Here is a 491513-nt window from a genome sequence, read left to right on the forward strand (position 1 = left end):
GGATTTAGCCAACGGGTTCAAGGTTGCTTTTACTTGGAGGGGTGAAAGGTTTTTTAGGATAAAAAAACGTCAGTTCAAGATAGGTTCAGAAATGGATGAATCGACTAATTCTAAGCAACTCTCGTTCTTTAGAGTTTTTTTTTTCACTAAATCAACGCCTTTTGAGTCATTTGAGAGTAAAAATGCTCATTTTTCAACACAAAATCCACGTTTGTCGACGGTTTTTCGCAGATAACTCAAAAAGTAAGTATTTTATCGAAAAGATACTTATTCTTAATATTAGCAAAAATGTAGCATATAATAAAATGAAAAAAAAAATGGGTGTAGGTATGCACGAAGTCTGAAGACCCATTAGTAGAAGATCTGTAGCTCATGAAGACCAGCTACTTCTTCGTCAAATTCAAAATCGAATATTTCAACGTGAAATATCCAAAAAATGAAGCACTTTTGGGAAAAAACTCATTACCTACAACTTTTTAAAAGTGTTTGACAAAAATCTTTATTTTTGTTTTTTATAAAAGTTTGTAGCATCAAAACTAGGCAAGTTACGCTCAAAATAACTTTGGTCACTTTTTTGGCAAAGAAAGTCGTGAAAATCACCCCAAATGAAATTAATCGTTATCGCTTTACAGTTTACTTTATAGATGTATGTTTTATAAATATGATCTGTAAGTTTAACAAGTTCGTAGTGCTTATTTTTGAAAACATTTGATGTCACAAAAAAAATATTTTGTAATTTTGAAAAAATGTGGTTTTTTCGAAATAACTTAAAAAGTATTAGTGATTCGAAAAATCTCGAAGAGTAAGCAAATGTAGCTTTTACTTTTTTCAATATTTTTTGATGTTTTTGTTTTTCTATAAAGCAAAAATTGGTTAAGATATGGTGTGTTCAAAGTTTGCATACAATTGTAATTAATGATTTTCACGTAATTCAAGCGGTTTCAACTACAAGCCTGCCAAAAATAAGCGTTTTTTTTATTTAGCTTAGCGTCTCGACAACTAATGGTCAATGTTGTTCTGAAGCTATTTCCTTGTGGCATTTTTATGATTAATTATTTAAATGAAATATATATAAATAAGAATGCAGTAGGATGTGGTTACCCATACTGAAAGAGGAAGTCAATAGAAAGAAAATACCAAGATTAGTAAGTCAATAATATCGAGCTAGTACATATTTTATATTTTAGTATTACTTATATATCTAGTATTATTAATATTATTTATAATTTAAACATGTTACAAGTCAGAATTTGGTATTATTTTTTGAGAGTAAATTAATGTAAGACCAAATACTTACGATGTCGGGATAGTATCACAGGGTTTTTCCTGGTTTTCCCTTGTGATTTACTATGAAGTCTCTAACGCAAGAATTTTACTGTCGTTGCATTTGGTTGTCTTTTTAAAGACATATCACATGCTATAATTTTTTATGACGGATATTCTTGAGTTGGGGTTAATTTCATGTAATCGAATGAACTATCTTTCAGTAAGTCGTCCCAGGAACGCAACTCATAAATATTGGCAATATCATTTTAAAGTCTTCTACTTTAAAATGTATAATATATGTCTGAATTGCCAATATAAATGAGTGAGATTAAATAAATTATTAGAAGAATTTTTTTGCTTAGCAACAACACTTTAGTTTATTTTAGTAATATTTTGTATTTTGACAACGGCACCCGATTTGGGCGTCGAAACGTTAATAAAATTATTTTTTTCATTTTAATTGTGGCTTATTTCCCATTTAAATAATTAACTAATGGTCATTGGCATGGTACAGTGTATTTTGCAATCAGATACCTAGAATCTGTAGTGTGTGCGTTCAGTAAATGTCTTGTTACTTAGTAAAGTCGACTTTTGTCTTTACAAAGAAACGCTAATTGTATCCGTATCCGAACGTCTTTGGTCACTCAGGTGAGTATCAATCCCAAAAGGATAGATATTCGGACAGTTGAGATTCGGACTCGCGACCCATGGATCCAAAGGTAGGCTTTTTTAAGCATGTTATAGCTTAAAAACTAACCTGAATTATATTAGGTTAGATTTGAATAAAAAAATCCAAACATATTTTAGTAGATACATATCAGAACTTGAGCAGTGCAAGAAATGCACTAAATATATTTCTGCAAGAAATGTGCTATAGAACCTATTTTTCATGAGCTGCAACTCTGCTTCTACTGCGGATCTACAGATTTGATACATACACAGTTTTTTATCTTCTTATAAGCTACATGTTTGCTAAAAAATTTTTTTCGATAAAATACTTACTTTTTGAGTTATTTGCGAAAAACCGTCTGAAAGTATGGCTTTTTTGTTGAAGCATTTTCACTCGCACATAACTCTAAAAGTATTGAATTAGTGAAAAAACTCTACAGAACAAAAGTGGCTTAGAATTAGTCGATTTATCCATTTTCGAACTTATCTTGAACGTATGCTTTTTCACCACCAAAAAGGGGTAGCTTTCACCCCACAAGTAAAAGCAACCCTGAGCGGCTCAAGTCCAATAATGAAGTACATGGTAATAGGAATCTTATCCAAATTTTCAAGGATATCCGTCATGACGAGGAAAATTACACTTAAACGGTCACTTACTGGGCTATATTGCATTGAGTCGAACGTGTGGTCAGATAAAAGTGTCCTATGGTGTTCTCGTATTTGTACACTTTATTAAATGGTCCGTCTTTTCTTTGATTAAATGTTTCTCTTTTAAATTGTTTCATTGTCGGTGAATTATCATACAATTATTTAAGTAATAGTCATTACGAGACGTGGAATATGTAAAGACGATGACAGTCCTCTCAATATACAAGGGTAAGGTGAAATTGACTTGTCTAGACCATAATTGGTATTGATATCATAGGTTTATCGTTCGTATTGGGAGATTATGTCACACGTCGGCAGGGTCGCACCCCTGAAGTAGATCTATCTTCTCTTTTAGGTACATTCCCGGGAGAAGATCTACTTCAGGAATGCGACCCTGCCCTCGTGAACCATAATTATCTCCCAATATTTTGGTACCTGAAAGGAATTATCTCCTAGATCCATTCTCACACCTAATTACTAAAGTTTCCCTTCCCAGATCCTACTCTGATCCTGATGTCGGGAAGCAGCAACATCACCATAAAGGTAGAGCGTAAGGGAAATGATCCTGGCGTATCCTTTAGGGCGTATCTTTTACTGAAGGTCTGGATTCGATTTTGGATTGTAGGGGTGTTGGCTACTTGGTGTATTTGTGGTGAAGGATAGGATAGTCTCAACGTTTATCCAAAATCCTCCTGGGGATTGGTCTCCATGTTGTAATTAGATTGTTTATGACAATGTATCGTTTGTTTACTGTAGGAGAGTCTCTCTCTATTCACGACGATAGTCCTAGTGAAGAGGAGTATAAATAGAGGTAGGTATATAGAAGAGTATGGAGGTAGTAAAATCAGTAACCTATGATGCGCAAATGATATATTTATCATCCTCCTAAGTGCCTTCCCTATTTTGGTTGGCGATCAATATGGCAAATATTCTCTCTGTTCTGGGCTTGATGAATTAAGTCATTTCCTGTTGTGTGGGTCAAATCTCTGATGTTTCGTAGCTAAGATTTTTTCTTTCTTCCCATACCCCTTTTACCTTCGATCATGCCTTCTAATATCACCTGGAGCTGCTCAAATTTCCTATGGCGCATTATGTGTCCTAGATGTAACGTCTTTCTAATTTTGTTAGTATTGACCAGATGCGGACGTGTGTTCATTCTCTTCAGTTCTTCTTCATTCGTAGTTCTGCTTGTCCACCTAGTCCCCCTCCAACTGAACTAACGATGAGAGGAAACATCATCCAATCTACCCCATCAGTGAAGTATCTAGGCGTCCACCTGGACAGTAGACTCAACTTCAACCTGCATACAAGGAAAAACAAAAAAAAAGCCACTACGGTAAAAAGACTAATCCTACCTTATATTTTCAGGTCCTCTCCATTGTCAAAGAAGAAGAAGATACAACTATACCAAGCATACGTGAGGTCCATGATGTTATATGCAGTGCCAGTTTGGAGTTCCACAGCCAACACCAACTGGAGAAGATTAGAAGGCACCGAAACGTCATGCTACAGAATCATCGAAGGCTCAGCATGGCAGGACCGGCTGACAAATGCAACCATCCAGGAAAGGCTCCAGAACACACCACTGAGGGAGGTGGCTGAGAAAAGGACACATTACTTCTTCCACCAGGCCACAAGAAGACTCCTAAAGACCAGGAACATCCTCGAGAATAACAGGATCCAGAGGATGTTACGAGAAAAACACCGTCTGATCGACCACATGATCAGACGATAGCCAGGTGGTTGCAAACTGGTCAGGAAAGTAGGTACGTAGCCAGAAAAAGTACCTACAGAAGAAGACGTCCAGGAAACAATCAACGAGTGAAGAATCAAGTCCCAAGGATGCAGTTCAAAGGAGGTGGTGCACATAGCGGAACACTTAGATGAAGAAATGAAATATCTTAAGTTTTTAGAATGCAATGTAAATTTTATTAGGCAATAAACGTTTTTATTTTTATTTTTATTTTTATTTTTATTTTTATTTTTATTTTTATTTTTATTTTTATTTTTATTTTTATTTTTATTTTTATTTTTATTTTTATTTTTATTTTTATTTTTATTTTTATTTTTATTTTTATTTTTATTTTTATTTTTATTTTTATTTTTATTTTTATTTTTATTTTTATTTTTATTTTTATTTTTATTTTTATTTTTATTTTTATTTTTATTTTTATTTTTATTTTTATTTTTATTTTTATTTTTATTTTTATTTTTATTTTTATTTTTATTTTTATTTTTATTTTTATTTTTATTTTTATTTTTATTTTTATTTTTATTTTTATTTTTATTTTTATTTTTATTTTTATTTTTATTTATTATTGTATAGCTTATTCTTAGTGAATAATAATGATAATGATATTAACATAGTGAGACAAACACACACAAAAACAAACACAAATGATATTAACATATTGAGAATATTTAAGGGAACCAACAGGCTGTTGTAAGCATTAGATGGAAATAGCACGGATTCGCAACAGATAAGTAGAGGATTGATACAGGGCTCTGTACTTTCACCATTACTATTTACTGTATACTCCGAAGAGTTATTTAAATAAACACTTGAAAACAGCACAGAAGGAATTAAGATAAATGGTGAAAATATACATAAATTAAATTTGTTATGCCGACGATACAGTCATTATCGCTGAAAGTGAAAAAGGCCTTCAGACGCTTCTAAACACAATTTGTGATACTGGGGAACAGTTTGGTTTAATAATAAACAAAAAGAAAAAAAACCATGGTGATCAGCAAGAGGGTAAAGTCATCACAAGGATCCGCAGATAAAAAATGAAGATATCGAACAAGTGGATAAAATGAAATACTTAGGGAGTCTGGATCACGAAAGATCTAAATCCGAAATCAGCAATTCGATCAAGAATATAGCAATCAAGTGCAACCTTTTTGAAACTGAGGAAATTTCTGAGTAACCAAGAACTCGATCTGCAAATCCGATATCGGATGGTATATCACTATATTCTTCTTTTTTATGGTAACGAAGCTTGAACTGTTAATGTTGATTTAATGAGAAAGCTGTAAGCTTTTGAGATTTTTAGGAGAATTTTAAAAATACCGTGGACCGATCATATTACGAACTAAATGGTGTTGCACAGAACGGTTAGGGCCGGTATTTCCAACCTCACTTAAGCCAAAGCTTACTTTAAGCGCTTGCTTAAGCTTAGATGCCTGTATTTCCACTTCAATTTGAGGCTGAAGCCTAGGCTTAAACCAAATAATTTTAAGCTCGCGCGGGAGTTGGTTTAAGCCTTTGCTTAAAATTTGTTTTCTGTTTTTTGAGGTTATTTCTATAGATTATTAATTATAGAGTTGTTTTGAAAACCAACTTTTAAGTAATAACGTTATTATTGGATTATTAAATAATAATATATTAATTTATTAATCGTAATAACGATTATTAAAATTCTTACTACTTTTGGCACTTAGCTAAGGTGTAGGCACATGAAAATTGTTTATTTCTACAATGCTTGGTAGCTATATTTATTTTACAAAAATAAACTTACATTCCAATTTGACATTTTAAGGAATATATCCAATAAACAAAATTACAAAGACGGATCTATTGCTTATGCAAAATAACAATAAAAATATAACCAGAGAAAATATAGACAATAAACTAAAAACACATGTACATACACAAAATTAAGTGAAGTAAAAATCACGATTATTAGACTTTATTACGGTTGTCTTGTCCGACGGTGGTGGGGAGACTTATATTTTTGACTTTACGTCACAAGAGTTTACATTCCCATATTTTTAAATTATTTTCGATCATTGAATGTGTGTTATTGTATATATATGTGTATTATTTGTGTTATTATGAAATAATAAGACAAATAGTACACATTTTATCTTATACCGGGTGGTGAATCGTAAAAAGGGCCATAGGAAACTCAATGTAAAATTCTGAATTGTTGAATTCCTGCTTCCCTAATTATTCTACATCAAAAGTCATGAGAGATTACTTAGAGAGAATTAAAATCTGTATTAAAATCAAAAGTTAAAATTGTTCTACGATTTAAATGCATTCCAAAATTTTGAAAAATATGATACATTTGCCACAATTGGTATGCGTGTAAAAGTAAGGCCACACGTTACTATTTAACTGACAGTGCTCACACCATTGACTGAATAAAAAAATCTTTATTATTAATCCTTTCTCCGCAACTGAGGGTATCTTATCAACTGTATTGTTTTTAAACAATAGATGATAAAATAAAAATATTGACAGTTCAAAAATGTGAACATTATTGCATTGTGTGTGGCCTAAGTTTGGGCTGAAAACTAAAATGTATTACATTTTTACAAAATTTTGGAATAGGTTTAATTCATAGAACAATTTTAACAGTTGTGTTCAATGCAGATTTCAATCCTCTTCAAATAGTTTCTAATGTTTTTTGATGTAAAATAATTATTAGGGAAGCTGGAATTCAACAGTTCAGAATTTTACATTGAGTTAATGCAAAACTTTGACGCATGTCAAAATTCTCAATGTGTTTTAATTGTATTCATTTTTTTCGAATACTGAGAAAACTAATAAATATTTTTGAAAATTTTTAACTCAGAATGAAAGACTACATTATTACCGAGGGCTAAAAGTCCCTGAAAACTTCTATAATGTTTATTTTAATAAGTTACAGGGCTGAAAATAACAGAGAAGTGTGATATTTAATTTCAAATATTTCATTCAATAGAATCTTCTTGTTTATTCTAAGGGGCTTTCCGCCCTCGGTAATAATGTAATCTTGCATCCTGCGTTTAAATTTTTCTAAAATACTTGGTTTTATCAGGATTCGAAAAAAATCATATTACGATTCAAATGACAGTAAACTCTCGTGACGTAATCTCACCCTTAATGTTCATTGGTTAGTCGATTTAGGCAACCGTAGTAATGTCTAAGAACCGTGAGTAAAAATAACATTGATACAGATGACAAGATAAAATTAAATGTCAACAGTAGTGTTTTTTACCTCAGAACAGTTAGCTCTGGCACTTTGACGTATTCAGAGGTATACTACATTCGCTCTCGCGAGATTTTTTTTGAGACATTCGGAATAGGAAACGTACAACACAAAAATTCCTACCTCACACTATTAACTGCTAAAATCAACTCAATCAACTTAATCTTTCATTAAAAAAAGAAGAATTATTAGAAACAGTGGGAGTGTCTACTAATCTCATAAAATTTTGTGAAGTTTATTTCTACAAAATATTTTTATTTTGTACAATAAATAATTTTCTCATTTGCTATCAATACATTATAATGGTTTAAATAAATAAATATTGATTGGCGTAAGGTTTATGTTATTTTTATGTCTGTTTACTATTAATAATATTGGATATTAGCAGGTGCGTTGGTTTTGTAGTAATTTCCAGTCACTTCTGACAACTGAATTTTTCAAAAAAGAAATTACTAACGTCAGTGTCAAAAAAATCTCGCGAGAGCGAATGTAGTATACCAAACCAATTAACTTTATAGCTGAGCATCAGTTTAGTTAAGAGAACGATGGAAATACGGCACCCAGCTTAAGCTTATCCTTAACTTTTGACACAGGCTTAGCTAAGCAAAAGCTTAAGTAGCTTTTGAAATACCGGCCCTAAGAGACAGAAAACTTTTGACCACGACTAAAAAGAGAAAATCTTTGGTCTGTCACTAAACATAAAGAAAACAAAATTCATGGTTATATCAAAGAAAAATATTAGAAACATCAACAGTGGCGTAACAAACTCCGTCGCCCCCCCCCCCCGCAGAATTGGAAATGGGCCCCCCTTTAAAAAATTACTAAATGCGACATGTGTAACAAATACCTATTTGTGTTACAGCCAACTAAATCAGCGTAAAATATGGCGATACCGTGTAATTTTCAGTGTCATCACCGAATTGCTCAACTCAAGATTTTCGAGTTATTTATGAATAAAATTCTTTATTGTTCAACAAAAAAAAAACACGTTTTTAGGCGAGTTTTTGCAAATATGTAGTTCAAAGAGTAAGTATTCGATCGAAAGGAATATTCTTAGCAAAAAGGCAAAAACGTATCTAGCTGATAAAAAATGAAACAAAAATGAAGTCTGTCGACTCAGTAAAAGGAAAGTTGTAGCTCATGAAAAGTTTTTCTTATTCGTCAAATTCCAAATCGAATATTTCAACGTGAAATAACCAAAAAATGAAATACTTTTCGGGGAAACTCATTAGAACTTTTTTATAGTGTTTAAAAGACGCTTTATTTTTTACAAAAGTTTCTAGCATCAAAACTAAGCCAGTTACGCTCAAAATACAGTTAATCTCATTTTTTGGTAAAAAAAATTATGAAAATCCCCCCCTATTTAGCACCCCAAATGAAACTAATCATTATCGCCTTACAAATTTTTTATATGACGTGTAAGTTTCACCGGTTCAAAGTGCTTATTTTTAAAAGGGTTCTAGTTGAAAGGGCTTGAATGAGTCACTAATCACGTGTATAATCAAATTTTAAACAGCCATATCTTAACCAATTTTTAACATAACCATATCTTAACAAAAGCAAGACCTACATTTCTTTACTCTTTGAGATTTTTCGTATCACTAATACTTTTTAAGTTATTTTAAAAAAAGGCATTTTTCCAAAATAAAAAAACTTTTTTTACTATGAAACCAAATTTTTTCAAAAATAAGAAATTCGAACCGGTCAACCTTACAGATCATTGTATAAACAATAAATATTTAAACAATATATATAACAAGTAAATGGTAAAGCGCTAATGATAAATTTTATTTGGGGTGCGAAGTAAGGGAAGATTCTCACGATTTTTTTACCAAAAAAAAAGTGTAAACTTTATTTTAAGCGTAACTCGTATAGGGTACATTCTATGTCAAATCACTCAGGCAAAAAATTTTGGATCTCCGATTTGTCTGAAAATTGGTAGGTATATAGCTTCTGCGGGACGTAAAAATAAGATATTTAAGGTCAAAAAATCTTCTTCTTCTTTTTTTCTCAAAATGTTATTTTATGCGATTTTACAGTGATTTGGTGTTTATTTAAACAAATTTGCATTGATCAAATTTTATAGTGTAAAAAACGTTAAAATACCGTTTTTTACATTTTCCTCCATCCCCAAAATACATTATCATCGATTTGGCTGAAAACTTGCCCACAGATAGCCAAAAGATAGGACTTTAAGTGGTTAGAAGGATTTAAATTATATTACAATACCAAAAAAGTTACATGCAGTGATATCAGACTCAAAAGTATATATTAGTCCAGTCGGGATAGCATTTGACCTTGAATGCCGAGCTGCCCAAAATTTTATTTCTCTGATCTTTAGGGGAGTCAATAGTAGCTTAAATTTAAAATCACGAATGAATTCCTCCGTTACGTTAGCAGCCATCTTGATTTTAAAGGGGAACCTGTTTTGCTCAATATCTCCGCCATTTTTAAATTTTCGACAAAAATGGTAGGAACTGAAATTGTTCCAAATAAATCGTATTTAAAATTATTACAATTTCTTTTTAACAATTTTTGTCGTGAGGTCGATATTTTCGAGTTAATTGTACTTACAGAAGACGCCTATATTTTTGACTATAATATTGCATGTAACTTTTTTGGTATTGTAATATAATTCAAATCCTTCTCACCACTGAAAGTCCTATGTTTTGTCTATCTGTGGGCAAATTTTCAGCCAAATCGATTATGATGTATTTTGGGAATGGAGAAAAATGTAAAAAACGGTATTTTAACGTTTTCTACACTATAAAATTTGATCAAAAGCTTGTTTTGAATCAAAGTAACTTGTTATAATGCCATATAATGACATTTTGAGTCCCTTCTATTAAAATATTATGTTTTCCATTGATACTTTACGATAGAAAATGCAAATTTGTATAAATAAACACCAAATCACTGTAAAATCGCATAAAATAACATTTTGAGAAAAAAAAGAAGAAGAAAATTTTTTGACCTTAAATATCTTATTTTTACGTCCCGTAGAAGCTATATACCAATTTTCAGACAAATCGGAGGTCCACAATTTTTTTTGCTCCAAAATTGAGTGATTTGAAATGGAACGGCCCATAGTTTTGGGGCTAGAAACTTATAAAACTTATAAAAAAAATAAAAATAAAGCTTTTATTTGAAACATTTGACAAAAGTTTTAATGAGTTTTTCTTGAAAATTGTTTCATTTCTTGTTTATTTCAGGTTGAAATATTCGATTTGGAATTGGACAAATAAGAATAATTTTTCATGAGCTTTAACTGTGCTTTTACTATGTCGATAGACTTCATGAATAAGTACACAATTTTTTTGTATCTTATAAGCTACATTTTTGCTACAAATATTTTTTCGATATCTAATGTTTAATTCGATAAATACTTATTTTTGAGCTATTTGCGAAAACCCCGTCTGAAAATGTTGTTTTTTTGTTGAAAAATAAACATTTTCTCTCAAACTCTATAAAACAAAAGTTGCTTATAATTAGTCGATTTATACATTTCCTGACTTATTCTAAACGCATGTTTTTCACCGAAGTAAAACGAATCAACGGCATAAATCCAACTTTGAAGTGGAATGTAACTAGAACCTAAATCCAAATTGTCAAGCAAATACATCCGTCGTGACGCTGATAATTTCATTCCAAAACTGTCATTTACTGAGCTATTGGTGTATTCATGCATTGTTTATGACGACTTACATTTTTTATCGTTCTTGGTATAGAATAAAATACAACAAAATTACTAAATTATTACATTAGTATTATTCTATGAGATGAACAACTTTCTTCGTGCACTATCTACTATCAGCGAATATATCTACAATTTTATTAATTCGGATGGACAACTTTATTTTCAATACTAAAAAAAGTATGTATGCAAATAATATAACAACACATTTTTACATACTTATATTAGACAACAAGATGGGACCCTTGACATATTGGGGCTCCCCGTAAGCTTCACGCTGCGGAGGCCTCTGTTACGCCTCTGGATAATTGTATCGAAATATTAAACGTAGGTAAAGATTAAAAAGAAAACCCATTTCTAGATTTAGAAATATTGTTCTAAAATTCGGCAAATCACAATTCTCAAATCTTTCAATAGTCACGTACAAAGCATTATAGTTTATTGTCGTCACCCATAAAAGTTCATGAGACCGGAAAGGATTAAGTTTCTAGATATGAGATAATTCATTTGCCGAATACGCCTATTTAGAAATTTACGTTTTTAAATTTAAACACACAAAGTAAAATCATATAATACCTATAACAGATTTTTACATAATATCAGACAAGATGGGACCCTTGCTCAACTGGGGCCCCCCGCAAGCTTCACGCTGCGGGGGCCTCTGTTCCGCCCCTGAACATCAATCTACACGTAAATAATAAGACGATAGAAAGAGTTCAGAATTATAACTATTTAGGGACAAACATTATATTAGTGAAACACACGATTATACTAAAGAAATCAGAATTAGAATAGAAAAGGCTAGAAGTGCATTCACTAATATGAAACAAATATTATATAGTAAAGCCTAAATCTTAGAAAGCGAGGACTAAAATGTTATGTATTTTCTGTTCTTTTATATGGTGTGGAGACATGGACTCTTAATAAACAATGTCTCAATAGATTGGAAGCATTTGAAATGTCGACATATCGAAGAATGCTGCGAATCTCCTGGACAGACAGAATAACCAATGAGGAAGTACTAAGAGGAATACAGAACAGCAGGGAGATACTGGATTCCATCAAAATAAGGAAACTTATTTGGGTCATATGGTGACAGATATGAACTCCTAAAATTAATTATGCAGGGAAAGATTCAAGGAAGGCGCAGCATAGCTAGGAGAAAAATATACTGGCTGAGAAATCTCAAAGAATGGTTTGGATGCAGCTCAACTGAACTCTTTCGGGCTGTAGTGTCAAATGTTAGAATAGCAATGATGATTGCCAACCTTCGCCGCGGAGATAGCACGTAAATAAGAAGAAAAAGAAAAAAACAGCATATTTGTGGCACATACTTAGAAATGATAAGTATGAGTTATTAAAGCTGATCATAAAGGGTAAAATCGAAGGATAAGAGGTCCTAATAGACGGCAAATATCATGGCTGAAAATCATTCGAGACTGGACCGGGTTGAACTTCGCTTTTAAGAAAAGCAGAAGATAGAGACAAAGCAATGGTCATAGCCAACCTTCATTAGTGGAGTCGGCACTATAGTCCAGGGTAATAAGGTTTTTTCCATGACCCTCGAGCAGCCAGGGTACTGAAGCGTTTTTTCGACAGGTAATACCTATAAGAGCAAATTGTAACTATTTCCTGCGTAGGATCTGGCGGCCATTTTTATTTATAAACAATTAACTGTCAAAAAATGGCATTTTTCCCTATTTTTTCAAATCAATGGAAAACGGTGAAACTTATGGTTTTTTTAGTACAAATATCTTTGAGATTATGGAAAAAGCTTTAAAATGACGTATTACAAAGTTTGATATACTCATTTATTGTTAATATAATTGAGAAAAAAGGTCGGAATTGCAAAAAAAATTAATTTCGCAATATCTATTATAAAAATTAGTGTACAGCTTTGAAACTTTTGTCATATAAGGGCTCTTTGGTGCTTAATATGTGATAAAAATTTCAAAGCGATTCATTCAATTGTTTAAATTTTATTCAAATTGTTTATCCCAGAGAGCATTTGTTTTGCAATAACATAAGTCAGAAAAAAATGAAGTTAGAACCATTCCACAGGTGTCAAATGAAAGAGCATGAGCTATATTTTCAACTTGGTTTAAAAAAGTGAATAAAAAATGCATTTATTAGTAATAAATAATTATGCAAAAGTATCGTAAATCTTTCCTTATAAACTTTTTATTTTGTTATGTAAGAAATTATATATATTTATTACAATTTTTAATCAAGTATGATATAAATAACATTACTTGGTAGTTGTGCACTTAAAACAGGGTAAAAAAAGTTATTTTTTTTGGAAAAAGTTATTCAAAAAGTTTATAAGGGAAGATTTACATACTTTTGCATAATAATTTATTACTAATAAATGCATTTTTTATTTGCTTTCTCTAGACCAAGTTGAAAATATAGCTCATGCTCTTCCATTTGACACCTGTGGAATGGTTCTAAGTTCATTTTTTTCTGACTTATATTATTGCAAAAAAAAATGCTCTCTGAGATAAAAAATTCGAATAAAATTTAAACAATTGAATGAATCGCTTTGAAATTTTTATCACATATTAAGCACCATAGAACCCTCATTTGACAAAAATTTCAAACCTGTACACTAATTTTTACAGCAGTCATTGCGAAAATAATTTTTTTTGCAATTCCGACCTTTTTTCTCAATTATATTAACAATAAATGAGTATATCAAACTTTGTAATATGTCATTTTAAAGCTTTTTCCATAATCTCAAAGATATTTGTACTAAAGAAATCATAAGTTTCATTGTTTTCAATTGATTTGAAAAAAAAGGGAAAAATGCCATTTTTTGACAGTTAATTGTTTATAAATAAAAATGGCCGCCAGATCCTACGCAGGAAATACACACACCGGCAAAATTAGCCGAACACGTTAAAAATGGGACATGTTTGATGTCTCGTATTTCATAAACCAGTGGTCCGATTTGAGTGATTCTTTTAGTATGTTATAGCCTTATTATTTAAGAATATCGTTGTAATAATATTGTTGCTAGACAGGTAAATGTCATTTTATACAGGGTGTAACAAGCATACTGTGTTTTTTTTTCTTAAAGTTCGGAACACCCTGTGGAATATTCCAGCATATAAAAAATATTAAAATTAAAACTCGATTGTAGAATTATGCTTTCTTAACATTTTCTTTTTTGATTCATTTGGTTTTGTTGGAAAATAAAAAAGTTATGTGCTTTAACAACTAACCATGTTTTTTATCAATAAATCCTCATAGTAGGGGAGAAAAGTATGCTAAATTTGCAATTACTCGAGCGTTCTTGGGACCTGGAGTGGATTGTGAAGAGTGGGTGTTACAACCAAAAAAAGTTAAGTTAAGTTTTCCATAAAGTGTGGGACTCTCCATTTTTCAATTTAATTTTCCATTTCTACCAATCGTTTTTCCGATTATAGCGCCATTTATCCATAATAGGAAAAAATGTTGCGAATAAAATTTGCTTATTTTTACGTCAAGGATCCAAATCTGCAATAAAAGTTGGGGGCTCCTATTTAATATTTTAATGTAACCCCCCACCCCACCTTCGTGGGAGTCGTGTTTGGTGCCATTCGGTAGATTTTTGAAAAATATTGAATAGGTGTATTTTGCAGTTTTACGATCTGATGTTCATTTCGCAAAATATCGCAGGGTTCGTATTTATAATTTTTAATTTACCCCCCACCTCTCTCCGTGGGGTGTCACGAGCCCCCACGGAGGTGGGGTGGGGGATTTAATTTAAAATCTTAAATAGGAGCCCCCAATTTTTATTGCAGATTTGGATTCTTTACGTAAAAATAAGCAACTTAAATTCGACATATTTTTTCGAATTATGGATAGATAGCGCTAGAATCGGAGAAAAATGATTGTTTCAAATGGAAAATTAAATTAAAAAATGAAAAGTCCCCCACTTTATGAAAAACTTAACTTAACCTTTTTCTGATTTTAGCACATACTCTTCACAATCCAATAGGTCCCCATACCGCTCGAGTAACTGAAATTTAGTATACTTTCCTCCCCTACTATGAGGATTTATTGACGAAAAACATGGATAGCTGTTAACGCACATAACTTTTTTATTAACTCACATAAGTAAATGAATCGAAAAGAAAAATGTTAAGCAAACCTAAGTCTACAATCGAGTATTAATTCCAATATTTTACATATGCTAGAATATTCCACAGGGTGTTCCAAACTAAGGTACTAGTACACTTTAGAAGACCAAAAATAAGCAATATTTCAAGATTTTTTTTCTCAGAACTTTTCTTAAAAATGAACATAAAACTTTTTACATGTTAATATCTAACTCTTAAAGAATATAAAAAATATATATTTTTTCATTTATGCACGTACACTAATCGAGGCCTCGAAAAAAAGTAGTTCCGATGGCGGACAGTTAATCTCAGGATTGGGATCTCTGAAGCAAAAAAATCGTACGACATTTGAAAAAGGAAGGTTTCTTACGTGACAATTTACCACCTTTAGTGAAAAATTCCGAAAAAAAAAGATCTTAAGGAAATTTGAAAAAATTTTGTGAAAAAATCGCTCGTTTTTCTTCAGTTTTTCATGGTTAAAAAATATTTATTTTTTATTTTTTGGTCAAATTGTGGTAAATTATCACGTAAGACACCTTTCTCTTTCAAATGCAGTACGATTTTTTTGTTTCAGATATCCCAATCCTGAGATTAACTGTCCGCCATCATTTTTCGAGGCCTCGACTTTTGCGCCCTCTACAATATTAGCGTACATGCATAAATGAAAAAATATATATTTTTTGTACTCTTTAAGAGTTAGATATTAATATGTAAAAAGTTTTATGTTCATTTTTAATAAAGGTTCTGAGAAAAAAATTCTTGAAAACAATAATTATTTTTGGTCTTCTAAAGTGTACTAGTACCTTAAGAAAAAAACACAGTATGATTGGTACACCCGGTATAAAATGGTATTTACCTGTCTAGCAACAATATTATTACAACGATATTCTTAAATAATAAGGCTATAACATACTAAAAGAATCACTCAAATCGGACCACTGGTTTATGAAATACGAGACATCAAACATGTCCCATTTTTAACGTGTTCGGCTAATTTTGCCGGTGTGTGTAGTTACAATTTGTTCCTATAGGTATTACTTGTCGAAAAATCGCTTCAATACCCTGGCTGCTGAAGTGTCACGAACAGGGTATATTTTTGTCTTATTACCCTGGTCTACTAGAAGAAGAATAATAATAATATATCACGGCAATATATTTCTAACACACTTTCTCATCAAATTCCTTCCGCTTGTTACTATTCTATTATAATATAAAACAAATCGTGCAGATAAATTACCGGTATATACAATATTCTTGAAGTATATGGATACTGTAATATATTAACGGAGTTTTCTCCAAGAATCTAAGAAGCGTGTATTTTTTTATACCTCGAGGTGTTCTAAAATTACTAGGTAAGTGGTTTTGAAAGTTTTCGACTATTTAAATTATAGGTACATATATTTAAAATAAATTTCTTTTGCTTTTAGATTTCGAGATGAGATAATAGTTTGAGATTATAGTTAATGGGTCACATGTATCGTATTATTGTAGTGACAATCAACTCGTATGTAGAAAGTAGAAATAATTTATTTACTTTGATTTTTGCGAATGTAAATTATTTTTCTTATCGAGGTTTTTAATTTTGCACTTTATCATAAACTGAGCCATAAATTATCTACGGAATGGAAATATAAATAGAACATAAATGTCTGTAAAGTTTCTTATAAGAAAAAGAATCGGCTTTTTTGATTGTCCAAGTTTCTCAAGCATATAGTCCATTCTTTCACGGTTTTTACTCTAAATTTTAAAGAACCGCTTGGATTGACATGAAATTTAGCATACGTATAGCTTACATGTCAAAGAAAAAAGTGATATTGTGCCGATGTGTGCTTTTGCCCTGGGGGTGACTTTCACCCCCTCTTGGGAGTGAAAAAATATATGTCCAAAATAAGTCCGGAAATGGGTAAACTGACTAATTCTAAGTAGCTTTTGTTCTATAGAGAGTTTTCGCCAAGTCAACACTTTTCGAGTTATTTGCGAGTGAATATGTTCATTTTTCAACAAAATAACCACATTTTTAGACGGTTTTTCGCAAATAACTCAAAAAGTAAGTATTCTGTCGAAAGAAACGTTCTTAACAAAAATATAGGTTATAAAAAAGTAAAAAAAATGGTGTACGCGTTAGGTCTCTGGATCTCGTAGACCCAGAGTTATAGCCAATGAAAAATAGATTCATATTCAACAAGTTTCAAATAGAATATTTCGACGTGAAATATCCAAAAAATTAAGCACTTTTTGGGGAAAACCCATTATAGCGTTTTTAAAGTGTTTAAAAAAAGCTTTATTTCTGTTTTTACAAAAAGTTTCTAGCATTAAATTTAAGCAAGTTACGCTCGAAATAAAGTTGGTCCCTTTTGTTTTTGCAAAAAAAAAATCGGGAAGACCACCCCCTAATTAACAACTTAAATGAAATTAATCGTTACCGCTCCACAAATTATTTTACTTATGTTGTCTTTATATGATCTGTAAGTTTTATCGATTCAAAGGGCTTATTTTTGAAAAAATTTGGTTTCAAAATAAAATTTTTAAAAATTTAATTTTTGAAAAATATGCTTTTTTTCAAAATAACTTAAAAATTGTTAGAGATACCAATAATCTCGAAAAACAAAAAAAAGTCAGATTTGCTTTTCTGAATATCACGTATTTTTTGTTTTTCTGTTAGACAAAAATTGATTAAGATTTGGTGTTTCTAAATTTGCATACATTCGTGATCAGTGACTCGTCCAACCCCTTTTAACTACAGCCCTTTCAATAATAAGGACTTTGAACCGATGAAACTTACAGATCATATAAACAATATATACACGAGTCAAGAAACTTGTGAAGTCGTAACGATTAAGTTCATTTAAGATACTAATTAGGGGGTGATTTTCTCGATTTTTTTACCAAAACCAAAAGGGACTAACTTTATTTTGAGCGTAACTTGTTTAATTTTGATGCAAGAAATTTTTTTATAAAACAAAAATGAAGCTTTTTTTAAACACTTTAAATAAGTTGTAATGAGTTTTCCCCGAAATGTGCGTCATTTTTGGTATTTCACGTTAAAATATTCCATTTGGAATTTGACGAATATGAACCTATTTTTCATTAGCTATAACTCTGCTTCTACTAGGTGTAGAGACGTAATATATACACCACTTTTTAAAATTTTTTACAAGCTATATTTTTGCTAAGAATGTTTTTTCGACAAAATACTTACTATTTGAGTTATTTGCGAAAAACCGTCTAAAAGCGTGGTTATTTTGTTGAAAAAGTGAACATATTCACTGCCAAATAACTCGAAACGTATTAACTTAGTGAAAAAACTCTATAGAACAAAAGTTACTTATAATTAGCCAGTTTATCCATTTCCTGACTTTTTTTGGACGAATATTTTTTCACCCCCAAGAGGGGCTGTAAACCACCCCCAGGACAAAAGCACATATCGGCACAATATCACTTTTTTTCTTTGACTTGTTAGCTATGTGTATGCCAAATTTCATGTCAATCCAAGCGGTTCTTTAAAATTTAGAGATTTTGCAATATTTTACCGTTAAAGAACGGACTAATAGGTGGCGATAGGAAATATCATAGGTCTGGATCCTGCGTACCAAAAAAAAGTTAATTAATAGCAAGCTGAAAATTTGTTAATCTTAACAGTGTCTAGTCGGACACACTTTGATGTATGGGAACAGTGGAACAGGGCAAGTTTTAATTGTGGAACAGGTTAAAAATTTGGAACGTTAGATTACGAAAACGTCCCATGTATTTTGTCGGACAGAATTTCCAATTGATTTGTTCCCTTTTCATTAAACTATGATGCAAAAAAGCAGACTAGTATTTATCACCAACCGGGCGTTTTAAAAAGTCCGGCACGTGGAACATGTCAAATGACAGGAATTATATTGGTGGTAAACAGCAGTCTCATTTTACAAGAGAGTTTAATAAAGTATTCCACACTGTGTGTACACTATTCCACAATTAAAACTTTCCCTGTTCCAGTGTTCCCGTACATCAAAGTTTGTCCGACTAAACACCGTTAAGCTATTAACAAATTTTCAGCTTGCTATTAATCAACTTTTTTTAGTACGCGGAATCCAGTTCTATCAATGCTCGAACAAGGCATAATTTTGTGTTTTTTGTGATGTCAATGTTCTTCCATAAATATTTTTGTGAGTTTGGCTGTTGCCGATCTGGCCATTGTGTTGTGTCGACGCATATCGTTTTTGCATCCTCCACTGTTAATAATAACGGAGCCTCATATAAGTAAATAAATTGTCTGACCAGTTCCTAACCTTCTATGTTTCAGATCTCTACTTGGTGGTTTCTGATTCTATCGATGATCATTACTTTGGTTTTCTGTATATTTACTGCGCGTAGCCTATTCATAATTTATTGCAGTTCTTCTGGTGAAGACGCCAATATAACAGTGTCATCAGCCTAACGTAAGTTTCTTATTTTTCTATCACCTATCGTTACTCCACCTTGCCATTCCTCAAAAACGATTACTTGTATTAGGTACCTGTAATTTCTTAGTTATATGAAAAGTTATTGCTAAAAAGGATAAAACCTCTCATAAAAGCTGAAGTTCTAATTCCATCCCAGCAATTTGGAATTAACTTAGCAGAAAATCACTTAACTATAGACCAAGTCCATAGAATAACGTATATAATAGAGTTTACTATTTTTCTAAGCTTTTTAATTATTTCTCACATATTTTCCAAGCCTAGAGAACATCATCAAACATTATCAAAAAAAGACTGGAGGCTAAGTTAGACCTCTATCAGCCTAGAGAACAAGCTGGATTTAGATCTTACTGGTAATAAAAAACCTGATAGAGAAGTCTGCAGAATACAACTACACACCATTAGTACTGATATTCGTGGACTAGGAGAAAGCATTCGATACTATAAGCCAGCAGAAAATGTTAGAAGTATTGACAGAACGCCGAATAGACCATCGCTACACTAACATGATCAAATATATCTACCAAGAGGCAACGGCTCGCGTCAGACTTTCTGAACAACAAACAAATATATTCTGTATACAGCGAGGAGCACAACAAGGAGACACCATCTCACCAAAGCTATTCACAACCATTTTAGAAGACACTTTTAAGAAGGCAGATCTGAACGAATATGGTATCAACATAAATGGAGAGAAGCTCAGTCATTTGAGATTCGCAGAACAAGTTCGCTGAACAAATTATATCACGCTTCCTTAAAGGTCGGACTATAGATTAACATCAAAAAGACACAAATAATGACTAATCTAGTGCTAAATCGTGATATTGTTGTTGATGGACTGGATTTTGAGCAGACTGCATCTTATAAGTACTTGGGACATGAAATTCGGTTAGGACGAGATAACCAGACGGTGAGCTCCCACGTCGCATAGGATTAGCCTGGGCAGCGTTTGGTAAACTGAACTATGTATTTAAATCGGACTTACCCATATGCCTCAAAAGGAAAATCTTTGACCAGTGTGTGTTGCCTGTACTCACTTATGGAGCCGAAACATTACCACTCACAAAAAAGGTAGTGAACAAGATTCGCCTAACTCCGAGGGCTATCGAGTGGCAGATGTTGGGTGTCTCCCTGAGAGACCGAATCCTAAACGAAGAAATCCGTCGTAGAACCAAAACAACAGATGCTGTCGAAAAAAATAGCGTCGTTAAAGTGAAATTGGGCAGGACACGTCGCCAGATTGTCAGACAACCGATGGACAAAACGTATTGTCGAGTGGAGGCCACGAGAAGAAGCACTACGGAGCAGAGGACGCCCACTATCTGAAGCATGTTATCGGTAACTGGATGCAAGCCGCACAAAACAGAGGCAGATGGAAAGAGCTGAGGGAGACCTATGTCCAGCAGTGGACGCATACGGGTTGATGATGAGAGAATATCATTGCCTACATTTTTTCTAAATACCGTTTTTGGATATGTTGTAGCATAATCAAAGCAATGAAAAGTGGTCGATATGAAATTAATTAAAAATCTATCATTTGCAATTAATGGTAGGGGAGCCCAAGGATAGTGAACTGAATGTAAAAAGCAATAGTTTTAAGTACCTGGGAGAGTAATGGAGAAATAGATGGAAATGCATGCAGTAGAATTAGGGCTGGATGGATGAAGTGGAAGGAAGCGAGTGGTGTGTTGTGTGACAGAAAAGTTCCAATGAAGCTGAAAGGAAAATTCTATAAAACAGCTATAAGACCGGCTAGGATTGTACGGAACTAAATGTTGGACAGTGAAAAAGAAAGAGGAACAACGAATGCATGTGGCGGAGATTAGAATGCTTAGATGGATGAGTGGAGTGACAAGAAAGGATAAAATTAAAAATGAGTATATTAGGGGAAGTCTAGGTGTGGCACCAATTGATGCCAAAATGAGAGAGCATAGGTTGAGATGGTTTGGTCATGTTCAACGTCGAGACGTTAATCATCCAATACGAAGAGTAGCTGAAGTGCAGATTCCTGGAAGGAGTAGGAGAGGAAGACCAAAGAAGACGTGGGGGGAGACGATTAGGCAGGACATGCTGGTAAAGGGGATTAATATTGATATGACCCAGGATAGAATTATGTGGAGAAATGCAATTAGGGAAGCCGACCCCGCATAGGGATAAGGCAAAGAGAACGATGATGATGATGGTAGGGGAGCCCAAACGATGGATTTTTGCAGTAACTCGAGCGCGTCAGATTATCATATTGGGAAAAACCTGGTACCCTGTAGATGTACCTCGACCATATATTGGCTCTAAACACAGGGGAGTTCGTTAAGGGGGGGTCCGAAAAAGAAATCTATCCTTAGAAAAACTAGAAATCGTCAGATTAAGATAAGGTAAGTTAAGTACATGCAAAAGAGTGTATATTTCAAAAATCTGACGATTTGGGCGGCGTAAAGAAATGGCTGAGTCACAAAGTTTCACAAGAAAAAAGCGAATATTTCGTGAAATAAACGATAGATCTAAAAACTAAAAAATACGTGCTCAATTATTTGTCAAAAATCTATCGAATGATACTAAACACGACTCCCACGGAGAAGGGTGGGGGGCAAATTTAAAATTTTAAATACGAATGGCACCAAACACGACACCCCACGGAGGTGGGCGGGGGTTACTTTAAAATTTTAAATAGGAGCCCCATTTTTTATTGCAGATTCAGATTCCTTACGTAAAAATAAGTAATTTTTATTTGAAGCATTTTTTCGAATTTATTGGATAAATGGCGCTATAATCTGAAAAAACGATTGTTGGAAATGGAAAATTAAATTAAAAATGGAAAGTCCCCACTAAAATGGAAAACTTTACTTTACTTTTTTTGGTTTTAGAACCTACTCTTCACAACTAAATAGGTCCCCAAAGCGCTCGAGTGACTGCACATTTAGCATAATTTCCTCCCCTACTATAAATACAATACATCCTTTATCAAAATGATTCCTGTACGAATTTTGAGCCATTTGGATGGCAGTAACGTATGCCGTTTCCATCTATATAAATAAAAATGAATGTTTGTATGTATGTATGTTCCGTATAGACTCGCAAGCTATGCATTTGATCGTATGATGACCTTAATCAAAGTTGTTGTGCATGAACCCGGGATGGTTTCTGAAGTGGAACGGTCTACCTAAGTGAAAAGGGGGCTTGCCCCCCCAAAATTATTTTAAATTTTTTTGGCCAATTTTTTTTTTCTTAATTTTATACGATGTAGAACCAAAATATACATACAATCCTAAATTTTCACTTTTTTATCTCCAACCGTTAATTTTTAATAGCCATCTAAATATTACCTCTTCTATATAAATAAAAATGAATGTTTGTATGTATGTATGTTCCGTATAGACTCGCAAACTATGCATTTGATCGTATGATGACCTTAATCAAAGTTGTTGTGCATGAACCCGGGATGGTTTCTGAAGTGGAACGTTCTACCTAAGTGAAAAGGGGGCTTGCCCCCCCAAAATTATTTTAAATTTTTTTGGCCAAATTTTTTTTTTCTTAATTTTATACGATGTAGAACCAAAATATACACACAATCCTAAATTTTCACTTTTTTATCTTCAACCGTTAATTTTGAATAGCCATCTAAATATTACCTCTTCTATATAAATAAAAATGAATGTTTGTATGTATGTATGTTCCGTATAGACTCGCAAACTATGCATTTGATCGTATGATGACCTGAATCAAAGTTGTTGTGCATGAACCCGGGATGGTTTCTGAAGTGGAACGTTCTACCTAAGTGAAAAGGGGGCTTGCCCCCCCAAAATTATTTTAAATTTTTTTGGCCAAATTTTTTTTTTCTTAATTTTATACGATGTAGAACCAAAATATACACACAATCCTAAATTTTCACTTTTTTATCTTCAACCGTTAATTTTGAATAGCCATCTAAATATTACCTCTTCTATATAAATAAAAATGAATGTTTGTATGTATGTATGTTCCGTATAGACTCGCAAACTATGCATTTGATCGTATGATGACCTGAATCAAAGTTGTTGTGCATGAACCCGGGATGGTTTCTGAAGTGGAACGTTCTACCTAAGTGAAAAGGGGGCTTGCCCCCCCAAAATTATTTTAAATTTTTTTGGCCAATTTTTTTTTTCTTAATTTTATACGATGTAGAACCAAAATATACATACAATCCTAAATTTTCACTTTTTTATCTCCAACCGTTAATTTTTAATAGCCATCTAAATATTACCTCTTCTATATAAATAAAAATGAATGTTTGTATGTATGTATGTTCCGTATAGACTCGCAAACTATGCATTTGATCGTATGATGACCTTAATCAAAGTTGTTGTGCATGAACCCGGGATGGTTTCTGAAGTGGAACGTTCTACCTAAGTGAAAAGGGGGCTTGCCCCCCCAAAATTATTTTAAATTTTTTTGGCCAAATTTTTTTTTTCTTAATTTTATACGATGTAGAACCAAAATATACACACAATCCTAAATTTTCACTTTTTTATCTTCAACCGTTAATTTTGAATAGCCATCTAAATATTACCTCTTCTATATAAATAAAAATGAATGTTTGTATGTATGTATGTTCCGTATAGACTCGCAAACTATGCATTTGATCGTATGATGACCTGAATCAAAGTTGTTGTGCATGAACCCGGGATGGTTTCTGAAGTGGAACGTTCTACCTAAGTGAAAAGGGGGCTTGCCCCCCCAAAATTATTTTAAATTTTTTTGGCCAAATTTTTTTTTTCTTAATTTTATACGATGTAGAACCAAAATATACACACAATCCTAAATTTTCACTTTTTTATCTTCAACCGTTATTTTTTAATAGCCATTTAAATATTTAATATCTATATATATAAAAAATTCTCTTTCTCAGTATTTGTTGCCATACTCCTCCGAAACTACTAGACCGATTTTTATGAAATTTGGCAGTTAGACGCCCTGATGAGTTCGCTATCCAACGGTATATAAATCGTCTCTCTAGCTCAATTAGCTTCCGAGATAACAAAACGAGCCCGTAGGACAACACGAGAGCACGAGAGACGACATTAAGCACACGAGAAGAACGGGTGAAAATTGTACTAACATCCGTGAAATTATGAAGTTTTTAATTTATCGATTACTATTTTTAATGTACCAAAAATATTTCAAAATTTTGCCGAAGGACCATGTCTCTGGTATAATAATCAAAATTTTGGCAGATGCTTTTATAGAGGCGCATCTCTTGTATAATAATCAAAATTTTGGCGAAGGCGTGTATCTCTACTACAATAATAATTTTTCCCCAAAAAACTAGCGCAAGAACACTTCGCTCTCTGTCTCAATAGGTCCGTCCGTCAGTTTACTCTTTTTAATGCTTTTAAAATTTTACCAAAATACAGAAGCATAAAATCAAACTCTATTGTTGATCAAAAAATTTTTCTATAAAATATTTTGTAGAACACCTACGTTTTTTAGAGTTTATACAATTATTACAGAGAAAAGCAACTGCCGAAAGGTCACATTTACTCAAAGTTAATTGCTCGAATGAAAAAGAAAATTGTATATCTAAAATATTTATTCACAATAGTACAAAATATAGACATAAAAAAGATAGTATAATAGAACAAATTATATGATATTCCACATATATAATCGTATATTAATTTATGCTGAAAACATCTTTATTATAAATCTTAAATATGTTTGAGCTTTGGAAATATAAGAAAAATAACGGCAGAAATTTATTTCCGCTCTAGAACAAGAACAAAGTTTAAATGAACTAAAAATTGAACAGTGTGGTCCTTCTCAGAGGCATTTTTCAGTATGTCACAAGTAACCGCAAAAAAGGTAAGTCCGTGGTAATACACATTTATAACATTTATTATAATCTGACATTTAAGTTAATTGTGACAGTTGTCAGAATCGTAATCAGCCAAATATGAAAAGGGTATTGCAGTTTAACCCTTTAATTTGCAATTTGGTATAAAAACAAATAAATTGTGTTTATTGCATTTATAAAATGTTATTTTCTTTGATTTGTATAGTCTTATAAATTGTACAGATTATAGTCGTATATATAATTCCTAAATCATTTTTTGTTCGATTATAGCGCCATCTATCAACAACTAGAATAAATGTTATAACAAACTGTGATCACGGACGTACCATTTTTTCTGTCACTTCCAACTTAATGCGTTAGAAAGAAATCGAAAACCTGTGATGCACTGAAAGATGCCTCTGAGAACGAGTATCCAGAAGTGGCAAACAACCTCAAAATGATCATAGAAGATATAGAGATAGTGTTGATAGGTTATTGCGTTTAATAAACAATTACATATTATGAACCACAAATTAATATCTGTGATTATATACGTAGAATATTAAATAATTTGTCCTATTAAATGTACCTCTCTTATATACCTGCAAATTTTGCATTATTGTGAATAAATATTTGGACATATAATTTTCTTTTTTATTCGAGCAATTTTTATTTCGATCAATTTTTATATCGAGCAATTCATTTTCGAGCAGTTGATTTTGAGTTATTGATCTCTAGCAATTGCGTTCGACCAATTGATCTAGAATTAAAATTATGACACATTATCTAATTATGACACATTATCTAAGGTGCAACGAAGTTCACCGGGTCAGCTAGTTTATAAATAATACTAGAGACTTGATGTCATAGTGATAAATTCACATATGACATACCCGCTGCCCTTTCGATCAGTCATGTCGCTGGAATTTTTGAAAGACGAAAGACTAATGCGATACCGGTTATCGAAAAAACCAAACTTATACCTATATGAGATATGCCTCAATGGAACGTTATTAGTCTTATGACTCAAATTGAATATAGGTACGATTGGCAGTACGAACAAGTACCAGTTTCCGTCAATAAAAGCAATTTACAAGCCAATAACTTGTAATCTACTACAAACTTGGCATTGCAACAATCTGGCGAGATTGCGAGAAATCGAAGGTACGGCCACAGAGACAGCTACACCAGATCGGCTGAAAAAATTTTACAATTTCTAGGTGGCCACAGTCACTAAATTATTAGTATACGGAGAGGATAATAGAGTTAATAGTTTTCTCTTATTAAAAGCAATTCTTGTTTTCTCTATCTCAAGCAACAAAATTATAAAAGCATTAATAAATAAAAAAATATGAAAAAAAAAGAATGTGTGTGTACTTTGTACGCACGTAAGAAGTTATACTTCTATTATATGATTTAAACGAAATTAATATACTTTTTATTTATATTTTATTTAAATATTAAATTAATTTATACTTACTACTTCTCAAACATTTTTATTAAAACAGTGCCAAAAAACTCATTCAAAATGCCACAAATGATTTCTGAACCATTAATTGTCGGAAAATTTTTTAACTAAATACGTATTTTCTGAAAATAAAATTATATAATAAATATACTTACAATCATAAAATGTATAAAAAAAAATAAAAAAATAAAAGTTTCTATTGGGATTCGAACCAACTTACCACGCGGCTGGTATTTGCGTTGTATTGGGATTCACCCGCATTAAAACTTCGCCACAGAGACAGCTTGTCATTATGTGCGAAGATCGTCTAACTAAACAGATTAACCTTTTGACATTTTTAACTTATGTAAATCAAATTATTTTGATTTCGAATTGAAATGATTTAGAATTGAAAAAATACAACAAAACATAGAGTAAGAAGACAATATATTAGGTGAATATTGATATAAATTTTGATGGTAATCAAATTATGCAAATAAAAGTATTACATACTACTTATGTATTTTGGTAGGTTCAAGGTAGGTATCGGAGCCCGTATAACGACTAATAAATTTCGCAATCACTTGCGTCGTGCAAAGTGGCTATGTTCAAATATCATAACAAAATTTGATCAACTATTTATAAAACACTTACCAGTGAAAGATTCTTTAGCTTTGAATAAGCGAGATCTGCGGCACTCATACTAGGCACAGTTTGATGAGCTTTCACATTGGCATGCAACAATCATCTCTTCTATGTAAATAAGTCCAAAAATATAATATGAAAACTATTTAAAAAGGCAGTATAACCATTAACTAACTTTTTGTTTGTTGTTTCTCTTCCTACAAATTTTAAAACGCAACAAGCATACATTATAACCAAACCATGCACAGTCCCACAGCTGTGCCACAGCTGCCATATTGGATAATTTTTGTCATGTCATTTGAACATCCAATCAGAACAAAGTTATAATGCGCATGCGCCCGGTCGCTAGGTTTTCCCATATAAAATTTCACCGTCATTACGCCCGTAAAGAAGTATAACTTCAAAAAATTTTTTAAGAACCGTTTTTTTTTTAGATTTGAGTGAGTAAAATTAAAAATATTATAAAAAAATCAACTAAAAAGCAAAAAATAAAAAAATTGAAAAAATCTAACACATTCGTTAAAGAAAAGCGTGGGGCGAAAACCGTTTATTCGATGAAGACGCGCCACGCTTTTCTTTGACGAATGTGTTAGATTTTTTCAATTTTTTTTATTTTTTGCTTTTTGGTTGATTATTTTATAATATTTTTAATTTTAGTCACTCGTAAACTCGTAACCAAAGAAAAGCGTGTCTTAAAAATTTTTTGAAGTTATACTTCTTTATATTATTTCTGAAATTTTATAATAATTCTGGGCGCATGCGCAGACAGACAGTATGTAGTTCGTTGCTAATCTTTCAAGTTATGTATTGATGTGATCTTGATTATTGATATGAGATAATATTCTTATATGTCATTTAATTTAATCAATGCATTAATCATAATCTAATTAATTTACCAGATCACATATCAATATGTTTTCAATCTCAGGGCGAATTATAAAATTAATTACTTACTCTCGTGGCTTCTAAGTATTTCTCAATGGTTCCTAATTGGGATAGGAAAGAAAAGAGTAAAATAATACACACATATGGGTTACAATTATAATCAAAATATTGTTTATTTTATTTAAATGGCAATCACTGCTTAATATTTGCTAGATCTTATTATTCTTAAACATAACATTTACAAATGGGAATCTTATTTCCTTTTGGTTTCCAATTGAAAGTTTTTATTAACATTTAACTATTAGGATTTATTAGTAACAATTCTATTTAAGTTTGATGAAGCTTTTCTGATATTTTTTATTATGTTCTTTAATTTATAATGTGGTATTTAATACGAAAAACCCATACTTTCATGTCCAAACAAATGAGACTGACCTTTTTCTGGTGAAACTGAGAATGTCTTCACACAAGACCCGTTTCCTGCTATCCTTGGCTGCGATCACAACCTCGTCCTGGCTTTCAGTAATGTTCTCCTTTGAAGATTAGCTCGTATAGCTCTCGTACCTGCTTCTGTCGTGATGCTGTATTCTACCTTTTTCGAAACTGCAATCAGCTACCGGGACACTCTTGGCTCAAGGAGGTTCTTTTACTCTCAACCTGGCCTACCTCTCGTTCCACGATAGATACTCCACACTCACGGAACTACACCGGCTTTCTCACTCTCCGTACACTACCGTCTACTACTGGACTTCACTTCTCGACAGCTCAAAACATTCTGATCTATCTTTTTCATTCATTCCCCTACTTTCTAAATATCCCTTCCAGATTCACAAATCAACCTTCCACCACCAACTCTCATTCGCAGTATTCCTCAAAACCAATTTTTAATCTTTCTAAATATGCTTAATGGATTTCCAAAAAAAATAGTTAGTTCCCATTCTAAAATTACTTTCTACTATTTACAAAATTTAATGACCTATTATCTACTTCAAATGAGTCTTATTTAGCATAGGCTAATGATCGAACCTTCCACGAACAACGATAATGACCTATTATCGATTTCACTTGAGTTTTATTTAGCATAGGCTAATGATCGAACCTTCCGCGAACAACGATAATGGTACGCGCCATTCACTTTGTTTATTCTAAGCGCATTGTCCCGAGTTTCGTTTAATCACTTCTTAAAATTAAACATAACAATTTGTTGTATACAGGTTGTTCTAAATTTATATGCCCGTGGTTGAGAAAATTGAAAATATTTTATATTAAATTGAATTCTGTTCATAATTATCAAAATTTAATTTTCATATCAAATAGAAATATAACAGTATGTATCAGCGCAAATAAGTCATTAAAAGAATATATTAGTGTTTTTAGTAAAAAATGTATTATTTATTATAATTTTTGTGTCTTTGGATTTGTCTTCCTCGGGAATAATATAATACGTATTATTCAAACATTATTTTGTATACCTACTACTTCACTTCATCTATTCGTTACCGTGATTTGTCATAATGTCCGAGAAAACGTCAAAACAATGTATCCGTGGCTCATTGGTAGAGCGTTCGACTCGGGATCGAGAGGTCCCGGGTTCAAATGCGGCCAACTCCTGTCTTTTTTTTTATTTTATTTTTTTTAACTTTTGGATTTTTGAAAAGTGATAAGTATTAAAATTAGTTTAATATTTAAATAAACTAAAAATAAATTGTTTAAAGTATTTTATTTCGTTGAAATCATATAATAGAAGTATAACTTCTTACGTGCGTCAAAGTACGCACACATTCTTTTTTTTTCATATTTTTTTATTTTTTACTTTTTAGTCTTACACCTTTCAAACATTAAAATATATCTTCATGTTTATTAAAATATGTATAAAACATGTGATGTACAAACATGAAAAGTAGTCGGAATCGTCAAAAAATTTAATCAACAGAAAAAGTGAAATTATGTATAGTTCATATAATTAGCTACAATCTGTAAAAATTTCAGGTTTCTTCATTGTAAAAAACAAGAGAATGTAAGCATTTTTCGTTAAAATCGTTTTTTTATTTAAACAATTAATAAACATAAAACAATTTTTTTATTGACTAGTCGTGTATTGTTCCAGCGAATGCATATGTCTGCAAATTTTTAGCCATTTGCATTGAAGAAAAGGCAGTCAAATTAACGTCCAAAGATTTGACCCAAACGATTGAACTAAAGAAAAGCGTTTAACTAATTAATACACCAAAACGAATTCTAATGTTAATTGTAGCACAAAACGTCTCTATCGGTAGTTTTTCTAAGACTACGATAAAACACGAATTTCTTGAATTCGAGTTTTGGTTGAAGTTTTGATTCGTATCGTATTGAAATTTGACACGAATAAGCGCCGATTTTTATATAAACAAATATATCAGCGTTCAAAATTTGAAACTTTATTGTTTATTTATGAAGCATAAGCAGAGTTCATATCATTAGCTACAATCCGTAAAAGTTTCAAGTTTCTACATTGTAAAAACCAAGAGAATTTAAGCATTTTCCATTAAAATCGTTTTTTCTTTATTTAAACAATTAATAAACATACTTTGGTGCATCTTTCAGTTCCTAGCCGGCTGCAGACGGGGGATTTGAATTGCAAGGTTTAGAATTCCTTCCCTATCGTCTTTACTGCAGCATCCATATGACTTGCAAATTGTAGAAGTCTTGGAGGCGTATACATGGGGATATACCAGTAAGTTTTCAATTTAAAAATCTTTTAGTAATTTTTGATATTTTTCAATATTAATTATTTGCTATTAGGATTGAAAACTTGCTTCGTATTTTTACGGCCAGATGGCGCTAGCCACCCATTACCATCATTTTGGCTGCAATATTTGGGAAAACATTTCGATGCGATTTGATTGGATTAAGGAGAACAGTGCCTACGTTCCTTCTGATGACGCTCCAATAAGAGCAGAAAACTGCAGTTAAAGGGACTGGCTGCACTCCTTATTCTAATTAAAAAGTAAGATTGTTTTTCGTTCGTATTGCAGCCGAATATATAAAAATGGTACACACATTTTTAAATTAATAAACACAAAAAAAATTTATTTACTATTCGTGTATTGTTCCTGCGAATGTATGTCTAAAAATGTTCATTCATTTGCATTGAAGGAAAGGCAGTCAAATTAACGTCTAAAGATTTGACGCAAACTATTGAACTAAAGAAAAGCGTTTAAAAATCAGTAATACGTGTAGGTATATAGCAAGAAACAAAAGGAAAAAAGAAGAAATGTATGAACTAATAGAACGAATACAAAAAATAAACAAACTAATACAAAGACAAGGACTGATACAGAAAAGACAAAAAGAATGCTAAAAACAGCAGAGATGAAAACCCTTCGAAAATCGGTGGCAAGACACTATCGGATACAGCTAGAAGTGCAGATATACGTCGGAGATGCAAGGTAGACAACATTCATAACTGGGCCAAAAAAAGAAGAGTAGAATGAAACTACCACATAAGCCGAATGACAGCAAATAGAGTAGTAAGAACGACGGTCCTGCAGAAGGAAGACGATCAGTGAGAAGACCACGAAAACTATGGAACGCCAACTTACTGGAGGTACATTGCAAAAACAGACAGAGTCATGTCTATGTTATAGTCAAAACCCGAATTTCAGGCATTCCTAGGTTTAACTAGGCAATCCTCAGGTCTGACTGACGGTCTTAGTTAAAGCCCGAAATAAATTACAGTTTCGACCTTTGACTAGCCAATCCTAGGAGAGATTAAGTTGGTCAGGCAAAGGTCGAAATTTAATTTTATGAGATCTGGGTTTGACTAGTCAAACCCCGATCAGCTATTAAAATACCGTAATTTGTTATATTAGGTTTGGGAGCGTTCAAGTATTACGTAACGCAGGTTGGGGGGTTAAAAATCTTCAAAAATTGCGTTACGCAATAGTTAAACTCCCATTACAGTGCGTTACGGAGGGGGGAGGGGGGGTCAAAAATCTTCAAAAATCGCGTTACGTAATACTTTAACGCTCCCTTTAATAAAACGCCATTTTTTAATTTTAATGTTTATTATTTCTATATTGTAATTAAAATTAAAAAATAAGTCAAAAATGAATAACCATTTTCAATTTCGTTGCAGCACGAAACTACAGCCGCATCATTATTTCAGTTCAATCAGAGAGTGCAGCAAGCACCTCTACCAGTTTCGAAACATAGCTGCTCTCTCTGACCCAACCAGGACAAACCCCGGCGTGCAGTCATAAAATAGTGCATAAAACAACATCAATAAATGTTACTCTACTCTACATCCTACCAGATTGAAAACAATGGGAATCTTCTCTGGTAACACCTCCGAGACTTCTACAATTTGCAAGCCATAACGGATAAAAAATAAGTGTTTATTCTCACATGTTGAAGCATTATGGCATTTAGAGTTGCTCAATACGTTAGACCTTTTACACTTACATAATTTTGAAGAGCATTGCTTATTTCTCCAAAACAATAAATATTTAAAAATATTATTAAATTTTTTACACAGAATAAAAATATTTTGAGGAAATTGATTCCATAGAATTGTATGAGTTTAGTATCATCATCATCATTGGCTCGACAGCCCTTTCTGGGTCTTGGCCTGTTCCAGGATTCTTCTCCACTCTGATCTGTTTCGTGCTTTTTTTCTCCAGTTTTTTATTTTTAAGGTTTTTATATCATTTTCTATTTGTTCTAAATATCTCAGCTTCGGTCTTCCTCTTGTTCTTTTTCCTACTGGCATCTGTTTGAATATTTTGTTTGGTATTTCGCCTTCTTCCATTCTTTCTACATGTCCCATCCAACGCAGCCGTCCTATTTTAATGAATGTTATGATATCTGGATCCTGGTATATTTCGTATAGTTCAAAGTTGTACCTCCTTCGCTAAATTCCATTTTCTTTTGTGCCCTTATATATGTGTCGCAAGATTTTTCTTTCAAAGGTGGCTAGCAATGTTTCCTCTCTTTTAGTGAGTGTCCAGGTTTCTGAGCCGTATGTGAGTACCGGTCTTATTAGGGTTTTGTATATTTGGCATTTTGTTTTCCTTGCGACGTTGTCTGATCTTAGTTGCCGAATTAAGGCATGATAACTTTTATTGGCAATAAATATTCGCCTCTTCACTTCCTCTGCTACGTTATTATCAGATGTGACTAGGGATCCCAAGTATGTAAAGTTTTTTACCCCCTCAATGTTGTATTCTCCTATTGTTATATTTTGTGGCTGCCTTATTTCTGTGTTTTTACTTACCTGCATATATTTTGTTTTGTTCTGGTTGATTTTCAGGCCACTATTTTGTGCAGCTCGTTCTATTTGATTGAATGCCTCTATCATTTCTCTTCTTGATCTTGCGATTATGTCAACATCATCTGCAAATGCTAGTATTTGCACGCTTTTATTAATTATTGTTCCTCGAATATTGACTGTTGTGTCCCTCATTATTTTCTCGAGTACAATGTTGAACAAGATGCATGATAGAGCGTCTCCCTGGCGTAGTCCCTTTTTCACATCTATTGTTTCCGTTAGTTCGTTTTGTATCCGGATTTTACTTTCTACTTTTAGAGATTCTATCAGTTCTATTAGTTGTGTTGGTATATTAAATTCTTTCATTGCTTTTATTAAGAATTCTCGGTTTATATTGTCATATGCGCTTTCGAAGTCTATGAAGAGATGATGTGTGTCGATGTTATGTTCACTTGTTTTTTCAAGGATCTGCCGCAGAACAAATATCTGGTCTATTGTTGACTTCTGTCTACAGAAGCCACTTTGGTACCTGCCAACTATTTTTTCAGCGTGTGGTCTAAGTCTTTCATAAATGACGTTGGACATTATTTTGTATGCTGCATTCAGCAGCGTGATTCCACGGTAGTTTCCACATTCTAACTGATTCCCTTTTTTATGTAATGGTACAATAATACCATTATTCCACTCCGCTGGTAGCTGTTTATTTGACCATATCTTTGTTATCAATACATGTATTGTTTTCTGTAGTGCGTCTCCTCCTTCCTTCAGTAATTCCGATGCTACTTGATCCGATCCCGGTGATTTATTGTTCTTTAATTTGTCTACTGCTGTTCTAATCTCGGCTATTGTTGGTGGACTCTTTTCTCTGTTGTCTGCTTGGTCTAATGGTATATCAGGGTTCGTCTCACTCCCATCTCCTTCAAGCTTTTCCGTAAAATGTTCTGTCCATCTTCTTAGTATCTCTTGCTGTTCTGTCAATATATTACCTTCCTTATCTCGACACATCGTCGTTCTCGGTTTGAAGTCTTTTCTGCTTTTGTTCAGTTTCTGATAAAATTTTCTTGTCTCTGTCGATCTACTTAGTTCTTGCAGTTCCTGAAGTTCTTTGTTCATATATTCTCTCTTTTTTCTTCGGTGAGTTTTCTTTTCTTCTCTGCGTAGTTGTTTATATTCTTCCTCTGCTTGTCGGGTTCTGTGCCCCTGTTGCATCAGTAAATATGCTCTGTTTTTTCTGTCTGTTATAATCTGACATTCTTCGTCAAACCAGTCATTCGTTCTTGTTCTTCTTTCTTTACCTTCTATGCCTAACACTTCTTTAGCTGTCTCTTTTATGATTTCCCTGCACTCTTCCCACTCCTTATTTGGGATTTCATGTTTTGGTCTGTTTTCTAGTTTGATGCTTATCTTTTCTTTATACTCTTTATTTTTGTTTGTTTCTTTGAGTCCTTCTACCTTGTATCGTTCATGTTTAGAGCCTCTTTCCTTTTTGATGTATGAAATTCTAGCCCTTACTCTACTTTCGACCAGGTAGTGATCAGAGTGATGAGTTTAGTATACACTCCCAATATTTCCAATAATTCTTCTTTTTTAATGAAACTTTATTTGAGCTGTTAATATTGTAAGGTAGGAAATTTTGTGTTTGTGTACGTTTCCTACTCTGAATCTGTCAAAATTCTTTCTTTCTTCTAATTCTTTCTTAAAATTCTTTCAAAATTCTTTTATCTTTCCTACTCTGTTTGGCTAAAAGTATATGAATTTTATTTTAGTGCAAACAGATGGAATGGGAGTGTCAATGGGAGAGCCCCTGGACCGTCGTCACTAGGAGAGGAAGAAAATTGTGAAACAATTCAGATTAGTTCTTTAGATGTAGTTTGTTGTATTTGTCAAAAAGAGAGCTCTGACGCACATACGTGCATAATTTGTAATCAGGTGGTACATGTTGTGTGCGCTGACAGCACACTTTGTGCATACTATGAAGATTTTGAAAGAAAAGTTACATGCATGCGTTGTTCACAGACAAAAAGATTAAAATAAATAAAGGAAAGGCGATTGAAGGTCTTCATGCCCAGGCTAATGCTATCAAACAATTAAGTGAAAAAAACTTCCTTCAATTTCCCCAGCTTTGATAGACTATAGACTCAAAGAAGGTGCTCGAAATATTTTGGGCATCATACAAGATAAAACAATTGACGGTTTATATAGAGTTGGTACGAAATACGGAACAATAAACACACTTTTTTCTAGAAATCAAATAAAATAATGCAAAGACAATTTTCTTAATTTCGAAGATGTTCCAGAAGTTAAGCTGTTTCTAAGAGAAATTAGTACAAAAGATTCTAAATTTGGGGGACAAGGTTTTATAAAATGCTACTGCAATAAGAAATGCTCATCAAAATTATGTAAGTGTAGAAGGTCTAACGCATTGTAGCCACAACGAGTTCCTGCACTATCTCTCTTTCTCTTGCCATTCCTAGATCGTCAACTATTATGACTACATAATATATCATTGGCCATTAAACGTAACTTGTTTACATATTCTCCATCTATTTTTATTCTCTTTGTAATCCAATTCAAATTTTTAAAAGCATGTTCTAGTACCGTATTAAAAAGTTTAGGTGGCATTTGGTCCCCTTGTCTAACCCCTGCTCTATTTTTATGCGATTATTTTATTCCGTATTTATTAACATACTAATATGGAACTTTCCTCAAAGTAGAGTAAAACAAATCCTGCTGAATTTGTGACCGTAGCGAACAAGACCGCACTGATAGATCTAGATATATATTCATAAAGTGAATTGTCACCTGCGAAAGGTGTGTCTGTGCGTCCGTACACAATCCATACATTGTCAACCCACTCTTGTCTACTTTGACCGTACGGCCAAACGCGTTCGCTAACTCGCTCACTCCAACTCCAGCGAGTACAGTCTCGGTCATCAGCGCTGTAATAATAGTAATGATGTATGGTAATGGTGATACATAGCATGCCGGACTATTAGACAGAACAGAACTGATACAGAACCGGAATAAAACGATTAATTTCAATTTTTTTAAAGCGGAGGTCTCGAAAATTGGAAGGATCGCAAATCTTCTGGGGAAGATCAAGTACCAAATAAACTGTAAAAAATGAGTTAAAACGGCAACAGGTGTATGTTTTCAAAAACTGATCGTGTGTTAAGTATTTATTAAAATCAGTTAAGTACTTTCGGTATAGCAAATGCCATCATCAGAGCTTCGTCTTATACGTATAAAAACCTCATGGAAGAGCAATTGTTGACAAATTTGTTAAAAATTTTTGTATTTGTTAAAAAATGGACATAAATTAACGATACAACAACAATCGTTTGCTATGAAGATAAACGCCGTTTAACTTTAGTATCTACAAGTGTTGCAAGAAGACCTGAAACAGTCATATTTGGCCAAAATGTCGAACATGAAAATTACCGTTGGTCACTCCTAGCTGGAGAGTACTGTCGGTCTCTTTGGAATCCATAACAAATTAAAATAATGCTGACGCAATATGCGACAATTAAAAATTCAGTTAATCACAGTACCCAAACCGCCATAAAGAAAAAAGATTGAAAAGAAGACCTTGTTTAACGAGTAATGTTCGAAATTCTCACAAAAATAGTCACTAAATATTTATTTATTCAACAGATTATATCTATCCTGGTGCGGTGGTTTAAATATATAGTCTCCCGTTTTATACTGCTAACGCGGCTTTGGGATTATAGCAGAATAATCTCTAGGGCCTACGATATACAAGGAAAGCAACAGGGTCAGTACTACACTTCAACCGCATATTATTACCCCTGGTTTTACCCAAGGTACTCATTTTATTCAGGCTGAGTCGAACTGGAGCCTATAGACATTTTTAAAAATGTCTAGATGTTCTCGTCGGCGCTGGGGTTCGGTCCCCCTGCCTACCTGTGTGGAAGTCATCCATCCTACAGCCAGAGCTATCCGGCCCCCTGATGTTTTAGCCGGGGATATATCCAGCCATCAATTTCAGGGAAGTACACCACCACTTTTATTGTGAATAGCTTAGTACGGTACGGTAGCGGTACAATATACGAGAGAATCCAGCATCTTCGGACGTCAGGCGGTAGCCTCTTTTCTCTTTATCCAAGTCACGTAAAAACACATCAAAATGGTCATCGTAGGAGAAAGTCGATAAACCTTTTTTGAAGAAGGTAAAAAGTCTTCACAAGGTTATTAAACGAATAATTTGACAGAAAACCGGTTGAGTTAACGGAGACAGTAACAACAATAATCACCAACACATCAATCGAGGAAGTTGTTGTTGTTGAAGCACTTCAAATGATAAAGAAATGTAAAGCAGTTGCCCCAGATATGTGGACAGCTTTAGGAGAGACAGTATCAAGATAACCATTATTGGTTTATTTAATAGAATTATAGAAGTGAAACAAATTTCAGACGAATGTAGAAGTAGTAGTGTTGCCCAAATGCAAGACCAGGACGAGACTTAGAGAGTCTTGGTCTTGGTCTTGGTCTTGCACCAATACACCTGGTCTTGATCTTGGTCTTGGTATTGCACTCCCGGTCGTGGTCTTGGTCTTGCAGCAAGAGTCTTGCAAGTCTCGCAGTTACCCACTAGCATATTGCTATTTATTAAACGTTACTTTAGATCTTAGAACAACGTAACAGTATAGGTACATTTTCAGCTTGACTTAACATACAGGGTGAGGCAGATAACTTTCCTATTAGATATATCTCGAAAACTAAAGACAACAGAATCATGAAAATTGGAATAAAGGGGTTTTGAAGAGTGATCTATTTAATAAAAATATTTTTATATATTTCCTACTTCAAGTTATACCGGATGTTGCTTATAACTTCGTTTTTTAAAATGGGACACCCTGTATATTTCTACATCTCTGAATTCTCTTCCATGTCTTGTTTCTAAAAGTATAAGGTTTTGTAATGTTATATAGGGTAGTTTAAAAGATAATTACGTTTTCTTATTAATTTCGTAGCAACTTTCACACCCTGTAGAATTGTAGTTACTTGACATCAAAAACTTTATTTATGTTCAAATAATTTTTAATATAGTCTACTACTGTTAAAAATTATTAGTATGTATATATAAATGTTGCATTTGATATACAGGGTTGGTCGAAACTCGGAATGAGTATTTTCTGAGTTTCCTTTAATGGAACACCCTGTATTTTAATATTGTAATGAAATGATATTTTATGGTACTTTTTTATTTCTTAAGCCATTCCCTGTACCTAACTGCTTTAATTTGTGCTTAACACGTTGACAAACAACACTATAGACGTCTAATTTAAATTAATGTAGCTTATACATTTGACGCAGTGTCCGTCAACGTGTTAATTGTTAATCGCGCCAACAATGTTAACTACGTAGGTATTTTGATAGCTCAACCATTATTGGTAATTTTTAGAATCAGTCTAGATTAATATGTATCTATTTCCGAAAAATAATTTGCGATTGAGTAGTTATGTTCACGACCAACCTAATAAAACTTCACTTATTTTTTGTTTCAATTAATATTTGGCTTGTATCACCAATAACTCACATACAGGGTGTTCCATTTAAGAAAATCCAGAAAATACTCATTCCGACTTTCGACCAACCCTTTATTCTAAAATTAAAAATTTAGCTATACTAACAATTCTTAACAAGAGTAGACTGTATTAAAAATCATATGAACGTAAGTAGAGTTTTTGATGTCAAACTACTACAATTCTACAGGGTGTGAATATTGCTACAAAATTAAAAAAATGTAATTCTCTTTTAAACTACCCTATATAACATTGTATTAAAGAAAATTTTCTGTCTAGAAAGGAATTTTGTTTGACCCATTGATATAAAATTGCACACTCTGCAGAAAGTTTACAAGTACGATGTTTAACCTTTATACGATGTGGTATTTAGAATCCTACTAACTGATATGGAAAAACAATTGAGTGTGTTGTAACAAAAACTGAGAAAACTTCTGTTGGAGTGAAAGTAAAAAGAAAGATATACTCCAACAGAAGTAAGGAAAAAAAAGAAGAAAAGAAAAGACTAAGGTAACTAGTTGGGGCCTCTTATGAAAAAAAGCCAGTGTAACAAAAAGAAGAAAACTTCTGTTGGAGTGAAAGTAAAAAGAAAGATATACTCCAACAGAAGTAAGGAAAAAAAAGAAAGAAAAGAACTGGTATAAAAATGAAGACAGAGTGGGGTGTGTACAGAAGAAAAGGATGAAGTGACTTCTACGTTGAGAAGCCGCAATAGGAAAAAATAAAAAAAAATACTACTAAAGTGCAGTAGTACTGAAGAAAGGGGAATTAGAAGGGATAGAAGTAGAAGTGGGAAGAGACAGAGGCAAACTGAATAGAGTTGGCTAGCTATAGATGCAAGAGAGCAACTTGACACTCAAGGATGGATACGGCTCGTTTGCATGCCTGTCGAAGAACAGTAGCTCTATATAGATAGTAATGATGACTAAAAGATGAAATAATAAAATAAGAATAATGTACTGAAACTGAATGAAGATGGATAATTGCTAAAGACGAACAAAATAAATAAAACTAACAAATCATGGGCGCCATGAAAATGATCTTCGATCATTTTCCCAGGTATCTTACACTGCTTTCAAATATTAAATATATTAAACCTGTAATAATGAACATAAAGGAATAATAAAATAATTGATATACAAAATAAATACATATTTATTAAAAATAACTACTAGATTTTTGACAATCTCTGAGTTACACAAAGTGTATATCATGTGACTCTAAAATGACATAAGTTATACAAAAAGTCATCTCTAAGATAACAACAATAATGTTATCTGTTACAAAATTACAGGTATTAGTACCTCTTACTTACATATAGGGTACAAAATTACATAAGTCTTCTACCAAATGGTTATAGTACGCCTGCTACGTACAACTAAAGGAAACCGACGAAGATGAAAATAATACAAATAAATAGGCCCAAGCCTCACTAAGAGAAAATACAATACTGAATAAAGCAAAATTAAATATACAAATGAATAAACGTTATAGAAGTGAAGTTAAGGAAAATACCGACAAAATGACCTAAATTAACCGAGCAAATGCAATGAAATAAAGTAACGACGAAGTAACCGAACAAACGAAATAAAGCGAATAAATACAATATTTGGGAAACAAGCAAGTAATGTTACAAAATAAATTTACCCGAATTACATAAACCAATATCAAAGCAATAATAAAGTATTAAAAACCTAATTTTCTCTAGGCTTATTCCTGTGCACAAGAAGTTACCGTAGATACAAAGTTTGGGAACCAAATAATCTAATATACAAATACATATGTCAAAAAAAACAGAGGTAACCTAAATCTGGAAAAAAAAACATAGTGTATTTAACAGATAGTCTGAAATATAAAAAAAACCAATAGTTACTAAAACTCCTCACTAAATGTTCCCAAACGAGGTTGCGGTTGCATCCTAGAAAATGAGCATCACTATGATGCACCTCCATGCCCCCCCGTAGGTCCAGGTGGCAGGACGAAAAGGAGCTGGAATGTCCCCCAAAAAGCTTGTTCCCAAATCATACTCCCAGTTTGACTTGGCGGTAGCTGCAATAAGGTCAAGGTGGCTTCCCTAGGTAGTCAAGGTGGGTACGACATCACATGAGGGTTAGTTTTCTTCCAAACGGCTAAAAACATATACTTCGTTTGATTTCTCATATAAACCGGTAAACAAAAGTAAAGAGAAGAAGAAATAATCGAGGAAAACTTTTTAGAAGCAATAACATAAAAAAACAACCATTAAAAATTGAACAAAAACTAATCTCAGGTAACCTTGAACTATTTTGAGTTTGAAAACATGAACAAATAATGGCATTGCATTTGAAATAGGAATATAAAATATGACTTATCTGAAATAACATGAGATTAAGATAGTAATAGCCATCTACATACATTTTATATACCTTAATGAAATGGTATTGAACCAGACAAAGATAGTTACATGACAATTTATAGATATATTGGACATGAAAATTTATAGATATATTGGATGTTCAATCGGTTTAAAACGTACAGAGAAATGGTAATTATTTCCAATATTAATTTGAGGACTTCAAAAATGTTTGGTTATGTAAAACCAAAAACCCCATTAATATAAAGATCGATATAAAGATAATATAAAGATCGAAATAATCTACATCCTTCACCTAAGGGACTGGCTAAGAACATTTAACAATGAACCAACTATTTCATATATTCAAGGTTAACTAAAAAACATTAGTAGAAAAAACGATTTACCGGTTAATTTTTTATTCCTCTTCCACTGATGGTACTCCCATCCTTACTCCAGGAAACCCGTACTCCAGGAAACAAGTGGTGGTAACTTTTTACTATACTTCCAAACTTAGTTGAAATAAAAATTAATTTCGAAGAAATTAACCGCCATTTACGGTACTAACCACCAACACCAACCTGTCAACCTCGCAGCCACCGGCCAAGTGCCTCTCATTCCTCCCACAGTCAGCGAGGAAAACGTCAAACTCTCACGGAACACGAATTAAACGACAAGGAACGGTTCAACAACTATGTTCCGTACAGTGTGACGTCACATGAGAAGTCCTTTACGATAAATTAAAGAATTTAAATGGGAGGTCAAGAGAAAATAATTATTTTTTTAAAAATAATTACAGCGCTAAAAATGATAATATAACGGGTGGACCGTTACAATCCCCTCCTACTCGGGAAAAAAAAATTTTTTAACCAAAAAAAATTTTTTTTTTTAAACTTCAAAATATTAACAACTAAATTTACAATAGTCTAACAATCCACGTTGATTCGCAAGATTACTTCTAAATATAAACTAATGGTCAAGGAAAAATAAATCAATACATGACTCAAACTCATACTAAAATGTTACTATGTTACTCTCTGCTACCAAATATTAACATATATTGCTCAAAAGTCAAAACAAAACTAAATATTGTACTTAAGTTCATAATAATAACTGAGTGTCGAATTGGGCACTAAAACCAAAATTGAACTATCCATGGACATCAGATTTATAAAGGGTATATCCAAGAACGGAACAACCAGGAAAAGGTGTGAGCCAATTCGAACCATATCAAAAGTAAATGTACCAAAGTGAATAAAAAAAATCAGTAACTAAAATAGGTAAAGAATTGAACACTTTATCCAAAACTGAACTAACAATGGACACCAGATTCATAATAGTATATCCAGAGAAGAACAATCAGGAAGATTTATGGAACAATTCTCACTAATGTCAAATAATACCAATAATAAACATACCAAAGGAATCCAAAATCAATAACCAAAATAAATGTGGAATCGGACACTTAATCCAAAGTCGAACTATCAGTGGACACCAGATTCATAAAAGGCATATCCAAAGAAGAACGACCAGGCAAATTTATGGACCAATTCACACCAATACTAAACCACATAACAGATCAGGTCTACGTACACCCACATCCGGTAATACGAACCTATCCAACTAAATACACAAAATAAATGAAGAATCGGACACTTATCCAGAATCGGACTATCAATGGACACCAGATTTATATAGGAGTATATCCAAAGAAGAACGATCAGGCAAATTTATGGACCAATCCTTACTAATACTACATAAATCTGGTGCCCACGTTGGGCGCCAGTGTAACAAAAACTGAGAAAACTTCTGTTGGAGTGAAAGTAAAAAGAAAGATATACTCCAACAGAAGTAAGGAAAAAAAAGAAGAAAAGAAAAGACTAAGGTAACTAGTTGGGGCCTCTTATGAAAAAAAGCCAGTGTAACAAAAAGAAGAAAACTTCTGTTGGAGTGAAAGTAAAAAGAAAGATATACTCCAACAGAAGTAAGGAAAAAAAAGAAAGAAAAGAACTGGTATAAAAATGAAGACAGAGTGGGGTGTGTACAGAAGAAAAGGATGAAGTGACTTCTACGTTGAGAAGCCGCAATAGGAAAAAATAAAAAAAAATACTACTAAAGTGCAGTAGTACTGAAGAAAGGGGAATTAGAAGGGATAGAAGTAGAAGTGGGAAGAGACAGAGGCAAACTGAATAGAGTTGGCTAGCTATAGATGCAAGAGAGCAACTTGACACTCAAGGATGGATACGGCTCGTTTGCATGCCTGTCGAAGAACAGTAGCTCTATATAGATAGTAATGATGACTAAAAGATGAAATAATAAAATAAGAATAATGTACTGAAACTGAATGAAGATGGATAATTGCTAAAGACGAACAAAATAAATAAAACTAACAAATCATGGGCGCCATGAAAATGATCTTCGATCATTTTCCCAGGTATCTTACACTGCTTTCAAATATTAAATATATTAAACCTGTAATAATGAACATAAAGGAATAATAAAATAATTGATATACAAAATAAATACATATTTATTAAAAATAACTACTAGATTTTTGACAATCTCTGAGTTACACAAAGTGTATATCATGTGACTCTAAAATGACATAAGTTATACAAAAAGTCATCTCTAAGATAACAACAATAATGTTATCTGTTACAAAATTACAGGTATTAGTACCTCTTACTTACATATAGGGTACAAAATTACATAAGTCTTCTACCAAATGGTTATAGTACGCCTGCTACGTACAACTAAAGGAAACCGACGAAGATGAAAATAATACAAATAAATAGGCCCAAGCCTCACTAAGAGAAAATACAATACTGAATAAAGCAAAATTAAATATACAAATGAATAAACGTTATAGAAGTGAAGTTAAGGAAAATACCGACAAAATGACCTAAATTAACCGAGCAAATGCAATGAAATAAAGTAACGACGAAGTAACCGAACAAACGAAATAAAGCGAATAAATACAATATTTGGGAAACAAGCAAGTAATGTTACAAAATAAATTTACCCGAATTACATAAACCAATATCAAAGCAATAATAAAGTATTAAAAACCTAATTTTCTCTAGGCTTATTCCTGTGCACAAGAAGTTACCGTAGATACAAAGTTTGGGAACCAAATAATCTAATATACAAATACATATGTCAAAAAAAACAGAGGTAACCTAAATCTGGAAAAAAAAACATAGTGTATTTAACAGATAGTCTGAAATATAAAAAAAACCAATAGTTACTAAAACTCCTCACTAAATGTTCCCAAACGAGGTTGCGGTTGCATCCTAGAAAATGAGCATCACTATGATGCACCTCCATGCCCCCCCGTAGGTCCAGGTGGCAGGACGAAAAGGAGCTGGAATGTCCCCCAAAAAGCTTGTTCCCAAATCATACTCCCAGTTTGACTTGGCGGTAGCTGCAATAAGGTCAAGGTGGCTTCCCTAGGTAGTCAAGGTGGGTACGACATCACATGAGGGTTAGTTTTCTTCCAAACGGCTAAAAACATATACTTCGTTTGATTTCTCATATAAACCGGTAAACAAAAGTAAAGAGAAGAAGAAATAATCGAGGAAAACTTTTTAGAAGCAATAACATAAAAAAACAACCATTAAAAATTGAACAAAAACTAATCTCAGGTAACCTTGAACTATTTTGAGTTTGAAAACATGAACAAATAATGGCATTGCATTTGAAATAGGAATATAAAATATGACTTATCTGAAATAACATGAGATTAAGATAGTAATAGCCATCTACATACATTTTATATACCTTAATGAAATGGTATTGAACCAGACAAAGATAGTTACATGACAATTTATAGATATATTGGACATGAAAATTTATAGATATATTGGATGTTCAATCGGTTTAAAACGTACAGAGAAATGGTAATTATTTCCAATATTAATTTGAGGACTTCAAAAATGTTTGGTTATGTAAAACCAAAAACCCCATTAATATAAAGATCGATATAAAGATAATATAAAGATCGAAATAATCTACATCCTTCACCTAAGGGACTGGCTAAGAACATTTAACAATGAACCAACTATTTCATATATTCAAGGTTAACTAAAAAACATTAGTAGAAAAAACGATTTACCGGTTAATTTTTTATTCCTCTTCCACTGATGGTACTCCCATCCTTACTCCAGGAAACCCGTACTCCAGGAAACAAGTGGTGGTAACTTTTTACTATACTTCCAAACTTAGTTGAAATAAAAATTAATTTCGAAGAAATTAACCGCCATTTACGGTACTAACCACCAACACCAACCTGTCAACCTCGCAGCCACCGGCCAAGTGCCTCTCATTCCTCCCACAGTCAGCGAGGAAAACGTCAAACTCTCACGGAACACGAATTAAACGACAAGGAACGGTTCAACAACTATGTTCCGTACAGTGTGACGTCACATGAGAAGTCCTTTACGATAAATTAAAGAATTTAAATGGGAGGTCAAGAGAAAATAATTATTTTTTTAAAAATAATTACAGCGCTAAAAATGATAATATAACGGGTGGACCGTTACAGTGTGTCGTATTATATTCTTTATCAACTTAGGCGACATATCTTTAAAAAGTTTCAATAGAATAGGATATTACTGTCAACGTCACAATACATATTATTATTTTATGAAAGGACAGCTATTCTCAAAATCTAGACAATTAATATACAATTAATTTCAGAGCGAAGGCGTCCGTCGCCGTCGTTTGCTAGGAAATAATGTATGTATTACAAAATATTTTATTTTTACATTGTAATAATTTATTATGACCTCTGAGTACCTGTCAAATAAATATGTCAAGTGTTCTTTTAATGAATATTTTGATTCGCTATATATATGTTTATTGTATTGTTCATAATCCGCACAAGTACAATTTTCCAAATTTTTGTTACCTACATATCTTTTTGCGTCTCATAGTCTCTAAGCATATACCCGAACTACTATATTCCCTAAAATGACACTCAATCCTAACTGCAAGACGAAAGAGTCTCGCGGACTTAGTCTTGTTCTTGCTCAGGCCTTGCACGGTCAGTCTTGGTCTTGGTCTTTCTAAAATAAAGCGGTCTTGGTCTTGGTCTTGCTAAAATAAAGCGGTCTTGTTCTTAGTCTTGGTCTTGCGAAAACGCAAGAACAAGACCAAGACCAAGACCGATTTTGAGCAACACTAAGAAGTAACATATTAGTCCCTGTATTGTTCTTCTTCTTTTTAGCCTTCTATCGTCAATTTTTGGACATGGGCCCCTTCCAACTCTTTTTATCGATCTTTATCCTGAGCAAGATATTTTTTTACTAATTTTTTACTAATTTGTTCCGGCTAATTTTTTTGATGTCATCTACTCATTCATCTGTGGTCTTCAACTTTGTAGTCTACTTTTATCTCTTTTGTCTTTTTGCCCAGCAGTGTGGCCTACGAAGCTCCATTTTAGTTTTACAACTTTTGTTGTGATATCCTCGAGTTTTGTGCTGAAGGAGTGTATAAAACAACTGAAGTGTAATTAAATAAAATTTATAAGCCTAAAATAAAATGTAATAACAAATGTAAACATATTAGCCCTAGGCTTACAAGGCCAGTTGAGCGAAATATTAAATATCCTCGAATTTTATTTTTGATCCTGCCTCGTGCCTCTCTCTATCTGACAGTCGTATACCTAACAGTATCCTTTCCATTGCTTTTCCTTTGTAGTTAGTTTGTTCATATTTGCCATGGTTGAGGTCCAGGTATGACATCCATATGGCTTGATAGGAAGGATGCACTGGTTGAAGACTTTGCTCCTCAAGTGTCGAGGTATTTTACAGTTATTAAGTATCCAACTTTGTTTTCCAAATTTTGTCCATGTCAGTCTTGATCTTCAAAGGATTTCCGCACTTTGGTTCTATTTGTCAAGTTTCAGAGTTTGTCCTAGATAGATTATATTCTTGAACTTTTCTATAAGGATGGAATTTTTATTTTCGCCTAGATGTACTATCATAGTTACGTTTTCACAGATATTATGAATTAGTTGCCTATATCTAGAATCTATTATTTTAGCTTATTATTTTTTAGCTCCTTAAAAACTATTTTTATATTGAATCCTATATTTGTTTTTTTTTCTTTTGTCGTTGTCTTTTGTTAGTTAATTAGACTGGCTGTTCGAGCTGTTCAAGGTTTTGTATAAGTCTTCAACTATGTTGATGTCTTTAATTTTGATAATTTTCTGAACACTCAGTGTTGGTCTTTGAACAGTTGAACTCTCTGTTGTTTTCTATGCCTTGCTCTATTAAGTTCTTGTTCTGTTTTTATGACACATTTTAGTTCCGTTTTAATTGTTTTATTTAGTGTACGTACTCGTATTCTTAAGAATTTCGTTTGTTTTCCGCTAGTAGTTGACTTCGTTGCTTATTTGGTCTTCAAGAAGGTTTTTATTTATATTTTTGTTAACGTCGGTAATTTGGTCCAGGACCAAATTAAGTACATACATGTATACAAAAACTAATAAATATGTTGAACAATGTACAAATCACACAGCCATAAAGCTGCTTAGTCAGACCATTAAAATGTACTGTTCTTATTTTAAACGCATTTAACTCTCCATAACTCTCCATGCTTGTATCTAAGAGGCCTCCAAAATTCCAAGACTCTATTCTCCTACTTATGTATGACCATTTCTGTTCAATATTATGTGATCTTCCAATCTTGTCCTGAATTCAGCAGCTTCGTGTAATATTATAGTATACATTCTGTTTAATTCAATTAGTCATTCAACCTCTTAACCTTCAATAATTGTTGCAAAATTTTTACAGACGCACACTCCGGCATTCGGCTAGTGGCTGGAGCCGCTCCTTAAGAGCAAAAGTGATAAACACCATCGAAAGAAAATATCTCAAGTGTGTTTATTTTGTTTTGCCATAATTACACGGTTGGAGGACCTTCGAGAGTTTGTCTTCGCCTATGGTCGCACCATTCTTCGAGCTGATGGATTTTCAAAATATTTGCTTTCTACGTTTTCCTGGTTTTACGAAGGTGTTACACACAGGCAAAGTGTTTGATTGCACTTATTTGTAGGTGACGAAGATTTTTGAGAACAAACACGGTGTTCTAAGCCGATTCAGGAATCGACTGTATTATCAAAAATCCACGAGGAAAATAAATTCCTGTAGCCTGGCTGTATACCCTGAAGCACAAACAATTGTTAAATTTATCGTAAGAAGTATATTTATAAAATCCCTAAAAAGGCTACATTAAAACAAACGTTTTCGGAATTACAATTCCATCATCAAATAAATTTCAGGTTAGCATGCCTGAGCCATCAAGATATTAGGGTAAAAACCCAAAAGTTTTTAAAAATAATGTACATAATGTTGTTAAATTGATAGGATGTTTGAAATTTTACTAGATTTAACTTCAGGCAATAACTAACTTTCCCTATGTGGGTTACAATGTCGAGAGGATGGAACCACTCTTGACGGGCTTCAAGTGGCAACTCAGTTGCCTGAAGTTAAATCCAGGAAAATTTCAAACAGCCTATTAGTATGATAGAATTGATTCAAAAAATGACATAACCCAGACATCCAAAGTGAAAGTTATCCTCCAACACCAAATTGTTCTATATGGTCCGTATAATGTTCAGAGAAAAAAGTCACACCTTTTTGAGCGTCGGGTTTGGGGGGAAAGGAGGGAGAAGTCGGTAAATTCGTAATTTCTTACGTTTTTCGTCAATATTTCTAAAACTATGAGGTTTAGCATGAACAATCTTCTATACAAAAATGTTCTACATTAAATTTTAAATAAAAAAGGTTCTATACATAATCCTTCTAAAATGAACGGTTCCAAAGTTACGGAGGTAGTATAGTATAGTTGGTCCAAAAAACGCCTAACCCAGACATCCAAAGTAAAAGTTTTCCTCCTACAACACAAATTGTTCTATATGGTCCACATATTGTTCAGTAAAAAGTTACACCATTTTGAGCGTTCGGTTTGGGGGGGGGGGGGAGATGGGGAGAAGTCGGTAAATTAGTAGTTTCTTTACGTTTTTCGTCAATACTTCTAAAACTATGTTTAAGCGTAAACAATGTTCTATACAAAAACGTTCTACATAAAATTTAAAACAAAAATGGTCCTATCCATAATTGTTATAAAGCCAACGGTTCCAGAGTTACGGAGGGTGAAATGTGGAGGTTTTCGATACTTTTTATATTTTTTTAGCAATTGATGATGATTTTGGGTGGTGAGTTTGACGTTTCTTCAAGGGCTTATCACTAACATACCATCGGCCACTGAAATAGCAAATCCTGTTGAAAATTTCTTTCAATCAGTAAAAATATTATAAATTGCCCAAAAAATATAAAAAGTATCGAAAACCTCCACTTTTCACCATCCGTAACTCTGGAATCGTTGATTTTATAACAATTATGTATAGGACCTTTTTTGTTTTAAATTTTATGTAGAACATTTTTGTATAGAACATTGTTTACGCTAAAGCATATTTTTATAAATATTGACGAAAAACATAAAAAAACTACTAATTTAGCGATTTCTCCCCCATCTCCCCCCCCCCCCATCAAACCGGACGCTCAAAATGGTGTAACTTTTTACTGAACAATATCTGGACCATATAGAACAATTTGGTGTTGGAGGAAAACGTTTACTTTTAATATCTGGGTTAGGCCTTTTTTGGACCAATTATACTATACTAGGTACCTCCGTAACTTTGGAACCGTTCATTTTAGAAGGATTATGCATAGGGCCTTTTTTGTTTCAAATTTAATGTAGAACATTTTTGTATAGAAGGTTGTCCATGCTAAACCGCATAGTTTTAGAAATATTGACGAAAAACTTAAAAAAACTACGAATTTACCGATTTCTCCCCCCTCTCCCCCCCCCCAAACCCGACGCTCAAAATGGTGTGACTTTTTTCTGAACATTATGTGGACCATATAGAATAATTTGGTGTTGGAGGATAACTTTCACTTTGGATGTCTGGGTTTGGATCTAGTTATACCATACTATATCAATTTAACAACATTATGTACATTTTTTAAAAACTTTAAAACAATTATAGGGTTTTTACTCTAATACCTTGGTGGCTCAGACATGCTAACCTGAAATAAAACCTGATGATGGAATTGTAATTCCGAAAACGTTTGTTTTGATGTAGCCCTGTTTAGGGATTTTTCAGATTCGTTTATTCATGTCAATAACACAAGTGTTTAACACATGTCAAATAAAATTACACAAAGATTTGGACGCAATACAAATTAAAAAGATGCACAATACGACTAAGAGTATTAATAACATTAAATACTAACATTAAAATCACATTAAATTTGATTACATTAACAATGGACATTGCTTAAAGTCATAAAATCCTAAAATTTAAATGCAAGAAATTCCTCATTACTATAAAAAACATTTTCTAACAAAATATCTTTAATTGTACTCTTAAATTGATTTAATGGAAGACACTTTAAACTATCTGGAAGTTTGTTGAAAAATTTAATAGCCCAGTATCCTGGCCCAGTTTGACACCTCCTCAATCTCCAGTAGGCTGGCACGAGATGGTGTTTATATCGGGTGTCATGTTGGTGTATGTTCTCATGGGTTTCAAAGTGCGCCCCTCCCCTCTTGATAAACATTAGGTTCTCAAGTATATATAGAGATGGAACAGTGAGAATTCTTAGGGACCTATATGCTTGCCTACAATCATCCCTATACCAAAGACCAGCAAGAACTCTAACTGCCTTACGCTGCCAACCAAAGACTGTCAACATTTCTGCTGAATGACCCCAGACTAAAATGGCATAGGCTAGATGAGACTGAAAAATTGCATGGTACGCTGTTATTAAGACTTTATGTGAAACATTAGATGCCAGATTCTTGAGTACAAACAGATTTTTTGCTAGCTTTTTACTTAGACTGTTGATATGTTCACCCCATTGAAGCTTGGGATCTAATAATACACCCAGAAATCTGACACTGCTCATACCATCATTTACATTCTGTGTGTCTCTGAGAGAAAAAACAACTCTGTTGGTTTTTGCTGCATTGAGCAGTAATCGGTTTACGCAAAACCATTCATTGGTCACTGACTGTGCAGACATAGAACCCTCAAGCGACTCCCCAAGTGTATCAGTTGTAAAAGACACTGTGGTGTCATCGGCAAAGAGTGTGTACTTTGCATTTGTGTTAACTCGTAAGCTCATTAATATAAATTAGAAAGAGAATGGGTCCCAGAACAGAGCCCTGGGGAACCCCAATATTAACAACACTCTTTCCCGATAACACCCCAGAGACCCTCACAACCTGTGTTCTGTTTTCTAAGTAAGATTGAACTAGTTTTACACTGTAAGGACATAAGTTGTATTTTTTGAGTTTTTGCAAGAGCATTCCATGATCTACACAGTCAAATGCCTTGCTCAAGTCACAAAACAGAACAGTATTGAACTGCAACCTATGAAAGGAGTCTACAATATGTGAGACAAAGTCCAGTATGCCAAGTACTGTGGATTTGTCCTTTCTAAAACCGAACTGAGAGTCTGAGAAATAGTTATTATTTTCAAAAAATGTAAATTTTATAAATACATATACCTTTTACAAAAAATTTAACTATTTTTACTTCTCACCAACTTGTATTTTATATAATTTAATATCAATAGAGTTGGTTTAACTTTTTAAAAGTTTAATTATTCGGGTATTATACTAGCTTTGAAAATGTATGATAGCACAGCTTTTGAGATAGAGGTCTACAATGGTCTTTATACCAAAGGCGTCGTATAATAAGTACTACATTACTAGGTAGGTACATAATAATATACTCCGAATTAGTGAAGTATTCGTGTATAAGAGCGTCACAATAGAGTGAATAGAGTCTTCAAAATTGGCATTTTTATTGTACGTATTCACGTATCATTGCATCATTGCTTTTTATCGCAATTGGCACAAAACTAATAATTCTGCAGGTTATACTTAAAGAGAAAGATGAACGAGATTTACAGTGGCGGATCCAGCAGCATCTAGCATCGACAAGAGGTGGGGCCGATTTACTAAATTTCTATAAAAAATAAATAAATAAATGAATGTTTTTATAATCTTTATATAAGTATAACTTGGTTTGAGAGGAGGGCCGATCGCCCCCATCGCCCTCCCCTGGATCCCCCACTGCGAGAATAAAAGTTTACAAGAGAATAAGAAGTGAAACGATGCACTTCTTGTAAGAAAAATTAAAAACGAGCACTGGGAGCAGAATATTTAAAAATCCTTTGGGTAGGTATACCAAGTTATACTTTGGGTATAATATATAATATTTAAATGAGACGTCAGAAAACAAAATTCTTAAAATCGTAACTCATTTGCCCCTTAATTATTTATATAAAATCGAGTATTGAAGAAATAAAAATATAAAACGAAATAAAAAAACAAAAAAAGTTTCCGGTACCGGGAATCGAACCCGAGCCTCCTGGGTGAAAGCCAGGTATCCTAGCCACTAGACCATACCGGAGATAACGAATGATATTCAAATTTGGGTTTTATTCACAATAAATTAGACAGGTTTTATAATAATGGTAAAAATAATAATTTATTGTTGTAGGACTAGGAATTATACCTAATAAGTACTTTTGTACTTTTTATATTTAAAAATATGTATAGGTAGTAAAATTTATTGATATAAAACCAAAATTTACCATTATTTGTTATATCCGGTATGGTTTATGATTAACTTTACCTATATTAAAATAATTCAATTATGATATAGATGTTCAAAACTATGTTATAAATTATTGGAATAAAATTAATATTTTAATAATGGTAGATACAATATAGATCAGCGGTTCTCAACCTTTTTGAGTGATGTACCACCTACAGTTATTTTTATTATTTTTGGTACCACCTATATTTTTAAATTGTATTACCAATACTTACTAACTACCACTATTTTAAATTTTTCTGTGTTTTGTGTACCACTGCCAATAATGATATGTACCACCAGTGGTACATGTACCACAGATTGAGAACCTATGATATAGATGATTCAGTGTCGATCTAAGGGGGGGAAAGGAAATATTTCCCCTAACAAGGGCGGATCCAGGACCGATTTTCGGGAGGGGCCCTAAACTTTTTTTGGGGAGGAGTACCGGAGGTACGGGGGGTAATTTTTAAAAATTAGGGTTACAATGGTGAGTTTTAAGGAACTTTTCACACACTTTTACCGTGTGTGAAAAGTGCCTTAAAACTCACAATTCCTGCCATAGTCTCGATTCCTACACATTTCTTCGGATTCAAGTGCAGTTCTTTCAACAAGTTTAATACTATTTTTCCCAATGCTGCTCCTGTCAGGCCTTGTTCTTTCCCTCTTTCTTGATTTTCACTGATTATTTTTAGGTTCTCATAAGCGTCAATGAATTTGACAAAGTCTTCACGATTGTTGTTATGGTGTATGTATCTCAAATTTATAGAAAGCTGTTCCACGTAGGATACGTCGGTCGTTTCTTCAAATATTATTTGTTTAATTATTTCTTCACCACAACATGTTATTAATTGATTTTGACTGATGCTACTAATGTATGTTGCTCAGGAAGATGCTGTGGATAGGTGTTATTTAAGAGTCTTATCTCCTGATGCGATTTTAAATCTTAACAATTCCTCTCATTGCTAGGTCCAGCATCTTCGTCCAGAAGCAGAAGGCCATCATCACGATGGTCTCTTAGAGGAATATTTTGTCGACCTAAGAACACTAAGGAACCTACTATTGGTCGTAGTCTTTCTTTATTTTTTTGTATCTGTTTAGACCTCTGAGAGTATATCTGTTAACGACTGACTTTGGAGGGTTGCGATAACTTTGTAGAAAATCCAGCTCAACTTGAACGCACTCCTTGTGGTATGATGTTTTTTCATGGGTTTATATGGCTCCGTCTTTGCTCATGAGTTTCGTGACAAGGCTCTGGTATATCGTCCCCTAATTGTGACCTTATTTTTCATTAGAAAAATAAAACGCAATACTTGTAAAACAATTCCTTTTGACTGTGAGAAAATACCAACCAACTCCTTTGTTCTAAGTGCTAGTGACCCAAGTAACGCTTCATTTCTTTTTTATTCTTTGTATGTATAGAATATGGAAATCTGTACGATTTTGATGGCTGTCAAGGTCGTTCTAACAATTGGCTCTTTGTAAAATTATCAACATTTTAATTTATAAAAAACCCAAGTCATTCTTGAAGCTTCCGTTACCTACTTCCTTTTTTCTAGTCTAGAAATCATATTTTTATCTCCCGTTTTATACATGTATATGTGTTTGAAATTAAAAACATGTGAAATGCAAATATTTAAATTTATATTTTTTTAAATTCTCGGAGGGGGCCATGGCCCCCTCTCTGGATCCGCCCTTGTCCCCTAAGAAGGTCAAAAATTCATGAAACTTACACCATAGAATAGAGCAGGGGTCACCAATTAGTTTCCCTGAGGGTCCGTTTCGAAAACCTATGACACTTCCGGGGTCCGGATTTATGCTGCCTGTGTCTGACTGTTCTGATTCGGTTTCTTTGTGGATTCTTGTTAAAAAATATCCCCTATAAACAAATAATCAGAATGGTACCGAGCGTAATTTTTGGGCAGAAAGTGTTTAATATATTTTTTAACAAATTCAAAACATCACCTTTTTTGCCCGCGAAAATATTTTTTTAGTATTTTTGGGTCATCTTAAATAAAAAAGATCTTTCATTTTATTAAAGCTTGAGAGTTATCAAGCATCGCAAATGCATATTTTCGCATTTTTCAGATTTTAAATCGCTTATGACTCGAAAACTATCAACTTTTCAGAAATATGACAAGAGAGAGAAATATGACAAGAATTACCCAAGAAACCTTAAAATGCATTTTTCGAGGCAAAAAAGTAATTTTGAATTTGTCTAAAAAATTGTTTAACCCGGCACCCTTCTGATTTGTTTAAATGGGACATTTTTTAACAGGAATCCGCAAAGAAATCGAGTCAGAAACATTTTTCCTACGAAAGTAGCCTCACACATGGGCTAATATGGAAAGGAAAACTAATAATATCTGATTATTTTTTTGGTTAATGTATACTTTTCTGCAGGGCCTATTTTACCACTAGGCCCGTGAGGCGCCTGCCTCGGGCCCGCATTTTAATGGGGCCCGGAAAGATCACAAAAAAAATTTTATTGCAATAAAAAAATAAATTTTCAAAATTCTTTCATTTTACGAACAGAAAAGGTAACAATAAAAGTAGATTGCCTTGTCGGCATCAATAACAATAAACAAAATTGTTTAGACACCACTCCAAAGGATTAACAGGGGGTAGAATTAACAAAATGTATCTTCACTATTATCTTTTTTTAAGTATAAATATACTACGCATAATATTTATTCCAAATACACTAAATTTATGCCGATTTCTGCAAAGATAAAGCCTTGCTTATATTAGTTTTTAGTCCTGTGCTTCTTAAGTTCAGCTGATCTATTCATTATTCATTAGTCGTTTTATTAAATTTATTTATAAACATTTATTTTTCTTATCTAATCGTTTCGTTATCATCATGAGCTACAAACATGTAAATGGCAGTGAATAGTGAAAAACGAAAAAAGTAAAAATTAAGAGAACAGGAACGACAGGCACAAAAATGCAATATTATCATTTGTTATTACCTCACATTAGTGCGCAAAAAAAAGTTCGTCTTCCCATCCTGTTTATGATCAATCTGTGGTGACTAGTGATTCTGATAGTGAAAATAAATTATGTGATGAAGGGCGAATTGCAATCAAAGAAAATGATGACTTCACTGTTGATTTTCAAGCGACTCCACCTGGCACAAATGCATGTCCCTCATCTCCTATAGAAAACGACAATGTCAGTAACTCTTTTCCTAGCGATGTAGAGATAGGGGATTAGCCAAAACAATTAAATCTGGAATTTCAACAATAGTTTATAAATAATCGACCAAATAAAAATATTGATAAAATTAGTTAGTGTGCTACACAATTGGATAATAATAAAACCAGACATTTGCAAAGTGCGAGTTTAAACGGTTTTCCACGAAAATTGTTCTTCCAACTTGTGCTGGGGCCACAGTAACGTCTAATGCCGTTAATTAACGCATTATTTGCATTACAGAGATGGCAAATTAGATGGTTAATTAACGGCATTAGACGTTACTGTGGCCCCAGCATTACGATGGGTGTAATGACTAGAAAAATATCAATAGAACAGTTATTTAACATGAGTGATCTCCTGAACATATTTCATCAATTGGCACGTTAGTCAAGCCCAATTGGCCCGATTTGAAGTAAAGTAGGCTCCGCTTTTCTGTAAGCTTTCCTGCTACAATAAAAATAAAATATAAATTAATTGTGTATTGTTTTGATGTAATTATCAGTATATTTTGAAAACAGCAGTATTGTAAATTGTTACTGAGAATATTTTAAAAATTAGGAATTTATATTTTGAATGCTAATGAAGTTTTTAGACAGCTTCAATTTTGTAGAAAGGTAACTGAGGAATTTAAAATAATTAATCATAGTACAAAATGCTAATAATTAACATGTTATCTTATCTACATTAGTTTCAATGCAAGGTGTTTGTTGCAAACTTATTAAATCTGAAAATTATTTTAATTAAATGCGCATCTGAAAAGTCCTCCTACTTAACATATAGTAAAGAGGAAATGAATATAAAAAATGCACATGACAATTTTATATTACAGCTTACTTAATTTCAAAATTAATGATTAGTTAGTATGTATAACAAAAAGATGGAAAACTCTTTACAAAATTAAATTATCAGAGAGAAAAATGACATTTTTTTTATGTACAACCTGTCTGAAGTTTGGAGTGAGTTTAGTGCAACTGGATCTCATTAGGGATTTGAGATATTCATCTGTTAAGTGAGATCTCTACAGATTTTTAATAAAGTTCATTCTTGATAAAGCGGCTTCGCACACATAAGTTGAGCTAAAATAGTACACAATTTCATGGCCAAACATTTTCAAAATTGCCAAATACTAAGTTTATTCTGAATTTATTGACGGTCCGCACAAAACTAGCTCACGGTCCGGACGCGGACCGCGGTCCGCTAATTGGTAACCCCTGGAATAGAGTATAGGTACAGTATACACACCATAGACAGACAAATAATTCGACCCAATAAACCTTGCCACAGAAAATTCTCAAGAACCACAGGAGTACAGGAGAAATAGAAATAATTCACACCTTCCCAGAAGAAGAGGTTGATGCTTGTTCTGGGCTGGGAAGGCTCAGACTAAGATTTCCTAAGAAATGGAAAGAAGCATAAATGATAATGCTTCGGAAAGCAGGAAAAAATGGAATATTCCTTGAAAATCACAGAACAATCAGCCTGTTATCATCAATGAGCAAGGTTGTAGATAGGGTAATACTAGCTAGGTTAAAAGAAGAGTCTGAAACAATAGGCACGATACCGGCAGCACAATTGGTTTCGGAACTCAACACTCCAGCGAACTACAAATCTTAAAGTTGACCGAATATATCACAGAGGGATTCAGCCAGAAGAAATACACTGCTACTGCATTCCTAGATGTCAGTAGAGGTATTTGACAAACTCTGGCAAGAAAGAGCTTATTCCCAAAATGAGCTAACTTGGATACAGCAAGGCAATGACATGCATTATTTCATCGTACTTGGCAATTAGAAAGGTCAGGCTTCAGATACGACACGCTGACACGCACTGTCTGCAATCGGAATGATCGAGACTGGAGTGCCACAGACAGGGAAGAGTATTGTATACTGTAGGTATACACGCTTCCTGTATACCATTATATACACCCTCCTGTATACCATTATATACACCGCGGACATACTATCCAATCCGCAAACCATGCTCAGCCTATATGCCGATGACACAGCTGTAAAGGATCCAAACCTAGCAAGAAGATGTCTACAAGATTCCCTAAGTCAGTTGGAAGATTGGTACATTCAATGGAAGATCGTAGTAAACCCAGAAAAATCACAGGCAATCATGTTTTTAAAAAGATTCTGAAGTCCGGACCGCCAAGTGACAATGTTCAATACACAGATAGAAGATAGAATGACCCAACCAAGCAAAATATTTAGGAGCACTAATGGACAAACGTACAAACGGGACTCTATGACTATGGGTTGGCATTGCAAGTGAAGTAGTTAGAGTAGGTTAGTTAATAAAATGGATCGTTATTTTTATGAATAAAAAAAAAATACAAAAACGTATACCTGAGAAGGCATGATTCACCCCCTAAATTAAACACTCAGTGGCGCAACCGGGGGTTTGGGAGTTGAAACCCCACCCAGAGCATATGAAAAATATATAAAGAATGGTAGGACAATGTAATTTGTCTTTCTCAACCAATACAAAAAAAATTCGGTGCCCAACCGTCTCCCCCTCTCCCTCAGGTAGGGTACATGCTCGACACAAGCCTCTTTTCTGTTCTTTAAAAATATGTTCAATCTTTAGCTACTCTAATACAAATTAAAAATTTGAAGAAACTGATTCTAAACTTCTACATCATCATAACACACAGAGGTGTAACCAGGGTGATCCTAAGTGGGAATTACAACTACATGATGGTCCCTGGGGGGTATGGAATAGTAATAATGGTGTTAAGCGTATAGAGCTCAAAGTACATCCAAATGGAGGAGGGGTGTTATAACCCCCAAACCCCCCTGGTTACATCTATGATAACACATAGCCTACACCGTTGGGGATAAAACACAAGTAGTACTATATAACACACAAGGATAGACAATAGACACGTTGATTGTAATTATTTTAATGTTATATTAAGTATTGTAACCAACGGTTCTCCACTTGATTTATGCTATTCTTTTGGCAGTGTCTTTTTCAAACGTTTTAAACATAAATTCTGTGTGGTTTTCTACATAATTTTTATTAACATTGTCAGAAATTTCTACAAAAAACATCCAATTTGCCGCTCGACAGCAAGTTACACCTTTAATGCAGATTATACATCGTCAAAACAAGTTCTATGTATAAGATATCAATGAGTTAGTTGTTGGGTTCATTTCAGATGCAAAACTATGCTGAATATTAAAAATACAAGAGGGTTCGGACGTTGGTTGTTACTTACCGTTATTGAACTACGGTAAGTTTAAAACTACTCGGCTTATGTTAAATATACGGAATACCTGTTTTGACGGGCCCTGAATTATTATGTGAGAATTTTTGGTAAGTATATCAAGTATCGGACGATTAACATATTCCAAAAAAACGGGCTAATGTGTATGCAGAAGTTTACACAAATGTGGTTGACGCTTATATTTGCAATTCTATAAGTCAATAAGGGGTTGAGAACGATATAGGGTTCGTAGCGAATATTTTTTTTGTATAATTGATTGTATATAACTATTATTGATCCTATATGGGACATGGGAGTATATACAGTTACTTGTTACTAAAGGTTTGTATGTTTTAATATTCGGTGGGAAATTGTAGATATTCATTTATATTCAAAATAACTGCATTTCTAAGAGCGATGTACAAACTTTTTGAAAGGGCTATGTAATAGAATTAGCTAAAGAATTATTGTTTACTCCAACATATACCTGCGGAACAAGCAGGATTTCGACCAAACCGCAGCTGCACAGACCAAGTCCTAGCACTGACTTACTATGTAGAAAAAGGTTTTCAAAAATAACCAAAAATATCTACTCTGTCTTCATTGATTTATCAGCAGCGTACGATACCGTGTGGAGACAATGGGTTTAATTTAATTAATAAATTAATGTAGCGTAATAGAATTTTCCAAATCATCATGGGCTATAAGATTAGTGCTCAAATGAAACTGAACAATAAGGCTTTTCATTCACAGTCATTTGTTTCGAGCTTTTGTCATATCTCGTATAATCCGTGTAGATTAATATTATACACAGATTATACAACATATGACAGAAGCTCGAAACAAATGACAATCGATGAAAAGCCCTATGGCCTTCCAAAGGATTATTGCTTGCTGCCTAGTTTTTAGTCTTTATTTATATCACACATGCCAAAACCCACATCAAAGAAGTTCAGATATGCAGAGGACTGGAAGCTTGCTACGGACCATAAAGAATCGGAGACTACTGAACAAATATTACCAAACGACCTGGTTACCTTCGAAAGATAAGTACGCTACTGAAGATTGCTGCCCAATCAAGACGGAACATAACGGAATCGTACTTCATTTAAACAGTAGACTGGCCAACTACCAAATAAAAATGCTATTTGAGATAGACTTCTCAGCAACACTAAACACCCAAAATATCTAATATTCTGCAAAATTTATGCGGTATGCGGTATCACGCCACATGGGGTTCCGTAACACTACACTTAGATGAGCAACACTGACACTCGTGTATCCCTCCTCCACTCCAGGGAATACTGTCCTCCTCTCCCACGTTGCTATCACCGGAAGAAACATAAGTAGCCTTCGTTCAAGAAACAACCCTCTAGACTCGGCAAGAATTGAAATTGAAAAGTTGGCGAGAAAAATAAGAGAAGAATGCAACACCTGCCCCGGAATATATGTATTACAAGCAAGCCAGAGGGTTTCGACCAACCAAGAGGAATCTGGGCCACACTGAACAGAATAAGATCAAACTTTGGCAAGTGATCCGACTCACTTTTCAGGTAGGCCAAATTACCGTCTCCAAATTTCACCAATTACAAACAAGATGGGGAAAAATCGACTAAGATGGAACCTGAATCCTACTTGTTCAATCATCATCATCATCATTCAGCCTTCTGCGCTGCGCCCAAAACATAAGCCTCCCCTAATTTGTTCCAGTTCTGTCAATAATAAGCCTTTTCAAGCTATTTCAAGAAATAGCATTTCTTGAAATGGCTTGGAACAAATTCTGTTAAGGATCAGTCTTTATAGAATCTTGTAAGCTTAGCTAAGGTACTTTTCCAATACATAATTAGTCTGTTATATAAGTTCTTTATAATTTCTCGAAGTAGTCTTAGATCTATCTGTTATTTCAGTTCACTTGTTAGTGATTTATTGTAAATATCAGTAAGAAGTGGTCCAAAAAGACTCCATTTATAAGACTCACGTCTTGAACACTGTTTTTTATATTCTCATTAGCCATATGTAATACACGTACGAGAGTTGAAAGTAAAAAGTATTACATATTAATAAATTTATGTATTTAGATACTTAAATTTATTTTTAAATTTACTTAAATTTTTAGATTAAAATTTATCTTTTGTAAATACTATTTTTTTTATTTATCCTTCAGCGAATAGCTATCATAGGGTAATTAAAATAATCAACTAATTTATTTCGCTTGAAATTTCATATTTCCTGTCTATTATACATATTCGCATTTCTGCGTTTTATCTCTCAAATTAAATTTTATCTCAAGCAAGCAAGTGACAAAAACAATATTAAAATATTTGTGAAATAAGATCTGTCCGTTAAATTTAGCAAGATTATAATTTTCTGAATACCATTTCAATGATTAGGATTGTGTCGACTTGATTATTACAGAAATTCGATATTAAATAAGTTTTGCATTATCAGCGTCTTTGTAAAATGATAAAACTGTTTTGTTGGATTTTATTGAGACATTACTGTTGTATTTTGCTGATAAAAATAAAGATTTATTACACTTATATTATATCATTTTGTTAAAAACAGCACAACGAATAAGATAAGTCGTGGGAATAATGTTAACAGAAAAAACAAAGAACAAGATGATAATATTTTGAACCTACAACCTCAAGAACAATTCTGTGGCTTGGTTCTAAAAGGGCCAATGTCAATGTTTTACTTTTTTGTACAGCTATATTTAAAATTAATATTGACAAAACAAGACGAAAAAAATTGACATTGGCCATTTTAAGACAAAATGAGATACTGTGGCTTGGTGTTAAAATGGCCAATGTCAATTTTTTGCGTTTTGTTTGGCCAATATTAAATTTTAAATAAAGCTGTACAAAAAAGTAAAATATTGACATTGGCCCTTTTAGAACCAAGCCACAGAATTAATGGGATATTGGCGTAGAAAAATAGGGAAAAAACCAATCAGAAGCCTGGACAGTAAAATACCGATAAATCAAAAAAATCTCATTATATGAAATGGAAAAATACTATAATTTTATATTAACCACGTTATACATCTATGTACAGTTGTAAGAATTTTATGATCGCATTGATCACCATTGACGCACATAAGGGTCATATTACCCGTCTGCACGCCAATGGTGAATATTAAATTCCTAATTGTATATCAAAAATGCGCAATTACTACCTCTTAAAGCCCACCAAATTTCATTTTTAGAGTAATAAATCAATCGTCACTTTGTAAGAAAAATTATTTCAACAATCCCTCTCTCGGAAACGAAGCATTTGCGGACATACGTTTATAAAGCAAACTGTCATTATTTTTTCATGAAGAATTATCCATTACAGTTTGCCATACTTATGTAAAAACACCCTGTATTGAAGAAAAATAAGGCTAGTTGTTAAAGTACTTAACTTTTTTATTATCCAGCATAAGCGAATGAATAAAAAACAAAATGTTAAGAAAACATGAGGTTGGGTTTTAAGTTCAGTATAGTTAAATTAGAGTATATTAATATAAAGTATAGTATATAGTTAAATTAAAGTATATTAAAACTATAGTTGGGTTTTAAGTTCAGTATTTTATAAATGCTAGAATATTCCACATTGTCACGAGAACTTTGAGAAAAAATCACAGTTTGATTGGTACACCTGGTATACACTGACAATTTACCTGTCTAGCAACAATATTATTATAGCGATATTGCTAAAGAATAAGGCTATAACATATTAAAAAAATCACTTAAATTGGACAATAAGTTTAGGATAATCAAGTATATTCAAATGGGAAATAAGCCACAATTTTACCTAAAAATGATTTTATTAACGTTTCGACGCCCAAGTCGGGTGTTGTTGTCAAAATACAAAATAATACTAAATAAACAAAAATGTTGTTGCTTAGTAAAAAATTCTTCTAATAATTTATTTAATCTGACTCATTTATATCGGCAATTCAGACACGTATTATACATTTTAAAGTAGACGACTTTAAAATGATATTGCCAATATTGATGAGTTGCGTTCCTGGGACGACTTTACTAAAAGATAGTTCATTCGATTACATGAAATCAATCCCAACTCAAGAATATCCGCCACAAAAAATCATAGCATGTGATCTGTCTTTAAAAAGACAACCAAATGCAACGGTGGCACTGAAATTCTCGCGTTAGAGATTCCATAGTAAATCACGAGGGAAAACCAGGAAAAACCTCGTGATACTATCCCGACATCGTAAGTATAATATTTGTGTGCTTACTTACTTTTGTTTCGATTAATTGGGTAATTATAGGATGAAATAAAATTAATAAAACACATGGTTCAAATTGACATCTGAGAGGGGTGCTCCCTCCTCTTCTCTTTTTTTCACTTTATTGAATAGGCAATTTCTAGCGAATGCCAGCCATCTAAATGATGTCATCATGACATCTCCCTTCCTAAGATAATAATTCAACATTCGCTGGAAAAGAACATGTCAAGAACTTAGAAGCTATTACAATAATAAACATGTAGACCCATACACATATATACACACATATACAGATAAACAGCTTATACACTATGATTAAAGTTTAGCAGAAAGTTAATTACCAAATTATAAAATCATAAAATACATTGCTTACACATTATAAATTAGGTCGAACAGGAGGTCTAACAATTCGCCCAGATCTTGTTCTACAAGATGTATGCTCAGAGATTACAGTTGAATTATTTATTTCATGATCTGATAAATCTGTATCACATCTGGAAGAGTGATTAGAACTTACACTTGAATTTAATGAATTTTCAACAGTGTCGCGTATGTGTGTGCTATTTGCAGAAGGTGCATTATCATATTGAAACTGATTGTAACTACATGAAGCTTCACCTGAATTTACATTTTTCAACTCTACTTTTATTAGGTGAGCTCTATTTCTTACTACAACATTATTAGTTCCACATAATCTTATTTTATATGATCTCGGATTAGACAGTTTTTCAACTACTATACCATCTAGCCATTTTTCTTTGTTAGATTCATTAAAATTTTTTACTTTAACTTGATCATTAATTTTTAATACAGGCAATTCTTTAGTATTTTTATCATAGTACTTTTTATATTGATTTTGCCTTTGTGTTAATTCCTTCCGTACATTGTTTTTTACCACTTGTGGTCTCAAATTTGATTTTAATACAGAAAAAGTTGTTCTAACTTTGCGACTATATAGCAATTCAGCAGGACTTGGAACTTTATCTGATATTGGTGTATTCATTAAATCTAATATACACAAATAAGGATCTTTATTAGATTTGAATGCCTTTTTTAACATTGACTTTGCAGTTTGTACAAATCTTTCTACCTGACCATTGGATTGAGGAAAATGGGGACTAGATGTTTTATGAGAAAACCCCCATTCTGCAGCAAAACGACTGAACTCCATAGAAGAAAAGCAAGGCCCGTTATCAGAAAACACAACTGTAGGGATTCCATGTCTGCAAAAAATTTGTTTTAAGAACTGTATTACTCTATTACTAGTTTGTGACGTTAAAGCAGACATTTCCACGAATTTTGAATAATAGTCAACCACTAAAATATAATTTTGTGAATTAAAAACAAATAAATCAATTCCGACTTTATCCCAAGGGAGGTCAGGAATGGTGTGAGGCAGTAAAGGTTCTCTCTGATTACATTTTCTCTCTGATAGGCAAATATTGCAACATTTCACAACATTTTCTATATCTCTTGACATTCCTGGCCAAAAAAAATATTGCCTAGCTAATAATTTTGTTTTCTATATTCCTTGGTGTGACATATGTAATTTATCCAGGGTTTCTTCCCTTAGATGTTTAGGTACAAGCAATTTATTATTTTTTACAATTATACCTTGAACTATACTTAGTTCATCTTTAAATGGCAAATATTTTTGAAATTCTTGATTTATGTATTTATTATCAGGGAATCCTTCTGTAATTAATTTCATGAGTTGTATTAAATGAGGGTCTTCTGCAGTTTGTTTTTGAAACTCTCTAATTTTACAATTTGAAATTGGGAAACTCTCTGTAATGCTTAGAAGCTGTGATTCAATTTCACTGAATTTATTTTCAAATGTTTCATCATATGATTTTGGAAAAGCCCTACTTAAGGCATCAGCAAAAAACATATCCTTACCTTTCTTATAAACAATAGTAAAACTATATGGTTGTAACATGACAAGCATTCTTTGAAGTCTAGCTGGAGCATCCACTAGAGGTTTGTTAAAAACTCCAACAAGAGGCTTGTGATCCGTCTCGATTGTCACATCAACACGACCAAAAATATACTGGTGAAACTTCAAACAAGCATTAACAATAGACAACATCTCTTTTTCAATTACTGCATAATTTTTCTGAGTTGGTGTAAAAGCCTTCGAGGCATATGCCACAGGTTTATTATTTTGTAGTAAAACAGAACCACATCCAAACTGACTGGCATCTGTTGAAATCACTACAGGACATTTTACTGAATAAAACTGTAGGATAGGTGCTTCAACTAACAGCTTTTTTAATTTCTGAAAAGCAGTTTCCTGTTGGTTTTCCCAATGAAAAGAAATATTTTTTCTTGTCAGAAGTCTTAATGGCTCTGTAAGCTCAGAAAAGTTAGGTATGAAACGACATAAATAATTTACAACACCTAAGAATCGTTGTACATCTTTTGCAGATCTTGGTCTTTGCATCTTAGTAACAGCTTCAATTTTTTTCTCATCAGGTTCCAGACCCTTTTTAGAAATATTATATCCCATATAATTTACAGAAGCTAACCCGAACTTGCATTTATCTCTATTAAATTTTATATTATTTTTTCTAGCAATATCTAAAACCTGTTTTAATTTTTTATTGTGACCCTCAAGAGTATCAGAATATATTAATAAATCATCAAAATATAACCCTATTTCTACATTTTCAAATAATTGCTGCATTTTCTTTTGAAAAACCTCAGGAGCTGAAGCTATGCCATTTGGCATTCTTAAAAAACGATATCGACCAAATGGGGTATTAAATGTACATAGTTTACTGCTGTTATCATCTAACAATCTAACTGGATATGCCAAAATCCATTGCTAAGATCCAAGACAGAAAAATGACAAGAACCTTTTAGTCGACTAGAAATATCATCAAGTGTAGGGATATAAAAATGCTCACGCTTAATAGCATTGTTAAGATCTTTAGGATCCATACAAATTCTTATATCATTATTAGCTTTTTTATTAACTATTACAAGAGAATTTACCCAATCCGTTGGTTCTGTCACTTTTCTAATTATCTCAAGTCTTTCCAGCTCCTTCAGTTTCTCCATCAGTTTGTCATGCATTGCAAATGGTACCTTTCTAGGTGGATGGACTCTGGGGGCTACTTTCTCATCAATTTTTATGGTATGTTTACCTTTCAAACATCCTACACCCCTAAAAGCATCATCATATTCATGAATTATTTGACTAATACTCTCAATATCATTGTGTAAATTATCATTTATTACATTAATATTATTTTTCTGAATTAAATTTAACATTATACAGGCATCAAGGCCAAGTATTGCATCATTATGTGTTTTAACAATATAAAATTTCAATTTAGCTATATTTTCTTTATTTTTGCATTGCCTGACTTTTAAATATACACTTCCTACTGTATTTATTATTTTTCCATTATAATCAGTAATTTTATTGGTGCTACTAGTAAGTTCAGAAGTTTGAATATTTAATTTTTTAAAATAAGTGTATGGCAAAACACAACAGTCTGCTCCTGAGTCTAATCTAAAAGATACAATTATTTTATTATTTATAAAACAGTCTTCATACCACTTTTCTGAAGACTTTTCATTTATATTATTTAGAAAAAACTGATCTGGCGAAAAATCAGAATCTGAATCGGTATCACTTTGATGGACATTTACATTATGGACTCTGTTTCTATAACTATTAGCATTACAAACTTTTGCAAAATGGTTAAACTTATTACAAATTTTACACCGTAATCCATAAGCCGGACACTTGTTTAAACTATGATTAGAACCACACTTATAACAGTTTTTTATAAAATTGTTACTTATCTTTTGATTTCCTGACGTCTGGGGATGATTTCGGTAAGACTGACCAGGATCAGCTGTATACTGAGGAGCAGATTTCGGCTGCTGGTTTCTATTTGATTGATGTTTTTTCTGTTTTTGTATTTCTAGAACTTCTAATGATTGACTACTATTGGCCCCACTAATAACGCTCAACTGTCTTGCTGCCACCTCAGCAGCTCTGCATATTTCTAATCCTCGGCTCAGTGTTAAACCTTGTTCTCGTAACAATCTATCCTTTAACGAAACATCCGAGATTCCAAGGATTAGACGATCACGTATTAAACTGTCAGTTAGAGTGTCGAATTCACAGGTACTTGCAAGCTGTCTCAGTTCTGTTACATATGAGTCATATGTCTCTAACCCTATCTTGTCTCGAGTAAAAAATAAGTATCGCTCATATGTGACATTTTTTGAGGGTGTAAAGTACTCTTTAAACTTTTTTAGAATAGCTTTACAAGACGTTTTCTTTTCATCTGAAGACCACTCGAAATTGTTATAAATACGAAGAGCCCGATCTCCAACTCGATTCAACAGTACGCTGCCTTGCAAACTATCGGTCTCTTCATTAAGCTTGCTGGCTTCCAAAAATATATTAAATTTTTGTTCGAAAAAACTCCAATTATCTCCCATATTACCATCAAAACACAGTTCTGTTACTGGAACAATGTGGTCGTTCATTTTGGAGGTTAAGTCAAATTTACAAAGTATTATTATTTATCAATTCTCCTTAGGGTGCGAAGACAACGAAATATGACTGCGCCATATAATATTTGTGTGCTTACTTACTTTTGTTTCGATTAATTGGGTAATTATAGGATGAAATAAAATTAATAAAACACATGGTTCAAATTGACATCTGAGAGGGGTGCTCCCTCCTCTTCTCTTTTTTTCACTTTATTGAATAGGCAATTTCTAGCGAATGCCAGCCATCTAAATGATGTCATCATGACAATAAGTATTTGGGTTTACATTTAGTTTACTCTCAAAACTAATACCGAATTCTGACTTGATATTTTAAATTTTAAATAATACTAAAATACAAATGATTATAAAAATGCCACAAGAAAATAGCTTCAGAACAACATTAAGTTTAGGATATTCGAGACATCAAAAATGACCTATTTTTTAAGTTGGTGCGTTAATTTCTTGGAGAAGTGTGTTTAGTTTTCAGATCGCCACCCAGTAATTCTTGAGTTTTTTAATTTGTTTTTCCAGCATTCTTCTATAGTACGACTATGGATGGCAACGATGTATCGATATCGATACATTAAATATATCGATATATTTTAAAATTTTGAGAATTGGTGCAAGTAGGTACCTATTATTGAATTTGTTTGTAGTTAATAATAATAAATCGAGAAAAATAATGGCTCCACCCAAAAGCAATGTTTGGTTGCATTTTAATAAAATTAATAAAGAACAATCTCGCTGCAATTTTTGCTCCAAAGTTTTAAAAACGGTGGAGCTTAGTGGAGGTTTTTAATCAAGTAAACCAAAGAAAAGACAGCGAGAAGAAGAAAATATCGACATATTGCATATCGATATATTATCGATATATTATATCGATATAATATCGATATATTATATCGATATAATATCGATATAAACTGCGCGTCATAGAAAACGGGCACCCTAAAAAGTGGGTCATTTTTGATCTCGCGTATCTCCTTAACCTGTTGTCCGATTTAAGTGATTTTTTGAATATGTTATAGCCTTATTCTTTGTGAATATCCTTGTAATAATATTTTTGCCAAACAGGTAAATTTTCATTGTATACCGGGTGTACGAATCAAACTGTGTTTTTTTCTCAAAGTTCGCAACACCCTGTGGAATATTCTAGCCTTTATAAAATACTGAAATGAAATCCCGACTATAGCTTCAGGTTTTCTGAATATTCTGTTTTTTGATTTATTCTCTTATGTTGGATAATACAAAAGTTACGTACTTTAACAACTAGTCATGTTCTTCATCAGTATAGGTTGTTTGTAAATAAGTGCGACAAACGTTAAGGGGTAATTCTGCATGAAAAAATAATGACCGTTTGCTTTATAAACTTATGTCCGCAAATGCTTCGTTTACGAGATACGGGATGTTAAGATTTTTTTACAAACTGACGATTTATTTTATTGCCCTAAAACCGGTTGAGATATGCAAATGAAATTTGGTAAGTTTTAAGAGATAGTTATTGCGAATTGTTTGACTTGCAATCAAGAATTTTATATTCACTATTGGCGTGCATATGGTTAATATGACCAATCCTATTACCCGTATGCACGCCAATGGTAAATATGAAATTCTTAATTGTATGTTACAAAATGTGCAATAACTACGTCTTAAAACTCACCAAATTTCATTTGCATATCTCAACCGGTTTTAAAGCAATAAATAATTCGTCAGTTTGTAAGAAAAAATTCTACATCCCGTATCTCACAAACGAAGCATTTGCGGACATACGATTATAAAGCAAACTGTCATTATTTTTTAATGCAGAATTACCCCTTAAAGTTTGTCGCACTTGTTTAGAAACACCCTGTACTGAAAAAGAGCATGGCTAATTGTTAAAGTACCTAACTTTTGTATTATCCAACATAAGCGAAAGAATCAAAAGCAGAATGTTGAGAAAACCTGAGGCTATAGTTTAGTTTTAATTTCAGTATTTTATAAATGCTAGGATATTCCACAGGGTGTTGCGAACTTTGAGAAAAAAACACAGTTTGATTCGTACACCCGGTATACAATGAAAATTTACGTGTTTAGCAAAAATATTATTACAGAGATATTGACAAAGAACAAAGCTATAACATATCCAAAAAATCACTTAAATCGGACAACAGGGCCCGGATTACGTACACTCGATACGCATCGTATCCACCATGTTTTCCCATAGCCTCTTACGGGAAAACATGGCGGATACGATGCGTATCGAGTGTACGTAATCCCTATGCAGGTTTAGGAGATACTCAACCTCAAATATTACCCATTTTTTAGGGTGCCCGTTTTCTATGACGCGCAGTGTATTATATCGATATATTTTCTCCGATAAATATCGTATATCGATATCTTCATTCGATGTATCATAATATGATACGATACATCGATGTGTAATTTGTTTCTGCCATCCCTAAGTACGACTACCATTAAAATGTAAATCTCCCTGTATATTCCACGTTGTCTCTAGTAAACCCATTAGGTGTAAGTACTATGGTACACGTCAGAAAGAAAAAACGGTCACGTAGTACCGCAGCACGTGTATCAAGTGTGCGTTGCTTGTGATGGAATGCCCAGTAGTCGTTCTTTGCTTTTCTGAAACCGAAACATGTTACTATGACTAGTGAATATTATACATTGCATAGAAACGAACATTACTAGAATTCTCATTATTTAAAAGCGGTCAACATCGGTCAATCAAACGTACACGACAAATGAAGAAAACAGAAAAAACAGTAGGGAACACAAAAACGATTTTATAAACGTTTCAATCCTAAAAGATAGGAAATATGTTTCTATTTCTTATTTTATTTTAATTATTGAGCTACCATTACCACATACTTAGGCTTCCTGATCACCAAGAAGAACGTCATGAAAGAAAAAAATCAAGCGAAGGATAATCCTAGCAAATAAATGCTATTTTGGACTGAGTAGACATATGAGAAGCAAAAACTTCAGCCAAAAAACAAAAATAACCATATACAAAACCCTTATACAACCAGTGTTGACATATTTATGGATCGGAGCGGAGACATGGACCATTTCCAAGGTACCTAGATGAAAACCTTCTGCTTATATTTGAACGAAGGATCCTGAGAGGAATATTCGGTGGTATCTGTGAAAATGGTATTTGGAGGAGCAGGTACAACTACGAGGTATACCACAGACATAAACAAAAATTCGGTGGTAAAGACGTAGTATCTCTTATAAGAATAGGAAGACTAAGATGGGCAGGACATCTAGCAAGATCACAGCATAACAACCTTCCTAGAAGAATCCCTATGTCACAACCTGTGGGAAGTAGAAAAAGGGATAGGCCAAAACTCAGATGGAAGGATGGTGTAGATGAGAATGGTAGAAAATACCATTTTGGTAGAATTTACCTCTATAAAACCGAGTGATGGAATACTTTTCCCCATTTATAAAAAAAGAGATAGATCTTCATGGGGATCTGAGACCCAAAGAAGCCAAAGAAGCATAAGACAAATGGTAGGAATATTGGCCAATTGTGTTTATTGCTCCTTACTGACTCAGAAGAATCCCCCTAGTGTAGGCAGAGCTCCAACTCTCCAACCACAGCTGTACGTACCTACCTGGTCCTACAACATATATGTACCCTGGTATTGGATCTGGAGTTTTTGAGTAAAGATGTAACTTTAATAAATCTTACAGCCCAGGTCAATATACAACTGTGTTCCAGGCTGAAGTTTTGGCTTTGGTGGCCTGCATTGATGAAATCATTGATGAAGACCATAAAGCTAAGAGAATCAACATTTGCACAGATAGCCATTCGGCTATTCTGTCTGTAAAGAGCCCACACACCAAATCAAAACTGGTGGAAAACTGCAAAGATCTCAACAATCTGGTAAAAGACAATAAAGTGTCTTTAATATGGGTGCCGGGTCATGAAGGGGTGCATGGGAACCAATGAGCAGATAATATGTAGGCGAAACAAAGCTCGAGAGAAACTTTTGAAGGCCCAGAACATTTATATGGCATCACTAAAGATGCTACGAAACATAAGGTTCAGAAATAACTGAAAGAGGATCATCAAAAGAAATAGAGAGCCACTCAAGGGCAAATCCAGACTAAAAAAATAATATAATCAAAAATATTGATAAAAAAACTCTCGAACAGTTTGATGAACCTCAACAAACGAGTGATCAAAACGGTCACTGAAATGGTGAGTGGACAATGCCGTTTAAGAAATCACCTATACAAACTAGGTAAGGTGAATGAACCATGGTGCAGAAAGAGAAAGTGTGAAATGGAAGAAGAGACTGCCATATAAATACTATTCCATTGAAGTGTGCTAAGTGATGCCTAAGGCAGGAATTCACTGGTCAACTGAGGTTTGAACCAGAAGAGATCCTAAAACTACCGATTAGAAAACTATTGGCATTCGTTGAGGCCACAGACCACAGCACTTATTAGAGTTTAAGGAGAAAAACCAGGTATGGTACAAATGTCTATGACCAAGTGCCAGAGACTAACGAGTCTCGCCTGAGTTAACAAGGAGAAGAAGAAGATCATATGTACATACACTGAATGACCATCATTAAATGCTCGTTGCTCTATTCCAGATGCTTGTAGTACTATTAAAGTTTTCGGTGCAAAAATTCGACTCCAATGCTTTTCATTTTTGTCGAATCCTGAGAAAACGAATAAGTATTTTTGAAAAATTTAAACGCAGTATGAAGGATTACATTATTACGGATGGCCGAAAGAACCTTAGAATAAACAAAAAGTTTCTTTTGAATGAGATATTTGGAATTAAAGATCACACTATAATTTCTACTTTTTTTGCCTGTAACTTATTAAAATAAAAATTATAAAAGTTTTCAGGGACTTTAGGCCCTCGGTAATAATGTAATATTTTATTCTGCGTTTAAATTTTTCAAAAATACTTTTTAGTTTTCTCAGGATTCGAAAAAAATTAATGCATTTGCATTTTAAAATCATTGGAGCCGAAATTTTGCGCATATCCCTTTAACAATTTTTGAATTCTTTACAGCTAAAATTTGTGCTTCGTTAATAATAATTTCATATTTCCTGTATCTGCGAAATAATCATATTTAATTATTTAATCAATTTTCAACGAAAATCAATAAATAACTTTAACAAAAATATTAGGCCTAGATTACCCATAACGGTGTCTAGTCGGACAAACTTTGATGTACGGGAACACTGGAACAGGGGAAGTTTTAATTGTGGAACAGTTTAAAAATTTGGAACGTCAGATTACGAAAACGCCCCATGTATTTTGTCGGACAGAACATCCAACTGATTTGTTACCGTTTCATTAAACTCTCATGCAAAAATCAGACTGCTATTAATCACCACTATAATTCCTGTCTTTTGCATGTTCTTCCTGTTCCACTCATTAAAATGCCCAGTTGGTGATAAACACCAGTCTGATTTTTGCATCAGATTTTAATGAAATGTAACAAATCCATTGGAAATTCTGTCCGACAAAATACATGGGGCGTTTTCGTAGACTGACGTTCCAAATTTTTAACCTGTTCCATAATTAAAACTTCCCCTGTTCCGGTGTTCCCATACATCAAAATTTGTCCGACTAGACACCGTTAAGCTATTAAGAAATTTTCAGTTGGCTATTAATTAACTTTTTTGGTACGCGGGATCCAGGTCTATATTGCATTCAACGTTCATGAAATTCTGAAGATCTGGTAGCAAAACAAGAAAATTACTAAGAGGATCTAATACGAAATCTTAAATCTAAACAGTGAATGGTCATCTACATGGGTGAACCCATATATAGTCATATCTATTGTCTACCCACAACGCAAAAAAAAACAACTAAAAAATACCAATCACACAATACGCAAAGGAACAAATAATAATCTTCAAAAGGAATCAGATAAAAAGTGTTACAGTGACGTAGTGGTTTAAATTTATCTGTGATTATTAATAATTAACATATTAAGTATGTATTATTATTCTTAATATATTCAAAAATTTACTTATTGAACAAATATCTATAGCCTGACATATTTTGAATTGTTAGAAGGTTCGTAGCTGGTATAACTTCTTCTATCTTCGAAAAAAAAGCCTGCTCTTGCGAGTTTAACCGCTTTGCGTTGCCGCTTTAACTGCTGCAATTACATTAAAAAAAACGTGGATATTGAGGTAGTTTTTGCAATTTCCATATTATATTCGTTCAGAGGTTGGAGTCCTGGACATTGCAATCCTGATCTTATTTGTAGCTGCTCGAATCTTTTTGGGCCAACACAGTGATCTTTTTTCTTTGCCTTTTTGTACATAATTTCCTATTTTATTTTAAAACTTCAACGCACCTGTTACAATAAGTAAATTGCTTGTAGTTATAAGAAAAAGGGTACCTAATTGACTTGAAGAAGACGAAGATAACAACGAAATGACACTAATGGTAAAAATATATTTAAATTAGGTAGATAAATATTTAATAAAGAATGCTAAAGTCATAGGTAATTTGAAATCTGCCACATGGAACTCTGTAACTAAACTGTTGTCTCTTAAGTTGATTTTTTCTTTTTTACAGTGTCTCTTCCTCAGGTTTTGAAGACAAGGTATTGTCCTTCTACCTGGTCTGTTCTTTCCAAATACCTTTCACCAAAGAATCAGTTGCAACAAGCCATATCTGTTCATTTCTCATAACTCAGGTAAGATATTCTAATTTGCGCTCTTTGATTGTGTTAATAATCTCGTATTCCCTGCCCATTCTTCATAGAACCTCCACATTAACCACACACTTCATCAAAGAAATTCTTAAAATACGTCTGTAACATCACTTAAAGGCTTCGAGCTTTCCTAAAGAATCTTTAGAAAGTGTCCAAACCTCTAAGCCGTATAATAACGTACAAAACACATACATTCAGACGATCAGTTGATATCTTGTCTTCTTACCTACAGGTTGTCTATTATACCTATACCTAGGGATCTGTATCTAGGAGACATCAAGTCTCTCCCTAGCAACAGTTAGATCTAGTAAAGCTGCTGTGCTGAAGGTTCGCCTGTAGGACCCTGCATGTGATCATTCCTCCTGAGTCGTCTCTCTCTCTTCGTTCCTCCTCTATTTTTAATTGCTAATTCCATTTCTGCGTCCTCTTCTGGGCCAATTATTTCTGTCCCATCTCCATTTCTCCCCACGAGTTGGGAGGAAATGCTGCTAGACACAGTCGTATACCCATACTAAGCTAATTCCATAAGCATCCAGTGTTCGCCAGCTCTCAGTTGTTTAAATTCAAGCACTTGTTGTTCAAACGCGTTGTTCAAGCACTCAAAAAATAAAGAAAGGTAAAGCAGTTGGAGTACGATATTCCTAGGGAAATGAAGGTAGGTATAGGGGAGATAGAAATAAGTTAGATAACAGGTTTATTCAGTAGAGTTATGGGAGTGTTAGAAATACCAGATGCATGTAAGCAGGATATTAGAACTTTTTTGCAAAAGAATTAAAGGGATATATACAACAATGCACAAACGACAGGGCCACAAAACTACTTAGTCTCACCATGATACCAGATACACAGATGACGGGTACATAAAAATCAGAGAATCAGTCTCATTTTACGCAGATCACCACAGCCGCAATTTTCATTATAAAGCAGCTACATATACGAGGAAGTAACAACTAGACTAAGGACATCTGTGGGGGAGAATGATGAATTTCCTGTGAAACTAGGATTGCACAAAAGGTTGATGCTTAGTCCTTATTAATTGTCATTAGTGTTGGATCAGATAACAGCAAAAATACAGGATAAAATCACCTGGTGTATGCTGATAATTTAATGTCAAGAAAAATATTTAAAACTATTTAGAACAAAAACACAGTATTTGTAATGCCCATTTAAAGATGTAGTTACTTCAAATAAAATGGTAATTTTGGATAGTAAAATATTTGGATAGTTGTATGTTATGTGACAGAAAGATTCCAATTGTTAGTATATTAGGAGCCGGTAGGTACCGATTGATGCCAAAATGAGAGAGCATTGGTGAAGATGGTTCGGCAAAGAAAATCTGATAAAAGGCTGTTAGGTGGACAAGTCAATGAAGGAGATTGATTTGGTATGATCCAGGATAGAAACTTTAGACCCAGTATTAGGACCCCTCCATATCGGAAACCAAGTTGTTGTGTAACCTTCATTTTAGCTCAGGATATGGTGTTAATGATTACTTAAGTAGCTGGGGGCTGGGACTGACGGCTTCACCTGCCCTCCGAAGCACGGTGGTAGTCCAGTTAAATCAGAAATTGAAAAATGTTTGGTGTGTGTGCCAGTGTCGAATTAGCGCCGTCTGACTTAGTAAGCCAGTCCCTAGTCACTGATCTATAGTATCAGAGCCGTGCGGTACATCTTTTCAATATGATGCAAATCTTCGAAATGCCGCCCCTTAAGTATAATTGAAACTTAACTTTTATTTTTATTAAATGAACCTACACAAAATGAAGGACAACTTTTATTTTAAAGACAAAACCTACTTTATATTAAATGAAATATGTATTAACATTAAATAACATTTATAAAAATTACAATTTTGTCCTTCTTTACTGACTTTAATTTTGGCAAACTCGTCAATCACATTGGTTAAAGTAGCAGCTAGTGAGGACTCTATTGAAATGAGTGCTATATTTTTTAGTTTTGTTTGTCTTACGGACTTTAGTAAATAGTTTTTAATAATTTTTAAGTTTGAAAAACTTCTTTACCCACTAGCTACCGAGACAGGGAGTGTTAATAAAATTCTTAGTGGTACAACTATATTTGGGTATAAAGAAATTAGGTTATTTTGGCACAAACAGTTCAAAATCTCCAAACCTTAAAAAGTTTTCATGGAGTACGGTATCATTAGAGATATATCATGCAATTTTTCTAGAATATCATTTGACTCTATATATGATTCTTATTCTTTTTCTATTGAAAGTATCGAATGAAGATTCATACAATATGTTTCTAGTGTTTTATCATCTATTTTCCTCCATTAAAAATATCATAAAAAAATTTAAAATTTTTCTTATGAGTTTCTAGAAGCGAAAATCGGCCATTCAAAGAATTAATGGCAATGTCTAAAATATAGATGAACCATTATTTATTTTAAATTTATCTTCCTCCGCTAAGAACTCATCCACAGATTTTTCGTAATCAAATTTGCGATTTTTTCTCTTGGCTCGAATTTTATTTTCAGCTGGAAATTCGGAACTTATATCAAGATTTTCTGCAATTCCATTAACAATAATTTTCATTTGGTCTTAGCCAGATTGTCTGTAACGTTTCATTTTTTCTGACGACATTTTACACAATAATGATAAATTTATAGTTACATGTTACAACATCTTCGAGACTGAATTTATATGAAATAGCCAAATGCCAAAGAACAACACCGCATATAAATTTATAATTTTTAATAAGTAGGTTTTGCTAATCCTCGGACTTTAGTTTCTGGATCTTTGTTGATATCTTCTATTGTTTCGAATAAGGCGTCATATTATATTTTACAAAATTTAAATCTTAAAGATTTCAATGCATCTATTCGACTTGACCATCTAACGGTTTTAGAGTTAGTTTGAAATATGTTTTTTCAGAACTTTCCAACGCTTTGTAGAACCAGAAAAAAAGTGCACCTACAGTTCTTGTATAATACAAAAAAGGTTGTTGTTTCTATAGAAGAAGACGCTGCGTCAATTATGACCAATTTTAAAGAGTGGCAAGCGCAGGGCACCTAAAGCGCCTCGGATATTTTTCAAGTGGGTATTCTATTTTGCACACCCTTTCTTATTTCTTTCATATCGGTCCCGTTATCATAGCCTTGTCCTCTAAGCCATTCTAACTCAAGACCTAACTTTTCCCAATTTGTCAAAATAAGTTCCATTAAACCTTCACTGGTTGAATCCCTAGCTTCAAAAAAACCAATAAAAAATCCTTTGATATTATAGGTATTTGTTCTGACAAGAATTAAAAGCGACAACTCTTATCGTCAATGCGAGCTGTTCAATATGACGTACGTCTGGGGTACAATCGGCGATTATCGAAAAATATTTGGCGATTTTTGTTATTTGGACAATTTTGTTTAAGATAATATTACCTATTAAACTTATCAATTCATCTTGCCTACTGTTGCTTAAATAAGTCACAAACCATGTATCAGACTCTCTTTGAACTATCCTGATATGTTCTTTCATTACTGGATAAAACTACAGAGAGCAATTTTCTACTAACTTAAAGATTTTTCCATTATTAGGTAGAAACAAATGATCAGTTGTTCCACGAAAAGCTAAACATTGTGAGGCCAAAAGTCTAATTCTTTTCAAAACTTCTCTCCAATAATGTTGAATTATCTATTATTAAATTAGATTTTACTGAATATGCCGCCCCCCTTGTGATGCCGCCTGATGCGGCTGCCTCACCGCATCATAGCACGGCACGGCCCTGATCTATAGCTATAGCTACAACGTTCTTCTCCTCTAATGGTTTCTGTAATATTTTTAATCCATTGTTTTTCTATCCATAATAATTTTGGAAAAAAATTTATATACATATTGCATTCGATAGATATTACTCCATAAATACCCTCATATCCTTTGAGTTACGTCCATGACCAAGCGTTTCTTCTACTTCATATTTCTTTTAATATAGAACCATTGGCATTGATATAAATCTGATGGTTAAAACCAGATTTCGAACATACTCTTTTAGTCTTTTATTCTATGCCCTGACGTGACGGCTGGTTCGAAATCATTTTTAAAAAATAAGTATGAAAAGATCTTTTACCTGCGTTAAGAAATAACACCCAGTCATATCGAAGGATTCGGTTGAAATTATGAAAAGAAAACAGCCATACGTTTGGGCCGATAGATTTTTGTATAAATTTCTATTTAATAAAAAAACAGCAAAAGGATTTTTGTGAAAAATCTTAACACTTTATACAAACAAGGATAGCTCTAAGGGAAAGGTTTGTTTTGTGATTGTATGGAAGGGATTTTAGATGTACGGCAGGATTGAACGCGCTCAATTGGAAAACACTGTTTTGTTTTCTCTTTCAACTAAACTAAGCAAAGAACTAGAGTACTAGAGGAAAAAAGGGATAATTACGCTTGTTCAATTGAAACAGAAAAAAATTATTGGCAAATATATCTACAAATAATTATCAGTAGTAATTGCACAAGAGCTCTAAAATTATTGAATTTTTCCCGAATGACACTTGACAGTTTTAATTTCACGAGCAGAAGGCGAGTGAAATTATGTCAAAGTGTCACGAGGGCAAGAATTCTATATTAATTTTAGAGATCGAGTGCAATTTGTTGCGATTATTTCATGAATAAAACTGTTCAAAACCAAAATTGGACTTCATTAAGTTGGAGGGTCCGAGAAGTTAGCCACATTAGATTTTCATAGAACGTTGAATTGAAGGCAACAGTGTTGCCATGTGATTATAATGTATATAATGTATAATATATTGCAGGCTTCAAATATAGAAAGAAAGCTTCAAAAACTATCTTTTTACATTATTCTATGGATTTTGATATTTTTTAATTCATGTAAAACACGAACAAATAAATATTTGTTGTTTGTTTTGATATTCATTGCAGTTAATTACTAGAAATTTTTTTGTGGCAATTGCCCTGATAGATTCCTGAAGAGATTTGGCAATAGAGTCAGAACGTTTAAATTTGCGTTTGCCAGATTGCACAGATGTTCCGCAGATATACATTTTATGACTTTCTTTTTATTATATTATAAATATTTCTTTTTATTATTTTATTATTTGGAATGAATGTACCTGAATACTGAAATGCCCTTAGTTACTGAAAAGTGTTCACTTGGTCAGTACGCTATTTTTGTGTTTATTTTGTATTTTTTTAAATATTAAAATGCCTACAACTATTGTAGCACGTGAAATATTTATAGTCCTTTTACCCATATAAATAGCTATAACTTCCATTTTAGAGAAATTATTTTTCCTAATAGTACTGTGGACTTGTATATGTGCATTTTCAGTTGCATATATTCTGGAGTCTGTTATTATTTACATTATGGGCCGGTTGTTCGAAAGCTAATCAACAATGATCATTATCAAATATTTAATTACTGTCACCAACTGTCAATGTCAACTTTGATTGGGTTGCTGAAATCATAATTATTGATTACAATTATGAAATTACTTAGGGCCGGTTGTTCGAACGCTAATCAACAATGATCACTATCAAATATTTAATTACTCTCACAACTGTCAATGTCAACTTCGGTTGGGTTGCTGAAAACGTAATTGATTATAATTATGAGATTAGTTAGTCAACAAAACAATTATTAACATAATTGATTAACTAATTTCATAATTGTAATCAATAATTATGTTTTCAGCAACCCAATAAAAGTTGACATTGACAGTTGTGACAGTAATTAAATATTTGATAATGATCATTTTTGATTAGCGTTCGAACAACCAGCCCTTAATCAATTATGTTAATAATTGTTATGTTAGTTGATTAACTAATCTCATAATTATAATCAATTATGTTTTCAGCAACCCAATAAAAGTTGACATTGACAGTTGGTGACAGTAATTAAATATTTGATAGTGATCATTGTTGATTAGCGTTCGAACAACCGGCAACAACCGGCCCTTAATTTAATATTTGTCTTTAATCAATGTTAAGTAAAATCTTAAAGCAGCAGAATTTTACTTATTTTACACTTTTTAACTTTATTCTTGATACTAAAATCTTGTTATGTCGACATAATTAGAGAAATTTAAAATTGTTTCTCGTTATTTTATCTACATAGTTAATGTTTTCCATGTTAATAAATAAATTAATAAAAATATATCACATGCTCTTTTCCGATTTATTTTAACAACACATGGCAACACTGTCACGCCTTCATTTCCTTATATCTGTAGCTAACTTCTCGGACCCTCCAATTTAATGTTGCCCCCAAAATTTTATTGTAATTTATGTAAGTAAGTACACATTAGTACAATTAAACACACAGTTGTTATAAATATTTTGCGGTTGAAAGTCATCATTTTATAATTTTTAAAACATTAATTGTCATTAATGTCACTGAATGTATTTTTTCATAGCAACGAAGGGCATCTGACGTAATATACTTGACGACGGGAAATTATCAAAAATTATCAGTCTAATTTAGATTTCTGTAGCTTTCTATTGGTCAGAATCTCCTATGAATTAAATAATCAGTAGTAATTGCACAAGAGCTCTAAAATTATTGAATTTTCCCAAGTGACACTTTGACAGTTTTAATTTCACGAGCCGAAGGCGAGTGAAATTATGTCAAAGTGTCACGACCGCAAAAATTCTATATTAATTTTAGAGATCGAGTGCAATTTGTTGCGATTATTTCATGAATAAAACTGTTCAAAACCAAAATTTTATTTTAATATATTTAAGTAAGTACAAATTAGTACAATTAAACACACAGTTGTTATAAATATTTTGCGGTTGAAAGTCATCACTTTTATAAATTTTAAAACATTAATTGTCATTAATGTGACTGAATGTATTTTTTCGTAGCAACGAAGGGGATCTGACGTAATATACTTGACGACGGGAAATTATCAAAAATTATCAATTTAATTTAGATTTATGTAGCTATTGGCCAGAATCTCCTATGAATGAAATAATCGGGTATAATATCACAAGAGAGTGAGAATAAATTGAAAATAATGCGACAGTTTTTCGAAAATTTGTTGTCTGGCAATAGACACGAGTGCCCGCAGGGCTCGAGTGGCTATTGCCCAATGACAACAAATTTGAGTAAAAATGAAGCATTATTTTCTTATTTATTCTTACGTGTGATATTCGTAAGAATCACTAAAATAATAATTAAAGGGTAATTATCGTTCGACTGAAAACGATTATCTTTTAACGCGTTTTCCGTAGCCCAAAGATGTGAAAATCACAAGGCAATAAATCAGGACTATAGAGTGGACGCTTTAATAACCACCATTTATTTTTTGTTGTGAAAATTTATTCTTCAGTTCAGAATATTCAAGAACAACGCAATATTAAAACATTTTAAGATAATGGCCACATCTACTGTTATGCTGATTTGAAAACACGGTAAAGATTTGGTTCAACACTGTGATGTTAATGTTGTTTCAATATAAATGTTGTTTCGAGCGTGTTTGTAGCGAGCACATTCGAGGAACTATAAATTATGGTGGAGGAACTCGTAAAGAGCTCCCAAATAGGTCGGCCTAAAAATAAATATGAAAAAAACAAAAACAATGACAAACACAAACAACCCCAGGCGTATGATATAAATTGCAATGCAATAGAACAAGTCCACGAAGACTGGCAGTTGGATTTGGAAAACTTAGTTGGATACTTAAGACCCTCAATACTTAAGCAAATTGTTCAAACAGCGCATCCTTCTTATCGTAACATAAAGATGTCAAACCTAGATACTATCCAAGGCAAATGTGAACAAATTATCTACAACAAAAAGGATAATGGAAAGGGCTATGCTAGGTATATGACTGTCAGATAGAACGATTGCAACGCCACAATACAACACTGGAGACCTTACAAAGGTAGACCACAGAAAACATGGGTAGATATGTAATATAAAAATAATAGCCAGAACAAATTGGAAGTATATTTATGTTACTCAGGGTAGAGGTTGACGGAAGGAGTTGGGAGAGGCATATGTCCAAAAATTGACGGTAGTAGGCTAACAAGAAAACAAAAAAACTTTTCTCAATATTTATTGCTCACTTTATGTCAACATCTATATCCAATCATTGCATTTGACTATTCCAACTTCTAGCTTTTTCTTCTTACTATTTCGCTGGTTCAAAAATACGAAACGGATTAGAAATATGGGTGATAGGATGTACTGGGTAAGTACAATAAACAGGAATCTGTACAAGGTTACAGAATTCTAATATGATGTATGACGCAGTAGTGGATCTACAGGGGGGTGGGGGGAATTCCCCCTAACAAGGTCCAAAAATAAAGAAAAAATTGTTGAAACATATAAATATATTCGCTGACATGAAACTTAAACCACAGACAGACAAATTCAACCCAATAAACACGCTAGTTAGGAAAATTAATAGACCAGTAAGGATATGCGAAAAAACGTCTATTTTTGGATGTGAGAGGTGGCATTCGGATTTTTGCAGATAAAGTTAGGTGACACCTTCAGTAATAATAATTGACTTATGCTCCTTCTCAAATATGCCCGGAACATTAATAAAAAAATTAAAATATTTAAAAATTTCGAAAAACATCGATTTTTTTGTGCTTTCTTTGCTTATAACTTTAAAACGATTCATTTTGGAACAAAGTCGTATAGGAATAAAATAAAGATAATTTAATTTTGTATGATATACGACTAGTAAAAAATGTCTTAAGGTATTACCTTTTCTGCAATATAGCAATAAATACAAAATAAGGGGGCAAAATAAGTCTGTTGTTATTCAATATTTTTTAACCGCTTTGGTGGCACTTAGAACCTTAGTAATTCACTCAGGAAATTCTTTGTAACATACTTAAATCGTGTACCAAATTTCATTAAAATCGACCTAATAAATTTTGCATAATAAATTTGCAATCTAAATGTTTTTAAAAAAGATCAATTTTTTTAAAATCTTTCTGAACAAAAAGTAGACCATTTAGAAGTTGGCTAATTTTTTTACATATAAAGAGGTGCTCTACCTATCTAATACACTTTATAGAATTAAAATCGGATTATTTAAGGGGCCCCAGCAATGTTTTAAATTTATAAACAATTTTTTGGCTTATAAACAAATAGCTTTGTTTAATAATAAAAAAATTTATTTTTAGCAATGCAAATAATTAAAACCGGTATAATTTGACTTAAACTTTCAAATGCTGTCAGCAGAATTGCTATTTTATTTTTTAATCAAACTTTATTCGCGTTCAAAAATTGCAATTTCTCGATTTTTTGAAAGTTCCACCGCGATTATCTCGAAAACTATGCATCCTACGAAAAAACTTGTAAGAACATTTTTTGCTTAGAATTACAAAATTAATACAAAAAATGTTTTATTTTGCGAAAAATCGATTTTATGTAATTCCTCAAGTTCTTTGTTATAACAATCTTATCGACATCCGGATCAACTGTTACCCAAAAAATTCGTGTTCTACGGGTCAAAATACATAAAAAAAACTTGGGTTAGTCCATCTAAATAAAGGAGCCCGTAGCACCCCCTCCTGGCCACAGCACTAATTTGTTTATAAGCCAAAAAATTGTTTATAACTTTAAAACATTGCTGAGGCTGCTTAAATAATCCAATGTCAATTCTGTAAAGTGCATTAGATAGGTGGAGTTATTTTTATATGTAAAAAAATTGACAAATCTTTGTATGTTCTAGTTTTTGTTGTGCAAGATTTTAAAAAATTTAAATTTTTTAAAAAAAGTTTAGATTGCAAAATTGTTATGCAAAATCTAGTCAGTCAATTTTAATGAAATTTGGTGTACGGTTTTAGCACATTACAAAAATTTTCTAAGCGAATTAGGAAGGTTCCAAGTGTAACCTAAGTAATGGAAAATCATTGAATAAGGACAGGCTTGTTTTGCCCCCTTATGTTATATTTATTCCTATTTTGAAGCAAGGGTCATAAATTAAGACATTTTTAGCCAATCGCATCTAATGCAAAATTTAATTATCTTTGTTTTATTCTTGTAGGACTTTGTTCTAAAATGAATAGTTTTAAAGTTATAAGCAAAAAAAGTAGAAAAAAAAACGAAATTTTTTGAAATTTTTAAATATTTTATTTTTTTTTTATTAATGTTCCGGGCATATTTGAGAAGGAGCATAAATCAATTATTATTAACGAAGTTATCACCTAACTTTATCCGCAAAAATCTAAATGCCACCTCTCACATCCACCTAAAAACAGATCCTTACTGGTCTATAAGGGAACTGATGTTTTATGTCTTTTATGTAGTTTGGGCTTATCTTCTTTATGTCTTTTGGTTGGCGTTTCATTAGAAGTCCCCCCCTCTAAGGCAAATTTCCCCTCCCAAGGCAAATATCTAGATCCGCCACTGGTATGACGGCTTCCAGGGGAAAAACGAATATACAATTATTGATACTTTCTATATCATTATGAAAGATCAGCGTTTCTTACTATTTTGTTTGCCTCTTTCCACGTATGTTATTTTTTATTTCTTCTATTGTTATTGTTGATACTTACGTGTTTAAATATATTATATAGACCGGTCCCTCTAGTAGAGTATAGGTCGCTGAGGTTCATGAGCTCTTTTAATCCATTTCATGCGGTGGATTGGTCCGCACAAGCCCTCTTCATTATCCGTTATAGATTTTCGTGTTTTTTTGCTTTCTCTGTGATCTGTTTCCATCATTTCCTATTCTATATTTTTTCTCTCCAGCCTGTAATTTCCATATTCGATATATCCTCTCGCAGTTGATCTTCTCATCTTATTTTCGGTCTTCCTCTAGGTTTGTTTATTACTGGCGTCCAATTTGTTATCTGCCTAATTTGTTCATCCACTCCTCTTCTTTGGATGTGGCCAAACCATTTTAGTCTTTGTGCTTTAATGAATCTCACTATGTCTTCTCCTTCCATTAGAATTCTTATTTCGCGATTCATCAGAATTCGTATTGACAATGACAATGAAACAACAGCAAAGGTTAAAACAGTGGATGGTGAAACAAAGAATATCAACATAGAACATGGGGTAAGACAAGGTGACAGCCTATCGACAATTATCTTTAATATAGCCTTGGAGGGAGTAATTAGAAACACAGGGCTAACAAAAAAGACAATAATACAAAGCTCTACACAAATAATAGGGTATGCAGATGACCTAGGATTGATAGCCCGCGACAAGAGAATCTAGAAGATGCATTGCTAACATTGACAAGAGAGGCAAAAATCAGGGGGTTAATAATTAATCAGAAAAAAAAAACAAAATACTTAATAAGTACAAGAAATCAAGAGCGAATAAATAGAATAAAATAAATAAGAATAAGTGATAATGTATTCCAAAGGGTTGACTGCTTTAAATACTTTGGAGTGATATTAGATGGTCAAAACAGAAGAAGCATTGAGATAAATGAAAGAATTAAAGCAGGGAATAGGGCATTCTGGAAATACCACAAGCTACTTAAAGATAAAAACCTGAGCAAGAAAACAAAGACAAAGATATAGAGCGGCTATTAGACCAGTCATCACCTATGGAGCAGAAGCAATGTGCCTTACAAAAAAAGATGACGAAAAACTGAGAATAATAGAAAGAAAAATTATGAGGAGAATACATGGTCCAATTAAAACAGATCAAGGAGAAATACGAATTCTGACGTGTTTAAATACGTACACAAATAGTTGAAGTTGCTTTTTTATAGGTTAATTTGTAGAAATAAATATTCGAATAATACATCGTTGCAAAGTCGATTAGAATACCTTCCAAATGAGGTGTCACGTGAACTCGGTTTGTATTTAAAAAATCGTCGATTACGTCATTACTCCAATACTGATGACGTAATCTTCTTCTCAATGTGCCTATCCGTGACGAATGTTGGCGATTATCATGGCAATCTCCACTTTATCTGCAGCAACGCGGAAAAACTGCACAGATGTTGTGTTGAACCAGGTTCTGAGGTTCTTTAACCAGGATGTTCTTCTTCTTCCTGGACCTCGCTTTCCAAATATTTTTGAAGTTATACTTCTTTACGGGCGTAATGACGGTGAAATGTTATATGGTAAAACCTAGCGACCGGGCGCATGCGCATTATAACTTTGTTCTGATTGGATGCTCAAATGACATGACAAAAATTATCCAATATGGCAGCTGTGGCACAGCTGTGGGACTGTGGTTTGGTTATAATGTATGCTTGTTGCGTTTTAAAATTTGTAGGAAGAGAAACAACAAACAAAAAGTTAGTTAATGGTTATACTGCCTTTTTAAATAGTTTTCATATTATATTTTTGGACTTATTTACATAGAAGAGATGATTGTTGCATGCCAATGTGAAAGCTCATCAAACTGTGACTAGTATGAGTGCCGCAGATCTCGCTTATTCAAAGCTAAAGAATCTTTCACTGGTAAGTGTTTTATAAATAGTTGATCAAATTTTGTTATGATATTTGAACATAGCCACTTTGCACGACGCAAGTGATTGCGAAATTTATTAGTCGTTATACGGGCTCCGATACCTACCTTGAACCTACCAAAATACATAAGTAGTATGTAATACTTTTATTTACATAATTTGATTACCATCAAAATTTCTATCAATATTCACCTAATATATTGTTTTCTTACTCTATGTTTTGTTGTATTTTTTCAATTCTAAATCATTTCAATTCAAAATCAAAATAATTTGATTTACATAAGTTAAAAATGTCAAAAGGTTAATCTGTTTAGTTAGACGATCTTCGCGCATAATGACAAGCTGTCTCTGTGGCGAAGTTTTAATGCGAGTGAATCCCAATACAACGCAAATACCAGCCGCGTGGTAAGTTGGTTCGAATCCCAATAGAAACTTTTATTTTTTTATTTTTTTTTATACATTTTATGATTGTAAGTATATTTATTATTTAATTTTATTTTCAGAAAATACGTATTTAGTTAAAAAAATTTCCGACAATTAATGTTCAGAAATCATTTGTGGCATTTTTAATGTGTTTGTGTGTGTTTTATTTTTTTATTATTTTAATTTTTGGCACTGTTTTAATAAAAATGTTTGAGAAGTAGTAAGTATAAATTAATTTAATATTTAAATAAAATATAAATAAATAGTACATTGTTTACCGGGTAGGAAAAGCTTAACATTCCTGGACGACTGTGAACTTAGCAACACAGAGTCCAGGAATGTGGCTTTTCCTACGAGGTAAACATACTATTTTTCCGCAAATCGTTTAAAATTCGACAGATATTGATTGATTTAAAAAAAACGCGATAATTTTATTCCCAAATAAATGGTGCTTTGAAATTCCTAATAAAATTACTTGGGTTACTATGGAAACGTATTGAGGTTGAATTGTCAAACTTGACGCTTATAAATTTAACACTAACAACTGTACGGAAATATCATTTCCTTACAGTAAGGAAATGACATTTCCTTACAGTAAGGAAGTCCTGACTTTTTCTTCAAGAAATTTTGACAGGAATGTCAAAATTTCCTGGCGATTTGCGGAAAAAGTATATTAATTTCGTTTATAATCATATAATCCTATAATAGAAGTATAACTTCTTACGTGCGTACAAAGTACACACACATTCTTTTTTCCTTGCAGGATGGCTTGTAGGAGGGCATATCTGGATTCATTTCGCATAATGTGTCCAAAGTATTCCAACTTTCGAGATTTGATGGTAGTTAGTACTTCTAGGTTCTTCCTCATTCTTCTAAGGACCTTCTCATTTGTGACCCGATCAGTCCATGAGGTTTTAAGAATTCTCCAATATAGCCACATCTCAAATGCTTCCAATTTTCGGCACATATCTTCGTTCAATCAAGGTCCATGATTCAACACCATACAAAAGGACAGAGAGGACGTAGCATCTCAGCATTCTTACTTTCATATCAAGAGAAACGTTGTGGCTCTTGAAAAAGGCTCCCATACGGTTGAAGATTGACCTAGCTAAGATGACGTAATGTCAAGTACATATTATAGCAATTGATGGCCAATTAAAAATTAAAATTGTCGTGTTTTAAGTTTTTTTTTTAATTCGTCTGATTCTGATAAGCATCATACTGTCATCATCATATATCAATTTAATTTTTAGCCTTAAATGCAGATCCGTCTCTGCAAAAATCTCACGTGTTGCTCTAACGTGTGTTTTGCGATTCTTAAAAAAGGATTTCGGGTCCGCAAAGACTTTGTTCTTTTTGTCCTTTTTATCCTTCGAAATGGTCCCTGCGAAATCCTTTAGGTACGGCTTTTAATGACCTCTAGGGGGGTGGACAAAGAATTTTGTTTGTCATCTTGATCAAAAAAGTGATGAAAAAGTGTAGATCCTGTTAAAATCCAATTTTGTGAGGTAACAGATGTCCCGGGGAGTTTTGGCAATGTTATACAAGATTAGGACTAAATCACATTAAGATTTTGGTATAAGAATGTACGAGGTTCATTGATATGACCATCAACAACTTGCATTTTCGTATATTTGTATTGCTGTCAAATTTATGGTGAAATCTTTAAAATAACGACAAATTTTATAATATAAATCTATGATAACAAATTTAGATGGGTAGATGTCCGTTTCAAAAACAAAACTTTACTAGGACCAATTTTCTGGTAACACGTTGCAAACCAACGAATTGCCGGAGCAGAGAAGGCTGAGGGAAATCTAAGAGTTGTATCTCACTTCTCGCCTGTCCAGCGCGGTAAAATTCACACAGACCAACTGAAGTTGATCAGTGCCCATTGTACTGGCAAGCACCTAGCATTTTTGAGCAGGGAACCATGTTGCCCTTTGAGCATGTGTTCTATTATATCTAATAACATCGACTTGTAGTAACCATGTTTTGTTAAAATAACATATTTAAACCATATATTATGGGGTTACCACTTGAATGGTGTGCTAGTTTCAAACTACTCTGCAGAATGCACTGAAGATGTTCTGAATTAGAACGAAAACGTTTTGCAATCCATTTGGATGACTTTTTAGATAGTTTTTAAATAAACGATTTTATACCAGAATACAAGTTGAAGTTTTTACCTCTGTATGAGTATTTTTTTTGTAAACTTTTCATTTTCTTTTTGGTAAACCTGATCTCTTTATGTAAAATCGCAAGAGATCACAGATCTTTTTAATTTTATTTCATTTTGTTTCAATAAATATTGTTTGATTTACTGCAACATACTATTTATTATTGTCTTTTCCCTTTCTCTTGTTTCGTAAGTATGTACAACAAAGATTTAGCTGAGTAAAGACATAGATAAGGTAAGTCACGCCATTAAGTATTTTATATATATTTTGTATTGACTAGGTTTTTATTTAATTATTGATTTAGCTATCTTTTCTTTTACGTTTCTATTTTTGTATAATTTTGGTTCCCGCAAGGAAACCAGTGGCGACCAATGTTTTGTTTCTTTTTATTTGATATTCTTACTTATTTGATTTTTCTATTTTTCTATTTCTAAGCTAATAAGAGAATATTAATAACATCCCGTTAAGAACCACCCCCATATCTCTTCCGTTACTGAGCAACCGAGGACATGTTCTTCAAATTGTGTAACATGTTTACATCCCCTTATATGACATATCAACATCTTGTCGAATTCTATTTTCCATTATTCATACAGGGTGAATTTTGTTGTTACATATATTTTGTCGCGGCAACGTGTTAATAGTGTTATACAAATAGCGCCCATTCATGGGAGTGCTATAATATAAGACGGCTCTTGTTTCGTATTACAACGAAATGATTGTTTAACAATAATTGTATTTTGAGAAAATATCATAGAAAAATGAGACTTCGCCAAATATGCAACAAATAAAAGAAACTATAATAAATCCTCATCAGAACTAAATGCACTTTTACACATCAATTCAAAGTAAAATTGTGGCTTATTCCCAACTAAAATAGTAAAGTTTGTTGTGCCTACATTGTTTTGGAGATTTCTCTCTCCATATTGCTTACAGTAGCTGGTACATTTGTTTTGTTAAATTTTTTTTGTCAATTATTACATTTTCGGAAAGTCAGTTTTTTAGCATTTGTGAATTTGTGAAAAAGTATTTTGGTAGGAGAGCTCAGTCGGGGATTTTGCAGTTACTCGGTCAGCACGTCAGAAAAGCACATACGGAGAAAACTTGTACCTGTAAATGTACTCCTATCATATATGACTCTTAAATACAGAGGAGTTCGTTAAGGGGGGGATCCGAAAAAAAATCTATCTTTAGAAAAACTCGAAATCGTCAGATTAAGATAAGGTAAATTAAGTACAAGTAGAACAGCGTACATTTAAAAACTCTGACGATTTGAGCTGGGCGTAAGGAAATAAGTAAGTCACAAAGTTTCACAAAAAAGGCGAATATATCGCATAATGAACGTCGAAAAACGGAAAAATACGTGTTCAAGATTATTTAAAAATCTATCGAATGATACCGAACAGGACCCCCACAAAGAGGGGTGGGGGTAATTTTAAAATTTTAAATCGGAACCCCGCGATATTTCGCGAAATGAACATCAGATAAAAAAACAGAAAATACGTGTTCAATATTTTCTAAAAGTCTATCGAATGACATCAAACACGACCACCCACGGAAGTGGGGTGGGGTTACTTTAAAATCTTAAATAGGAGCCCCTATTTTTTGTTGCAGATTTCTTACGTAAAAATAAGTAACTTTTATTCGATACATTTTTTCGAATTTTGTATGCATGGCTCTATAATCGGAAAAAACGATTGTTGGAAATGGAAAATTAAATTAGAAAATGGAAAGTCCCCACTAAAATGGAAAACTTAATTTAACTTTTTTTGGTCTTAGGACCTAATCTTCACAACCCAATAGGTCCCCATAACGCTTGTTCTGGAGTAACTGCAAATTTAGCATACTTGCCTCCCCTACCATTACTACATATTTAGCTTTTTAAATTTATTGCTGCCAAAATTTTGAAGACTCTTTTTGATCTGAATCAAAATCTGTTCTACCAAGTTAAAATCCTGTTAATGGCTTTAATTATGTCCTCATTAACAACAACCTTGCTACGGGTGTTTCGTATTCTGAAACTACTTACTATCCGTAAATAAAAAACCTTAAGCAATCTACTTTCAATCGGATCTACATTCATCTAGATAATATAAAAAAACCACTAGAATTATTTTATTACAAAGGATTTATACGTCTTAATTGAAATTTATGATGTGGTGACCATTTTACGACACTATGTGACACATCATTTATCAATTACATAGAAAAATTTACCAAGGACGGAACGACCGGGCTCCTATCGATCGAATTCATAGATCTAATTTGATAAAAAATTAATCTGAATATGAAGAACGGTCTGAAAAGCGGTATTTTTTATAAAAATTAAGATTTTATGTTTGAATATATGCAGTCATCGAAAAAAATCGTAATTAGATCGTGAATTTTATACTTAAACGCCGAAGTTTGGCATTTCATAGTCTGATCAAATAAAATACACATACAATAATACCTCCACATTGAAAAAGTTTTAATTTTCCTGATATCTTTAAAAACAAAGAAAATTAACGGTTTTACTCTTTAATATGTAAATGAAAGACGGTTTCAAAGAAGTTCACCTGGCATACATAGATTTACAAAAAACATATGACAGTGTGTCCCTAAACCAGATTGCCCTGTGGCGGATCCAGAATTTTTTTTGGGGGGACTATGGATCTTGACGGTGATTTAATTACTTTTCTATAATGCACGGTCACCTAGTCTTACCACCCCTAGGATAAGTTGGTTATCAATTATTTTTTGGATGGGCCTAAATTTTTGTTTTGTTTTGACGGTTCTCTGTTTTTCTTTTTTTAGGATTATTGAATTGATATTTATTTTCGTCTGGGTGAGGACCACTGCTCTCAGCAAACTATGGTCAACCCTACAGCAAACCAACATTAAACGTCGGCGGTGGGACGTCGGCCAGAAGGATAGGAAGACGAAGGAAGAGGTGGATAGACGAAGTGGGAACAGATGTTAACCTTCGGATGAGCAAGGAGGGTAAATTTTGACCCCAGTGCATGTTTTTATTTAATAAATTCAAACATATTTTCAATTTTAAACTCATTATTTTTTTATTTGATTTTAATATCAATATCATTCTAGATAGGTACCCTCATATTTTGTAATAAAAAAAATGCCCTATATTTTACGAAAAAAAAAAAATATTTTCTGAATTTGGTGTCAAAGACGAACTCCCTTGGCCTTCCATGTTCGAATTTTATATTAAGTAAATACCGTCTATTATGTGGAATTATATGTAAGAAACATTCCAATACTGAAAAAAAATTGTTTGTTAAATATGTGGCGACGTAAATTAGTGTACCTATATTTTCAAATTTCTTTAGTTATAAGTTCAGAATGATGATTCCTGTTTTGGTTTAGTTGGAATTAAAAATATGTTTTACTAATGTTTATTTATCATTTATTGATACAATAGTAACATTAACATTAAGAATATATTATTTTAATTCTTAAAACAACTTAATTTTTTGTCAATTGTCATTTTTTACTTGGGGTCATTTTTTACCCCCGTTGGTCATCCGTGTAAGAAAAAAAGTTGGTCATCGGAAGGTTAAAGAGATATTGGCGGTGGATAACTGGAGGAGAGCAGCTATGGATCCAGATACTTGAGAGAGAGAGATCACATACAAACAGCGAAACAGCTCATAAAAATAAGAGATTGTTTTTTACCAAGTCAAGACCAACAGATCAAGAGAAAAGTTTTAATCAGTGTGTGCTGTGTGCTGCCAGTAACTCACTTATATAAAAACATAATCATCAGCTGATTTAAAAGAGGCTGCTGTTGATGAATTTCTTGCTTTTAGATTATTTCAAATAATGTATAGTAGGAAAAATGAAAGAATACCCATGAACGAACATATAAAACACGCTGTATTTTTCTGTCACCGTGTCACAAAAAATTGGCGAGCGCAAGTACATGTAATAATTATTATTACATGTACTTGCGCTGGGCAACTTTCTTTGTGACACGGTGACAGGAAAATACAGAGTGTTTTATATGTTCGTTCAAGGGTATTCTTTCATTTTTCCGACTGTATTTATTCCGCAACAGATGTGAATATTTTTTAATCCACCTAGATCCCATCTAAATAGCTACATTTCCTATTATTTCCCTCTATTCATTATTTGTGAATGTAAAACTTAACTGTACCAACAACAATTAATTCAGTAAAATTTTCAAAAAACAGGTATATTACCCTTTTCTCCCATAACAAAGAAAAACGTGACCTATATCCCTCCTCGAGTTACTTTTTTACCTATTTCACGTAAGTTTAAGAATTCACACCGCAGATTCAATAAAATCCTGTTTAATAACCCTTTTCTAAAAAAATTCTCACACATTCCAGGCATTATCCCAAAAGCAACCGGTGATGCACGCATGACGTATGTGCCATATTGTGTAAAAACTTCTAAGTATGTCACACACATTCGTAGACGACTACCTGGCAGAAACTAGACACCTTTCGAAATTTTACTCTTCTAACCCTTATTCTTATAAAAAATATAAATCGAAAGGATATATCGAGTAATGACAGGTAAAAAATGCAAATCGTTTTTTACACTACTAATGGGATTGCTGTAGGTATAGGTAAATCCACACAGCTGGGTTTGCAGGTATGATAGAACTTGTAAAAAGGGATACTTGTATATTTTAGCCCTAAATTCATTTTCTTGGGAAAGTTTATTTAATGAAATACTTTTTCGACAGCTTTGTCCATTTTTAGAACCATTCAATTGTGGAATGAATGTGAATTTTAATGTTTAGAAGAATATATTATTTTTGGGGCCTATTCCCAATATTTTAGACCTAATTTTTTCTAACAGCATCATTTTATCAAGGTGCCAATCAATAATAACAGTTATTATTAACTATCTAACTTCATTTAATATAATTTGTAAAATTATTTAGAGCATCGCTGAAATTTGTAGCATTATTGTATTGAAAAAGGAAGTTAATAAAGAGTGATAAAATCTAGCTCATCATGGAAGATCAAAAACAATACAAAATGATACAGGTAAACAGATAATAAATTTTCTCTTAGAAAACAAAAATTCTTTACAGAATGAATAGGGTTTGTCGGGAATAGGAAATGCAGAGGGTTTTCGGCATTAAATTGATGCAAAAAGATTACTAGAGGAATTTTGGGGTTGATGAACAAGAAAAAGCTATCAGAACCGGCATCCCGGTATGTCTGGTGACCAAAATCCCTCCAAACTCCAGAAGATGCCTTAGTAGTGCCTTAGTAGTTGGGCACCAGATGGTCCAAGAGCCAGTTCTAATGACGCATTCGTATTCAGAGATACCAAAAACCATCTAGTAATTTATTGACCGTGGTGATGCCACGGCGAATCATGGTGAGCGTGGGCACCAGGTGCTCCCTGCACGTCGGTTCTGATGACGTATTCGTATTGAGCGATCCCAAAAACCCCTTGCGATCTGTTTGCATCAATTTAGTGCCGAAATCAGTCGAAACTCCAGAAGATGACGTGATCCTAGACACCTGCTGACCTGAGTGTCATTCTGATGGCATATTCGTTTTCAGCAACTCCAAAAACACCCAGAGAAATCTGTTTACATCAAGTTAATGCCGAAAACCTTCGAAACTACAAAAGACGACGTATCTTAGTAGTGACACTATGCACCTGCACCTGTTGCTCCAGGGGTCGGTTCTGATGGCGTATTCGTGTTCAGCAACTCCAAGAAACTCCAAGTAATCTGTTTGCACCAATTTAGTGTCGATATCCCTCAAACCTCCAGATGATGTGCCTTAACAGTGACTCTGGGCACCAGGTACTCCGGGGTTTGGTTCTGATGGCGTAGCCATCCGAGTAACAAAATATGGCCCTTAATATGCTTATTTTGACATGTTTAAGCACTTTAGGATGAATTTTATGCACTTTAAAACACAATTATGCATTTCCGCTCATTTTTCTAAAGTAGATTTTTTCCTGACATCATCCTTAACATTGAATACAATGAAAAAGAGGTCCGGACAAATAATCCCCGGACAAAAAATCCCGGACAAATAATCCCCACAAATTTTTTTGGACAAAATATCCCCACAAAAAATCCCGAAAAAACCCCCAAGAAATATTTGCTGCCAAATAGTTCTCTAAAAGTTTTCCCGAAATTTTAATAAATTTTGAATTCCAATTCCATGCTGAAAACTTCAAATTTTACATGACAAAAAGTGTAAGTTTTTTTTTTAAATCGTGGAAGATATGGGGAATGAGCTAAGAACTAAGACCCCGTTTTCATGACAGGCGCTTAACGCGCGATTACAACTACATACGTACATTTTACAGAAGACCGTTCATATGCTACGTTTTAGGTCATTAAGACGCGCGTTGGCATGTGAACGGTCTCAAGTAAAATGTATGTAGTTGTAATCGCGCGTTAAGCGCCTGTCATGAAAACGGGGCCTTAGCTTATTTTTTTCCTAGCATTCTCCACGATTTTTGAAAAAACTCACACTTTTTTGTCATTCATAATTTAAAGTTTTCAGCATGGAATTGGAATTCGAAATTAGTTAAAATTTCAGGAAAACTTTTAGAGATCGGCAGCAAATATTTCTTGGGGATTTTTTTTCTGGGATTTTTGTGGGGATATTTTGTCCAAAAAAATTTGTGGGGATTATTTGTCCAGAATTTTTTGTGGGGATTTTTTGTCCGGGGATTATTTGTCCGGGGATTTTTTGCCCGGGGATTTTTTGTCCTGGGATAATTTGTGGGGATTTTTTGTCAGGGATTATTTGTCCTAGCTTCATGAAAAAGGTGCAAGTCTCTAGGTGCTGCATTTAAAAATCGATTTATTCGGGTGTTTTTACTGCTAAACGCCTGGAATTTAAAATATCTGAAAACAGGAAAAGCTAAAATTTCAGTGTCCCACCGAAATAGCATAGGAGACGAAAGAAACTTACTTTCCTGCACGCGCAAAACTCAGCACAATTCACGGCATTATTGGCCGGAATTTTTAATTTCTTTTATATTTTTAAATGTGTAATTAGCAATTTATTTATTGTATGTATATTCTATTGTGACGAATTACCGACAGCAAATGACAGGTTCCGTCTCGACAGCTCGTTTATGGAGATATCTGGAAGGATGACTCATCAGACGAGCGAGGAAAAGATTTCTCGAGAAAGATCGCCTACGCCAGGCGTCACCAATTAGTTTCCCTGAGGGTCCGTTTCGAAAACCTATGAGACTTCCGGGGTCCGGATTTATTCTGTCTGTGTCTGGATGTTCTGATTCGGTTTCTTTGCGGATTCTTGTTAAAAAATATCCCCTATAACCAAATAAGAAGGGTGCCGGGCGAAATCTTTAAGCAGAAATGGTTTAACATTTTTTTTAACAAATTTAAAACATCACCTTTTTGCCCCCGAAAATATATTTTTAGCATTTTTGGGTCATCTTAAACAAAAAAGATCTGTCATTTTATTAAAACTTAAGAGTTTTCAAGCATCGCAAATGCATCGGAATAATTGTGGAACACACTTCTTCCCAAGCCCGTTCAATTTCTTCAAATTCACTTTCGCTCATATTTTAATTTATAATAATCAAAAATGTACTTAAAATTATTGACAATTAAATAAAAACTCAATTCTCCATTGTTGTTATGCACCCTAGTTACTACCTAAAAACCAAAGTATCTATCTTGATAAAATGAATGAAACTAGTCAATATGACGAAAATGTTTAAATTTATAATTTATAATGGTATCAATCGTGCAAAAAATGTTATAAGCATGTCGAACGTTAAGGGTAACCGATCTCAGACAATAATTGGAGTCGTCGCTCCGCTCCTCCTCCAAACAATTGTCTTCGATCGGTATAAAACCCTTACCGTTCTCCATACTTAATATACTATAATTAAATGCACATCTGAAAAGTACTCCTACTTAACATATTAGTAGAGAGTAATTTTATATTACAGTTTACTTAATTTCAAAATGAATGATTAGTAAGTATAACAATAAGGGGGAAAACTCTTTACAAAATTAAATTATCAGAGAGAAAAATGACATTTTTTTATGTACAACCTGTCTGAAGTTTGGAGTGAGTTTAGTGCAACTAGGTCTCATTAGGGAGTTGAGATATTCATCTGTTAAGTGAGATCTCTACCGATTTTTAATAAAGTTCATTCTTGATAAAGCGGCTTCGCACACATAAGTTGAGCCAAACATAGTACACAATTTCATGGCCAAACATTTTCAAAATTGCCAAACACTAGGTATATCCTGAATTTATTGACGGTCCGCACAAAACTAGCCCACGGTCCGGATGCGGACCGCGGTCCGCTAATTGGTGACCTCTGGCCTACGCATTACTAAAGTTGGGAGGTTCCGTTTTTCTGGAACGTCGAAGAACATGGCTTGTATTTTTGTATTCAATATAAATAGAGATGGAATTTTTAGGAGTAGTGAGTCTGTAAAATAAATTCGTCTGTACTGTTAGATAAATAAAATCGTATATAAATACGAACCGCTTGTTTCTTTGTAATTATACTTAATATAAATTATTACAATAAAAACCGCAACACTGTATTAACAGCTTCAGTTACCTAGTGTTGGACATTGGCTTCTATCATTCTTCTCCGTCCTTGCTACATTCATCCAGCTCGGGTAATTTACATTTTTGGATGAAAAAAAGGGGTATCATAGAGTATTTTGTCGTAATACATAGTACAGTTTTTCTATAAAAAACTCAAAAAGGAATGTGTTTCTTGTGCCTATAGGAAATTATAAGGAATTTCTGGTTAAAAATTGAAACATTCAGCTGTCTGTGTCGCCCACGAGGTCCGTCTTGCATGGCATCGGCTTGAACTGTTGCGTTGCGTTCGAGAGTAATTGACAACGATCGTGAATGATTAATCGCGCGGCAATTGTTGTTCAGTTCCACATGAATTAAATTCATTGTGGATGAATCAATGTCTCAAATAAGAGAACAAACATACCAACCGAACAAAAATTACAATATTTAATTGAATCTAGGTCTCCTACTGAATACTAAGGAGTGTAGTAGTGTATCCATACGTGCAACAATATATCGATAAAGATATTAATAGTCAGAAGTAAATCGATGTTAAGTAAGAAGAATCTACTTATTCAAGATGGCAATTCGATTTCCTCTCATTTTAAAAAAAAATTTATAGAAGGAAGAAACATAAATTTTTTTTCAGAGACAATATGAGTAACGTAACAATATTCTTCTTCTTGTTCTTTAAATAAATAAATAAATAAATAAATAACTTACTTATTAAATTTCTTAAGGTAGATTACGCAATTTGCAATTTTTTTTAATTTTGCAATAGATTGTTACTGATTTTACTTTATCGTACTACATACGCAGTATGAGTATATTAGATAAAGTTATAGGATCGTGCAAAAAAATTTTTTTCAAATTTCACTTTTTTTCGACGTTTTGAGTCCCCCTGAGTCTAAAAAACAAATAAAAAAACATGTCGGAAGTATGTACGTATGTACGTACGTACGTATGTACGTACGTATGTCGCCACCGCCCAGCAAAAACTACTGGACCGATTTCGATGAAATTCGGTATGAGTAAGTTTAAGAGAATTTTGTCGAGAAACTAAGTTTTTGAAAAAAACCTCTCAAGGGGGGCCGAAATAGGGGGGTTATTTGAGGCCCATTTTTGCAAATTTTGACCGAAACGAATGAAATTTAACTTAAAGTTAGCTCATCGATAGGTAAATAGAAATACGGAATTTGACATTTCCAAATCCAAAATGGCGGCCAGCATGGCCGACCGCCCACCCGATACATTTCCCTACCAATCTAAAAATTTATTTAAGATAAATTTAATTTGAAAAAACATTTATATAGCCTAAAGATGGGGCTATAACAAGAATATTATCGTTTTTCAGAAAACGTTATGGGTTGCCTATATTTAAGGGGTCAAAATTTGACATAAATTTGAACTAAATTTTCTCAAAAATGACTCCAAGGAATTTGTTTATTTTTTGACATATTTTTGATATCCTATCGGTAAATTGAATAACATTGGTCAGATTTCTTAACTCCTCATAGGAGGGGAGTTATGAATTTTTTATAAAAAAAATATTCGAGTGTCCGTAACTACCTCTGTAATAGAAACTAAAATTTGAAATTTGGGAAACATATATAGTACTTTATTATCTATTAGCACAATAAATTTTACCTACAATATGGCTTCCGGTTTAACCGGAAATGAAAAAAAATCTTAATTTTTTACATACGCCCTATATATTTTTACATATTTTGAAAGAATGTAAAATTATCTTTCCAATGACATAAAACTCGTTGCTGTAACTCAAAAACTCGAGAAGTTACAGAAAATTGAAATTTTGCTAGAATCTTGTGTGTGTCCCCTCTCACGCGATCATAGCAGAGCATTATTATAGGGCAGTCAATGAGGGTATTTGGCTCCGAATTCCATCCTACTACATCGATGTACTTGATATTTTCACAGTAAGTAGGGAATAGCTCAAGAAACAAAATCTACCCTATATACTATGGCGCTTTTATCTTGGGGCAATTCCCACCCCTTCAAGGGGGTGGAAAATTTATTGGTCAAAATAAGCATGGAAGTGGCTAGAGAATCTATTTTTAAGCAAAAACTGATCTATACTTTTTTTTGAGAACTCAATACTTTTTGAGTTATGCGTAGTTGAAAATTGGCCATTTTCATTTAAAAATGACACGTTTTCTGACGGTTTTTTGTGAATACCTTAAAAACTATGCATCAAACTAAAAACACTATATAAAAATTTTTTTTAATTATAAATAACAAAGAGATTCGTTCCTTCGTAAATTTTCTATTTATAATACAAAAAGAGATATGGTAGGTAAAAAGAGTTTGTTTTTTGGTGCATGCTCAAAGTGCTCATGCTTTTGTAGTGTTTGAAAAGGCCTTTAAAACGAGCACCGTTAAATGTCGGTTACATTCAAACTAAGCGAGATATGGTGCAAAAAAATATATGGCTAATGTACTTTAAGGAAAAATGAGAAGTACATACATTTAACCCCTCATTCACCAGAATTTAAATGCATTGTTTTTCTTTTGCAATACCTCTTAATATAGTGTTATTTCTACTTTCAAAAAGTTGGACGGGTGAAAAAAATAAGATCAAATTATAGAGCGCATTTTTAAATTTTCTTAAAATTCTTCCTTTTGCTCCATGCAATTCGAAAATAAAAATGTTCTATCCCCGAGAAGTGGTGAGAACCGCCCCCATGATAAAAGCGCCATAGTATATAGGATAGACTTTGAATTAGGAGATTGGGCTACTCCCAAAATTTCATTACAATCCATGCAGTAAAATACAAATATTGTAAACTATTAATTTCTCAGAAAAATGGGCTAATTTGAAATGAAAGTATGACTAATATTCTATTGATTTATGCAATAATCTATAGTGTGTCCCCGAACATTTTTTCAAATGCGGGAATTAATGATGCGTAGAACCATAAAATATTTTCAAGTATACAAGGTGTTTCTAAAATATCAAAATAACGAGTAACTTTTTTTATTTTTATAGAATGCCAGTATCTAGTACGATAACGATAATAGATCGGTACGATAAAGTTCTCGGGCGGCCCTTCCGTCCAGCGTTTTTTTATTTCACTTTATTATGTTTTATTTATATTGACGATTTGTATAATTTTAGTAAATTGTATTTGTTATTGTTTTTATTTATGATTCTTGTAAGCTTTGTCTATAAAATTGTTAAATTTTTCATGACAATAAAGCATATTTCTATTCTAAGTGACGTCTCCCAATCGGAGGTTGGATATCATCATCACTATCTTTACTATATCCACCGCTGCTCTGGAGAGTTATATAGAACTGCATTTACACCAGTCCCTTACATTCTTCAACAATGACACAAAGACACAACAGCCTCCTTTATTTAGATGGACTTACCCAAGTTTTTTATGTATTTTGACCCGTAGAACACGGTATTTTTTTGGGTCATTCTAAGCAAAAAAATTCCCTATAAATTTTTTCGTAAGATGCGTAGTTTTCGAGAAAAACGCAGTTGAACTTTCAAAAAATCGAAAAATACAGCATTTGAAAGTTTAAGTCAAATTATACCGGCTTTGATTATTTACATTGCTAAAAATTAATTCTTTTATTGTTAACCAAAGCTATAAACAAATAGTGTTTGAGCGTTTTGACGCATGCCCAATGCATGCGTTTTAAAGCATGGCTACGTAGAAATTTTCTGTTTGTAGGCGCTTGCACTTGTACCTATTCGTTCGATTTTAAATGAGAGATGCATTGAAAACATTACTCTAGCACAGCGATTCCCAACCGGTGGGTCGCGACCCACTAGTGGGTCGCGAGCGGATTTCAGGTGGGTCGCGGCGTGGCTCTTACCGTAGCTGAATACCGTAAATATAAATCCATCATGGGGTGAGGGATGGGTCGCGAATATGAAAAAACATCAGAAGGTGGGTCGCCACACATAAAAGGTTGGGAACCACTGCTCTAGCACTATGTGTTTATGGCTTTGTTTAACAATAAAAAAATTACTTTTTAGCAATGTACATAATCAAAATCGGTATAATTTGACTTGAACTTTCAAATGCTGTAAGCAGAATTGCTATTTTATTTTTTAATCAAAAGCCATTCGGGTTCAAAAATTGCAAATTCTAGATTTTTTGGAAGTTCAACTGCGTTTATTTCGAAAACTATGCATCCTACGAAAAAACTTGTAAGGACATTTTTTGCTTAAAATGACCCAAGAAAATACCAAAAATTGTTTTGTTTTGCGAAAAATCGCTTTTGTGTAAATCAGGAAGTTCCTTGTTTATAACAAACTTATCGACATCCGGTTTAACTGTTACCCAAAAAATTCGTCTTCTATGGGTCAAAATACATCAAAAAAACTTGGGCAAGTCCATCTAAATAAAGGAGGTCGTTGTACCCCCCTTGGCGACAGCACTATTGCTCTTTGCATAAATTATTGAATTTAAACGAGAAGCAATGTTTATTTCTCGAATAATCATTTTTTCTATATTCTGAGAGCAGTAAAATGTATTTTGAATTAAATAAATTACATACATTCTTTTTTATGTAAATTAAATTGATTAAAAAAATTTTTTTGGATACCTTGTATAAATAATTATGTTAATGTTTATATTATTATAAATTTATATTTATAAATTATAAAAAATTATAAATAACCTGTCAAATGAGCTAGCACACGACCCCTATTCTCATTTAAAAAAATCATCGACTACGTCAACACGCCTAGATGGATGGCGCCACTAGTATGATATATCCTATGTCACAAAAATCATAATTTAAAAATAAAATCGACCTATTTCGGAATTTTTCCATAAAGTCGCCGGTTTACCAAATAATGAATTTATTCCATTTGGTTTTGCCACACTGTATACTTACATTATCTACGTTCCTGTGAACTCACACGGTTTTTCACAAAAAAGTGATAAATACCAAATTGACACACAATTGTCGAGATTTCTGTTGTCACTATTATATTCTGACCTTTCCAGTAAAATACTTCCAAATCCTCAATATTCTCACCAAGCGTAAAATTGCTCCAAATAGCCCACTTAGCTCTCAATTACCGAAAAAAATAAGGTCACTTGCACAAATAAACACAATCACAAAGCCCCGAATTTTTTACGCCACAAAAAACTTCCCTATCTAGGAAGATAACAAGGAAGTCTTTCCCGGCCATTGTCCACCCTTCGAGAGGGCCATTTAAATATATTTAAATCTTAAATGGCCTTTTATAAGGTGACAAATAGACATAAACACCTCTCAGCGTGTGGCCACATTGGTAAAAATAAAGAACTGTAGGGGAAGTGTAGGTATATAGGTATTGACCATTATCATATTATTATCGGCCTAAGCCCAGATATTGACACTGCAAGATTATCTTTATGTATCTCGAGAGGTAAAAGGTGCAGAGCGGTCAAGTGGTTTCAACAATGACTATTTTTTAGCGAAGATTGAGTGTAGAGAATTCTAGGGATGTCGAAATGTATAAAAAAAGTGGGAAAGTGATGAAAGTGTATTCAAGTTTGTGTGAATTTTTTTGAGATTGAAGGGGATTGTCTCATTTTGATGATATATTGGCTAATGTATTCTTGATACCTTTTAAGGGTACTTTTTTATACTGATGTGATATATTGGAACTTGCTATCGATAGATTCGTTGAAAAATTAACGAACAATTTCTAATATAATTTTTAATGGAATTAAGTAATCTTTTTATCAATATTATCTACGAAGTTTATAATAGTGATAGTTCACAGATTTAACATAATAGCAAAAGAATTTAATATGATAATCTGCTCTCAGAAAACTAAAACAATAGTAATCAGTAAAGAACCAATCAGATGTAAAATAGAAATTGATGGCATCAGTATTGAACAAGTAATGAAAATTAAATACCTTGAAATTAAACTGTTCAGCTATGGCCTGGATACAGAAGTGAGTACAAAAAGCAAATAGACTGGCAGATGCTTTAATAACATTATATGGTGAAACTGAAATATTACCGCTGAGATAGAGTAAAGAATTTATAAAGCCAGTGTAATACATACCAATAATGACCTATGCATTACAAATAAGACCCGACACAGCCATAACACAAAGATTTACTAGAAACGGCAAAAATGAGAGTACTGAGAAGAATTACAAGCAATACGCTAAGCGATCGAAAGAGGAGTAAAAACGTTAGAAGAAAAAGTAATGTACATTGTATAAACGAATGGATACCAGATAGAAAAAAAAAAGAATGGAATGACCACATAAGCAGGTTGGGGTAGGCTCGTGTGGCCAAAATATAGCAAGAGATAAATCACAAATCAGTAGAAGAAGTAGCGACAGGCCGTGAAAAAGATGGAGTGACAACCTTCCATAGAGGTATCAACCTTCCAATGAACAAGCAGAATTAGCTTATAAAGAGGAAGGAGAAGTTTGATAAGAGAAAAGAAGGATGATAATATTGTCCTCCTCATACATAATCTCCTCTTGTTGAGTTTTTTGCTGCTTATTGAAGAAGTGATTTTCACTGACGAATTAAAAATTATGGTGAGATGAAAAGATTACTTTTAAAGGCTAGAAGAAACCGGAAAGAAAAAATCAGAAACGTAGAAATTATGAGAAAACGATGAACTGGAAGATAGGTAGGACTGTATGATATAAGAGGAACTGGAAGAAGCTACAAGAGGACTAAAAATGCTAAAGCCCCTAGAAATCATAAAATAACATTAGAAATTATAAAAATCTGAGAAACAACGCAATACTACTGCAATTAGAGATCTTTAACAAAACTTGTGAAGATGGAAAGGTACTAAGAGTGACAATAATTAGGACTATCTGAGATGCTGAGGCGATCGTCACGAAACTAGCGTCACGAAATAGTTGGAAGAATCTCTAACAAGAATATTAACTAACAGCGGTTTTATGTATAGTATCCGTTATAACTATCTCTATAACAACTAATGAGAATAAATAAGGAAGAAGCACTGACTCCGGTGCAATCCTACTTTCACATGAAAATGATGATAAATAAAAATATTATATAACCTATGGCAATAACTGTGGGATACAATAATTTTTCCAAAGCTTTACATTACATACCTTAAGAATAGAACTTATACAACTTTTTTTACTACACTTAAAAAAATATCTCATCTAGTTTTCAAAAGTAAAGGGGATAAACACCTATTATTAAATATTATAGTTCTCGATAGAAGAACCAAATAACCAAAGTATCACATTTCACGTAAAATGTTGAGCATTGTCTCAAATCAGCTACCTGTATGTGTTATATCGGTACCTACTTTGAGAAAACGTGTATACAGTTCTTTTCGAGATATTGAATTTCAAAAAGAAATTTTTAAACAATATTATTAAAAATTTTTACCCCTTTTTGATAGCGTGTTAGAGGGTGTGTCAGAAAGTGTTAAAAAGGATACTGTTACACATAACAATCGAAAACGAAAAATGTGAGAAATTTTGATTTCCTGTAAGTAATCTCCTGTGGAGTTCATCATTATTCCAAGGTATGTACCTATATTGGTCGACTCGTTCGATATTGGATCCGTTTGTGAAGAGATTCTCGTTATTTCTTTGAGTTTTCAATATTCTCATAAACTTTGTCTTCTTGACGTTCATTGCTAATAGACCGTATTCTTGTCCAAACTCCGCTATTCTGGTCACCAGGCTCTGAAGATCCCCAATATTTTCAGCTAAGATGACAGTGTCATCCGCATATCTAATGTTGTTAATGGGAACTCAGTGGCGGCTCGTGGCTTTAGGGACAGGGTCGGCAAGGTTTTGTCTTCTCAGATAGGTATGCCATCTAATTAAAAGGCTTCAATTTCATAGGAGATTTTTGGTTTTTGTTTTTTTTTAATTTTTTTATTTTTTTTTGTTTTTTCCTATAAATTTAGAACCTTAACCTGTTTATAAATTAACTCTAGTCTATGTTGTTTCGAAGTAGCAAAATGGCTTATAACGTCATTGTAAAATTTATTATTGCTTTGGAGAGATTTTAAAAGTTTTTTTCTATTGACATTTAAGACAAGCTTGACATTCTCTCTTGTTTCATGGTGTTTCGACAATACGTTTTGACTCTTTTGAGACAAGAGAAATCCCGTTTATTTGAGGCAGAATTTGCCCACATTTGAGGACAATAATTATTTATTAATTTCGGGAACAGTTTGTTGTACCTAATGAATTGCAGTATATAAAATTATACATATTTTGTAACTTATCCCACCTTCCGAAAATATTTGGGTCAGCATATAAAACTGTTAATTCATTTTCTTATTTTATTTGATTAAAGAATGATGGATAATTTTTAATGAACTTGTCTAATAGATATGTTGAAAATTCTTTGGCGTAACTTTTAAATTTTGAATCTTCAAAGGGGTCAATGACTTATGACTATGACAGTGAGTAAATAAAGCGGGGGTGCAATAGTTTTAACTTTTGCTTGGAGACCAAACGGCAGCGCCGTCATAAATTTGCCTTACCAATTTATTTTTGATATCAAAAAATTTTAATCTGTCCTTTAAATAATTAAAACACCAAAAATATATTCTGTCTTATGGCTTCTACTCACGTCTGAAAACCTAACAACCTCTCATAAATATTAGACGTAACGCGTATCGAAGAACAATTGATAATTGTGAATGACATGTTACCTCTATCAGTAGTTTCGTCTACTTCTACCGAAAAGGATCAAAATGTAACTACTAATTGATTCTTTTATTCTGTGCTGTTTTAGGTAAGTACGCCGCTAAATCTCTTCGAGACAGAAAGTAAATTAGAAAATTCCAGATCGTATTTGTTAAACAATTTTATTTGTTCTCTATAATTAACTTGATTTAACGAATGCTCCTATTTATCCTGTCCCCTAAATGTTAATTCCTGACAACTTAAAGAAAATTACAATATCAATAATTAAACGACATAAAACTACTTATTTCGTAATTTCATCCCGGGCTCGCTAGCAAGGTACGTGGCTAGGTACGTGCCTTGCTGCCGTTTGCATATCACCGATCGGCAGATTTATATCTGCCGGACTTGCCATTCAAATGAATACGGGGAATGTATAATTGGTTGCCTATCGGCTAATATTCCATAGCTTCTTATTACAAGCAAATCGTCAATCTGGGGACGGCTTGCCGAGCCGGGCTTTATAATAAGAATTCACACAATCGCAATCGGGTGCATGGCTATAGGATCATTAATTTGAAAAGTCTCTTACGCACAGCGCACATGGATCACTTAACGTATCGGATCGATCGAATTCTTTTAAAAACAGTAAATAAAATTTAGTCTGTATTATCTCACAGATATTTTTTTATTTCACAGAAAAGAATATCATCAACTCTGATTAAATTAAATATTTAAAAAAATCTATAGTGTCTATAAATGTGTGAGTCGGCACTGCCGACCCTGACAAGCCGCCACTGTGGGAACTCCATTTACGTTTATTCCAGCTGTTTCAACCTCAAGAGCTTTTTTCAAGATCTCTTCCGAGGAGGCATTAAAAAGAATTGGCGACAACACGCATCCTTGTCTCACTCCACGTCTAAATTCAATTTCCTCTGGGGACCGTTCAAGTATTACGTAACGCAGGTTGGGGGGGTCAAAAATCTTCAAAAATTGTGTTACGTAATAGTTAAAAGCCCATTACAGTGCGTTACGTAGGGGGGAGGGGAGGGTCAAAAATCTTCAAAAATCGCGTTACGTAATACTTGAACCTTCCCGACAGCTGATCGTTAACACGTAATTTTGCTCGTTGCTTACAGTATAAATTCGATAAAATATTTAATAATACATATCTATAATATTCAATACATACGTACATACTACTAACAATAGACTTAATTTAGCCAGCATTTGAGCACAAGAAATGTATATATTCATGGGAAACTGAGATTATTTCAATTAATTCCCATAATACTTTACATGTAACTCAATACTTCTAATATTGTTCTGAAGCTATAACAGTATTAAACTACCGATTTCATCAATTTAAAAAAGGGTTAAAAATCACTTTACGACCCAAAAATCTCTTTGAAATCTTATACATATGGAGAATTCGGTATTTTTATTTTAAACAGGTAGACCGATTAAAAAAGTCTAAAAATTTCGAAGGTATTTGATATTTCATATCGATAACAAGTTGTTTAACCCTTTTTCGGTAAAACTGGAGCAAGTGTTCTAACCACTTTTTCCCATGGCTTTTTATCGTTAGGGAGCATTCGCCAAAGAATTTCCAAGTAAAATTTCCAATAAAAATTATGCTGGTCCAAATATTTTCAGAAAGTGGGATAAGTTGCACAATATGTATGTATAATTCTATGTAGTAAGTACTGCAATTCATTACAACAAACTGTTTATCAATTTTCTTATTACCACCAATTTCTGCCTAAAAAAAAACGGGATTTACCTTGTCTCAAAAGAATCAACACGTATTGTCGAAACACCATGAAACAAGAGAGAATGTCAAGTACATCAAATAAAAAAAAAGCAAAAAACAACAAAATCTCCTATGATGAATTAAGCTTTTTAGTTTGATGGTATACCTATATGAGGAGACAAAAAAACCTTGCCGACCCTATCTCCAAGGCCACGAGCCGCCACTGCCTTTTACATAGAAGTGGTTTTTTACTTCATGTTTATAGTTATGTCATGTTACATAGAAGAGTTTTTTAACTATATGGTACCATACTATATGGTACCATACTATATGGTATGCCACATACTGTATGGTATGGTACTATATGGTATGCCAACCTAGGGAACTACCCCTTTTTAGTGTATATTATTATCTTGTATACCGGCCACTCTACTAATCATTTAGGTCTATATAATAATTTATATAGACCTAATATATATATGCTATATAATAATTTACAGAAATCTTAGGTCTTAGTAGGAATGCAAAAAGAAGAAGGACTATTCACCACAATAAAAACAGTCAAAATCTAATACCTTGGTCACGAGGAATCATGAGGAACAACGAAAGATAGGTATGGATTGCTGCAATTAATTTTACAGGGAACACTAGAAGGAAAACGGGGAACAGGAAGGCGAAGGTTTTCCTGGATCCCGTGGTTCAACACAGCAACCACAGATATTTTCATAGCAGCATTGTGCAAAGTACAGATTGCCATGATGGTCGCCAACATCCGAAACGGATAGGCATTACAAGAATATGTTATTTTCTGCTAATGATCAAAAACTTTGTTTTATAAATATTGAATACCAGGCCCGCAGGCCGAATACTGTTCCTATTTTATCGGCACTTTTTGTATGATTGAGTGTCATTGTAACTTATTTTTTGTCTATTTTGTGATTATAATCATCATCAATATATCATAAACTGGACATAGACATTATTGATACGTCATTTGGGTTTCGCAAAGACCTGGGAACTCGTGAAGCTCTTTTTTCACTTTAACATACTTATACAAAGGTGCCTGGACGTCAATCAAGATATATATGCGTGTTTTATTGACTATAATAAAGCATTCGACAAAGTACGACATGAACAATTAATGCATGTCCTGGAATCAAAGAAGCTGGACTACAATGGCCTCAGGATTATATCGAATTTATACTATAAGCAACGAGCAAAAGAACGTGTAAACGACCAGCCACCAGCTGTCAGAGGAAATTGAAATCAGACGTGGAGTGAGACAGGTATGCGTGTTGTCGCCAATTCTTTTTAATGCCTACTCGGAAGAGATCTTGAAAAAAGCTCTTGAGAGTGAAACAGCTGGAATAAAGGTAAATGGAGTTTCCATTAAGAACATTAGATATGCGGATGACACTGTCATCTTAGCTGAAAATATTGGGGATCTTCAGAGGCTGGTGACCAGAATAGCAGAGTTTGGACAAGAATACAGGCTAACAATGAATATCAAGAAGACAAAGTTTACGAGAATATCGAAAACTCAAAGAAATAAAGAAAATCTCTTCATAAACGGATCCAATATCGAACGAGTCGACCAATATGCATACCTTGGAACAATGATCAACTCCACAGGAGATTACTTACAGGAAATCAAAATCAGAATAGAAAAGGCTAGAGCAAATTTTAACAAAATCAGAAAAGTACTCTGCACAAGAGATTTGAAGTTGGAGCTAAGAGTTAGGTTGGCTAGGTGCTACGTTTTCTCGACTTTGTTTTATGGAATGGAAGCTTGGACCTTGAATGCTGCATCAATGAAAAACTAGAATCATTTGAGATGTGGGTGTACAGAAGAATTCTGAAAATATCGTGGACAGAACACGTCACAAACAAAGATGTTCTGAGAAAGATGAATAAAGAAATGGAAATCCTAAATACCATCAAAACAAGAAAATTGGAATATCTCGGATATATTACACGTGGAGAGATACAGCTTGCTCCAATTGATTATGCAGGGGAAGATTCAAGGAAAGAGAAGCATAGGGAGACGCAGAATATCGTGGCTGCGCAACCTGAGAGAGTGGTACGGATGTACATCAAATGAACTTTTCAGAACAGCCGTCTTTAAAATACGAATAGCTATGATGATTGCCGACCTCCGCCGCGGAGATGGCACTTAAAGAAGAAGAATCGTCATCATCATCATCATTCAACCCGGATCTATCCACTGCTTAATATAGGTATCCCTCAGTCTTAATTTTCTATGTAGGTAGGTATTTCTGTTTTTTGCTGTTTGCATCCAATTTTTGTCGATCCGTTTTATGCCATCAGACCCTCTGGTTGGCGGACGACCTCTACTTCGATATGCTTGTTGTCTTGGTCTCCAGTGTATTATTCGCTGTGTCCATCTTTTATCCGACATTCTAGCGATGTGCCCTGCCCAGTTCCATTTTATATTCATAATTTTTTCTAGGGCATCTGTCACTCCTATTCTTCGTCTTATTTCCTTGTTCGTAATTCGATCCCTACGAGAAATGCCTAACATCGAGCGTTCCTTGGCTCATTCGATAACAAAGTTTTATTTCTTACTTTATTGGTTATTGTTAAAGTTTCTGCAGCATATGTAAGTACTGGCAACACTCACTGCTGATCAAAAACTTTTCTTTTGCGACACATAGGCGGTTCTGACTTAAGGGTTAAGGACATAGCTCAGCGTGCCGGATGCCACCCCAGTGAGTCATATGCGGCGGCGGCGGTTTAGTTCGCACGTTTGATTATCTCTTCCTATGCGTATCCCATCCCCTAAGTACCTACTTATAAGAGTTTGTTTATTCAATAGGCATGCCATTTACAGAAATCTTTGCACTTAACACAAGATTTGCCATGATTTGTGTTTTTGTATGGTTGATTTTTAATCCAATTTGTAATCATATATACTTTACGTAAGCTTGATTATAATCACATACTTTGCATAAGATTCCATCCGACAGATGCATTTTGTTATTCCACAACCTTTCCCTACACTCCCTTTAAACAATCTTCACAATTATTTACTCGATACAACATCCTCCACATTACAATGTCGCAATGCAACATGCAACGCTCTTTTAATCCATTTTCTATTGAACCATCTTCATTCCCGGCGGTACATAATAAAATTTTATTTCTTCAATTGTCTCCAACGTTAACCGCAAAAACATGCCTTTATTCAAATAAGCCTGTTGATATGTACACTCAACGTAAAAATCGTAATTCCAACATTCTCCCAACCCAAGTCTGAAGCATGAACCCAGTCAACATGAACAATTATATTCAATCACACATTTCAGTCGGTAAAGTCGTGTTAAGACTTAAAGAAATCGAATAGTACGGTCAAACTTGATCGTTTTACAGTTTTCATTTGGTAGTCCAATTTAATCCGTTAATTTGTGATTTATTTGAAGATATTTATAATCAATCTGGAAATATGATTAATTTGGATTTAAAAGCAGCTTATGAACTGAGAAAGTACTTTTTTAAAATGCAATTGGTAGTACAAAAATGATCTTAAGGTACCGTGCATTTCTGCGTAGGCGTCCACCGTACATTGTCTTTTCAGGTGAGATGTTGATAGTCAGGATTAAATTTAATTTCTATTTTTAATAGCATTGTGAAATATTACGCAGCTATAACATTGTTTTACTTCCTAGACCTCTTATGTATCTAGTATCTACGCTCTATCTTTTCTTCTAGTACTAGTTGCTGAAAATGTAACGGTAACGATATCCTCGTAATATGCGCCCTAAATATGCAGTCTTCTTACTTTTTACATAATAAAAAAACTTGCTATCCTGAAAGCATGCTCTTCTTAATTCGTCCTCATTTTTGGCTCTGTCCTTCAATGATATTCTAAGCATTTGGCGCAGGCACCATATTTCAAAAAGTTCGTTTGTTAATGGATCTGGCCTTTGACGGCCATGCTTCCATTTCGTCCAAGAGAACAGGCCAAACGTAATACATTAACATCATGTATCTCAGAATGAAAACCGAGTTTCAGCCAGTAACCAGACCGAGAAAAGCGATCAGTCAGTACGAAGTTTCAAAAAAGCATTTTGTCATAGATATATGGCTCTTAGACATTGCATGAATCCCCACACAACACGTGGCTTGCTGATCTGAAGGATATGTACTTACATTATGAACAGGTGAAATGACATTTATTGGATTTATAGGTACATAAATAATGTAAATTTAACATATTTCTAAAACCTCTAAAGGTTTTATACCCAAGTATTTTTGGTGGTTCTATCTATCTATCTATAGCCCAAAATCTATTCATGTGCTGAATATAGACCTCTCCATTTGGCTACATTTGGCTCCATTTTTCTCTGTCTTCTGTTTGCCTTTTTCACATTGCTGGTGCAGCATGTGATTAACCTGTATTAGCACTGATTTTAATAAATTATTATATACCTTTTATAAAGGATTTTCAATACATTTTTTACGATTAATAGTATACAACCAGCTACAGGAATATTATTTACTTGTGGATTTTCTTACAAACGTTTAAGTGATATATTTATACCTAAAATGATAATTTATAGATATTGATACAGAACACAGAGAAAAAACAATTACCAATTATTGTTCTAAAAAGATCAGTTATTCACTAGAGCAAAGCTGTATGAATTTAGTTTTAAAATTATTAAGACAACAAAAATAAGAACAAAAATTTACCAAATAATATAAAGAGATCCCAACGAAAAATGAGCTCTAAATTCTTTTGTGTACTAGAAGAGGGTCAAGTTCAAAGGGGAAATCAATACGTGGTAACACGAGCGTCTGACCCTAGTATACTAAGACTGCCTTGATGAAAGCATTCAAATCTTTCCAAAAAAGATATCAACTTCATAATGCTACGAGATTCTTGAGACTGTCTAAAATAATACTCAAAGCAGATGTGAATTTTCGTTTTAAAGGAAACGAAAACAATTTTGATCAAATACTATAGGAATGCATATAAATACACAGTTAATTTAAGCTTTTAAGAGTTTTGATATCTTTATTTATAACAAATAGAGGAATTACCCAGACCAACCGACAGGAGACCAACCGGTATATATGTGTTTAATCGACTCCAGGAAGGCTTTTGGCCGAGTAACCCACGATGTATTTTATGGCCTCTGATTTTTAATGTGTACTCCGAATTTATTTTCAAAGAAACCTTAGATGAAGATGCAGGCATTAAAACGAACGGAATTAATGTCAACAACCTCAGATATGCAGACGACACGGTACTGATTGCTTTCAATAAAAAAGAATTACAGGACCTATAGACAAAGTGACCGAAACTTGTGATGAATATGGGCTAAAACTTATGGTTGTTATCAAAGCGGATGTATAACCAATGAACATCGGAGTAAGGTTAGAGAGAGTCAACAATATCACCTTTTTGGGCGCCAATTAAGGATAAATAGACTATGAATAAAGAAATAAGAATAGGAATGAAAAAGCCAGAGATGACTGCCAACATGATTACTATATGTTCGACATTCGGACAGGGTACTGAAAGGAGAAAAATAGAATAGTTATATTCGATCTATTCGATATGTATTACGTTGGTACCCACATATGTGTACGTCTTTATCCTCTATATACCAACTTTTTTCATCATTGACAATAGTTTGTCATACTTTATTCTGTCGAATGCCTTTTAGTGGTCTATATTTGACGTCTCCGCAGCTTTTAAATCGAACCTGAATAATTGCCAATAGGGCTTCTCGTATATCCAAAGCTGCGTGATACATGGCCATGACATTTTTGTAGATTCTTCTGTGAATAATTTTCAGAAAGATGTTTAGAGGTGTAATTTTAGAAATTCTGAGCGAGAATTATCGGGACCTGTTGCGGAGTCGTTTTTAGTTATCAGTAGGTATGGCGTATTCCACTTCATCGAATGTTAAGTGGTCTGTTCTTTCCTGGCTGGCATAGTACAGGTGTTAATTTTCCTTTCTATACTTATTATTATTGGCTTCTCTTGATCGTCTCTTATACGATCAGTTTTCTTGAGTCTGTAGAGACATTCTGTAGGTTTAACTTGTTTATGTATTTTTTGAAGTTATACGTCTTTACGATCGAGAGTAAAATTTTATAATACCGGGCGCATGCGCACACAGACAGTATGTAGTTCGTTGCTAATCTTTCAAGATATGTATTGATGTGATCTTGATTATTGATATGAGATAATATTTTTATATGTCATTTAATTTAATCAATACATTAATAATAATCTAATTAATTTACCAGATCACATATCAATATGTTTTCAATCTCAGGGCTTTTTATAAAATTAATTACTTACATACGTGGCTTCTAAGTATTTCTCAATGGTTCCTAATCGGGATAGGAAAGAAAAGAGTAAAATAATAACACATATGGGTTACAATTGTAATCAAAATATTGTTTATTTTATTTAAATGGCAATCACTGCTTAATATTTGCTATATCTTATTATTCTTAAACATAACATTTACACATGGGAATCTTATTTCCTTTTGGTTTCCAATTGAAAGTTTTTATTAACATTTAACTATTATGATTTATTAGCAACAATTCTATTTAAGTTTGATGAAGTTTTTCTGATATTATTGATTATGTTTCTTCAATTTTAAATGTGGTATTTAATACGAAAAACCCATACATTCATGTCCAAACAAATGAGACTGACCTTTTTCTGGTGAACTGAGAATGTCTTCACACAAGACCCGTTTCCTGCTATCCTTGGCTGCAATCAAAACCTCGTCCTGGCTTCCAGTAATGTTCTCCTCTGAAACTAGCTCGTATAGCTCTCGTTTCCTGCTTCTGTCGTGATGCTGTGTTCTACCTTTTTCGAAACTGCAATCAGCTACCGGGAACTCTTGGCTCAAGGAGGTTCTTTTACTCTCAACCTGGCCTACCTCTCGTTTCACGATAGATACTCCACACTCACGGAACTACACCGGCTTTCTCACTCTCCGTACACTACCGTCTACTACTGGACTTCACTTCTCGACAGCTCAAAACATTCTGATCTCTATTTGTCATTCATTCCCCTACTTTCTAAATATCCCTTCCAGATTCACAAATCAAACTTCCACCACCAACTCTCATTCGCAGTATTCCTCAAAACCAATTTTTAATCTTTCTAAATATGCTTAATGGATTTCAAAAGAAAAATAGTTAATTCCCATTCTAAAATTACTTTCTACTAATTACAAAATTTAATGATCTATTATCTACTTCAACTGAGTCTTATTTAGCATAAGCTAATGATCGACCTTCCGCGAACAACGATAATGACCTATTATCGATTTCACTTGAGTTTTATTTAGCATAGGCTAATGATCGAACCTTCCGCGAACAACGATAATGGTACGCGCCATTCACTTTGTTTGTTCTAAGCGCATTGTCCCGAGTTTCGTTTAATCACTTCTTAAAATTAAATATGACAATTTGTTGTATACAGGTTGTTCTAAATTTATATGCCCGTGGTTGAGAAAATTGAAAATATTTTATATTAAATTGAATTTTGTTTATAATTATCTAAATTTAATTTTCATATCAAATAGAAATATAACAGTATGTATCAGCGCTGTCAGCGCAAATAAGTCATTAAAAGGATATATTAGTGTTTTTAGTAAATGTATTATTTATTATAATTTTTGTGTCTTTGGATTTGTCTTCCTCAGGAATAAGATATGTTATAATAATAGTAAGTACCTATATTTAAAGTATTTTTGTATACTTCACTTGGTCTATTAAATTTGTCAGTATGTATGAGAAATCTTGTAACCTGTCAAAGCGAAGGGAATATAGCTTAGTGATAGAGCGTGTGACCGAAGATCGGGAGGTTCTGGGTTCAAATCCCGGACGATTATATTCTTTTTTTTTATTTTTGGTATCGTTTTAATAAATTTTTTTTAAAAGTGGTAGGTAAGAAAGTTAGTTTAATATTTAAATAAAATACAAATAACCTGTTAAGTATATTTATTTCTTTGAAATGATATAATAGAAGTATAACTTCTTACGTGCGTAGGTACAAAGTACACACACATTCTTTTTTATGTATGTCATTATATTTATTCTTTCAATAAATTCCTATAGGAACAATCTGCAGATTATAAGGGAAATGCTGTTGAATAAGTTTGGATTTTTAAGGAACAATGACCAGTAGATACTGGATAGCTCTACGTATTGACTGCACAGTAGCTAAAAAATCGGGTACCTAAAAAAATTAAACGATACAGATAATATTGGTTATTCCCGAGAACAAAACAATGATTATAAAAACAAAGGAAAATTAGGTGGGAGAAAACAATAGGTAAATACGTTAAAAAAAACTTGAAATAATCAGTTTAAGCAAAAAAAAAATGTAAAAGTTTAAATCCTTTAAATTGTTACCATCCGCAAAGCTTTATACAGTAGACTCCCTCTATAACGAGAACGGAAATGGCAGACTATTTACCTCGTTATAAACGGATCCCGTTATGTCAGACAATAAAAATATTGTGCATACCATCACCACTGAAATGTTTTGATGCTTACGCAGTTTATTAGATGTCGATGGTCGACCTCAACAATGAAATTTGGCCATAGTAAATTGTAGATTTCCTACAATATTCAATATCGGTCGATAGATAAACAAGAAGGAAGAAGTTTATTACCGGCGGTGGAATTTATTACAGTACCTACTGGTCTCAATAAGCCAACAGATGTTGGGCATACTTGTATACAGGCAGTTATGGTATTTATTTATGGCCATCAGGGAGCGTTCAAGTATTACGTAACGCAGTTTGGGGGGAGGGGGGTCTTGTAAAACGTTACGGCGCGTTACATGGGGGGGGGGAGGGGGTTCGAACAGCGCGTTACGTAACATTCTTTTTTAAAAAATTAGTAAATCCTTTATAAAAGGTATATATTTTAAGGTAAATATATACCTTTTATAAAGGATTTACTATTTTTTGTATTACATGGTATACAGCCAACTACAGGAAAACTTTTTCCTTGTGGATTCTTTTTTAACTTAAATGAAAAAAAACTACGGAATTTCTTTTATGTTTTACATAGACCCCTGAATTGTATTATGTTGCACTCTCACGCTCCGGTCATGTTCCGACAACAGGACAATAATTAATAGTACCTATTCAAGTGAAAAAATCTTAAATTTGTAACACAGATAAAGCACAGTAACATCTGTTTCCAATAATTAGATGGACCTGTCTCCACAACAAAAGATTAAAAGATACAGATGTTATTTAAGAGGTTGCAGAAGGGAACTACATGTTCATAAATCTTGTATGTTTTCTGAAATCGTTTTCTGCAGTAGGTATTCATTAATGTTTTAAATACGCAAATTTTCAAATTATTTAAAAATGTCTTTAAATAAAAAGCATTAAATACAAAACCCACTATATTGATACTTAGTTTAGAAAATTGATAGATATTTAAAAAATAGTACCCTTATTTAAAGTGTGATTTCAAAATTTCAAGTGAATTTCAAAATTTCACCTTGCATTATTCATAATAGACCCTACATAATACACATTTTTGAGATGAGGTTGTTAAGCAGCTTCTAAAAACAAAAATATACATGGTGTTTAATTAAAATTAAAGATAATGGACTATGCTAGACTTGTAATCACCCTGTATATTCAAATTTATGTTTAAATAGTCCATAGTTGAATTTAAAAGTTGACGTATCCTAGCGTTTTTATAATTTTCTAAAATAATGACACATGACAAAAACAATTTTATTCCATAAGTGGTTTCCATACATTATAATTTTAAATGATCACTCTGTATTATTCATAAAGACCATAAATTCAGATTGTTAAGCAGCTTTTAAACATAAAAATATACAGGGTGTTAAAAAATAAAGCTTATGGACTACGGTAGTCTTGCATGAATCACCCTGTACATTTAAATTTATGTTTTTATATATGAAAATCTTCGAGTCTCAGCGTTTTTTTAAAATTGATTAAAACATGGACAGAAATAATTTTATTCCATAAGTGCCTTCTTATATATACAGAGTGTTTCAGAAAAAGGTAACACGATCTCTAAGATAGGTGAAAAACTGAAAAATAATTGGGGTTTACTTAGTATAAAATTTTTGTAACGGCATGCGTTTTCACGATACAGGACGTTGAAGAACAAAAAGTTTTACACATTTTTTTCAATATTTTTCCGAAACTACTGGCAACATCGTATAATATTTGTTATACAAAAATTTTTACTAAGCAAAATAAAATATTGAAATAATAAATATGTTATTTTATTTTAAGTTTTTATTAAAGAAGATCAAATAGAAGAATGCATGAGAAGAACAATAAAGGATGAAGCCTAAAATGTATGTAAGGATGGGGCCAAGCAGGGAAAATGTAAATGTAAATGTAAAATTAGTAATAAAAGATTATTATTCTAAGTTTTGGACATATTTCATGTCATGGGACATGAAATTACGATTGGCAGGGATAACCAGACACATGAACTAAAAAGAAGAATCGTTCTTGGGTGGGCAGCATTTGGAAAACTGAGAGAAACTTTTAAGAGTGAGTTGCTCATATGACTAAAGAGAAAGGTATTTGATCAGTGCGTCCTCCCAGTCTTGACGTAGGTACGGATCGCAGAGAAGAATGGAGCGGTCAATGTTAGGAATAACTCTGCGAGACAAAATCAGAAACGAAGAAATCAGGAGAAGAACAAAGGTGCCTGACGCCATCAAAAGGATAGCTAACTTGAAGTGGAGATGGGCAGGACACATAGCGAGAATGACACATGGGCGATGGACAAAAAGGTTATTGGAATGGAGGCCAAGAGAAGACAAGAGAAGTGCCGGTTGACCGCCTATAAGATGGACAGACGACGTAAGAAAGCTAAATAAAAACTGGATGAGAGCGGCGCAGGATAGACGTGGTTGGAAATGAGGGGAGGAGGCCTATGTTCAGCAGTAGACTTTTGAGGCTGGATGATTATTGTAAGTTTTCATTATTACCTCAAATGCGATTAAAATAATAATTCCGGTACTTTTCGCAACCTAGTTTTCCATTTAGGTTCAAATGGTGACTTGGGTGTTACGTAACGTTTAGGTAGGGGGAGGGGGGGTACATAAAAACGTTACGGTGCGTTACATGGGGGAGGGGTAGGGGGGGGTCAAAAATCTTCAAAAATTGCGTTACGTAATACTTGAACGCTCCCTCACCACGCCAAAATTAGGTAAAGAAACATATTCTTCGATTTAATTTTTCCTCGTTATAACCAAATATGTCTCGTTATAGAGGTGTTACAGTCCAATTGGAATTCCATGGGACATTCAGTGTACCTCGTTATAAGCGAAACCTCTCAATACCCGTGTTCGTTATAGAGAGAGTCTACTGAGAAACACTTCGCACTTATGCCCACAATAATTGCAATTTCCATAGTAACACCTACTTGTATTATTTCTCCTAAAAATCATATTTGACGCCACTATCAGGAATTCGCAATATTTTTTACGCGCCCATAGCACGCTGTCACAGATTGTACCCTATTCACACAAATCGACCAATCTCAATTCTCCAATTTACTGAAATTTTCAATTCGAGTGGTGGGGGTAAAGAGCGCGACTGAGAGGGAGTCGCCAGACCGTCAGAAATTTTCGTTCGGCAGTCGATCTCACGACTTGGTGGCGGCTCGACCTAGAGACGTTGCTACCCCTATTATACTTTACAACCCCTGTTTATTTTGGTTTTGGTTTGCGACTATTATTACTTTGGTGCGCGGATTTTGTTCTGTGGACTGCTACGTAGTGACTTTTGCTTATTAGTTTTTGTGGTTTAAGTGTACTTTTGCTGTATATTGGATTTTGTTTTCAAGTTTGAACTGTTTTTTATTGACGATTGGTGCTTTGAAATGACCTAACGACTTGTATGGGATTCTGAATAAGGTAAAGTACAACATTACATACATTAATGTATTTACAAGTAAACTCAGTTCATACTTGAAGAATTTTTAAATTTAGCGGCAAAAATATGTTTGAATGTTGTGTTTCAAAAGTTTTGTCAGCTTGTCCCATGTATTATTTAAACATTTACTAGCAAAAAATTGGATCTTTTTAAAGAAGTATATTTGTAAAACTGCAAGACATTTCAAAAATGTTTTTGTTTTGGCAGTATCTTTTTTTTACAGAAATACAAATCATATGTTTAAATAACATTCTATGTTATCGTGCGTAAATTGGCAATTTATATTACATTGGTTGTCAACATTCTTTACTTTGCCTTGTGGTATTTTTACATTATTTTATTGCTAATAATGCTGAAGCTGAGTTAAAAGAAAACTGAGAATGACTTCCGATCTCAAAGCCGAAACGTCAAAGAAAGCTTAGTATAGCCAATTGTGTCACGTAAATCCTTCGAAAAACTTTTTTCTTCGTGCATCTTAATTTTTTTTAACTATCCTACACATATGGGATGAAATCCTACGTCTCATTATTCAATTTCAAATACAGAAGTAAGATTTTTAACAACAGAATGTATAAAGAAGAAGAAAATCAAGTATATTCTTCTTTTCTCGTAAAAAACGCGTTTTAACCAGTACTCTGATTCATTATTGTATTATTGTTTTTATTGTATTGTCGGTATCAAAACAAAAGCAAAAATGTGTGTTTTTTTTAAATAATTCTCCAATTTTTTAAATTTTGTTTAAGCATTGTACGTGATGTCAATCAGGTTGCCACAGTTAATGCTAATTTTTTCGTGCCTACTACTTTCTTCTTTCCCTTTATTTCTTGTCCTTGAGGTTATGCTGCAAGTGTAGGGTTGTTTATAATTTTTCTATTGTAATTGAGCACACAATACAGTGGAAACACCTTAGCCTACGATAGAAAGAAGTCAAAGTATTTCATTACTCAGAATTGGATACATTTTTTGCAAAGAATGTGCAGCATTTAACCCTTTCAACCAAAAAATTATCTTCTTTTTCAAACTCTCGGATTCCAACACTTCTTAGTTCGAAGAAAACTTGATCTTTTCTACTATTTTACCTTTACCCAGAAAATTGTTCATGATTCTCCTTCGCAGGCCCAAAATACTGAAGATCTGCTCCACGAGATTTTAAACACTAAATTTTCTAAGGCTTGGAGAACCAAGAGTGTCTCTATATAGTGAATGGCTGCTTTATTTCTGGTTCCGTAGAAATAAATGTACCCAAATTTTATCCATGGCCTAAGAAGTTTGCATTTTTTTGCTTCTAACCTTGCACACTTCTGATCAACGTCCAGACAGTTCCCATTAAGTTATTTTTTGTCTCTATGGCAACATAACATTTTCTTTATCCATGTAACCGGTCTAGCTTGGTATCCATAGATCCTCGTATATAATTATAAATTGCTAACTGGATATTTATTTTCACAACATTCCTATCGAGGCTTTCATAATTTTAATTCTTTGTTATTTATATGCCCACGATACAACGGATCAAAATATTGTTCTTCTAGTTAATGCTTAAATATCTTGCTGGGTATTCTGCAATTTCTTCTATTTATATTTCGTTATTGGCACAAAATGATAGGAAAGTAGACACCTCAGATTGGAGGATACCTATATCCAACAGTGGATGCAATAGGTTGAGGAATGATGGTGATGTTCATGCTTTTCATCACGAATTTAGTCAAATATTTTGGAATTAGATACCTACACAATAATCACTTGTCATTTACTGTTGTACCTCTATACAAGTAGAATTCCATAAAATTTGCTTGTTCATCAATTCATTTAATTATTGTTCAATTGCGATTTTTATCAATGGCCTCTGCATCTTCAATATAACAGCCAAGAAATACAATACGATAATATCAGCAGAAAAAACCAAATGTATGACAACATCTAAATACCCACTACGATGTAAAATCGAAATTTATTGGAAAATAATAAAGCAGGAAGCAAGGTTTAGATATCTGGGAATAGATATAACCACACTACGGAGATGTTGAAGAAAAAGTACGGCAACAAAGCTTAAAAGCAAGTAAACCGGCGGGATATCTTAATGACACAATCTGGAAGAACAAACACCAACACCTTTAAGACAAGACACAAAAGCAAGAATCTATAAAGCAGCAATTAGACCTATATTGACATACACGGCGGAGACAAGACCTGACACATCTAAAACGAGACGACTACTAGAAACAACAGAGATGAAAATACTCCGACAAATATCAGGGAAAAGTCTGTTGGATAGGGAAAGAAGCGAAAACATAAGAAGATTATGCAATGTAGAAGACATAAATGGATGGGTGACAAAACGGAAACAGGAGTGGAACGAACACATTGGTAGAATGGCAGAGGATAGGATAGTACGAATAGCACGAGATAAGTCACCAAATGGACGAAGAAGTATTGGCAGAACAAGAAAAAGATAAAGATGGTGCGATAACTTAAATAATTTAGGAGGCTAATATTGAAGAAGAAACAGGCTTTAAAGCCTACATACAAGAAGTAAGAAGAAGAAGCCTCTGCACGACGGTCCTGCCAATACCAATAATAACATTTTATTTTTGTTGTACCGGTTCCAGAAGCAACGAAATCTCTTAATATCCATTGCACATGATCGAAAGTGAAATGCCCAACCTCTACATATTTTTAAAATACCTTTTGCAGTGCGTATATTCGACTCCATTCCGTATAATCTCTTTACATTTTATGCAAAAGAGGATTTGTCACTTATAGTAAGATGTTTGACGTTTCTAAAGGATTGGAAATGTATATCAGGAATATTTTTTTGCTGCATAGAATGGTGGTATCGTAAATAATCTGCAATATTAGTTGAATATACGTTTACCGGAAGAAGTGATCTTTTTGTTCTTTATTTTTGTTCTGTTTCTTATTCCAGTGGAATAAAAACAATAGATATCGAAATCCGAAAGAACAATGTTCATATTGGCAAGAAAGTGGAAATTGGACAAGGATGTGTGCCATCTCATTTTTTAACATATAGTAGGTACCTATACGAAATACATGGTCAGCACTGTTTGCTCTGGACCCTTTTTATTCGTTGGAGGACTGTAAAAAGGCAACAGGGTTTTCAGCACTTTTCGTGATGTTCTATCTTTTTTGCAAAATAGTTTCTGCTGTAGGAAATTCACAATAACTAAAGATGGTTTGATAGTTGCTTTATTTCAGCGCATTCCACAGCACTAGCGAACGTAGATTCCACAAAAAATATATATTTTTTCTGGTTGAAATTATTTGATTGCTATGATGTTTTTAACTGACTGTTGTTATGGGTTACCGATTCCAAAAACTACTCGTCCCCCGTGAAATAATGTACTTGTTTTATTTTAATTTATATTGACAATTTAAAATGTTTCATACAAATTAGGATCGAACAGACACATCACAACAGAACAGAGAATAATGTGCTAAAACTAACAGAATCATACTGAGTAACATCCAGTTGGCCGATGATACGGTAATACTAACAGAGAATCCATAACAACGTCAGAATTTGGTGAAAACATTGATAGAAGCCACCAAAAATCAGAGTCTCACAATCAATAGGTTTATAAAAAAATTCCTGTAATTATTAAAAGCAATAATAATATGCTAACAGCAAATATTCAAATAAACGGAACAGCTCCCTGAATAGATTCCAAAGAAATTAATTAGATGAAGACCAGAAATTGCACGAACTCGATTCTGCAATTATTGACAATAGAAGGGGAGAAAGATGAGGGAACAGGTACAGGTAGACAAAAGAAATCGTAGTTCAGACAAATTAAAGAATAGGCCACAAAGGACATGTTACTAGTAGAAGGTGGAGGATTACACTGGAAATATGTATTACAAAGTTAAGTTAAGTCCAATATAAATCCAAAACAGCCGAGATCAAAAAACGAGTTAGACTGGCATGGGCGGCATTTGGCAAACTAAGCTACATCCTTAAATACAAAATATATTCACAACATCTTAAGACCTGGGTATACAATCAATGCGTACTCCCTGTTCTCACTCATGGCTACCAAACGTGGACGTTTACAAAAGCAAACCTGGACAAAATCATAAAAACGCAAAGAGCAATGAAAAGGCAAATGTTGCACATAAGACTAATGGATAATAAAAAGAGTGGATACCAAAGTTAGGGATGTTAGAAAAGAAGTTGCAAAATTGCCGGATACAAAATAAGACAAAAAGAAGTCTGATGGAACAAAATGCTTATAAATTAGAGACAGTTCTATAAACGAAGCAGAGAAAGGCCATAAATGAGATGGGCAGATGATATTAAGAAGCACGTGGGCTCTAGATGGATAACTGTAGCGATAGGCAGAGAAGAATGGAAAAGGATTGGGGAGGCCTATGTCCAAAGAAGACCAATATAAGTTATTGTACACTGAAATAAGAAGGAAAATAAGGAGTGCTAAAGCGCAATGGTTCTCCCAAGAATGTAGCGAAATCGAGGAGTATGAAAAAAATATGATTCTTTCAACATGCATAAGAAGGTAAAAGAATTAGCAAAGTGTGAAAACATAAGTAGTCGTGCGATAGCTGATTCAAATGGAAATCTATTGTTTGACACCAAACAAAAACTGCACCGATGGAGGAAATACATTGAAGATCTTTTTCAGGATGATCGACCAATACAACATAACATAACGGACGCGAATAGTGGACCACCTATAACTAAAAGCGAAGTGGAAGATGCTATACGCTTGTCAAAATCAAAGAAGGCCATGGGACCTGATGAAATACCCAAAGAGGTTCTAAAACTACTAGGAGATTGCGGAAGTAAAGTATTGGTTGACTTGTTTATACCAGAAAGGACAGAAATCTACTTTTATACAAATTCCTAAGAAAGCGAAGGCAAAAGAATGTCATGATCATCGAACCATTAGCCTAATGAGCCACGTACTTAAGGTATTTCTGCGTGTGATCCATGCGAGAATATATAAAAGAATCGAAGAACATTTGGACGAAACTCAATTTAGCTTTAGAAATGGACTAGGTACACGAGAGGCCCTGTTTGGGTTGCAGGTATTAGTACAAAGGAGTAGAGATGTAAATGCTGATGTGTACCTATGTTTTCTTGATTTCGAAAAAGCATTTGACAAAGTATCACATACTAAGATGTTAGATGTTCTAAGGTCAACTGATATTGACGATAAAGATCTAAAAATCATTGCTAACTTGTACTGGAATCAAAAAGCCACAGTTAGACTAGACGGTGATCACACAGAAGAGATTCAAATTCAACGTGGAGTAAGACAGGGATGTATTCTTTCACCATTATTTTTTAACATTTATTCAGAAAAGATGTTTGAAGAGGCACTCAGTACTATACAAGGTGGAGTTGTGATAAACGGGAAACTGATAAATAATCTCCGATATGCAGACGACACTGTACTGATTGCCAGTAGTGATACCGAATTACAATATCTATTGGATTCTGTGGTAGCACAATGCAGTAATTATGGTCTCCACCTTAACATCAAAAAAACAAAATATATGGTCGTCAGTAAGGATAATGTCATCGATGCTGGAATTCACGTTAATGATGTACAACTTAAGAGAGTTGAAGCTATAACATACTTGGGAAGCAGAATCACTGATAATTGGGATCCATCCACCGAAATACGTTGCAGAATTGCTCAAGCCAAATCAGCATTTTTCCGTTACAAGAAAATTCTATGCGGTCATGACATAAATTTGAGTCTTAGGATAAGAATTTTAAAGTGTTACGTGTTTTCCGTTCTTCTCTACGGAGTTGAGTCATGGACCTTAACAGGAAGAATGCTTAAGATGGTTGAATCCTTTGAATTATGGTGCTATCGAAGAATGCTGAGAGTAAGCTGGATGGACAGGGTGCGTAATGATATTATTCTGAGCAGGATGAAGAAAGGCAGAGAACTGGTAAAAATGATAAAGTCTAGAAAACTCGAGTATTTTGCGCATGTTTGTAGACATCCGGAAAAATATAGCATTCTACATCTAATTATGCAGGGTAAAATATTAGGCAGAAGAAGTCGAGGAACAAGAAGAACATCTTGGTTAAGAAATTTGAGGCAATGGTTTGGTCACACTTCGGAATCGCTCTTCAGATCTGCTGCGAATAAAGTTATGATAGCCAACATGATCGCTAACGTTCGATAAACGGACATAGCACCCGAAGAAGAATGTCCAAAGATGGACCGAAGAAGACTAATTAGAAAATTAGTCCAATATAAGTTTAGTTCCTTAGACTTTTCCATAATATCACGAGTTTGTTTGTCGATTTGTATCTGTCTGTATTTTTATTCTGTTCTAAGAAAAGAAATCTAATCATTTTTTTATTCTCTGTAGCAATTTGTAAACATTTTATTCTAAATTATAGAAACAAGTTCTACACTGGCGAGCAAAAAATTTAGGTCACTAGATGAATTATACACGCTTGATGCCTCGAATTTCCTAAATCTGTTGTCCGATTTGAGTGGTTTTTTTTAGTATGTTATAGCTTTATTATTTAAAAATCTCAATGTGTTAATATTGTTGCTAGACAGGTAAATGTCATTTTATACCGGGTGTAACAATCATACTGTGTTTTTTCCTTAAAGTTCGGAACACTCTGTGGAATATTATAGCATAGATAAAATATTGAAATTAAAACTCAATTGTAGCCTAAGCCCAGCCGCACATCAAAGAAACATGAAACGTAAATTACGTTTCATGGAAATAAACCACTGCTAAACAAATATACGTCCGGCCATTTATGAGACTCTCCGAAAATAAAAATGTGTCATGAGCATGAATCACACTCGTTTCATTAGTAGGCGGACTTTGAGATTTTTTTAGCAGTGTTTTCTTTTCATAAAACATGTTTTTCGTTTCATGTTTCGTGTTTTTCGTTTCATGTTTCTTTGGTGTGCGGCTTGGCTTAGGCTTTCCTAACGTTTTCTTTTTTAATTCATTTGCTTATGTTGGATAATAAATAACCATGTTCTTCTTCAATGCAAGGTGTTTCTAAATAAGTGCGACAAACTTCAAGGGGTAATTCTGCATGAAAAGATAATTACTGTTTGCTTTATAAACATATGTCCACAAATGCTTCGTTTCCGAGATACGGGATGTTGAATTTTTTCTTACAAACTGACAGTTTATTTGTTGCTCTAAAACCGGTTCAGATATGCAAATGAAATTTGGTAAGTTTTAAGAGGTAGTTATTGCAGATTTTTTGACAAACAAATAATAATTTTATATTCGCCATTGGCGTGCATACGGGTATAAATATTTTAGATGCATCCCGTATGCACGCCAATGGTGAATATAAAATTCTTAATTGTATGTCAAAGAATGCGAAATAACTACCTCTTAAAACCTACCAAATTTCAGTTGCATATCTCAACCGGTTTTAGAGCAACAAATAAACCGTCAATTTGTAAGAAAAAATTCAACATCCCGTATCTCGGAAATTAAGCATTTGTGGACATATGTTGACAAACCAAACGGTCATTATTTTGTCATGCAGAATTACCCCTTAAAGTTTGTCGCACTTATTTAGAAACACCCTGTATTGAAAAGGAACATAGCTAGTTGTTAAAGTACCTAACTTCTTTATTATCCAACATAAGCAAATGAATCAAAAAATAAAATGTTAAGAAAATCTAAGGCTACAAATTGAGTTTTAATTTCAATATTTAATCTATGCTATAATATTCCACAGAGTGTTCCGAACTTTAAGGAAAAAACACAGTACGATTGTTACATCCGGTATAAAATGACATTTACCTGTCTAGCAACAATATTAACACATTGATTTTTACATAATAAAGCTATAACATACTAAAAAAACCACTCAAATCGAACAAAAGATTTAGGAAATTCGAGGCATCAAACGTGTATAATTCATCTAGTGACCTAAATTTTTTGCCCGCCAGTGTATAATGGTTAGCATTTAAGTTAAAAATTAAAATGGTAATATTCAACAAACAATAAGATAATGTGTGGGTGTTTTGTTTGCGTGATTATCTTCTTTGATAATTAAGTAAGATTTACGGTGGAATTTTTCTTTTAAATTATTTCTGGTCATTCTTGCATTTGTTCAACCCTTTGTACCTTTTCTTCCTACCATTTCGGCCTACTAAGGACTACGAAGAGTTTTCATATTTCTCATCACCTGAGTTTTCCTCCTCTACAAGTAAGATTTCATTTTAATGGAAACTGGAATGTTCTTTCTTTTCTTGTGACCATTTGTCCAGTGGCATTCATATAATTTGAATGACAAGTAAAATAGTCTTAAGTAAAAAAATATCGATTTTAAAAAGTTTTTTAGTAGGTTAAAAAATCGATAAAAAGTAATAGAAATCGACTGATTTTCATCTATATTTTAATACTTGAAACAATGTGTCAAATAGCGTTGAAATTCAATCATCTTCTCTAGATTTTTTTAACGATTTAAAAAACTTAATGAAAATCGATGTTTTTTTACTTAAGACCTTTTTACTTATCAGTACAGAATTTAACTTTCATTTATGTCAGTTATATCTTCATTATTTGCATAATGAAGATTTCGACAGCTTTTACGGGTTTTCTTCGAAAAATCAATCAAAAGATGCCATTCGAAAATTTCTTCATATTTATCCTTAGAGGGGACAACCCTAGCAACGATTCTGTACTTTTCCGTTGAAAAAAGGCATGATCTTTCAAAATACATTCCCCTTTTTCTAGAAATTGTTAAACCCTCGCTTTGTTCCAAGTTGTACATGTACCACCGTTTAGACATTTCGCACTTACCCCACTGAGGGCATTGGTGTGAACGTTGAAAGGTGTTGCCAATTACAAATCTGCGACATAATAGTGAAAAGAGACAGGACAATGACGAAAGAAAATAGAGGATATTATCTAGTTTTTTAATATAAAAACGGTTGCAATGTCTACGTGACTATTTCTAGAAATATAAATAATTAATGGTTATATCGTTCTTTAATATTATGGCTTTTCCTTCTATTTTGTTAACAATAATTTTTTTTCTGTACTGTGTTCCGAGTTGTAAATTGGCGGTTATTATGCTAAATTTTTCTCTCTTTCACTGTTCTTCCTGTAGAATTATCGAGAAACAAAATCAAGTTATTGTTCTTACCCTGTTCTGTCTCTGCTAATGTTCTTCACACTTCCCCAGGAATATCATCTGGTCTAACTGATTTTCTTTCATTTATTGATGGAGTGCTTGAACGATTTCCCCTTTTGTTGCTGTTGTTTGGCTATTTATGCCTTTGTTTCTCCTTCCCTGGTATCAAGTTGATCGTGTACATATACATATATATTTGTATACTTACTAGTCCAGGGCGCATCTGTTTTGAGATGGACGTTGAGAGGTGACTCAAATTTTTTTTGCAGAAATTGCTTGAAAATAACTCAAATAATAATATTATCCTCCCACTCAGAATGGTCCGGAACATTGTTTAAATAATCAAAATGTCAAAATATGAAGGAAAAATTCGATTTTTTTCTTCGTTTTTTGATTATAACTTTAAAAGTATTCACATCCAAGAAAAGTTTCACTGACATAAAAGTTGCGGAATTAAATGTCCTACAATATGGAATTGGTTAAAAATTTTAAAAATTGTCACCTTTGTTTCAAAATAACAATAATTGCGAGAAAACCATAAAAAACAAGTATTCGCATTTTACGTTTTTCAACCATTTATGCTACACTTAGGACCTTCATATTTTACCCACTTTAAACTTTATGATATAATAAAATAATACTGTAAATTTCATTAAGATCAGCTTAATAGATTTTGCAAAATAAATTTTGCAATGCAGCTTTCGCAAAAAAATTCATTTTTTCAAAATGTTGCAGGACTGAAAATAAAGTAGACAGCAAGTTCAATTTTTTTTTACATGTAGAAGAATACTGTACCTTTCGTTTGCAATTAGCAAAATTAAAATCGCTAACTATCACATTGTCAGGAATTTTTTAAAATAAACAATAATTTTTGGTGTTACGCGCAGGACAGCGGTGTTCGATTCACACAAGTTGATTTCCACCAAGATTTATTCATATCTTTATCTAATATATTATTTTCTTACTCTATATTTCGTTGTATTTTAATATTTTAATTCCACAAAAATCAAACTATTTTGATTATTGTTTGTGAAATATTGTTTAAACAATTGCATATTATGTTTAAAAATAATAAACTTTTTTATTCTCTAAGTTAAAATATATGTACAAAGAAAGATTTTGCTAAAAAGCGTGTTATTTCAAAGGACAGAGTATGTGTTTTTATTTTGCAATAAACAAATTTATTTATTTATATCGAAATGTACTAAAAATTAAAATTTATCAATCATTATCAAAGGTCATTGGAATGCCCAATCAGAGCAAACGTATCCGCTGTCCTGCGCGTAGCACCAAAAATTAATGTTTATTTAAAAAAATTCCTGACGCAGTGATAGTTAACCGATTTTAATTTTGCAAATTGCAAATGAAAGGTACAGTATTCTTCTATATGTAAAAAAAAATCAACTTGTTGTATGCTTTATTTTCAGTCCTGCAACATTTTGAAAAAATGCATTTTTTTTTGCGAAAGCTGGATTGCACAATTTATTTTGCAAAGACTATTGAACCGATCTTAATGAAATTTACAATATATTTTATTGTATTATAAACTTTTTCTGGGTGAAATATGAAGGTCCCAGGTCTAGCATAAATGGTTGAAAAAGGTAAAATGGGAATACTTGTTTTTTATGTTTTTTTTTGCAATTGTTGCTATTTTGCAACAAGGGTGACAACATTTAAAACTTTTAACCAATCCTATCTTATAGGAAATTTAATTACGCAACTTTCATGTCAGTACAACTTTTCTCAGAAATTAATCCTTTTAAAGTTATAATCGAAAAACCAAGAAAAAATCGACTTTTTCCTTCATTTTTTGACATTTTGATTATTTAAACAATGTTCCGGACATTTGTGAGTGGGAGGATAACAATTATTATTATATGATTTATTTCCAAGCAATTTCTGCAAAAAATATGAGTCACCTCTCAACATCCAAATGTACTTACTAATATTTTTACAGATGCGCCTGGTCTACACGCTTCTGCTTTATGTTTTACTAACGCTACTTTAACTTCCTTTTTGGCTACATTATAGTTTTGAAGATCTGTGTCCGATCTATTTTCTTGGCACTGTTTATATAATTTTCTCTTCTTTTTTTATTTTTATTGAACTTTGTTTGACTACCACCAAGTCTCTTTATTCTCAAAATTCTTTCCTGACGTTTTTCCAAGTATTAATAAAAGTATCTTTAATGACTGTCCATTTTCCTCTGAATTGTATTAGGACTTCTTTACATATTCCAACACATTTTTCGATTCTTCTTGCCATGAATTGACGTTCTTTTTTTATCTTTTAATATCCAACATTTGATTTTTTGTGGTCCTCTCCAATATTATCTAATGAAAAATACTAACATGTGTATCAAAAACATAAATGTTTTCTTTTTTTGAAGCTCTATACTGAATGCAATTATCCACTTAGTTGTTTTTCTATCGAATTCAACATCCAACCTACTTTTTACGCGAAATTGGAAAATAACCTAACCTTTTAATAGAAATTCCGTGAAGGTTATGAGAACCGTGTTAATAAAAAAATTCTCGTGATATATTTAATGGTAGTTTAGAAAGAGATACACCAATCAAGACTCATTTTCTCAAAATTGCTATTAATTGCTACCTATTAGCTTAAGATGTCGAAATCTGGACTTACGTTTAAATTTCAGCGGCCAGCTCGCTATGGTAAAGTAAAGTACCGATATATACGTTTCGTTTTAGGTTTTAGAAACTTCGCTTTGAATTGAAAAAAAGATTAAAATATAAACGAAACGAGGATCTACCAAATACGTTGGACGCTAATGCGATCGAAAGAGAAAGAATTTCATTTCCGCTCTATTTTGGACTAGTTGAAATGTTTCGTGTAATTATTTTAATAATTTTACAGTTATACCGTAAACATTTACTTATATGTAAACTAAGCTTACTAAAAAAAATGGTTCCGAACAAAACTAAAGACATCAGATACACTGGAAACTGGAACCATCTATTTTGGATGCTTTAATCCGGAAAGAGTATACAGGATAAGAAAAAAAAAAAACACAGAACACCGTCAGATAGTTCAATTGCAAATCAAACTACAATATTGTTCATAGTGCGAGGTATGATAAAAAAAAGATGAAAGTTTTCTTTCCTTCAACGTTTTTCGTTTAAAAATACTTTTAAATTTACAATTAATGGCAAAAAGATATTGTTGATGTTGAAATATTCAGCCTAGGTAGGGTTATTTTTTGTGTATTACATGTAAAAGCATCATACCGATGAAAAACCAAATTGACTATGTACATATTAGATAAAACAGGCTTTATAGACTGCTTTAAAACGTTCACCGCTTACTATAAAGCAAAGATTTGATATAATAATAATTGTAGCCAATATATTTATTTACTAATCTCACATACTAAATACTTGGTAGAAGTATTTAGGATCAACAATGAATGGACAAGGAAATATAGAACCAGAAATAAACAGCAGGGTAATGAGTGCAACAAAATTGTACTATGCGCTAAATAAAAGTTTTATTGGGAAGAAAGAAGTAAGCCTGAAAACAAAAATGAAAGTGTTCCAAACTGTATACGAGCCGGTGCTACTCTACGGTAGTGAAACGTGGACAATGAATGACAACATCCGTAGTAAAATTCAAGCATGCGAAATGCGATATTTACGTGCGGTATCCGGGGTGACCAGACGTGATCGTATAAGAAATGAAGACATACGTGAAAGGTGCGGTATTGGAAGGACCTTATACAGACTTGAAACGAAACAGTTATCGTGGTTCGGACATATGACGAGAATGGGTGAAGGTAGAACTGTAAAGAGGGTATGGAAAGCGGCATCCGACAACAAACGAAGAAGAGGCAGGCCAGCAAGAACGTGGAACGCAGATATTGGAAAGGCTTGCGTAAAAAGGAATATTGGGTGGAGAGAAGCAGAAAGACTAGCTACTGACCGAAAGGCATGGAGACGTCTGATTTCTCCACTTACCTCGACACCGTAAGGTACAAGAGGACGGCTTAAGTAAGTAAGTACTGATCTCACAAAGATTCGTGAAAAAATCACAGGATAGATCTAGGTACTTTAGGTTTCTTCCACCTATCCTTTCAATTGGCCTAAGAGGTCTATTGTCACTCATCCCTAGGTTAAAGTTATTCTTTCAGCCCGGGCTTTTTTAACAAAGTCAATTATAGCCTTTATTGTAGTCGTAGGGTTCGAGTTGATAATGCTCAATATGTATTGAGCCTTATCCTATCCAACGCTGGGCAGTTGCACAGAAAGTGTTTCTTCATCTAATCTACAGCCTTACAAAATCTGCAAATTGCACTTTCTCTGAATCCGATTTTATTTATGTGCCCTTGAGGCAACAGATAATATCCTCAAAGGGCACATAAACAAAACGAAATAAGATCATCTCCAACGATACCTAAAGCTGCAAGACAATTTTTTTTTCAATTTTCAGATGGGTAGTTGTTTGTTGTTTGGAGCAGGCGTGATACAGAAAAAGTCAACAGCTAGCCTATAGCATCTCAAAATTATACGAAAAAGAAAATGGCACAGTAAGCCATATTTTTGGACTCAATTAAAGATCCCACCACAAAATATCGAGTTACTCGAAAAATTTAGATTGACTAAACAAACAAATTGGTCCTGCACTTCAACAAAATGACAGTTATTACAAAATTTTTAGTTTCAGCAAGATATAGCGCTTCCACACTATTATCGACAGATTAGGAATTGGACGTAGAGAATGCATAGAATGGCCTGCTCGTTCTCCGGACCTTAATCCGTTAGATTTTTTCTTGGGGTTATCTAAAATCGCGTGTTTATCAGGCGATCAATATGTTTGCAAGATTTGAAACCAAAGATTTATTGATGAATGTGAACTAATACGTGGAAAAATCTTGGAAAGAGTAACTCACGCCTACGAATTTATTAATAGGCTTGCCACATTATCCGGGGTTGAAGGCGAGCATTTTAAACATTTGAAGTGATTCTTTAATATTATTATTTTCATTCGCTTTAGTAAATAACTTTTACTTCTTAGTAATAGTTATAATTTATTAAAAAAACCTTTCTTATTGTCACATTCTATAAGAGTTTCCAAACCGTTATTCACTTCATATCTAAAATAAACATCATATTCTTAAAAAATTCAATTCCAACAATAATTTCCATTTTAGAATCTATTATCATCTTCGAGATGAAAAAATCTTTCACCTACTTTAAATTGTAAATCTCGTCCGAGAGGTAAATTTACGAAGGTATCCCAGATTGTTGACATAACAGTAACTTGATAATTCTAAAAATGCTACGATAATGAAACCGATAATTTGTCGCAGACAATACAAGCTATTCATATCATTTGTTGACTTGCAAATTGTTATAGGATGAAGCAATTGAAATGGATCTCTCTAAATATTTTAATTGCTGAAGTAAATAAAATATATCCGAAATGTTGTTTTGATAAAGTTTTATTAAAAGATTGCTGAATCCTGAATCACACATTTAATTGTGGACTTGAGTGAGTGTGTTCTGGCTACACTTCTCCCAGAAATTAACCTACCACCTTAAGAATTGGTCATTTTTAATGTCTCGAATTTCCTAAACATGATGTCCGATTTGAGTGATTTTTTAACATGTTATATCCTTATTATTTAACAATATCACTGTAATAATATTGTTGCTAGACAGGTAAATTGTCATTACATACCGGATATACCAATCAAACTGTGATTTTTTTTCAAAGTTCGCATCAAATTCTAGAATGCTAGAATATTCCTGTGGAATATTTTAGCATTTATGAAATTAATATTTAAATTAAAACTTAACTATAGCCTCATGTTTTCATAACAGTCTGATTTTTGATTCATTCACTTATACTTATTGGATAATAACAAAGTTAGGTACTTTAACAATTAGCCTTGTTTTTCATCAAAAGAGGGTGTTTTAAATATGTATTGCAAACTTTAAGAGGTAATTCTGCATGGAAAAATAATAACAGTTTGCTTTATAAACGTATGTCCGCAAATGCTTCGTTTCCGTGATAAAGGGGCGTTGAAATTTTTCTTACAAACTGACGATTTATTTTTTGCTCTAATGTTGAGATATGCAAATGAAATTTGGTGGGTTTTAAGAGGCAGATATTGCGCATTTTTTGACATAAAATTAAGAATTTTATGTTTACCATTGGCGCACATATGGGTCATATTACCGATATGCGCCAATAATGAATATTAAATTCCTAATTGTGTATCCAAAAATGCGCAATAATTACCTCTTAAAACCCACCAAATTTTATTTGCATATCTTAACCGGTTTTAGAGCAATAAATAAATCGTCAGTTTGTAAGAAAAATTTCAACACTCCTTATCTTGGAAACGAAGCATTTACGGACATACGTTTAACAAGCAAACTGTCATTATTTTTTCATGTATAATGGCCCTATTAAGTTTGCCATACTTATTTTAAAACCCCCTGTATTGACGAAAAACAAGGCTAGTTGTTAAAGTACTTAACTTGTTTATTATCCAACATAAGCGAATGAATCAAAAAACAGAATGTTACGAAAACAGGTAGACCAGGGCGCATCTGTAAAAATATTAGTACATTTGGACGTTGAGAGGTGACTCAAATTTTTTTGCAGAAATTGGTTGAAAATAAATCAAATAATAATATTTGAGTTATCCTCCCTCTCAAAAAGGTCCGGAACATTGTTTAAATAATCAAAATGTCAAAAAATTAAGGAAAAATTCGATTTTTTATGGTTTTTTGATTATAACTTTAAAAGTATTCATTTTCGAGAAAAGTTGTACTAACATAAAAGTTGCGTAATTAAATTTCTTACAATATAGAATTGGTTAAAAATTTAAAAAATGGTCACCCTTGTTGCAAAATAGCAATAATTGCGAAAAACCATACAAAAACAAGTATTCGCACTTTACGTTTTTCAACCATTTATGCTACACTTAGGACCTTCATATTTTACCCAGAAAAACTTTATGATACAGTAAAACAATACTGTAAATTTCATTAAGATCGGTTTAATAAATTTTGCAAAATAAATTTTGCAATCCAGCTTTCATAAAAAAAATTCATTTTATAAAAATGTTACAGGACTGAAAATAAAGCACGTAGCAAGTTGGAATTTTTTTTTCGTATAGAAGTGTACTGTACCTTTCATTTGCAATTTTGCAAAATTAAGATCGATTAACACCACGGCGTCAGGATTTTTTTTAAATAAACATTAATTATTGGTGCTACGCGCAGGACAGCGGATAGTTTGCTCTGATTGGGCATTCCAATGACCTTTGATAATGATTGATACATTTTAATTCTTATTACATTTCTATATAAATAAATAAATTTGTTTATTGCAAAATAAAAACACATACGCTATCCTTTGAAATAACACTTTTATTAGCAAAAACTTTCTTTGTTCATATATTTTAACTTAAAAAATAAAAGTTTATTATTTTTAAATATATGCAATTGTTTAAACAATATTTCACAAACAATAATGAAATTAGTTTGATTTTTGTGGAATTAAAATATTAAAATACAACAAAATATAGAATAAGAAAATAATATATTAGATAAAGATTGGAAGAAATTTTGGTGGAAATCAACTTGTGTGAATCAAACACCGCTGTCCTGCGCGTAGCACCAAAAATTATTGTTTATTTAAAAAATTTCCTGACGCCGTGGTAATTATTCGATTTTAATTTTGCAAATTGCAAATGAAAGGTACACTACACTTCTATAAGCAAAAGAAAAATTCAACTTGCTATCTGCTTTATTTTCAGTCCTGTAACATTTTGAAAAAATGAATTTTTTTTGCGAAAGCTGGATTGCAAAATTTATTTTGCAAAATCTATTGAACCGATCTTTATGAAGTTTGCAGTATTGTTTTTATGTATCATAAAGTTTTTCTGGGTAAAATACGAAGGTCCTAAGTGTAGCATAAATGGTTGAAAAACGTAAAATGCGAATACTTGTTTTTGTATGGTTTTTTTGCAATTATTGCTATTTTGCAACTAGGGTAACTATTTTTTAAATTTTTAACCAATTTTATATTGTAGAAAATTTAATTACGCAACTTTTATGTTAGTACAACTTTTCTCGGAAATTAATACTTTTAAAGTTATAATCAAAAAACGAAGAAAAAAATCGAATATTTCCTTAATTTTTTGACATTTTGATTATTTAAACAATGTTCCGGACCTTTTTGAGAGGGAGGATAACTCAAATATTATTATTTAATTTATTTTCAAGCAATTTCTGCAAAAAAAAATTGAGTCACCTCTCAACGTCCATCTCAAAACAGATGCGCCCTGGACTAAGGAGGCTATAGTTGGGTTTCAATTTCAGTATGTTATAAATGCTAGAATATTCCACAGGGTCACGCAAACTTTGAGAAAAAATCACAGTTTGATTGATACACCCGGTAAACAATGACAATTTACCTGTCTAGCAACAATATTATTACAGCGATATTGTTAAAGAATAAGGCTATAAGATATTAAAAAAAAAGAATGTGTTTGTACTTTGTACGCACGTAAGAAGTTATACTTCTATTATATGATTATATGATTATATGATTATAAACGAAATTAATATACTTTTTATTTATATTTTATTTAAATATTAAACTAATTTATACTTACTACTTCTCAAACATTTTTATTAAAACAGTGCCAAAAATTAAAATAATAAAAGAATAAAACACACACAAACACATTAAAAATGCCACAAATGATTTCTGAACATTAATTGTTGGAAATTTTTTTAACTAAATACGTATTTTCTGAAAATAAAATTATATAATAAATATTATACTTACAATCATAAAATGTATAAAAAAAAATAAAAAAATAAAAGTTTCTATTGGGATTCGAACCAACTTACCAGCGCGGCTGGTATTGGCGTTGTATTGGGGTTCACTCGCATTAAGGGCACCCAAAGTCCAAAAATTGAATTTTTTAAGTTTTTTGGGTTACGATTGAAAATTATTCTCTGAAATCTTCTCTTTCCAACGGTATATAACACATTATAGTATAAAATTTCCATGGTTACAAAACTATTTGTTTTCTGAACGTCTGCACTCAACTTACCGTGTACCGGTAGCTTTATAGCCTATTAGAGTGTTTACGTCTTTGCGATTTCCCGAATACTAGGTTTTTAACTTTTGATGTCAGATATCTCTGGTTCCTTAGATGATCGAAGGTCCAAATTTTTACAGTAGTTGTAGATAGATAATATCTAGTCCCGCGTAAAGTTTTATTGAAAAATTTACAAAAACAAGTAAAATAAAAAATAAAATCTTAACTTTTTTGTTTTTTTTGTAAGAGTATTTTAAAAATTTTTAAAATAAATGTTTCTTTCACTCTAACTTTACAAAAATCTACGCAGGACTAAAGAATACATGTAGGTTCAAAATAAAACTAGGCCTAATAAATTAGGTCACTAAGTGCTTTGGTTACAGAGCTATGTGACATAATGTTAACATTGTCGTTAAATGGGACTTTAAGTGCCCTTAAACGCTTCGCCACGGAGACAGTGTGTCATTATGTGCGAAGATCGACTAACTAAACGGATTAAACTTTTGACATTTTTGAATTATGTAAATCAAATTATTTTGATTTTGAATTGAAATGATTTAGAGTTGAAAAAATACAACAAAACATAGAGTAAGAAAACAATATATTAGGTGAATATTGATAGAAATTTTGACGGTAATCAAATTATGTTAATAAAAGTATTATATACTATGTATATTGGTAGGTTCAAATAGGTAGGTACCTATGATACATGTACAATTATTACGTACCTGTTGCTTTAAAAACTATTTAAAAATCACTGCAATTATAAACTTTTTTGTTTCTGTCCTCACAACAATAAAACTAATATATTATACATTTGTTTACCTTCATATTGAACAATTATTTATTATTGACAGATCATTTCAACACCCAATCAGAGCCCGTATAACGACTAAAAAATTTCGCAATCACTTGCATCGTGCAAAGTGGCTATGTTCAAATATCATAACAAAATTTGATCAACTATTTTTAAAACACTTACCAGTGTAAGATTCTTTAGCTTTGAATAAGCGAGATCGTAGATCGTTCCGGTTGATTGTTGTTATCCACAGTTCTCTACGCCTTCGAGCCAATAGGTTTCTTATCAGTAATTTTGCGGCACTCATACTCATCACAGTTTGATGGGCTTTAACATTGGCATGCAACAATCATCTCTTCTATGTTAATAAGTCCAAAAATATAATATGAAAACTATTTAAAAAGTCAGTATAACCATTAACTAACTTTTTGTTTGTTGTTTCTCTTCCTACAAATTTTAAAACGCAACAACCATACATAACCAAACCACAGTCCCACAGCTGTGCAACAGCTGCCATATTGGATAATTTTTGTCATGTCATTTGAACATCCAATCAGAACAAAGTTGTAATGCGACTGCGCCGGGATCAAAGGTTTTAATCCTATTATAATTCACCCTCATATCGCGCGTAAAGAAGTATAACTTCAAAAATCACGTAAATTAGACAACAGGTTTAAGAAATTCGAGACATCAAAAATGATCCATTTTTAAGGTGGTGCGTTAATTTGTTGGAGAAGTTTAATAAACAGTATGTTTGGTAAAGAATGGGCCATAGCTTAACCTTAGATTCCTGAGGTTAAAATGGGTCGATTTAAGGAGGGGGTATGGTTTGAAATATTTAAATTTTTTTATTATTTCAAATAAAAGTGCATACTTTCAAGAATACTCTCTGAAAATTTCAAAATAATCGGAGTAAAATTACCAGAGATACAGGGTGTTGAATATCCCTACTTTCGACTCGCTTTGCCGCGGCTTCGCGCCAGCACGCCGGAGCGTAGCGAGAAACGTTAAACCACTGTTCGCCTACTCTTTTGTAGATTACTCCCCAATTTAAAAAACATATTCCAATGTTCATCACTTTACGATTTGGCAGACAAATAAGAAGATGAAGATGCAGTTGTCAAAACTTTAAAAGCATTTTTCTCAAAACTGCTTTTTCAAATGCGGTGGACATTGTAACAGAAAAACTACTCGGCCGATCTACCTGATATTTTGCACAGATTATCTTTAGACATTTTGTGAGGTAACAAAGTCGAGATATTTTTCGTTTTTTGCTTATTTTTTGTTCAACAATATTATATCTGTTGGTTTTCACAAAATTTTTATCAAAAATTTCGTATTTTTGACTTTTGAGTGATACCAAAAATTCAAAAATCATTAAAAATAAAAATACTCGACGTTGTTACCTCGTGAAACTCATAAGCTAATAAAATCTTTTTGAATTTTTTGTTTCGTATAATCCAGTGATGAGTTCCGATGTCCACCGCAAAATCCATTTTTTTTTAGCTGCCTGCCAAAATTTGTCGCCAATGACTTATTTTTCACTATTTTGGATTTAATTTTTTCTTAAATATTCTTTGAATTGTACTTAATATGTTTATTTAATTTAAAAAAAAATAATTCTACCATAGCTTCGAAAAAAATTCACGAAAATGTGCTTGATATCTTGATTTCAAACCATACCCCCTCCTTAAGCTAACTTACTTTAGTACGAAAGTTGATAATAGCCGAAATACAGAGTCTCAATGTCTCAAAGTTAAACTTTTATTTTATTTATTCTTGAATAATTCCTAACAGGCATGGGATAATAACACGAAATTTGGTAAGCGGGGGTTTTTTGGGACGAGAAATCTAAATTCGCCACCAAAAATGATTTATTGCTCAGAGGGCGCCACATACGCCTTTTAGCGCTCATTTAATAGGTTCAATTTTTTTTATTGCCCACTCTACATACTTTTTGGATCAAAACTTTTATTCTCTTAAGGTGGTATGACACAATGTTAAAATTCATATACTCTTTAGGTACAGTTAGCGTCACTATTTCAAAACCAATCTTCAACATATGAGTATGTACGTGAAGTGTAAACTTTCTATTTTAATAGTATCTAGGTAAAATTTTCAAAGAAAGCAGTAAATTTTTTATAACTGTACTTATAGGAAACAATGTCATAACTTACTTGGTAACCTGCTCTAAAAATTGGTTTTTATGTAATAATTGTTGAACTTAGGTACAAAATAACTACCATAAATGATTAACTATGCAAAAAGCTTTATTTTAAGCAAACGTTCATTATCCAGAGTGCCATAATTTTTAAATTAACTGTACCTAAAGGTAAACATTATAGTTAAAAGCTGCAATCTAGGGATTTTGTTGATAAAACCGTAACAAGTTGGCATTGTTCTAGTGATAAATTAGTTCGGCTATCACTTAATAGATGAGAAAATGAGTTCACGTGTCATTTAGTAGATGGCAGCAGTGATGTATTAAATGGCGACAGATGCGCGTTTGCCGGATTTTAAAAAAATCTGCAAAACATTGAAAACAAGTTTTGTAGCGATAAAAATACGAATCACGAGGTATTGTTTAGAAAAGTGGCCCCTCCCCCTCCCAGTTAACATTTTGTACCTTGTTTGAGTTTCAATCATGATTGTAACCAACTCTGTGGCTCAGTGGTAAGAGCGCCTACTTTTGGTCCTAAAGGTCGTGAGTTCGAATCTCACCTTAGTGGAGAATTTTTCATTTATTAAAAATTAATAAACGAAAATAGTTTCTATCCTTGTGGGATCGGTACTAACCGGAGGGACCGCCATAGACATATTAAGGGTAGACAAGGCATACTGCGCAAAAAAGCGTAGCGCGGAAGTAGTCGATCAGTGGTCTATCTATCTCTTTTAACCAAGCGATCCTGCGCATGTGACAGATAAAGATGGCTAGACCACTCAATCCTTAATATTGGCGTTACACCTCGATGCACAGAGCGGCCCATAACTTGCCTAATCTACTAGGTAATATATCTATAGGGACCGCAGACGTTCGGATACAATTAGCGTCTCTTTTCAAAGACAATGACGTCGCCTTTTCTAAGTAACAAGACATTTACTCAACACACACACTACACATTACATAAGGTACCCGATTGCATACATTCACTGTAGGTACGTACCATGCCATTGGCCATAAGTTGTCGAGGCACCAAGTAAAAAAAAACATGATTGTAAAACGTCACAGTGAACGCAGACGTTCGGATACAATTAGCGTCTCTTTTTAAAGAAAATGACGTCGACTTTTCAAAGTAACAAGACATTTACTTAACACACAACCTAAACACTACACTGGGTACCTGATTGCAAAATTAACTGTACTATGCTAATGGTCATTAATTGTCGAGGCATATAAGCTAATACAAAAAAAATTATAGTATGTACATATATAGTTAAGCTCTCCAGGCCTTGAAGGCCCATGGCTTGGTTTACTACTCCTTTCCAATCTCTCCAATTTGGTGCTTTATTTTTCCAATTTTGTGTTTTAAAGTTTTTCTGTCCCTTTCAACATCTTTCTTCCATCTGGTTTTCGGTCTACCTTTCTTCTTCTTTCCTCCTATTCCTCCCATCCTCCCGTTAGTATTTTTTCGGGAAGTCTCGTGTTTGCATTATTTAAATATGTCCCAACCATCTCAGTCTCACAAGACTAATAAAAAATTATAGACAAAACAATATTGTGTAATCATCAATTAATTAATGTCAGTACCTACATTTAAATATTTTCGTAAGTGAAAAAAATTATTGAAATTGAGTGGAGTAATACATTCGTACTTGCCCGCAGTGTCGATGAAATTCAGCAACTTATGGACAGGGTACAAAGAGCGAGTGAAGAAAGAGGACTTCTTCTTCTTCTTGTAGTGTATATCCGTTTCGGATGTTGGCGACCATCATGGCAATCTGTACTTTGCACACTGCTGCTCTAAAAAGATTTGTAGTTGTTGTGTTGAACCACGTACGTAGATTTTTCAGCCAGGAAATCCTTCGCCTTCCTGGTCCTCGCTTTACTTCTACTTTTCCCTGCAAGATTAGTTGCAGCAGTCCATATCTTTCACTGTTCCTCATGATGTAACTGAGGTATTCGATTTTGGCTGCTTTTATTTTGATTAACAGCTCTTTTTCTTTTTGCATTCTCAGGAAAATGGCCTCAGCAAAAAACATAAATAAAACAAAATGGCGCTGGTGAGCAAAACTCAAAATCCTGCCAGACAATTGAAAATAAAAAACCAGTTAATTCAACATGTAGACTTATGTGTATACCTTGGAACAGTCGTTAACTCGAAATGGGATCAAACGACCGAAATACGATCTAGAACTGAAAAGGCCAGAGATTTAACAACTTGAGAAATAAATTCACCAAATTCGACATATCTATCTCACTAAAAATACGGCTGCCAAAATGCTATATATTTCCAGTCTTGCTGTATGGAGCAGAGGCCTGGACAATAACGGAGACTGAAGAAGCTAGAAGAATTCGAAATGTGGGTGTACCGACGTATCCTCAAAATATCCTGAACGACTAACACCCAACGTAGAGGTACTGCGGGAAAACAAACAGAAATCTCTTTTACAATTAAGAAACGGAAACCTGAATACCCCGATCATAATATTATGAAACTTAATAAATATCGTTTACTGCAACTGATAATACAGTGTAAAATAGAGAGCAAACTCGGATCCGGAAAAATAATTAGAAATGAGATACATATTCTTTTTCTTCGTACGCTGCTTATCCGTTCCGGATGCTGGCGATCAGCATGGCTGTCCTAACTTTGCTTGCTGCTATTTAGAATAGTCTGTTTGTCGATGTACTAAACCAGTTTCTCATATTTTGAAGACAAGATATTCTTCTTCTCCCTGGTCCTCTCTTTCCATTCCCTGAGAATGATTGGCATTAATCTCTGTTCATTCGTCATAACAAGGCCAAGATGTTCTAGTTTGCGCTCTTTGATGGTGTTAATAATCTTGCAGTCCTTGCCCATTCTACGTAGGACCTCAACATTAGTCACATGATCCATCTACAAAATTCTTAAAATGCGCCTGTAACACCACATCTCGAATGCCTTGAGTTTTCTTAAAGAAGCTTCGGGAAGTGTCCAGGCCTCTACTCCGTATAATAATGTAGAAAATGCATAGGATCTGACGATAGAGATTTTGGTACAAGTGATAAACCGTGACTTCTGAAAAGAGACTTCATCATTATGAACGATGATGTCGCTTTTCCTATGCGTTGTTTTATTTCACTAGAGTGGTCTCATGGACTGTTTATGTTGGTACCAAGGTATCTGTAGCTGTCCACCCTGTCAATTGGTTGTTGGTTAACCAAAAGTTGTGTATTTACTATTTCGCGCTTACTGACTATAGTTTTTGTATGGTATACCATTACTTTGTCTTTTTTTTATTGAAATTGGGTTCATGTTCACTACTTCTATCTTATATGCGCGACATTATTCTTTGCAAAACATCTAGGCTATGTGCAAAAACTACTGCGTCGTCGGCATATCTAATGTGTTGTTTAGATCTATCATCTACTCCCGTTTCCTTCAAGATGGTTGTGAACTGATCATGTTTTACTCTATCTAATGCCTTTTTGTAGTCGATAAAACAAATATGTATATAGGTAAGTCACAGTTGACATCTCTGCATATAAGCACTTGAACAGTGAATAGAGCCTCTCGGGTGCCTAAGGGCAAGGCATTGCGGAATCTAATCTGTGTCCATAATACTTGTTCTTCAAATTTTATAATATATCCTGCTGTATATCGCTTTTAAAAATGTTTTAAGTAAGTGGCTCATTAGGCTAATTATTATTCTGTCCTCGCATGTTGAAATGGGAAAGAAAATGTAAGTGTGAAATTTTCAGAGGAAAAAATTTCCCTGTTGACATTCGATATGAAAAAAATTGTTATTTTAGGAACGCTGTTTTTCAATTGACTTACGTATTTTACATTTCTTAGAAATACTATTCTTATAAATTATAACTCGATCTTCATTCTCTTGATAATTAACATAATCCCATTTATGGTCATTTAGATAGGTACTTACTGAGCAGGTAAAGAAAGTAAAGAATCACGAAGTAATGAAATATTTATAAATGAATGAACGTTTAGTATATATATTAATGAGAATTTACCCCTATTATATCAGCTCCTACATTATCAGAATAGCAGGTAAAGAAAGGATTAAGAGCTGTCGTCATTAAATACAAAGTACGATCGAGACCGAAATGTGTCGAACGTAAGTTCCAATGCGTGGCATCAATGCTGTCGTTCAGAAAATTAAATAAGAAAGTGAAAATATATGTACGTGCTGCCATCTATTCAAAGAATTGTTAATTAGTTAGTTTATTTATATGTCACACAAATTGACCGTGGCGTTTAAATACCCCCTTAATAGTTTTACTTAAAAAAGCTATACTACATTCATCTCGCTAAACTCAACCGTTTTCGAGATAAACGCATTTTAAATCTGCGAGGCAACATCATTTTTTTACACCCGAAAATAACTTAAAACCACAAAAATTTCCAAAAATGTATTGCAAATTTCTTCAAATGGAATTTGCGATGCAATGAGATAAATACATGTGCATGAGAACTGGCACAATTATTATGGTTTTAAGTTTATTTTTCGGGTCTAACTGCAATACATGCAAAAAATTATGTTGTATCGCAGATGTAAAATGCGCTTATCTCGAAAACAGTTGAGTTTAGCGAGATGAATGTAGTTTCCCCTTTTTAAGTAAAAATATAAAAATAATAAAAGTTTCGATTCAAAAAGTATGTAGAGTGGGGGATAAAAAAAAATTGAACGTATTAAATGAGCGCTGAAAGACGTATGCAGTGGCGTAATTAACGCCAATGCAACCAACGCGGTGCATTGGGGCGCAGGCCTTAAATGGGCGCAAAATTCTGGAAAATTTTTAGCAAAAAATATGTTGAAGCAAAACTCCCTGTAGCTTACCAAAAATAAATGTAAAAAAATATTCGTGGTAATAAGAGCCGTAGGTTCTTTATCAGGGAATAGGAATTAACGTACAGTGTTGTCACTATGAGCTCTTTGACTGTAAGAATTCTCATCTAGTAAAATTAAGCAAATTTTGAGAAACGGAACATAAACATTATATTGTAGCTTGCGATATCATGTATACTGTATAGTGTATATAGGGCACTGAATAAATAGAAAATGTTAAGTAAAGTAAGAAGTAGTCTATATTTTATCGTCCTAAAAAGTACATTCAATAATTGTAAGTATGTACTGTGAACCTTACTTCAGTTATGTTAATGATGTTTGGAAATGTTTAGTAACTTAATTTTACATACTTTCAATGAATATTTTGAATAATATTTTTTTAATAATTAACTTTAAAATTACTGTACATAATAAATTATATTTCTTTGAATAATCTTTCTCTAATTGGATAGAGCTTGTACAGGGTTATTCACTATATTTTGACCCCCCTGTAAACTGCTTTATTTACAGAATTAGAAAAAAAATGTAAAATACAAAAGTTATTTTATTTTTAAATTATGATTTTTTGACATATATATCATACTAGCAACGTCATCCATCTGGGCGTGATGACGTAATCGACTATTTTTTTAAATGAGAATAGGGATCGTGTTCTAGCTCATTTGAAACGTTATTCAATTCCCTATTCAGTTAAATAATAAATAAAGTTAAATTCAATTAATATAAATATTAACATGATTATTTATACAGGGTATCCAAAAAATTTTTTGAAATTAAATTCATTGACACAAAAAGAAGAATGTTTGTAATTGATTTAATTCAGAATACATTCTACTGCTGTCAAAAAAGAGAAATATATGTTTATTAAACAAATAAACATTACTTTTTACTTAACTTCAATGTTCAAGCTGCAACCCAAGCTTCCACCCATCTGCCTCTTGGTGAAGTTTGAACATTGAATTTAAGCAAAAAGCAATGTTTATTTGTGCAATAAACTTTTATTTCTGTTTTCTGATCGCAGTAGAAGCTATTTTGAATTAAATAAATTACATGGATTCTTCTTTTTGTGTCAATTAATTTAATTTAAAACAATGTTTTTGGACACCCTTATCTTTATGTTTATATTACTGAATAGAGAATTGAATATCCTTTCAAATGAGCTAGCACACGACCCCTATTCTCATTTAAAAAATAGTCGATTACGTCATCACACCCAGATGGATGACGTCACTAGTATGATATACATGTCAAAAAATCATAATTTAAAAATCGAATAACTTTTGTATTTTACACTTTTTTCTAATTCTGTAAATAAAGCAGTTTACAGGCGGGTCAAAATATAGTAAATAACCATGTACAATGTCGTGTGTAGTGTAGAGAAATGTCGTTGTTAGTTTCGTTGTAGGTTATGAAGAGGGGGGAGAATGAGTCTACGAATAGGGGCGCACGGGGAATACTTGCATTGGGGCGCAGCCAGACTAGTTACGCCACTGGACGTATGTGGCGCCCTCTGCGGAATACATAATTTTTGGTGGCGAATTTATATTTCTCATCCCAAAAAACCTTCGCTTACCAAATTTCGTGTTGTTATCCCGTGTCTGTCAGGAAATTTTCAAGAATAAATAAAATAAAAGTTTAAATTTGACACCCTGTTTTTCGGTTATTATCAACTTTCGTACTAAGGTAAGTTAGCTTAAATCGACCTATTTTAAGTTCAAGAATCTAAGGTTAAGGTATGGCCCATTCTTTACCAAACACCCTGTATAATGACAAAAATTTAGACCTTTTCGTTAAAAGTCTTCTATGTTGTTGTTCACAATAACCTTGATTAAGGCTAGAAAAATGAAAAACGTATCGGTAAAAGTGTAACAATCTTCAAACTAAATCAATTGTTTTTGGAACACCTCTTCCATTCAACGTAATATCAATTTCTGATTAATATATTATTCGTTATGAGCACACAGAAAAAAATGTAGCCGTACGGCAGCAACACATTTCCCGATGATTTATGACAGCCCATTAAAATTACAATATTAATTATTATTTCGAATATCTTTTGAATATCCTTTGCATAAAAATTAATGGAATGATATTTCCATATCTGCGTATTGTTAGCGAACAACTATTAATCAAAAAAATTAAAGAAAAAAACTTTCCTTCTCTTATCGTAACTGGTAACTGTAGTAAGAGCATACAATAGATGACAATAAAATTGAGGACCCCTGCTATAATATATGATGATGATGAATAAAAGAATCATCATTTATATCAATGTGGTTTGGTGGTATTAGTATTCGTGTTTTCATTTAATGGTCTTGTTTGAGCTGAACTTTCAATAAGTTGATTAAATAAATTGTTGTGTTTTGTTATTAATTATTATTAGACGGTGTTTCTCTTTTATTCGATCTTGTTAATATGATCAACTTTGATGAAACGTACTGGATACTGACTTTTATATACTGTGTGACACTATCTGGAAGTCGTTCAGGAAAAAGTGACAGATGTTAACAACTTATCTGGTCCAGAGATCACAATAATTGAAGAAATTACTAGAGCAGTAAATACCTCAAAAGACGGGAAAGCAATAATCGGACCTGTTGTCAGACTGTTAGATGAAGAAGAAATTACGATACTCCAAAGATTATTCAATCAGTTCTATAAAAAAGGAAAATTCCCTGTCCAGTGGATTGTATCTACCGTTATTCCTTTGCCAAAAAAAGGACAACGCAACAAAGTGTAAAGACCGCCTATTGATAAGTCTGATGAGCCATTTCTTAAAATTATTCCTCGAAGTTCTTCACTACAGAATCTCCACAAAATGCGATCAGGTTATTGGTTGCTCACAATTTGGATTTAGAACAGGCTTGGGTACGAGGAAAGCACTAGTTCCAACCCAGTTGCTAGCTCAGAACTACTACGATCAAAGGAAAGATGTAATGATGTGCTTTATAGACCATGAAAAAGCGTTCGATATAGTAAAACATCATAAACTTGTACATATACTTTTATACTTATACTAAAACAACACAACATAGACAAAATTTTGGATTTTTTGAGCATTATTATTGAGGCAGAATCATAACAAGGACACGAACGAAAATGTACAGAAAAATAATAGACCAGAGCAATAGAGAAACTATTCTTGGTTATTCTATGGATACAAAACAAAATCTGCTGTCACAAAAAATGTTTGCACCTTGTATAATATGTAAAGTATAGTTTTCTAATTAAGGAAACGTATTTACAAATATAATAAATACAACATAAAATAGCATCAGTTGACACTTTTCACGCATTGCATTCCTCATCGCGTATGTGATTTTATTTCGTTTTTATAATCACTGTTATCAAGTATGCCGATTGCGTGTCATACTAAAACAATCGAAGACGCTTTCACAAAATTATTGCCGTTTCAACAATTTGTTTATGTCACTTTTATTAATAATACTGACGACGTTTGCAAAAAGTCTAATTGTTATAAAAATAAAAACACTTGTTTGGCAACTTGTTATGAATACTTTTGTGAAACGGGGAGAAAATTTTAATTTAATCGAGTTGGCAATGGATAGGGAATTAAATGGGCCGATTTATAAAAACTGTTAATGAGAACAAGACAACAAGATGCTATATCAAATGGAAACAACACACTGACACTTTGGCCCTGCTTGTACAGGAAGTCGGTACAGAAGTTTTACTCACGAGCTGTTTGTGTCTCATATATAGTAACAAAATATTATTCAAACTTTGCAGATATTTTATAAATTTTATAGAAACTGAGGTGCATATTTTTTGTCAAATTGTTTTATTTGAAGCCTTTTTTGATCAAAGCCTTTCATTTTTGATGAATCCTTCTTGATCCTTCTTAATCTTAACCTTCTTAATGAGTAGGTAGTTTTTCCTTCTCTATATTTATTATATCTTCTCCCTTCATTATATAATATGTCATCCATGGTTCATTCTGCTTCTATTTCTCCATTTTCCATTCTTATTCTGAAGATTTGGAGCGCAAAATTAATCTGAGGATTTTTCTTTCGAATATTCTTAATCTTTCTTTATCTTTATCTGTAAGGCACATTGTCTCAGCTGTTACGTATGTGACCCATTGGCCCCATTGCAACTGCAACTATGTATATTTTCAGTTATTCTGCAGTTATCTCTACGCTCATGTCGTTTGAGCCGTCTATTGTTCTGTCTAGATACTTACATCTCTCTCGTCATCATCAACAGCTATTCCATCCATCGTAGGATGTAAGCCTCCCTTAGGTGTGTCCATTCATATCTGTTTGATGTTTTTTGCATCCATTCGTGGTCAGCCATTCGCTTGATGTCATCAGTCCATCTTGTTTGAGGTCTCCTCTACTTCCCTTTTTTGCATTTGGTCTCCATTCAACAATGCGCTTCGTCCAACCAGTGGCGGTCCTAGCCCGGGTCAGGGGGTGCAGCCCCCCCCAGTTTTTACAGGAATTTGATTTGAAAAGGTTACTAAAAAGTAAAAGATATGATAATTTCTTTGGATAAATGCTGGAAACAAGCTTGTGTAGCTGAAAAAGCGGAAATAAAAACTCTAAGAGACTCTGATAACCAAATGAAGCGTAAGGGGCAAATACCAATAAAATTTGATGATTGAGTCATGATGACTTCCACAGGACAAAGACCTATGCATAATGATGAAATTCTGTTCAAACAAATGTTATTTGAAGTGCTAGATCATATGATACGCGAGCTTGAACGCAGAACGCAGGTTCACAACCAATCCAGCTCTTTTTATGGCTTTTGAAGTTTTAAATCCATCAAGCACTGAATTCCTTACAACTAACCCTGCATGCAGTTTTTCAGATCAGTACAGTATGTTCATTAATACAAAAGATATTAAGTATGCCATTGAAATGGCAAAAGAGGTTTTCCATGATTTCAAAGGAAAGACAAGATATTTTTATTTTGATTTACTTACACAAAAAATTTTGTATCCTGAGCTTTCAAAATTGGCCCAGCTTTTATTTAAATCACCTGTAACGAGTGCTGTAGCTGAAAGAAGTTTGTCCACAATGAAAAGAGTCCAAACTTATCTGCGCTCTACTATGACAACTAATCGACTGACGAACCTTTCAATAATATCGATAGAAAGAGAAGAAAGTGAAAGGTTGATGAACAATCCAGACCAAATTATATACATTTTTAATAATGTTCGTTAACGTTAAATAAATGTAAACCTTGTCAACAAGCAGTAAATCTGTATAAAATAAAATGTGTTGTTACAATTTCTTATTTATTTATTGACGTTATACTTCTTTACGCGCGATATGAGGGTGAATTTTTATATGTTAAAACCTACGATCCCGGCGCATGCGCATTATAACTTTGTTCTGATTGGATGTTCAAATGACATGTCAAAAATTATCCAATATGGCAGCTGTAGCGCAGCTGTGGTTTGGACGGTTGACGGTTTGGTTATGTATGGTTATTTCGTTTTAAAATTTGTGGGAAGAGAAACAACAAAGGTTAGTTAATAGTTATACTGCCTTTTTAAATAGTTTTCATATTATATTTTTGAAGTTATACTTCGAAATGTTTTAATTTATGTATGTATCAGTCCAGAAAAGGTGTGGAAAGAATATATTAGTGTTTTTACATATATTTTTCTACAAACGTGTTAAAAATGCAATTTTTAGGACTCCATAGGAGCGTTAAAAATGCTACTTTAAGGCACTAGTGCTTTAAAATTTTTAAGGCACTGCAGTTAAAAGTGAATTGTCAAATTGTGAAACGTCAAAATATTTATATTTCATTTATTAACATTAATATTAATAATACAACTTGCGCAATTTGAAAAAGGTTGTTTAAAAGGTTTTTTATTATAATTTTGTGTCTTTGGATTTGTCTTCCTTGGGCGTAAAATAATAAAACATCTATTTTTATATTTCACTTGTCACCGTGATGTATAATTATGTATATCTGAAAGGTAACTGGCATGCGGCTTGATGGCCTTGTTGGTAGAGCATTGGACCAGAGATAGAAAAATCGCGAGATTGCGGGTTCAAATCCCGGACGATTCATATTTTTTTCTTTTTTTTTTTAATATTTGGCATTGTTAAGTTTTGGTAATTATTGTTAATTTTTTGTATTGTAATTGTTAAGTAGGTAGGTATATTTATTTCGTTGAAATTATATTATAATAGAAGTATAACTTCTTACGTGCGTACAAAGTACACACATATTCTTTTTTATATTCATTGTTTAATATATTTTTATTTAGATATGTTGAATTGATGTTTTTCGAGAAGGATTGATAGTTCTGATTGATCAATAATTAATCAATTTTTTTACTCACAAAGAGTTGTAGCGCCATTGATGATGATGATGATGATGAAGATGATGAATAAAATTTAAAAGGATCCACACATTGGAGTACAAGAGATTGCAGAAATGTTCGAGTAATTTTAATAAATGTGTATTTCCAAAACTCTTGTTAAACGTATGAATTACTGGTTAGTCCCAGTTAAAAATTTTTGTTAAGTAAAAAACTTACTACAAAATGAGTATAAATACTATAAAATGACGTAAATCTGTTAATTGATTCTCTCAAATGCTTCTGGAAATACTAAAAACAGTCCATCGCATGTTCATAGATAGCCGTAAGATGTAAGCACAATCTGCACACTGAGCCTTAAGAATTCTTAACACTGCAGCGGTTTTATAGCGTCATACAAATTAACATTATGCAAAATGCGAGGTGTAATGAAAAGGTATGACTATTTTATTTCGTTTATGAGGAAATAATCGTTCTCATAATGGAAAGTAATTTTTTTTTATATAATTTTCAATTACGTGCGTTTTTGCCGTGTTAATTTATATCGATATCTACGTGTACAGGAGAATTATTTTCCCATTTTTAATGAATCAACGATATCAAACGTGAATGTTTAATTAATTGATCATTAAGATATAGCATGCAACTGGTTAATATCACTCACAAGTATTACTTTGCGTTTCAAATGGTGCTACTTGTTTAGTTATTACAGATTTATTTGTTTTATATTACTTCAGGCTCTAACAATTATTTTAATACACTACATTTTACATATTAGAGATAGGTATATGCAGTCATCTGGACTTACCTACACGACAATGCACCACCAAAGCAAAAAATTCTCATTGAGGATGTTATATTTAGAAGATACGCAAAAATAAAACCAAAAAATTCTTTAGAAAAATCTAAACTAAAACAATCACTCGTTAAAATCATTCTTGACTGCGCTCCTACCAGAAACCATGAAAGTTTTCAGAAGAGTTTTGAAATATTATATGCGCTTTGAAGATCATTGTACACGGTTTTCCCTCCAGTTCTCCAGAAACACTTTAAACGTTTCAGGCAGTGTTGACATATTCCAGGTTTTTCTAAAAAGAGAGCCCTAAAATATTTTAGGACAATCTTGAAAGAATTCATGTTCCTTAATTCTCCAGAGACACCTGAAACGTGCCAGAAAAGAACTGAAATATTTTAAGATACCGAGAACCACATACGATCTTTGGATGCAGTCCAAAACTATTCCAGATTTCCCCGAATATATGATGAAGATATTCAGAGGGTTTTAAAACATTCCAGAAAAATATTAAAATATTATAGGTTGCTCGGCAGTTTCCTGTTGCATTTAAAATATTTTAAGACTGTATTGAAACTAATACATGTTGCTATGATATCCTGCAGACTGCAGAGACCCCTGAAACATTGTAGCAACGTCATACAATCTTTCACGCGCTTTGAATTCTTCTGATGACATGAAAAAAATTATTGCAACACTCCAAAACTTCTAGGTTTCCCCTGGGTAGGTACTCACGAAATGTTTACGTCAATGTCAGCTACCCTTAAATCGTTCATAAGCCTCTGAAATATTTTAGCACGTACAGAAATTTTCCAGAAATCCTTAAAACATTCCAAACTAGCCTGAACTTCTCCTGAAAGAAACCCTTAAACCATCCAGCCTGCTGTCCTGCTGATCCAGCTAGGATAGTCTTGAAATAATTTATGTTGTTCTGTATTTCAGAAAAGTTATGAAATAGTTCAGCAGTTCTTTATAGGTTGCTCATAAAATTCTCCCGTTGCCCTTCAAATATATGAAGACCGTGTTGAACAAATTCGTGTTGTTATAATGTCCATCAGAGACGCCTGAAACATTCTATGATAATTCTAAAATCTTTCACGAACTCTGAATTCTTATGGAGAGATGAAATAATGTATTGCAGGTCTTCAAAAATTCAGGTCAACTAGTTTTGAATTGAAGTCATCTGCAAACCATACAAAAGAGTTAAAGATAGTCATTAGAGCAGTCCAGGTTTCTCTGGAATACTCCAGAAATATCTAAAATACTTTAAGCAACTCTGAAATTTGTCAGAGAATCTGAAAGAGTAAAGAGTTCAGACTACCTTGATATTTTCTAGGGAACACTGAAAGATTTTAGGACAGTATTGAAACAATTAGTGTTGCTCTAAAGTCCTAAAGAGAACCCTGAAACGTTCCACAGAAAACGTTCCAGGAAGTTATCTGGAGACACATCAAATATTCGACATTCCATAAACATTCCGGAGTCTTTAAAAATTCATAAAATATTCCAGACAGTAAGGAACCAAACACCACTACAATATTTCAAGACATGTCGACATAATATTATAAGTCTGCTCAAAGTTTCTTCAATGACACTTCGAACATAGTAGAACAGTCTTGATACAACGTGTTGTTATGAAGCTCCTCAGAACATGTTAAACATTCCAGGCAAGCTCTCTCATTCCAGGAAGTACTGTAGATGGTTCTCTAGTCATGTAACCACATAAAAGGTTTTAAGACAGATTTATAAGAAAACTATGGCGAAACAATAGAAACACGGAAACCTTTTGCCTAAGTAAATACCATAAACCCACTGAACTAATTAAACAACCTGATAATCAAACTTACAACATTTCCAGCTTCAATGGAAGTTTTTGAAATGCCGTAAACACTGCTCAAATATTTACTAAATCTAAAAATTGAATTGAAAACAAGATTTTAATACGCCGACATTCTTCAAATAAAATAAAAGCTTCAAAAAAGCTACCGCTTTCAGTAGTTTATCCCGAATCATAAATCCACCCGCCTGCCTCTTGACGATTCTAATCTCTGGTGAAATTAAGCAATAAAATTTAAATTAATTTTTAATTCTTAGTCAAACGCACTTATTCAAACACTTTGTTAAATAAAACGTAAAGACTTAAATACACAAAACCTGTTTTTCGTGTACACCGAGAAAAATATTTGTCAGCTACACGTCGTCTAATAGGTCGAAGCCAGTCGTTTAGATGGATCTAAATTACTCTTTATGATGTTTCCCAAGTTGTAAAATTAATTATGTTGGTATTTTTATCACTGCGTTTGATAGACTCATTTCTCTTGGTATTTATACAGAAAACAGAAGTGAGACGATATAAGAATGGAAAAATATAAATCTAACCTCAAAAAAACGTTTTTAAAAATAAATGTCAATGACAAATACAAAAATAAAAATCAAGGAAAGAAAAATAAGAGGAGAAATAGAAAAAATAATAAAAAAAGAAGCACAGCACAGTATAATTTACAAACAAGAAGTAAGAAGTTTCACAGAAAGTGAAATATAAAAAAGAAGAAATGGTAAACCCTGGTAAACGTGGAAAACTAAGAATCTTTTACACCTTAAGTGGTGAGAAAACTTTTCATAAAGGTATGGTCAATGTGAGGAACGATATAGAAAATAAACGCATTGGTATTTCTTTCCTATCCTTTTCAAATTTTCTGATAAGCCCTTTTCATATTGTATTGTTGCCATCTTTGAATCCATTCTTGTATGTGTCTGTGGAATGCTTGTGGTCTTTTGTTGTTTCTTGTCTTCAATCTTGTGAAATTCCGTGTTTATAAATGAACTTTTAGTCAAAACCTTTGTTAGCAGGATTTTTTTCTTCCTGAAATGCGTTTTCATTGGGACAGGTGGTTCGGCCCTATCATATAAGAATTTGATGATTCTGTTCTTTACGTTTATGTTGTGACTGAAGAGGTATTTTAAATATCGATTGGTGTGGATTGGATTTTATGTAGACTTTGGTTGCATGTTCTGTGTCTTGCCTGTGTCTGTCTCATAAAAATGGCCTGAAAGCTATTTTTATGAAGAACAGCACCGTCATAGATAAATGAGAATTTACTGCTTAAAGTATTTACTGCTTAAAGTATTTACTGCTACAGGTAGCTGACGTAACATTGCCCCCTCCTTAAGAGATGGTTCCTCCTGTAATCTGGTCGAGATTGGAACTGGATGCTGGTATCGGCAACTGGTCTCTCTTTTACAACTTTCAGTTGTATAAAAGTGGCAAGGGGCGGTATTCGCTTAGCACCAGTAACCAGCACCATGAGTCTTTAAAGCTTTTCTCCACCATATTTCGGAAAACTCTCCAATCCAATTGACAATATTTTAATTAAAATAATATTATATTAAAATATTTCATACATATTCAACGTTTATTCTTTTCGAATAAATGCTTTTTTCAAGTGTAGCTAACTAAGTGATTTTGATGGCTAGTGCGAAACGGATTTCGCATTTATTCAGGAAGTTTATTGTACTGAAATGGCCTGAAAGCCATTTTTATGAAGAACGGCACCGTCATACATAAATGAGCATTTACTGCTTGATTCCCACTTCTGTACATTATGCATTTCTGTTTGCATGTGGACATATTCGTATGCAAATTGCCACTGGATGGATTTATAAAATGTATTTATATTCACACTTCTTACTATTAAGATCGGATGAAAGGAGAAGAGATTAACTTTGTCGTGGCATTTGAAGCTAGATTTGAGCACAAATGTAGTGATGGGGTACTATTAAAAAGGAGTAAATAGAAACACGAGAAAAAATACAAAATTTAATATATTATTTGAGGAGTGGACAGATTTTAAATATGCAGTAAATCCAAAAAAGTCCCATTTTGGAATTTTTCTACAACACTTTTTTTACATTTTTTTTGGAGATCTACAACACTTCTCCAAGAATTAACGCACCACCTTTAAAAATGGGTCATTTTTGATATCTCGAATTTCCTAAACCTGTAATTTAAGTGATTTTTTAATATGTTATAGCCTTATTCTTTAACAATACCGCTGTAATAATATTGTTGCTAGACAGGTAAATTGTGATTGTATACCGGGTGTACCAATCAAACTGTGATTTTTTCTCAAAGTTCGCGTGGCCCTGTGGGATATTCTAGCATTTATAAAATATTGAAATTAAAACCCAACTATAGCCTCATGTTTTAACATTCTGTTTTTTTATTCAAACGCCTATGTTGGATAATAAAAAAGTTAGGTACTTTAACAACTAGCCTTGTTTTTCGTCAATACAGGGTGTTTTTAAATAAGTATAGCAAACTTTAAGAGGTCTGCATGAAAAATAGTGACAGTTTGCTTTATATGTCCGCAAATGCTTAGTTTCCGAGATAGGGCGCGTTGGCGACACTCTGCCGCCCCTGGATATAAAGGAGGGTGCAATAGCATTATTCCAAGAACCTTGGATAATTAAGACCAAAATAATTGATTTTGGCAGTCTAAATGGTCAAATCTTCATCTTACCAAGCAACCAACAACCGAGAACAGCAGTACATGTTCCTAGGAAAATCAAAGCCTCTCCCTTGGTGCAGTTTTGCACCTCAGACGTAACTGCTGTTAAAGCAAAATGCCCATGGGGAAAAGGTCAAATTTGTTGTTGAGTTCTTCACAACAAATCTCAGGATGAAGTGTTTTGCGTTAAATGTCATTAAAAAAATAAACAAATCCGAAACCAAGAACTATACTTTCTACAAAAAATGGCGGATGCCCGGTTGTTCACCAAGATCCTTATGATTTCACAGAAATATTGAGGTATACCTACAGACATTAATAGTTTTTATATCGAACTCATTAATGAAAAGACCAATTTCTTTGTAATTAATTCGCGAAAATGAGTTCTCTAGGTGAAAACCATTATATTTACATTAGGCGAATTGTTTTATTTGTTTTACGGAAATCAATTATTGTTTGCAACTATTAAAACATTGATTATATACTATGACATAGTTATATTCGCAGCAATCAATTGATTTTTGCTTACTTCCTGTAATAACAACGTACGTCCTACAAGTTTTGGCGTGAAATTTATTGATTTTTAACAAAAACAAAATAATATCAAGTTCCCTTTGAAAACAAATGTGTTTGGGTCATTCCATTTCAAATCACTCAATTTTGGAGCAAAAAAAATTTTGGACCTCCGATTTGTCTGAAAATTGGTATATAGCTTCTGAGGGACGTACAAATAAGATATTTAAGGTCAAAAAATCTTCTTCTTTTTTTCTAAAAATGTTATTTTATGCGATTTTACAGTGATTTGGTGTTTATTTATACAAATTTGCATTTTCTATCGTAAAGTATCAATGAAAAATATAATATTTTAGTAGAAAGGACTCGAAAATGTCATTATATGGCATTATAACAAGTTACTTTGATTCAAAACAAGCTTTTGATCAAATTTTATAGTGTAGAAAACGTTAAAATACCGTTTTTTTACATTTTTCTCCATTCCCAAAATACATCATAATCGATTTGGCTGAAAATTTTCCCACAGATAGACAAAACATAGGACTTAATTACTTAGGACTTAAGGACTATTACAATACCAAAAAAGTTACATGCAATATTATAGTCAAAAATATAGGCGTCTACTGTAAGTAAAATTAACTCGAAATATCGACCTCACGACAAAAATTGTTAAAAAGAAATTGTAATAATTGTAAATACGATTTATTTGGAACAATTTCAGTTCCTACCATTTTTGTCGAAAAGTTAATAATGGCGGAGATATTGAGCCAAACAGGTTCTCCTTTAAAATCAAGATGGCGGCTAACGTAACGTAGGAATTCATTCGTGATTTTAAATTTAGGCTACTATTGACTCCCTTAAAGATCAGAAAAATAAAATTTTGGGCAGCTCAGCATTCAAGGTCAAATGCTATCCCGACTGGACTAATATATACTTTTGAGTCTGATATTACTGCATGTAACTTTTTTGGTATTGTAATATAATTCAAATCCTTCTAACCACTTAAAGGTCTATCTTTTAGATATCTGTGGGCAAATTTTCAGCCAAATCGATGATGATGTATTTTGGGAATGGAGGAAAATGTAAAAAACGGTATTTTAACGTTTTTTACACTATAAAATTTGATCAAAAACTTGTTTTGATTCAAAATAACTTGTTATAATGCAATATAATGACATTTTTGAGTCCTTTCTATTAAAATATTATGTTTTTCATTGATACTTTACGACAGAAAATGCAAATTTGTTTAAATAAACACCAAATCACTGTAAAATCGCATAAAATCACATTTTGAGAAAAAAAGAAGAAGAAGATTTTTTGACCTTAAATATCTTATTTTTACGTCCCGCAGAAGCTATATACCAATTTTCAGACAAATCGGAGATCCAAAATTTTTTGCCTGAGTGATTTGACATGGAATGTACCGTTTACTTGGTCTACTGTCTACAAATTGATCATTGCTCCCATTATCCATTGATCAATTATTGGTAATCGATAAATGGGGCTTTTCATCGATTGTCATTTGTTTCGAGCTTCTGTCATGTGTCACAAAATATTAATATAGCTACGTCATACGTCTTTGGTTTGTATCATTTGTAGATACCAATAACGGAATAACGTATGACGTAGATATATTAATATTATGTGACACATGACAGAAGCTCGAAACAAATGACTGTGAATGAAAAGCCCTATGGACAATGGCCAGTTTATTAGTCTCTCCTTTTTCAAGTATTTGTTAAAGTCATTTGACGGATTTTCTGTCCTTATCTAACATGTCTGATGTATGGAAGCTTAAACATATTATAAGATGACAAAGTTAAAATTTTCCGTCATCCATCTGAAACTGTTGTCTCAAACAATAAAAATTAGAATAAGCTTGAGGAAGCTATTTTTTTGTAAATATTTATTTTTGTGGTTTTCTCTGAAGAGTATAATCGTAACATTTTTCTATATTTTCACTGTCGTTGATTCGTTTACACATTTAACCAACCAAAAATAGTTACTCAAACATCAACAATAAGTGTATGGAACCTGTCAACATTTCAAAAACACTTCTGAGAGTTTGCTTACAATTATCCAAAGAGTAATTCGATCTGGATACTACTAGTTCTATGGCTATATCATCCAAGTGGACGTAGAGAATCTATTTTCTATTGCGAATCGTTTGTAAGCAATTTCGCGAGTTAAAAAACACTAGCTGACGCCTATTCGAGTTCTAAATAATCACATCAGCCTTGATTGATGGCCAATTCGTTCATTCTTGCAATAGTTCCGAGACCCACCGCAATAGTGCAGCTGATGAGACTTAGGAGTTATTTTTAAAACTATTTTAGAGGATAATCACATGAGAATTACAGAATTATCGAATGCCGGTTAGTCAGAGTAGGATTTTTTCTTTTTGTGATTTCGTTTTTCTGCTTTTTGTGTTATTCATTTGTCAAGAAGTTAAGAAAGGAACAAAATGATAAAAAAATTGCACTGATTCGTCCATTTTAATATAAAGTGAAGGCTTATGCTAAAGTGTCCATGAAAAGGTAAACAACATTAAGGAAATGCACATGGTACCTATGTATACACAGTTTTGAAGACTATAAACCACAAAAAATCATGATTGAGAATGGATTCATCGAAATTGAATTAGTGGATAAACAACAGACCTTTTGCTCTCTAGAGGATTCTGTAATGATGCGGTTTTTGTCGTCAAGCGTATTATAAGCATAAGCGTACAAGTCCTGGCGTACTTTTGTTTATAGATGTACAAAATGCATTTGACCGTGTATGCATACCGGTAGATCTTATTAATACAATTGAAAATGTGTATAGCAACATCCAGGCTAGAGTTAGCAACAAACGTGTCGAAAAAGGCTATTCTGTTCAACCTCATTATTGTTGCTGTTGGAATAAGGGTAGACGGTGTTGAACGGCTTGATGTTATCATGAAACTTCTTTCCTAATTCCGAATTCATCTGCGACAGTGCACCATAACTCCAATTCCTACATTACATAAGTGTTTTCTTTCTAGTTGCTAGCTCTAGTTCTACTCACCCATCAATATTATTGAGATAGACGTGTGTGGTTATGAATTTGATCTTCTTCCACATTCAAAAATTTAAAGGGTTGGCTAATACTCTTAATCAAGCTATAAGGTGGCGCCCAACGAGGGGAACCATAATTACCGGGACAAAATCATCTTCTTATTCTCTGGAAGCTTATCCCTAAAAAGTTAATTAACTTTTTGGGTGGATAATTGATTTAACATCTTTTGTCTATCATTCAATCGAACATCATATATGAAATCGACATACAGTTTTTTTTCAAATAATTTTTTATGCATATCTCTTCTGTCTATAGTTGATGTCTTTGGACTGAAACTACATTGATATTCATCTATTGATTCCTCTGAAAACGGCTTCAGTCGATGGTTTATAATTTCTGATAATATCTTAGAGACGAGATTTAAACGAGTTATAATTTTTGCAGTCTTTTATCTCCGTTTTTGTAGGATTGGCAAAAATAGCACAGGAAAGTCACCAAGTGACCAAAGAAGTACAGGAAAGCCTAGAAAAGATGGAATGATATCCAGAAACCCAATAAGAAGGAGACCAAAGTTGTAGCTGGTGTAAGTCTATTAAAATTTACAAAATAAGGAGACTAAACAGACAGCTTAGCAAAATACCAATTAATCAATCACTGAATGAAGTTATTAAGTACTGTATGTTTGTTATTATCACAATTACAGGACGGGAATGCAAATACATCACAAGAAAACATTATTAACCGCAACATTACCATTATTATCCAATATTATAACAAAGTGGCGACTTTTTGAATTATAGTTTAGTATCTCGAACTGAGTAACTGAACATTCCGTTACTATTGATTAATAGTGGTACTAAAACAATTAAATTTATTTCATAATGTCCACCGATCCCAGTTTAATAAATTTTCATTTTATTCTAATATTCTGTGTAGGCACATGGAAACAATTACTATTTACATATAAACATTTCGCCTTGGTGAAACAATGCCACAGTACACAAGAATGTCGCTTTTTCTCGCTATGAATTCATTGACATCGTCGTACGTAGGTAATTATTAGAAATTTTAGAGTTTATGGGTATCTAGTAGGGCAATACGGCTGGACATTATCGTAAAAGTACAAGCACGATACGAGTTATATTAAATACAGCATTGAATCGAAATCTGTGTATATTGAAATTATTTTAAAATGAAGCTGACGTCATCCATGCAAATTAGATGCGTTTTTTTCAAGTTTTTCTCAAATGCTTATCAGTTTTATTTACAAAAATAATATTTCTTGCGTTATAAAAGCATTAATTGCTCTACTTATATATAGTTAAGAGAAATAAGGAAAAAATATCTTGTTGGTGACCAGTGGCGGCCCGTGAGGTAGTGCCATAGAGCCATGGCACTACCTTGCTAACTATGCAGAAACATATTTTTTATCTTAAAAACATTTTAATGCCTGTTTATTTTTTTTGTGAATATTTCTCTTTATTTTTATAAATTATATCAAATCTGGCAACTGTGTAGCGCAATGCAAATCTACCGACTCTGGCCACCCACAGCTGACCGGATAAAGGATGAAAATCATAAAAATCCCAGTGCCGAACGGCATAGTGGCTCGTGAGAAAAGAGAAAGATTGTATGAGCATCCTGTGTAAGTGACAGAGAGAGAGCGGTATTGCACTTTTAACATACGTTTAAATTGGAGTCTCCGTGCCAGGCTCGAAATCTCGAAAAGGAAGTTAGTGGATCTTAAGATACAATGTTTTAGATCTACATATTTCTAGTTTCTTTACGCGTTCGCTTGACGCTATTGTGTTTATTGTCTACTACTGTATTGTATATTTGTGTTTATACTCTACTATATTTTTTAATTTGTAATTATTAGTTAGTGCGTTGTGATCGTGGGTGTCGTAGGTATAAAAATAATATTTTGATTATTTTCTACGTTTAATTTATTTATTGACAATGAATCAAATTAGTATATTAAAAAACTCTTTTGGTGGTTTTTCGTTAGAAAAAAAACTACAAATTAAAGAACTCGGTCGGCCTTTACCCGATTTAAAAATTGAAAAACAAAGTGGAAATGGACAAAAACTTCGCTGTCGTAAGTTTAATAAAATTATTTATGATAAAAATAGCTGGTTGTGTGGTTGCGAACAAACTAATAAACTCTTCTGCTTTGTATGCGTTTTGTTTGGAGGTGACGAGACTTGGTCAAACAAAGGCATCGATGATCTTGTACATATATGGGAGAAATTGAAATCCCATGAAAAATCTAAAGTGCACATGAATAACGTTTTTAGCTTTTCAATGCTTGGTAAGTTAAATATAAAAACCCAATTAAATTCAGCTTATCGTGATACTCTAATTAAACATAATGAACAGGTAGATAAGAATCGATATGTCTTGAATCAAATCATAAATTGTATAAGGTCTTGTGGAGCTTTTGAGTTAGCTCTAAGAGGTCACGACGAAACGAAAAGTTCAGACAACAGAGGCATATTTAAGGAGCTGGTCAATTTTAGCACTGAATTAGACAACGACTTAAAGGTTCACATTCAAAGTTCCAAATCTTTTAAAGGTACATCAAAAACAACACAAAATGAACTACTGGAGTGCATGTTAGATGTTGACCACGAGGAAATTAAGAAAGAAATTGAAAATTCTCCTTATGTTGCAGTGATTGCCGATGAAACCACAGACGTTGCTGGTGAATTTCAATTAGTTATAGTCTTTCGATATTTGTGTAAAGGACGACCAGTTGAGAGATTTTGGAGATTTTACGTGCCGGGCGGACATGATGCTAAGTCAATCGCTGAATATATTTTAAATGTTTTAAATCCATTGTTAAAACATACTCCAAACAAATTAATCGCTCAAAGTTATGATGGCGCATCTGTTATGAGTGGTGGCTGAAATGGTGTGCAAAAAATTATTAAGGAGACATATCCTCTTGCAAATTACGTTCACTGCTATGCACACCAAATGAATTTAATTATGACAAGTGCATGTTCCATCAATAAGCAGGCTAGGATATTTTTTTCTAATTTATCTGGTTTGTGCTCATTCTTTTCAACGTCCCCTCAAAGAACAAAAATTTTGGATGAGGTGGTTAATCGCAGGTTGCCAAAATCTTCCCAAACACGTTGGAATTTTCAATCACGAAGTGTTCATACTGTTCATGAAAATAGAAAAGACCTCATTGCAGTTATGGACATTATACAAAGTACTTCACGTGATTTGTCTTCCATTAATCAAGCAAATGGTTACAAATTAAAGCTCCAGGATAAAGATTTTGTATTTTGGCTATTTATTTTTAATAAAATTATGCCTCACGTAGAAATTATTTTTCATCAATTGCAAAAAGTATGCACTGATTCTGTCAAAGTGAAAAAAGATTTGGAGAATTTTGCAGCAGCAATTCAAGGTATAAGGGAGCAAATGGACGTCATTATGGATAGTATTCAAGAAGAAATAAACACGTCACAGAGACAAACCGATAATGATGAACCAATAAAAAAAAAGGCGCGAATTGAAGAGGACAGGCCCAGCAGAAAACGGGAAGCCTTAGAGATATGCGATGCAGTTTTGTTGCAAATAAAAACAAGGTTTACCTTCTCCGGACATTTAGTTGCTTCTCATTTATTTATGTCAGAGAAGTTTTCTGCTTATAAGGATAAGTTCCCCGAATCATTTCTTAATGAAACATGCACACATTTTTTATTTTTAAACAAAACTCGACTTAAAACTGAATTACAAGTATTGTATCAGCGAGACGAATTAAGTACTACCTCTGGGGCTGTCCCGTTATCTGTTTTATTAAATGATGAAGGTTTAAAATGTACATTTGAAGAAACCGTTAAACTTTTAAGTATATTAATAACCATTCCCATGTCAACATCTGAAGCAGAACGTTGTTTTTCAATGCTAAAACGAATTAAGACATTCCTCAGAAATACCATGAAGGAAGAACGACTAAGTGCTTTAGGTATGCTGTCTACAGAAAGACATTTTGTAAATGGCATTGACAATTTTAATAATAAAGTCATTGAAAACTTTGCCTCCAAAAAAGAAAGAAGGATGGACTTCACATATCGTAAACTTTAAAAGTGATATTAAATAACTTTGTGCGTGTGTGTAAATAATAGAATAGTGTTATTTTTATAATTTTCTAAATAGGCTCTAGAGACCATATCGTAACAACAAACTTCAAGTACATCAGCAGTGGTAGGAAGAATGAAACATTGACAGCATAGGATTAAAGGACGTGGTGGTCGGATGAGTGTGAGAGACGGAAGCTGATGCGTGATGACGAACGACTGAGAATCGGGCAAAAGAAGGACATCGGGGAGAAGTCATGCCCTAACGGGCGATTCCACCCTGATGCCCTAGTATGAGAGGGGTGGGGTTTAGCTGGTCCCGGCCACATCGGAGTTACGGAGGGCAGGGAGGTCCGATTTAGGGCCAAACTGGTCGACGTGACACTGATGAGGTTTCAGCTCAGGAACCCAGCACTGTTGGAAATGTTTACCTCCAACGTCTGGTTGCAGATTCCCCACCTAGTGATGAAAAAAACAAAAAAAAAGTACATCAGCAGTAAATACTGGTGGTAAGTTGAATTTATTTTATTGCTAATTACTTAATTTACGGAACTGTTTTGATAAATTTTGGTAAATTTTTTGGCATCCCAAAAATAGTAAATATATAGATATAAGATAAAAATATCTGCGCCTATTTTTTTTTATTTATATTTTATATCCTTTTTGACCATATCGTAAAACCGCCACAAAAAATTTAGGCAGCTGCCCGGATTCTGGCACTACCTTCCTAAAGTTATACGAGCCGCCACTGTTGGTGACATAACCCCCTCCAGGCCGAAACCAAATTTTTTGAGTAGTATGGACATCTATATTAATAACCTTTATGTTTCCTGCAGCCGATTTTAATGATATACACAGTTATAAACAAATGAAGATCAAAAACGGTAAATTTTCGCTTTTTTCGTCTATTACCAAAAATTTAAACATTTTAAACAAATTTAAGAGTAAGAAACTCATAAATCGTATAAAATCAAATGGCGTTCGCTGAATATGTCTATCCTTATTGGTTGTTTAGAAAATTGCAAAATAAATCATAAATTTTGAGTTTTTATAAATATTCATAACTTATGTAAAATTAACTTAGAACCTTCTTGTTACACGGAATTCTGAGATTTCTGGTGCTTAAATCATACCCTAAATTTCAAAGCAATTGGTCAAATAGTTTAAAGGTTATTTAATTTGTTTATCCCAAATTATTTTTTTGCAACACTATAAGTCAGAAAATGATGAAGTTTCAGTAATACTTTGGACAGTTTATGAAAGAAGAAGATTTAGACTATTAATTTAATTAAAAAAAATGACAAAAAATAATTCTAAATATTGCAAAATTATTTTGCAAGAACATGTGAATTAACACTAGAAAGCCGGAGGAGCCAATTTGGCCCCTGTTGCGATTTAAAGTTATTGTAGTTTTTTTATTTGAGGCAATAATATTTTCATATTTTATGACTTTTAATATTTTGATACAAAGCCTTATTTAAAACAAAAAAATATTTTTTACTAAATTTATTTAATGGTTTTTTTAACAAATTTACCTTAGAAGTCTAAAGGGGCCAAATTGGCCCCGTGTAAGTTATTATCGTTTTCTGGTAAATTCGACGATCCTTTCTTTCAAATTCCTGTCGAATGGGTAAAATTATATTTATGTATGTTTATTGTAAATGGTTACCCTTATACTGGTACTGATCATCTACGTAATAAAGATACAATTGTTGGCGAACACAAGTGAACACAAAGATGCAATTGTTGGTGTAGAGGACCAAATGAAGCGTCTTTATACTACAAAAGCAACTTCAAGACGATGTAGAATAACTGGAAGTAGACTCAGTTTCCGTAAGTTTATTCTTCGGCTGTGTGAAGAATTATGGGCCCCATACCTAGTCTCCAGAAATCTGGAACTACGTCTAGCAACACTAGGTCTACCAACAACTATCACTGTTACTATCCAAAAACGAAAAAAATATCAGTTGAAAATATTTTGTAAAGGAAATCATACTTCAAATCATTGCCACGGTTGTAACAAGGCAATGTGTGGCAAATATCAAAAACTGCAAATTGTATGGTGTTCCGAATGTTTTTGATGGGCAGCGAATGTGTTAAACAATAAAAGTAAAAAATAAAATTAGATTCTACCGTCTAGAGTTGATTTAATTTCTTTAAACTGAGTTTTAATTGATTAAAGAACGTGGGGCCAAAATGATCCGTTCCGGCTTTCTAGGTAGGTATGCTAAGCCAGACATTCTAGTGTTAAAAAAACGGGGGGGGGGGGGCTAACTCCTCCGTCCCTAATCCTTTTCTAAATGTGTATAAAAATTCAGTTTTTCTAAATATGAATAAATAATTTTTCTATCGGTAACGGTTAAAAAGTTATTCTATAAGTAAGCAAAAATCGACATGTTTTTGCAAAATAATTTTGCAGTGTTTAAAATTACTTTTTGTCATTTTTTTTAATTAAGTTAATAGTATGAATGTTCTTCTTTCATAAACTGTCCGAAGTATTACTGTAACCTCATAATTTTCTGACTTATAGTGTGGACTAAAAAAAATGAATTTGGGATAAACAAACTAAATAACTTTTAAAGACCAATTGCTTTAAAATTTAAAATATAATTTAAGCACAAGAAGTCTCAGCATTTCGTGTAATAAGAAGGTTCTAACTTAATTTTTACGTAAGTTATGAACATTTATAAAATCTCAAAATTTATGACTCTTTGAACGCCATATTGAAGTTTTTATATGATTTATGGGTTTCTTACTCTAAAATTTGTTTAAAATGCTTAACTTTTTGGTAATAGACGAAAAAAGCGAAAATTTACCGTTTTTTGATCTTCATTTGTTTATAAATAGATATATCATCAAAATCGACTGCAGGAAACATATACGATATTAATATAGATGTCCATACTACTCAAAAAATTTGGTATCCGCCTGGAGGTGAATGTGTTACAAGAAAAATCTTATTTCTCTGGACTATTAATATTAGTATTTTGAACGTCGCCATGAGACACGGTATCACAAACCATACATACTCATAGACGTTTCACGTAAATTGTCAAGGTCAAGACAGCAAATTAGTTACCATTCCAATCCAGAGATGTCGCTGTCAGTCAATTCTCTTGTCATATTTAACAACTGACAGTTGACAATTAAATTAATTTGTTATTTACTTTTTATTTTACAGTTTGTGGCTTAATTATTTTATTATAGTGGTGTTACGTTTTTAATTAGGTTTAATCACAATTTTAAGCAAGTGTATTAACCTCTTCTCCGTTTTTATGAGTAGAATTTTTAGTTTACATTGATTATCCCATGTTGTGTTTCTCCACATTAAAAAACAATATAATGGATCCTGAAACAGTTTATTCCAATAGACAAGTGTGTCATCAACATTTCGGATCTATATATTTTTGGAAGTTTGTAAAAGATTATAAGGTAATATTTATCTAAACAATCATCCTACAAGATTCTTTCAAAAATTTTCATTCAACTCGATACACATCAGTGCTTTCACGTGACACATAGCAGTAGTGTTTATCATTTTGAAAACAAATTGGAATATTTGAAGTTTTCAGTAAAATATGGAATAAAACATTGAATTGTCTTTCTGTTGTTTTAATTTCCTGCGAAATTTCATCAAAAATCCCGCAAAATTTATAATTTGAAATTCTCACGTAACTAAAATTTGTCAATTTAGTTCCCATTCCAATCAAGAGATGGCGTTAATTCGATCCGAAAGATTAACATGGTCGTGAAACGTCTATGAGTATGTATGGTTTGTGCACGGTATCCAATCAATCTCTAATATTATCGTATCGCGGGAGCAAACACATTCAGGCGCATTCACGGCACTGGACCGAAATATTTTGTAGTCTCTTCTGGCCTGGCAATTTCATTGCCGTGTATTCCCCGGTGACTAGCCTTGTAAGAGCCCCAATGAACACTTGCCTATTTGTGCATATATTGATCCGATTAATTTCTAAAGCTGTCACGTTAATGTGTCTTGCTTAATGTAAATTGTACAAATATTTGCCCAAAATTCAAAAAATCATTCAATTACATGCCTTTAAATAACGTAATCATCAAAAATACCGAAAAGAATCCCGCGCGAGATTCGTATAATGAACCGTTTGGTAGTCCCCGGTATTCACTCTAAACTGCAAAATAATCGAATTAAGAATCTTTTAGTCCGAATGTTGAAATTAAGATACCAACTTTTAATGAAAAATCAAGCATGCGAGACGTATAAAGACAGTTGAACGCTAAAAAAGCAAATAAGAAACCTGCACCCAGCCTCCTACAAGCATTTTGGGTTACATCTAAAAAAAGAGCGTATCATATGTTCTGTAGAAGAGGGTTTGATATTGATTTATATTGTAAAAGTGTGACTTATTTTATCAATAAGTGTTATCTGATATAAAAATAAAACATATTGAAAACTTCGATTTAAATTAGGATACATTAGGGTATGTTTACTGAGATTAAAGTGCTTTTGAAGAAAATACATCTCTTTAATATCTAATCAAAAATCACTACCATTTGGAATACCTTCATTACTATTATGGATACGGTAGACTAAAGTAACCTCCTTTGAAATAAAAAAAAACATGTTTTTCCATAAAATTCTGTTATTCGATAAAGTCTTCTTTTAGGTCAATACAACGCAGTCGTAAATCTATACATCTAAGTAACAGGATTCTGGAACTTTTGCAAAATAGGTCAGAGTTTCGTCAATTATCTCATCGTCCTAGCTATTTTTGTTATTTCCGAGATTTACGACTAAATATTCCCATCTTTTCAGATTTGGGAACACATAATAATCGGAGGAGGCCAAATCAGGAGAACTAGCCGGATGAGAAAGCAATTCGAAGCTCAACAGATGAATTTTTGCCATGGTCATAACGCTCTTGTGAGCCGTACATTGACTTGGATTTGGGGTCATTATTTACTGTGTTTCTGCTCCGATGTGTCCAATAATGTTCAATACTATTGGTTATTGATAGTTTTATCTTTTCCACAATAGTCAATTAAAATTATGCCAGTGCAATCCCAAAATACAGTGGCCACTTTTGCCGGCTTCAGTCCACTGCCGTGCGTTCATTATATCCACTGGTGTGTAGTACTAGCGTTGACTGATAAATATACTGGGTACTAACATTCAAAATATGACTAGTGTGCTCTTTACTCATTCTTGTGACCTCTACCAATTCATTCACCTTCACTTCACGGTCTGCTAAAACCATTTTCATTGGCTCTCTTCATATTTTCCTGTGTCACTGCATTGGAGAACTGTCGGAAATTGTTGTCGATTTGAGATAGGAGAAGGAATTGAAAGGAAGAAGAAGAATGAGAGGAAACTCGAAGAAAGAAAAAGATATATAGAAGACTACTGAAAAAACCAATAATAATATCGTAAAAATGCCATTTGCATCGTTCTGAAACCATCAAACTCTATTTTCAATTTATTTCCTTATGACGTGGACCTCATGAAGATCATCTATAAAATTTTTGTTATGTGAAATAGAGGAGAAGCATTTTAACAGAATTAGTAACGCAACTTTAGATCCACCAACCTACTACCTACGTCTTTATATAAATTACATTTGCCAATACGTATATACTGTATTTATAAATGACTTAAAGTTGTTTATAAAAGTTTACATAGGACAAACAAAAAGAACATTTTGAAAATGTTTATTAGAGCATAAAAGATCGTTCGGTCCAAACAGACCTATATGTAACAATCGAGCAAGCACACATTAACCTTGAGCCTTGAGCTAACATTGCTAAATTCAATGGTAATCAAGAAATTAAAAACAAATAATTATTTATTAATGACTAAACTTTAACGTTTACATTCTCTAGAATGACTTAATAGTAATATAAAGTATTTAATATACCTATATTATATAACGTACAGGTACTTATTTTTCTCTTTTTCATTATTTTTAGAACATCTTTCTTCAACCCCTTTGGCGGCCGACAACCCCCACACCTCCGTACTCGAATCGATCGCAGTCCTTTATTTGTTTCTTTATTTTCTTGAGTTGTTTAACATGTTCTTAAAAGTTTTAAAACTAAGTCGTGGAATTTTAAGCCATTGACACTAGGCCGAAGATAAGATATTTTTATATAACCCGAACTTTTTTAAAAAATGCATTAAGTTTTTGTTTTTATTGGTGCATTTTTCCTCCCAAAGCGGGCGTAATAAAATAAAAGAGCGTTTTAAGGGTTATAAAATGCTTTTAATGATCGTCAAGGCGTTCGATAAAGCCAACAAATTAACATGTAATTCATACAGGATGATCAAAAAGTCCTTTCTTTGTAACAATTTCTGTATAACGCAGAATATAACCTCATTTACACGCTAATCTTAGTTTATTTCTTTTCAATTCTCTTTTTTTTTTGTAAATATCATCACCATCATGATCCAGCCTTCTGCATCCAAAGTAAACGCGGCACCCGTCGACAATTTTTCATACTCAAATCGTCGTTTAAAATATGTCCAAAATACTCTTTACTCATTCTTGTGGCCTCTTCCAATTCACGCACCTTCACTTTACGATTAGCTAAAACCATTTTATCGACTTTCTCTCGAATATTTTACAATGTACCTGCATCGAAGAGCTGTCTAAAATTGTTGTCGGTTAAGCCTCTTCTAATATCTTCCAGTTTTGTCGGTCTTGGGCCTGCAACCAATTCCCAGCATTCCTTTTGACGCCGTCTGTCCATCGTGTAGGGTAGGTGGTCTACCATCGTGTAGGTGGTCTACCTCTACTTCTTCTGTCGGTTCGTGGTCTCCACACTGTAATTTTTTGAGTCCATCTCCCGTCCTTCACTCTGGCTACATTCTGGTCCAATTCCACTTCAGCCATGCTACTCGCTCTATGACATCTGTGACTTCTGTCCTTCTGCTGATTTCTTCATTTCTGACCCTGTCTCTGAGAGTCAGTCCAAGTAGTGACCGTTCCATTCTTCTTTGGGCCACTCTAAGTTTCGTTGCTGCGGCCTGGGTTAACGATAATGTTTTGGGGCCGTAAGTCATGACTGGAAGGACATATTGGTCGAACGACTTCTTTTTCAAATAATTTGGCATGTTGCCCTTGAAGATGTTTGATAGAGCTCCATATGCGGCCCATTCTAAGGTGATCCTTCTTTGTAATTCGGCAGTTTGGTTGTCCCTAGCAATTTGGATTTCATGCCTTAAGTATTATTTATGGACCAATGCTATTTCGTTAAAGTTGACTTTTGGATTTTCGCTTGGTAGTAGGTTTGTCATGTATTGTGTCTTTCCAAAATTTATGTTTAAACCAACTTTCTTACAGGCGGCATCTAACTCAGTAAGCATAGCTCTAATCTCTTTTAAGTTGTCTGTTATAAGAAGTCATCTGCGAATAGTAGGTGGGAGAGCTTTTCGCCGTCGACATTTATTCCTTTGGCGTCCCACTGGAATTGTTTGAAAGCATGTTCAAGATCTAGCAAAAGGATAAAAGAAGACTTAGCATGTTCACTGGTACTGGTATATTCAGAATCTTGTTCTTCTGTCAAAACAAATCTGTCTCTATCCACTTCGGCTCTAAACAAAGATGTTGAATCAAGGACAGTTCAATCTCTGGTATTTTTAGGTATTTTTAGGCCATGAAATCTGGAGCCTACGATGACCTCGTTTTCCTTTTTCCCCTGAATGATCAGTTGCGCGAGGCGGTACTTTTCGTTTCTCATTATGTGTCTCAGGTAGCTAATTTTTCTGACTTTGATAATCTTGAGCAATTCCCTATCTATACCTATTCTCCTCAGGACATTTTCGTTGGTGGTGTGGGTTGTCCAAGGTATTTTCAAGATCCTTCTATAGAGCCAGAGATGAAGATATTCAGAATAAGTAGGTTAAATATTTATAACGATCGAGTTTTTCAGCATCTTCTTCTTAAATTCTTCTTGGTTAGAGACACTAGGTGTTGGGCAAATAATAAAGGTCTGTGTCACCCTGTATAAGCTTCAAGATAAATCCGTAACAACACAATAATTTTCGGTTATATTTTTCGACTTCTCCTATCAGCTGATAAGTCGTTTCTCCTTGTGAACTGAAGTTTCAGTATTATTGTTGGTTATTATAATTAAAAAACAATTTAAATTAATGAATATTTTATCAAAATTATGATATTCTACATCCGTAAACTTAAACAAGCGAAACGTAGTGGGCGTGATAAGAACTCTTTAAATCTGTAACAGACTGCGTGATTTTCAGTAATTTCCATAAAATGTGCGTGTTCTACAAACTAGTTGATATGCTGATAGGTTTATTAATAAGATGTCTCAATTTATTTATAACTCTTTCATTTTCTCAATACGTATGTCGTCTATTGATTAGGATTGGCCAAACCGTGTAATTAGTTGGACTACCAATGGGATATCTCGGGCTTAGCAATAGACAATATCATCAGAGGTACACTATCCATCAAAATAAACAGTACCGAATATAAAACTATATATTTATGAATTAATTTTTAGAATACATATGTTCAAAATGTGCACCGGCGTTACAAACAAGCTTCATAACCTTTCTGAAGATCATCATCATCATCATTCATCATCATTATCTTTGCCTTAACCCTGTGCGGGGTCGGCTTCCTTACTTGCATTTCTCCACACAATTCTATCTTGGGTCATATCAATGTTAATCCCTTTACCAACATGTCCTGCCTAATCGCCTCCCCCCACGTCTTCTTTGGTCTTCCTCTCCTACTCCTTCCAGGAATCTGCACTTCAGCTATTCTTCGTATTGGGCAATTAACGTCTCGACGTTGAACATGACCAAACCATCTTAACCTATGCTCTCTCATTTTGGCGTCAATTAGTGCTACACCTAGACTTCCCCTAATATACTCATTTCTACTTTTATCCTTCTTTGTCACTCCACTCATCCATCTAAGCATTCTCATTTCCGCCACATGCATTTGTTGTTCCTCTTTCTTTTTCACTGCCCAACTTTCAGTTCCGTACATCATAGCGGGTCTTATAGCTGTTTTATAGAATTTTCCCTTCAGCTTCATTGGAATTTTTCTGTCACACAACACACCACTCGCTTCTTTCCACTTCATCCATCCAGCCCTAATTCTACTGCATGCATCTCCATTTATTTCTCCATTACTCTGTAATACCGATCCTAGGTACTTAAAACTATTGCTTTTCACAATCATTTCACCATCCAAAGATACCATTTTATTTGTAGTAACTCCATCTTTAAATGAACATTCCAAATACTCTGTTTTTGTCCTACTAAGTTTTAAACCTTTTTCCTCCAGAGCTTGTCTCCACTGTTCCAGTTTTTGTTCCAAGTCTCTTTCGCTATTTCCTATTAACACTACATCATCAGCATACATTAGGCACAATGGAATGCTACCCTGTAGTTTCGCTGTTATCTGGTCCAAAACTAATGAGAATAAATAAGGACTAAGCACCGAGCCTTGGTGCAATCCTACTTTCACCTGAAATTTATCCGTCTCTACCACACCTGTCCTAACACTAGTCGTTACTCCCTCATACATATCTCTCACAATCTTTACATATTCGCCAGGGACTCCTTTCTTATTGAGTGCCCACCACAGAACCTCTCGAGGAACTCTATCGAATGCTTTCTCAAGATCAATGAATACCATATGAGCGTTGGTCTCTTTATTCCTGTATTTTTCCATCAGTTGCCTTACAATGAAAATTGCATCTGTTGTTGATCTGATCTGTATAAAGCCAAATTGATTATCGGATATTTCGGTTTCTTCACGTATCCGTCTATCAATTACTCTCTCCCGTATTTTCATGGTGTAGCTAAGTAGTTTTATAGCAATGTAGTTTGTACACTGTTGTATATCTCCCTTGTTTTTGTAGACAGGTACTAATATACTGCTTCTCCATTCGTCTGGCATTTCTCCAACTTCCATAATTCTATTAAATAGACCTGCTAGCCAACTTATTCCTGTCTCTCAAAATGCTCTCCATACTTCCCCAGGAATATCATCTGGTCCGATTGCTTTTTCTTTCTTTATTTTTTGAAGCGCTTGACTCACTTCCTCGTTTGTTATTCTGGTAACCATTGCTGTTACTGTCTCCGTTAACTCCACAGGCTGTCTGCCAAATTCTTCATTTAATAAACTGTCAAAAACTTTATTCTGAAGATCATTAAACATATTTAAGAAAAGTGGTTGCTGCAAATGTTGAAAAAAGTTATTATTCTTTGCCGTAGTTCTCCAACAATTTCTGGTGGATTTTCCGAGCGAAATATGGAATTCTTCATCATAACCCCATATGAGGCATCAGGTGGTGTTAAATCCGGTGAATGAGGTGGAGACTCGAAATCTGTGCGACGAGAAATTATTGTGTTACCAAAATGTTCACGGCGCAAATTCATGGAGCGCTCGGCTGTATGGCTTGTTGCGCTATCCTGTTGAAACCATTGCTTATGGATTCTTAAATTATGCGCACGACAAAAGGTCTTTAAATCTCTGACAAAATGTGTCGCGACATTATGTCTGTACCGCTTTTGACTGCCAGTAACTGGTTGCTCATTCTCGTCTTCAACAATAAGGACCAATTATCCCATGAACATACACAGCAACCCGAATGGTTACTAGAGCACTGTGGAGAGGCTTTTCTGCAATGGCATCAGGTCGTTTAAACCCAAGGAATCGATTTGTTTGTCGGTTGATGTAACCGTTGAGGTGAATGTGACTTTCGTCAGAAAACCATACGTTTCTTAAAAAATCGTGATCTTCTTACACTTCGCTCAGCTCGCGTCCACAGTTTCTCTTTCACGTTTATCCGCAACATTCAACATTTAGTTATCCCATTTGAATTCGGTATGGAAAACCGTCAATAGATTTGAACATTTGACGTGTAGATGTTTAACTTATATTCAGTTTATGTGCTGTTCGCACAAGACTTCTTTGCGTAGAGTGGATGATTTGGTTAAACACGCGCCCTTCATTAGCATTGGTACAAACTGTTTTTCGACGACCTGAAGAGCCTTTACGTTGACATAATACACTACCAATGCGACAAAATTTCTCAACAACCGCTAGAATGTCAGCTTTACTAGGGGACACCTTGTTAAAATGTTGTTGATATCATCTTTCCGACACTTGTTTTAAACATGGGCCATTATTCCGTCCAACTCCGTATGAGCGGAAATAGTGCTCTACTAAAAGAACTTTTTCTTCGGTATGGGCACTGTTAGTGACACTTTTCACTGAGGCGCGCAATTAGGGTTTAAAGCCTTAAGGCTTTTAAGGAAATTTATAAAAAACCAGCAGATAATTCCATAACGACATTTAATTTAAAGCAGACGTTGCTTGAGCCTACGAGATTTTTAATTGCAGTCCGAACTAGGTCAATCGGATTTAGATCCGGACGGTAAGGTGGCAGTCGTCATACCTCATGTCCAAAACTTCTAATAATGCAGTCAATTGAATACTTTGGACGAAGATATACATTCAATGTTAAGGACAATAATTATTGTTACATACTTTCGCTACAAAAGCCGACACATAACTCACCAATTGGTTGATTTATGCAAACTCACCGTAGTTGGTAATTGGTAGAACTAATCAGCAATATTTTCAGTTTAGGTTTATCAATATAGTATTGGTATCTTAATTTTAATCGACGTGTTTTAATGATTGTAGAAATATCATTCCTGCTATTAATTAATTTAGTTAAAGTAAGAGGTCATGAAAAAGGAAATTTATAAAAAAACTTAGCACATAATTTCCTAACGATATTTAATTTAAAGCAGATATTTCTTCCGCCTACGAGATTTTTAATTGCAGTCTGAACTAGGTCAAGCGGATTTAGGTCCGGATGGTAAGGTGGCTGTCGTAATACCTCATGTCCAAAACTTCTAATAATGCAGTCAATTGAATACTTAAAAAATCAAGGATTATACTTGAATAAACTCGTATAACTTTGGACGAAGATATACACTCAATGTTGAGGACAATTTTATTGTTACATACTTTCGCTACCAAAGCTGATGCATAACTCACCAATTGGTTGATTTACGCAAACTCAACGTGGTCGATAATTGGCTGAACTAATCAGCGATATTTTCAGTTTAAGTTGTATCAATATAGTATCGGTATCTTAATTCTAATCGACTTCTTTTAATGATTGTAGAAATATCATTCCTGCTATTAACTAATTTAGTTAAAGTAAGAGGTCATGAAAATCACGATTTCAAATTTAAAGCGTATTATGTAGTTGCACCAACTACAACGATATATATATAACGAGGTTCAGGGTTGGACTGATAGAAAGAAGTCGTTTAGATACGATCATTAATATAAAACGATTATGTAAGATCATACAAAGAGACGAATAAGTATTGAGAATTTCTTTTTATGTCTATTATTTAATAACTCGGATCCATTTCTTACACTGGCATACTGTGTTTTTGTGTCATTATCTTATAATTCTTTTCTAGCGACTTAACCTAGGTATAGTGACCCAATAAGAAAGCGAAAACGAACTTACAAACTAGAAATTTCCTAAAATGTATTACAAAACAGAGTAAAATGATTCATCAATCATTTAAAGAATAAGATGGATTAATTCACACCGTTTCAGCTTTAGGAACAAATGTTCATACAACGAAATATCTTTCTTGTTATATTAAGATAATTTTGAGTAAGCTTTGACATAAGTTGGATTGGAAATTAAGAGTGAAGCACAAGGATCAACTCTCAGCTGAACTTACAACTAAGAATCAAGTTCCTAAAATGTTATGTGTATCCTGTATTACTATATGGATGTGAAACCTGGATCATGAAGGTTAACATGATGAACAAATTAGAAGCCTTTGAGATGTGGTCGTATCGTAGAATGCTCAGAATATCTTGGGTTCAACGCATTTCAAACAGAGATATCTTAAACAGAGTAGGTCAAGGCGAAGGTGATTTAACCAAGATGATAAAAAAGAGAAAACTTGAATATCTGGGGCATATAATGAGAGGTAGCAGATACAGGATGCTGCTGTTAATACTCAATGGAAAGATCGACGGAAAAAGAGGAATTGGTCGGAATAAATATTCACGGCTCTGAAACCTTCGTCAAAGAACTGGCTTATCAGCAGATCAATTGTTACATACCGCACAAGATCGAGAAAGATATCGGCAAATTGTTATGGAAGCTACCCACCCACGCCTAAAAAAATTTGGGCACGGTACTTAAAGAAGGAGAAAAAAACAAGGATCCATTTTGGACCTTCATAAAAACTTGCAATAAAATAAATCAAAAATAAATTGAGGTAGAAACTTATAGCAATAAACTGCACACATGGATATCAATAAAGATACTGAGTATGCACCTATTCTTCTGTTCTTCTTGTACCTATCTTTATTCTTCTTGAAGAACCGTGTTCTGATCATCATGGTAATCTTTATCTTCTCTATAGCAATACGGAACAGCTGCCCAGATGTTGTGTTAAATCAGGTTCTGAGTTTCTTTAACCGGCATGTTCTTTTTACTGACCAAAACAGTTTTCCCTACAGGATGGCTTGTAGGAGGGCATATCTGGATTCATTTAGGATGATGCGTGCGAAGTACTGTCGCGCGAGATACTGTCGCACCATTGTCCAATGGTGCAAGTCCAATGGTGTTATGTGCGTGTCTGATATTCAACCGTGTCTCAGATCGTGGTTGTTAATTCCTGCTTCTTGTAGAATTTTCATCATCTTGTACTCGTGAGTGCTTTCTCGTAATCAAAGAGACATGCGTATCTATATGCGACAATTGACATCTATGCATCTTTGGAATACGACTTATACTGAGAACAGAGCCTGTCTCGTATTAACATCATTTATGAATACGAACTCTCACCCAGCTTATAGATTATCTTTTGGAACAGTTTTAGTATATGACCTAAATATAGCTTATGGTACAGTATTCTTCGCATTTCTTGGCTCTTAGTTTTTTCGGAAGTGCAAGAAACTAAGCTTTTAGTCATTGTGTTGGCATTTCTCCAGAGTTTTATATTATGTTTTCGAGTATCTTTGTGATTATTTCTATTGATTTGTTTTCCATTAGTTTGAGTACTTTGGTTTGTATATTATCGGAGCCTGCTACTTTAACATTCTTCAGTTGTGTTATTTCAGACTGAACTACCTGCTGTAATATTCTTGACCATGTGTTACTTCCTCTTCTATCTAGGCCAAAGGCGTTATCTCTTTGGCCTTTAAACAGTTTCTTTAGGTATTCTTTTCACGCTCTTACTTTACTTTATATGAATAAACAGTATTGTTTGTAAAAATGGTTAATAATAATAACATGACATTAGTGGAAGCTGTAACAAAAATAAGAAAACTTCTGTTGGAGTGAAAGTAAAAAGAAAGATATACTCCAACAGAAGTAAGGAAAAAAAAAGAAATGAAGAACTAGAATGCTAAGGTGAAATGAGTGAGTGGGTGAGGAACTGATAATAGAAGTATGGGGAGAGACAGAGGCAAACTGAATAGAGTTGGCTAGCAAGAGATGCAAGAAAACCACTTGACACTCAAGGATGGATACGGCTCGTTTGCATGCCTGTCGAAGAACAGTAGCTCTATATAGATAGTAATGATGACTAAAAGATGAAATAATAAAATAAGAATAATGTACTGAAACTGAATGAAGATGGATAATTGCTAAAGACGAACAAGATAAATAAATCTAACAAATCATGGGCGCCATGAAAATGATTTTCGATCATTCTCCCAGGTATCTTATACTGCTGTCAAATATTAAATATATCAAACCTGTAATAACAAACATAAAGGAATAATAAAATTCATGATATACAAAATAAATAAATATTTATTAAAATAACTATTAGATTTTTAACAATCTCTGAGTTAGACAAGCATATATCATGTAACTCTAAAATGACATAAGTTATACAAGAAGCTATATATATTTTAAAGATAACAACAATAATGTTATCTGTTATAAACTTAAATACCTCTTACATATATATAGGGTACAAAATTACATAAGTCTTCTACCAAATGGTTATAGTACGCCTGCTACGTACAACTAAAGGAAACTGACAAAGATGAAAATACTACAAATAAATAGGCCCAAGCCTCACTAAGGGAAAATACAATAATGAATAAATAAAGTTAAATATACAATTGACTAAAGTAGAAATGAAGTTGAGATAAATACCGACGATGACCTAAATTAACCGAACAAATGGAATAAAGCGAATAACAGTAAAATATTTGGGAAACAAGCTAGTAATATAAAAAAATAAATTTACCCGAATTACATAAACCAATATCAAAGCAATAATAAAGTATTAAAAACCTAATTTTCTCTAGGCTTATTCCTGTGCACAAGAAGTTACCGTAGATACAAAGTTTGGGAATCAAATAATCTAATATACAAATATGTCAAAAAAAAACCAGAGATAACCTAAATCTGGAAAAAAACATAGTTTATTTAACAGATAGTCTGAAATATAAAAAACCAATAGTTACTAAAACACCTCACTAAATGTTCCCAAACGAGGTTGCGGTTGCATCCTAGAAAATGATGCACTAGGATGGTGCGACCCCATGACTCCTGTAGGCCCAGGTGCCAAGACGAAAATTGAGCTGGAACGCTCCCATAGCTTGCTCCCAAATAGACATACTCCCAATGGTGACTTGGCCGTGGCTGCAGTGGTTTCCCTGGGTGGTCAAAGGGCTACGGTTTCATGTTAGGGTTTCTTCCAAATGGCTAAAAACATTCCCAGTTTTATTTCCCATTTTAAACATGAGCAAAAATAAAGGGAAGAAGAAATACTTTTTACAAGCAATAGTATAGAAAAACCGGCCATTAAAAATGGAACAAAAAACCAATCTCAGGTAACCTTGAACTATTTTAAGTGTGAAGACATGAATAAATGACACTGAAATGATTTATTTGAGGAAATATCTGTAAAAATATATTGAATTTATAAAATATTGGATGTTCAATAAATTTAAAACCTACAGAGAAATGGTAATTATTTCCAATATTAATTTGAGGACTTCAAAAATGTTTGGTTATGTAAAACCAAAATCCCCATTAATATAAAGATCCATATAAAGATAATATAAAGATCGAAATCATCTACACCCTTCCCTTAATAGATTGACTAAGAAAGTTTAACAATGGGACTAATATTTTAAATATTCCACAACAAAAAACACATGACAATGGCTAATTAAAAAATTATTACAAAAAAATAAATCTCACCGAATGATTCCTATTAGGCTCCAACAGGAGTTGTCACACACATGTCTCCCTAACTCAAGACAACCCTTGCTGGTAACTTTTTACTTAAAAAAACTGGATTGATGTTATAAAATAAGGTGTATGGAACTCATTCGCCATTTCATGGTACCGGTACCAAGTACCAAACCAACCCACTTAATTAGCAGCCACAAACCAAGTGACGAACGAGAGATGTTTCTCCGCCAAGGTGAACGTCAAATTCTCTCAGAAAACGAAATCATTCTCGATAGGTGGAGTACGTTCCATCACCGAGGTATGACGTCACCCCAGTAGTCCTATACGAGAAATTAGAGAATTTAAATGGAGACCGAGGGAAAATAATTATAATAATAATTAAAGAGCTAATTTTGTAACGTGACCGTTACAAAGCGTCTATGAGAAAAACAGTTGGTTCCTTGCCTCTTTTCTGAATGTGGACTTTCCAACTAATTTTTTCTTAGTATTGGTCTTCCCAAATTCATAATTTTGTCATCCGCACTGTATCATTCACCAGAAAAATTTAGGATTACTATGTTCTTTTGACGGTCAGCTCTCAAAATATCTTGCTTGTCACGTTTCCTTATCTTACATTACATAACACTAAGTGTTTGTATTTGTTTCTATTAGATTGCATCTACGTAAAAAATCCAATATGACATTTAAAACATATAATTTATATAATCATATATTATCGTATACACCACAAAAAGAAATTAACAAAATTGCAACACATTTGTGGAAGCCTATTCAAATTATACAACATCGGGGAGAAAAAATGACCATTGTCATTAAAATGATATTGACTTGCTCTAAAAAGTGCCGAGGAATGTGCCAGTTAATTCTGTATTATAACATGTCGGTTTTTCGATCAAACTGCTCCACATATAACATATTTTATTGCGTTTATGTAACACTAACGATAGGAAATATTTCGAGCAGTTTATGGGGGCTTTAAATATTATGGTACAAGTCTTTCAATTTGAAAGTTTCAAAGCCTGTGACAACTTTTAATATTTCTTTATTCCTCTTGAAGGTGCGTTAAATTTACAAAAAATACAAATAAATATATATGTACCTGCATTCTCCAAGAAATAGATATAAGGTGATACATACCTTAAGGTGATACAGTAGCGATCAACAGGTAGCCAAAACGCGTTCCAAGATTGCGGCTGTAATTTTGAATATTTTTTCGAGATATTTGGCACACGTATTCGTAATATTATAAAGAATGGCGGTACAGAGCCCAATTTGAAAAATATATTAATATGTGGAAATTGCTCTGTAATTAAATACAATATTAAAAAAACGAGCCTGTACCGCCATTAAGAAGAACAAAAAAATACACTTTCTTCAAGTAAACTTTTTTATCCGATGCTTAGATTTTGTGTCATTTTGGAACTACTAATGAAATAAAAAATTTTAGTAGTTCCGAAATGACACAAAATCTAGGCATCGGATAAAAAAGTTTATTTGAAGAAAGTGTATTTTTTTGTTCTTCTTAATGGCGGTACAGGCTCGTTTTTTTAATATTGTATTTAATTACAGAGTAATTTCCACATATTAATATATTTTTTAAATTGGGCTCTGTACCGCCATTCTTTATTATATTACGAATACGTGTGCCAAATATCTCGAAAAAATATTCTTGGAACGCGTTTTGGCTACCTGTTGATCGCTACTGTTTCCTCTTAACGCAGCACCATAAAAATATGTCATTTTTGATGTCTCGAATGTTCTAAACCTGTTGTCCGATTTAAGTGATTTTTTGAATATGTTATAGCCTTATTCTTTAACAATATCACTGTAATAATATTTTTGCTAGACAGGTAAATTGGCATTGTATACCGGGTGTACTAATCAAACTGTGATTTTTTCTCAAAGTTCGCGTCACCCTGTGGAATATTCTAGCATGTATAAAATACTGAAATTAAAACTCATCTATACATGTTTTCCAGTGGTGTCATGACAAAATTAGCAGTGCCGGAACGCACTGCTAATTTTTGTTTACAAAACCTAAATTCTCTATTCATTTTTTTTCTTTTCTTAACCACCGCCGGAACGGCGTTCCCACACGTTCCCGCACCATGACATCACTGATGTTTTCTTAACATTCTGTTTTTTTGTTCATTCGCTTATGTTGGATAATAAAAAAGTTAGGTACCTACCTACTTTAACAACTAGCCTTATTTTTTGTCAATACAGGGTGTTTTTAAAGAAGTATGGCCAACTTTAAGGGGTAATTAATGAAAAAATAATGGCAGTTTGTTTTATAAACATATATCCGTAAATGCTTCGTTTCCGAGATAGGGGTGTTTAATTTTTTTTACAAACTGACGATTTCTTTATTGCTCTAAAACCGGTTATGCAAATGAAATTTGGTGAGTTTTAAGAGGTAGTTATTGAGCATTTTTTGATAATAGAATTAGGAATTTAATATTCACCATTGGCGCGCATACGGGTAATATGATCCTTCAAATAATGTCAAATAACTAAGAATTAACTAGAAACCTAAAAAATTGTTCAATAAAAAATCATGTCCACAAAACTAACGAAAGATAAGAAAGTAACTGGACAATAATTACCCAAAAACTAATAACAAAACTAAAAAATAACCAAAAACTAAGAAAAATGGAGAGATCTGGGAACTGGGATACTAAGCAGTTAATTAAACAACTAATCATTCAAAAACTATAAAAAAAACCTTGAAGTTAGTTTAACAACTAAAAAATTATGAATTGTTATAGCGTAATATTCCCTATTATTCGGAAGTCCCTCTATTAATAACTCTAACAACCGGTCCTCTATAAGTTTTTGCTAATTGTCATTTAATCAACGAAAGAACCTTTTAAGAAGTATTTGACTTGTATTATGTTTTCTTAAGGTAGAATTGCTTGCAACAAATACATACTCCTACGTATAAACCGGCAACCAGATGCTAGCAATTTTATTAAGTACAGAAAAAGATTAATGTTGTTGTCTTTTATTAAATTGTCAGTAGACTTTATGTTTTATTTAATATAATATATTCAGAAATGTTATTCAAGTGTTTGTATATTATCCTAGAAATGTTGTTTTTACGCTTTTGTTCCTCTATTATTTATATTCACATTTGTATATAAGCAAGCCTACATGAAAGGTGTCGTGCGTGGAAATAAAAAGAGGTGTCCTACAGGGGTGAATCTTATACTCACTCCTCTTCAAATTTACTTCAAGGAAATATTTGAAAAATGTATGTAAAATGCAACAGAGCACATAAAAATAAACGGTGAATTAACGAACAACATAAGACAAGACATGCCAAAGACCCAGACCCAGTGATAGTCATCATTGCCAACATTATAGATGAATTACAACAGGCAATGGGAAGGACCAATGCAGTCAGAGAGGACTACGGCGCGTGTGCCTCAACTTCAAGAAGACAAAATTAAGCTTCCAACAAAATCAAGGATCCACAAATTTGATAGGAGTATTTTTATACAGACTGGTGCTTCTGGTTTTTCCTCTCAGAGTGCTAGATACCGCAGACTTGTGTGGTTTTCACACTGAGATACGACTTGCATCGTGGTTTCCTCTTCTAAATCTAGACAGAACCAACAATTATTATCCTCTTCCGTCAGGCCCACACGACTCAAATGCTTATTAATCCAGTGTACAGTGACTAGTCAGCAGTCCCACTGTCATCTTTCCATTATGGGTCAATAAGTCAATTATGAATTTGGCTGAATATCCCTTAATCAACTATATATCCTGTCTTTTCCTGGGGTATCTTGCCACCATTCCAGAGGCTTTTCTTGCACCCATTTATCAATGGCTATTCATGTATTCGTAACTCCAAACTAAGGAGCCAATTAGTGAACTTTAGTGAGCCAATTAGTTCTTGATGACCTGAACTTCCAACCTAGGAAAGGGGATCAAAATACTCCTACATAAGCCTTCAACTAATATGCATAGAACTGACAATTTTACTGGTAGTCAATTGAAATGTTACATTTAGTGTGCATTTCTTAGAGGAGTCAATTTTATTTTTTTAATGTGTAGGGGGGTTCAGTAGAAGCTTCAGTTCAAGTTTTTGGGGTTGAGACCCTTGTCCCCCGGCCGCCATCTTGGAAAAAGAGGTGCAAAGGGTTTTCGCACTGTATCTCGTAAACTGGCTACCCTACAGAAAATTTAATTATACATAAAATGAAGAAAATTAAATTTTCTACAATTTTATATTTTTTACTTTTTATCGTAAAGTGACCAACAAAAAAGTTATAAACAAAAATAAGAGAAAATTTTGTAAGAAATTTCCTTTTTTAGGTTATAACTTTTTTTACGTTCATTTCGCAATAAAATAACATCATAGCGATTTTGTAGAGGATTTTTCAATAAACAATTTTCACTATAAAGTTGTTTAATTTTATTTATTATCTAGGTTCTACAGCGCTCCAAACTTGACCAGATTCTCGAATTCTCGTAGAAAAATAATGCTTTTCTATCTATACAGGGTGATTCATTAAGAATGTCCAATCTTTGAGATGTAGATTCTAGACCTCAAAATATTAAGATTTAACCCAAATCCTTTAAATAAAATGTGGCTCTTTACTGAGTTACAGGGTGCTTTATTTAACAATTTAATAACTATTTTTACCCAGGGGTTTTAAAACTATTTGACATATCCTTGTCATACTTGGCAGAAAATATAGGTACTCTACATCCTACTAAATTATGATAAATAAACTTTTCTGGCTACTACCAGAGGCGTACGACAGGGGAAAGTGAATGGTTGACCCTTCCCAAATTCTACGCCACTGGCGAAATTGCTATTTTAGCACAATATTTCGATTTTCCAATTTTTTCTATGTAAGTAATATACTCTTCATTCGTAACGTTAAAGTCATTAGTTTTCGAGATATTTGAAGTTGAAAATGAAACGGCATAGCTATTTTGATTAATGTATTGTGCTCCTTCATTTTTAACTTTAAATATTTCGAAAACTAAAGATTTTATCGGTACGGATGAAGAGTATATTATTTGCATAGAAAGTATTGGTGAATCGAAAAATTGCAATAAAATAGTAATTCCGCCAGTGGCGTAGAATGTGGGAAGGGTCAACCATTCACTTTCCCCTGTCATACGCCTCTGGTACTAGCCACAAAGTTTTATTTAAAATATTTTAGTAGGTTGTACAGTATCTACACTATCTGCTAAGTATGATAAGGATATGTCAAATACTTTTAAAATACTGGATACAAATACAGTAGAACCCCGCAAATCCGAACCCCGCAAATCCGAACTTTCGGCAAATCCGAACCAACGGAAAGTGAAAATTTTTTTAAAAATTCAAAATAAAAATTTAAAAACATGTTTATTATATGTACAGAGAACCAGAAAATTTAACAATGTAAAATTAATAGGAATTTGGACATGTGAAATTTATTAAAAATAAATACACGTAGTACATACTTATAAAAACTTAAACACAATCAATAAAGGAATGTGCATAATACACATTTCCCATAGTATACTATGAACGAAAACATTGAAAAAGATAAGAAACATGAGAAACATAGTGTAATCAATATCCAGATTATAAATTAAATGAATCATTTACATAACCGAATTCCCATGTCCCGTGACTAAACAAAACTACTGGCGTTAGCGATTTAATATTTCAGTGATCTAAATATTTTTCAGCTTTAGAATATTGGAGGCATAAACGTGCGGATAAAGTTTCATAAAGGGATCGGTGGCAGTTCAAATCTTTTAAAAATCATCTTCGTTAGCTTCTTAGGCTAACTTTCGGATAATCCGAACTTTTCGGAATCCGAACAGGCTGTCCCCCCAATTAGTTCGGATTTGCGGGGTTCTACTGTAGTTAATATTTATGTAATAGGGATGTTTGATTTAAAAATTTAAAAACTATTTGTACCCAGTACTTTAAAAGTGTTTGAAATTGCCGTATCATACTTGCCAAAAAGTGTAGGTACTGCACACCTTACTAATTTATGTTAAATAAACGTTTCTGGCTATTACCAGAGGCGTACAGGGAAAAATGAATGGTTAAACTTTCCCAAATTCTACTCCACTGATGGAATTGTCATTTCAGCATAATTTGTAGATTTTCCAATACTTTCTATGCAAATAATATACTCTTCATTCGTATCGATAAAATCATTAGTTTTCGAGATATTTGAAGTTAAAAATGAAGGGGCACAATACATTAATCAAAATAACTGTAAAGTTTCATTTTCAACTTCAAATATCTCGAAAACTAATCACCTTAACGTTACGAATGAAGAGTATATTATTTACATAGAAAGTAGTGGAAAATCGAAATATTGTGCTTAAATAGTAATTTCGCCAGTGGCGTAGAATTTGGGAAGAATAAACCATGCACTGTCCCCTGTCGTACGCCTCTGGTAGTAGCCAGAAACGTTTGTTTATCATAATTTAGTAGGGTGTACGGCAACTACACTTTCTGGAAAGTATGACAAGGATATGTCAAATAGTTTTAAAGTACCTACTGGGTAAAAATGGTTATTAAATTTTTAAATAGAACACCCTGTAATTCAGAAACGAGGCACATTTTATATAAGTGATTTAGGTTAAATCTTAATATTTTGAGGTCTAGAATCTACAACTCAGAGATTGGACATTCTTAATGAATCACCCTGTATATTAGACGAGCGGCATTAACCGTTATGCCAACCACGAAAATCAAATTTAAGGTGAATGATCAATATTGGTCTATTTTTATGTTTTCGAGGTCGCTGAATCCGAATATGAAGTTTATTTTTATCTAGAGTTGGTGGAACATGTTAAAAAAATAAATTTTATACAAAAATGACAAAAATCAATTTTGATGATTTTTCAAATTTACCTCTCTGTATCTTTATTCGCTGTAAATATTTACTTTTAAAAATTTTACTGTGTCATCTTTGCAGTATGTAGATAACAATGAAATTTGTCCAAAATGTTTAAACACATTAAAAAAAGAGTTTTGTCATCATATTTCGTTAGTTTCATGTTTACTTAAAAAAGTTGAGTGACAAACTTTTTAGTTTATAATTTTAACCAAAATATAGTTCATGAAGAAGTTTTTTGGAAAATTTTAAGTCAAAATATATAATAGAAAAAAAGTTATGTTACTTCATATACAAGCAGCATACCCCAAAAAACGATTATATATCGAGATCCTGACCACGGTGTGGTGAATGGCTAATTTTGATCATACTTTATGATTTTGATATCAAAAATCGTTTTTTTGCTCTGCTTAAGAATTTTGAGTTTTGCGGTTGTATCATTCTTCTTCTGAAGCGGCGAATTTGTCCTCAAACAACTTCTTGGGCCTTTTCTATATGTGCTTAGAGTTATAAGTTTTATAGTGGGAAGAAAGGTCAAAAACAGATTAATAATATAGGAATGTTAAAATCATAATAAATTGTATGAATAAAAAATATATATAGATAGAAAAGTAAGCCTAACTTTTGTTTTTATTGTATTTCTATAAGCATTCGAGAATCTGGTCAAGTTTGGAGCGCTGTAAAACCTATATAAATAAATAGAATTAAACAACTTTATAGTGGAAATTGTTCGCTGAAAAACCCTCTACAAAATTGCTGTAATATTATTTTATTTTAAAATGAACTGAAAAAAAGTTATAACATCCAAAAGAAAACTTGTTAAAAAAAATTTACATATTTACATATATTATATCTTTTTTGTTGGTCACTTGACGATAAAAAGTAATAGAAACAAAATTGTGTAAAATTTAATTTGCTACATTTTATGTTTAATTAGATTTTCCGTAGGGTTGGTAGTTTACGAGATATAGCGCGAAACTCCTTTGCACCCCATTTCCAAGATGGCGACCGGGGGACAAGGATGGCGACCCCAAAAACTTGAACTTAAGCTTCTACTGATCCCCCCTACACATTAAAGAAATAAAATTGACTCTTCTAAGAAATGCAAGGTACGGCCTAAAAAATGTAACATTTTAATGGACTATGGAGTGAACTGCGACATCGATTTCATTTAGAAAATCGATTATGAAAGATGACTGAATCAGAGTTTTATCAGAAGAGTTGTTTTAGACGTAACATCCAGGAGATCTGTACACTTTTTAGTGACAATCTATATTATAGAAAAACGTCAAATACATATGTACGAAAACTTTATGCTTATGCCAGATTTTTGTTTCAGCTCCAATGTTGGCACAATTAATAATAAAAAAAACCATCATTAAACTGAATGATACTTAATTAGACTTATTTTTATGCACTAACCGACATAATTAATATAAATAAATACTTCTATTATTGAAAAAAAAAACTAGAAACCATTACTCGTGACAGCGAAATTGACTTTTTCGAAATCGAATAAATTGAGAATCCCTCTTCTAACAAAATAATTTACACCAGTGCAATTTTTACGGGAATCGCAATAATTCTGCATACGAACATGACATGTAACAATTAATGTACAGTTAGATCTTAAATAAATTAGCACTTCTAATTAAAGAAAAGGATATACCTACGGTAAACGATTAAAATAGAAAATGTTCATTAGCATTTATAGAAACAGGACAATAGAGTGTCATATGGAAGATGCATTTGAATCCAATCTTATAAAATCCTAATGCGACAAGTCACCCAGTCTGTCCGGTCCGGTTTAGATATGTAAACATTGAATGACGTTTGATAAACGTCATTTTATTTTGTTATATCTCTTTTATCGACTGAATCGAATTAGCTAATTTCGATTTTAAAACATCTGTAGAAACTCAAGGAAGGTTTAAAAGGTGAAAAAATGTGATGAAATTATAAAGAAAATATTAAAAACAACAATGTTATTGTCATATACACACAATTATATTATACTCCTTTAGATTTACGTCACTAAAACTGCGGCTAACTTCGGGTATATTGAATTTTTTACGTTTCCCTTGAAATTCATGCTTTTGTCGCTTTGTTTGATTCAAATATAGTTTTAAACAATGTTTTAAAATTATTTTTAATTATTGACATATTTTCTGAATATTAATTTTCGATATTGTCAAGAACAGAGATAATCTTGAGCAAGGAGCACATTTTTTACACACACTTCCTATGCAACTAATAAAATTTGATATCTGATGGGATATTGTAAAAATCTTCTTCCTTGACTTCTACAAATGTTTCAAAATCAAAAGTAGCCAAATCAATCCAGTCCTTCTCGAGTTATAAAATAAAAAAATTATAAAAAAATTAAAGTTAGAAAAAATGGATGGTATCAGATTAAACTGGAGGGTGTCAGAAAAAATTGAGAGAATCAGAAAAAAATGGAGGGTGTCAAAAATACCAAGAGTATCGTTTGGAAAGATAAAGACAAACTTTAGAGACATCCTGAGGAGAAAACAGACAAAAAGTTTCTTTATTTAATCAGCAGTTTAAAAAATCTACATCTCTTAAAAAACACTACACCAAGAAAGCAAATATAATAAATTTACCAGCTATCGTCAAGAATTATAAAGAAACATGGTAGATAAAAACATTGCAATTTGTATAATAATTTTCCTTAGAACTGTCGATAAAGAATGAATTTTTTGGGCCCTGATTGTATGTTTTAAAAAAGACAATTGTTGTTTATCTTTAGTAACGTTTTCTTGGAAATATTTGTCAGTATATTAGTAGAATGTTAGTAGTATAGAGTAAAAACTAGGGAATGTATTCAATAGAATTTTCATTATTTCTTTATCAGTAAATAATTGACATTAAAAAGATAATATTTAGAAACATTTACCCAATATATTTTTATTGTCTAACAATAAAACACTGAACACTTTTCGAGACCTAAACGAACGTATGGGGATGATGGAACTTCATGGTGGATTTTCGTCCTAGACGGATATACGGAATGTGACTGCATATTATACAGTCCCTTTTGTGTCCTTTATTCGTCGTCTCCTTACCTTATAAATTGTAATAGGCAGATATTAAGAATGTTATCAGAAAGTGGTTCCACGAGAATTTTCAGATTTATTGTTTAGATCTGGGATTTCTCATTTCTCTCTAAACTAGTAGAGTCTAGTAAATCACTTTGAACATTTATGGAAGCATCCAGCTTTATATAACTTGCCAAGCACGATCAATCGTCATAATATTTGAAGAAAAATTATACATGGAGGGAACTCATAAAAATTGTTACTTAATGGAAGTCTTCTATTCTCTAATGTCTATAAAGACTCTAATGGAAGATTGAAATAAAATACTGTTTCATCTAAACTCTTTTCTGATATCGTCCAAAGTAAGTGTCCACTATGATATACATACTTACTTTAATAATATTCCAAGTATAGTCCGTCTAGAAAGTATCCTGAATTTTATATTTTTTCTAATTTTAATAGATTTCCTTTTTGTAACATTTAAGACAAAAGTAATGCATCAAGTAGGTTGTGCCGATAGTAGGTTATGGACAAAATCGCATGACAACACCATCGCCAAATATTGTTGTTTGTATACAGACTTAAGATTTGTGAAATAATGTCGCAAGTAGAAAAAAGAAAAGTGGTGGAATATTGGTATAGAAAGGGTGTCCGAAACGTTAAAAAATTAGTGCAATTGACTGAACTCGGAAAAAGTGCAGTGTATGAGACAATAAAGAGGATAAAAAATGGCATAGATGTGAGACATAGACCAGTTTCGGGTAGACCACGTAATATTCGCGGAAACAATTTAAATGCTTTAGTGGCTTTAGGACGACAAAATCCGCGCCTAGGGTTCCGAAAATTAGCGAACAGATTTGGAAATCAACGAAGAATAAAAGTGTGCCCAGAAACTGTCCGCATGTCACTGAAAAAGCAAGGCTACATATCAAGGAATCCAAAAAATCCCTACAATGACACCTCTGCAAAGGCAACGAAGAATAGATTTTTGTCAACGTTTTCGAGAAGATAATTTTAATAATGTCTTTATATATGATGAAAGTTGTTTCCAGCTTGGTGCAAATCATCTAAAAGTCCTGTCAAGAGAAAATGTTACCGTTCAAATTTCCAAATTTCCCATTAAAATAATGGTTTGGGGAGCAATATCTCAGCGTGGTGCTACACCTCTCTGTATAGTTAATGTTTTATATCCAGAGGGGTGGCGTTTTCAGCAAGATAATGCAAGATGGCATACTTCTGCTTATACTCAAGCTTGGATGCAAGAACAAGAATTGGTAACAATTCCGTGGCCAGCAGTATCTCCAGATCTTAGCCCCATTGAAAACATATGGGGACTGATGAAGATTGGAGTGGAACGAGCAGCGCCACGAGATAAAGAAGGTTTGATTAGGTCAGTTTTACAGGCCTGGAACACCATTACCAAAAATTATGGCCTTGACCTAGTTTCGGGTGTACCTGGACGTTTATTAAATTTGTATAGATTTAAATGGAGGTTGTATAAGTAAATGAGAGGAATTATTTGTTGAAATTTTATATTTCAAGTGATAGAAATAAATACCGTAAAATTATAATTCTGCTTTCTTTTTTCCAGATACTTTCTAGACGGCCTATAATTCAGACATTTAAATACTAATTATTTTAATAAGGTGCGTCACTTTACCGAGTAGTTGAAATTGAGTACCTACCCAAGATTTTAATAATTTGTCATTTACTAGATTTATTAAAACAAATTCAAGGTTGAGAGGTATAAAAAGGAGCCAGCTGATTGTTCTGATTACCTACCTCTAGATTTTGCAGTAATATAATAATTACATAATTAATTACATAATCCGTTTCTTGTCTAACGACTCTTCTCGAGTGATTTCAGTTTGATATGAATCATTATGGCATGAATCACCTTTGTTATTTTTTAGATGAATTAACACAAACATCTCTGTGTTTCTGCTTCTTTCGTGCTTCTTTATTAGCGTTGTTGTGTAAAACGGGGCCACATACCTAAATTACATAAAATAGGTAATTATGTTTTTAATTTTTCTTAAAATAGAACAATTAACTATAAGTATAATGACTTATTACCTACAAAGAAGTACGTCAATTTAAACTCAGAACATGGTAGTATAAAGGAAAACGTATAATGTTGGAACACAACGTTTCGAACAATTTTCATTTTCAGAGAAATACTGGAATTAAGGGGGCTATGCTTTAGCACATTTTTGTGAACTTTCTTTGAAAGTATGGTAGAATTATTTTATTTTTAAATTAAATAAATATATTCAGTACAATTCAAAGAAAAATTCAAGTAAAAATATTGAAAAATAAGGCAACGGTGGCAAATTTTTACAGACATAAAAAAATAATGATTTTGCGGTGGCGGTGGACATCAGAACTTGGCACTGGATCATTTCAACCACAAAATTTAAAAAGATTTTATTAGCTTATGAAATAATAGGTATAGGTATAATCGAAGCGAAGATCGGTGGGACATGCGCATTTTATCAATGAAATTAGATATTTTTAAGACATTCCAGAAGCCACTACAGATAAAATGTTTTAACAACCCATTAATCGTTCAGAATTAGTGGATGGATATTAGTACAGTTAAAATAATTAAGACGATAATGATTTAATGAGTGAAATTTAAAGTTTTTTCTACTTTAATGACCAAAAAAGCAAGCTCATTAGCAGAACCCAATTAAAAATTATTTTGCACATCATACTTGAAACATTATTTGGTTGAAAAATCTCATTTTTGTTGGCAAAAAATATATTAATTTGTCTGGACTAAATTACAGTTCCGTTTATTTTAAAAGAGATATGTTACTATCAACATTAACACAGTGTTGCCAAACTGAAATTTGTTATTTTAAGTGTAAATTTTCCCAGCGATCTCCTAGGGTAAAATAACAGTGGTCACAGAACTTTGCCTTGTGGGTCACCAGAATCAATTTTATAAGGAGTCGTTTATTCAAAATGGTGTTGCGGTGATGAACTATACAAAAAGGTAAACAAAACTGAATACTGTAAACATTTACAGTAGAAGCCGCTTATTGGAATAGCCTTCGTGCAAAGCAAAAGTATTCCTATGACCTGGATATTCTAATAACCGATCACTAGTGGCTAGGAAAACCGTATCGGGACCTTAAATTTCTATTCCTTAAACTGAGATATTCCTATAACCGGTATTCTAATAAGCGGGTTCGACTGTACTAAGTATATACCTAAAAGGACTGTGTTATACTATACTGATAAAAATAAAAAAAGGGAGATTGACAGAAAATTATATAAAATTGTCATAATAAAACTTTCTTTTTCATTTAATGATATTATATACGGCATTTTACAGATACAATTTATAGTTCTAGTAAAAGATTTAATAGGTTTCGTGCTATAAATTTCCGACAGTTCTGGGTAAAGTAGAAAAAATGTTTTATTGAAAATATGATTTAGTGCCCACTGTTAGTCTAGTTTTATTATAGTCGACCATATTCCATAAACGCCAACTATTTCTAGTGAAATACACCAACAAGTTGTAGAAGTATTTATTCCATATTTTAAATGATACATTGTACTTTCACGGACCGCTTTTATGGTACGTCGTTTAATAGGTTCAAGTACCACGTGTCATTCTTAAGTATTCACTGCTTCCTTTCATATATCAACTATAATTTCTTAATCACTGGACATGAAATTACTTCATTGCTGAGAAAAGTCTGTTTATAGAAGCAATCAAATGGGTGAGTTATCAAGACATAAGTGTCATAACCATTAGGGAAGTGATATTAAAAACTCACTTCTTCAGTGCTGGACATATTTTGAAAATGACTTTCGATCAGGAGGTTTAAACGTGAAATAAAGAATAAAAAATGAATAACCATTTTCAATTTCGTTGCAAAACGAAAATACAGCTGCTCAGCTGCATATCCTAGTCCAATCAGAGAGTGCAGCAAGCACCTCTACCGGTTTCTAAACTTATTAGTCTCTCATCAGGAGGCACATATGCTGCTCTCTCTGATCCAACCAAAACAAACACCGGCGTGCAGTCACGGATTGCAACGAACGAAATGGCATAGATGCCCTAGCGGCAACTGCTAGCAAAAGACTAAGTTTTCAATCCAATGGCATATAAAACAACATAATGTTATTCTACATCCCACCAGACTGAAAACAATTGAAAACTTAGTCTTTTGCTAGCAGTTGCCGCTAGGCATCTATGCCATTTCGTTCGTTGCAATCCGTGACTGCACGCCGGGGTTTGTTTTGGTTGGATCAGAGAGAGCAGCATAATATGTGCCTCCTGATGAGAGACTAATAAGTTTCGAAGCCGGTAGAGGTGCTTGCTGCACTTTCTGATTGGACTAGAATATGGTGAGGCTGTATTTTCGTTTTGCAACGAAATTGAAAATGGTTATTCATTTTTGATTTACATGTTTACTCTGATTGGAGTACGAAGGGAACCATTCTCGTTGGAACTTTACCGCGCTGAGCAGATGGGACGTGAGTTATAAATTAAAAAATTCCCACATCTTCCTTAGTCCCAGCATTCGTTATGGCTTGCAAATTGTAGAAGCCTCGGAAGTGTAACCTGTGAAGGTTCCCATTGTTTTCAGTCTGGTGGGATGTAGAATAACATTATGTTGTTTTATATGCCATTGGATTGAAAACTTAGTCTTGTGAAATAAAGAGTTTTGAAGTTGTGGTTACGAACTAAAACAAATGCAGATGGTTTACTACTAAGTCTTCTCCTGGTGGACCAGGATGGAGTCGTAATAGAAGCTATAAAGATGGGCGGACGTGCCCTTCTCAACCAAATAAAAATTTTCTTTAACCTTTGTCTAACAGATTGTTGCATGCCGGAAACATGGAACAATGCAGTAACAATTTTACTAGACAAGAAAGGAGACAAGGCGCACCTAGAAAATTATAGACCAACCAGCTTACTGAACCATATCTATAAAATGTTTACCCGAATAATTACGACAAGACTAGAAAAAACTTTGATTTCTACCAGCCCCGAGAACAAGCTGGTTTACGCTCAAAATTCGGAGCAAATGATCACCTACAAGCAGTAAAAACCTTAATAGAAAAATCGATGGAATATAACATATCACTGGTACTTATCTTCGTAGACTTTCACAAAGCCTTCGACAACGTGGAATTAGACAGCATTATAAATGCTCTGGACAATAGTAGAATGGACTACCGGTTTATAAAGTTAGTACAAACATTGTACCAAAACGCCACAATGCGTCTAAAACTTCATAATATCACCAGAGAAATTCATATCAAGCGAGGTGTGAGACAGGGCGATACTCTCTCACCTAAATTATTTATAGCGGTCCTCGAATACGACTTTAAAATGCTAAAGTGGGAAAATAGAGGAATAAAAATAGATGGGAAATGCTCAATCATTTGCGTTTTGCCGACGATATAGTAATAATTGTTACCTAAGATCTGGGTGAAGCACAACAAATGGTACAAGAATTTGAAAACGAAATCTTCAACAATACGTGTAAAAATGAACCTCAGTAAGACCAAATTTATTTATGACAAATTTAATTCCCAGCGAACACCTGACCATCCAAAATCAAGTGGTCGAATTGACATAAAAGTATATTATATCTCTGTCATGGTAGGGGAACTCAAGTGGGGATTTTTGCAGTTACTTGAGCGCGTCAGATTATCATATGGGGAGAAATCTGGTGCCCTGCAGATGTACCTCTACCATATATTGGGTCTTAACACAGGGGAGTTCGTTAAGGGACCCGAAAAAAAATCTATCCTTAAAAATACTCGAAATTGTCAGATTAAGATAAGCTAAGTTAAGGACATGCAAAACAGTGTATATTTCAAAAATCTGACGATTTGAAGCGGGGCGTAAGGAAATGGGCGAGTTAAAAAGTTTCACAAAAAAAAGCGAATAATTCGCGAAATGAACGTTAGATCGAAAAACTAAAAAATACGTGTTTAATATTTTTCAAAAATCTATCGAATGATACCAAACATGACCCCCCACAGAGAGGGGTTTTTATTCCAGATTTGGATTCTTTACGTAAAAATAAGCAATTTTTATTCGAAACATTTTTTCAAATTATGGATAGATGGCGCTATAATCGGAAAAAACGATTGTTGGAAATAGAAAATTAAATCAAAATGGAAAGTCCCCACTAAAATGGAAAACTTTACTTAACTTGTTTTGGTTTTAGGACCTAGTCTTCTCAACCCAATAGGCCCCCAAAGCGCTCGAGTGACTGCACATTTAGCATACATGTATAATTTTCGTTTGAGTTTTTTTTAACCGGTTACATACAAAAGACGGGAACCCGCGTATACCCGGCTTAGTATGCAGCCTTGCCTCAGGCCCTTAATGATCTGATTTTTTGATTTTATTCAATAATATTGTATTATTATCGTTTCAGATATATCCAATATGTTAAGTATCTACGTAAAGTGAACTAAATAGAGACCTAAGTATTTTTTACCGTTACAAAGAGAAAATTTACCTATTGCAGCATTATAATAATATATTTTGAACAAAGAAGAAAACCATATTTCAACTATATACTGTCCGATATCGTATCTCCGCCCCCTTACATGTATAATTTTCGTTTGAGTTTTTTTTAACCGGTTACAGACAAAAGACGGGAACCCGCGTACTTTTTACTAAATTAAAAACCTAACAAAAGGGTGATAAAATCCATTAAAATATAAAGAAGGGCTAGGAGAAGTCCTATATTTCATTTCGACTATTTCAAAGGGATAATTTCGAATTTTTAAGGGTTGTACACTAACACAGATGCACGTATGCAAATTTTCGACGGCCCCAGATTTAAATTTGAATAATTTTCAAACAAGGTACGGCAGTGCCGTCCATTTGGGGCCCTTTTCGGGGTGCGCCAACAACCTTATTTGTAAAAAGTTAATGAAAAATTATTTGTAAAAGGATTTTTAAGGACTTTAAGGGCTACATCACAGAAAGTTTTCGATCTTTAATAAAGTCATCATCAGTGTTAAGAACAGGTTAATGGTAAGCTGAGCCACGAAAGAAATACCAGGGTGAGAACGATTTAAATGGTATAAAAATATGTTATAATCGCGTATTTGCTTAAAATTCTATAGAATGGATAATATAAAGAATATTATCTTTAATTCTTTATACATATTATCCATCCTATGGAATTTTAAGCAAATATGCGATTATAACATACAGTAAAACCTCGATATAACGGACCTCTATTTAAGAGACTTCGGATATAACGGACAAAAAATTCGGTCAAATGTAAAAAAAATAAAAACTTCCTGTTAATATTATACATACTTAACCCTGCCCATACCAAGATACATTGCATAACAACGGGGTCCCCGTGGATCCCAAACGCTATATTTTACAAATAAATTCATATAAATTATTACATAATGAGGACACATTTCTAAATAGTCTGATTTATTTTAAACATATTTTTATATAACTGACCTTCGGCTTTAACGGACACCCCGTCCCCCCAATTAGTCCGTTATATCGAGGTTTTACTGTATTTTTATACCATCTTAAGGGTTCTCACCCGGTATTTTTTTGGTGGCTCAGCTTGCAATTAACCTGTTCTTAACACTGATGATAATTTTGTTAAAAATCGAAAGCGTTCTGTGATGTAGCTCTTAAAGAGATTTTAATAAAAAAATTTATACCTTTTACAAAGGATTTTTAATTAAATTTTTGTGATTGATGATATACAGCCAGCTACCAGCTACAGGACAAATTCTTTCTTTTCTTTGTGGATTTTAAAATTATTTCTCTTTGTGCATGTGTAGATGAGAGAGATTCTTTTGACTCTATATCTTTTTTCTGCTCTGAAAGCCATCTCATCTACACTGGTTCATCATTCAGTTTTAGCTTGTCCACTACTGGACATTGATTTCCTTCATAATTTTCCGCCTGTTTCGATGTTGTACCTCTTGCATCCAATTCCTATGGTAACATTTTAGATCGACAGTCCAACGTGATGGTGAATTGGTGAACGACTTCTGTTTCGCTAGGAATCATCTCTTGGTCTCCATTACAGTATCCGCTTTGGCAAGTTTTTACCTTAAATTGAATATTCTTCTTCTTTAGGTACCATCTCCGCTACGGTGGTTGGCAATCATCATATCTATTTTAATTTTTGAGGCAGTAGCTCTAAATAGTTGTTTTGAGCTACATCCAAACCATTCTCTCAGGTTCTTCAGCCATGAAATTCGTCTTCTTCCGATGCTTCTTCTGCCATCTATCTTTCCTTGCATTATGAGTCGTAGGATGCCATACTTCTTTCCCCACATCACATGTCCGAGATACTGTAGCTTTCTTTCTTTAATTTTAAGTTTAACTTTCTTCTATTTACCTATTCTTCTCAGTATTTCATTGTTCGTAACTCTATCTACCAAGGAAACCCTCATAATTCTTCTATAGGTCCACATTTCAAAGACGTTAAGTCGTCTCATTGTCTCTACATTTAACGTTCATGATTCCACTCCATAATATAGTACACTGTAGACATAACATTTTGTTAGGCGTACTTTAAGAGCTAATGTTAAATCTTTGCTACATAGGACCTTTTTCATTTTTATAAAATTAGAAAGTGCTTTTTCGATTCTGACTTTTATTTCTGTAGTGTAGTCATTATTTTCTGTTATAAGTGTTCCTAGGTAAGTGTATTTAAAAAAAAATAAGAAAATCTACGGTTTCGTTTTGATTAAAATCTGTCTTCCTCCATCCCCCGATAGCAGTATTTCTAGGTCTACCTGTTGTCAAGGAGGCTCTAAGGAAGACAGATTTTTACCATTCCGACCGTAGATTGTCGATATAAATTAAAATAATTTATATTGCAGTATGGATAGAACGCCCTCTAACGGGGAATAACGGGCGTTCTATCCATAATGCAATATAAATTATTTTAAATCTTGAATGGGTTGCATGTGAGAGTTCATTTTAAATGAAGTAAAAGTCTTACTCTCAATCTTTATTATAACTTCCGACGACCGGTTTCGCTCTTTAAAATTTGTAGAGAATCTTCAGGTCAAAGGTAACAAGTTACAAAATGCTACAAATAAAAACCAGAATTAGGACATTGTCTGGTTGTAAAAGATGCTAAAGATCCATATGATCAAGCCAATGTTGAATAACATACATAAACGTAGCGAAATAGCATACCAATGTACATGCAAGCATTCATGGGGGTGGTGGTACAAAACTTCCCTCAAACGCAACAACATGCGCAGAAGTATGCTATATATAATCATGCAATCATAACGTGTCGTACTTACATTCGGATACAAGGTGCTATCAACTAAGTTTTCATTATCATGATGTTTCTTTTAAAGTTATGTTAACGGGATATGGTGGAATAGACGGACGATGCAGCAAAGGTAAACAAATCTATGGGACTTAGGAGTTCTTGAGGGTGATGAGATAGTTGGTGTAAGTTGGTTAACTTACACCAATAACATATTTGTTTAACATATTTGTTCTTTGTTGACTACTCCAAGGTCTTCGATAACGTAAAATGGGATAAAATGTGGCATATACTAAGAGAAATGGGCACGCCAGAACATCTAATCTATTACAAGCACTTTATGTAAATAACACCTCTAATGTAAGAGTTAATAATGTGGTTTCGAAAAACTTAAAATTAAAATCTGGAGTGCGGCAAGGATGTATAATATACCCCATTCTATTCAATATATATAGTGAACACATTATGCGTCAAGTTTTTGAGGAATGGCAAGGTGGAGCAACGATAGGAGGAAGAAAAATAAAAAACCTACGTTCTGCTGATGACACTGTTATATTCATATATTGGCGTCTTCACCAGAAGAACTGGAAGAAATTATGAATAAGCTAGGAACGGTGAGTACGGAATATGGTTTGAAAATAAATATACAGAAAACCAAAGTAATGATCATCGATAGAAACGATAAAAACAACCAACCGGAGATAAGAGACTTGGCAGGTTACGAAGTGGTCAGACAATTTAATTACTTAGGCTCCGTTATTACTAACAGTGAAGGATGCGAAGACGAGATCCGTAGGCGCATCATAATGGCCAGATCGGCAACAGCTAAACTCACAAAGATATGGAAGAATACTGATATTACAAAAAACACAAAATTACGCCTTGTTCGAGCGTTAATATTTCCTATCGTCACCTACGCTTCAGAGACTTGGAGCATCAAAAAAGCAGATTCAAAACGTATATTGGCATTTGAAATGTGGGTCTACCGGAGAATGTTGCGCATACCATGGACCGCACATCGCACAAATAATTCAATATCAGCCGAACTTAACATAAAAACTAGACTCAGCACAACTATCAACCAAAATATACTAAGATATTTTGGACATATAACTAGAAGAAGAGAAGGCATGGAACGAATGATAGTTGAAGGCAACGTAGAGGGCAGAAGATCCAGAGGAAGATCTCCATTACGATGGTCGGACCAAATAAAGGACATGACTCGTTACTCATTCTACGAAGCAAAACAACACGCACAGAAGAGAGAGAATTGGACAGAAATAGGGAAACGATCCAGAGGAAGATCTCCATTACGCTGGTCGGACCAAATAAAGGACATGACTGGTTACTCATTCTCCGAAGCAAAACAACACGCACAGAAGAGAGAGAATTGGACAGAAATAGGGAAACGACTTACACAACGCCACTACATCCTTACGAAGGAGAACAGATAGAGGAAAACGAATAAATTCAAAATATATTTATAAAAACTGTCTATTCTATTTACTCATGACTTCATGACAAAGGGGACTGTACTGAAGAAATAAAGCGCCGGTCAGCAATTGCAAAAAGCTCTATGGCAAGATTAACAAACATTTGTAAATGCCATGAAGGAACTATCGATACAAAAATGAGACTGGCAATAAGTATAGTTTCTCCAGTTTTCACTTAGCTGGACCCTTATGGAGACAGATTATTTGAGATGTACTGCTGAATACGAATGATGATAACACCATGGGTGGCCTGAAGAACAAATGAAAGTAAAACGACCCAGCGAAACATAAAGAAAATACTAAGAATACAAATACCAGACCAAATAATAGGCTATTTTAGACACAAGCTTCAAAGAAACAGTCTTGAAAAACTTAACATCCAGGGAAAGGTAGAAGCAAAAAGAGGTAGATCTCCCACATGATACACGGACCATATTGTTGCTACTATTGACACTACATTGTCAAAATGTGCTACTTTTACAGGTTAACGATTAAGAAGAAGATTGACTCATGAATGACATGTTTCACCACATTGTGGATTGTTTAAGTACTAAGGTACCAATTTTTCTTTTCTAATCTTTAAAAAATGTTGATTTCTATAAAGATGTAGTAAGATGGGGTAGGCAAAGACGAAGAGAATGGTTCACTCATGTAAAAAGAATAGAGGAGCAGGGACTACCAAGAATTGCGCTAGAAGGAAAACCAGGTGGCAAGCGTCCACCGGGGAGACCACCAAAAAGATGGAGAAATAGCTGGTAATCTACCTCTCAAGAAATACTTCAACGTCGGAATTAACAGATCGACAGATCTACAACAAATATAAGAAGGAGAAGAAGAAGCTTCCTATACGATTGACAACAAAAAAAGTTGAAATAATCTTGTTGTGGAATTCTTTTGTTATTTGTGTATTCTTTTATTAAATCTATATGTGTTTTTGTCTTTGCTGGCTTTGTTGTCAATTGTTGCAGTTGTTTCAACCAATTATTTTGAACTTACACAAAAAGATCCCATTTCCTATCTCCCCAATTCAGGAGTGTTCTCGAATTCATTCTTTTTAAGACCAATCGATATATCTGAACTGATCCAAACTATCGATAGTATCAAAATCAAATCATCCTGTAGTACTGATGGACTATCCATAAAAATCTTCTCAAATCTCACAGAAAATGTGTTGGAAATCCTCGTCTCACTAATTAATGATTCCTTTGAAAGAGGCAAATTCCCAGAGTGCCTAAAGATAGCCATTATTATTCCCCTTCATAAGGGTGGTGAAAAATCTAATGCTTGCAACTATAGACCTATTGCCTTACTACCGGTACTTTCAAAAATTATTGAGAGACTCATAAAAACCCGTCTTATGTCCTTTCTCATTGATAACAACATCTTATCTCAAAATCAGTTCGGCTTTTTAACTAATAAATGTACCACTGATGCCTTGTTTTCTGTGCTTCATGAGGTTTACCAAGCACTAAACAATAATCTTTATACTGCCACTGTTTTCTGTGACTATGCCAAAGCTTTTGATTGTGTAAATCACGACATTTTGATTAAAAAACTAAATTTCTATGGGATTGGAGGTATTTCTTTGAATTGGTTCCAATCTTACTTGAATAATAGGAAACAACTAGTTAGAGCAAATGATACTGACTCTAGTCTCAAAAACATTGTATGTGGAGTACCACAAGGTTCAGTATTGGGTCCTCTACTGTTCCTTATCTTTATAAATGACATCACTAACTTAAAAATCGATGAAAAATTTTTCTTTTTGCTGATGATACCAGTATCACTTGGAGCAACTCAACTATTGCATCTCTTCATGCAACTATAACTTCTGATTTGCTTACGATAAAAACCTGGTCTGACTGTAATTTACTCTCTTTTAACGTGGATAAGACAGTAGCATTATCCTATAAAAGTGCTCTTCAAACCCTGCTTGTTAATAACAGCCAGATCTCTACCGTTGATTCTGTAAAATTTCTTGGTATTTTTTTAGACAGCAACCTCAATGGTCCCTTCATATCGATTTGTTAAGTAAGAAACTCGCCTCAGCCTGCTATGCTATAAGATCTGTTTCGAAAGAACTCAATTTAGCATCTTCTAAACTAACATATTTTTCCTTGTTCGAGTCTCATCTTCGATATGGTCTTCCTTTTTGGGGTTCTAGTACAGCTGCCCAATTAGATGTTATTTTTAAATTACAAAAAAGAGCAATAAGGTATCTGTTTGGCCTCAGAAGAACAACACATTGCAGAAGTTACTTCAAAGATCACGGCATTTTAACCCTTACATCTTTATATATTTTAGAAACTGTTTGCTTAATTCGTAAACACATGCATGTCTTTCCAGCAAGGCCTCGTCATGACTACTCCACCAGAAATTCAAATTTTGATGTCTATTTACCGATCCCGTCCTCTGAGTTAGTAAAGAAATCTATATTATATTCCGCAAAAAAACTATACAACCATCTTCCTTTACAACTCAAATCTGCAACATCTTTCCCCAAGTTCCGTAAAATGACAAAAGCTCATCTATCTAAAAGACCATATTATTCAGTAGAAGAGTTTCTTAATGACTAACTAAGAAATTACAGTAATGTACAAGTAGCCAAACTTATCTATATTTGGGTGTCACATGCAGCAGCCTAAACTTATTAGTTCCTATGTCTATAAATAGTTTACTTTGTTGTATATTCACTTTGCAATTTCTATAAATTGTTGCAATATATCGATTTTGTTTTTTTTTCTTTAGTTTGTTAACTTATATTTTGTATGTATGTATATTTTTTATATTGACGATTTATCAAATTTCAGAAAATTGTATTTGTTATTGTTATTGTTAGATATTATGTATTTATTTTTTCTGACTTTATATTAAGCTTTGTCCATAAAATTTGTATAATTTTCAGTGACAATAAAGCATATTTCTATTCTATTCTATTCCTTTATTACTCGTATCTAATTCTTTAAATTCTTTAAATTCTCTAAATATATTTTTTACTAAGCGCATTTAAAAAGGTAAGGACTTACACGGTTGCCGCCACTGTCCCGTTTATTCCAGCCGCCCGATTTCTGACTGTTTGTTAAAGGAACATCGCCAAAACTTGTTTGGGACGCACTGCATGACAGTTGGTCAAATAAATCAGAAGTTGATATTAAAATTTTTAAGTCATATTCATATCGGGAGGACTTTTTGTTTTCTTTATAGAACCAGAGCGCGCGCTGTTGCCAACTCGATCTGGAATACGAACAAACTTATTTATTAATGAATGCCTTTACTGATTATCATATACATTATTAAGATGAACTAAATGATTTACAGGATTTTTCATCTAGTCCAGTCAGGAGCTGTATACGGTTGATAATTGTAAGTTGGACCTTCGACCTTAGACTCTTGTAAAAATGTCTCCAAAAGGTTGGTTATAACTAGAGAGCGGAATATATGCAAAGTGCATATAGATGCATATATTGCATATTTGCAGACAACAAACACAACATTGCATATTTAAGCTAAACACGATTTATTTTGCATATTTTAAAAATAAATTATATAAAAGTTTAAAATTTTCCTCTCTTAGTTGAAATTTTATAACTTCGATATGAACGAGCTCGGTATTTATCTATCTATCGCTCATTATTATCTATCTGGACTTTCCCATTACTACCTGAATTTAACAATTATGGGTGTTCCCAGACAAATATTATTTTATTAGCGTAGCAAGTCGTAGGTACCTACCTGCTTTTAAGGGTCTAATATTTATTTTGTCAGTTTCCGGCCAACATTTGTTTAAAGTAAACGTTGTACAGTGAAACCTCGATTATCCGTCAGGGCACCGGACCAAGGGTATGACGGATAATCGAAAAGACGGTTAACAGAACGTTAAAAAAATTCATAGTACAACTCTCAAATTTTATTTGTATGTTTTGTTTAATAGTATAAGAGGGATCTGTGTTTGTCCAATCCAATTAATTTGGTTTAGAATATTCTGAAATCTTGTTTGTTTTACTGTTAATTCAAATTTTGCAATGAAGAATTTCTTAATCCGCGTAAGATCATACAATCTACTTTATAGTCTTCTTCTTGTCGAGAATTCCACTCAATGAATTGTTGCATGTGCGGTGCAGCTTCTCTGGCATCTTTACGCAAATCTTTGTTTGTACAAATGCCATGGTAGCTTCACTGTACATTTCAACGAATTTCGTTTGGCTTATCGCAATGCTCAAGACTCAATGCTAACAAAATGAATAATTGATGATGTACGGACCCTGACGGTTAACAGAGGTGACGGTTAATGGAGAGACGGATAATCGAGGTTCCACTGTATTGTATTTAGTGTTTTTGAAGTGATTGGTATATATTAAATTTAAATATGTCTACCATTCAAAAAAGTGCTTGGATAAAGTGTTTTCCCGAGTTAAAGCTAAGTGGAGACAAAGTATTTTGCAAGGCCTGTTCCAAACTCGTAAGTTACATTCATTTTCACATTTCATTTTTTAAATGAGGAACTGACAAACAAAAGCATCATGTCCCACAAAAAAAAATTTTTCTGGAAAGAGTGTTTTTATTCGACAAATTCGCTTTTACTTCTATAAAGACGGACATAGAGAGAAGCATCAAAATTTTTACCAGATCTAATAAAGTCATTAGAACAAAGGAATTTACAATTAAGTGATTCGGTTAATCTTGTTAACACTTTTTCTGCTCATTGTCAAAAAATTCCCGGAAATACAGGGATTACAATTAGAAATACATTAAAAATGTTTTAGAAAAAAATGAGGGCTTCGATTGTTTGAGGAAAGTTGTACGTATTTTTGAAGGCAACTTTTCTGAAGATCTTACGACTTGGCAAATTAGTTTACTGCCTAAATTAAAATATTGTCCTATAACATCAGTAGATGTAGATTAACATCAGTAGATGTAGAATAACTTTTTCTGTGTCACGTTTTTAGTGATAGAAGGCAAAAGTTGCTAGTTGAAAATTTTGAAAAATATTTGATTATAAATTCATACTATAATTTAGATTCTTAATTTAATTATAATATCAGTTTTTGTGTGTCATTTCATTTGTTTTTATGTGAAAAATTAATATGTATTAAACATAAATGTAGGTTGAATTTTTTAAACATAAATGTTTATATTTAATATATTGTTTTATTTTTGAGTATTTTTAATATGCATTTGCATATTTAGACAAATTTAGAAAAAATACCTGCATATTTGCAGTAAAAGTAATGCATATTTTGGTAATGTTGTGTTGCATATATTCCGTTCTCTAGTTATAACTATGACTGGTTGTTTCAGTAAACTTACTATACCACTATTTTCATGCTGTTTTCTTAATTATCTTGGAAATTATCATATCTGTTTCAAAATTGATAAAGGCAGAATTGTTCACAATGAAATTTCCTACCAAAAATTTTTAAAAATGCCTAGAGCATGAGGTGGGTATGAAATGTGCAAAGAGCCAATGAAGAACTGTTTTTAATACTGTTTTACGGTTAATTTCAATGTTAAAGCTGCCACCCACCTGCCTCTTGGCAGTTTGAACATTTAATTTAAGCGAAAAATCAATGTTTCTTTTCAAATAAATTTTTTTTCTATTTTCAGAAAGCGGTAAAACGTATTTTGAATTAAATAAAATACATAGGTACATACTTTTTTTCGTGTGAATTAATTTAATTGAAAAAATACTTTTTTGGCCACCCTGTATAAATAATTATGATAATGTTTATATTAGGTACTGAAAAGAGAATTCAATATCTAACCTTTCAAGTGAGCTATCACACGACCCCTATTCTCATTTAAAAAATCATCGATTACGTCGTCACGCCCAGATGGATGACGTCACTAGTATGATATATACATTTGCTAAAAAATCGTAGTTCAAAAACAAAGATCGGCCTGTTTCGGGATTTATTTCCAAAATCGGCCATTCATGAAAAAATGAATTTATTCCAACCTTTACTTGCTCACTGTATATAGCTGTTGGATCGTCCAGATAGAAAATATTGATTTTTATTATTGTTACTGTCTTTTTATCAGTTTTTGGTAGATTCCACGGTCCACGGGGCAGTGTTTAGACGTATCTCCATTAATATAAATTGTTTAAAGAAATTCAAATTTCTTCTATCTAACTTTCTTGTCTAATTGGCAGTTTCGTCAGTGTTTATATAAACGTCACAATCAATTAACTTTCTTATAACAAACCATAACCCCGAGCTTCTGTGCGCCCACTTTATTTAACTAAAACAAAAAATTTAATTAAACCAAAAAACCTGCTCCTCCAAAACTCGTTCACATAAATTGGTCCGAATTAAGATTTTTCGCGTAGGTCGCCACAAACATTTTTTAAATATTAATAAAAATATTTAACAGCAACTAACTCGTTTATTTGCTGTATTTTCCGAAAAAAATTACCATCCAAAGTGCCTTCTTATCGATGCACAATAATTTTGCTATTTTACGTTAAAAATTCTCGTTTGGCTCATTGGCTTGGCCACTTAATACGAAAATTATTCTTCATAATACAGAAATTATGGAAAAAATCCGGACTGCTATAATCTTCCAAATTTAGTTTTACGGGGTTGTCAAGTCTACAGACTCTTTATGTTTTACATAAAAAGTTCGTCATATTTATGAATTATTATTATTATAGGTGATAGAAAAAGAAGTAACAGTAGCCATCAGACAAATAGAGTATAGAAAGGCACCGGGACTTGATGAAATTCCTGCAGAACTGCTGAAGCTATTAGATGCAGAACAAATAAAAATAATAACTGAAATATTTAATGACATATACTTCAAGGCAGGAAAAATACCAGCAGAGTGGCTCAAATCTAAGTTCGTACCGTGGCCCAAAAAACCAGGAGCAAAAGTTTGTGAAGACTATAGGACCATAAGCCTAATGAGCCATCTGCTGAAGCTGGTTTTAAAAGTCATCCACAATAGAATTTGAAAAAAATGCGAAGAACAAATTGCGCCCAATCAGTTTGGATTTGTGAACGCCGTTGGTACGAGGGATAGATAGATAGTTAGATAGATGGGAGGCTTTATTTAGCGTGCAGGTATTGTTCCAGAAATGTAGAAATGTCAGCTGTGATGTTTTTACATACCTAATTGACTACAAGAAGGCTTTCGATAGAGTCAGGCATGAACAAATGATGGAAGTCTTGAAGAGGACAGGGATGGACGGAGGAGACCTGAAAATAATAGCTAACCTGTATTAGAATCAATCAGCAGTGCTCCGAATAAATGGAGAATATACAGATCAGGTCAAAATCTTGAGGGTAGTGAGACAGGGATGCATAAATGCAAATAATTTGTGAATTAGTGTTCGAAATATTCGAATATCCCCTTATTCACCAGATCTGGCTCCGTTCGACTGCCATGTATTTCCTCAACTCAAACGACATCTAAAGTTTCGGTAACTTTCTTCCAACGAAGAGGTGATAAAAGCTGTGGAGGCCTAGTTTGCAGAGAGCAAGATAAAATTTTTTATTTGAAAGGTCTAGAGTTCTAGAGGCGTATCCAATTATGAGGATAGTAAGAACTTTTTAGTTCAGCCTCGTAAAGGTCTACGTTTTAATTAAAAACTCGTTGTTTCTAGTTCGTTTTTTTAATACAAGCAACACTGACAAAACCTTACCTCCATATAAAAATTCTTGATAAATTTTGGTACGAAACTATTACCAGAGGAGAACATTTGCATCTGTCATTCCTAATAACGGTTATAAATTATAAATTCTTCAAGATTCAAATTACAAAATTTAATTTGCGATATCAGTATGAATAGTATGATCTAACTGTACGTGTAATTTAAATAAATGGACTCAGTGTGAGATATACTGCGAAGAAGAGTTTCCTACAGTACGCAGTTAAAGAAATAATTGCTGGTAGGCTGTGGTAAAGACAAAAGTGTTTGTATATTATGTATTTGCGGATGTAATGATGTTTATATAGTTTCTATAGAAACAAGAAGTGTCCTGAGTGTTAAATCGGAGAAATATAAGATTTGAAAAATGTTCATGGCATCAAGATGACAGTAGGTTTTAATTTTAATCGTTGGGCTAAAAAGTTCGTAAGCTAACATAGAAAAAAATTGTTGATAAAATATGATTTTATTTATTATAATTTTATTCAATATCTTATGTAGTTACCCTCGAGGGAGATACAATGATTACAGCGGTCATACAACTTTTCAATACCATTTTTATAATACAATTTGTTTTTAGCTTCTTTCGGCTATCTTCATTAGTGCTGAATTTCGTTACAGCTAGCATTCTCTTGAGGCCAGTGAATAGGTGGTAAGTCTCTGGGAGCCATATCTGGTGAATACGGTGGCTGCGAAAGCAATTCGAAGGCCAATTCATGAAATTTTGCCATCGTTTTCATTGATTTGTAACACGTTGTCTTGATGAAATAGCACTTTCTTCTTCTTCAAATGGAGGCGTTTTTCGCGATTTCGTGCTTTAAACGCTGCAATAATGCAATGTAATAGTCGATGTTAATGGTTTTTCCCTTTTCAAGATTTTCAATTAATATGATCCCAAAATACTAATGCCGTAACTTTGGCAGCAGACTGTTGCATCTTTCCATGCAAGCTTTGGAGTCTGTTTTCCCACCCACTTTTCACATAGCTTTCCCATACCCAAATATTCATATCCAACCCTAACCCGTTTCTTTGATATCTTTAGAGTTTCAGATCTCCCGAACAACTTCACTTTATAATCCGGTCTATATAGACATTTCAAATAACAAAAATTGCCGGAGAGCCAAATTTTGGTGGAGAGCTAGGGTGTACCATAACAAATAAAGTTTAAAAAGTCCCCATCGATCCCATGTGTGCGTCAAAAGTTATTGGGGGTCAAAGGTCAAAATTTGAGATTTTTTGGATTTTTTTCGAAAACGGTAAGTTTTATCAAAAAAAAAACCTTAAACCAAAGTTGTAGATCTTAAAATTCTCTACAAAAATAGTCCTTACTATTTTTTTCCTAAGAGTTGCCATTCCTGAGATATCGCGATTCAAAGAGTCACATTATACATGATATGCACACGTTTCCACACCACCTGTGAGGTAGTGTACTCGGCGCGTTTTTTACCGTGGTTTCCCCTGTAGGCCTACTCCACTAACTGTTTTGACAATTTTAGGATAATTTAAGGAAACAATACCGGTCAAGTTCTAGATATTACCTTATTATTGATATTGATTATTGATATTGTTATTGATTATTAGGTTAACTATTGTTTTGATTTCTTTAGATATTTTAATCAGATTCATATTCTTGAAAGTCTACTTCAACAGTCTTCTTCGATTTCATCTTCTTCCTCTTCCTCTTGCTGGATGTTCAAAAATTGTTCAAATGTGACTGAGTCATTGGTCTCTTCATTAAAATCACAGGAGTCTTCCTCTGTTGTACACAGACCTTGGCAGTTGGTACACACTAGAAAACACAGCAACCCGACTTTTTTACATCCACATTTGGCACTACAACCTTTTTTGCAATTGCAAAAAATAGTGTAAGGAGTTTTTCTGGAGCAGGTGGGAGTACGGTTTTAATCGGTTCCAGAGTATTATCTATTATTTTCCAACCCCAGTCTTCTGGATTCAGTTCATTGCCTAGCCATGTTTGAACGTGATAATATACTCGATACAAATGTTGAAAAGCAGATGCTGATGTTGGAGGAAGACATGATAGTTGTACTTGTTTCTTGTTTCGCGTATTTTTTACAAAAGTTAAGTATCGGCATTTATCAAGACAAATAATTTTTTTTGGAGCTCCATAAACCGCAAGAAGAAAGCGAATTCCTTCCGTAATTATTGTTTGCGGTGTAGAATCAAGTTCTGTAAAAACTTTACAGCATAGTCAGTCAAATCTTTTTTTTTTCGAATAATTTAAGTACTGACGTTTTGCCCCTTCTGTACATTGCGGACGTAGTGTCGCAGCCGGTTATCGCATGTAAAAATAAAATGTACTTTTGGCATTTGGGATAAGCCGATAAACTATTTGAAGAATATATCTCTGTTCGCTGTTGAGCCCTTCCAGGTTTCAGAAAATAAATAACTTTATCTACTGGAGTCCTTGCAGTAATCAGTACCAACAAATCAACATCTTCACCAACTACAATTGTGTTTGTTGCCTTAAATTTTTCAATTAGTGTCTCAATTATAAGGACTTCTGCGTCATTTTTAGCTTGTTTCACTTCAATATTCAATATGTAAAAGTTTATTGCAAATAAAGCAAAATTGAGACATTTTTAAAACTATAAAATTGTACAAATAACGGTAACGGTACTAAATTGTAGACGCTTGTAATAAGTACTTATATTCACTTGAACTGAACCTTTAGCACTAAAAGAAACAGATAATATTATGAACCAGACCTACGGACAATACTGTAGCCATTGCCTATAATAGACAATCTGTTCTTTCTTAAACAATGGTATAGCTAAATGTTTTTCAAGGCCACGTGGATAGGGGAAATTCAGTTTGGGACTGATTACCTTTTGAAGAAATATTTTCAGAATAGTATAATATACTATATAAAAGGGACACAAATAGGCATTTATACTTGTCTTAAGGGCCACATATGTATATACGTGGCTTATATGTGCATATAATGTATAAAGTAACTTTTAAAATCGCGATATCTCAGGAATGGTAACTCTTAGGAAAAAAATTGTAAGGACTATTTTTGTAGAGAATGTTAAGATCTACAACTTTGGTTTGAGGTTTTTTTTGATAAAACTTACCGTTTTCGAAAAAAATCCAAAAAATCTTAAATTTTGACCTTTGACCCCGAATAACTTTTGACGCACACATGGGATCGATGGGGACTTTTTAAATTTTATTTGTTATGGTATACCCTAGCTCTCCACCAAAATTTGGCTCTCCGGCAATTTTTGTTATTTGCCAAGCATTTTGATGTCTAAGTTGACCGGATTATTTACGGTTATCCAAAATTATTTTGTTAACTTTTTTGATGTTTTCGTCGGTAACTAGCTCTTTAGAGCGCCCACTGCGTGCATCGTCCTTGGTGCCCATTTCGCCTCGATTAAACTTAGCAAACCAATTCTCAGCGGATGATTTTCGTGGTGCAGAGTCCGAATAACGTTTTTTTGGCACAAAAAAAGTATTTTGCACCATAGTATTTTTTGCGCCTAAAAGCAGTGCTTTATTAAGACACGAAATTCTTTTTTATCCGTTTTTTTTAAACTAAAATAAATTGCTTCACTCAAAAATATTATATCTCATAAACTAATAGTTTGACAGCTGTCAAATTTATACACGCATCTTTTGAAGGTTAGGGCTGACTAAAAATCATATGGATTTAATACCAGTAGTGCCATCTATGTGTCAACCTACGAAATTTCCATCCCATTTAAATATGTATGATCGAAGCGAAGATCGGTGGGATATTCGCATTTTATCAATGAAATTCGATATTTTTAAGACATTCCAGAAGCCGCTACAGATAAAATGTTTTAACAACCCATTAATTATTCAGAATTAGTCGATGGATATTAGTACAGGTAAAATAATTAAGACCATAATGATTTAATGAGTGAAATTTAAAGTTTTTTCTACTTTAATGACAAAAAAAGCAAGCTCATTAACAGAACCCACTTAAAAATTATTTTGCATATCATATTTGAAACATTATTTGGTTGAAAAATCTCATTTTTGTTGGCAAAAAATATATTAATTTGTCTGGACTAAATTACTGTTCTGTTTATCTTAAAAGGGATATGTTACTATCAACATTCACACAGTGTTGCCAAACTGAATTTTGTTATTTTGAGTGTAAATTTTCCCAGCGATCTCCGAGGGTACAATAACGTTCTAAACGGCACCTGTTTGTTTTTTCTTTCTGTAAATAATTATTTTATTCCAATTTATGTTAATCTTATCTATTTGTTAACTTTTTGTTTTGTTTTACTATTTTTCTTCTAAAAATAGTTGGCGCTCAATGTTTCTATCAGCTAAAAATATTCTGTTTAATTTTTCACGTATTTTGATTCTTCTTTCTATATTCAAACCCAATACGGAAGCCCAAAACGGAAGAGAACTGATAGACGAATCCTCTTGCCATGAATTTATCATCGTGCCATGCTTATGGAATAATCCTATCACGCTCAAACAGCGATCAAATATGTACCTACATATTTGGTTCTTACGTAATCCACGCGCAGCATTTTCTGATTTAATAAAAAACGAGGTGGGTGACTGAAAACCTGTCGAAATGTATAGAAATGTTACAAACATGCCTTGTTATTATTTCTTCAAATTTGAAATTCAAATTTTTAAATTATATACGTTAATATGATTGATTGGTGTAATTATAGGCTCGAGCTTGTGAAGAAAAATTATCAATTTCGGTTATAAAAAAGTCGACTCGAAAACATGAATGTCTTGCTATTTTAACAAGATGGAGATTTTAGTCGCAGGTGTGAATTTGGTATTTCCCATTTATTTGAATAGCCTCGATGGTCCTAATGCAGTTTCTTCAAGAAATCCTCCAAGGGTTGATTGAATAATTTTAGATTGTTTATTTTTGTTCAATTTTTCTCATTCGGAAAATAGTAGGTATTGTATTTTTCACTGTATCAAATTATAAAGTCTGAACCTCATTTTTAAAAACCATTACTTAATTCAGCCCTTAGTAATAATTTCTCCTTCTGACTCTACTCCACTTCTTTAGAAACAAGGACATTCTTAGACACTCTAAACAAAAATCTTTCTCTCTCTGGTTTTGATTCTGGAAGAAAATACACGGTTCTCTCTGATTCCGCCTCTCGTAATAAACAGACGCCTTCTCTCCTTGGGAACTCGTTTATAAACGCAAATTGTGACGTGTACATCTGGATCCGCAAAACACAATCAGATAGACAAGACATCCCGGTTTTTCGACATCGCTTGATGACTCCGAAGAGCTGTACTGTTTGCATTTCTCATTATTTTTTTATATAGTTTGGAAACCATCTAGATTTAGCCATACATCTATCACTCACTCCCTCTAAGGGGAAAATTGACTCATCCCAGATATCTACGGTATCAAAAGGATCGAGCTCTGGTGGGACTCTTTCCGTGTTATCGAGCCCTAGGTGACTTGGTATGCTGGAGTATCTCCCAAAAATTTTTGTACACATCTGGCCGACGAGAGTAGAGAGTAGTATAGCTTTCTGCATGGTTTTATAAAGATGTTTATTTAGACCCAGCTCTTTTATGTTTTCGAGGAGGTTCTTCGGAATGACTTCAGTAGTAGACATAATAATAAGTATTGTCTGGATACTTTGCATTATCCATTGTCTTCTTATTTGAATTTCCAGATCTCTGTACTTTGCGATGTTTTCAGTAAATTTAGTACGTAGAATATTGTTGTTTAGGTATCACCACATCAATTAGTGTTGTTTGTCTTGTTAATTTATTAACTAGTACGAGATCTGGTCTATAATGTCCCCTGTTTGATCTGTATTGGCACTTGTCGTTTTGGACCTGACAATCTTTGACGATATATTTCAGGTAATTTTTGGTTTGTATAACCTGATCCTGAGTGGCTAGTAATGAACCTTCAGTTTCAGGGTACATCTTTCCTGATGGCAACCAATAGTAGTTCGACGCTGTATTGTCGACATCGTCTTGGCTGACCTAATTGGGATGTCGCCTGTGCAGAGGTTTACCCTCCAGTGAAACTCACACTGTTGCCTTTAGCTGTGTTGTCTATGCAGATTCAATAACCAATCTATTCAACTTCATCAAATGAAATCGACAAAGCAGAGTCAAAATGAGCATCAGAATCATTCACTACCAAGTTATCCATCAATTCCACTTCATGTGGCCAGAAGCCAGTCGACAAACTGGTTACACCTTTATAGACCTCTAAGTATGGATCAGCCCCTAAATATAGAGCGCATATCAATGGTTTACAGTTTAAATTTCCCCCTCTATTTAATCAACAACATTTTAGCATCTAAAGAAAATATACAGTCTATGACAACTGCTGTGATTGAGTTTGAGTCTCCTTCTACGGTTGTGGTTTAATGTTAGGCATTCGTAAGTGTTGGGGGGCCATTGTACTTTTCGACACGTAGGATCCTTCAGTAGGTAAAGCAGGTCACTAACAGTAGAAACTAGATATGTATAAACGTACAGAGGATGCAATAAAAACGTTTTTATAATGAAATAAATGTTCATTCAGATGGCCACACCCAAATATATAATATGAAGAACAATACATCGATATTGATAAATATTTATAAGCTTACGCTTACGCGACATTAAAAAAACGCTTAATCGTTTCTACGAGTTAATAATATTATCATGATTATTATTAAATATGGAAAACTGACACAAATTAGTCGAGTCCATTAATTTGTACACAATAAAAGCTATTGGAAAAGAGATCTACTGAATATTAATATGACAAATGAACAACTTTTTAGATACCACTTCCTTATTACGAATAGCTAATAGCACAGAGACGAATTCAGTAATTTTAATTATTACTTATTGGCACCGAGAAAATAATAGCTCAGACTCAATTGTTGTAATAGTAATGTAAATGTTTGATAATATATCAAACCATCAAAGGTCATAATATGTCATTTGTCACCTGTCAAGTTTCAGACGTCAGTCTTCATAATATGTCAAATAACAAACGCTATAAAGACAAATATGTCAAAAGAATAATCTTTTGTATTTTAGTGTATAAATTCTTTTAAAGTCTTTTTCTTTTTTTGTGTAGACATGACTGCCTGTTTTTCAATGTGCCTCCAGTAAGTTGTTATTCCACTGTTTTCGTGGTCTTCCCACTGATCGTCTTCCTATTGGGGAACCGTCCCTAGCCATCCTTACTACTCTGTTTGTTGTCATTTGGCTTATGTGGTCGTTCAATTCTACTCTTCTGTTTTTTACCCAGTTATTAATGTTGTCCACCTTGCATCTCCGTCGTATATCTGCACTTCTAGCTCTATCCGATAGTGTCTTACCATCGATTCTTCGAAGGGTTTTCTTCTCTGCTGTTTCTAGCATTCTTTTGGTCTGATGACTGTTTTTTAAATTCCTATATTTCTTTTAAAGTGTGTCGCTAAATTCATTGTAATTTTGTCAATTTCAATTTAGTTTCTTTTTCCGGTAGCCGTCCATTATAAGATTATTCTGTAGCTAATCTAATTAGCTTATTGCACATTTCCTCTTTATTTATGTTACCCATTGCAGAACTCTGAAACCCTACACTGCCTTTTATAGATTTAGTAGATGATATCAGATATTTTTGGAGTCACTTTTGGAGCCATTTGGTGCTGGTGTAGCGTTGTAGATTTTGTTAATCTACTGAGTTATCTGTATTGCCACAATAGCTTAATACTTATAGCTCGTAAGGACCACCATATTGCGTATCTATGCCCTGTATTGATCCGCTTAGGTTCAGCAGCACTCATGTTAATTTCTCTTGCATAATACAAGATTAGAAGTGGTTAAAGAATATAAATATCTAGGAGCAACAATCACAAATTACAACAAAATAGAGCGAGAAGTAGAAACGCGAAGAATGACAGGAAACAGATCTTTCTTTGCAATGCAGCATCTAATGAAGTTAAAACTTCTTTCACGAGGTTCAAAAATCCAGATATATAAGACCATTATACGACCCTGTCGCGTATTATAGCGAATTATAGAGAATGCTTTATCGTATTATACAGGGTGTTTGGTAAAGAATGGGCCATACCTTAACCATAGATTCCTGAGCTTAAAATAGGTCGATTTAAGCTAACTTACCGTAGTACGAAAGTTGACAATAACCGAAATACAGAAAGTTAAACTTTTATTTTATTTATTCTTGAATATTTCCTGACTGGCATGAGGTAACAATACGAAATTTGGTAAGCAGGGATTTTTTGGAACGAGAAATCTAAATTCGGCACCAAATGTGTTGTTAATTGCATGAGTTGTTAGCTCATGCCTGTCAGGAAATATTCAAGAATAAATAAAATAAAAGTTTCTATATTTCGGTTATTATCAACTTTCGTACTAAGCTACTAAGGTAAGTTAGCTTAAATCGACCTATTTTAAGCTCAGGAATCTAAGGTTAAGCTATGGCCCATTCTTTACCAAACACCCTGTATAAGACATAACATAAAAAAATTTAAAGCACTCATGGGAGTGCCGACAGAAGTCAAAACTTCTTATAGTATGATTAATTATTTATATGGGAAATAAGCCACAATTAAAATGAAAAAAATAATTTTATTAACGTTTCGACGCCCAAATCGGGTGCCGTTGTATATTTTTATTTTTATATTTCTTATAGTATCTAAATTACGAGCTCAATGCTTTTTCCCCATCCAAAAAGAAGTGCTATACCTATATTATATACTCGTTGCGTACGTTCTATGCTATTTATGTATACATATACATAAGTACGAAATTTAGTTCGGCAAAGTGATGACGGTCGCAAACACAATACTTTTTCCCTATCTAAAAAGTGAAAAACGTCCCTAAAAAAGTTTTCACTTCAAAAATTTATTTCGTCGAAGCAATGATGGTCGCTAATTCAACACTTTTTCTCCATCTAAAAAGAGCACGACGTCTCTAAAGAAGTTTTCACTTCAAAAATGTATTTCGTTAAAGCAATGATGGTCGCTAATTAATTACTTTTTCCCCATCGAAAAAGTGCAAAACGTCCCTAAAGAAGTTTTTACTTCAAAAATTAGTTCGTCGAAGCAATGACGGTCGCGATGACGGTCGCTAATTCAATGCTTTTTCCCCATCTAAAAAGGGCACAACGTCCCCAGAGAAGTTTTCACTTCAAAAATTTATTTTCGTCGAAGCAATGACGGTAGCTAATTCAATATTTTTCCCCATTTAAAAAGGGCAAAACGTCCCTAAGAAAGTTTTCACTTCAAAACATTATTTCGTCGAAGCAATGACGGTCGCGATGACGGTCGCTAATTCAATACTTTTTCCCTATCTAAAAAGTGCACAACCTCCCTAAAGAAGTTTTCACTTCAAAAATGTAGCAGAGACTTGGAGGTCATACTGCCAGGACGACCAACATAACCAATGTACCTTAAAATAGAGAGAAAAAGAGCTTAAATCATCAATAGCAACCATAGACTGACTGAAATATTAATAAATCAAAGAATAGGTAAACAATAAATATTAAGTTAGTTGCAAATAAAACAGTCAACTCGTTTACAACAAAAAAGAAGAACAACAAAAAGTGTTGACTACTTCCACATAACCGAATCTTTAAACAAGTGTCAAACAGTCTTGTATAAACGTATATCATCTCTAAAATATATCGTGAGAAACGCCAAATATTAAATATTAATCATTCTTATGACACAACTATTAAGGTGTTTTGCCTTGTTTGTTGTGGTTTCGGAATAATTTTAATAATAGCAATCCCAAACGTAGGCAGCCAGGTATAATTTTTGGAGATTAGCATGTAAAAATGTGGAGCAAACAGAATTGGGCAATTTTCAGTACCTATTAGATCTAGAAGTCAACTAAAGTGTGGTTTTTTTCTTGATTGAAATTTATGGTACGTGCTGTAGGCTAGTCTGAATTTATCGTTAGATATTTTAAGAGTCGAAATCAATCTTAAAATTAGTTTATTACGAAACAAAAGTGATTGTTCGCGTATACAATAATATTCAGTTATGTCTATATGTAGTGATAGACTTGGAGGACTTAAAAAGGGGTTACAATCTAATTGGCAATATAGTTTGTTGCTGCTCCATATCGACACAAAACTTTAAAAACCAGACCTTAACAGTCAGAAGGACCCAGTCATAACCCGCAAGTACTAACAAATTATTTTTGATGCAAATTTGATGAAAACCTCATGAAAGAAAATTTTTCATAAAATGTAGTATGTTCCAGGGGTATTCCTGCACCTCCCAGGGGTGTAGTAAGTTCCCGAAGATAGGCGCCCCCATTTGGATGTACACTCAAAAAACTTTAGTTCGTAATATTGATTAACAGTGATTACTGAATAGTATTTCGTTGTCACAACAATTTAATTTGTTGTTTCAAGGAACTTTTAGACATTGACGGATGTATTTGGTTATTGTCACAATTATTGAATAATAATTGTGAGAATAACTAGAGTACATTAATCAATAACACTCAATTTATTCAGCCAATAAGTTAGTTTCGTATATTTAATAAATAATGTTAATTCTGGCAGCAACTCACGTTCTTGATTTCGTAGATGACAAGCAATTACTTTGGTTTATCGTGACAACGTACAGATTTCATTAAAACAATGTACAAATGTTGTTAATATAGAGTAATATATGATTATTGAATATATGTAAATTGATTGTTGTGACAACGAATGCATTAATCAATCTACTACTGCATTTAATACTCACAATAAATGCGTTTATTGTGACAATAATCGTAGTTGTTGAGACAATAAATGTTTTGCTTGACCATTTGAAAGTTAACGGCTTTTCCTTATAGTGATACCCCTAGCTTCTCTGTGTTACCGAAGTGCCGAAAATAATTGTTGCATTTCGTTTTCAAGTGTAGTCCGTAGTAGAAGGAAGTTTTTGTGTGTCTATTATCGTGAAATTTCGGTCGAATTCTTTTTAAATGTATTAATTTTTTTCGAATCCTGAGAAAACTAATTATTATTTTTGAAAATTTAAATGCAAAATAAAATATTACAGTATTATCGAGGGTCTGAAGTCCCTGAGAACCTCTATAATGATTATTTTAATAAGTCACAGGGGTGGAAAAGAAAAAATTTAGTATGATTATTAATTTCAAATAGGCATACCATTCAACAGAAACTTTTTGTTTATTCTAAGGGACTTTCTGCCCTCGGTAATAATGTAATATTTTATTCTGCGTTTAAATTTTTCAAAAATACTTATTAGTTTTCTCAGAATTCCAAAGAAAATGAATGCGTTTAAAAAGAATTCGATCGAAATTTTGCACCTGCGCTCTCAATAAGCTGTCACATGACGTACTTTCCCATTAAAAAAAATCAAAGTTACGCCGCGCCTGTCACCTGAAGAGGGATCGTGTAAAGTTCGAAACATTGATGTTATAATATACTTTAATTATTTTAAAAATCGACCTGTCCGAGCGTTTTGTTTATGTGCTAAAAATAAATAAGTTAATAAGGGGGTGGGGGGAGTGTAACACTTATTCCAGTACACTGTATAAGTGAAATCATATGAAAAATCACACAGTGTAAAGTCCTTTAGGTTAACGACAAAAAAGGGGGATTTAAAAAATTATTATTAATCAATTAATATCATACATTGGGCTATTGCATTCAGTAATTATTAATATAAAATACGTTCATAGTAGGAATGAACAAAACTGATTTTAAGAAAGAATAGAATTGCTTGTAAGAAAAACTGTATTTATTGTGGGAATGAACGGAATTAATTGTAACAATAAACTGAAATAATTGTAGAAATAAACGAAATACGTTAGGAGAAATACCACTGTTATTGACACAACGAATAGTCTTCGTCGGTCAATTAACGACGTTGTTGTTTCAATAAATAGTGTCCGTCGACTCAATGAACAGAGTTCGTAATATCAATAAATAGTGTTCGTTGACTCAGTGAACAGAGTTCGTAATACCAATAAAGTGATATTATGGTATACATAATGAATGTTCATCCATTCAATAAACGTAATACATTGGCTCAACGAACGAAAATAATGAATTGATGAACATCGTTTTGTTGTCCCAATAAAACCAAGAATTGGACAAATTTTAAGTATTGCGTTTGTTGTCTGAATTAACATTTTTATTGATATTACGTACATTTTTCGTTGAGTGTACTTTGAGCTCTATACGCTTAACACCAGTACTATTCCATACCCCCAGAGACCATCCGGTAGTGTAGTTGTAACACCCCCCCTTAGGCCGATGCCACATTATGCGTTTTGACCGGATGCGTTGAAAACGCATCCGTTTCCAACGCAACCGGACCGACCTGTCACACTATGCGTTTAGTCTGGTGCAGTTTGTAAGCGCGTACCGATGACTCAAAACGCATCCGTTTCCAACGCAACCGGACCGATCTGTCACACTATGCGTTTTCACCGGATGCGGCGGAAACGCATCCGGTCAAAACGCATAATGTGGCATCGGCCATAGGATCATCCTGGTGACACCCTTGTTGCCGAACTTTTGAATTCATTTGAAAGTATGTCAAGACATACTTTAACTGATCCCAAATAGTATGCTTGTATAACTCGGTAATAAATGAATCTATTACTGCGAAACACTCTCTTCTTTTAATGTTTGCCATAAATTATGCAATTTGACTTTGTCGAACGTCTTGTGATAATCTTTAAAGCAGATGTATAACGGGATATTGAATTCTCTTGACTTCTCGATTATTTGTCTGATATTCAAATTCCCCTCATTGCTAGGTCCAGCATCTTCGTCCAGAGGCAGAAGGCCGTCATCACGATGGCCTGTTAGAGGAATATTTTGTCAACCTAAGAACACTATAGACTCTACTATTGGTCGTAATCTTTCTCTATTTTCTTGTATCTGTTTAGACCTCTGAGAGTTTATCTGGTTAATGACTGACTTTTGCGGGTTGCGATAACTTTGTAGAAAATCCAGCCCAATCTGTTTTTTCACAGGTTTGTATGGCCCCGACTTTGCCAATGAGTTTGACGAAAGATGTTAAACGTTTCGTGACAAGGCTTTGTACTGCCATCCCTTTATTTTGACCATATTTTTCATTAGAAAAATAAAACGCAATACTTTTAAAGCAATCCCTTTTGACTGTGCGAAAGTACCAACCAACTCCTTTGTTTCGAGTGCTGGTGACCCAAGAAACGCTGCATTTCTTTATTTATTATTTGTGTACACAGAATATGGAAATGGAAATTGATACGATTTTGATGGCTGCCAAGGTCGTTCTAACAATTGACACTTTGTAAAATTATCAACATTTTGATTTACAAAACTTCCTATGTCAATTTTGAAGCTTCCGTTACTGCTTTTGTTCAATTCTAGTCCAGAAAACATATTATACATATATAAATGTGTTTGAAACTAAAAACATCTGAATTGCAAATATTAAGATATATGTATATTTTTTTAAATTCTCAGGGGTTTGGCTCCGCCCTTGACTTAAAAAAATGTGTTTTCCACCTACCTCTATCCAAACTATAGGTACATTTCCTGACCTCAATGTAGGGAGCAAAGTCGTACTTTTTCTCCATAGGGAGACAAAGTAGGTACTTTTATTCCCTAGGGAGTAAAAGTAAAGGTGACGTCGTGCTATGTCATTAATGAAATAACTTATTGACGCCCTATACAGTATTCTATTATCTATTATCTATTGCGTAAGTATCTATACATTTTAACATTTATTTATAGAACACCCTGTATTTTGCCGAATGGTGAAAAACACTAAATTGCTATTTTTATTTAACAATGTTTACATTAATAATTTGACTTATATTTGACAGTTGACAATTATACTGTACCTACTTGTTAGTTTTAGTTCTCTAATAAATTTTGTTAGTTAGTTACATAAATAAATTATTTAATAATGAAAAAATGAGTTGTTATTTGAGGGAGTTGGAAAAATCATATGTATAACATGGAAGTAAAGTGCCTTTTCCTCCCTTGAATGATTACTGTCCTCCGCTACGCGTCGCGCAGTAAACTTCATTCTCGGGAGGAAAAGTAGCACTTTGCTCCCATGTTATACAAATAGATATTTTCTATGGATGCCATACAATGTGTAACTTGTCTCACTACCTACATACATTCAAAACGAACGATTCCTCACGCAGTGAGAAAAGTCGGCCATTGCAGTGAGAAATATTTTTTCTCACGGGTTCTCCTACGCATACGGTTTATGTTACATATGATAGCCGTTTCCATGGTAACATGCACAATACAAACACAATCTTGTCAAACAAAATGTGTTGAAGCAAAACCAGGAATTACCTTTTAAAACTGTTCAAGAATAACTGTTAATTAGAATTTTAAATAAATAACGTATATACATTTTAAGAATAATAAATACCTACATGTATATGTATTTTATTTTAATTTATGCATATATAATATACCTAAAAGCAACCAAATTATTTAATTTTGAATTTTGAACTCTTGACAAAACCGCATCCGTAGATAAAGTACAGTGTACCACACATGAGAAAATTACCTATTTCTCCCTCGCTTGATTTGTGGCCCTCGCCTCGTGCCTCGGCTCGTGCCAACAAACTTCTGCGCTCGTGAGAAATATGTCTTTTTTCTCACCTGTTGTACAATATACTATTGTTGAATCACTGCCTCTATATTTATTTTACAAGAGTATCTAGAAAAATTAAAGATACTTTTCATGATTTGCCACGACAACCGTAGCAACTACCTGAATATATTTATGTGATGCCGATACTAACCGTATTTAATGAAAATACGTTAGTTCAACAAGCGTTTCAACATGCACACAACATTACTTCTTGGCAAGAAAATTCATTTACTTGGATTATTTAAACGAAAAAGAAGAAAAGATGGATCTGTGGGTGATTTATCGTATTTGAGAAGTAACGTGTATGTGTCAAGATAGAGAAAATGCGGTAGCTGTAGCTGGAATCGATTTAAATGCTAATATTAACGTCCGACTGATCATCTCGTGTCTGGAATGGCTAGAAAAGAGCTCATTTCAGATTGGCAGATTATAGTATTTAAAACGTTCGGGTGCAGCCTTCGAGTTAAACTGTTCAAATAAACTTATATGAGATTATTTTAATGTTTAACAGGGCCCATTGGCGGGTTTGATAATAAAAATTGGGCGATTATTTTTAATATTCATTTTGGGGTTATAGAATGGTAAAATACTCAATTGTATAAAGTACAAAATGAAAAAGTGTTCAACATTCCAAAAATAAAGGCGTAGTTGCCTCAAAAATCTTCTTCAAAAGCAGAAATGGTGTGGCCATGAAAGAAGACGAATGATCAACAAGGGCCTAAGTAAACGTTTCAATCTATCCCCATCAATCGCAGGAAAAAAAGTAGGAAACGGTGCAATGGAAGATAAAGGTCTAGAAGCAGATAAAACGACAAAAATATTGACAAATGTTTAAAAAAGAATAATATAGGCACTCAGTAACTTATTATTTAAACGTTTCTAGAATAATAAAGAACATACAATTTAATTTATCTCTCTGTAATCATTAATCTCTCTAGCAATAACCAATAGAACTCTCCAATGTTAAAAAACATCTGAGAAAATTAAAACATAAAACGTGCAGTAAATGTTAACATATTATTTAAAAGACCGGTTTTGATATATTATATGAGGCTGAAATATGGACATTATTCCAAAACGAAGAGAGACAACTTGGTATCTTTGACAGAAAATTTCTGGGGATGATTTTTGGGTGCATAAATGAAAATTGTCTATGGCGTCAAAGGTATAACTTTAAATTATACCACCTACTTCCCTCTATCTATTTAAATTCCTCTATTAAATTCTTCTTATCGAGTTAAGGAGTTGTCATTACGAAGAAGATGGATTGATGATATGGAAGAAGATCTTACGATTCTAAGAGTCAGAAGATGGAAGGAAGTTGCTGAGGATCGACTGGAGTGACGACTTCTCTTGCGAGTAGGCTAATATCTACAAAGAATCATCGAGCTAATTACTATGATGATCATGATGAATAAATCCCTCTATTAAATTCTTCTTGTTGAGTTAAGGAGACTCATATGTTCGATTATAGCCAATTATTATGTTAGGACCAAGAAGGCGAAGGATTTCCTGGCTGAGAAATCTACGAACGTGGTTCAACACAACCACTACAAATCTTTTCAGAGCAGCAGTGTGCAAAGTGCAGATTGCCATGATGGTCGCCAACATCCGAAACGGATAGGCACTACAAGAAGAAGATTATGTTAGGAGAAAACGATTCAATGGACATCTTACCTCCGGGCACCAGATCACATCCAGATTTTATTAGCATTCTCACAGCATGCCAGTGATAATCCCGTGTACCTCTTCGCGTGGCACGAAAGCACTAAAAATAAATGAAAAAAGCCATAAAGCTCTCAGAATCTCAAGGGACACCCTTTTATCTACAGCTTGCAAGATATTAGGTCATCTATATTCGTCATTACTTATTATTAGTATTTGTTGAATCAAATAATAATAATATTTGTCATCTTATTGAATTGGTGTTTGTTTATCCGCTTTAACTGCGCCATTTTTACTTAAAAATGTATTTTTCTTAATTGCTAAATAAACATTTTTATGTTAATTTTATTAAAAAACAATCTCGAGAGCGGCTGACAATTTTAAGCACAAATCAAACGGGTACTTACCCCGAAAAGGTTTTTTGCTGTTCTCACCTACAACAAATAAAAAAAAATCAGTCAAAGTTTTTCAACCTAATAAAAATATTTAAAAATATTTTTAAAAGATATTTAATTGAAAAACTTATTGGACCATTTTCCTGATGACACCTCCATGGCTTCTAAAAATTGCAAGCCAGATGGATGCTGCAGTGAAGACAAGAGGGAATTCTAAAAGTTGCAATTCACAACCCCGCCTACAGCCTGGTAAATTCCAACGGAAAATGGACCTAGTTACTCTATAGGAGTAATACTAATAGAAAAATAAAAATGTATACCATTTTTATTCAGTTGCAATGCGAAGGTAGAAAATGTGAAGAATAAGACAGTTTTGCCTTCGCATTGCAACTGAATAAAAATGGTATACATTAAAAAAAAATCAATCAATATTTCCAACAACGAATTTATTATTAATAATATAATTTTTTTTTCAGGAATGACCGGTTCTATATGTTGTCGACTATGGCCACTGTCACATCTGGCATCATATCACCAAATTCGTTCGGCCTGACTCCAGGTAATACCAGACATTTTAACGTTTTTTTTTTAATATCATCTGAACTGATAATGATGATCCGTGATACTTTAATTAAATTGATTTTATCGTCAATCAAGAAATCAGTATCTATATGAAGAGTTAGTTGGTGTCCAATATAAGACCGTTGTTCCATGATTCAATTGATTACTCAACCTTTTCTATTCAATATTGTTCAAGTTTTTACACCAACTTGTATTGCTTCAAAAATAGGTATTGAGCTGATTTTCACAAATATCTTAAATGCCCAAGCTTACACAAAATCTTCAGAAATTATAACTTTAATGGGAGATTTTATTGACAAAGTAGGATGTGGTAAAAGGAAAATGCAGGAGATGTACAAGGTTTATGTGTGGCAAACATTTGTGGAGACCATCTAGTACAGTGGCGGATCTATGGGAGGGAAATGGGGAAATTAGCCCACCTCAACAAGGTCCAAAATTAAAGAAAAAAAATTGTTGAAATATAATATATTAGCGACATGAAACTTAAACCACAGACAGACAAATTCAACCCAATTAACTCGACAGTTAGGAAAATTAAGAATGCTAATGCCTGTAAGTTATTATTTATGTCTTTTATGTAGTTTGGGTTATTTTTGTATGTCTTTTGGTTGGTGTTTCATTGGAAGTTCCCCCTAAAGAAAATGCTCCCTTCCAAGGCAAATGTCTAGATCCGTCACTGGTCTAGTATAATCTTCTAGTCTTCAAATATAATTCGTCGCATGGTGTACTGTTAAAGGACAGTCTATGGATGAATCAGATGGATCGAAATTACAACTTAGGTTCAAAAACATCCAACAAACCATTGAAATTTGAAAAAGTACTAAACTACAAGACTGAATTTTACTATCTGACAAAGAATGATTGTTGAAAGCTTTTCAAAAGTCTCAGAAACTTAAAAAATATACAAATTGTCATACATTCAAACATTTTATAGTATCTTTCAAAATATTTTAGAAAACTTTAATCTTAAGTTTATTGCAAAGTCATTTGTATTTGAACGATGTGGTTATGTTTTCGGTCCAGGTAGAAATTAATTGAATTTTACTCTATTGTACTTTTAATCATTAAACCTGCTATTCAGTATGTACACTACTCGAAATTTAACGATACTACTCAAATAGGTACAAATGACTTGGTAATAGGATTAAGATCATACCAGACAGGGAGGTAGTTTTCAAACCGTAAAAATGCGAACTACTGGTGCACAAAGAAGTATATACTCAAGTGGTCTGATTTTGTATAATAAGTTATCCACAAATATTAAAGACTGCAGGCTAGAAATATTTAAAACTGAATTAAAAGAGTTACTTCTTACTAACTACTACAACAGATAGCTTTAATTGAATATAATTCTATAATAATTTAATAATAAATAATAATTTAATTATTTAATTTAATACAATTCTTTAACTGGAAACAGTAGCGATCAACAGGTAGCGAAAACGCGTTCTAAGATTGCGGCTGTAATTTTGAATATATTTTCGAGATATTTTCACGTATTCGTAATATAATAAAGAATGGCGGTACAGAGCCCAATTTGAAAAATATATTAAAATGTGGAAATTACTCTGTAATTAAATACAATATTAAAAAACGAGCTTCTACCGCCATTAAGAAGAACAAAAAAATACACTTTCTTCAAATAAACTTTTTTATCCGATGCCTAGATTTTGTGTCTTTTTGGAACTACTCATGAAATAAAAAATTTTAGTAGTTCCAAAATGACAAAAAATCTAGGCATCGGATAAAAAAGTTTATTTGAAGAAAGTGTATTTTTTTTGTTCTTCTTAATGGCGGTACAGGCTCGTTTTTTTAATATTGTATTTAATTACAGAGTAATTTCCACATATTAATATATTTTTCAAATTGGGCTCTGTACCGCCATTCTTCTTTGTATTACGAATACGTGTGTCAAATATCTCGAAAAAATATTCAAAATTACAGCCGCAATCTTGGAACGCGTTTTTGCTACCTGTTGATCGCTACTGTATCACCTTAATGAATTTATATAGGAAAACTTCAGTGTAAAATAGCCTAAAAATTTTTTTGTTATGTAATCTGTTATTATTATATTTATGTTTATTATGTTACCACAAAACTAGCATAGCTACGGCTCTTGGTTTTTTAATGTATTTTTTTGTATATTGTTATTATGTATTTTAATAAATGGAATAAAAAAAAGATACGGTTTTCTAAAATATCTTAATCATAAAAATCGCATAAAGGATCAATCTCCTTTTTATCGTCGCTAAGCTAACCTTATCAACTATGTATAAAATTTGGAATAAACCAAAAAATTGTTTAGTCGCGGTATTTAACGTTCGCATTTTAGCTAAAAACTTCCGTCGCGTCGACAAAAACAAGCCTTTTACAGGAATTGCCCGGTCGGTTATAATATCTCGCCGCCGACTTCTAAATTTCACATATATGCCCGTCAACGAAATGACAGAAAAAAGCTTTAAACGATGCGCCGACCTCCAAACGTTAATAAATACCCAAAAAACTTAAATATTTCCCAAATATTCAACATTTATTTATCCGCTGTGCTTCTTAGAACGGGCAATCATAGAGGTGGAGGAGGTAACAGTAACAGTAACGAAATGGAACAGTAACGATTTAACTTAGTTACAATCGTAATAGTATATATATATATATATATATATATATATATATATATATATATATATATATGTGAAAAGAGAAAATAATTATTCTCTTGGTAGCCCGGCGAATAGCAAAATCAAGCTTTATAACAATAAAGCTATGAAAGGCGATGTAACGGAATCCTTTTTCCGACAATACATCATGCAAACACCGTTTGGGCTAACCAATTCGTCTCTTACTGGAGAATACAGTAAAATGAAAAATAGATAATTGCATTTCAGTTAGATTCGAACCCCACCGGTGCCCCGACTAGTTTCGACTCATGTCAAGTCGTCATCAGGAGACACTAGGTAGGTGTTCGAAGCTAACTGATTTGCCGCTATTACTTCGTGAATTTATAAACTAAATCCACCAGAGTATACTTAGTACGACCTCTATATGTGAAAAGAGAAAATAATTATTCTCTTGGTAGCCCGGCGAATAGCAAAATCAAGCTTTATAACAATAAAGCTATGAAAGGCGATGTAACGGAATCCTTTTTCCGACAATACATCATGCAAACACCGTTTGGGCTAACCAATTCGTCTCTTACTGGAGAATACAGTAAAATGAAAAATAGATAATTGCATTTCAGTTAGATTCGAACCCCACCGGTGCCCCGACTAGTTTCGACTCATGTCAAGTCGTCATCAGGAGACACTAGGTAGGTGTTCGAAGCTAACTGAAGCTAACTAGTCGGGGCACCGGTGGGGTTCGAATCTAACTGAAATGCAATTATCTATTTTTCATATATATATATATATATATATATATATATATATATATATATATATATATATATATATATATATATATAAAATAAATAAGCAAAATCATTGGCTAATACTCGTAAAGTGAATGTGAATTTAGTTGGAAATATATAAAATGATGAAGGGTCATCATTCCATACATTTCTGTGCAACTATATACACCGGTGTTTCGGCCTATTTGGGCTTCGTCAGTATAGTGTAGCAAGTTAAAAAAGTTGTTTGTTAACTTGTAAAAGGATTACTACAGGAGCATTTATATATTTCCAACTAAATTCACATTCACTTTACGAGTATTAGCCAATGATTTTGCTTATTTATTTTTATATTTGTACTCGATTATCCAACATCATTTTATATATATATATATATATATATATATATATATATATATATATATAGTAATGTTTGAATAACGGCAATTCGGTCAGTTGAAAGAACTAACTGTCAGTTACCATAACTCCCCAATAAGTCAAAATAAAATCTGTCATTTTCTAAATCAATTTTCAAAATAATGTTAAAGAAATTTAAATTTTTACTCTTATAGTTGTAAGTATCGAAATATTTAAGTTTGTCCATGTCTAATATTAATAAATTTGCAGTTTTCTCCTGAAGAAGTCACCAAATAGTGACGAAATATTGAGACTTAAAACAAATAGAGTTTTCTTTCAACTGACCGAATTGCCGTTATTCAAACATTACTATTTAACACAGTACGGTCGATAATATTTGTACAAATATATATATATATATATATATATATATATATATATATATATATATATATATATATATATATATATATATGTCTTCATATCAAGGCGAGATCCGTTTGTATCATAAGCTATACAAGATGAGATCCGTTTTGCAAGGCGAGATCCGATTTTGGATCTCACCTTGTATTCACGTGTATATAGTGACATCTCGATGTAACAATGGTTAGGGTACAAGGAAATCGATTTTTGTCTGGACCTCATTTTGCACCCCTTTTGGTGAATTTTATATTGCAGTGGTTCCACTAAATCCGCTGTAGAGGGCAGCGCACGCGATCCGTTGTGTATATGGTAAATATATATTTTGCGGACAACCCGAGATCCGGTAAATTTGGAAACATCGCAAATGAATTTCACGGTCAGCTCTCTCACTCGGCTTATGTCTAGCTTGAATAAGAATGTTTACATTATTTAAGGGCTCTGTCCAGAAAGGCGATTGTCAAATATCTCGAGAACTAGACGGCATATCGAAAAAACTTTGGAATGCTTTTTGAATGGTTTTTCAAAATCTATATACTTATGCAATAGCAGGGTTCTTATTCTGCCTGCGAAAGCGGTGGGTGTAGCAACTTTGAATTTTCAACTGAAACACTTTATTTTTAATTAAATAGTTGAAATTTAGAATTAAAAATACACAACTTTTGTTTGAATCGATAATAGCTTCTTTAATCTAGTCGGAAGAGCTTCAAAATCGTCGTTTTGATGACATTTTTAGGGTTTAGGGGTACCTCAGGTAGTTAGCTTAAAACGTAAGAAATAAATTTGAATAGTTAATGTTTATTGATAAACAAAGCTCCAATTCTATTTTACTTCAACTCATTTTAAGGCTATTTCAATAAACTAATCAGTTCTTTTTTCAGTTTTTTGGTAAAACATTGTAACTTATAGACGAAAATTCTTAAAATCGGCTATTTTTCATTTAAATTGTCAATAAATAATTAAATTGAGAAAAAATTGGTCAGATTTACATAAATTTTTTTATTCCGTCCATATAGAAACTAAAACAATTGTTACGTAGTTACACTGAGTGTCATAAAAACCGTGTATTTTTACTCATTCCTTTGAGCTATTTCACGTAATATCGAGATATAAGTTGTATTTTTAACGTAAGTTATATTAACGTTAAACTGACTTAATTTATAGTTTTATAAGCAACAATTAAGTATAGCGAAATTTATAAAACCTTATTTAAATTGTTTTACATGCTCTATAATGCGGTTATCTTAAATTTTGTTTTGAATGTTTTTCTTCTTACTGGTAGACAAAAAATGGCAAAATGTGCATTTTTGACATCAAATTGTTGATAACCAACATAGTTACTACTCAAAATATTAAAAAAACTAACCGTCGGTATAACAGGTTGCCTGGAAACCAGATGCAGAACAGTACCATAAATGTTTTAGACTTTTTAGCACTTTCTTTAAGTGAAATTTAAAATCATTTACCACCCATGTACACTCATTACGGAATCTGTTACAAGAATTTCAGCGATTTCAGCCATTTTTTCAAAATTTATTTGGATTTTCTCTAGTAATCCTTCCAAAAGACAATACGTAAATGGTGAATACCTTTTACACCAACTTCAAGGAGGGTAATTTATACAGGTACATACCTGGAATTATTATATGGACCGTTCACTCTTGTTAGAGTATAGTTCGCTCAAATATGAGCTCTTTTAATCCATTTCACGCGGTAAATTAGTCCGCTTTTCCTTTAGGTCTTAGTTCATAGGCTGTGATGTTTTTTTGCCCTCTCTACTATCTTCTTCCACTCTCTCCGGTCCTGAATCTTTTCTCTCCAGTTTGCAATTTCCATATTTGATATATCGTCTAGCAGTTGATCTTCCCATCTAATTTTTGGTCTTCCTCTTGGTCTATTTTTTACTGGTTTCCAGTTCATTATCTTCCTGATCAGTTCTTCTACCCCTCTTCTTTCTGTGTGCCCAAACCATCTGAGGCTTTGTGCTTTAATGAATTTTACTATATCTTCTCCTTTATTTATATTTATTATTTCATGGTTCATCAGCTTTCTATATTCCCCTGTTTCTGTCTTTACTGGGCCATGTATCTTTATAATTTTTCTCTCAATTATTTTTAAATTTTCTTCGTCTTTTTCGTAAGGCACATTACTTCTGCTTCATAGGCTATCACTGATCTGATTGCTGCTGTGTATATTTTTGATTTTGTTTTTTTGCTCAGGTTTTTGTCCTTGAGTAGTTGGTGATATTTCCAATATACTCTATTACCTGCTTTAATTCTGTCGTTTATCTCTATACTCCTTCCGTTTTTGCCGTCCACCATCACCCCCAGGTATTTGAAGCAATCTACTCTCTGGAATGTATTTTCACCTATCTTTATTTCTGCTATTCTGTTTACATTGTCTCGTGTGCTTATAAGATATTTTGTTTTATTCTGATTGATTATTAGTCCTCTCGTCTTTGCTTCTCTTACCAGGGTTAAAAGTGCCTCTTCTAGTCTTTTTTTATCTCGTGCTACCAGTCCCAGTTCATCTGCATATCCTATGATCTGTGTTGAGCTTTGAATAATTGTCTTTTTCAGCCCCGTGTCCCTAATTACTCCTTCTAGAGCGATATTAAATAGTGTCGTTTGTCGTTGACAGACTGTCTCCTGGTCTTACTTCAAGTTCTATTTTGATGTCATTTGTATCGCCCTCATTTGTTTTAACTTTTGCTGTTGAGTCTTTTATTGTCATTCTAGTTAGTCTTATTAGTTTTGCCGGTATCTCCATTTTTTTTCATTTCTTTTAATAATTGTTGTCTGTATATGCTGTGGAAGGCCTGTTGGAAGTCGATGAATAATATGTGTAATTCTATGTCATGTTCATAGCTTTTTTCAATTGTTTGTGTCAGTACGTGTATTGCATCTATTGTTGATCTTCCTTTGATCTATTGTTCTAAAACCCTGTTGATATGGTCCTATAATTTTTTCTGTGTATTGATTTAGTCGGTTTCTTATAATTGTGATCAATATCTTATACGTTGTATTTAGTAGCATAATTGGTCTGTAGTTGCAGCACTTAGTTGGATCTCCTTTCTTAAAGATTGGTGCGATGTGTCCGTTTTTCCATTCTATGGGCATGCTTTCGTCCTTCCAAATTGTAACCATTAACTTGTGCATTCGCTTCGTGAGCTCCTCTCCGCCGTTGATGATCAGTTCGTTGTTGATTTCATCTGGCCCTGGCGTTTTGTTTACTTTTAGTTGTTTTAATACCTCCATGAATTCCTGATAAGTAGGTGCGACTTCCTCTTCATCTCTGTTATCTCTTATATCCTCATCCTCTGAATATGCCTTATTGTCGTTTTTGTATAGGTCCGTGAGATGTTTTTCCCAATCTTTTTTGTTTATTTTTGTGACAGATTTTTTGGTACTGTGTTGTTGTTTTATCTATTCGAACAATTTCTTGTTGTCTTTATTATTCGTTTCTAATTCTTGCATTTGTTCAGAGATCCATGTGTTCTTCTTTCTTCTATAGAGTTTCAATGCTTCTTGTTTTTCTTTTCTATATTGGTCCAGTTGTTCCTGTTCGGCACTTTGTAGCCATTTGTTTCTTGCGAGGTGCTTCAGTTGACTTTTTTGGTGACATTCCTCATCAAACCATTCTTTCGATTCTTTGTTTTTTTGGAATCCTATTATTTGTTCTGCTGTCTCTATTATGCTGTTCTTTATGTTTTTCCATTCTCCTTCTATTTCTATGTGCTCGTACTGACCCAATTTCTGTTCCAGTTGTTCTGTATATTGTTGCTTTGTTTCTTGCGTTTTCACATTGGCTATATTCCATTTCCTCCTTTTTCCTTCCTTATGATTATTTGCTTTGATTATTTTCATCTTAAGTTTTGCTATCAACAATATGTGGTCAGTGCCTCAATTTGCCCCTCTATATGACCTTACGTCTTGTACTATTTGTGTCCACTTTTTCGAAATTAGAGTATGATTTATTTGGTTTCCATCCATTCTTCCTGGTATCATCCATGTTATTTTGTTTTCTTTTTTATGTTTATGCCCAGTACTAACTATATATGTATTTTGTTGCTGCTGCTAGGTTGCAGATTTCTCCTCCATTATCATTCGTAGTTTCATGAATGGTTTCTTTGCCAGCTACATTACGATTATAGTCCTCCTTTCCGATCTTTGCATTGAAATCACCCAATATTATTAATATGTCATTCCTCGGAATATTTTCACAGGTTTCTTACAGGATGTCTTAGAATTCTGTTTTATCTTCTTGGTTTGCTTCTTCGGTGGGTGCATAGCAATTGACTATCGAGATGTTGGCTTGTTTATTTTCTTATGTAAGATATCCTTTCATTAACTGCTTTGAATTGTATCAGTTTTTCCCTCATTTTTTTGTTCACTATAAATGTCGTACCATTCGTTCCCTGTTTGTTTTCTCCCGAATAATACATACTAAAGTTTTTCTTCTCAATTTTTCCTTCTTTCTTCCATCGTATTTCCTGTAGGGCTAGGATTTCTAGTTGGTATTTTTTCATTTCAAGAGCTATTTCTTGCATCTTACCTGCTGCCAGCATGGTTCTAATATTCCAAGAGCCCATTCTAATGGGTTTTGTTCTTTTCTTCTTATTGAGATTCTTTCTTTATTTTGTGTGCGTTATTTTGTTTTCGTTAACCGTTTGCATTTCCGAGTCTTTTTTGCCATGTCAATATCAAATTTCAGCCGCTGTTCTTCGTTTATTAGTTTTTTGAATTTTCTATCAGCTGTTCTCTCTCTTCGTCCCATATCTAGATTTTGCCATTCACTATTAATTTCTTGTAGCCGATTTTCGTTTGCTTACCTTTGCTTCTTTCGTCCTTTGCTATTTTAGTTATTTCTTTTTGTTTTTCTTTTTCTTTCGATGTCCAATCGTTGTTTATATAGATACGATCTTTATGCTGTTTTAGTTTACGTTTCTTGTTTAGGATTTCCATTTTATCCGTGAGGGCTTCTGTTTCTATTGCGCATACTGTTTCTCCTATTTTTTTGCACTTCTTAGTTTTATTTGTATTTGCAACTCTTGGGCTCTGAAATTTTCCATTTCTTCTTTTAATTTCTTATAATCATTTGTTTCTACTTTCAACCCAGTTACGATCAAGCTTTTCTTTTTGCTAAATTTCTCCAGTTGCTCCATTCATTCATGTAGCTGTTTTACTTCTTTTTTTAGTTTTTGTTTCTCTGCTGTTACACCCATTAACTCTTTATTGGTTTGTTGTTATTCTTTCCTTATTTGTTTTATTTCCTGAAGCATTTCATCGTTTTTATTCATTAGCTCTTTCATTATTGTAATCATAACATTTTCCATGTCTTCCTTGTTTTCGTTGCCTGCTTTGCTTGGTGACCGTTTTTTAATTTTACTTCTATTAAAACAATCATCCAAGTTTTCTCTTTTGCGTTTCGTTTCATCATCGGTTTCACTTCCTGTGACATTTTTTCCATTTTCTAGGAGTGCAGCGCTAAATACCTGGAATACCGATATTAGATTATCAACAATACTTAAAAAATGAAAGTTACCAATTCACCGGTAGTTAATGGGTTATTTAAAAATTACCTGCGCACCAGAGTTGCCAGTTGGTCTGTAATTAGGATGGGGATTAAAATAGATACGAATTCACCGGGACCCGGAAATATGCACACCCTGATATTCTAGTTACGTAAGCTCGTCCGATTGGTGCATGACGTTAACAACAGAGTAAAGCATAGTCCCGTCTATGCGTTCGTAATACGAACGCGAATGAAATTTGAGAATAGTACAAATGAATGAATTATGACTAAAAGAAACTAAGTGATTTTTATAGTTTTGAGGAAAATTATTAAACTATTTACTTTTATTTAAATTGATTTTCAGTTATTTGTAAAGTACCCAGTTTCTTGATTATATTGGTATCCGGAAAATAAAAATATTCATATAATCGATATCTACTAAAATTATTATATTTCGTTAGTTGGCAAAAATTGATTAGTGGCCTACACATTAGTAAATATAATTTTTACCAAGGGGAAGAAAAGCCCCAAAATAAAACCATAAATTTATTGGATTGATAAAAAAACAAAATTTTTTACTTTTTAAATAATGTATTTCATCAGATTTAAGTAAGAGGCTTGGAAAAGACAAAAATAAGTTTTACAGTTTTCATGCCATGCACTTTATTTAAATTTTGTGCATGTGAAATAGACGTACATACAACAACTATGTAGCAGTTTTCATAGTTTTTCTTTTACGCAATGTCAGGTTGTTAAGAGACTTGTTTAATTCTTTAATTCGGAAGTACATCCGAGACCTAAAAAATAACTTGTTCGCTTTGTTAGAACAGTCTACAGTTACACTTTTGGACATAAGGTTTTCTAAATAATTTTTAGTTACCAAAATGGAATCACCATTCATGTGGAAGGAAAAATTGCCTCCAGTTACTTAATATATGACAAGAGAGTGTCTGATGGTTTACATAAACCACACTTACTCAAATGATCAACCCACGTGTACGTTGAAACATCTACGGATTGAATACTGGAGTCCTTCAATTTATGGCAGATATAACCAGCCAAATTCTCCAAACCATCATACTCGAGGTCACTAATGTTTTTTCATTCTAACTCTCATTGAAAACTTGAAAATCCACAACTGTTTCGTTGTTAGAATCCAGCCTTTGGATCAATTGTCCAGAAATTGGTAAATCTTGGATGTCGTCTGTTTAAACGTTCGAAAATTCCTTCCGTTGTCTCTCCTACCCGTATATAACTTTTATAAAATAAAATAAAGCTTTTTGTTAACACTTTAAAAAATTTTTTAATGGGTTTTCCCCGAAAAGAGCTTCATTTTTTGGTACTATGTATCACGTTAAAATATTTGATTTGGAATTTGAAGGATAATATCGTCTTTTTTATGAGCTACAAATTTACTTTTACTGGTTCTATAGACTAAAAATATACTAAAAATATAAAAAAATTTCGTTTTTTTTATATGCTACATTTTTTCCAAGAATATTTTTTCGATATAATATTTACTTTTTGAGTATTTGCGAAAAACCGCCGAAAAACGTGTTTTTTTTTGTTGAAAAGTAAATATTTTTAGTCGCAAGTGACTCTAGTACCTACTACTAAATTAACCTAGTACCTAAGTTAAAAAAACTCTATAGAACAAAAGTTGCTTAAACTTAGTCAGATCTGTTTCCGGACTTATTTTAAACGTATATTTTTTCACCCTCCAAGTAAAAGCAATCAACGGCACAAATTCAACTTTGAAGTGGGGGATGGGTAGAATCTAAATCCAAATTTTCATGAAATTAGGAGTTGACCCTTAAAATTATGTGTGTTTCTTTTTATCTTTTAAATCATTTTACTTAAAATCATTTTTTAACTATCAAATAATAATTTCTACATATTGAGTTATTTTATTTTTTAAACTTTAATAATATTTATAAAAAATTTTACTTTCTTGTAATGTATTTTTAAAACAAGCAATCATTTAAATAATTATTTTGTAACAATTTGTATTATTTAAGAATATAATAATTACATTTTGGTTTCGTATTAAGTGTTTTTTAAGAATATTAATGTATAGTTTTAAAATATTGTATTGCAAATAATTATCATTATTAAATGGTTATTATTTGTCAAGTATTCTTTTTCTTTTTTCACACCCTTATGTATGTAATAAAACTAAGGGACTTTCTGAAAGGTCAATCGTAGACGTTAAAGACACAAAAGAAGCGATACTTAAAAGTTACGCCCATTATATATCTTTATCTCGTGGGAAATATACAATACAACACGAGCTCCAACCGCTCGACTAATACTCTTTAGAGCTGGCATCAGTGTGTGATCTCGCGTTGAACGGTAAATATCTAAAATTTCGTATATAAGTCCTCCCCTTTATTTTTCAGCGACGGATCTCGTTTCGCTGTAAATTTATCAGAAAAATTTAAGTACAAAAATCTTTTCCCCTCTAAGTGTGCCATGATTAATATGTTAATTATAAAGATACTTATGAACAATATACTCCAATAATTAATTTCCTATTGGTGGATCTCGGGTTGTCCTCGATTTAGTCGGATCTCCCCTTGATATGAAGACGTATATATATATATATATATATATATATATATATATATATATATATATATATAACAAAGGAGCACTCGTAAGTGTAGGGTTTTATCGGTCAAGTGGGTGAAAAAAGAGACAAAGAATTCAGCTACTTCATCTATTTATTGAAGACGTTTCGTCTACTGCTCAGTAGACATCATCAGTTCATCTACAAAAAGAGTGTTATAAGAAACAACATCCAAAAGAGAGGTAAAAAAGCACTAGCGTTACCTTAAAAAGACATGTAGCAAAAGATAAGATGTACATAGTAAAAAAAACCTTATCCATGAACCAATGTAATGTATAAGTATGTAACATTTAAGTGTATAGTTAATATTTAAAAACTTTAGTACAGCCAAAGACAAGACCATGTGGTAACAGTCACATATAAAAAAACAAGTGGAAAAAAGCTGGCTTGCTTTTTTTTCCAAAGTCAAGAATGAACCAAGAAAAAACCAGATTCACACTTCCAAAAATTTAGTAGTGTTTAAGCATACTTCATTTTAACCTTAGGCAACATCATTAAATGAATATAGTGCTAATATGCAACTTCGAAAATTTAAAGTTGAATAGTTACCAGCAGGTCATCCTAGCCCAACGGACACACAAAAGAAAATGGAGTTTGAATTATCAGGTGTAAACTGACATCTCGCCAAGAGGCAGGCAACCTTTAAAAAATTTTATAACAAAGAGTGACTGACAACTGCAGCGCAGCGCGGTAAAATTTAAATTGATGTATTTAAAACAGTTATAAAAGTGTTTAAAAAGTGAAAGTAATATCAAGAAGTAATCAAGGGATGTACCTTATACCTCGTAGACAAGAATCACAGTTTATTTTAAACAAGTGAGGGCACTTCACACAATTATATGGAAAAGTGCCTACGTTAGTACTGGTCATCCAGTTACTAACGAATATATAAGATAGTACAATATATTCGTTAGTAACTGGATGACCAGTACTAACGTAGGCACTTTTCCATATAATTGTGTGAAGTGCCCTCACTTGTTTAAAATAAACTGTGATTCTTGTCTACGAGGTATAAGGTACATCCCTTGATTACTTCTTGATATTACTTTCACTTTTTAAACACTTTTATAACTGTTTTAAATACATCAATTTAAATTTTACCGCGCTGCGCTGCAGTTGTCAGTCACTCTTTGTTATAAAATTTTTTAAAGGTTGCCTGCCTCTTGGCGAGATGTCAGTTTACACCTGATAATTCAAACTCCATTTTCTTTTGTGTGTCCGTTGGGCTAGGATGACCTGCTGGTAACTATTCAACTTTAAATTTTCGAAGTTGCATATTAGCACTATATTCATTTAATGATGTTGCCTAAGGTTAAAATGAAGTATGCTTAAACACTACTAAATTTTTGGAAGTGTGAATCTGGTTTTTTCTTGGTTCATTCTTGACTTTGGAAAAAAAAAGCAAGCCAGCTTTTTTCCACTTGTTTTTTTATATGTGACTGTTACCACATGGTCTTGTCTTTGGCTGTACTAAAGTTTTTAAATATTAACTATACACTTAAATGTTACATACTTATACATTACATTGGTTCATGGATAAGGTTTTTTTTACTATGTACATCTTATCTTTTGCTACATGTCTTTTTAAGGTAACGCTAGTGCTTTTTTACCTCTCTTTTGGATGTTGTTTCTTATAACACTCTTTTTGTAGATGAACTGATGATGTCTACTGAGCAGTAGACGAAACGTCTTCAATAAATAGATGAAGTAGCTGAATTCTTTGTCTCTTTTTTCACCCACTTGACCGATAAAACCCTACACTTACGAGTGCTCCTTTGTTATATTGGAATTGACGGTCGTACTCCTTTATGATATATATATATATATATATATATATATATATATATATATATATATATATATATATATATATATATAAATATATGAAATTTACGAAGAAACCTATGGCACTTGGAGAAACAGGCTGCTCATTTAAAACCTCTTTTCAGAAGCAGACTGATGCATCTACTTTACATTCCGCAATTTGCGAAGTAGTTGCGCAATTTGGTTTCATATCACTTAAATTGAGAACAGAACTAGAACTATTCGTTGACATCAGGAAAGATGTTTCCAGAAACAGAAGGTTTCCTAGGCATCATATAGACGATATATATCGTCATATATATAACGGCGATATATATAACGAACATATCGCCAAGTACAGAGATGTGAAAATTCAAATACGAAGATATTGAATAATAAAAAGTACTCAGAAAATACCTATTATTTTCTCTACTACTGGAGTCATTCCGAAGAACCTAAAAAACAAAAAACAACTGTTTAGTTAACATGTTTTTAAGACTCTCGACTAAAGTTGTACTACTCTCGACTTCCAGATGCGTACGAAATTTTTTGGGAGATACTCCTGCATACCATGTCACCTAGGTGTAGATAACCAGAGCTCCATCCACCAGAGCCAAATCCACATAATCTCACCAGAGCTCAATCCTTTTGATATCGTAGGTATCTGGGATGAGTGAATTTCCCATAAAGATATGATACAATAAAAAAACTTATAAGACGACGACCTCATGTACTCTGTTATATCTGAGGAAGGCCCGTTTTCACGCTACGTTTGCTTGTATGTTTTGTGGGTCATACAAAACGTACGTTTTGTCAAGTGTATACACTTACGTGGATTTCAATTTTTGATTTGACAAGACGTATGGTAGGGGAGCAAAGTATGCTAAATGTGCAGTCCCTCGAGCGCTATGGGGACCTATTGGGTTGTGAAGAGTAGGTCCTAAAACCAAAAAAAGTTAAGTACAGTTTTCCATTTTAGTGGGGACTTGTTCATTTTTAATTCAATTTTCCATTTCCAACAATCGATTTTTTAGATTATAGCGCCATCCATAATTCGAAAAAATGTCTCGAATAAAAGTTACTTATTTTTACGTAAGGAATCCAAATCTGCAATAAAAAGTGGGGGCTCCCATTTAAGGTTTTAGGGTAACCCCCCACCCCACCTCCGTGGGGGTCGTGTTTGGTGTCATTCGATAGATTTTTCAAAAATATTAAATAAGTGTATTCTTCAGTTTTTCGATCTGATGTTCATTTCGCGAAATATCGCGGGATTCGTATTTAAAATATTAAACTTACCCCACCCCTCTCCGTGGGGGGTCATGTTTGGCATCATTCGATAGATTTTTGAAAAATATTGAGTACGTATTTTTTAGTTTTTCGATCTGTCATTCATTTCGCGAAATATTCGCTTTTTTCTTGTAAAACTTTGGGACTCACCCATTTCCTTACGCCCATCAAATCGTCAGATTTTTTAAATATATGGGCCATTCCACGAGCATACGCCTGTTTTGGATTACTTCGACAACGAGTATTTTACTGTGCAACATAAGAAGTACGAAAGTAAATGGCGCTAATAATTATTCCAATAAACAACAATGTAATTTGCAATTTACTTTCGTTCTTCTTATTTTGCACAGTAAAAATATTCGTTGTCGAAGTAATCCAAAACAGGCGTATGTTCGTGGAATAGGGTATACCCTGTTTTGCATGTATTATACTTAACTTACCTTATCTTAATCTGACGATTTCGAGTTTTTCTAAGGATAGATTTTTTTTTCGGTCCCCCTTAACGAACCCCCCTGTATTAATATCCAATATAATGGTAGAGGTACATTTTTAGGGTACCAGGTTTCTCCCCATATGATATCCCCATCTGGCGCGCTCGAGTAACTGCAAAAATCCCCGCTTGGGCTCCCCTACCATACGTTTTGCTGTTTACACGCCACATTTTATTGTACAGTATTTGTCCTATCACAAAACGTACAATAAGACGTAGCATGAAAACGGGCCTTACAGCTAGCGAGTTAAAATATTTCAAAAGATTGAAACAAGATTTGATAGACAAAGAAATGAAGAAGTGGCAGTTCTTCTGCAGAAAATATGTATATTTTAGGATTATAAGAAAATTTTAAGTATTTACTCATTCACGTCATACTTCTTCCAACAAAAACCAAATAGATTGTATCCTATAGGCTATAGGCAATTTTTATTGTAAAAGTCGATTAAAAATTATTGTTATCACTAAAAAATGGACATAAGATTTGAGAAATTCAAGATCGCCAAACATGTTGGCCTGTATTATGACCTATGTAATCTGTTATGGTAGACAGTAATGAACGTCGCTCATACTCTTAAAAGCTTATAGTTTACTTTTTATTGATAATATGAACCCAAAATAAAGTTACTCATAAATAACGGTTCCAAAAGGAACGCCACTCCCCACCTCTAATCAGAACTGAAAAATTTAATTGTGGACGGTCCGCTTCCCCAAATTCTTGCAAGTTTTTATTAAATTTTGTAAAACCATGCACGTCCGTCCCGACTCGTATTCATTTGCAGAAATATTTAGACAAAAACCATACCAGACTCAAGTGAATTTTTGACAAATAAAAAAAGACACAGGATCCGCGAAGACGACGCCTGTTCACTACCATATTTCGGTGTTTGGACATAAATATCGCATGTGTGTGTGTGATCACAAGCGTGCCACTTCGTTTTGCGAAAGAAGAATTGCGTAAATCCTTCTTCATAGTAAACATCTTGATCAAATGGTCTCAAACACTTGTATGTGTCTCTTTGTTTTTTTTTGAGAAAGCAGTTCTGGAAGCGTCGGTGAGATAGTTTCTCATTTTTATGTACCCAATTTTTTCATTTCTTACAGTATTTTGAATGAATTTATCTATTTTCCTGCATTCCAAGTGTTGTCTCTCCTCTCGTCTTTTTCTTATGTAACTACCGTTTGACTTAAATGATATTATGTCATATGTCAAGCTTCACCATTTAAATGTCATAAATCACTGATCGTACGTCACAATTCACCTGTCATACGTCAAGAGCTCCTCTCTTTTTATAAATAACTGCAAAATGTCACTGATTTCAAATAAACCATTAAACATTGTATGACATTATAGAGAATATAGGGCATTTCAACATGCTGTCAAAATTAAATCAATATGGCGGCTGGGAGGCAAACATAAATGTTATTCTGTTAGTTCTTAATGTGTTTTAGACCATTTTAGTTACCTTTCTTTGTAATTTTGTTTTGTACAAGGATTAATTTAACATTTTCACTGGAAGAATTAATTTAAAAATATAATATGCTTCATTTTTGTTGTGTATTGAAGTGAGGAATTCGAAGTAATCGTGATAAAGTTCAGTTTTATCGGTTACCATCAGTGCTGCATTTTAAGCATAAAACTGAACTAAATAAGTTATCATCTGAGAGACAAAAACAATGGTTAAATGCTATAAAATGTCCTATGAAAATGCTAAATAACTATGTCCATGTTACTTACGCTTGGAAAACTGAATCCACTGTAGGTTAACTCAGACTTCTTGAGAGAAAATAAATCTATATTATTTATTTTACAAAAATCTATTGCTTGTACCTACTAACATCTGTATTATCCGCCAACATCTTTCAAAAATATTCACTCATGATTATTTATTCACTGCTTAAAACTAAATAAAGTCGTTCAAGTACTTCTACAACGAAAAATTACACAAAATCAACAACAAAATCTTCGGAAAATACAACTAAACAACTATTAAAGGTAAAAAAACTTAAGAAACACAATGTGGTACAAATATAAATAAATACAATGCCTCCCAGCAGTGTCATAAACGTCAAAGTGTTAGAATGCCCTATTGGGACCGTGCAAGTTCGGCAAAGCGACCCCTATTTCTACGCTCTATACTAAAATTCGCACTTTTAATTATATTGGCCAATTCTATTAGTCCTGGTTACTGGATAATTGTCAAGGCCATAGTCCAAAAAAATAATAAGAAGAAAAAATAAGATTCAGGTTATGTTATGAAAACGTCAACAATTGTATGTAGTAAATAAAATTAGTTATTAAAATGCAGTACTGCAAGCAAAATAAAATAATTAAATTTACCTTTATACAGGGTGCGCCAAACCTCTGTTCTTCTTTGATTACGGCTAAACTATGAGATATACAAAAAAGTGTTTATAACAAAACTAATGTATATCAAAGAGGTCTATAATTTAAAATTATTTTCAATTATACAGGGTGAGTCAGAACGACGGTATGAACCAAAGTTGTATTTTTTTAAATGGAACACCCTGTATATTAAATCATTTTTGAATATATTATTTAAAAATATGAAAAATTTTTATAAGGTCTTATAGGCCTAAAGTTAATAATTTTCAAACTATTTACATTTTTATTGAGAAAAATGGTAATATTTATAGGGTTGTGGATTATGTTTCCAAGGAAATAAAAATTTAGGTGATAGGTCAAAGTTTTTAAAATATAGTGTTATTTTTAAATAATTTAATATTTTTTACTTTTAGCCATAAAATATACAGTGTGATCACTATTTGCAAATACAAAATTTTCTCATTTTTTTTTAAATGGGACACCCTGTATATTAGTTTTGCGTTTGGTAGTAAATATTACAACCTTTCTTTTGGTATGAGGTTGTATGTACCTAGCATGTTTCGTTTTGTAGATATTTTAAAAAAACTATAGATTTTACGTTTTTGCGGATTTTTTATTTAAAAATTTTTTTGCAAAAAAAATAATTATAATCTGGTTTTAGAAACATACACTAAAATATAAAATATGAAAATAAAAATGTAATTAAAGATTAAAATAAATCGTATGCTAGTACAATTCAATTGAATTTAATAACTTTAAATTATTTTACAAAAAATATTTTACCTTATTAATGAATACATAAATTAGTTACTAAATTAAATAAACAACCAAATTTTAAATCAATCGTAGTAATTCTTCTACCGCAGCAACTTTCCTGTACCAAATGAATTGTTAGTTATATTTTATTTACGATTAAGATCAGTTAATAACTTTTTAATTTACCTACATCTTGAGAACGTATAAAGTATGCTTTGAAACAAATGAACGTTATGGAAGTATATTAAGAAGTAAATAGTATCTATGTACCTACTCGTGTCACAAAAGCTGGTAATAATTTCTAATGGTTTCGCCCAAAACAAATGTCATATCCAAAAATTTTTCGGTTAAAAAATTAAAATTTACAATATAAAAAATTGTTACAAAAATTTCAACTACAAAAGTATTACCAGTTTTTGTGACACCAGTAAATACTATTTATATTAATAAATAATTTGAATGATACATTTAACATTCATTTGTTTCAAAGCATACTTTATAATAATTTTTATATTCTCAAGATGTATGTAAGTAAATTTAAAAGGTAAATTAAAAGTTTAACTTAATACAATTTAACTAACAATTAATTTGGTACAGGAAAGTTGCTGTAGTAGAAAAATTACTACGGTTGATTTAAAATTTGGTTGTTTATTTTATTTAGTAACTAATTTATGCATTCATTAATATGGTAAAATATTTTTTGTAAAATAATTTAAAGTTATTAAATTCAATTGAGTTGTACTAGCATACGATTTATTTTAATCTTTAATTGCGTTTTTATTTTCATATTTTATATTTTAGTGTATGTTTCTAAAACCAGATTATAATTATTTATTTTGCAAAAAAAAATTTAAATAAAAAATCCGCAAACACGTAAAATCTATAGTTTTTTTAAAATATCTACAAAACGAAACATGCTAGGTACATACAACCTTATACCAAAAGAAAGGTTGTAATATTTACTACAAAACGCAAAACTAATATACAGGGTGTCCCATTTAAAAAAAATGAGAAAATTTTGTATTTGCAAATAGTGATCACACTGTATATTTTATGGCTAAAAGTAAAAAATATTAAATTATTTAAAAATAACACTATATTTTAAAAACTTTGATCTATCACCTAAATTTTTATTTCCTTGGAAACATAATCCACAACCCTATAAATATTACCATTTTTCTCAATAAAAATGTAAATATTTCGAAAATTATTAACTTTAGGCCTATAAGACCTGATACAAATTTTTCATATTTTTAAATAATATATTCAAAAATGATTTAATATACAGGGTGTTCCATTTAAAAAAATAAAACTTTGGTTCATACCGTCGTTCTGACTCACCCTGTATAATTGAAAATAATTTTAAATTATAGACCTCTTTGATACACATTAGTTTTGTTATAAATATTTTTTTGTATATCTCATAGTTTAGCCGTAATCAAAGAAGACCAGAGGTTTGGCTCACCCTGTATAATAATTGCATATCATATCAATATTGTGGAGCAATATATAATTTTTCTGCTTCAGTGACAGAAGGTATGAAATATACGTCAATTTGACAATTTCCAAATTGACAATATGAATTATTTAAGATAGTTGCAATATTTCTCCGCGACTCGCGCAGGGTCGTTTCTCGTTTCCCCTTCCAAGTACTTGCACACCGCGAATAGACCAGGACGCATCTATAAAAATATTAGTACATTTGGATGTTGAGAGGTGACTCATATTTTTTTGCAGAAATTGCTTGGAAATAAATCATATAATAATAATTAAGTTATCCTCCCACTCAAAAAGGTCCGGAACATTGTTTAAATAATCAAAATGTCAGAACATGAAGTAAAAATTCGATTTTTTTCTTCGTTTTTTGATTATAACTTTAAAAGTGTTCATTTCCGATAAAAGTTGCATTGACATAAAAGTTGCGGAATTAAATCTATAAAATAGGATTGGTTAAAAATTTTAAAAATGGTCACCCTTGTTGCATAATAGCAATAATTGCGAAAAAAAAACTTTAAAAAACAAGTATTTGCATTTTACTTTTTTCTACCATTTATGCTAGACCTGGGACCTTTATACTTCACCCAGAAAAAGTTGATAATACAATAAAATAATAGTGTAAATTTCATTAAGATCGGTTCAATAGTTTTTGCAAAATAAATTGTGCAATCCAGCTTTCTCAAAAAAGGACGATTTCTAGGACTGAAAATAAAGCATACAGCAAGTTGAATTTTTTTACGTATAGAAGAATACTGTACGTTTCATTTTCAATTTGCAAAATTAAAATCGGTTAACTACCACCGCGTCAGGAATTTTTTTAAGTAAACATTAATTTTTGGTGCTACGCGCAGGACAGCGGATACGTTTGCTCTGATTGGGCATTCCAATGACCTTTGAGAATGATTGATAAATTTTAATTTTTAGTACATTTCGATATAAATAAATAAATTTGTTTATTGCAAAATAAAAACACGTACTATGTCCTTTGAAATAATACTTTTTTAGCAAAAACTTTCTTTGTTCATATATTTTAACTTAGATAATAAAAGTTTATTATTTTTAAACATATGCGATTTTTTAAACAATATTTCACAAACAATACGAATTAAAATATTAAAATACAACAAAATATATATTAAGAAACTAATATATAAGATAAAGATAGGAAGACATTTTGGTGGAAATCAACTTGTGTGAATCGAACACCGCTGTCCTGCGCGTAGCACCAAAAATTAATGTTTATTTAAAAAAATTTCTGACACCGTGGTAGTTAACCGATTTTAATTTTGCTAATTGCAAACGAAAGGTACAGTATTCTTCTACATGCAAAAAAAATTCAACTTGCTGTCTGCTTTATTTTTAGTCCTGCAACATTTTGCTGCGAAAGCTGCATTGCAAAATCTATTAAGCCGATCTTAATGCAATTTACAGTGTTATTTTATTATATCATTAAGTTTTTCTGGGTAAAATATGAAGGTCCTAAGTATAGCATAAATGGCTGAAAAACGTAAAATGGGAATACTTGTTTTTTATGGTTTTCTCGCAATTATTGCTACACACTTTGAAACAAGGCTGACAATTTTTAAAATCTTTAACCAATCCTATCTTATAGGAAATTTAATTAGGCAACTTTTATGTCAGTGCAACTTTTTTCGAAAAAATGAACACTTTTAAAGTTATAATCAAAAAACGAAGAAAAAAATCGAATTTTTCCTTCATTTTTTGATATATTGATTATTTAAACAATGTTCGGGACCCTTTTGAGTGGGAGGATAACACAATTATTATTATCAAGTTATTTCCAAGAAACTTCTGTAAAAAAATATGAGTCACCTCTCAACGTCCATCTCAAAACAGATGAGCCCTGGACTACTATTATTCGCTGTAATTAACCAATCTAGTAGTAGTATTAATTAATATTTTTTAATTTATACATAATTTCTCGTCTTGTGTTATTTTGTGTATCAAAGAGATATAATTATCACTGAAACATTAATAAATTAGATTTTTCCGAAAGAAAAACGATCTACTAAATATAAAGAGTGCTTACGAAATCTGGCAATAGTTTTATGGGGCATTTGGAAGTAATGCATCTCTCTTAATCGGTCTAGTAAGAAGGAATGCTATTTGTTCCCCCGGTTTCCAGACTACTCGACTAAAATAAATGATAGAACAATTGTAGATAAACAATTGAATTTTCTTTGTGTTGCCAAACTGCGAAATTAGTCTCGACCCCGGTTTTTTGATATAAAAACTTAACTCGGAGTTTATAAATAAACAAACGTGGTGCCTTGGACTAACGCTTTTCTAAATTCTTGAAAATTTGTCTCAAAGATGGAACATAAAATACATAGGACCATCATAATTCAATAAATAATATTTCTAGCAAGGCAAAGATCAGCAAATATAAAAATATTCAACCGGTTTCCACCATGAGTTTTTAGACTTTACCAAAACTGGAAATGAATTTCGACTCGATTCAAGTTCTCTGTTTAACCCAGGTATGACAATATCAAAAGGCACCGCTAGGAAAATATTCCAATTTGCGGTTCAGAGAACCCGTATGAAACGAGTCTGTGTACTCTAATACAGAGTATGGCGTTAGTAAAATAAGAAAATCTACGGTTTCGTTTTGATTTAAATCTGTCTTCCTCCATCCTCCGATAGTACTATTTCTAGGTCTACCTGTTGTCAAGGAGGCTCTGAGGAAGACAAATTTACACCAACACGACCGTAGTTTCTAGGTATAAAATAAAACTATTTATATCGCAGTATGGTTAGAACGCCCTCTAACGGAGAATAAGGGAAACGAATTTCGACTCGATTCATGTTCTCTGTTTAACCCAGCCAGGGAGGATGGAGGGAGACAGATTTAAATCAAAACGAAACCGTAGATTGTCTTATTTTAAAACTGGAAAACTAAGGCATAGACAAAAACTCCTCTGAGTACCAACTTTCGTTCTACAACCCTTACACAATGGGTTGTAGAGTGAAGAAGGATATAGTTCAGGATTCTTTTTGTAGATTTTCTTCATTTATCTAATATTTGGGAATATTTTATATTTTTACCTATCTTTTCTGAAGTTTTCCCATTACCGAGAATCATGATCCTACAAATTTTCTTCATTGATCTCTATCTTCAGCCGCTCTAAGAATGAATGCATCACAACCAACGCAACAAGGTAGATTAGTTCCGCTAAATGATAGCTGTTGTGGATTTTATAAAATATAGGTATAGACTAATAATTAATTAAGTTCCTTCTTTAATCCAGTTTTTCTTTCAACTTTTTCCTGATTTCCGTTTGCAATAGTTTTACACAAAGTATATTCAAATTACACGTAATACATACATGAAATTTTTCATCAATATAAAGCAAAACTCAGTCTCTTTTTTGACGTCTCATTTTCTATTCGCTCGAATAAATTTCAGTTCCTAATATCTCTCAAATTCTGTAAAATAATTTCAACTCCCTCACACTCACTCCTGAGCATGTAATTGTATATAATTTATATAAGAAGTCGGCGTAGCTAATGCATCACGCACCCAACGAAGCGTTTGATGTTAACATATTTGAATACAAAATAGCAGAAACCTACTACATAGCAGGATTGAGGATTGCCGCTGTCAATGGCCACAATCTAAAAACAGTTGAATGAAGTACATACATTCAAGAAGTAAAATATTGCATTTTGGTTTATAGACGTTTTTTCACGTCGTTGACGAATCTGTTGTCAACATTGCTCTAGCTATCATAGTTTTTATTTAAATTCAACTATTGGGTCTATTGAATAGAAAGAAGTATTTGCTTTTACTTCCTCGTATTTAAGTATTTACTTAATAATAATTAAATAAAACATTAAAGAAATGACTTTATTCAATTAGTATTAAGTAAATACTTAAATACTTGTAAGTAAAAGCAAATACTTCTTTTTATTCAATAGACCCAATATTTCGTTTATAAGTTTACTTTTAAATAAACTTCAAAATGAAAAGTTCGAATATGAAAATCCTTTATCAGTCTGTCTGTTTCAATTTTAGTTGCACAAATTGGGGGACGGGCACAGAGCGCTAAAAGAAATTGGAGAAAATATCGATATCGTAGGAGGAATAACAAAAATTAAATCGTACTGAGCACATAGCCAAATATGATAACCGATAGACACTGATAATTTTAGAATAGAGACAAAGTGGGACGACAAGATGCAAGAGATCTTAAAATAGATGGGTAACTGACAAATAAGAGCAGAAACAAGCAAATAGTAGAGTAGTTCTACACTCAGGAATTAACGGAAAATGGTTGACGAAAAGAGAATAGAGAGATAATTATACCGCTTCAATATATCACTTTGCCAATGAAACTGGAGTTCTACAAGGTGGAACTAACTACCAAAAATGGTTCAATTTTGAACTATAAAGTTTGTACTCTATTTGTTGTAATGTATCCTCTAATAAACTAAACAAAATCATTGTTGCACTTCTTAATAAAAACAAAATATATTGGAACATATTAATATTTCATAATATCAATTATATAAACACCCAATTGGCAAAATTATTATGTTTTTTGTAAATTCTGAACAGTCCGCCGCATAAAAATATCGTAAATTGGAATCTGTGTTTTTTGAACAATAGTATAAGAAACTTAAAGCTGTCAGATTGATTTAGTAATTTTTAATTTCGAGATTATTGTAAATATTTTTCTAGTCGGCTTGTTATTTAAATAAGATTTCAGCAGACATAATAAAATATATAAGAATTTTGAAGAAAACACTTCAGATCATAAAATTATTCACATTTACATAAATTATAAATATTTACATAAATATTATAAACGATTTTTTGTCAAGAGAACAAATCACTAGCGCTTCTTTGTTTCTTTTTCGAGATCTTAGTGTAATCTATTAAATAAATCACATCTAGTGGTTTTTAGGACCTAAGCTTTTGTTTGTGTTTGTATTTGAATGAGTGAACACCTTGTCTACATCATTCCCTTTTTGTTAAGACCCCATGTTTTGTTTTGTTCCTTAGTATTTTGGTAGTTCTGTATTGATCAGTATAATAAAACGTTTGGTTTGTACTTTTTAATGCATGTTTCCATCATGTTTCCTTCTGCTTTTAGCTCAATGGCAATTGGATCGAAATAAAAAGCAATCTTTTAGTTTTTTGTAAAACTAATCCGAAAAATAATGAAACGCAATACACATATGCTATTCAAAATGTCTCTTCAAAAAGGGAGACAAATCGGAGAACTACAGAAAAATTTAACATATTAATTTCCACAAAAAAGATAAAATGCATGATTATACCAGCAAATGTACTAAGAAGTAAATTGAAGCTGAATGGTCAAATACAAATAATAGAATAAAAGTGATGGAATGAAGTGATATCTATGCATCTATCTAATATCGACAAATATATGAAAGGCAGAATTTACAAAATAGTCATCAGACCAATAATGACATATGGGCAGAAACACAAAAAATGGAGATCAAAAAGAATGCTAAAAACAGCAGAGATGTAAACCCTTCGAAAAATTGATGGTAAGATACTACAGTGGACTCTCTCTATAACGAACACAGATATTACGAGGTTTCGCTTATAACGAGGGACGCTAGATGTCCCATGAAATTCCTATTGAACTATAACACCTCTGTAACGAGGACATAATTGGTTATAACGAGGAAGAATGAAACCGAAGATGTTTTTTACCTGTTTTGTATATAGAAATTCCCAACATATGTGTTATTATCGAGGCCACTGGTGTAATAAACACCGCCTGCAATAAACTTCTTTATCTATCGACCGATATTGAATACATATTGTAGGAAAGTTACAATTTACGATGGTACAAAGTTTCATTGTTCAAGTCGACCATTGACACCTCATGAACTACGTAAGAGGCATCAAAACATTTCAATATTATTGTTGTCTGATATAACGAGATCCGCTTATAACGAGGTAATTAGTCCGCCATTTCAGTTCTCGTTATAGAGGGAGTCTACTGTATAAGACAGAGCTAGAAGTATAGATATGCGACGGAGATGCAAAAGACGGTGGGAGACGGTTCCCCAAAAGGAAGAGGATCAGTGGAAGGACCACAAAAACGAAGGAATGCCAACTACAGGCAGAGTCAAGTCGTCGATACAAAAAGAAGTTTTGTATAGCGATACTTTGAATATCGTCTCGTCATCTCTTGACGTCTTCGCAGACTTCGTTTGATTTCTCTAGGACGCCAAACTTTCATTCTGTGCTTTTTAGTCAGCATCGTTTTATTCAACTTTCTTGTGATGGTCTTTCTCAAGCATCTAGCAAAAGCTTTCGTATTTGGGCTCCACTTTTCTACTGCTCTAAATCTCTTTCAGTATATCTAACTAACACTACATCATGAGCATGCATTAAGCACCAGAATTGTTTTGTCCCACTGTATTCTAATGTTTATTTCAAGCTTGAAACAAAAAGTATTCCTATTGAGGTTCCACTTTTCCAGTTTTTTTCTAAATCCCTTTCTATCTTACTCACACTACATCATCAGCATACATTAAGCACCAGAAAATGTTACCCGTAATTTCCATGTTATTTGATTCAATACTAATTAAAATAAATAAGAATTAAGCACAGAGCCCTGATACAATCCTACGTTCACATGAAATACTTGAAATTTTATGTCTCTCCCACACCCGTCTTAATCCTAGTTGTTACTGCCTCATACATTTCTCTCACAACTTCACATACTCACTGGGAACTTCTTTCTTATTATGCGCCCACTAGAGAACCTCTTGAGGATCCCTACCATATGCTTTCTCAAGATCAATGAATACCATTTCAGCGTTTGTCTCTTTGTTCCTGTTTTTTTTTTCATCAGCTGCCTTACAATGAAAATTTCATTTGTTGTTTATCTGCCTTATATAAATCCAAATTGATATTCGGTTTCTTCACGTATCCTTCTATCAATTACTCTCTCCCATTCTTTGATGGTGTGACTAAGCAGTTTTATGGTCCCATAGTTTGTGTGTTGTTCTATATCTCCCTTGTTTTTAAACAAGTACATACTAGAATAATGCTTCTCCGTTCGTCTGGCATTTGTCCCACTTCCATAATTCTATTAAAAAACTTGTTAAAATGTTAACCGACTTGTTCTCTCACCTAAAGCTGTACTCATTTTCCCAGGAAAACCATGGTTCCGTCCGAATTAGTGATCATTTCTGTTGTTGTAAAACCTTGAACTTGCTTTGTTCCATGTTTGGGAGTTTGGATGTTCTTCCACCCTGGTATTAAGTAGTTTTGCTATTGTTACTTTTGTTTCCTTTTTGCGTACCTTAACCTTACATGTTTGAAGACTTGTGTCTGACCTATTTTTTGGCATTATTTTTGTTTATATATAGTTTTCTCTTCTCCTTTATCGTTTCTTAAACTCCGTCTGACCACCACCATGTATCTTTATTCTCACGCTTATTTCCAGAAGTTTTTCCAAGTATTTCAATAGCAGTATCTCTAATAATAACCTTGTTCCTCCAAATTGTAACTCATTGTATCGTAATTTCGTAATTCAATATTCAATACATATAGCGAAACAGTATGTCAAGAAGCGCTCCTAGAGCAAAACATTGGTATGAGCATTAACAGAGAGTTAATTAACAATATACGACACGCTGATGACACGCTAATATTAACAGATAAGCTTGCAAATTTATAGTATTTGCTGGAAAACATAAACACTCATACCAACAAGTATGGTCTAAAATTGAACTTCAAAAAGACTAAATTTATGATTGTAACGAAGAAGATGTACACCAATGTGAATTTAACCATAAATAATAAGCGAGTGGAAAGAGTTACGTCCTACAAATATTTAGGAATTTGGTTCACTGATACTAATGACCAGACAAGAGAAATTAAGAGACGAATAGAAATACCGAGACAATCATTCATCAAAATGAAAAAGTTTCTATGCTGCCGAGATCTAAATTTGAAATTAAGAACGAAAATGTTAAGGTACTATGTTTTCTCCGTACTGTTGTAAGGCATGGAAGCTTGGACACTCAAAAAGATAAACATCAAAAACATTGAGTCATTCGAGATGTGGTGCTACAGGAGAATGTGGAAAATGCCATGGACAGATAGAGCGACAAATCAAGATGTTTTGCTGAAGATGGGGAAGGAATGTGAAGTCATAAAAACAATACAAAAGAGAAAACTGGAATATCTAGGCCACGTAATGAGAGGCGAAAAGTACTCCCTGCTAAGGCTCATAATCCAAGGAAAAATCTCGGGAAAAAGAAATGTGGGACGTAGAAGGATTTCCTGGTTACGAAATTTAAGGGAGTGGTACGGGTGCAGTTCAATATAATTGTTCAGAGCTGCAGCCAACACAGTTAAAATTGCTGTGATGGTAGCCAGCCTCCGATAGGAGACGGTACTGCAAGAAGAAGAAGTATCGTAACTAATTATATGAAATAGATCAGAGGAAAATATGTTTAAAAAGGATTTTGGGAATGCCACCAGTATAATGAGCCCACCAAGTCGACTACCGGCGTTGACATTATATAAAAAATAATCAATTTAGTAATTGCATGATGAGATAAAGCCTAATAGGTGTTAAAATTATTTATATATGTACCTATACGCATATAAACGATTCTAAAACTCGTTTAGTCGACGCTCACATTCTCATTCTCATTCTCATATGGGCAGCCGAGAAATGTCATTTCATTAACATATTTCGTGTCGGCCAATAAAATAATAAACATTTATATTTTGCTGAGAAAGAGTGGAAGTTGAAGAAGCGGACTTATTTGCCTAATTAATATGACCATAAAACGAAGAACAAATGTTTCTGGTTTTGATAAGGTAATGGGTTAATCGATCACGGTAGCTGAAAAATGCTCATCGGTGCCACCTTCAACATTCCAAGAATATCGGAATAAAAAATATTTCTTTTTGACTTCTTGACACAATGAATAGACGAGTATATTTAAAAACGAGTCAAAAGAAAAAAAACTTAAACATAAAATCCTTTATAAAAGGTATATTTGTTAAAATCCCTATACAGGGCTACATCAAAGACAGAACTAGTTTTCGATCGGTTGACCGATCATCATCAGTGCAATCTTAGAATCTACATGCTAACCACCAAAGTAAAAATATCTGGGTAAAAACCCTTTACAATTGATCCGTCATCGGAACATATGAAAAAGATGTGAATTATAACATGGATGAATAAAATATCCAATGTTTTTCGCCCGAGGTACCAATGAGCTCTATCTGACAAGTTCACATCATGGCTGTATGGAAGTGCTTAAGGTTTAAGGGAACAAAACCCCCATAAAATTTTTATGGGGTGCACAAATTTCACTATAATTCTTTTTTAAGATGTTCCTGCCATAAGAATGCCACATGTCAATTTTCAATAAAAAATCTCTAATAGTTTTCGATATATTCGAAAAAATCAATTTTCATTTTGTAACTTCAAAGGGCTGTAACTTTTTTTATGTGCATATTTGTACTAAGGTAAATTAGGTTCATTCGAACTATTTTTGCTAGTACATCCGTAGATAGCCAAACGGGAGATGTAGGCCCAGAGATAACCAAATCAGAGGTTAGTCAGGCAATAAACTCTATGAAAACCAATAAATCTGCTGGTCCAGATGAATTGCCTAGCGAGCTGATAAAGTTGGTCAACGAGAAAAACCTGGACATAATAGTAGAACTGTTCAACGCTATCTATACTACTGGAATCATCCCTAGAGAAATGTTGACATCAGCCTTTGTGTGTTTGCCAAAGAAGGTGAATGCAAAAGAATGCAGTGACTACCGAACCATAAGCTTAATGTCACATACCTTGAAAATTCTATTGAAAATTATCCACGCCAGAATACACTCTAAACTGGAGCTGGATATTAGTGACACTCAATATGGGTTCCGCAATGGTATGGGTACCAGAGAGGCATTATTCTCCTTCAACGTGCTGACACAGAGATGTTTGGATGTTAACCATCCTCTTTACGTCTGTTTTATAGACTACAATAAGGCGTTTGATAAAGTAAAACATGATCGACTCATGGAAATCCTAAAAAATAAAAACCTAGATGAAAGAGATTTAAGACTAATAACACACCTCTATTACAATCAGCGAGCAATAGTAAGAATTGAAAAAGAAACATCTGAAGAAATGGAAATAAAGAGAGGAGTCAGGCAAGGCTGCATACTATCACCTCTATTATTTAACGCTTATTCTGAAGAGGTAATGCGAGAAACTCTGGAAGATGAAACAGTCGGCATAAGAGTAAATGGAGTCTTAGTTAACAACATCAGATATGCAGATGATACAGTAATAATAGCCGATAGTTTACAAGACCTGCAAAGACTCATGAGTAAAATAGTAAGGTGTAGTAGGGAGTACGGACTCTCTCTCAATATCAAAAAGACGAAGTTTATGAAAATTAGTAAAAACAACCATAATACTAACGAAATCTTGATAGTAGAGGGCCAGCAGATCGAAAGAGTAAAAAAGTACACTTACCTAGGAACACTTATAACAGAAAATAATGACTACACTGCAGAAATAAAAGTCAGAATCGAAAAAGCACGTTCTAATTTTATAAAAATGAAAAAGGTCCTATGTAGCAAAGATTTAACATTAGCTCTTAAAGTACGCCTAACAAAATGTTACGTCTACAGTGTTCTATACTATGGAGTGGAATCATGGACGTTAAATGTAGAGACAATGAGACGACTTAACGCCTTTGAAATGTGGACCTATAGAAAAATTATGAGGGTTTCCTGGGTAGATAGAGTTACAAACAATGAAGTACTGAGAAGAATAGGTAAAGAAAAGGAAGTTGAACTTACAATTAAAGAAAAGAAGCTACAGTATCTCGGACATGTGATGCGGGGCGAGAAGTATGGTATCCTACGACTCATAATGCAGGGAAAGATAGATGGCAGAAGAAGCATCGGAAGAAGACGAATTTCATGGTTGAAGAACCTGAGAGAGTGGTTTGGATGCAGCTCGAAACAACTATTTAGAGCTACTGCCTCAAAAATTAAAATAGCTATGATGATTGCCAACCTCCGTAGCGGAGATGGCACCTGAAGAAGAAGAAGAACTATTTTTGGTCCTAAAATATGTGATTTAATTTATGACCTATATTTTCGTTACACCCTGTATAAGTCAGTTATTATATTACCAGTTATGACTTATACGGACGAAACAAGACCAGATACAAGCAAAACACAAAGACATCTGGAGATCAACGAAATGAATATCTTAAGAAGGATTGCTGGAAAAGAACTACAGGACAGGGTAAGAAGTTAGGAAATCAGACGCATATGTGGGGTAGAAAATATAAATACCTGGGTAAAGAACAGACAAGTCACCGTTAAGCAGAAAAAGTATAGGACTCCCAAGGAAAATATGGAATGACAATTTAGGGGCAGAATGAAAGGCACCGTTGAAGAAAAACAGGCAGTACTGCCTATATAAAAGAAAAAGAAGAAGAAAAAGACTGAATTAAAAAGCAATGGGCTCAAGCTATCCCTTTGTTTTGATTCTCGAGTTGATTTCTACTTCCGATGTTAGTTCATTCTCGACTTTTATTCTTTTTTGATATATGTACCTACGGTAACTTGATTTCTTATCGAATAACAGAAGAGTCTTTAGATAGTTACGTACAAAAAAATGTACTGTTTTTAAACCAATTTATACGCATTTTTATGTATCAATTAAGTGTCGTTGAAAAAACTCTCTCTACAATTTGAACAAACACAAAACATTTAGAATTAAATTCAAACTTCCGCGACCACGGCTGTTGTGTACATATAATTTTAACAAAATTTTAATGGTAATTATGGTCCTTATACTCACAGAATGCTATTTTTTGTTACTTATTCTATATTTGTTCAGTAATTATACACTAAAGATGAGTGTAACAACGCGCCCGTAGGTAATAGCACGGAGAATTTGTAAATAGTCCCTGCTGTATGCTCGCCCACGTTAGATACATTATTCCGTTTCGTTTTTTTGCACGAACTTACTCAAAAAGAGGTCGTTATACAATCCACAGGGCGCCAGGAGCTACCGCGGTCGGAAAATTGTTTAAACAAATTCATAAATTCAATTTTTTCACTTCGGACTTTTTTTTAGATTCTTTGGGTCATTCTGAGTAAAAAAGGTCTCTTGTAATTTTTCCCTAAAATTGATTGTTGTCAAGTTATATGCGATTTAAAATTTGAAAAACCCAAAAATGGACGGTTTCAAGTTTTCAAGGCTTAATAACTCAGTAGAGTAGAACCGGTAGGTAATGGGGTAGAAACGTGGACATAGAAACTCTATCGAAACTTCAAGCTTTTGAGCTATGGTTGTACAGAAGGATCCTGAAGATACCATGGACAAACAAAGTCACCAATGAAGAAGTACTACGGAGGATGAACACAACCGCAGGTTTAGTCAACATCGTGAAGGGTCGTAAGCTGCAGTCAGTACTTGAGACATATAATGAGAAATCAACGCAGATACGAGCTACTCCAATGCATTTTACAAGGTAAAATTTAAGGAAAACGGGCCCCGGATTTTGTAACTTTCTGACTTTCATAATAATAATTTTTAACATTCAACGGAGGGCCCGCAGACGTTCGGATACAATTAGCGTCTCTTTGCAAAGACAATGACGTCGACTTTGCAAAGTAACAAGACACTTACTCTACACACACACTACACATTACACCTGAGTTAGTGATAAGTTATCCAATTACGTGGCTAAAGGTTCTAGTTCTAAACTAAGGCCAGAATCAGAGAAAAAAAATTTAACATAGTTTTAGTTATTAAGCCTTGAAAATGGTCAATTTTGCGTTTTTCAAATTTTAAATCGCATATAACTCGACAACAATCAATTTTAGAGAAAAATCACAAGATGCCTTTTTTGTTCAGAAAAACCCCAAGAATCTAAGAAAATTGTTGATTTTTTGAATTTGTTTAAAAAAAATGTTTAAACAATTTTCCGACCGCGGCACCCCCTGACACCCTGTGAATTTGTTATAAGGACCTCTTTTTGAGTAAGTTTGTGCAAAAAAACAAATCGGAATAATTTACCTAACGGGGGCGAGTATACAGCCTAGACTAAAATAAATTGCGTAAAAATTGAGTTGTTCGTGTGAATTTAACCGTTACTGAATATTTATCTTTAACTGTTCGACAAATTGAAATTAATAAAAAGACTAACGGATTCTATTAACAACATAAGTGTACGGTAAGGCCGTCTATTTAATTTCATACGAATTTATGGATGTCAAAGTAGATGGACGTTTTTATTATGCTGCTGATAATAAATTATCGAAAAATTGTCATTTTTTATTAGCCAAAACTCATTTTACTTGGTATAATGTCCAAACTGTAGATTGATGAACAAAATCATAAATGATAGTTATGGTATCTTGGCTTGGATCAAACTACAGGATATGCCAAAGAAAACATTACACCTACAAATAGTAGGTGTAATCTAAATTTCATAGATATATAGCAGTAGTTATTAGATTTTAAGGAAATGGCGAAACAGTCGATTTTTGTTCTAAGGGAGACACATTTTTACAATACATACATTTATCATTCGTCAACCCCCTACCTTCCACTTCCCCAGCCCTTTTATTTTTAAATAGGGAATATATAATGTGCGGCACATCATTAGAAAGGCATTTAGATGGAGTATTCAGACATAACAACCGTCCAAGATTTTTTTTCGATATTTGCACCGTCTTTGCAAAAAAAAACTGTTAATTCATTTGAAGTACAACACCTCTTAAAAATTAAACGTAACGCCTACGGTTTGCTAATATGTCATATTTTTCTGTCACATCAAAAGTAAATGTGACGTGACAGGAAAAATCTTCAAGAATAGCGTTACGTAATACTTGAACGCTCCCTTGACAGTTTTTTTGCAAAGACTGTGCTAATATCGAAAAAAAAATCGTGAACGATCATTATGTCTGAATACTCAATCTGAATGCCTTTCTAATGATGTACCGCACATGGTATATTCCATATTTCAAACTAAGGGGTAGGGGAAGTGGAAGGGAGTGGGGTTGACAAGTGACACATGTATGTATCGTAAAAATGTGTCCGGACTAGAACAAAAATCGACCTGTTTCGTCATTTCCTTTTTCGACAAATATCGAGATGGACTGTTTTCTTTGGCCCACTATGTATAACCATTTTGATATTATGAAATAAATTAATTTGGCAAGAAAACAGTTTTAGAGACAGTCGTTTTTGTCTTTTTAATTGAAACTGACAGCCTGTTCAGACGGTAAGTATTCACTATACGATAATTTAATCGTGCGATCACTAATTTCTAGAATCTGTCACTTTTTTTGGACTTTTTGTCCAGGTGTTCTATCTCCTTGGATCGGTCGAAAAGCCACCTCTATTTTGCCTCTCAATTTTCTTTCTGATGTTTCCCTAAATTTCTTCGTATTCAGGTATTTTGCACATGTTTTCTTCGTTCTTTCATAAGCTCAAGAATTTCTACTATCATCCAAGGTTTTCTTTTTCTCTAAGTGATTTGTTAAATGAAGAATATTTCCAACGCAGCCAATTTAAAGAAAAATGCTTGCTGCTCTCTCTGATTGAACTAGAATATGATGACGATGTAGTTTCGTGTTGCAACGAAATTTAAAATGGTTATTCATTTTTGATTTACATGTTTACTCTGATTGGAGTACGAAGGGACCATTCTCGTTGGAACTTTACCGCGCTGAGCAGATGGGACGTGAATTATAAATTGTACAATTCCCTCATCTTCTTAGTCTCAGCATCCGTTATGGCTTGGAAATTTTAGAATCCTCGCAGGTTTAACCCGAGAAGGTTCCCATTGTTTTCGATCTGGTGGGATGTAGAGTAATATTTTTGATATTATTTTATGTGCTATTTAACTTTAGCATTTTTCTATTGGCTCCGTATTTCTTCAGCGTAATTCATAATTTATTAATGTTTTTTGTTAAACGAGAAAACAGTTTCTATTCAAGCTTTTATGTATTAATGAGATAAATATTGCTTAATATAATTTCTTTGACACCTTCTTGGCAAAAATTGTATAAATTCGTATTTAAGCATCATCCAATTTATTTGTCTACATAATAGATTTGTAGTGCGTGTAAAATATTTGTCCAGAGTTTTGTATTTCAAAAGAAAATGTTTATAAACACATACAGCTGCCATATTTAACAAAATTTATGGAAATAATATTTGGCTGCCAGAAGCAAAATTGTGCAATATACCTACAGATATATGAAACAATTAATGGATGAGTCGTCTAGGGAGATACCAGAAGTTTCAGAACAAAGTGTCCCAGCTTCTTCATCTTCCACTATTTCCATCACTATTTGGTTTGTTTAGCTAGGTTACTATTTCACTTTATCACATTCTTTTCTTTCTGTCTGGGTTCTTTCTTTTGTTTCTTGTTTTCTGCTCTTTTCTTTGTAGTAACTCCATCTTTTAAATGAACATTCCAAATACTCTGTTTTTGTCCTACTAAATTTGAAACCTTTTTTCTCAAGAGGTGGTGTCCACTGTTTTAGTTTTTGTTCTAAATTGTTTTCACTATTTCATAGTAACACTACGTCCCGAAACGAATAAGCACAGTGGCTCGGCCTTTATAGCTATAACGTTTTAAATAGGTTTCTCTCAGTTCCTACCGCTGAAAGCGCATAAGTACGTTAAATTCTTCCCGATACTGTATAAGGCACCAAACTACCAAACATTCTATACCTGAAGGTAGTTATAGTCCTGGATCCCGTGTACCAAAAAAAGTTTATTAATCGCAAGATGAAAATTTGTTAATAGCTTAACGGTGTCTACTCGGACAAACTTTGATGTACGGGAACACTGGAACAGGGGAAGTTTTAATTGTGGAACAGATTACAGGTTTCGAACGCCAGACTACGAAAACCTCCCATGTATTTTGTCGGACAAAACTTCCAATTGATTTGTTACCCTTTCAATAAACTCTCATACTAAAAACAGACTGCTATTCATTACTAGTGATGTTGATTATAGTTACTTTCGAGTATTCGTTACAAATCGTTACTTTTGTATAAAGTAATCATTTACACCAGGGGTTCTCAATCTGTGGTACATGTACCACTGGTGGTACATTTCATTAGGTGCGGTGGTACACAAAACGCGAAACCACAGCCAAAATCCAGCATATTTGTAGTTAATTAAATTACCTACCTCCATAGATACTTCAGTTAGGTGGTACCAAAAATAATTATAAGCATTTTGGTGGTACATGGCTCAAAAACATTGAAAACCACTGATTTACACTATTCGTTAGTATGATTACTGATTACTTTTGTTACTTTTGTATTTGAGTACCGGTAATCATATCGAGAATCGTATTTCTCAGTAGGTAGGTTTGTATAGGTATTCCGATATAACAACGACCTTTGCCAATCTGTTTAAGGGATAAAAATGATTTGATTACTATGATTACTTTTGTTACTTTTGCATTTGAGTACCGGTAATCATATCGAGAATCGTATTTCTCAGTAGGTAGGTATTTTGTATAGGTATTCCGATATAATAACGACCTTCACGAAGTACGAACTAATCAGAGTAATCAAAGTAGATACAATAGTCGTTACTCGCTCTGATACGATTGGTACGAAGTAATCAGAGTAATTAAAGTAAATACAATAGTCGTTACTCGCTCTAATACGATTGGTATGAAGTAACGAAGTAATCAAAGTAATCAAAGTAGATACAATAGTCGTTACTAGCTCTGATACGATTGGTACGAAGTAATCAGAGTAATCAAAGTAACGATTTGCCTCTCTGTATAGTAATCGTTCATCTGCCCATCTCAATCGTTCATCTGAGATGGGCAGATGATGTCAAGAAGCACGTGGGTTCTAGGTGGATAACTGTAGCGACAGACAGAGAAGAATGGAAAAGGATTGGGGAGGCCTATGTCCAAAGATGGACCGAAGAAGGCTAATTAGATAGATAGATAGATATAGTAATCGTTACTTTGGGTATTCGTAAGTAACGAGTACTTTGTAACGAATAGTTACTTTTTCAACATCACTATTCATTACCAATATAATTCCTGTCATTTGACATGTTCTACGTGTCGGACTTATTAAAATACCCAACATATTTGTCGGACAAAAATTTTTTCATGTATTATATAAAGTTTGCGATTGAATAAACTCGAAACCAACCTACTAGTTACTCACAATCATAAACTTGTCAGGATGACAAGTTCCACAATTAAAATCACGTTCCACAATTAAAACTTCCCCTGTTCCAGAGTTCCCATACATCAAAGTTTGTCCGACTAGACACCGTTAAGCTATTAACAAATTATCAGCTTGCTGTTAATAAACTTTCTTTGGCCTATTACTCCCATTAAAAGATTAAGACACAAGAAGAAAACGTTTAAAACGTTAGAACTTTACTTTACTTAATCAGTAGACCCAGTTGTACCTTTCGGTGTTGGCCGTTTATAATACAATTCATTAAATTACAATATTTTACAATCTTCTGAGTTGTCCTAGCTCTTAACGAACTTTCTCCATTCCTTCCTATTGGATGCCATCTGTGTTGCTTCCTGCCAAGTCTTACCCTTACTCTGCAGTATCTCCGAAATGTCACTGTTCCATTCTTTAATGGGTCTTCCTCTTCTGTTCTTCCTTATTGGTTTGGCGTCCCACACTCTTTTTACTTGTCTATTATTGTCCATCCGGGTTAGATGTCCGAACCATGCCAATTTTTTCTCCTTGATTGAGTCGAGTATCGGTTTGATTTTGAGTCTTTTTCTTATTTCTTCATTTTTGATTATATCAGTTCTTTTTACTCCGATCGTTCTTCTGAGGTATTTCATCTCTGCTGCCTGAATTCTGCTCAGATGTCTTTTGTTTAATATCCAATTCTCTGCTCCATATGTCACCGTAGGTCTATATATTGTTTTGTATATTTTCATCTTGGTCTTTGTTGATATTTCTTTGTTATTAAGGAATCCTCTATTTAGTGCTTGGAATAGTTTTCCTGTGTTTTCAATTCTGTTGTTAAGATCGTCCTCGGTGTCTCCTTTGTTGTTGATTACTGTTCCTAAGTATTTGTATGAATTTGTCTGTATTATTTTTTGTTGGTCTATCATTACTTCTATTTGATCTTCCGTCTCTTGTTTCCTTGATATTTTCATTATCTGAGTCTTCTCTTTGTTTACGTTTAAGTTGTATTTGTTTGCTTCTAGGTTCCATTTCTCTAAGTTGTATTTCAGTTTTTCTGCTGTTTCCGCAATTAATACTATGTCGTCTGCAAATATACACATCTCAGCGTAAAACGTTAGTATTGTTTATTAAATATTTTTATTAGCATATACGTTATTTAATTTTAAATTTTTTATTTCAGATCCTATCAAAATGGAAAACGTCGATGACTACTCCCGCTACCACGACCAGGAACCCTTCGACTCGAACGCGAACTCCAGCGACTCAGATCAGAACAACTACGTGGCATCTCCAAAGAACGAGCTCCCGAAACGTAACAAGCGGAAAAACTTCAAACCGCGTTGTTCAAACATCACCTACTCTGACACCAACGACCCGTACAACAACGAGGCGCTGAACCTGAGCGAGTACAACGACAACAACAACGTAAACAACAATGTTAGACGGAGGAAAACGTTGGCGACGAGGAAGTTGGTGGTGGATCCGAGGTTTATACCGATGGATTTGAGTAAGAACAACGACAGCGACTCGAACACTGACTCTGAGAGTAACGACGGAGAGAGTAACTACCCCAATTCTGATTACGAGGGGAACAACAGTAGCGAGAACGATTCGAAGATACCTCAGAGTTTTTCTATACATAATCTGTCTAAGCCTCACGTGCCGGACTTTACTCAAACTCCGCCGCATTTGAGCCAAGAACAGGTTATGGAAATGAGACAGTACGCCATGAACACAATGAGAGAGTTGCTGGGGATTTATGGGTTGACGTCTGAGGTAGCGGAGAGTATCAGCAGGCAGTTGCCTATAGCGGCGTTTAGTAGTGGTGAGTATTCTTCCTTCAAATCTCCATTGCATAATATAATAAACCAGCTCTTTTTGAAATATATTTAAGATCAAGAATATACACCCAATATCAAGAAGCTATCTGTGACACCCCGTATAATATACACTACTCTAATAAATTAACGCACCCCCTGAAAAATGAGTCATTTTGGATGTCTCGAATTTCCTAAACCTGTTCTCCGATTTAAGTTCACCACACCCTGTGGAATATTCTTTATAAAATACTGAAATTAAAACTCAACTATAGCCTCAGGTTTTCTTAACATTCTGTTTTTTGATTAATTCGCTAATGTTGGATAATAAAAAAGTTAGGTACTTTAACAACTAGCCATGTTCTTCATCAATACAGGGTGTTTCTAAATAAGTGCGACAAACTTAAGGGGTAATTCTGCATGAAAAAGAAATGACAGTTTGCTTTATAAACGTATGTCCGCAAATGCTTCGTTTTCGAAATACAGGGTTTTGAAATTTTTCTTACAAACTGATGATTTATTTATTGCTATAAAACCGGTTGAGATATGCAAATGAACTTTGGTAAGTTTTAAGAGGTAGTTATTGCACATTTTGTGACATACACTTAAGAATTGTATATTCTCCATTGGCGCGCATACGAGTCATATTACCTGTATGCACGCCAATTATGAATGTAAAATTCTTATTTGTATGTCAAAAAATGCGCAATAGGCCTCTTACAACCCACCAAATTTCATTTGCATAACTCAAAAGGTTTTAGAGTTAGAGCAATAAATAAATCATCAGTTTGTAAGAAAAATTTCAACACCTCGTATCTTGGAAACGAAGCATTTGTGGACATACATATGTTTATAAAGCAAACGGTCATTATTTTTTCATGCAGAATTACCCCTTAAAGTTTCTCGCACTCATTTAGAAACACACTGTACTGATGACGAACATGGCCAGTTGTTAAAGTACCAAACTGTCGTTTCTTTTTCATATAGTACCCCTTAAAGTTTTTAAAATGCTAGAATATTCCACGGGGTGTGGTGGTCTTTGAGAAAAAAAAGTTTGATTGGTACAATGACAATTAACCTGTCTAGCAACAATATTATTACAATGATGTTGTTAAAAAATAAGGCTATAACATATTTAAAAAAATCACTTAAAGCGGACAACAGGTTTAGGAAATTCAAAACATCAAAAATGACCCATTTTTAAGGTGGTGCGCTAATTTCTTGGAGTAGTGTAGTAACAAAATATTGGTTATGTACATGTACAAATGTACATACATATTTAGATGAACCAGCGATTTAAAATTTTATATTTTCGACGTTGTCAAATGTACAGTTTCTGAGATATATTATCTGGATATTATCCATATGTCTGTGTATTGTGTATTTTTAAATGGGACCACGCGTATATTTTACATAGGTACAGTCTTTTGTTACAGTTTTTTATTACTGATGTAATGAATAATGTGTTAATGGCCAATCTTGACCATTAATATGCATAAATTGGAAAAAAATTATTTTGTAAATAATACTGCTGTATAAACAGCAAGCACTACAGAAAAAAAATTAAGGTGGTGTTCAATATGACCACCTTGTCTTTGGAAACAGAATTCACTTCTGAATGAAAATCATCTTTTCTAAAAAAAATTTCTAATCGTTTCCAGAGAAATTAGTGCTATCTCTTCTGTAATTCCGTCTTTCACTTCTTGGAGTGTCTCTGGCCTATTTACATACACTTTTATTTTTAAATAACCCCATAAAAAATAATCCAGAGCTGTCAAATCCGGTGATCTTGCTGACCATTCGATAGCTCCTCTCTGTCGTATAATCAATTCAAACACACTCTAAAAACAGTTTTATTTCATTAAAAACATAATCTCAACTAATATTACAAAACTTTCAATACGCTCGAAACTATTTTTGTTATTATAAAATTAATCACAACCAAATTCACTAAATTATCCTCAAAAAATTGAAGTAATAAATTTAAAAATGCCGTAGATTGTCTACTAAACCGTCGAAAAAAAAATTCTTTGAGGCATATCGATTAGAATATTACACACAAAAATGTTTTAAGTGCTCATAGAAAAAAGTAATTTTCAGTCAAATGAACCGGTACGAAATCGGTGTCACCTACAAAATAATATTCTTGAGAATTCTACATGGGTGATGTCTATAATTACAATAAATATGATAAATTATTACTAGCAATTTTACTGTGCTGTACAGAAATGGACTTGGGGCACTTTGGTTATTACCAAGAAAATTTAAAAAAGTCAAATCGGTTTTTCCACTGGCTGTTTTTCTTATCGAAAGTAGGCAATTAAGTTAATAAATTATGTTAGAAAAGTAGAACAGATACTCACAATTAAAATCAATTATTTTTTGTTACAAAATTGTAGCAATCGGTTTCAGGATTTACATATTGTACCATTCTCAACTCTAGTAGTAGAAACTATTAAAAGATTCATTACAATTTAGGAAAAATCCAGGGAAACACCAATTCTCTATTAGTTCCAGATCTGGCAAAGGTATGCCAGACCAGTCTTCTTCTTTAACCTTTAATTACACGCGCTGGCGTATTTTGTACGCCAGATATAAGAATTCTACTGCAAATATATTTAAAAATTTAATTTTTGACCTTGTTTATTTATCTAACTTATCACTGGAATGTGCTTTACAATTGGTTTTAGTTTTGTTATAATGGGCGTTCTGGGAAGATCGTAATTTACAGTTTATTATTTGTTGTTTCCGGTCGTGGATAATATACTCCACGATTATAGTAATATAAGTGATAATATAAGTACATCTTTCAATTGTTTTTTAGTCATTATGGCACAAAATATATTTTTCTTTATAAACAATACTTTTTCTCGTTTAAAAAATCACATTTCAAAAAAAATTATTAGTAATTTTATTTATCATGGAATCAGGTTCCAGTTTCATAAATCCCAATTGGCTTACTGAGAAGGAACTCCAAGTATTCGCTGATGCCGAATAAGGTTTATAACAAACAACTTAAGTGTATTTCTTGTGGCGTATAAAGTACGCCATGCGTGTATTTATGTTATAACTTGATGCGCGGGTTGTTAAAGGTTAAGTGCCTTGTCTGTATTTGGACATTGGCCGTCGTCCTGCTTACAACTTCCTGAGATCTTTCTGTATCGGCTGCTGCGTGAAATAATTCTACTATGGAACCACATTGCCATGAAAGTTTCTTTCGACCAATCCATCTATTTTCCTCTACCTTGTAGTCTAAGGCGAAGTACCTAGATGGTATTCAGGTTCTCTAATTATATGGCTAAAGAATTCTGGTTTTCTTCTCTTTATGATGTTTATGATCAGACGTTCTGAATTCATCATTTGGAGAACATCTTCATTGGAAGTGTGCGAAACCCACGATATTTTTAAGATAGCAACATTTCGAATGCTTCTAATTTGCTTAGCATTTTAATGTCTGTTTCACAACCATATAATAGGATAGACCACACAGATCATAGGTTAAGATGGTTTGGTCATGTTCAACGTCGAGACGTTAATCACCCAATACGAAGAATAACTGAAGTGCAGATTCCTGGAAGGTGTAGGAGAGGAAGACCAAAGAAGACCTGGGGGGAGACGATAAGGCAGGACATGTTGGTAAAGGGGATTAACATTGATATGACCCAAGATAGATTTGTGTGGAGAAATTCAATTAGGGAAGCCGACCCCGCATAGGGATAAGGCAAAGAGAATGATGATAATAGGATAGACCACACATAACATTCCAGGACCTTTTTGTGAATATGTATCGATAAACATCTGTTATATGAAACTAGTTTCCAGGTGATAAAAGCCTTACGCGATATTTTGATCCTTATTATCTCTTCTTCAGAGTCACAATTTACATTTAAACATCTGCCAAAGTATTTAAAAGGGTTTACACCTTCTATCTCCTCTCCAATAAGAGAAAGCAGACTCTTGATCTACATTTATCTTTTCAACTACCATCCACTTTTTCTTTGAAATATTAATTTAAGACCTCTTCGACACATTGCTTCACTGACTAGATTTACTTTATACTCATCAAACTGATTGGTCTACTTTTGCATTTGGTCGGCATGCTTTTCTTTGATAATTTGATATGATAATAAACTGTGAATCCAATCAACAGTCTTGTATTTTTCATTTGTTGAAAATTTTGTTACAGAAAGTGGTTATGTAGATAATGTTTTCCTCGTCCAAAAATTTAGGTAACTCAGCAGAGATTTAATCTGGTCCAGGTGCTTTATTGGTTTTAGGTTGCTGTATTTTTTTTCTAACTTCTGATTTCAGTTCACTGGTACCTCTTTCTAAATGGTTGTCACAGGTAGTATGTGTACGTGTAGCATTTTCTGGAGAAGCATCGTCAAAAGTCACTGATGTATCTCTCCCATTCTTTGCACTTTCATTCGTGATAACAAATTTTTCTGCTGTACGTGAACCTTTTTCAGTTTTCTAATTCTGGAGGTACTTAAACATATTTAAGTTTCTTGTGGAGGTTGAAACTGATGTGTTTTTTTTAGATCTTCTATTTCTTTAGCTTGTTTTTTACGAGTTTTAATTAAACTAACCAGCTTTAAAGCAAATTAAAATTGGACCAAAGGGTATTGGACGTAACATACAAAAAAAAAGGATTCAAAAAATTGTTGCATATGTAGTAGAAATATATAGAAAAAAAATAGCAAAGAAGCACAGGTGCAAAAAGGAGAGCGAAAATCAATATAGAATGCAAAAAGATGGCAAACAAGATTAGACAGAACCTAATAGGGATGGACTCGAACCTAGCCGAGCCGAGCTTTTGACAAGCTTGAACGAAGCTTGATAGAAGCTCGGCTTGAACTTCGAGCTGCAAGTTGAGCTCGTGGCTCCTGTCGGCTCGGCTGGAATTTATTCCATATTTTACGGACACACTGTATATTGAAAATACATATTTGTAGTCTGACTTACTTATTCTCAAACAAAAGTATCAGCTGTAGCAGAAATAACTGAATTAGAAAAAGTATTAGAGTATTAGCTAAAATATTGACAAGCTTGTTAAGGAAAGCTCGGCTCTTTTCGAATTCAGCTCGGCTAGGCTCGAGAAAAATTTGATTCGGCTCGCAAGAAACAAACCGGCTTGAGCTCGAAACTCGATTCCGAACGAGCCGAGCTAATAAAGCTTGAGCTTGTGATCATTCCTAGAACCTAGAAGATGGTATTAAATTTATAATACATACCTCGTTATTAATACATTTTTCAAAAAAAAAATCTATAAATTGGCCTTTACCCATAAAGCACATCAAGGGCTCAACGCTAAAGTTGCCTTTTTCTGAAAATTTTATTTTTATGTATTTATTTTATTATTTTTGTTCCTTAATAAATACAAAAAAATCTTAAAAATTTTCTTTGGTTTTGGTTAACCGTACTATAAACAAACTGGTAATAATTTTAATCAAATCAACTGTAATTTCGGTAGACAAATGAACGCCGTTAAAAAACTGACAATCGCTGTTTGAACGGCCTGCTCGGATGGCAGATAAGAAAAACCGGATTTCTAATACGAGAGAGAAGAATTTGATTTTGTTTAGGATAAAAGTCTCATAAATAATTTGAGAACAAATTAACTTAGAGGAGATACGAGGAAGATGAAAGACGAAAGTCGCTTTCACTAGAATATTATTATTCGAGTGTCCATCAATGCGCGAACTTTAAAAAATATTTTCTGATGAAATTTTTGTTCAATTATTTCTATTTTTAATACGTATTTTTACCTACGCAAGAATAAGAATGTAAACAAAAAAAGAAGTGATTAAAACCAAAGAAAATATGTGGCTGAAGAAATGTGAAGAAATAGACACTCTTATGGGAGGAACAAAAAGCAGAGAAGCTTGGAGAACAATATCAAATACAAGACAAAGTACAAGAAAGATGCCAGATATCCCTTATAAGTATAAACGAGTGGGAAACATACTTTAGAAACCTATTGCAAGAGAATAGACAGGAATATGTAAGGCAAACCATCATCGCCCCAAACAACCTGGAACTACTAGAAGATATAACTATTCAGGAACTAGAACTAACGTTAAGAGAAATGAAAAACAATAAAGCTCCTGGTCCCGGAGGTATTCCAATTGAACTCATTAAGCACAGCACGACACAGGCAAAAGAAATTTTAGTTGAAATATTCAACGGATGCCTTTCAGGCAATAGTGGCGTGCCCTCTGAGTGGAAAAACTCCATAACTACCCCTATATACAAAAAGGGTGGTAGAAAAAATTGTAATAATTACAGAGGCATTAGTGTGACCAGCTCAGTTGGAAGACTGTACGGACGAATAATAAAGAAAAGGATAGAAAAGGAGTGGCAATATTCCGAAGAACAAAGTGGATTTAGGGCAGGTAGATCATGCACAGATAACATTTTCTGAATAAGGCAATTACTAGAAAAACGTTCTGCTAGAAATCTAGAAACTCACATGGTATTTGTAGACTTAAAAAAAGCATACGATACCGTTCCCAGAGAAAAAATTTTTGAGGTATTACAACAAACCACTTTAAATAGAAAATACATCCAAACAATAAAAGATTTCTATGCTAATGCAACAACAGCAATTAAAATTGGAACGAAACTTTCAAATACCTTTGAAACTTCGAAAGGCCTTCTGCAGGTCTGTCGCCCACTTTATTTAAAATTTACCTTACACATGTGTTAAAATATTGGACTAGGAAATGCCAAACAATGGGGATACCAGTAGGAGATTCTTATTTGTATACGTTGCTATTTGCTGACGACCAAGTTGTGATTGCTGCTGATAAAGATGACGCCAGTTACATGATTAGAAAATTGAAAGAGGAGTACCAAAAATGGGGTTTGGAAATGAGCATGGAGAAAACTGAATACCTTGTAGTCGGAGGTGATACTGAAGACTTAGAATTAGAAGGGGAATACATAAAAGGATGTGATGAATTTAAATATCTAGGTTCAATTTTTGACAAAAACTCCACATGCGATCAAGATATAGAATATCGAATAAGTCAAGGAAGAAAAGCCATAAAAGAGCTAAATGGCATTTGGTAGAGTACAGGACTGCAAAATCAGACAAAGAAAAAATCTACCAAACTATCGTGGAAGGAATTGTCCTGTACAACTCGGAAGTGTGGGAAGTAAAAGACCGACAAAATAAAAGACTTCAAGCTTTAGAAATGGACGCGCTTAGAAGAAGCTGCAGAATATCTAAACTGCAGCATATCCCAAACGAAGAAATAAAAGAAAGAATGGAAGTAGAAAAGGATATTATAGACAGAATAGAACAAAAAAGATTAATATGGTACGGGCATGTCCAGAGAATGGGACCAACAAGATGGCCCAAGAAAATGATCCAGTATGTACCACCCGAGAGAAGAAAAAGAGGCAGACCGAAGAGAACATGGATACAAGATGTAGAGAAAGCAATGAACAGTAGACAACTCAACGAGGAAGATATTCGTGACCGAAAAGCATGGCTAATAGGATGCGGGAAACGGCGAATGCTGTAGAACACCCGATATATATAATACGTATTTTTAAAATGTTCATTTATGAATTTAAAGATCTCTTTTTGTGCCACATTTTCGTTCCTCTTATAAATGGTGTTTTCTCACAATCTTCACGCATTCGCCAGGAACTTGTTTCTTATTGAGCTCCCACCACAGAATATCTTGACGAACTCTATCATATTCTTTCTCAAGATCAATGAATACCATATGCGTGTTTGTTTATTCCTGTATTTTTCCATCAACTGCCTTATAAAGAAAATTGTCCACACCTCCCCTCATACAAAACTAGGGGATCATTCTCTTCTTGTCCATGTGTCCATCAGAACATTTCTTCTAATAGACAAACTATAATCACGTCACGGAAAAGAAGAATATTGAACAATATGTTAAAATAAAGGTAACATAAAGGTAATGACTGAGTCTTTATAGTTCCTTTTCTTCTTCTTTCGATCTCATAATCCTGGATGAGTCTTTGCTTGCCTGGTTATGTCTTTCCATTTGGACCTCTCTTGTGTCCTTTCCTACATTGTTTTACATTTCTCAGTATCTTTTCTTCGAATGTCTTGAGTTGGGCTTCATCTAGTTTTGTAGGAGTATCCAGGTTTCATAACCATAGGTTAGGTTACTAAGGGTCTAATTAATGTTCTGTAGATAATCATTTTGGTTCTTTGGTCAGCCTTTATAGTTCTATCTATCTGTCTAATCAGCCCTAAACATCCATCGCTGGATATAGGCCTCCTCTTCCTTCTTCCATGTCTCTATATCTTGGGCAATTTGCATCCATTTTGACCCAGTGTGTTTCTTCAGGTCATCCGACCATCGCATCTGTGGCCTTCCCCTTTTTTGTTTGTGGTTCCACGGTCTCCAATGTATAATCATCTTATTCCATCTTTCATCCTTTTGCCGTAGGGTGTGTCTGGCGAACTTCCATTTAAGCTTTGCTACTAGGGTAGAGACATCTTTCACTTTTGTTTTGTTAGCCCGACCGCACATCAAAGAAACATGAAACGTAAATTACGTTTCATGGAAATAAACCACTGCTAAACAAATATACGTCCGGCCATTTATGAAACTCTCCGAAAATAAAAATGTGTCATGAGCATGAATCACACTCGTTTCATTGGTAGGCGGACTTTGAGATTTGTTTAGCAGTGTTTTAGTTTCATGAAACATGTTTTTCGTTTCATGTTTCATGTTTTTCGTTTCATGTTTCTTTGGTGTGCGGCTTGGCTAACGGATCCATTCGTTTCTTTTCCTGTCTGATAGTTTAATGCCTTTATAGTTAGACTTTGTGAAATCTTTTGCAGCATTGTATTTTGCTACTGTTGAAAAGCTCTGCTCAGAAAATGGAAAATTCAGTGACTACTAATGTCCTAGGACTTAACTGTATTTGCATTGTTTGAACGTACTCAAATTTTTCAAATTTCTGTCTTGGAGACATTGGTATAAATTATTAGGATGTTTAGTCAGTTGTTAAATAAGGTAGCTAGGATCTTTTGACATATTTGAGAGGCTCTATCATATTGTGGTTAAAAAACGTTAATTTTTTGGATCCAGAACAAAAATTCTCTGTATTGCTTAGATAATTAAGTACATGAATTAGGTGGTCTAGTTGATGGCGAATCTATTGAAAAGCTACACATAAAGGTTTTGTTCTGTAATATTTGTCAGTTAGATCTTGAGTATGAAGGCAATATAATCAGTGAAAAAGGTTTTTATTGACGATAAACATTTTTGTAAGAAACTTCTTCTTCTTGTTCTTCTTCGTCTTCTTCTTCTTCTGGTAGTACTACAACCAGGGGTGGGTCTTGGCTGACTGCACAACTCGCTTCCGTCGCATTCGTGGGCGTCCTAAGGGCCTTCTTATTGTGGGGGCTTACTCCCAGATCAGCTTGCCAAGGCGGTTATTAGGGAGTCTATGGACATGGCCAACCCATCTTAGACGCTGAGATTTAATTTCTTGGACTATGTCACTCGCTCTATACATCTGCTTGACCTCAGCATTTGTTCTCATTCGGTATTGGTTGGTATTAGGGTAGTGATAAGCAGTGGCGACGCGTGACTTTTTCTAAAGTGTTACCAAAACCAGATATTAAATATATACCAGATATATTATATATTATCTATATATATATAATGTATTTTATAAATATTTTTATATATACAGTGTTCCCATACATCAAAGTTTGTTCGACTAGACACAGTGAATTTTCAGCTTGCTATTAATCAACTTTTTTTTGGTACGCGCGATCCAGGTCTATTATAAAAATAGATGAAATAAAATTAAAAAATTAAAAATTTAAGAAATTATATAAATTATCTACAAACTAAAAACATATTTGTTGTTTTTAGGTAAAATATGTATTATATCACCTTTATACTTTATTAAAAAATTCAAATTGTATAATTAGTATACTAATCAGTACATTCATTTGTCATTTTTAGCCTAAAATATTAAATAATTTTTATTTTATTGATTATACACTACAATGTACTGTATAATCAATATTATTATATGCCATATTATAATAATGTAGTTGTTAATTAATATATTTCGACAAGTAATTAAAATCGATTAATATGATTTATATAGGATAAAAAGGTATAGATATATTATCTGTATAATAAGCAAGTACAGTTACAAGTTATAAACTAATAATTACTAATGCATATTATGCAATAATCGAATCCAAAGGGCCGGTACGGTTAACTAACCGGAGTTTAATCGAGAAAATACCGGCCCTAAGAATAACAGACTTCATAAATGGAATTATAATTATTACCTATAATTATAATAATAATTAAAATTGCATTTATTAAGTCTGATATTCTTACGGTCGGTATTTTCTGTCCCGATAGACACCGGCCCTACCTAGCGTCACCAAATTAAAATTTGGTAACACCAATACGCGGTTTCAGAGCCATCGTCCCCGCAAAATTTTCAGAGACGATCCAGTCAAAGATCCTACTATCGTTGCCACTCACAGAAGTGGTAAACGGCGCGGCGCACGGTAAGGGCACAGTATAATAAATATGGAACCTCTTTATACTGTGGTAACGGCGTATTATAATAACGTGCAACCGATTTTACATAAACTCGCTGATATTTTCGTGCGTCTAGTTGGCTATTTTACTGAATTAGGTAGATACTATTAACAAATATTTCTATTTTTAAAAAATATAAATGGAATTATTTCATAGTAGTCATAAAATATTTATTTACAAATTTTAACTGTTACCAATGGTAACAATGGTTACATGGACGCTTCGCCAGTGGTGATAAGGTTCAAAGATTCTTCTGAGGATTTTTTTCTGAAGGCATCGTAAGTTTTCTAAGAAAATTTTGTGTAGCAAATTTCCATTAAAGTTGTGCTACTGGAGTTAGCTAGCGACAAATAGCAATAGATACACAGATAATAATTTAATTATACTAAATCTTATAATAAATCTTACAGCCTAGGTCAACATACAACGGTGTTCCAGGCTGAAGTTTTTGCTTTGGTGGCCTGCATTGATGAAATCATTGATGAAGACCCTAAAGCTAAGAGTATCAACATTTACACAGATAGCCAATCGGCTATTCTGGCTGTAAAGAACCCTCTCACCAAATCAAAACAGGTGAGAAACTGCAAAGATCTCCTCAATAACCTGGCAAAAGACAATAAAGTGTCTTTAATATGGGTGCCGGGTCATGAAGGGGTGCATGGCAACGAACGAGCAGATATGTTAGCGAAACAAGGCTCGAGAGAAACTTTTGAAGTCCCAGAACCTTTCTGTGGCATCACTAAAGATGCTATGAAAAACGAGGTTCAGAAATGGCTGACAAAGAATCATCAAAATAAATGGACAACCACTCAAGGGCAAATCCAGACTAAAAAAATAATCAAGAATATTGATAAAAAACTCTCGAACAGTTTGATGAACCTCAATAAACGAGAGATCAAAACGGTCACTGAAATGGTACTGAACATTGCCGTTTAAGAAATCACCTATACAAACTAGGTAAGGTGAATGAACCATGGTGCAGAAAGTGCGAAATGGAAGGAGAAACTGCCATACACATACTATGCCATTGCAGTGTGCTAGGTGATGTAAGGCAGGACTTCACTGGTCAAATGAGGTTTGAACCAGAAGAGATCCTAAAACTACCAATAAGAAAACTGTTGGCCTTCGTTGAGACCACAGGACTTATTAAAGTTTAAGGAGAAGAACAGGGTTTGGTACAAAGGTCTTATGACCAAGTGCCAGAGACTAACGAGTCTCGCCTGAGTTAAGAAGATAATAATTTTAATGTCAATTATGAGTTAAAACATTACAAAGATACCGAAAATATATTTAATATTCTGTAAAAATATCAGAATTGAAAATTTTTACCGTTATTTTGTTTCCACATTTTTTATTTAAAAGAAATCTCAATAATTTTAACCCTTTTTCGGAACAGTTTTTCAAATACGCCTAATTTAAAACTCTGACAAAGACCTCCTGCACTCTCAGCAACCCAATCAAGATTTTCAATTAGAGATACCGTACCTCATTTCGAATTCTTCCCAATTCAATAATACCTCTACATCGTTTTCTATACCTATCAGCACACGAACGTTTTTTTTTGTATTTCCTAGGACCCCTATCGTATTACCTGAAATACCCCACGAACAAAAAGTTTAAAAAGGCGTAAAGAATCGTTTAACCTTTGTAATGTGTGACCCTGAGGCCCCGAGACTCAGCTTCCTTTTGGTTCTCTTACCACTTTACTTCATAAAAAATATGCCAGATGAAGAACTCAACAAAAAAGTGCTTAAGACCATAAAAGGATTACCGAAGGGATTTTGCCAAAATTAATCGGGCCTTTGCTGATTTTTTTTCGGGAATTTATTATCGTGGGAAAGGGATTTTTAATAGGGTAAAACAATCGGGGATCAGGGAATCATTGGTAATATATTACATAAATTATTAACGTATTTCGTTTAACAATGATGGGATGTTTGAACAAGACAAAGAACAAGCCAAAATTAACGACAGCATATAAATATACACTTCTCTAAGAAATTAACGCAGCATCTTAAAAATGGGTTATTTTTGATGTCTCAAATTTTCTAAACCTATTGTCCGATTTAGGTGATTTTTTAATATGTTATAGCCTTATTCTTTAACAATGTCGGTGTATTAATACACGATAATACTGTAGCTAGACAGGTAAATTGTCATTATATACCGGGTGTACCAATCAAACTGTGTTTTTTTCTCAAAGTTCACCACACCCTGTGGAATATTCTAGCATTTATAAAATACTGAAATAAAAACCAAACTATAGCCTCAGGCTTTCTTAACATTCTGTTTTTTGATTTAATGGCTTATAGACTAGGGCGCATCTGTAAAAATATTAGTACATTTGGATATTGAGTGGTGACTCATTTTTTTTTGCAGAAATTGCTTGAAAATAACTCATATAATAATAATATGTGAGTTATCCTCCCACTCAAAAAGGTCCGGAACATTGTTTAAATAATCAAAATGTCAAAAAATGAAGGAAAAATTCGATTTTTTCTTCGTTTTTTATTATAACTTTAAAAGTATTCATCTCCGAGAAAAGTTATACTGACATAAAAGTTGTGTAATTAAATTTCCTATAATATAGGATTAGCTAAAAATTTTAAAAATTGTCACCCTTGTTGCAAAATAGCAATAATTGCGAAAAAAAAAACATAATAAAACAAGTATTCGCATTTTACGGTTTTCAACCATTTATGCTAAACTTAAAACCTTCATATTTCATCCAGAAAAACTATATGATATAATAAAACAATACTGCAAATTTCATTGAGATCGGTTTAACAGATTTTGCAAAATAAATTTTGCAATTCAGTTTCGCAAAAAAATTCATTTTTTCAAAATGTTTCAGGCCTGAAAATAAAGCAGATAGCAAGTTGAATTTTTTTATGTGCAATTTGCAAAATTAAAATTGGTTAACCACCACGGCGTCAGGAATTTTTTTAAATAGACATTAATTTTTGGTGCTACGCGCAGGACAGCGGATACGTTTGCTCTGATTGGGCTTTCCTACGACCTTTGATAATGATTGATAAATTTTAATTTTTAGTACATTTCGATATAAATAAATAAATTTGTTTATTGCAAAATAAAAACACATACTCTGTCCATTGAAATAACACTTTTTTAGCAAAAACTATCTTCGTTCATATATTTTAACTTAGAGAATAAAAGTTTAATATTTTTAAACATATGCCATTGTTTAAACAATATATCACAAACAATAGTCAAATTAGTTTGATTTTTGTGGAATTAAAATATTAAAATACAACAAAATATAGAGTAAGAAAATAATGTATTAGATAAAGATTGGAAGAAATTTTGGTGGAAATCAACTTGTGTGAATCGAACACCGCAGTCCTGCGCGTAGCACCAAAAATTAATGTTTATTTAAAAAAATTCCTGACGCCGTAATAGTTAACCGATTTTAATTTAACAAATTGCAAATGAAAGGTACAGTATTCTTCTATGTGTAAAAAATGTCAACTTTCTATCTACTTTACTTTCGGTCCTGAAGCATTTTGAAAAAAGGAATTTTTTTTGCTAAACTGGATTGCAAAATCAATCTTTACCAATCTTAATGAAATTTGCAGTATTCTTTTACCATATTATATAGTTTTTCTGGGTAAAATCTGAGGGTCCTACGTATAGCAGAATTGGTTGAAAAACGTAAAATGCGAATACTTGTTTTTTATGTTTTTTTTTTCGCAATTATTGCTATTTTGCAACAAGGGTGACAATTTTTTAAATTCTTAACCAATCCTATACCGTAGGAAATTTATTTGCGCAACTTTTATGTCAGTGCAACTTTTCTCGGAAATGAATACTTTTAAAGTTATAATCAAATAACGAAGAAAAAAATTGAATTTTTTCTTCATTTTTTGACATTTTGATTATTTAAACAATGTTCCGGACCTTTTTGAGTGGAAGGATAACCCAATTATTATTATATGAGTTAATTCCAAGCAATTTGTGCAAAAAATATGAGTCACCTCTCAACGTCCATCTCAAAACAGATGCGCCCTAGACTATTAGCAAATGCTTTCAAAATCCGATAATCAAAAATTCACGACTGCTTTTTTCTGTAATAAACCACAGAAAAGTCTTAAAACATAATATATCACTGCATCTGTCCCAAGATATAAACATCTGTTGGCTACAGAGCCTGTCGTAATAGATATAAATTCAGTTCATAATTCGTAGAGTCGTTTTAATAGTGTGAAAATGTGAGGTTAGCCATTAATTTACTATAAAGTTTGTTTGCGAACGCGTGTAAAGTCACTCGTTCGATTATAATTGATATATTCCTCTCTTTCCAGCTTCCAACGTTAAAACATTAGCGACAAATGGTCTGAGCGGCTTCAGATCTCGCTTGTAGATTTTTTGAAAGCGATTTTGGAATGGTCTTTAATGAGAATATGTACAATTTATTGAAGCATTACTTGGCTGCGTTTGTGAATTCTTGTACGGATCATATCATTAATTTTAGAGATTTTTTTCTTAACCAGGATGCATATGGTGACCGTAATTCGTTATCTGTGACATATTAGTTGATTTTCTTTGATTTTTCAGTCTAGGAAATGTACACACCTTGAAAATTAAACAAGGCTGTGTCCGCATTGCCAGAATTCTTTCAAAATACTTCGTCTGCCTTTCTCTATTCATTAATTTAGGTGTAGGTACGTTTGCGTATCAAAGAATTTTTAGAAAACTGGAGCAAGATATTAGTATCACTCAGTTTGGCTTCCGAAACGCAATGGCAACAAGGTTGGCCCTGTTTCCCCTTAATACATAGGCGAAAAGATGTATGGATGTTAACTAAACTCTTTGTATCTGTTTCCTTGGTTACAACGAGGCATTTGACAAAGTCCTACATATACATAATCGCCGCCAACGGCGACTTCAAGCCAAAAATCTGGATATGAATGACATTAGAATAATATCAAATCTTTACTTTAATCAAGTTGCATCTGTAAATGTTGGCAACGAACTATCAGCTTTCTCCGCAGCTCCTTGCAGTTCTGCAGGTTTGCAAGAATTGCAGGATCTTCTGAATAAGATTTCAAGAAACGTTATGGATTAGGGGCAAATTCGTTCAATAGGTGGAATATACATACTTGGGAACAATCGTAATTAAAAACAACGATGATACACAGGAGATCAACATTGAATAAAATATGAAAAAAGTTCTTTGCAGCAATGATCTGAATCTGCAACTCAAAGTACGAATACGGATGTGTTATGTATTTTCTATTATATTGAAAGGATATAATGGATCCTATATGAATGGATTTATGTAAGTCGCAGAATAAAAACGTTTGGAATGTGTGCATTTCAACGACATTTTAAAAAGAATGAACAAGAAAAAAGAGGTAATAAATCCAATTAAAATAAGAAAATGGCAGTATTTGGGTTATGGCATGAGAGGTGAGAGATATACGTTGCTGCCACTGTCGATCATTATATAGGGAAATATACTGCGCGGAAGAAACATGAGTCGACAACGGCACTTAGAAGAAATTTCCTTGCTGATAAAATTATCTCCACAATATTTTTTTGTTTAGTTTTCATTTGGGAAGTATTTCCCCCTGGTTTTCCTGCTTTGTATTCGATAATTTCCTTATTGTAGTCACCTACACTAATTGTTTTATTTTTTATACTTAATACCTTTTGTTTTAGCAAGAACAGTAGTCAAAAATTGAATGAAGATGCGGCAGAGGCTGTAGAAACCCCGTAGATATATCTTCTTCTTAAGGTGCCTTCTCCATTACTGAAGGTTGGCTATAATTAGAGCAAATTGCTCTCTATCTTGAGCGGTTCTTAGTATCGAATGTGTGTCCACGCCTGTCCAGTCTCTTGCGTTCTTCAGTCAGGAGCATCTTCTTCTTCCTGGACCTCTTCTTCCTTCCACTTTCCCTTCCATTATGAGTCGTAAAAAGTTGTTTAGATTATAAGTCCACAATAACTGGGAAGGAGAGAGAAAATAGAGCAGATATGAAAGAATCGTTCATAAATTGAAAGGAAGGGAAATTTTCTTTCCTCTATTAGTTCTTTCGTTTTTTTGTCTTTTATTTTTCTTCTTTTTCGTTCGTATGCCTCTTTCCAACCGCCTTGGTTTTTGAAATATACAGGGTGTTAGTAAATAAGTATGAAAAAATTTAAGGGGTAATTCTACATGAAAAAATAATGACAGTTTGCTCTATAAACGTATGTCCGCAAATGCTTCGTTTCCAAGATACGGGGTGTTGAAATTTTTTGTCATTGTGCATTGTCTGAATTTTTTTAAAGAAAAAAATAATACGTCACTGAGATATTTCAAATTAAGAAATATTTTTGTATTCCACGTTTAATTTATGATAAAGGACCTTTCTTGTCTTGTGCACCGTTTTATGCAAAAAAGAAATAAAACATCTTCGCGCGTATTTTTCATTTCATAATACATTATCAAGAACTCTCCAATATAATAATGCCAAACTAGAACAATAACAGAAAATATTTCTAAAAAGATTTCAACTATGTGCAAGGCTACAACAAATGTTCAAAATTACCTCCTTTAAAGGTGATAGAGTAATTTTATATTCACCATTGGCGCGTACAGGTAATGGCCCGAATTTTTTAAAGAAAAAAATAGTACGCCACTGAGATATGTCAAATTAAAAATTATTATTGAATTCCTCGTTCAATTTACGACAAAAAGTCGTTTTTGTCTTTTTTTTATGAGGCACCGTTTTTATGCAAAAAAATTAATATCTTAAAATTTACAAAATATATTTGAAATAAGTTTCTATGCATGTGGAATCTACCGTTAAGATGTTTTATTTTTTTGTATAAAACTGTGCCGCATATGAAAAAAAGACAAGAATGATTTTTTTGTCGTAAATTGAACGAGGAATTCAAAAATGATTTTTAATTTGACGTTTATCAGTAGCGTACTATTTTTTTTTTAAATTCAGACCATTACCTGTACGGGCGCCAATGGTGAATATAAAATTATTCTGTCACCTTTAAAGGAGGTAATTTTGAACATTTGTTGTAGCTTTGCACCTAGTTAAAATCTTTTTAGTAATATTTTCTGTTATTGTTCTACTTTGGTATTATTATATTGGAGAGTTCTTGATAATGTATTAAGAAATGAAAAATACGCTCGAATAAAAACGGTGCACGCATAAAATATTTATTTACTAACACCCTGTATTTGATTTTTGATACAATGCATACTTTTTCTTCATATTCTGTATAAAAACGCACTAAAGCAGTTGTCAGTCTTGCTAGATTTAACAATTTCATGTTTATTTCTTGTTTTTTTCATCTTCGTACTTCATAAATCTCCGCGTAGAGTGCGACTGTATGCTGGTGTTACACCACAACAGTCTTTTGTGTCTCCAGCGCACGTGTATAGATGTTAAATAACCATCAAGTAAAAGGAAATTATTGCTTTAAATACATGATGATTGGTTGATTGGCATTCGGGCTCGAGTATAACGTTAGATGCATCATATTCTTTAATTGTTAAACGTTCGTTCAACTCTTTTAATGTTGATTGTACACATATTTTAAGTCGGAGGATGATGCTGTAATGTCTTTTGTCAGATGGTTAGTTTCGCTATATTTAGATGCTAAAATTGGTGAAATTGAAAACATTAAGGCCCATTGTTTAACTAATATACAGTGTGTTCCAACGAAAATTTGACCCCCCCCAGAAACTCAGAAACCAAGAGTTTCTTCACAATTTAAAAAAACACGTCAGTTTGTATTGAAAGAGGGACGAATTTTCATGCAAAATTCATGCCCTCAAATGTAACCCCCTACTGTTCCGAATTAACACCCAGTTTTTTTTAATAGCAAGTGTAGTCGAGTGACACATTATTTTAAAGGTATTTGTTTTCTCTACAGGTCCCTCTTTTTTTTTTTTAATTTGCGGAATAACCTTAAATATAATTTTGGATTTAACTAATTTATAATAAATTCGTTAAGTCCAAAATTATCTTTAAACTTATTACGTAAATTAAAAAAAATAGTGTGTCGTGTAGAGAAAAAATTACCTTATTTTAAATGATGTGCCACTCGACCACACTTGCTATTTAAAACAAACTGAGGGTTGAGGCGGGGCAGTAGGGGGTTACATTTGAGGGCATGAATTTTGCATGAAAATTCCTCTTCCTCTAAATATAAATTGATGTGTTTTTTTTTAATTTTGAAGAAGCTCTTGGTTTCTCAGTTTCTGGGGGGGTCAAATTTTCGTTGGAACAAACTCTATAAATACTCTATTGATGAAATATTTTCGACCATATAGCGAAACTATACCTTAATATTGGTCTTGATATGTGTCTCTGATTTGAACCGTCTTTTTACATACTTTTTAACCCGGGAGCAGTCGCGCCGTGAGAAAAAATCTCACATTTTATAATTTTCCGTGATAACCTAATGAAAAATTTTTCAACAGTGCTTTCTACTCGTAAGTGCCTCGAGGAAGATCGTAGTAATGCGTAGAAATTTTCTTAAGTTTTTTTATTTTTTTATTTTTTTTTGTGGAATTTATGGCTTTGGTGAGAGCTAATTAACTTTAAAATTGTTAGAAATATATATTTTTAACATAACAAGTAAATGAAAATTTTATAAAATAGAAATTTAATTTAAATTCATATTTAAATCTATATTGTGAGATTTTTTCTCTACGCGTGACTACTTACGTTACAGAAGTGAGCGTGACTGCTCCCGGGTTAATGAACCAAACACATCATAAGCACACGGTGATAATTCAGGACGGTAAGGTGGATGTGGATACTCGTAAGACTTTCCACCTTGTATATTCGAGCAGATATTAAACTGTATGAGCCGGATAAGGAGCATTGTCATGCAGAAGATTAATATGACTTAATAGCTTTTCAAAAAATCTATTCTTGATACTAATACGGATGCATTTTAGGTATCCGAATATATTTCATCAAGGAAAAACGTATTTTTGTCAGTTCTTCTTCGGTGATGTCCATTATTTATTTTTCTTTCAATTTCACCATTGCGTATATATTGTATATTCTTCTATATTTTGTTACTCTTACGCAACATTTAATGTTTTATGAATATTTTTAACTAAAGGTTCAAAATCGCTCGAGTTTCTTATAGAAAAATGATTGATTTAACACTTAAGTTAAAGAGCCACTTAATCATCTTGCCATATATGTAAATCACCTATAATTATTGTTTCTTTTTTAACAAAATTATAATTTGTAATTTTAAAGTAACCTTGTGTATTGGTTTGAACGATATGAATAACAAATATCGATTGAAATCTTAGTAATAAAATTGGTGTTATGACAAATTACTGGTCAGAATATTTAAATTTTTATGAATCGGGATATATTATTTTAGTGCTTTGTTTACAAAGACAGATATTTTATAGAAAGTCAAATTACAAGTCTGCACTTACACATATTGGTCAGACAGAGGAATGATTTCATAACAGAATGGAAGAGCACAATATACATATAGAATTTGATTAAAATAGTTTATGAATGTAGAAGCTGATGCAGCTTTTATATTGTTAGGGTATTTCTTTCTTAAAAGACGTCTTTGGATCTATATGAAATATATTACATATTTGAGATAATCGTACAGAGTAAGAAAAGAGATTATTTTATGTTTTCTTCTAGCATGTTAGAGTCTTTTACGCACGAGTATTTATAACAGTTACAAAGTATATGCACAACTTACAATGTCATTTTGGTTTTGGAAGTGTTCTGGTGGTTTTAGGAGTCATAGAAGAGCACCATCAGAATGATTATGTAGAGCAGGGGTCACCAATTAGCGGACCGCGGTCCGCATTCGGACCGTGAGCTACTTTTGTGCGGACCATCATTAAATTCAGAATATGTATAGTGTTTGGCAATTTTGAAAATTTTTGGTCATGAAATTAATTGTTTTATTACGAAATATTATGAAATTATGTTTAACTCAACTTATTTGTGCGAAGCCGCTTTATCAAGAATGAACTTTATTAAAAATCGGTAGAGATCTCACTTAACAGATGAATATTTCAACTCCCCAATGAGAATCAGTTGAACCAAACTCACTCCAAACCTCAGACAGGTTGTACATAATAAAAAATGTCATTTTTCTCACTGATAATTTAATTTTGTAAAGAGTTTTCTACTATAATACTCTGGGCTAATTAGCAAAATTCATGGAAAAGTTATTTACCAGCATTTTTATTGCTGGAATCGAATTATAAGATCCTATATATTAATAATATAGGTATGCAAAGTCCGCAGATAGTGTGCTACTTTTTTTATAAACAAAATGGCGCCGACAAATCGTATTTTTTTCAAGTATTGGTCTATAACTCCGAAGATTTTAACTTTACAACAAAAACACCCAAATAAAAATTCACCGCAATTAAATTCTGCATAGAGATATGTTTTTCACGATTTGCTCCGACGAAAATTTTCCTCGGAAAATGCGGGTTTTCCTAACAAAAACTATAATTTTCAAATAAAGTTTTAGGTAAGTAATTATTAATCAATAATTAAATAACTTAGTGACATCAAAGATTTCTTAGTATAGATTGTAATTCCAGAAGCCGGTGAAAATTAAACGAATATTTTAGCAACAATTCAATTGTTAATTAACAATTAACGATCGCAATAATAACCAAAATAATCATGGTACATTGATCAAACTTATAAAGATTATAAAGATGAGATGCTTGTTTAATATTTTATCGACAAAATATAAATTTTTCTTTTTTTTGCATAATCTTTAAATTTTGAAACAAAAAATAGTTATAATACGTTGGTCTAATTAGTAAAGTACAAAGAAAGGTTATTTACCAGAAATTTTATTGCTTTAATCGAATTATAAGATCCTATATATTATTAATATAGGTATGCAAAGTCCACAGATAGTGTGCTACTTTTTTTATAAACAAAATGGCGCCGACAAATCGTATTTTTTTCAATTATTGCTCTATAACTCCGAAGATTTTAACTTTACACCAAAAATACTCAAATAAAAATTCACCCCAATTTAATTCTACATAGAGGCATGTTTCTCCCGATTTGCTCCGACGAAAATGTTCCTCGGAAAATGTGGGTTTTCCCAACAAAATCTCGAATTTTCAAATAAATTTTTTGGGCCAGTAATTATTTATGAATAATTATATAACTTGGTGAAATAAAAGCTTTCTTGGTATAGATTAAAAATTCAGAAGCCGGTTAAAATGAAATGAATATTTTAGCAACAATTAAATTGTTAATTAACAATTTACAGCTGCAATAACAACCAAAATAATCATGAGACATTGATCAAACTTAGAAAGATTATAAAGGTGTGGTGGTGCCTATTTAATATTTTGTCGACAAAATATAAATTTTTATTTTTTTTTGTATAATCTTTAAATGTTCAAAAAAAATTGTTATAAACAAATTAACATTTCTTAGAAATTGTTTATTATATTCTAATTTTAAAAAATACTTAAAATGCGTATGTCATAGGTCTTGAAAATGAATGCTTTAAAAAATTTTTCCAACCATTTGCAAAAAAGTTAGGAAACAGCAAAATAAATATACGATATCTCCATTGTTTATAATTTGCTTTAATTGTTTCAAAGCTTAAAAGTGAGTCTATGGTACAATCTAATTACTCACAAAGAATGTCAAAAATTAGTGCAATTGTTATATTTTAATCAAAGATTAAAAATACTTTTTTTTGTAATTTTTAGCGCGAAAGTAGGCTTGATACAGAGCCGGAGATAAAATGTTCACTCGAAGCGACTGACACGCTTAAACTCGCGCGAGTTGTGTATGTGGGCGGGTAGCTACGGTACTGTATTATTCTACTTTCGCGCGTGTAAATTACAAAAAAATATATTTATAATCTTTAATTAAAATATAACCATTAAGCTGATAATCCATATTGTTTTATAAATAATTAGCTTGTACTTTAAACTCACTTCTACGCTTCGAAAGAATTTTAAAAAATTATTAACACCGTAGTAATCGTATGTTTACTTTGCTGTTTCATAACTTTTTTGCAAATGGTTGCAAAAAAGTTTTAAAGCATTCATTTTCAAGATATTTGAAATGCGTATTTTAGCTACTTTTTAAAATTATAATATAATAAAAACTTTCTGAGAAACGTTAATTTGTTTATAACTATTTTTTTTAAACATTTAAAGATTATGTCTCATCTTTATAAGGTTTCAAAGTTTGATCAGTGTATCATAATTATTTTGGTTATTACTGCGACCGTAAATTATTAATTAACAATTGAATTGTTGCTAAAATATTCCTTTAATTTTCACCAGCTTCTGGAACTATAATCTAAACCAAGAAGGCTTTTAAGTCACCGAATTAATTAATTATTGGTAAATAATTACTTATCTAAAACTTTATTTGAAAATTAAAGATTTTGTTGGGAAAACCCGCATTTTCCGAGGAAAATGTTCGTCGGAGCAGATCGGGAAAAACACGTCTCTATGCAGAATTTAATCACGGTGAATTTTTATTTGAATGTTTTTGTTGTAAAGTTAAAATCTTCGGAGTTCTAGACCAATAATTGAAAAAAACACGATTTTCGGGCGCCATTTTGTTTATAAAAAAAGTAGCACACTATCTGAGGACTTTGCATACCTATATTATTAATATATAGGATCTTATAATTCGATTCCAGCAATAAAATTGCTGGTAAATAACTTTTCCCAAAAATGGCCTATTCTCCGATAATCAGCCCAGACTATAAGTAGATTTAAGTTATAGTTTTCATATTTAATAAGTTTGCAACAAACAGCTTGCATTGAAACTAATGTAGAAAAGATAACAAATTATTTACCATTTCAAACTGGATTTCAAGAAAGTTAATAACTATGTACAAAACTAAAGATGTCTAAAAACTTTAGAAAGACGTTATTAACATCCGAATTATAAATTCTTAACTTTTCAAATATTCTCAATAACAATTTACAATACTTGTGTGTTATAGTCCTGTCGCCAGGGGGGGTACAACGGCCTCCTTAATTCAGATGGACTTACCCAAGTTTTTTTTATATATTTTGACCCGTAGAATACGAATTTTTTGGGTAACAGTTGATCCGGATGTCGATAAGATTGTTATAGACAAAGAACTTGAGGAATTACATAACAGCGATTTCTCACAAAACAAAACATCTTTTTGTATTTCTTGGGTCATTTTAAGCAAAAAATATTCCTACAAGTTTTTTCGTAGAATGCATAGTTTTCGAGATAACAGCGGTTGAACTTTAAAAAAATCTAAAAATTGCAATTTTTGAACCCGAATAACTTTTGATTAAAAAATAAAGTAGCAATTCTGCTTACCGCATTTGAAAGTTTAAGTCAAATTATATCGGTTTTGATTATTTGCATTGCTAAAAATTAATTTTTTTATTGGGAAACAAAGCTATAAACACATAGTGTTTCCCGTGCCTAATACATGCGTTTTAACGCATGCTACGTAGAAATTGCCTCGCTTGCACTTGTAGCTACTCTACCTACTCGTTCGATTTTAAATGAGAAATCATTGAAAACATCACTCGCGCACTAGGTTTTTATAGCTTTGTTTAACAATAAGATAATAAATTTGTAGCAATGCAAATAATCAAAACCGATATAATTTGACTTAAACTCTCAAATGCGGTAAGCAGAATTGCTACTTTATTTTTTAATCAAAAGTTATTCGGGTTCAAAACTTGCAATTTTTCGATTTTTTGAAAGTTCAACCGCGGTTATCTCGAAAACTATGCATCCTACGAAAAAACTTGTCAGAGCATTTTTTTGACTAGAATGACCCAAAAAATACAAAAAGATGTTTGTTTTGCGAGAAATCACTGTTATATAATTCCTCAAGTTCTTTGTCTATAACAATCTTATCGACATCCGGATCAACTGTTACCCAAAAAATTCGTATTCTGCGGGTCAAAATATATAAAAAAAACTTGGGTAAGTCCATCTGAATTAAGGAGGCCGTTGTACCCCCCTGGCGACAGGACTATTACTGATAATCGCATCAAAACAATACTCAATGAATTTATATTTTATTTATTGTACCAGGAAACTATTCAACTCTACAGTGGCTAAAAAACAATCGAATATTATTAGGTTTCCTTTCCATATTACTCCATGTTGTAAGGCCGCTTCCAAATGACAAATGCAAGGATGCCGGGCAAAACAATCTTTTTATACAAATTCAAAATTACCTTTTAGCCCCGGAAATTGTATTTAAAAAAAGTCTCCTGACATTTTTTTTCAAAAGTTGATAGTTCTCGAGTTCTAAGCGATTTAAAATCTGAATAATGTGAAAATACCTACGCATTTTTGAGGTTTGAAAACTCATATGTAAATTATTAGTTTTCAGGTTGCCAAGTGCCTAAATTGAAGTTTATAAGTTCAATTTCAAGATTCTCACGACTAATGGGGGATTACTTCAATATAGACCGTTGTTTTTTAATTGTTAATTATGCGAGTCCACTCGACTTTTACGCCGCCGCACATCGCAATTTATGGTGCGTCTCTGTCGCACTTATTATACATGTTATATGTACTTATGCGAAAAATGTCCAACAAATACTTTACATTTATTAAAATTTTATAATTTATTATTAATATATTTTTTTCTTAATGATTTTTTTATTTATTCAATTAATTATTGCCAATGTGCTAATTAAATACGCCAATAAAAACAAAGGGTCAAAATTGAAATAAACTCCGATAACTCATCAGAATCTTGAAATTGAATGTTTAAACTTCAATTTAGGCACTTGACAACCGCAAAAATAATAATGTACACATGAATTTGCAAGCTTCGAAAATGCTTATTTTCGCATTTGTCAGAATATAAATCGCTTAAAATTTGAAATCTATCAAGTTTTGAGAAAAATGACACAAAATCTTTTTTGTTTTCGATGACCCAAAAATGCTAAAAACATATTTTCGGGAGCAAAAAAGGTGATGTTTTGAATTTATTCAAAAACTGTTCAAAACAATTTCTGCCTAAAAATTTCGCACTGCACCCTTCGGATTTGTCTACCGAATTGGAACAACTAGGCAGGTAGTGTTAACTCCGGACCGCGGAAGTGTCATAGGTTTTCGAAACGAACCCTCAGGAAATATAATTGGTGACCCCTGATGTAGAGTAGTGAATGTTGAGCAATTAAAAGAAGACTAAATCACGACTACAGTTTACAGAAATGAAAAGTAGATGGATAAAACGATCAAAAATGGATAATATCAAGAATTAATGTATCAAGAGCAACTGATAAGATAATAAGCAGGGAAAAGAAAATACGAAAGAGGAAAGGATTAAAACAACAGAATCTACAAATGTAGTAGGTACTTGAAAATAACAGAAGGAAACAAAGAAATGTACAGGAAACATCGAAAAACAGCAAAAAGCTTGGGAATCATTCTCGAAAACAAGACATTTTTGGAGAATGGAAATATATAAAGAAAAAATTGGAAAAATCACTGGGATAAAAACAAATAAAATGTTGTCGACAACAAGATATTCATTTGATTGATACTAAGTTTGACTTGTATTGTTCCATTGTAAGGTAACTTTAAGAATGTCATGTTATCTCTTTAGTATAGTCTAATTTGTCATTAGAGTCTATTATTGTCTTTTCAAATTAGCAGAGGATCATAGGTCTCCACAAATTTTCGACGAAAATCTGTATCATAGATTTTATAAAAAAAAATAAAAAATGAATTTTCATAGATTGATCTCTCACTAAAGACACCAAAAACATCACAAAATGTAGATCGCATCCAACATCCTACATTCGAAATTTAAAAGTCCAATTTTTCATCCGGCTCCATTCAAATTTATTCCATCCGAAAATAATTGATGTGATGATGTAACCGAAACGGCATCGTTTAATCCTTGAAATCTTCCGATTTGTATCGGATTCACAAATGCATTATTAATGGTAAAAGTCTAGACCCTCGCGTTCTACTGAAATATTTATATTTTAGAAAATAATTTTACTTTAAGATCGAAAGAAATGGGTTAGGAATCGATTCAGGTATTCGGCTGAGAAATGCTTACATTTAAATTGTATTTAGAGTTCATTTACACCTATGAGTACTACACATAGTACCTACAAATAGCTCTACCTTTGCGAGAACAATTTTGTAATAGAAGATTCAGAAAATTATTTATGCTATACCTATATCAGGTGTATACTAGAAATTACTTTATGAATACCAGTGGTTACTTACAGGCGCGGATACAAGGGGGGGTCAACGGGTCCATAGACCCCCTTGTATTTAGTCTATAAGTATTTTTTTATTATTTATTATTTTTTTCTGGTAACTCTAAATTTTAAGCCATCGGTACAACATTAAATTACACGACAACCGCTTCCAAAGAATTGAAAGAAGCTATAAAATCTTATAAAACACCCTTCTCTGAAAAATAATCTGCAGGCGCATTTGTTTGGGTACCGGTGGAACCATAAACAACGGAAATATTTTTCTCAATTCAAAGGAAAACAAAAATGATATTTTAAAATGCAATTTGTATTTTACTAGATAATCCATGCGTACCTACCCATTGATGGTAGAAAGGTTAATCTTTATGGTATAGAACGACCAGTGAGATTAATAGTCGTGAATTGTCTATCAATCCTTTTGATACCGTAGGTATCTGGAATTATATAGTGTATTTTATCCTTAGAATAAGTGTGAGTCGTATGGCTAAATCTGGAAAATATAATATTTGAGTTTGAGGTAAGTCTGCCCCCCCCTATTATGAATTTCTAGATCCGCGTCTGGTTACTTATCCTCTTTAGCAGCCTCTTCTGCTTTTTCCATATGCCGCTTGTCTTGAGCTATCTGGTGCCAGTTTTTTCCTGTCTTTTCTTTAATATCTTCGATCTATCTTCGTTGCCGTCTTCCTATGCTTCGTTTTTGTGCTCTTGGTCACCATTATATTATTCTCTGCCCACTTCTCTTCGCTTTTTCTTGCCACATGTCCTGCCTACTTCTATTTAGATTTTACGATTGCTTCGATAACATCTTTTACTTTGGTTCTTCTTCTTAGATCTTCGTTTTCTCTTTATCACATCAATGCTGCTTCTTTTTATTATTTGTCCCTTATTCGTCATTTTCTACTGACTGCTTCTTCTTATACTTAATATTTCCGTTTTCGCCTCATTTTACAGACTTTTATTCATATTTTCATCCCTTCTTCGCGTTGTTTGTTTGGTTTTTGTTTTCTTCTTAGTTCTTATTTATTTTTCCCTTTATTGATCCTTCGTTTCTGTCACCTTTCTCTTGTTTTTCGTCTCGTTGGTTTTTATTAACCATACCAAACAACTTAACACAATCTGCTCTCTAACAGTGAAGGTGATACATAACATATGCTGCACTAAATTAATGACATTTAATAATAATGACGTACGTAGCAGACACAGAGAGGACAAAAAGATTGCTCGATACAGCGGAGATGAAAACCCTTCGAAAAATCGATGGTAAAACTCTATGGGGCAGAGCTAGAAGTAAAGATATACGTAAAGATATACGACGGAGATGCAAGGTGGATAACATTAATAAATGGGTAAGAAACAGACGAGTAGAATGGAATGGGCACATAAGCTGAATGACAAAAAATTGAATAGTGAGGACAGCGAGAGACGGTTCCCCAATGGGAAGACGATCAGTGTGATGACCACGAAAACAATGGAACGATAACTTACTGGAGACACATTGAAAAATAGAGACATGTCTACACAAAAATAAGAAAAAGACGAGATTTTTGACATTTTTTTATTCGGCTGTGCATATTAAACAATCGTTATATGTTAAGCAGCAATGGAGAGAGGATATAATTCTGTTTCCATTTGTTCTATATACAGACCATTGACAATCTTAATTTTGTTTTTTGATTCCGTTATAATTGTTGAATTGATGCTATGCTAATCTTCTTCATCGTTAGTATCAATAGTTATGTCGACCATTGTCAAAAGATATCTAGTAATCGATAAAGCAAATAAAAACATCCTTTCTTCGATAATAGAATTTTTGCATGCAAAAATGTGCTTCCTGTGTATCCAATACGTTTTTGAAACCAAACGGAATGTTTATCGTCTTCTTCTCACATTTATTATAAATCCGAATACGAATTACCTTTAATGATAAATTTTTACTTCCTTTAACCCATATTTAGACTTTTTTTATTCTTGCTCTGTAGACGAGCCATTTTTGTGTCTTTTGTAAATTAATTTTACTTTGATAAAATCGCAAAATTCGTCATAATTTTCAGTCTGAGGTATTACGGTTGGATCTTGCGTACCAAAAAAAAAGTTTATTAATAGCAAGCTGAAAATTTGTGTTATTATCTTAACGGTGTCTAGTCGGACAAACTTTGATGTATTGGAAAACCGAAACAGGGCAAGTTTTATTTGTGGAACATGATTTTAATTGTGGAACTTGTCATCCTGACAAGTTTATGATTGTGGCATTTTAATAAGTCCTACACGTAGAACATGTCAAATGACAGGAATTATGTTGGTGGTAAATAGAAGTCTGATTTTTGCATGAGAGTTTAATGAAAGGGTAACAAATCAATTGGAAGTTTTGTCCGACAAAATACATGAGATGTTTTCATAGTCTGACGTTCGAAATCTGTAACCTGTTCCACAATTAAACTTCCCCTGTTCTAGTGTTCCCATACGTCGTGAAATTTTGTCCGACTAGACACCGTTAAGCTATTAACAATTTTTCAGCTTGCTATTAATAATCTTTTATTTGGAACGCAGGATCCAGGCCTATATACATACAATAAACACCGTTTAAAAAGCATTTAATTCCTTTATCTCTACATCTAAGCATATAATTGTATCCATTCTTGGATATACATTCACGGGCTATTTGAATAATTCCACTCCCATAACACACCGACTCATCTTAACATGTGTTTCAGAACGTCATACACACACAGTTTTATATTTCATTCGACTTCTATACAAACTCACATATTTCTCGAGTTCTCATAATAAAACTTTTAAATAAACATACCAACGCCTTTGAGATAATATTCCCTTTGGATTTTGATGTAACGATGTTGCCAGATGGTAACGACGTCCCGGTTTAATTCAGGGATTGAACTTTGCGAAGAATATTTTGGCTCATCCGCAAGAAAAGTGTCATAAGTCAAAAAAAAACAACTTTTTCAAGAGAGACAAAAAAGGATTTTTTAGATGTAAATTTAACTGTCAGTTTTAAACGGTAACTGCTAAAATTTGTAAATTAATATGAAGAATATGGATAAGTAAATGTTTTTATTATAATTGTGTATGAAGCAAAACTTTTTTTTTGATTCTGGCCTTGGTTCAGAACCTTTAGTCACGTAACTACATATAAAATTATTATTCGTTCATAAGTATAAAATTGCCCAGTATACACTTAAAAATAAAGAATAATAAAAAATAAAGCTTACAAATAACAATGCCTACTTACTATGCCTACTTACTATGTTAATAAATACAACTATATTAATTTTTTTTTGTTTTTTTTTTGTTTTTTTTTCACTACGGTAAGAACTAAATCCGATTCATCCTCGCGGAGATTTAGAAGCTCTTAGTGATTTATTTTTTTTTATTTTTTTATTTATTTATTTTTTTTTAACTTTTTTTTATAATATATTTTTTTTATTATTATTTTTTTTTAATCTTTTTTTTTTAATATATAATTTTTTTTTCGAACATACATAGGTTACAAAATAATATAATTAATTACAGGAAATATCTCATTCATACATTACATAATACTATAATACAAAGGAAATACCTATTCATTCAAGCGATTAGTTTTACATTCACACTTTTAATTTAATTTTTTGAAGAAATGTCATAATTAGTTTAAAAATTTTAATGTTATCCTCACTTAATAGTACATTTAAGTATGTATGAATAATGAAGCAAAACTAACAAATCTTTGATATCTGATTTGACAAAGAAAAAGATCAAAATTTTGAGTTATGTCACTTTTCTTTCAAAATATTGGTTACTTTTTTAACCATTAATGAAAAATATCTAGGACATTTTTCGAAATGCAACGATTTTGACAACGCTTTTCGTGATAAAGATGGGTTCAGGTCAAAGCATAACTGAAAATTGTAATTGTTCCGTAATGAAAACATTCAATTAACAGACGTTAATTGTTTTTTTTTAATAACAGTCAAATGAATAATAACACTATCGCCGTCTTACGAAGTTGGAACTAGTTGGAAGTAAATATATATGTGACTTTTCCTGGTAAAAGTATAGGATTTTTAGAGTCAGTTTAACGAAATAATTCGAATTATGCATCTTTTGAGTTGTATCACTCTTCTTCAGGGTGAGCGATTTCGTTTTCGTAAATATGTAAAAGGTTCTGTTAGATTCCATTATTTGGTCCAGTTGTTTGAGGTGTGTTATCCACTTACGAATTTTACACGACAATAAGATGTAAAATGTTAGATAAGTATTACGTCAGATGCCCTTCGTTCTATCTATCTAATTAGCCCTAAACATCCATCCTTGGATATAGGCCTCCTCTTCCTTCTTCCATGCCTCGCTATCTTGGGCAATTTGCATCCATTTTGACCCAGTGTGCTTTTTCAGGTCATGTGACCACCGCATTTGTGGCTTTCCCCTTTTTCGTTTGTGGTTCCATGGTCTCCAATGTATTACCATCTTAGTCCATCTTTCATCCTTCTGCCGTAGGGTGTGTCCGGCGAACTTCCATTTAAGCTTTGCTACTTGGGTTGAGACATCTTTCACTTTTGTTTTGTTACGGATTCATTCCTTTCTTTTCCTGTCTGATAATTTAATGTTCAGCATTTGTCTTTCCATGGATCTTTCTGTCTTTGCTATTTTTTCCATATTTGCTTTTGTAAACGTCATTATTATTATTTTGTCATTTTGTATTTTGTAAACGTCATTTTGTAAACGTCATTATTTTGTAAATGTCAGTCATATATTAGAACAGGGAGTATACATTGATTGAAGACTCTTGTTTTTAGATATTGCGGGTATTTTCTGTTCTTTAGAATATAAGACAGTTTTTCGAATGATGCCCAGGCCAATCTTATTCTTCTCTTTATTTCTTCGGTCTGATTTTCTTTATTTAATCTAGTGATTTGTCCCAGATGCCCTTCGTTACTAAGAAAAAATGAACATTCAGTGACGTTAATGACAATTAATGTTTTACAACTTGTCACAGAGAACACCAAGAAACAGGTTTAGCAAATATCCAGGTAAAGATATCAACGCAATATTAGTTAAAATGATTTAAAAAGACCGTTTTATTCATGAAATAATCTTATCGAATTACTCTCGACCTCTTAAAAATTATCGATTTGTTTTGCCCTCGTGACACTTTGACATAATTTCAGGCAGCTAACACTGTCAAAGTGTCACTCGGGATACAAATCGATAATTTTAGAGCTCTCGTGTAATTACTACTGATCATTTCATTCATAGAGATTCTGACCAATAGAAAGCTACAGAAATCTGAATTAAATCGATAATTTTTAATAATTTCTCGTCAAGTATTTGATCATTACAGCTGCTGCAGTTTTACTAACAAAAAAATCGTTGAGTTGTTCAATGTTGAATGGTTTGTTGCTATTGCTTCATAATCAGATTTGAAAATGTCCACTGTATTGACTTACTGTTTCACAATTTTGTGGCACCTTGAGATATTGAGATTAAACAGAATTTGTATGTTGTGGTCTGAAATATACCCAAACCTACGAAAAACCCTGTAAAACTGGCATCAGTGCTTGAGCACTTGCTCTGTTTCACAGTTTCTGTTTTCGATCACAGATATCCACTTGAGAAAATTTTATCCAATTAATATACACTTGACAACTCCGGATTGGTAGGAAAAAGCTTTTTTAGACTGTATGTTATTAAAAATTAAAAAAGAGATTTGGAGATAAACTATGTACTTCTGGTGCCAGAGGTGCACCTCTGAGAAAATTTATTTTTAAACGTTTTAAAGAGCTCTAAAAAGTGTAAGTAAGTGAGTCATTGAACTTTTAATTATATCATTAGTTATTAATTCAAGTTACGAGGCCGTAAAAATTTAATCAAAGAAGTTTATACCAAGATTATCCAATATAGCAACTTATAGCTATTTATCAGAGGTACTTTTGAACACTTTGTATCCTATCGTAACAATTTAATAGGAATTTTAGACATTTTTATTATACTACTATTATAGTGATTTTGCGACGGGGCATACAATCACTGCACTCAATTTTTTTTGACATCCTCCAATTTTATCGTATCTCCTTCCAACTTTTCTGATACCCTCCATTTTTTCTGCTTTCTTCAATTTTTTGCCGCATACCACTGTCGTAGATGGATCACAGTATCCTTCTCTATATCTTTCTTGTTATGCTGCCTGTTATGATTTTTCGATAACCTTGGATAGCCTTACCAATAATAAATGGAAACGTTAAACAAGTATGTGCTGCATTTGAGACCTTTCAAATGTGAACCAATTTTCCTCCGTCCTTCACTTGTTTGTTCTTCTGTTTCTTTTCCTTTAATTACTTCCAGTTTTTTCTCTATTTTTAGTTTTCACTGTTTGTTTTCTGCACCTAATTTTTCTTGTACCACCTTGTAGGTATACGTTTCTTCACATATATACAATCCTAACAATATTTATCAGCAGTCAGATGTTGTTTATAAGGTAAATTGTAAAGACTGCAATTCAACATTTGGGCAAACACACCGGTATCTACATAGAAGAGTTGTAGTACACAAACCTAGTGTACAAACCAACAAATTAAATACTACAACCTTAGCTAATCTGTTTGAGAAGCTCTGCCAATGTTCTATTTTTATGTGCCTGAAGAAGTATTCGTTTCATTTCTGATTTGTTTATAGCGGTTGTATGCCTAACCCTAGATTATCTTTTTCATATGCCTTGTCTGTTCCGAATGTTGGGAATTAACATTACTATTCTGACTTTGTGTTTTCGACAGATCTGAATAGTTCGGCAGATGACAATCCAAACCATTACCGCAAGTTTTGGAGCCACTAGTATCCCCTCCTCACTGGACCCCTTCTTCTGTCTATTTAGATTATACCAGTGTTTTCAATCTGGGGGTCGCGAAGCCTTACTCGGGGGGTCGTCGACTGAAAGAAAAAGTTGAGGTTCTTAAAGCACAATTTTAGTACGAAGGATGTGCTTGTTTGTTTTTCAAAAGTTTATCAAATTGTGGTACTATTTTTGAAAGGTTACTAATCAAATCATTTTCTAATTGCAGTGTATTTTTCTTTTTAGTTTTAATGTCTACCATTGAGGAAAATATCAGTTCACATAAGTATGAAGTGGCGAATTGCACTAATAATTTAAGAGCTTCCCTTGCCAGCTCTGGGTATTGGTGTTTTATTTTTATCCAAAATACGTCGACACTTTGCGAATAAAATTCCATTTTAAGCATGTCATCAGCAGCTAAATCTAGAAGACATTCTTTCATTTTTTGTTGACATCAGTCAGATCTATTGATGTGTCCAACAAAGGGTTTAGAATCCATCTACGCCTATTGTCAGCTTTAGAGTGCAACTCTGGAAAGTATGTCAAAAGTTGCTCGTGTAAATTATGCAAGCTCTGTATAATGCAAAGAATATGAGCCGATACTGCAAAACTTTGGTCTGTTGCATTATATTCATCAATCTCATGAACACATGGAAAATACTCAAACATTTTGTTTTGCAGAGAGGTTGACCACAAACGAAGTTTTGTGTGAAATGCTTTTACTTTATCTTTAGCTGTTAAAATATTCTTTTCTCTTCCTTGAAGGTTCTTGTTCAAATTGTTAAGGTGGCTAAAAATATCTGCCAAAATGCTAATTTCAAGAGCCAATAGGGTCAGAAAAACCGTAAGCATATCTAGATTTTGCATCTTGTACGGACATTAACAATTCAGCTCTCAGTTCCAGAACTCTTGTCAACACCTTTCTTTTGGATAGCCAACTGACCTCTGTGTGATAAAGGAGATTTTGATGAAGCGAGTCCATATCTTAACAAACGATTCTGAATGGTCGGGTTTGCAAGGCCTTTGATAGAATTTACAATTTTTAAAACCTCCTTGAGCACTTTATTTATATCAGAAGATACTACCTTAGAGTCTGTCGATGAAGTAAACCGTTTGTCCAGGATATGTTTGGCATTCTTGGTTTTATTTTGAAATGAGTCCGCTATTTTTGCCATTCATAGTTTTAACGCCATTGCTACAAATAGCGATATATTTTTCCCAATCAATATTGTAGTTGCAAGTGCTTTCTAAAAACATATCGTACAAACACTGACCAGTAGTGGTTGCAGGAAGTGCTTTGCAAAATAAGATTTCTTCCATGATATTATCATCTGCTTCAAAGCGCACAAATACTGCAAACTATGTATAGTCGGAAACACCTGTAGATTCGTCAAACTGCAAAGCAAAATGTTGGCTGTTCTTTAATTTTGTCCTGCGTGAATAAAAGATAAATGTACCAAAATAGGAAAAAATTATTACCTAACGTGTGTAGTTTTTAATTAATTTATTTCTTTGGCTTTCTATGACACCAGGGGGTCGCCAGAATATTTCAACCTGTAAAGGGGTCGCAAAATCAAAAAGATTGAAAAACACTTCTTCTTCTTCATGTACCATCTCCTCTAAGAAGGTTGGCAACCATCACGGCAATTCGCACTTTCGATACCGCTGCTCTCAAGAGATCAGCAGAAGTGCAATTAAACCAAGCTCTCAAATTGTTTAACCAGGAGATGCGTCTTCTTCCGCGACTCCTTCTACCCTGTATTCTTCCTTGCATTATTAATTGTAACAAGTTATAACGCTCGCCCCTCATAACATGTCCCAGATATTGTAGTTTTCTGACTTTAACTGTATTTAAAACCTCTTTATCTTTTCCCATTCTTCTCAACACCTCGATGTTCGTGACTCTATCCACCCAACTTATTCTTAATATTCTTCTGTAGGCCCATAACTCGAAGGCTTCTAATCTGTCCGAAACATCCTTCTTTAATGTCCAAGCCTCCAACCCATAGAATAATACGGAGAACACGTAGCATCTCAGAAGTCTTATCTTTAAAGAAATTGTAATGTCCCTGAAAAACACTGGATTATACCAATAATAAATGGATAAAGCAAGTCTGTGCTGCATTTTGGCTCTTTCAATTTTGAAACATTTTTCCTCCGTCCTTCACTTTGTTTTTAGTTTTCTTCTTTTACCTAATTATTTCAAGTTTTTACTGGTTGCTTTCTGCATTATTTTTTCTCTTAGTTCCTCCACCTCGTATACGTTTTTTCTCCACACACAATCCTAACAATATTTGTATTTGATTCGAATCTGATTTCAATTCGAAACCAGTTAATCCCGCGTCGAATTAAAATAGCCATCAGTCCCGTCCCGAGTAGTTTCAGAGCCCGCAGCTACATCTAACAGTAAAAAATATAATGCTTATAATTACCGATTCGAGCTACACTTTTTACCTCGTTTAATTTTGGGCCATTTGTCGAAAACGACGCAACAACGTATTCAAATAACAGCGTTATTCTAATAAAGAAGAAAACCACTTTTTTGTTGATCGAGGAAATCGAATGAGGCGTGTTGAGAAATTGAGGTCCAGGTCCGTAATTTGATAATTTAGTTCTAATCTAACAAGAAATCTTAATATCTTCTTTTTCTTATTATTTTTGTGTAGACATGACTGTCTGTTTTGTAAATTCTGCCTTTCACTTCTACAATATTTTTGTTTCTCCATTGTTTCATTCAGTCAACCTACGGCTCTGTTTGCTTTATTCACTTGATTTTCCATTTCTGTTTCGAGCTTTCCGTAGCTCGAAATCGTCTCCCTACACATTTTTCATTCAATTGTTATTTGTTCTCGTCCAGTCTACCTATCCTATCTGTTCCAGGATCAGTTTTTATTTCTTTCTATTTTTCGTCTTGCTTTATAAGTTTCGCACTCTCAATATTAATAACTTTTCATCCACTTGGTCGTTATATTGTGCTCTGGGCTTTCTTCTTTTTTGTTATAGATGCAACTTTGGTTATAAATAAGTTTTCGAAGCTCCAACTCGTTTATTGTCTCTATGTAGCCTAGACATCGCAGACTATTTGACGGATCTGAAAACACTAGGTTCTCTGAGAATATATTAGGAGCTTTTCTGCCTTTCTTATTACTGTAATACATAGCAAGTACTGATCCTGTTAATATTAGCCCAGAATCTCTTATGGTCTCTTTACCTTTTTTATCTTTGATGACTCAGCAGATCTGAATCGTGTCAACATTATGTTGCTAATCCGTTGTCTCAGATTCTTGTCCACGAGATTCGTCGTCTAGTTGGTCCACTTCTTCCTTTTAAAAATATTGAATGGGTTGCATATGTGAGTCCATATTAAATGTAGTAATGAAACAAAGACTTACTCACAATCATTTAATTATACTTTGACGACCGGTTTCGATCTCTACATTATTCAGATCATCTTCAGGTCGGCGTTACAAGTAGTTAAATGCTACAATTAAAGAAAACCAGATTTAGAACATTGTCTGGTTACACAAATGTTAATAGAAAGCTAAACCCGAAAACATTTTTTTAACTGTTGACATTTCAGAAATAACTTTTCAGAAATAATTTCTGAAATGTCAACAGTTGCAAACCTTTACCTTTATTTCAAAAAAATGTTTTCGGGTTTAGCTTTTTATTAACATTTGTGTAACCAGACAATGTTCTAACTCTGGTTTTCTTTAATTGTAGCATTTAACTACTTGTAACGCCGACCTGAAGATGATCTGAATAATGTAGAGATCGAAACCGGTCGTCAAAGTATAATTAAATGATTGTGAGTAAGTCTTTGTTTCATTACTACATTCTTCCTTTTAATTTACCTTCCTTTATATCATGAAGCTCTTATTTTCCGATTGCTACAGACGCAGTTGAAACGTAGACTCTCAAAAAAATCGATAGAAGGAAGATCCCCTTCTTCTTTTAGTGCCTATTCGTTTCGAATATTGGCGATCATTCTGGCTATAATTATTTTACTAACTGATGCTTTAAATAGATTAGTTGTTGTTGTGGAGAACCATTTCCTCAGGTTCTTTAACCATGATATTCTTTTTCTCCCAATTCCTCGCTTTCCGAATACTTTACCTTGAAGGATTACCTTCAGTAATCTGTATTTAGTGCCGTTTCTCGTTATGTGTCCGAGATATTCTAACTTTCTCCTTTTAATGGTATACATCACCTCTCTTTCTTTGCCCACTCTTCGTAATATGGTCTCGTTGGTTATCTTGTCCGTCCATGATATCCTTAGGATTCGCCTGTATAGCCACATCTAGAAGGCTTCAAGTTTTTTCTCCATTGCTTCAGTGAGTGTCCAGGATTCAACTCCATAATACAATATTGAGAAGATATAACATCGTAGGAGACTTATTTTTGTCTCCAGATTACGGTTGTGGCTTTTAAAGAGTTTGGCCATGTTATTGAATGCACTCCTAGCCTTCTCTATTCTAGGGAGGGAAGGAAGATCAAAGCCTAAAATTAGTCATAAACCTAAAAACCTAAATTACTTCAGCCACATAGCCAGAAGAACGGGGACCATAGCATTATTGGTAGAAGAAGGAAAGGTAGAAGGCCCAAGACCAAAAGGAAGATCTCCAACAAATGGGCGGACCAAATGAAGATTCTGGCAGGAAACTCCCTACATGAAGCCTTCATGAACTGCATGAACCTCTGGTACAAGATTGCAACCAATGGAGACAGCAAGCGAACAATATTTTGAGAATATTTCAAGATTCTAGAGGAAGAATGCCCTGACGAATGTGGTAGAGATTCTACTTGATTTGGAGCAATTTATCGTTAACTAATTACTTAAACCATGGATCCATCGAGATATAAACTAAAATCTCATATCATCATCATCATACCTCAATTTTAGCCATACTGAACTAATGGTAGGGGAGCAAAGTATGCTAAATGTGTACTCACTCGAGCGCTTTGGGGACCTATTGGGTTGTGATTATTAGGTCTGAAAACCAAAAAAAGTTAAGTAAAATTTTCCATTGTAGTGGGGACTTTCCATTTTTTAATTTAATTTTCCATTTCCAACAATCGTTTTTTCCGATTATAGCGCCATCTATCCATAATTCCAAAAAATGTTTTGAATAAAAGTCGCTTACTTTTACGCAAAAAATCCAAATCTGCAATAAAAATTGGGGGCTCCCATTTAAGATTTTAAAGTAACCCCCCACCCCACCTCCGTGGGGGTCGTGTTTGGTACTATTCGATAAATTTTTCAAAAATACTGAATAAGTGTATTTTGCAGTTTTTAGATCTTATGTTTATTTTGCGAAATATCGCGGGATTTGTATTTAAAATATTAAATTTACCCCCCACCCCTCCCCGGGGATCATGTTTAGTATCTTTCGATAGATTTTTGAAAAATATTGAAAACGTAATTTTTAGTTTTTCGATCTGACGTTAATTTCGCAAAATATTCGCTTTTTTTTTGTGAAACTTTTTGACTCACTCATTTCCGTACGCCCCGCTCAAATCGTCAGATTTTTTAAATATACACTCTTTTGCATGTACTTAACTTACCTTATCTTACTCTGACAATTTCGAGTATTTTTAACGATAGATTTTTTTTTCGGTCCCCCCTAAACGAACGCCCCTGTGTTAAGAGCCAATAATATATGGTAGAGGAACATCTGCAGGGTACCACGTTTCTCCCCATATGATAATCTGACGCGCTCGAGTAACTGCAAAAATCCCCGCATGGGCTCCGCTACCATAATTGACTTTTCATGTTCCTAGAATATATAGTTTTCTTAACTTTGGTTACACTTCTTAGAGCACTTTTTCTTTGTCTGGTAATTAAAAATGCCTTCAAAAATCATTTAAACATTTGGATAAATGTACCATTAGCTTGTGCTCTATGCAATCTAACGTTTTCTTGGGCTGAGATACTCCAGTTCATAAAAAAGTAAGTTTGCCACAAAAGAAAGGTTTTACGTACTGAAAAGCAATAAATAAGACGATAATTGCGGCTGTTATATCTGTGGCTACTATTGAAACATTGTTGTAAGAGGAAGGATCATTAACTTTACTATACTGTTAATACTTATTTTATTAGGATTGGTAGCGGGGTTTGTAGGTAACGTATATAAACATAAAATCAGAAAAGAAAGCTGTAAATCTACCAATAAAACCTAAATTTTCCCGACTTGCTACAAAATTATCTAAGATTTAATTGTTAAACTTGTCATTTATGATTTGATTTACACATTCACATACTCGAATGACATTTAGTGGTGGTAATAATATTGGAAAGTCGAATTTTTCAAATGTATAAAAATCTAATCCCTTCTAGACATTAATAACATCGTTTTATGTACTGTTGTTCTTTATATTATTGGTTTTATTTATGGGCAATCTGGACGTGACAGCTTAAGGATTCGTTTTACGGATTCAAAATGAAAGTTTTATCGAGAAGTTAACATTGAGGTACATAAATGTTTTCAAATTACAAAGAGTATATTGCTTTTCTATATCGAATGATACATGTTATGGTATACATAAGTACTAGACCAGGGCGCATCTGTAAAAATATTGGATGTGGAGAGGTGATTAATATTTTTTGCAGAAATTGCTTGAAAATAACTCATATAATAATATTTGAGTTATCCTCCCTCTCAAAAAGATCCAAAACATTGTTTAAATAATCAAAATGTCAAAAAATGAAGGAAAAATTCGATTTTTTTTCTTCGTTTTTTGATTATAACTTTAAAAGTATTCATTTCCAAGAATAGTTGCACTGACATAAAAGTTGTGTAATTAAATTTCCTACAATATAAGATTAGTTAATAATTTTAAAATATGTCACCCTTGTTGAAAAATAGCAATAATTGCGAAAAAGCCATAAAAAACAAGTATTGGCATTTTACGTTGTTCAACCATTTATACTACACTTAGGACCTTCATATTTCACCCAGAAAAACTTTATGATACTATAATAAAATAATACTGTAAATTTCATTAAGATCGGTTTTATAGATTTTGCAAAATAAATTTTGCAATCCAGCTTTCGCAAAAAAATTTATTTTTTCAAAATGTTGCAGAACTGAAAATAAAGCAGATAGCAAGTTGAATTTTTTTGCATATTAAAGAATACTGTACCTTTCATTTGCAATTGCAAAATTAAAATCGGTTAACTATTAGGACGTCAGGAATTTTTTTAAATACACATTAATTTTTGGTGCTACACGCAGAACAGCGGATACGTTTGCTCTGAATGAGCATCCCAATGACCTTTGATAATGATGGGTAAATTTTAATTTTTAGTACATTTCGATATAAATAAATAAATTTGTTTATTGCAAAATAAAAACACATTCTCTATCCTTTGAAATTACACTTTTTTAGCAAAAACTTTCTTTGTTCATATATTTTAACTAAAAGTATATTATTTTCAAACATATGCAATTGTTTAAATAATATTTCACAAAAAATAATCAAGTTAGTTTGATTTTTGTGGAATTAAAATATTAAAATACAACAAAATATAGAGTAAGAAAATAATATATTAAATAAAGATTGGAAGAAATTTTGGTGGAAGTGGAAATCAACTTGTATGAATCGAACACCGCTGTCCTACGCGTAGCACCAAAAATTAATGTCTATTTAAAAAATTCCTGACGCCGTGGTAGTTAACCAATTTTTATTTTGCAAATTGCAAATAAAAAGTAAAGTATTCTTCTATATTATGTAAAAAAATTCAACTTACTATCTGCTTTATTTTCAGTCCTGCAACATTTTGAAAAAATGAATTTTTTTGCGAAAACTGGATTGCAAGATTTATTTTGTAAAATCTATTGAACGTAATATGAAATTTACAATGTTGTTTTATTATATCATAAAGTTTTTTTCTGGGTAAAATATGAAGGTCCTAATTGTAGAATAAATGGTTGAAAAACGTAAAATGCAAATACGTGTTTATTTTTGTATGTTTTTTTCGCAATTATTGCTATTTTGCAACAAGGGTGACAATTTTTAAAATTTTTAACCAATCCTATATTATAGGAAATTGAATTACGCAACTTTTATGTCAGTGCAACTTTTCTCGGAAGTGAATATTTTTAAAGTTATACTCAAAAAACGAAGAAAAAAATCGAATTTTTCCTTCATTTTTTGACATTTTGATTATTTAAACAATGTTCCGGACCTTTTTGAAAGGGAGGATAACTCAATTATTATTATATGAGTTAATTTCAAGCAATTTCTGCAAAAAAATATGAGTCACCTCTCAACGTCCATCTCAAAACCAATGCGCCCTGGACTAAATACAGTCCAGTATATTTCCAACTGAATCACAAAAAGCAAAACTTATGAAACGGCATTTTCGTCTGAAGGTTTTTTCTGAAGCTACGTTGTTCTTCTTTCTTATTTATTTTGTCCGTTTTTTCGTGGTCCTTCAATTTCAGCTATCCTTAACTTAGCTCCATATTCATTTAGTGAATCAATCTTTACTCTTGGTTTTTGGCTCACTCAATTATTATTTTCAACACTCTCCATGTTTTAGTTTTGCTGAATGAAGCTGTTTTTCTTCTTAAAGTGCTCTCTCCTCTATGGAGGTCGGCTACTACGATAGCAAGCTCCTCTCTGTTCTTATTAGCTGTTCAAAATTTAGCCCTATTCATTAGAGAGTTATTGCCACCGGCAAATAAAGGATCTTTTATTACAGGATACTTTAATAAAGGACAAATACAGGACGGGTGTAAAAGAGTGGTATTGCAAACGCAGTTAAAGAATCTTTTATTTTGACAAATGACATGAAATATTTTTGTAAATATAAAAATAACCTATAAAATTCCATTTGTCGATATAAATTAAAATAAGATAATTGAAGAGTAAAACGTTAAATTTAATTATTTTGTCATTTAAAGATGTTTAGAGAACAACATAATATATCCCATAATACTCATCGTTCAATAATATGGAAGTGCAATAAATTGGAAATACTATTTTAGGAGTTTTTAAATACTTTTGCATTATGGGTATATGTAATGGGGAATTTCTGGAGAATATATTATTAGGGAATAGTGGATATCCATTCCTCAACTACAACTACCGAATGACACCATTCCAGAATTTTCAGACAGAAGTTGTGTTTTTATAATCCATCACAAATCCCTTCAAGAATTGTTATTGAAAGAACATTTGGTATTGTGAAGAGATTTCCCATTTTACCATATGTAATGAGATGCAAGTTACCTTTTATTCAAAGAATAATATCAGCTTGTTCAGTTTTACATATTGCAGTAGTACATAATAGAGAAAACGTTGAAATACTGGCAAATGAGTGTGCTGTTGATATTGATATAGAAGCTGTGGCAGTACATTTTCAACCAGGAGCTAATCTAATGCGACTAAATTGTGTGTGTGTTTGTTTAAAATTATTGTTCGACATTTAAAGCTAGCGCTTAAACTAATTTTATATTTAATGGACTGCAGTTTGTTAATAAATTTATAAATAAATATAAATATTATATTGGTGACTGATTTTAAGTATTTTATGATCATTAGCAGGTTTTAAATAATAAATTTATAAATATATACATACATGCTATTGGCGTTTGATCTTTTATCCATTATGGCCCTCTCTTTCTTTCTTTTCACCTCTGGATAACTAGTTATCAGGAAGTTTATCTGACAGATTAGATACTAATAGATATCTGACAGAGAAAAACTTCCCAATAATTAGTTATCTGAAAATGAAAAGACCTCTAATCTGTCAGATAAACTTCCCGATATACAAAAAGATAATAGAAGAATTAAGCTTTATGCTGGTTTTTATTAATTTTTTTGGCAATGTTTAAATAAACAAATACTGATAGCATGAAATGGATCACGAACAAGGAGGAATGAAGAAGGAATTGGAGATTGTGTTTACCATTAAACGCATAAAACTGCAGTATCTGGGACACATATGATAAATCAGCACCGTTACTCCCTGCTGCAGTACATATTGCAAGGTACAGTCAAAGGTAAGGGAAGACCTGGTAGAGGGAGAATATCAATGGAACTGTTTCGAGTCGCAGCTAGCAAGGTTACGATTGCTATATGATTTCCAACATTCGAAATGGATAAGAACCAAAAGAAGAAGATGGCATGAAAATGAAAGTGTATTAATACTTTTGATTAAAAACTTTATAGATTCTAATCTATAAAAGATTAAATTTTCAAAAATAAATACTTAACCTTTGTTTTATTTTGTTAACCTGTTGTTATATATCTGTTGAATAGAACTCTATTTTGAATCTAGAATTTTAACAAATCCTAACTTTCATTAAAATTTATTGATCTTATATCTTCAATCTCTTATATCTTCAATAAATATTTATTTCTATAGAAAAATGTAAAATATATTGAGTTTAATAAATGAGTTACTGATATTTTAAGTCTGATCATTGTAATTAGTAACAATTTAAAATTATTTACGTAATATTCCTTTTTACAACTTCTTGTAATAACTCAAGCTTCAATAAAATGTTCTTTTCTATATTCGTTTGGGTCAAAACATCAATAATCTATATCTCAGAATATTACTTAGAGTTGTTTTTAATAAATAAAACCCAACATACAACTTTAATGATGAAAGTTTAATCAAATATCAATCCCACAATACATAAATTATCAATCCAAAGAAGCGACAAGATAAATTCAAAATACAAGTGAAGTTAGACCTTTCTTCACATTTTTGACACGTTATGTCAAAATAAAGGATCTTTTATTACAGGTCGACTTAAAAGACGTTGGCAATAACTCTCTATTATCGGATGTTTCTTAGCGACGATAGTCTTTTCCTTCCTAGTCCTATCTTTCCCTCGATCTTTCCTTTGACTATTAGTTGAGCATATTGGTACATCTAAGATATGGTCTTGAAAAACTTATCGTTCAGGGAAAGGTAGAAGGCAAAAGACGTCGAGGTAGTGTCTCACACGATATACCGACCATATTGTTGCTATTACTGGCGCTTCATTGTCAGAATGTGCTAAAATGACAGAAGGTCGAGAGAAATGGAGGAACTTTGGAAAAATCAGCTAATAGCTTCATAATATCTCGATACCTTAACGGACCAGAAGAAGAAGAATATTTATTTACTATAATAAGTACTTTGTATCAAGTACAAAAGCATTGAAAAAATCGTGTCGTTTAAACCATTAAGGACTCAGACTTTCAGCCCCGATTTAGCACCAAATGACTTTTATTTTTTGTCGTCAAAAATAAATTGTTTTGATTACATTTAAGAATCCTAAAAACGCCGTTTAACATAATAAATAACAACGTGATCATACTGTTCTTTTGTCTATAAATTTATCAAGTATGCTGTATAAAATTGTTGAATCAAAAACATATTTCGTCGAGATTCCCACAGCTCGTCGGGAATCGCGTTTCAACCCTTGAGGCTTAAAAAAATCCCGAGTCAACATCCCAAAAAGAGATAAAAAAGATAAAAAGTGAAACTACATCGTGCATGAATGTGCTAACAAAGGGATGGGAAGTGGTGCATTATTGAAAGGATTTCTTAAAAAGGATGTTAAAAAGAACTCCCTCCGATGATCGGTGAAAAATTGTGCAATTTAGCAAAAATGATATTTTAACCCCAAATTTCTCATGGTTATCAGGTAAATAACAACATCATTTGCTAATCCCTATATCATCTTTCAAAATACGGTAAAAAACTCTGCACCTCTTGAAAAACAACCCTTAAGGTACGGGGTGACGCACCCCTTAAAAAAGGCCAGAAAACTGGAATTTCACACACTAAAAAAATGCTAAGCAGGGTGAGGTAGATACCAGCCACCCTTCTGACTATTCAACGTATTTTAGAGTAGAGTTTCACAATGATTTGCAGGGGGGTTGGATCTTAGGGATGATTTAATGATATTTCGACTGTATTTGTGGTAATTATTCTTAATATGTGGTAAACGGTAGGTTTTTTCTGAAATGGGGAAGATTTATGAGATAGAATTAATAACTTGGAAATATCTTTAAATAGAAAAAGTTGATATATGTGAGAACTGATGAGGTTTTAATTTGTAATTCTTTTTTGTAATTAAAAAAGTCATCAAGTAATTTTTACAGAGTTTTAATGAGATTTTAAGGTATAACGATATATTACGTTCAACGATGAGAACAGATGATCTAGAAAAAAGAACTGTATGAGGATTATTTATGTATTATTAACTCACTATAACGTATTTTCTTTATAATGTGCAAAAAAGGAACAAATTTAACTGTTTTTTTCTGTCATTAAATGAACTATAATTCACGTAGTAAAGAGTCCAATCTAACATTTTAAATATATTTGTATGGTTTACAAGCATACAAAAATTTTCTTTAATTGACTGTTTTGAGATTTATATCGATGTTTTCAATTGAACGTCCGCCTAAATGTCGTATTTGAACAGCATCGATCTCTTTTGTCTTCTACCTTTCCCTGGATGGTAAGTTTTCCAAGACCATGTCTTCGAAGCACGTATCGAAAATAGCCTATTATTTGTTCTGATATTTATATACATATTTTATGTTCTTAGTATTTTCTTTATGTTTGGCTGGTTCAGTATATATTCATTTGTTCTTCAGGCCACCCATTGTATTCTTAGCATTCTTCTCCAGCAGTACATCTCAAATATATCAATATTCTTTCCCATGGTATTCTCAACATTCTTCTCCAGCAGTACATCTCAAATATATCAATAATCTTTGTATCTTTCTCCATAAAGGTCCAGCATTCCAATGTTTAAGAGAAAACTAAAAAAACTAGACCTCTTACCGTGTCATTTTTGTATCGATAGTTATTTCATGGCTTTCCAGATTTTTGTTAATTTTGCGCTACATATACTTTATTTTTGTAATTAGTCTGTATTTTAGATTGATGTAGAGAGATTGTAGAAATAAATATAAGTATGAATAAATCGATAAGTGAACTTATACGATATTGAATAAATAAATTAAATCGATAGTGAATAACTATATTCCTGTTGGAATTTCGTAGTGGAAGTGCACCGAAGTATATTTTGGACTAATTCCCATGAAGATGCGAAAACTGCCTTACCAATATGCTGTGAAACTCAGTGCTAAGCAACTTCCTTCTTCTTGGTATCAAAATTATACAGTTGGTCCAGATTGGACATTGGAATCTACATTTATATTTAAGAACACCAGAAGCCACCTTATTAAGTCGAACAACATCTTTCAACAGGACCAACGTTGGTATTTTCTTCGAAATATTCCAAAAAATTCGAATTTTCGTAATGTTACAACCTGCCCCAATAGATGTTACAACTAGCCCCAAGCGCGGGGTAAGTTGTAACAATCCACTTCTTTTGGTAAAATGCTAGTTGATTAAAAAATAACAGTCTTCTTAACTTTTCTTCAGTTTAATTTTATTCAGAAAGAGTTAAACTAGCGTTTAGTCTTTTTTTAGTGATAATTGGGAAAATAGTTGTCAAGATATATTTGATTTTATGAAAATTGTTACAACTAGCCCCTTGCTCCACTACGCTATAAATATCACGAAAACAAATCCGAAGCTGAAAAATTTGCAAATGCCTCTCTCCGGAACATGGAACATATGAATAAAGATTATCTACAAAATCATGACGCTATTAATCCCCTCGAGGTAGTACCGCTGACCAATGTCGAGGTAGTACCGCTGATCAATCTCTTTATTATTGAATAAAACAATTTCGCTCTTCGGACGAATCATTTTTGATTTCGTTGTAAACGCACGCATACCATGCCCAATAAAGAACGTACTCAAAGACCCTTGAGGGCTTTCGCGAGTAAAACAATTAGTACCGACGGTGCGAGCTTTTTTTACACCGCATGCCGTACCAATAGGTACTGCAACGGAGTCAGAACTCCTTAAACTAGTTATTTTAATTAGTCATACTCTACTCCATGGCGGATACCTATCAAATAAAACGTATTTACATGAAATCGCATGACAATATTTCAAAGAAAATTGCACAACTTCGAAAAGTAATGTTCTCGTTTCTTATCTAATTTCCAAAGCCGGGAATGTATTATGTTTTGTAGAAACAATGCCCTTGTCGTCGTCTGGACAGCCTCTCGGCCTAAACTGATCGCAAAGAATTGACCAGTGGTGCAATCATGGTTTTAAATAAGGCACTACTTTTTGCAAAATATCGTTTCAAAGCGAAAAAAAAAACTGTTTAATTGATTAATAATTTGTTTAATATGTTTTTGTCTAATATATTTACTGCACCAAATTATAATGATTCTGTAAATCACAGAACCTATTTATACAGAGTTGTCAAAATAAATGATGAAAAGTTTTCTACTATGGGTCATTCATTCAACGAATATCTCTCTTGGATTATCTCGATAACGAATATTTTACTGTGCTAAATATGAAAAACGAAAGTGAATTAAAAATTACATTGTTGTTTATTGGAATAATTATTAGAGCCATTTACTTTCGTACTTCATATTTTGCACAGTAAAATATTCGTTGTCGAGATAATCCAAGAGAGTCGTAAATATATTCGTTAAATGACCCATAGTTCCTTGTGGATTATCTAAGCTAAATGTTGAATCTATCGTAGGCCAAATGTAGACATCACTTGGTGTTAAATCTGGTAAATAAGCAGATTATTCGAAATCTGGAATAAGATATTATGAATTGCATACTGTCGTCTTCAACAAAATAAAGACCAACTTATCACATGGACTGAGACAGAAAACATCTGGTTGCTTGAAAGTTGATTGAATCTGCCAAAATCGTATGAATTATGGACCCCAATAACCCAAAGAATCTTTTTGCGTTTCGATTCATGTAACTGTTGGGATGTTTGGTACGATCGCTAACCAGATTTTCCTCAAAAAATTGGGATAATCAAATACCAAATTAGACACTTTTCTACATTTGTCGAAATTACAAATTATCTCTCGATTCTAGAAGCAATAGAAAGGAACGAAAACTTCGCGAAGAAAACACCAAAGTACATCATCACAGAAATACTTACTGGCATAGAATTATATATTCCAAGCAGTGTCCAGCTTTAGCTTCCTCAAAGTAACAATAGGAAAACCGAAAAAAAGAGTAGATGAAAGAAGTTTAAAAGGAAAAAAGCCTACAACATTCAAAAGTAAAAACTGAGAACATTATGACCCAATATAACAAGGGAAGGAGCAATAAGAACAACAACGAATGACGAAACTGAAGAAGAATTTAAGGAAGAAAACGTCAGACATATAAAGTGTCTTCGACTAGAATGAATTTACCACACACTGAGAAGATCACACACAAATATACTGAGCATGATAATTAACTGGACATAACTTTGATCCAGGTGCAGAAAAAGGTGATTGGACGATGTAGGAGAAGATACAAGAGCAATGAATATCAAGGACTCGAAAGTCCAATGCAAAGAAGTGAAGTGAAAAAAGTCATGACAGCAGCAAAAACACAGCAAGTTATAATATAAATAGTATACGCCCTTATACTGTAAGCCCTTCTCCTTCAAGAAGACAACAATATGCAAAGTGGATTGAAGAAAGTGGAAAAAAAGAAACAGCAAAAAGCAAAAAAACTAACATTGTAGGCGAGATTTAGAAGCAAAGAAAATGTGGAGTTCCTCAGTAGAAAACAAAGAGAAAAACAGACAAAAATGGTCCTAGATGGGAAGGAATATAATATGAGATAAAAAGAACTCAAAGATATGAATTTGGAATAACTAATGTAAACAGTTGGTTGAGGAAAGAATACAAACTCGTAGAATCAGTCATTTTTTGTCTTTGTTATTGTTATTTTAACACTATAGAATATAGTCAACTCGAACTCTACATCAACACTAGACTTACCACAATCATAAACCAAAATATATTGAGGTATTTTGGACACACAGCTAGAATAAAGGAAACTATGAAGAAACTAGTGGTTAAAGGCAAAGTAGATGTTAAAAGAAGCCGAGGAAGAATGCCACTACGATGGTCAGACCAAATAAAGGGCACAGCCGGTTACACACTGGTTGAGGTAGCATACCACGCCCAGAAGACAGAAGAATGGTTAGCAACCATATTCGAATACCATAAAGTAATATCGTTACGAAAGATAAAATATAGAGGAGGATCATCACCATCATCAGCAACCCGTATGCGTACACTGCTGGACATAGGTCTCCCTCAGCTCTTTCCATCTGTCTCTGTTTTGTGCTGCTTGCATCCAGTTACCGATAACATGTATCAGATCGTAAGCCCATCTGGTTGGTGTAGTGCTTCTTCTCGTATTCATTTAGATCTAAGCACCACAAAAAAGAAGGCTTTCCTAGCGATTGGTAGCGTAGTTATTAACCCTTAAGTACTAACACCCCGTCTCTCAGACGGCATCGCTTGTCGAAAGTGGGATATTTCCCTTCCTTGAAAATTTTGAAGGTCACCCGTTTATGACTTTTCAAGTTGGGTTGTTCTTTAGTAGTATTGAATTCGGCAATTTGCGGCAGGTTGTTATTCGAAAGATATTTAGGCTCAAAGTGTGATTTCCGTCTAATAGACCATTCCTACACTGTACTAACTATAGTACCTGACAGTTTTTTTTTGTTTTAACATTTTTTAAAAACCTTTTTATTTTCATTTTTCTTACTCTTTGTTTAACTCGATTATAAATTTTTATTAAGATTCTTTCATTTGTTTAAATTTTATCACACTTTTTTTTCAGGAGTAAAAAGGTTCACAAACAAGCCTTCCATTCTTGTTATGTTTCTTATTTTAATAAATACAGAAAAACTAGATTAATTACTATGTTTTTAGATAATCAATACTTTCAGTAAGTGATCGAGGTATTTTTTTGCATTAAAATATTTAACAAAAACAAAAATTACCACTAAAATGTTAAACCCGTCTGTCAGGCGGTTAGTTAGTGTTTACGTCATTGATTTAAGGTGTTAGTACTTAAGGGTTAAAAGTGTTTGTCTTTTTATAGTGACTTTTCTTGATTTGTCTTTTTGTGGTGATTTTTTATTGGAAAATAATGGAGGCGAACGCCACTGTCCAAAATTGATCTAATATACTTCAATAAACTGGTTTAAAATATGAAAATGTTAACACTCACTCATTTGTTATTGGCAACGACTAATAACTGTAATGCGTTGTGTAATAATTCAAAAGGAGAACAAAATGCTTTACATGTAAAGACCGCATTAAAAAAAGATTTCGATCGAAGGAACAACTTGACGTTTTATTTTGTTACACATTCTTAAAGTGGCATGCCATGGCATGGTTGGTTCAGCCTCAGCTGAGTGTATGTTAACTCGCTTAAAAAATGGCATCACCTCTCGTCGAAACACGTCATACTAATTATAGTTAATCCTTTAACGATAGAGATTCGGTAGTGATTAGAAAGGTTCAAACACGCCTTTTATTGTTATTTTCGCGTCTACGAGTTTATACCTATCGTTGAAATGCTAATAGCATATTAACTTGGCACCTACTAAAAGAACCACATTCATTTCATTTCATTACTAGAGAAAAGCATGTTGCAAAATATCTGGTGCAATCCATCAGTTAAAGACCGTATTAAACTATAAAACTAATATTTAATAAAACATTAATAAAAACTTTAAAAAGGGTAGTTGGCTGTACGCTCGATAAAACAACGTAGAATGAAGTGAACACTTCTGTTGTATGTAGGTATATATGAATTTATTAAAAATTCTTTAAAATGTATCCACAAGCTGGTGGAAAATTACAAAACACAAAACGTTTTCGGTCTAAACTGACCATCATCAGAGTGAACGTCGGGTGTACAAGTATTTGGAACTAGCCAATTCATTAAAAACCTCTAAATTACATTGTTGTTGTATTTAACCTTATAAAATAAGCTACATTAAGTCGATGTAGATATTAAGAATATTGAGAACCATGTGGATGTATTTCATTCTTGCTCGAAAGATGCACGTAGTGCTCTGGGGAGGGGTAACGACCAACTAATCTTAGTTGATACGATATCCTGTAAGATTTTTGGTGTTGTTGCTGTTTTTGACGTGGATGGTCTTCAAGGCTTGTACCTTTAAATTCAGCAACTCATCTTTCTACTGTACTAATTGAAGGCAAAGAGTCCTTACATACTTTCAACATTGGTTCAAAATTCAATCTTCAATCACTGCACGATACTTGATTTTTTCCATTGTAAAAAAATACTGTGACACGTCGATACTAAGAGGCTTGTAAACAAAGAATGGATTGACAGTTTGACAGATTGAAATGAAACTTTACATACGTTCGTATGAAGGGGCGCGGCCCAAAATAGCAACAACTCTACCTTATTAATTAATTTCACCTTTTCCAGAAGTCCAAAAAAATTTGCAAAAAATTGCCTTTTCCCATTTTCTAGATGTTTACCCATTTTTCTTCTACCTATGCTGCGCCTTCCTTGAATCTTTCCCTGCATTATTAATTTTAGGAGTTCATATCTGTCACCACGTGTTATATGACCAAAATATGGAATCCAGTATTTCTCTGCTGTTCTCTATTCTTCTTAGTACCTACTTCTTCATTGGTTATTCTGTCTGTCCAGGAGAGTCTCAGCATTCTTCGATATGTCCACATTTCAAATGCTTCCAATCTATTAAGACATTGTTTATTAAGAGTCCATGTCTCTACACCATACAAAAGAACAGAAAATACATAACAGTTTAGTACTCTTTTTCTAATATTTAGATTTTAATAATGGTTATACAGTGCTAGTCAAAAGTCCGTACCCCCCCCCTCGTATCTTTTGAACGGTTATACTTATAATAGTGGAATTTGGAGGGAGGAAATAAACGGATATAGGCTTCTTAACTAGTCATAACAGGTGACGTAATAGTGACAGATGACGTTACAGCGCCACTATGACAGATAATTTTAAATGGGACCTTATGGCAAGTGATACCTCGTTTGAAAAGTATTGAAAATACCTATCCAGTCATACTATTTTTTTTGGGTTTAAGTTGATTTTGATTTTGGTGAATAAATTAAATAAATATAACATTGTAGTTTCGTATTTAACTAATAAAAATTCAAATGTCCGCCTATGGTTTTTTTGTCAAAAAAGTTGACGTTTTTCAGTTCTCTAGTAGTTTTTACGTCAACGTCAACCTTTTTGACAAGTAATCATAGGCGGAGGTTTGAATTTTTATTAATTAAATGCGAAACTACAATTTTATATTATTTCATTTATTCATCAAAATGAGCTTAAACTCAAACAAAATTAGTATGACTGAATAGGTATTTTCAATACCTTTCAAACGAGGTATCACTTGCCATAAGGTCCCATTTAAAATTATCTGTCATAGTGGCGCTGTAACGTCATCTGTCACTATTACGTCACCTGTCATGATTGGTTAAGAAGCCTACATCCGTTTATTTCCTCCCTCCTAATTTCACTATTATAAGTATAACCGTTCAAAAGATACGAGGGGGGTACGGACTTTTGACTAGCACTGTATGTGGTTATATGTACACACACCCAAACTTATATGGAATCACCATGTATTTCAAAACAATATTTATTTCTTTTTAAAAAACTTGTTATTATTGCGAAAAATAAAGGTTTTTATTGAAAATAAACAAATCGATAAGACGATCAGATAGTACAGCTCGGTACGGTATAGGTTATTTGCTTAAGTTGCAAATTGAACGAAAATAAATAAACTAACTTTTGCGTCCAAAAACGAAAATATGCTTCATGTGGGGTTATAGAACCTACAACGGGGAAAGACTATTGGTCTTGTGTAGCAAGTAATGTTTTCAGAGGGACATAGCTGCAGAGCTAGGTGTAACACAGGGCGTTCTCTCTAAAACCTATGCTAGGTAACAGGAAATAGGAAAGCTCAAAAATAAAGAAGGGAAAGTCGCCAAAAAGTAATAACGGCTCACCACGATCGTTTAATTGTCCAATCAGCTGGAAGATACCCAATCATTTCTCACCAGCAGCTTCAAAGGCAGCTTTTGGAAGCTACAGGTGTAACTGTTTCAGTTGAAACGATAAGAAGAAGAGTTCGTGCCAAGAAGTATACAGCAGGAGACAGTTATGGCTTCCCGAGTTATCCAGGCAGCACAATATTGATCGTCTAAATTGGTGTCTTCACCACCAAAACTGGAACATTGGCAATTGACAAAATGTGCTATTTTCAGAAAAAGTCAGGATTTGTGTAAAATCAGATGACCCACGAAATCGTGTACTTAGAGGTCGAGGAAGACAAGCAAGAACAAAAACTGTCAGATCTGTCCACAAATATAAAAGGGGAAGTATAATGTTCTGGAGAGGAATTGTGATCCGTAAAAAAACTCCTTTCATTTTCATCCAATCAACGTTAACTGCTCACAGGTATGTTGATAACTTGTAGTTAGGCTCTGGAGAGGTGCAACAGGAGAAAATTTAATTTGATTGCATGATAATGGACCTCCACATGACATTAGAGTGACTAGAGACATCATTGAAGCAGAAGGTATCCCTTGTTTGGAGTGGCCTGCTTGCCCACTCGAGCTTAACCTTATTGAGTATTTGTGGGATATGCTTAAAAGAAAAATTAGAGCTCGCTGGAAAAATCCACAGTTTCAATTTGTTGTTTAAATACTTTATTGTTTTATTTAATTGTTATGTATTTATGACTAAATTGCTTTAAAATAAATATTCTTTGACTTCGTGTGTTCGTTTTTTTAAATCCGCACGAAATAATAAGAAATATCAGATGATTCCATATAAGTTCGGGTGTGTGTACCTATATAGATTTTAATAATGGTTATTGTCTATTCATAAAAAAGTTAACTGACGCCGGCCCTGGAATGATTTTAATTATTTTCCGTTTTAAGTTCCAACAATTTATATTTCTGATATAACAACGAGAGATAGTCATCGCTTGAATAACATTAATTAAGAAAAAATATTCCAAAGGTTTCATACATCTAACAAAAACTGGTACATACAGTTACAGGAAGCGTATTTTTGACAGTACGGATAACGATTGAAAAATACACAGATGAATAGCATAAATTTAGGAGACTTCAAGTCGTTGACTTTAAACAAACATTTGATTCGGATTCATTTGATATTTATTTTTTTAACATTACTACTTTATGCTTCTACCTCAAAATTTGACATTACCGGTATGTTATAAAACCAATAGAGAGGAAACCGTTGAAGATGACGTTCACATCTGGCTTATAATTTTTATGTCGACTGGATAAATACAGATCTATTCCGTAATTTTAAACAAGTGTTTGAGACAAAAAAATACACGATAGCCATGTAATTTTCTAAAATCCAAGAAATTTATAAAGTGTAGTAGACCAGGGCGCATCTGTAAAAATATTAGTACATTTGGACGTTGAGAGGTGACTCAAATTTTTTTGCAGAAATTGCTTGAAAATAAATCAAATAATAATATTTGAGTTATCCTCCCTTTCAAAAAGGTCCGGAACATTGTTTAAATAATCAAAATGTCAAAAAATGAAGGAAAAATTCGATTTTTTTCTTAGTTTTTTGATTATAACTTTAAAAGTATTCATTTCCGAGAAAAGTTGTACTGACATAAAAGTTGCGTAATTTAATTTCCTACAATATAAAATTGGTTGAGAATTTAAAAAATAGTCACCCTAGTTGCAAAATAGCAATAATTTCGAAAAAACCATACAAAAACCAGTATTCGCATTTTACGTTTTTCAACCATTTATGCTACACTTAGGACCTTCACATTTCACCCAGAAAAACTTTATGATACAGTAAAACAATATGTAAATTTCGTTAAGATCGGTTTCACAGATTTTGCAATCCAGCTTTCGCAAAAAAAATTCATTTTTTCAAAATGTAACAGGACTGAAAATAAAGCAGATAGCAAGTTGAAATTTTTTTTACGTATAGAAGTGTACTGTACCTTTCATTTTCAATTTTGCAAACTTTAAATCGATTAAGACCACGGCGTCAGGAATTTTTTTTTAAATAAATATTAAATATTGGTGCTACGCGCAGGACAGCGGATAGTTTGCTCTGATTGGACATTCCAATGACCTTTGATAATAATTGATACATTTTCATTTTTATTACATTTCGATATAAATAAATAAATTTGTTTATTGCAAAAAAAAATCACATACTCTATCCTTTGAAATAACACTTTAATTAGCAAAAACTTTTTTTGTTCATATATTTTAACTAAGAGAATAAAAGTTTATTATTTTTAAACATAATATGCAATTGTTTAAACAATATTTCACAAACAATAATGAAATTAGTTTGATTTTTGTGGAATTAAAATATTAAAATACAACAAAATATAGAGTAAGAAAATAATATATTAGATAAAGATTGGAAGAAATTTTGGTGGAAATCAACTTGTGTGAATCAAACACCGCTGTCCTGCGCGTAGCACCAAAAACTAATGTTTATTTAAAAAATTTCCTGACGCCGTGGTAATTAATCGGTTTTAATTTTGTAAATTGCAAATGAAAGGTACTCACTTCTATAAGCAAAAAAAAATTTCAACTTGCTATCTACTTTATTTTCAGTCCTGTAATATTTTGAAAAAATGATTTTTTCGATGATCGTTGATCGTTGATCGTTGCCTGTCAGCTCTTGTAACATAATGACCTAATTTGTTACCTTTGACCCACTTACAACGTGTGGGAGTCATATGTTATCCTAGGGCCATATCCTTAGGGATTATATCCATCCTTTGGAATTTGCTATGTTAGCATTTTGATGTGACTTTTAGTCCATTTTTGAAAGGCTTTGACCTTCGTATTTTTTGGTTGGCTCACCATGTTCTTGCAACACTGATGATGCTCTTTTTAGAGCGAAAACGTTCTGTTCGATGTTTGTAGCCCTATAGGGCTTTTTAAAATAATATACCTTTTACCAAGACCAAAAATTTTTTATTAAATTTTACTTGTAATTAATGGTATACAGCCAGCTACAGGAAATTCTTCCTAGTGGATTTTTTTTTGCGGAAGCTGGATTGCAAAATTTATTTTGCAAAATATATTGAACCGATCTTAATGAAATTTATAGTATTGTTTTACTGTATCATAAAGTTTTCTGGGTGAAATGTGAAGGTCCTAAGTGTAGCATAAATGGTTGAAAAACGTAAAATGCGAATACTTGTTTTTGTATGGTTTTTTTCGCAATTATTGCTATTTTGCAACTAGGGTGACTATTTTTTAAATTTTTAACCTATTTTATATTGTAGGAAATTTAATTACGCAACTTTTATTTTAGTACAACTTTTCTCGGAAATGAATACTTTTAAAGTTATAATCAAAAAACTAAGACAAAAATCGAATTTTTCCTTCATTTTTTGACATTTTGATTATTTAAACAATGTTCCGGACCTTTTTGAGAGGGAGGATACCTCAAATCTGATTATCTGATTTATTTTCAAGGAATTTCTGCAAAAAAATTTGAGTCACCTCTCAACGTCCATCTCAAAACAGATGCGCCCTGGACTATAGACTTACATTAAAAATTTATTTTTATGCGTATTTTATATACAATAAAGATGCAAAGATATAAAACAACATGTATGAGGGGTCGACCCCAAAATCGCAACTGTCATCAACACGCCTAACTTCACACGCAACTTTGATACGAGAATTATAAAAAAAATATGCATTAAAATCCAGATCCCCTAATTTTTGGAGCGAGATTTTTAAGGTGAGTACAAAGACATACATAAATGTTTTTTTAATTCCACCTTCAATTTACCGTGCACTTCTCGTAGACTGTTAACAAAAAATGGCCTGGCTGAGAAACCTCAGAGAATGAAGGTTTTTGGGGTCGCTGAATACGAATATCATGTCGGCAATGGTCTCCGAGGCACGTGGTGCCCAGGAAAGGTCTCGTCTCCTGGAATTTTATAGAAATTTAATATAAAATCAGTGGATCGTGGTCTCCAGCTGCCTCACACACCATCCCCGACATTATATTCGTGTTCAGCGACGCCAAAAGCCCCTTGTAACCACTTTGCACTAATTTGGTATTGAATTTTCACAAAACTCCAGCAGGCGAGGTTCGTCCTGGACACCAGGTGCCTTGGAGACCATCTTCGATATTATATTCATTTCCAGCAATTAAAAGCCCCCGAGTAACCAGTTTGCACTGGTTTTAAATAGATCCGCAAAACTACAGTAGACCAGTAAACGTCCTGTGCACCCACAGGGTCTTCTAATAGGGACCTTTGAGCTTTGACAGTTTGGTAAAGGTCATTCTGAAGCTACATCTATCAATTTGACTGTCGATTATTCACTGTGTTTTTCCATATTACTATAGCGTACAACACGTGCAAATTTTAAAATTGTTTTTTTGAAAATGCGTCACTTTGTTTGGACAACGTTTTTAGACCAGTAAGGATCTGTGAAAAAACGACTATTTTTGGATGCGAGAGGTGGCATTCGGATTTTTGCAAATAAAGTTAGGTGGCACGTTCAGTAATAATAATTGACTTATGCTCCTTCTCAAATATGCCCGGAACATTAATAAAAAATTAAAATATTTAAAAAAAATTCGAAAAACGTCGATTTTTTTCTGCTTTCTTTGCTTATAACTTTAAAACGATTCGTTTTGGAACAAAGTCGTAGAGAAATAAAATAAAGATAATTGAATTTTGTATGATATACGACTGGTCAAAAATGTCTTAACGTATTACCTTTTCTGCAATATAGCAATAAATACAAAATAATAAAATTGGTGGCACTTAGAACCTTAGTAATTCGCTTAGGAAATTATTTGTAACATACTTAAACCGTGTACCAAATTTCATTAAAATCGACCTAATAGATTTTGCATAATAAATTTGCAATCTAAATGTTTTTAAAAAAGTTCAATTTTTTTAAAATCTTTCTGAACAAAAAGTAGACCACTTAGAAGTTGGCTAATTTTTTTTTACATATATAGAGGTGCTCTACCTATCTAATACACTTTACAGAATTAAAATCGGATTATTAAAGGGGCCTCAGCAATGTTTTAAACTTATAAACAATTTTTTGGCTTATAAACAAATAGCTTTGTTTAATAATAAAAAAAAAAAAATTTTTAGCAATGCAAATAATTAAAACCGGTATAATTTGACTTAAACTTTCAAATACTGTCAGCAGAATTGCTATTTTATTTTTTAATCAAAAGTTATTCGCGTTCAAAAATTGCAATTTTTCGATTTTTTGAAAGATCCACTGCGTTTATCTCGAAAACTATGCATCCTACGAAAAAACTTGTAAGTTTACATTTTTTGCTTAGAATTACCCAAGAAATACAATAAAATATATTATTTTGCGAAAAATCGATGTTATGTAATTCCTCAAGTTCTTTGTTTATAATAATCTTATCGACATCCGGATCAACTGTTATCCAAAAAAATCGTGTTCTATCGTGTTTTGTTCCAAAAATCCAAAAAAATCCCAAAAAATACATAAAAATCTTGGGTAAGTCCATCTAAATAAAGGAGCCCGTAGCACACCCTCCTGGCCACAGCATTAATTTGTTTATAAGCCAAAAAATTGTTTATATCTTTAAAACATTGCTGAGGCTGCTTAAATAATCCGATTTCAATTCTGTAAAGTGTATTAGATAGATATTAGGTAAAAATTGACAAATCTTTGTATGTTCTAGTTTTTGTTGTGCAAGATTTTAAAAAATTTTAATTTTTAGTTTTAGCACATTACAAAAATTGTCTAAGCGAATTAGGAAGGTTCCAAGTGTAACCTAAGTGATGGAAAATCATTGAATAAGGACAGACTTGTTTTGCCCCCTTATTTTATATTTATTACTATTCTGCAGCAAGGGTGATAAATTAATACATTTTTAACCAATCGCATCTGATAGAAAATTTAATTATCTTTGTTTTATTCCTATACGACTTTGTTCGAAAATGAATCGTTTTAAAGTTATAAGCAAAAAAAGTAGAAAAAAAAAACGAAATTTTTAAATATTTTATTTTTTTTATTAATGTTCCGGGCATATTTGAGAAGGAGCATAAATCAATTATTATTAACGAAGTTATCACCTAACTTTATCCGCAAAAATCTGAATACCACCTCTCACATCCACCTAAAAACAGATCCTTACTGGTCTATCTCCCATTTTGCGGTCGCTATTTTCGTCTTATCTATTCGTAGATAGATGGATAAATTTGAGTAAAGAAATAACCAGCACCCTTACGTCGACTAAATGCAAGATCTGCTGAAAACATCGCTGCTGCCTCATGAGAGTCTGCAGGAGAATTCGAGGTATGGTCCTTTTCATGAGCATTTTTCAGTGCGTCACAAATGATAGAAAAAAAGGTCCGTGATAAAACACATTTATAACATTTATTCTAACATGACATTTTAGTTAAATCTGACAGTTTTCACATTTTATTTGCAATTTGGCATAAAAACAAATCAATTGTGTTTATTGCATTTATAAAATGGTATTTTCTTTGATTTGTATAGTCTTATAAATTGTACAGACTATTCGTAGATATATTATATAATTCGTAAATATTTTTTTCGATTATAGCTCCATCTATTGACAACTAGAATAAGTGTTACAAATGTCTGTAATCACCGACGTGCGTTTTTTCTGTCACATACAATTTAATGCGTTAGAAAGAAATGCGTTCATCGATGAACTGTTCCAGAGACAAATTCAGCGAAAACTCTTCTTCAGCGATGAGACCCACTTTTGGATGAATAGACGCGCCAACAAAGAGAATTGTCTGATTTGCGATAATACCAATTGAGATGAGATCCAAGAGCGCCCAATGCATACCAAAAAGTCACTGTTTGGTATGGATTGTCCAATTTAGCCTGATTTATGTCCCAGAATCATGGTAAATTGGACATTTTGGATGCACGCCACCCAGCAAAGTCTCGGCGAACATTTGAACGATGTCATATTCCGTGCATAACACACACGCACTTTCTTTAATAATTTAAATTTAAAGATACAAATCGCTTAATTAAAGTCACTTTATGTTTGTTTGCTTTATCTTTGTAAATATTACCACTACAAAAGCAATAATTCTTGAAATCGAACAATACAATAGTCACCACAACCATATTCCAATCCTTAAGCTCGCGTAACTAAACGAAGAACAGAATATAAGATTTCATTAATTAATTATAAAGCCATCCCACTGCTGGAGACGACTATGACAAATTAAAACCTCTAAGTCCACCGAAGAACATGTGTTTTTCTACTGGTTCCTTCTACCTCTAGTTCCGTTCGGTAATTTGATTTCGAGATAGATAGATATCTTTCAGTCTCAAGTTCTATGAGACAAAATTAGAAAAAGGAATGGTCAGTGGAACGATAAAATCGATTGTAAAAGTCATTTTATTCAAATTAAATCGTACTAATTAATTACAAGAGTTGATTACTAGAAATTAAGATATGATCTGAAATGTCAAGGGGTGTAACCTATACGGAATTCTGGTTTCTAACCGTTTTCGAACAATAATGCCGGGGTATTTTTTTAGTGACATTGACGATAGTTGGAAAGGAGAATGAACAGGGCACATAAATAACAAAAACAAAACGATAAAAATTCGAAAGTTACAATATTTCGGGTTTCAGTCATGTAATGAGAAATCCAGAGAGGTATAACCTTCTAAACTGCATAATACAGGGTAAGATCGTCGGAAAGAGAGGCACAGGCCGAAGAAGAACATCCTGGCTCCGAAATCTCCGAGAGTTGTATACAAGAGATCACCGCTAATCTGTTTAGAGCTGCCGTAAACAAAGTTATTATTACCAGTATGATCGCCAACGTTCTATAATCGGACACAGTACTGAAAGAAGAAGAAGAAAAGGAGAAGAAATTTTAAACATGAATGTACACAACAATACCTGGCAATACTTCGTCTTCAGCTATTTGGGATTTTATTATGTTAATGGATATTTAACACAGACAGAAAGAAACGTGGAATATAAGAAGCATAATAAAGAAAACTATACGAAGAGGATAAAATCAACAATAATGGAAAATTATTACTTGAATTCTGTTTAGATAATAACATATATATAAATATAGATTTCCACCTCAAAAGATACATAAGATCATAAGAGAAGTCATATCAAGAAATGAACAATAAATTATTAACTATACTACAGTGCAAAAAACAGAGAGGATCTACATAAGAGACGTAAGGATGAGAAGAAGCTATGAAATAGGCAGTGACGACTACCCACTGGAAGCTACGTTTAACAATAAAAGAGTAGAAATATATAAGAATAAGAAATTCAAGGAAATAATTCAAAAACCATAAATTAAGGGAAGAACCAACGAAAATCAGAAATAAAGAGTTAAAAAAGATAATGGACAGAGATGGAGAAATGAAAGAAATAATCAAAGAAAAATGGAGAAAATCTAGAAACTATAAAATATTATGATAAATACAGCAACTGTAATAGTATGTGGGCCCACAAGATATAATAGAAATGAGAAACTGACACCACAGTGTAGTAAAGAGGTAAAAATCGAAATAAAAGAAAAGAAGAAATTGTTGGAAGAATACATACACACACGATAAAATGCAACAAAATCATGAAATATATTACATACATAGAATAAAAGTTAAATAAATAGCCAAAAATGAGAAAAGAAAAGTCAGATAGGTTAGGAAAAAAATGACAAAAGAAAGCGGTAAAGAGAATGTAAAATTGTTTTATAGAACAATGAAAAGCCTACGAAGCAACAAAGAAATAAAGATATGATAAATAATGATCAAAAACGGAACGATATTAACCGACGATAAGGATGTAAAGGAAAGATAGAGGGAACATTTCGAACAACTGTTTAACGGAGAGCAAGGAAAAGCAAAGGAAAATAAAAGCAACGTAATTGGCGGATCAGAGGAAAACACTGAGTAAACAGAAGCTATAGAGGAAGAAGGACTAGAGGAAGCAATACGAAAGACAAAGACAGAAAGGTTGAAACGTATAGGAGGAAAAGCAAACATATATAAAAAAAAAACTAATTGCCAAAACATCAGGAAAACAAATTTACAATCTAAAAAAATGGAACTCGGAAGTAAAAGAATACAACTTAAATAAATATTCATAATGAGAAGACACAGATAATGAAAATAAGGAAACAGGTACAGAAGGCCTAATCGAAGTGGTGATAGATCAACAAAAAATAAAGCAAACAAACATATACCTACAAATACCTGGGAAGAGTGGAGCATCGAGGACGATCTTAACAACAGACTAGAGAGTATCTACAGAAAATCTGTTCCAGGCACTAACACTAAATAGAGGAGTCCTCAACAACAACGATAGATCAAGAAAAACGAAGATATCCGACAATATAAAAAAACAATATTAGAGCAACGTTGAAATGCTGAACAGAAACCTTAATTTTAAACAGAACACATCAAATAATGATACAAGCAGCAGAGATGAAATACCTCAGAAGAACAATAGGGCCAAGAAGGTCAGAAATGAAGAAATAAGAAAAAGCCTTAACATTAAACCGTTGCTTGACGCAAGAAAGGAGAATCAATTATTATGATTCAGTGATATAACACGGACGGGCAATACAGACAAGTGAAAATATGGTGAGGAGCTAAACCAATAGGGAAAAACAGACGGACATACCAATAAATGAGAAGAACAACGGCATAGCAGAGATGTTACAAAATTAGGGCAAATCTTGACAAGAAGCAACATAAACGACGAAGAGTAGAAAAAAATGGAGAAAATTCACCAAAAACAAGACGCACCTTCCCTCGACAACTAACGGTGGAACTCCTCCACATTTTTGCAGTTTACGAGCCAATTTTTGTTGAATTTGACCTGTTAAACCATTAATACATTCGAGATAACTAAATAGACAATAAAACAATGAATATGACGAAATATAAAACGACAAAATCTAATCAAAATTGTTATTCATTCATCATTAAAAGACTTCCTTCTTCCTTCTAAAGAAGTAGATTAACCAACGGTTTTAAGCATTTTTACGGAATCCCAGCAAGTCATAAACTTCATGATTTATAACTTCCCACATTCAATAATACATAAAACCACTCCCTGTATATTTAATAATATATTTACTATATGATATAAAAAATTGTTTTGCGTTAGCTATTTTTTCGCAAAAAATGTTAATTTATTGAACAAAAACATTTAAGTTGCTGACACTTTCATTCTTGACCCAGTATTAAAAAATCGAATTAACCCAAATGTTATGCTAAAAATGATTTGTCATCATTATCAGTGATTAGAGAATGGGATAACATTTATTATGCAAAAACGATTTTTTAACACTGTACAAAGAGATATACAAATTGTCCTAATTTTGGCTAAGATACATATCGGTTTTGGTACTCAGTCGTCTGAAGTTGTTATTGGAATTGTTTGCTGATTTTACAACTGGAAGAAAACACTTTCATTCTGAATGTTTTTTCTTCTTGTACCATATCCTTTTAGAACCTTGGTTACCATCATAGCTATCTTAATTTTATTTACTCCCACCCTAAATAGCATGATTGTATCAACACCATACCAATCTCGCAAGTTCTTCAACCATGAGGTTCTTCTTTGTCCTGGACTGCGTTTGCCTGCTATTTTCCGTTGCATAATATTTTGTAGCAACCTATATTTGGGACCCCGCATTACATGTCCGAAGTTCCGAAGTAGGTACTCCAGCTACTCTTCTCTTCTTAGTGCTTTTTATATTCTCACTAGTCTTACCGAGGCGTTCTAGTATTGTGCTTCGAATCTTTTCCACCCAAGAAACTTTTAACATTCTTCTTTAGCATCACATTTCGAATACTGAAATTTCTTACTGAAGATAATGACCAGTCCTTTTAGTCAGAGATATATTTTGTAGAAGAAAACTCCACACCAACTGAAGTAAAGAAAGTCCTAATGTCAGTGAAAAATGGACTAGCTTATGGACCTACAATAGGTCTCCGCAGTCAACTTTTAAAGTATTAGCCGGACATGCTGCTGCAACTACTTGCTTTGTGTTTAGTTGCCTTTTGAGAGGCAAAGAACTACCACCTGAATGGAAAACATCTTCATATCAAACATCCCTACAAAAGGTGACAGAAAAAAGTGCTGCAATTATAGAGGTTTATGTGTAACAAACTCTGACCATAGACTTTACGGCAAGATTACCAAGCAGCAGATAGAAAAGAATGGATAAACCAAGCCATGGATCTTCTAAGCCGGAAAGGCTAATGTAATATTTTTGAATGAGGTAACAAAAACATTTTTACTTTAACAGCAATAAAAAAGTCTGTTAAAACTTACCTTTACAACAAAATCTATGTAGAACTAGCACTCCTATTCTTGCTGGTCTGTATCAGCATCCATTACTCGTAAACTGGCGCTCCTCTGCATCCTTTCAACGATAGTTCGCGTGAATCGCTCCGGACATCTTCTGATCCCGACGGCGACCAACTCATTCTGACATAAATGCATATCATCACCAAACAGTTTCTATTAGTTAGCCATTAAGTTGTCTAAAGAAAGAATTTTGATGATTCCTAATAAATTATTGTAATCCACTTCTAAATTTCTTGCATTTTAGCGATTATATTTTTCGCCTCCTCTTCGTTGATCTCGCTTTATTCTACTTCTCAGTTTCCCCTTCCTTCTTCGTATCAAAATTCCTCTTTTAGACGACTCTTTGGCGGCACCTAGATTAGCCTTGAACAACTTACCCCGGCCTCGAAAAACTCGCAGATTAGTTACGCTTATTGACCACTTAGAAACTGTCGATGATCCTCTCTTATATTTCACACTTATCAAAATCTCGCTCCCACTCTTACTCTGTGGAGTCCCTACATTTAATAAATATTTCAATATTTGATCTCAAATTATTATATTAGTAATTTTGTATTTCATTGTAAATTATTTAAACTTTTATATCTCATATCTCCACCACAAATAAGTATACTCCTACCTTTACCGATAATATCGACCCGGCATTGACGACACGGTACTGGATGCTGTAACAAAGAGAAGATTTTTTAGTACGTAGATACATATGTTTATAGCGGTACGCTTTAATTACTATTTTTGCTAATTTTATTTTCTTAATTTTTGATAACTTTTCTCAAAACGAAACGGCATTGGTCATTTAAAATCCACATGTGATATACAAACCATATACCGTTGATTTCGAGAAACGAAAGGTTATCCCTTAAACAGATTGTGTAAGATTAATGTTTCTTTCAAGGAAACACTAATAGGTTACGATGACCCAGATCGCCACACTCTTTATGTCAACTTCTTAAAATATAAAAAAGCTTCTCATCTCTTAAAAGGCAGAGGAAGTAATTTATGGGCTATCTGGCCATTATCTCAAAACCGCAAAACCAGTTGACATAAAAGTGGTGGTCCGGAGGCACACTACACAGTCACTACACAGCATGCAAACGATGCAGACAAACCCTTGGCTCGCTGACAATCAACCCTCGTTCGAGATATAAGCAAACACACCGCTTGTTCACCCAAAATAAATAAATATATTACTGTTCGTCGTTACACTTATTTTTAATTAATTCCGTCAACCAAACCTACCGGAATATGTTTTACATTAGTTAAATTTAAAAGAGTTCGAAAATAGAAACAAATGTAGGAAAAAAAAAACAAAGGGTAAAACCAAAGGGATGGAGTGTTCAATATTTATTAAGAACCAAAAATGGTAAACACACTGCCTATTATTTTTATATTTTCAGTTAGTTCCTTTATTTTTTTTGTGGAGAAGTTTGTCATCGTGTTTTTAAGCCTTCTATCTCTTCACGTGTTTCTGTAAACCATTTCCCTTTTGCCTCCCTATCTTTCTTCTTATTTTTTTGTACATAGGTATCCTAAGGATTTCCACAGTTTTCACTGTATTCCTTAACTCAACCGTTCTATCCAGTTCTTTCCGTTTTGCCAGTCTCCTTCCTGTAGATTTCTTCTTTCCATTGCTTCGCGCACTTCATCTATCTGAAAGATCTTTGGTGTCTGCCTCTCTTCTTTCTTCCTATCGAGCTCCATTCTGTTATTCTATTTATCCAACGATTTGGTCTGCTCTTCTGACATGTCCGTACCAGGTTAATCTCTTCTGTTCGATGTAGTCTATTATATCCGAGTTCATTCCCATACCTTTCTTTCTTAATCTCTATGCTATTTATTCTATCTCTTCTTGTTACTCTGCAACTTCTCTTTAGGAATTCCATCTCTTTTGCTCTTATTTTGTTCAATTTTCGTATGCAGTCACTTCTTTGTCCTAGTCTATTTTTGTTGTTCCCTTGTTTGATATCATGAAACCTAAATACTTGTACTTGTCTGTTCCTTTGATTTGTTTACCTTCATCTATTTCCAGCTATTTTATTTCTGTATTCTCTGTTGTTAGGTATTCAGTATTCTTTAGGTTTATTTCCATCAGATTCTTTGCATATTCCTGTTCCAGTTTTCCTATTTGTTGTTTCTTTTTCCTGTTTATTTTTTGTGAGTTTCTTTATATTCACTGGTATCCTTATCCTTGTGTTGTCTTTTTAAATTCATCGGTTCTAATATTCTATCTTACATTACTTTCTTGCTTGTTGTTTAGTATTTTTTAGATTGTCTTCAGTTTGTTTAACCATTGTTTTTAATTCAGACCACAACTTGTCAGAATGCTTTAACTTTTTTAATTTTTTGTCAGCTGTTTTACCTTCATTTATTTTTTCAAGTCTTGGACAAATTTCTCAGTTGTTGATATTGGTGATCTCTGGTATTACTGCCTCCATTAGTTCAGCTGATTTTTTTGCCAAATTCTTCGTTTTATGAACTGTCGAAAATATTTTTTGATCGCTTTTTGACATCCTGTTTATGAACTAAAGTTTGTAGATTTATTTTCAGACTTCATGCCATCCTTCATACACATTTTTTTCTACTTTATTTTTTTCTGTACTATTGCATTATACGGGGCAATTACATAATTTACGAAAAAGTTAGGAAGGGACACAAATATATTTTTGATTGTTGTTGTTGAACTATTGATTGCGCTGGCATAGTACTTTTAAACAGCAATCTAAAGTTGTTTTTTAAAGTTGGGTGAGACACACAGTATACTCGTTTCGGTAAATTCAATATAAAAAATATCAAAGTGTGAAATTGGCAATTTCGTCCAAACAAAACTTCTGTTTTTTATATTATTCTAAACATGCCTAATTGTTTAAATTGGTTTTAAAAACATTTTGCAATCAGTAGGTGTATTTTTAATTTTCGTCTAACCTAGTTTCCAGTCGCTAGGTAAAAAAAATTGATTAATAAGTAAATTTTATATTATTCTATTAACAAAAATGTTCAAAGTGCAGGGTTTTGTAATGATCCAAATTTAATAACAATGTTATTTTATTTTAATAGGATTGTTAATAAACACGTGTAAGACGGCAGTTGTTGAAAACCATTATTTATTTGTTAAAATTATGTCATGTTTTGTTTTGTAGAGAATTTGGTTGTAATTTGAGGCAGACGCAATTGTTTACGAATAAAAACAATGTTTTTGGCAATAATAGATGAAAGTAAGATCTTCTTCTTCTGCTTCTTCTTTTTCTTCGTGCAGCTAGGATTACTCCTGTTTGTCTGCCTTTTATTCTATTTCAGTTGTTGTTGACCGTGCATTGTCTTTCCACCTTTTCGGTGGCCTTCCAACGGGTCTTCTTGCTATACGGCTTGGTGTTTTTACAGATGTTTGCTAATCTATCTGGTTAAATTCGGTTTACATGTTCGTTCTAATTTTTTTTCTTGTTTTTATCCACCTGTTAATATTTTGAATTTCGCATTGTTCGCGTATACTTCTGTTGCTTTGTCTGTCTCTTAATGATATGCCCGCTATTGATCTTAATACTTTCATTTCGATATTGTTGATTTGTTGTATCGTGTTTCTTGTATCGGTCCTTGTCTCCGCTGCATATGTTCGGATTGGTCTTACTGTTGTCTTGTATACTTTAATTTTTGCTTTCCGTGGTCAGATATTTACTTCTCCATATGATTTCTCGGAGGCAACCACTTCTCTTGCTGCTTTTGCTGCTTGCCTTGTGGTCTCTGTTCTTATATTTCTGTCACTCACTAGTGATCTCTACGCCTAGGTAATTGAATTTCATTACTTGTTATACAATTTTGCCGTCTATTTCTAGTTTGCATCTACGCGTCTCTTTACTGATCACTATACGTTTAGTTTTTTCTACTGATTGTATACCCTATTCCACGAACATACGTCTGTTGTGGTTGTGGATTGTCTCGACAACGAATATTTTACTGTGCAAATTATGAAGAACAAAAGTAAATTGCAAAATACATTGTTGTTTGTTTGCTGTGATAGTGAAGTAGTCCAGGGTAATAAGGTTTTTTTCATGACACTAGAGATGCATAAAGTCAAACTAGTTTGATTTTATTCAACAAACTTGACTTGACTTGAAAATCAAACTTTTTTTGTAAAAAAGTTTGACTTGACTTGATTTCGATATCTTTAGGTTTGACTTGAAATCAAACTTCTTCAAACAGTTTGAAGTTTGAATATCATGTTGGCAACGTGTTTATTTCCAATTCTAATTGAGAGCGTACGGATTTTGTTGTGACTTATTTGGATAGGTCTGAATCTGTATTCTGCTACTCCGCAAATTAGTTTGTAGTTCATATTTAGACGTCCATGTTTGGCTTATTTATTACGTTCGTTTTGAAGTGTGTGCTTTGTGAGATAATATCTGAACCTGGATATTTTTCGGTTCAGAATAAGTACCAGAACAAATTGAGTCTGATATTGAATGTATTCCCACTGCAAAAATTAAGAGAAACAATCTGTAGTCGAAGCAGTATTAATTAAGAAAAATAAATATACTGATTTATTTGATGTTGCGGCAGGTGATTTCAAAACAATGAAAAGTGCAAAGTGCATACATACTTCTATTATGTAAAAATAAAGAACAGCGTTATAAAATCAAAAACAGTGAACTAATTCTTTAAAAGGACAGCGTTATGCATAACTCGACCAAGCGCCATTTCTTTAAAATCGAGATAACAGCGGATTCTGGTGACACATAGCTAAAACTATCTTGGAAAAATCCCTGTTATTGTCACGTTAACGGTTACTAAGAAAAACAAAAATAAACCAAGCTACATTCTGTCTATTAAGGGGTTTTAGTTTTGCATAACAAGACTATATTCATAACTGCCATTCTTAACTGCCATTCATAACTGCCATATATCCATAACTGCCATTCATAACAGTTTCGCAATTGTAGACTAAGCGCCGACTTTGGTCTGTTTATGCTCGGTGCCGCCCAAAATCCCGACAGCCAAAATCCCGATGGCCAAAACACCAACACGCCAGAATCCCGACAGGCCAGAATACCGACAGGCCAGAATCCCGACATGCAACAATCCTCGCATAAGTAAAAATTCCGACCACTACATTTTGTTTAGTAACAAAAATTAAAAAACAGATGGCCATAAACAGATGGTCGGTATTCTGGCGTGTCGGGATTTTGGCCGTCGGGATTGTGGCTGTCGGGATTTTGGCTGTCGGGATTTTGGCTGTCGGGATTTTGGGGTAGACCCGTTTATGCTAAACTAAGCGTTTGCCCAGAATAACAGTTTTGTCCCCATTAATGTACACATTAATTTTGAAGTTTCCGTCAAAAAATGATGGAATTTTGTTAAAATGAAAATGTTGTGTTTATATATAATTAAATTGAAAAATACAAATAATCTAGATAAAATCTTTATATTATGTCTAACGTGCTATGTACTAAGAATATAGTATAATTCATAAAATGGACCTTTCGGGATTCTTCTATATTTTGAGTTTTGAATGTTTATTAATCATTACTGTACTAAGAGTATAAATCAATAGCCTGTTTTTCATGTATATATATTGATTTTATTCCAATAGTACAACTTTTAATTTCAAAAGTCTGCTTTGTAAGGTACAGGTCAACTTATACTGTTAGTACCTTCTGCTTTCACTTACGCAGCTTGACTTATACTTTTAGTACACACCACATGTTATGAGATTCTGGGGCGTTTGTATTGAAAAAATGTAGATAACCCAAATTTGACCATAAAATTTCAAGGAATTAACATGCTTAAAAAGGCGTTGGTACGAAAACAGATTTTTGAGGTTCTTTGTTTTCTTCCTTTTTAACTTTCCTAAACCTTTTTTTATGACTTTCGTTCTGTCGTTGAAGACGGTGCCGGTGTTTATTGTTATCTGTTATAAAAGCAGAAAATTATAAAAATAGCTAGATCCCATTTAAACCAAAAACTGTTCATTTAGTATTTTTTTATTTAATTTTGTTGTGCGTGCTTAAAATAGTTTACTGTGAAAGTGTCAGTGTTCTATTGTACATGATTTTTAAAAATGAGTAGAGGGAAACAAATACTTAAATTATTGGAACTACAGGATGATTTATATGGCACTCAATGTATTATTAAATTTCTTATCTTAATTGGCAACTGACATGTCTATCTCAACAAGAAAGTATATAAAAAATAAAAAAAAATAAAATACAGGTTCCTTTGTAAAAGGTATATTTAAAAGACCCTAATAATGGTTACATCACAAAACAAAACGTTTTCGGATTAACAAGTAATCCATCATCAGTGTTAAGCCAATAACATGCATACGTGAGCCACCAAAAAGTTATGGGGAAAAACCCTTTAAAAGGTATAGTTGACACTCAATTTTCAATATGTGAGGTTCATCCCTCTCATATCACATCCACGTGGGTTAGAGTCCTGTGTTGCCCTGGGTAATATCCAGGAATATTTGCAACATCCAACTATTTTAAACATAATATGTAGTATAATATAAGATCTTATACCTTTTAAAGTGCTTTTACCCATAACTTTTTGGTGGCTCACGCATGCATGTTAGTAGCTTAACACTGATGATGGATTACTTGTTATTTCGAAAACGTTTTATTTTGTGATGTAACCCTTATTAGAGTCTTTTAAATATACCTTTTACGAAGGATCCTGTATTTTTTTGTGATTTATGGTATACAGCCAGCTACAGGAATTTTATTTTCCTCGTGGATTGTTAAAAAATTATATCTACGAAATAAATTACTTCTCAAACTCTTTCAAACTAGTTTGACAAACAGTTTGAATTTTCAAACCTGTACGATTGACCAGTTTGACTTGACTTGAATTATTTGTCAGGAGGATTGACTTGAGTTTGACTTGAAATTAAGTCAAACTCAAGTCAAGTTCAAACATTCAAGTCAAACTTGTGCAACTCTACATGACACTTGAACAGCCAGGGTACTGAAGCGTTTTTTCGACAGGTAATACCTATAAGAGCAAATTGTAACTATTTCCTGCGTAGGATCTGGCGGCCATTTTTATTTATAAACAATTAAGTGTCAACAAATGGCATTTTTCACTCTATTTTCAAATCAATGGAAAACAGGGAAACTTATGGTTTTTTTAGTACAAATTTCTTCGAGATTATGGAAAAAGTTTTAAAATGACGTATTACAAAGTTTGATATACTCATTTATTGTTAATATAATTGCGAAAAAAGTGTTGTAAAAATTAGTGTACAGCTTTGAAATTTTTGTCAAATAAGGGTACTTTGGTGCTTAATATGTGATAAAAATTTCAAAGCGATTCATTTAATTGTTTAAATTTTATTCAAATTGTTTATCCCAGAGAGCATTTTTTTTGCAATAACATAAGTCAGAAAAAAATGACGTTAGAACCATTCCACAGGTGTCAAATGAAAGAACATGAGCTATATTTTCAACTTGGTTTAAAAAAACTGAATAAAAAATTTTATTAGTAATAAATGCAAAAGTATCGTAAATCTTTCCTTATAAACTTTTTATTTTCTTATATAAGAAATTATACATATTTATTACAATTTTTAATCAATTATGATATAGATAACATTACTTGGTAGTTGTACACTTAAAACAGGGTAAAAAAGTTAATTTTTTTGGAAAAAGTTAGTCAAAAAGTTTATAAAGAAAAGTTGACGATACCTTTGCGTAATTATTTATTACTAATAAATGCATTATTTATTCACTTTTTTAAACCATGTTGAAAATGTAGCTCATGCTCTTTCATTTGACACCTGTGGAATGGTTTTAAGGTCATTTTTTTCTGACTTATGTTATTGCAAAAAAATGCCCTCTGGGATAAACAATTTGAATAAAATTTAAACAATGGAATGAATCGCTTTGAAATTTTTATCACATATTAAGCACCAAAGAACCGTCATCTAACAAAAATTTCAAACCTGTACACTAATTTTTACAACAGTTATTGTGAAAATATTTTTTTTGCAATTCCGACCTTTTTTCGCAATTATATTAACAATAAATGAGTATATCAAACTTTGTAATACGTCATTTAATGCTTTTTCCATAGTCACGAAGATATTTGTTCTAAAAAATCATAAGTTTCACTGTTTTCCGTTGATTTGAAAAAAAAAGGGGGAAATGCCATTTTTTGACAGGTAATTGTTTATAAATAAAAAAGAATGTGTGTGTACTTTGTACGCACGTAAGAAGTTATACTTCTATTATATGATTTAAACGAAATTAATATACAGCGTGTCTACTTAAGTTGGAAACATATGGGAAACTTTTTTGTTATGCATTTTACGAAAAAAATTTATTCTTTATAAAAAGTTCTGCATGCTCTAAAACCTAAGATTCAATTATCAGATATCAAATTTTCTCAATATTATACGAGGTATGTCAAAAAATATGAACTTCGTTCAAGAGTAAAGTACCTTTATTTCTCTCGATATCGAAAATTCTTATTATGAAAAGTATCAAATATGCAATTACATTGTTCTAATTGGAAAAAAATATTTTCCAAATTTTTCTCAAATTTATTGATACTAACTTCGTTTTTATTTATTACACATACGATAACTCTTTTATTATTACTTTTACGAAAAAAAGGTATTCTTTATAAAAAGCTCTGTATGTCCTAAGGCCGAAGATGCAACCATCAGATATCACATTTTATTAATTTTTTACGAGGTATGTCAAAAAATATGAATTTCTCTCAAGAGTAAAGTACCTTTATTTTTCACAATATTGAAAACTGCTATTAAAAAAGTTGTTTAGAATTAAAAACTATGTTTTGATATGCAATTACATCCTTCTAATTGAAATATTGTGAAATATAAATTTACTATAATCTTGAGCGAATTTCATATTTTTTGACACACCTCGTATAAAATTAATAAAAGTTTATATATCATGGTTGTGTCTTAGATTTTGGACCATGCAAAGCTTTTTATGAAGAATAACTTTTTGTCATAAAATGAATAATAAACGAGTTATCATATTTGTAATAATTAAAAACGATGTTGGGTATCCATAACTTTGAGAAATTTTTTTTTCCAATTAGAAGCATGTAATTGCATATTTGATCTTAGTTTTTAATTCCAAACAACTTTTTATCATAAGAATTTTCGATATTGAGAGAAATAAAGGTACTTTATCCTTGACCGAAATTCATATTTTTTGACATACCTCGTATAATATTGAGAAAATTTGATATCTGATGATTGAATCTTAGGTTTTGGGGCATACAGAACTTTTTATAAAGAACAACTTTTTTTCGTAAAATTAATAATAAAAAAGTTTCCCATATGTTTCCAACTTAAGTAGACACGCTGTACTTTTTATTTATATTTTGTTTAAATATTAAACTAATTTATACTTACTACTTCTCAAACATTTTTATTAGAACAGTGCCAAAAATTAAAATAATAAAAGAATAAAACACACACAAACACATTAAACAAGCCACAAATGATGTCTGAACATTAATTGTCGAAAATTTTTTTAACTAAATACGTATTTTCTGAAAATACAATTATATAATAAATATACTTACAATCATAAAATGTATTAAAAAAAAAACAAAAAAGAAAGTTTCTATTGGGACTCGAACCAGCGCTGATAAGAGCGGTTGGTATTGGAATTCATTCGCCTTCTCCGCTTAGCCACGGACACTATGTGTCATTGTTTACGAAGATCGACTAACTAAACGGATTAAACTTGTGATATTTTGATATTTTGAAAATTGATCAAATTATTTTAATTTTGAATTGAAATGATTTAGAATTGAAAAAATACAACAAAACATAGAGTAAAAAACCAATATATTAGGTGAATATTGATAGAAATTTTGATGGTAATCAAATTATATAAATAAAAGTATTACATACTATGTATTTTGGCAGATCAAATAGGTAGGTTTATACCTATGATACATTAACAATTATTACGTACCTGTTGCTTTTAAAAACTATTTAAAAGTCACTACAATATTATAAACTTTTTTGTTTAAACAATAAAACTAATATATTATACATTTGTTTACCTTTACCTTTACCTCCAAACCACAGCTGCCATATCGGATAATTTTTGACATGTCATTTGAACATCCAATCAGAACAAAGTTATAATGCGCATGCGCCGGGCTGATAGGTTTTAACATATAAAAAAATCACCCTCTATCGCCGGTAAAGAAGTATAACTTCAAAAATGGCCGCCAGATCCTACGCAGGAAATAGTTATAATTTGTTGATATAGGTATTACCTGTCGAAAAAATGCTTCAGTGCCCTGGCTGCTGAAGTGTCACGAACAGGGTATACTTTTGTCTTATTACCCTGGCCTAAAGGTGTGGAGCTGTCTTTGCAGGTTATCCTCGTTATCAGCAATTAGTACTGCATCATCGGCATAGCATTCTATCGTAATTTTATGCTCTCCCATGAGGTAGCCATGTCGTTGTCTTACTTCTTGAATTATTTAATTCATCACCATATTGAATAACAGTGGGCTGAGCGAGTCTTTTTGGCGGATTCCTCCTTTTAGTTCTATGTATTCTGTTTATCCTGTTGACATTATAACTCTGGTCTTTTTGTTCTTGTTAATTTCATCAATTATCCTTATTATCTGATGGTCTATTTGTTCAGCTTGTAATAAATTTAAGATGTCATTCCAGCTATGATCTATACCATGTTGCACATATCCAGTATTACATCAATGCAGTGCTGCGCCAGCACGTGGTAGCACCTGTGTGCAAAACATTTAATGGCGCCCAAAATATACACAATTTAAGAAAAAATAACTAAACATTCTCTAAAATAACTCTAGTGGTGCCCCTTAATTGCTGGCGCCTATGTGCGCCGCACACATTGCACAAGTGGACGGCGCGGCTCTGCATCAGTGCTACGATTCTCCGCTGGTATGTCATCTATCCCTGGAGTTTCTTAGTTGGTTAACAGCCTTCTCTACTTATAATATGGTCGTAAAATTATTGGTTCTGCTTTTTTCATTGCATGTATGTATTGTGATACTGATGCACCTTTTGAAGTGTATTTGTATAATTCTGATCAGTAAGTTTTCCTAGTAGTTGCTTTTATCTCTGTTGCACATAGATTTTATTTTACTTGTAGCATTTTGTAGCATAACTCTTCTTTTTTCACTAATTCTAAAGTATTCCCTACCAATATTTGTTCCTGTGAATTGTGAGGTTTACATTATTGTAAAAGCACTGTTTTGAGTATTAGGTCTTCTAGCCTTATTTCTTTACCAATTAATCTAAGAGGTCTTTCTTTCTCCAGTTGCTGTTAGGTAATGGTTTCTACACATATGTCCAAAAGTGTGGAATATTGGAATATTTCGTCTTTTTATTGATTTTTATATATAAACTTTTCTGAATAGTTAAACATCATTTTGTTTCAATTCTTAACAATACTAAATAAATCTCAATACCAGATAAACGATATGCAAAAAAAATATTTATTCTCTTGGAGTGAAAAACTTAGAAAGTACAACTTAATTTTAAAAATAAATTAGTAAAGAAAAAAATAATTTTCAATAAAACTAATAATTAGTATTTCCTCCATTGGCCTGTATGCATGCCTGTGGGCGATTTGGCATGCTGCCGATTAACTGGTTGAGCTGGGCTTGCGGAATTCTCTCCCATTCTTCACGAGCAGCATCTTTTAGTTCGCGAAGTGTAATAGGGGGATTGTTTCGCTTTTTGATGCGTGTTTTGAGAATGTCTCAAGCATGTTCAATAACGTTCATATTGGGGGAATTCGAGGGCCACTTTAATGTAGATATTCCTTCTTCTTCCAGAAAATTTTGTACTGCTGCTGTTCGATGAGGAGGTGCGTTGTCATGCATAAACACAAATTCATCACCTACTGCCCCTCGGAATAGACGTACGACAGGATTTAAAACTTCCTCGATGTACACAGCACCAGTAACACTTCTCTCCAGAACCAGCAGGGGCGTCCGGGTACCACTCATAATACCGCCCCAAACGATAATACTACCACCTTCAAACGGGACACGCGGTTGGGCTGTTTCTAGTCGGGCTTGTCGTCCTGGGGCCCTCCAAACCAGTGTTCTTCGCGAATCAGATACCAAGCCAATTTTTGACTTATCAGAGAACATCACGTTATTCCAGTTAGGACCATGTTGCACCATTTCTCTAGACCATTGCAACCTTAATATTTTGTGTTGGTAGGTTAGTTTAGGAACATGTAAGGGCCTTCTACGATACAAATTTACCGCATTTAGTCGGCGTGTTATTGTTTGCCGTGAAATATTCAGTCCTTACAGCCTAGAAATTTCTCAGGATATACCACTTGTGGATTCCAGACGATTTCTTCGAGCTATCAATGTTATTTGCCGATTTTGTGCTGCTGTTGTACATCGACTTCTACCACTTCTGGGACGATCCTTGACGTCATTTGTCTCTTGGAATTTATTTTTAATTTTAGATACAGCACTCTGAGTAACATCAACAATATTCGCGATATCACTTTGACTAAAGCCCTGTTGTAACAAAGCAATTACTCTAGATCTGTCAAAGTGAGATATCACGTTTCTAGGCATTTTTAAACGGCTGAATTCAAATTTAAACACAGACTGAAATAATGTGTAAATACGCTATATCAGTTGAATGTGACCAAAATCGGCAAAATAATACAAAAACGATTCAAAGTTTTTATCATTTTCATGTAAAAACGCTCTAAAATGAATATCAACAATAGCTTTGAAACCACCATAGGGGTAGATATATTATTTGTAGAGGAAAGGCTGCAAATATGGGCTGGTCTTGTAATATGGGCTAGGTGGGTTTCACAGCTATTCGTTGCAGATCTCTACAGTTTGATTATTGCAAACGGTATTTGACGAAGTTAAACTATCACCGTAGCGATGGCGCCACTGTGGTAGATATTTCCCAGTTTATAATAATTGTTTGTCGGTTGGTGTGAGTGTCAAAACTTTTTCGGGTAAGTTGATAAATTCCAGTATTTAAAAATAAACACGAATTTCAAAAAAACGTCTGTGTCACGTTGAAGCTCTATTATTAGTCTTTCATATATGCTAATGAGTTTTCTTCAAATTGACTGCTTTTAGACATAACTTCTTTTGTTGTGCAAAGCAAGCGTGTTTACAATATGGGCTATGCCTCTGTTTTCATTATGGGCTAGTGGCCCATATTTAGAACAATGTAGCAATGTAGGCAAAACGAAGTAGGAAAAGGCAAAGACAAAAGAAAAGGAAAAGAAATAAAAAAAGGAAAACGTAAGCGCATGTTACCAAAGTCACAAAGAACCAAAAAAGAAATCGAGTTCTAGTCGCGAGGATGAGGAGGAATATGTGCCTGCAGATGATGAGAGCGATTACAATGAGTTTCCTTCTACACAGCCTCCACAAGATGCAGCTGACGTAACATGTATGTTTTGCGAAGCACTTTTTTCAGAGGATAATCTTGGTGAAATATGGGTCAAGTGCTTCATGTGTCATTTGTGGGCACATAAACATAACGAGTGCGCTGAGGCCGAAAAAGAAGAATATGTGTGTGACTTTTGCAAATAGTTTTAGCCTATGAGTTATTTGATGTATTTTTTGTATTTTATATATTAAAATATATTTGTCACGCATTTATCTCATTTCACACAAATTTAAGACACATTTTTTGGGGTAGCCCATATTTAGGATCATTATTCAAACGGCGCAAAAGTACAATTTTTCATTATTTGTACATTTTAAAACAGTTGTATATTTTTTAATCAATTTGGACTTTGGGCATGTTATAAGTAACTAAATGTAGGTATTCTTACATACCTTTTAAAATAAAATAGAATTTTTATTCTTGTTTTACAAAGAAAAACAAAATGGGTAGCCCATATTTGCATCCTTTCCTCTACGTATTCCAAACTTTTGGACATGTGTGCATAGTCTTAAATGATAACTGGCATTGCCCACGACTATGACAGAATTGATCAGTAGGAAATGTATCACTTGACAGTGTTTCGCAGAGTTTGAAAGAACCTTTTAACAAACCCCACAGTGGTTCTTCTTCTAACCAAAACCAAAGAATCTACAGAATTACGTGTATTCTTCAATTAGCTTTCTATTATAGTCATGAATGTTATATAATTTTTGCCATTTTACATTAAAAATTAGGGATGTATGACCGGTTTCATAGAGTTCCACAACAATATTTATGTAGGTATAATAGTATATTGTCTTTCTTTATATTTATTAATATTCCACGGACACTTCGATAAAGCATAATCATAATATCGATGGTTTTCAAAGGTTTCCGACATTTTTATGGTTAAAAGTCCCGCAAACGTGTTTTTTCTAGTACCCAGTTCAACAATGATGTCGGTATAAGCATTTACGTGCTTTTTCAAACCGTTTATAGAATTAATTTAAATAACAAAGGAAATAAATTTATTAAAATTTCCACTAAACACAATCAGAGATGAAATCTAAAAGCAGATGAACATCGCCAGGCAGTTGTTTGATGACTTTGTACATTTTAACAATAAACTATTAAATATTAGGTGAGCTAGCGAGGTCACTGGAAAAGAATTGTTAGAAAAACCGCCGAGGTGTCTATCAATTTTTATGCTCCCACGCTTACATTGTTTTTATAATTTTTTGTGGGTTTGTTTCGAGATTTACAAAATTTTTAATAGGTAGGTACGCTCAGGTGAAGACTATTTTGGTGTTGTGCGAACATAACTGAGATTATACTTACCTACTTTTTGTCGGTAATAAATTATCTTTTTCTGGTATCGTGATATGTGCAATCTTTAGATAATTTGTTGTAAATGTTTAATTACTTACAAAAAGTGCTGGTTTCACAACGTTAGCCCAAAACACAAGGATTTTAAGGAACAACGAAGAAAATGTTCTGCTTCGTACTTGTTGTTTTATTTGCACGCATGTATTTTGTTTTGGCTTTATTGATTGTTACGGCTTTCTATCTGCTTAAATGCCTCTGACATGTACATACTTAAAGTACAAAGTACTCCTTAATATCATTCACTCGCGCTTCTTTTAATTTTTATCTTCTATCGAAAGGTGGAAATGATCATGGCTATTGAGATCCTGTTTAAGTTGAGTATATTTGACCTCTCATCACATGTAACCACAAAGTTCACTCGCGCATAATATACACGGAATTAGAAAAACACGTAAGTGAAGTTCAATTTGGATTTAGAGCAGGACTCGGAACGAGGGAATCACTTTTCAGTTTCCAAGTTCTAATTATCAGAGAGCTAGAGATGTCAACTGCAATATGTATGTATGTTTCATTGATTTGGAGAAGGCATTTTACAAGGTACCACATGCGAAACTAATTAATATCCTAAAAAGAGTAAGATGGACCAATGTGGGTCGCCAACATGACTAAAAAATAGTTTAGCTTTAGAAAATAGTTTAGCTTTTGAAAATAATTAGCTTTAAAATAAGAAATGGCTCTACCATTTCTCGAGTATTGTCTTTCGATTCTCTTATTATTTTCTCAAGTTTGATGTTGAATAATATGCATGATATCAGTTTAGGACTGAAGAGACAGGAGATACGTAAAAGAATCGAAATACCGAAAAAAATGAGAACAGTTTGTCATACGCCATACGGTGCTGATTTAGCACCAAGTGATATCTTTTGGTTACCGTATGTCAACAATAAATTGCACGGAAAACACTTTTTTAACGACAGGAGCCCTTTCGTGTGAGAACATAAAGAAAAATTTATTATTAGGACAAAAAAAAATTTTATGGACAAAGCTTCAGAGAAAAAGAAGAATGTGTGTGTACTTTGTACGCACGTAAGAAGTTATACTTCTATTATATGATTTCTTAAAAATAAATATACTTTAAACAGTTTGTTTTAATTTTTTTTTAAACACCAAACTAATTTTGTGCTTACCGCTTTCAAAAAAATTAAAAAAGTATAGGATTGCACTGGATTCGAACTCACGACCTCTCGATCTCTGGCCGAATTAGTCGAGGCATTGTCGGGCAACATTTATAAGTCCATATAATAATAGTCTAAGATGTCAATAACCATTAATAATAAACAAAAAAAATTTCCTTACGTGGGAATTGAACCAAGTACTAACGGGTCCGTAGCTAAATACACATACCGCTAATCTACGAAGACACTTGCTAGACAACGGCGATATTAGGTATAAACAAAACAAATTGGTAAATAAAAATTGTAAAGAAAATTCATACATACTTAAATGTATTATAAAATTAATATATTCCTAAATTTTAGAAGAAACATTCGTAAATAGGTATTATTAATATCTATTAATGTTACTAAATGAAATATAAATATTTTGACGTTTCACAATTTGATAATTCACTTTTAACTGCAGTGCCTTAAAATTTTTAAAGCAGCGGTGCTTTAAAGTAGCATTTTTAACGCTTCTATGGAGTGCTATAAATTGCATTTTTAACACGTTTGTAGAAAAATATATTTAAAAACACTAATATATTCTTTCCACACCTTTTCTGGACTGATAAATACATAAATTAAAACATTTAGTAACGAACTCCATACTGCCTGTGTGCGCAGATTACTAAAATTTCACCCTCAATGAAATCGCGCCTAAAGAAGTATAATTTCAAAAAGGCAGTATAACTATTAACTAACCTTTGTTGTTTCTCTTCCCACAAATTTTAACACGCAACAACCATACATTACATAACCAAACCGTCAACCGTCCACACCACAGCTGTGCTACAGCTGCCATATTGGATAATTTTTGACATGCCATTTGAACATCCAATCAGAACAAAGTTATAATGCGCATGCGCCGGGATCATAGGTTTTAATATATAAAAATTCACCCTCATATCGCCCGTAAAGAAGTATAACTTAAAAAAAAAACAATAGGTAACAAATACAACTTATTAAAACTATATAAATCTTCAATATTATAAAGTAAAAGGTAATAAAATAAAACAAAAACAATACATTGAAAAATTTAAATAAATTGCAAATTGCATAATCTACCTTAAGGGACTACTAAGATTAATAAGTTTAAGTTTAAGCTGCTACATATGACAGCAAAAGATAGATAAAAATACTACTTGTACATAAAGGTTATTTTTTACAGTGTTACATCTTAGTTATTCATTAAGAAACTCTTCTACTGAATAACATGGTCTTTCAGATAGATAGGCTTTTGTCATTTTACGGAAGTTGGTGAAAGATGTTACAGATTTAAGTTGTAGAGGGAAATGGTTGTATAGTGTCTTTTGCAGAATCTAATATATATTTCTTTACTAACTCGGTGCACGGGATCGGTAAATTACCATCAAAGGTTGAATTCCTCGTGGAGTAGTCATGATTAGGTCTTGTTGGAAAAACATGCAGGTGTTTACGAATTAAGCAAACAGTGTCGTAAATATATATAAAGAAGGAAGTGTTCAAATTCCGTGATCTTTGAATAGCTTCTGCAATATGTTATTCTTCTGAGGCCAAACAGATACCTTATTGCTCTTTTGTGTAATTTAAAAATAACATCGGATTGGCAGCTGTACCAGAAACAAGAATCTACAGGTCGAGCAAGTCTTGTAAATTTCACGATTGCGAGCCACGTTTCACGCAACCGTGTTTGCATACTTGTGTTTCGAGTTGCGTGGTCGTGCGGAGTTATATTTACCAATTCGCGCAATCGTACTTGAGACGCTGTGTCGGGTGAGGTGTTTGAAAATTTGTGTAACTTGATTGCTTGATTCTGTGGTGAGAAGGTGGTTAAACTTTTGTTTTATTTTTTTTTGTTTTGTTTGTTTTTGTTGTTGCGAATATATCGCAGAAAGTTTTTAGATGAAGTAATTGTATGATGAAGATAACACAGAAAATACAAGAAGGCAGCATACTTTGCAAAACAATTGTTATTACAATTTGAAATCAACAATTTGTTAAGTTGTTGTCTTGCAGGTAAAAAAAGTGACTTTTTAAAAAAATTATATCTTGGAAACTAAAAATTATTTTTATTTATAATTGAAACATGTAAAAGTATAGTACTCTCAAAAAAATTTCAGCCAAAAATATTCATTTTTGTAGAGTTGACTGCAATTTTTCCACAACAGCCCTTTTTTGCAGTGAGCAGCATAACAAGTCCAGTCTCATCTGAAATCAAAGTTTCTTGTAGTTTATACCTCTGGCTAGTGAATGAACAAAGGATTTTTTATTAGATGAGGTCATTTTTGTTTTATAAAAAAAAACTACTTTAAAAATGAGAAAAATTGGGGTCAAAAATGTGTTTAAACTTATGTAAAATCTTCAAATTTAATTTTTTTTAATTCCTTTGTTCATATTCTAGCCAGAGGTATAAACTACAAGAAACTTTTTGATTTCAGATGAGACTAGTTATGCTGCCAACGCAAAAAAACTTAAACTCTACAAAAATGAATATTTTTGGCTGAAACTTTTTTTGAGACTACCTTAAGTACTATACTTTTACATGTTCCAATTATAAATAAAAATAAATTTTAGTTTTCGAGATATAATTTTTTTAAAGTCACTTTTTTACCCACAAGACCTATGTAACCCCTTAAAAAAATGTTTGGAAGAATATGTTTGATGGCCAAGATGCATACATATATTTAGAAGGAAAGTTCCTGATTTCTGTAGTATAATACATAATACCGAAGAGGAAGTAGCCCTAAGCGCCGGACTCCACTTGCGATTTGTAGTTGTGAAGATTGAACACATTCTTTCAAATAGAAGTCAATCCATGATTATTTAGTCACAAATGGATTGACTTGTATTTGAAACAATGTGTTCAATCTTCCTGATTACAAATCGCAAGTGGAGTGCGGCGGTAAAATAACACCAAAATATTCCATATAGGTCCATAGAAGGTACACAGACATTGAAAAATTCCTGGAATATCCCCGAAAACATGTTCCCTGAACATCCCAGGAAAATCCTGTGTCAGCATTTTAAACATTACCTGAATGTCTTATTGGAACATTCCATGAATGTCCACGAATGTTCTCTGGACATTCAAAATATATTTTGTAGACATTCCCTGGATATACCAGAAATACAGTGATGAGCGCTCTAATAACCGGCAAAATAGCACAAAAGATGTATTAAGTAGTGAGATAAAAAGACATGAAACTAGTTGAGCTGGGAAATTTAGCGATATTAACTTATACATTTAGATTGTATTGATTGTGTACCACCTTCAGACGTATCAGACGAGTTTGGAAACTACCACTGTCACAGTGACAGTTTTAGTTGACATACTCCTCCGATATGTGTAAAGGTGGGATCAATATAACGTAAATTTAAAGGTTAATTTCGCTAAATTTCCCAGCTCGACTAGTTTCATTTCTTTTTATCTCACAACTAAATATGTTGCCCATATTTTGCCGGTTATTAGGGCACTTATCACTGTACATCCTTGCTGATGTGACAATACCTCCTATCTGTTTTTTCATGAGTTTTGTATGAGAGATGGAAAAACATGTTTTAAGGTCACCTCCTGTGTTCATATGTAAGTTTTGACTTGTTTTGTAGTTCATAGATAGTTTAATTTACTACAAAACAAGTAAAAAAATATCATATGAAAACAGGAGGTGACCCTAAGACAAGTTTTTAGTCTCTCTTACAAAACTCATGAAAAAACAAATAGGATGTATTATTACATCACTGACGATATGTGGCCATACCAAATAATACATCCTTGATAAATATAAACATTTTTATTGAACAAAATCTTTTCATACATTTTTTTAATGCAATTTACTGATATTCCTAAATATTTCAAAAAAATGTGTCACATTTGCTTTGTAAACCTTTCTTTTGCCTTTCGTAGCCACATATTCCGTTTCCTTCCTGGTTTTTTGTAGACCACTTCTCTCAGCTGATTCTAAAAAAAAATGAAATAAATGGTAATTTTTCTATCCTTTACAATTAACAATCAGAAGAAATATTATTTACAGATAATGATATGCATAATAATAATAGGTTTGTTCTAGCATCAGTTTGAAACCATCAGCGAATAGTGGACCAGCGCGAGTAGAGGGGATCGCACTGGTGACTGTATTATGTTCTTTTACTGACCAACTGTTTGCTGATGGTTTTTGACTAGTTTGACTGTTTGCTAGAACAAACCTAATAATAATAAATATTTTGTATTTTGACAATGACATCTGATGTGGAAGTCAAAACATTAATAAAATTATTTTTTCAAGTTAACTTTCACATGCGCGTCTTAAAATTGTACTTTTAATACTTATATCATAAATAACTATTAAAACTATCTTAAGAGGAAACAGTATCGATCAACAGGTAGCGAAAATGTGTTCCAAGATTGCGGCTGTAATTTTGAATATTTTTCAAGATATTTGGCACACATATTCGTAATATAATAAAGAATGGCGGTACAGAGCCCAATTTGAAAAATATATTATTATGTGGAAATTACTCTGTAATTAAATACAATATAAAAAAAACGAGCTTGTACCGCCATTAAGAAGAACAAAAAAATACACTTTCTTCAAATACAACTTTTTTATCCGATTTTGTGTTATTTTGGAACTACTAAAATTTTTTATTTCATTAGTAGTTCCAAAATTACACAAAATCTAGGCATCGGAAAAAAAAGTTTATTTGAAGAAAGTGTATTTTTTTGTTCTTCTTAATGGCGGTACAGGCTCGTTTTTTAAATATTGTATAATTACAGAGTAATTTCCACATATTAATATATTTTTCAAATTGGGCTCTGTACCGCCATTCTTTATTATTTTACGAATACGTGTGCCAAATGCCTCGAAAAAATATTCAAAATTACAGTGACAATCTTGGAACACGTTTTGGCTACCTGTTTATCCCTACTGTATTACCTTAAAACATTGTAATTTGCTAAACCAGTATATTTTACTCTACTAGCTACCTCATTTTCCACTGTTTCTAAAGACTTGTTTACATGGGTAGAGTTTTGAGGAGAGTAGGGTAGCGGTAGTACTCTACCAAAAATGGCTTGATACCATTCACATGAGGAGAGTACAAGTATATTACTGATGCTAGTATAGTGAAACCGATTTTTGTATTTTTAAACACTCTTGATTATAAGTGCACCTTAAATTCTTAATTTTTTGCTTAAGCTCGTTTACTCCAAAGCCCCCTTTGCCATTCTTTCGACGATTTCATCCTCCGCAGCTTGCTGCAAACTTTTATTTCTGTAGTATACACTACCTAAATTCCATAAACACTGGTATTCGCCGTATTATAGCTCTACAAGTTTTAAAGTTTCATCTTCGGTGAACTTCATTTTCACTATTTACACAAAACACAATTCCAGCCAGAATGACAGCGCCCCCATGTACTCTCCTACCTACTCTATTCTGCCATAATTGAGCGTGTTCCATGGGTAGAGTGTGCAGCCGAGTAGACATTTTGGCAGTAGTGGTGGTCATAGAGTAGTTACTTTGCCATAGGTTGCTAGTCACTCTACTTTAACTCCAACTATACACTCTACCAGCTATTCTACTGTGCTGAGCATTTTTACAGGTAGAGTTACTCTACTCTATCAAGTACTTGCATCATTACTCTACCTGTGTAAACAAGTCTTAAATCTACTGAATGAAAATCTACTTAATCTTAATCTACTCTTAATGAAAAATGTCTAAAATCATTTACCCACCTAGTATTATTGTAGAATTTAAGACAGTCCAGTGCCTTATAAATAATTTCAATATGAATATTTTTTCCTTTAATTCTCCTTTGATACCACTCCATTTTAGATTTTGGGGAACTTATTTCATTGTGTTTATAGCCCATATTTATTGAAGGAACCCAATCTGGAGATTGTTATTATCGATTAAGTCGGCTGGTTTTCCTATAAGATTAAAATGTTAACATCTTCAAAAATCGTTACTGTTGTAATTGTAACTTACCAGATATAAAATGATTACAGCAGACAGGACAGGAAAATTTTCATTTCGCTAGTAAAACCTGTACATTGTATTGCATTTAACCATTGTTGTCTCTCAGATACCTTATTTAGTTCAGTTTAAAAGTGAACTTTATCACAATTACTTTGCATTTCACACTTCAAAACACAACACCAATGAAGCATAATTATCTTTCTAAATTAATACTTCCAGAGAAAATGTTAAATTAATCTTTGTACAACACAAAATTACAAAGAAATACAACTAAAATTATCTAAAACTCATTAAGAACAGATAGAATCAGATTTATCTTTTACACCCAGTAGCCATATTGACATATTGATTTAATTTTGACAGCATGTTGGAACGGATTTAAATTTGGTAAATGTAACTCCGCAAGACCACGCAATTCGAAACACAAGTACGCAAACACGGTTGCGTGAAGCGTGGCTCGCAATCGTGAAATTTACGAGACTTGCTCGACCTGTAGATTCTTGTGTACCAGAACCCCAATAAGTAAGACCATATCGAAGATGAGACTCGAACAAAGAAAAAAAAGAATGTGTGTGTACTTTGTACGCACGTAAGAAGTTATACTTTTATTATATGATTTTAATGAAATAAATATACTTTCAACGGGTTATTTGTATTTTATTTAGATAATAAACTAATTTTTACTTACTACTTTCCAAAATTTTTTATTAAAACAATACCAAAAATGAAAAAAAAAATAGAAAACACACGGATTCGAACCGGGGACCTCTCGATCTCCGGTCACACGCTCTACCACTGAGCTATATTCCCTTTGCTTTGACAGGTTACAAGATTTCTCATACATACTGACATTTAATAGACCAAGAAGTGAAGTATACAAAAAGGCTTTAAATATACTTACTATTATTATAAAATATCTTATTCACGAGGAAAATAAATCCAAAGACACAAAAATTATAATAAATATATTTACTAAAAACACTAATAATGTATTCTTTTCACGCACACCTTATTTGCGCTACATAACTTAAAAGATGTAGCGACTAATACCATACTGTCGGTGTGCGCATGCGCCAGGGAATGTAAAAATTCACCCTCGTGCCTAAAGAAGTATAACTTCAAAAATTTGGAAGATGCTAAATTGATTTCCTTCAAAACAGATCCTACTGCATAGCAAGCTGAGGCTAGTTTCTTACTTAACAAATCGATAAGCAGGGACCATTGAAGGTTGCTGTCTAAAAAATACCAAGAAATTTTACAGAATCAACGGTACTGATCTGGCTGTTATTAAGAAGTAAGGGTTGAAGAGATCTTTTATAGGATAATGCTACTGTCTTATCCTAGTTAAAAGAGAGTAAATTAGAGTCGGATCAGAAGTTATAGTTGCATGAAGAGTTGTAATTTTGTGTTACTCCAAGTTATACTGCTATCATCAGCATAAAGCAAAATTTTTCCATCGATTTTTAAATTAGTGATGTCATTAATAAAGATAAGGAAAAGTAGAGGACCCAATACTGAACCTTGTGGTCCACATACAATGTTTTTGAGACTAAAATCTGTTACATTTGCTTTAACCAGTTGTTTCTTATTATCCAAGTAAGATTGGAACCAATTCAAAGAAATACCTCGAATTCCGTTGAAATTTAGTTTTTTTATCAAATTGTGATTTAAACAATCAAAAGCTTTGACATAGTCACAAAACACAGTGGCAGTGTAAAAAGCTACTTTATAGTCATAGACAAGGCGAAAACGGCGGGTTAGTTAGAAAAAATATTCCCATGAAATTTTTTTGCATAATCACATTCGTGAGACATCCCAGAATAAGGTTCAAGAAGTCGTTCACGTGAAAAGTGGTCCAATTTTTTTTTAAACATTTTTTATAATCAAATTGCAAAAATCAATATTTTTGGTCCGTACAATATTTTTGTTAGATTTTTTGGACCATTCTGGACAAAAAAGGTATCTTGTAATTTGTCTTCTAAAGTTGATCGTTTTCGAGTTATAAACAATTTAAAATTAAAAAAAAAACGAAAAATGGCGATTTTCAAGGCTTAATAAATTGGTTAAAAGTTAGTACTAGGAAAGTCAGAAAGTGACTAAATCAAAGTTTAAAGCCCCCTACAAGGTCATGAAGAATTTTTTGTCATAATTTTATTACTAAGCTGTTATTTTTAAGTAATAATAATGAGCGCCAGCACGTATTAGGCGACCGTCTATGGTGAGTGCGAGAGAGATGCCATTCCGGCATTCCAATGGGACATCTTACTCGCACTCACATTTACAGCCGCGTCAATACGCTCTTACGGCTTATTGTTAATAATTAAAAATAACAGCTTAGTAATAAATTCATGACACAAATTTCTTCAGGATCATGTAGGGGGGCTTTAAACTTTGATTTAGTCACTTTCTGACTTTCATAATAATAATTTTTACCGAGTTATTAAGTCTTAAAAATGGCCATTTTTGCGTTTTTCAAATTTTAAATTGTTATAACTCGAAAACTATCAACTTTAGGGAAAAATTACAAGAGACCTTTTTTGTCCAGAATGGTCTATCTAGAAAATCTAAAAAAAATTTGTCAAGACCAAAATTAATAATTTTTGCAATTTGATTAAAAAAAATTTGGACCACTTTTCTCGTGGGCGACTTCTTGAACCTTATTCTGGGGTGTATTACAAATGTGATTATGCAAAAAGATCTCATGGGAATATTTTTTCCAACGAACCCGCCGTTTTCGCCTTGTCTATCACACGTTATCTACACATGCCTCTTTTGAATCTTCACTTTTTATAAAATTTTCTCCATAATTATATTAATTTGTACAAAGAAGCGAGGTGTTGGTGCAACAATAAAAAACTCGAAAAGCTCGAAAACATCAAGATCGAACACCAAGTACGACCGAAAGCTATTATTTACATTTAAAATTCCTCGCGTCAGAAAATATACTCGAAATCATTAAAAAATGTGCTCTATCATCAAAATTAATGTAGTAACATATATGGATTCCTTCTTCGGACCTCTACTCTATAACATTATTTCGATGTAAATTAATAAGGATCCCTACAAAGGGTTCGAGTAATTACTTTATGTTCTCCGACTTTTTTTAATCTAGTGAAAAAAGGCTGGTAATTACCGGTTCTTTCATTTACCATATTTTCAAGAACACATACTGGGTAATTAGATAGTCTATAGACCAGGACAACGATGGATAAAATGTGTACTCTTCTTATATTTAAGTCGAGTGGACAGCGAAGATATCAGCTTATAGAAGATTAAAAGCGAGATATAAACTCCTGGAACAATACATATTTTTATTCTTAATTGCTTACTTCATCCCTTCTTATTTGTGCAATCACTCCTCTTCTTCTTGATGTGCCTATCTGTGACGAATGTTGGCGATCATCATGGCAATCTTTACTTTATCTGCAGCAACACGGAAAAGCTGCATAGATGTTGTGTTGAACCAGGTTCTGAGGTACTTTAACCAGGATGTTCTTCTTCTTCCTGGACCTCGCTTTCCAAATATTTTTCCTTGCAGGATGGCTTGTAGGAGGGCATATCTGGATTCATTTCGCATAATGTGTCCAAAGTATTTCAACTTTCGAGATTTGATGGTGGTTAGTACTTCTCGGTTCTTCCCCATTCTTCGAAGAACCTTCTCATTTGTGACCCGATCAGTCCATGGGATTTTAAGAATTCTCCTATATAGACACATCTCAAATGCTTTCAATTTTCGGCACATATTCTCGTTCAAGGTCCATGATTCAACACCATAAAAAAGGACAGAGAAGACGTAACATCTCAGCATTCTTACTTTTATACCAAGAGAAAGGTTGTGGCTCTTGAAAAACGCCCCCATACGGTTGAAGATTGATCTAGCTTTTCCAATGCGCGCTCTTATGTCTTAGTTGTTGGTCCATTCTTCACTTATTATGGTGCCGAGGTAGTTGTAGTGCGTCACTCTTTCCACAGGGATTTGGTTGATATAGAGTTGATCTTCTGTTATCTTTTTCTTGTTAACGATCATAAGCTTTGTTTTCTTTACGTTTATATTGAGTCCATATTGTTGACTGCAATACGTGATTTTGTCCATGAGGACTCGTAGGTCTTCTAGGTTGTCCGCAAATACTATGGTGTCATCTGCATACCTGATATTATTTAGCCGGTACCCGTTTAGTAGAATACCTTTTTCAGTTTCGTGCAAAGCTTCGATAAATATTCTTTCAGAGTAAAGATTGAAAATTAGGGGGGGACAAAATGCAGCCTTGCCTCACTCCACGCATGATTTTGACATATTCGGTGAGTTCACCGTCAACTCTGAGGTTTGCAGTCTGATTCCAGTAAAGGTTTCTAATTATTTTCAGATCTTGGTTGTTAATTCCTGCTTCTTTTAGTATTTGCATCATCTTGGCGTGTTGCACTCGATCAAACGCCTTCTCGTAAACAACCAGACATGCGTACACATCGCAATTCACGTCTCTGCATCTCTGGAATAAGACTTGTATTGAAAACAAAGCCTCTCTCGTACCAACAGCATTTATGAACCCGAACTGGTTGCGCGAAATTTGACTTTCACATAGCTTGTAAATTCTCGTATGGATTACCTTTAGGAACAATTTTAGGAGATGACTCATCAGGCTTATCGTACGGTATTCTCCGCATTTTTTGGCTTCTGGTTTTTTTGGAAGTGCAATAAACTCAGACTTCAGCAATTCTGTTGTTATTTGTCCAGAGTTGTATATGTTGTTGAATATCTTTGTGATTATTGCTATTGATTCGTTGTCCATCAGTTTGAGTAGATCTGCTTGTATATTATCGGGACCTGCTGCTTTTCCATCCTTTAGCTGTGTTATGGCAGAATAAACTTCCTGCTGTAATATTCTTGGTCCATCATTTACCTCTTCTTCTAGCTCAAAGGTGTTATCTCTTTGGTCTTCAAATAGTTTTTCTAGATATTCTTTCCACGTTCTAATTTTACTCTGTTTATCTAAGATGATGTTTCCGTCAGAATCAGTTATGATTAGATTTCCTCTCTGTCTCCGTCTTAGTTCACCTATGAGTTCTTTAACTTTCCTATGTACATTGTGACTATCATACTTTGATTGTATAATCTCAATTTCTTGGCATCTCTCCATTGCTTCTTTTTCTTTCGCTTCTCTAATTTTCCTTCTTATTGATATATTGATTGTTTTGTATGTCTCGGAGTCATTTTTGGCATTTCTTCTTTCGTCCATTAGTTTCAGGATCACATCTGTCATCCATGATTTCTTCTTGGTTAATTTATCTGCCTCTAAGTGTCTATCCTTTACATTTTGAACTATTTCGGTCATCTGTTTGATCATTTGTTATTCGTTTGATGCGTCTCTAATTGCAGTCACTTGCTCGTTTAACATGGCTTGGACCCTCATTTTCGTGTCAGGGTCTTTTAGCATACGTAGGTCGTATGATTGTGATTTCTTCATTCTGCAATCACTCACCTCGTCCAAACTTACATGAGGTGTCTACTCAAAAACTTACATCAATTATTCAAAAACTTACATTGGTCAAACTGAGCAAACATATAGCAGAACACAAAAGGGCTTTCAATAATATAAAAGCAGATTGTACGTACGCATTTCACCTTTTAGATTATACTCATTATATTATATAGAATCTATACACTTGAATTAATACATTAATACACGAAATAAATATATATAACACCGGTTTATAGCGTCCTGCGCCTTCCTTTTCCTATTTTCTAGCCGCGTCCATCTGTCCAATCTCCTGGTCGTAGTTCTCTCTCAGACATTGCTTTCTGTATTCCACTTATCCAGGTAGTTTTCGGTCTACCCCTTTTTCTTCTTTCCGGGGGTTGCCATTCCATTATCAGCTTTGGGAGTCGATGTTCCTCCATTCTCTGTACATGGTCATACCAACAAAGTTGTTTTTCTTGGATTTCTTCTATTTATGCTTGTTTTCCTATATTCATAATATCTCTTACTCGTTCATTTGTTATGTGAGACTCTAGAGATGCAGGCCGATCTTCGCCAAAAGTCCATTTCCAGTGCGAGCAACTTTTGTTCTGTTCGCTTATTCAGTTGCCAGGTTTCACCCATACAGTACCACGCTTTTAAAGATGCTAATATATAGCTGTGTTTTCTTTTCTGTTATGGTTTTTGACCAAAGTAGTGAGTTCAAAGCTCCTATAACTGTCTTTCCTTTAACTATAACAAAAAATAAATACAGATGTAATTCTTAATGACCAAGTTGAGACAAACAGCTCTCCAGTCCTCAAGTTAGTCAGTTAGAGTATTAGAGGAAGACAAGCAAGACTAATGTCTGGCATCATACTCTGAATTCTCTATTAACGATGTAGTATGGGCCAGACATTGCGCTGATCTAACTAATCAGCCACTTTCCCATATTGGCTAAGAAGCGCAGAAATGGACCAAATCATCCATCAGGAGGAACGGCATTAAAGATAGATGGGGCATAGCTGAATAAGTTGGTAGTGATTTGAGGTAGATTTTTTAAATTTTGAAGACATATCTGGATACCAAACTCTGTTTAAAGCTTAAATTGCATCTAAAAAAAACTCATGTAAAGCATGTTTTTCTTCCAACGATAACTTTATTTCATGGTTTATCCTAGTGCCTTAGTTGGAGTTCGAGAGGTGAATGCTTTTTTTTAGAGAACCAAACTGACCTGTTTGAAAGCCAGTCCTCTATATTAGCATCAGTATTGACTTGATTTTCAGTATTATTTGTTGTTATGGTAATATAAGTCGTGATTGTACAGGAGCTTGAAGATGGAAGTTATGGGATGAGGAAACTACAAAACAGAATAACTTACTAACAGTAAAAGAGAAGAAAGGAAATTTATATATTATGGATCAAAAAGTTACAATCAAAAGAAAGGATAAATTCAAGTACTGGGTGTTTACGATAACGAAAAAGTGTCAGCAGAAGAAACTATAAAAAGGCAAATGACGTATGGTGCAGATGACTGGATAATAAGAAAGAAATCAGCAGTAAGAGAGTTGCAAAAGAGATAAGATGCTTTCTTAAGTACTGTCGAATAACCATAATTGACAAAGAAAATATCACCGAACATGGCTAAAAAAGAAATATTCAGGTTATAATAATCCTACTGACAAGCAAAAAGAGCCAGTGGCAGCTTATAATGCTTTGCAATATCATTATCCTTGCATATTTTATATATTTATATAAAGTAATTAAAATTTAGTTTTTTTCTTGGTCCCTCTACATACCACTTACATGTGCGCTTATGCCCGTCAAGCCAAAGGCATTCGAACCACACATTTTTTGGCCCTCCTTTACTGTATTGTATATATTCTCCTTTTGCATATTAATCATTCGTACCAATCTTTGTCCTTGTCTAACTCATTATGTGCCGGTCCAATTCTTTTATTTCTTTAGTTTGCCAATTGCGACGTTGCCAAAACACCGAGGTTTTCGCGACTTTAAAGATTTGTAAATTGGCCAAAAGATTTTTTGACGATAAGTATTTTTTATTTGTTTGTATTTTGGATTTTAACGTGGTATTATTTATTTTAAACGATAGGATTTAGACTTTAAATAAAGTTTATAAGTAAATATTTTTTACATGTTGTATAAGAGCTACTTCTTTGATTTAATTGAATACATTTCCTATGGTACTTTTTTAAAGCATCCTCAGTTCACTACAAAAAATAACTGGTGTAAGTTTATAAGTAAAAGCCAACAATAGTGGAATACTTACAAACAATTTTTAGGTTTTTTAGTTCTTATAAAAACTGTGTTTTAGAATAATTTGGCACGTTTCTAGGAGGAATCTGTTATGGCAATTTTGTTATTTTTAAAATATTTTGGCGTTTGTGAAGTTGATTTGGTGTTTGGTTGAAATGTCATGGTGTAAAAGAGTACAAGAGGGTTTAGGAATCACAATGTCGCTTTTGTGAGAAGTTAGTTGATCTTGAAGAGATCGGTTGATTTGGCCAATATAGTCCAAATGATTTGTCCACTTTGCACAGGGAATACATTGGTGGGTTCAATGGCATTTTGGTTTTCGAACTGTCCTCCAGTTCTGCTGTTTTTTACAAAAATACAAATAAAAATCAAGCAGTCGCTGTAGATGCCAAAGAAATAAGTAATAAAATTTTATGAATTTGTTGGTGAACATTATAAATTGATTACAGACTGCGCAAGGACAGAAAAAGTTTCTATAAAAAATTGGCAGAGCTTTTTTGAGCAAGAAATTTACTAGAAGAAGCACGAGCAAGAGACTAAATGATAAATGTAGGTAGTATAATAATTATGATAGTAACAAAATACTAGAGTATTCTCTGTATATATCTAGACAGACCCGTATATTATTATCTTTGGTGATAATCTCATCTGAATTCTTCCTCTTTTCCACTTGTATACCATGGTAGCAATTAAGGAAATTTTATTATGACTTTTTTTAAGTTTTTATTTAAATTTACCACTTATTAGGTGGTGCTGATCTACAATACTATGTATTGTAGACCACCACAGAAAATGATACTATAGCCACAGTAGGTGATACCAGCGAAGAAGCAGCAGACAAATTACAGTTATCAATAAATAAAATCCATAATAGCAATAAAAAAATGGAAAATGAAACTAAATGAATCTAAATAAACTCTTGTTAATTTTACTAATAAAAAATTCCAAAACATTTTAATTAGAATAAATAATGATTAAGAAAAGTGAAGAACTAAGTATCCTTTAAAAATAATGTCCATGTAATGTGAATGTAACATTGTCCATGTAATGTAACAAAAAACTGCTATACAAACGAATACTGATACCAGTATGGACGTATGGAACTCTGGAACTGTGCCAATTCAAGTAATATCCAGATCCTCCGGAGATTCCAGAATAAAGGAACATCGTTGATGCTCCTTGGTATATCAAAAATGTCGACCTCCATAAGGACCTTGAGATGGAAGATGTAGATAAAGTTATCAATAAGATGGCAGGTAGTCACGAACAACGGCTCCATAGTCATGTAAGCGTAGAGTCCATTCAGCTCCTTGATAATACTGGGTTAGAAAGAAGACTCAAACGAGGAAAACCATTTGAGTGCTATGTTGTGTGTTAGCTATAGTGCATACTTGGTAGATAAAATAAGAGGACACCATAGGGTTAAGCTCTTAGAATTTATGTATGACATAGTAATTTAAGTCAAAGAAGAATTGATAATTGGTTAACTGTCACCAGATTTCAGTGGTATACACAGCTTAGGTGTATAATAAAAAAATTCTTCGCAAAAATTTTTCAAAATACTGTTTTATATCTTAATATTATAATCTTCCAAAAAATTTATTTTCGAATTGCTTTGAGTATTTTATCGTCTTCAATGTGGCAACACTGTCAGCGTACCACAGGGCTACTAGATTCGACGTCCTCGTCTCGAAACATATCTTCGCATTTCCTTTCTTTCTCTTCATTTAATCAAGCTGGCTATGGAAATTCATTTGTTTTCTGTTTTGAATAAATGATAAATTAGTTATTTTCTGTTTCAGAATTGCTTTTTACTTTTTTTTGTTGGTTTTTTTCTCCGATGTGGTTTCTTTAATTTTTAATCGATAGGCTCTGCGTTGCGGCGCGGTGAATGGTTTTTTGTTTTATTTATTTTTTACTTCGGCAGATGTACAGTAATTATGGTACTTTTGGGCAGTTTGATACTTTATTATTTATGCTTCTTGTTTGGGCTATAAATTTTGACCTTTATAGTTACGGGGAATAAGAAAAAGTTTCGATATGTTTTTAAAAATATTGTCGGTTAGATTGTTCTAATGACAGCTGAAGGGTTAATATGTATTAACAACGTCGTGGTCGTTGGTGTCGCTACAGGTGGGAGTAGATTACATGGGGGTGAAATTTCGTGAAATTAGGAGTCGACGTTCTTAAAGGACATAGCACTTGAAGTAAAAAGAAAACCGTAAGTCTTGGTTTTACTATAGCTGTACGATAGTTCATCTCTAGACCTACCTCTGTCGCTTTTCTATTTGTAGTTCCTCAACCATCTTGTGTAACTTTTCCATCTATTTCCTGTTATCAGGACTATATCGTCTACATATCTCAAGTGGTTCAAGAGCTCTCCATTTATTCTTATTCCATATGTTTTCCATTCTAATTTTTTAAATATACACTTGAGAACAAAATAATCGACTCACTTGTTGAATAATTGTACACGTGGAATTTCCTAAACCTGTTGTCCGATTTGAGTGATTTTTTTAGTGTGTTATAGCCTTATTATTTAAGAAAATCGATGTAATATTATTGTTGCTATATAGGTAAAGGTCATTTATTTATACCGCGTGTAACAATCATACTGTGTTTTTTCTTAAAGTTCGGAACACCCTGTGGAGTATTCTAGCATATAAAAAATATTTAAATTAAAATTCAATTGTAGGCTTAGGCTTTAGTCGATTATTTTGCTCTCAAGTGTATCTTCCATAGCCTGATTGAACAATTTTAGCGATATTGTGTCTCCTTGCCCGACTCCTTTTTCCAATTTTATTGGTTCTGTAGCGTGTTCGTCCGTCAATATTATTGTGGTACTCGCGTTTTTGTATATTTTGTTATTAGATAGTCCGTGTACCTGTAATCAATTCTGCCGTTCTGTAGTGAGTTTTTGATGGCCCAATGTTCGATGCTGTCAAACGGCTTTCGGAAGTCCATGAATGCTATGCATAATGGGATTTGATATTCGTTCGACTTCTCAGTCAGTATTTTTAGTGTTAGCAGATGGTCGCTAGTGCTACCCTTTCTGAACCCCGCTTGTTCTCTTGCTTGGTATCCGCCAAGCTTAGTTGTGGTTGTGAGTCTATTTGAATCGCTTATTGTATAAAGGGAATAAGTCCACTTCCGTACGAAATTAAAGTGAGATATACATTTTGTTACACCAACGTCGATGAAACAATGAGTCTATAAAGGAAATTTGTATCTCTCACCATATGCGAAATATCGCACGATAAAATTTTTGTTGAGCGTATAAAGGGAACTAGTCCGTGACTGATTACCTTTATACAATAATTCTTGTGGCGCCACCGTCGTTTGTGTCATTTTGTTTACAGAATCGTTTATTTTATTGCTTCGGTTAGCTTACGTCAGTTAGTCTTACGATGTATTTTAGATCTTGTTTGTAATAATAAACACTTTTTTTATAAATAAATTAATAATTTAACTGTAGAGAAGCAGCATTATTTCGTTTTTTATTCATTGATTGTATAAAGTAAACAAGTTCCGGCCTTTAAAAACGACTTTTTGGCCATAATAGTTTTCAAAGCCGAGTTGGCTGTATCACATGTCACTCGACTAGTCTCCTTCTACATTTCATCTGTAGAACAAAATTTGATAGGTCATTAAGTTTCTAAACTAAATAGTTTTTTTCGCTTTTCTCAAAACTAAGTATTATGGACTTATACCCTTTATACAATAAGCGCTTCATTTGTCATGAGTTTCGTTAGTAGTTTAAATACAACACGTAATAATGTCATTGGTCTGTAGTTTTCTAGTTCTTTCGGTCACATTTTTTGAACATTAATAGTGTCTACGATAGTTTAAAATTAACCTAGTCGTCCTAGTCTAATAAAATTGCAAATTTTAAATATTGCAGCTAAATTCTTCGGTGCTCGAAACTTTCCGTCGTACTAAAAGTACCATTCAATTACTCGAAGTTGTTAAAGTTCTTTTCGTTTCAAAATGTTGCTCTAAAAGTCCCCGCGCCATAAATATTTATTTAATCTGCAATTCAAATGGCGACGACTCACTAAGAGAAAGAAGAGGAGATGTACAATTTCAATAAGTAACATTAAAATAATAACTGAGTTGGTATTTATGAACAAGTGCTGTATTGTACTCTGAAGTACAATATGAATACAAAATTACCTGGTTTTGTATTTTTATGCTATCAAAACAATTGAACGTCATCCTTATGTATGCGTGATAGTCAGGGAGGGACTCGGGGCGGTTTGACCTCTTCGTATTCGAGTAGGTTCAGCTCGGGAAAAGCATCTTCAAGCGGGACAAAGCTAAAGAGCAATGGGTGGTGTTGCCTTCATGTTTATGCAAAATCTTCTGTCGGGATTTGTTTTTTCAGCATTAATTTATCGTTTGTGAATACTATTTATAAGGTGAACTATTTTGTACAAGAATTAATATTAATATTTAGAAATCAAATGTTAAAAAATTGACCGATTGATGTCCAGGGACGAACCAAGTCGAAATTAGCCGATACAGAAAAACTGATGAAAACTACAGAAAACTTTTCAATTCGATATTCATTAGACATTCACGTCCAATGTCACATGTTGGTTATTTTTCTCCAAATAATAATTATTTTTTACCAATTTCTTTTGATTCTATTCATTTCTTAACCTTATGTTTTGTTTTACTTTGTTTTCTGGTTGCCGCTCAACTTTTCTATTAACTAAATATGTTTAATCATGATTCTTCAGTTTAATAAAGTTTCAATTATTTCAGTTCAATTTAGCTCATTTGCCTCTGTAGTATACCTCAGTATACCAACTTTATATATTAAGTTCAGAAAGCCACTTTACTGTTGAAACTACCTACTTCTTGAGTTTTTTTATATATTGGATTTTGTTTTGTACGCCCTTTTGGTGACACTCCAACTATGATGATCTAGGTGGTAGTTTTATTGTTATACATTGGTTGCTATTTTGCTACAATTTGGCGCCCAACGTGGAACCCACCCATGACCCTGAGATGCTCTCATGCTCTACCGACTGATCTAGCTGGGCTATAAAAATTCCTCTCCATATTCCTCTCGAAAACATACGAATTTTATTGAAATTTGGAATGGTGAAAAATATATACAATATTTATTATTCAATATTACATTATATGACATTTATTTTATGGCACCAAAAGGCCCAATGAGAAGCAATTAGACATAAATATACAAAAAAAGAAGAAAAGCAAATGTTTTAGAATAACGTAAACATGGTGGTGCTATCTGCTATTGCCTGTTTCGTTTCAATATTTGATTCGTTGTCTATTGTTGTGGATATCACTGTTATTTATGTCTATTATTCTACCAATATTAGTGATATTCCCCTTTAGGTGACTGTTCTAATGGAGGTTGGCGATTACTTATACTGTAAACTCATCTCTATTTTGGACTTTTCTTAATGATTAGAGGTCTAGTTCTGTCCAGTCCTTGGTGTCACGCAGCCATGTCATTGTGTCTTCTGCCAGGGACGCATTTTCCTTCTATTTTTCATTCCATTATTAGTTGAAGGAAGTTATACCTTTCATGACTGAATATACGTCCAAGATAAGATATTTTCCGTTTCTTGATAATTCTTACAAGTTCGCGATTTCTATTTATAATTCATACATAGTCAGTTTGTATAATTCTTCAAATGTGGCGAAATATCCACATCTCAAGTTTTCCAGTCGTCGTAACGAACTATTTGTCAACGTCCAGGGTTCCGTGATAATGTTTATGAGTTTCTGTGTTAATAATCCCTTTCAGTCTCTTTGGAACTTTATATCTTCCAGCGTTCTTAGTCTTTAGTCACGTTACAGAACGGCGCTGAGCACACAAACTGTTCTGTCGAACGTAGTTTTATTAACGAGTCTACGTATCGGCTCCGTTTCACCCCTTTAAGCCCAGATACCGACATTAAAAACACCCTTTTTTATTACACCAATCTATTAGAAAGATCCCTGCAATTACTTAGTACGTTTTATTTGGTAATATCGCTAATATAGCCGCCTGGCTATCAGTAAAAATGTTAATTCTTTTAGCACTGTAGCCCCCTTATAATTTCACAAACACGGACTATCGGTGCGAATACTTCAACCCGGAACACTATAGTGCGTTAAGTAAGGCTGTAATTTTTTCGTATTTTTCTGTCTGTGATTGTCTAATGATCACTGATTCATTTGTTTAGGGAGCCTTTCATCCATAAGCGATCCATACCCCATTATACGACATTATGACTTTATGAATGGTTTAAGAGAAGTGTAGAGAAGCAAGCATTTAAAATTGAAAAGAAAAAGAGCTGATACAAAGAAACAAAACAGGCCATAAGAATAGCTGAGATGAAGATATATAGGGTGTCCCAAAAGTAGCGGAACGGTCGAATATTTCGCGAACTAAACATCGGATCAAAAAACGAAAAATATGTGTTCAATCATTTTCAAAAATCTATCCAATGACACCAAACACCAATCCCCACTATACCCCCTGGAGGTGAAGTGGGGGGTAACTTTAAAATCTCAAATGGAAACCCCCAGTTTTTGGCATGCAAATTTGGATTCGTTACGTAAAAGTAGGCAACTTTTATTCAAGACATTTGTTCGAACTGTGGATAGATGGCGCTATAATTGGGAAAAACGATTTATCCTGATACCATAGGTAAATTATAGAAACGGTCTAATATCTCACGAAATACACTTCAAATGAGAAACCAAAAAACAGATTTTTAATTTTTTTTCGAAAACCTATCGAATAACACCAAACATGACCCTCCAACCCACACCCTGGAGATAGGGTGGGGGGTAACTTTAAAATCTTAAATAGCAACCCCCACTTTTTATTGCAGATTCGGATTCGCCACTTCGAAACCATCGGGGGTTTCCATTTAAGATTTTAAAGTTACCCCCCACCCCACCTCCAGGGGGTGTAGTGGGGGTTGGTGTTTGGTGTCATTGGATAGATTTTTGAAAATGATTGAAGACGTATTTTTCAGTTTTTCGATCCGATGTTTAGTTCGCGAAATATTCGACCGTTCCACTACTTTTAGGACACCTTGTATAATCTATAGTATGGAAAACTAGAGGGAATAGAGTAAAAACGGAGATAGAAGATGTAGTGAGATCGGGAAGATAACGAAAGAGAGATTTGAATTAACATGTAAGAAGTATGGGAGAACGTAGAATCTCAAAAATTGTAAGAGATGGTAAATCAAATGGAAGAAGGCACCCCCAGAAAGACTGCCAAAGAGATTGCAACAAAACTGGTCTTTGAAATCACAAATAAGACTAAATATTATACAGTAAACATAGCTCATATACTTAACCTATGAAAAAGAAGAAGATTGAACCGTATTAAAACCCAATTTGGAGTAGGATATGTTCTGCTCTCTAGATGACATCTTAATGCTTTCAGTAAAAATTCTGGTTCTTGTAAAAATAAGAGTTTTGGTCTCATTATATATTATAAATATATGATTTTAGTTAAAAATTAATTAAAATAAAGGGTTTATTAAATTTTAGATATTCTTTGTCGAAGAAAAGAAAAAAAAATCATTTATATTAATAATATGCGGGTGTCCACTTTTTATATTAATGTTACCCCGCCACTGGTACGATATGAATGCGAAATTACCCGTTTTTGCATTTTTATACTACTCAAAACAATTGAACAGACTTACATATGCATGATGGTCGTTTTTGCTTCTTCTTTACCTATTCTTTCTGGCTCTCGCTCTAACACGAAGAGAAGACTACACGATTTGCAATTGTTCTTAAGATATTTTAGTGATTAATCAAAAAGATACTCGGCGGGCTTGAGTTTAGTTGTTTTTTTTTTCGCCGCAAATAAATTACTGATGCAGCACTTGAAGTAAAAGAAAAAATTGTTGTTCTTATTTAATAAAATATTTTGTGGAGGCTGCAAATTAATAACTTATTCTTCTTTCTTGTATGTAGGCTTTAAAGCCTGTTTCTTTGTTAATATTGGCCTCCTAAATTGTTTAAATTATCGCACCATCTTTTTCTTGGTCTGCCAATACTTCTTCGTTCATTTGATGACTTATGTCGCGCTTTTCGTACTATCCTATCCTCTGCCATTCTACTAATGAATTCGTTCCACTCCTATTTCCGTTTTGTCACCCATCCATTTATGTCTTATACATTGCATGTTCTTCTTATGTTTTCGCTTATCTCCCTATCCCACAGACTTTTCCCTGATATTCGTCGGAGTATTTTCATCTCTGTTGTTTCTAGTAGTCGTCTCGTTTTAGATGTGCCAGGTCTTGTCTCCGCCGTGTATGTCAATGTAGGTCTCGTAATTGCTGCTTTATAGATTCTTGCTTTTGTGTCTTGTCTTAAAGGTGTTGGTGTTTGTTCTTCCAGATTGTGTCATTAAGAGATCCCGCCGCTTTACTTGCTTTTAATACTAGTACACTTTAGAAGACTAAAAATAATCATTTTTTTTCAAGATTTTTTTTCTCAGAACCTTTACTAGAAACGAACATAAAGTTTTTTGTATATTAATATCTAACTCTTAGAGAGTACAAAAAATATATATTTCTTCATTTATGCATGTACACTAGTATTGTGGAGGGCGCAAAAGTCGGGGCCTCGAAAAATGATGGCGGACAGTTAATCTCAGGATTGGGATATCTGAAACAAAAAAAATCGTACTGCATATGAAAAAGGAAGGTTTCTTACGTGACAATTTACCACAATTTGAGCAAAAAATGAAAAACAAATATTTTTTAACCATGAAAAACTGAAGAAAAACAGGCGATTTTTTCACAAACATTTTTCAAATTTCCGTAAAATCTTTTCTTTGCGGAATTTTTCACCAACGGTGGTAAATTGTCACGTAAGAAACCTTCCTTTTTCAAATATTTTGTTTCAGAGATCCCAATACTGAGATTAACTGTCCGTCATCGGAACTACTTTTTTTCGAGGCCTCGACTTTGGCGCCCTTTACAATATTAATGTACGTGCATAAATGAAAAAAGGTATATTTTTTGTATTCTTTAAGAGTTAGATATTAATATGTAAAACGTTTTATGTTCATTTCTAATAAATGTTCTGAGAAAAAAAAACTTGAAAAAATGCTTATTCTTGGTCTTCTAAAGTGTACTAGTACCTTAAGCTTTGTTGTCGTACTTCTTCTTCAACATCTCCGTAACTAGTTATATCTATTCCCAGATATCTAAACCTTGCTTCCTGCTTTATTATTTTCACTAGTAATACCACTAGAGGTCAAATTATTTCCGGAAATTTTTTTGAGATCATGAATATTTTGAAAATTTCCCGAGTCGCAGACGAGGGAAATTTTCTAAAAATATTCATTATCAAAAAAAAATTTCCGGATATTAATTTGACTTCGCGTGGTATTCGGTAAGAAAATTCCACACCAAATTTGCATTTGAAAATCCAAAGCTGCATGAACAGATTAATAGCGCGCCATAGCTTTGTCAGCAATTATTTAGGCTTTCAAATTCGTAATTTCTACTCATTGTAATTGCATGGGAATACCATTTCAAGATAGAAAATAGTATATTCTTCAATTTTACATAAGTTTTGAGTAACTACAAGTGATAGAAAATGAATCAAAACTAAATTATGTAAACAAATAAAAACCAGTCTGTCAAAAATGTTCTGTTATTGTAAACGTCAAAAAATTTCCACTATAATTCGCTGTTGGGTACCCCACGAGCAAAAAATTTCCGATAAAATACCTCCGTTGCCATGGTGATCTGTCAAAATAACGTATTTTGATTGGTTCAAAATTACAGGTGTGGAATTTTCCCCTCAATTTCGATTTTACATCATAGTGGGCATTTAGATGTTGTCATACATTTGGCTTTTTCTGCTGATATTGTCATATTGTATTTTTTTGGCTGTTGTATTGAAGATGTATGTTAATCTTTGAAGATCGTCTTCTGTTTCGGCGATTAATGCGGCGTCGTCTGCATAACATAATATTTGGATTTATTTGTTCCCCATTCTATAACCATGACCTTTACGTACTGCTTCTATTATTTCGTCCATTATTATATTAAAGAGCAGTGGGCTTAAAGAGTCACCTTGTCTGATTCTGTGTCGAAACAATGTTTTCTGTCTTTGTTGCCCTGGTCTATCTTCTTGATTTGCGCATATTACCGCTAGTGAAATGGAGTCGTATGTACCACAAAGTGAGATAATAAAAAAATGAACATGAATCCGGCAAAAATGAATTCGGCAAAGAAATTTAGAATCCCAAACATTGATATTAAAATAATATTCGAAAAAATTGTAAATATAATATCGTAAATATAATAAATAGAATCGAAGGGTGAAGGGTAAAACAGAGGGCATAGAAACACATACGCAGTCTCTAGCAGGGACTAGAAACTAATATTAAAAGCTGACTTAAAGAGAAAGAGAACACTTGACTGATCTACCACCTAAATTTTGTATAAAGTAATCTATTTCTAATAGTTTTCAACTGGTTAAAAAAAGTTAATAGTGAATCTTAAAATCTTCTAATTCCACAATATGTAAATACGTAAATAACTACAAAAAACTATTTGTAAATGTACAAAATATTCCATTAAAATCTTAGCTTCGCCGAATACACAACAAAGATTATTTTTTTGATCGTTTTAGAGATAAAATCAATAGATGAATGTAATTTATTCCAAAGAAATTAATTGGTCGAAAAAAAAAGTGTTTAACAAGTGAACAGAAAAACGTACGTCACTGGTGACCTTACACGCGAATTTAAAATTCGACGAAAAAATAAAAATATAGCTAAACTGCGGCTTTTACTAATTCCATATTTTTCAATTTATTAATATTGATTTATTGTCATATTTATTTGGCTAAAAATTAGTATGCATTAGGTGTTTTTAATTTTAGAATAAAAAATCTTGAAATGTGCATGAACAGCAGAACTTATAGATTGGAAGATCTGACCTAGTACAATTTTTTAACTGAAGAATCTGTCTTTTTCTAACATTTGTTAAAGAATATCTAGTCGACATGTGAACAACTCAATTTTTGCTTCAAAATATACCTGAAGCATAATACATGGGATATTTTGTACATCCATGTTTAACCTTTAACTACCCGCGCATCAAGTTATAACATAACTACACGCGTGGCGTACTTTATACGCCACAACAAAATACACTTGAAAACAGCGGATTTGTTTATTTTTTTTTTGAAAAAATACACTTAGTTGTTTGTTATAAACCTTATTCGGCATCAGTGAATACTTGGGAGTTACTTCTCAGTAAGCCAATTGGGATTTATAACTGGAATCATGGAATAACTGGATTCCATGATAAATAAAATTACTAATAAAACATTTTTTGAAATGTGATTTTTTACAGGAGAAAAAGTTTGTTTATGAAGAAAAATATATTTTGTGCCATAATGACTAAAAAACAATTGAAATATGTACTCATATTACGACTTATATCAATATAATCGTGGCGTATATTGTCCACCACCGGAAACAACAAATAATAAACTGTAAATTACGATCTTCCCAGAACGCCGATTATAACGAAACTAAAACCAAATTGTAAAGCACATTCCAGTGATAGGTTAGAGAGATAAACAAGGTAAAAAATTAAATTTTTAAATATATTTGCAGTAGAATTCTTATATCTGGCGTACAAAATACGCCAGCGCGTGTAGTTAAAGGTTAAGTTCACATAGTTTATCTGTGTTTCCATGACGGATCAATTTTAAAGGGTTTTTACCCATATATTTTTGTATTTTGGTGGTTAGCATGTTAGAATCACGTCAGTACTGATGATGATCGGTCATCCGATCGAAAACTAGTTCTGTGATGTAGCCCTTTTTAGGGATTTTAACAAATACACCTTTTATAAAGGATTTTAGTCGTTTTTTGTAATATATGGTATACAGCCAACTACAGGAAAACTTTTTCATCGTGGATTTTTAAGAATAAGTATCTAATTTTCAGCGCAAATTTCTTAGCGCAAAATATACGCAATACACTATTCGTTTGCTAAATAAATTCAAAAATATCTATGTCATATCAGATGCCTTATCCATTCGCTGGAGGTTAATCTCTGAACCCACAGAAAAACGTAACAATATTCATAATTTAATATAATTATTAGAAGAAAGATTGATATAATATAATTTTTTCAAATTGGTAAAACTTTTTGAAAAATTTAATTTTTGAACCATTATTTGGCGATGTGTATCAGACTCGCCCTTTGCCCTCTCCCATATATTTCGGTCTAAAAGTGTCCACCGAAATACAAAGATGAGAATATATAAAACCTTAATTCGACCAATAATGGCAGTGAAGCATGAGTCCTGAAAGAAACATCCAAAACAAACTCGACACATTCGAAAGGAAAGTACTGAGGAGAATACTGGGACCTGTGAGGGAAAACGGAATCTTCAGAATTCGATACAACCACGAGCTTTATCAACTTTATAAGGAAACACCCCTGTCAGACTTCATTAGAATACAAAGATTGCAATGGGCCGGGCATGTGATAAGAATGGGAGAGGATATGCTACCAAAAAGAGCACTGAACGCTAGAATGCAGAGAAAGAGAAGTAGCGACGCACAAGTACTTTTAGGAGTCCGTGTATGGAGAAGAGCAGCCACAGACAAACAAGGGTTGAGGCAAAAAATAATGGAGGCCAAGGCTCAATTTGGGGTGTAGTGCCGTAGAAGGAGAAGTGTCAGACTCGAGGATCAGAATTTTATAGCTGATAATAATCGCGAAACGAATTTTACTGATATAGAAAGATAACAAAATATTTTTTTAGCAAAACTTTACCTAGTTCATCAAAAATATCATAAGTTGGTCTATATTTCTGTATAAATAGTATCTGTAACGTTTGCATTATCAAGTTAAAATGTACTTCCGATCAGAATCAAACAGTCATCTATTTTAAAATGGTGGTGCATGTCATAAAAAGTGGAAAAGTATCTAATAACACAACAAATTTTCTAAAATTTCTCTGTGCATGTCATAAACATAAAACAGACGTTAATGCAATAAAATTCAAATTCAAATATTTATTTCTACTCATTATGGGTATACGGAACCTTTGCTAACTGATAGTTTAAACATTAACTAACAGTTTTTAGTGTGAAAAAGATAATAAAAACTTCTACACCTAATAAAACTGTGTTTGCCGACGAGATATACCAGAAATAATGGAAAAACTTGAAAATTATTGAAATGTTAGCTCAGCTGCATTAGCACTGGCGCGCCTCCTTATATTTCTTCGGGAGGACGACCATTTACCAAGAAAAAGGTTAATAGTTTTCTTTATAAGATACAAAATATCGAGATTTGTGTGATGTAGATGAAAAGTACACAAACAAATTTACTAGTAAACTACGATTCTTTTGGCCTATGTCCATTTTTGGGCATATTCCTGTCCTAACTCCTTCTATAGATGTCAATTCTGAACAACAGACTTCCAATTTGTTCCGGTTATTTCTCTGATGCCATCTACCCATCTCATCTGTTGTCTTCCTCTTGGTCGCCTATGTTTGTAAGATCCCCAATGTTCTATTTTGTAAACTACGATAGTTGCAGCAATGTTGATGACAAATTCATCATCTACTACTTCTACGAGGAAAAAACGTACACATTACACGTTACAAAACGTTATATACACGTATATAAGACCAGAATAACCGTACAAGTACAGAGTGAAAGAGATGGTATTTTAATAACTACTGTTAAGGAGGAAAGCGTCATATCTAGGCCCGGTGTTTCGGAGTGATAAATACAGCCTACTACAATTTATAGTGGAAGACAAGGTGAAGGTAAGAAAGAGTTCGGTGAGAAAATGAGCTGAGAAAACTATGGGGATAGTTCCAAATACCAGAAGCTGCAAAAATAGGACATGTGATATAAAAGAGAGAAGCATATCATAATATCATGGTTACCAACCGTCAGTAGAAGACGGCACATAAAGAAAAGGGAAAGGAGGCTTGGTGTCGACTGCGCCACTTTAAGAAGCATTTATATATTATATACAACTTGAAATAGACCGTTGATTAAAAGGTTGTTTTGAGACAGGATAAAATTTAGTTTATGTATCTTGTGTTGTCTCCAATTCCTGAGAAAGATAATAGATCGGTAGTTCTCAGGTAGTTTATTATCTTTTCCATGTTTCCCAATTTCAATAATCTTGGTTTTCATAAATTTTAAAGGTAGCTAAAAAGTCTCCACAGTGTTCCTGAAGAATTCCTTCAGAGAAAGACAGAACAATTTCCTCTTTTAGTTTGGATGAATGCTTCATTCATTTCATTCAATGAAAACCTACATAACTATTTCGCTGTCGCTAGAATATTTTCGCTTTCGAGCTCTAAGAGACATTATGTGTCTCTGTAGAACTGTTGTATTTTATGTTATAATTTGAAGATACCAATACCACTAATAGATGTTAATTTAGCATGATATATATTTTTCTTCTTAAGATGTCCTATATATTTTTCTTCTTAAGATGTCCTCTCCTCAATGGAGGTTTGCTACTACAATTGCAAACTCTTGTCTGTCTTCAGCTGTTATTATTAGCTGTTCAAAATTTAGCCCTGCCCATTGTCGGATGTTTCTTAGCCACGGTAGTATTTTCCTTCCTATTCCTCTCTTTCCTTTCACTATTAGTTGTCGCGTATCAGTACATACTTTCTCAGTATGTGGCCTAGATATGATGTTTTTTTAACTTTTCTGTGTTAAAAAGTTCTCGATCTTTGTCTATTCTATCTAGCACTTCTTCGTTTGAGGTATGCGATATCCATGAAATTTTGAGGATTCTCTGGTAGATCCACATTTCAAAGGCCTCCAATTTATTTATGCTTGATGTTTTAAGGGTCCACGTTTCAACTGCATAGAGAAGAGTCGAACAGACAGCATTTCGATAAAGGGCCTAGCCGGGTAAGATGGTGAAAAGTGCCCCCAACTAAATTTAAATTCCATATAGGCCACTTTTTAGCACATATAGAGGAACTCACTTTCTGAAATTTTTAGCCCCTTAGGTGGTCACGTGACCCCCCTAGAGCCTAATTAGGCTTTTTAGGTTTTTATTTTTTATCTCAGCCGCATCAAGAGCTAGCCAAAAACTGTATTTAAAAAAGTTGTAAGTTTCAAAAAGATCTATATGAAAAATTTTTTTTTAATTGTGTTGTCGGGAAATTCGAATTTTTAGAACAATTTTAAACTTTTAAATAACTCTGAAACAAAAATTAAGACACTCGTTTTTACGAAAATCAATTATAATGTGTATTTTTGCACAATCTTTCACCATGAATTTTTTCAGATTTTAAAATTGGTGAAACGTACCTTTAAAAATAAAAAACCGCATTTCGGTTTTTTTTTCGTTTTTTGGTACAATTTTATACATATTTTTCAAAAAAGGTAACACCGTCACTAGAATAGGTAAAAAACTGAAAAATAATTTGGGTTTGCTTAATAAAAATTTTTTGTAACGCCATCCATTTTCAAGATACAGGGCGTTGAAGAAAACAAAATTTTACACATTTTTTACGATTTTGCCGAAACTACTGGCAACATTGTAATAAAACTTGACGGGTTTTAATAGGTAGTTCTTGTGCATGTTTTGACATACAATTAAGGATTTGATATTTATCATTGGCGCGCATGGGGGTAATGGTCTGAAATTTTCAAAGAAAAAAAGATAGTACGCCACTGACATATTTCAAATTTACAATCATTTTTGAATTCCTCGTTCAATTTGCAATAAAAAATCTATCTTCTCATTTTTTCATACGATGCGCCGTTTTGTTGCAAAAAATAAAATATCTTAACGCTTTTAAAGTATTCGAATTAATTTTTATAATGGATGTACGAGTTTATATAGGTGTAGAAACTACTAGAAGTTCGAATACTTTGTAAGGGTTAAGATCTTTTATTTTTTGAATAAAAATGGCGCGTCGTATGAAAAAATAAGAAGATAGATTTTTTGTCACAAATTGAACAAGGAATTCAAAAACGATTGTTAATTTGAAATATGTCAGTGGCGTACTATCTTTATTCTTTAAAAAGTTCAGACCATTACTCCTATGCGCGCCAATGATGAATACCAATCCTTCTTAATTGTATGTCAAAACATGCACAAGAACTACCTCTTAAAACCCGCCAAGTTTTATTACAATGTTGCCAGTAGTTTCAGCAAAATCGTAAAAAATGTGTAAAATTTTGTTTTCTTCAACGCCCTGTATCTTGAAAATGGATGGCGTTACAAAAAATTTTTATTAAGCAAACCCCAATTATTTTTCAGTTTTTTACCTATTCTAGTGACGGTGTTACCTTTTTTGAAAAATATGTATAAAATTGTATCAAAAAACGAAAAAAAAACCGAAAAAATGCGGTTTTTATTGTTAAAGATACGTTTCACCAATTTTAAAAATCTGAAAAAGTTCAGGGTGAAAGATTGTGCAAAAATACACATTATAATTCATTTTCGTAAAAACGAGTGTCTTAGTTTTTTTTTTTCAGAGTTATTTAAAAGTTTAAAATTGTTCTAAAAATTCTAATTTCCCGCCAAAAAATAAAAAAAAATTTCATATAGATCTTTTTGAAACTTACAACTTTTTTAAATAAAGTTTTTGGCTAGCTCTTGATGCGGCTGAGATAAAAAATAAAAACATAAAAAGCCTAATTAGGCTCTAGGGGGGTCACGTGACCACCTAGGGGACTAAAAATTTTAGAAAGTGAGTTCCTCTATATGTGCTAAAAAGTGGCCTATATGGAATTTAAATCGAGTTGGGGGCACTTTTCACCATCTTACCCGGCTAGGCCCTTTCGATCTTATTTCTGGATCAGGATTTGGGCTGCTATTGATCCAACATTCCAGACGCTTATTGACCTGTTCTAAAATGTGCCCGTTTATTGGGCAAGGTTGAGGTACATTCTAGTTTTTTCCGATTGACATCACTTTCGTTTTCTTAATGTTTATTTTCATATCGAATTGTTTACAGATTAAGTTGGTCCTATGGATGAGTCGATGAGTAAATGTTTTCCTCAAACTGTTAATTCTTACATTTACATCCCATAAAAACCTTTTATCGCCAATTGAACAATTGACTGACCAATAGAAGTGTTATTGATTCCATTTTTAATCGATCCCAACAATAATTGTAATAATAGAACTGAAATTCCAGGAACATTATTCGTCGTCTTCAACAAAATTAAAAGTCAATTCTGCTAAATTGATATAATAACTTATTTTTGAATGATTGATGAATAACTACGATGGAAAACATCAGAAATTTGTGGTTTGTTTCAATTAATTCAAGGTGATTTAAGGAATGTTTATAATATAAAAGTGTGTAATGTAAACATGTTTAAAGTGGTTCAACAATAATTATTTATAGAATATTAATAAACGCGTAAATAAAACTGATGGAAAATGCAGGCGTTTTAAGGCCTTGAGTGAGCAAGCAGATTCTTTCATGTATGTGTATGATTTTCGGATTTTTGTAATGGTTATCAAAACCTTTTTAAAATATTATCCACTTTTGTAAAGTGTGCAGCAATTAAAGTTTGACTTTGACTTCTGTGGGTACTAGAAATGGTGCAAGCGTGTATAAGTTTTACCAACGACCTGTGTGTCTCATATACATAATGAACCAAAAGTCTGGAAACGGCCAATTATCTCTTAAATGGACGGTTTAGAGAATTGTTTGCCGTAGCTCTGCAAAAACTCTTGCTTTAACTATTTATAATGGGAAATAAGCCACAATATTATTAAAAAATGATTTTTATTATTATATATTTTTATTATTTAATAAATATTTTTATTAAAAAATATTTATTTTTGATAAAAAAATTATTTTTTTTTAATAATATTGTGGCTTATTTCCCATTATAAATAGTTAAAATTGTAAAAATGCCACAAGAAAATAGCTCCAGAACAACAACAACTCTTGCTGGTTAGTTTTATATTATCTACCTTTCAAGTATCCCCACAAAAAATAATCTTTAGGATCCAAATCGTGTGAACTAGGAGGCCATTTATTACTAGGTACCTAATCTACCAATCCATTTTTAAATGAGTGATGAATAACTACGATAGAAAACATCAGAAATTTGTGGTTTGTTTCAATTGGTGATTTAAGGAATGTTTTTATTAAAGTGTGTAATGTAAACATGTTTAAAGTGGTTCAACAATAATTATTTATAGAATATTAATAAACGCGTGAATAAAACTGATGGAAAAAGCAGGCGTTTTAAGGCCTTGAGTCAGAAAGTAAATTCTTTCGTATATGTGGGAATTTGCGGATTTTTTTAACGTTTATCAAAACATTTTTAAAATATTACCCATTCTTGCAAAGTGTGCAGTGATTAAACTTTAGATGTACTGGAAGTGGTACACAGTAAGTTTTACCCACGAGCTCTACGTCCCATATAGGTACCAAAGTGGAAAAAGTGTACCAAAATTCTGGAAACGCGAAATTATCTCTTAAATGGATGATGTTCAAAATGAAGTGTTCAAACCGTACTCCGTTGTTAGTTTGAGAGTATCCTAAACGATGATAGAATGCGTCTATTACATTTATCCATGTTCCTCTAGAAATTAATTCATCGATAATTCTTTGCCTTAGCTCTGCAACACTTGTTGGTTAGTTTTATATATTTTACATTTCAAGTATCCTTACTAAAAATTATCTTTAGGGTTCAAATCTGGTGAACGAGGAGGACATACATTATTACCTAATCTGCCAATCCATCTTCCGTGAAATGTTTGATCTAAATAACGCTGAAAATTTATACCAAAATGAGCTGGTGCTCCGGCTTGCTCAAACCATCTCATTAAAATCGGTTCCAAACTTGTTTTTAAGGGCAGGTTCAATTTCATTTCTAAGTAGAATTCCATAATTATCGGTTGTTAAATTTCTTTCTATAAAAACTTGCAAAATTTTGTAAAGTAATATAGTTTTTTATCATCAGTTTGATATCTTAATATCTAAACGTGTATTGAATTGACCGCCAGTCTTTTTAATAGCAAATGGAAATCAATAATCTTGATGACAATCGCCTAGATTGCATTCCATTGTTTTCAAATGTTCCCTAAAAATCGGAATCCGATAAAACCTTACGAAACAGTGACTTAAGGCATAGTATCGTCCGAGCTAACCCACCCCTGGACCCCAGGTGGTATCTATATGAACTTGCCACCCGCAGAGAGAAAAAGTATTCGAATTTTCAGTAATATTAATCAAATTGTCATGTTCTATTATTCAAAATAAGAACAATGGAAGTCGGAAGGGTTATTTTTTGTTTCCACTTTTCGATATCGTCTATCTCTGGCCTGTCTGCGATTACACCGCGATGGCAGGCGGGGAGACTGGGCATCTTTTTTCATAATGACAAATAAAATTGTAGTGCGTCTTATACAGAGTGTTTACATTTAGAAATTCGTCTCTTCGTTTTTTCAATAAATAATAATTTCAGTTTTGACAGACGATGAAGGAAGGGGTTTTGCTGATTGTGAAGGGTAAAATCGAAGGAAAAAGGGGTACTTGTCTTCTTCTTTTTGCGCCACTCCTATCGGAGATTGGAAATCATCAAGGGTATCCTGACCTTGTTTACAGCTGACCTAAAAAGTTCATTAGTGGTGCAGCCAAACCACTCTAAATTCCGCAACCATGACATTGTTCTACGGCCTGGATTCCGTTTTCCTTCTATTCTATTTCAAAGGGGTACTGGTAAAACGACAAATAGACCACTCATCAGCGGTAAAAAATTGTAAAACCGTAGAATTTTGAGAACCAACACCGATTTTAATGAAAATTTGGGTTTAAGCTCTGTTGACACTCTTCTTCAAAATCTACACTATGCCTAACTGCGAAGATATTTTCCCCTGGTGGTGAAAAGACCCCCTTCTAGGGGATGAAAATTTTTTAATCAAAATAACTATGGAAATCGAGCGAACCGAGCGAAATAACTATCGAAATTAGAGCGACCAATTCTGAGTAAATTTTGTTTTATAAAATTTTCTTACAAAATTGACACTTTCCAAGTTATTTGCGATTGAAACCATGCATTTTTCATTGAAAACGTTTTATAACCGTTTTTCATGAATAACTTAAAAAAAATAATTTTATAGAAAAAATCAGTAAGAACAAAATTGTGGCTAATAAAAAACAAAAAGATTTGCGTTGAAAAGACCTAGGTAAACCCAATAACGACTGAGTTATTGTTCGTTAAAGGATGGTTATTTTCGAAGAACCTCGAAATGGAGAACCTTCAATCTCAAATAACTCGAATGTACTGCAATTTTTTAGGAAAAGGGAGACATCTTTTAAAGTTCATTAAAAAATCTTTCAAATAAGCTCTGACAAAAGTGTTTTGCATGAGAATTGACTGACTTATGATGAAAATACAGTCGCTCTGTGCTTTTTTCTTTTTGAAATGTTAAAATTAAACCCTCGTCGTTACAATCCCAATAAAGATGTGAATAGCTTCCCAGTTGAAATTAACTTTATTTGGGTATAATTGATACGATCCATGTGATTCGACCGGTTTGGAATGCTTAGTTTAGAAAAATATTTGATGAAATCGAAAATGACATTACGTATTATAATTAAAAAAAAAGTGCATTTTTCTTAAATAAACCTAAAAGTAGTCATGATACGAAAACAAAAAAAAAATCAAAACTTTCAGTAACAGAAATTATACAATTAATGTTTGAAACATTTTTTCATATTATGAATACTTTTAGATTTATTTAAGAAAAATGCACTTTTTTTATTTAAAAAAATATCATTTTCGATTTAATCAACTATTTTTTTCTAAACTACGCATTCCAAACCGGTCAAATTACATGAATCGTATCAATTATACCTAAATAAAGTTAATTTCAAGTGTGAAGCTATTCGTTTCTATTAGGATTGTAACGAAGGGGGGTTTAATTTTTACATTTCAAAAAGAAAAAATTGAGAGCGGCTTTATTTTCGTCATGTCAGTCAGTTCTTATGCAAAATTTTTTTTCAGGGCTTATTTGAAAGGTTTTTTAATGAACTATAGAAGATGTATCTTAAGTTTTCCCAAAAAATTGCACCACATTCGAGTTATTTGAGATTAAAGGTTCTCCATTTCGATGTTCTTCAAAAATAACCATCCTTTAAAGAGTAATAACTCAGTCGTTATTGGATTTACATAGGGCTTTCACAAGAGAATCTCTTTGTTTTTTTATTAGCTACAATTTTGTTCTTAATGGTTTTTTCTGTAAAGTTATTCATGAAAAACGGTTATAAAACGTGAGTTTTTTCAATGAAAAATGCAATCGCAATAACTTAAAAGTGTCAATTTAGCAAAAAAATTTTATAGAACAAAATTTACTCAGAATTGGTCACTCTATCGATTTTCATAGTTATTTTGACGAAAAAATTTTCATCCCCTAGATGGGGTTGTTTTCACCCACAGGGCAAAAGCGCAGTTCGGCATAGGGTAGATTTTGACAAAGGTTATAATTACTATCTAAGTCCAAATTTTCAAGAAAATTTACCTTGGTTCTCAAAATTCCACGAGAAAATGGCTGTTGATTGGACTAAAATATCCTGAATAATAAACATTCGCGGTTGGACCGAGTTAAACACACATTCGCTTTTAAAAAATAGCAGAAGATAAAGACGAATTTGCAATGGTTATATCCAGATTTCAATCGCGTTAAAGATGGGGTTGATCAACTGCTTAATATTCCCAATATCGACCTACGGATATGAATCTTGGAACGAGACTTTCGGAAAGAAGAAAGATAGACGCCACTAAAATGTTCTGTTGGAGACGAATGTTACGAATTCCTTGGACCGACAGTGAGACAAATAATTCAATTATAAGAGAACTAAAAGTTAGCCAACGACTCTCCAGTAAAGTCCACCTTCAGCAATTAAAATACTTTGAACATGTTATGAGAGCAAACACAGAAAGCATGGAAAGACTCATTATACAAGGAAAGGTGGAAGGCCGAAGATCACGAGGAGGATCCCCAACAAGATGGATCGATCAGATTACAGGAATATGCAAAAGACCTATGCATGAGTTAAAAGAAATGACCAGAGACAGAGATCTTTGGAGACGGACAATACACGACATCACGTCGACCACTACACTCCCACCGGTGAGGGGGAGAGTCAGGACTGAAGAGAGAGAGAAAAAATATGACCTTTTAATTACAAGCTCTCATTCGACACATCATTTGTCATTCTATCTATTCTAATGTCGGAGTAGTTATGTTCACGGACACACAGACGGACAGACCGGCGTGAAACCGGATGTATATTTTTGTTCTCCTTACTAAGGCGCGTCTAATAATACACTGCTTGTACTATTTCAGCGACTTTAAAGTAGTACTTCCGGTTGCAACTTTGGAACCGAAAGTCCAAGTTCAAATTTCTCACCTTTAACATAATCTTCGGGTTATAAATACACTTTAATACCATTCTTGGGTTATAAGCTTACACTGGACACTTCATTTGTCATTTCTGTAGTGCTAAGACAAAACCCGATATGTCAAAAAACGTGATTTTGCAGCAGATGAGTTTAAAAGTTCGCGGTGTTGTTGTAATAGTGGACATATCGGAAACTAATTTTATTATCTTCTGATTAACAAACTCATAAAAAGGAAAATTAAACAGGCCAAAGAATCTTGGCTCGAGAATTCATGTAAAGAAATAGAAGACCTCCAAAAAAAGCATGACAGTTTCAACCTTCACAAGAAACTTAAATATACCTCCGGAATTAGAAAACAGAAAAATGCTCACGTACTTAAAACCGCAGACGGAAAAATTTGTGATCACGAACAACAGTGCAAAGAATGGGAGAGACACAATGGGAGAGAGGCTTTGGGGAGGCTTTGGATGACAGACAAGAGTAAGAGGGAGTAAGGCTAGGCGGAGAAGTAATCAACAATATTAGATACGCTGACGATACAGCCATTCTTGCTGAAAACACTACTAAATCTAGTCAGTGAAGCAAGCTATCGGAGAGGCCTTAAAATCAACATTTCAAAAACAAAGTGGATGGCAGTTGGAAAGATTAATATAGATCAAGGTCAGCTTTCTCTTGATGGAGAGGAGTTAGAACGGGTAAATCATTTCAAGTACCTTGGCAGCTGGTTAAATGTAAATTGTGACTCTGATAAAGAGATAATAACTAGGATAGAAATATCACGGAAGGCTTTTATGACCTGGAAACCAGTTTTATGTAATAGAAACCTGTCGATGAATATTCGAAAGAAGGTGCTGAAATGTTATGTGTGGTCTATCCTATTGTATGGTTGTGAGACATGGACGTTAAAAACCACAATGCTAAACAAAATAGAAGCATTCGAATTGTGGTGCTATCGACGAATCCTAAAGATATCGTGGGTTTCGCACACTTCCAATGAAGATGTTCTTCAAATGATGAATTCGGAACGTCTGCTCATAAGCATCATAAAGAGGAGAAAAACAGAATACTTCGGCCATATAATTAGAGGACCTAAATACCATCTGTTTCGCCTTATAATACAAGGAAAAGTGGAGGGAAAGAGATGGATTGGTCGAAAGAAACTTTCATGGCTGTGTAATATTAGACAATGGTGTGGCTGCACAGTAGAAGAATTATTTCGCGCAGCAGCCGATAGAGAGAGAGAGAGAGACTAAAGATATCGTGGGTTTCGCACACTTCCAATGAAGATGTTCTTCAAATGATGAATTCGGAACGTATGCTCATAAGCATCATAAAGAGGAGAAAAACAGAATACTTCGCCCATATAATTAGAGGACCTAAATACCATCTGTTTCGCCTTATAATACAAGGAAAAGTGGAGGGAAAGAGATGGATTGGTCGAAAGAAACTTTCATGGCTGCGTAATATTAGACAATGGTGTGGCTGCACAGTAGAAGAATTATTTCGCGCAGCAGCCGATAGAGAGAGATTTCAGGAAATTGTAAACATGATGACGGCCAACGTCTGAATACAGACACGGCACCTAAAGAAGAGGAAGGTTACATGGATGCGTTAGCCATGTAGGGTTTTGTCATCATATTCTTCATCGATCAATGTACATATTGGCATTAAAAACGAAAAATCAATAAATTTTGACATATCGGGTTTTGCCTTAGTACCACAGATTTAATGTGTAGGAGTATTTAATTTAATGTCTTTTCATTTTTTCAAAATGAGTAAGAACAATATGTCTAATATTAATTTTTTTTGTTTCAGGTAAAATATTTGAAAACTTCACCCTCAACCCTCCCGTCAAAAAAGAGGGAACACCTCCATCACAACCACCTACACCTCCCTCGACTCCGCTATCGCCAAAATCCAACGACACCACCCCGAAACTATTAAGCAATCCCTTTACGCCTACGTCAACCTTACCGCAATCTCAATCTAGTCAAAAAATACCTCAAGTACCCCCCACCAGCCAAAGCACGCCTCTGAACCTCATGGGGAAGAAGCCTCCACAACAACAGCCATACACCAATGGTACTTTACCTCATTCTCCCGATATGCTGTATACTAGTGCAGAGATTGAAGCCATCAGGAGAGTCAATGAAGAAACTATGAATTTAGAAAAGACTACGCCTAGTGGAAGGGTAAGTGTTGTGTATAGAAAAAAATTTGAAGCTTGATTATTTTGTCCCAAATATCTTCAACAAACTTATTTTTTCCTTCTTTGCATAAATATATCAAAGCTATGTTACAGATCTATAGCGATTTCTCTTTACATACTAAAATGCTTTCACTAAATTTAGTTTTAACTTTATTTAACACTTAATTGATTAGTCTTTATTTTAATTTATTTACATTTACTATTTATCCTGAAACATATAATTTATATCTACAATTATTATTTACAATTTATTTTCCACAATATAAGACGCGCACTTTACCTCTGATTAATAAAATGACTGTCTACAATTCGATCTTCTATTTAAATACTCCCCGACTTGCTTTTCAACATTCTATACCGGGCCTGGAACAAAATAGAATAATTCGAATTGAATACACTCAGACAAAATGACGCTTACACCAGCCTTGAGTCTTTTCAGCAGAGGATGAGGATCACCTACAAAGACAACTTTATCGATTCTACCAAGTATGTCGACGACTCACATGAACATATCCACGCAGAAAACAAAATGCATTACCATTGCCAAAGATCCAATTAGATGCAAGCTCGTGGTAGAGGGGAAACCCATAGAACAGCTAAACCAGTTCAAATATCTAGGTGTAGATTTATCAAGTTATCATGACCCAGCCACTCACATACCTAAGAGGACAAATAAACAAGGCCGCAGTCATGTCCGGATGTTTGAGAGATGTGGTCTGGAATAACCCATTGTATATGAAAATGGACAGCAAAATTAGAATTTATAAAACTTGCATCAGACTTGTTATGACCTATGGTATTGAATCAAGAGAAGACACCAATAAAACCAAAAGCATGCTACGAACAGACGAAATGAAAACACTAAGAGCAATAGTAGGGAAGACAAGAAGGGATATAATACGGAACAACATCATCAGGTAACAATGTGGAGTGCAAGATGTAGTAAGATGGGGTAGGCAAAGGCGAAGAGAATGGTTCAGTCTTCTAAAAAGAATGAAGGAGTACAGACTACCAAAACTTGCGCTAGAAGGAGAACTAGCTGGCAGCATCCAACGGGGAGACCACCGAAAAGATGGAGAGATCGCTGGCAGTTTACCTCTCAAGAAATACATCAACGTCGGAATTAACAGATCGACAGATCTACAACAAATATAAGAAGAGAAGAAGATACAGTTTATACTATTTACTATCTTCTTTGTTCATAGCTATTGCAAAATACTGAACCGCAATACATTCAACCATGGAGATCCATACCAACTACATACTTAAATACCTTCACCCACTATTCCTTCCTCATAACTTGAACTTTTTTAATAAAATATCTAGTTCTTCGGTAGAACAATAAAGTCTCAAATTAGACATAAATCACTGAGAACATGAATATAAATATTGTTACTGGTAATTTGATTTTATTGTTAACATTTCCTGTTGTAACTTCTAAACGAAGTACTCGACATGAGACTGACTGCTTCTGTAATTTTTATTAAAACTCTTCCCACATACAAATATACCCAGTACAGGACTGGGAAAGATTTGTCCCGTTGAACATTTTGCAGCAACTTAACACTGAAAACTTGTGTTTCTTATTTACTGTGCTTTATGTTTATAAAACTTTGAATTGACATCGTGTGTATGTATTGTCTATCTTTGTTTCTTAAATTAGTGATTCAATTTGTTAGTTCTGTCTATTTTGTGACCATCTTTTGTATTGGCTTCTTTTTTAGAAACACTCGACACAACTGTTGAATAATATAAAAATATAAAGGTTTGTTATGTTATACAGGGTATTTACAAAGTTATAACCAATGTTCTATGAAAATCGTAATAAGCTCAGCTCCCTGTATAAATAAAAATAAGCACAACAGCAGTGGTTTATTGGTGCCATATTTTTTTGTTGAATGTCAAAATTTATAAAAATGGTTGATATTGCTAATTTTCTTTATATCGAATACAGGGTGAGTCAAAACGCAAGTACATTATTTTCTCAGTAATTTTAAATAGAACATCCTAATTAATAACTTGCTTGAAAAATGAAAATATCTCGAAAACTAACAAATTTAGGCATAGGGAATATTATACAAAAATTAAAGTACGGTAATGGTAAATTTCTGAGAAAAGAATGTACTTGCGTTTTGACTCACCCTGTATTCGATATAAAGAAAATTAGCAATATCAACAATTCTTAAAAATTTTCACAATCAACAAAAAAATATGGTATCAACAAACCATTGCTGTTGTCCTTATTTTTATTTATACAGGGAGCTGAACATGTTACGATTTTCATAGAAAATTGGTTATAACTTTGTAAAAGCCCTACCTATATAACATAACAAACCTTTATATTTTTGTGAAGGGGAAGTTAAGAGGATTTCGAATATAAAATAAAATATAGGGTGTTCTATTTAAAAAAAAAAACATAAATTTGGTCTGCCACTATGTAATCGAACACCCTGTAATATTCTAACTAATTTTTTAATGTGAAGCTCAAAATTGGCTACAATTTTTGTTATTAACTTTTATTGCTATCTATTACTATAGAGGATCTACTGAGCTTTATGACACTAATCAATTACCCTGTATATCGAATTAAAAATTATTTTAAGACGAAAAATTTTTTCGTCCTTACTTTTTAAACCACAGAAATGTCTGACAATTATAATTCATATTTCTAATAATGTTTAAAAAGTAATGAGAAAAAAATTTCTCGTCTTAAAATAATTTTAAATTCGATATGTTTACCCGTAAAAGTGTGCTGCGCAGTAATGAACGCAACCTGTATCAGTAGCCAGATGGCTGGTACGGTGTTCGAGGAAGCATAGGGAATAATATATTAGAAAACCAGTTGTCTTAAAATACGTCCACTACTTCTTTGATGTGTATCAGTAATTTTTCTTTGTGTTTGACTTACCTGCCTATTTAAATTTTATTTGCATATATTCGTCCTTGGCAGTTTTTCAACATTTCTCAGTTCACTTTTCTGGATCATGTCACGAATGAAGGTCAGGATTGTAATTAAACGCATAAAGGGTTAGTCCGATACTGCACTGATATCTGACAAAACCACAGAACTGAAAAGTGCTCCTAGTACTTATCTCCCCGATTTTAATCTAAGCATTGTTTAATTGCGATTCCAAATAGAACTAGAGTTTCACCCAATTCTCACATTTTTTTCCTCGGAATAATTAAAATTATGAACAATAAGTTGGAAATTTACTGCCAAAAGTAACAGTTAGGTGTAATTATGGGAGAAAAAGATGCTTTTCAGGCATTTGAAAATAATTACGCTGATATCTTTGAGTCGATCAAAACTCATTCATGGTCGCTATAATTTTATATTAACAGTTCCTTAGATTTAATTTTGATACAATTACGATTTACATAAAATAGCAAGCAATTTTGCCATCGGTAGATTAGAAAAATGGGTCAAGTAGACATGAAATGGATTTTTAATTATTTTGGCATCGGATTGAATGCTATTTAAGTCCTATATCATTATTAGTTTTGAAAAAAATTTTAAATTTCTTTGTTTGATGCGTATTTGTTTATTTGTTATCATTTAAGTCTAGATACACATACATATTGGTCAAACTAAAAACGTATTAGAAAGAGAGTGTTGCAACACAAACATATATTTGGACTTTTTAGATATTATCAGTCGAAAAAATAGGTTTACTTTGTTTTCTATCGACAAAAATGCTTGGATTGACACTTTAAGGGATAAAGCATCTGGACATGTGATTCTTTTTGTGGTTTCACCATATTTTTGAATGTGAAGTGCGACAAACTAAACAGTTTCATTTTCTATATGTGGTAAGAGATGGACACTATAAAAAGGATTTATCTCTGTCTGATCATCCAAAATTGGCAATGAATTGGCATTGAATACTGGCATATAAATTGGAAGTAAAAATTAGAACGAACAGGATTTCGATAAAGCTATGGAACAAACGACCATCTGCAGTGGCTTAAAAAAACTTCAGTCGAAAAGTCTATAGAATATAATAGACCACAGTTGAAACGGTCGCTATCTTAAAAGCACTTTAAGAATGCAGAATAGAAATTGCATGACTGTAAAGATAAAAATTGGCAGAGAGGTGCGACAAGGATATATTTTATCGCCAAAACTATTCATAATAGTAATGGGACGCATTTATATGCATTTAAACGATGGTCGGTTAAAGATAAACTGTGGAAAAACAAAAATGATGACCAATCTCTTTCCCAATGAACTAATAGAAATCGAGTAATCGGCCATAAAACTTGTGGAAAGATATGTGTATTTGGTTCACGAAATAAGGTTAACGTGAGACAACCAAACATGCGTGCTACTCAGAAGAATAAGTTTAGGTAGGGCTGCATTCCAAAAAATGAGAGACGTGTTTAAAACAAATATCCCAATCCATTTAAAAAAGGAAAACTTTTAACCAGTGCGTTCTACCAGTTCTATGCCGGATTTATAGTCAGCCATTGCCACTGCTGCTGCCGCTGCCGAAAATATTGCCCTAAATACGATATCGACGCGAGTGAGGTGTTCACTAGTTCACTCAGTTCCTCGCCAATGTCCTCACAACTCATTTACCGAACTACTCTCAAGAATGGAATGTGACGACAGCATCGTCTTGCTTACTTACTCACAAGTGAGAGAGAGAGAGAGAGTAGTTGAATGTGAATACTCACTCGCACTCGCGCTGCCAGTCCTTTGATTTCCTTCCGGAAAACCGACTTTTTGGGGAGCGCCGTGCAATGGCAGTAGCATGAGGAGCAGCAGCGCGAGCGAGCTATTTACACATTCACGCTGCCCACTTCCCTGCCCAATTCCCTGTCCAACAGGACTGAGTGTAAATGCGGTATTACATACGGAAAAGAAACATTAACTCCCACAAAAACGTCAGCGGAAAAATTGAGAAGGACACAATGGTTGCGTTTGGACGACCTCAGCGGCTGACTGTCAGCAGAAATCGGCTGAGTGGTTGTATCCAGCGCTTATAGGGAAAGCTTAGTAAATCTCTCAGCGGCTGACTTCCAGCGGTATCGTCTAAACGCTACCGCTGGCTCAGCTGTCCAGCCGCTGTGGTCGTCCGAACGCACCCAATGTAAAATGGAGCGATCAATACTTGGAATGAGTTTAAGAAATAGACTAAGAAACGAGGAAGTTGGCAGACGAACCTGAGTGGAAGATAATATCGAACGTATTTCAAGGCAAAAATGGAGATGGGCGGAACCTGTTGCAGCAATGAAAGACGACAGATGGACAACAAATCACTTTAATGGAGACCACGGCAGACAGAAGCTGATATCTTATAAGAATTGTGACCAATCGGATAGTAGAGCCGCAGAACAGAAGAAGTTGTAAATATCTGGAGGACGTGAAGGAGGCCTATGTTCAACAATGGACAAATCAGGGCTGATTGATGACGATGATGACGATCATCCAAAAACATCCATCTTTGAACGTAGATTACATACACATAATGGAAAGGCATAAGATCTTCTTCGTGGTTGTCATGGTTTTAGTTCTATGACAGATCATATTTAATCCTACTTTTATTGTATATTTATATTCATCACAAAATACATGTTTCGTAGTGAATGATTAAAGTAAAAAAGTAGCAAATAATATTAGAAGAACACTTATTGCAACCATTAACGATATACTGCTAGAAATGGAGAAATGTATTATTAGAAATCACCACATACATGAAACCAAGATACTCGTAGTTGTCCTAGGTTAATTAAGAAAAAACGTGTCATCCAATGCCTTATTTATTTTTATCGCTTCTGTTACATGGCACTCTACTTCTGAATGGACTGTACATCCATTAAAGCCTATTAGATATACGTCTTCCTTGTAGCTCATTCATAATGTACAAGACAACTGCGTGTGATCTTTAACACGTAAAAAGAGATTAGTTTATTGATTAATTTGTTAATTTCAGTTCTTGTAGTACATTTCTAATTGTGTTTAATTGCTGAGTTAATTGCACCAAAGACGTATAAGACACTTTTTGCACCGTTTAAAGGAACTTGGGTATGGGAGTCACATACCAAGCGTTAGATGCGGAATATATCGACTAATTTTTTATTTACAGCTTGAAATTCATTAATGTTTTGTAGTTTGATTAAACATTTTATTTCAGGGGATTTTTCCTTCGAATTTTCTTCCATTTTCCCAATCAATAAAGACTGAAACTGAATCTTCTAGCCCTCCTCTACTAGTGCCAAATCCACTAAATGGTAAGTCGTTGAAGTATTTTTATTTTTTACAATACTACAAATATAGAGATATTCTGAAATAAACAAAAAAATAGGTCCTTACGAAATAAAAACGTAATTGTGTAAGTGCTTATTCCGAGAATATTATTGACAAGTATCAAACTGTTTTTTGGACCTAATCGATCAACAATAGAGAAGAATTTTGTGATGAGATAAACTCTGGTAAACACCAATAGTACATAGGTACAATCACTGAATGTTTTCACCTCCGATTTCGTTGAACCTCCATCGATTTTCATGAAAATTGGTGAGTAGTTAGAGGATACGGTAAGAAACAAAAGTGACATGGTGCCTTGCGTTTTTACCCTGGCGGTGGATACCACTCCTTCTCGGGGTTAAAAACTAATTTTAATTAAAATATCGCTAGAAATTGATAGTGAGACAAATGCTAAGCAAAAATTATATAAAGTTATTAAAAAAATCAATACTTTTGAGTTATTACAGACAAAAGATTTTAATTTTTCATGAAAAAAGTGCATGTTTTATACTGGTTTTTCATAATGTACTCAAAAACTGTAAGTTCCTACAAAAATAATTTCATTACCAAAATTAAAGCTAATAAAAAATCGAATAAATTCCTTACTCGAAAAACCTCTTTTAATATTAATTCAAACTGATTTAGAAGTAATTGAATGTATATTTTTTTCGACGAGTACTCAAATCTAAGCCTAAATCTAAGCCTAAAAATAAGGGGAAAACGACGCATTTTATAAATATACATATACTTACTAAACATTTTGTCAAAGTACTCAGAAATACCTATCAAATGAGCTCCAGAAGAAGGTGATAGCATCAAAATTTATGCTCCAAAAATTTTTCAACATTTATGTTCCCAAAATTTTCCCAAAAAATGTTTTTTTTTAACTCAGTTAGTTTTTATGATATCAGATTCGTCAAAAAACCATTTGAAAGGTAATTTCAAGGGCTATAAAATCGTGTTCAATTTAGTCTTTTAAATCCCTTATTTTTTTTAAATAAAAGGTAAAGTTCTCGCAGTAAAATTTAGGCTTTAAACGTTTCTATATCGGTTATCTTTTATCTTACAAAAATAAAAAATAAAGTAAAATCTGTATTAAAAAAAATTCAAATTTTATTCTGTATCATTTTTTACATTTATATATTAAGTATTTTTGGAGTTATTGTCAAAAGCAAATAAAATTTACGAAAATTTGAAAAATTCTGATTTTTTTCAAATCGTATTTTTTGTTAAAAAATATGCATTCTAAACGGGTCAAAGTGTTTGAGGTTATTACTTTGCTAAAATAAAGAAATTCTTATAGGGATTACCACAAATTTTAATTTTTGTGGAAGTGGCTTTCCAATGTTTTATTTTTCACTTTTTCCTAAAGAATTGGAAAGTGTCCTCTTATTTTCATCAGAACTTGCTTAATTTTGATGCTATTAACATCTTCTGGAGCTCGTTTGATAGGTATTTCAGAGTACTACGTTAAGTGTTAGTAATTTTAGTTTATAAAATGCTTCGTTTTGCCATTATTTAACCTTGAATGCTTAGATTTGAGTACTTGCCGAAAAAATATACATTCAATAGGGAACTTGCACATTTTTTTTTTTATTAAATAATAATGTTCAGTTTTGTATAAAAATGAGATTTCCAAAATTTCACGCTTCAAAAACTCATAATAACTTAGAAGTACAAATTTAAAGTCTTCGGTATCTTAAAATAGTTCAAACGACCCGTGACGTCACAGAGTTTAACTATATGGTTCCGTTTATGGGTATATTTAGGAATATTCTTCTTCTTCTTCTTTAGTTTATTGGCCTCCACCTACTTGGGTATTTGGCCAGCTCGTCGTCGGGGAATAAAGGAAATATGTATATTTATATTCTAATGCCATTTATCGTATATCATTATAATAAATATATACCAGTTTGTTAAAATTTGAGTTTGATACAGTTTTTGAAGGAAAGGAAAGAAGGTTTACTATTGAAAATAAAACCATTGTGTAAAAGTACAAGTTTTCTATGAATAGTTCAAACGATCAAAAACACTTGTAACGTCAAATAACTGTATTTTCTACTGACGTTTATAATATCTAATTTAAAATTATATTTACAATTGGTGTAGAATGTAAACATACAACCCCGTGACGTCACGACGCGTTTTTTGCTGGCTGGTATAAGTTGAATTTTTAGTCGTCTTTAGGTGCCAAACGAAAGACAAACGAAACTTTTTTATCTTTGATACATGTTCTAAATTATGTTCTGTTGTGATTTAGGTATAGGTATACCATTTTTTTCGAATTTAAAATTTTATGCAAGTTCCTTATTACATATAACTTACTTTGAATTAATTTTAAAACGTTTTTCAAGTGGGGAATTTATTCGATTTTTTATTAGCTTCAAATATTGTAATAATAATTTTTTGTAAAAACTTTTTAATTAAAAAAAAATAGTTTTTGAGTTGTTTAAGGAAAACTGTTTATGCATTTTTTTCGCAAAAAATTAAAATCTTTAATCTTTAGTAACTAAAAAAGTATTGATTTATCTTAATAACTTACTATTAACAAATTTTGCTTAGAAGTTGCGCCTCTATCAATTTATGGGGTTATTTTTAATAATATAATTTTTATCCCTGAGAAGGGGTGGCATCCACCCTCACGGTAAAAGCGCAAGTTGGCACCGATGGAGGTTCAACAAAATCGGAGGTGAAAACCTCCGATTTTCACTGCCGGACACTGTCGACAGTGTCCGTCTTTTATATCACTGAATAGGCTGTAGGATATAATATATCATTAAAGCTACTTTTAACATGTCAGTTGTCAAACGCATTTTGAATAGTAAATGAAACACCAATAAATAATTGTTAAAACAATTTATGTTATGTTTCTTTAGTGACTCTTTATCACTAAATCTATCATCTACATGTCAAATAGTGTGAATTGTGAAGTGGTCAAGAGTTGAAAAGGATTTTCTGCGAATTGGAAAGCGAGCCATCTTTAACGAAATCGTAAAATATTCCGCAAAAAACCATTTAATACTTCATGGTATAAAATACGCGAATGTCTATGGTACATATGTCGTATGGTACAGGCAGTAAAATACCCATTATACATGGATACTGAACATAAAGATACAATGTATTTCTATAGAAAATTATCTTTTACGACATTACGTATTTACTTGTATTTATTTACTGGCATAAATTTCAATCAAAAACGCTCGTTTAACATCGATACGACTCTCTGTATATATCAATATAATGGCCGAATGGAAATTTTTGTTAAATGAAAAATGACGACACCTCGTCTACAGGGTGTTGCTGAAGACCGTCGTGAAAAAATATATTCAAATAATGGAAATATTTGTCACCTTATTCTATTTTTTGCTATATATTTCTTATTTAGGCTTATTTGTTTCTCTATCAAAGGGGTAATGATGCGCATTACAAGGTGTTGCTTCCACATACCAGCTCTAGCCTCTCTTACCCAATTCCTATCCTCACCACCAAGAACTGTGGCTTAACTAAATGGGCGAACACTGATGATGAACATAAGCAACGTTACTGTAGATTGGCTAACCAACATCAGTGAAAGGCAGTGGCGGCTCTTGGTAATTTAAGGAGGGTGTTCAATTAAAAGATGTAATTATACAAACGGTGAATAAGCGCTGCAGGCGAAAAATTTTTGGGGCCTTGCCAAAAGATGTTCTGTAAAATGAAACCTATCTTTGACCCGATTAGTCAGGATGTCACACACTTTTTTTGTTTTGTGCAGAATATGATACCTACTGAATGATGGCGCTTCTTCGGTGGTGAAGGTGGAGGCAGAAGTTACGAATATTGAAATGGCTGTGTCAAAACTGTTTAAAAATCCGTTTATTTTAACGGCATCCAAAGACCGAGATTGAAATTATAGTTTTATTCTTTGAAAATACTAAACATGGAAAACAAAACAAAGAATGTAGTTTATCACACCCACATAATCACGAAGTTTTTCTATATTGTTCAACTTTAAAACGATGTTTAAACTTTTTGTTTCTTATTGTACATTCTTGTATCAAGTTTATCTCCGGCCAAGTTAGTCCATTCTTTTTATAAGAAGTCGATTTTCAAAACTATTTGCATTTTCTTTTATAAACTTCACTGAATAAGGCTCCATCCTAAAAAACTACCTACCAATATTGTATTTAATAAAATCCCACAACAGAAAATGCCAAACTGTGAATCGAAACGCTCGGCCCCGGTCTCTGTGTGCAGTGCACAAATCGTCAATGTTTTAAGATAGGAGAATCACTGGTTCACGGATTTAAGAGCTCTCGTTCTTCTATAGGATTACTGTATAGTGGCTGGATTTAATTTGAATTCTGCACTTACCACGTGCATCTAGCGTAGCGGTGTTGTGCAAATAAATTATGAGATTAATAAATACAATTATATTTTAATGATACTATGATATTTATGAGATTTAAGAAAAAATATTTTAATGATATTTACGAGATTTTTAAAAATATGCGCTTTAATGAAATTTGATTGGGTGTTCACTGCACAAGTGAACCAATGGAGAAACCGCCCCTGGTGAAAGGTAGTGCAGGACCAACGAGGAAGGCAGAAATTGTCCTCCGAAATGGGATTTGGAGCGGTAGGCCAGCAATCTACCATCTAAAAAATATTCTTCTTAGCTTCCTATCGATATAGCCTTGCTTGACATAGGCCTCTCCCAACTCTTTCCATCGAGCTCTATCCTGAGCAACATTCTTCCAATTTGATTCGGCTATTTTTTTTAACGGCATTTATCCAACTGATATATGTTGTCATTATATTGGTCTTCTACCTTTGTAAGGTCTCCAATGTTGTATTGTGGCGTTTATCCAACTGATATAAATATGAGCCCATCAGAACCAAACCTGCTAAATCCTAAATTTGCCGTTTCCCCTTTTTTACCCAGTTTCAAAGTTCAAGTATCTATTAATCTACAGGCATAAGTTTTCTGCTCAAATCCGCTGTTTGATGACATTTATTGATGCCACTTTGATTAAGAAATGCCCAATACTTTTTGGGAATTTACATTTTTATCGTTTTTTTAGTCTCCTGAAAAATTTCATAAAATGGATCTAACAGGTCTTGATTCTACAGGTCTCATATATTGTCATTCTCTTGGTATTCTACCTTTGTTAAGTCTCCAATGTTGTATTGTGGCGTTCCAACGTTGGTCCTTTTCTCTAGCAGTGCCTGCGAAGCTCCATTTGAGTTTGGCAGTTTGGGCTGTGATATCCTCGACTTTTTATTCCTCGTTCCTGTTTTTATATTCGACAGTCATATACCTAACATTGCTCTTTCCGATGCCCTTTCTGTTGTGACTGGTTTATTCGTATTTGTCTTGGTTAGGCTCCTTGTTTGACATCAATATCATGATGTTCATGCAAACCGCAAGTATACCCAATATACTTGCGTTTTGCATTGCAGGTAATAAAAAAATAATATTTATAGACTAAACACAATAATAAAGCCCCTTATACCCCTTCTGTATCCGTGCCTTGGTGTATGGTAAATAGTTAGTTTAGTATTTCACCTAAGCTGTTGTACAGCGAGATATGTCATTGTCATGTCATTTGTTATATATCAAATGTCAAACTTTAATTTTGAATATTTGGCGAGATATTTGGCACACATATTCGTAATATAGTGAAGAATGGGGGTACAGAGTCCAATTTATGAAATATGTTTATATCTGGAAATTACTCTATAATTAAATAAAATATTTCAAAAACGAGCCTGTGCCGCCATTAAGAATAACAAAAAAAATACACTTTCTTCAAATAAACGTTTTTATCCCATGCCTAGATTTTGTGTCACATTGGAACTACTAAAAATCGATTATACATAACAAGAAATCGAACTTGACTGACTTGGCAACATTTAGCGCGCCTATGAGTATAATAATTATTGTTTTTGATAGTATAGTGGCACTGTCACTGTCGTACTGCCGACGCACTGTTGCCGCACTGTTGAAAGTTCGCAGAACTTTCGAAAAACAAAAATATTAATGACGCGCTGATGTCGACTCGTAATATTTTCTACCCTTTATAACAAACTACTTCACTACTAAACTTATATATTATTGTCACTCGAGTATAAATAGAGGAGTGCATATAGATTTTCACTACGGAAAAAATCAAACAAGATAGAACTTTTTGTAATTTCATTAAGAAATGTTTAATAAACAACATATCAAAAAGTTCTACTCGAGAAGTGGGTGCTTCATTTTTTATTAAACAAATGAACTGCGAAATTAGATGTTTTTTAAATACCTCCGAAAATATGAACTTAAGAAAAAAACTGACTTGACCATTGAAAAATTCAGAAAATTTTACAAAAAAAACCTTATATATAGATTTTTCTAAAATTAAATCTGTAGCTTCTCTAATTTTTTATTTATAACGCTAAAGTCACCCTTCTCACAAACATTGGCGCACTGTAAACTAGCGTACGGCGAAGTGCACGGTTGAGTTATTTTAATGTAATTCTTTAACCAATCGATCAAATGAAATTTTAGAAATTGAACATGAAAGAAAAATAATTTAGCTATCTTATGCTTATAATAAAAAGAAATAAAATGTATGTGCATAAGTACGGTGTGGGCTGAAAGTGAGACTTACATGAATTTTGTTTAAAAATGATTTAAAAATGTGTAACTAATACAATTTTACCTATAAAACTCTCAAATTTGCACAACTCACCTTTCAAACAGCTTACTAAACGATGTTTCATTAAAAGAAAATCTCAAAAATTTAATTCAAATGATACGACGTCTCAAAAAATTTAATTTTTTAAATCTTCATAGTTTCACAGAATTAACACCACTTTAAGACGGTATTACTTTGAACAGTTGAAGTTTGAACAGATCTATTACAGTTTTATATGTGTTTTTTAAAGCTTAGGATGTAGTCTTTAAAATGCACTGAATTAGTTTACTTTAGAAATGAAATACACTATTTCTTTTTGAGAAAATTAAGAAAGATAACAAAAATGTAATACAAAAACCGAATATTACCAGCTAAAAATATGTTTATACAAGTGATCAAAACTTTTTTTCTGTAAATCTTACCTAAAATACATTTAATAATATCTAAGCTTTAACAATAACAAATGTTCAACAAAAATTTTTTTACAGTATGTCTGCGTAACTTGGAACCTATTGATACCTTTTTTATTATCAGTTTTACAAAAAGTTATTCTTTATAAAATACTCTGCATCATATACCGGGTGGTGAATTGGAAAGCGGGCCATAGGAAACTCAATGTAAAATTCTAAGCTGTTAAATTCCTGCTTCCCTAATTATTTTACATCAAAAGTCATCAGAAACTATTTGTAGAGAATTGAAATCTCTATTGAAAACAACTGTTAATATTGTTCTATGAACAATAATTATTCAAAATTTTGTAAAAATATAATACAATTTTCAGAGTAATACGCCAAAGCTAGGCCACACACAATACAATAATGTGTATAAGATTGCATTTGTTGACAATGAATTTATTATATTAACAATTAGAACTGTCAATTTTTTAAATTATTTTATCATTTTTTGTTTAAAACACAATAAAGTTGATAAGATACCCTTAGTTAAGGAGAAAGTATTAATAATAAAGATATTTTCTTCAGTCAATAATGTGCTCACTGTCAGTTAAATAGTAACGTGTGGCCTAACATACCCACACATACCTACTGCGGTAAATACATTATATTTTTCAAAATTTTGGAATGTGTTTAAATCGTAGAACAATTGTAACTTCTGTTTTTAATACAGATTTCAATCCTCTACAAATAACTTCTCATGACTTTTGATGTAAAATAGATAGGGAAGCAGGAATTCAACAGTTTAGAATTTTACATTGAGTTTCCTATGGCCCGTTTTCCGATTCACCACCCGGTATAATCTAAGATGCAACCATCAAATATAAAATTTTATTAATTTTATACGTATTATGTCAAAAAATATGAATTTCACTCAAGAGTAAAGTACCTTTATAATTCACAATATCGAAAATTGTTATTAAGAAAAGTTGTTTGGAATTAAAAATATGTTCCAGTGTTCAATTACATCCTTCTAATTAAAATAGTGTGAATAATAAAGGCACTTAACTCTTAAGAAAAAATCATATTTTTTACATACCTCGTATAAAACTGAAAAAGTTTGATATCTGATGGTTGTATCTTAGATTTTAGACCAGGTAGAATATTTTATGAAGAATAACTTTTTTTCGTAAAATTTATAATAAAATAGTTACAATAATTATTGTAATAAAATGATGATGGGTATTCGTAATTTGCTAAAAAATTGAAATTTTTTTTTCGATTAGAATGATGTAATTGTATACTAAAATATAGTTTTTAATTTCAAACAACTTTTCATAATAGCATTTTTTGATATTCTGGAATATAAAGGTACTTTACTATTTAAAGAAATTCATATTTTTGACATAACTCGTATAAAATTGTTAAAATTTAATATCTGACGGTTGACTTTTAGATTTTTGACTATCCAGAGTATTTTATGAAGAATAACTTTTTTTTCGTAAAATTGATAATAAAAAAGTTTTCCATGTGGTTCCTAGCTACGCAAACATACTGTATAAGAGCTTCTGTATAAGAATTTTCAAATTGTAATGCCATATTCGGATTCAGCATAACCAAAAACAAAATAGAAACATATTTGATCAAAGTAAAATAATGAATTCAACGATATTTTTAAAATTATTTATATAAAACAATTGTATTGTTTAAACAATTAAAACAATTAGCGGCCAAATCTGCGAGTAGAACTTTTTACTTTAACATGTATATAAACTAACAAAAAAAGTTTTAGAAAAATTTAATCTTGTTTGAATTATTCCGAAACAATGCATGTTTTCGTTCTAATTGCACTCCCCTAAAAACACTGTTTAGGGATGAAGGCGTAAGTGAATCGAAAAACCCATCTCTCCCCCACGTTAAAGCTTTCCATATTCAAGCAGGCATAAAACAACGGACTGTGAACATAAAAACATCCATTCAAATTAAGGAAAACATGCTTTAAATTGCTCTAAATTGATTGTGACAAGATTTAATTTAGTTATAGAAGAACTACAAATATCCACCAATTTAAGCCCGGGCTCGTATTTTTGAAGTGCATTCAGAAACAATGGCGATAAATTAATTTTATTAGTTTTTGTTTATTGCCGACGCCATATTTAACGCATGCATCTTACACACTAACTGCTAATGGATATTAATTTGAACATTTGTTAGAGATTAACTAATTGTAGATGTCAATAGAGGAAAAATATGTGATTTTTCTTCAAATATTAAAATCATTCAACAGTTATTAATATTATTCTCCTTACAATTGATCCATAACGTCTGTTTAGATACTGGTTTATATGTAGGAATATTTGTAATTTCGATGATCAACTGCCTCAAGATCTCTTTGGTGGTCTCGTTCCTTTCTGCTGGCCTTCCTTATTGAAAATCTTGACTATTCTGTCGCCTGTATGACAGTATGTTCGTTTTTAAGTTATTGTACAAAAAATCATCGCTTTTGATCATTGTAGTCATGGAATATGGGACAGGACCCATTTGCGAGTCATTCCGAGACTTAGATCTCTTCAGGCGGGTCCATTTTATCACTCCTATCATACAGAAGTCCATAATCACCGGGTCTTCGACGTTTCTAGAGCCCATGCTGTCGAATTTCCCATATAGGAGCTCCAAATCTGAGCTCTCCTGCCGTTCCTAACCTCTAATCATTTAGTAACCTTCTGGCCTCACAGAAAGCCACAAGTCTCTTTAGACTTCTTCATTTAGCTCAGTTGCATAAAGGCCGAACCCAGGATCTGCCACCTCTGATAGGCCAGTGCAGGGGACTTCCAAAGAACATGTGATGAGACTTCTAATTCAAGCAGACATAGATACCTCCTGACTCTACATTGGCCGGTAAGCATACTTACCACCAGAGAGTATCTTCTACGGTTTAGAACCTACTCTATGTCATGTCTCATTAACCCAGTGTTGCCAATCGGCGTATAATTATCCGATTTGCGTATCTTTTTGAGAGTTGTCGTATCTTCTACTTATCTTTAAATAAATCGGATATTTGCGTATATTTTTCAGTTTATCTACCAATCTACTACAACAGACTAATAACAAAAATAAACTTAAAAAAACCCGCTTCTCATTCATGTATTCCCAACAACACATTAATTTTCTTTGGTTCCACCCAACAGATAAGAAGGGACAAAAGGGACCTGTGCGAATTGTTTTGTTTAGAATTTGAACCCACAAATGTTTCCACTTAAGACATACTGATCCAATTCAAATTTCAAACACAGGGATTCTGCCGTCCGATTTTATTTATGGGTTTTTAGTCTATAAACTTATGATAGCTACTGCACGATTTAGTTTTATTTTTATTTTATGTAGTGCAGTGCTTAAGTAAACGTTTGTTGAAATAAGTTTTGGAGTGTAAAAATACTTTTTTATAATGGATAAATGGTAAAATTAAAAAATGAAGCTAATATATTTGTTTCCTAATTAAAAAAAGTATTTTTATTGCTATTCGTTATACCATTTTCAAACGCTAGTGTAGAAAGGGTTTTCAGTAATGTATTCAATATAAAAACAGATAAAAGAAACCTCTTAAATACATCTACAATTAGGGCTTTATTGGCGACAAAAGATGGTGTCAGTAATACTGGCTGTGTAAAATTTGCACCTTCAAAAAAAATATTACAAAGTAACATATGGCAAAATAAAAAATAAGGATTTTGTACTTTATTATATGTAGGTACATATTATGTTTTTTTGTGTATTTTGGATTACGTACATGTTTAGGTTTTTAATGTTTTAAGGCTGTCAGCGAAGGTGCAAAATTTCGGACAAATAATTTTTAACCGCATTCATTTTTTTTTCAAATCCTCAGAAAACTAATAAATATTTTTGAAAAAATTAAGCGAAGAATGAAAGATTACATTATTACCGAGGGTAAAAGTTACTTAGAATACCTACACAAAAAAGTTTTTTTAATGAGATATTTGAAATTAAATAGCACACTCAATTTTCTCTTTTTTTTTTCACCCCTGTAACTTATTGCAATAAACATTATAGAAGGCTTCAGGGACTTTCGGCTCTCGGTAATAATGTAATCTTTCATTCTGCGTTTAAATTTTTCAAAAATACTTATTAGTTTTCTCAGGACTCGGAAAATCATTGAACAGAAATTTTGCGCCTACGCTCTTAATGTAGTTGTAGTTTTTTTTGTATTGATTTATTTATTATTTATTTTTCTAGTACCTAGTTTTAGGTAGTTATTACGTTTTAATAAAAAAAAATATTTAAAAGTGTTTTTTTTTTACTTAAAAATAAATAAAAAGATCCAAATAATGAAATATTTAGATAATTTTTTAACGCTTACAAGAATACGAAATAGGTATAATGTATAATATAATAATAGTAGGTAATTACATGAATTAATCAGCTGGGATACGAGATTTCAATCTAAAAACGAAAATTTTTAAAATAAACGGTAAAATAGAACATCCAATAGATTAAAAATTATTCTGTAATAAGTAGTCAGATAAAAGAATAACATTCAATGTATCCAACGGTGTAACCAGGATGATCCTTAGGAGGGGGGGGGTTATAACTACTGGATGGTCTCAGGGAGGTATGGAATAGAACTGGTTACGCCTATGAGCGTATCTTTTCGTGACAAATCGGATCTTTTTCGAGCGATCATCGGATAATCTAAAGAAATGCGGTTGGCAACACTGCATTAACTCAAGACTCCTGGAATCTCCGCAGAAGATGCTCCTTGAGACTACCTTGACTAGAACTGAAGGCTATTTCAATCGCAGGTTCGGGTGCCACAAGATGAGTCTCGTCTTGCCAGGACATCAGCCCATTCATTATCTTCCAAACGTGTGTGCTCTGGTAGCCTTATCAAGCTCACCCTATTGATTGGCTTTACATCAGTCAGTGTTCTCTTGCATCCATGGAAACACTAGCTGATGTTGCGCTGACCAATGGGGCAACATTACCGAAATGCTTACAGAGAAATATTGTTATTATAACACCTAATAATGTTGAAACTCTGAGGAAATACAGTTTTAGATTTAATTCGATTCGGGGGCCACCACCATCGGCTGACCTAGGTTTCTTCTCTTCAAGAGCCACCTGTGGTGTATCCCTTCTTCTTCTTCTTCTTCTTCTTCTTCTTCTTCTACGGCACTACAGCCCAAATTAAGCCTTGGCCTCCTTTATTTTTTGACTCCTAAAAGGGCTTGTGCGTCGCTGTTTATTGTGTCTTCCCAGCGCTTTCGTGGCTTCCCAACCGGTCTCTTTCCTTGCATTCTAGCACTCAGTGCTCGTTTTGGTAGCCTATCCTCTCCCATTCTTATCACATGTCCGGCCCATTGCAATCTTTGTATTCTAATGAAGTATGACAGGGGCTTTTGTTGTTGCATCGACTTCTGAAGATTCCGTTTTCCCTCACAGGTCCTAGTATTCTCCTAAGTACTTTCCTTTCGAATGTGTCGAGTTTGTTTTTCGATGTTTCTTTCAGGACCCAGACTTCACTGCCATAGCATGTTATTGGTCGAATTAAGGTTTTATAGATTCTCATCTTTGTATTTCGGTGGACACTTTTAGACTGAAATATATGGGAGAGGGCAAAATAAGCTCTGTTTGCCTGCGTTATTCTCTTCCGTATTTCTCCATCCTCTGATCCGTTGGCATATATTTCTACTCCCAGGTATGTAAATTTTTCAACCGTTTCAATGTCATCTTCATGTATAATGTTTTCTGGGACTAAATTTCTTCTCGTCTGAGTCATTATTTTTGTTTTTTCTGTGTTAATTTACAGACCTAGCCTTTTTGTTTGTGTTTTTAACTCTGCATATGTTTCCTGTGCTCCTGTTGATGTTCTACTCATAATATTAATATCATCAGCATAAGCGGAAAGTTGAACCGTTCGGTTGGTCAGTAGATTTCCTCGTCCAGTTTGCATTTGCCTACCCGCATACTCCAGTGCCAGGTTAAACAATGTTGGGGCCAGCCCATCTCCCTGCTTTAGTCCCTGTAGTGTATCCCGAAGCGAACTAATTCTGGCTGTCCCACTAAGCAAAATAATAAAACTGTGTTTATTGATTTCAAAAAGGCATTTGATAGTATCAGCAAGTAAAACTCTAGCTAAATGTACCTAGATAAAAATAAAAAAATATGAAAAAAAATTTTTTTAAGAAATGCTTTTCTTTAGTTACGAGTAACTAAAATTAAAAATATAAAAAAAATCAACTAAAAAGCAAACAATAACACATTGTTATTGTTTGCTTTTTAGTTGATTTTTTTTATATTTTTAATTTTAGTTACTCGTAACTAAAGAAAAGCGTTTCATAAAAAAATTTTTTTATGTCTTTTTATTTTTTACTTTTTAGTCTTACACTTTTCAAACATTAAAATATATTATCATGTTTATTAAAATATGTATAAAACATATGATGTACAAACATAAAAGTAGTCGAAATCGGCAAAAAATTTGAAACTTTATTGTTTATTTATAAAGCATAACGTAAACAATTAACGTATAAAGTGAAATTATGTATAGTTCATATAATTAGCTACAATCTGTAAAAGTTTCAAGTTTCTTCATTGTAAAAAACAATAGAATTTAAGCATTTTCCATTAAAATCGTATTTTTTTATTTAAACAATTAATAAACATAAAAAAAAAATTATTGACTATTCGTGTATTGTTCCCGCGAATGCATATGTCTGCAAATTTTCATTCATTTGCATTAAAGAAAAGGCAGTCAAATTAACGTCTAAAGATTTGACACAAACTATTGAACTAAAGAAATAGTGCAGTCACTGAAGGTTTTCACCTCCGATTTCGTTGAACCTCCATCGATTTTCATGAAAATTGGTGAGTAATTAGAGGATACCTCAAGAAACAAAGGTGACATAATGCCAACTTGCGCTTTTACCCTGGGGGTGGATGCCACCCCTTCTCGTGGGTGAAAATTATTTTATTAACAATAATACCATAAGTCGATAGAGGGACAAATTATAAGCAAAATTTGTTATATAAAGTTATTAAAATAAATCGACACTTTTTGAGTTATCAAAGACCAAAGATTTTATTTTTTCGTAAAAAAATGCATGTTTTAAATCGGTTTTTCACGTATAAATAAAAAACTATAAGCTTTTACAAAAAAGTTATTATTACTGAATACTGAATATTACTGAATACTGAAAGATAATAAAAAATTGAATACAATCCTCACATAAAGAACTAAAGTAATGTTAGTTCAAAGTAAGTAATTGGCAATTGAATGTGTATTTTTTTCGACGAGTACTCAAATTTAAGTACATATTCAAGCTTAAATAACGGGAAAACGATGCAATGTATAAAATATTCCTGCTAAACACTTGCCAAAGTACTTCGGTATACCTATCAAATGAGCTTTAGAACAAGGTAATAGCGTCAAAATTAAGTTATAATGAAAATAAAAGAACCGTTTCGAATTTTTTAGGAAAAAGTGAAAAATAAAACATACGCCATTTCCACAAAAATTAAAATTTATAGTAATCCTTACAAGGACTTCTTTATATTAGCATAAGTAATGTTTTTGATAATTTTGACTGGTTTAGAATGCATATTTTTGAAAAAAAGATATAATTTAAAAAAAATCATAATTTTTAAAATTATTGTAATTCTCATATTCTTTTGATAATAACTCCAAAAATACTCAATATACGTAAAAAATTATTTATAACCAGATTTTAGTTTTTTCTGTGCCAAATATTTTACCTGTTTTACTATTTCTATAGGGTAAAAAATAACCGAGATAGAAACGTTTAAATCTTAAATTTTGCTGTGGGAACCATGCAACCGGGGTCATTTAACCTTTTATTTTTAAAAAAGTAAAGGGTTTAAAAGATTAGGTTCAACGTGCTTAAATAACACTTGGAATTAGCTTTCAAACAGATTTTAGATGAACCTGATATCGTAAACACGAACGGAGTTATTAAAAAAAAACAATAACATTTTTTGTAAAAATTTTTAAAAGATAAATTTTGAAAAAATTTTGGAGCATAAATTTTAACGCTATCAACATGTTCGGGGGCTCATTTAATAGACATTTTTAAGTACTTTGACAAATATTTAATAAGTTTATGTTATAAAATGCATCAATTTTCCGTTATTTCAGCTTGAATACTTAGAGTTTTTACTCGCCGAAAAAAATATTCATTCAATCACCTATAACTCACTTTTAGTTAACATTAAAAGGTTTTTGTAGTAAGGAGTTTATTTCATTTTTTATTAGCTTCAATTTTAATAATAATAACTTTTTTGTAAAAACTTACATCTTTGAGTTATTGATGAAAACTTGGCTAAAAACATACATTTTTCTCAAGAAAAATTAAAATCTTTGATCTTTAATAACTCAAAAAGTTTCGATTTATTTTAATAACTTTATATAACGATTTTTTCTTGAAATTTGTCGTCCCTCTATCTAAATATGGGGTTATTTTTAATAAAACAACTTTCACCCCCGAAAAGGGGTGGCATCCACCCCCAGGGTAAAAGCGCAAGTTGGCACCATGACACCTTTGTTCCTTGAGATATTCTCTAACCACTCACCAATTTTCATGCAAATCGACGGAGGTTCAACGAAATCGGAGGTAAATAGCTCATATCCACCTTCAGTGACTCCACTAAAAAGCGTTTAACAAACTAAATTCTGTACTGAAATTTACCAAACTATACTTATTTAAATTATATTGCATTTATTGGATTTCTTGCTGAATTATAATAGTAAAGGTGTGTTTTAAACATTGTTACAAAGAGCATTGACAAAAAGAACACTAATAGAAACCTGAAAGGTCGTTAAAGATATGTAATTACATTGATAGTGACACAAGACGAAATATCTTTCCCATGTTCCCGCTATCTGTAAAAATTAACGATATTCTTGAAGCAACTACAATGTTTGTTTTAGTTCTTTGCAATCGTAATCGAGCAAATAAAAGCAAGCGATATTATTAAATGTTCACAAATATAATAAAATGTGATTTACAGGACAATAAAGCCTAGTGTGGCGTTTTATTTTTGCCCGCGATACTAGTTTTTCGCCTCAGTACCAACTATAAACCATTTATAGTACGACTTTTATGATAGTCCACCATTTTATCTATCAAATTTTAACGTTTGTAGTACTTTTTACGCGATTACCGAACTCGCAGGAGTGGATTAACACTGGTTTACCGGGCATCCAAGAAATTTACGGAAGAAATTTTCATTTCAAAATAAAAATATTCAAAAATAAATCAAGTACCACTACTAAAGTACTACCGAAATGAAGTACTACTACTAAAGAGTAGGTACCACTACATTGGTGAAAAAATTTTATTTTTTTTTTGGAGTGAGTGCTTTCACCCCTATCATGATCAAAACTTTTTAAGCGGTTTTTGTGAAGTCCTAATGTGCCGTTTGTTAGTTGTTTTTTCTTCGGAAGAATTTTATAATTTTTTTCAATAAAATTTTAAAAAATAGCCAATGGAATTCCTCTTTAGTAGTGGTACTTCTTAAATTTTGACCATAGATCAGCTTTGTAAGTCGAATGCGCTCAGCTGGGAATTAAATGGTTTAAACATTTTCAAAATATTTTTCTTTTCCCATTCATTTGTTTATAAGTGTGTACAAACGCTATCGGTCATTTTTAAATATTTAAAATATTGTAGCAAAACAATGAATCACCGGCCGCAAGTAGCACCTCGAGACGTAAGCCGAGAAAATTCTGGTATACGTGGAATCGACGCGCGGTATATGTGGAAGGTGACAGCTTAGCTAGGTGGCGAAGTCTGGAATGATCGAGTATAACGTTATTTGCTATTTAATGGGAGCGCGCTTTTATTTGAGTTTAGTGTGTAATATAAATTCGTCTGTAACTTGTATAAATAAATTCGTACAAACGAACCGAGAGTATTATTTTAACCGTAATTACGTTATAATATTCTTCTTAAATCCATCATCATTATCTTTGCCTTATCCCTATGCGGGGTTATATCTTAAATCCATGTTTCTGGCAATTGTTGTCTGTTTGGACATCAAACATCGTGGCGTTCTTCTTTGCCTTTGTCCTTTTGGTTTTTAATTTAATATTTGTTTTGTTAGTTCACCTTCATCAATTCTTTTTATATGTTGAATATTCAGAACTTGTCTTACGTTTTTATTTCTCTCTATATCAAGTCTTCTATTGCCTTTTGTGGCATCATATTGTCATTGTATCTTCTTTTTCATGTACCATGTCCTTTCAGAATGTTGGTTACCATCATAGCTATCTTAATTTTATTCACTGCCACCCTAAATAGCATGCTTGTATCAATACCATACCAATCTCACAAAATGTTTCTTTGTCCTGGACTGCGTTTGTCTGCTATTTTCTCCAGCTCCAGCTAAGTAGAGAAATGTTAAAATGCTTCTATAGCACCACGTTTCGAAAGCCTCGAGGCGATTAAGATCACTTTTATTCACTATAAAGTAAGACCGAGAACACGTAGCAGCGAAGTAGGTGGATCCACAATACCAATTTTGGGTCTCTGTTACATAATACCTTGGACATACTTTCAAAAGCGACTCTGGCCTGCTCAAGTTTGGCACTATTTACATATTATATAGAAGATTTTATATTCTGTTGTTTACTTATTACGCGCATTTTGGATTTTCGTTTGTTCACTACCAAATCTGCGGCGTCCTTACAGCTCTCAACGTCACTGTCAAGTAGTTTTTATAGACCTTTTTGATTCATGACTTCACCGTTCACAATTATTTCTTCTTGTTTTTCAGAAACTGCACTTTTGAAAATTCTTTCGGATTAAACGTTGAAAAGCAGGGGCGACAAGAAGCATCCGTGCCGGACTTCTCTTTGAATATGAAGAGCCTGTGATTCCAAACCGTCTACTAAAACTGATACTGTTTGATTCCAATACAAATTTGCAATTATACGAACGTCTCTGCCATCCAAGACAATGTCTCTTAGAATTTAAATCAATATAAAGTGCTTAACACGGTCAAATGCCTTTTGAAAGTCAATAAAACAACAGTACATGTCTACAGATATATCACCACATCCATAGTATACTGGGTCATTATCCAGCTTTCATATCCAGATAACAGTGTGTCCAATTATTAAGTTTTGTTATTGTACGGTTTCGTATCTTTTTCTTCAATTGCTGTGAATGCATGTATGTGAATCCTGTAAATATAAACCTGTAAAGTATTATTTCACTAAAAGGATGTGAAAAAGAGATGGAAAAATATTCGGTAATCAATACTTAATTTTAATTCAATATTCTCTATATTTGGTCGACAACTACCAATCAATTTTAAATCCTGCTCTGAATCTCTTCTATTTCTTCTCTTCTAACACTTTTTAGACTAAGTAAAGAGTAAATTCCTCCTCTCGGGCCGTTATGATGTCTGCGACACTGTGACTAGTGTCTTGCGAATTCTTTAGATTCAACAACTAGATTAGATAATTGATAATAAACCATAAAACGACAATAATTTTAATTGCTCTCCTATCGATGTTTGAAGTTACTCTACGCTACGAAAAGAAAACGATACAGTCGTAGTGATAGCGTTTTCGCTGAACTGTCTGTTTTCTGTACGACGTTGGGCAACAAAAAACATGAAATGTGACCTAAAATATTGAAGACAGTATAGAATAGATAGAACTATTTTTATGGTCACTGGAAATTGTATAATTTTATATAAAAAGCTTACAAAAAGTCAGAAAATATATACATACATAATCGAAAACCTCTTATACCCGAAGGTGTCAAGGTGTACAAACTCTCTTAAATTTTTTTCTACAAATTTACGCCACTCTTCTCTTTCTCTAGCTAGTTACTTCGTCTCACTCCATGTCTTCCCTCTTTCTTCTAGAATCTCAATTATGCTATTTTTCCATGTTTTTCTTGGTCGTCCTCTATAGTTTTTTCCTATTTTTCTCGCTTCCCATATCTTCTTCACCTGTCTAGTTGCATTCATTCTGATTATGTGTCCCCACCATTTCAGTTTCTTTTCTTCTGCTAATTCTGCTTTATCCTTTAGTGATTTCGTTCCTAGTTCTGGCCTGATGTCTTCGTTTCTTCTTCTGTATGTTCTTCTAATACACCCAGCACTTTCCTCAAGTATTTCATTTCACTTGCTTGCAGTCGCTTTGTTTGTTTTTCGTCGAGTAGGTGCCCTTGGTATACGATCATTTTTGTTTTTGTTGTTGTTTCTTTTCTATTCAAGAAGTTTTCGTATACGTAAGAAGAGAGTCAGAAAATAACAATGACAATTACAATTTACTGAAATTACATAAATCGCCAATATTAAAAAAATGAAAAATAATGAAATAAAACAGATAAAATAAAACAATCTATTGCAAATTGCATAATACAACCTTAGTTTAAGTTGCTGCATATGATACCCAAATATACAGGGTGTAACAAAAATACAGGTCATAAACTTAATCACATATTCTGGGACCCAAAATAGTTCGATTGAACCTAACTTACTTAAGGGAACAAAACCCCCATAAAAATTTTATGGGGTGCACAAATTTCACTATAATTATTTTTTAAGATGTTACTGCCACATGTCCATTTTCAATAAAAAATCTCTAATAGTTTTCGATATATTCGAAAAAATCGATCTTTATTTTGTAAGTTCAAAGGGCCGTAACTTTTTTTATATGCATATTTGTAGATACTAAGGTAAATTAGGTTCATTCGAACTATTTTTGGTCTCAGAATATGTGATTTAATTTATGACCTGTATTTTCGTTACACCCTGTAGGTAATAGCTATTTGTATAACAAGGGAGGAAAGTGCTACTTTTCCTCCCGAGAATGAAGTTTACTGCCCGACGCGTAGCGGAGGGCAGTAATCATTCAAGGGAGGAAAAGGCACTTTACTCCCATGTTATACATATGGTTTTTCCACCTTCCTAAAATATCAAGTCATTTTTTCGTTTTTACTTTATTTATTTATGTAACTAACCAACAAAATTTATTAAAACTAAAAATAACAAGTAGGTACAATATAACTGTCAACTGTCAAATATAAGTCAAATTATTAATGTAAACATTGTTAAATCAAAATAACAATTTACTGTTTTTTACCATTCTGCAAAATACAGGGTGTTTTATAAATAAACGTTAAAATGTATTGATACTTACGTAATAGAAAATAGATATTGTACAGGGCGTCAATAAGTTATATTTCATGAATGAAATACCATGACGTCACTTTTACCTTACCTACCTAGGGAGGAAAAGTACAACTTTGCTCCCTACAATCAGGTCCGTAAAAGTATACTTTCGGTAGAGGTAGGTGGAAAAAATATTGTACTTTCGTATTGTATTGTAATTTCGTAATTTCTTAGTTATTAATTAAGAAACTCTTCTACTGAATAATATGGTCCTTCAGATAGATAGGCTGTTGTCATTTTTTACGGAACTTGTGGAAAGATTTTGCAGATTTAAGTTGTAAGGGGATATGGTTGTACAGGTTTTTTGCAGAATATAGATTTTTTTACTAATTCAGTGGGCAGGATCGGTAAATAGACATCGAAGATTGAATTTCTGATGGATGTGGAGTAGTCATGATTAGGTCTTGTCGGAAACATGTATGTGAGTATGTGTTTACATATTTATTAAACAAACAGTTTCTAAAATATATAAAGAGGGAAGTGTTAAAACTCCGTGATCTTTGAAATACATTCTGCAATGTGTTGTTCTTCTGAGGCCAAAAAGATACCCTATTGCTCTTTTTGTAATTTAAAAATAACATCGGATTGTGCAGCGACACTAGAACCCCAAAAAGTAAGACCATATTGAAGATGGGACTCGAATAAAGAAAAATCTGTTATTTTGGAAGATGCTAAATTGATTTCCTTCGAAACATACCTTATTGCATAGCTAGTTTCTTACTTAACAAATCGGTATAAAACCATACAATCTTAACAAATGGATAAGAAGGGACCATTGAAGGTTGCGGTCTAAAAAAATACCAAAAAATTTTACAGAATCAACGGCAAACGGGACTGGTCTGGCTGTTATTAAGAAGCAAGGGTTGAAGAGCTCCTTTATAGGATATTGCTACACTTCTACTGTCTTATACACGTTAAAAGAGAGTAAATTAGAGTCGGACCAGCTTTTTTTGTAAGTAGATCATAAGTTATAGTTGCATGAAGAGTTGCAATATTATAGTTGCTTCAAGTGGTAATGGTATCATTAGCAAAAAGAAAAATGTTTCCATCGATTTTCCTTAGTGTATAAGCGTTTATAAAGATAAGGAAAAGTAAAGGATCCAATACTGAACCTTGTGGTACCCCACAGACAATGTATTTCAGACTCGAGTCTGTATCATTATTTGCTCTAACCAGTTGTTTTCTATTATTCAATTAAGATTGGAAGCAATTGAAAGAAATACCTCGAATTCTGTAGAAGTTTAGTTTTTTTATCAAAATGTGATTTACACAATCAAAAACGTTGACATAGTCATAGTAGTTTATAATAATTATTATCTTCATGATTTATTAGATGATATAATAATCTTTTTATTAGATATTAATGCGTGTTTAATCATTTTCTTTATTTAATAACTTAAAAATCATTATAATATCATCCTTTATTCTTTATCTTGGAAATTTCTCTGTTTATCTCCTTCTTCTCGCCAGTGGAGCTCTTCTATTTGCAATATTACTAACAAGCCATCAGCAAGACATAATTATAGCTACAAACATTAGAAAATAAATAAATCCTTCAATGATTATATTAAGCCAGCCAACAGCTCATTCTTCTACTTGATATAAATATTTATTGCCCATTCACACACATATCCGAAGACTATTCATACTCTTCTTCTTTGTTGTGGCCTCTTCTCGCGAAGGAATTTAGCCAGTTCGACTCGTAAAATATTAGCGGTGACTAGACAATGATACAGTAAATATCAGAAATAAATAATTTGCTTCTTTGCCGATGTTTAACTTAACGAACTAGAAGGATATTATAGTAGTTACGGTGATTTTTAACAGGTACGATGGTTTTACGTTCAGGTCATAATATTATACAGGGTCGTGCAAAATTTCCAGTCTGAAAGATGACGATTTGTTGAAAACGAAGCTATGTTGAATATTAATCAATATTTTGATAGAAAAACGAAAAAAGTTGTGAAAAATAGTAAAAAATCAAAGTAAAAATAATCGAGAAAATACTGCGAAAATACTTATTTTTTGACAAAAGAAAATAGTTTGACGTTTCAATTTCTACTCCAGAAATCGTTCTCAAAAAAGATTATTTTAAAATTCTGCGAAAATGGATAACCAAGTTGTTTGTTATTAGGTTATGTCTTTTCAAATTGACATATTTTTTAGCACAAACTTTTCAAACAGTTTCTACGTTATAGGTTTCTTTAAGGTGAAACTTTATTCTTTGGTTTTTCTGGTTAGTCTTAGAGGCTTCTCACATTTAATTTAATTTCGGATGCTGAAAAATGTAAATTTTTCGTTTACGTTCGTTTTAAATCTCCGAGCGAAGTCAAACAAATTTTACGATCAGATTCAGTTTCAATAAACCGATTGCAGACCGGGCACCTTAATTACTTTTTACAAATGAATAATGACCGAATGATATCCAATCCACAGTAATCCCTAAGGGCATAAAAGCACGAAAACCCGATCGCGAAACTCGAAACACTCAAAAATGAAGTTATCGATTGGTTTCATTTTTCACCCGATACCCATCCAGTTTTGACGTGTAACACGCCATGTGTAAAATTCAATCTTTTATGTCGATCCATGTACCGAAATTAGTATTTTAGGTTATTAAAAATTCGGCAGCCGCATTAAACCCTTCATGACCCTTCCAAATTTACCCAGGGACGGGCCACCGATACATACGACCCTCTATATTTATCTAAGAAATGTACAATCTGACAACGAGATCTATTAGACGGTCAGTTAGATGGTTCATACTTGACTATAATATATTTAAAATTTAATGAAATACGAAGAAAACATTTTTCAACAGAAATGGAGTATGATTTTCATGACCTACAAAAGGAAATACGGCGCTGTATGAGGCCAAAGAATGAAGATAAAGGAACTAATAATAACCCTTAAACGCATAGAAAAGGAATGGCGTATCGCAAAAAAAACAAAAAAGGGTTTTCCCAATATTCTGGTAGGATGAACTCATACCAGCATCCATTTCTTTACTTATACAGGGTGGTGAATTGGAAAACGGGCCATAGGAAACTCAATGTAAAATTCTAAACTGTTGAATTCCTGCTTCCCTAATTATTCTACATCAAAAAACATGAGACACTATTTGTAGAGGATTGAAATCTTTATTGAAAACAATTGTTAAAATTGTTCTACGAATTAAACACATTCCAAAATTTTGTAAAATATAATAAATTTTATCAAAGTATTTGCCAAATTTAGGCCACACACAGTGCAAAAATGTGTATAAGATTGCCTTCGGTCACAATGAAATTATTATATTAACAATATTTTGAGCTGTCAGTATTTTTATTTTATCGTTTTTATTGTTTAAAAAACAATAAAGTCGAAAAAATGTCCTCAGTTGAGGAGAAAGTAGTAATAATAAAGATGTTTTATTCAGTCAATAGTTTGCGTACTGTCAGAAATAGTAACGTGTGGCCTTAATTTTACGCACTTACTTAGGTATGGCAAATGTATTCTATTTTTCAAAATTTTGGACTCTGTTTAAATCGTACTTAGAACAATTTTAACTTTTGCTTTTAATACAGATTTTAATCCTCTACAAATAGTTTCTCATGACTTTTGATGTAAAATAATTAGAGAAGGAGGAATTCAACAATTTAGAATTTTACATTGAGTTTCCTATGGCCCGTTTTCCAATTCACCACCCGGTATAGAAAAGAATACATGTATTGTACGTTAGAATACAAACGGAGAAGGATCTATAACGCGGGAAGTTCAAAAATCACTTGAAAAGCTGGAAAAGCCGAAGAGAACAATACAATAGCAGAAGAATGACAACTAGCGAACTAATCCTACTCTTCAAAAAGGTGATAGATATAAACAGAAAGAAAACTATGGACATATCAATTTCTTAAATATCACCTTGTAACTTACAACTCACAAATTTAATGAAGAACACACAACTCACAAGAATGCTCCGAATACTGTGGGCAGCAATGTAGACCACCAAAGAAGCTGTGTTAAATAGAGCAAATACCGCTCGAGAGTTACTGAAAACTATTAAAATTAGAAAGAGCTTACCATGAAAAGTAAAATCGAGGGACAATGTAATTTCTAATGTTAGGAGGACCTAATATGACACTGAAAGAAGATGTTACAACTCATAATAAACTCAAAGAAGAATAAACACAGAAGAACCAAACTCTTAATAAATTGTAACAACCATCCAAATAATAAAATAATGATAAACGGTAAGGAAATAGGAGTAGACAAGTTCACATATCCGGTAGTATTCATAGAAAAAAACAGGAGGTGTAAAAAGGATATATAACAAGACTAATAAAGGCTCAACGTCCATGCAACGCTTTAAATAAAATTTGGCAAACAAACGAACTATAGGAAACAACAACATTTAAAATCTCTAATACTTCCATCAAAAGTACGTTACGGATCAGAAACATGGAAACAGGACGAAACTACAAACAACTAAAAACTTTTGTAAACAAACATTTAAGAAAAATCCTGAAAATATACTGGCCTAACAGAACAACTAATACAAAACTATGGAAAAGAACAAAATTAACTAACATATCTATGACAGTCAAGGAAAAAATGGAAATGGATCGGCTATACTTTGAGGAAAAATCAAAACAATAGGTATAGCTAGACAAGCATTTGAATACCAAAAAGAGGGGAAAAGAAAGAGAGGCAGGCCAGACAAGAGCTGGAAAAGAACTATAATCAGAGAACACGAAAAAATTGGACTAAGATGGGGTTAAGTCAAAAACAGAGCAAAAAATAAAAGAGAATAAAAGGAACTAATATACAGTTTATCCAGAGAATAAAAAAGACAGAAGATGCGCCGATCCAGCAATCTTACACTTTTGGCCAAGAAGCTCATAAGCTCCCAATACTTCTCAAGAATGGATGAAATTAGAGAGAGGTATTAACAAGTCAAGTATTTTTATTTTTACTTAGATTTCGTAGGGACGTTTTCATCATCGTAGAAAACTAAAACAATAGCTATGAGTAAAGAGCCACTAAAGAACCAATCAGATCTAAAATAGAAATTGATGGCAAAACAAGTAATGGAAATAAAATACCTTGGAATTACAGCTACGGAGACCTGGACAAAGAAGTGGGAAATCAAGTACAAAAATGATCGACTAGTAATATTCCTTAATAACACTATTTGGCGAAACCGACATATTACCATTGACATGAAGTCAAGAATTTATAAAACCAGTGTAAGACCAATAAAGACATATGCATCAGAAACAAGACCCGATTCAGTCACAACACAACTGGAAGACTACTGGAAATGGCAGAGATGAGCATACTGAGAAGAATTACAGGAAATACGCTGAGAGATCGAACGAAGAATGAAGACACCAGAAAAAAATATAACGTACAGTGTATATACGAATGGACACTAAATGAAAAAAAAGAATGGAATAACCAACCGGCAGAAAAATATACGACGCGACGACCGCGCAAAAGATTGGTGACAACCTTTCATAGAGGTATCAATCCACCCATGAACAACCAGTGTCGCTTATAAAGAGGAAAAGAAGAAGATTTCGTAAAGATAAGATGGTGAATGATAAAAATGGTAATTACATAAATATTATTATATTATGGTAAACGGTAGATTCCTTTGGAACAGCTTTCATTACTATAAAAAGAAAAATTAAGGTATAGGTAGACCTTAGACGTTAAATATCATTAAAATATAGTAGAAAGGTGATTATTGCAAACCTATTGTTAAGAAAAAACAATCAAATGTTTTAAAGAATGTGCGACTACGGTTCTGGTAATCTCTATGATCAGGGCACCCCCAGATTACGTATATATGTTTAAAGTAAGCCCTTATAGACGGAATATAAATACTACTCAAACGTAGTTTTTTAAAATCCAGTCCCCCAATCGCTTAATCTCGACATTCACAAAGTTTTCTTTCGATAACTCCATCGACCAGCTGACTCTATTGAACTCAGCCAGTCGAACTTTTCACAAAAATGAATCGCTCCAAGAACACCACTCGTTTGGTCGATTGTTAAAATCCTTAAAACGTATGTGAACTCTTTTATTTGATATTTGAAAGGGTTAAAAGATAAATAAGGTAGTTTTTTTGTATTACATAAACCCTTTTATATGAAATTCTGAAATTCTAAACCCTTTTATTTTGGTACTTTTCATTATATTTAAATTTAACACGTGTGCTCGGTTGTTGGGACTTTCGAGTAGAAGATGACGAGACGGGCGGTTTTTATTCTTTTTATTCCTGTTTATTAATCAGTTATTCTTTTAAGGGCTTTCAAAGGTAAAAAAGCATTTTACATTATTGAAATAAGTTAAACAGGGTTAAAATTCTATAGACAGTACATTTTTCAAAGATCATAGCAGTATGTATAGATAATTATTATTGGTATCTTTTAATGACTGAGAAAGTCAATAATCACCCATTTGCAGCTTTTTTTCATACTTTATAAACATAGTTTCATAAGTTATGCATCACCTAGAATTATGCTCATTTTTATAGTTGATTTTTCATGAACAGATTAACGGAGTCTGCTAATTTTTTTTATTTTAGTTTTTTCTTTGGTATTTAAACACTTAAGCAAATGTTTGTTACTCAAACTTCTTTTTTGTACTCATACTGGGTGGAAGAAAAGAATTTTTTGTTCATATGTTAAGTTTGAGACACCCTGTAAGGAGAACAAGGTACAAGTGTTAGTATACATCGAAATCGTATTGTAGTCTTATGTTTTTTAAACATGTTGTTTTTTGAATGTCCCTGATATCTTTAGAAACAAATAAAATACACGGTTTTATTCTGAAACAAAAGTTTGAGACATCCTGTAGGGAGGAAATGGTACAAAGGTGGGTGGGTATACATCGAAATAATATTGTAGTCTCATATTGTGTAAACATTTGATTTTTTTTAGTTTCTCCGATATCTTTAATAACAAAGAAACTAGACGGTTTTACTCTATAATATGTGTTTTAACTGACGACATGCGATACGTGAGGAGGTCATGTCTTAACATTCACTAAGATAAAATTATTTCATATATTATAGTGCAAAAAGAACAGAGTGTTCAAAGAAAGAAAATCTGCGCAATCTACGTACCTCTCGCTATTTAAACAGCCTTCAGGTAGCCCCCAATTCGTACTTACTTTCAAGGAAATTCTCCAAATAGAGCCTCCATTAAACAATCTCGTCTCTATTATGTTGCGCTGTGCATACCGCTCACTTGGTCGACAAATAACTCTAAGCCAAGCCGCACACCAAAGAAACATGAAACGAAAAACATGAAACATGAAACGAAAAACATGTTTCATGAAACTAAAACACTGCTAAACAAATCTCATAGTCCGCCTACCGATGAAACGAGTGTGATTCATGCTCATGACACATTTTTATTTTCGGAGAGTTTCATAAATGGCCGGACGTATATTTGTTTAGCAGTGGTTTATTTCCATGAAACGTAATTTACGTTTCATGTTTCTTTGATGTGCGGTCGGGCTTAGGCAGGCCGCAGATCAAAGAAACATGAAACGTAAATTACGTTTCATGGAAATAAACCACTGCTAAACAAATATATGTCCGGCCATTTATGAAACTCTCCGAAAATAAAAATGTGTCATGAGCATGAATCACACTCGTTTCATTGGTAGGCGGACTTTGAGATTTGTTTAGCAGTGTTTTCTTTTCATAAAACATGTTTTTCGTTTCATGTTTCATGTTTTTCGTTCATGTTTCTTTGGTGTGCGGCTTGGCTTAAGGTTTCGACCAGAATTGTTAACGTTATACGCCTTTTCGTTTTTAAAGAATTGTTAACTGTTATTTCTATTGTTAATTTATTTATGTCTCAGTTAAAATACGTCATGTTAAAGAATAAAAGCGTATATTTTCTTTATTTTTAAAGATATCAGAGACATTCAAAAAACAAAATGTTTATACCTCGTCCTCCCTACAGGATGTCTCAAACTTACCATAAGAAAAACATTTTTTTCTTCCACGCGGTATAAGTTCAAAAAAGAAGTTTGAGTAAACTTTTGCCCAACTATGTAAATCATCATTCTCTTTGCCTTATCCCTATGCGGGGTCGGCTTCCCTAATTGCATTTCTCCACCCAATTCTGTCTTGGGTCATATCAATGTTAATCCCCTTTACCAACATGTCCTGCCTTATCGCCTCCCCCCAGGTCTTCTTTGGTCTTCCTCTCCTACTCCTTCCAGGAATCTGCACTTCAGCTATTCTTCGTATTGGGTGATTAACGTCTCGACGTTGAACATGACCAAACCATCTTAACCTATGCTCTCTCATTTTGGCATCAATTGGTGCCACACCTAGACTTCCTCTGATATACTCATTTCTAATTTTATCCTTCTTTGTCACTCCACTCATCCATCTAAGCATTCTCATTTCCGCCACATGCATTCGTTGTTCCTCTTTCTTTTTCACTGCCCAACATTCAGTTCCGTACATCATAGCCGGTCTTATGGCTGTTTTATAGAATTTTCCCTTCAGCTTCATTGGAATTTTTCTGTCACACAACACACCACTCGCTTCTTTCCACTTCATCCATCCAGCCCTAATTCTACTGCATGCATCTCCATCTATTTCTCCATTACTCTGTAATACCGATCCTAGGTACTTAAAACTATTGCTTTTCACAATCATTTCACCATCCAAAGATACCATTTTATTTGTAGTAGCTCCATCTTTAAATGAACATTCCAAATACTCTGTTTTTGTCCTACTAAGTTTTAAACCTTTTTCCTCCAGAGCATGTCTCCACTGTTCCAGTTTTTGTTCTAAGTCTCTTTCACTATTTCCTACTAACACGACATCATCAGCATACATTAAGCACCATGGAATGTTACCCTGTAGTTTCGCTGTTATCTGGTCCAAAACTAATGAGAATAAATACGGACTAAGCACCGAGCCTAGGTGCAATCCTACTTTCACATGAAATTTATCAGTCTCTCCCACACCTGTCCTAACACTAGTCGTAACTCCCTCATACATATCCCTCACAATCTTTACATATTCACCAGGGACTCCTTTCGTATTGAGTGCCCACCACAGAATCTCTCGAGGAACTCTATCATATGCTTTCTCAAGATCAATGAATACCATATGAGCGCTTGTTTCTTTACTCCTGTATTTTTCCATCAACTGCCTTATAATGAAAATTGCATCTGTTGTTGATCTACCCTGCATAAAGCCAAATTGATTCTCGGATATTTCGGTCTCTTCACGTATCCGTCTGTCTATTACTCTTTCCCATATTTTCATGGTGTGGCTAAGCAGTTTTATAGCCCTGTAGTTTGTACATTGTTGTATATCTCCCTTGTTTTTGTAAACAGGTACCAGTATACTGCTTCTCCATTCGTCTGGCATTTGTCCGACTTCCATAATTCTATTAAATAGACCTGCTAGCCATCTTGTTCCTGTCTCTCCCAATGCTCTCCATACTTCCCCAGGAATATCATCTGGTCCTACCGCTTTTCCTTTCTTTATTTTTTGAAGCGCTTGAGCCACTTCCTCGTTGGTTATTTTGGTGACCATTGCTGCTACTGTCTCCGTTGACTCTACAGGCTGTCTGTCAAATTCTTCATTTAATAAGCTGTCAAAGTACTTTCTCCATCTCTTTTTGACTTCCCTTTCGTGAACTAGTATTTTATTATTTTCATCTCGGATACATCTAATCTGATTAAAATCTTTTGCTTTCTTTGCTCTCTGTTTGGCTATTTTATATATCTTCGTTTCGCCTTCCCTGGTATCAAGTTGATCGTATAGGTTTGAATACGCTTCTGCTTTGGCTTTTGCTACTGCTACTTTCGCTTCCTTTTTCGCCACCATATAGTTTTCAAGATCTGTGTCGGATCTGGTTTCTTGCCACTTTTTATATAATTTTCTCTTCTCTTTTATTTTTCCTTGTACTTCGTTTGACCACCACCAAGTCTCTTTATCCTCGAACTTTTTTCCTGACGTTTTCCCAAGTATTTCAATAGCAGTCTCTCTAATACTACTGGCCATTTTTCTCCAAATTGTATTAGGGCTTCCTTTCATGTTCCAACATATTTTTTCTACTATTCTTCTCCTGAATAGACCTTCTTTCTCATCTTTCAGCAGCCACCACTTGATTTTTTGTGGTCCTCTCCGATATTTTTGTTTTTGCCCAACTATGTAAATACCAAAGAAAAATCTAAAATAATAAAAAAAAGAATGTGTGTGAACTTTGTACGCACGTAGGAAGTTATACTTCTATTATATAATTTCAAAAAAATTAATATACTTAACAGGTTATTTGTATTTTATTTAAATATTAAACTAACTTTTATTACCTACCACTTTTAATTTTTTTTTATTAAAACGATACCAAAAATTAAAAAAAAGAATATGAATCGTCCGGGATTTGAACCCGGGGCCTCTCGATCTCCGGTCACACGCTCTCCCACTGAGCTAAATTCCCTTAGCTTTGACAGGTTACAAGATTTCTTATACATACAGTGGAACCCCGATAAGTCGGCCACCGATAACCCGGAACTCCGGCTAACCCGGACCGTTTTTTATCAGACAAACATTTCAACAATAAAAATGTATTGCTGTTACAAAATCTCGTGAACCTAATTCATTCATTTGGTGACGTCAATATACGAACGAAACGATTGAATCCGACATTACTGAAAATATCAGGGTGCAGATGGGACCCTGTCGCGCAATTCGCAGCAAATAAAATAGTCGTATGTTTTTGGCTTCATTTGATTTTGGTTATACATACGCATTTTCAAGGTTCACGAGGTTTTGTACCAACTCTATGTAATATAATATTTGAGAGATAATGGGTATTTGTGTAATTTGAACTACATATACCATAGTAAAAATGACTCAAGGCACACCACATTAATTGCCGTGTTATCGAAAACAACAGGCACCTGTATTATCCTTTATTTATTTGAAACTGTCTTAGCATTGTTTAGAAAAGACTATTAAAATTATTTTTTTTAACAATGGTCTTAGTCATCACTGTTATTAAATAACATAACATCAGAGACGGTATTGTGTGTAGTAAAGTCGAATTGTTCGCTTCCGTTCTGTAATCGTTCGTAAATCTATTCAGATTTTGTGTGCGTGTTTTTTGTCTATAAGGGCAACAAAACGTAAAAATGTTGTAGTGACAATGGAAAAGAAACTAGAAGCATTAAGTAGAATAATTGATAAAGGTGAATCTTGCAGCATTATATGGTGTCGGTACATCTACAGTATCAGATTGGAAGAAAAATAGAACTAAAATCGAAGAATTTTTTTTCAAAATGATAACAAAAGACAGTTTGGACAATCGGTGCAAAGCTAATAAAGCTAAGAATGAGACTCTTGACGACGCTTTGTATGTGTGGTTTTGTGTGGAATGCGAACGTGGTTTACCAGTGTCTGTGTGACAATTATAACGGAGTTTATCTGTAAGCCAACCATATTTTATTAATTTTTACCATTTTCTCCGGCTAACCCGGATTTTCGATAACCCGGATCGGCCGCGGTCCCGATTAATCCGAGTTAACGGGGTTGCACTGTACTGACAAATTTAATAGACCAAGTGAAGTATACAAAAATACTTTAAATATATTTAGGTACTATTATTATAAAATATCTTATTCCTGAGGAAGACAAATCCATAGGCACAAAAATTATAATAAATAATACATTTACTAAAAACACTAATATATTATTTTAATGACTTATTTGCGCTGATACATACTGTTGTGATCTTACTTTTGAAATCTAATAGATCAAATACCAATATAGTGTCCGTCTCAGGGCTAAATTATAATATCAATTACTTACTTTCGTGGCTTCAAAGTATTTCTCAGTGGATTCCTAATCGGGATAGATAAAAGAGAGTAAAATAATACACACATACGGATTTCAATTAGAAATTATAAAAATCGTTTATTTTATCTAAATGGCAATAACTGCTTAATATTTCTTATATCTTATCTTTCTATCTTTATTTAATACAACAGTTACAAAAATGGGAATCTTTTTTCTTTTTGTCTCCAAATTTATTTTATTTATAATGAACTATTATGATTTATCAGTAACAAATTGATTTAGGTTTGATGAAATTTTTTTAATAGTGATTGTGTGGCTCAATTTTCAATGTGGTATTTAATACACAAACCATACATTCATGTCATAACAAAATAGACTGACCTTTACTGATGATTTGACAATGTCTTCACACAAAACACGTTTCCTATTGGCTTGGGTTGCGATCCAACGACTCGTCCATGTCTTCCAGTAATGCCTCGGCTCCTTTGAAAACTACGCCTCGTACAGCACTCGTTCCTGCCTTCTCCTGGTGCCGTGTTCCACCTTTTTTTAACACTTCAACAAAACCGGGATACTCTAGACTCAAGGAGTTATATACTATCTCGACTCGGCCTATCACTCGTTCCACGATATCTTACTTTTTATTTTTCACAAACAAAACTAACCAACCCGGCGTTTCACTTTTTTGTACACTCTTCTCGAAAACTGGACTTCGCCTCTCGATCGCTCAAAACACACTGACTCTCATTGCTCATTCATTCTCCTCCTTCCAAATACCCCTTCCAGCATTCAAAAATCAACCAATCCAAGGCAACTTTCAATTATCCGTATTTACCAACACAAACTTTCCGTTTTCTAAATATCTTAATAGATTTCAAGAAAAAATAATATTCCCCATTTCAATTTTACTTTCCACATTAATCCTCTTTACAAATTTAATAACCTATTATCTTATTTACTCGAATATGAGTTATCGGTGGTTATTGACAACCTTTCCACGAACACTTTCTTTTTAAACATCACTCTAATTGTTTACTTGAGTCGTATTGTTCCTGGGGTTCGTAACACTTCTCCGAAACACTTTCTTAAAAACTACCTATACAAAATTTGTTTTTTACAGGGTGTTCCAAATTTACATGCCCGCGGTCGAGAAAAACGAAAACCTTTATTTTTATTTGAATTTTAAATATAACTATAGACTTTTATTTCTTATGTCAAATAGGAATATAACAATACATATCTTGAAAGTTTAGCAACTAAATACATACTGTCTGTGTGCGCATGCGTCCGGCATTATAAAATTTCGCTCTCGATCGTAAAGAAGTATAACTTCAAAAATGAACGGAATGCGAATCTGTTCACGAAAAAATCAACTACGAAAATGACCATACTTTTTAGGTGATGCATAACTTTTGAAACTATGTGTATTATACAATTTTCTCAACTCTACAGGCGACCCTTACAATGTAGATTAACATGCTTTTCAACATTTTTTCATGATAACATCTTAAAAAAATTCTTGAAAGCATGCTAAAAGATTTTCTTTATTTCTTTACTATTAACCAATATAAGAGCTCTTTCTATTTCCTGGCATTTATCATAACTATTATAGAAGACAGCGGATAGAAAGTCCTTATCAACAAAATTATGCACGTATTACTGGTATTACAGTCAAAAATATGGACTCAATATAAATGTAAATAAGACAAAGGTCATGATAATTAGCAAGAAAAAGATAACAGAAGCTCAACTCGACGTCAACCAAACACCCGTAAAAAGAGTGACACACTAAAACGACCTCGGCACCATTCAATAGATGAAGAAGCAACCAGGAGATAAGAACGAGCATCGGAAAAGATAGATCAACGATAGAGTAAAATGGGTCGTGATGATCGTGAATATCCTTAAAGAATGAGGTACACGAAGAACAAGAAGAAGAAGCGCAAACCTTTGATAGAGTACAGCCATGAAGACCTATGAAAAATTAAAAAGAGTCCAATATAATGCTCCTCAACTACTAGAATCCTACATCTCATTTGAATTATTTCAATCGAATTGATCGCCTATAATAGAACTCCTCAGAACTTCTAGATAGAATAAAATGGGCCGTGATGATGGCGAATATTCTTAAAGAATGAGGTACACAAAGAACAAGAAGAAGAATTCAATACTTAAAATGATACCAAAAATTAAAAATAACGTTACTTTTCCCTTGATGAATCGTAGAAAATCTAAGAAACATCAGATTTTCTACACACATTTTTAATTTTCTTTGCATCATATTTTAATATTAGTTATCCTATTCCCGGCGAAGATAAATCTAAAGATACGAAAGTTATAATAAATATATTTACTAAAAACATCTATAGGTACCTATATTTCTTTCACCCTTTATTTGCACTGATACATACGTAATTTGAAAGATTTAGCAACTAACTTCACACTGTCGGTATGCGCGTACTTCATACTGTTGCTTTTATAAAAATTAACTAGTCAACATTTTTCCCAATCGCTTCTAAAGACGTATAACTTAAAAAACTTTCAGAAAATACTCCCATTCGCTAACAGAAAAAAAGGATAAAAAGAATTCCACTTGTTGGGTGTATTTATAACCCGGCGCATCTGCGACATAACCTCGAAAATATCGCCCGACCCGCCATAGCCATAAATCCGCAAATAAATAAAATCGAATAGATCTCTTCTGAGAAACGTAACAAACAAAACGATTTTATGTCAAACAATAGGGTGTGTACAAAATGGCTTTTTAAAACCATTGAAAATCATTTAAAATTAACCGATTCTTTGGAATAATGATAATACAGGAACGGTTCAATAAGCACGTCCGGGATTTTCTTTGAATGTGGACTTTTGCACAGGCCAGGCAGTGGCAGACGATGTGTCGGATCCAACAGCGAAAATCAAATTATTTAATTCCAACTAATAAGTCGTGTGTATAAAATGCAGCAAAAGAAGTATGTTAAATAAGAAAAAATATAGGGAAAGTAATAAAAGAACAGAAATACCAGTCAGTGGCAGTCAGTGTACCATTACTGGTATACAAATGTTCGCCATTTTTTTTATTTCTTGCCATTCGACTTGCTTCATTCCAAGGGTTCCTCTTCTTACCAGCAGTTCCCCAACTGTTTTGTCCCAGGTTTTTTTTAGGTCTTCCTCGCTCTGCCTTCTTCCATGTTTGGTCTTCCCATACTCTTCTAACCTGTCGTTGGTCTTCCATACGTTGGAGATATCCCCACCAACTTAGCTGTTTTTGTTCAATAAATGAGATCAAGGGTTGGATGTTTAACTCTTCCCCTATTACATTATTTCTAATTTGGTCTCTTCTCGTGACTCCTCTCACTTTTCTAAAATATTTCATTTCGGTGGCCTGTAGCTTGCTTTTCTGCCTATTTGTCAATACCCATGCTTCGCAACCGAAAGTAAGGACCTTTCGGTTTTAGATCCTGAGATCTAGGTAACAGTCCCGTTTAAATGGGACCTTATGGCAAGTGATATCTCGTTTGTAAGGTATTGAATATGTATACATATTCAATCAAACTAATTTTATTTGGGTTTAAAATGATTTTAAAGAATCTTCTTCTTCTTCAGACTTAAGTAATCTAGCTTTGGACATAGGCCTCCCCCAATTTAATCCAGTGTTTTCTACAGGGTGTAACAAAAATACAGGTCATAAATTAAATCACATATTCTGGGAACAAAAATAGTTCAAATGAACCAAACTTACCTTAGTACTAATATGCACATAAAAAAAGTTACAGCCCTTTGAAGTTACAAAATGAAAATCGATTTTTTCAAATATATCGAAAACTATTAGAGATTTTTTAACGAAAATGGACATGTGGCAATCTTATGGCAGGAACATCTTAAAGAAAAATTATAGTGAAATTCGTGCACCCCATAAAAATTTTATGGGGGTTTTGTTCCCTTAAACCCCCCCAAACTTTTGTGTACGTTTCAATTAAATTATTACTGCGATTCCATTAGTTAAATCCAGTGTTTTTAAAACTTTTTAGCCTCTTTGTATTTTTACGATAAGCACCTTTTATCGAGATGTGGCTTCTTTTTTAATATGGTTCAAAATATACCTAAAAATGTAAATCATAAATAAATTTTCATATTATTACTAAGTCTCCATAATCGTACTTACCCATATACAAATATGTGGTGGATTTGACAAATATTCAAAATATCTCGATAAAAACTCGACTTTTCGAAAAAGTACTAAGAGGCAAAAAAAGTTTTTAAAACATTGTGTTTAACTAACGGTACTACAATAATAATTAAATTGGAACGTACACAAAAGTTTGGGGGGTTTAAAGGAACAAAACCCCCATAAAACTTTTATGGGGTGTCTAAAATTCGTTATAATTTTTTCTTAAGATACTACTGCCATAAGAATGCCACATGTCCATTTTCAATAAAATATCTCAAATAGTTTTCGATATATCGGAAAAAATCGATTTTTATTTTGTAACTTCAAAGGGCTGTAACTTTTTTTATGTGCACATTTGTATTAAGGTAAGTTAGGTTCAATCGAACTATTGTTGGTCCCAGAATATGTGATTAAATTTATGACCTGTATTTTTGTTACACCCTGTATTTTGCGCCACCTGTTTCCAGTTGTGTCCTCCAAACTTCTTTATGTCATCGTCATCGGCCCATCTCATTTGTGGCCTTCCTCTACTTCTTCTTCCTAACCACGGTCTCCATTGTTGTATTTCGTGATTCCATATTTTATCCTTCATTTGGGCATTGTGTCCTGCGAAGCTCCATTTTAATTTGGCAGCACAGATGAATTTTGATGAATAAATTAAATAAATATAAAATTGTAGTTTTGCATTTAATTAATAAAGATTCAAACGTCCGAATGTGGTTATTTGTCAAAAAAGTTAACGTTTTTCAATATTTTAGTTGTTTTTACGTATATAATAACGTAAATCTTATATTTTCTATATTTAAATATCCTTTAAAAATGGTTGGGTGCCGTCTATGACTTCTTAAGAGCTTGAATTCTTAGTTCATGGTTCATGGCGAAATTCTATTGTCATTTTTGAATTTTTTAAAACGAGGCCGCACATATTGAACACTCTGTAGGCGGGATTGACGTTGATAGATTCGTTTATGAAATTATTCGATTTAATAAATCATTTTTTAAGAATTGTAAGATGTAAAACGATAGGAATGCTAAGGAATTCATCGTATTTTTTTAATTTCTATAGTTGAAGCAATTTTGGATTTTTTGACTTTTTAAGCTAATGAATGTCGCTTATTTACAGCATCCGTTGATCCGGAAAGGCATTCGACTGTGTAGATTGTAGATAATATAGATCGTAATAGATTTCGACCACTTTTGTAGAGGGGTGTCCACGGATTTTTACCAAATTTTAGTACATATATAATTGTACCTTAAAAAAGTAGCCTATAGCTATTTTTTTAGCCCTCTCGATGCCCCTAGGTCTGAGATATGCCCCTCAAAAGGGTCAAAATAGCCCTTTTTACGCTATAAGAGCTATATCTCTGAGTCCAGTACACAGGGTTTAGCACATGAGGTCTCATTTTTCTTGTTATAGTGTCGAACTTTTTGATGAAATAATTTCTAAAATATCACAAGATACATTATATTTTATAGGTTAAGAAGAACGAAAAGAAAACTTAAAATTTTTATGACTTTCAACTAATTGTCAAAATTTTACTAACCAGGAAAAAAATGTAGAGACCGGCAAATGAAAGAATTTTTAGATATGTATCTGTCAAACAAGCATTTTATTTCTAAATTAAAATCCATCTAGTATATTCGAAGATACAGCTGTTTAAAATAGCCAGTTTTTCGAAAATCGCAGTTTTTCTGATTTGTAAACTGATAGTACCTTTGACGGACAAAAAATTGCCCAAAAATTTAGGTGAAGATATGTATACAACAATCCCTACTTATTGGATTTCTTGGTTCAAGCCTTTAACTAGTTTTTTGACCTCCTAAAAATTGAGTTTTTTGCTTCATAAGAATCATAAGTAAGCCAAGATACGTTGTGGTTAATGAATTCTCCCATATGTTTAATTATTCGGCAATATTAGAACTCAACGAATTATTAAAATAAATAACAGAAACTAAATTTTAAGCGTTTAAGGAAGCCTTTAGGTGGTCGAGAACCAAACTCTGCTGATTTTATCTACATATAGTCCTGTCGCCAGGGGGGGGGGGTACAACGGCCTCCTTTATTCAGATGGACTTACCCAAGTTTTTTTTATGTATTTTGACCCGTATAACACGAATTTTTTGGGTAACAGTTGATCCGAATGTCGATAAGATTGATACATAAACAAAATATAAACAAAGAACTTGAGGAATTACATAACAGCGATTTTCGCAAAACAAAACATTTTTTTGTATTCTTTGCGTCATTCTAAGCAAAATATGTTCTTACAAGTTTTTTCGTGGGATGCACAGTTTTCGAGATAAACGTGGTTGAATTTTCAAAAAATCGAAAAATTGCCATTTTTGAACCTGAATAACTTTTGATTAAAAAATAAAATAGCAATTCTGTTTACCGCATTTGAAAGTTCAAGTCAAATTATACCCGTTTTCATTATTTGCATTGCTAAAAATTATTTTTTTTATTGTTAAACAAAGCTATAAACACATAGTGCTTGAGTGATGTTTTCAATGCATTTCTCATTTAAAATCGAACGAGTAGGCGCCCTTACAAACAGACAATTTCTACGTAGCATGCATTAAAACACATTAAAACACTACTTGTTTATAGCTTTGTTTGGCAATAAAAAAATTATTAATTTTTAGCAATGCCGATATAATTTGGTTGAACTTTCAAATGCGGTAAGCAGAATTGCTATTTTATTTTATAATCAAAAATTATTCGGGTTCAAAAATTGCAATTTTTCGATTTTTTGAAAGTTCAACCGCGTTTATCTCGAAAACTATGCATCCTGCGAAGAAACTTGTAAGAACATTTTTTGCTTAGAATGACCCATATAATACAAAAAATGTTTTGTTTGTTATGTAATTCCTTAAGTTCTTTGTTTATAACAATCGTCTCGACATTCGAATCAACTGTTACCCAAAAAATTCGTGTTCTACGGGTCAAAATACATAAAAAAAAGTCCATCTGAATAAAGGAGGTCGTTGTACCCCCTGGCGACAGCACTAATAAGGCAGGATGGTTTTTTCAATTATTGTTGTTTCTTCTTCTACCGGATCTCTAATTTCGTTTCGGAACTTCTGTGCTTCTTCAATCTTAGACCTGGAAGAGCCTTTTATTGTTTAATAAACAAGCCTGAATAAAACCTAAAGTACTACAAAAATTTTAACAAAATTCATGTTATTTATGAAACATTGACGGTATTTAGTTTAAAAATAGAAATATTCAGGGATCAAAATGTAAATTTTAATCGTTTGGTTTGAAAATCAATATCAATCTGAGACTCCGATGATATTTCCCAGAAAATACATATTATTATAACACTTCATTTCATCCAGCTGTTATATTATTAAATCATCATTTTACAGCGGATACGTACTTCTTCTCAGACACGTGCAGTACATCCACGAATAAAAAACCACCCGGTTATGCGATATCTCGGTGAGTTTTTTCTTCACGCTGATCGGTGTCAATTTGTTTAATTGTCAATCAGAGAGAGCTACATTTATAGGAACATTTTAAGAAAAACCTGATCGATTCGACCTGACGTCGTACCGAATCAATTATCTCTATTTGTAGCCAATTAAGCAAATATTTTCATATTGAGTGATTAAAGGCTTACTTTCCGTTTTCAGGCGCGTGGTACTCGTGGTAGGTACAACGCAAAAAGTGGTTTCATGTGTTGGAACGATCAGAGGAAAAAGTGGAACACGCAAAAGACATCCTTTTTAGCTAAATTAATATCGATATTTTATTGAATTTCAAAACATATAAGCTTTATAAACGATAGTTTTTGTGTAAAAGTGATGAGAAAATATAAATAGGAAGAATAGATAGGAAGGAACTGATTTATACAGGGTGTCCAGAAACTTTACCGACAAACGAAGACAGGAGATTCTTTAGATAATTTTAAGATAATTTAACCCAATTCACTTAGTCCGAAAATGCTTCCTAAGGGAGCTAGATCTCTTTGAAGATGGCGTCTTGTAATTAGTTTTTCTTAAATACCTCCAGAACGCTTCTATTTAGAAAAACAAAAATTGGTACGCGTATTTATCTACAAGATATAAATCTAATCCATCCATTGCAAACTAGTACTGATCATAGGAGTCCGTTTTGGGTAGAGCAACGGTTATTTTATCGCATAACTTTTTTATCTTTAACTTTTATGCATTTCTGACACTGGATTATGAAATTGTGAAGTATTCTAGTACTAAAAGGTACTTATGTTTTAAATCGGTAGGACACACCGTTTTCTAGAAAAATCAATTTGAAAATTTTTCGAATTAAAAAAAAATCAAAAAAAAACTGTTTGGAAAGACGAAAACTAGTACATTTATTTATATTCCAGATAAAAATCAATTTCATTAATTGCGAATTTCTAGTACTGGTCATAGGCGTCCGTTTTGGGTAGGTCAACAGTTATTTTATATCATAACTTTTTTGTCTTGAATTTTTGAGCATTTTTGACACTAGATTATTAAATTATGAGGTATTCGAGTACTAAAAGTCACTCTTACTTTATGTTGGTAAAATACTTCGTTTTTTGTTGAAAAGTTCTTTCAATTTTTTTTCAAATTCCAAAAACGAAAAACTTTCAAATCGATTTTTCTAGAAAACGGTGTGTCCTACCGACTTAAAGCAAGAGTAACTGTTAGTACTAGAATACCTCACAATTTAATAATCCGGTGTCAAAGATGCATAAAAGTTAAGAACAAAAAAGTTATGCGATAAAATACCCGTTGCTCTACCCAAAACAGACGCCTATGACCGGTACTAGAAATTTGCAATGGATGGAATCGATTCATCTCTGAAAAGTAAATAAGCATACCAATTTTCGTTTTTCTAAATAGAAGCGTTCTGGAGGTATTTAAGAAAAACTAATTTCATGGCGCCATCTTCAAAGAGCTCTAGCTCCCTTAAGATGTATTTTCGGACTAGATGAATTGGGTTAAATTGTCTTAAAATTATCTGGAGAATCTCCTGTCTTCGTTTGTCGGTAGAGTTTCTGAACACCCTGTATAAGATCTACATACTTGGTGTCACCTATCTAGATATTTCGTTCTTTGCGAATCTGTCGCTAAATTTCTCTCTCTCTCTCTCTCTCTCTCTCTCTCTCTCTCTCTCTCTCTCTCTCTCTATCTCTCTCTCCATCTTTCTTTTCTCTCTCTCTCTTTCTATCTCTCTCTCTCTCTTTATCTCTTTCTCTTTCTCCCTCTCTCTCACTCTTTCTCTTAGGTACCTTGCCCTGTTTGCGTTTATTGCTGTAATTAGTTCTTTGTCGTTAGTTCGTAAGACTATGAAGTGCCATTGAATATGTTGGACGATGCAGTCTCAGTTCTATTTCTCAGTCTGCATCTATTTCCTAAAGATTTACGAACAGCGTCTTCTTCGTCTTCTGATTCTTTTTGTGTAGATATGACACTGTCTGTTTTTTAATGTGCCTCCAGTAAATTGTCATTCCATGTCATTCCCAATATATGTCATTCCATCGTTTTCGTTTTCGTGGTCTTTCCTCCGAACATCTTTCTATTGGAAAACCGTTTCTCGCCGTTTTTACTACTATTTTTATATATCATTAGGCTTATGTGGTCGTTTCATTCTACTCATCTCTTTCTTCGCAGTCCCCGATGTTCTCCACTTGGCATCTCCGTCGTATATCTGCACTTCTAGCTCTATCCCATAGTGTCTTACCATCGATTTTTTTAAGGGTTTTCTTCTCTGCTGTTTCTAGCATTGTTTTTATCCTCTCTGTATCAACTCGTGTTTCTGCTGCGTATGGCATTATTGGTCTGATGACTGTTTTGCAAATTCTTCCTTTCATTTTTTTTCCGATATTTTTATTTCTCCATGTTGTTTCATTTAGGCAACCTGCGGTTCTGTTTGCTCTATTCACTTGATCTGCCACTTCTATTTCGAGCCTCCGGAGCTAGATAATGTGACTCATATAGATATTTAAACTCCATCATTTGTTCTATTGACTCTCCAGCTCTAATTTACATCTTATCAGATTTGCTGTTATGATAACCATGCATTCTGGGGGAAAATAACATATTAAATTTTTAGGCAGTTATATTAAATTGGTGCAGAAAGTTGTTAAACAATAGAGGACTTAGGGCATCCCCCTATCTTATCCGATTGCCACCTTCAATTGAGTCAGTTAGTTTTTCTTCCACTTTTACTTTTTTTGTGTTGTTCTGGTAGATATTTTCGATCGTTATCATTACACCTAGAGGTATCTCTCTTGAGTACAATAAGTGAATAACGTATTTTATTTAAATTCTGTAAAATGCTTTCTTAATGTCCACGAAACATAAATATACCGATGTGTTGTATTTTAATTTCTCTTGCACTTGCCTCATTATAAATATAGCGTCGGTGCTTGATCTTCCCGACCTAAAACCTTGTTGTTCTTCTGCTAATGTTATAATTTCATTCAGTTTATTTCTTATCACTTTTGTTGTTAATTTTAGTGCTGTGTTTAATAAATTAATTCATCTGTAATTCTCCTGGTCTGAATTGTCTCCCTTTTTGAAAAGAAGTATTAGGATGTTTGATCTCTATTCTTGTGGTAGGTATTGTGTTTTTTGTTCTATTATTTTTTGGATTAGTTTTAATAGTTGTTTGGTCAGATCTGACCCTCCATACTTTAGGAGTTCATTCGGTACTCTGACCTCTCCTGGTGATTTTATATTTTTTAATTTCATTAATGTTTTCTCTACTTCTCCCTTCTCCCCCATCAATGTTTATTTCTTCGTTTGTCGTCACTGGTGGTGGTTCATTATCGTCATCTTTAGCAAATAGGAACCTAAAGTAGTTCATCCATGTTTCCTTCTGAATGTGTTTCTATTAGTTTGTTCATCTCTTTTCTTTATCCTGTGCCTGTGATCATTTGGGGATATTTGTCCTCTGATTTACGAAAAGCGAAGGCAAAAATATAGAAAAAAACAAAAAGGTGGAGAAAATAAAAGGAAAAAGAAGAATAAAGGAAAGGAAAAAACCAAAAAAGTAGAAAATAACCGTTGTATAGATTCAAAATGGAATCTGCTTTACAGAACTCATTAGGAAGGATTGAAACCTTTCAAAATACTAATTTACAAAACACTTCACATCGTTTAGTTTCCAACAATAGGTGTTAAAACTGTTGATTCTCCCTAAATAACATACGAGTTTATCACACGAGAATATCAATGAAAACAAATAGTAACAAACCGTCGTTTTTTAACTGCTACTACATAGAAGTTCGTAAAATATCTTAGCTGTCATAAAATTATAAAATTACCCGAAATTAGAATAAAAAAATACTTAATTTACATTATTTTCAACTCTTTTGATAAATGGCTATTCACACACATGTTAGAGATAATAAATGCTCTCAACAAAGCATCTAAGTAACTTTAAATAGATGAATAAATATTTAAAAGCTAGTTGGTAGTAGTAGATGGTTTATTCCACCAAAAATTATATCTACGGAAAGTATATGTATGGATTGTTTGAAGACTTTTTCAAAGTATTTATTTATCTAGGTTTTATTTAGTCTTTTATCTTCCTATCTTTATTTAGATTTATTTTAGAATCTTCCATCTAGAATCCGACACACCAAAAACAGTATCATCATTCATCATTCTCTTTGCCGTATCCCTAAACGTGGTCGGCTTCCCTAATTGCATTTCTCCATACAATTCTATCTTGGGTTATATCAATATTAATCTCTTTTACCAACATGTCCTGTCTAATCGTCTCCCCCCACGTCTTCTTTGGTTTTCCTCTCCTACTACTTCTAGAAATCTGCACTTCAGCTATTCTTCGTATTGGGTGGTTAACGTTCGACGTTGAACATGACCAAACCATCTCAACCTATGCTTTCTCATTTTGGCATCAATTGGTGCCACACCTAGACTTCCCCTAATATACTCATTTTTAAGTTTATCCTTTTTTGTCACTCCACTCATCCATCTAAGCATTCTCATTTCCGCCACATGCATTCGTTGTTCCTCTTTCTTTTTCACTGCCCAACACTCAGTTCCGTACATCATAGCCCGGTCTTATGGCTGTTTTATAGAATTTTCCCTTCAGCTTCATTGGAATTTTTTTGTCACACAACACACCACTCGCTTCTTTCCTCTTCATCCATCCAGTCCTAATTCTACTGCATGCATCTCCATCTATTTCTCCATTACTCTGTAATACCGAGCCTATAGGTACTTAAAACTATTTAGTCCAGGGTAATAAGGTTTTTTCCATGACACTTGAACAGCCAGGGTACTGAAGCGTTTTTTCGACAGGTAATACCCATAAGAGCAAATCGTACCTATTTCCTGCGTAGGATCTGCCGGCCATTTTTATTTATAAACAATTAAGTGCCAAAAAATGGTATTTTCACTTTTTTTTCAAATCAATGGAAAACAGGGAAACTTATGGTTTTTTTAGTACAAATATCTTCGAGATTATAGAAAAAGCTTTAAAATGACGTAGTACAAAGTTTGATATACTCATTTATTATTAATATAATTGCGAAAAAAGGTCGGAATTGCAAAAAATAGTATATTGTACAACAAGTGAGAAAAAAGACATATTTCTCACGAGCGCAGAAGTTTGTTGGCACGAGCCAAGGCACGAGGCGAGGGCCGCAAATCAAGCGAGGGAGAAATATGTCATTTTCTCATGTGTTGTACACTATGCTTTTTCTATGGATGCGGTTTTGTCAAGAGTTCAAACTTCAAAATTAAATAATTTAGGTGCTTTTAGGTATACCTCGTCCAATTTACTTACCGTTGCACGTCATCCGCGCCATAGCCTGTGACACGATACCAACACGAAATATCTAGGTGGTAGGTGTGTTCCCCTTTAGAATCATTTTGATTCTAAAAAAGAACACACCCACCGCCTAAATATTTCGTGTTGGTATCGTGTCACAGGCTATGGCGCGGATGACGTGCAACGGTAAGTAAATTGGACGAGGTATATATTATATGCATAAATTGAAATACAATACATATACATGTAGGTATTTAATATTCTTAAAATTTATATACGTTATTTATTTAAAATTCTAATTAACAGTTATTTTTGAACAGTTTTGAAAGGTTATTCCTGGTAAGTTTTGCTTCAACACATTTTTTTGACAAGATTAATTGTGTTTGTATTGTGCATGTTACCATGGAAACGGCGATATGTATGGAAAACCGTAGGAGAACCCGTGAGAAAAAATATTTCTCACTGCAATGGCCGACTTTTCTCACTGCATGAGGAATTGTTCGTTTTGAATGTATGTAAGTAGTGAGAGAAGTTGCACATTGTATAGCATCCATAGAAAAAATTATTTTCGCTATAACTGTTGTAAAAATCAGTGTACAGCTTTGAAATTTTTGTCAAATAAGGGTTCTTTGGTGCTTAATATGTGATAAAAATTTCAGAGCGATTCATTCAATTGTTTAAATTTTATTCAAATTGTTTATCCCAGAGAGCATTTTTTTTGCAATAACTTAAGTCGGAAGAAAATGACGTTAGAACCATTCCACAGATGTCAAATGAAAGGGCATGAGCTATATTTTCAACTTGGTTTAAAAAAAGTGAACAAAAAATGCATTTATTAGTAACAAATAATTATGCAAAAGTATCGTAAATCTTTCCTTATAAACTTTTTATTTTGTTGTATAAGAAATTATACATTTATTACAATTTTTTATTAATTATGAAATAGATAACATTACTTGGTAGTTGTGCACTTATAACAGGGTAAAAAAGTTAATTTTTTTGGAAAAAGTTATTCAAAAAGTTTATAAAGAAAAATTGACGATACATTTGCATAATTATTTATTACTAATAAACACATTTTTATTCACTTTCTTAAACCATGTTGAAAATGTAGCTCATGCTCTTTCATTTGACACCTGTGGAATGGTTCTAAGGTCATTTTTTTCTGACTTATGTTATTGCAAAAAATGCTCTCTGGGATAAACAATTTGAATAAAATTTAAACAATTGAATGAATCGCTTTGAAATTTTTCTCAGATATTAAGCACCAAAGAATCCTCATTTGACAGCTGAAATTTCAAAGCTGTACACTAATTTTTACAACAGTTATTGAGAAAATATTTTTTTTTGCAATTCCGACTTTTTTCGCAATTATATTAACAATAAATGAACATATCAAACTTTGTAATACGTCATTTTAAAGCTTTTTCCATAATCTCGAAGATACTTGTACTAAAAAAATCATAAGTTTCACTGTTTTCCGTTGATTTGAAAAAAAAAGGGAAAAATGTCATTTTTTGACAGTTAATTGTTTATAAATAAAAATGGCCGCCAGATCCTACGCAGGAAATAGTTATAATTTGTTCCTATAGGTATTACCTATCGAAAAAACGCTTCAGTACCCTGGCTGCTGAAGTGTCACGAACAGGGTATATTTTTGTCTTATTACCCTGGCCTAATTGCTTTTCACAATCATTTCACCATCCAACGATATTATTTTTACATATTTGTATTAATTCCATCTTTAAATGAGCAACCCAGATTATGTACTCTGTTTTTGTCCTTCCCAGTTTTAAACCTTTTTCCTACAGAGCTTGTCTCCACTGTTCCAGTTTTTGTTTTAAGGCTCTTTCACTATTTCTACTAACACTAGAATTAGAATTAAAAGTATGCTTTATTGTCGTGAAAAATTGTACAATTTTATCGACAAAGCTTATGAAAACTCACGAAAACAAAACAATAACAATACAATTTACTAAAATGACATCATTATTTACAAACTACATCATCAGCATACATTAAGCACCATGAAATGTTACCCTGTAGTTGCGCTGTTATCTGGTCCAAAACTAATGAGAATAAATAATGACTAAGCACCGAGCCTTGGTTGGTGCAATCCTACTTTCACATGAAATTTATCAGTCTCTCTCACACCTGTCCTAACACTAGTCGTTACTTCCTCATATATATCTCTCACAATCTTTACATATACACCAGAGACCTTTCTTATAGAGTGCTCACCACAGAATTTCTCGAGGAACTCTATCATATGCTTTCTCAAGATCAATGAATACCATATGATCGCCATGATCGGCCATATGGTACAAGCTCAGAAATTTTCTATTTTGTATATCAAAAGAAAATTTTCAAGTTGGAATCCAAAACAATAGATATGTTAAAAATGAAAAATGAATAACCATTTTCAATTTCATTTTTGATTTACATTTACTCTGTGTGGAGTATGAAGGGAACCAGTCTCGTTGGAACTTTACCGCGCTGAGCAGATGTGACGTGAATTGTAAATTGTACAATTCCCTCATCTTCCTTAGTCTCAGCATCCGTATGGCTTGCAAATTGTAGAAGCCTCGGAGGTGTAACCAGAGAAGGTTCCCATTGTTTTCATTCTGATGGGATATGTTATATGCCATTAGAGTGAAAACTTAGTCTAATAGATATGTTATTTAAGATCTTTAATTATATAATCATAATATATAAATATAATTTTTTTAGTGGAATTGCCGCGTACTGTATATAGAACACTTTTTATAAATATGGACGATAAAAATTTCTGATAATATATTCAAAACTAGCCTAACATAATAGATCGAGCAGATGGTACGATGGTTAATATGTAATAGTGTTTTACAAGCTGTGGCATTAACGATGAGGCTCAAATTTTCTATTGAAAAACACCAATTACATAAGCGTGATTATTCAAAATGGTATTTGGATTACGGCAATTGGAACATTGGCTGGAACTAGAACATGGTTTTTTTCAAAAGACTTTCGACCGACGTGTGAAAAAACTAATTATTTTTTTTATAGTTAGTTGTGACAGCAACGACTGATGGTATAAAGACTGTCAGGAAGTAAAAATATAAGAGAAAAAAAACGAAATAGTACAGTATAGTAAACCAATTAGTAATTAGAAACTGGTCAAACTGTGTGTAACCAGTTAAGTTGCCACATACTCCTTAACCTTGAAGTCCAAGAGAGAGAGAGGGGGGGGGGGTCAAAACACAGCGATATAAACAATTTTTCGTTTTTCCTTTGTCAACAATGTAAATTATTCATACATCTTTGTGTTATAGCCTCATTTGACTGACTTCTATTTTCAGTTGTTCCTTTTCCGATTTCTAGTATTCCTTCTATGATGTTCCTCACAATATGTGTTGTAATTTTTTTGCTAATCAACTCCATGTGTGGCGTGTTCATCTTTTAATTTCCTCTTCTTCTTCCTATTTATAAGCAATTCTGTTTGTTCATTTGCGGATTGATGGAAGGTTGTCACTCCACCTTTCGCGGGGTCGGCCGATACTTCTTCTACTGATTGGTGATTTATCTCGTGCTATTTTGATCACACGTGTCTCCTCCATTCTGTTTATGTGGTTATTTCATCTTTTTTCTATTCGTTTATATTCTTCACCTTTTAATTACTGTTGTATTATTGCTCTCAATATTTTGTCCAATATTCTTGTACAGATCCTAAAGATGGTTGCTGAAAGGTAAATGCCTCTGTAGTTTTCTGGATTGGTATTAAATCAGTGTTTATACATTTTAATTGAACTTACCAACTTCTTAAAGTCAAAATATCCTTCCGTTCATTTAAAAATAATGAATAATGACGTTACGAATATGTACAGCCTAATTGTGCAAAATAGTAAAATTATTTACGGCTCAAGAAGAAGAAGTATGGTCAGCAAACAAGTGCATTCATACAAAAATCAATAAACGCAGAGAAAATAGATTTTGGCGAAGGTGCTGTGGACACACATGACAAAAGATAGGAAGAAATGGAAGCTGATTCTGGAACAGGCCAAGGCCCACCATGGGTTGTAGAGCCAATGATGATGATGATGATGATGATGATGATGATGACATACAGATTCTATTGTGTGAAAACAGCTGTTTTGATACGTTTCAGTATTTCAGCTAATATCTACACTATCAATAATACTTAAAAATGGGTTTCTAAGACACGCAGAATAAAACATCTTAGCATGTTTGTGTGATTAAAAGAGGTTATTCTTGTTTCCCATTCTTGTTTGACTGATCTCTCTTGATTCGTTCTAACAATGTGGCCACACCATTTCAGCCGAGTTTGTTTAATTTATTTTTCCAGTGGTTGTATTTTAAGATCTATTACCTTGTTTCGAATCCTGCCCTTGTCCAGCGCTCTTCATAGTTACTTCATTTCAATGATTATTAGTTTCTGCTTTGATCTATCAGTGTCTACATTTTACATCCAAAGGTTAAGATGAGACCTCTTAGAAACCCTTTGAATTCTATACACCTTCATTTTTCCAGAGGCAGTTTGCTTTTACCCTTTTTTTTTGGCCACTGTTATCTCTGGTATATTTACTTTGGCTTTCCGTTGAGTCTTACATTTGTTGTCCATCCTTCAGGTACTTTGGTGTTTTCTGATGACTTTTTTACATAATTTTGATTTTTTTTGCTTGCACTTTCTCTCTTCCTTCCTGTTCAAACCCTGATATATTTTTATAGTTGTCTCTCTGCCTTGTTGATGTAAATTTTCTCTTCTTCGGAAGTTTTATAGCTTGGATTCATTCTCCATAACTTTAATTTTTTCCTCCTGGTCTTCAGGATTCAGTCAGGAAAGGTGTTTGTTCCTAGTTTGCATGTATTCTTGATTTTAACTTCAAATTACTCTCTAAATATGGTTAGTTCGTAGTATTTATTGGCTGCAATCCAGTGCAAGACGGACGGATTTATTTAGGGTTTTTCCACCAGAGTCTTCAATTAATCTGCCCATCGTGTTGGAGAGGCCTTTTGGTCGTAGGCCTTCTACCCTTCCTTCTACAACCAACAGTTCCGCGGTCCCCGTTTTGTTCGCTAGGTAACTTCAAATAAACTGCATAAACCCCAAGAAAAGACCAAAATAGCAACAAGAAAGCAATAGATCAGGTCATTGCCGAAAACCAAATGTTAAAGAACGGAGACAAGGGACTAAAACAATAAAAAAAATATGAGGAATTGAAAGAAATTAAAGAAAATATCGAATAGGTATATTATGAGAAAAACAGAGAAGAAAAGACCAAACTTACGACCAAAGAATATTAAAAGAAACGCGAAAATCAGTTCAATACTATACAGGAATATATATTTTAAAAAATTATTTATATTATTAGTACAGTAAAACCTCGATATAACAGACTAATTGGGGGGGACGGGGTGTCCGTTAAAGCCGAATGTCCGTTATATAAAAATAGGTTTAAAATAAATCAGACTATTTAGAAATGTGTTCTCATTATGCTATAATAAAAAGTTTATTGAATTTCTTTGTAAAATATAGCGTTTGGGATCCACGGGGACCCCGTTGTTATGCAATGTATCTTGGTATGGGCATGGTTAAGTATGTATAACAGGAAGTTTTTAATTTTTTTATATTTGACCGGATTTTTTGTCCGTTATATCTGAAGTCCGTTATATCGAGGTTTTACTGTACACATATCGTCAAAGTGTATGTCTCGCTTCTACAGAAAAAGATGTAAAACGTGCATTACGTATATAAATGATTTTCGCTCCGTACCGTCGAAAACGACACTCAGACATTCCATTTCTTCTTGAAATAATTGATACACACTTGTATAGAGGAAAACGATTGCATTTTCTTGGAAATAGAAATCTATTTCTGAACGCAATTAGAACAAACAGTTTCTTTATTTTATTCTATTTGCTAGACTACAATTCCCAGACAGTAATTCTGGCAACTACTACAAAATATTACTAAGTGAATTTTTTTCGCAAAATCGCTCTGCTCGAGATTTAGCCTGGTTGTTGTTTGCGATATGGGAGAGAACGTGAAGATAAAAATTGTGTCATTGTTCATTTCCTTATTTTTAAAAAGTTTACTAAAAAATAAACACAGTGTTGCTTGAACGATTAAAATTAGAGCAACAAAGAAGAAATGATTGACAGAAGGGATCCAGGTAAATACGTCTAAGCAAAAATATTTGCCAAATATAACTCTTAGATTTTCCCTACAGAAAACAATTACCGTAAAAAATTGAAGAGAAATATAAAAGTCTTTTTGAAGTTTCAAATAGTTCTAGTATCGTGCAGTGATAACATTCTTCGCAAGAGAAGGTTTAAACTTCTAAGGTAGCCACTTGAGAACACTTTGCCCTTTGACCCCTGACGACATGCCTTGTCAAAACATGACAGGGTAGTAGCTGAATATTTTTGACCTGAGGGAATAGGAAAACTGTGTATGTTGAATTTTGAAAATTAGTTTTTAACTCTAACTCCAAAGTCTAAAGTATTTAACCCTCTTTTGCCCAAGCTAAGAAATCCTCAACCCGTAATAATTTCCTTTTAGCATTGTATTGTTTTAGGATCGAATTAAGCAATTAAAATTTTTTCCGCCTCCTCTGACCCTCCAAAAAAGGCGTTTAAAAAATATGTATCTTGTGAGATACATTGGGCAGATAGGTCTTGGAAACGGTATCCTAAGAGATACATTGTGCACGCCAAACCACTATTATATGGTGGGAAAATGAAATACAAATAACAACAGTTTACTGTAATATATTTATTTGATTAAAAAAGGTACAATAATTGTAGATACAAGTGTATTCAAGTCAATTCACCACAAATTTCAAGTTTGAAATACATCCAAGGGAAAACAGATAGCAGCAGGGGTTTGGGGAGGAGGAAACAGTCGTGGCTCCAAAACTTGCGGCAATGGTTCGGATTGTCATCTGCGGAACTATTCAGAACTACCGTAAACAAAGTCAGAAGAGCTATATTAATTGCCAACGTTCGAAACGGACAAGGCACATGAAGAAGAAGAAAAGTTTGAAGATGGTAGGACTTTTTCTTTAGTACTTTTACAGTACTTTTTCTTTGAGGAAAAGAACAAGCATAATGATATAAGAAGAAGAAGAACTATTGGCCCCAAATTTAAAACAATTTAAGACCAGACTACACCAAGAAGAATCTATCTACCAAGTTTTAAGATTCTAGTATTTTCCATTAAGGAAACAAAGATAGAAGAAAATAAGAAGACCAATATTAACCATCTTAAATTTAATAGAGCTCTTCGCTACACCAAGAGGGGCACAAGTATTAAGTTTCAACAATATAGGACTTTCCCTTTAAGGAACAGAAAATGCAGACCGATATAATAAGCAGATGAAGACCTATCGATACCAAATTCAAGACAATTCAAGCCCCAAATAAATTAAGAGGAATATGTGGAGCTTCAAAATTCTAGTAGTTTTCCTCCTCGGAAACAAAAGACATGACCACGTGCGAAGAAAACGAAGGAAAACTCCTTGACTTAAAACTCTATAAGGTTTTCCTTACACTAAGAGGAACATATAATACTAAATTTCAAGATTCCAGGACTTTCCCTTTAAAAATAAAAGGCGTAATATGAGAAGAAGAACACTAATTGACCCCGAACTCAACAGTGTTTTTTTATTTTACTAAAATAAACCTATGTACCGACTACCGAGTTTCAAAGCTCTAGGACATTTCCTTCAAGAAAAAGAACAAAAGTGGGCTATATTTCAATAGGATTCTTCTAAAAGGAACACCAAAACGAGCTTATGTACCAAATTTCAATACGTAAGGACTTGTTCAGGGCTTTTCTTTAAAGAAAAGAAAAAGCATGATAATGTGTGAATAAGACGAAAACCTATTGATCCCAAAGTGGATAGGGTTTTTCCTTACACCAAGAGGAACTAATTTACTAATTTTTAAGACTTATTTAGCTATTTTCTTTCAAGAGTTATCTCACGGGAGCTGCGGGAAAATTCCATTAACAACCTATTGAGTTCTTAATCTTCTTCTTGTGGTGTTATCTCCTTTAGTGGAGGTTAGCGACTACACTGGAAAATCTGCCTCTGTTCAATTCGGCTCTAAACAAAGATGTTGAATCAAGACCGGCCAAAGTCTCTGAAATTTTAAGCCATGAAATCTGGCGCCTACCGGGAGCCAGCCTGGATGATCAGTTGCGCGAGGTGGTACTTTTCGTTTCTCATTATGTGTCCTAAGTGGCTAACTTTTCTATTGATGATCTTTAGCAGTTCCCTATCTGTAGCTATGCTCCTACTCAGGGCATTTTCGTTGGTGGTGTGTGTTATCCAAGGTATTTTCAAGATACTCCGATAAAGCCAAAGGCTTCTAACTTATTTATAAGCGTTATGTTGAGCATCCAGGCCTCCACTCCGGCACTCCATACAACAGTATTGACCATACATAGCAATGCAGAAAACGACATCATTAATAAGATTATTATTTGATATTCTTAAACTTCTGGTTTATTAGTGAATAAGTTTTATAGTACCTACCTATATCTCGATAACGGATGTTTGAGGGTATGACAATTTTTGTTGAAATCATCCAGTTTGCACAGACCGACCTATAAATACATTACAAAATTAAGAGGAATGTCGGTGCACTTCATCATTTGTTATACTATTATATTTCTGGCGGATAAAGGAGTCCGCGGAACAACTGACTCTTGATAATAAATAGTCTTTTTACTAAACGCGAAAATAGATGCACTTATCGCTTTTGTTCTGTCCAATCTCTGAAATTATGATCTTCAGACCGAAAGAATCAGTTCGTGATATTAATTGCTGGAAGTGTGCGAAATTGTCACTTGTCTCTGAGATAATAATATAGGGAGGTTTGTGGTCCCAATATCAATATAATGTTATATAGAAATATAATATAAAAACGAGAAATATAAAGTCAATGGGGAACAAAGAAATCTAAATGTTATGTTATGCAGACGACGTCGCATTAAGGCAAGCGTCCACAGACCCGCATCGTACGCATCGGACGCATCGTACGCAACGGATTTTAGTTTGCCTTGTACAGAAACTTATGTAACCGCGTCCACTGATCCGCATCGTACGGATCGCATTATCGATTGTCAAACTAAAATCCGTTGCGTACGATGCGTACGATGCGGGTCTGTGGACGCTTGGCTTTAATCGCCGAGACAGAAGGCGATCTCCAATGATTAACACACATCTTCAATACAACAGCCAAGAAATACAATATAATATCAACATAAAAAAACCAAACGTATGACAACATCTAAATACCCACTACGATGTAAAATCGAAATTGATGGGAAAATAATAAAGCAGGAAGCAAGGTTTAGATATCTGGGGTCTTGGAATAGATATAACTAGTTACGGAGATGTTGAAGAGAAAGTATGACAACAAAGCTTAAAAGCAAGTAAAGCGGCGAGATATCTTAATCACACAATCTGGAAGAGCAAACACCTAAGACAAGACACAAAAGCAATAATCTATAAAGCAGCAATTACACCTATATTGACATACACGGCGGAGACAAGACCTGACACATCTAAACCGAGACGATTACTAGAAACAACAGAGATGAAAATACTTCGACGAATATCAGGGAAAAATCTGTTAGATAGGGAGAAAAGCGAAAACATAAGAAAAACATGCAATGTAGAAGACATAAATGGATGGGTGACAAAACGGAAACAGGAGTGTAACGAACATATTGGTAGAATGGCAGAGGATAGGATAGTACGAGTAGCACGAGATAAGTCACCAAATAGACGAAGAAGTATTAGCAGAACAAGAAAAAGATGGTGCGATAATTTAAACAATTTAGGAGGCTAATATTGAAGAATAAACAGGCTTTAAAGTCTACATACAGAAAGGAAGAAGAAGAAGAAGAAGAAGAAAAATAAGAAGAAGAAGAAGAAGAGAAATCTCAAGAATAAAAGGAACAAAGATTTTTTTACGCTGGAAAGCAAAATTCTGGTAACACCTGAAACCGATCTTTCTACAATTGAAAAAGCATACGGAACGATAAATGAATAGACATGGTGGAATCTAAAAAATGCATTCCACAACCCGTCAATTTATCTAGGTAAAAATTAATTTTGATCCCTAGTTCTCAAATTGTGAGTAGAACTAAGGTAATGAAAGACAGTTTAATATTTAATTTCGTTTCAGAGACCACCATCATCTGTTTACGTACCTCATCCTTTTGGATTCGTCAGAACAGCCCGTGATGTGCTTTACTAGGGTGCTTTACCTAGATAAATTGACTGATTGTGGAATGCATATTGTAGATTCCCTCATGTCATGTTTCAGGCATTACCAGAATTTTGCGTTCCAACGTAAGAAAGCTTTGGTACTTTTGTTTTTTGATTTCTCGTTATTTTAATAGATGTCCCTTTTGCGTCCTTTAGCAAATTATTTCTTATTAATTTACTTAGTTGATAGTTGGATTTGGTTCCGATTCAGAACACACTACAGGCTGTTCTGATAAATTCAAGAGGATGAAACTATGAAACGTACGTAAATAGATGGTGGTGATCATTAAATATAATATAATTGTAACGATATGATACAAGATCAATATTGTTGTCAGAAGTGTGAAACTATATAGATATATATTTCTGAAACCACCTTAGTCCCATAGAAATACATGTTGGTATAATAAACTCAAAATCGTCAAAATGGGACTTAGGTTGTTTCTGAAATAATAGTAGGGGAGTGAAGTATGCTAAATTTGCAGTCACTCGAGCGTTATGGGGACCAATTGGGTTGTGATTATTAGGTCCTAAAATCAAAAAAAGTTAAGTAAAATTTTAGCGGGCGCTTGTCATTTTTTAATTTAATTTTCCATTTCCAACAATCGTTTTTTCCGATTATAGCGCTGTCTATCCATAATTCGAAAAAATGTCTTGAATAAAAGTTGCTTATTTTTACATAAAGAATCCAAATCTGCAATAAAAATTTGGGGGTCCCATTTAAGATTTTAAAGTAACCCCCCACCCCGCTCCCGCTGGGGGTCGTGTTTAGTACCATTCGATAGATTTTGCAAAAACATTTTGAAAGTGTATTTTGCAGTTTTCGATCTGATATTCATTTTGCGAAATATCGCGGGGTTTGTATTTAAAATTTTAAATTTACCCCCCACCCCTCTCCCTGGGGGCCATGTTTAGTACCATTCGATAGAGTTTTAAAAAATATTGAAGACGTATATTTTAGTTTTTCGATCTGACGTTTATTTCGCGAAATATTCGCTTTTCTTCTGTGAAACTTTTTGACTCACTCAGTTCCTTACGCCCCGCTCAAATCGTCAGATTTTTGAAATATACACTCTTTTGCATGTACTTAACTTACCTTATCTTAATCTGACAATTTCGAGTATTTTTAACCATAGATATTTTTTTCGGGCCCCCCTTAACGAACCTCCCTGTATTTAGAGCCAATATATGGTAGAGGTACATCTACAGGGTACCAGGTTTCTCCCATATGATAATCTGACGCGCTCGAGTAACTGCAAAAATACCCGATTGGGCTCCCCTACCACAAGCGATTCAATTGCGGAGACCAAAACAAATCGTTCCACAAAAAGGCATGGAATCATTAGAACAGCCATTAGAAGGCCTAAAGAATAATGTCACACATTTATGCTTATCTGTATTCCTTTTCCATTTTCTTCATTGATTATCACTTCAACGTTGAACATTCACTATCCATTTAACCTACGATCGTTCAAGATATTGTAGTGTTTATTTTAATCTATTTCTTATAACACTAAAACTAAAACACGATGAATGGATAACATTTATTTATTTAACCGTACAAATATATCTATCAAAATAGGCCACCAAAATCTAATCTTCGGAATATTTCTAGAATTCACTGGAATTCTCGTAAAGTCAGAACAGCAGCGGTAGATCTTTTGCGAATCGCGTAGTAAATTCGACAAGGGGCGTAGCAAGATCTGGTGTAACAACTTCAATACGAAAGAAGTAATAACTTATAAGTATGTACCTGAAGCCTGAAGTCGTTGTTAAAAAAGCTTAGAGTGAAAAATATAATTATTAGTGCCATTGCCATATATTTACTTATATGTCCAAAATAATAAAACATTTAACTTGTCGTTACAAGGAGACTATGTAGAAAAAAAGGAGTTTTGAACGTGAATCAGGATAAATATAACGTTCTGAAAATGTATTAAAATAAAAAGAGTTCAGATCATGTACAACAAACAACAATAGAAATGCACTACGCCGCGAAATAAATCTAAAATTATCAAATTAATTTGAATATCTCGAAATGTTATAATTCTTTTGAAACACCAAGTGTTTCTTGTTTTTTCAAATTCCGAAATACGGAATACCGCGACGTAATAGCGTCCAACTATTTTCTCATTTAAATTTTGAGGCTCAAAAATGCCTGCTAACGTTTGTTGATAATCACAAACTATGTAATTAAGATGTGCATTGTTATTTGGAGTCGGCTTGATTTATGCTGCAATTTGGAAGAATATACACTTCAAAAAATTTATGGTAGGAGAGCCCAAGCGGGGATTATTACACAGACAAAGGATAGAAATAAATTATAAAAATTTGATGGTTTTAGGACATCTCTATTAAGGGATTAAACACCGAGGAGGTGTTAAACAACTAAATAATGTCTAAAATGTAATCACAAACTATTGTATTCTCTTGTCTTCTTTCATGAGTGTAAGTATGAACATAATGAAAATGTAAAAAACTAGCATCGATAAAATGAAAATATTTACAAAAACATCCCTTTTTGTCCCACATCTGTCTCCAGGTTTAATATGTATTTGAACCAATTATTACATTAAGTTACATACTGTAATATCGATATGTATAATGTAAAAAACAAAACGGTTATGTCATGTTACGAGCATCATCTTATAGTAGAGGTTTTTAGAGTGTACATCGAAAAAACCATAGAAACGGATGTCTGGTATATAAAAGATTTATCTTTTATTTGAAATGAATGTGTTTTAACAGAGAAACAGAAATGCTTGTGCATCATAAAATATATTTTAATATCTCTGTTATTCTATTTACGCGGTTCGAAAATAAAAACTATAAGAAGCGGCCGTATGTACGTTGGTAATAAACGACTTCATTTACTATCAAGCCGTTTAAATACTGCTTTCCAGGAAAATTTTTAATATGGAATGAAGAAGATTTATATTTATACAGAGTGAGTTTTATGTATGGAACTCCTCAATTATCTCAGAAACGGCTAGCATAATTTTTATAGATTTTGGTGGGTAAGGATCTTCTAATGCGGCCGATTATAGTGGTATTTACATTGTTGTCAGGTCTTCCGGTTGTTCTGGAAATCTAATGAAATTTCTTATTTCAAATGGAACACCCTGTATATTTATTCGTTTTGAAGTCCTTAAGAAATACTAATTATAATTCATGTAATGAAGGACATTAAATGAATGCGATGAAACGTACATTTACAACACGTCAAAATTTAACGATACTGACAGTCAAATAAACAGACATCACTTAATAGACCTGTACATCTGTAAAAATATTGGTACATTTGGACGTTGAGAGGTGACTAAAATTTTTTTGCAGAAATTGCTTGAAAATAACTCAAATAATGATATTTGATTTATCCTCCCCTTTCAAAAAGGTCCGGAACATTGTTTAAATAATCATAATGTCAAAAAATGAAGGAAAAATTCGATTTTTTTCTTCGTTTTTTGATTATAACTTCAAAAGTATTCATTTTCGAGAAAAGTTGTATTGACATAAAAGTTGCGTAATTAAATTTGCTACAATATATAATTGGTTAAGTATTTAAAAAATAGTCACCCTTGTTGCAAAATAGCAATAATTGCGAAAAAACCATACAAAAACAAGTATTCGCATTTTACGTTTTTCAACCATTTATGCTACACTTGGCACCTTCATATTTCACCCAGAAAAACTTTATGATACAGTAAATCAATACTGTAAATTTCAATAAGATCAGTTCAATAGATTTTGCAAAATAAATTTTGCAATCCAGCTTTCGCAAAAAAAAATCATTTTTTCAAAATGTTACAAGACTGAAAATAAAGCAGATAGCAAGTTGAAATTTTTTTTGCTTATAGAAGGTACTGTACCTTTTATTTGGAATTTGTAAAATTAAAATCGATTAACTACCACGGCGTCAGGAATTTTTTTAAATAAACATTAATTATTGGTGCTACGCGCAGGACAGCGGATAGTTTGCTCTGATTGGTCATTCCAATGACCTTTGATAATGATTGATACATTTTAATTTTTATTACATTTCGATATAAATAAATAAATTTGTTTATTGCAAAATAAAAACACATACCCTATCCTTTGAAATAACACTTTATTTAGCAAAAACTTTCTTTGTTCATATATTTTAACTTAGAGAATAAAAGTTTATTATTTTTAAACATATGCAATTGTTTAAACAATATTTCACAAACAATAATAAAATTAGTTTGATTTTTGTGGAATTAAAATATTAAAAATACAACAAAATATAGAGTAAGAAAATAATATATTAGATAAAGATTGGAAGAAATTTTGGTGGAAATCAACTTGTGTGAATCGAACACCGCTGTCCTGCGCGTGCACCAATAATTAATGTTTATTTAAAAAAAATTCCTGACGCCGTGATAGTTAATCAATTTTAATTTTGCAAATTGAAAATGAAAGGTACAGTACACTTCTATAAGTAAAAAAAAATCAACTTGCTATCTGCTTTATTTTCAGTCCTGTGACATTTTGAATAAATGAATTTTTTTTGCGAAAGCTGGATTGCAAAATTTATTTTGCAAAATCTATTGAACCGATCTTAATGAAATTTACAGTATTGTTTTACTGTATCATAAAGTTTTTCTGGGTGAAATATTAAGGTCCTAAATGTAGCATAAATGGTTGAAAAACATAAACTGCGAGTACTTGTTTTTGTATGGTTTTTTCGCAATTATTGCTATTTTGCAACAAGGGTGACTATTTTTTAAATCTTTAACCAATTTTATGTTGTAGGAAATTTAATTACGCAACTTTTATGTGAGTACATCTTTTCTCGGAAATGAATACTTTTAAAGATATAATCAAAAAACGAAGAAAAAAATCGAATTTTTCCTTCATTTTTTGACATTTTGATTAATTAAACAATGTTCCGGACCTTTTTGAGAGGGAGGATAACTCAAATATTATTATTTGAGTTATTCTCAAGCAACTTCTGCAAAAAAAATTGAGTCACCTCTCAACGTCCATCTCAAAACAGATGGGCCCTGGACTATAAGCACAAACTAGGTACTAAGAAAACCTCAATTAGCAGATCAATTTGTATCTATAATATAGATACTATTATGTCCTCCAATTTTGGTACTGGGCATTTCCAGAGATAATATTCATAGAACATAATTTTTTCTTTAAGAACTATGACGGATCAATGCTCTAGTGATGGCATGAGTGTCTCGCTCTGAGTGCTAGAAGTCAGGGTTTAGGAGAGGATCTTTACGTGCCATCTCCGGGACGGACGTTGGCAATCATCATGGCTATTCTGATCTTTTACCAACATATCTGCTCGTTCATTCCCATGCATACTACCTACGTGCTTTACTTACTACCTGAATAGCCGGTAGACACCACAAATAAAAATGGATTTTGCAGTCGACATTATATATTAAAACTTGTCGTTGGATCATATTAAATAAAAAATTCAAGAATATTTTATTAGCTTATGACTTTCTTGAGATAATCCTGTCGAGTTTTTTGTTTTAACGATTTTTGAGTATTTGGTGCACTTAAAAGTCAAAATAACAAATTTTTTGTAAACAGGGTAAAAATCAACATAAACAAAAAAAAAGTATCTCGACAGCGTTATCTCACGAACTGTCTAAAGAAAATATATGAAAAATTTCAGGTGGATCTGTCAAGTAGCTTTCGAGTTGAAATGTCCACCGCCTTTGAAAAAGCAATTTTAAGGAAAACGCTTTTAAAGTTTTGACAACTTTTATTTTCAATTCCTTTTTCTCTGTCAAATCGTAAAGTGATGAATACCGGAATATGTTTTTGAATCGTCATTTAAATAAAAATAGACAAAGTTATAAATTTGAAAAAATCTTAGATTCCCTTCATTGTTTTTGTTTTCTTTGAAAGAATTAAATATTAAAAAAAATATTTATGAAACATGTTATCTAGTATTTCCAAACTTATTTAAGGTATATTAGTATTTATTAAAAAACGAAAAACGAATCTTAATGGCTTTTATAAAGCTTTAGTTTAGTTTTATGTCAATGTTCATGATTCTTTCTATTTCGGGTGGAAGCTTTCTATTTCTAGTCAAAGCATTTACTTTTGGACATTTGCAAAGATCGGTAAAATGCAAAAATATTGAAAGAATATGCAAATTAAGCTATAATTTCTAGTTGAATGTAGACTGGTACGGAATCACTTTGAACTGAAAAATGATTTCTTAGAAGTGATAAGAAAAATTATCTAATATCTTTAAAATTTTTGAAACCATTTTCAAATTCCGTCAGCAAATTACAAAGTTTTTCTTCATAAATTTTAAACTTATTTTCTGGTACATTGTTTTTAATAATTTTAATGAGGGAAATAATAATTGAACTAATTTTTTCTTTTTTATACGAACAATGAATAGTTTGGGTTTCATTTTAAAAGTTTCATTTTGCGTTCAAAACTTGTAAATTTAGCAAATGTGTTGCAGTTTTTCGTTTCTATAAATAAAGCAATTTCCTCCCCTAATTCACAGCATCTTTTAAGAACCTTTTCTAAACTCAACTACCGAATATGATTGTGGTATAAGACATCACTATGATCTATTTCTATCTTTTCCAAAAATGCTATGAATGCACGATGATTTATTCCTTTTGAACAAATAAAATTAACAATATTTGTTGTAATTGAAATAACGTTGTCTAATTTCAAAACATTTTTGCACATTACCTGCTGATGGATTATGCAGTGAAAAAATAATAAATAACGTTCTGGAAATTGTTTATGAATGTAATCTTTAAGTCATCTCAACATTACAATATTAGCTTCTCTTAAATTTAGTGCTCCGTCAGTTGTTGTTACACTTACTAGGTGGTTACGGGTTAATTTAAAATTTTCTTAACAGTTCCTGACTACTTCAAACATATCGTTTCCATTATTTGTTGAAATTTTATGGATTTCATTGAGGGACCCAACAAAACTCTGTGTCGGGAACCCAAATAATTGCCCGCGGTATGTTGAAAATTTGAGGAAAAATGACCCGCTGTAAAAGTATTAATTATTAGCTGCATTATCTATATTAATATTAGCCAGAATTCAAAAAAAATCCACGGGCCGCACTTTGCCCACCCTGAGTATAGATTAATCCATTCGTAAATAAGTTTACATATTTTTATATTTTTCAGCTACATTCTGTAGAAGAAAAGGTAATTTTATATTCTCATCGAAATTGTTTTAATATTTTTCGTGTTTTACTAGTGTATCTGTATGTCCTGGTTTGAGCAATGTGAACCAAAATTTCGTTACTTACATACCCAAGAAACTCTTGTATAGCACCAACGATCTTTCGGCTATGTTTTAATGAGTTTTTAATTAATGTTTCTTTGACCGTTTATTATGCAAATCAACTTTTTTCAACTCGAATTTTGTTGAAGACATGAGAAATTGTGATTACTAATTTCCGGGTTCCTTTCCTAATTTTAGTGGTTCATCAATTTACAGTTACCAAATCACCTAAAGAAAAAATTGCACATTTTTGTGCTCAATACATGGCATATTACGAGAATGTGGGAGGCTATTTTTGTTAACTAATTTTAAGATTAGTTATGTTAATTGCAACAAGTTATTTGAAATATAATTATTAAATAACATGAGGATTACGGATATGGGAAAATATGGGAAAGAATCTATAAACAGAAATGGAATAAGGATGAGCGTATTCTGCACAAGAAATGATATAACGATTGGGATCACCTATTGGAACCAACGAATAGAAAAGAAGTACACGTTTATTGCAGAAGAAAGAAATGTTAAAGGTTTAATAAATTATCTATCTATCTGTATATCTATCTACGTATAGCCTATTTCGCCAATTTTTGAACGTAGCCCTTCTTCTCTCCAGAATTCTCTGTCCTGGGCTATACACATCCATTTTGAACCAGCGTGTTTTTTGATGTCTGCGATCCATCTCATTTGAAATCTTCCTCTTCCTCATCCGTATTCCCAGGATCTACAGTGTATTATTTGGTTATTCCATCTGCCGTCCTTTGTCCCTTGCGTTGCGCCCAACGAATTTCCATTTTAGTTCTGCTATTTTTTCATTTACATCTTTGACCTTAGTGATTTTTCTTATTAATTCGTTTCCTTTCTTATCCGTCAGATTTACTTGTAGCATTTTTCTTTCCATGGCCCTTTGACCCTTTGTGTTTTTAATAGAAACCTTATATAGTTGTTATTAAAGTTTAAGGAGGAAAACAAGGTATGAAACAAAGACCTTAAGATCAAGTGCCAGAGACTAACGAGATTGACTAACGATTGATTTAAAACGAAGAAAAAGAACAATTATGAAAATCTTAAAAAGTTATCGATTTTACAAAGTGTACAGAAGTGTGAATTGTGAATAGACATATTATGCAAATCAGGAAAATAAAAATGGAAACTGTCGATGTACGTTTTGTTATGTATTTAATTTTAAACTATGCATAAAGTATCCTTCAATGAAAAAAAAATACAAAACGAGGAACGTGTATGTTGCAAACGGAAACACCAACACTTTTTCTGACCGAAATATACTTCAAATTCGTTTCATCGGTGGGCAACACCTCTGCTTAAAATATAAAACCAAATATTTGTATCAGTTGTCAATGTAATGATCAGATGATTGGAATAATTAGATTGGTGATGGTGAGTGTTATTCCAAGTTATCGGAATGAAAAAAATGCTGCAAAGCCGGTAGTTAGTTCGATCGAATACTAATCGAAGTCAGGGCAGGACTAGGACTCGAAACTCAAAATTTATTCATCGATGGCTAAGAGGACAAATATTGTACATATGTCCATTTTTATTTAAAATGAGATAGTGCCTGGTCTATGCCAGTCGAGATGAAATCTTTATTGTGCTCAAATATTGTATGTCCGCTAGTTACTAAAGTAGGATTAAAGACATGTCCATTAACAATACCACAAAATTAGAGCACAAATGTTGTATGTCCAATAATAATAACACAATACTTGTGCTGTTCACAAAATTCAAACCAAAAACGACTTGTTTCTTCGTCTTCAGGTGCCATCTCCGCTACGGAGGTTGGCAATCATCATAGCTATTTTAATTTTTGAGGCAGTAGCTCTAAATAGTTGTTTTGAGCTGCATCCAAACCATTCTCTCAGGTTCTTCAGCCATGAAATTCGTCTTCTTCCGATGCTTCTTCTGACATCTATCTTTTATTGCATTATGAGTCGCAGGATGTCATACTTATCGCCCCGAATCACATGTCCGAGATACTGTAGTTTTCTTTCTTTAATTGTAAGTTCAACTTCCTTCTCTTTACCTATTCTTCTCAGTACTTCGTTGTTCGTAACTCTATCTACCCAGGAAACCCTCATAATTGTTCTATAGGTCCACATTTCAAAGGCGTTAAGTCGTCTCATTATCTCTACATTTAACGTCCATGATTCCACTCCATAGTATAGTACACTGTATACGTAACATTTTGTTAGGCGTACTTTAAGAGCTAATGTTAAATCTTTGCTACATAGGACCTTTTTCATTTTCATAAAATTAGAACGTGCTTTTTCGATTCTGACTTTGATTTCTGCAATGTAGTCATTATTTTCTGTTATAAGTGTTCCTAGGTAAGGGTACTTTTTTACTCTTTCGATCTGCTGGCCCTCTACTATCAAGATTTCGTTATTATTATGGTTGTTTGTACTAATTTTCATAAACTTCGTCTTTTTGATATTGATAGAGAGTCCGTACTCCCTACTACACCTTACTACTTTACTCATGAGTCTTTCCAGGTCTTGTAAACTATCGGCTATTATTCCTGTATCATCTGCATATCTAATATTGTTAACTAACACTCCATTTACTCTTATGCCCACTGTTTCATCTTCCATAGTTTCTTGCATTACCTCTTCAGAATAAGCGTTAAACAATTAATAGAGGTGAAGTATGCAGCCTTGCCTGACTCCTCTCTTTATTTCCATTTCTTCAGATATTTCTTTTTCAATTCTTACTATTGCTCGCTGATTGTAATAGAGGTGTGTAACGACTCTTTTATTGTAGGTATGTCAAAATATACAATATTTGTCTATATTATTGGAGGCTCGTCAGCCTATAGTATGCGTTGCACTAGTCTGCGTAAAGGTAGCCTAAGGTTTAATAATTGTGTTTGAATATATGCATGCTTATTTCGTTAAGAGCGTAGGTGCAAAATTTCGAGCCAATGCTTTTTAAATGTATTCATTTTTTTTGAATCCTGAGAAAACTAATAAGTATTTTTGAAAAATTTAAATGCAGAATGAAAGATTACATTATAGCCGAGGGCTGAAAGTCCCTGAAAACTTCTATAATGTTTATTTTAATAAGTTACAGTGGTGAAAAAAGAGAAAATTTAGTGCGATTTTTAATTTCAAATATTTCATTCAAAAAAAACTTTGTGTTTATTCTAAGGACTTTCAGCCCTCGGTAATAATGTAATCTTTCATTCTACGTCTTAATTTTTCAAAAATATTTATTAGTTTTCTCAGGATTCAAAAAAAATGAATGCATTTAAATATCATTGGACCAAGATTTTCCGCCTACCCCCTTAACTCAAAATACTTATTGTCAGTAAGTATACATAATATAATGTTAGTAGCTTTATTGTCACTGATAGATTCGATTTAGTTCTCGTTGTCAATGTCTGGAAAAACTATCAGAAAGAGACCTAGTACCTATCTCTCGTATCACCAAATAATAAATTAATATGTAAATAATACACATATCTGTGTATTAAGAAATCTTAGCACTAACTATAATATCGCGAAATTAATAAAAATTAAGTTTTCTCACCTAAGACAAAGAGCAAGAAAAACGGTTTGTAGAAGAAGCTCTAACGGCAAATATAGGATAAACAGTTCTTGTTAAAAGATTTAATATGTTTGCACATTATTAAAAGAACAGTAAGTTAGTTTTTTAGGCGATTCCGTGTAGAATGTTAAGTATCTATTTTAATGAGCATTAGACGAAGACGAAACAGTAAAATCCGATTTTATAATGTAAGTTATACGTGCAGTTGCTAATTGGTCGAAAAACCGCGAATAAACAGATATACAAACATACACACCGTCAGTCGGCATTACTCAGGACTGTATTCTGTATTCACGATAATCGGTATCATACGGAAAAAATACTGAAAGTTTGATGGAATTGTTATTCTCACTCTGCGATTCTTCGTGCTGATTGATTATCATTTTGGCGAAGAACGTGCCTCAAACATCGTAACATAAGTTTTCACTTGTCAGTCAGTGATTCGCTACACATCGCACTGACAATATTTATGCCTTTTTGATGTCTTCACCATCAAAAGGGGAAAACATGTTTAAAATCTACGAGCAAAACTTTTATAATGCTATAAGAAGTCTTAAGGGTGTGGTTCTTCTTTTCGAGCTAGCAAGAAATATATAGCGTCTAATTACAAAATAAATGAGGGAAAAAGTTGCACCGTTCATTAAAAAATATGTAAAAACGAAAGAAAAATTAGCTTCAGGTTGTTTCAGATGAAGGTGTTCATCAAGACCTGCAAATTCTAGTTCAGGGAGAAAAAGAAGGCTGGGGGTTCAACTAAACCAAAAAAACTGTTGTCTTGGTAGAACGCTAACGTTGCAAGGCCAAAAACGGCACAACAAACAGAGAAAAAGCTGACTAAGACGAAGAAAGAAGAAAGTTTAAAGAGACTCTAAAACTACACTCAAATACTCAAACCACATATATCAAAAGAAGTAAATGATCAAACCACTATATGATATTAATAAGGCCATGAAAGCCAGAGTGGCCTAACCGAAGAGAAAATTACTTTACATAATCAAAGAAAATGATCAGAAGCTATCAATGTCCGATTGTTTTAGTGATTGTATGTTGACCAATAATGATTCTTGGTCAACATACAATTTAGTTCTTTTCTTGTGTAGTTTTAGTATATATCTAATGCATTAATCCTTAATTCTATTTACCAATTTTTGTAGCGATTCCAGGGTGTCCATTATAACGGTGGCATCAGCGAATCTTGTGTTATTTACTATTCTTCCGTTTATAGAGATTCCATCTCTTAGTTCCGCTATCGCTTCCTGAAATATGGCTTCACTGTACACGTTAAACAGTATTGGCGACAGAGCACAGCCCTGTCTCTTTATATCAACATTCTTGGACTCTTGTTCTTCTCTCTTTATATTGACCTTTTGATTCCAATACAGATTGGTGATAATTTGTAAATCTCGTCTGTCTATATCTCTGTTTTTCAATAATTCTATTAGTCGGATCCTGTCGAATGCTTTTTCGAAGTCGATGAAACAGGAATAAATATTTAGATTCATATCTAAGCATCTTTGAAAGAGGGCATTAAACGCACACGATGCTTCTCTTGTTCTAAGTCTTTTGCGGAACCCAAATTGGGTATCATCCATATCATCTTCCATAACAACTTGGCGGTTATATTTTTTCAACACAATTTATTTTCGTAATAATCTTTTTGGGAACGATTTCCGGAGTGGATGTTGAAACGTCAAATCTTTTAGGTAAAAATGTAATTGTCAATGGTAATTGCACAAGAGCTCTAAAATTCTATATTAATTTTAGAGATCGAGTGCAATTTGTTGCGATTATTTCATGAATGAAACTGTGTAAAAGCCAAAATTTTGTTGTAATTTATTTATGTAAGTACAAATTAGTACAATTAAACAAACAGTTGTTATAAATATTAATTTGAGGGTTGAAAGTCATCACTTTTATAATTTTTAAGATATTAATTCTCATTAATGTCACTGAATGTATTTTTTCGTAGCAACGAAGGGCATCTGACGTAATATACTTGACGACAGGAAATTATCAAAAATTATCGATTTAATTTAGACTTCTGTAGCTTTCTATTGGTCAGAATCTCCTATGAATGAAATAATCATTACAATCAACTGTGGCTAATCCCATCCCATATAAACATAATAATTATGTAGTTACATACTTTGAGACGTCTGCATCTATGAAATTAGTCCATGTCATCGATTTATTCCTTCATTCGCGTAGTTGTTTTAGAGATTTTAGAACGAAAAAACCTATTCCGGCTCTGGCAGAATAGATAAATCTATTTTAATCCTAAAAGACCCGTTTGGATTTTTGATCAAATAGAATTTCCTTAGCGTGTTAGCGGCCAAAAATTTAACATTTCAAATGAACAAAAAAATACCCCTTTTAACTTGGCTCAATCTTCGGATATTATGCGCTGCATTTAGAATTTAAATGTTGCTACAAAAACAAATCAATGATCGACCGCAGCCTATAATTAAGATTAACATTATCTGGAAAAGGTTACAGGAAGCTACAGATACTGCATTTCGAATGTAGATAATTTTGTTAACGAAATAAGTAACTTTAAAAATTCCATCAAAAAAAAACTAATAGCAACAGACATGGAATTCCTAAGGGAAGCTGGAGTGGAAAGTCACCAGAAGAGATAAAATAGTCACATAGAGATTAAGAGAAGAATGGGAATGAACTCAGATATAATAGATTACATAGAACCGAAGAGATTAACCTGGTACGGACATGTCAGAAGAGCAGAAAAAACGTTGGATAAACAGAATAACAGAGTGGAGCCCGATAGGAAGAAGGAAGAGATGCAATCCCCGAAGATCTGTCAGAGATTAATTGGACGAAGCAATGGAAAGAAGAAATCTACAGGAAGAGGACTTGGAAAACAGAAAGAACTGAAGAGAACAGTTAAATGAAGGAATGAAGTGGAAATCCTTAGTATATATAAAAATTATACCAGAGGTCTATTGAAAACCGTATTCTCTTCATTTTTTTTATTTTTTTTTATTCCAGCGTTTAGTTTTAGATGAAACTACATTAAGTTCTAAGGTCTTAAATGTTTTTCAGTTCTATTTTTAATTTACTATTTGTTTATTTATACTTTATTTAGAAATGGAAAACACACGTGAAAGGAAAATCGATAGAATACATGCCAGCATATGTATGTTTCTTGGATTTAGCAAAAGCATTTGATAGAGTCAAACTTAGCTATATGTATGTATATCACAAAAACAGGCAGATTAAGTGAATTAAAGATGGGAAATCATCAGGATCTGATAAAGTAAATGGTGAAATTTTAAAACTATTTAAGGCACATCAAATCACAGCTCTTACGAATCTATTCAACAACATACATATAATATGAGACTGATCACTTACCAAAAACTGGCTACTTCCAACACTCTTTTCACTTCACAAAAAGCCAACGCTAGAAAATGTGAAGAACATACATAGATTCATTAATTTGGTAAGCTATGTACTTAGGTACTCCTTACTATTATTCACTCGCGTGTATACACCAAATTAGAAGAGCACCTAAGTCAAGTTCAATTTGGATTCAGAGTATGACTCGGAACGAGGGAAGCACTTTTTAATTTGCAAGTTCTAATACAGAGAGCCATGGATGCCATATGCATGTTTCATTGATTTCGGGAAGTCATTTGACAAAGTACCACATGGGAAATTAATCGATATCCTAAAAACATCAGGACTCGATAATAAGGATATAAGACTAATCACAAACATATCTCCAACAAAAAGCAACAGTACGATTTGAAAATAAACTGTCCGAGATCTTCGTAGTATTATAGAATAGAAACATTTTACAAATACAGCCTAAAACTAAATTGTACGAAGACAAAAATAATGATCATTAGTAAGAACACCAACATATACGCCCAAATTGCAATAAACGATACACCGTTAGAAAGAGTGCAGAAAATATGCTATCTGGACTGCAATATTTAGGATACCTGGGATCATAGTTACAAAATAAAAACTCGTATTGAAAAAGCCAGAAGCTCTTTTAACGGTTTTATGAAGATTTTATGCAAGTTACGCATAAGAATTCCTAGATGTTATGTCTCAGTCTCATATATACACCACACAACTAACAGAACTATTCCACAGAGGTCAACAAAAGTCAAAGAATTTGTTAACAATGTAAAGAATAGAAAATTGGCTTACTTCGGCTACATTATGCGTAATAATAAATATTTATTTCTACGTTGATTCTATAGGGTAAGATTGACGCAGGCGTATATCCTGGCTAGCCAATCTTAGGAAATGGACTGGTCTAACGCCAATTGATCTATTTAGAGCTGATGTGAATAGAATAAGATGGGTCAATGTGGTCGCCAACATCACTATAAGATAGGCACCTTTAGAAGAAGAATAATTTAAATAATTCGACACCTACCGAATCTTGAATAGAAGGGAGCCTCCATCCAAAGAGAGACACAAAGAGAGCTCCATACTATGAATCGAGTGACCTCCAAATTAGGATACGCAGGATGCGACGGGCCTCCATATAGGACAAAGGTTGCCTCTCAAATCGGTGGAACTTGGATACCCAATGGGAGCCTAATTATATGAGAAAATACAAAATCAAATATGGGAAGAAGCAAAAGACAAAAGATACAAATATAACGAAACAAAAGGTACAAAAAAGATCTTATCCTTAACAGGGGTCTCGAAATACACGTAGAACGTCTTTTGCATCTTGATGTACAACGAAAAATTAAATTACATTTCCTCGAATAAAGAAAATTACTTCGTCCTTTTTATGATGGCTCCGCATATTCATAATTTATCACAAAAAAAAACAAATGCGTAACATCGTATAATTAACCTAATCTGCTCTATCATTTCATGGATAATTTTGTTTATACAGGGTGTAACAAAAATACAGGTCATAAATTTAATCACATATTCTGGGACCCAAAAACAGTTCGATTGAACATAACTTACCTTAGTACAAATGTGCACATAAAAAAAGTTACAGCCCTTTGAAGTTACAAAATAAAAATCGATTTTTTCCAATATATCGAAAACTATTAGAGATCTTTTATTGAAAATAGACATGTGGCATTCTTATGGTAGTAGTATCTTAAGAAAAAATTATAGTCAAATTTGGACACCCCATAAAAATGTATGGGGGTTCTGTTCCTTTAAACCCCCCCAAACTTTTGTGTACGTTCCAATTTAATTATTATTGTAGTACCATTAGCTAAACACAATATTTTAAAAACTTTTTTGCCTCTTAGTACTTTTTACAAAAGTCAGTTTTTATCGAGATATTTTGAATATTTGTCAAATCCACCACATATTTGTATATGGCTAAGTACGATTATGGAGACTTGGTAATAATATGAAAATTTATTTATGATTTACATTTTTAGGTATATTTTGAACCATATTAAAAAATAAGTAATATCTCGATAAAAAGTGCCTTCTTGAAAAAATACAAAGAGGCAAAAAAGTTTTAAAAACACTGTGTTTAACTAATGGTACCGCAGTAAAAGTTTAATTGGAACATACACAAACATTTGGGGGGTTTAAAGGAACAAAACCCCCATAAAATTTTTATGTAAACATATTAAAAAAGAAGCAGCAACTCGATAAAAACTGCCTTATCGAAAAAATACTAAGAGGCAAAAAAGTTATAGAACTATTGAATTTAACTAATGGTACCACAATAATAATTTAATTAAAACGTACACAAAAGTTTGGGGGGTTTAAGGGAACAAAATCCACATAAAATTTTTATGGGGTGCACAAATTTGACTATAATTATTTTTTAAGATGTTCCTGCCATAAGAATGCCACATGTCCATTTTCAATAAAAAATCTCTAATAGTTTTCGATATATTCGAAAAAATCGATTTTTATTTTGTAACTTCAAAGGGCTGTAACTTTTTTTATGTGCATATTTGTACTAAGGTAAATTAAGTTCATTCGAACTATTTTTGGTCTCAGAATATGTGATTTAATTTATGACCTGTATTTTCGTTACACCCTGTATAAACATATACCACCATCTTTTTGGATGATTTCACGGCAAAATATATGAAATCGATTATGGCGCAATAATAGGTATTTTTGTTAGTGTAGGAATACCTACGTCAACGTCTAAATTTTCCTAAACTAAAAACAGTTGAATAACAAAGTAAGTGAGCGAGTTTATGAAATTTTATGAATAATAAAAAGAAGGCTAAATTGGTTAAATTGGCGTTCAATTGTCGTGAGAGTTACGGGTCGACTATGATTTCATTGGATTCAATTTGTACTGATTATCTTCAACAACATGCATAAAAAAGGGAGACAGAAACTACTTGGTGCTGCTGCTGTGGTGCTCTGTCGAGCGTACTTTAAATCATGGCGGTTAGATTTAATATTTCCTTTTTTAGACAACTGTTGGCGATGTTTATACATCAAAATCAATTTAGAAACACTGAGTTGGAATTACTGAACAACAATTTAATGGAAGTTCACAGTTTACTCTGCGTTAAACGCTTCCTCTCGTTCTGTTATAACGTAATATTTTCAACAATTAGTTGTCGTACAAAAGGGGTTTTCACTAAAGGATGTGCAATGATCTCTTACGTATGTATTCATAGCTTTAAGTGTCGTCCGGTGACAATGAAATACATTTATGAAACTTCTATTCTGGAAAACTTGTATGCACGACAAAATAGACCTCTAGAGAAGAGATGACGGCGATTAAATAAACAGGATCTCAATAAATATAGATAATAATTTGTTTGTCATTTCATTACTCAATTGTCTTGTCTTCCAACATTAACTATTAATTACTCTTCACTTTATCTAATTCTTCTAAATGCCGTACTGTTATTAAAATTTTGTTAACATTAACGCAACGCAATTTGAAGATTCCATCCATAGCTTTTACGAGGATTCTTTATCCAAGAAATATTCTGACCCGAAATGATCTTAAATTCAATATTTCCTTCCATTATCATCTGAAGAGTTGGTACTCATCAGTACTCAATGTTTTGCCTACTGCGACTAGGAATATGAATAATGACCTGATACTAACTTCATACCACTGGCCACTTTTACCTTTACCTCTGTCAAAAAGTGGCAGACAGATTCAAATTTTCTCCTGATGATGTTAGTAAATACGAAAACGATCAAATGCAGAAAATGGAAAAGAATCTACAAAACAACGATATAAGAGAAGCGTGTAAATATCTATGTATGCAATTTAAGAGAAGGATGTAAACGGCGAAGAAATCTATGCAGAAATTTTCTAATTTAATTTAAAAAAATCTATAGGCAATATTTGCCTATTTCTCAAACCTATTCTACAATTGAAGAGCTTAATGTGAAACAATGACAAGCCACACATGAGTTCAAAAAGAGTTAGTGTTATTCTTGGTTAAAGTAATAGTATAACAAGCCACTAACAAATTATCTCAGCCCTTCGTTAATAGATGGCCCGATAAATCTATGGTCACACTATTGCATAGGCCTAGTTTGTTCTAGTATCTACTCGACATAATGACAAGCCACATCAATATGGCGAACATGGGCGGAAGCGTTTCGGATAATTATTGAGTTTGAAGATTCTATAAAGAAAAATAGCAAAGTTGACTTGACATTCGATGACAGTGACCGTGACCCTGACTATGTACAATCTAGAAGTGACCCAAGTAGTGAAAATCCAGCGATATGTAATTTTTTCCTAAATGTGGCTTGTCACATTATTACCATTCAAGATTAATGTAGTTGCTTGTTATATTATTGCATTTGGTTGTAGGATAATGAACAAAGTCAATCAATAAAAACCAAACACACCCGTCAAAAATTCCAACAAGTTGATGGAGACAAAGAAACAAATACTGTTTAACACCTATAGAGTTGAAACCACCCCGAACACAGTCAATAATAGAAAATTCTTAATCTACATATATCTAAAATTTGGGTATTTATTATTAATGGAATAATGTAACAAGCCACATTTTTTTTTTAAATAAAGACTGTTTTTTCTTAAGTTTCAAGTATATTTGATTAATATTGTTGTCAACTTTAGTCCCATAGGGCAGGATGCCTCGAAATATCTAAACTAAAACAATAAAAGTTGTTACTGGATTTTTTAATATTATTTTTAACATTCAAAGTCAAATATCTCACTTTTACCTTTTTGAGGCTTGTCATTGTTTCACATTAAGCCCTTCAATTACTAACAGCTTGTTCTATGGCTCACATCTTCTTCTTCCTCTTCATGTGCCATCTCCTCTAAGAAGGTCGGCAACCATCATGGCAATTCGCACTTTCGATAGCGCTGCTCTAAAGAGATCAGTTAAACCAAGCTCTCAAATTGTTTAACCAGTAGATGCGTGTTCTTCCAACGACTCCTTCTACCCTGTATTCTTCCATGTATTATTAATTGCAACAAGTTATAACGCTCGCCTCTCATTTCATTACATGTCCCAGATATTGCAGTTTTCTAACTTTAATTATATTTAAAACCTCTCTTCCCTTTCCCATTCTTCTCAACACCTCAACAAGGCTTCTGATCTGTCCGAAACATCTTTCTTTAATGTCCAAGACATGTAATAATACGGAGAAAACAGCATCTCTTATCTTTAAAGAAATTGTAATGTCACTGCTTCAGAATACTTTTTTAAGTTTGTTAAAAACACATCTTGATACTGTCAAATGCCTTTTTATAGTCTATAAACGCAAGAAATACGGGTAGTTGGTATTCATTTGCCTTCTCTACCAATGTATATTAGTTAGTGGAAGATTTAAATCATCCCACATTTGATTGGCCGTTATATTTTTGTTTAACTTTTTTTCTACTTCGCTACTAGTCCAGATTCGTCTTAGTATCGTCGTCTTATGCTGTTTTGCTTCAGTAATCTTACTTTGTTTCTCGAATAACCCTCTCTTTCTCGAAGACCTAATTTAGGTATTTATTGGACATATTTGGTTACAGCCATACCAAAAAGTTAGGAGTTGTAGCCAAAAACTCTCTTAAATTGCACAACCATCAAATTTTTCGCAGCATCTATAAATATAAATTTTAAGAGCAATAATCACAAAAAACGGTTATCAGAAAACGTGGAAAATACTAATACTATATCTGTTGATTTTAACACCTCTACTGATATAATTATTAGTACACCACTGACCGTATCACCAATTAAGATTTAGAATTGCTTCAATCAGTGAAATTACGCTGAGTTTTTATTCTAAATATGGTTCAATCCAAAATTTTAACGCTATTTTTAGTTGTCGTATCAAATTTTTGGTGTAATTGCCACATGAATGGCGATTTAATTGGTAATGGTAATATTAACAATATGGCAGACCAGATTGAAAGATTTATCAACAAAAATCAAATATCAAAAATTGAACATTATTCGTGTTTGATTAAATCATAAATTTTAAGATATTGTTCTTTCTGAGACGTTTCACTTTTAGTCGATTTTTTATGTTTACCTACATAGGTACATTTTTGTATCTTTTATGATCACCTGTCCGATCGATCATCGGTGATTTTATTTATGTACATTTATGTCCGCTTGAGCATTTTCTTCTTCTTTTTTCTTTTCTATAGGCAGTACTGCCTGTTTTCTTCAACGGCGCCTTTCATTCTGTCCCTAAATTGTCATTCCATCTTTTCCTTGGGCTTGGGCGTCCTATACTTCTGCCTAACGGTGACTTGTCTCTGGCTATTCTTGACTTGTCCCTGGCTTGATTCAGACATCCTGCTTATGTGTTGATTCCACTCTTCTTTTCTGTTCTTTACTCAGGCATTTATATTGTCTACCCCACATATCTATATCTATCCTATAGTCCTTTTCCAGCAATCCTTCTTAAGACCTTCATTTCGTTGATCTCCAGATGTCTTTGTGTTATGCTTTAGCTTTAGCATTTTCCTTGCCATTTTTCATTTTTCTTTGTGCTAGTATAAGCTTGGATGGTTGTTAAGGGCATTTACTTATTTACTCCGTGGCGTTACAACCCTCCTAAATTCCTCTGTGTCTTGAGCAATCTCCAGTCGGTCTTCTTCCAGTTGGGACTTCTTTCCATACCAGAGGTGGCCCTGCAGAGGACTTGAAAGAGAAAGGGTTAATGAAGAAGACGTGATGGGCAGAAAAGAGTGACGAAGAAAAGTAAGAAACAGCGGCCACTGAAAAGGAAAAATCTGAAGAAGAAAAAGAAGATAATAATTATTGAAAATTATGGGGAACAGTAACATACAGTTGATTATTTCAGATTATTTCATTCATAGATTTTAACCAATAGAAACCTACAAAAAGAAATATTTCAGCAATAATTTTTTTTGATAATTTCCTGTCGTCAAGTAGCGCGACCGATATCATTTGTTGCTACGCCAAAATAAACATTCAGTCACATTAATGACAATAATTAATGTTTTACAACTTGTCAAAGAGATCACCATGAGCAAGTTTAGTAAATATTCAGGCGAAGATATCAATAAAATATTAGTTAAAATGATTTAAAAATACAGTTAAATTCATGAAATAATCTTACCCAATTACACTCGAGCTCTTAAAAATTGCCGATCTGTGTTGCCGTCGTGACAATTTGACATGATTAAAACTGTCAAATGTCACTCGGGATACAAATCGGTAACTTTAGAGCTCTTGTGTGATTAAAAGTGAGAATCTCCTGCTAAAAATTGAACAGCATGAAGCATAAAAATATGAGAGAAAGCTGAAATATATTTTAAATAATTCTTTAAAAATAATGCATCTTGTAATCCTTTTGACAAGACACCAATAAAAAGCTCCTCTTATTCTCTAAAGGTCAACGATTTTCGTGCTCCATCCACGTCTACGTGGTTCTGAATGAAATCCAAAGATTTTAATTTGTGAAAGACCTATTTTAAATCATACACAACACACACACACACTTGTACAAATAAAGTACCTACCGGCCTTTCAAACCCTTCTATGCCATGTAGCCGATGAGGATACGGTCGACAATCGCCTAAAACCGGCACGTATTTGGTTTTTGACCCTGTAAGATGCTTAAATAAACATCTGGACCACTCGTCATTTTTGAATATTAGAGACGGGTTACGTCACTCCGTGAGTAGATGAAAACAAATCTGTATTTCTACTTTTGTTAATCAAAGATGTTGGGTTTTGACTAATTTACATTTTTCTTTTGGTCCCGCATGTCGTTACTACATTAGAAGATTATTTTTATGATCTGAATTACTATTCAGTTATGAATCAGCAGTACAGTGTTATTAAAACGATTTTTAATATTTCCACAAAACGACAGATAAAAGCAAAATAACTTTGGAAAGTCTGTTTTTTATTCTAAGGGTTAATCATTTGTTGTATGTTCTTGCATTAAAAGATTTTAATATTCACCGTTGGCGCGCATACAGGTAATTTGACCCTTATTTGCGCTAATGGTGAACATAAAATTTTTAATTGTATGTCAAACAATGCACAATACCTACCGCTTAAAACCCACCAAATTTCATTTGCATATCTCAACCGGTTCTAGAGCAATAAATAATTCGTCAGTTTGTAAGAAAAATTTCAACACCCCCTATCTAGGAAACGAAGCATTTGCGGACGTACGTTTATAAACCAAACTGTCGTTATTTTTTCATGCACCCTGTATTGATGAAAAACAAGGCTAGTTGTTAAAGTACCTACCTAACTTTTTATTATCCCACATAGGCGAATGAATCAAAAAACAGAATGTTAAGTAAACATGAGGCTATAGTTGGGTTTTAATTTCAGTATTTTATAAATGCTAGAATATTCCACCGGGTGACGCAAACTTTGAGAAAAAGTTACAGTTTGATTCTTACAGCCGTTATACAATGACAATTTACCTGTCTAGCAACAATATTATTATAGCGATATTGTTTAAAAAATAAGGTTATAACATGTTAAAAAAATCACTTAAATCGGACAACAGGTTTAGGAAATACGAGACATTAATGCCTGGTTGCACCAACAGATCTTCAGCTTAAGACGTACATTAAGCTCAGCTTACGAAACATACGCATTGCAACATTGAGGGCCGGTTGTTCGAACGCTAATCAAAAATGGAATCAACTGATCATTATCAAATATTTAATTACTGTTACCAACAGTCAATGTCAACTTTGTTTGGGTTGCTGAAAACATAATTGATTACAATTATGAGATTTATTAATCAATTATGTTAATAATTGTTATGTTAATTAATAATTAATTAATCAATCAAGTATGTTAATTATCACTATGATAATTAATTAATTAATCAATTATGTTAATTATCATAATGATAATTAACATAATTGATTACAATCAACTGATTGACGTACGAATGAGGGGTGTTGTTATTTCATGGTTGTTAAGGGGACTTAATTATAATCAACTTCTTGATTAGCGTTCGAACAACCGGCCCTGAGTCTTAGATCAATTTTTGGCTTTCCACAATAATTGCCACGTGAAGAACTTCGATAAGAATCGAAAATTATGGGGCAAAGCTGGAGCTTAAGATTTGTTGGTGCAACAAGTCATAAAAATGGCCAAGTTTTAAGGTGGTGCGTTAATTGTTTGAAAAAGTGTATAACGAAAATATACATTAAACTAGTATACTAACAAAATCTTTTTGTTTCAGCAATGATGGCACAATCTTTAGCGCCAACAACACCCAGGGAATCAATCTCATCGTCTTCCAATCATCTCGTACATAAAACCTCGAGTCAATTAGACTATTCCAAATACGTGAAAAAGTTCTCTTCGTCATTGGAATGTGGCAGTACTTACTGCAAGGACCTCAACTACAGGTAATTAAAAACAAATGTTAAGACTCTTTAAACACAATTGACTGTGATCGTGAAAATGAGAGACAATTTTCCCTTCGAGTCAGAGGCGATATACAATCTCCAGACAGATGTTTCTGTTTACAACGTCTTCAGTGTAGCTGCATGCACACCACTCAATCAAAACGAAACCAAACTGTCTATTTAAGTGGAATTTCAAAAATAGTTTAAAATCCACTTTTAGAACGCTGTAGCGACATCTCTTAAAGAAAAGTCCCAGATACAAAATTCTTCAGACTTTGATCGTGTTTCTCAAAATTGTTATTGGTCCTACAATTAGTTTACGCATATTCTTCTTTTTAGGGAACATTTCCACTGTCTGGACTGTAATTCGAGGGTATTTATCAAGAAAGAAGAGATGATCCGCCATTTTAAATGGCACAAAAAGAGAGATGAATCCCTGCAACATGGTTTTATGAGGTACAGTCCTTTGGATGACTGCGGGGACAAATTTTCCAATTGTACACACAATAAGAAGCAAACCCATTATCATTGTATCAAAGAAGGGTGTGATAAGGTAAGTTCTTATTTAGATTAAGGGGGTACGGTTTAAAAATTTTGATTTTTTTATTATTTTAAATGAGAAAGTACATACATATGTAACTTCAAGAATACTCTCTGATAATTTCAGATTGATCAGAGAAAAATTACCAGAGATACAGCAAATTTTGAACATCCATACCTTTACAGCATCTTCGCGCCAGCGTGCTGAGCGCAGTGAGAAACATTCAACAGTTGTTCCCCTTCCTTTTCTAAATTACTCCGCGATTCAAAATCATATTCCGGTTTGCAATACTAAACGTTTAGCAATTGTTCAACTTTTCGCACAGTCCTCGTTAAAAACAGTTACAATTATCACATTCATATTATTTTACTATTAGCGGGAGTCAGGAAAAATGAAAGGAAATCAGGAACAATTATAGGGAGACACGATAAAATATGAGGTCAGGAAAAATTAGAGGGGGACACGATAAAATTAGAGGGACTCAGGAAAAATTGGGGCGGGTCAGAAAAATTGGAGGAGTCAGAAAGATTGAAGGGGCTCAGAAAAATTCGGAGGGAGTCAGAATTGAGTGGCGACAGCACTGGATTGCAGTGTAGACGGCAATTTATTGGATCCCCGTCACATGGCGGTGGTCAATATTACTAGTTTCATAATATACGTAAATATTAATATTGTTTATCTTCCAGGTATACATATCAACGTCTGATGTACAGATGCACGCAAACTATCACCGAAAGGATTCGGCAATCATTCAAGAGGGCTTCCAAAGGTACAGAGCTACAGAAGAATGCGGCGCCAGTTATTGTGCGTTTTTTGGCCAAAGAACAACACACTTCCATTGTCGGCGAAGCGGCTGTCGTTTCACGTTCAAAAACAAAAGCGACATGGGTAAGTTTTGTTTATAAAGAAACTATCGCCGTAATCTTCTTCTTAAAGTGCCCTATTAAGTCCCCTTGACGTTGGCGATTACGGCGCACATGGATTCGCTCCCAACCCCTATAAAACCACTTTTATTGTACACGAGTTGGCTCCGAAACTCATACCCGAAAGTTAAGTTATGACCGAAGGGTTAGGTCTTCCTACCTGAACCCGGGAGGGAATCCATGTGCAGCCGGCGATTAACATGGCAAAACTGTCTCTGTCTCAAGCTATTCTAAATAGGTGCTCTGCTTTCTTTATTCCTGTCCACTCCCTGATATATTCTTCAACCAAGAGGCCTGTTTTCTACCAATTCCTCTGCGTCCTTCGATTTTACCCATCATAATAAGTTGAAGAATATTATATCGGTCTCCCCTTACCAGTAGTCCAAAATAGGCCATCTTTCTACATTTGATGTTATCAAGCAGCTCGCGAGCAGCATTTCCTCTCTTAAGGACTGCCACATTTGTCAGCATAGCCGTCCATGGTATTTTTAGTGAACGTCTGTGGAGCCACATTTCAAAGGCCTCCATACGATTAATGGTGAATATTTTTAATGTCCATTTCCGACACCATATAAGAGGGCTGACCAAATGTAACATTTAATCATGCGCTTTCGAAGTTGAAGTTGCAAGTTATCATTACAGAAGAATGACCTCTTTTTAAAAAATGTTGTGCTGGCTATCTCGATTCTACATTTTATCTCTTTATCTGGATCTAGTTGTTCAGTAATATGGCAACCAAGATATTTAAAACTGGGTACTCTTTGAATTATATGACCATCAACATAAAACCATGAATCTTGATGTGCCAAACGGCTATACACCATGTATTTTGTTTTTGAACAGATTATGTTTAGGCCAAACTCTCTTCCTACTGTATCAATGGCATTTAAAAGACAATGTAATCCATTAATGTCATCACTTAAAATAACAACTGTATCGTCTGCATATCTGATTGTATTTATCAGAATTCCATTAACTTTCACGCCTCATTCCAAATTATATGCTATCTGAATATAAATTGAACAACAGTGGGGACAGTATACAACCCTGTCTGACGCCTCTTTGTATTTTATATATTTCTGTTGATTTTCCATTTATGCAAGCTGTCGCTGTTTGACGCCAGTATAATTTTTTTATGATTCGTACGTCTTGACTATCAACTCCTTTATCCTTTAATATTTTAATTAATTTATGATGATGTACTCAATGCCTTTTCAATAAATACAACAAAGACGTCTTTCCTTGAATCTCTACATTTCTGCAATAATACATTTAGTGCAAAGAGTGCGTCCAGGGTTCCCAGTCCATTTCTGAAGTGAAATTGTGTTTCATCCTGATCTTTTTCACATTTATCTCTGATTTTACTGTGTTTCGGTAATCGTTACAGTTTTTCGGTAGTGATGTTGATTATAGTTACTTTCGAGTACCTATTCGTTACAAATCGTTACTTTTGTATAAAGTAATCATTTACAGTTTACCGTATTCGTCAATTTGATTACTATTATTACTTTTGTATTTGAGTACCGGTAATAATATCGAGAATCGTAGTTCTCAGTAGGTAGGTATTTTATATAAAGTAATCATTTACAGTATTCGTTACTTTGATTACTATGATTACTTTTGTTGGTTTTGTATTTGAGTACCGGTAATCATATCGAGAATCGTATTTCTTAGTAGGTAGGTATATTGTATAGATATTCCGATGTAACAACGACCTTCACCGATATGTTTAATGGATAAAAATGATTTGATTACTATGATTACTTTTGTTACTTTTGCATTTGAGTACCGGTAAGCATATCGAGTATTGTATTTCTTAGTAGGTGGGTATTTTGTATAGGTATTCCGATATAATAACGACCTTCACGAAGTACGAAGTAATCAGAGTAATCAAAGTAGATACAATAGTCGTTACTAGCTCTGATACGATTGGTACGAAGTAATCAGAGTAATCAAAGTAACGATTTGCCTCTCTGTATAGTAATCGTTACTTTCGGTATTCGTAAGTGACGAGTACTTTGTAACGAATAGTTACTTTTCAACATCACCATTTTTCGGACGTTGTTTTTTTGGTAGGATTATGAATTCGGACTTTAACCAATCTTCAGGGATATCACCAGTCGAATAAACATCATTGAAAAGTTTGACCAGTATTCCAATGTTTTCCTCATTTATGAGCTTTAACATCTCTGTCGGTATGTTATCAGGGCAAACTGCTTTCTTGTTTTTTGCCAATTTTATAGCAAGTAATATTTCTGATTTTAGTATTTCTGGTCCTTCACCTTTATCTCACCGTAATACTAAACCGTTCGTATCACCGTAAAACTTAAACATTTTTTTATTTTCAGAGAAACATAAGTCATATCATATCAAAGATGAGCAACTCTCGAGAGACGGCTTCAAGAAATTTATGAAGAACGAAAAATGCCCTTTTGACAACTGTCGGTTCTCGAAAGTCTGCAATCACATACACTGCATCCGGCCACAATGTAGCTACGTCTTGCATAGCTCAGGCCAACTGTTTTCTCATAAACGCAAACACGAGCGTAAAGACTCCGAACTAGCGTACAGAAAGTATAAGCTAGCCCAAAGTATGTTAAAGACTTTGACTGATGGTCCTGTACCGCCCCCTATGAATTTTGCTAGAGACTACGAGGCTCAAATCGACAGTTTAAATTTGTCTCTTTATAATCAATCCTCAGGAGCCATGTCCAACATGTCTAACATGTCCAACACTGAGAGTTTAAGCGAAAGAAACTCTCCCGTGAGCTACGAGGAGTCCGAGTCTATTTCTGCGATAGATTTAAGCGCGAATGAATCTAACTTTGCTCAAGAAGACACCATTTCCTTTAACAGTGAAGACTTCTGGCGCAAATACTGTCAGTTTGTTCCTGATAATCAATGCCCGAACGACAAATGTGAATACACCTTCACGGATCACTTCCATTGCTTCGTTGAGCACTGCGACATGGCATTCAATACTAGAGAATCAGCCAGAGAACACGCCAGAAACCACGAACAACAGGAAACGATCACAGACAACTACTTCACCACTGTTACAGTACAAAGCGGAGAGTGCGAAGAAAACTGCATCTACCAGGATAAAGAAAAACATTATCACTGCAACTGGGAAAATTGTAGGGAAGTTATTCTTCCGATCGACAAACCATTTAGACGTTTGGAACATTACAAAATGCATGAGTATTCCAAGAAGCTCAGCTTGACCAAGGATCCTCTAACTATGACGCATCTGTCCAGCAGCATCGATGGAATGTTCTGCAGGAAACGTGGAAGGCCACCAAAGAATAGAGTCATCGAAGTATGGAATGATTATGTAAGTAGCACTGTATTTATTTCTTGCAGAATACCAGTCGATAAATACTGAATACTAAATATTGTGTTTCTTGATTTTTAGAACCCCATGGGTAGCCAAAACCTTATGGACAGTCCACAAGCTATTTTCACAAGCTTTAAACTCCCAAAACCATCAGCAACACCCTCTAGTAGCAAAGAGATCGAACAACCAGATTCCAATGATGATAGATCAAGCACTCATAGTCCCACGGTAAGTAATTAATGGAATTCATGAAGAAAATTATTCAAACATAATTGAAAATACTATATAAAGTAATCGAAATGCTTGTAGTCTGATTGATTGTCTTTGTTTTTAGCCACAGGACTATTCCCTCCAAGGCTTTGATGTCTTTAATGAAAATACCAAATGTCCCGACTCATTGTGTCCATATCTGGGATCAACGCACTACCATTGCGTCCAGAATAGATGCCTCTATGTCACGGAGAAAGAAGATACCTTAATCCTACACGCTAAAGATTTCCACGATAATGTAGAAATATTAGACGGGTTTGAGTTCTACGATAGAAACATAGACTGTAGGTGAGTATGTGTTCAAATTAAATCATTTTTTAACCCACTTACATCGGTTAGACAGGTAGAACATTTATCAAACGTATAGTAAGACACAAAAGGGCTTTCAATAACAGAAAAACAGATTCTACATACGCACTTCACCTCTAGATCATAATCATTCTTTTAATGAACAGTTTGAAATTCTTCATGTTCAAAAAAAAGGTCTTAAGCTATCTCTATAACAAATTTTGTGGAACAAAAGTTTTCGTTCGGTGTACCATTTGGAACTGGAACACCGTTCTAACAACCAGCACTTTATATATTGAGTACTAAAAATTTAATTTTTCAGGCTTCACAACTGTCCCAGTAACAAAATAAACCGACATTTCCACTGCACACGACCGAACTGCAACTATTCCTTCGTTCAGTATTCAACAATGGCGATTCACAACCAGAAGCATGCTGAAGAGCTTGCTCGTGCATCTCAAAGCACGTTTGCTCAACCGAAATTGGAGATCCGAGTGAAGAGCGAGGCCCAATTGACGGATCAAAGACTGGAACCTAGTGATGGACAGTTTAAAGCCATTAATTTGAGCCAAGCATCAGAAAACAATAAAGTATCAGGTAAGTCTTTTAAACGTATGGTGAGGAATGAGATATGTTAGTTCAGGAGCATAACAGATGATATTGAATCACTTTGTACTCAATATCTATCTACGTTTTACATTTTCTGATGGAATGAATGATTCAAAATCACTGTTATGCTTTTTTATCAGTAGGTTTAAGTTACGTGGAACATTTGGAAAAGGTATTTCCTACTTTTCTCCGTTTTTTTATTTGTGGCAACACTGAATTGCCCAGATAGATTTTTTTATTCAAATTTCGGAGAAATTAACGGTTTTAATAGTTTTTCAAAAATACATTTCCAAATGAAGAATCAGTAAAGTACAAATTTGTATAGAAGGTAGATAGTTGTAAGGGTTCTTGCAGGATGACGTTACCAAAGGCGAACTTATAGATCAAAAGTTTTATTTTTGAACTAGTCTCAAAGAAAATCAGTTGCAGATCGTAAATAATTCGTATATTTATAAAAAAAAATCAATTTATTAGTATTGTTCGTATCTTGTGTGTCATTAATGAAGACAAAACTCAATTTTGCTCAATTCCTAACTGTCCTGACAAATGACTAGATGTGGCAACATCACAAATATGATATTATTTACTTTTAAGAAATACCCTTTGGCAACGTCTCCGACTTGTTTACTGTAAATATAGCATTTTCTGTCTCTCTTCTAGTGGTGAAGGCATCAGGGACTTTCTATCCTTTATCTACATTGCCAACAGAAATGCAAAAATCACCAGAATATAAACCTATCGTCTCAGGTACGATTCTGTACTAACAACAAAAAATATGCTAAATGCCTCACTAACAAAAGGAACAAGCGAAAAATGACACTTTCTGACTAGTATTATTAGTAGCAAAGAAATTTTTAATTAATTCATCACTATTTTTAAACAATCTTAAACAACGCTCTTAATTTAAAATATTAAAATTAAACAATCTTAAAATTAAGAGCGTAGGCGCATAAATATTTTACGGCTATCCCAACTTTTTCTTTCTTTGCACGGCAAATTACGTGTAGTAAAATTCTCACTGGTATGGATATGTAAACATTACTCGACAATGACATTACTCATGATTAACTTAGAGATGTTCTTTGATAACTTTTGAATGTTCTTGGATAACTGTTACTTGTATAATCGCTTAAATTATTAATTCAGATAATTAATATGATAATTTTTTCACTATGTATTCAGTGATTATAATAATGTATGTACTATACAATAAGAATAATACTTAATCCAGAAAATAAGAGGAAAGTGATAAAGTGATTTTTTTTAATAATATATTGTTACTATGGAACGCTTAGGTAAATTTTGAACATCTTTGCCGACAAAATACTTGGATCACAGAATATATCCATATATCCTGGTGTATTCTCGGCTTGGATCTTTCATAAATCATAAACAATAAATAACTTATTATTAATTTCACATCGTAAATCAATTATTTATCAAATACACTATCAATATTAATAATATTATTTAATAAACAACTCAAAATATTCCTTAAGCCGTGTCAAATTTTTAAAATTGTCACTGTCTTGTCAGCACATTATGTTCGACTGAGTGCGTTGTACGACAAAGAAAGCGAATGTTCGATTTGGAAAATATCACCACGGAAATGGTCTTCATTTCTTTTGAGTCCTGAAAAAACTAATAAATATTTTTGAAAAATTTAAACGCAGAATGAAACATTAAATTATTACCGAAATCCGAAAGTCCCTTAGAATAAATAAAAAGTTTCTTTTGAATGAGATATTTGAAATTAAAAATCATACTAAATTTTCTCATTTTTTTTCACCCCTGTAACTTATTAAAATCATTATAGAAGTTTTCAGAGACTTTCGGCTTTCGGTAATAACGTAATCTTTCATCCTGCGTTTAAATTTTTCAAGAATACTTATTAGTTTTCTCAGAATTGGAAAAAAATTAATCCCATTTAAATAGCATTGGAGCCGAAAGTTTGTGCCTATCCCCTTAATGCCTAACTTCACTACGTCACAACTTAATAAGGACCACCTTTATGAATTTCGTCCTTTAACGAACAAATCATCAAAACACAGTACACCGGGTGGTAGTTAACTATCATAAGATGAAGCACATTGTGTTCAGATTCATAAAATCCTTCGAGAAAATGTTAAGATTAAAATAATGGCCCTGGCATAGTTTGCCAACGCCTTTTAAATGAATGCGAAAACGGACAGACAGTTGTATAGTACTTAGTACAGACTAGTGTCATTTTACCCAAACATCAGTTTAATTTGCTTATGATCCTCTGCATATTTTGTATGAAAGACCTGATCTGCATGGTATATAAACTTTTCTGCATGTTTTTTTCTTGAAAAACATTAACTTCCTTTATACCGTATTTAATAATTACTTTACTTTCAGAACCAGCACAGATTCATGAAACGATGACTCCAACAACAGGTAGCAACATCTTGTACGGACCAGAGATCAGTTGCTCGAGGCCTTTCTGCAAACTGAAAAGGAAGTACCACTATCACTGCAACGCTTGCAACCAAGCCTTCAGTGAGTTGGATAGGTTGTTGGTTCACGTAGCAAAACATAGCAGTGGGGCTCTAAATAGTCAGACTCAAGAGGACCACTCTCCTCAATCGTTTTCTCCTCCATCACCCCAAATTCCTGTATCTTCCACGACGTCAAAACCTTCAACTGAGAGCAAAATTTCCATTGCACCTATACAAACGTTGCAAAATCCTTCTGTTAGTCAAATGAGTCAACAACAGAAAGCAGAACCGCACGAAACTTACCTCCCACCGACATTCGACGCATATAGTCATTTTAATAACTTCCCCGCTAATCTTCAATTTGCTATAATGTCACAGCAACAGCAAATGCAAAACCCTTTCTTGTCCCAAAGCCTCTACCAGAATCCTCAGCTGATGTTCCAACACGCGCAACTGATGCAAAGTCCCCTCCTTACGCCCCAATCTCCATATCCCGGAGAGAACCTTACCAGTCCTCTTGCTGCAATGGCTGCTAACTTAAACAAGAGAGCTATGAGCCCTCACGACATTTCCACCGATGCCAAGAAGGCGAGAATTCAAAATTCTATGAGGATATTGAAGGATGAGCCAGTTCCCGAAGGATATCTCAGGTTCAGGTTTAACGAAGACTGCCAGTATCAACACTGCGGATACAGGGAACACCAGACGCACTTCCATTGCCAGAGGCAGGATTGTGGGTACAGTTTTTGTGATAAGACTAGATTTGTGCAGCATACGGCGAGGCATGAAAGGCTTGATACGCTTATGGGAGGAGATTTCCAGCAGTACCGCGCCAACGTTGCGTGTGGCCGAGCAGACTGTGCCTATACGGCAAACTTAGGTAAGTTTTCCCGTAATAATTTTAAAATAAACCTCCACCTCAATGGAGATAAAAGCTTAATTAGGTAGTACTACTTAAGTACTTAAGTAGTTCAAGTAGGTTAAAGCCATTCAGGTTTGCAAGATATCTAGAGCAAAGCGATTAGAGCATTAAGATAGAAGGTACTACCTATTACTATTTTTATCTATCTGGCTCCCTATAATTACAAAAGATTCATTTAGTATAGTCGATTCGCTAATCTGAGACACAACTGTCTACACTACAATCACAATAAAAATGCACTATAATAGAAATAAACAAATCAAGACATGTTGAATGTTCGAGGAGCACTCCCAAGTCATGATTTGGGAGTGCTTCTCGTGCTTGTTTATTTCTAGTGCATCTTTATTGTGATTGTAGTGTAGACAGCTGTGTCTCAGATTAGCGAATCGACTATACCCTTCCAGATTAAGACACTGAACCGTGTTTTTTTCTTTTAGGATCGACCCAGAACAAGGCTTCCCACTTCCACTGCCTCAAATGTGATTTCGTATGTACAGACACCAACAAAGTGGTGGCCCATAGGCGCCAGCACCAAAAATTAGACTCTATTCAAGCTGCCGGCTTTGAGAAGTTCACCCCCAGCCAAATCTGCAGAGTACCGAACTGCCAGCACAGCGGCAAACAAACGCATTACCATTGTTTGCAGTGCCAGTACGCGGTACTAGGACTTGCGCAGATGTCTGCGCACAAGTACAGACATATGGAGTGAATATGTGTATATATTAGTTCTTAACGGGATGAATTATGTTTGGGTTAAAAAAACCTGTTTTTGTAAAGAGTTGGGCAATATTTTGGAAAGTATACGATATATTCTGAAGTATTTAATACATTTTGAAGATGTGATAAAGTGAACTGGGTATATTTACAAAGTAGAGTAGTTTTTTTAAATATATATATGGACTATACTAAATACTCAGTTCCTTTCTGTCGTTATACTTACCAAAATTCCCGATTTTGAGAAAAAAAGTATTTCAATGAAGTGCTTCTATGAAATTTTGTAAATAATCTGTACAAAGATATTTTTCCATTATGTAAATTTGTAAATACGTAAAAAAGGCAATAATTTTAACTATCTCAGATTGAATCTATATTGGGGAAAAATACTTTCATTAAATTTGTCAATAACTGACTGAGATTTGTAACTTAAAGTTATAAAAAATAAATAGAAAATTAAATACGATATGATGTATTTGTTACAAAAAATCCTTCTGAACAGTATTTGTAGTGTAAACTAAAAGTATTCTAAATAATTATTTTGTTTATATTACTTTAGCTTAAATTTAAAAAAATCCAAGTGAGTAAGTGGTTCCAGAATTAGTTTTAGACGTAGTGTTGGTTCTGGCTCTTTTATATTATAAAAAGAAATCACTAAATGTTTTGACATGGATTTAACTCAACTGTTGGCATTTGTAGAGTGAAATTGGCATTTTTAAATAATCTGGAGGATAAAAATCTGGAGGTCCAGTTGGCCAAATCTTCAATTTATTTTCCTATGTGAGAACAAACTTCTCACCAAGCAACCACCTCGTTGGTACTTAGGTCTAACTGTAATGTTCTAGTATTGCGTGCCCCAGGAATATCCAGCAAGTTGTGGAAATGTTTGCCTGCTCTTCTACAGCGTCTTCCGGGTTTGCACCATGTGTTTTTGGACAACCCTTATGCGGGTCGTTCTCAACCTTTCACTAACCTTATACGATAGTTTCTTTAAGAGCAGTAATGATGTTTTTGGATCTACAACGGTAGAGAAACGTTGAAATTAACCCACATATGGATCGTGTACAGAAGTCACGTTCCAAATCCTGAAGTCAGTGAGATATGGTGTGACAAGGGGGGTCACCAGTGACTGTCATCACTGTTGTTTAGTACCCTTCTTGAAATTGTCGCCACAGAAGCCGGAATCAACAGCCAGGACTTGAATATCAACGAAAACACCAATTCATAGCATTTGCTGATAACATAGTACTGATACCCAGAAGTAAATAAGAATTAACAGAAATACTAAAAACACTAGAAGCGAAAGCAAGAAAGCGATATACATTAACGAAGAAAATACCAAATATATGAAATGGGTAGAACGAGAATACATACAAGGACAATACCTGACAACCAAAGAAGGAAAAATATATAAATTCGAAGAAGTATAAAGATTCCAGTAAGTACCTATTAGCGACATTCACTAGGAGACCAATATGAAGGAACAAATCCAAGCTAGGAGTATGGCTAGTAATCATTGCATCTTCGCTCTAAACAAGCTATTAAGAAATTAATTATCTATTTATTAAACTATCTAGAAGAGCTGAGATAAGAATATATCGCTGGTACCTATGATTAATGTGATTCCTAATACATTTCCAGTGAAAATAATAACTCTTTGATAAGTGTGGGCGATAAAAATTTTTTATATGCGTGTCCGCGAAGATTATAACTCCCAAAATATTTATAACGAAAAGATTTAGTTCATAATAGATGCCGACGAAAACAATTATTTCTGAGAACTTTTTAGTAATTATAATTTTCGTGGACCCACAAACAGAAATTATGTTTTTTGCTGATACTCCTCAAAAAATAAATTTTTTCGCTAACACTTTATTAGGGATTATAATTTTCACAATCATACAAATCGAATATTTTTCGCGGCGTTCATTGAAAGTTTTACTCTTAACGGCATTTTTTGCAGTTATACCAGGGGCGTCATTTGATAGGGGACAGGGGGGCATTTGCCCCCCCCCCCCCCCCTGACCCTGAAAATTACTGAGAAATTTACAAAAAATAGATCAATTTTGTATTATGTTTGCTTATAAATGTATTGTATATATAATGCTTCTTCTTCTTCTTCTTGTGCCACTCCTATCGGAGATTGGAAATCATCAAGGCTACCCTGACTTTGTTTACAGCTGACCTAAAAAGTTCATTAGTGGTGCAGCCAAACCACTCTCTCAAATTCCGCATCCACGACATTCTTCTACGGCCTGGATTCCGTTTTCCTTCTATTTTTCCTTGCATTATATTTTGAAGTAATGCGTATTTATGACCTCTCATCAGGTGACCCAAATACTCGAGTTTTCTTCGTTTTATCGTTTTATATAATGCTTGCCCCCCCCCCTATCAAAATTTCAAATGACGCTCCTGAGTTATACTTTATGCAGGCGGCGGCGATATGACAGTGATTAGACTTATAGCGTTACGTGCCAGTTAAACATGAACGATGAACAAATCCGAACAAGCCTGCTGCAAGTGTGGGAGAGAAAAATCTTCGGGAAAATATTTGTAGGAAGCTATGGAATGGCATGTGGATAAAAATACCAAATATAGAACTAGAGAAGATCTACGGAGAGCCGAATATCGTAGGGATCATAAAATCACAAATACTGAGATGGTTTGGACATATCCAAAGAATGTCAAACACGAGATTACACAAAAGAATACTAGCAGGAGGAGTAGGTAGAGAGAAAAAGAAAGGTAGACCGAAAACCAGATGGAAGAAGGATGTAGAAAAAGACGTAGAATATAAACTTAAAACATCCAGTTGGAAAAATAAAGCTGCAAACAGGAAAGAACGGAAAAGAATAGTAAACCAAGCCATAGGGCTTCACGCTCTTCTGGAAGGAATATATGCAGGAGGATCACCAAGCCGCAAGCCTTTAGCTCTTGCCGTACTACTATACCATCTTCTTCTTCTTCACGTGCCACTCCTAGCGGAGATTGGAAATCCTCATGGCCACTGCGACCTTATTAGCAGCGCGCCTAAAAAGTTCAATTCAACTACACCCGAACATATTTCTTAAAAGTTCGTACTTTTCACCCCTCATAATGTGCCCCAAGTATTCCATCTTTCCAGTTTTTATCTCATTTATAATTTCGCATCTTTTGTCTAAAGTTTGGAGTACTTGCGTGTTAGTGACGCGGTCCATCCATGATATTTTGAGAATGCGTCTGAGAATGCTTCGATGTTTTTTATGGTCGACTGTTCAAGCCTCAACTCCATATAACTGGGTGGAAAAGATATAACACCGCAGCATTCGTACACCATAGGCTGATCAAACACTAGCGTATTCTAGTCTAAGTTGTAGATTTGTTCTGAACTTATACAGGGTGTTAGTAAATAAGTATGAAAAATTTTAAGGGCTAATTCTACATGAAAAATTAATGCCAGTTTGCTCTATAAACATATGTCCGCAAATGCTTAGTTTCGGAGATACGGGGTGTTGAAATTTTTATTTCAAACTGCCAATTTATTTATTGCTCTAAGACCAGTTGAGCTATGAAAATGAAATTTGGTGAGTTTTAGGAGATAGTTATTACGAATTTTATGACATACAATTAAGAATTTTGTATTTATCATTGGCGCGCCTACGGGCAATGGTCTGAATTATTTTAAAGAAAAAAATAGTACGCCACTGAGATATTTCGAATTAGAAATTATTTTCTAATTCTACGAATTAGAAATTCTACGTCTAATTTATGATAAAAAACCTTTCTTGCCTTTTTTTCATATGATGCACCGTTTTTATGCAGAAAAATAAAACATCTTGGCGCATATTTTTCATTTCTTAATACATTCATCAAGAACTATCAAATATAATAATACTAAACTAGAACAATAACAGAAAATATTACTAATACCATTTCAACTAGGTGCAAAGCTGCACGAAATGTTTAAAATGATATCCTTTACAGGTAACAGAAGAATTTTATATTAATCATTGGCGCGCGTACGGGTAATGGTCTGAATTTTTTAAAGAAAAAAATAATACGCCACTGAGATATGTCAAACTAAAAATCATTTTTGAATCCCTCGTTGAATTGACGACAAAAAATCTTTCTTGCCTTTTCTTCATATGCGGCGCCGTTTTTATGCAAAAAAAAATTAAACATCTTAACGTTTACAAAATATTTGAACTAAGTTTCTATGCATATGGAAACTACCTCAAATACTTGGTAATTAAGATGTTTTATTTTTTTTTGTATAAAAACGGCGCCTCGTATGAAAAAAAGGAAAGAAAGATTTTTTGTCGTCAATTGAACGAGAAATTCAAAAATGATTTTTAGTTTGACATATCTCAGTGGCATACTATTTTTCTCTTCAAAAAATTCAGACCATTACCCGTACGCGCGCCAATGATGAATATAAAATTCTTCTGTTATCTGCAAAGGAGACCATTTTAAACATTTCTTGCAGCTTTGCACCTAGTTGAATACTTATTAGTAATATTTTCTGTTATTGTTCTAGTTTAGTATTATATTGGATAGTTCTTGATGATGTATTAAGAAATGAAAAATACGCGCCAAGATGTTTTATTTTTCTGCATAAAAATGGTGCATCATATGAAAAAAAGGCAAGAAAGGTTTTTTATCATAAATTAGACGTGGAATATAAAAATAATTTTTAATTCGAAATATCTCAGTGGCGTACTATTTTTTTCTTTAAAATAATTCAGACCATTGCCCGTAGGCGCGCCAATGATGAATACAAAATTCTAAATTGTATGTCAAAAAATTCGTAATAACTACTTCCTAAAACTCACCAAATTTCATTTTAATAGCTCAACTGGTCTTAGAGCAATAAATAAATTGGCAGTTTGAAATAAAAATTTCAACACCCCGTATCTCCGAAACTAAGCATTTGCGGACATATGTTTATAGAGCAAACTGGTATTAATTTTTCATGTAGAATTAGCCCTTAAAATTTTTCATACTTATTTACTAACACCCTGTATATTTTTAACTGTTGCATTTCTTCACTTAAGTACTACCATTCCATATTCTTTTGTCGGATTCCAGATATCTAGATTATTTTGTAGTTATTTCGGTTGTGACTATTATATTATATATTTTTTTACTTGTTTTGGACATTACTTTTGTTATTTAATCCATGAATATTATAACTAACCCAACAAATGTCAAAGTTAACATTGCACAAACGCGATATATAGGAATAAATTACCAAAATTTCGAATATACATAGCGATTTTTCTTTGTAATAATACCCTTATTAAATACTCTAATAATTAGGTAATCTACAAGATTTCTAATGAAAAGAAGTAGATTCTGGATATTATGATGTGGCAACGTCGCAATTTTTATAAAGTGTCAAAACATTTTGGGATTTTTTTGTGTGCTATCAAAGCTAAATGAATATAAACGAAAAACGTTAACAAGAAGAATAATTTATTGGAAATTAGTACTTTTTATTTAAAACATAGGGATCAAAGTTGTAAAGTAAAAGACATAGATTTTTAGAGTAGACATAATAGCAATAGAGGCCTTTGTCTGATAGTAGTGCCTTAGAAAAGACATATAAATTGTGTGCCTTTTTGGGTACTTTTTTTGGTAGAGGATTTTTTAGAGACCGTTTTTGAAAGAAATACGTCATTCCAGATATATATACCAATTGTGCCATATTACAAGTATATATTTACAAGATATAGCAGTTTTTCCAAGATTAGAATAGATGAAATATAGTTTATATTTAACGTGTCATATCTGAATCTACTCTTTGTTTTATTTTTTCTTAATTTATACTACTTATTATCATTTTTTTCACTATTATTTATTTTGCATCCTTTTGTACATTTTCATTGTGAATTTTTTTGCCATATTTTGAAATAGTTTGTAGTCTGCTACAGATTGGGCCGTTTTTAAAAATACACCACAACGAAAATATTATTAGAAATATTTAGTCATCATACAAGTCTATTTTAGTACAGGCAAATAGGTTTTTGGTAGGACACCCACCCAACCAGGTTGCAAATATATTTTTTGGATAGCATATGTCTAATACAAAAAATGCCCGTCACAGTTCGGGGTCATAAAATAGTTACTAACAAATAAGGGTCAAAAATGGCAGTTTTTTTTTAAATCGCTACAGCTAAAAATAGTGTAATTAAATATATTATTCGAGTAATCATTTTTTTAGTGGGTGAGAAAAGGTTCAAAACGGCAGTTTTTGAATTTTGCTCAGATCAGTTTGTTGCTTTGTAAATTGCAAAATGAGGCTAAAATTTTCAAAATTAAAATTTTGCTATAACTTTTTCAAAAATAAACTTTGATATTGCATGAAAATTTGAGTCAAGTAGTCCTTATAATGCACAAAAAAATTTAAACACAATGCTTTAATTAGTTTAAATTTTATTCAATTTACTTATCCCAGAGAGCTTATTTGCAATGATACGACGATTCTGCGGAAACCACATTAAAGAATATTTTTATATTTTCAACGTATTTTAAAAAATCAATAAAAACTCATTTTTACCATTCCAAAAATATTTTACTAAAGTAGAATCATTTTTGGCTTATAAATAATTTGAATAACTTTGTAAATATTGACTGTAGACTTGCAAAAAAAGCTCTGTGGGAATTGCATAAAAATTGCAAATTGCATAGAATTTAAATTAATTGACGAATCGTCTTGAATTTTTTTGTGCTTTATAAGGTCTTGACTCAACTTTCATGTAATATTAAAGCCCTAGGTTCATTTTTGCAAAAGTTATCGTCTTTAGGCGATACAATAGAATCTAGTTGCATATCTTTTTAGATACATATTTACAAACTTTGCTAACAGGTCCACTTGTTATCTATCATATTCGATTCTATTTTAACGGTTTTAGCAGGCTGATGATATATTTATTTAAGCGTTTTTTTCTATAATATCATAATGCCATTCTGCTTTGGGTAATATTTTTTGGATAATGTGTAGCACTATAAAATTGTGCACCTTTATAAATATTTCTACTAATAATATTTAACTTGTGGCCAAAGTGGTATACGAAAGGTCTAAAAATAGGAAAAAAACTTTTTAACGACAGCCCAATTGTGATTTTTTGTTTTTGTTCATAGCTAGTCCTTCTTTCTTTTGCTTTATATTACTATTTTTAATATTTTTTAAAATATGTAATTCTCAATCATAAAAATGATTTTAAAAATCGGCTTGAAAGTCGAAATTCTTTTTTTATTATTATTTAAGCTAAATTTATAGAATTGTATGTATGGTTTATGATTATTTTATCTACGAGTGTATTTTATGTTAATTTTCTGTGATTGTAAGATTTAAAAAAAAATATCAGTATTTAAACCAAAAATATGACTTTTATTTTTTCTTCCTGAGGGAGAGGCTACGGGGTGCTGCTCTCCCTAGAAAAATGATGAACAAACAATATTGTATTTCATGTTCTCACTTTTCTGTTGAAACTTGTTAAAATTTAACAGTAACAAACACACACTACCAACACAAAGATATTCATAAATTTACTAGGCAAGGACCAAGAGAATCAGAAAAATCGATAAATAATTACATACTAATACAACGCGACAATCGAAAGGTAATTCAAGACGTTAGAGTAAGAAAAGAACCAGAAATAAGTAGTGACCATTATTTGTTGGAAGCTAGAATAAAGAATAAAAACAAAAAACCTCAAGAACATACAACAGAAAACAAAAGAAAAATTGAATACGAATCAATCAGAACTTATAAGCTCAGAAACAAAGAGATTGCCCTAAGATACAAAGAAATTGTTGATTTAGAAATAGCAGCCCTGGAAAATTTTACAGAACATTAAAATCCCTGAGAACAGACAAACCAAGTAAGGATATGAGAATTAAAAACAAAGAAGGCAAAATAATCACAAAAGAAGAAGAAATTATTGAAAGATGGCAGCAACACTTCCAAGAATTACTAACTACCACAGAAGTGGATAGCAATAAAGAATACAGTAACGCGACAGGTAGTGAAGAACAGAGAACAAGCATCGAGATAACAATCGAAGACACATTAGAAGCAATAAGCAAACTTAAAAACGAAAAGGCACCCGGACACGACCATATACCACCACCGGAAATGCTGAAGTACATGGGAATGAAAGGTGTACAACAATTAGCCGAAATATTCAAAGAAGCAAGCAAACAAGAAACAATACCGAAGGATTGGGAGATAGGAGTAATATTGCCGATATACATATAATTGTTTTGTGTTGATAAAGTTAAGTTTAAGATAAACTTTAGTTATTTGAGATTAAAGAACAAAGTACCTAAACATTAAAAAAACGAATGACCTAGTGGTGGAATAAAGAAAGAAAACAGCAAATTAAAAGAAGTAGCGTGGAATGATATTTAAATAATAAAACGCTTACGAAATTATCACAAAAGAAATTGGTAAAAGAGTTGATCTTTAAAAAGACAACGTGGATAGATGCTTTCAAAGTAAGAGATGGAGAAGAATTCCGAAAGGTATTAAAGAGTAAGTTTGAATTGACGACGTTATTCGTTAACAAAAACACAAATAAAAACCTTCTCGAAGCCGTACATCGCAAAGAAAACAAGAAATAAAGAAGACAAAATAAGTAACGAGACTAACCAACTAATGAAGAAGAAAACTACTACCGGAAAGCAAACGCCGCTCAAAAATACGTAGAACTAAATAATACAATTAGAACAGAACTAAAATGGAACAAGAACTTAATAGAGCAAGTCATAGAAAACAACAGAGACTTAAAATGCCTAAGGCCAATCACTGGATGTTCAGAAAATTATCAAAAAAATGAAAATAGCAAGAGGACAAATATAAAATAAGGATTATTACCAACCGGCAGAACCAGCTGCCTTCTGCAAAGGATATAGTACATCATCCCATCTGCTGCCAATGAGAACATTGATAAAGAAGGCAAATGAATACCAACTACCCGTATCTCTTGCCTTCGTCTACTACGAAGAAGCATTTGGCATCGAGATGTGGGCCATATAACAAGATAGTTATTAATAATTGTGGAATAGATTACGGAAGAGATAAGGACCATCACATCCTGATAGCAAAAAATAATAGTATGTCGACAAGAGCAAAATCATATAATAGAGAGAGAGAGAGAGAGAGAGAGAGAGAGAGAGAGAGAGAGAGAGAGAGAGAGAGAAACGACGGTAGAATGTGGAAGTTCTAAATAACCTAGAAATTAGAAAAAATAAATACAACCAAAAAATAAATGAAAATAAATAAGACACAAAAACACAATAATATGTAGGTAAATAATATTTTACAAAAAAAAAGATAAATACCTATTTCAGATAGATAACGA

The 491513-nt window shown here is 33.0% G+C and overlaps 2 protein-coding genes and 1 non-coding gene across 4 annotated transcripts; 1 reads left to right on the forward strand and 2 right to left on the reverse strand.

Moving 5' to 3' along the window:
• Positions 1 to 53132: 53132 nt before the first annotated feature.
• Trnae-uuc (transfer RNA glutamic acid (anticodon UUC)) lies at positions 53133 to 53204 on the reverse strand. The gene has a single exon. It is a non-coding gene; the product is annotated as a tRNA-Glu (tRNA).
• A 10824-nt stretch (positions 53205 to 64028) lies between these two features.
• On the reverse strand, positions 64029 to 68819 carry LOC126885624 (uncharacterized). Its single transcript, XM_050652253.1, has 2 exons — positions 67034 to 68819; positions 64029 to 64246 (listed from the first exon to the last, which is right to left on the reverse strand). The coding sequence occupies exons 1-2, from the start codon at positions 68546 to 68548 to the stop codon at positions 64091 to 64093; spliced, it is 1671 nt and encodes a 556-aa protein (XP_050508210.1). The 5' UTR covers positions 68549 to 68819; the 3' UTR covers positions 64029 to 64090.
• Positions 68820 to 120837: 52018 nt separating this feature from the next.
• On the forward strand, positions 120838 to 486301 carry LOC114340744 (zinc finger protein castor homolog 1-like). Of its 2 annotated transcripts, XM_028291549.2 has the most exons (15): positions 120838 to 121104; positions 228110 to 228192; positions 267108 to 267752; positions 386526 to 386902; positions 393057 to 393153; positions 471935 to 472103; positions 472443 to 472656; positions 473331 to 473532; positions 475916 to 476901; positions 476983 to 477132; positions 477239 to 477462; positions 477785 to 478059; positions 478732 to 478818; positions 480451 to 481410; positions 481890 to 486301. In XM_028291549.2, the coding sequence occupies exons 2-15, from the start codon at positions 228126 to 228128 to the stop codon at positions 482159 to 482161; spliced, it is 4725 nt and encodes a 1574-aa protein (XP_028147350.1). In that variant the 5' UTR covers positions 120838 to 121104; positions 228110 to 228125; the 3' UTR covers positions 482162 to 486301. The 2 variants fall into 2 exon arrangements, with proteins under 2 accessions (XP_028147350.1, XP_028147420.1); XM_028291619.2 differs by lacking the exon at positions 478732 to 478818.
• Positions 486302 to 491513: the final 5212 nt, after the last annotated feature.

Source organism: Diabrotica virgifera, chromosome 5 (assembly GCF_917563875.1).
Source record: "Diabrotica virgifera virgifera chromosome 5, PGI_DIABVI_V3a".
Classification (NCBI taxonomy): Eukaryota; Metazoa; Arthropoda; class Insecta; order Coleoptera; family Chrysomelidae; genus Diabrotica; species Diabrotica virgifera.

What these genes read in the sequence shown, in the direction of transcription:
- LOC126885624 (XM_050652253.1), bottom strand. Translation starts at nt 68,548, where the DNA reads ATGAACGACCACATTGTTCCAGTAACAGAACTGTGTTTTGATGGTAAT. An exon ending in TGACAGAACCAACGGATTGG is followed by an intron (nt 64,247 to 67,033) that starts GTAAATTCTCTT and finishes GTTCTTTTCCAG; the next exon opens with CGAATGTTGAATTATTATCT.
- LOC114340744 (XM_028291549.2), top strand. Translation starts at nt 228,126, where the DNA reads ATGTTGTCGACTATGGCCACTGTCACATCTGGCATCATATCACCAAAT. An exon ending in TGCAAGGACCTCAACTACAG is followed by an intron (nt 472,104 to 472,442) that starts GTAATTAAAAAC and finishes TCTTCTTTTTAG; the next exon opens with GGAACATTTCCACTGTCTGG. An exon ending in CAAAAACAAAAGCGACATGG is followed by an intron (nt 473,533 to 475,915) that starts GTAAGTTTTGTT and finishes TTTTATTTTCAG; the next exon opens with AGAAACATAAGTCATATCAT.